This window comes from Hypanus sabinus, chromosome 7, assembly GCF_030144855.1.
Source record: "Hypanus sabinus isolate sHypSab1 chromosome 7, sHypSab1.hap1, whole genome shotgun sequence".
NCBI classification, from domain to species: Eukaryota; Metazoa; Chordata; class Chondrichthyes; order Myliobatiformes; family Dasyatidae; genus Hypanus; species Hypanus sabinus.
Window position 1 is genome coordinate 139,127,374 of NC_082712.1, and position 576,716 is coordinate 139,704,089.

Here is a 576,716-nt window from a genome sequence, read left to right on the forward strand (position 1 = left end):
TATCCTGCATAGTCCATGAACTCAGGAACACTACATCATTATTTCTTTTTAATTTGCACTTTTTATTCATCTTGTACTTTATGGTAATTTTTATGCCTTTGTCCTGTACTGTTGCTGCAAAACAACAAATTTCACTTCATCCAAGTCAATGGTAATAGATCCAATACCTAATTACTTGTGAGTGCTAGAATCTGGGGTGAACTGTTGGGAACACAAGAGGTATAAATTAGGTTAGGGTAGGCTCCATGTAAAGATGGATGGACTCACCGCAAGAAAGGCGGTACAGTATTTGTATGATGTATCTCTCTGAGACTCTGTGACTTACTATTGCCGACAGACATGACATTTGCAGTGATTTTAAGCTTGGCCTGCCTCCAAACTTTCTAAAAAAGTGACTATCCTTTATTCAAATGTTTTTGGCAGCTTCCATTTTGTTGACTGGCGAATTCTTAAAGCCAAATAGCCTAGAACTTAGACAGCATGGTGCTATTTATTTCAATGTCTGAAAATAAACTTTGTACTGAGTGATACCTATCAGCAATTATTTCCAGGTGACCTGCAGTTGTTTTGAACTACAAAGATTTTCCAAGTAGCTTGAAATATTGCAATAAATACTTTGACAGAGATTAAAAGAGAGATTTGCAATTAATATGATCTAAAAATTAGAAAGTTATAAAATATTCAGCACTTTAGGATTAACATTGTCTTATCAGATATAAACAAGGTTCAAGGCACCATGCCTGACAGATCAGACCTTATATGCACTAACATGCACAATTCTGGAGCATGCTGCAGAATTCAGGTATAACCCAGCCTACAGGGAAAGAGATCAAAAGAAGATAAAAAGAAATAGTCTGGCATTCTGCCTTTTTCACTTCCTCTCTGTCTCACTAACATAGAGGAATGGGAAGCACAGATGAGAGAAACGTGGAGTAGACTGGAGGTATTAAGGTGAGGGATCAAGAAAGCTGGACTTTCAGACAGAAGGGCAATCATGAGCAGGCCACTCATACACATGTAGGCCACCCATATAATAATTAAATTAGAACCACTGGAAATGCTTCACAAGTCAGGCAGCATCTGTGGAGAGAGAAACAAAATTAACTCTTCAGGTCAATAAATTCACAACAGAGTTTATGCCACTAAATCTTCTGTGGACCTCCAAGACTATAACACTTCAGACACCATATTCCTATCTAGTGCTCTAGGATGACAGAGGCATAAATCTTCACAGGATCCATGATTTCTATGGTCAGTCCTCTATGGAGGTTTGTTTGGAAGTGGGGGCTAAATTTAAAGAGAACCTTCTTAGATCAGTTGGATCTGTGCAGTCAAAGAACAACAGTAGCTATCTTAGGATCAGGCTTTAGATTAAATTCTTTCATGCAGTTCTTGACTATTTCTATGTTCCCATTTATTTATAGCTCAGCTACTTGCAGACAAATATTGCCATCAAAAGTAGTGAAAGTTCTTCAGACAAGTCCATAGAAGTTCAACTTGAGCAGAATTTTTATTAACGGAATTTGTTGTTTCTAACACTCCAACATACTGAAGATTTGGTTCAATCTCATTGCAAGGTGGTACAGTCTGGCAATATTAAGAGAGTTGTTTTCACATCATTCTGGAGATCCTGCTGTTTCTAATAAACAGCAGCATTTGGCACAAGTCAAACATCTGCAAAGAAAACACAAGCAATGAAACTTTAAACTGTGTAAATTAAGAAAACAACCAAACTCACCCTAGATAGGCATAGAATTCCTGTGGATGTCAGTGGAGAAGACATGTTTAGGAGATTGAAATTATTGATTGTCCTAAATTGCTTTGAGGGCTGATAAACAAATGGATGATGTTTCTTGTAAGAATTTGGCACAATTGATGAAATTTAAGTCTTTAAAATCATTCTAAATTTCAACCATATTTATGTAATGTATCAACAGAAATAGATGCAATTTTATACTTTTTAAAATTCATAATTTAAATTAAATTAAGTAAAAAACTGATTTATTGTAAGTTTTCACCAGTAATAAAACCTGGACATCAGGAGGTCTTGGTATTGCTTATGTGGCCCAGGCCCCCAACTTTTCTTCAGCAATCTTTATCAAGCCGTCTTGTCTATTTTATCTGGGGATCAGAAGTGTACAATATTTTCAGAGATGCAATGTGCAAATGTTCATAAGAAGGGAACAATTGTGTACTTTAACAGCCCGATTCCAATGATTACCTTCATCAGGTTATGCATACTGTAGACCCTAATGCAAGCACCGAATGCCAGTGCTTACTAAGGTACTATCTTCCCATGATATTGCGAAGGATGGGTCTGGCTGCAGAACATTCCAATAAGTTGAACGGTGCCATGCTATTAATCTCTTGTAGAAATGTTTATACAGAAGAACACTAAATCAAGGGCAGTGGTTTGCATGGATTACCCTCATATACTTTATAGCAATAGGATTTAGGTATATCTTGACAGATGGTTTCTCCAAGTAGACTGATAGAATGATTCATCACCTGGACTCCCAAAGAAGCACCAGAATCTTGATTGCTGATGGTGCAAAGAGTCAAACTCTTCAGCCAGAGTTAGAGACTCTGGTGGTATCCATCTTCCACTGGAATATGAATTTGTCATAAATATCTAGAAGACAATGCAATGTAAATGGTTGAAGCTTATCCTGGACAATTCTGTAAGACAGGACACTTTCCCAATTCAACTCCAATTTCTGTTTGAAGATTACTGGGTCAATGAAAGAAACCCTCTGATCTGCCCAAAACTAGTCCTTGAGTGCAAGGAGTTGCTCACAACCAAATCTTGCAGACTGGCACAGTCCAGTGACCAGGACTTGAGGTCAAGAAACTTTGTGAAACTTGGTGTAGCTCACAAAGGCTTCTGGACCTTCCTAACACTGCTCAAAGAGAGACTAGAACTTATGAAAAATCCCCTCAGGCTGCTTGACTTAGAGCAAACACAAAGTAAGTAACTTATGATGAATTTGTACAAAGTAATTCTTGAAAATAAGTAGTACTGAGGCACATAGTGTGGATGTTGTGGTAAGGGACACGTTAAAGACAATATCCAGGCAAAGATAGCGTGGGGCATATGTAGTCAAGTGAGGATTTTGAAATGAGACTGCTTGAGACAACCTTGCTTACTGCAGATGACAATGACTGTGGTAGTGTGAAACCCACCTAGAAGAACATAGCTTCTCTTTACAGAGTAGGGGTGCAGGAAAGAGATGCGATAAGAATAATAGAAGGATATGAAATATACCCAACAAATAATGGGTATACTTTTACTAATTTCAAAGTGTCATCAGCTGTCAGCTTGTAGTTTCTATTAACTTTTAACATCTCTATTGTGAATGGCGATTGATCTTGCAAGTGAGGAATTGAAACATATTTACTTTATTAAATGGTCAATAACTGCAACTGATAAGGCAGTTCTATATAAAAATAATAGTTGTCTATCCTGGCTTCAGAACAGTGTGGTGACAGGGGCCATGCTGTTCTCCTTGTGCGCCAGTAAATAAAGTATGTTTGAGTTGTATGAGTGCATATGTCTTGGCCCAGTTATTTTATTATCGGTGATGGAAGTTACTTGCAGGTTCTACTGAGATGGCTAACCCTTGGCCATATGGGAAAAAAAGATACTGCCCTGGTAGCAAATCAGTCCTAAGTCCCAGGCTACTCATATTTGAACAAACGACTGAGACTGCTTCTGGATTACAAATTTCCTCCTGTGTGCAGTAGTCAAGGTATGGCCACATCTTAGCCGATGACATAGGAAAGCTGCAGTATTTAAAAAGTTGCCAGATTGTGCCCCGCATCAAGCTTCCGTGGTCCTGGCTGTGTCCCACACAAAGTTGCCCTGATCTGGGTCAGGTCCCATGGGAAGCAGAGAAAAATTGGGTAAGCGCATGTTTTAAAAAGAGAATGCCAAAATGAGTGGTGGTGGGTGTGTGTGTGTGTGTGTGTGTGTGTGTGTGTGTGTGTGTGTGTGTGTGTGTGTGTGTGTGTGTGTGTGTGTGTGTGTGTGTGTGTGTGTGTGTGTGTGTGTGTGTGTATGCATAGTAGCATGAAGGTCCCCTGTCTCAGGTCTCTAAAGGACTCCAATAGTGTGTATGTTTGTACATTATGGACCAGAAAGCATGAAGTGTGTCGAGAAGTGTATTGTATGAGTGGAATGAAATAAGTTCATGTCTGCAGAAGTGTTGTTAAGAAGTGGAAACTGTGACAAGACCTTAGGGTGGTCTCTGTTCATTGTAGATGTAAAATGCAAAAACGGTTCAATGAATCCTGTAAAAAACAGAGAAAGTAAGCAAAAGTTAAAGAAGGAAAAGACAGAAAGAACAGAAAGAGGTTAATAGAGTCTACCACAGAGATTGAAAAGAAACAATTAGCACCAGAGTCTGTGGATGAACCAAATGCCGTACCCTTGCCTTCCCCAGGCATCGTTTCAACAAAGCCCAAACTAAGTGGCGCCTCTTGTGTTTTCAGTGAGGATGGCATCAGCACAAGTGATGGTTCCCAATAGCGCTAGAGGATATGGGATGCTGAGTGTTGTGTGAATTGTTGATATAAATGCACCTTGAACTAATCTAGTAGGAGCTTTAAGAAAATGCCTTCCTCGCACCTCAGATTGACATAAAAATGTGTCAGACAGAAGACAATGATGTTAATGAATATGCAGAAAGTGTCCATAAATAGTTCCAAAATATTCTGGATTAACTCTAGAAGTGGGGATGCCCATCTTAACAAATGCTACTGAAAGTATGTTGCAACTAAGGTTAAAAGAAAACATATACTGTTACTTATATGACATGAGAAGAGTTAATTAAATTTATGAGAGTTTTACAATATTGCCAAAAGCAATTACAATGCTCCAAGATTAAAACTGTTATGGGAATGAAGACAATACTTGTGTGAAACTTCCAGGGCTACTCCACTATAGCCTCTGGACAATATTGTACATTGGTACATTGTTTTAAAAGAATTGCGATAGCTGTCCCATACAATTTGAATGTCATTCTAACTTATAGCTTTGTTTTATATTTAACAAAATTGACAGTGCCAGATTTTGGCTAATCATTACCAGGTTAACTTCTGCTTAAGATTTCACTGTAAACTGGTTTAACATTACCTGCTTTATACACATGACTCATGTAACCCACTTATGACAGGTAATATTTTTATTTATCTGAACAGTGTAGACATATTTTAGATAATGCTGTTCTAAATGCATGATTTTATAGTTCTTTGATTCATGTCAACGAACATGGAAACGGGACGACGGACACAGTAGAGGTAAAACGTGGAATTGGTATCCATGAGGAGCATGCTTTTCTTTGTGGGCAGCCTGGTCACAAGAGATAGTTTTGGGACATTCTATGCACTCACCAGTCACCCCTCCCTTTCTAATTAAACAGCTGGTCATCCATATTGTAAGTGAAGGCACGTTGCATTATTGTATCTCACTAGCATAAGCTCTTAAAGGCTTCCGAAAACAGGCACTTGAAGCCCAGATCATCCTGAGAATCGCACCCACCAGCCAGAGGAGTGGCTACTGGTGAGAGCCTACCGATGGGAAGAACTACCTGGAGCCCCACTCGGAATGTCCACTCCAAGTGTTGCTGACCACACCTACCACTTTAAATGTCCAAGGAAAGTTGATGTGGAGACATGGTTTAGCCAGTGTCACAGCAGCAGGGAACAGGTGGCCAGAATGTTGAAGATAGGGGCAGATGTGCTATTTGCCACCTGAAGTAATCACTAAGTTTTGGGTAATCTGGACAACTATTTTCTGCCCCATTGCAGAAACACCTTCCAACACTAATCCTCGTAACAATTTTCTTCAGCTTAGTTATAAATATGTGTCGTGTACCAACTGGTCAAGTCGTTGAGTGTGCTCTCAGGGGCCTATACATTCAGAAGTTGGCTTGGCATTGTATTTATACCCTTGAAGTGTAGTGAATTTGCTTCTGCAGTTTATTTTGAACAGTAAAGAGTGCTCGGGACTGCACTGCCCATAGGAACGATCATTGCAAATGCGACTGTTTTGAGGGATAGTATGAATGTACTTACAATAATTATAGGACTGCCACCACATCCCCCCCCCCCCCCACCCGCCCCCAACCTTGCGGCTTCAAAGCTGCTTCACAGGGATAGGGATGACTTATGCTACTGTAACCAGCAAGGACCGGGACTAGACCTAGATAACAGTGCATGTAATTCCTATATTACCGGTCACCTTACAAATCCCGTTAACAGTACCTACTGGGTATGTGGCCAGCAGCTCTATCATTGGCTACCAGGGGTACTCCTTGTAAAATGGGAATTTTTTAGCCATGGGAGGATTGTTGTTATCTGCCCTGTGTAGTACTATAGATTTACCACCTGTCTATGCTCTCTCTACTCATACGGTGTGGGTCTGTAGTTGAAGTACTGTGGCGCTGCACATTCCTGGATTGTGGGGTTCCTGTTCTGAGGAGCTGTCAGACTGGCTCATGCGAGCATCAACATGGCCTTGGCACTGCTGGAGAGGCATAACCTGAGTGCTACATTACACAAGCTAGGCCACCAATGACATTAATTTTTGCTGAAACGTTGGCAATCTGCACACTGTGGCCCTTCACAATTGACTAGCACTAGGCTTTCAGTTGTCCAAGAGAGGTGGTGCTTATGCCATTATTAGCCAACAAGTGTACAGGATGCTGGTAGAAAGTCTGTATAGTTTTAAATAAAAACTAAAAATGCTGTAAATAGTCAGCAAGTCAGGCTGCTTTTGTGCATAGAGAAACTTAGTTAATATGTCAGGCTGAGACCCTCTGATAGAGCTGAGTATTTCTAGAAGTTTCATATCTTTCATTCTACATTTCCAGCATCAACTGTACTTTTGATTTTCGTTTACTAGTATAGTTTTGGTCTCCTTTTTTGGGAAAGGAATAACTCGCAGAGTGACACACTCACAAAATGTTGAAGGAATTCATCGGGTCAGGTAGCATCTATGGAAATGAATGAACAGTTGATGTTTTAGGCTGAGACCTTTCATCATTACTGGAAAGGAAGGGAGAAGATGCCTGAATAAAAGGGTGGGCGGAATGTAAGAAGGACAAGCTAGAAGGTGCTAGGTGAAGTCAGGTGGATGGAAAAGGTAAAGGCTGAAGAAGAAGTAATCTCATAGGAGAGGAGTGGACTATGGGAGAAAGGGAAGAAGGAGGGGCACCAGGGAGGGAGGTGAAAGGCAGGCGAAGAGAAAAGGTAAGAGGCCAGAGTGGGGAATAGAAGGAAGAGGGAAGAGGGATAGGAAAAGAAAAAAAGAGAGATATTTAAAAAAAGGTTGAAGAAGTCCAGCCTTTACTCACTGGAATTTTACAGTGTGAGAGAGATGATCTTTTTGAAACATATAAACATATAAATATCTGAGAGCCAGTTTGACAGATTAGATGCTAAGAACATATTTCCTTTCATGAGACCTCTAGAACTGGGAGCTTCCTAGTGACAGGAACATACCAGGCTGCTATGCTGCTTTCTTCCATTTATCAGTTCTCTGTTCATAACTGCATCGGGGAGCTCATTCAAAGTCCATTCAAGAAGAAGAAAGTTCATCCAGTTTTCCCTCAGCCCATAAGCTTGGGAAAAGCAGGCTTAATGGTGCTTCAAACAACACACACAAAATGCTGGTGGAACACAGCAGGCTAGGCAGCATCTGTAGGGAGAAGCGCTGTCGACGTTTCGGGCCGAGACCCTTCATCAGGACTAACCGAAAGGAAAGATAGTAAGAGATGCTAGTAATGGTGCTTGAGGTCACTCGGCAAATGTAATGGAAAAGTTTTGAAGAGTTCCTGCAGCACATCTTACAGATGGCACACAGTCAGCACCAGGTGTTGGAGGGAAATGTGTTTAAAATGGTGCACTGGATTATTTTATTCTGAATCATATTGTACTTCTTCAGTGTTTGAACTGCATTTGTTCAGTTATGTGAAACATATTCCATTAGACTCCTAAGTTCTGCTATGCAGATGGTGGAAAGACTTTGAGAAATCAAGATGTCAGTCAGTCGCTACAGAATAGCCAATCTCTGACCTACTTTTGAAGCCTCAATATTGATCGAACTAAGTTTATGGTCTTTAGTAATAATATTGAATTAGTGTGATATTCTACCAATAGCAATATTTTTTCAGTATTATTTTAAATTTGGCTAAAAATAAACTTGAAAGATCCCAGGATATTTCATGGATTTCATTTGTTTTGAAAATAAAATACGCTTTGAGTTCTGTGAACTCAAAGATGGAAGGGGCACTTTTCACAATATTTTCCATAACTATAACAGCATTTATGAACAGAGTAAGAAATGTTGCAAATGAAAAGAGTCGTGTGTTGAATACTTAATTGTAATTTTATTGTTAGTTTGCAAACTTGTCGTATTAGTTCCATGTCAAATATCACATTTAAAAAATATATAAATTTATGGCAGATTAATCAGATTCTCAAAGATTAAATGACCTTTATTGCATTCGATTTGTTAGAAAATCTGATGAAGAGTTCTTCACAGAAATAACCACCTTTTCCTTTCGCATAAAGTGATGAAATAGTTATGTATTTCCAATTTTCCATTAAGCTTTCCAGAATTTAATCATTTTTAAATGTTTCTTCAGAAACTGAGGTAATTTTTACATTTGTAAAATCGGTATACAATCTATGGTTACACTCTATTATTGAAAGAAAAGATGGAAATCTTTTGATCTCATTTCTCCTTACAACCTAATGGCAAATATGTGACAGTAAAGAATAGTCCAATAAGTATATAAAATTGTCAATTAGATACAAATATTTGATTGAAGATAACAGTAAGCCATGCCTGAATGTAAATTGCATAGTAACAGTACATAAAATAGAAATACAACCAATACACTCATCTGCAGCAACTTCTATGCATTCATTTCCAGTAGCTAATGTTGCCTTTACTATAATTAATTATTTTAAAGGGACTTCACCATTCAGCTTACAAAATATTTGATCCACTTCTGTGTTATTTTATGATTCCAGGTACAGTGAACTTTTGGTACTTTCTCATTTAGGAGCTTCAACTATTTCCACTTTATTCCATCTTTTCCCCAGCAGTTAATGAGATTGCAGATCTTTTTAGCTTCAATAGGAAAATTGCAAGGCCAAGAATTCATCCTTCTTCTTAAAATACTGCTTGAAACGTTCTCTTGCGTACCTGTTCATTATAACATTGTACACCATCAACCAATAGTTGTTTTTAAATCTTTGCCTCGCGATTTGTTTATTCAAAGTACTAACAGGAAAATGCAGCTTCTCATTTACAGTACACACACTGGAGTCTTGTATGTAAAGCACTGGGAATTCCTGAGGCAGTTATTTTGGGGAAAGGGTGAAAACAGGTGCTAAGTGAGTGCTGTGCTAATAAGACACACATGTTCAAAAATCTGGTTTTTAGCTTGCAATTTTGGAGCTAATTGGTGATTACCATGTCTTGAACTTGCATAGAGATGCTAAAGCAGACACAGTTAGCACTCACATGCTGTTAAGGTACCATTTTTATATCATATTACTATAGCCTCCATCCTGTCTTTTCCATTGAGGATGCAAAGGAGACAGACACATGTTAGAAGCCTGAGGGAAAGAGTGCACAGCCTTTAGATTTGGAACATAAGATTCTGATCGAGGAAATCCACAGAAGTTGTATGGTATTCTGCCCACACTGGGGAAGAAGTGACAGAGGTAAATAATGTCATGGATATGGGAGGATAGTGAGAATATCCCAACCTGGGTGACTGCTCTCAGCACCAAGCTGTGTTGTTGCAAGCAATGTATCAATTTGATGTTGCATGCTCATGGTAAAGTGATAATTCACAAATGAACTACTTGATAACTGTGCCACCAGTAGCATTACAAGCATATCACTTCATTATATGTTCTCATGATACCATATACTGCCATTCACAGTTTCAAATGTTCCTTTAGATGTTCCTATATTTTGCATTTATATGTCGTTATCAAATTATGGCCCCACATAACTGAAAGATGAAAATAAAGTAGCAGTTAACAAAAGTTCAATGATCATTTCAAATAGCCACAACCCAGACCAATCGCACGACTCTTCACTTCTATTGAACATAGAAGACTACATCGTAGGAACAGGGCCTTGGGCTCACAGTGTTTGTGCCAACTATGACTCTTCTGGCTGTATATGATCCATAGCTCAGTATTTTCTGAATATTCATGTGCCTATCTAACAGCTTCTCAAATGCCACTATTATATCTGTATCCACCATTGCCCCCAAAAGCCTGTCCTGGGCACCTATCACTCTCTGTAAAAAGCTTGCCCTGTGTATCTCCTCTACATTTTCAACCACCTACCTTAAATGCATATCCTCAAGTTCCCATTTCTAGCATGAGAAAAAGATCCTGAATGTCTCATCTATTAGCCTGATAGAATCTTCATTGAGTCCTCCCCTCAGCCTCTGATACTCAAGGGGAACAACTCTGTTGTATATTTAATACTTCAGTAACATTTGAGTAATAGTGAAAATATATTGTTAGATTAGCATGATTTGTTGCTTACATCATTCATTATGGGTTATATGTAAAAGTACGTGAATAGCACACGTCATTACGTCACTATGTCAAATGCATGCACCTCACTAAAGTAAAGAAACAAAGAGTGTACATTCTCCTGGTCTCCCCATGCTTAACCTATGATTAGCTTTATGTTTTGGAATTAAAACACATAACAGTGTTAATGAGTAAGTTTTAAAGGAACCCAATGTAACTACTTATCTGTTGAAGTGCAATGAGATGTTCGAGTGAAAAAAGACAGAAAATGGACAAATTCACAGGTTCATAAACAGAGCTTACCAGGTGATAATAATCATGAATAAAAAAAGCAGAAATAGCTGGCTGCATCGAAAAGATAGACGTTCGATTGGACAAGAGGTAACTGGATTTTGTGTACTGAATGGATTAAACAGTATTTTAAAGGAAATGGAAGAGCCAATTAGAAATGTGTGCCTGTTTTATTCAGTTCTAAGCACACTAGTCCAAGCAGACCAGTCAAAATTAGCTTTGCTGATATTGTGAAAGTAACGCAGGGACATTTAGAACTGAAAGCATTGTTGATTGTAGAATGCTTTAGATTTCAGAAGTGGAATCAAAAGGAAGTGGAGCAGTTCATTGATGGGTTTAATGATGCAGTGAGGGATGGTTTTGTTTGTGGAATCCTACAAGAAAGCATTGAAACATGGCTCCTAACTGAAGCACAATTCACGTTTGAAAGAGCAGTTGAAATCACTAGATCAATGAAAACTGCACTCGGAGATACAATTGAGTTATAGTCAAGAATGAAAATAAGCATAACAAAATTGCAAAAACAGAAACAGGCCTGGCTGAACACATTGTGTTACCGTTCTGGCAGGGGCACACATACAATGGACCAATACAGGTTTAAATGTGAAACTTGCAGAAAATGCAACAAGGTAGGACACATACAAAGAGCATGTTTGGCAGATAAAAATTAATGAACTGCACAGGAAAGAGAAAAAGCTAAAAAGTCAAGCTGCAGTTTCAAAATGTGCACTAATCTGCATGCTGTTGATTAAAAATCTGATAATAATGAGAATGACACAGGACTGCATACACTTGAGATTTACAATGTGAAGACTAACTACAGAAAAGCAAACACAAGGAAATCTGCAGATGCTGGAAATTCAAGCAACACACACAAAATGCTGGTGGAAAATGCAGGACCTGAGTAAGGGTCACGGCCCGAAGTGTCAACTGTACTTCTTCCTATAGATGCTGCTTGGCCCAATAAACAAGCAATATGGCTTACATCAGAAGTGAACAACAAATGTACTAAAATGGAATTGGATACTGGCTTGGTTGTTCCATAAAATAAACTTGAATGGCATTTCAAATACACTGAATTAAATCCTGTGGATATCCAACTAAGAACTTATAATGGAGAAAAGATAACACTCCTGTGGGGAGGACATTTAAATACAACACCCAAAATGCTTCATTAGGAGGGTCAGTATTGTGGAGCTGTGATTGGTTGAGACAACTATAACTTGTTTGGAGACCCATCCACAGTTTGCTTGCTATGTTTCCTGCAATGAAGCCAACCGAAAGAGAATTAAGAAATTACTGGATGATGCCAAAGCAGTATTAAAGGATAGCATTGGAAAATATATCAAGGATAAAATAGCGTTAAATGAAAATGCTGCACCCAAGTTTTGCAAAGCCCACCTGGTTCCTTTTGCCATCTGTGATAAAGTAGCCAGTGAGCTTGATTGCATGGAGGCTGAATGAACTTTTTCCAAGGTTCATTACAGCCCAGAGGCAACACCAATGGCCTCAGTAGGAAGGAAGAATGGGTCCATCAGGATCTGTGGTGTTTTAAGGTCAGCATCAATACCCTCTGCCCAGGATGGAGAATATCTCTGTAAACCTTTCTCGAGCAAAGTGGATTTGGCAGAGGTCTACTTACAGATAGAGATGGAAGAAGCATCCAAAGTGCTTCTCACTATAAACACTCACAAAGGGCTTTATTGCTATAATAGACTTATTTTTGGAGTAGCTTCTGCAGCTGCACTCTGGCAGAAATCTATTGGCCAGGTTCTGCAAGGCTGCCCAGGCACTCAGTGTTATCTGGATGACATCACTATTATTGGTAAGGATGATCAGGAACATCTCCAAAATCTCATGACAGTATTAAAAAGATTGGAAGGTTATGGGCTCAGAGTACAATGCAACAAATGTGAATTCTTTAAACAAAGTATCACTTACTGTGGTCAATCCATTGATGCCCAAGATTTATACAGGTGTGAGGAGAAACTTCAGGCAGCAGTGAATGCCACAAGACCAAAGGATATATTACAGTTGCAGTCATTTTTAGGAATTATTAATTATTATAAAAGGTTTCTGCCAAAACTGGCTGGTGTGCTCCAACCTTTCAATTTATTACCATAGAGCAGGAAGGAATAGCAATGGAGTCACTAAACATAAACTCAAGTTTGTCCAACCTCTCTTTATAATTTATATCCTCTCATCCAGGCAGCAATTTGGCAAACCTTCTCTGCATCCTTTCCAAAGGCTTTATATCCTTCCTGAAATAGGCTGAACTAGTAGTGCACACAACACTTTAAGTCTGGCCAAAGCAATCTTTTATACAGCTGCGTGGTAGTTATAAGGAATCACATGTTGATCTACAGGCCTGCCGCTCATTCATCATTCTTTTTGTCCCTGGACAAAACAATATGCATCAAACAGCTGCTGATTTTGAGATAGGGAAAGAAATAGAATGATTGTTTGAGCTCTTCCTTTTGGAGACACTATAGCTATCAGGGGGAGGGGGTGGGGGACAATTTATGACCACTCTAGAGTTCTTATAGCTACAAGAAACTTGTAAGGCAAGAGCCAGGCAGAACTGTTTAATATTTGGAAGTGATCCTTCTTACAGAACCCTTATACCCAGAGATTCTGTTGCAACCTTGTTCTTCCTCCTTGTCCTGACTTTGACCTACTGACACATAGTAGTTGGAAGACTATTAGGGACCATTCTGGAGCTATGAAATTATGAATAGCAGATATGAATTAAAATGATGTTACAAGAAAATGTAGAACCAGTCTTTGCGAAATAAAGTCTGTTCACAGTTTAAAGTCAACTAATCACTTTAAGGCTATTGAAACCAATCACAAGGTGTGGGGCACTTTCTGGTCTGTACTATGGAAACAGCCCAGGGAGACGCAGCAGATGAATGGTTATGTTAAATGGTGCTCACTGAAAACTTCAGGAGGAGATCAGGGAGGGCATTAAGTAGCCATCTCCTGCATCACTTGGAGGAGGTTCAGGAGCCTGAAGCCACACACATAATGTTCTAGTAACAACCTTTCCCCCACCTCCATCTGATTTCTGAATGGACAATGAGCCCATGTACATGACCTATTTGTTTTTTTTTCTTTTTTCTCTTTCTTTTTGTGTGTCTATATATATATAATTATTGTAATTTACAGTTTTTATATATTGCAATGTACCGCTGTCACAAAACAACATATTTCAAGATTTCACAACATAGTCCAATGATAGTAAACCTGATTCTGATTCTAAATCTGATACTAATACTTTGTTAGAGGTGAGTCCCTGCCAATTAATTTGTAATTTAGGGCTGGTTTGCTTTTTGGCACTTAATATTCTGGCTAGTTGTATAGCTAGGGATCAGTTTTTATCCCCCTTTAAATGAAAATTGCAAATCTTGTGGCATGGGCTCTAAGTTTTTAATGGCAACATGTGGAGCCGAATTGTGAGATTCCTAATTGAGATTGGCACCTCTTTCTAGGGAGGTAAAAAACAATGAATGTTGCTTTACTGCTAATTGCAAATTCTTCACTATTTTGGCTATCAGTTATCATAGACTCATAGAATGGTTACTACAGAGGAGACCAGTCTGCTCATCATGTCCAGGCCAATAATTTACTAGTTCCACCCTTGGCTCTTTTTGCAATTCTTCTCCAACAATTTTTAACCAATCCTTTTTGAAGGCCACAGTATACCACATCTAATGGCAGTATATTTCCATTTTCAACCAAATGTTGCATAAAGCAGTTTCTCCTCAACTCAGTCTTAATTATTTTTATTTTACATTTTTGAGCTTGAAAACTCTGTTGAACCCTCCCCCATATTTTACCGTTAAAAAATAATGTTTTTCCCGGAGCTGCTTTTCTACAAGTGTCCGAGTGGGGAATAGAAGAAGAAGGGAGGAGGAGGGTATTCTCTTTCACTAGAAGGAAAAATTGATATCTAGGCCATCAGGTTGGAGGCTACCCAAATGGAATATAAGGTCTTGTTCCTCTACCCTAAGGTGGCCTCATTGTGGCCCAAGACAAGGCCATGGACCAACATTTTGGAACAAGAATGGGAAACGGAATTGGAATTAAAATGTTTTACCAATGGGAGGTTTCACTTTTGGCAAATGGAACAGAGTTGCTTGATGAAATGACCACTCAATTTACAACAGGTTTCAGCAATGTAAAGGAGGCCAAATCAGAAGCACTGAACACAACAGATGACCCCAGCAGATTCAGAGCTGAACTATTGCCTCACGTGGAAGGAATGTATGGGGCCCTGAATGGATGTACGGAAGGAGGTAAATAGGCAGGTGTAGCACTTTGGCCGCTTGCAGAGATAAGTGATGGGAGGGAGACTGGTGGAGAGGGATGAATGGACAAGAGAATCCTGGAGGAAGCAAGGTTTGGTCATAGCATCCCTTTGGAAATGGCAGACATTCCTGGGGTGTGTTGGATGTGGAGGCTCAGAGGTTGGTATGTAAGAACAAGAAGAACTCTATCACTGTTAAGGCAGCGGGAAGATGGGGTGAGCACGAAGGTTTGGGAAATGGAGGAGATACGGAACAGGGCAAAACTTAATACTCTGAAATTTGAACCAAGTTATTTTACGAAATAAAGAAGAAATTTTAAGTTGAATGCAAAAACATAGTTCTTGATTTCACCTAAAAGTGTTGCTAACATTTCTAGACCAGCTGTAAGTTTGATTTACTCTAACGGTTAAAATGTCTTTGCTTTTTATTATTTAAATAACCCATTTACATTAAACATGTCAACAACTCTGTTTGCAACAGAGAATTGGATTATATACGTTATTCTAGTTAAGTTATAAAAGATGGAGTCATCAGTCCCTGATCAAATTTAAACCATTTATTGCTACCTAAATAACTGTTAAGAGTTTCTCTGGGAAATATCTCACAGAAGGCAAATCTTTTATGTGGGTGGAATAGTTATTTCATAAACTGACCAGTGAGTAGTTCAGATTAATTTTCATACTTGTGTTAATATAAATTGGAGAGCATACTTATTTACACAATCTTTCCTCATACCTGAGAGACCATACCTGTTAGTCCTTGCAGGATAGCTAGATAAACACTAGAGGAAAATATCAGAGATTATTTTATCTTAAATTCAAAAGCATTTTGCACTAACTTTTCTATACATTAGAGTTGCAGATGTCAATGCTGAAGAATACCTGGGGACTAAAAAACACTTTTCGGAATTTCCTTTATTGATTTCGTGCCCAATCAAGTATTTTCTCTTCTCACCTATTTATTTTTTCAAGCATTCTCAAATCATGAATATCACTGCCAGATGTAATAACTGCACCTTCCATTACATCCAACAAACATGGCTTTCATACTCTCTGCAAGTGAAAACTATTGCATCATTAGCAGGATCTGGTTAAACACTGTTATATTTTTCAATATTGTATATCCCTCACAAGTACAAAGTTTTTCTCAACATTTTTGGTAATGGGTATTGTAAAATAAATTGAAATTTTAAGAATAAACTTAGCTTAGAAGAGAATGGCTTTATTGGAATGTGTTGCTGCACATTGAGCAGATATGTAGATTTATTCAACAACAGAGTTCCAGTCCTGGATACAATTTTGATTCATGGAAGTGCTTGGGTGGGGTTGGCAGACACTGTATTTCAGAATCCCAATCAATAATCATTTGAGAGGTTAAAAATTTGCAAAGATGTATGGATACATGACTATGTAAATGTGAAGCTGATTTGTGAACCGATCTTCAGTTTATTTGTACTGAGCTGTATCCAGACTGCAGACTGTACAGATTATCAGTTACCTGATGGTTCTGTTGATATGTACACTTTCCAATGTAGAATGGAGCTACACAAACATTGGAGGATCCATCTTTTATCGTTGATCTGTTCTGAAAAGGCTCTGACTACGAAAAGCTTGTGGCAGGACTATTACAACTGATGTCAGACAGCGGAGCTATGATGGGTTTATGAGAAGGAGGGGAGATGGAGAAGCTGGGGATTGGAACAGAATGGGGGCACAAAGTCAGGCAGAAATTCTTCTGAGCCTCTGACTGAGAAAATCAGTATTTGGGACTATGTATGATCATTATGATTATTATGATCATTATGATCATAGGTATTGCTGAAACTCTCAGCTGGCAATCTCAATGAGAAACTGGATGAACTATCAGAACTGGAGCATCACCTGTAAATCAAATCCCAGCATAATTGATTAAAAAAAGGAAACGTGACTTCCTTTGAGTCAAACTTGTGCCATGCAGTGCCAAACTGTAGCACTGTGTGTTAACCAATTCTGATCTCAGTGAACGAAATGATGTAACTAAACACTAGCAAAGATGAAATCTGTAACAAATTTACTTAAGTATGTATGATATTTGGTCTATTCAAAATTGGTAACTGCATAAATATGAAGATTAAGGTGGAATTACACAAAGCCCCAGTGATGAAAGAAAAGCTAAATCAAAACAGAAGCCAAGACAACAATGAAAATACATGAAGGAAATATAAGGGCACACCCAAAATACTGTTTGAATTTTCTTCTTACTACAGTGATTACCATTAAAAGTAATCTGGAATAGGATACATCTTAATAGGGATAGTAATTAGCATAAAACAATTCAGTTGCTTGGTTTGCAATACAGAGCAGATTGAGTTGCAGGCCTGTGCTGAATTAGCTGCTCTCAGCTGCAATAACCATGGGTTCTGCAACAATTGGCAAGTAGTATAATTAGTCCGGCTTCCCATTCCTGACTTTGGCTGTGCATACTGCTTGAGAGCTGAATCAGGTTACCACCGTTTGTGTTCAATAATCTGATGGCCATCACTGTCAAAGATCATATACAATGTTCTGAAGGCTTCTGATATCTGCATTATGAGTCAGTGCCTTTAAGGAAGAAGGAAGAGCAATCCAAGAATTAAGTAAAATATACAACAGGCTGAATGTTTATGAGATAATCTTCCTTTTCTCTGTTAAGATCCCCTACTATTCCTTAAGAAAAGAAAGAGAAAGCAAGAGTATCACATGGCTTCTTCCTTGTGGACAGTCCATGGTTACTTTGGTGGAAGACTAGAGCAGGTTATTTGACTGGTTTTTCAATTGTAATTGCTGAATTCCACATTCCCCACTTGAGAGAATTAATGCAAGTCAACAACATAGCTGTTGTTTTATTCTCAAGTAGTGTGAAGTGTGAAAATCATAAAGCAATGACAGTTTCTGCCCACGCAAAACAAAACTAAATCAAATCTGCCACATCAGGATTTCAAAGAGGATGACAAGTGCTTGAATTTTGTCCTCCAGAGTCAGTTGCCATCTGACCCACTCAATTAGATCTCAGTTTTGTATTTGTTATATGGCATACACTGTGAAATAATTCACCAGTCTAAGCAATACAGAGATATCCTAGGTGACAGTGAGCAAACCAAAGTTAAAGCTATTGGAGCTGACGTAAAGAAAATCTTGATAACTTCTCACTATTGCACATTAAAATTGCTGCCTGGGTTGTCAATTTACATTGCAGAATACTCCAGAGTCAGTCTATTACAGTGGAAGAATGCACTTTAAAATATTTGGGTATTTATACTACAAATCACTGTTCATCCACTCACTTGACTTGTTTTGCTATATTTCTATCACGCCTGGCACTTCCACTTTATTTTCCTACCTTTTTAACTCACATTGTGTGTTTTTATTATTTTGCAGATTTCTTCCATTCTTTTTCCCTCCTCCTACCCTTCTGTCCTCTTCGCCATTTCTGTCCTTTACCTCACCTCTTCCTTCCATTCATTCACTATCTTTCCTTCACCCTCTAACCCTTGACATATAATACCTTGTGTAATGTGATGGTATAATACACACTCACTATGAAGTGAATTATGCCCGGTTGTCCAATTGCAGGGTTCAACTGGTTAATAAACTAAGTGACCTTTGTCCTTGTGGTTTAAGGCACTGCACGAACTCTGTGATTGGGTTACTCTCATGTAACATGCTGACTGCAGCCCATTGCCTTCTGTATAATTGCTTTCAGAACTCACAAATTCTCTATTTAACTACTTCAATCCTGACTTAAATTGCACTTCAAATAATAATTCATTACGCATTGAAACATGATTAACTTAGCAGTTGTCATGGTTTAGTAAAAGCAGTTCATAGCTATTGACTGCTTTGGTGGTGATCAGCAGAGCTCTGTCTGCAATATTAATGGACAATAAAAGAAAAACCATTGCTCACTGAGGTTATAAACCACAGGCATGCTTGGATTTTATGCTTATTAAGGTGAGGCATGATAGAGCTAAACAGTGGAACAATATTCCTTTATTTTGAATGCTATGCACTCAGATTTTCCACGAGCTAACTCTTGAATCATAAAATCATAAAGTTGTACAACACAGAACCCGGCTCTTTGGCCCACCTTATAAGTGCTACCTATTCTAAGTACCTACACATCATTTTATCTAGATTAGATCTGCAGCCTTCTATGCCCTGGTGATCCAGGCACTTGGTCTAGTTGTTTTTTAAGTGATGAGAGAACGAATATCTCATTGGGAAGATCAAGGACAGGGATACTTCACAGAGAAGGTGATGAGTATAGGAAACATGCTGCCAGAGGAACTGGTAGAGGCGGTTAAAATTACAATGTTCAAAAAACAATTGTACAGGTACATGGATAGGAAAGGTCCAGAGGGATAAAGGCCAAATGCAGATAAATGGGACTAGATCAACTAGATAACTTGATCATCATAGGACCTGTTTCCCTGCTGTCTAACTCTGAGAGTCTATAATAAACCTATGAATCCACTTGCAAATTGTGTAGTTTGGCACTTTATGATTTCTGCCAAATGATGGCTAATCCCTGATTGTAGATTGGCCAAGAACTATGTAGGAATGATATGACATACATTCTCGTTTTCCTCCCAGATGCTGCAATATTCTGTATATTTGCAGTCATTCCCTGTTCTAACTGAGGAAATCTCATTCATGTCAGGTCTACTTCATCTTACATGCTAAACCTGACCTTTATTGTAGCACATTGAGGACACTGATTAGACCCAATGGATTGGCTAAAAATGGTGCAATTCATTTGGCTCCTAAATATGGAGCTACAAATCAGTTTATTTGGCTTTCCTGTTCAGTCTCTTCAGCAAAGTTTTAAGTGTGTTCCTTCAGAACATATATAAGGCATAGTTGGAAAATACAAAGAGAGGAAAAGTTCACAAATCGTAGGGTTTAGGGGAATTTTTACCCACAGCGTTCTTTCCACATTTCATAATACATTGAATTAGTTTCAGCTCAAGGGCATTAGACAGTGAATATAATTTTCAGGCCATCGTTGCCTGTCCAACATACAATTGTGGGTTACAAAGTGACTGTAGGATTTTGCTTTCAGTCTTTCGTTTTAAGCACTGTAATACATTCTTTGTTTCTGTAATATTAAGGGTATTAGTTTAATGATGTAGCCACACTATAGTCCTGAACAGCGTTCAAAAGCATATAATTATTTTAATTCAGAGTGCAGTTCTCCGCCACTGCTTTGAAAGCTCTTTTCTACTGCGCTGTCTTATTTGTAAAATGCTTGACAGTTAAATCTCATTTGTCCTTTGATCTTCTTTTTAACAAATTTTATAGCACAGTTGGGTTTTAAAATAATGTAAAACCACATAATAATGTTTTGTGACAGAAAATTGGTCCTAGCCATAGTTTTCAATGTAGAATAGGGAACACTTCAGCATTTCTAAGAATATTAGAATATATTGATAATGTGAACTATTAAGTGAAATTAGCAGGAGTTCAGGAACATATTGTAGATATTAAAGGATGGTGATATTGTTTCTTTCACTTAGATTGTGTCAAGTTCTATCTAAGAATCTTCATTGTAATTCTGTTCACTTGTCCTACTCTTTGTGCAATGCCATCATTAAGGTTCAGAGATGTAATATATGCATTTAAAAGAAAAACACAAAGTAAAATATAAGAGGTTGCACTTTGCAGAAGGACAGGCATAGAATAGAGATCACAGGTTGAGACTAAGACAGCTATCTTGACTATATCTCTTCCCATGTTGTCTCCTGTATAACTAACATTTCCTTTTTTCATTTTCTTCTTCTCCACTGCATCTGTTCCCTGGATGAGGTTTTGCTTTACAGGACCTCAGAAATGCCCTCCTTCAAAGAACAGGCTTTCCTTCTTCAATCATTGATACTACCCTCATTTGCATTTCCTCCATTTCGCGAACACCCCATCTTCTCGCTGACTTAACAGGGACAGAGTTCCCCTTCTCCTCACCTGTCACCCATGAGCCTCTATATCATGGTTCTCTGCAACTTCTGCCATCTTCAAAAAGACCCTACCACCAAACACATCTTTACCTCCCCCCACACCCGCTCTCCACTTTCCATAGAAATCTCTCCCTCCACGATTCCCTTGATTGTCCATTCATCCCTCCATTCTAATCTCCCTCCTGGCACTTATCCGAGTAGGTGGAAGAGCTACACCCGGCCATTTACCTCCTCCATCACCTCTAATGAGGGCTTCAAACTGCTCTTCAGGTGAGGACACTTCACCTACAAATCTGTTTGGGTTGTCTACTGCATCTGGTGCTCCTGATGGGGCCTCCTCAGCATTGGTGAGACTCAATGTAGATTGGGGGATGGCAATGTCAAGCATTTTCACTCCATCCTCAACAAGCAGGATTTTACAATGTCCAACCATTTTAATTTCAATCCTTTTTCCCATTCTGGCATTTCAGTCTATGGTATTGCTACTGCTATTCTCACGTCTGAAGAGCAACATTTATATTCTGTCTGGGTAGCCTCCAATCTCATGGCATGAATATTGATTTCTCCAACTTCCGATAATTACATCCCTCCCCTCTTCTTCAATTCCAAACTTTGGCCCTCCTCTTTCTTCTTCTCTTCTTCTCACCTGCCTATGACGTCCCCCTAGAGTTGCTCCTCTTTCCCTTTCTGCCATAGTCCACTATCTTCTCCTATCAGATTCCTTCTTCCTTAGCCCTTTACATTTTCCACTTATGATCTCCCAGCTTCTTACTTCTCTCCCCTCCCCAGTGCATCTGGCTTCACTTACCACCTTGTAGCTTGTACTCCTTTACTCCCCCCTCACTCATCTTCTTATTTTGACCTCATCCTCTTTCCTTTCCAGTCCTGATGAAGGGTCTCAGCCCAAAGCAATGACATGCATTTCCATAGATGCTGCCTGATCTGCTGAGTTCCTCCAATATTTTTTGAGTGTTGCTCTGGATTTTCAGCGTTTCTTGCATTTGAAACTAAAAGATTCAGCTCTTCTTGGCTCCAAGACAAAATGCAAATTGTGAGGAAGAAGAGGCAAAGGAAGTGGCAAGCCCAGTCAAAATAAAGCCTGGGGAGCAAATAACATAAAGAAAAGTGACACAGACTAAGTATTAGGAAGAGGCAATCTGTGAGAAGTTATTATGATATACTTGAAGACCACTGGCATGGTTGCGGTGTTCTGCTGTGGATGAAGACTATGGAACTCAGTTCTTGTTGGCTGATTGTCCAGATGTAAGCACTCTTTCGCAACTGCCCTAGTCTGTGCGTGGCATAGGAAAGAACAAAGTGTTAATATGACACTGAGGAAGATGTCTCAAATTGTGAAAAGGAATGTTGCTGTTGATTTTTAAATTTTTTCATTTATGGGATGTGGGCATCACTAGCTAAGCCAGCATTTATTGCCCATCCCTAGTTGCCCTTGAGAAGGTGGTGATGAGCTGCCTTCTTGAACCACTGCAGTCCCTGAGGTGTAGGTACACCCACAGTGCTGTTAGGGAGGGAATTCCATGATTTTGACCCAGCGACAATCAAGGAACAGTGATGCATTTCCAAGTGGTGGTGTTCCCAGGGATCTGCTGTTCTCATCCTTTGACATTGTAGTGGTCATGGGTCTGGAAGGTGCTGCCTTAGGAACTTTGGCATGTTGTTGCAGTGCATCTTGTAAATAGTACGCCGATGTAAGTGAGGAAACAGATTCGATAGGTCTCAAGGACAAGGATTCTGAACACACAGCCTTGATAGTAAAAGATTTTATTCACAGAAGGCAAACGTGTGAAAATGGCAACAGAAACAACATGCATACCCACACAATTTACAGCAGTCGGATCAGCAATAAAACACACGCAGACAATTACTAAAAAACATAGTAAAATCGCGTGGGAACAATGTACACGCACACACACAACCAAGGGAAAAGTCAATATGATACCCACCACCCTTTGACTCGGTGTGGGCATGGCTCTTACATTTACATTTAGGGACAATTATCAATGCTCCCAATCCTATTCAATGCACAACTGTCTGATCGTTTCTCCACTGCCACTAAGGTTCTTGGCCTGGAATGAAGCAGGGTGATCCTTCAGGGATTGCAAAAAAGAGAAAGCGTCCAGCACACTTGGCACCCTTAAGAGTGCAGCAGGGCTGGAGGATCCCACCCAGGTAATTCACAGGAAGGCCAATGGCTCAGTGCCAGCAGAGTTAAACTGATTACAAAGGCCAATTGCCTAAGGCCAGGTACAAGGCTAACTGAAGGGGCCAATGGTTACGTGTACTTAGGAGGTGAGTTAACCGCTGCAGAATTCCTAGTTTTTGATCTGCTCTGGTAGCCACGGTGTTTATATGGCTAGACCAGTTCAGTTTCCTGTCAATGACAACCCCCCAGGATGTTGAAAGCAGGGGACTCAGTGATAGCGATGCTACTGAACGTCAGGGGTTAGAGCCTCTCTTGTTGGAGAAGGTCATTGCCTGGCACTTGCATGGCTCGAATGGCACTTGCCACTTGTCAGCCAAGTTTGGATATTGTCCAGGTCCTGCTACATTTGGGTATGAACTACTTCACACTCTGAGGAGTCATGAATGGTGCAGAACATTGTGCAGTCATCTGCGAACATCCCCACTTCTGACCTTATGATGGAAGGAAGGTCATCTGAAGATGATTGGTTCTTGGACACTTTCCTGAGGAACTCCTGCAGTGATGTTCTGCAAATGAAATGATTGACCTCCTGCCACCAAAACCATATTCCTTTGTGTCAGGTATGATTTCAACTAGCGGAGCATTTCCCCCCTAATTCCCATTGACTCCATTTTAGCTAGGGCACCTTGATGCCATTCTCGGTCAAATGCTGCCTTGATATCGAGGGCTATCACTCTCATGTCACCCCACCTCTGGTATGTTTGGACTAAGGAAGTGATGAGGTCAGGAGCTGAGTGGCCATGATGGAGCCCAAACTGGGCAGGCTATTGCCTAGTAGGTTCTGCATGATAACACTGTTGATGATCACTTTCAGTACTTTGCTGATGATTGAGAGTAGACTGATAGGGCGGTAATTGGCTGGATGTTTAACTACCTGAGCTTTTGGAGATTTCATTCCTTTAGGGAAAACACAGTTTAAACAAGATAATGATCATGTTAAAATAATGCACAAAGGAGTTTCACGTAATTATATTTCCAAATGTGCTATCAGAGAAAATTAAACACAAAGCATTGGCCCCTCAAGAACTCCATTCTGAAATTGATTCCAAATTCAATTTGATATTGCTGTATGTTCATGAAAATATCCCCTGGCTTGCTAATGAGACCAAGTGGTAGAAAACTATTGCAGTTTGAGTTCCCCTTATCCGAAAATCCCAAATCCAAAAATTTCCAAAATCCAAAATTTTTTGAGGGCTGAAATGCTGCCACAAATGGAAAATTCCCACGCAATAGCAGGTCTCTGTGCTCAACAAGCAATTCTGAGAAATGATCTCATGTCTGTAATGAACAGGACTTAATGAAAAATAGAAAAACACTGTATAAAACAAATAATGAATATCTCAATTGGGTATTGAAAGAGTGGATTCATCAGTGTCGGGATAAACATATGCCGCTTAACAGTATGCTAATTATGAAACAAACAGAGATCTATCACGACAAACTGAAAATTGAAGGTAATTTTAAATACTCAGCAAGCTGGTTGAAGAAATTTAAGAAAAGCAATGCCATTAAATTTTTAAAGCATTTTCCGATCTCAAAGCATCAGAGAAATTCATTGATGAGTTGATGAAAGTCGTCGCTGATGAAAATCTAACACCAGAACAAGTCTACAATGCTAATTGTTTTTATACTTGACATGAAACCTAAAAAAAGAACTAAAATACAAATACAGTTTACTGTGACATTTTAATGAAAATACAGCATCTTAGATGGAGACTTAAAAGCTGCTGATGTGTGTTTTTGTTCAACAGCTGATTCAGGTATTTTCCCAATGCTGCTTTGGTTACCCGGCACACATTATATTGTCATTATATTAATGGTATGTAATAATATTTACTGTTGAGCACATATTATTGATGAGCAAGTATATGGCAAGGATTGCTTACTAGTGACAGAAATTCAGTGTCAGAAATTATGGCGATCCCAAGTTATCTCATTATATATTCCAAAATCTGAAACACTTCCAACCCCAAGCATTTCGGATAAGGGCTATACAGCTGTACTACATGACCAATATCTAACAAAATTCTTTGCCCTCCTGAGCAGCTGAATTGCTCCCATGAGATAAAATACTGTATGTCTGCAATTTATATGGACAGTCAACATCTGATCATAGGCCTGCTCCCTGGCAATGTCAATCCACGAGGATCCGTATGTGGAAATCAGAGAGTAATTCTGAATATGAGAAGCCCAATGATTATTGTACATCAGGGAAGAGGGTACTCAGCATCCAAGAATGAACCCCTATGTACATATATATACACTTGCATTCTTCAAATATAAATGTAATTTGAACTTTGAATTTGAACTCTGAACTAGACTCAAAAACAGTTATTTCCTCCCGCTATCAGGTTGATCAACACCTCCACCACTAACTCACCCTACCATCACTGTATACATATCAGCTACAGCTTTCTCCACAATCCCTCAGCACCATTCATCTCCCCCTCCCATGCACTGTGACTTAATGCTTACACTCCACCCTTCATTCCTAAACTGACACAGTCACTGTACCACTATGCTTTCACATGCCATGCTACTACCTAGAAGGTTCCTTCTTGCCAAGATTCACTTCATCACATTCTTTTCCTGTCAGAGTAACCTTATGTATAGGTACTTCTGCATCTAGCATCACTTTAAGTACACACAATCAGTCTATGTCTTTAAGCTAATCTTATGTATATACAACACACACAAAATGCTGGTGGAACACAGCAGGCTAGGCAGCATCTATAGGAAGAAGCGCTGTCGACGTTTCAGGCCGAGACCCTTCGTCAGGACTAACTGAAAGGAGAGATACTAAGAGATTTGAAAGTAGTGGGGGGAGGGGGAAATGCAAAATGATGGGACAAGACTGGAGGGGGTGGGATGGGCTGGGTGGGTGGGCTGGAAAGGTGATTGGCGAAAGTGATACAAAGCTGGAGAAGGGAAAGGATCATGGGACGGGAGGCCTCGGGAGAAAGGAAGTTGGGGGGGGGGGAGCACCAGAGTGAGATGGAGAACAGGCAGAGTGATGGGCAGAGAGAGAGAGAAAAAAAAAGACTTTTCTAACTTCCGTTAATGTCCCTCCTCCCCTTCTTACCCCATCCTTGACATATTTAGTTGTTTGGGTTTTTATCCCTCTCTCTGCCCCTCACCCTGCCTGTTCTCCATCTCCCTCTGATGCTCCCCCCCCCCCTTTCTTTCTCCTGAGGCCTCCCGTTTCACATTTCCCCCCTCCCCCCACTACTTTCAAATCTCTTACTACCTTTCCTTTCAGTTAGTCCTGACGAAGGGTCTCGGCCCGAAATGTCGACAGTGCTTCTCCTTATAGATGCTGCCTGGCCTGCTGTGTTCCACCAGCCTTTTGTGTGTGTTGCTTGAATTTCCAGTATCTGCAGATTTCCTTGTGTTTGCTCTTATGTATATACAGTCAGTTATTTGCACATTATGTTTTATAAGATTGCTTTTATATTTATATTTAATGTAGAGTGATTTTTGGGTCATTTACATTTAACAAGTGGCCTTGGCTACCAGCCTTCTGTTCCTTGATAATGTATTGTGGATTCAGTTTGGGACAATGCATTCCTAAAAGCTGTGGATCCCAGTCTAGACGCTGCTGGCATCGGTGGGATGGATGGGAATTAGGTGTGAAATTTGTATGTAGTTTCAAACAAAAGCATCCTCTATTCTTTGTAAATATACTTTACATCACATTTTACACTCACTTTACTGTGCTGAGCAGTGCTGCCAGGATAATCAAGGACAAGACCCACCCAGCCAACACACTTTATGTCCCACTTCCCTCCAGGAGAAGGTTCAGGAGCATGAAGATTCGTACGGCCAGATTTGGGAACAGCTCCTTTCCAACTGTGATAAGACTGCTGAACAGATCCTGACCCGGATCTGGGTCGTACCTTCCAGATATCTGGACCTGACTTGCACTACCTTACTTCCCCTTTTCTATTTTCTAATTATGATTTATAATTTAAATTTTTATTATATTTACTTTGATTTGTACTTCAGGGAGCACAAAGCGCAGAAACAAATATCACTGTGATGATTGTACGCTCTAGTATCAATTGTTTGGTGACAATAAAGTAAAGTAAAAGTAAAGTATATGGAATTACCCTTTGTGTTTATCAAATAAATATCGAGCCCCACGTTGGACCAGCAGACCTTTCCATCGAAAGCTTCTCCATATAATGCCTGGTGTATCTTCTTTTGTTGAATAAAGAAGCTACTTTGTATCTACCAGTAACATTCTCCAGAGATTTCATACATGCAACAACATTTATCAGTTTTCAATTTTTAATTGTGTTCTGTTGCTTATTGTATTTCTTTTTGTGCTGCATCGGAATCTGGAGCAGCAATCATTTTGTTCCCCTTTGCACTTGTGTACCCAAGAATGACAATAAACAATCTTGAATCTTGTCATACAGCTTCCTAAGAACATAAAAAAATAGGAGAAGGAGTCGGCCACCTGGCCTGTTGAACCTGCTCCACCATTCAATAAGATCATGGCTGATTTGGCCATGGACTCATCTCCACCTACCTGCCATTTCCCCATAACCTTTAATTCCTCTACTATGCAAAAATCTATCCAACCTTGGCTTAAATATATTATCCGAGGTAGATTCCACTGCTTCCCTGGGCAGAGAATTCCACAGATTCACCACTCTCTGGGAAAAGCAGTTCCTCCTCATCCCCATCTCATCTACTCCCCCAAATCTTGAGGCTATGTCCCTTGTCCCTTGAGGCTTCACCTTGTTCTGACATGGATATTCACTACTGATTATGATAGAAACAGTGTTGAATGCTGTTTCAGTTTAAGGTTTGTGCGGGAACCTGATACTGGATAGATAGGGAAGTCCCACAAATGTATGAGTAACTCACTGGTGATAGGTCCTATGCTTTAGATTATCTATCATTTCAACTTATTTTCATGTAGCTCCCACAAACAGAATGTGAATTTGTTTATGTAATAGTGACTCACAGGTAAATATTGACTAGAACATTAGGGTTTGCCCCTTTTACAAGAGTGTTTAATTTATTGAGATGCAGTGTGGAATAGGTCCTTTCATCCCTTCGAGCCATGCTGCACAATTTAATCCAAACCTAATCATGGGACAAATTACAATGACCAATAAACCTACCAATTGGTACTATTTGGACAGTGGGAGGAAACTGGAGCACCCAGAGGAAACCTACACGATCAGGGGCGAATGTACAACTTCCTTACAGGCAGCAGCAGGAATTGAATCCAGGTCATCTGTACTGCAAAGTGTTGTGCTAACCACTATGCTACCGTGCCACCCATCCTAAATCCTGAGTCTACCCCAGTAGAGCAGATCGAATCTCTGATTTACAACTTTTCTGAGTCTGCAGTCGAGTTTTAGTACTGTCCGGAAACATAGCCTCCATTTTTGTATTCAACTTTCTGGAGAAATAATTGAACTCTCAGTCTTCTGGCCAAAAGTTGATGGTCCAATCAAGTGAACCACAGATGACAATGCTTTCCCAAGATATCTTCAAATTACTACCACATTAATTCATTTATCCCAAAAAAAATCTCATTATCCTACTTAAGTGTTATTTTTCCTTTTTTACCAAATCAGTTTAATATAGCTGTCAAATCATATACATTAAAGTTTACTACTTTGATCCATCCTCCAATCTCTCATGTTCCACCCTAGGGGACAGTGAAATATGAACACAGGAGAAAAAATCAATCAAAATCATGGTTCCAACTGTCCCAGCTTGGACTTTGGTTTGCTTATCCTTGTTGCAAATTTAGAGGATTTGGTGGAAGCAGTGTTTTTGATATTTATATAGTTTTTTGAGGTACCTACTATAGGTAGGCAAGATCTCAGAAACATAAGGGACAGATCAACGCTGCTTGGTAGATTATACATTTTGTGAGTTCTGAAATCTTGAGTTTTGAAGACAATTTTTTTCTCAACTGGTTACTGCTGTGCTGGTGATTTCAAGGCAGTGCTGAATTTCATCATCAATATTTGACTTAACTGATAGGAGGTCCCCAGATAAGGGAAGTGGCTACACTTTTCAGTGTCTTTACTGTTGACGGCAGCTTGGTGCAGCAAGAGTACTTTGTTAAAACAACTTTTTTCTTGAAAATGGTGAGTGTAAAGCCCATCCTCTCATGTGCTTCAGTGAGAGCATTGACCGTGAATGGCAATTTAGAATCTGAGCATGTCCAAGTGCACATTACAGCTGCATACAATCCAAATGCAGAGGGAAGTAATACAAACCTCTCTGGCAATGTTCTCATCCAAGGTATAAATGCAGAAAGGAAATTCTTAGCCTGTCCATCCAGGAATGCCTCTGGAAATGAACACTAATGGTCAAAAATAGTTCACCTATTTATATTGGCAAGGCGTCAAGTGCAATTGTGTGGGTAGGCAGAAAAGTCTGTAATAATACAGTTGAGTCTGCTGAAGCCTGTGCAACCTTTACTGTAATTTTCCAGTAGCCTAATTAATTTCAACATGTAACACTAAACAATGGAGAGAATAAGTTATATACCTGCATAACATTTCAGTAGTATGCTGAATGCTTTTGTATCATTAGGGTTATCATTAGAATTATTAATATTAGGTAAAATAAAATATTCTAATTAAAATATGTAGCTCCTTCCTAATAAAAATAATAGATAGCATATGTGTTGAAAAATCGGCACGTGTTTCTCTATTACATGCTTGTCACTTCGGGCAATACTTCACAGCAGTTTACTGACGGAACTTGACAATAAGATAAAAGCAAATTAATGTCATTTTCCTGCAAGTTCCCATACTGAATGACAGTCCAAGGAAGAAAAACTTACACTCATGTTTACACCTTTCATGGCCTCAGTTCATCCCAAAACATTTTACTGTCAGTGAAACCCCATTATTTTTGTGGGCAGCATGGCTGTCACTTTATACAAAATATTTGTGTAAATTATCTGTATTAATGTGTCCAGTTGGTCAGTTTTTATTTAAACTTCTCTGGTCTTCTTTGAAATGGTGACATTTTCACCCAACAGAACAGATGGGGTTATATTCAACACCTCTAGCAGTACAGAATTCTTACTAAATTTTTGTGCTTTGATTTCTGAGGTGGGACTTAACAACAAATTTCAAATTCAGGGTGAGAATGCTGCTCATTCAATCCCAACTGGCTGGGACTCTGCTTATTTTAGTGTGGTACAAGTAAGATCCTTTCTTTTCAAAGCCAGATGGTAATATCACTCATCAAAATCATGAATAAGTGTGGCAGGATTAATTGCTAAAATCTGACCGAACCTCAACCAATGTTAAGTTTTCATACCCTTGCTTTGCTAGAATCTATCTACTCGCCTTAAAAATACTCAAAAACTTGACTCCCAACGTTGTTTAGAAGAAAAGTTCCAAAAACTCACTGAGAGAAAAAGAAGTTCTGCTCTGACTTAAATGGCAACCTCTTATTTTCAAAGAATTACCCCCAAGTTCCAGTTCCCTACAATAGGAAACACTCTTTCCACATCCTTCAGTTGAGCAATCTCTGCTTCAATCAAGTTCCCTCTCATATGTCTATACTCTTTCTGACACAAGCTTAGTCTGTTCAACTTTTCCTAATAAGTCAAGTTTTATTACTAATCCAGTAAATCTACTTCCAAATTTGGAGATGAACACTGTAAACTTCAGTTGGACAGGTGGATGGATCAGAAAGGTTTAGAATGTTATGGGTAAAATGGAACAGATGGGCTGATGGGTCTGTATGACTTAGTAACTTGATATAGACAACATTCCAGAAGTCTCATCAGTGACCTATGTAACTGAATCATACTTTTCCTCTCTTTGCATTTGATTCTACTTGTAATGAATAATTAGCATTCCTGTACAATTTTATATCCTTCTGCCTTATACTCCATTTGTCAGACCTTTTCCCAATCACCACATGCCTCTTCAAACCTTTGCTGTATCATCAACACATTTAATAAAAAGAAAAATGGACCCACATTCTTCTAAATCCCAATGACCCAAAGCTGCAAAATGCTCCTCATATGTTAACCCCTTCATTCCCGGAATCATCCTTGTGAACCTTCTCTGTTAACCAATGAATCTTCACAATGTGTTACCTATCATCCCAGAAACCTTTACTTACTGCAATAAGCTCTAATCTAACACATCGTCAAACACCATCTGAAAACCTCAGCATATCATGGTTGCAAAATGTGTGTTTAATTACTTGGTGGTGCAACTTATTAATACAGTCTCCAATTTGACATCAGCAGATCAGATCAGGATGCTCGAATTCTAGTTCAATATTTGGACTTTTCTGAGTTACCAGAATTCAGTCCTGCAAGGCAGGAGAGGTGTTAGATTTGGCCTCTATGAGCCTCCAACAAGGAGGGATAAAAACAGCCAAGATTACTGCCATTAAGTTCACCTGTGTACAAGCCAGAATAGCTCTTTTTAAATTCCTGAGATTCACTGGGGAAAATTTATTGCCAGAAAATGAACTCGTGAATGGACCTGTTCAGTAACTGCATGTGTTTAAACTGAGTAAATTAAGAGCACTGACACTTGGCACACACTGCAGAACCACAGTTCATGTGTAGCACCAATCGCACTGCTGTTGATTGTTGTCTGAATGCAGCCTGATTCCTTTTCACATGTCATTGGACGTTTTGCTGAGATATTTCACTGGAGAAGTTTTAACCACCCACATAGGAAATATTTAAGGCAGGGGTAGGGGTTCAAGTAGGTTAAATGGAAGTTCTGGCTAATGCCTATTTTGTATGTTACTTGTTATCCAATCGAGAGAGCTCCATACATGTCCTTCTTTGATTGTGGCAGGAGTCTTTCCTAAGAACTGTTTGTAATCCACATAGTTGATATGTCAGAAATTCAACCACCTGCCCATCCAAGGGTAATGTGCAGTTAAGCAAGGGTGTTTAACTCAGCTAGTCAGATCTGTTGCAAAACACAATGATATTGTTGCAAATCAATTTTACACAGGGCAGAAGGTGACTGCAATGCAGCAACAGATGGCAAGTCCATCCCACCAATCTCCCAAATGTTCTTCACATGCACAGACTGTGCCAAAGTTTGGCTTCTGTAACTAGGGGAGGACCAGACCTTAAGGGAGGAGAGACTGAACATGATTTTGCAGGTCCGTTGAAGGTCATATATTCTGAAATTCATCATAGCTCATGGCTTGGGGCTGCTTTCACAGTTCCTTCAGTTAACTGATTTGTCGTAAACCCTTTTATTGATCACGCAAACCATGGCTGCTTTATATTGAACTTCCGGAGGTCATTCAAAACAGCTTGTGCTGTGGTGGATGCTGTTGTCTGATGTGGAATGTGGGATGATTTTGTGTAGGAGAGTCCACAAATCCATTCACTGTCATAAAACCATAAGATAAAAAGATAGAGGAACAGAATTAGGCCATTTGGCCCATTGAGTCTGCTTCATCATTCAATCCTGGCTGATCCATTTGTCTCTCAGTCCTAATGCCCTGGTTTCTTCCTGTATACATTCATGACCTGATTAATCAAGAATCTATCAACCTCTGCCTTAAATATACCCCATGACCTGACTTCCACAGCTGCCAGTGCCATCACATTCCATAGTTACACCACTCTGGCTAAAGAAATTCCTCCTCATCCTGATTCTAAATGAATGTCCCCCTATTCTGAGGCTGTGTTCATTGATCTTAGACTCTCCTAACATAGGAAATGTCCTCTCCACATCCACGCTATGGAAGCTTCTCAACATTTATAGAAACATAGAAAACCTACAGCACAATACAGGCCATTCGGCCCATAGAGTTGAGCTGAACATGTCCCTCCTTCAGAAATTACTAGGCTTACCCATAGCCCTCTATCTTTCTAAGCTCCATGTACCTATCCAAAAGTCTCTTAAAAGACCCTATCATATGCGCCTCCACCACTGTTGCCCGCAGCCTATTCCACACACTCACCACTCTCGGAGTAAAAAACTTATCCCTGACATCTCCTCTGTACCTGCTCCCCAGCACCTTAAACCTGTGTCCTCTTGTGGCAATCATTTCAGCCCTGGGAAAAAGCCTCTGACTATCCACATGATCAAAGCCTCTCATCATCTTATACACCTCTATCAGGTCACCTCTCATCCTCCGTTGCTCCAAGGAGAAAAGTCCGAGTTCACTCAACCTATCCTCATAAGGCATGCTCCCCAACCCAGGCAACATCCTTGTAAATCTCCTCTGCACCCTTTATATGGCTTCTCCATCCTTCCTGTAGTGAGGTGACCAGAACTGAACACAGTACTCCAAGTGGGGTCTGACTAGGGTTCTATACAGCTTTAACATTACCTCTTGGCTCTTAAACTCAATCAAATGGTGAAGGCCAATGTACCATATGCCTTTTGAACCACATGGTCAACCTGCGCAGCAGCTTTGAGTGTCCTATGGACTTGGACCCCAAGATCCCTCTGATCCTCCACACTGCCAAGAGTATTGCCATTAATACTATATTCTGCCATCATATTTGACCTACCAAAATGAACCACTTCACTCTTATTTGGGTTGAACTCCATCTGCCACTTCTCAGCCCAGTTTTGCATCCTTTCAATGTCCCGCTGTAACCTCTGAAAGCCCTCCACACTATCCACAACACCTCCAATTTCTGTCATCAGCAAATTTATTAACCCATCCCTCCACTTCCTCATCCAGTTCAATTATAAAAATCACGAAGAGTAAGGATCCCAGAACAGATCCCTGAGGCACTCCACTGGTGACTGACCTCCATGCAGAATATGATAGGTTTCAATGAGATCTCCCCTCATTCTAGTGAGTACAGGCCCAGAACCATCAAATGCTCCTCATATGATAGGTCTTTCAATCCTGGAATAATTTTCCTGAGCCTCATTTGAACCCTCTCCAATGGTGGCACATCCTTTTTTAGATAAGCAGTCCAAAACTGTTCATAATACTCCAAGTGAGGCTTCACAAGTGCCTTATAAAGCTTCAATATTACATCCTTGCTTTTTATTCTAGTCCTCTCGACATGAATGCTAACATTACACTTGTCTTCCTCACCTCTGATACAACCTGCAAAGTAATGTTTAGGGAATTATGCATGAGGACTCCCAAGTCCCTTTGCACCTCAGGTTTTTGAATTTTCTCTCCATTTAGAAAATAGTCTCTGCTTCTATTCTACCAAAGTGCATAACTGCACACTTTCCGACACTGTATTCCATCTGCCGCTCATCTGCCCAGCTCCTAAACTGTCTAAGTCCTTCTGCAGACTCCCTATTCCTCAATATCATATGTTCCTCCACTTATTTTTGAATCTACAAAGCCATCAATTCAGTCATCCAAATTTTTACCATATAATGTGAAAAGAAGCGGTCCCAATACCAATCCCTGCAGAACATCCCTAGTCACAGCAGCCAACCAGAAAAGGTACCATTTATTTCCACTCTTTGTTCCTGCCAGTCAGCCAATCTTCTGTCAATGCTAGTATCTTTCTTGGAATACCATGGGCTCTTATCTGTTAAGCAGCCTATTGTGCAGCACCTTGTTAAAGGCCTTCTGAAAATTCAATAACACCTCTTCCACTTCTACTTTGTTTATTCTGCTTGTTATTCCTTTAAGAATTCCAACAGATTTGTCAGGCATGATTTTCACTGAAGGAAACCATGCTGACTAAGGCCTATTTGATCATACACCTCCAAAGTACCCCAAAAGCACATCCTTAACAATCAACTTCAACATCTTCCCAACCACGGAGATCAGACGAACTGGCCAATAATTTCCTTTCTTCTAACTCTGTCCCTTCTTGAAGAGTGGAGTGACATTTGCAATTTTCCAGTCATCTGGAACCATTCCAGAATCTAGTGATTCTTGAAAGATCATTATTAACGCCTCCACAATCTCTTTAGCCATTTCATTTAGGAGCCTGGAGTGTAGACCATCTAGTCCAGGTGACTTATCAGTTTCCCAAACACCTCCTCTCTATTAATGGGAACTTTACTCACTTCTGCCCCCGAACACACTCAAACTTCTGGCATACTGCTATTGTCTTCCACAGTGAAGACTGATGCAAAATACCTAACCAGTTTACCTGCCATTCCCTTGTCCCCCATTACTACCTCTCCAGCATCATTTTTCAGTGGTCTGATATCTACTCTTGCCTCACTTTTACACTTTATATACCTGAAGAACCTTTTGGTATCCTGTTTAATATTCTTTGCTAGCTTACCTTTGTATTCTAGCTTTCCTTCTTTATGACTTTTTTTTTAAGTTTCCTTCTGTTGGTTTTTAGAATTTACCAATCCTCAAACTTCCCACTAATTTTTGCTCTTTTATATGCACTTTCTTTGGCTTTTATGTTGGCTTTAACTTCTCTTCTCAGCCACGTTTGCAGCATCCTGCCTTCAGAATACTTCTTCTTTGGGATGTATCAATCCTGCACCTTCTGCATCGCTCCCACAAACTCTAGCTATTGTTGCTCTGCCATCATCCCTGCTAGCGTACCCTTCCAGTTTTGGCCATCTCCTCTCTCATGCCTCTGTAATTCCCTTTACTCCACCATAATACTGATACATCTAACTCTAGCTTCTTCTTCTCAAATGCAGGGTGATTATATCATGATCGCTCACTCTTAAGGGTTCCTTTACCTTAAGCTCTCTAATCAATTCTGGTTCATTTCATAACACCAAATTCAGAATAGCTGATCTCCTAGTGGGCTCAATGATGAGCTGCTATTAAAAAGCCTTCTTGTAGGCATTCTACAAATTCCCCTTCTTCAGATCCAGCACCAACCTGACTTTCCCTATCTACTTGCATATAGAAATCCACCATGACTACCATAACATTACCCTTTTAACATATGTTTTCCATCTTCTGTTGTAATTTGACCACATCTTTATTACTGTTTGAAAGTCTGTATATACCTCCCATCAGGATCTTTTTACCATTGCATTTTCTTAGCTTTACCCACAACAGTTCTACACCTTCCGAACCTATGTCACCTTTTTTGAATGATTTGATTTAATTTTTCACCATCAATGCCACACCACCCCCTCTGCCTACCTGCCTGTCCCTTTGATACAATGTGTATCTTTGGATGTTAAAATCCCAGCTGCAATCATCTTTCAGCCATGATTCAGTGATGCTCACAACATCATACATGCCAAATACCTTAGGTCCTGTATTCATCACCTTTTATGATTTTCTCCTCCTTTCACTTTGTAACTCATATTGTTGACAGTAACTTCGCCCCGTCATCAACTTTTCCTTGCTAGCAGTCTTACTACACACTACCTCTGTTTGTAAACCAGCTACCCCATCCTCAGCTCTATTACTCCGGTTCCCATCCCCCCTGCCAAATGAGCTTAAACCTTCCCGAACAACTCTAGCAAACCTGCCCTCAAGGACATTGATCCCCATAGGTTCAGTTATAATCTGTCCCTTTTTCACATGTCATACCTTCTCAAGAAGAGATCATAATGATCCAGAGATCTGAACCCCTGCTCCCTGCACCCGTTCCTCAGCCATGCATTCATCTGCTAAATCATCCCAATTTTACTCTGACTGGCGTGTGGCACAGCAGCATTCTAACAGAGATTACTACTCTGGAGTTCAAGCTCGACAGACTTCTACCTCGCTCCCTAAAGTCTCCCTTCAGGACCTCTTCACATTTCCTACCTATGTCATCTGTGCCAATATGTACCAAGACTTCTGGCTCTTCACCCTCCCCGATTAGAATGCTGTGTACCCAATCTGAGACATCCCTGACCCTGGCATCTGGGAGACAACAGAATCGCATCTCTTTTCCTCTGACTGTGGAATCTCCTATCACCACTGCAATCCTCTTCACCTCTCTCCTCTTCTGAGCCACAGTGCCAGACTCAGTGTCAGAGACCTGGCCAGTCATTGCCCTCAACAGCATCCAAAGTGGTATACTTATTATTGAAGGGAGTGGCCACAGGAGTGCTCTACACCAGCTGTCCATTTCCCTTCCTTCTCCTGCCTCTGCTGGGGAGGGACTTGCTTCAGGTCATTGGCCAATAGTAACTTACCCAGAAAAACTAAAACATTAAAATAATGTAAAATGAATAAAGTGTTCTCTCAAATCAACATTTATCTACAGGGTTTGTGACTGTCACTTCTACTCCAACTAAATACCAGTGTAAAGCTAGGGGCAGATGCAAAACATTCTTTAACACATTACAAATCTGCCACTGGACTCAATTTACAGGGCAGACAGTTGAATGAGCCAGCATCTGACCACTGGGAAGTTGTGGAAGTTACCACTCTTGAAAGGGCGGGCATCCAGTGATGACGATGATATCCATCCAGAAACGTTCAAACTGGACTTCTGCATTTTCTGGAGAAGATGAGCCTTTTTTCCTGTTTTGTTTTTGTTGATTGTCCATGAAGTTTTCATTCCTTGTTAGGTAAGCAGATTTTGAAGAAGGTTTGTGTCCTGCTATTAACTACACACACTCATTTTGTGATCTGTGACTCCAGATTCTAATGAAATAATTCACAATAATGTTTAAAGGAAATCTATAGTAATATGGTCAGGCAAGTCAATAGACTGTTGTTGTGCTTGAATGCACTGAAAAGACAAGAAATGGTTATGAATTAATAATGACACACTCCAAATGCTTCCATTTGTCAATGAAATCAGGACTGTGTTAGCAACACACAAAATGCTGAAGGAACTCTGCCAGCTAGGCAGCAACTATGGAAAAGACAATGTTGATGTTTCAGTCCGAGATCCTTCATCAGAACTGGAGACAAAGAAGAAAAATAAGTGGGAGGAGCACAAGAGGGAGGTGATGGGCAGGTAAGGAGATAAGGCGAGAGATGGAAATGGGAATGGGGAATGGTGAAGGAGAGGGGAGTGGGGTGCACTACTGGAAGTTCAAGAAATTGATATTCATGCCATAAGTTTGGAAGCTACCCAGACGGAATATAAGGTGATGCTCCTCCAACCTGAGTGTGAATTAGTCTTGCATGATACACGGGTCAAAGACAATTAACTCCTTCAAAAGGCACTTGTAAAATCTGTCTCTGCATTTCTGATTATCAAGACGCAGAGGTATCACTGATCGCCATTGCATTTCCTTTTGTAGCTCTCAGTTGAACAATCACTTGGATCTCATGTCCAGTTTATTCCATCATGTTTTATGCACTCTTCTTTAATAAGTGAAACAACAGACGGAAAGGCACATTTTTGGCTGAGGATTGCAATACATTTGGTTGCAGTGAATATCAAGCAAATGGACCATATTGCACAAGGCATGTGATGATCATGGAAGGGATATGCAACATACAGTACATAATAAATGATGGATGATTCGATACATGTGACAGTGATGTGATAGAATATACTTAATGAAACAGGATAAGTGTTGATAGTGCAGATGGCGTGATTGCAATGGTGTGGTGTGCTTTTGATGTAACTATACCTGCTGCTTCACTCCTTGCTTACTTTGTCAGGCCACTAAAAAGTTTTTTTTGTGCACTAGATTCCAAAATGGAAAACAGTACCTCTGCTGCAAAATTTAGTGGCTCTAACTGTGCCATCCTGATAACAGCAACATATTCCTTCATCCTAATCATTAGAGCTATCTCCTCACTGCATCCAGCAATCCAACAACAGTTTTGTTATGGATCTCAGTACAATCCATGTTTTCAATTGTACATGATGTCCATCCAACCCAAAGGACAGATGAAGCAAGTTTATGGTATTGTTATCAGTCAATTATTTCCTTTATTTGTCCTCCAGATGTTCTTCATTTCTGCATGCACTGTCTTCTACATATACTGGCAGTTTTGTGTTTGTGCAACCATTGTTCAAGAACATAAAAACTTTAGAATTAGGAACAAAAGCATAACATCTGTGGATGATAGTTTTCCTCTGTGCTATTTTCAACACAATAGTTGTATCTCTTGATTCTGCTTGTATCCCTTAGAAAGCTATGGGTTCTGTTTTGAATGAAAGCCATGATTCAACTTACATAGTTATCCAGGATAAAGAATTCCAAAATTTCACCACCTTCTGAATGAAGTAATGTTTCTTCCTCTAGTTCCTAAACAACTTACATTTTATATATGAACTATGCTTCATGATCCAATACACCACAGTCAATGGAGAGATTCTTCCTGCTCAGTGGCACAGCCGGTAGAACAGCTCTGGCAACCTATACTCAATCCTGACCTCCAGTGCTGTCAAATCCTCTGTAGTAATTGCATATGTTTACTACAGGTGCTCCAGTTTCCTCCTACAGCCTGAAGACATAAAGCTTATCAGCTAAATGGCCAATTGATGCACCATCAATAACTCTCTGTGAGACGTGAAGAAAGTCTCAGTTTTTATTGACTGGAAGAAAGAACAAGAAGTAGTTGACCACCATACTACATCCTGGAGAATGAGGGCCGGGCTCAGGCCTCAATCGCCTTTATACCTGGGTCTGTGGGAGGAGCCACAGGAGCAGTCAGCAGGGGGCGTGTCCAGACAGGTATATGTAGTTCACTACACCGATGTAAATTGACCCCAGGTTGAGGTGAGAGGTAGAATCTTGTGAGAGGTGATGGGAGTATGCAGAGAATAAAACAGCTTTAGTTTAAATGGGTAATTGATGGATAGTGTGGACTCAGTGAGTTAAAGGGGATACTTCCTTGTTATATGACTTTATACATTAAACCAAAAAATCCTTGAAGAATTTTGTAGGTTTTGATGACAATTCATCAATAGTTTAATTTTTTTTCAACTAATCTTAACATGGCCCGCCTGTTCTCCCATGAACTACTGTGGTAAATTTTTACTACACTCTATCTATGATCTTAGATAGGGAGACCAAATTGTGCACAATGCTCCAGTTACAATATAATCAAGCCCCCATGCAATTGTAATAAGACGTTTGTTAATGCTATAATCTATTTGTCTTATTGCAAGAGCTAACACACCATTTACCATCTTAATCATTTGCTCTACCCTGTTTGGCTTTCAGTGATTTGTGTACCAAGGTCGCTTCAAATACCAACTCTCTCTCATTTAATAAAACATTCTGTTTTTCTGTTATGAGCAAAAAAATGGACAAGCTGATATTTTTCCATATTATTTTTCATCTTCCATGCTCTCATTTACTGGTTCAGCTTGTCTAGATTCTCTTGAAACCTTAATTCCTCCTTCTCCTTAGTCTAAACTTGAGCAGGTTTAGTATCATTCCAAATTCTACCTCCTTCCTTTCAAGTTACATTTCCAATTCCTGGATGTTAGTGATGATGGGATCACATTTCAGCTAGAAGCAGGTTAGAAATAAAATTCTTTTTGCATTCGATTTCCTTTTCTTACCAATAATTAATCCATACCTCAGGACCTTCTACTGATATATTTTCCTTTGATTTCTAGTGCATTAGAAAATACCAGTGTAATAGAGCATTTTCAACCCTTCCCATTTTGCTCTGCACCAAAGTCTGCATGAAATATACTTACTAGCATTTTACAGTATGAAGCAATTTTCACCATGTGCTTCAGCATAAAGCATCCACCTGAATATTTTTAGCCAACTTTTAAATTATTTCTTGAATGCAAGCTCCGAAAATTGAGCCTTTATCTGCTGAAAAATCATTGGTGTATTTCCTAATGCTTCACTTCCAATTACTAGCATACTAGACATAATTCTCTGCCCACAATTTCAATAGGCTTTATGGAATGGACACCAGTGACTGGACAGAAAATCATCAATTTGACAATTTGTCATTCAGAAATATTAGTCAGGGTAGCCACATTTTCAGAAGCATGTTAATCTATTTAGTATGAAATGCAAATGTTCTTAGTCTCACATAGACATGTCATTCTGGAAATATATTATAAGCAGCAATCTAGACAAGAGGCTCAGATTACATTAAAAGCCACATGCTGCTGGACTCTTCATCAACTGAAGAAGTAACTGGATATCAGGCATAATCCTCTGCCACCCATCCACTCATCTACTTAACATGTGGAGTCAAATTATTATTTTTTTAAAACAACGGCTTCTTTTGATGCCCCAATTAGGGCCATGATTTGGGACCTCACATGATGTTGAAATCTGTCTGAAATTCTCAGAGTAGCCGAGTGTGTAGAGTAAGCATTTGCAGTTACACAGACAGATTATTAAATGCAATATGCCTCAAAGAGGCGGTGAAGTTGGATGTATAAACTAGCTGCACATAGTTTAATGAAACAGGGTCACAATAGATGCTGACGTTGGATCATGCTGTGCAGTTTATGTCTTGCAGTGCAAACCCACAACCATCATCTATCATTGATCTTTAAAGCAGGTCACAAATCAAATTATATAGTTGTTATGGAGCAGTTGATTCTCATCCAGTTCATCTGATGTTTCTTTACACCGGCCTGGAGTTTTGAGGGGACCAGTGAAAGACTGACCACAGTAGTCCAGGTGCAAAGCATAAAGGCATAAACGATATTCCAATGATCTTCTCTGGAAGTCCTGGCAAAATTGTGCTTAGAGTTTGTAAAACCCTTCCTTGGGAATCAGGTATTCCTGTTCTAACATTCACAACTGATTCACTCAGGTATGAGAATGATCAAGCTAATCTGCCAGCCACGCAGATGAACTTGCTTGAGGATAATCTTGATATTCCAATACAAGAATAACTGAGCACTATTTCTGTGTTCTTTATTATCCCATTCCGTAGTACACAGAAGGACATTGCAGAGTTATTTCTACTTTAATAATTATAAAATTCCAGCATTGTTTAAATAGTTTGCAGTAATTAGATTATTTTGAAATAAATCTGGTTGTATTTTTGTGAGTAAGCTCTGGGATGAATGTGGCATATTATGTGAAAAGTTTTTCAATGCTTCTTACAGAGTGCAAACAGCAATTTATTGAGGTATAAGTGTCTCAATTTCTGACGTGTGACTTTCTGATTTTATTTTAGTGCATAAAGGCTTCACCAGAACACTTCAATTTTCCCCAGGGTAGGGGAGTTGAAATCTCAAGGTTATTGGTTTAGGGTGAAAGGGAAAGATTTAAGAGAGACTTGAGTGGTAACTTTCTCAGACAGAGAGAAAGACCTCCATCGGAAGTGCCAGAGAAGGGTACAGTTGCAGCATTAAAGGATTTTGGACAGATATATGGAGAGGATAGGTATAGAGCGATATGTGCCAAATGTAGGCAAATTGGACTAGCTCAGTTAGTTAGTTTGGTTGGCATGGATGAAATGGGCTGATGAGCCAAAATTCTATACTGTAGAACTCTATGACTCTAATAAACATAACTAGTTAGTTCTTAGCAATCTCCCACAAATGTTGCAATGTTTAGATAATCCATTTTATTAAATTGATGTTGAATGATGTGTAAGTGTTTGCTGGAATGCTAAGGCAAAGATAAATTTATAAAATAGGTAAAAGATAAATTTAAACCGGATCTCAGAAAGCACTTTGCACAAAAGTGTGCAAAACATAAGAATGTAGTTATTTGTTGCTTTTCATGATCAGATGGCATGGAAGACTTTCAAAATGCAGTCACAATTTAACTTAGTAATCAGAGGAAGTTACAACAAATAGCAATTTCATAAAATACCAATTTGTTTTGTGATGTTGTCTGAAGGATCAATATTGGGCTGCCTTTTGGGAATAATTGGCTCATTCTTTTAAAGAATACCATGCGATGGTGATGCCACACTAGATGAGGAGCTGAGTAACTTCTTTGCTTGGTTTGACAGGGATGGGGTCAACAACGAACCGGTAATGAAGGCCTTGACACATGAGGAGGTCACAGTGCTGTCACTGAGCACAAGTGAGGTGAGGTGTATTTTCCGCAGTATCAAAAAATGCAGAGTAGCTGGACCAGATGCATACCTGGGCGGGTCCTCAAGGACTGCACTGGCCAACTGTCAAAGGGTTTTACTCTGTGTCCATTGCTGTGGTCCCCTTATGCTTCAAAATATCAACCATCATACCAATCCCAAAGCAGCCAGCAGACTACAGACTGTTTGCACTCACCCCCATAGTCGCCAAGTGCCTGGATAGACTGGTTATGTCCCACATTAAGAATGCCATCCCAGCTACTGTGGACCAGCACCAGTTTGATTATAAGGCATACAGATCAACCGAGGATATCATCTCCATCGTTCTCCACTGGAATATTTGGGGTATAAATACACCTACACCAGAATGCTTTTTATCGATTACAGTTCTGCCTTCAACATCATCATACTCACCAACAAGTTGACCATTAAACTATATAATCTGGGATTCAATGCAACAATTTGCAACTGGATTCTGGACTTTTGTACCGATTGTATCCAAACAGTCAGACTAAGCAAGTACACATCAAGCTCCCTGACCCTGAACACCGTTGTATTGCAGCGATAGGTACTGAGCCCACTCCTTTACACTCTTTTCACCCATGACCGTGCCCCTGCCTATGCCAACAACTCCTTCCTAAAATTTGCAGACAGCACCACAATAATTGGATTAAATACAAATAAAATGAAACAGCATACAGAAAGGAGGGACAGAAATTCTCTGAATGATACAATAACCATTCACTTAATATAAAAAACAAAAAAATAATTGTTGATTTCAGGAAATCAAAAATGTATGAAAAAGCTCCACTACTCATAAATGGTGAAGCAGTGGAAAGGGTCTCCAGCTTTAAGTTCTTGGGAATGAACATCATAGAGGGTCTCTTTTGGACCACCAAAACCTCCTTGATAGTAGAGAAGGCTCAACAGTGTCTATCCTATCTTCAGAGTTTGAAAAGGGCAAATCTGTCCCAAGCACTGCTGGTAAGCATTTATCAATGTGTAACAGAACATATTGACCTACTGCATGGCGGTATGGTACACTAGCTGCAACAAGATTGACCAAAAAGCACTTGAATGAGTGCTCAGAACTACAGAGAACATCATTGGGACTCAGCTACCAGATATAGAAACCATCTATAGCTCATGCTGTCTACGGTGGGTTCACACATCATGATGGGTTCATCCCATTCCAGTAATAAGTTGTTCAATCTCCTACCGGTAGGATGGTAGAATCTCCGGTAGGATGTACAGAAACATCTCCACATAGACATCCAGATTGAAAAACAGCTTTTCCCCCAAGGCTGTTGTGCAATTGAACAATGGCCTCCCACACACCCATAATCCCTAGGCACGATCGACAATCTCTAAGGGCAATATATGGGCATGTGCAATATTTAGGTTCAAATGGAGCAGCTACCTTCCTTTGATTTCAGAGCTCTTTTTAAAAAAAAAATCTCCGCTTTAATTTTTGATGCTCTATTTTAATTAATTGTTGTATTTTATGACATGGGCACATACAACACTTGAATGGGGTCGCCAATCTTCCTTTTAGTTTCAGGGTTGTTTGTTTTCACTTAGCTGCCTTTCTAAATAACTCGGATGTTATTTTAAATGTAGTCATTGTGTTTTCAGTAATTGAGTTGCTGCTTTGCACTGAATGGAGTTTCACTGCAATCTCATTGTCCTTAGCAATGACAATAAAGCTCTAAATAAAACTAAAACCATGAAGTTTTTTTCCATCCGCTCGAGAGCGTGGATAGGTTCTTAGCTGGAGGAGCAGACATTGCCAAAAATAGTATTCCCTCATTAATGCTTTCATGTCATTCAAGTTTCACGTCTTGGTGTTCCTACCACCTACTGACCAGAGAACTACCAACCCTGCCATAAAATGGACGTCGAAGCAGAATAGAGGGGAAAGTATTTCAGAGGCAGATGAAGCAGTTAGCTGTGGAGTGTGCAGTCCTCCTAGACTAGTGACGATGATGGGTTATTATCTGATCGCTGCAATATTAATCAGATAGCTGATTCAGATCTGTGGAATTCTGAGAACCCAGAACTGTAAACAGACCCACGCAGTCACACATAAGGCGTGTTAGCTGCCTATAGCTTATTCTAATGAAAATTAATGCTAATAACACAAAAGTAAGCTACTATTGTTTTTACAGGCTCCTTGTAGAACATTCTATGGTTATATTGAAACTGATTGTCTTTTAGTCAGATCCCAGACTCAAGGTCTGAAATGTAGCTCAGTTTCAGTAGGCACACAAAAGGACACTGTTTTTTCACTTCACAATATACACTTGTGAAACGGGAGCCCTTTTCCCTCAATTCTAATCTCTGGCAGTTACTTTTGATTTAAATATACGCTATTTTTTGTTTAATAGTACATTTTATATGGAAAGGACCATAAAAGTGATAGGCAAATCTTTTATTTTTACTGTTCAAGCCCAAATCAAAGCAAGGGGCAAAGAATAAAATGGTAATATACATTAGCACTGTAATTCATCTGCAGCTCCAAATCTGCAGTGAGACACATGCATATAAACTCCTGCTGTGCTTGAACCCTGCCTGATTAAATAACTCATGACAGGATGTCCTGTTATATTTCTAAATGAATAATTATGGGGTCACTCAAAAGTGTAACTGCATACCTGCCAGTGTTCAGTAATTCAGCAAATTGTAATGGTTCTGATTGTGGGTAAGTGCTAGTTGAAAAGTCAGTGGAGGAAAGCTCTGGGTTTGTGCATACTTCCAAAGGAAGCCACTCTGTTTTCTTTCCATTTTAATTAATGCCGGGAAGAGAAGGTGAATTTTTCAACATGTTGTGAGCTGTCTAATTTGCTGATGTTCAGTGCACCCAGAACATCTAGTGTGTATAGATTTTGTCAGATCTGCAGCATGTTGTGTTGACATCATCCCTCCATCTTTAAAAACTAACTCTTGAGTTCAGTCTTTCAAACCTCACACGTTATCTGCTAATACATCCCCAAGTTTGACACACATCCACACTGGATGATTCTGAAGTGTTCATGTGTATCATTGCAGATGGTGCTATTGAAACTTCTGTGCATGTTATTTACGCGCATGCAAAAACACTAATAAAAACTGAGAACGCCTGCAGATAATCAGGAAATGTTATTATATCTGGGATTACTTTGTCTGGAGTAAGCCATATAGGGAATCAATAGTTGTACTAAAACTTTAATAAAAGCACAGATTATCACTAATATTCTTCATCATGTTCCATTTCATAGTATTTTGTAATAAATGAGTTGAAACTAAAGCTCAAGTCACAATGGACACATTGGAACTAGAATGAAATGGTGAAGTGACTAAATGATTGTTGATATTATGAGTGTAATGGGCCAATATGTCATTTTATAATCTGCAACATTATGGAGATCGTGTGCTGTTAGTCTCTTCTTTAGGCTGAACTTCATATTCACTCATTATAAATTAGGAAAGTCATTTTGTGCCAGTTTGTACATTTCGTTCATCTTATTCTTTAAATTTTTGATTAGGTTTCTCTAATCATTAGAGGAAACCAGATTCAGTTCTGGTAGTGTCCTTTATCTCTTTTCAGCTGTTTCTGTGGAGCAGCCACCAACAATAACAAGGCCCATACATGAGGAGGGATCATTTTGTTTCATGAATTGCTCTAGGGTTGATAGCAGCTAAAGTACAAACCCTGACATAATCATGATCCAAGTTGGATCTCTAGCATTAGTCAAAGTTTATGGGGAAACTACTGCAAAATCAAGATAAGTAGAACAGCAGGATTCTATTGCTTGCCATTTTTTGTCAGCACACAACTTCTAGTATAATGGACATTTTGAAGAAGGGCACCTGAAAATGACAGAAAGGGTTGGATGAAATGTGTAAATGTAATGAAAGGTTGCAGCTGGGATTCAATACAGTATTGCTTATAGAAGGACAAACAGGAAGCACCCATTGTCCATGAGTTCTGTTGAACTAGTAACTGAAAGAGACCCAGATCTCTTTGCAGATGTGTGGCTAACATATCCAACTAAGGCCAAGAAAACATATAACCACAGCCAGCAGAATGTAGCCCGATACCATCAAAATACCAGTCAAAGGAAGTGATAATTAATTTGTAAAGTATTCTGGACCATCTGCACATTGTGCACCTTGAAACCAAGTCTGGTCCTGGCTGTGGAGACTTATAAACAATAGAAACAATGAAAAGGAGTTACGGCATCTGGTGCGAAAAGATACGTTTATGAAGAAAGACCAGAAAGGGGTCTCTTAGAGCTGATGGCATGGAAGTATATAAACAGGTTATAAGAATTGAAACTTTATAGTAGCTAACAGATTCAAATAAAGACATAAATAAAAAATTGCTATGGAATAAAAACAACACACCATACAATAAAACTAAGATGTTATGTTTTGTAAATTATGGCCTTGTACTCAAAAGAATGAAAGGTTATTAAGCAATTTTCAGCATTTTAGCTCAATGTAAAGCCACATACAGAAACATAAGCTGAGCCAGTTGAATCTTTAGAGTTTGAATAATTCTGTGAGTTTCATATAGCATTTAATATCTTGACTGCTACTAATATTTAAAACATTCAGAAAAGTAAGATTAACCAATCTTTATATTTACAATTAGATATTATTTTTGTTATACAAATTAAAGAAATTGGTAAGAATCAAATACTTTAAGTGAATACAATAAAATCAAAATGGCAACAATTATTAATGGCATAGCATGGTTTGTACTATTGGGAGAATGCTACAATGAGTGCCAAATTTGTATAATTGTTAACTATATTTCATGCCTCTGGCTTAAGTACCACTTTATGTTATACTGGGACACCTTTTAATTCTCTTGAAAGAATTGCTGAATTGAAACCATGCAAGATAAAATAAAGGGGAAATAGTAAAAACATTTACATGGTTTAAAGATTCAAATAAAGTTTTACAGTAGCCAAACCAAGTGTTGAACTTTGTTGCATCTTTTGCTATACACATTTGAAACATTAATAAAATGTGTATACTTACTTCATGGTAGGTTTGACAGGACACTACATTCATCCAATAAAACTGTTTGAGATATCTGATAGTCTAAGTACCCATTTAGTCCTGTCATTATTAATGGTTTGGCTAACATGCATCCAAACTGCAAGTGAATTATCAGTTCCTTCCTTAAGTGTAGTAAGTATTGTGAGTTTATTTTTATAAAAGAAATAAAGTGATCTAATGGAGAATTTTCCATGCTTCTCCACGATTGTTCTATTGTCACGTGCATGTGGATTTCATTATGAACTTGCCCCAGGCGCCATTAGTCTTGTACCTAAGCCAACAGTAATTTCGTTTATGGAGTTCATATGGCAGTGAAACAGAGCTTGAAAGACAGAACTCTAAGAACCATATTTGATGAATTTCCTATGATTTGAGTCTGGGTTTATTCTTTCCTGTTGTGGAACAGACACCCTACAGCACACGCGCCGAACTTGGATGAGCGACAGTAAGAGCCAATTAAACTACAATATACGCACTGTTTTCGCACATCTCATATTGCATTTCCTATCAGGAAAACGGCCCTGTAAATGATCCAAATGTGGGCAGAAAACCACACAGAGTGAAGGTTGCCTTTGTCATTAACAATTAATGTAACCACCATGGCTATGAACTACTGGAGCGGCATTGTGCGTTGAGTGGTTAAGCTAGAAAAGGACGAGTTATGAGCAGGACAAAACATTAAGTGAACTGCAAAAATAAATCAAGTAGGTCAGTTGGGGTGAATACATTTTGATGACTATTTTACTCAAAGCATTTAAATATCTAAATCACATTTTAAGACATACTGTAGTCGACTATAAGAAAGAAGGCTACAGGGAAGGTAACACCAGAATATTTCAATCTTTTGATTGATTTGTCCTAATCGGTGTAAATGTCAGTTTTCATTAATGTGACCAAAATGTCATCAAGTAGTTTAAAGTACTTTAATGCTGTTTTATTGTTTACATTTTTGGAGCGGGTGGAAATGAATCCCATCTGTGGGTTACAAAACATTAAAGAAAACATGACAGACTATTTAGACGTGCTGCTTCCAACTGCATTAGAGTTCACATTGTCAGCAACAATGAGCCAGACACAGGCTAGATTTGTTTTCTTTCACTTTGTCTAAAAAAGCAGGGCACTTACCTCAGGAAATCAAAGTCAATGGTAGAGTATCTGGACTGGAGAAGTGCCCAGAGGCCCCAGAAAAAGTGTGAAACCTAAGCACAGAAGAAAAAAAACAAGGAAAAAATTATCAATATTGTACTTCAAGTTAATTTTAAAAATACACATATTTATGCCAGATATTGTGAAACAGCAAAACAGTTTGCACAGTGACCATGGGGCATGTGTAGAATGTTATAGTGACAGAAGAGGATTAAATGCCTATTGCTTCAGCTTGATGGGAACATTTACTGTTTTCCAAATGTAACCTTAGTCATTATTATCATGTGACATTTCCTTTCTTCCTCGAAACTATGTATGCATTTTGTACTTAAGGTATGGTAACAGCTCTGGTTTTCAGTAATGGAGCTATTATTCTTGAACGCAACTTGTTTGACCTAACAGACTTATGAAATAATTAACCAAGTAAAACTGGATTCTTACCCTTCAAGTAATGAAAGCAGTTTCTGGACAGGCAGATGACAAAACATTCACGTACTTGATTTGTATACATAAGCAATTACTAAGAGCATTGCTAATCCAATTCTTACACTAACCAGGAATATAAGCAAACAACATAAAATAAAGCAGTGTAGCATAAAGATTATCTTTTACAAAATGGTGATTTGAAAGTTAGCACTGACAATTTAGTGGGTTCAAAGCACACCTCAGATGTTTGAAAACCTACATTTTGTCATTTGACCTAATTAAAAAGCATTATGTCAAAAAGAATTTGAAGTTGTCGGACTGTCAAATGAGTCATCAATGTACAGTGAAGAGTGAAGCATACTTTTCATATCCAACCTGATAGAGAAATCACCCCAGTCCCACACTGATGTGGTTGACTCAGAGAACTATCTGCTGCAATGTTTCAGTGATTGCCAGACATCCCACCTCTCACAGAAGTTCCAGGAGTCTCCCGCAAATTGATAGTGGCTCCCTGACGCCCGCAAATTATATACCGGATATCGATTTTTTTTGAGAGCAAGTGAGCGAGTTGGGGGGGGGGGGGGTGTGGAGAGAGACAGAGAGCGAGATCAAAAATAATGACAGTGTTGCTCACTACACTGTTTGCAACAGTGACTTTTCTATTGCCCATGGTGAGTTAAAATGCAAAAGACGTGTTGAGGTGAGCTTAACAGGTGTTATTCGTACACTAGCATAGCTAACGTTATTTAAACTAGCTGGCAAGCTGCTAAGGAGCTACTCTTTAGCAGACATCCCACTTCTCCCGGAAGTTCCAGGAGTCTCCCACAAATCGATGGTGCTACCTCCCTGAAATGAGTTTTTGCAGGGTGGGATGTCTGGATTGCTATGACTTCAGAAGAATTGGACCCAATAGTAGACTACCATATCAAAGAAAGACAAAAATACACAAAATAATTCTGTATGTTTTAGCAAAAAAAAATCATAAGGTTGTTGACACCTGGGACCTGCTGAACAACATGGCATACTCTATTGGTAGACTTTATCTTCAGTTTAGAAATAAAATTAAGAGTGCAAGAAAACCCGAAGTAAATCCCCCACATTTACATCATGCTTTCACCTAAGAATCTTGTGCCAGAAATTGGTCTTTTCCTATCAGTTTTATTTTTTTTAGTTGTTATTCACATCGGGCATTGCTAGCTAGGCCAGCATTTATTGGCCCAGGGTAGGCGGAGGTGAACAACTACGTCCTTCTGCTGAGGTGGTCCCACAGTAGTGTTGAGCAAGGAGTTTCAGGATTTCGACCAGTAACACATTTCTAAGTCTTGGAAGGAAACCTGCATCTCGCCGCACCTATTGAATTTGCTGGTGGAGACTTGGGATTTCAGAGGAGGTGATAGATATCAAAGGTGAGTGACTGCAATGTACTGTATTGTGAAGGTGGTATTCTCTCTGCGCCAGGGACCAAGGGAATAAATAATAAAGGGTGTTAAAATATGTCAGTAAAGTCGATCTTTTATCTGTTCTTGCAGTGAGCATTGATAAAAGAAAGTTCAGCCTCTTTTTAAAAAATTTGGTGAAAAACTGACAGTGCTTGCTATTTACTGCAAAATCCAGGCCATAACCAGAAAGTGAAAGGACAGGGTAAAACTGGAATGATGAAGACCAAACTGTACTTGGTTGAACTGAAAAAAATGACAGAAGACAAATTGATTTCAAAGTTTCAGAGAAATGGATACATTGTCATAGTTTAATCATCGGAGTTTTGACAGCTACAATCAGGTTGGTTAGAAATTTTTTTATTGGATAATGAAATTTTTCTAACTAAAACTGTTTTGCCAAAAATCCATCTACGATTATAGCACTCAGTCCACTTTCATAAATTAACCAAAATCAGTTTTATTTTCTTAACCCTCATCAAGAGATGCAAAATGCTCAGAGGAGAAATACATATATTTAATCTAAAGTAAATGCAAAAACTATACAAAGCAAAGTTTTCTGAGATCACTAAAGTAAGTCATGACTTTTCACAGAAACATTATCAAATAAACTAACACTTATGTGTAACATAATGATGCATTAGAATGAACATGCAAGAGCTTGATGAAATAATTCGGTTATAATTTTCACTTTATCTTTATCTCTGGGAGGAACATTAAGGGAAAACTTCAGAAATGCTGAAGTTTTGGGCTTTGGCAAGCAGGGGTAAAGGGTGTAGGTAGATCATGATTTGGGAGGCTGAGCTGTTGAATGTCAGTGCTTACAGGGAGGTAGTTACACCCAAGTTCCAGGACACAGGGAACTAGGTAATCATCAGAAGAGGATAGGCAGCCAATGCAGATGGCGGGGAGCGGGGGTGACCAAACAGAGGAAAGCTGCAGTGCTCAGGTCTCTGTCACTGACTCTGTAGCTTAGAAGGGAAGGGGAGAAAGAGGCAATCTGTTGTTATAGGTGATTCATAGGTTAGGGGAATGGATAAGAGTTTCTCTGGATGAGAATCAGATTCCCAGATGGTATGTTGTTTCCCAAGTGCCAGGATCAGGGACATTGGACCGAGTCCAAGGCATTCTTAAATGGGAGGGTGAGCAGCCGGAGGTCATGGTTCACACCCGTATGACTGACATGGGTAAGAAGGGTGATGAGGCCCTGCAAAGTGATTTCAGGGAGGCTGGTGCGAAGTTAGGTCACCCAGGGCTGTAATCTCAGGATTACAACCCATGCCACATGCTAGTGAGACCATAAATAGGAGGATTGTTTAACTTAACCCGTGGCTAAGGAGGGAAGGTTTCAGAATTTTGTATCTTTGGGCTCTGTTCTGGGGAAGGTGGTATCTATACAGGAGGGACGGTTTGCACCACTAAAGTATCATTATGGGGAGTTTGCTAGTGCTGCATGGAGAGGTTTAAACTAGAGTTGTTGGGGGGGGGGAACTAAAAAGCCAGAGCAGATAGTGGAGAGGTCAAAATCAGAATCAGAAACAAGATTAATACCACTGGCATATGAGAAGTATTCGCCCCCATTGGAAGTTTTCATATTTTATTGTTTTACAACATTGAATCTCAGTGTATTTGATCAATATAAAAATACTCTTTTGTGTCAAAGTGGAAACGTGTCCCTACAAAGTGATCTAAATTATTTACAAATATAAAGTACAAAATAATTGATTGCATAAATATTCACCTGCTTCAAGTTAGTATTTAGTAGATGCACCTTTGGCAGCAATTACAGCTTTGAGTCTGTGTGGACAGGTCTCTATCAGCTTTGCACATCTGGACACTACAATTTTTTCCCCATTTTTCTTTACAAAACTGCTCAAGCTCTGTAAGATTTCATGGGGATTGTGAGTGAACAGCCCTTTTCAAGTCCAGCCACAAATTCTCAATTGAATTGAGGTCTGGACTCTGACTTGACCACTCAAAGACATTAAGTTTGTTGTTTTTAAGTCACTCCTGTGTGGCTTTGGCTTTCTGCTTGGGGTCATTGTCTTGCTGGAAAACAGATCTTCTCCTAAGTCACAGTTCTCTTGCAGACTGCATCAGGCTTTCTTCCAGGATTTCTCTGTACTTTGTTGCATTCATTTTAACTTCTATCTTTACAAGTCTTCTAGAGCCTGCTGTAGTGAAGCATCCCCACAGCAGCCACCACATTACTTCAGAGTAGGGATGGTGTGCTTTTGTTGATGTGTGTTGTTTGGATTACGCCAAACATAGCATTTAGTCTGATGGCCAAAAAGCTCAAATTTGGTTTCATCAGACCATAGAACCTTCTTCCAGCTGACATCAGACTCTCACACATGCTTTCTGGCAAACTTCAGCCAAGTTTTCATGTGAGTATTTTGCAACAGTGGCTTTCTCTTTGCCACTCTCCCATAAAGCTGCAACTGGTGAAGCACCTGGGCAACAGTTGTTGTGTCCACCATCTCTCTCATCTCAACCATTGAAGCTGGTAATTCCTCCAGAGTTGTCATAGGTCTCTTGGTGGCTTCCCTCTGTTATGATCCCAGCCCCCTCCTTTGTGAGAATCGCAAGAGCACCCGTTAATGCGGGGGGGGGGGGGGGGTGGTCAGTAGACTCAGGAAGTGAGAGAGAGAGAAACGTGCAAAATTGCATGTCCCACCCGGGATACAGAATAAGATGCCAGCGACTATTGTCTCATGGAGACCACGTGAAAAGCCCTCGGGCAAGGTGGGCTGGTTGAGAGGGAGATTGCATCATCCCAACCTGATTGACACCTGCGACCCCGTGAGGAAGTATAAAGGAGAGTCTCAGGGGGACAGCCCCGCAGACGCGCCCAGAAGACACGAGAGTGTTCCCGCAGTAGCGGGAAGCCATCCTGAAGGAAGCCACGTGCGTTAGATTCTGGGATTGGAATTTGTGGCTGGAATCACAGAAAACCGCTTTAACTAACATCGGGGAGAGGAAACCAACGCTCCCCCGATTTCACGGAAGATTCATCGAGACTCGGCAAGTTCTTTCTCTTCTCCCCCAATCACTCTCTCTCAGTTGCCCCACGCAAAACCCAGCGATTTTCAAAGGGCTGAGGCCTGCAGATTTTCAGAGTGACTTTTATATTTCCAACGGACAATCTATTAACCCCTAGACACCAGCAGAGCTCACTTCTTAATGATGATTATCACTATACCCGCGCTTTAGATTGAATGTTGATGATGTGCACTATCTGAATGTATGTATTAACCCTGCTTTTGTGTCCCTTTATAAATAAAAACGTTTGAAAATAGTGACACCCGACTTCAACAGACCTCTCTATCTTTGCTGGTAAGTTATCCAGTTACGGGATACGTAACACCTCACTAATCTGTTTATAGCACTGTCACTCAGTTTTTGAGGATAGCTTGCTCTAGGCAGATCTACAGCTGTGCAATATTTTTTCCATTTCTTGATAATTGTTTAACTGTACTCCAAGGAATATTCAGTGGCTTGCAAATTTCCTTGTATCCATCTCTTGACTTGTGCTTTTCAATAACCTTTTTGCAGAGTTTCTTGGAGTGTTCTTTTGTCCTCATAGTGTATTTTTTGCCAGGATACTGACTTACCAGCAGTTGGACCTTCCAGATAGTGTTACCAGGTTTGGAGATGGCCCAAGTGCCAAGTGAGAGACACTGAAGCAGGTCGATAGTTCACAAAACTTTAATGCGAACAGTGTTAAAGGGAAAATAAAACAATAGACGCTAGGCCAAAGAGGGGCATTAAATAAAGCGCTCAAATGGAAAATGAAGCCTATGCTGTGGCTGAAAAGAAAATTTAAATATTAAACTAATACCACTAGTCTTCAGAGTCAGTTGACTCGAAAGTCCAATTTCTCAGGGAAGGCGGAAAGCAAACAGGCAGCGAAGTGTTGCTGTGCTCTGTCCAAGTCTCGACAAGCACGACGACGACAAATATGGAGTTAAATACTATCACTATTAAATAATAATTAGCTGACACATACAAATTCACAAGTACAATTGCCATATCTACTGCACCCGCTGAATCTGTGGTTGTGACAAGATACAGGTGTATTTTTGCTGCAATCAATCAAAACACCTTGACTGCCCACAGGTCTCCAAAATCAGATCTCCATTTAACTAATTATGTGACTTCTAAAACCAATTGGCTGTACGAGTGATGATTTGGTGTGTCATATAAATGGGGGGGGGGGGGGGAACGAATACTTATACAATCAATTGTTTTGTGTTTTATATTTGTAATTAATTTAGGTCACTTTGTAGAGATCTGTTTTCACTTCGACACAAGTCTTCTTTTGTTGATCAATATTAAAATAGCTAAATTAAATCCACTATGATTCATTGTTGTAAAATAATAAAACATGAAAACTTCTAAGGTGGGTGAATACTTTTTGAAGGCACACTATACAAAAGTAAATAAGTTGTGGAAAACAAGAGGAAAAAAATTAGTGAGGTAGTGTTCATAGATTTATTGGTCCATTCAGAAATCTGATGCCAGATGGGAAGAAGTTGTTCCTGAAACATTGAGTGTGTGTCTTCAAGGTCCTGTACCTTCTACTTGATGAGAAACAGGCATATCCTGTATAATGGAGGTCCTTAATGATGTATGCTGCCTTTTTAAGGCATTGTCTTTTGAAGGTGTCCGCAATGCTGTGGAGGCTAGTGCCAATGATGGAGCTGGCTGGGTTTACAGCTACCTGCAACTTTTAATGATATTGGTGACATACTAAGTATCCTCAGGCTCCTAATGATATACAGCCATTGTCGTGCCTTCTTTGTAAATGCATCAATATGTTGGGCCCAGGATAAGTCTTCAGAGATGTTGACACTCAGCAATCTGAAACTGCTTACTCTTTCCACTTCTGATCCTTCAGTGAGGACTGGTGTGTGTTCCCTCACCTTCACCTTCCTAAAGTCCACAATCAATTCCTTGGTCTTACTGGTGGTGAGTGCAAGGTTGCTGTTGCAACACCACTCAATCAGCTGATCTATCTCACTCTTGTATACCTCCTCTAATTCTGCCAGTAATAGTTGCGTCATCGCTAAATTTACAGATGGCATTTGATCTGTGCCCAGCAACACATTCATAGGCAGAGAGTAAAGCAGTGGGCTATGCGTGTATCCTTGAGGTGTGACAGTGTTGATTGTCAGTAAGGAAGAGATGTTATTTTAGATCTGCACAGACAAAGAGGAAGTCAAGGATCCAGCTGAAAAGGGAGGTACAGAGGCCCAGGTTTTGGAGATTGTTGATTAGAACTATGTATATGTTTGTATTCAACACTGAGTTGTAATCAATAATCAGAAATCTGACGTACGTATTACTATTGAACAGGTGCTTCAAGGCCTAGTGGAGAGCTAGTGAGATTGCATCCACTGTAGACCTATTATGGTAATAGGCAAACTACAGTGGGTCCAGGTCCACGCTTAGGCAGGAGTTGATTCTAGCCATGACAAACTTCTCAAGTTATTTCATCACAGTAGTTGTGAGTGCCAAGGATGATAGTCATTGAGGTAGCTCACACTGTTCTTCTTGGGCACTGATATGATTGTTGCCCTTTGAAGCAAGTAGGAACCTCCAAATGCAACACTGAGAGCTTGAAAATTTTCTGGAACACTCCTCCAGTTGGTTAGCACAGGTTTTCAGAGTGGGGAAAGGTGTTGCTAAGCCGACATACAAATTCAGGAATTGTAAGGTTGAGGTTGGTGGGACTAATGCTCTGAGCTGTGGATGTTTCAATGCAAGGAGTATTGTTGGAGAGGCAGATGAATTAGGACATAGATCAGCATGTGGAATTATGACATTGTAGCCATATTGAGAATTGGTTTGCAAGAAGGGCAGGACTAGCAACTTGATGTTCCAGCATCCTATTGTTATAGATGTGCTAGATTGAGAGGGATTAAAGAGGGAGGGGAGGCTTTACTAGTCAGAGAAAATGCCACTGCAGTGCCCAGACAGAACAGACTGAAGAACTCAGCTTCTAATGCTATATGGGTGGGACTGAGGAGTAAGAAGGGGATGACCTCGTTAATGCGATTATATTATAGAACACGCAATAGTGTACAGGTTTTAGAGAAGCAAGTTTGTAGAGCGATCAAAGACTGCTACAAGAAACATAGGGTTGTGATAATAGGTGATTTTAACCTCCACATATGGACTGGGATTCCAAACTGTAAAAGGTTCAGTTGGGATAGAGTTTTCAAATGTGTTCAGGAAGGTTTCCTTAATCAATTCCCAGAGGTCCAAACTATAGCGTATGCAATACTAGATCTCCTGTTAAGGAATGAGTTGGGGAAGTTTGTGTTGGGGAACACTTTGCATTTAGTGATCATGATTCCATTAGTTTGAAAATAATAATGGAGAAGAAGTCTGGTCCTTGGGTTGAGATTCTAAATTGGAGAAAGGCCAATTTTGAGGGTATCAAAAAAGATCTAGCATGTATAGACTGGGATAGGTAAGTGGAAGGCCTTCAACAGTGAAATTTTGCAAGTACAGAGTTTGTGTGTTTCTGTCAGGATAAAAGTCAAGGATAACAGGTTTAGAGAATCTTGGTTTTCAAGATACATTGAGGCCCTGTTTAAGAAAAAGAAGGAGGTACATAGCAGGAAGATGCAAATATGGTACTTAAGGAGTGTAAGAAATGCAAGAGAACACTTTAGAAGGAAATCAGGAGGGCTAAAAGAAGGCATGAGGTTGCTCTAGCAGACAAGTTGAAGGAGAATACCAAAGGCTTTTACAGAGATATTATGAGCAAAAGGATAGTAAGGGACAATATTGGTCCACCGGAAGATCAGCATTGTTATTTATGTATGGAGCCCAAAGAAATGGGGGAAATCTTAAATGTTTTTTTGCACCTTTATTTACTCAAGAAATGGGCACAGTGTCTATGGAAGTGAAGCAAGCAGCAGTGAGGTCATGGACTGTAAACAAATTATAGAGGAGGAGGTGTTTGCTGTCCTGAGGCACATTAGGGTGGATAAATCCCCAGGGCCTGATTGGGTGTTCCCTTGGACCCCGTGGGTGGCCAGTGCAGAAATTTCAGGGGCCCTAGCAAAGATATTTAAAACATCCTTAGCCATGGATGAGGTGCTGGAGTATCAGAGATGAAGAAAGGCTTTAAGAATAAGCCAGGAAATTTTAGGCTGGGGAACCTGACATCCACAAGGGTAAGTCATTGGAAGGTATTTTATGACTATTTAGACAGTCAGGGATAGTCAACATGGCTTTAAGTGTGGAAGGTCATGTCTAACCAGTTTTTCAAGGAAGTTACCAGAAAAGTTGAAGGAGGCAAGGCAAGGATGTTGTCTACATGGATTTTAGCAAGGACTTTGACAAACCTGCATGGGAGGCTGGTCAAGTAGGTTCAGTCACCTGGCATTCAAGATGAGGTAGTAAATTTGATTAGATTTTGGCTTTGCAGGAGAAGCCAGAGGGTGGTAGTAGATGGTTGCTTCTCAGACTGGAAGCCTATGACAAGTGGAGTGATGCAGGGATCAGTGCTGATCCATTATTGTTTGATCTAGATGAATGTGTGGTAAAATGGATCAGCTGATTTGCCGATGGCACCACAATTGGCATGTAGTGGATAGCGAGGCAGACTATCAAAGCTTATAGTGGGATTGGGACCAGCTGAAAAAATGGGCTGAAAAATGGCAGGTAGATCTAAATAGAGACACATATGAGGTATTGCAACAGGACAAACCAGGGTATATCTTACATGGCGAGGATTAGGGCACTGAGGAGTGCATTAGAAAATGGCGTCACATGTAGAGAGGGTCATAAAAATTCTTTTGGCACATTAGCCTTCATAGATCAAATTATTGAGTACAGGAGTTGAGATGTTACATTGAAGTTGGGTAAGATGTTGGTTTAGCCTAATTTGGTGTATTGTGTGCAGCTTTGGACTGCTATCTGCAGGAAAGATGTCAATAAGATTGAAAGAGTGCAGAGAAAATTTACAAGGATTTTGCCAGGACTTGAGGACCTGAGATACAGGGAAAGGTTGAACAGGTTGTGACTTTATTTCCTTGAGCATAGAAGAATGAGGGGATAGCTGATAGAGGTATACAAAATGATGAGGGGTATAGATAGGGTAAATACAAACAGGCTTTTGCCACTGATATTGGAGGAGACTAGAACCAGAGGTCATTGGTTAAGGGTGAAATGTGAAATACTTAAGGGGAACATGGGGGGAGGCACGGGAGCTTCTACACTCAGATGGCGTAGAAGGAGCTGCTACAGAAGTGGTGAATGCTGATTCAATTTCAGCAATTAAGAAAATTTGGGTAGGAATGGAGGACTACGGTCCGGGTGCAGATGAATGTATCTATGCAGATTAATAGTTGAGCACAGATTAGATGGGTTGAAGGGCCTTTTTCTCTGCTGTAGTGTTTTTAGACTTCTTGACTCTAAGTGTTTCATTTAGCAATAACCTTGATGCTTTTGCTGGAAATGCAATAACACACATTTTATCTCAAAACATATTGAGAATTTCTTAAAGAACAAGGTAAGTCTAATCATAGCAATCATCTTCAGTCAATCAGACGACCTGTTTTAATAATCAGTATGTGCTGAGCTAAATAATCCGATACAATTGTTCCAAGAGTAGTTAAATTCCATGCTGTTCATTTTATTGATCATCTTTCAGTACCTTCTGTCAGGTAGTGATGGAGTGTGAACTGTGGACAGGATTGAATTTATCTGCTATACAGTACAACCTGTTGAAACTTTGCTTCATTATGAAAGAAAATATATATTGATATTCTGATCTGGAAGTGTATCCAAAAAGACTCTCTTCAGGAGCAGATATAAAGGAATTCAGAGGGAAATACTGTTGGTTTTTACACTGGGAATATTCAGCTAGCAACATGCCACAAAAATACTTGGGTTCTTGTATCAAGGCAACAAGTTAATAAAATAAAATGCTCACCACCATGCCCTCTGTAATGGTGAAGCTGTATTATATTTCAGTTTGCATCTGAATTTAATCACATGTTACCACTTACTGAATACAACTGCAACCAAAGTAATATTAGATTGCAAAGAAATTACAACACTCCTCAGTACTTTAAGTCATATTCTTGGTTTTAAAAAGAATGTCCTGAGAAGGAATATTAGGAATGAGTTCCAGGGATATCATCCAAATAGCTTTGTTTGGTCAGCTTCATGAGAGAGAGGAAATGTCAGCACAGTGATCACAAATCACTTGGCCTTCCACAGATGGTATAACATATTAAAAAAATTGGTAGTCTTCAAAATGCTTGGCGAAGTTTTTCATTTTCTTAGTATGACGGCCAATCGTAACTCCTTCTATCCAACAGAAATTGGACAGGAATGCAATTTAACTCACAATGATTGCCCCACATCCTGTTTACCTGCTAAATTCCCTCCTTTGTTTTCATAAGCACTGAAGCCTTACCTTTCCCTCCTGAGGTTCTCATCATCATTCACTTCCATACTTATCTCCCACAAAAATTAGTCTGCATGGAGACACAAGAGACTGTGGATGCAAAAAAAAAACACTGACTGGCGGAGGAACGCAGTGTGTTGAGCAGTATCTGTGGAGGTGAAGGTACAGACTCTGCATCAGGACACACAGAATTAAAGTTACAGATTAAAAATGCTTCATCAGACCCAAAGAGCTTTTGTGGAATAAGAACCAGAATTAAAATTTTACATGGAAGACCTTCCTCAAGGGACAGGGATTTCTTTGATAATTTCTGGACAAGTTTCTATCGTGGACTGAGCACCAAGATCAGTTTGGCCAAGTTATAAACAAAGATGATGACTACCGTGTTTTGACAACTGTCAAAACACTCTTCCTGCTTGTTCAGTTCCTGGTCTGTGGTGGGATTATGATCAGAGGTTATATATGTAGAAAGCCGTACTGAGCTGTTTTTTTGGACCAAGCTGTCGACTTTCACATTTTGTAACAGACTGTTAATGTATGCCACTACACAATCAGATTTATGAATGAAAACATTTTGCACTTATCCAATGCATCATGAGCAGACATACTGCAATTTGATTTCCTCCATCCAGGTGCGTACACAAGGGAGAGCAAAATGGGGCTTGGCCCTTCCCATTCAGAACAAAAAGAAAGCTTAATGGGCATAAGTGTGTCTGTGTTCCTCCAAATGCAAAGATTCTTACATTTCTCCATACTTTTAAATTTATTTTCCTGTTGATATATCATACTAGTCATAGGTCATCTGCAACCTGTCCAAAATCAGCAGCTGTAAATCTGTATGAACACTCATTAGCAGAGAAAGGAACAAACTTTTCCAATTTAGGTTGACCATCTTATGTCAGAACAATGAAAGGCCATTTATTGAAAATACAGGTTCTGTTCAGTATTATGTTCTGCTTTCCCACTGCTGCTGTACCTGATGACTAATGTTAGTTTCCTATGCAATGTGTTGAGATCTTTACACCACAGGCAATAACTGGACCAATCACATTTCCGATGGAATGCTGCATCACTTAAACATTTTTACGACTTAATAAAAATAAGCGATGTCTGAATTGTTTTTAACAATAAGAGCATGACACAGATTTTTTTTAGATTTTCCTCCTTTGGAAAGAAATTAGATTTGGCTGAGAAAAGCTTATAAACAGTTTAGGGTGAAAATGAGCCTATGGCTGTTTACTAACACAGTTGGAGTGCAATTGAATCAGTATGACCAATGCAGGAGGCATGAGGTTCAATAGAGATGGGTAACTTTCTTGCAGTGACCTGCTGATGTTGATCATGCCTCCACAGGCTGTTTGCTCTATCGAAGAAACAAATTCAGGGGATTGGATAAGCCCTGGGTGGAGACAATTCCATTTCTTTCTCCTTTTGGCTCTACACCAAGGTGTTTTTGAAAATAATTTTCAGAAGCTAGTCTTTGAAGATCGGTTAGTGAAAAATCCAACAATTGCAATGAATGACTTCCCATGTGTAAATTTGGTCATAATCTGGGTGTCTTCATCAATACTTAGCTTTGATGTTATTCTGGATTTTCAAGAATTTAATACAACTTCTATCTTTCCCTTTTTTGCGGTATATCATAATTAGAGTCAATTCTATTAAGCACTGCCGATATTATTAAATAATACATTTTTAAGAAAGTTATCTTTACATTGAAACTTTGTTCCAAAGTTTACAGTAATGTTAACACATTCCAAGCAGCAAATGCAATAAATACTTTCAATCAATGACTCAAAGAAAAGCACAGAATATTGTTTAGAGTGGGACCCTTTATTGAAACTCATACACTCAAAATTTAAATTCAATACCTTCTTTTCAAAAACTGATCAACAGCAACATTTTCTGTTTCAAATTTTAAAATTTGCAGTTAACAGTTACAGTTTGCTTTTCACTGTTATATCTTCTTTGTGCAAAGAGAGTCAAATACAACTTTGTTTTTGTTTCACAGTTAAGCTGCACTGGCTTGTCCATGATCAAGTGTCGTTCTGTTTTACATGGGCTTGCATGTTATTCGAGTAAAATAGGAAATAGGTCATCTCTTAATGGTGCAATAAAGACATTCCTGTATGCTGAGTTCTGTAAAGCTTTGCATGTACTGCAGTCGGATTTGACTGGAGACCCCAGATTTGGGTCAACATCCAAACTGAGTACTGAATTTGGAAGCAAGCTAACAAATAAAATTACAAATGACGGCATCCTTACTACTACTGAATTTTCAAACATGCAAAAATCTTGCATTTTTTTGCCCCAAGCAATCTAACGACAAATTAAAATTCTACATATTTTGCATGTTGCAAATATACAGATACATAGTATAAAAATTTGTACTGTGAGAATCTAAATAAAGAAATGAACACTGAATCATTTTCACACAATACAACTTGCAACCAGAGTAAGTGAGGGTTAACTTGAACAAAGTATAAATCCTCCCACATACAGTATGCTCCAAATTTATTCAAAATGCAGCAATAGTTTAGAGCTTCTTTATTCTTACTCAATTTTAAAATGTGAATTCCATAGGCACAATGTGAGTGTGAAGGCATACACTCAATGATTCAGGCACAACTTCTTCCTCTCCGCATCCAATTTCTGAATGGACATTGAATCCATGAACATTACCTCACTACTTTTTTTATTCCCGTTATTTTTCCACTAGTTATTTTAACTTAACTGTTTAATAGACAGTGATTAATATTAATACTGTGATTAAGTTTTTTTCTCTCTCTTTTTTTTATCATTGTACTGCTGCTGCAAAGTTAACGAATTTCACAATTGATGCATATGATATTAAACCTGATTCTGATTCTGGTAATTTTTAATTTTACTATTAATATAATTCATTGTATTTTCTGGGCAGTTGAAGATAGGAACTTTTGGTCAAGCTACAAAGAATAAAGTGAATGGAAAAAAATTTATTTCTAATGAGTGGAGCGGTTGCTGGTGAAGGAAAGGAGGGAGACACTGCAGCAGCACACGTGACCATTCCACTTATCATTGTTGATAGTGCAGGATTTTGAGAATATTGCAGAGGCACAAATATCTTGTAGTCAGATGTGTCACCTGTAGCTATCTACGGAATAACAGTGGCACATGTGTGAACTTCACTGAGGATAAGATCATGCACCATTTTTACTCTAGAGGAAGACTATGATGGGCTTGCAAATAAGAAAGCTGATGGAGATGCATGGTGTGTCAGTCAAACTGTCTGTAAACCTGTGAGAGAAATCAAGCAGCATTCTCAGAGGGCTTGGTACAAATGTTGAAGCCCACTCTAGTTGATAGAGACGTGCTGGGCTGCTCAGCATCAGCTGTGGTTGGAGGGGTGGGCATGGGTGTGGAGGTGCAACAGTGATGACAAAGGCTTCAACTGCTTTTGCTGCCCAGGCCACCCATTATAGTGCTGTGGCCATTGAATCAGATGGCATCCGCACTATGCTTGCTGCTAATAGTCACATGCAATTCCAGCCAAGAGCAGACTGCCATCATGTGGCACTGGCCTTCACCTTTGGAAGGGAACTTGAGGCATATGATTGGTCCTCCAGCACGCTGGAAGGCCATTGGTTACTCAGGCCTGGGGGAGTGACCATGGGACCGTAGGGAAGAATACATAGTCTCCCTTGCAGACAATTCCCTAGCAGATAACACTCTACCACCTAGCATAGCTTGAGACAAATCAGGTCAGGAAAGCAGAGCCAGGAGTTATTCTCAGACCTGCCATTGGTTTGATTGCAGCCTCTCGGACTATTAGAGTGACTTTTGGGTTTAGTACATTTATATTTAGCGAATTACTTTGGCTGCCAGTCTTCACATCTGAATATGTGTTCTGGATTTAATTTGGAGTCTGGCTCTGAACAATGGGTTCCTAAAACACAAGATTCCCAGTCCAGACAATGCTGATTAAAATTCATTTGGATATCTGTGGTGTGAATGCAAAATGGGGTTGTGAAATTTGTGGGTAGTTTCAAAGAAAGCATTGTCCATACATTGTAAATATGGAATTGTCCTTTTATGTTTAGCATATAAAATGTCGAGGCCCATGTTGGGCCAGCAGACCTATTGACCGTAAGCATTTTCTGTCCATTGTCACAGTGGAAGACACTAGCAAAGACACAGTGGAAATCTGAGAGTGTCCAGGGGAAGGACCGAGAGTCAATGACTCGGATGATCGAATTGATGGCTTTATGGACAGGTTTGCATAGGATATGAAGTAGGAGCAGATAAGCAGGCAGATTTTAGAATGGAGCAGGAAATACAGGGTAGTAGTTATGGGTGATTTCAACTTCCCTCATATTGACTGGCACCTCCTGAGTGCAAGGGCGATAGAAGGGGCTGAATTTGTCAGGTGTGTTCATGAAGGATTCCTGACACAGTATGTGGACCGGCTGACGAGAGGGGAGTTTATACTGGATCTAGTTCTGGGTAATGAACCTGGTCAGGTGACAGACCTCTTGGTGGGGGACCATTTTGGTAAGAGTGACCACAACTCCCTTAGCTTCAGCATAGCTATGGAAAGGGATAAAATCAGTCAAAATAGTAAAGTGCTTAACTGGGGAAAGGCTAACTTTGAAGGGATGAGGCAGGAACAAGCGAGAGTAAATTAGAAACAGATGTTCAAAGGGGAAAGGACAGAAGTAATGTGGGAGAAGTTTAGGGACCACTTGAGCTGGGTTCAGGATAGGTTTGTTCCACTGAGGCAAGCCAAAAATGATAGGAAAAGGGAACCGTGGCTGACGAAACATGTGAGGCAACTCGTCAAGAGGAAAAAGGAAGCATATGTTATAAGAAGCAGGAAGTAGGCGGCACTTATGAGAAATATAGGGTAGCCAGGAAGGAGCTAAAGAAAGGACTTAGGAGAGCTCAAAGGGGGCAAGAGAAGGCCTTGGCATGTAGAATTAAGGAGAACCCCAAGGCATTCTATGCGTATGTGAAGAATAGGAAGATGACGAGAGCAAAGGTGGGACCGCTAAAGGATAAAGGGGGCAACATGTGCCTGGAGGCAGAGGAGGTTGGGGAGGTCCTAAATGAATACTTTGCTTCAGTATTCACAAGTGAAAAGGATCTTGATCAGGATGAGGTCAAAGTAGAGCGGGCCTGTGTACTGGACAATATGGAGATTAAGGAAGAAGTAGTGCTGGATCTTCTTAAAAACATTAAGATTGATAAATCCCCAGGGCCGGATATGATACACCCCAGGTTCTTGTGGGAATTGAGAGAAGAGATCACAGGAGCATGAGCGATGATCTTTGAATCCTCTTTGGCTGCAGGGGAAGTGCCGGAGGACTGGAGAATGGCAAATGTAGTTCCCTTGTTTAAAAAAGGTAATAGGGAGAAACCTGGGAACTATAGACCAGTGAGTCTTATGTCAGTGGTATGCAAACTACTGGAAAGGATTCTTAAGGATAGGATCTACGAGCATTTGGAGAAGTACAGTCTACTTATGGATAGTCAACATGGCTTTGTGAAGGGAAGATCGTGCCTCACAAGCCTGATTGAGTTTTTTGAAGAAGTAACAAAAGATATTGATGAGGGTAGGGCAGTGGATGTGGTCTACATGGACTTTAGCAGAGCATTTGACAAGATCCCTCATGACAGACTCATCTGGAAAGTCATGAGGCATGGGATCAGTGGAACCTTGGATGTTTGGATAAAAAATTGGCTTAAAGGAAGAAAGCAGAGGGTAGTTGTGGAAGGAAAGTATTCTGCCTGGAGGTCGGTGACTAGTGGAGTGCCACAGCGATCTGTCCTGGGACCCCTGCTATTTGTGATTTTTATAAATGACCTGGATGTAGAGGTGGAAGGATGGGTGAGTAAGTTTGTGGATGACATGAAGATTGTAGTAGTGGATGGAGCTGTAGGTGGTCGAAGGTTACAAGAGGATATAGACAGGCTGCAGAGTTGGGCAGAAAAATGGCAGATGGAGTTCAATCCGGACAAGTGTGAGCTGATGCATTTTGGAAGGACAAATCAATAGACTGAGAACAGGATTAATGGTCAGTTACTTAAGAGTGTGGATGAACAAAGGGACCTTGGGGTTCAAATCCATACATCCCTCAAGGTCGCTGCTCAGATTGATAGGGTGTTCAAGAAGGCCTATGGGTTGCTAGGCTTCATTAAGAGGGGGATTCAGTTCAAGAGTAGAGAGGTCATGTTGCAACTCTATATATCTCTGGTGAGACCACACTTAGGGTATTGTGTTCAATTCTGGTCACCTCATTATAGGAAGGATGTGGAAGCTATGGAGACGTGCAGAGGAGATTTACCAGGATGTTGCCTGGTTTGGAGAACAAGTCATATGAAGTAAGGTTAGCAGAGCTGGGACTTTTCTCTTTGAAGCGTAGAAGAATGAGAGGGGACTTGATAGAGGCCTGCAAGATTATGAGAGGCATAGATAGGGTGGATAGTCAGTACCTGTTTCCCAGGGCAACAATAGCAAACACCATAGGGCATATGTACAAAATTAAGGGCGGTAAGTTTAGGGGAGACATCAGGGGTAAGTTTTTTACACAGAGGGTTGTGAGTGCCTGGAATGACTTACCAGGGATGGTGGTGGAGGCTAAAACATTAGGGGTATTTAAGAGTCTCTTGGACAGGCAGATGGATGAAAGAAAAATGGAGGGTTATGGGGTAGTGTGGGTTTAGTACTTTTTTTTAAGGATTATATGGGTCGGCACAACATGGAGGGCTGAAGGGCCTGTACTGGGAATAGTGTTCTATGGTTCTAGGTGGAGGGGCAGGTAGTATTGAGGAAGGAGAGAGTCTGCAGATTGGGAGAATGGGTAAATAAGTGACAGGTGGAATATAGTGTAGAGAAGTGTATAGTCATGCACTTTGGCAGAACGAATAAAGGCATAGACTATCTTCTAAATGGGGAGAAAACTCAAAAATCAGAGGTGCAAAAGGAATTAGGAGTCCTTATGCAGGATTTCATATCAGTTAACTTATAGGTTGAGCTGATGGTAAGGAAGACAATTTTGAGAGGACTAGAATATAAGAGCAAGGATATAATGCTGAAGCTTTATAAGGCATTGGTCAGACTGCACTTGGAGAATTGGGATCAGTTTCGGGCCTCTCGTCTAAGAGAAGAAGTACTGGCATTGGAGAGTATCAAGAGAAGTTTTATCAGAATGAGTCCAGGAATGAAAGGGTTACTGTACAGTATAAGGAGTGTTTGGTGGCTCTGGGCCTGTATTCATGGGAGTTTAGAAGAATGAGGGGGGATTTTCATTGAAGCCTATCGAACATCGAAAGGCCTAGATTGAGTAGATGTGCAGTGGATGTTTCCTATAGTGGGTGAGTCTCGGACCAGAGGACACAGCCTCAGTATTGAGGGATGCCCATTTGGAACAGTAATGAGGAGGAATGGCTTTAGCCAGAGGGTGATGAATCTGTGGAACTCATTGCCATGGATGGCTGTGGAAACCCAGTCATTGTACATTTAAAGCAGAGGCTGTGAGGTTTTTGATTAGTGACAAAAAGGTTTTGGAGAGAAGGCAGAAGAATGGGGTTGAGGGGGTAATAAATCAGCAATGATGGCTTGGTGGGGCAGCACTCAATGGCCTAATTCTGCTCCTACGTCTTGTCTTCTGCTGTTTCAGCATTCATATTACTAGGAAGGAGCTACGTTGCAGCTCCATAGCTCATTAATGTGGATAAACCCCAAGGATCTGATCAAATACATACTTGGGCTTTGTGGGAGGGTAGAGAAGGAATTGTAAAGGCTCTTACAGAGATACTTGCTTCATTATTAGCCGATGGTGAAGTTCCCAAAAACTGGAAGGTGTCTAATACTATTCCGTTGCTTAAGAAAGTTAGCAAGGATAAGAAAAGGAACTATCGTGGTCAGCCTAACATCATTCTGATGCTAGATGAGATTTAGTAGCATATCTGTAGACAGAGTCTGATTAGGAAGAGTCAGCACGGCTTTCTGCATGGGAAACCATGTTTGAGAAATCTTTTATCATTTTTTGAAGAAGTAACTGAAAGGGTAGATGCAAGTAAAGCCATGGATGCTGTCTCTTCGGACTTTTATATATGTTTCAGTTGTTAAATTTGATGGTGAGGCTGCATTCAGAATAATGTGTACAGTTTTGGTCACTCTGTTATAGGAAAGATGTGGTTAAATTGGAAAGAGTGCAGTAAAGATCTATGAGGATGTTGCCAGGACTAGAGCGTTTGAGTTATAGGGTGAGGTTTACCAGCCCAGGACCTTTTTCCTTGGAATGGAGGAGAAAGAGGGATGACCTTATAGAAATGTTTGGAGTTATGATAGATAGAGACAAGGTGAATAGTAACAGTCTTTACCCCAGGGCAGGTGAGTCTAAAACTAGGGTGCATAGATTTAGAGTGAGAGGGTAAAAATTTAAAAGCAGCCTGAGGGGCAGCATTTACATGCAGTGAGTAGTGAATCTATGGAATAATCTCCAGAGGAAGTTATTGAGACTGGTGGTATCATTTAAGAAACTCTTGAATAGGTACGTAGAGGGAAAGGGCCTGGAGGGACATCAGACTAGCCAGGTTCACTCTGGATTTTTCGCTCTCCTAGTAGCGCTGCCTTTAAGCTACCTACTTGTTCAATACATGATGCTCTCCATGATTCTGCTCAGCTTTTCTTGGAGCAACTCTCTGACTCCTGGCCTGAAATTTGCTGACATTTACAAGACCCCGGTTCAAGTCCACAATGAACAGTCTTCAATAAAAGGAGTGAAGTGATAGAATATATAACTGCAGAGATGAGACACACTCGTCTTAAAATCAGAGTGGGCTATTTTAACTCCACATGGATTGGGATAACTTTACCTCAGCAAGAGAATGAACTGACTCTTTTTCAGAATAGTTTTCTATTTATGACTAGAACCAAATTGATAACAACAATTTTACATCAGTAACAGTTGGTGAGTCAAATCTGACATTGCATTACTATTTACCAAAGAGCAAAAATAATTTGAACAAGTTCAATGAAGTGCCAGAAAGCGAGTAGTGCAAAATGGCTGGTTAGATTATATATTTAAATAAAACTACCTTCAATGCAATGAGACAGAAGCTGACAACAGAAATCTGAGCAAATCTGTTAGTGGAAAAAATGACAGAGGATCAGTGGGAGGTATTTTAAAAATGTGATACAGAACCGTTTATACCCTCAAGGGAGCAGACCTTTATTTGCCAAAATAGCCACGAACCAAATATGAATGGTGTAGCTTAAAGCTAAAAGATAAAGCATATAAAAATGAAAGTTTCAGTGTAGATCCTGATTATTAAAAGGAACACAGAGCAACAATGGGGTGACAAAGTGGATATGAAACACTCAAAGGAATAATGATAAAAAAACAGAGCATATTAAACTTTTACAAAAGATCACAGAGAAGGTATAAAGTAACATTTGGGAATGGGAAGATGCTGAGTACTTATTTTTCATCAGTGGATGAAAATGTTAATAATGTGGCGACCCATTTCCTGGCACATCCGAACCGGCTCACAATTAGATAGCCTACGGGGGTTTGCGAGCACAGAGCTTTGGAGCCTCTGCGCCATGGGGGGCAGGTTGAGGGAGGCTTAAAAGTGAGGCTGAGGATTTCGAATAAAGTTTTTTCCTTCGACTGCAGTTACCGACTCCGTGTCGTAATTTTAGTGCTGCGTGTAGCACACCGCTACAATTGGTGACCCCGACGGTCCAAACGATTTTTGGACCAGAAATGACCGACGCCGCCTCTGTTCATGCGGTTTCGTTGAAACTGCCGGGTTTCTGGACACAGCGACCGAACCTATGGTTCCAGCAAGCCGAAGCCCAATTCCACGTTCGCCAGATCACCTCAGAAGACACCCGCTACTACTACGTGGTGAGCTCCCTCGACCAGGACACAGCGGCCTAGGTCGCGGAGTTCGTACAGTCGCCCCTGGCAGACGGCAAGTACACGGAATTCAAAGCCCTGCTCCTCAGGACTTTCGGACTCTCACGGCGTGAGCGGGCTGCCCATTTACTGCACCTGGATGGCTTGGGAGACAGACCTCCTTCGGCTTTAATGATTGAGGTGTTGTCTCTGGCCGTCGGACACACACCCTGCCTCATGTTTGAGCAGGCATTCCTGGAGCAGCTGCCCGAGGACATACGCCTGCTGCTGTCCAACGCGGATTTCAGTGACCCCCAGAAGGCGGCAGCCCGGGCGGACTTGCTGTGGAACGCCAAAAAGGTGAGCGGGGCGTCCATTGCACAGATCTCCCAGCCACGCTCCCAGCAGCAAACCAGTCCAGGCCCGGCCGCAGAGCCCGCCAACCCCCGGCCCAATGAACACTGGTGCTTCTACCACCAGCGGTGGGGCGCAGAAGCCCGCCGTTGTCGCCCGCCCTGCAAGTTCCCGGGAAACGCCAGGGCCAGCCGCCGCTGATGGCTACGGAGGCTGGCCATCGGGATAGCCTCCTGTATGTGTGGGATAGAAGGTCGGGACGCCAGTTTTTGGTCGACACTGGTGCCGAGATCAGCGTTTTACCTCCGACGAATTACGACACCCGCAGCAGGGCACCGGGGCCCCCCCTGAGGTCCGTGAACAGCAGCACAGTAAGGACCTATGGCACCCGTCAGGTGCAGCTACAGTTCGGCTCCAGCCAGTTCACGTGGGACTTTACACTAGCCGCCGTAGCCCAACCGCTTCTGGGTGCGGATTTTTTGCGGGCTCACAGCCTGCTGGTTGACCTGCCCAGGAAGAGACTGGTACACGCCGAGACCTTTCAGATGTTCTCCCTGGGTGCAGCCCAGTTGCCAGCCCCTCACCTCGGCTCCATCACGTTGTCCGACAACACTTCACCAGGGTCCTGGCGGATTTCCCATCGGTTCTGGCACCGCAGTTCACAGCGGCCATGCCCCGACACGGCGTACAGCACCACATCCCGACCCAGGGACCACCCCTCCACGCCCGTGCTCGGTGGCTTCCCCCGGACAAGCTCCGACTGGCGAAGGAGGAGTTCCAGAGGATGGAGGAATTGGGGATCATCCGGCGGTCTGACAGCCCATGGGCCTCCCCCCTGCACATGGTGTCCAAAGCGACAGGGGGCTGGAGACCATGCGGCGACTACCGCAGGCTGAACGAGGCTACCAAACCGGACCGCTACCCTGTGCCGCACATTCAGGACTTTGCAGCAAACCTGCACGGTGCACGGATCTTCTCCAAGGTAGTCCTCGTCCGAGGGTACCATCAAATCCCGATGCATCCTGACGACGTCCCCAAAACGGCTCTCATCACCCCGTTTGGCCTTTTTGAGTTCCTCCTCATGCCGTTCGGCCTGAAGAATGCCGCACAGACGTTCCAGCGGTTAATGGACGCGGTGGGACGGGACCTGGACTTCGCGTTCATCTATTTGGACGACATCCTCATAGCCAGCAGCAGTCGTCAGGAGCATCTGTCCCACCTCCGTCAACTCTGCGCCCGACTGAGTGAGTACGGTCTTACAATCAACCCCCCCAAATGCCAGTTCGGACTCGATACCATTGACTTCCTGGGCCACAGGATTACTAAAGACGGGGCAACCCCTCTGCCCGCTTAGGTAGATGTGGTCCGCCACTTCCCCCGACCCACCACGATCAAAGGCCTTCAGGAATTCATAGGTATGGTCAATTTCTATCACCACTTCCTCCCTTCAGCTGCCCGGATCATGCGCCCCCTCTTCGCCCTGATGTCGGGTCCGAGCAAGGACATTACCTGGGATGAGGAGTCCACCGCCGCTTTCGTTCAAACGAAGGAAGCTTTGGCAAACGCCGCAATGCTAATACATCCCAGAATGGACGTCCCTACCGCCCTCACAGTGGACGCATCTAACATGACAGTCAGTGGGGTGCTAGAGCAACTCATCGCAGGTCGCTGGCAACCCCTGGCGTTTTTCAGCAAACACCTGCGGCCACCCGAGCTCAAGTACAGTGCTTTCGACCGGGAACTGTTGGCGCTCTACCTGGCAATCCGGCATTTCAGGTACTTCCTAGAAGGTCGGCCCTTCACCGCGTTCGCGGACCACAAACCGCTTACCTTTGTGTTTACGAAAGCATCCGACCCCTGGTCGTCCTGCCAGCAACGCCACCTGTCCTACATCTCTGAATACACGACGGATGTCCGGCACGTCTCGGGAAAGGACAATGTCGTGGCGGACGTGCTCTCTCGCCCTACCGTTCATGCCCTTTCCCAAGGGGTAGACTTTGAGGCACTGGCAGAGGCGCAGCAGGCAGATGAGGAGATTCCGAGTTACAGAACCGCAGTCTCCGGTTTGCTGCTCCAGGACCTCCCCGTAGGCCCGGGTGAGAGGACCCTACTCTGTGACGTCGCCACCGGCCAGCCCCGTCCCGTCGTCCCGACAGCCTGGCGGTGCCGTGTTTTCGACTCCATTCATAACTTGGCGCATCCCTCCATCCGGACAACTGTCCGGTTGGTTTCCAGCAGGTTCGTTTGGCACGGGCTCCGCAAACAGGTCAGTGAATGGGCCAAAACGTGCATGCACTGCCAGATGGCCAAGGTGCAGCGGCACACCAAAGCCCCACCGCAGCAGTTCCATCCCACCCACCGGCGTTTCGTCCACATTCATGTGGATATCGTGGGCCCCCTGCCAGTGTCGCGCGGAGCGCGTCACCTCCTGACTATCGTGGACCGGTTCACAAGATGGCCAGAGGCGGTCCTGCTCACCGACACCACCTCTGAATCTTGCGCCCGAGCCCTGATTACCACCTGGATATCTCGCTTTGGTGTACCAGCCCACATTACCTCCGACAGAGGTGCCCAGTTCACCTCCAGCCCGTGGTCAGCTCTGGCTAGCCTTTTGGGGACTCAGCTGCACCACACAACTGCCTACCACGCACAGTCGAACGGCCTGGTGGAGCGTTTCCACCGTTACCTGAAGTCGGCCCTCATGGCCCGCCTGAGAGGAGCCAACTGGGCGGACGAGCTTCACTGGGTCCTACTCGGCATCCGCACAGCGCCCAAGGATGACCTGCATGCCTCGTCGGCCGAGTTGGTATACGGCGCGCCCCTGGTCATCCCCGGGGAGTTCCTACCAGCCCCACGGGAGCAAGAGGAAGATCCTGCAGCAGTCATGGGCAGACTACGCGAGAAGCTCGGTAACCTGGCCCCCATACCCACTTCACAGCACGGGTGGAACCCGACCTGCGTACCCAAAGACCTGCAGAACTGTAAGTTTGTGTTTGTACGAAGGAGTGGGCATTGGCCACCGCTGCAGCGGCCATACGAGGGGCCGTTTATGGTGCTCCGGAACAACGGGTCCACATTCGTGCTGGACGTTGGGGGGAAAGAGGAGGTTTTCACGGTGGACCACCTCAAACCGGCCCATGTGGACCTGGCGCAACCGGCCGAGTTTCCGGCACCTCGGCACAGAGGCCGACCTCCCAAGCAGGTTCCGGCCCAGACTGTGGACACTGGGGGGTGTATCGCCGGTTCTGGGGGGGGGGGGTATGTGGCGACCCATTTCCTGGCACATCCGAACCGGCTCACAATTAGATAGCCTACGGGGGTTTGCGAGCACAGAGCTTTGGAGCCTCTGCGCCATGGGGGGCAGGTTGAGGGAGGCTTAAAAGTGAGGCTGAGGATTTCGAATAAAGTTTTTTCCTTCGACTGCAGTTACCGACTCCGTGTCGTAATTTTAGTGCTGCGTGTAGCACACCGCTACAATAAGCTAGACATTCAAAGAAACCGCTGTTCATTCAGCTTAGGAAGTAAGGTAAAATTAATGTAAGCAGAATAACTGTAAGGCATTGATTTGTACTCTACTTTCTTACAATCGATAAAAAGAATTGTAAATACTTCAGTTATAATTTTCCAAGGCCTTCCTAATTTAGGAACCAGAAGACGATAAAACTGTACACTTAATTCTTTTATTTAGGAAGACTGGAAGATAAAAACCAAGGAATAATAGCTTGGTTAACTTAACATCTCTTATTAGCCATTAGTACACTCTATAATTAAGTTCTTTCGAAATTTACAGCTGATCAGTGAGAGTCATCATGGATATATGAAGACTCGGTCTAACTCTGTGTTTCTTTTTGAAGAAGCCATCAGAAAGCAACAAAGTATGCCATTTTAACAAGAGAAAATCATTTGTGGAAGTCTGAGACTGCCAGATAAAGCTGAAGTTCAAGTTAAGATTTTAGTTGTGTGGCAAGTGAGAGAGAAAAGAAATGTTGATCAGTTACTCATGCTACAGGATGTATCTATTGTCAAGGAAGGATCTACAAGGTGCCACAAAATATTCACCATATGTACAATATTCACCATATACAATAATGAAATTTAAATTCAAATGTATTTCAGACTAAGCATTTATCATCTTCTTTGGACCTGAATAGATAAGGACAGTCTATATTCTAAATAAAGCTAGTAAAAGTGGTGGTCTAAATAAATTTGGAGGTACTGTACAAGGATCATTAAAATGCCTAGCACCGTTACACAAAATATTTTTAAAAAGAATGATAGACAAGTGTTTACTGTATCTAGTAAACTAGATTACAAAAAGGAAGACAGATCAGCTGTCAGAAAAAAAAATCAACTATGAAACATCAGATTACACAGCACTTTTAATGCTGGTAATGATTTTGGCCACCACAAATTTAGCAGAATTCATTGGTCTTGGGAGGACGGGTGTTACCAAATTCAGGGCTGACAGATGCTGCCTTGTCTGCCGAGTGTTTTTAGTATTTTCCATTTTAATTTCGGATTACCGGCATCTGCAGTTTTTTGATTTACAATTATATGAAAGATACCTAACACCAAAGGTTAAGGAACAATGCTAAACCAAGAAGTTATGTAGGTTAAAGAATGATGTTACTGAACATTCTAAGACTAAATTGGAGTAAGCATGATAAAATATTTTCATGTTATGGCATTTCTAGGTATAGAGAGTATATTTAAAAAATTAAGTCCATTTGTTTTTCAGGTGATGCTAGAAGTTGCAACTATATTTAAAGAGTAGCAGGAGCTTGGAAATCTCTCTGCAAACTGAAACTGATGCTAGGTCAATTGTTAATTTTAAAAATGAGATGTAAATAATTGAAGCAAAGTAGGGAATAAGCAAGTAAATGGAGTTTTATTGCAGATTATCCTTGTTGGTTCAAACTTAGTAGTGGGACTAACCTGAGAGGCCAGTTAACCTACTTATGTCCCTATCTTCCCAAAAGGCATGGTAGGATCATAGACAGCATATTGTTTTGAAAAATCTTATTAATGCAGTATTTTTATTAAAGGTTAAAAGCTGCTGTAAAATCAGAAAAAACTCATTGGTATGGTTAAGTAGTACAGTATTAGGATTAATATGAACTTGAAAAACACATTGAATTTTGAGAAATTAGTTTAAAAACATTTTAAAGTTTTGGGCGGTTCTTAAAAATAAAATCTGAAATAAAATCAACTTTACTCTTTGGTTTTAGCAAATCCTGGAAGAAATGAATTTGCCACCACAATGTAAATCTGTAAAAAATTATTACATGTAGAGAGTTCCATCTGGGCCACTCATGGTGGTTTTGTTGCATATGGGCTGTTTTAAAAAGCACTTCATCATCATTTACTTGTAATTTAAGGCAACTGGCTTGAAATTCAAGGGGGGTCCACAAGACAATTCCATACATTGTACACTGGTGAAGAAGAAAAAAAATACCACAGAATAGAACCAACCATAGCACAGGGTTCTGATTCCAAAAAAAAAAGGAAAATTGTTCTTCAGACCAGATTATTACTTGTGGGTGATTTGAACTTTCAGCACTGCATTTCCAATGTGCTTTAGTGAGACACAAATGTTATAAAGAGAAACATGGCATTTATGCAGTAACATTCAATTAAACTAGCACAAAGGCTAAAAGCTACAATTCACCTATTAACTAACTTCCAGCACATGTATGACGTGTCAGTCACTACAGGAAATTAAGTCCTTAATGCAACTGAAGACATTAAATTGGGATTCTTTATTGGGAATTAAATGGATTCAATTCATCATACTGCCCTCAATAAGAAAATCCCACGTGCACTGAATTATATTGTGCAATAAAAAAACAGAAAACCCTGCATTTATATAGTAGATCTATCAGCATCTGCAACTGAAAAAGTTCTAATGGCAGTTAGGTTTTTCAGGAGGATTACATGATTAAACACTTGTTTGGAATATTTCTTCAGAACAACGTCCACCCAGTGCATTAGGCGATCTTTTCCACTACAAATGCTGAAGGGCATCCTATCCACAAAACTGATTATTTCATATTTTAATTGAAATATAGGACATGGCAATGGTAATTTATTAATTTCAAGAACATTTGATTAAGAATTCCATTAAGTTGTTAGGAGATTAATCTGTATCAAGAGCATGAGATTAGCACAACCCTCCAGAGATACTTTTTCAAGATTGAGTCATATAATACTACAACACAGAAACAGGTCTTTCAGCCTGTTGAACCCGAACTATTAATCTGCTGAGTCCCTTCGATCTCCATCCACATCATTGCCCTCCCATGTATGTAGCTATCTAAATTTCTCTAAATTGTTGAAACAGAACCTACTTCTACCACTTCCACTGGCAGCTCATCCCACACTCCTACTAGCCTAAGAGTGAAGAAGTTCCTCCTCATGTTCCCCTTAAACATTTCACTTTTCACCCTTAACCTGTAACCTCTAAGTTGTAGTCTCACCTAACCTCAGTGGAAAACCCTGCTTGAATTTATCTATACCCCTCACAGTTTTATATACCTCAATCAAAACTCTCCCCATTCTTCTAAGCTCCAGGGAAAGTCCTAATCCATTCAACCTTTCTCTATAACTCAAGTATTAAAGTCCAAGCAACATCTTAGTAAATTTTGTCTGCATCCTTTCATCTTATTGAGATCTTTGCTGTAAGTAGGGGACCAAAAAAATCCAATTTATTTAATCCAATTGCACATAAAAATCCAATTTATGCCTCACCAATAGCTTATACATCATCAACATAACATCCCAACCCATGTACTGACTCTCATAACCCATGAACTTTCACAGCTACATTGACTATACCTCTTCTCACCCCGTTACTTGTAAAAATGCCATTCTCTACTCTCAATTCCTCTGGCTCTGCCGCATTTGCAATCAGGATGGGGCTTTTTATTCAAGTACAAAGAAGATGCCTTGCTTCTTCAAAGAAAGGGGCTTTCCTCCCTCCTCCATCAGCACTGCCCTCAACCGCATCTCTACCATCTTGTACACATCTTCCCTCACCCCATCCTCCTGCCACCCCTCTTGTCCTACTACCTACCACCCATCTGCCTCTGCATCCAGCACATAATTCTCCGTAGCTTTCGCCATTTCAAACGGGATCCCACCCCCAAGCATATCTTTTGCTTCCCCCGCCACTTTCTGCTTTCCACAGGGATCGCTCCCTATGTGACTCCCTTGTCCATTCATCCCTCTCCACTGATCTCCCTCCTTGTAAGTATCCTTGCAAGTGGAACAAGTTTATACCTGCCCCTACACCTCCTCCCATGCTACTATACAGGGTCCCAAACGGTCATTCCGGGTGAGGTGACAATTCACCTGTGAATCTGTTAGGGGTCATCTGTTGTATCTGATACTCCTGGTGTGGCCTCTTGAATATTGGTGAGGTCAGAGATGGAACTCTTCCATAGATGCTAGCTGGCCTGCTGAGTTCCTCCAGCATTTTGTGTGTGTTATTTGAATTTCCAGCATCTGCAGATTTTCTCTTGTTTATGTACTCAGTACTTATGAAGGCCAATGTGCCAAAAGCTTTCTTCATGACCGTATTGACATGTGAGCCTACTTTCAAGGAACTATTGATCTACTCCCCCTGCTCTATTGTACTCCTCAGTGCCCTACCGCTCACCATCTATGTCCTACTTTGGTTTGTCCTCCCAACGTGCAACACCTCACACTTGTCTGCATTGAATACCATCTGTCATTTTCAGCCCATTTTTCCTCAAAAAGTCTATATGATTGGTTAGAAACAATCTACCAGGCAGAAAGCCATGTTTACTAACCCTACCTATTCAGTTTTCGACTATCCTAATAATTATATATCGGTCCCTTAGAATTCTTTCCAATAACTTACCCACTACTGATGTCAGACTCACTGCCCTATTTTCAAGTTTATTCTTAGAGCCCTTCTTAAACAACAGAACAATATTAGCTATCCTTCAAACCTCTGGCACCTCACCCACTGCTAAGTACGTTTGAAGTATTTCATTATAAGCCTCCCACAAGGTTTGAGGGAATGCTTTGGCAGACCCTGGGGATTTATCTGTCCGAATATCCATGTAAGAAATCCATTTAAGATCTCCCCCATCTTTTTATCTTTTTTAGCTCAACGACCACTCTGATTTTCCAGAGGACCAATTTTGTCCCTTGCTATCCCTTTGCTCTTAATATATCTGTAGAGGCCCTTGGGATTCTCCTTCACCTTATATGCTAGAGCAACCTCATACCTTCTTTTAGCCTTGCACATTTCCTGCTCAAGTGTTCTCTTGCATTTGTTATACTCCTAAAGTACCTCAATTTCTCCTTCCTCCCTATATCTGCTATGCACCTCCTTTTCCTTAACCAGAGCCTCAATGTCTCTCAAAACAAGGTTCGCTAAGCCTGTTATCCTTGCCTTTTATTCTAATAGGAACAACCAAACTCCATGATCTTAAAATTTCATGTTTGAATGTCTCCCACTTTGCCAGAAAACAACCTCAATCCACGCTTGCCACATCTCTTCTGATACCATCAAAATCTCCAATTTAGAATCTCAACCATGGGACCAAACCTATCTTTCTCCATAATTATCTTGAAACTATTAGCATTATAATCACTCAATGCAAAGTGTTTCCCTCACACAAACTTCAGTCACCTGTCCTGTCTCATTCCCTAATTGCAGATCTTGTTGGGACCTCTAGGTACTGCTTAAGGAAACTTTCCTGAACACACTGTGGTGAACTATATGCCTGTCTGGACACGCCCCCTGCTGACTGCTCCTGTGGCTCCTCCCACAGGCCCCTGTATAAAGGCGACCTGAGGCCTGACGCTCGGCCTCAGTCTCCAGGACATAGTATGATGGACACTCACTCCTGGTTCCTTCTTCCAGTCAATAAAAGCCGATATCTCGCCTTACGTCTCAGTGTGAGTTATTGATGGTGCATCAATTTTATTGACTGGAAGTTTTACAACATGGAACCCGTTTTGCGTCCGGACCGGTTGGATTTGGACCCTCAAGACCCTGAAGCAGCTCTCGCTTTTGAACACTGGCTTGCATGCTTCCAATCATACTTGGAGGAGGTTTGTGCAACTGAACCCGCCGTTATGCACAGAATCCTACTCTCGCGGGTCACCCCCAAAGTTTACTCCATTATCCGGGACCTGCCGACCTACGATGGGGCACTGGATGCCCTCAAAAGACAGTACCTGCGGCCGGTGAACACCGTCTATGCAAGACATCGTTTAGCTACCCGGCAACAGCGGTCTGGCGAATCGTGCGCTGAGTTTCTCCGAGCACTACAGACGCTCGTCCGAGCTTGTGACTGCAAGACGCTCATGGCAGAACAGCATGCGGAGCTGCTAGTGCGAGACGCCTTTGTGACGGGACTGAGGTCAGTGTACATGCGCCAGCGGCTGCTGGAAAATGCCGACCTTACCTTACGCTCGGCGATCGAGAAGGCCAACACTCTGGAAGCTGCTTTGCATAATGCTGACGCTGTCCAATCGCGCGATTCCCCGCCGGTTCCGTGGACACCTCAGACCCCGCCATCGCCGGCTCCCGGGAGCGAATTCGCCAACGCCGCTGCCAGTCGCGATTCCACAAGCTCCCCGACCCTGACCACGGCTGTGGCCCGTCAGAAGCCCGTGCTTTATTATTTCTGCAGCCATAAAAAACACCCTTGACAACGCTGTCCAGCGCGAGAAGCGACCTGCTCCAGCTGCGGAAAGCGGGGCCATTTCGCCAAGGTCTGTAAGTCTCAACCTCGAGCGGAGTGCAGCGCTGCGGGTGAAACGTGGGGGCCGCCATCTTGCAAGCCCGGATGTGGGCGGCCATCTTTGTCGGCGTCAGCACGCCCCGCCCCTGGCCCTCTGATGCTCTCTGAAGACGGCGATTCAACTCTGGCCACTGTAACTCTCGACCAAAGCGCCCCACACCAGCTTGCAAGGTCCATGATGGACATCCGGGTGGAGGGGCACAGGACTAGATGCCTGTTTGACATGGGCAGCACTAAGAGTTTCATTCACCCGGACACAGTGCAACGCTGCGGACTTGCAACGCGGCCGGTAAGTCGGAGGTTCCATTTGGCTTCTGGGTCGCAGTCCGCAGACATCCGGGCGGGTTGTGTAGTGACAGTGGTGGTGCAAGGCACAGAATATCGGAACTTTGAACTGCTGGTCATGCCTAATCTGTGCGCACCTGTGCTATTGGGGCTGGACTTCCAGAGCCATCTCGAAAGTGTGACTATGGTATACGACGGGCCCCTCCCACCACCCACTGTCTGGAATCCTCAGTTTTGTGGGACTTCTTCACATACCCCGCTACTGACCACACACACACACGGGTACACACATCCCATCCAGAACCAGGCTGACAGCTGCACTACTGACACCACTTGCAGCCTCTCCAACTCTCCACTCTTAAGGTCCCTCCCCCACCGCTGTTCGCCAACCTGACCCCCGACTGTAAGCCTGTGGCAACTAAAAGCAGGAGGTACAGCACGGGGGACAGGGCCTTCATTCAGTCGGAGGTGCAGCGGCTGCTCAGGGAGGGGATCATTGAGCCAAGCTCAAGCCCTTGGAGGGCCCAGGTGGTTGTTGTTCGGACTGGGCAGAAAAATAGGATGGTGGTGGACTATAGTCAAACCATCAATAGGTTTACGCAGCTTGACGCATACCCCCTACCCCGCATCATGGATATGGTCAACCAGATTGCTCAGTACAAGGTGTACTCGACAATAGATCTGAAATCCGCTTATCAACAGCTCCCCATCTGCCCAGAGGACCGCCCCTACACCGCCTTCGAGGCGGGCGGCAGGCTCTATCACTTCCTGCGCATCCCTTTCAGTGTCACGAATGGTGTCTCTGTCTTCCAGAGGGAAATGGCGATCTGAGGCCTGACGCTCGGCCTCAGTCTCCAGGACATAGTATGATGGACACTCACTCCTGGTTCCTTCTTCCAGTCAATAAAAGCCGATATCTCGCCTTACGTCTCAGTGTGAGTTATTGATGGTGCATCACACACTTGACAAGTTCTTTCCCATGCAGCCCTATTAAAGTATGGGAATTCCAGTCAATATGTGGAAAGTTAAAATCCACCCTTTATCAGAACCTAATGTTTCTTGCAACAGTCTGCAAAGTCTCCACAAATGTGCTCCTCTGGTTCTGGCTCAGAAGGGAAGTGAGGAGAATGGGAGTGAGTTGTGATAGGTGATTGCACAGTTAGAGGTGCAAACAGGAGATTCTACGTACATGAAAAAGACACTCCCAGAGTCAGGGATGTCTCAGATTGGGTCCACGACATTCTAAGGCATGGGCCGGGTGGGGGGCGGTGGGGGCAGTGTGGCATGGGTGAACAGTTGGAAGCAATGGTACATGTTAGCACCAATGACTTAGGTTGGAAATGAGATGAAGTCAGGAAGAAAGAATATAGGGGATAAGTTGAAAGCTGAAATGCAGGACTTCAAAGGAAGTATTCTCTAGATTGCTCCTATATCAGGTGCCAGTGAGGCCAAGAAATTTGGCAGATGAATTTTTGGCTGAATAATAGGTGCAGGGGTCAGGGTTTCATATGCCTGGATCATTAAGATCTCTTCTGGGGAAGGTAAGACCTGTACAAATGGGACAGTTTACATCTAAACTCCAGCAACACCAATATCCTTGTGAGCAGGTTTGGTAGAGCTGTTGAAGAGAGTTTAAACTAATTTGGCAGGGGGATGGGAACCAGACTGACAGGGCTGAGGATGAGGCAGTTGCTATGCAGTGTGATACAGTAGATGAAGTGTGTAGTAAGAGTGTGAGGAAGGATAGGCAGATGATAGGGCAAGACTGCAGTCAGTGGGATGAGGTGAAGTTTAAATTGAAAAAGGTGATAAATGCAGGACCAAAGATGTTATAGTTCAATGCGTCCAGTATATAGAAGAATGTAGCTGATCTTGTAGCACAGCTAGAGATTGGCAGGTGTCACGTTGTGGACATTATTGAGTCGTGGCTGAAAGAAGATCACAGCTGGAAGTTTAGCATCCGATATACATTGTACTGAAATCACAGACAGGTAGGCACAAGATGTGGGGTGGCTGTGTTGGTAAAATAAAATGAAATCAAATCTCTTTAGAAAGAGGTGACTTGGGATCAGAAGATGTAGAATCCCTGAGGGTAGAGTTAAGAAGCTGCAAACATAAAAAGACCCTGATTGGAGTTGTATACAGGTCTCCAAACAGTATGTTTGTGTGTGGTACTAATTACAATGGGACATAGAAAAGGCGATGTTGCAATGATGATGGCAGATTTCAATATGTAGGTAGATTGGGAAAATCAGATTGGTGCAAGATCCCAAAAGAGGGGATTTGTAGAATGCCTATGAGATGGCTTTTTAGAGCAGCTTATGTTTATGTTCACATGGGAAAAGGCAATTTTGGATTGTGAGTTGTTTAATGACCCAGATTTGATTAGGGAGCTTAAAGTAAAGGAATTATTAGGAGTCACTTTACATACTATGATAGAATTCACCCTGTAGCTTGAGATGGAGAAGCTAAAGTCACATGTATCAATCCTAAGGTGAAGAAAAGGGAATTATATAAGCATGAGGGAGGAGCTGGCCAAAGTTAATTGGAAGGAAATACTAGCAGGGATGATGGCAGAACACCATTGGCTGGAGTTTCTGGGAGCAATTCAGAATGTGCAGGATACGTCCAAAAGAAGAATTATTCCAATGGAGGATGAGGCAATGAGGGATGTCAAGCAAAGTTAAAGAAAGTATGCAAGTAAAACAGAGGGCATATAATACAGCAACATTCAAAGGATTGTGAAGCTTTTAAAAACGAACAGAAGGCAATGAAAAAAGACATAAGGAAAGAAAAGATAAAATATGAAGGTGAGCTAGCTGGTAATGCCAAGGAGGATTCCAAAAGTTTTTTTACAGATATATAGGAAGTAAAAGGTAGCTGAGAGTGGACACTAGACTGCTGGAAAATGATGCAAAAGAGGTGGGATAAAGAAATGGTGGAGGTATTAGAAGTGATTTTTCAAGAATCACCTAGTTCTGGAATGGTTCAAGAGCACTAGAAAATTTCAATTGTCACTCCACTCTTTAAGAAGGGAGGAGGCAGAAAAAGGGAAATTATAGGCTAGTTAGCCTGACTTCAATGGTTGGGAAGAAATTGGAGCCCATTACTAAGAATGTGATTTCACGGCACTTGGAGGCGTATGATAAAATACGCCAAATTCAGCATGGTTTTCCTAAGAGGAAATATTGTTTGACATATCTGATGGAATTCTTTGAGAAAATAACAGGCAGGATAGACAAAGGAGATTCAGTGAACGTTGTTTACTTGGATCTTCAGAAGACCTTTGACAAGATGGCACACACGTGAGTAGCTGCTGATAACCCATGGGATCCTTCTAGAGTTGATGTAGGGACTGCTTCTTTTCAGTTTATATATCAATGATCTGGATAACAAGATTGATGGTTTTGTGGCCAAGTTTGAGGATAATACAAACATAAGTGGAGGGGTAGGTTGTGTTAATGAAGCAGTCGGTCTGCAGAAAGACGGACAGATTAAGAGAATGGGCAAAGAATTTGCAGATGTTATATAGTGTTGGACCATGTATGGTAATGCACTTTGGCAGAAGGAATAAAGGCATAGACTACTTTTCAAAATGGGGAGAAAGTTCAAAAATGGGACTTGGGAGTCCTCGTGCATGATTCCCTAAAAGTTAACTTGCAGATTGAGTTGGTGGTAAGGAAGGTAAATGCAATGTTAGCATTAATTTCAAGAGGACTAGAATATAAAAACAAGGATGTAATGCTGAGGCATTATGAGGCATTGGACAGACCTCATTTGGAGTGCTGTGAACATTTTAGGGCTTCTTACTTAAGAATAACTGTGCTGGTATTGGAGAGAGTCCAGAGCATGTTCACTAGAATGATTCCAGGAATAGAGTAGACATGGAGATGATGTTTCCTATAGTGGGTGAGTCTCCGAATAAATCAAATCAAGTTTAATTATCATTCAAACTATACATAGATACAGTTGAACAAGACAGTGTTCTTTGGGGCTAAGGTGCAAAACATTCAAAATAGCAAGTAAACATTCAGAAGTAATGAGTAACCTAATTGAAAATAGTGAGCAAAGAAAAATGTATATATGGTCTAAGCCTCAGAGCGACAATGGCGAGTAATCCAGCAAACAGCAGAGTAAAGACGCACACAGTCCAGCCTGTCATTCCACTATTTGAACACTGGAGGGCAGCACTGGCAGGAGTGGCCAGGCCCCAGCTGGGTACGGATGCCATGCAATAAACCCTTCTGTGTCTCTCACCTGGTCTGCAGCAGCAGGAAAGTTTGATTTGTCTGCAAATTTGATTTGATTTGCATATGATCCCAGGACCTCCATTCCTTCCACCCAGGTTTGGGATGATGTACTTTGAGAGGCAGATGTGCCAACCACCAAACTCATTAATGTAGCCATCCCTTCATTGTTCCCTAGTTCCTTCATATAGTTACAGTAGACTGCCATAGTTCTATGTGCTGATCCATTCCCTAAGCTCATTTGCCTTTCTTACAATACTCCTTGTGTTGAAATATGCACAACTCAGAATAATAGCCCCACTGTGCACAATTTTTGGATTCCCAATTTCATATGTAGGCTTAGCAACATCTTTGCCAATAATCTCTCCACTACCTGCTCTGGTGCTCTGATTCTCATCCTTATGCAACTCTAGTTTAAATGCTACCTCACTCCATCACCAATGCAGTGCTAGCAAACCTTCCTGCAATGATGTAAGATCCCTTCAGTTCAGCTTCTGTACAAGTCCCACCCACCCTGGAAGAGAGCTCAATGATCCAAAAATCTAAAGCCCTCCCTCCTCCAGCACCTCCTTAGCCACATGGTAAAATGTATGATCTTCCTATTTCTGGCCTTACTAGCACATGACATGGGTAGCAATCCTACATCCCAATCAGAATCAATTTTAAATACAGTATATATAAAATTAACTTAAGTATGTAGTGCTTAAATCAGTGAGATAGTGTTGATAGGTTCAATGTCCATGCAGAAATCTGATGGTGGAGGGGAAGAAGCCCTTTCTATGAAATCACTAGAGAACACAGATGCAGGAATCATAGAGACTTCGGCGATTCATACAAAACTAAGGATTTATTACAAAAATTAACTAGGAAAACTAATAAGAGGCAAATAATACAAAATCTTGACAAACTGAAATCATGCAGGATACACAGAAGAACTCAGTCTGAGTTTCACTGGACAAGGAATCTCAATGACCCAACAAAGAAGGGTTGGCATGACTTCCTGAAATACACCTTGGAGCATGTAGGAATTCCAGAATTGACATTACTGTGCTAACTAAATGATCCCATATTGAATTCCATTGATAAAAACAATCCCTCATGGTCCAAAATGAGACACCAACAAAACATTCTGAAAAACCAGAGCTGGTGCAAAGACAAACAATTGGACATAAAAGGTGACCAATCCAAGGGCAAATATACGCACAAGGTGACACTGTAAAAAAAGAGAAAGTACAGTCTGCATGCTAACTCACAAAATAATAACTCCACTTAAAAGCAACCCCTGGATGTGACAGTTCCTGAAACTTGTGGGTGAATGTCTTCAGCCTCCTGTACATCCTCTTTGATGATAGTAATGAGCAGAGGACATGTCCTGGATGATGGAGGTCCTTAATGATGGATGCCACCTTTTGAGGCATTACTTTTTGAAGGTGTCCTTGATGCTGGGGAGGCTAGTGCCCATTACGGAGCTGGCTGAGTTTACAACTTTCTGCAGCTTCTTCTGATCCTGTTCAGTGGCCCCTCCATACAAGGTGGTGATGCAAACAGTTAGAATTGTCCGATATTCTGTAGAAATTTGCTAGAGTCTTTGCTGACATATGAAGTGTCCTCAAACTCCTAATGAAAGATAGTGGCTGCTGTGCCTATTTGTAATTGAATCGATATGTTGGGCCCAGGATAGATCTCAGAGATTTTGACACCTAGGAACTTCAAACTGCTCACATTTTCCCCTTTTGATTCCTCGATGGCGACTGGTGTGTGTTCCCTTAACTTCCCTTTCCTGAAGTCTACAATCAATTCCTTGATTTTACTGACACTGAGTGTAAGTTTATTACAGAGACATTATTCAACCAGCTGATTTATCTCACTGCTGTATGCCTTCTTATTACCATTTGCAAATCCTACCAACAATAGTTGGGCCATGGGCAAATTTATTGATACTGTTTGAACTGTGTCCAGCCATACATTTGTGGGTGTAGAGAGAGTAACGCAGTGGGCTGAGCACACATTATTGAAGTGTGCTAGTGGTGATTGTCAGCAAGACTAAGATGTTATTTATGATCCACACAGACTGTGATCTCCCATTGAGGAAGTCAAGGATACAGTTACAGATGGCAGTACAGAGGCCCAGGTTTTGGAGCATGTTGTATAGAACTGAAGGTATGATGAAATTGGATGCTAGGCTGTGATCAATAAACAGCAGCCTGATGTAGGTATTACCATTACTGTTTTCCAGCTGATTCAAGACCAAGTGGAGAGCTGGTGAGACTGCAAACCCTATAGGCCTATTGTGGCAACAGGCAAATTGCAGTGGGTTCGGGTCCTTGCTCAGGCAGGAACCAACCTATCTAAGCATTTCATCACAGTAGATGTGAGTGCCACTGGTTGGCAGTTGTTGAGGCAGCTCACCCTGCTCTTCTTGGGCATTAGTATGACTGTCACTCTTTTAAAGCAAGGGTGTCCGCCATCTGCAGTAGTGAGGGATTGAAGATGTCATTGAACACTTTGCCATTTGATTAGTACAGTTTGCAGAGCCCTACTAGTAAACCATCAGGGCCTGAAGCCTCATGAGAGTTCACCCTCTTGAAAGACATTCTGACATTGGTCTCTGAGACAGAGATCACAGGGTCACCAAATGCTGCAGGTATTCACAATGGTGTAGTTTTATTCTCCCTTTCTAAGTGTGCATAAAACACATAGAGCTCATCTGGGAGTGAAGCATCCCAGACATTCATGATGTCAGGTTTTGTTCTGTAGGAAGTAATGGTCTGTAAACCCTGCCAGAGCTGACGTGCATCTGATTCCATCTCTGATCTCACCTTCCAAGGAAATATCTGGACTTCTTCTATAGTTCTGGATCACCGGTCTTGAATGCCACAAATCTAGCCCTCAGCAGACTATGAATCTCCTATTTCATCCATGAGTTTTGGTTTGGTATGTTCTTGCAGGCACACACTCATCCGCACAGGTCTTGATGAAGTCAGTGACAACTGTGGCACGTTCATTAAGAGTCAAAGATGAATCCCTAATCATTGTCCAGATCACTGACTCACAGCAGTCTTGTAAGCACTCCTCCACTTCTTTTGACCTGACCTTCTTGGTCCACAGGTGCAGCAGTGTTCAGTCTCTGCCTCTATGCTGGGAGTATAAGTACAGCCAGGTGATTGGACTTTCCAAAGTGTGGGCGTGCAATTGTACAGTAAGCATTCTAGATGGTGGTATTACAGTGGTCAAGTCTGTTGGCTCCTCTGGTTCCATGGGTGATATCTTGGTGGCAGTAGTTCAGAAAATTCTTTATTGTAAGAATTCCTTGTTGAAATCTCTTACAATGACAGGGAAAACATCAGGGCGCATAGTTTTGTGCCTAATTGCATTGCTCAGCTACTCCAGTGCCTGCCTGATGTTGTCCTGAGGTCAACAGATTTGGCAGATAAAATGGATGACATTTAAGCGCTACATGTTCCAGGTCGGGTGAACAGGATTGAGGCAGAACTGCCACATTTGTGCACCATGATAAATTAATCATAAAACCTACTCCACCTCTGCTGCCTTTAAAAGACTGAGTTGTCATGTATTTGTGGAGAATGGTGAAGCCATTGAGCTGCAGCACTGCATCCAAAATTATGGGGAGTGAACCATGTTTCTGTAAAACAGAGTACAAGTACATAGCATTCTCTGATGTCCCTCTGGTACAGCAATTTTCTCCAAGGTCTTCAGTTGTATTTTCCAGAGACTGTACATTTACCAGCAGTATGACAGGGAGTGGAAATCTAAGGGCTCTGTGTTTCAGTTGTAGTGTCCACGCTTCCATTCTCTTAAAGGGGAACTCACAAACCAAGTCTGCTACCTAAGGTTTGTCAATTTTGAGAATTGATAGATTTTTAAAAATGTTTAAAAATGATAAAACATTTTAAAACTCTATGAATTTTAGTGAAAGATTCTACTTTAGATATCACATAAAAATATTTCACTATCATGAGACTAAATACTCATAACATTAAATAGTCCCTATGGTGCGGCAGTCACAGATTAGTATGGAAGGATCTCACATGTCCGGATGCGTTGTTAGACCAGCTGGTTGCCACTGCCTTGCTTTTGAAAGTTACCAAGTAATTTTAGATTAATCATACAATTCATATTACAATCCCTTGCATAACATGGCCTTCAGTGATCGGTGAGAACTAAGGATTTCCATACAAGATTTCCAATCAAACAGCTTCCTCTCTTTCTCGACAATGCACTCAATATTCTCATATTCTTCTGATTCGTATTGGACTAAGTTTAAATTAGCAAGAGTGACGTGGAATCTTACCCAAGTGGCCATTCTTTATAAGCACAGATACTGAACACTGGCAAACCAATTAATCATCAGAGGATACTTTGGAATCCCTCAAGCATGCTTTCAATAAAGTGTTACTATAGAGCAAATAAACTAAGAAAACTCCCTTTTAAAGACCTCACTAATCAAATGACCCTTTTGCATTCACTTGCAAAGGAGTTCAGTGTAAATAATGCTGGAGCTTGGCAAGGCTCCTCTATCCAGCAAGGAATTAGGAATGGGAAAGTAATTTGGTCAGAATTTGGAAAAGAAATCACTGTAAGTATTTAAGAGACTTAGTGCAAACCCGGAATACAAATTGTGGTAATATCTTCACATCTTGAATGAGATATGTGCCTGTTAACTTTTAAGAGTGGTGCCAAACAGAATTTGTTGCATAGGTGCATGTCAGGGGAAATCTTTTCCATCAGCAAGTACAATATTTTGTTGAGCACACACATCTAACTACTATGTAGTTTTTAAATACTGTATTAGGGACACACTTCCAGTTCACTATTAAACAACAGCATTTTGCATGATTTTTACACTTCCAAAATGGAATAACATCACTGCGTGCATAGCTGAGAATAACAGATACCAGGGTTTGGAAGGAAATATCAGGAGATCACTCTAAGCGTGGTTAAAGAGATGGATTTTAAAGTGTTTCAAAGGACCGGAGATGGTCATAAAACAAACTGTAGATGATAGAATTCTGATACACAGTCCTGAACCAAAACACCACTTTAATCATCACTTTGTCTCTATAGATGCTGCCTGACTCTGAGTTCCTCCAGAAGTTTGTCTATTGTTCAAAAGGTAACAAGCAGGAAGTTACATAGCTTTTGACATGGTCATTAAAAATGTGGTGAACAGAGTGGATGATAAGATTCTACATCAGTAAAGATTTCAGCATAAATGGATGGAGGGGAAGAGTCATTACAGTAAATGAACAGGCAGTTCTTGGGAAGGAGGTTACATCAGTTTGAATGCTTAGCTCTGGCTCAGTTGTAGACTGTGACTGCAAAAAATTCTCATTCAACTTAATAACTTACGGTCAAAAGATAGAGTTAATGACAAAAGTACAGTGTTGTGTTTGCAACAGACACCAAAAGCAATGTTATCAGTGTTGTGTATTTAATATTTATTAGTAGTGAGTAATATTGTAAATATATTGTTTGATTAAGCATTTTTGTTCATTGAAATATTTCATTATGGATTATATGTAAAAATAAATGAATTGCATATGTCATTACACCACCATGTGATAAGTGTGCACCTCACTAAAGGTAAAACAGAAAGTTAGATCAGTTATTCCGGGCTTCCTTGTTTTTATTTTCATTACTATTTTTGTTTTGGGGTGACAAAATATATCAGTGGTGAGGAGGAAGTTTTAATGAACTTGAGATAAACAGACTGTCGAGTTAAAAGAATGGCAGAAAATAGAAGAATTTACAGGTTCATAAACAGTGTGTACTGGGTGATAAGAATCATAAATATCGCTGCCCTCAGAGAGGGCGCTGGTTCGAGTTGCTGCTGTTGGGAAGATCGCTGGTCTGAGTCGCTGCCGTCAGAGGGGCCACAGGTTTGAGTCACTGCCACCAGAGGGGACATCGGTTTGAGTTGCTGCCCTGTTAGAGGCCTTTGGATCCTGATGCCCTTGGAAATGTTATCGAAATTCTGATATTTATGGAATGGACTGTAGTTCAAACTAACTATAGTTCATATTAGCCTCTTTCGGTTCTATGTTTCCTTTATGTTCTCACCCATTCTTTCTTGTCGACTGGTGGTCTGGGCGTTCAGGTGATCTGTTATTTTTAGTGTGAGGGAGGGGTTGGGGGTGTTTGGGGTTTGTTTCTTTTTGTATGGAGGGGCTTTGATGTCTATCTTTCAACTACTTATATTGTATTCTATATTCTATGGCGATCTGGAGAAGATAAAATTCAGAGTTGTTTTCTGCATACATATTTTGATAATAAAATGAACCTTTGAACCTTTAAATAAATAAGCAGAAATAGCTAGCTACATCAGAAAGAATGATGTGCTTGATTCCACAACAGGTAACTGGATTTTGTATTCTGAGCAATAATTTGAAGCAAATGGAATAGCCAGTGAGAAGTGAGTGCCAATTTTGCTCAGTGCATTGGATTTAAAGGCATGCAGCTTGTTTCAAAGTTAAATTACTCTAACCAAACCAACCAAAATGAGCTTTGCTAATATCATGAAAGCAATATAGGAACATTTAAAATTGCATCCATTGTTAATTGCAGAACACATTAGGTTTCATTAGCAATGTGGTGGGGGGGCTCCATTTCAGCATATGTGGCTGAATTGAAGTTGTCTAAGCATTATCAGTTCAATCATGGGCTTAATAATGTACTGAGAAGTTGCTTAATTTGTAGAATCTCACAAGCATTCAAAAATGGCTTCTAACAACTTACATTTAAAAGAGAAATTGAAATAGCTCTACTAATGGAAACAGCAGACAGAGAAGGAATTGAGTTGCAGTCAGAAATGAAAGTGGATGTGAAGTGTATGTGAAGAAAATTGCGGCATCTGGACAAAGGCCTATCTGGCTGAATAAATTGTGTTACTGTTGTGTCAGGAGCTCACATACACCACACCAATGCAGATTTAAAGGTGAAACTTGCAGAAAATGCAGCAAAGTAGGATACATGCATGTCAGGCAGACAAAAATAAATAGACTGCACAGGGAAGCAAAAAAGATCAAGATGCAGTTTCAAAGAGTTCACTAATATGTATGTTGTTGATGAAAAAATGTGACAAGAGTGACACAGAACTAAGTAGCCTTGAGATTTACCACATGGAAACTAACAAGATACAATCAACATGGCTTACACCAGAAGTAAACAACAAATTAATTAATTGGACACTGTCGTAGTTGTTTCAATCTTTCCACAAAATAGTTTGCATGGCATTTCAAAGATTCTGAACTGAACGCTGCAGATATCCAACTACGAACAAACTGGAGAAAAGATACCTTCTCTGGGAATGACATTTATAACAGTGAAATGCAACAACCAACAAGCCACATTGGGATTGTATGTGATAAAAACAGGAGAGCTACCACTGTGGGAATGTGATTGGCTGAGAAAACTACAACCTGATTGAAGATCCATCCACCACTTGCATCCATGTTCCTGTAATAAAGCCAACTGGAAGTGAATTAAGAAAGTTAGTGAAAGTTACTGCAGCAGTGTTAAAGGAAGGCACTGGAAAACATGTCAAGAGTGAAATAGAGTTAAATGAAAATGCCGTACCCAAGGTTTGCAAAGTCCATCCAGTTCCTTATACCATCTGTGATAAACTAGCCAGTGACCTCGATTACACGGAGTCTAAATGAAATCTTAAAAAAAAAAATTTTTAATTGAATTTTCAGATAGGTTACAGAAAGAAAAAAGAAAATTATCAACCATTCCCCCCTTCCCTAAACCCCTCCCCCCTAACATATCCCTATAGAAAAAAAAAGAAGAAAAAAGAAAGAAAGAAAGAATGCCTGGATTTTGGAAGATCCCCACATGCTCCATGGAGTTCATAATATCTTTAATATGTATATTTATTTCTTTCCCCAGATAACCAATAATTTTATCTTCAGAGCATGTATATATTTAATCCTATTTTTTGTAAATAAGGGTGCCAAATTTTCAGAAATATTTAATATTTATCTCTTAAATTATGTAATTTTTTCAAGTGGAATGCAGCTAAAAATTTCATTCTTCCAACGATCTATACTTAAGTATGAATCCGATTTCCAAGTAACTGCAATAGCCTTTTTGGCTACTGCCAATGTAATTTTTATGAATTCTTTCTGATATTTATTCAATTTGGATTTTGATTTTATCCCTTCAATATCGCCTAGTAAAAATAATATTGGATTGTGTGGAAATTGTATTCCAATAATTTGTTCCAATAAAACTCTTAAATTTGTCCAAAAAGGTTGAATTTTAGAACAAGACCAAGTAGAATGTAAAAAAGTACCAATTTCTTGATTACATCGAAAACATTGATCAGATAGATTTCAGTTTAATCTATTTATTTTTTATGGTGTAATATATATTTGATGTAAAAAGTTATATTGTACTAATCTTAGTTGAACAGTTATTGTATTTGCCATACTGTCAAGACATAATCATGACCAACTTGTTTCATCAATTTTAATATTCAAATCAGTTTCCCATTTTTGTCTTGACTTATTCCCATTTTGTCTTGAATGAATTCTTAAAAGGTCTGTCAGAATCTGTGGTGATCTTAAGGTATCAACCCAGTACTGAAAATATATCATCTGCCCAGGATAGAGGATAAATCTTCCTGATGGAAAACACTTCAGCAAAGTGGACTTGTCTGAAGCCTACCTACAGATGGAGATGGAAGAAGAGTCCAAAGTGTTTCTCACAATAAACACTTGTAAAGGACTTTATCACTATATTAGGCTTATTTCTGGGGTAGCATCTGCACCTGCACTCTGTCAGAAAGCTCTGCCCAGCCACTCAGTGTTAACTGGATGACATCATTGTTACCAGAGAGGATGACAAGGGACATCTCCAAAACCTGAAGACAGTGTTAATAAGATTAGAAGATCAAGGGCTCAGAGCACGACACAAATGTGTGAATTCTTTAAACCAAGTATCATTAACTGAAGCACAAGGATTACACAAGTATGCTGAGAAAATTCAAGCAGTGGTTGATGTCCGAAGACTAAGGAATGTGTCACAGTTGCAGCTCTTTTTTTACCAATTACCATAACAGATTCCTGCCAAACCCAGTTACTGTGCTTCACCCCTTCAACTCAATACTAGAGATCATGAAGAAATGGCAATGGACTAAGCAGTGTGAGGTGGCTTTCCAAAACATAAAGGAAATGGTGACATCAGATACTGTATTTTCACATTATGATCCCTATCTTCTAGTGAAACTTGCCACGCACTGTTCAGGATGCCAAGACATCCAGAAGAAAGGTATCAAGAGCTGTCAGAACTACTTCCTGCAGTCCCAGAGGTGGTGGACCCTGGATCTGAAATTAATTCACTGCCACAAGTTGCACCTGCCAAGCAGAGTGATCTTCCTTCATCAGGAAAGATGTTAACCCACAAGAGTAAGAAATGCACCAAAACAACTAAATCTTCAGACCTAAATAGGATATTTTAAAATTTACTATGCTGTCGATGTCTGTATAAATAGTTGTATTATATAGTATACTATGTATATAGTTACAATGATTCTATATTGAGTTAGAGTGTATAGCTAAGCAGAGAGGAGTGTTGTGTATTTATTATTTCAATAATATTGTAAATAACAAACAAGAGGAAATCTGCAGATGCTGGAAATTCAAACAACACACACAAAATGCTGGTGGAACACAGCAGGCCAGGCAGCATCTACAAAGAGAAGCACTGTCGACTGTCCTGACGAAGGGTCTCGGCCCGAAACGTCGACAGTGCTTCTCCTAATAGATGCTGCCTGGCCTGCTGTGTTCCACCAGCATTTTGTGAGTGTTGTTTATATTGTAAATAATATTGTTTGATTAAGCATTCTTGTTCATGTAGGTATTCATTATGGGTTACATGGACAAATAAGTGAATTACATACATCATCACACCATCACATGCGTGCCTCACTTAAAGAATACATGAAGTTAGGTATGCTATTCCAGACTCCCTTATTTTCATTTCGATTAGTATTTGTGTTTTGGAATGACAAATCATAACAATCAGTACTTCCAATCTTCAAATGTTGGAACTCTGAAACATCCATATCTATTGGAGACAGTTGGCAAGTTAACTCAGAAAATGCATACAAAAGAGTACAGTTAATGCTGCATGTGTGAACCCAACATTTCAGATAAAGCACTTGTTAAGTTTGTCTGCCTGGCAATCTGCCTTTACAATATTAAACATACGGCATATGCAGGCAAAAATCCAAGCCTAAGTTGGTTAAAAGTCATTACAAGAGCATAAGACATAGGAGCAGAATTAGGCCAGTCAGCCCATTGAGTCTTCTCTGCCATTCCATCATGACTGGAACTGGGATCCCACTCAACTCCATTCACCTTACCATATCCTTTGCTGCCCTGACCATTTAGGAAACTATCAACTTCTGCCTTAAATATACTCACGGACTTGGCCTCCACCATAGTCTGTGGCAGAGCATTCTGCAGAATCACTACTCTCTGGCTAAAAAGAATTCCTCCTTACCACTGTTCTAAAAGGTTCCCCTCAATTTTGAGGCTGTGCCCTCTAGATCTGGATATTCCCACCACAGGAAGCATCCTCTCCACATCCAATTTATCTAGTCCTTTCAACTTCCGGTACGTTTCAATGAGATCCATCCGCAGTCTCTAAATTCCAGTGAGTACTGCCAAACGCTCCTCATATGTTAGCCCCTTCATTCCTGGAATCATCCTTATGAACTTCCTCTGGACTCCGTCCAATGGCAACACATCCTTACTGAGATACGGGGCCCAAAACTGTTGACAATACTCTAGGTACGGCCTGACCAGTGTCTTATAAAGTCTCAGCATTATCTTTTTGCTTTTATGTTCTATTCCTCTTGAAATAAATGCCAAAATTGCATTTGCCTTCTTTTCCACGGATTCAACCTGTAAATTAACCTGCTGGGAGTCTTGCATGAGGACTCCTAAGCCACTCTGTACCTATGATGCTTGGACCTTCTCCCCATTTAGGAAATAGCCTGCACTGCTGTTCCTTTTACCAAAATACCTCATCGTACATTTCCCAACACCGTATTCCACCTGTCACTTTTTTGTCCATTCTTCCAATTTGTCTATGTCCTACTGCAATCATGTTGCTTCCTCAGCACTACTTAACCCTGCACCTACCTTTGTATAATCTGCAAACTTTACCACAAAGCCATCAATTCCATTATCTAAATCACTGACAAACAAAAGTAGTGGTCACAATACTGACCCCTGAGGAACACCACTGGTCTCTGGCAGCCAGCCAGAAAAGGCTCCCTTTATTCCCACTCACTGCCTCCTGCCTGTCAGCCATTCCTCTATCCATGCCAGTATATTTCTGGTGATACCATAGGATTTTATCTTGTTAAACAGCGTCATGTGTGGCACCTTATGAAATGCCTTCCGGAAACCCAAGATTTACTGCCTCTCCTTTGTTCACCCTGCTTGTTACTTCCTTGAAGAACTCTTAACAGATTTGTCAGTAAGATTTCCCTTTACAGAAACCATGCTGACTTTGACTTACTTTATCCTTAGTCTCCCAGTACCTCAAAACCTCTTCCTTAATATTGGACTTCAACACTTTCCCAACTGCTGACATTAGGCTACCTGGCCTATGATTTCCTTTCTTTTGCCTTCTTCCCTTCTTAAAGAGTAGCATGACTTTTTCAATCTTCCAGTCCTTGGGACCATGCCAGAATCAAGTGATTCTTGAAAGATCATGACCAATGCACCCGTTATCACTTGAACAACCTCTCTCAGGACTCTGGGATGTAATCCAGGTAACTTGTCCACCTCAAGACCTTTGAGTTTACCTCGTGCTTATTCCTTTATAATAACAATGGTATTCACTCCTGCTCCCTGACACTCACGGACCTCTGGCACACTACTAGTGTCTTCCACAGTGGAGACACATGCAAAGTACCCCTTAAGTTCATCTGTCATTTCTTTGTCCCCTATTACTACCTCACCAGCAACATTTTCCTGTGGTCAAACATCAACTCTCACCTCTCCTTTCACTCTTTATATATCTGTGCATCTGTACATTGCATGGATTTTGTTCACCAGGTAACATAACAATGCCCTACAAGTCAAAAGCAAATTAATTTTACAAGTACTTTTGCTCTTGGCTTATATTCTGAATCCTTATATGTTGCAAATTGTTAAGAAAGGTTATCCTTTGGTGTAAATTGCTTTTATGAGAAAATAATTATTTTGTGAAATGGTAAAATTGAACTTTGGAAGAAAAGGCCTTCCTTTAATATGTGACAGTGACCTAACTGAAGAAAGATTTTTTTAAAAAAAAGGAACATTGTTTGTTACTGAGAGAAATTGCCATGAATGTTCCCATTCACGTTTTAAGGATAACTATTAATATATGATGAAACTTGACTCTGGGTGATCAATGCAGCATAAAAGAATAAGTACTGAACCTGGAAACTGCACCAGGCAGCCCTGTCTTTATAAGTGCTATGCAACTGAAAATCAATGTGTTTTTTTTTTGCAGGAAACTTCAAGGCTGAGCCTTCCTGATGGCAAGGTTTTGCAGTCAACTATGAAGTATGAAAGATAAAGGAGAGGACTGCAAGATAACCCCAGCCAAACATAGAGAGTAAAATTGCAGTTTTAGGGCCTCGGTGGCACTTTCTAACTGATTCCTGGTGTTCCTGAGATTTTTTTTATATTATGTATTTGCATTGATTCAAAATTAAAATGAGAAGAAGTTAATTCCCATTCCCTTTGTCTAGCCCTCTGTGTAACATGATGGCTGAAATATGCTGAACAATGTAGTTCATCAGAATAGGCCCATCTTATGGGCTTCACCTGAAGCATAAATAAGAGTCAGCAGTCAAGGGAGGATGGAGTACAGCCATCTTCAAGATCCAGGCTGTCTTGTGGACCTTTGGATGGAATAAGACAGATAACAAGGAAGCATGGACTCTCCAGATATATGGTATTGTCTATGGCATAGGTGTCAAACTCAAGGCCCGCGGGCCATATCCGGCCCGGCGTACAATTATATCCGGCCCGTGAGATCATTTTAGATAGATCTATTATTTTAATTATTAATGGCCCGGCGATATGAAGCCTATGATTGTAAGTTAATACCAATCATAAAAATAATGCTTGCACAGCAGTCTTCTTCATAAGAAACGGAATTTGTGAAGTGAAACATTTGTAGTTATAGCAGAGACTGAAACACATGAGAACAGGCTGAAAAAACGGAGGCAATGAAAGCTGTGTTCACACGCGCCCGACTGATCCGGCCCGCATGAAGCTGCATTTTGCCCAAACCGGCCCGTGACCTAAAATGAGTTTGACACCCCTGGCCTATGGTCTTTATGTCAGAGTGTAACAGCCTTTCCAAATTAGCTTTCTAAGTTGACTCCTTCATGTGGACTGACTAGTGAAAGGCTGCCTCCACTCAGTTGGGTATTCTGGAGGTGGTAGTGATGAAAGACCTGGAGTTCTACTGGCAATAGAATTGGAGTTGAGGACTATTTCCAGTTCAGCTAAAGAGAAGTGCTTGAGAACAAGTGTGATAGGGGAGATACTAACATACTAGGTGTGTGTGACATCGCACACTCCAGATCTGGATTCTAGATGTGCTTTAATCCTGGATGACGAGTGCTCAATAATGGCAGCAGCATGTTCCTAATCCTCAGTTATTTGTTCTTCTCTGAGGTTTCCTGAGCCAATATTGAATCTTTGAATCATTTCCATACTGAGGTTCAAGTTTGTTCTATCAGTTGGTACCTCAGGGAATTTCCAAGTCCAACTTTCAAATTTATGTTTATGTAATATCCTAGACATATTCACTCAGTGGCCTCTTTATTAGGTACAGGAGTTATTTCTGTATGTTCATGGTCTTCCGCTGCTGTAGCCCATCCGCTTCAAGTTCAACATGTCATACACTCATAGATGCTCCTCTGCACACACTGTTGTAATGCATGGTTATTTGAGTTACTGTCACCTTCCTGCTAGTTTGAACCAGTTTGGCCATTCTCCTCTGAATTCTCTCATTAACAAGGCATTTTTGTTCAGAGAACTGTCACTCACTGGATTTTTTTGTTTGTTTTTTGCACCCTTCTCTATAAACTCTAGAGCAGGGGTTCCCAACTGTTTTTATGCCATGGACAACTACCATTACCATGGGCCCCAGGTTGGGACTCCCTGCTCCAGAGACTGTTGTTCGTGAAAATCTCAAGAGCTCAGCAGTTTCTGAGATACTCAACCTATCTGGCACTAACAATTTTTCCACAGTCAAAGTAACTTAGATTACATTTCTCCCCCATTCCAATGTTTTGTCTGAACAACAATCGAACCTTTTGACCATTCTTGATGCTTTTATGCATTGAGTTGCTGCCAAATGATTGTCTGATTAAATATATATGCAATAACTGAGTGTGTATACCTAAGGTAAAAATACCATGAAAGGTAGCTTTTTGCAGCAACAGCTGCACAGTACATTACAAGTATGACAGCATACATTAACATAGAGTTAAATTAACATAAATCAAACATAATTTACACAACAAAGTAAACTAAAATACACATAATAACATTAATGCAAGCTGAAAGGAAGAAAAGGAACATAATTCAAGGTAGTGTTAGGATTTGTTAAGTTGGTTCAAGGCCCTTACTGCAGCAGGGAGGAAGCTGTTGTTAAATCTGTTGTGTGGGTCTTAAACTCTTTTGCCTGATGGCAGCAAAAAGAACCATGGCCCTGATGACGGTGCCCTTCATGATGGATGTCCTCTTCCTAAGAAATTACTTCATGTAGATTTCCTTGATTGTGCGGTGAGTTATAACAATGGTTGAACTGGGTGAGTCCACCACTCTCTATTGCCTCTTGTAACTATGAAAATGAACAAGGGAGAGCCAGTGGATGTAGAGTACCTGGACTTCCAGAAAGCTTTTGATAAAGTTCCACATAGGAGATTAGTGGGCAAAATTAGGGCACATGCTATTGGGGGCAGAGTACTGTCGTGGATTGAAAATTGGCTGGCTGACAGGAAACAAAGAGCAGTGATTAACGGGTCCCTGTTGGAATGGCAGGCTGTAACCAGTGGGGTACTACAAGGTTCGGTGCTGGGACCGCAGGTATTTACAATATACATTAAAGATTTAGATGAAGGGATTAAAAATAACATTAGCAAATTTGCTGATGACACAAAGCTGAGTTGCAGTGTGAAATGTCAGGAGGATGTTATGAGAATGCAGGGTGACTTGGACAGGTTGGGTAAGTGGGCAAATGTATGGCAGATGCAGTTTAATGTTGATAAATGTGAGGTTTCCCACTTTGGTGGCAAGAACAGGAAGGCAGATTACTATCTAAACAGAGTCAAGTTAGGAAAAGAGGAAGTACAACGAGATCTAGGTGTTCTTGTACATCAGTCAATGAAAGCAAACATGCAGGTACAGCAGGCAGTGAAGAAAGCTAATGGCATGCTGGCTTTTATAACAAGAGGAATTGAGTATAGGAGTAAAGAGGTCCTTCTGTAGCTGTACAGGGCCCTGGTGAGACCCCACCTAGAGTATTGTGTGCAGTTTTTGTCTCCAAATTTGAGGAAGGACATTCTTGCTATGAGGGAGTGCAGCGTAGGTTCACAAGGTTAATTCCCAGAATGGCAGGACTGTCATATGTTGAAAGATTGGAGCAACTGGGCTTGTATACACTGGAATTTAGAAGGATGGGAGGGGATCTGATTGAAACATATAAGATTATTAAGGGATTGGACACACTGGGGGCAGGAAGCATGTTCTCGCTGATGGGTGAGTCCAGAACTAGAGGCCACAGTTTAAGAATAAGAGGTAGGCCATTTAGAACAGAGATGTGGAAAAACTTTTTCACCCAGAGAGTGGTAGATATGTGGAATGCTCTGCCCCAGAAGGCAGTGGAGGCCAAGTCTCTGGACACATTCAAGAGGGAGTTAGATAGATCTCTTATAGATAGCGGGGTCAAGGGATATGGGGAGAGGGCAGGAATGGGGTACTGATTGTGTATGATCAGCCATGATCACAGTGAATGGTGGTGCTGGCTAGAAGGGCCGAATGGTCTACTCCTGCACCTACTGTCTATTGTCTATTGTGTTTCTATGCTTTGGAGTTACTGTATCTGGCTCTGATGCAACCTGTCAGAATACTTTCCACTGGACATCTGCAGAAGTTTGTCAGAGTGCTTGAAGAAATGCCAAATCTCCTTAAACCTCTAAGAAAGGAGAGAAGCTAGCACATTTTTTCATGATTGCATCTCTGTGGTGGGCCCAGGATAGAACCCCGGAGATGATGATGGCACAGAAACTTGAAGCTGCTCACCTTTTCCACTCCAACCCTTCAACCTAACCTTCCCGAAGTTTGCAGTCAAATCCTTGCTGACACTGAGCTCGAAGTTGATGTTACCACGCCACTCAACTAGCTGACCAATATGCTCATAATGCTGCCAAAAATTATCATTGGCATAGTTGCAAATGGTGTTGAAGCTATGCTTAGCCACATAGACATAAGTAATAGAGAGAGTATAACAGGGGTCTAAGCACAGGCACTGAGGTACTGTTGTGTTGATGGCTAGTGAGGAGGAGAAGAACTCTCTGATCCATACTGACTGTGGTTTCTCCAAGCCTTTTGGTAATTTTCACTACCCATGAGGTCCTTTAAGATGTTAGGGCTGGAATCCCAAACCTCCTTGATAACTCTTGTATTCTGTCAAGCAAATGAAATATGGCAAACTTCCTACTGCATCATTGAAGTTGTTGATTTGAAGCATCATATGTTGTTCTCTCCATAGGTGATATCTAACCCACTGAGCACTTTCTGTTATTGCTACTGAGTTCTCATTTCACAACAATGACTATACATCAAAATCACTTCTTTGTATGAGCTGACTATTTCAAGATTTTGAAAACATCTTCAATGAAATTACGCAATATGTAATTCTAAAACAGAAGAGATTGGAGATCATGGGCACATAATTTTCATGAGATTTCTACCATCACATAAGTTAGTCTTCCATAAACTATGCTCCATATTATACCAAAAAATTGAATTAATGGATAAAACAAAGGGTGCGGACCTTGAAAATGTTTAGATGTAGAGTTGAGGACTAAATATAGCATTTTTGACTAGTGCTACAGACAAACTGCTTCAGTACAACCCAAAACAGAAATCAAACTGACCAAGTGAAGGGAGGTCATGTTACTTTGAAGGGCAATTTCAGTTGGCATATTATCTCCCCATTTACTATATCTCCTGTCATTCTTCCGTAAAATGTGGCAAGGAAGGCTAGATGTGTAGAGCTCCAGTGTATCTACTGCCCTTGTCCCTGAGCTAGAGTGAATAAAATTCTGTCCAATGGCCAGCTTATGTGGTTTGCAGACTTCCTTATAAACTTGGCCCAAAGCAAAAGCATTAAATTTCAGAGGTGCGACAAGAATCAGTCTCCTTGGCAGGATATCGTTGACGACACAGGAGACTTCAGATGGTGATATCTGGAGCAACAATCTGTTGGAGAAACTCAACGGATTGAGCACCATTTGTCCTGATGTAGGGTTATGACCTGAAATATCAACAATTCCTTTCCTCTCTCAGATACTTCTTGACTACAGAGTTCCACCAACAAATTGTTTATGGCATTGATAAGTAACATGGAGGTCAATGGGAAATGAGGAGAAATATCTTTATATGCTGGAATCAATCTCACATCAAAGGACATCACTGTAAAAGTTCTTCAGTATTGTCTCTTAAGCCTAACCACTTCCATCAGTTTCATCAGTAACTGTCCCTTCATTGGAAAGTATATTCTGTGATCTGTGTAGAATATCAATTCTGTTGGCAGCTTTTCAGATGATGAAAATGAATACCTGGAATCAGCAAGATCAGGACAACTTTCAGAGGTATTATGGAATTGTCCAGTATTACAAGATATGTCTGGTGATGACCATCTCCAAAGAGTATTACAAACTTTTTTTGACATTCAAAAGCATTATCATCACAAAATTTCCCAGTAGCAACATCTGAGGTGTCACCGTTTCTGAGTGGCCACACTCAGAAATAGCTCTGGTTACCTGAGTGACAATATTCTGGTGCAAACTTTGGTTCCACAACTGATTTCCACCACATCAAGCACCCTGCAGTGGCGTATCTAAGGTATGGCATGAATGGCATGTTCCCTGGGCGCCACTGAGCAGTTTCTATTATAGTCAAACATGCCATCATCGGATATTGAAAAAAGAATTTTCTTCAGATGTATGATCCGTCTTTGATTATCATGGGTGAGAAGCACTACGATGACCTTATTTCAGAGCTTTGTGTAAGAAGACCACGAAACGTTTCTTCATGAAGAAGAAGGAAAGTGGAGCTGAAGGACAGAAGAGATGAATGTTGGAGGTGGAGGAAGCCAAAAAGTCGAGCAAGTTCTTCATGCCATTCTTTGAAAAGCCCAGAACAAGTAGTTCAACACGTTCCATGGATTTGCCTGCACCTGCTAGAAGTCTGTTAAAATCCAAAGGTAGGTCAAGTACAAATGCATCACAAGCCGAAGAGGAGGTCAAGTCAGATAAATCTGAGTATCACGAGATTCTGAGTGAGGCTGCCACAGAGAACATGGACATGACAGGAGGGGAGGATGATGGTGGTGGTGGTGATGTTGAGTTTATTGATGAGATTCTAAGGGTAGAAAGACCGTAATGGGAGTTATCTACAGGCCCCCAAACAGCAGTCTGGATGTAGGGTGTAAGTTGAATGAAGAGTTAAAATTGGCATGTCGCAAAGGTAATGATACAGTTGTCATGGGAGATTTCAACATGCAGGTAGACTGGGAGAATCAGAATGGTACTGGACCCCAAGAAAGGGAGTTTGTGGAGTGCCTCCGAGATGGATTCTTAGAACTGCTTGTACTGGAGCCAACCAGGGAGAAGGCAATTCTAGATTTAGTGTTGTGCAATGAACCAGATTTGATCAGGGACCTTGAGGTAAAGGAACCATTAGGAGGTAGTGACCATAATATGATATGTTTTAACCTACAATTTGAGAAGGAGAAGGGAAAATCAGATGTGTCAGTATTACAGTTGAACAAAGGGAACTATGGAGCTATGAGGGAGGAGCTGGCCAAAGTTCAATGGAACAATACCCTAGCAGGGAAGACAGTGGAACAAAAATGGCAGATATTTCTGGGAATAATGCAAAAGGTGCAGGATCGGTTCATTCCAAAGAGGAAGAAAGATCCTAAGGGGAGTAAGGGGAGAGGGGATGAGAAGGGATCTGATTGAGACATATAAGATTATTTAGGGATTGGACACACTGGAGGCAGGAAGCATGTTCCCGCTGATGGGTGAGTCCAGAACTAGAGGCCACAGTTTAAGAATAAGGGGCAGGCCATTTAGAACTAAGATGCGGAAAAACTTTTTCACCCGGAGAGTGGTGGATATATGGAATGCTCTGCCCCAGAAGGCAGTGGAGGCCAAGTCTCTGGATGCATTCAAGAGAGAGTTAGATAGATCTCTTACAGATAGCGGGGTCAAGGGATATGGGGAGAGGGCATGAACGGGGTACTGATTGTGTATGATCAGCCATGATCACAGTGAATGGCAGTACTGACTAGAAGGGCCGAATGGCCTACTCCTGCACCTATTGTCTATTGAGATTTTACCTGACGAGATTGAACTTGACGACACTGAATCTAGTGAACTGGATGGTGTTAAGGAGCGTTGAACTGTCATACCAGGAGTGTTTGAACAGCATGACATTGGACTTCTGAGTTTGACAAGGATACTGGAAAAGCAATTCTGCCTGACACATTGAGAACAGAAATAATAAAGCTGGGTTTGAAGTATTTCCAGAATAGTGAGTGGCCTTTCCTACCAACAAATAACTGCTCAATGAACAAAACTTGGTTCAGGAGGAAATTGGGAAATGGTCATGGTGAGGAAGTGACTCGCTCATGGCTGGTCTATTCCCCTTCTAAAAAGTCTGCACTTTGCATCTGTTGTCTTCTCTATTCCCGGTCAGGCCATCAATCCTCATTGGAGCAGGAAAGTGGATTCACCCAGTGGAAAGCACCTGAAAGGATTAGTGTTCACGAAAATGTCAAGAATCATCGGGAATGCTTCACACAGTGGAAAGAAATGGAAAGAAATTTAGCTGGAAAAAGAGGAGTTATTACGTGGTATTTCAGTCACAGATTGAGAAGGAAAAGCAGAGGTGGTGTGATATCTTGATGAGAATACTTCACTGCATAAAATTCCTTGCGACTAAGAACCTGGCTTTGCGAGGACACAGGGAGTCACTTCAGCTAGATGATGACTCCAATGTGGGTAATTTCCTTGGCTTACTGAAACTACTGGCCATCTTTGACCCTGTCATAAAAGAACCACCTCACTCATTTGGAAAGTCATCCTGGATCCACATCTTACCTTTCACCAGGTGTCCAGAACGAATTCATTCACATGATGGCATCCACTGTTCGCCAGAGTTTACTGAGAAGTATTTGTAAAGGCAAGTACTATGGTCTCATGTTCAACTCGACTCCTGATCAGGCACACCGTGAGCAGATGTCAGAAGTAGTGAGCTATGTGGAAGTTGATTTTGAGAGGAAACCAGTCCATGTTAGAGAGTCCTTCCTTGGCTTTATCCAGATAAGCCAGAAGGATGCTGAGAGCTTGGTTGAAGACATCTTGCAACAGCTAGAGAAGGACAAAGTGAGGTTGCACAATTGTCGGTCACAGTGCTATGACAATGCTGCTGTGAGGGCTGGACACAGAAGTGGTGCTCATCAAAGAATAAGTGAGAAAAACACCTGGCAGTATTTGTGAATTGCGACAATCACTCACTCAACTTGATGGGTGTACATGCAGCCAATCAGGATACAATGACGGTCACGTTTTTTGGAACCATCAAAGCTCTCTACATGTTTTTCTCTCATTCAACACAGTGCTGGGAAAAACTCAAAAACGCCGTGCCTGTGGTTGTTGTGGGAATCTGAAACCAGGAGGATTGTAAGGACAGAAGCAGTGAAGCCCTTCAACAAGTACCTTGAGGAGATACTTCAAGTGCACCAGGACATGATAGACAATGAAAACAAGACTAGTGAAACAAGTGATGCAAGGCAGCTGTACAACCGCATGTTGAGTTACAATTTTCTGATTTTGCTAGGATTTTGGAACAAAGTACTCATTCACATTGAGCATATTCAAAAGAGGCTGCAGGATCCTAGCATGAACTTCCATGATGCTGCCCTGGATTTGAAAGCCCTCCAAGATCATTTTTATGATGAAAGAGAAGTGTTGGTCAGTGAGTCACTCGAAAGAGGAGTCGGTCTCTGTCAAGAATGAAATATTGAAGTTGAAAGATGTCAGAGACAAAAGAAATGAATGGCTGATGAGAACTCGAGAGATGCTGGGTTAACAGCTAAGGAGGCAATGGAAAGAGTCACAAAGGGAATACTTGACCATTTTCACAAAGAAATGGACGAAAGGTTCACTCGTCTGCACAACACTGATGCCAAGTTTGGGTTCCTTCTCGATGTCAAGGGATTGTGTTATGGTGCCGACAGTAACGACCTAAAGGAGAAGTGCGAAAATTTGGGTGAATTGTACAGCTCTGATGTTGATGGACAGCAGCTATATGAAGAAATTTTGGATTGCAGAATGTTGCTATCAAGGCAGGCCAATATGAATATATCAAGACCTGAAGAGCTTCTTGAATTTATTGTTCAGTATGGAGATAAGAGCGTCTTCCCCAATATTTGCATTGCTATTCAGATAATGCTAGCCATTGCAGTTTCCATTGCCAGCTGTGAGAGATCATTCAGCAAGTTAAAACTAATAGTTTCGTATTTGAGAGCCTCCATGGGTCAAGGCAGACTCTGTGATCTTGCTTTGCTGAGTGTAGAGAGAGAAGAAACTGAAAAAAACTGACTTTGATCACATCATAGACCAATTTCCATCAGTGAAAGCAAAGAAGGTGCAGTTATAATTTCCTGTAGTGCCATAATTTGTTAATTAAACGATTAATGAGCTTGACTTCTATTTTTGAGCTGATATTATGGTTAAGTTATCTAAAAGATGGATGTCAGATGTTTGGACAGGGGTGAAATTTCAGTTCTTGCCATAGGCACTATTTTCCATAGATACGCCCCTGGCACCCTGTCAACCCCAAATCAGCTTTTGGGTTTTTCTGCCTGAAATAAAATCTTACATGTTTTACAATGCAGCACAGCAGGCTTAAGGAAACTGGCTAATTATTTAATTTATTTAGCGATTCAGTGTGGAAGAGGGCCTTTGAGATAACTGGCAACAAAGAGTGAGGATGCAGAAGAGCACATCAATGCTCACACCTGAAACTGGAATAAAAAATCATAAGTTCTTCATAAACCAGCACAATTAATCTAATTAATATAATTATTTATTCTTTTACTTGTATTAATTAACATCCATGTTGTGACAACTTGTTGCCTTTTGATTAATATGACAGAAAAGGAGCTTGTCACAGAATAATAAGTATTTTGAAATTACCTATTAACCATCAACTGGGAAACATATACTTGAAAACAACTGAATAATTATGGTAAAATATTGATATTGAATTATTTAACAATTTATTGTGAACTGGTCAGATTTTGTAATGTTTCTATTTAACATTGATCTTTGAAAGCATATCTACCAATTTCTGAGCACCCAAAATCCCTACCTTAATTTGAACAATTACTAACAAAAGTATTTGTCAGTCTCCCTTGATGTGGCTAGGTGTGTGCCTTGCGCTAACATCCGAAGCAATTGTGTTTTGAACCAAGTGTAAATGGTTAAGAAATCTCAATTTATACACAGTGCAACCTGCACTTAAAAATCCTCAATCCAGTCATTGCATCCCATCACACTCACCTCAATCATAAGCAAATGCTTTGAGAGGCTGGTCAAGGACTACATCTGCAGCCTGCCACCACCCACACTGGATCCCCTACAATTCACCTGCCAACACAACCGATCGACAGATGATGCCGTAACCACGGTACTACACCCTGCCCTCACTCAACTGGAGAAGTTGTTCTTGGACTGCAGTCAGCATTCAAAACCATACTTTCCTCCAGGCTCAACAAGAAGCTCAGAGACCTCGGCCTGCACCCCGACCTGTGCAGCAGAATCCTGGACTTCCAGTCAGATCGCTGGCAAGTGGTGACGATGGGCTCCTCCATCACCTCTGTCCCTCTGACCCTCAACACAGTAGTCCCTCAAGGCTGTGTCCCGAGCTCCCTTCTCTATTCCCTATACGCCCATGACTGTGTTGCTGCACACAGCTCCAAACTGCTATCGAATTTGCAAATGATATGACATTGATAGGCCTTATTTCCAACAATGATGAGACAGCCTACAGAAGGAGAAGCTAAGTGGAGCCAAGAAAACAACCTCTCCCTCAATGTCAGAAAAACGAAGGAGCTGATTGTGGACTACAGGAAAAACAGAGCCATGCTAGCCCCTATTGACATCAATGGGACTGTAGTTGAGAGGGTGAATAGTTTCAACTTCCTCAGGATACACAACACCAAGGATCTCACCTGGGCTGTACATACCAGCTGTGTGGTGAACAAAGCACATCAGCGCCTCTTTCACCTCAGATGGCTGGAGAAGTTCAGCATGAGTCCCTAAATCCCCAGGACTTTCTACAGGGGTATTATCAAGAGCATCTGGACTGGCTGTGTTACCACCTGGTACTACCCTCAATCACAGGGCACTGCAGAGAGCCCAGCCCAGTGCATCTGTGGATGTGAGCTTTCCTCTATTCAGAACACTTACAGCAGCAAGTGCATAAAAATGGCCCAGAGGATCATCAGGGACACCATCTAACCCAGCCACAAAGAGTGTCAACTGCTTCCGCCTGGCAAATGGTAGCGTAGCACTAAGGCCAGGACCAACAGACTCCGGAATAGCTTCTTTCACCAGGCCATCAGATTTATCAATACATATTGATCTGATTACATATCTGACTGTATACAAAAAAATTACGTTTATAATATTTGTGTTTGTGCAAATATTATTATTATTAGAGGAAACACGAAGAAATCTGCAGATGCTGGAAATTCAAACAGCAACACACACAAAATGCTGGTAGAACACAGCAGGCTAGGCAGCATCTATAGGGAGAAGCAATGTTGACGTTTCAGGCCAAGTCCCTTCGTCAGGATGAAGGGTCTCAGCCCGAAACGTTGACATCGTTTCTCCCTATAGAGGCTGCCTAGCCTGCTGTGTTCTACCAGCATTTTGTGTGCGTTATTATTATTATTAAATCTTTTGCATTCATTTGTCCAACTCAGTAGTTTCAGATAATTTATAATCTGTTGCATTTATCCCTTTACGTAATGTTGTTTGCAATTACGATGAAGTCAGTTTCTGGCTGGTTAGCTTTACATTATGCTAGATGTTATCCTTTGTGCTGTCCGATAGGTGGATAGTGCATAGCTATCATTTATAAATTTAAAAAATCATTTGCGAATGGAAGTTGTTATCCCCATCTGGCCTGTCCTACAATTTATAATGAACTGCCAACAGCCCTCAAGCTACCAAGTATACAAATAATCTTAACAAAACAAAAGAGCCCAAGGGATGCAAGTAGATGCAACCATGACAGGGTCAGTCCCACTCCAAGGAGAAATAAATGAAAAATAGAATAATTAGGGGGGAATAATCTTTGGATTATTAAATATATTGCTAGTCTACCAACATAATGCCAATGTTTGCTTTAAAGCTCCTCTCTGCACCTCTCGGTATTTACACTTTCTTTCTCTATCTTTAAAGCCTGTGTTAAGAAAAGCTTTCAGTCACTCTTCTAGACCCCTCCTCCCAAGGCTTGCTGTCAATTTCCTTACTTTCTGAGAAGTGCTTTGGGGCATTCCCAACATGAAAGTCACATTTGAAAGAAATTTGTTTTGTTTTCCATGGCTATATATTCCATGGTCCAGTGACTGCTGTTTGGCTTCTTCAACCTACAAGTTTAATTCCTCAACAATCTAGTACAGGAATCTGTCTGACTACATGGGTGGTCTTGTGGGTACATTCAATCTTCTTTCTCTCTGTAAAACCTTTGTCTTTTTCAGAAGGTGATTAGAACTAAAACTTACATGAATCCAAATACTCATCCCGGATTCAACTGTGGCCTTTGCCAATTTCAAGATCAGAGACATTTGACAGGGAGGTTAACTAACAGAAAGAACTACACCAAAATCAAAACACTGATGAGATAACATGAAATGCTGGCAATATTCAGCAAGTCAGGCAGCAACAGTAGAGAAAGGAACAGAACTGACATTTCAGTCTTCTTTCCAAAACAGGAAATTTATAAACATTCTTGCAATGCAACAAAGTACTGCATATACACAAAGTACACTGCAGATGCTGGGGTCAAAGCAACACGTACAACATGCTGGAGGAACTCAGCAGGTCGGCAGCCTCTGTGGAAATGAACAGTCAACATTTTGGGCCGAGACCCTTCATAATACAATAATGTGTATCATACGCCACATCCAAAATTTAATTCCACTGAAAGAGGATTTGTGGTAGACAAAGAACACAAGAAGGATCCAGAAGTTTAAATGAGAACAACAGAATCTTTTTTGAAATGGTTAAATGCATCCTTAATGAAAGCTCAGCAAATTCATATCATTCATTCTGAATGAGAATGGAGCAGAGAATCCATGTTCTAAATGATTGTAAATTGGGTGAGGAACTCGTGTATAGGTGAGGGGGTGTCCTGCTCTTTGTCTCTCACCATAGGGAAGACCGCAGCTGAGCAGCAAACAGAATTTAAAGAACAAGTGTATTTCAGCTTTACATGGAAAGAATACATTGGAGCCCAGACAACTGTAGCATATGAGTTTAAATTATTGTATTGACCAGCTCTCACATTTAGTCCCAATTCGTGCCTCTCGTAACCTTCAATCGCTATTGCCTCTAGTGGCCTATGCTCAAAACTCAACCATATTTTAGTAGCTCCACTCTTCCTCATCCCAGATTTGCCATTATCATAGGCAAATCATCGAAGCTGATGTGTCTCAGTTCTATAATAAGCAGTGTTCACTGACGGAATCTTAAAATTCATGTTAAAATGAATTTGAATCTCCACTTTTCACTTCCTTACACCCTAATAACATACGTCCTTGACTCTGCAATGACGTCCTGGCTTGGGACTCAGATCCACATTCTGTCCAGGCATGAGAGTCAAGTCAACTAAGGTACAGTAAATCTTACTGTAACAAAGATCTGCCAAATGCATTCAGTGGCAGGCAAGTGCAAACTCATGCATTCAGCATATTTTTGTACTTTTATGTTTCTTTCCTTTAACTCTACACTTGAGAGAAAACGTGGTTAAAAGAGCTAATTAATTGTACTGAAAAGATGAACTGTCAAAAGCTATGACAATCTTTTCAGCAGCAAAATTACAAAGAGTACAGCTGTGCATTTTTTTGTAATTATAAAAATAAAACACCTCAGGGTCCTTGCTGACGGTGAAATGGTCCGCAGAGTAAATACATTAGATAGCAAAGAACACACAGTATTTTTCAATGCATCTGTTCCAGCCTGCAGCTAGATTCCAAGGTATCAGATAATACTGCGTCAGCTTCTTGATGGAATTGCCAACACAAAAGAATTAGTGCTTAGGGAGTATGCTGTTTGCAACATGCCAGAATAGGGACCTCTGCTTCCTAATAGCTTCAGACATGCAGACAACTATCTATTCACTGTGAGCTGATGTCGTTTATTTATGACACCAGTTGAGATGCAGACATTGTTTTCAGGAATATAAAGTAACAATTAAATGCTGTAAGCTTCTTAAATGCAAGTTTTTTAAAAAAAATACTACCCATTCCTTGGAGGAATAGGGATAAGCCATTCAGCCTCAAGATCCTCTTCTATTACTAAGTTAGACAGGTTGATGTGCAAATAACACTGGTTATGTTTACTAAAACAAAATCTGATAGGCACATTGTTCTTAATATTTATTGCAATTTCCCTTAGTTAGTAGTAAGGTCATTGTTTATTAACTATATATAACAGTTGGCCATTCTCTAAATCGAACAAGCAAGTAGCACTCAGTTATTCAACCACTTTTGCAATGCTTGGTAGCCAAGTAAAAACAATTGTCTAATGCATGTATGGAACTCCACTCACCAGTGCCAACTGTAATTTTAATTTTATTGAAAGCTAAGCAGAGCATTTGCTTCTTTGTGAGATTGAAAGTACTGAACTTCCATTTCAGGAGAATGTTATCTTTCTGATAAAACTTTTACAGGGTAGAAAATACATTAAAATCCTATCTTCTTCTGCAAACATGGGTTGTGAACCCTTGGATTAGTTGTGAACACGGATTATCTTGCCTTGGCCCTTGAAGTCATTTGTACAAAACTGTCAGTCAAAGAATGCAATTATGTGGTTCCTACATCTCAGGGTGTGAGCCAACTCACCCCTTGACTTATTACCCATCCCTTTTATGGTGCCACCTAGTTGTGTGATCCATAAGATATACGGGTACGAGCATATTTATTTTGACAAAACTTCCCCCCTTCCTTATCATAGGTAACTAAAGACAAGCAACAAAGATGTAGGAGAACCAAATCTTTCCAGATCCCATCAGGTCGCACATCATCCTAACATACACTCCGTGGGCGCTTTACTGAGTAAACATTTACATCTGCTCATTAATGCAAATATGTAATCACCCAATCACGTGGCAGCAGCTTAATGCAATGAAGACATGTCAAGATGCTCAGTTGTTGTTCAGACCAGACATCAGAATGGGGAAGTAATGTGAATTTAGTGATCTTGACTGAGAGAGGATTGTTGGTGTCAGACAGGATGGTTTGAGTATCTCAGAAATGACTGATCTCCTGGGATTTTCATGCATAACAGTATGGTTTGATATGTTAATTTGCCTCAGTAAATTTCCTGTGCTTTTGCTGGGTGGTGAGAGAAACATGGGTGGCATTAATAGGTATAGGAGAGCAAATTTGCTATTGAAAAGTATTAGTGGCAAATTAGATTGAAGTGATTGTTCTGACAGCCAGTAAAGATTTGATGCACTAAATAGCCTCCTTTTATATCATAAAGAAATATGAAATTATATGGAAAACATGCTTACTTAAGATCAGCCATTCAGATGTATTTGATCCTTGCCAAGCATTTGAAACCGTTTTGTTCTGAACTCCTTGCATTTTTGTAAAAAGAGTGCTTCCAGGGTGCCAAGTCTCTTTGTAAACCTCAACAGAAACTGTTGACAGCCTGTGGTCCAATCAGTTTCTTGAATGCCTGCATCTCTGTCTTCCTGCAGACTCACTGGTCAGTAACCCAGAAACAGACACCTTGCCTTTATTAATCCTGACTGCTGATGCCAAAGGTCAACCTCTGTTGGTTCGTCAATTTGGTTCTTAACCTATGCTGATCAAGGAATAATAAAATGTAATTAAAATGATAAAGTTAGGGTAACTTTTACAGTCATAATTTTAAAGCCTAGCAACTGTTGAGGCAGGGCTTGAATGCTATCACCCCTTATATTGTTAAACCAAGTGAGATAGGCGGCAGCAGGTCTTTGCTTCCAGGTGAGTTCAATGCCTTCTATGCTCGCTTTGACTATCTAAACAGGGAGGAACCATCATGAACAGCTCCTGATGCTCTTATGATTTCAGTCTCTGAGGCCGATGTCTGAGCTGACTTCAGCAGGGTGAACCCATGAGAAGCATTCGGCCCAGATGGGGTACCTCGCCAAGTACCGAAGACCTGTGCTGATCAACTGGCTGGACTGTTCACGGAGACTTTCAACCACTCGCTTCAACAGTCTGAGGTATCCATCTGCTTCAGGTAGGCTTCAATTATACCGGTGCCCAAGAATAACGTGATAACCTGTCTTATTGGCTATCATCCAGTAGAACTTATATCCACAGTCTATCATTCCTTCAAAACTAATCAATTGTCACAGTTCCAACCGTAAATTCCCCATATTCCCCTAATTCCCTTTGATTGCAGCACATCTGATTCTCATCTAAACCTGCAGCTTAAATACCCCGGGTTTACATCCACTCATTGCCAGATTGTTGATTTAGCCAGTGTGGTAATTCATATTCCGGGCTGCTTAGGATTGTGTATTCTAAGTTTTACTTCAGTACCAAGGTTTACCTGTGTAACTCTGTCTCTCCGAATCAAGATAAGTATTGCCTGCCATTTGCCGTTCAGCTCAGCAACACTCCGTGTCAAGATAAGTATAGACTTCTGCTTGCCTTTCCATTTACTGGTTAGCTCCAGCAACACTCCATGTTGAGATAAGTGTTGTCTGCCACCCGCCTTTCCGTTTGCCGTTCAACTCCAGCAATGCACCATGTCAAGATAAGAATTGCCTGCCGCCTGTCTCCTATTTGCCATTCAGCTCCAGCAATGCCTTGTGTCAAGTTAAGTTTTGCCTGCCTCCTGTTTTTCCATTCACCCTTCTGTTTGCTGTTCAGCTCCAGCCATGCTCACACCCTTGTCTGCATCCTAACTCTATCTCGGTGCCAGTGTCCTGTGTTTGGGTTCCCCCATTCGTTGCAACATCAATAAGCTCCAAGACCTTGTCCTCAATACATCCTTGTGCAATTGGATCCTCGATTTCTTCACTTGCATACTCCAGTCAGTTCAGAATGGCAACAACATTTTCTACACAACCTCTATCAGCACGGGTGCAATGTAGGGCTGTGCGCTCACACTTCTGCTCTACTTTTGACTGCGTGGCTAAGCACAGCTACAATGCCATCCATATTCAAGTTTGCTGACAACACCACTGTCTTAGGCCAAATCCAAAGTGGCGATGAATCAGCATATATAAGAGGGAGATTGAAAATCTGGCTGAGTTGTGCCATTACAACAACCTCCTACTCAAAGTCAGCAAGACCAAAGAGCTGATTATTTATTTCAGGAGGAGGAAACCAGAGATCCATCAGCCAGTCCTCATCAGAGGATCAGAGGTGGAGAGCGTCAGCAACTTTAACTTCCTTGGTGTTATTATTTCTGAAGACCTGTGCTGGGCCCAGGTGCAATTACAAAGAAAGCACAACAGCGCCTCTAGTCAGGAGTCTATGAAGGTTTGATATGACATCTAAAACATTGACAAACTTCTAAATGAGTGTAGTGGAGAGTATATTGACTGGCAGTATCAGAGCTTGGTGTGGAAACACCAATCCCCTTGAACGGAAAAGCTTACAAAAAGTAGTGGATATGGTCCATCCTCCCTACCATTGAGCACATCTACATGAAATGCTGTCCCAGGAAAGCAGCATCGATTATCAGGGAGCCCCCACCACACAGGGCTTGCTCTCTTCTCATGGCTGCCGTCAGGAAGACGGTACAGGAACCTCAGGATCACACCACCAGGTTCACGAACAGTTAAGACCCCTCAACCATCAGGCTCTTAAATGAAAGGGGATAACTTTAATCCACTTCACTTGCCCTGTTATTGAAAATGTTCCCACAACAAATGGACTCACTTTCAAGGACTCTTCCTTTCATGTTCTTAATATTCATTGCTATTTATTTATTATTATTGTTCATTTCATTTTGTATTTGCCCAGTTTGTTGTCTTCTGCACTTTGGTTGAATGCCCAAATTGGGCAGTCTTTCATTGATTCTGTCATGGCCATTATTCTATTGATTTATTGATTATGCCAGCGAGAAAATGAATAGTTACATGTATGTACCACATGATGACGTATATGTACTTTGATAATAAATTTACTTTGAACTTCAAACTTTGAATGTTAGTACTGTTGCTTATAATGGCTAAATGCTGAATGCCTTTGCTTTTCATTCCTCTCTTTGCTTTTGTAGTTAAAACGTTAAAAATAAATGAAGTAATGTTTCAGAAGATGAAAGAATATTTCACAGTACTTAATGCACTACTCCTCTTATATCACAGCTTGTTGTTTCCAAGCAGTTAATCTTTCTTCCTTCCCCAACCTCTCCCAGTTTATCATTTTTCATGAAAACAGCTTGCCACAGTGAATCCTTGCACAAGTAGGAAGGCCAAAACACTCGTGGCAACTGTGTTTTCCTGATGCAAGTGAATGCATCCAACAGCAGATCATCATTGTGCTGAGAGTTTATCCAATTCTCCCTTCCACTTCTGCAGCTGGAACATCCACCATAGCCACATACTCCACCTACTGGCCTGATAACTAACTTATAAAAGTCAGCCCATGATAGAGTTCTGAGACGGGGCCCACAAAGTACAATTTCAGGTGTCATCATTTTTTCTTGTTCTACTGAACCAAGATTACAAGTGCCATTTATTAAAATATAATTTTTACAATTAATGAATTGTCAGCACTGTATGTATGGGTAAGGGAGGCACTCGAGCCCTTACAAGACTGCTTTGAATCAGTGGACTGGACTGTATTCAGGGATTCATCTTTGAGTTTAAATGAGTTTGCCACAGCTGTCACTGACCATTAAAACCCAAGTGGATGAGTGTGCGCCCGTGAGAACGTACTGTACATACCCGAATCAAAAGCCAAGCGTAAACCAGGAGGTTTGTAGGCTGCCAAGGGCTAGAGCTGTGGCAGCCAGGTCTGCACAAGAAAAGCAGGTCCAATTTGCAGAGGGCTATTTCACGAACTAAGGAACAATTCCAAATGAGGTTGGAGGTGACATCAGGTGCATGTTAGCTCTGGCAGGGCTTGCAATCCATTACTTCCCATAAAGCGAAGCCCAACAACATGCTTCACTCCCAGATGAGCTCAATGCTTTTTATGCTACAACTACAGCTATGAGGATCCCTGCAGCACCCGGTGACCCTGTGATCTCTGTCTCGGAGGCTGACATCAGACTGTCTTTCAAGAGGGTGAACCCTCACAAGGTGACAGGCCCTGATGAAGTACCTGGTAAGGCTCTGAAAACCTGTGCCAACCAACTGGTGGGTGTGTTCAAAGACAATATCATTCTCTAATTGTTACAGTCGGAAGTTCCCAACCCGCTTCAAAAGGGCAGCAATTATACCAGTGCCCAAGAAGAGAAGGAGGAGCTGCTCTAATGCTTACTGTCCAGTAGCACTCACATGTACGGTGATGAAGTGCTTTAAGAATTTGGTTATGGTTAGAATCAACTCCTGCCTCAGCAAGGACCTGGATCCACTGCAATCTGCTTATTGCCATAATAGCTCTATAGCAGACATGACCTTATTGGCTCTCCACGTGGCCTTGGATCACCTGGACAACATAAATACCTGTGTCAGGATGCTGTTTATTGATTACAGCTCAGCATTAAACACAATCATTCCTACTGTTCTGATCAACAAGCTCCAGAACCTGGGCCTTTGAACCTCCCTCTGCCACTGGATCCTTCCTGAGCAGAAGACCACAATCTGTGTGGATTGGAAATAACATCTCCACCTCGCTGACAATCAAGACTGTCACACCTCAGGGATGTGTGCTTAGCCCACTGATCCACTCTCTCTGCACCCATGCCTGTCTGTAGAATCTCAGATGGTGACAACAGGGGATTCAGATGCGAGATATACCAACTAGTTGAGTGGTGTTGCAGCAACAAACTTGCACTCAATGTTAGTAAGGTCAAAGAACTGATTGACGACTTCAGAAAGGGTAAGATGAGGGAACACACATAAGTCCTCAGAGAAGGAACAAAAGTGGAGAGAGTGAGCAATTTCAAGTTCCTGGGTGACAATATTTCTGAGGACCTAACCCGGAATCAACATTATGATGCAGCTATAAAGAAGACAAGACAATGGTTATACTTCATTGGGAGTTTGAGGAAATTTGATATGTCACAAAAAACACTCACAAATTTCTACAGATGTATCGTGGAGAGCATTCTAACTAGATACATCACCGTCTGCTATGGGGGTGGGGAGCCCATACCAAAGACAGGTGTGTAAAAGGGACTCGAAGGATCATTGGGGACCCAAGTTACCCCAAACACAAACTGTTCCTGCTGCTGCCATCTGATGGTCCTGCAGCATAAAAGCCAGGACCAACAGGCTCCAGAACAGTTTCTTCCACCAGGCCATCAGACTGATTAATTCATGTCGATCCAATTGTATTTCTATGTTATATTGACTGTCCTGTTGTACATACTATTTATTATAAATTACCATAAATTGCCCATTGCACATTTAGACGGAGACGTAGCGTAAAGATTTTTACTCCTCATGTATATGAAGGATGTACAGTTGGCCCTTTTTATCCGCGAATTCCACATCCGCGAATTTAACCAACCACGATTTGAGAAAACCCGGAAGTGCTCTTCCAGCACTTGCTGTTCAAGCATGCACAGACTTTTTTTTCTTGTCATTATTCCCTAAACAATTCAGTATAACAACTATTTTACATAGCATTTACATTGTATTATGCATTATAAGTAATCTGGAGATGATTTCAAGTATACAGGAGGATGTGCGTGGGTTATTGTGGATCGGGATTGAAAAATATTGGAAGTTCTCTTTTTTTTGTAATTTTTTTATTGAAGTTCATCAAACAAACATTTCCATAAGATGTATTTCAGACATTGTACATATATATCATATAATCATATATATCACAAATCTCCACAAAGTATTTATCTAAGGAAGTTCTCTTACTAAGTAAATCAGAACAGGTACATCCGGAATTATTTAGCTTCAGTTAGTTAAACGTTTGTCTTAGTACATAGTATATATTTTACCTTTCTATGCATATAAAACGCTTAAGAACGTATGTTTTAGTGCTGGGCTTGGGAAGTTCCCAAGTTCGATCCAGTGACAGACTGCTCCCGAGTGCGCTCTCCACTGTGCCAGGTTGATGTGGAGGATCAAAAACCCAAAACCCCAAAAACCAATAATTAAACCACTGCATTGCTTAGTAATAATTGTAGCTTTCATCGGGGCAGAGCCTTTCTCACTTTATCCTTTAGAATTGTTCCAATCTTTGACCAACTTAGCCTAACGCTTTTCCAATGACTGACGGCGTTTCACCTCTTTCCGATCGCTTTATTATTTCCACTTCATTTTTAATCGTGATCATGATTATTTTCATGAATAGAAACACTGCAGATTCAGAGCCCACTGCCGGGTCCTAATGTCCACCACACTGAGACAGATTAAATAAGGTCTGGGGTTCCGCTGGGTCCTAAGGTTTACCTCTCTGAGACAGGTTGAATAAAAGACTTGAGCATCCGCAATTTTTGGTATCTGCAAGGGGTCCCGGAACCAATCCCTCGCGGATAAGGAGGGCCAACTGTAAGTAATAAAGTCAATTCAATTCAATACTGCACAGGATTAAAGTAAGCTGCAGAGAGTTCTAAAATTAGTTAGCTCCATCATGAGTACTAGCCTCCGAAGCAGCGCCTCAGAAAGGTGATGCCATCATTAAGGGCCCTCATCACGCAGGACATTCCCTCTTCTCAATGCTACCATAAGGGAGCAGGTCTAAAAGCCTAAAGGAACACATTCACCGATTCAGGAATAGCTTCTTCCCCTCTGCCATCTGATTTCAAAATGGACATTGAATCCATGAACACTACCTCACTACTTTTTTTATTTCCTAGTTTTTTGCACTACTTAACAATTTGCTATATATATATTTACTGTAATTTGCAGGTTTTTTCCTCTATATTATCATGTATTGCATTGAATTGCTGCTGCAAAGTTAACAAATTTCATGACATATGCTGGTGATATTAAACCTGATATGTTGTGGAATTCCTAGATCAACCATTACTTCCTTCACTGAGAGTGGTAATTTAGTGTTAGATGATTTTTAAAACAATGACAACAAAAGATATTGATAGATCAAAATAGTTGGGTAGCAACTGGTCAGAGGAGCACAACACGAGATAATAGGAACAGGAGAAGGAAGATCATGTCTGATCCATGCTGGTCTCACCTCTTCTCTGTGCCAGTTCTTCATAACTATCAATCCCTCAATCTTACAAATATAGTTTTAAGCGGTGTAAGGCAGCAGAGCTTTCCCTGAATTTAAATTTATGCTGAGCAGAAAGGTAACAGGATGGTCAGCTAATTGCTAGAATAATCATCAAGAAGTAACAAAAGTGGCAAGCAACACATACAAAATGCTGGAGGAACTCGGCAAACCTGGAAGCATCTATGGAAAAGAGTAACCAGTCGACATTTCAGGCTGAGACCTTTCATCTGATGTTGCCTGGCCTGCTGAGTTCCTCCAGCATTTTGTGTATGTTGCTTGGATTTCCAACTCCTTGTTTGTGATTGGAAAAGAGACGGCTAAAAGTTTAAGCAGCAGATAAAATAAGAAAGGGATGGAGTTTTGTGATGTTATAGTAGTGAAAATAGATGGCCCATGTGATGGTGCAGCTATGTGGTCATAAAGTTACCTCTGGGTGAAATGGAAGAGTGAGTGTGTGAATAGGCTGAACTGGTGCCAGACTTTTGCTAGGGAGAGGGAGTTTGTGGCCAATCATTGGATTTAGAGGAGGTTTCTGCTCTTAGTGCCGAATGTTACCCAAATATTGTGACAAATTGGAGTGAACTGGGAAATTGAGTGAGCTGGTGACAGCACTCAGCAGTGTATCAGCGTGGAATGTGATCTTTTCTTTTCGAAAGCCATACAAAGGGGAGCAAGTAGGTGAGAAATAGAGAGGGGGAGGGCACAGGATAGACATCTGGAAACTTCAGAGGTAATTCATTAAGTATGTGCATTCTCTGAGTGCTGCCTGTTATTGAACAGAGAGCTAGGTGAGTGCAGTTTGACTCCTTGGTTCCTGCTTTTTCCAACAGTGGCTTTCTGTTTGTCACTCTCCCGCAAAGGAAGCTTCTGGGCATCAGTTGTTGCTTGTGCAGTCTGTTGGTGAATACTTCTGCAATCACTTATTTTGTGTTTTATATTTGCAATTAATTTAGATCACTTTGTAGAGATCTGTTTTCACTTTGACATGAAATAATCTTTTACTGCTGATCAGTGTCAAAAAAGCCAAATTAAATCCTCTATGATTCAATATTCTAGAACAATAAAACATGAAAACTTCCAAGGGGGATGATTACTTTTCAGAGGCACCATATGTATAGTATAATACCTCAGAACGGGTATTCCCAACCTGGGGTTGATGGATCCCTTGCTTAATAGCAGTGATCCTTGGCGTAAAAAAAGTAGAGAATCCCTGTCATGGTGGGTGTTTCATGGTCAGTGCACAACAGGTAGGCTGAAGGATATGTTTCTGATCTCTGTCTCTGTGACTGTGACACCATTTTCTTAGATACTAGTGGATAGCCAATAAGTTAAATTATCAAAGAAAATGAACTACTAGAGATATGTGTCCTATCTCTGCTGTTTGTCTACTACACATATTACAAGAGTATTTCTAAAGGTAGCTTGTGTGGCAAATAGCAAACAAATTTGGAGTCAGCTTTCACACACAGCAAGTGATTTCCTGGAAAATTCTCACTAAATATTGTTGTAACTTATACAGAGTTCAGTAAATCACATGCTGTAATCCATAAAGGGATACACAGTAAAGTTTACATAATCCACATGTGTTACACATAGGACTTTGGAGCAACACTAATCATTCCCTGCTCAGTGACAACGCAATGTGTAGAAAGGGGAGGCTTTTGCAGTTGTGTGTAAAGGTTATTTCCAGTGGACTAGTAATAGAATCAATCAATCAATCCCCAATCCGCAGACGTGTTGACTGATCATTCATTGCACGTTCATAAATCTTTCCAAAAAAATCTCCCCCCACAACCACTTCTTAATTAATTACCCAAATAGAAGGGATATTTGCTATTTGCCTGCCAGACCAGACAAGCACCTGTACATTTAGATGTTCTCTTAGAAAAGGGTCTCTTTCTATATCTACAATTATGGGGTGTCACGATTGAAGTGAACCAAGCATCTTAGTAAGGTGGCAGTATTCTACAGGCCCATGAACTAGAGATTACCTCCATTGTCCACATCCTGTTAGTACTGTTAGGAAATATATCACAGAATAAAAAATTAGACCTTCCGGTGGAATACAAAACCAAACATACAGCAAATGCAGAACAACTGCAATAATGTCAAATTAAAGGAAGTTTATACGAAGTTTCAAGTGTGCATCCTTCGGTAAAACTTCCTCTGGTTACAACTGTAAGCTGTTTATAAATACTTCAGATTGAACTCACTTAACCAGTTAGTCTTAAAAGCTTTAGTTGTGCTAAAATTGAGCTAAAAGCTTTATACTGTAATCTGTAAGGAACATATAATTCCAATTTTTACACTTAATGCTTTTTGCCCACTGGACAGAGAAAAAATGATGGAATTTTACTATGATACTTGCTCTACTGAGCTGGTGGCGATTTTCTACACACATACTGCAGCACACAAGTCCCCTATGTTATTTTCCTTGCAACTGTGTTTTCAGAAAATGCTTCACTAATGATTTTCTTTCCATCATTAGGTCAGAGGTCAGACTGTTCTGCCGATGCTTGCACATCATTCAGTTCTATTCACAACCTCTCAGAAATTAAAAGGTCTATGCCTGCACTCTACAAACCAGGACAATATTTAGATAGGCTCATCAGTCCCAAATAATATTCATAATGACCATATATCCAGCAAGAGTGAACAGCATCCAGTGGCACTGAGCACTACAAAACTCACACCAGCTCTCCCTCACAATTAGCACCCTGAAATCCACTGCCAGCAATCAAAATATTTGGACCAGCCACATGAATAATCTGATCACAATTTCAGAGATAATTTTCTGTTGTTCTTGATTTCAAAAGCAGTAATTAATAATACTTCATTTATTTCTCCAGAATCATTAGTTAAGATGTTTCTAACGTCTATCCTCTTTCGCTCCAGCCCTGAAGTTGGGTCTTAGCCCAAAACAGTTTGTTCATTTCCATAGTTGCTGCCTGACCTACTGAGTTACTCCAACGTTTTGTGTGTGTTGTTTTGGATTTCCAGCATCTGCAGAATTTCTTGTTGTTAACAATAATCCATTAGTGTTAGTGTTTATGAATTATTGAAATGTATCGAATGATTAGTTATAATAGCAACACTCAACAAAATGCACTCTATAAAAATAATAGATCTGATTCAGATTTAGAGTTATTTTGAATATGTATGTTGAAACATTCAGTGAATTGTGTTTTTTGTGTTGATAACAAACACACCCAAGGATGTTCTGGGGGCAGTCTTCAAATGTTGCCACACATCCATGCTTGGCAACACCAACATAGCATGCCCACCATGCTAGGCAGAAACACTTAGTAATTAATGCAATGATTAGAATTATTATACACTGTATAATTAAGTATATTAATCATACAACTACAATTCATAGAACTAAAATCATAAAGCCAATAAATAAACAATAGGAAGTTTTAATTTTAGTGGCAGAGTTAAGCTCATGATATCACAATAATCATCTCTCAATAATTATTTCCATGAGCTCAAAGAAAATTAAAATTTGGAAGCCTATTTGAAAGATGCCAGGTTCCTGTGTATGCTATGAGTTAAATTGTTATGTTCTAACTTTGTTATACAGGTTTGCATGAGAAATTGTAACAATTCCATAATGGTCTCCCATGTCCAAAAGTCCTGTTGTCCTGCCCAGTCTGATGAGCTGCACTAATAAAGTTTATGTGCAGTTTTGAGATGAAATTTGTTTCAGGTGACTATTAGCCAAACTAAGGAAGTGGTACAACCTGGCCCAGGTTTGCCTCATATACCGGCTGGGTAGCCTCCAACCTGATGGCATAAACATTGACTTCTCTTACTTCAGTTAAGGCCTTTCCTCCCCTTCTTACCCCATCCCTGATATATTTAGTTTTCTCACCCTCCTCTTTTTTTTTCTCTCTCTCTACCTGTTCTCCATCTCCCTCTGGTGCTCCCCCCTCCTCCTTTTTTTCTCCCTAGGCCTCCCGTCCCATGATCCTTTCCCTTCCCCAGCTCTGTATCCCTTTTGCCAATCACCCTTCTAGCTCTCAGCTTCACCCCATCTGGTCTTCTCCTATCATTTTGCATTTCCCCCTCCCCATCCTACTTTCAAATCTTTTATTATCTTTCCTTTCAGTTAGTCCTGACGAAGGGTCTCGGCCCAAAACATCAACAGTTCTTCTCCCTATAGATGCTGCCTGGCCTGCTGTGTTCCACCAGCATTTTGTGTGTGTTGCTTGAATTTCCAGCATCTGCAGATTTCCTCGTGTTTGCAGCCAAATTTGAAGAAGATAAAAATAGACAACATTCATTTAAAGCAACATCATGGTATAGGAAAAATAGGATCAAAATAAAGGAAAATACCAGGTTTTGAAGAAAATATATTTACTGCTTTGAAAGCTAATTATTAGTTGCTTCAGTGTTAGGTTTTCATTTCATTGTAAAAATAGAATTTAATATATCAATTACCTGTTAGCAGCTATTAAACTGTGTGCTTTTAACATATTTAAATTAAATTATTTAACTGTGTGAGGCAAAATGAGACTAGAGAAATAATAATGGGGCGCAAGGAGATGGCAGACAAACTAAATGAATATTTTGCATCGGTCTTCATTGTGGAAGACACTAGCAATGTGCCAGATGTTCAAGGGTGTAGGGAAGAGAAGTGAGTTCAGTTACTTTTATAAGGGAGAAGGAGCTCAACAAGCTGAAAGACCTAAAGATACATAAGTCACCCGGACCAGGTGAACTGTACCCTAGAGTTCTGAAAGAGGTAGCAGTAGAGATTGTGGAGGCATTAGTAGTCATCTTTCAAAAATCACTGAACTCTGGCATGGTGCCGGAGGACTGGAAAATTGCAAATTTCACTCCACTCTTTAAAAAAGGAAGGCAGCAGAAAAAAATATAGACCAGTTAGCTTGACTTCAGTGGTTGGGAAAATGTCGGAGTTAATCGTTAAGGATGAGGTTATCGAGTACTCGTTGACACAGGACAAGACGGGTCAAAGTTAGCTAAAGGGAAAATCTTGCCTGACGAACAGGTGGGAATTCTTTGAGGAGATTACAAGTAGAATAGATAAAGGGGATGCAGTGGAGGTTGTTGGTCTTTCAGAAGGCCTTGGACAAGGTGCCCATAACATGAGGCTGCTTACCAAATTAAGAGCCCATGGTAATAAAAGTATGTGACTGGATTGTTCGAGCATTGGCTTTGTTGCCAAGTTTGCAGATGATACAAAGATTGGTGGAGGGGCACATAGTGTTGAGGAACAGGTGGGCTGCAGAAGGAATTAGTTTAAGAGAATAGGCAAGAAATGTAATATCATGCACTTTGATAATGGAAATAGTGCTCAGACTATTTTCTAAGTGGGAAGAAAATTCAGAAATCTGAAATGCAAAGGGACGTGGGAGTCCTTGTGCAGAACACCCTAAAGTTAACTTTAATGCAATGTTGGGATTCATTTCAAGAGGTCCAAAATATAAGACCAGGGATGTGATGCTAAGGCTTTTTAAGGCATTGGTGAGGCCTCATCTTGAGTATTGTGAGTAGTTTTGTGCTCCTTATCTAAGAAAAGATACACTGGCATTGGAGAGCATCCAGAGGAGGTTAACAAGGATGATTGGCATGTATGATGTTGAAGGCATCACTGAATCATGGAAGAAAGAAGATTATAGTTGGGAGCTTTATGTACAATGATGCACATCAAAAGGACAGGCAGGAAGGCAGAGGAGGTAGCATCGCCCTGTGGGTAAAAAATGAAATCAAATCATTAGAAAGTGTTGAAACATTGTGGATAGAGCTAAGAAATGGCTAAGGTAAAAAGATCCAGATGGGAGTTATATACTGACCCCCGAACAGTACTAAGGATGTGGTCACAAATTCAGTGGAAGGTAGAAAATGCATGCCAAAAGGGCAAAGTTACAATAATCATGCAGATTGGTTCTGGATTCCAAGAGGGGGAATGTCTAGAGTGCCTTTGAGATGGCTTTTTAGAGCAGCTCATGGCTGAACCCACTAGGGGATCAGCTATTCTGTTTTGGGTGTTGTGCAGTGATCCAGACTTGATTAGTGAGCGTAAGGTAAGGGTGTAACATCCTGGCAGGGGTTTCACTGCTAATGTAATGGTCTTTCTGTAGAAGCAGTGTTTGTGTTATGGTTAGAGATAATGGGTGCTATGGAATGTGAGCTATCCAATGAGGGGAGGGTATTTTCATGCTGTGTGCCTGACACCGGGGTAATTTGGGCCTTTTGTTCAGTGGAAGATGGAGAGTAATGCCAGAAAGGAGAGGCTGTAGACACTAGAAAGGAGTGGACTTGGAGTGGGGCTGGGAGTCGACGAAGCCCGGGGGAATAGATGGAGGACCAACAGAAGGGAAACTGTGTGCTCCAACTTGAGCACATTAGACAGTTTCATTAAAATGGGCCCTTTTTTTTGTTTCCTTTACTAACCCTTTAGTCAAATTAAGAATTATAAAGCTAAATCATTTAATTGCATATGGTGTACTGTATGTTATTTTGTGGTATTGATTTGTAACAGGGGAACAAATCACGCAGTACCCACACAAACAGAAGGCTTGCACCTCAGATTTCACATGTCTGGTGGGGCCACAGGCTGTCTTCCCTAGACTTACGGCACTGACCAACCCTGAGGATACACAGGCAGAACTAATAACAGTCAACAAAGAAGGAGAAGTTGGCATAATATTGAACTTAAAAAAACTGTACAGCGTTGTTTAAACACTATAAGTATATGGAACAGCAGCACTAGTTGAAAATGCAATGGTTTTTAAATTAAAATATATGGTTCTGATTGGAAATGGATAAAAGCATTGAAAGAGCTGCTGACTTTTAACATTAGAGATATGCACACTGGATCTGAAAACTTATTCCAGTGAGATTCTGGTCAGAAGCATTGTTTAATTTCTTATAATAGTCCAAAAATGAATCTACCTACTGTTCATATAAGCAAACTAACTTTAAGCTGAAAAGATGTATAAGTTCACAGAAAACATTCTTATAATGTAATCACTTTGCAACTATATTTAGACAAGATTTTAGAGTCATAAGCAGATACATTCCATGGTATGAATACCAACATTAAGGAGCACAGAGCTCATGTGCACATCATTCTAAATACTAAGCCAATTCACCAACATCAAATCTGCTGAAGGCTGGCACAGAAGGAACTGAACAAACTCTAATGACATTGTCTGTTGGCAAAAAAATACAACATGCTGTAATCAATGCAAGTGGGCAATCAGAACAGTACTGTGTCCAGTTTAGGCTGCGCGATTATAGAAGAGACATGGTTAACTTGGGAAGAGTGCAGAGAAGATTTCTGAGGATGTTGCTGGGACTAATAGGCCTGAGTTATGGGAAGAGGCCAGCTGTTTATGTCTTGGAATGTAGAAGAACGTGTGGCAACCTAATAGGAGTGTTTAATATTATGAGAGGCATAGATAAAGTGGATGATAACATACAGGGGAGTCCAAAACTAGGCAGTTTAGGATTAGAGAAAAAAGATTTTAAAAGGTTCCGGGCAACTTTTTCACAAAGAGGCTGGTGAGTCTATGGAATGAACTGCACAATGAAGTGGTTGATGTGTAGGCTTTCACAAATAAAACAAAGTGAGGCGTTTTATGCTTAATGAAACCCATAACAAATTTTATTGAACTCCAAAATCTAAGGACAAAAGCGTGCTAAAAATCTTTACGTAATGCTATCATCATGTCAGACCAGCCTCTTAAAGCAAAACCCAAAACTCAATGTCAGCGGTTTCGAATTATGTACATTTCTCCCAGTTACATTACCCTACTGAGGCATCTACATTAGTGTCTTTTAAGAAGCACTTGGATAGGTACATGGAGTGAAGGAGTCTGGAGGCAGATAGACCAAACACAGGAAATTGGGACAAGCTGGGTGGATACTGTGGTTGGTATGGACTTGTTAGGTCAAGGGCCTACATCTGTACTATATTACTGTATGGTTCCATGGTTATGGGCCCAAAGCAGACAAAATTGCTCAACTTTTCAGGGCTCACTACTTTTTGGCAAACTTCATTCTTAAGCAAATATGTTTTTTTTTTCTAATTATCCAGTATCATCCATCAGCTTTTTTCTTTGGTAGTTGGTAGTGGGTTGACTTTTTATATAAAAAATTTATTTTATGATGTATGACCTATCTTTAAATTTTTGATTACAGGGTGGTATACCTTTATATGATATACTATAACATTTTGATCAATTTTATTACAATATATGAATGTACACAATTTATGTTGAGATGTATCTATGTGTTGCACTCTGTAAATCTTGTTTTTTCTTCTGAATCAAAATACTGTAAAAAGAAAAGAAAGAAACTGAAAAATCTGTCTGTTCTTCTGACAGGGACCAAGGTCTTCTCCATGTTGGATCTATTACAGACTGTAAGGAAAATTTACTAATTGACAAATTAGGGGCTTTATTCATCTATCAAGCTGCCTTATGATATGACGGTATCATTTTGTTCCCCATAGGCAAAGGGAGTCCAACACTGTTGATGCTGTCAATCTAATGTTTTGGTCACACCTCCATGAGAAAGGAAAATCTCTGAATACCTAAAAGCAAATCTAAGAGAATTGAAGCACAAAAGCCTAATCTCCAGAAAAGTTAATATGATTTTGCATGAAAATAGAGTGATCTTTTTGGGCTTGCAGATAGTATTTGATCATGTGAGTATCCATAGTCTGAAAAATTCCACAGATAAACTAGAAACACAAGAGCCTCTGCAGATGCTGGAAATCTAGAGCAACACACACACAAAATGCTGGAAGAACTGCGCAGGTCAGGGATCTATGGAAATGAATCAACAGATGACATTTAAGGCCAAGAGCCTTCACCAAGAATGCAAAGGAAGGGGAAACCGGTAGAGCAAGGAAGTGGGAGGAGAAGGAGACAAGCTCCAGGTGATAATTGGAAAAGGCAAAGGGTTGGAGAAGAAGGAATCTGATAGCAGAAGACAGGATTATGGGAGAAAGGCAGGTGAGGGGAAGAGTTAAGAAACCAGAGTGAGGAGTAGAAGAAAAGGGAAGGGGGAGGGAAACAAATTTCTGGAAGGATAAATCGATGATAATGCATCAGGTTGGAGAGTACCCTGGTGGAATATGAGGTGTTCCTCCAACTTCAGAGTAGCTTCATCATAGCAGAAGAGAAGACCATGGACTACATGTCAGAATGAGAATTGGAATAGGAATTGAAGTGTGTGGCCACTGGGCAATTCTGCTTTTTGTGAATGAACTGGAGGTGCTCAACAAAGCGGTTCCCCAATTTAAGCCGAGTCTTATCAATGCAGAGGAGGCTGCAATGGGATCATCAGATACAATAGACAATCCCACAGATTTGCAGGTGGAGTGTTGCCTCACCTGGAAAGACTGTTTGGGGTCCTGAATAGAGGTGAATTTGCAGGTGTGGCATTTCTGTCGCTTGCAGGGATATTACCAGGAGGGAGATTACTGGGGAGGGGCAAATGGATAAGGGAATCACAGAGGCAGTGGTCTTTACGGAAAGCAGAGAATGAGGGCTGGGAGGTAAAGATGTGTTAAGTGCTAAATTAGGTAAATTAGATGCATTTTGTCAAGCTCTCTCTTTTCTTGTGAATTTCTCTGTGCGATATATATTGCTACGCTCAAGGCTAGGAACCACAGAAACATACACATCTTCATTACTGCAGGCCATAACCAATAGAATTCTAATTGAATTCCAATCAGCAATGTTTCAATTGATCATGGATCCTAGGTAAGGTCATCACACTGAGACGTTTACTCTGCTTCTCCCTCCACAAATGTTGCATAATTAATCATACATTTGGTGTATTTTCAGGTTTTATCTAATATTGCAAATAGACTGATAGGATATAATACCTAGGATCACAAGGATTCCATCGAACTGCTCAAAGTCTTTTATGGAGGCATGTAGGATACCTTGAATAAACCTCCAAAGGAACCAGCAATATTTTAATCAGGGAGTATCCGAATGTTTTCTAAAGGAATCTAAGAATATGTTTACACAGTGAAACCCTTCAAAAGTGGGTGATGTGAAAGACTAATGTTATCTGCAGCAGAAACAGTTATCCTTTTTAACACACCATTTCGTTGTTGCCATGTCAGCAGTTACATTACTGCTGTGTAAAAAATAATCATAAAAGCACCACACCTGTTCTTTATTAAGCAAAATAAACTTTCCAAGTCCCCATGTGGAGCAGAGAAATGCAAACTATTCAGCTTGAGAAGTTCCCAGCCATCACTCTGTCAAGGAAGTGTTCCAAGTTCTGACAAAAAAAAAGCAACAATAACAAAGCATATACGTGTAATTCAATTTAAATGTTCAGAAGTCCGTATTCCTGTGTTTATTCAGTTTATCAATTGTATTACTTTTCACTGTGGGGTTGAAAATCCTTGTGAATTAATGAGTTTAAGTTCAGTTTATTGTCATTCAACTGTACACACATATACCTCCAAATGAAACAACATTCCTCCAGACCAGGGTGTGCAACACAGTAGAAATGACTGACTTCATCTGTAATTTAATGACATGGCAATGGATTTACAGTTCACATATAAAAGCCACACACCACTGCAATTGTTAATTAGTGAGGAAGACTGTGAGCTTGTGAGCTAAAAAGAATGAGGGGGCATTGTATCTGATTACATCAAATGTTTAATGATATTAACATTGGTAATTTCCTTGGTGGCTGTTTCGAGCATTTAGCAAAATGTAACAAAAGCAAAATTGCTAGGGATGTTGAATATCTAAAACACAAAGATAAAATATTGTGAATATTCATGTTCAGAATAAGAAATCTAGTGATAAAATGACTTTACACATGTAATTGGGAAAGTTTAGGAATAAAAAGATTTATCAGTCCATAATTACTCTCTTTCATCTTCAATTTCTTCTCTTTGTCATTTAAACTCTTCCACCTTCTATTATATCAAAGGCACACAAATTGCTGGAGGAACTCAGCATTTAAGCAGCATTTAAGGAGGGGGACAATCATTCCTGACCATCTTTTCAGTCCTGATGAAGGGTCTCATTTTGAAACATTGTCTGTTCTTTCTCCTCCATTGATGCAGATCAACTTGCTGAGTTTCTCCAGCATTGTGTGTGTGTGTGTGTTGCTCAGGATTTCCAGCATCTATCCTCTTTTCCTGTGCATCTCATAACATGCTTTCCATAATTATTTCCATTTTTGATGAAAGATGATTGACTGAACTCAGTTCCTGTTATTGCAGATGCAGTCTGGTCTGCATTTTCTGTTCTATGTAACAAAATGTCATGTTTGCAGTGCCATCAGCACATTAGAGGAGGCTTTTTCTATGATACCTTTGACATAAACAACATCTACTTTTCTAGATTGCATGAGCAGCAGTGGCTCAATGTACTGGATCGCGATAGAAATTTACTAATGCTCAATTTTTGAAGTTGTTGATGAAAGTAGAATTATAACAAATGCATATATCAAGTTAGTTATAAAATAAACTACAGATCCTTGGCAGTAACAAAAGATAAAACATTTATTAACATATTAACAAAGTAAATAAAGGTAATTGTTTCTCTCAACTGATATTGTCTGATTTGCTGAATATGCCCAGCATTTTCTGTTTTATTTCAGTTTTTAGTTCAACGTTTTGTTTTTTACAATATTTCAGCTTTGTGCTTTTTGCACTGAACATAGACTAATTTTCTATCAGTCTAACATAAAATTTAAACCTATTTATAGTTATCTAATTAACAGTATAAATATACAATATATTTTTAATTATAGAATGTTTTATATTTTAATATCTATTTTTCAGCTTCTGTTATCTTTGTCCCCTTTTTGATATCTCAAATCATTCCTCTAATTAACATACATGAAAGATGATGTTAGTTTAAAATCACTTCCCAACTTGACCTGCATATAGTAAGAATGTCAGGTATTATCAATGTAAAATACTGCAGATCATTCATCACATGTTGGAAAGAAAATTTTTGTTTAACCTTGTGTACTTGGGTTAAAATATATTAAAATCATACACTATGAATTGTGTTGTAATATAAACATACTGTATATGCAGTGGCACTAAATTCACAAATGGATTATGGAATATACAGATGTAAAACCAAATCCCAGATGGGAATCATTCACCATGGAAACCTATCTTTATAGAAAAATAGTTTTTACATTAAGGGCTTTGCCTGCTGCAGACAATTTATTTTAGCAGAGTTGGAATGCTCATCACTCAAACCGATTAATCTTTCAGCTGATAATTATCATTAAATATTAAAATGATTAATTTAAACTTTGCAACTGGGTATTTCTCAGAAGAACCAAATTACCAATGAAGGTTTTAATGCCAAGATCCTCAAAATAAAGAAATGTTCAACTATTTCCTTTGCAAAAATTTGCAAAGTGATGATGTGAATTTGTAGTTTTCATCCAACTGTGACAATGGAAGATTACCTACTGGCAAGTTTTTACTTGGACCTTAGCCACTTTTTTTGCTCCTTTTTAGTTGCTATTTTGTGTTATTTTGATCAGGGTGGCCTGCAGATAACAAATGATGCAGTGCTAGATTGAACTGAACTGAGCTGCACTGAATATATCTAGATTCTCTCAATGAATTTGTGGTTCGTTTTTTATATTCTGTGCTGTTGGCTCATTTTTTTTGCTTTTTGCACAACTTTTGCATGTTGAAGGTTCGATTTTTTTTTCAAATGGTTCCTTGGCTTTCTTTGTTTTGTGGCTGTCTGTGGGAAGACGAAACTCAGGGTATACATACTTTGATAATAAATGTACATTGAATCTTTATTTTCATTGCTGAGCATTGTAAAATATAACTTAGAGTAAACAACGAAGTAAAAGAAGTGATCAATTTTAACACTATGCAGAGGAAGCACTTGCTTAGAAATTGGATCATGCAACAGCATTTCTTCAGCACTGTGAATGATTTATGCATCTAGTGTATATACAGATCTCCTCCTGCAGAATTCCTACAACTATGCCATTTAGCTGATATTATCTCTCCCTATGCTTTCCAATTAAATGTGTACTTTACTGTTATCTGTATTTAATGTCCTTTTTCCACTTAGCTGTCCATTCAGCTAGCCAATATATTTCTATTACTAGCCTCTTTACTGCTTGCTATAGCTCCCAGCCATGTATAAAACCATAATTTTTTCACTGCATATCCATATCTAGGTCATTGCCATATATCAAATGAAGAAGTGGCTGTGGCACTAGCAGGAAATAACCTCCAGTTTATTACGACTTTCTGTTTCTTGGCTGAAAATAATTTTCTTATTGTTACTGGCCCTTTAATTCCATGCACCTCAATTTCGCCAGTCAGGCTTTTCAGTGGAACTTTATCAAATGCCTTCTAGAAGTCCATGTAAGAAACAGAAGCAGGAGTGATTATCCCCTTGTGCCTGATCTGTCATTCAGTAAGGTAAGGACAGATCTTTAGCCTCACTGCTGCTTTCCTCTGATAAACACATCTGCATGCTTCTCATTAATATCCAAAAAAAACCCCACTGATCTCTGTGTTAAGTATACTCAGTGGCTGATCCTCTACTGTCATCTAAATTCTAAAACTGACCACTCTCTTTGGGAAGAAGTTTCTTCTTCTGAATGGCGTTTAACTGAAGGTTCTAGAAACAATGAGAGGAAAAGGCAACACCACAGCTACACTGACAAGCTCTGCAGGAGTGTATTCCACTGAAATCACATTTAATATTTCTAGACCACACATGTTTAGGCACAGGCCTCTACTAGTAAATTGGTAAATTGATTTATTGTTCTCTCATATACTGAGGTACTGTGAAAAACATTGTTTTGCATGGTATCTATTCAGATTATTTTGCCACATAGAAACATAGAAAATAGGTGCAGGAGTAGTCCATTCGGCCCTTCAAGCCTGCACTGCCATTCAGTATGATCATGGCTGATCATTCAACTCAAAACCCTGTACCTGCTTTCTCTCAATACCCACTGATCCCTGTAGCCACAAGGGCCATATCTAACTTCCTCTTAAATATAGCCAATGAACCGGCCTCAACTGTTTCCTGTGGCAGAGAATTCCACAGATTCACCACTCTCTGTGTGAAGAAGTTTTTCCTCATCTCGGTCCTAAAAGGCTTCCCCTTTACCCTTAAACTGTGACCGCTCATTCTGGACTTCCTCAACATCAGTGCATTGAGGTAGGATAACAGAAAGCAATAACAGGACACAGAATTAAATGTTACAGAAAAAGAGCAGTGCAAATGGATAATAAGGTGGAAGGCCATAATAAGGTAGATTGTGAAGTCAAGTGTGTAGTTTGTCATACCATTCAATAGTCTTTTAAAGGTGTCCTTGAGCTTGCTTTCATATCTTCTGCCCAATGGGAGAGGGGAGAAGACTGTGATGGGTGGGATCATTGATTACGGTGGCTGCTTCACCAAAGTGCTCTCTTCTGTTATTTCATCAAATGTCCAGTCATTCGTTGATAAGAGAGTCAACAAATCTGTGCTGACAATCTTTTATCAATGAAAGCTATCATTATTGTTTAAAATGAATATTGCCTCCAAACTTTGTATACAATTGAAGTTACAATGACTGGCTTGTAGTTGTATTCCATTTTTTTTTAAAAAAAGCTGTGTAATATTTGCCATTTTCCAGTCCTCTTGCAAATCTTTTGTATTTAAGAAGGACTGAAAAATTATGGAAAGCCTTTTTATAATGTCTACATGCACCTTGTACAAACAGAAAAAGTCTGCTTCTGTTCATTTATTTATTTAGCTCTTCCAGCCCTCTGAGCTGTGGCACCCAGCAATCCCCTGATTTAACCCTAGCCTAATCACTGGAGAATTCACAATGACTAATTAACCTACTAACTGGTACATCTCTGGGATGTGAGGGGAAACTGGGGCAGCCACAGGAAACCCACAAAAACATGGGAAGGAACATATAAACTTGCTTACAGGAGACACTCTGAACTCTAGAGCTGTAACAGCGTTGGCCTAATCACTGCAGCACCGTACCGTGGAACAGGTGCGCTCTCTACAAAATTAAGGGAAATACTTACTCCAAAAACTACATATAAATGAAAACTTGGCAGTCTGAGCAAGACGGTGGTGCAGTCAGATGAGTGCCACCCATGAAATAACAACAAAGCAAGTAGATCTTGATCCAGAGTCCATAAAGGGCGCTTTTTGGCACAAGTCTAAACATACCTGATGCTACATGAGCTCAGACTTTGAGCCAATGAGTGCTTGGTTGAAGACTGTCTGGGAACATCAGAAGTAATAAGAATCTGGAGAGGGCATGGTTACAAACAGCTGAAAATTACCTGTAGTCCAAACTACGTTGCAGCACCTAAGGTGTTCTGACACTCACAGATGTCACGGGACTGACTTTAACTTTGATCAAAAACACAAGCTTTAAAGAATAAAGATAAGCAGTTTCATGAGCATCCGCCTCAGTCGTGGATATCAGATATCAAACTGTTCATAAGGGTGGAAAAGGAATAAAAGGGCGATAGTGAGAAAAATGTCAATTTTCCATCATGGTAGAACACAATTCCGTGTTTATAAGTCCCCATATCCCTGCAGTGGGCCCCAGGGAACAAAACAAAAACAATCCTTTGCCCAAAAGTGAGAACAATAATTGATCACAGGATAGAATGTTTCTGTCATCTAATGTGAAACATAACCATGGGCCATCTGTTCTGACACATCCCAGCAACACAATGCCGCAGATTTCACTGAGAAAGCAGAAAGCATATGTGAACAATTCCTGGATTAGCGAATGCCAACAAATTGGAAAATATCATACTGAGCTTAGATTTCACTCATGAGCCCTAAAGCAAGCAGTGACAACCAAGTATATCCCTATCTATATGTTAAAGTAACAGTGGGTATCATGGAAGGTGCTCTTCTTCAAGTCATTTTCACAATAAAAGACTCGGTCCTGCAGCAGTTTATCTGCTGGTGATGTCTTCATCCATGACTTTATGACTGCTACATTTGACTATTCTGTCACAATGCTGGCCAGCTTTGTTCTCCTACTTCAAATCTATTATATAAAACTTTGCTGGCTGCGTCCCACCTGACAGCATCTAATTCACTCGTCAACCACACTGTGCTCGCTGATCTACACTGACTCAAGATTAAACAATAGCTTAATGTTTTCTAAACTATTCATGCCCTCTTCTCTCCATAACTCTTTAACTTCCTCCAGCTGTACAATCCTCTGAAATATTTGTGGTCTTGAGGTCCCGACCTCACAAAATTCCCTGATACTTATTGTTCACCTATCTTTTCAACTGCTAGTCTTTTAATTGGAACTCTCTCCTTAAAGTTTTCAGCCTCCTTTTCCTCTTACTAGACATGGCTTGGTGTCAAACTCCTTCTTGATAACGCTCCTGCAACTGTCTAGGGATGCTTTACTACATTAGGCACTGCATATAAATACAAGATTTTGTTCCCATATTGTAATGGGACCATATTCTAAAGCAGAGGCTGCCAACAAAGTTTCCATTTTATGTCTACAAGATGGATTCAGGAATTTAAATTGCTTAAACTGGGCAGTGAAATTCAAGGAAGCAGATTAGAGACTGCAGAAATGAGTGAAGAAAACATGGCAAAAAAAAGTATTTGAAACAACTGCAAACATGAAAGATGCATTTTGAAACTTATTAAGTAAAGGAAAATGGTAAAATGATGAGCTATAATTGGACCTAAGTCATACAAAGCCATATTTAGTGCTCATGTCAGATCTTAGTTCAAGTCTTGTATCCTGTACAATGATACAGGAAAACTGCAGAGAATATCCACGAGAATTATTACTTCCTGAGAATTTTGTTATATGAAATCTTAGAGTAAATTAGATGTCATATTTGTAAAGAAAATATTGGAGAATTAAACATCAGCATAGAAAGATGGAAAGAGAAAACTTATCTTTAAAAAATCTGTGAGCATTGAAATTAGCAATGCATTTTGGGAATTCTTTATTTTCACACAGGAGGGTGACTAACAATTGAAATGATTTCCACAACAGAGTAGTTGAAGGAAAATCTTGAAATCATTTAACAATCTCCTGGATGCATGTATGAAATTTGGAATCACTGAATAGTTTTCCTCATCAAAGTAATCTAGCGAACAGATATTTACTAATGATACTTCAAAACATTCCACACTGTAGCAAGCACATGATAGACGGCCACCTCAATTTACCAACCTGTCAGAGTAATGTGATTGAACTTGTTAGATTTTGCCAATTGTAACAAATGCATGGCAGAGGATAGCAATTGTCAGTTCAGAAGAGGCTTGATCTGTTGTAGAAAGTGTAAGCAACTTGTGAACATCAAAGAGTTATGTCATTGATAAAGCATCTAGAGTGACCAGGAAAAGGGAAGAGAGAGTAGATGGATAGCAGTTTTTTTTAGCTGGAAGTGGGTTGAATGGTCCACTGTAGTGTAAACTTAAATCTTTCTGAATTCTAGAATAAAATCACAAACAATTCATAACCTTTTTTTTGTGCATGACACCACCAACCCAAGGTCAATGATAAACTGCAAAGTAGAAATGGTATCAGGTTCTTTTTACGCTTTGGCTTCTTGACAGTGCCAAACAATCAGTAGATAAGTTACAGTATTTCAGGTTTTAAAAAAACATCAGGAACTTTCTGATATAGCCATATTCCAAATTATAACAGCATTCCAGAATCTTAAACAAACCTCGAAGTTCAGTAATATGCAAAACACACTGGAGTTTATTCCCCTTTTTCTTTTTTCCATGGCCTTCTGTTCTCTCCTATTGGACTTCCCCTTCTCTAGTCCTATATCTCTTACACCAATCAACTTCCCAGTTCTTTACTTCATCCCACCCCTTCCCAGCTTCACCTATCACCTTGCATTTCTCTCTCCTGTCCCTCTATTTTTAAATCTACTCCTCATTTCCTTTTTTCTCCAGTCCTGCCGAAGGGTTTCAGCTGGAAATGTCAACTGCACTTTTTTTGTCCCCATTGATGCTGCCTGGCCTGCTGAGTTCCTCCAGCACTCTGTGAGCACGTAGTCTAATTTCTTTAACACTGATGGTGTAATCAAACTATCAGTGAAGAAGTATTTGACTGACTGTACCAAACCCACAAACGAATTAGATTGATTATGTAAGTTTAATCATTTCACTTTGATCATGTGATAAACTGGGCAAATAATAGACTATCACAAGTTGGTCAACTTGGGATCTTCTGGATTTCAAATAACAAAACTCTGATTAAAAAGTATTGTGATGAATGAAAATAAAGTTGCTTTAAGACCACCCAGTAGCATGATAAAAGCATCCTTAAATAAATTAATATAATTAAGAGCTACAAACTGCAAGAACTAACTTGGAAATGCAGGCATAACAATTAAAAATGCTTTACTCATCCTGACTTAGAATTGGTGTTTCCTTTGAGGAGCTGATTGGCGATAAGGCACATGGAGGTCAGAGGAGTCTATCACAACAGAAGTCTTATGCATGAAGCACAAAATTACAGATACATTAATTTACATATTATAATTGCTGAAAATAAATGATACAATTTTTAAAAAAAATTGGGGTAACATAGAAGAAAACAGATTTTGTAGAATGTTCTGCCGACTGCAATCTCCAAATAACATAGTGATCTAATATATAAGATATTTTCTTTTCTGAGAAAAGCTGAGAGCAAACAAAATTCCTAAACGATTTTTAGGCATTAATTACACAGCATGAGACACTATAAGTTATTTCATTATACATAATATACCTTACTACAAAATCAAATAATAGATCTCTAGGCTATAATTAGGGAGAATTGAGATTTAACAATGAAGCCTTAATAACATAATTGAACCGTAGCTAATATAACTGTACTTCCATTAAAGGGTATGATCATAACTCACAATGTAACTGTTCTTTAGGTACAGGCACAATTCATCTTTCAAAGTAAAGCAGCAGATTGTTGGTACCAATGCTTAGTTTAGCACAAGTTCCTCATATGATGCCACTGTGCCAGGATTGCTCATAGATGCAAAAGGGCCAACTTTATTGCAATTGATTATGAAGTTACTGAAGTCATCAGATGGAGCTTTAGACAAAAAGTATAGCTGTCCAGCTTACTCGTTTTCTTATGTTAACTGATATAGAACATCACTATAATGGCCAGCATTGATGCCTATTCTTTGAGTAGACCAAAAGAGCACAAGAGGTAAGAGTAGAATTAGGCCATTTAGCCCATTACACCTGCTCTGCTATTTCATCATGCTGATACATCTTTGCTGTCAACCCTATTCTGCTGCTGTCTTCTATAAACTTTAACACCTTAACTAATCAAGAACATATCAACCTCTGACTTAAATACATCCAAAAACCTGGCCTCCACAGCTGCCTGTGGCAATAAATTCAACACATTCACCGCCCTTTAGCTAAAGAAATTATGCCTCATCTCCATTCTAAATGGAGATCCCCGATTCTGAGGCTATGCCCTCAGGTCCTAGACTCCCCTATTTTAGGAATTATCTTCTCCATATTGACTTACCAACAGCCACCTAGAAAAGGCTCCCTTTATTCCCACACTTTGCCTCTTACCAATCAGCCAATTCCTTATCTATGCCAGTATCTATCTGTAATACAATGGGTTCTTATATTATATAAGCAGCCTCATGTGTGGCACCTTGTCAAAGGCCTTCTGAAAATCCACCTACACAACATCCACCGATTCTCCTTTGACTATCCCGGTTATTATTTTTTTCAAAGCATTCCAATAGATACGTCAGTCAAAAAATTTCCCTTAAGGAAACCATGATGACTTTGGCCTATTGTATCATGTGTTTCCAAGTAACCTAAAACCTCATCCTTAACAATCGACTCGAACATCTTCTCATTCACTGAGGTCAGACCAACTGGCCTATAATTTCCTTTCATCTGCCTCCCTCTCTTCTTGAAGAGCAGAGTGACATTTGCAATTTTCCAGCCCTCCTTACCCACGTCAGAGTCTACTGATTCTTGAAAGATCATTTCCAGTGCCTCCACAACCTCCTCAGCCACCACTTTCAGACCTTTCAGCTTCTGAAGCACCTGCTCCTTATCATTCGTCCCTGGTAATAACAAATGCACTCAATTCTTGCCCCTGACACCCTCAAAATTCTGGCAAATTATAGAGTCTTGCACAGTGAGGACAGACGCAAGATACTTATTTTGTTTATCCACCACTTCTTTGTCCCCTGTTACTACCTCTCCAGTGTCATTTCCCAGCTATCCAATATCTACTGTCGCCTCTGGTTTACTCTTTATATATTTGAAAAAATATTTGGTATCTGCTCTGATATTATTGGCCAGCTTACCTTCATATTTCATCTTTTCCCTCTTTATGGCTTTTTTAGTTGCCTGCTGCTTTTAAAAGCTTTCTAATCCTCTACCTTCCCACCAATTTTTGTTCTATTATATGCCCTCCCTTTTGCTTTTATGTTGTTTTTGACCTCCCTTGTCAGCCATAGTTGCATCATCCTGCCGTTAGAGTACTTCTTCTTCTTAGGGATGTATCTTCCTGCGCCTTCTGAATTTCTCCCAAAAACTCCAGCCATTGCTGTTCTGCCATCATCCCTGCTAGTGTTCACTTCCAATCAATTTTGGCCAGCTCCTCTCCAATTACTCTATAATTCCTTTTACTCCACTATAATATTGATACATGTGACTTTAGCTTCTCCCTCTTATATTGCAGGGTGAAGTCCATCATATTATGATCACCATCTTTGAAGGGTTCCCTTACCTCTTGAGTGGCCACATTCCTTGTGTTGAGCACAGTAGTCAGTGACAACAAGGGAACAACAATATATTTCCAAGGCAGGTGGTTTGTAAAGTAGGAATGGCGGTATTATGGAGTCTTTCCATGCATTTGCATCTGTTGTCTTTCCATGTGGTGAAGAATGTGAGTTTTGAATCTATATCAAAGAAACCCTGGTGAGCAGATGCGATGCATCTTGTAGATAGTGCACACTGCACTTATGGTGTATGGGTGGCAGAGGAAATGATATTCAAGTGGGTTACTTTCTCTTATATGTTGCCATCTGGTGTTATTGAATCTGCACTCATCCAGTAAGGTGGATTGTTTTCCACCATATCCTTGACATATCACCTACTTCGTGAAAAGGCGTCAGGGAGTCAGAACAGGAAGGTCAGTCACTGCAGAATATCCAACCTCCTATGCACTAAGTATAGTTCCAATTCAGGAACATGTGTGCATGTGGAAGATCCAGCAACCATTACAAACAATGCACACTGATTTGTTCAGGATGTGACAACCCAGAAAATTAAAAGTCCTGTCCATGCCTCTGCATTTGATCCCCACTAACTTCCCAGTGCACTACTTGATCAAACTTCAGTTAGTCACCTTCACTGGACCTCTAAATTAAACACTTCAGCCCATTTATAGAATATGGCTGTTATGTCTCTCAAGTGCTTTATGCAAAACCCAAGCTGAGATTCAGTGAACAGGCTAGTGCAGTGTACGAAATGCTCAGAAGCTCTGTTGAAACACCACCCATTACTTCGATAATGATTGGGAGATGGTAACGGGCCAGATAACAAATGTTCTGCTCTTTGACAGCAGGGCACATTGACAGAAGTTTTAGCTGTTCTCCATAAGTTGGTGTTGACACAGTCCTCCAAAGCTGGTGTGCTTCCTTTGTCATGGTATTAACATGGTTGAACCAAGACAGGCTATTGGTGAGGCTCAATCCTAGAAACATAAAGGTCTTTCCTCACTTGAGCTCAGCACTGTTGATGTAGACAGGAACCTGCATACAGCCCTCCCCCTCCATTCCCCCCACCTCCACCTTTCCTGAGTTAATGACCAGCTCTTTTGTTTTGCTGACATTGAGGGAAAGCCGTCATGATACCCTGTCATTCAGCTCTCTATCTTCTTCCTGTATTCTTCTTAACATTCTCTGCGATCTGATCTACTGCTGTAATAACATCTGCAGCTGTGTAGATGGAGCTAGAAGAGAATCTGGCCATACAGCAATGAGTTACAGGGAGCAGAATAGTGGATCAAGGATGTAGCTTTGTGGACCACCAGTACAGCATGTGATAGTGGGATCAAAAGTGAAAGGCATCTACTGTTGGCACCTTGGATGAATATTGTTACAAATATTTCAGCCTTGACATTCGTAATCATACAGTACACTCCACAATTGCTCAAGATGGGGATGTTCATGCTGGAAATTATTCTTCAGGCATTTAAATATCCACTAGTACATACAACTGGGTATGGCTGGAATTGATCTAATCTGTACTTTGCAGGCTTGCTATGCTCTGTTTACAATATATTGGTTAATCCACAGAGTAGGTTTGTTATCCTGTACTGAGGTTGTACCAGGATAACAGTTCATCCCTACTGTACCTGTCAAACTGTGCTATATTATTCATTGAATTCATGTAGTTTTCTGATTTGATTGTATTGGTTAGGTAGAGGAAAATGTTGGCCCATCAAGTTACAGATACCGGTTAAATTTTTGCTGATGCTGAAGCCTGAGCTCAATAATGCTCGCCTTTTAAATGGCAGATTTGTTTTGATTGGTGGCATTGCTAGGAAACACAGAGAGATTGTTCTCAGAGTGAAGGCGGGACTTTGTTTCCACAAGTATTCAGCTGTGGTCACTCCTACTAATATTGTTATGGATAGATAGATCCATTACACATATATAGTTGAATATGAAGTCTAGTAAATCATTTTCTTTCTGTTAGTTTTCTCACTACTTGCGGCAAGACCTGTTTAATAGCTCTGTTCTTCAGATCTTGACAGGTTGATCAATGGTGGGATTAGCAACCATTCCTAGTGAACCTCCTCATCCAGAATATCCCGTAACTCTCAGAGGTTCTCACCCATGGCCTCCAATGTGGAGGAGTACAGATTTTCCAGATATGATAGGGAATCGGTTCTAGTTGGAAGTTAAGCAGAAATTGGATAGGGGAGGGAACTAACGGTTCCTGAAACATCGCATGAGTGTCTTCAGGCTCCTGTACCTCCTCCTTGATGGTAACAATGAGAAGAAGGCATGTCCTGGGTGATGGGGGTCCTTAATGAAGAACACTAATATACTACATGAGTGACAAAGCAGATGGCATTATGGGTGGATTAGGACTGACAGATGTTCAGAAAAAGGAATGCAAAACAGTTCAGGACAAATTCAGAGATTATTTCACAGGAAAGCAAAATCTGATATATGAGAGGGCAGAGTTCAACTCCAGAAAACAGGAGCCAGATGAAATTGTAAATGATTTCATTACAGCATTGTATGCCCTGTCAGACAACCGTGTATGTGAAATCTGAGAGATGGGTTCATTAGAGACAGGATTGTTGTCTGTCTACTAGACACCAAATTGTCAGAGAGACTTCAGTTGCAGACAAATCTCACACTAGAGAAAGCTATTACTAAGGTCAAGGAGAGTAAGCATGTTCATCAGCAGCAGGCAGAACTCAGACAAGAAAACAATGTTAAGGTAATGCAAGAAGCTGTACAAAAAGAAAGGCACCAACAAGGTGCAGTCAGAAAGACTACAGAAAGAGGTAGAGCTCAGCTCAAACAAAACAGAGAAGTGAATCAAAGAGCAGGTAACACGTCCAACTGCAGGACATGCAGCAAGTCTCCACTCCATGTCAAAGAACTCTGCCCAGCAAAAGAAGTGAAATGCTACCAGTGCAATAGAGTTGGCCATAATAAAAGCCAGTGTCACTCAAGAAGTTCTTCAGAAGGTCAAAGAAGACCATGATTCAGCTGGAGAGAGAGCTTTCCTTGGGACTCTAGATTCAAATAGACAAGGCAGGTGTACTATGGCTCAGTTGCAAAATGAGGCAGTGATGTTCATAATGGACACTGGAGCAAATGTCATAGCCATTCCAAATGTCTGTTCACAAAACTGGTGAAGAAAATGGGCATTATGCTAAACCCAATAAAGAAAGTGCTCATGGGGCAAGGGAAACATAAGGTCAGTGTGAAAGGAATATTTACTACTTTCATCTGTAAGAATGAGAAACCATTAAAAGATGATTCAGAAGCTCTTCTCACAACTACTGGGAAGACATGCCATCAACAAACTGAACCTCATTGCAAGGTTGGGTTCACTAAACAATGTCCAGTGGCAAGAGGAGTACCTGGAGTTGTTCACAGGACTGGGTGTACTGACAGAGGAGTACCTTATCCAACTGAGGCCAGGGGTGAGGCCCCCCCCCCCCCCCCGACCACAGTGAGGCATATACCAGTCCCATTGATGAACAAAGTCACATCATAACTAGAGTGAAGAGACCTACTGACCGAGATGCAGGCATTGTTCCTGTTCCTAAGCCAGGTTACACAATGAGGATCTGTGTTGATCTAATGAAGTTTAATAATGCAATGGGGTGGGAGAAGTTTATTCTGCCCTCTGTGGAGCACACATTTGGCATGCTGGGTGGAACAAAGTTTTTCTGCAAACTAGATGGAAACTCAGGACTCTGGAAGATCCAGTTAGCTCCGGAGTCACAGCAGCTCACAACCTTTGTCACACCATACAGAGGCTATGCTTTCAATAGACTTCCTTTTGGCATCTCATCAGGCCTGAACTCTTTCAGATGAGGATGAACTGAATTTTGGAGGGACTGGAAGGTGTAGTCTGCCACATTGATGATACACTCATCTTGGTACATGACAAAAGAGAGGAAGCTGTCTTGGAGAAAATGAAACAGGCTGGAATAACCCTGAACAAAAAGAAATGAAAATTTGCATTTCTGGAGGAGATGTTCTTAGGCCACCAACTGTCCTCAGAGGGAGTGTAACCAGATTCAGACAAGCTGGCAGGAGTTCAGAACACGGAGCAACCTACGAATGTATTGGAGATCTGCATTTTGCTTGGCATGGTAAAGTAGCTGAAAAAGTTCATTTCAGATTTGGTGGAGAAAACAAGGCCTCTTCTCTCAGAAAAGAAAAGTTTGTACCTTGGATGCACTATAGGAGAAGTTATTCTGATCAATTAAAGCAGAGCCGATCTCTCCATCAACATTGGCATTCTTTGATCTGAGAAAAGCAACCAAGTTATCAGCAGATATCTCTTCCTTCAGTTTAGAGGGAATGCTCATGCAGTACTGGAGTGGTGTATGGAAACTGGCTCCAAAGCACTGACTCCAACTGAACAGCATTGCACCCAAATCAAAAAGGAGATGCTGGCTCTCTTGTGGGCTTGTGAATGTTTCAGTTGTTGTTGAAAGGCACTAAATTCCTGCTTGAAACAGACCACAAGTACCTTGTCAGTATTCTCATCTTGAAATTCATGGATGACTTACCTCATCCAAGGAGGAAGAGCTAGGAATGATGGCCCCAGCCGTTTCTGTACATTCAGGCTACTTCTTACAGTTTGTCTATGAAACTGTTTCTTCTTCTTTTTTATGTCTTTCTTTACTCTTGAAGGTGGCTGGGGTTCTGTCAGGGTCCATGGTCTACAGCTACAGCTCAAACTACAGTTCTTCACAAGCAGCGGGCCTTAGGACTGGCTGGACAGTCCGGTGCTTCGCCATCTCCAGGAGTGGCCTGGAAGTAATGAGCATTCAGGGAGTGGCCCAGTAGACTCCCAAACTGGATCCTCACTGATTTTGGTAACTGAACCATCATGGGAGACTGAGTTACAGGGACAGCAGGAGTATGCACTGTTTTCAGAAGACCCCTGTACTCGATTTCTCTCTCTACCTCTCTGTCTTATTGGGTTTCTTGTTTCCTGGATGTTTGTGAAGAGTAAGAATTTCAGTTTGTATACTGTATACATTCCCTGATATTAAATTTAATATTTTTAACTGTTTGAACGACGCCAGCAAAGATTCAGAATGAGGCTTATGTGATTCTGTTATCACATTGAACATATCCCCAGCAATTCTTTCACAACACTAGACACTGTCGATGATGCCATGCAGAAGTGAGTGGATGATGGCTGACTCCACCCTCGTGGAAGATATCTACATTTGCTTAGCTCAGGTATGTAAAAGTTTCTCTGCATCACTGAGCAAACAGGACAAAATTCATAGTGATTTGAAAAAGGGCCAATTCTGCAGCAAGGTCATGAGAGCATGGATGGCCAGCAGTTCCAAAAGGAGCTCACAAACTCAGGTTTTACCGGTTTGAAAGAGACGCTCTCACCATTTTTGACGGTTAGCTCAGCAAGGGCTCTAGGGTTGTCATTCCTGCTTCTATGCACACCACAAACATCAGTCAAATCCACCAAGGACAAAAAGGCATGGAAAAGTGTCACCTAAAAGCAAGGTAATCCATGTGCTGGCCTGGTCTGAGCACACGGCTGGGAGATTACGTAAAGCTATGTGAAGCATGCAGGAAACTACATAAAAATCATGCTGAACCTCTCTGTCCCACAGAATTCCCAGACTGTCCATGGCAAATCACAGGCACAGACATTTTTGAGCTGAAAAGAGACAAACATCTTCTCACTGTGGATTACTACTCATGTTGAGGTGTCCAAGCTGTCCTCTACATCCTCAACAGCAGCTATACAGCATCTGAGAGCTGTATTCACCCACCATGGAATACCAGAGACACCTATGTCAGACAGCGATCCACAATTCAGCTGCCCAGAATACAAAGCCTTTGCGAGGGACTATGAGTTTAAACACCAGACAGGCAGTCCACAGTACCCACAGGAAAATGGAGAAGTGGAAAGAGCAGTGCAAACTGTTAAGAGTCTCCTACTGAAGGCAAAATACCCCTAGAAAGTGCTGCTAGCTTATCGCTCCACACCTCCAGTGAATGGCTGCAGTCCACCAGAGCTGTCAATGGGCCGGAGACTGAGAACAAGCCTGCCTGTTCTTCCTTCCTGTCTCCTACCTCACTTACCAGGTGGATACAAAGTGAGAAATTTCGAGACAACCTAGCGTGAGAAAATGAAGAGCGTGCATGATCTCAGACACAGAGCAAAACCTTTGTCACCAGCCAGGAGTGGTGAAGTTGTTTGAGTTTCAGACCAATTCACCAAAGAAACAACAGTCTGGCAGCATACACTATGACCGTGTGTGACCAGAACATCACAAGATGAAATCAGACGGAATAGATGTATGCTCATGCAGCTTCAAAGACCACAAAAGGTAGAGAAAGAAATAGAGCAGAACCACTTACCTGAGGTGGGCACACCTGCTCAAGAATCTCCAACCACAGAGCTATACTCCATACCCCAACAGTGACCAAAGATGCAGAATAATCCTCTCACTTTGTTGGAGTGCTCAGGTAGTCTACACTGACCTCATTAGCTTTAGTGTTTTTTGGAAAGAATTCTAATGTTGAAAACATTTCACAAAATGAGACTTTCTTTAAAAAATGGCAAAAGAAAAGGAGAAAATAAAGGGCAAGGTAGACGATTATAAGCAAAGAGTAAGACAGTTATAATGTTGGCAATTTGTTTTTATGTTTGTGTAAGGAGCATAATTTATGTGCCGTGGGTGAAGTGAACTGAATCACTCCATTTCAGTGACTATGATTTCAATATCAAGAAGTACATACTTGGTTTTCTTTTTCTATTCATGAAGAGGAGATGTGGTAGTTAGTAGTATTATTCTGATGCCACTCCCACATGGGAGGGGTTCACACACTGTACAAGCAGGGTGGTCTATAAAGTTCAGGTGAATATCCTGTATGCTGGCATTATCCCTCAATAATGAACACAACATAATCAATAAACACCAGCCTGATGCAATTACTATTGTCCAGGTGACTGAAGACCAAGTGGTGAGCAAGTAAACGCGAGGAAATCTGCAGATGCTGGAAATTCAAGCAACATACACAAAATGCTGGTGGATCGCAGCAGGCCAGGCAGCATCTATAGGGAGAAGCGCTGTCGACGTTTCAGGCTGAGCCCCTTGGCCCGGAACGTTGACAGCGCTTCTCCCTATAGATGCTGCCTGGCCTGTCGCGTTCCACCAGCATTTTGTGTATGTGGCGAGCAAGTGAGACTGCATCCACTATAGACCTATTGTTGTGTATGTGGCCTGACAACACAACAAAATTATTAATAAAAACGCTGGAGGAGGGAGCTAAGTTTCATGGTTCTTTACTGGCAGAAACCAAACTCGGCACACATGTACAGATCAATACACACCTAATAGTGCATGCTCATTATGTGCCTAATAGTGCATTCAACAACGTGTTACTAAAACATAAAGCAGTCCCTTATTATAATGTAGGCTATACAGTACACTCCTCACCTTTTATTTTAATAGTGTATCAACTGCTTTTTTTTTACTGTGGCATTATGCTAAACAAATATGTCTACCCTTAACATACAAACGCCTACCATTTGTTTACTTAGCAACTTAATAATATCAAATTATAACAAAGTAATGTAATAATATTGAATTATAACAAGCCTTTTTTTTACCTTTGGTCTAAGATCCATTTATAACTCAAGTCTCTGGGGGAGGGGTCTTCTCTAGATTGTCTGGCACTGAAGCAAATAGATCTTTACTCTATTGTCTGAAATTAATTAAATAATCCACAAATTGGCAGGTTCCAGCCATAAAGAGTAGTCACCTCCATAATGAGAAGATGATGAAAACAAAGTGAAATCTGTGTAAAGTTGAATGTTATTCTTAAAAATATGTACAATCATCAAAACAGAAATGGCATTGGGAAGTGTCTTCAAATAGTGTCTTCTTCAGTCTGTCAACAAACTTGCTTGTTTATTTCCATATAAAAGTCATGAAAAGTTGATCTCTGAGCGTAGGGAGTTAAGAAGATGTGCGCCTCCAACTTGTTAAGAATTCTAGGGAGCAGATCACCTCTGTATACTGAAGACGCTTCTGTACAGCTGTCCTAGATATGTACACATCTTTGTGCTATCACTTGTCTTCCTTACCCATATCTCATTTGTTCCAACTGAGCTAATTACACAGCCAATCTTCGTATTCTCCTTAGATTCCAAATTGATAGCCTAACCTTTATGATACCACCTCTTATCGTGTTATAACTTTCCATCTTCCATTCATGCTTCATCTTTTTGTGCTGGAGATTCAGCAGGGGTGCTGGGAAGATGCTCAGGAGCAGATGGAGATGCTGGTCTTTTTGGTGATTTAAGCTTACTGAGAGCTCACAGATCTTCCATTATCTGTTCATCTGTTAACAAGTAATTTAACTGTGCGGGTGCAGGTTTTCATCTTTTGTCTGTAATTGGAACAGGGTCATTAGGTCTCCTCCTTAGTTTCCTAGTTGTTGTTGACTTTACCTCCATAGAATCTCCTGTAAATTCCATTGTTACCCTCTCATTCTCAATCATCTTTTTCTTTTCTTCTAACTCAATCTTTTTATCATCAAATTCCTTCGCTGCTGCTTTTTTCTCTTCAATAAAATTCCTTTTCACTTGTTCTGTCTCCAGTTGCAGAAAAAGCTCTGCATTTTGTATTCTTTCCTTGCATTGTTGATGTAGTTTCTTAATCCTTTTCTGATACTTCTGCAAGGTGCCTTCCTGTAACTGCTGTAGCTGTCTTTTGAGAGATGCCAATTTCTCCTGGTACATCTGCTCGTTTACTTCTAGGTGTTCTTTATCATCCTGCTTATTGGCCAATATCTGTCTCCCTTGCATCCTCTGTACCTTCATCCGATTCGCAGCCACAGATACTGCATGCATCCTCATCGTCGACACTGTCTAACTCCTCGTTGTCGTTGTAATAGTCAACAGTGGGTGAGAGGAGAGCTGCGGACATCTTACCCGCTGAGCTGCCCTTCTTTGTTGACATAATTAGTGCCTTGATGGTGTGCCAATCCAACTGGATTTTCCTGAGCCATTCACGTCTCAGCAATGGTGGTCCTCCATTTTTCAGTACATAGAGGATCAGCTGCTGTGTTTTGTCTCTGTAGGTCATTGTCACTTTAATTTACCTTTGGGACGTACTCTGTCCTGTCCTAAGTCTTTAGCGTTAGTTTAGTTCGTTTCAGAGGTATGTGAGAAAACAGTCATTTGTAGTCATGTACAGAGATCACTGTTAAAGCTGAGCCTGTGTCCAACTCCATTTTCAGTCTCATGCCTGCCACTTGTGGAGTGATCCTTATTACTCTTCGATCATCTGTCTCTTTCACGCTGTGAAGTTGCAGACAAGACAATTCACTTTCGTCAGAGTTGTTTTCATCAGAACTGCTTTCTTCTATTTTGTGTACAATATTGTGTTTTCCTTTCTGGGGTTTCTTGTTTCTCTGTATTTTGTCCTTGTTCTGCTGTTTACTAGCGGTGCATACTCTGCCGGTGTGGCCCTGTTTGCCACAGTTTCTGCATTCTTTGTCTTTAAACCAACAGTCACCTGGGTCATGTGACCTGTTCCCACAATGGTAACATTTCTTCCCTTCATTTCTGTTCAGTGACATTTTATTAGTGGCACATTCCAGAGATTTTTGTTGTATCTCAGAATCGCCCCATGTTGCTGTTTACATTGATATTGCAATGTTTAGCGCTTTCTTGAATGTAAGGTTGCTTTCACCCAGGTGCTTCTTGCATGTGGTTTCATACTGCATGCCACACACTAACCTGTCCCTCAAAGTGTCTGATAGACCAGCTCCAAATTGACAATGTTTTGATAATTTGCACAATTTAGCTCAATATTTAGAAATGCTTTCATTTTTGCTCTAATTCTGATTGTGAAATGTAAATCTTTCAGCAATGGCCAGTGGTTTGGTGTTTAAATGCTGTTGGAGAGTCTCTATTTGCTTGAACGTTTTGTCAGCTGGTGTATCAGGGGTTAACAAGCTCCATAGCAGCCCATATGTTTTTGCTCCAATAACACTGAGTAAGATGCTGGCTTTCTTTTCATCATTAACGTCATTAACATCACAATATAACTCTACTCTTTCAATGTAAGTTACCCAGTTTTCAATGCCACTATTAAATGCTGTAATGGTTCCAATCATCACCATCTTTGCTATGTTAATTAAGCCCCATTCTCCCCTTATTTTCCTTTTTGACTTGTGTCCTTTTTGCTAATGCCACGAGCGCACTCTGTCTAGATATGTGTGTGTGTGTGTGTGTGTGGCTCCTTTTTATCTCCCTTCTGGGGCAGGCAGACCCTCAGCCCCTGGGGGTCAGTGCCGGCTGTGGTCCCGCCTGGATGTGCTGCAGCTCCAACTGTGTCTTTTGGTCTCCTGACGTTCCGACCCTGGCTGTGCTCCCACTTCCTTTCAGACTCACGGCCTCGCACTGCCTCCTACTCCCACTCGTTGACTTGTTCCTTGCAGTCTTCTTCCGAGTTTCATTATCAATTAAAACATGGCATTCCGATACGATGTAGGTTCATTAACCTCGTCGCCAACTTGTTGTGTATGTGGCCTGGCTACACAACAATACTATTAAGAATGCTGGAGACAGGAGCTATGTTTCATGGTTCTTTACTGGCAGAAACCTAACCCAACACACACGTACAGATCAATACGTGCCACATGCTCAATATGCACATAATAGCACATTCAATGATGTGTTACTAAAACATAAAGTTGTCCCTATACTGTACACCTATTGTGGCAATTGGAAAATTGAAGTGGGTTCAGGACCTTACTTTGGCAGGAGCTGTTTCCGGCCATGATTGTCCTCTCAAAGCCCTTCATCACAGTAAATGTAGTGCTACTGGGCAACAGTCACTGAGGCAGCTCACCCTGCTTTTCTTGGCCACTGATATTATTGTCACCCTTTTGAAGCAGGTGGGAACCTTCGACTGCAGCAGATGTCCTTAGACAATCCAAACTGTTGGCTGGCATAGGTTTTCAGAGCACTACCTAGTAGGTCATTGCCTTGTGAGGGTTTACCCTCTTGAAAAATGTCTAACGTCAGCCTCTGAGACAGAGATCACAGGGTCAGCGGCTGCAAGGATTCACATAGGTATAATTTTATACTTCCTTTTTAAGTGTGCATAAACGGCTTTGAGTTTGTCTGGGAGTGAAGCATCACAGCCATTCATGATGTTAGGTTTTGCTTTGTAGGAAGTAATGGCCTGCAATCTCTGCCAGAGCTGATGTGCATCTGATTCCATCATTAACTTCAGTTGGAAAGGATTTTCCCCCTTAAAATGGTCTTCCATAGGTCGTACCTGGACTTTTTGTGTATGTGGGTGTGGGATAGCATGGTAAGCATTCCTTATGGTGCTGTAACTGTGGTCAAGTGTGTTAACTCCTTTGGTTCTGCAGGTGATATGTTGGTGGTAGTTGTTGGCCTGACTGAAATCTCTCACAATGATAGAGAAGGCATCAGGGTGCGCTGTTTTGTGCCAATTGATTACTTTGCTCAGATACTCCAGAGCCTGCCTGACATTGGCCTGAGGTGGAATGTACACCACTACAGGATGATGACAGAAAACTCCCTCAGGAGATACTCCCTCACTAGATCTGTGCACAATGATGTGTTAACGATTAAGCATACGCCACCTCTCCTGCCTTTAACAGACAGAGCTGTCCTGCCTGGTGGAGAGCTGCAGAAATATGTCCAGAATGGTGGGGATAGTCATGGTTCCATGAAACAAAGTACACAGCCATCCATGATATCCTTCTGGTATAGCAATCATGTCCTGAGGCCTTTAGTTTTATTTTGGCAGTGTATTTACTAGCAGGATAGCCAGAATTGGAAGGATAAGGCCTTTGCATTTTAATTGTGTAAACCTATAGACTGGACCCCACTTCCATTTTCTTAAAGGGGAACTGCTCTCATTACCCAAGATTTTTTTTAAACATCTTTAAATGATGCTGCTTACTGGAGTACCCATGGCTGTGACTGTGGATTTCAGCTGTAGTAGACCTAAACACTATCCTCATAAGATGCAATGAATACATTAGTGAACTCTATCAAAAGCTGCAGATCTGTAATGTCTTTTTTAAGCCCAGAGCAATGGATTCATTGTGTTGCTAACTGATTAATCAGTGCTTACCAGGGTCTTGATATTGCTGCCTGAAAGGGGGCGGAGGCAGAGATCACAATGTTTTTAAAAAGTACTTGGAAATGTACTTGAGTGGCAAAATATACAACGCTATGGACAACTAGCTGGGAAGTGGGTATTAGCAAGTGGATGCTCTTCTTAGGGTGGTATAAGCAAAATATGTCAAACAACTTCATTCTGAGCTGTAGATTTCCAAACTTCTGTTCTCTAAAGTTAACACACTGGGTGACTTAATGCAAAATACATGTATGTAGAATATCCCCACTATCTGTGATAAAATTGCAGATAATTGTACATAACTGGAGGATGTACCTTATGAGAACTGGTTGAGTGTATTTGGCCTTTTCTCGTTGGAGTGACAGAGGATGAGAGGTGACCTGATAGAGGTGTATAAGATGATGAGGAGCATTGATCGTGTGGCTAGTCAGAGGCTTTTTCTCCCCAGGCCCGAAATGGCTAACACGAGGAGCATAATTTTAAGGTGCTTGGAGATAAGTACCGAGGGGATGTTAGGGGTAAGGTTTTCACACAGAGAGTGGTGAGTGCGTGGAAATGCACTGCTGGCAGCAGTGGTGGAAGCAGATACAATAGGGTCTTTTCAGAGCCTCTTAGATAGGTACACGGAGCTTAGTAAAATAGAGGGTTATGCGCTAGGGAAATTCTAGATAGAACAAAATTCTTCTCACTTTAAGTATAGGTTAAAAAGTGAAACAAAGGCAAACAAAACAGAAGATACTCAGCAGATTGAGGAGTATCAGATGTGTCTGCAGTTCCTTGACTTTTCATTAGGCTTTGTCGGAACAGTGTAGGAGGCCTCCGAGAGGTCGGCATGGAAGTTGGATGGAGGATTAAAGTAGCAGGGTTATTCTTGTTGGCTATTACACAACATGGACACCTAAGTCTGCATTTGTTTTCTTCCAGTGTACAGGGGACAACATCATGACACTCAACCCTGTACACCAAACTGGTGGAAATACAAGTCTGGAAAGTGGCAAAGGAAGAGATAAAAGAGAAGGCGTTGCAGCCTTCTTGGAGTTGAACTTAGTTTTAAATTTTGTTCTTGTAATTTTTGAAATTTTCCATCTATGGAGTTTGTGGATATCCTTTCAGTCAATCAGTGACAGCTAACGTGGAGCATCGGAGTCAAAACTGATTGCCCACTCACCAGATGTGTAAGGCTTATATTCGTGAGGATGTAACAGTTACTGATTAACTTATGGGACCAGAGAGCCTTGAATAACTTTCTTCATCTTAAACTAGGGAGCAGAGGAGATGCGAGATCCAGTCAGTTGGTATGTCCAGAGTTCCAATTTGGAATTTGGGCTCCCATCATTGGCTAGTCTGGGGATCATGACCAAAGACTGGAGCCCGAATGTTGATTGGTATTCTAGAAGTCACAACTCAAAGTTCTAAGTACATTTATTATTAAACTGTGCATTCTGTATACAACCTTGAGATTCATCTTATTGCAGCAACCACAAAATAAACACAATAGAAGCCCTTAGAACACACCCACACACACACAAAACAAAGACAGTCAAATACCCAATGTGTGAAAAAACAATATATGGTGCAAATGATGAAAAATCAAAGTAATAACATGCAGAACTTTAACCGCAGAGTCCCCAAGATCGATTCCGCATCCCCACAGTCAAGGGAGAGGAGCTTAGGAGATGATGACACTAAACAGTGACTCCTTTGCTGGCATCTTCAGAAACAGCTCTATTTCCATCTTTAATATCTCTGTTTTTCTCTTTCAGGGTTCTGTTTCAGACGCTGACCTGGAGTGACACACTGCCTTTGGTTCTTTGTGAGAATCAGACCTGCTCTTGGTGTCTCCTGACTGACCACTAGGTGACATACCAAGGATGCAACCTAGAAGACTAGCATGCCTTCGGGGTTCCGCGATTTTGTGGATCTGGAGGAAGGAGGACTCGTGGTCGGTGCCTCCGCAGGAAATCAGTGTGTCGTGGGAGATGGAAGATTGAAAGCATCAAGATGGCTGCTGGTCTTGTGCCCAGAGACCCGAGTTCTTTGGGCACAGTCTCGGAAAAAGCAACGCAACAGACTTTTAACATCGTAAATCAGCAAGTTGTTTGTTATGACTCCCCTTTTGCTGTGAAACGTGGACACCTCTTTTTCCCTTATTAGGGAGAGAGAGAGAGAGCCTGTGGTATGTCAAATTATAGGGTGAAAGGATAGTCTTTATGGTACTGCAAATCTGTGTCTTTATTGATGCTTTGCTGCACGCTTGAGTGCTCGGTGGAGGGCGCCGATGCTTTTTCTGCTGGGGGAGGGGATTGTTACCTTGCTGCTGCTTATGCTTGGTGGGGAGCTGGGAAGGGGGCTTTGGGGTTCTAACATTTAACTGTCATTCATCCTTTGGGGCACTCCTCTGTTTTCATGGATGGTTGCGAAGAAAAAGAATTCCAGGATGTATATTATATACATTACTCCGACATTAAATGTACTTTTGCAACCTTTGAAATCACAGCCAGTTCGGCGCTGTGGCGAGTGAAGCCAGTATAGGAGCCCAATGACTGCAGGCCGTAACTATGGAGCCAGTTCGGCGCTGTGGCGAGTGAAGCCAGTATAGGAGCCCAATGACTGCAGGCTGTAACTATGGAGCCAGTTCGGCGCTGTGGTGACTGCAGATGGTTGTAGGCCACAGCTGCAGGATCAGTTCAGTGCTGAAGGGCCCTGATCAAATCAGGCAAATAGTAAAATTAGGTAAACAAAAATACATGGAACGTGAACTGCAGAGTTCCAGAAAATGAGTCTACAGGCTGTGGAGTCCTTTCAGTGGTAAGGTGATGAAGCCAGTCCAGGAGCCCAATGGCAATAACCTGGCAGCATGGGGCCCCAGACTCCTGCACATCCTGCCTGAGCGTAGGAGCTTGAAGAGAGGGAGGCCAGTCGAACACGAGCAGATAGCGACGAGCACCTGTTTGTTTTCCACTCTCATTCTCAATGATTTAAATCTTCCTCAAAGCTTTAATCAGCACAGAGTAACGGAGTCAACCACGTTTCAAGTTCTGCCAGGGAAACCCAATGGCCCAGCACTGGTAACAGGAGGCTGGAGACCTGTCCTGGAGTTGGAGAAGTGTCTGTGTAGATGGGTGGGAGGGAGGAATAGGTTTTGCTCATTCTGTTCTGATTTGTGCTGTGCCAAGGACTGTGGACTTGCTGGTATGTGTGGTGGTGCTCGCATGCTGCATTCCCCAGATGAATTTAACTCTGTATTTCCATGTACAAGAGATAAATACCAGAGTCTGAATCTGAGAGAAGTTGTAAAACCTCAGATTTTTCACAGCTTATCAATAAACTGGGAATCTGCCTGTTTTTGTGTGTCACACCTCGTTACTCATTGGATTAAGTTTTAGCTGGCAGTGTTGTCCAAAGATTACAGAGGATGCCAATTCTTGACTTAAATAGAAATGGACTATGTATTGAATGCACATCTGTTTGTCCATCATAAAGAGTACAATATGTGTAATAATTACAAATTCTCATGAAACTGTAATCTCAGAAGGAACACACTTTGTAGGTGTAAAATTCAATGCAGTTCTATTAAAGTGACATGTAAAATGAGAATAAACACACAAAGGTAAATTATCTATTTTTCAGAGCATCATAAATACCCCTTTGTGCCATTGAAGATGAAGAGTAGTCTTAAGTGAGCACCAGAGTTAGAATCCTGGTTTGCTACATTTTGTGATGGGAGATAATGGAGCACTTCTATGTTTGGTCACTATTCAATTTAACAAGCCTTGTGTAAGATGCTGTATGGTCAGAACAGCCACAAAATCACAACAGCCAACCTGATGAATTAGTTTTGAAAAGGTTTGAGGTCACTGATGGAAAAAAAGACTTTTTGTACTGCATTCCTTTGTTATGAAAGATAAAAAGCAAGTTGCTTAGCAACTTTTTCCATAAATGAAAGGCATCTTATTCAGAGCTTACATTGCTTTCTGTTTTATATACTTCTTAAAATCCAAATGACTGCCTTCAGTGTTGTTTCCATGCATTTAAGGAAGCTATTAAACTATATTAAACATGGCAGTGTCAAATGACAGAACCTCATTATGTAACCTTGCTCTTTTATCTTGGATACAGACATTCAGCACCTGCATGTAGTGATTTTGGCCCTTGTCACAGGTGTTAATAGATGCTTTGCGTTTGCAGGCATAGATTTTTCCAGCTCCCTGGCATCATCACTGGGAAGTCACTGGTGTTACACCATGATGAAGCTAGGCAGGAGGATTGCACAAGCGATTTAGCAAGCTGCCAGGGAAGGGGACTGGAAGGAAATTCATGGACCCACACAATGGTGCAATGAGGCTCTGCTACCTTTTTTAAATTTGCTTTTTTTTTGCAATACAGATCTTTCAAAGTACATTTAAAATGAGAAAAATAAGACAGAACATAAAACAGTAGAGACATTCAGTTCATCATGTTGTGCCAGTCCTTTAATCTACTCCAAGATCAATTTAACCCTTCCTTTCCACATAGCCCTCCTTTTCTCATTCATCCTTTGGCTTAGCTAAGAGTGTCTTAAATATTCCTAATGTACCTGCCTCTATATTGCCACCTTAGGCAGCATGTTCCTTGCACCTACCATTCTCAGTGTAAAAAAAACTTAATTAAAATTATGCCCGCTAACCCTGGGAAAAAGTATCTGGTTGCCTACTCTATCTAGGCCTATTATCATCTTGTACACCTCTGTCAAGTATCCTTTCATCCTCCTTCACTCCAAAGAGAAAAGCCTCAACCTATTCTCATAAGAAATGTTCTCTAATCATGACAGCATCCTCGTAAATCTCCTCTGCACCCTCTCTAAAGCTTCTACATTCTTTTTATACTGAGGTGGACAAGACTAAACATAATCCTCCAAGTGCAATCTAAACAGAATTGTACAGAGCTGCAACATTACCTCATGGCTCTTGAACTAAGTTTCTTGACTTTAAAAGCCAACACACTATGCACCTTCTTAGCAAAGTTAGCAACTTGTGCTGTAGGCTTTGAGATGTGGACCCCACATTCCTATGTTCTTCCACACTGTTAAGAACCCTGCCGTTAAACCTATATTCTGTCTTCCAGTTCAACCTTCTAAAGTGTGTCACTACTAAAGCTTGAATTCCACATGCCACTTGTCAGCACAACTTTGCATCTTGTCACTATCACAAAGAGCAGGGATCCCAGTACAGAACACCACTGACTACCAATCTCCAGACAGAATCCACCCTCTGTCTTCTGTGGGCAAGACAATTGTGATAACACGCAGCCATGTTTCCCTGGCTTTCTGAATGAACTTGGGAGACTTTATCAAATGGCTTATTAAAATCAATATAGACCATATCCACTGCTTTGCCTTCATTAATTTGCTTTGTCACTTCTTTAACAAATTTAATCAGGCTCTTGAGACATGACCTGCCTCTCACAAAGCCATACTGACTATCCCTAATCAGATGATGGATCTCCAAATGCTCATAAATACTGTCTCTAAGAATCCTCTGCAATAGTGTGTTCACCAATGACATAACACTCATATATAATGGGTGTATATATATATATGGGTATATAATCCCCAGGGTTTTCCAATTATCTTCCTTAAACAAAGGATTAACATTTACCACCCACCAATTGGCTAGTACCACACCTCTGGCCAGTGAAGATACAAAGATCATTACCAAAGGTGCAACAATCTCTTCCAGAAACGTTGACTGCTCCTTTCAACGGATGCTGCCCGACCTGCTGAGTTCATCCAGCTTTTTTGTACGTCTTGATTTGACCACAGCATCTGCAGTGTACTTTGTGTCTATTAATCTCTTCCCTTGCTTTCCATTATAACCTGGGGTATACTTTGTCCATTGACAGGGACATAACTATTCCAATGATTTGCAAAATTCCAGCACATCCTCTTCTTAATGTTGACACATAGATTAAGACACACAAAGTCTTTCTGCTTCTATGCAATCTCACTCTGATCCAGTTAAAGAACTAGTCTCTGCTGTTTAAAAGTGAACAAACAGTAATGTGTGCCTGGAAACTGCTTGCTGTTCTTATTGAGTGAGGATCTAGCACATGTGAATGGGTCACTGTTTCACTGACCATACATACTGCTCTGAGCAGACTGCTGCTCTCAACAGACAACAGGAGTGTAACCCTCAAGGTGCTCACATTTGCACAAAAGCAATGCTGCTGGTAGGTAGCTAACAGTTCTCCATGAACAATGAGGGGTCTCCAACAAGCAAGTTACTCTGTTGCATGAGCATGGAGATACTACATGTGAAGAGGATTATAGTGTGTCGAATAACGCTCTTCTGACATTTCCTGGCCTCCAATTTACACAACTTTTCATCATGAGCAGGTTGCTGTTCAGACTGCACCATGAGTAACTCCAAGGGGTGGTGTGAAGACAGTAGGGGGTAGACACTGATGACACAGTGTCCTAGTTGGGGTCAGCTGCAGGACTGGCAGTTGAAACAGCAGCAATACCATCTCGGTGCAAGCAGGTCATTACGCAGTTGTTTACCTGTCTCCTGAAATGTCTGGTGTGCAGGTTCAGGACGTTGATAGTGTCGCATTAGGGAACATAGTCACTTCCCACTATTACCTCTCAAGCAGTACACACACTTCTACCCCATTGTCGGCAACTTCAGATTGTTTCTTGAGTTAGCTCTGGGAGTAACCTAATGTCAGTTCATCAAGGCATCAAGAACATGCATTATGTGCAGACAAAGAGAAAGGGAGTCCATAAACTCAACTGTAGCTTCAATGAGATTCTGCAATGATGTGATAGGACTTCAAAGTTGAAATTTGGGAAAGACACACGGGTATTGTTTATTTAGTATTTCAATAATACTTGTGTAATATTGTATATATTGTTTAAACATTCTTGTTTGTTTAAATAATTACAGATTATATGTAAAATACATTAATTGCCAACATCATCGCACTACCGCATGATACGTGTGTGCCTCACTTAAAGTAAAACTTGAAACTAAACCGTATCTCAGACTCTCATGTCTTCCTTCTAATTAGTTTAATGTTTTAAAGTTATAAAACATAACAGGTATTGTTTGATTTTGTTCTATTACAAATCATTGTCAAAATGCTAGCACAGTTTAAATGCAATTTAATGACAAATAACATCCTTATTATGCAGGTATAAGTCACACTGGTACAGTAATCATGGTGACCTGTACATAAGGTACAGAAGTGTAAGCAGATATAAAGTGAGATGAAATATTCATAATATAATCTCTGTTCTCATTGATCTCTCCCTGCACATGATGTTCAAGGCTGTGGAGAGGGAAGTGGACTACTATACCCATGGAATAGTAAGGAACTGAAAATCAAAAACAAAACAGCAAACTCTTGAAACTCAGCAGAACAGGCAGCATTGCTGGGAAGAGAAACAGTCAATGTTTGGGTCCCTCACCAGAACTGGAGAAGAGGGAGATGCAACAAAAAGAGGCAAAATATGGTAGGAGGCTGTTCATGGAAACAGCAGTAATAACAGAGCATCTTCTTCCTGGTTTTAGTGTAGAAAATAGTTAATGATGGAGCACGAGAATTGTGTGAATGATGGATACAGAGAATGATTACTCATGTACCCTTATGAAAGATGCTCAAAATATCTAAATTTTCTTTAGATAGGACAGTTAAGCACAGAAGATCAGGAACTGACAGCAAATCTATCCATTGGTCCTACTGTGAAAATATTAAACAGTGCTTAGGATTGGAGAAACCCTATCACGGGTCGGCTGGTGGCGCAGTGAGATTAGCACTTGGCTCGAGAACGGAGGTTCCCGAGTTCGATCCAGTGACAGACCACTCCTGAGCACGCTCTCCATCCCTGCCGGGTTGATGTTGAGCTCGCAACTCGACCTTGTAAAAAAAAACACTGCCACCCTCCAGTTTAAATTCCCACATGGAATATTGTGGAGGATCAAATACCCAAACCCAAACCCACATGGCAAGGTCCTAAAGAAATAGTTATGAAGACACACACTTTCTTTCATTGGGATTAGATACTGGTAAACAGAGGCGTCCTTTTATTTCCAATCCCACTGAAATTTATGCATATTATCTTCTACTTACAGTATATACCATTGTGGAAATTTGGTTTTATTTAAAACTTTTCATTGATGAATCAAAAACCGCAATGTTAAATCATCTTAGTTTCTGCAAGTTATTTTAATGTGGCATGTTCCAAATGTGAGTTTCGCTCCAGTAATAAAAGGTACAATCCAGACGCTTCTTTTCCACTATTACATTAGAAGCTGCATTCCCCATCTTTTACAGGTCATTAAAACTCTTTGGTCATGCATACAGAGTGCTGGCCATTCTTGTTTTTTGCATATGCTGTATGTCAAGGAGTAAATTGCCTGGAAAAATTCAAAACAAGACATTTTGGCCCTGGAAAACATATGCAGTAAATCTTAAGCTTGGTAAATTAAATGATCACTGAAAAACACTTTTAACCTGTTATAATATCTCAAGATCACTTGTACTCATCTCTTGAAGAAACTGTGCAAATCTATTTTGGAAAAACATCAAATAAAGAGAAATTGATACTTAATTCCAGCTGTCCAGGAAAGGGTGTTTTCATAGAATATGAGATTGTGAAGCAGCTCGTATCAAGGGGAGGGGGTGAGGAATTGAATAAATACTAATTTATTTAGTTGAAATTAGTTTGGCTATTGCATTGCCATTAAGTTTTAAGCCGCTCTGAGACCACTCCCTCACTTTTTCTCTTCCCTTAATTGTTGGCCCACGATATTTGTCTTTTTTGCTTTTGCAAAGGGTCAAAGGAGGAAATGGATCTAAGCATGCATTTATCATCAGGAAATGATTATTAAGATCATATTTTAGCAGAAAATTGGTGATATTGGATTGGCCATCTGTTAAATGTCTCTGCTGAATTTCATTCCTACTTAAGTTAATGTCCTCCCAAGATTTCAGATTGCTTGCTGTTTCATAACCTCACTATGAGTAAATTTGAATCAGTGTTCAGATTACTAGCTGTACTGTCTGATAATAAAATACTCTAGTCAAATTCAGTTCACACACAGAACTCCATCTAAACCACCTGCTGCGAGTTACTTCGATATAGACTTAAAATAGGCTGGGCACTGTATTTAGGTCTCCATACACAAACTTACACAGATTATATTGTCTGAGTATAATATACGACCATTTGGCATATTTTACCATTTCATTCAAGAGTTAAAATTTACAGTATTTCTAGCCATTTTAACTGATCCAAAGAAATTCAAACAAAAATATCTGTGATATTAACCTTGTCTATACAGCTGAATTTGACTGAATTTCAAAGCAATTTCAGTTACTTAACCAAGATCTTGTGATTCTGTACATTATTATGAACAGAAGGAAAACTCTTTATTGATAATGGGTTGTAAGAGCTGCAGCAGCATCCATGATTTTGCTGTGATTTCACACTTTTGTTGACAGACAAAGGTGATGCTCTACAACACTCTTGGGGAGAATGAGTGCCCAGCTGTGGAGATCGAAACACAATGGGCTCATTGTGTGCTCTGACAAAATTGAGAAGGGCTTCTCAGAGACTAGATTGCATCAAGGCAGGATTTCTATATTTACAGCTGTTTCTCTCAGATTAATAGATTTTCACTTGGCAATTAAAGAAGGGGCTTATGTCTCCGCATTCCCAGAGCTCATATTAGAAGCCTTACCTTGTGCAACAGGATGAGGAAAATAAAACAATGAATTGGTATTGTCTGATGAGAATTTTGTATTGTGCATGCTCTGACTGAGGCTCGAATAATGATAGCATTCTCAAAAAGTGTGCCTTCAAACTATCGAAAAGAATCAGACCGATTATCGGGTGGACAAAGCTAAATGTCTCCTCTCAAGATTACCAAATCAATTCATGACTCAATGTCACAAGAAAGATGTGAATAGAGGCAGCTGAATAGCCCACCCTATTTCATCAATCTGCAAGCCACATACAGCTCAGATATCCAGCTGTTTCTCAAATAATCATGATATTCTACCCGATCATCATCCTGAGAAACCATTTCAATTTACTGTGTGAAAAGCTTCAGGAAAAAAATCATAACTTTGTTTTTCACTACCAGCACCAGGGAATCCCATTCATTGCTGCCATTTCTGAAGTTTTAAACCACGTCATTCATTCCTTGCCAAAGAATTTGGCTAATTTTAATCACAATACTCAATGTAAATACTATTACATAAATCAGGGGTTTCCAACCATTTTTCTGCCATGGACCAATACAGTTAAGCAAGGGATCCATAGATCCCAGCTTGCTTCTTGATCATAATATAACAGAGTTGTCCACTGTTGGCTTGATGGAGTGATTCACAGGGTGTGGACATCATACAGACTAATATCCTCTCAAGTAAAAGGAGAGTTGAGCCAACGTTAAGGACGTCAGTTTAAACAAAAAATGAAAATGTTGGAAACACTCATCAGGTCAGACAGTGTCAGAGAGGCAAGAAGAAAAAAAAATTATTTCACTCTCCCCTGCTACGCTGCCTGACCTTTTGAGTTCTTCCAGCAATTTCTCTTTCTCTTTTAGATTCCTGATATTTGCAATTATTTGCTCAAATAGATAATTAGCATTTATCCCTAGAACATTTGTTAACACTTTCCCAATATAACACAGCACCGAATGAAAAATTCGAGAGTCACATAGCGTAAAAACATGAAAAATTCTGCAGCTGCTGGAAATCCAAATCAACACACTCAAAGTGCTGGAGGAACTCAGCAGGTAAGGCAGCATCTATGGAAATGAATAAACAAATGATGATTTGGGCTGAGACCCTTCATTGGAACTGGAAGGGATGGGGGAAGACTCCAGAATAAAAAAAGAGGATAGCTAGAAGTTGATAGGTGAAGCCTGGTGGGTAGGGGAGGTAGGGGGCTAGAGAGGAAGGAATATGATGGGAGAGGACGGTAGACCAAAGGAGAAAGGGAAGGAGAAGGACACCCAGGGGAGCTGATAGGCAGGTGAGAAGTAAGAGGGTAGAGGGGGGAATAGAAGAAAAGGGGATGGGGAGGGAATTTTTTTTACCAGAGGGAGAAATCAATATTCATGCCATCAGGTTGGAACCTACCCAAATGGAATATAAGGTGCTGCTCCTCCACTCTGAGGATGTCCTCACTGGGGCACAAGTGGATCAACATTTGGAATGGGAATGGAAATTATAACTAAAATGTTTGGCCTCCGGGAACTTCCATTTTTGGTGGATGGAGCAAAGATGCTCTATGAAGTCGTCTCAATGTAGAGGAGGCTGGGAGCACAGGACACAATGGAGGGCCCAGCCCATTTGCAGTTGAAATGTTGTCTCACCTGGAAGGACTGTTTGTGCCCTGAATGGACATGAGGGTGGAGGTTAGCACTTTGGCCGCTTGCAGGGATAAGTGCTGGGAGAGAGATTAGTGGGAAGGGATGAATGCACAAAGGAATCGTGAAGGGAGAAATCCCCGTGGAAAGTGGAGAGATGGGGGAGAGGTAAAGATATGTTTGGTGGTAGGATCCCTTTGGAATTGGTGGGTGTTGAATGAAGTGTTGGATGTGCGGTCTCATGGGGTGGTAGGCAAGGACAAAAGGAACTCTATCACCGTTAAGGTGGCAGGAAGATGCGGTGAGCGTGGGTGTTCGGGAAGTGCTGAAGACGTAGGTGAGGGCAGCCTCAATGGTGGAAGAACGGAAACCCCGTTCTTTTAGGAGGACATCCCTGATGTCCTTGAAAGGAAGCCGCATCCTGGAAATTGGAAGCAAAATTGATGAATTGACAAGGTACTTATGGGTGCATGAAGTTCTACCAATGCAGCCATTAATGTAGCAAGGAAGGGCTGAGGAGCATTATCGAGGAAGGCTTGGAACTTCGACTGTTCTACGCAGCTATTGAAAATGTAGGCATAGCTGGGGCCATGTGGGTGCCCATGGCTACACTTAGAGTCTGGAGAAGGGAAATTTTTTGAGGATGAGGACCAGTTCTACCAGATGGGAGTGGGTAATGGTGGAAGGGAACAGATTACTTATTTTATTGAGAAAGAAGTGGAGAGCTTTAAAGTTTTCTTGATGGGGGATAGAACTGTATAGGGGCATGGTGAAAATGAGGTGGTCAGAACCAGGGACAAGAGGAAGTTACTGAGGAGACCAAGAAGATGAGAAGTGTCTCAGTTGTAGGTGGGAAGGGACTAAACCAAGGGAGATGGAATGGAGTTGAGGTATGAGGGCATGAGTTTGGTGGGACAGGAGGGAGAAGTGAGGGGCAGTGCATTCAGAGGGGATAAGATTTGAGGAGGAGAGAGGAGTGTTGAAGTCGAGCCGGTTGATGACTAGTCAGTAATTTAAGATGACAAGATTTAGAGAAGGCAGGGAACTAGAGTGGGCTGTCCAAGAAGAGGAGAAGTGTTGGAGATGGGAGAAGGGATTATCAGTGTGGAATGGGGAATTCTTACTAAAGAAATGAGTTTAGAGATGGAGGCGACAAGAGACGAGATTGGTGTTGTGGCAGGTGGCAGGTGCCAAGGAAGTGGGGTAAAATCACCTAAATTCATCAGCTATTTATTAGTGTATCAATGACCTGAAAGCCATTGTGCTGACCAGGAACAAATAGATATAAAAATAAATAGGTCACATAGCTTACTATGAAATACAATCAATACATGGCTGCTATTTTCTCCTTTGTTTTGCTACCTAGTCTCAATTTCACTTAATTTCCTAGAATCTGAAAATCTACCAGGCACCGATTTGAATTTACTCAATGACTGGTATAGAATATTCTGAAGGTCTACAACCCTCGGCATTAAAATTTTTGTTCTTAGCTCAGTCCGAAAAGATAGATTTCGTATCCAATGATGACCCAATGTTTAGAGTTCAGCATCCTGAGGAAACCGCCTTTCATTAGGTAGCTTGCCAATGTCATTCAGCTTTCTGAATCCTCATTTGTCTAAGTTCCAGAGAGTGCAGATCAGACTTTATCAATCTAGTGAACTCAAAATAAAATATCTGGACTGGGTTTGACTGTTTGAGGAAAAGATGAACAGGAGGCATGACAATAAATATAGGCTAAGTGTGGATGGTCAAGAGCAAGACAGCATTAGGTAGATCAACTGAAATAGTACCTTGATGTACTGACCTAATAATGACAGGAAAACAAACAAAAGTTGAATGTTTCTTATGAGGAACTGTATTGGTCAGTTGAAAGTTTTTTTCAACATCTTTTAATTGTTCAGGCTTACACAAAAACTGTTTGGCTTTTAAATTACACATAGTGGTTACTTTATTAGGTACATTCATGCAAATATCTAATCAGCAAATTGTGTGGCAGCAACTCAATGCATAAAAGCATGCAGACATGGTCAAGAGGCTCAGTTGTTGTTCAGAACAAACATCAGAATGGGGAAGAAACACTATCTAAATGTCTTTGACCATGGAATGATTCTTGGTGCCAGAAGGATGGTTAGAGTATCTCAGAAACTGCTGATCTCCTGGAATATTCACATACAACAGTCGCTAGGGTTATGGAGAATAGTGCGAAAACCAAAGGAGCACAGCCAGTGTGTGGCACTTCTATGCGGAAGAATGCATTGTTAATGAGAGAGGTCAGAGAGAATGGCCAGACTGGTTCAAGCTGACAGTCAGGTGAAGGTAACTCAAGTAACCACACATTACAATAGCGATCTGCAGAGAGCATGTCTGAATGCACAACATGTTGAACCTTAAAGTGCATGGGCTACCACAACATAAGGCCATGAACATACACCCAGTAGCCATTTTATTAGGAACAGAAGGTACCTAATAAAGTGGCCACTAAGTGTATGTTTCATAACATCCACAAACCATAAATCAAAAAAAATGTGATGGATGCTAAGGAAACAGAAGTAAACTATGTCATCACTAACATTCCCTGGATTGGTGAATGAATTCTACAATGATTCACAAATGGATTCTGGAAAGACTTGGTAATTTGATCCCACAAATACAAATTCATCCACAGAACTTGTAGATGTGGAACAGCTGGCTATGATTTTATCCCTTTTACTTTTCCTTTGTCTCTGTTTTCAAGGGCAAAGCATTTATTTCCATGCATGATGGAAAACTTGACGCCAATTCATTCAATCTGTGGCCTTGTCTTCCTAGTTTGCAGTATCGATATTTTTCTTGGGACATTCCTTTGATTGCCTTGGCATCAGTGGGTGTAGGCTAGGAATATGAAACTAGCTTGCAGAGTTAAGAGCTGATACTAAATCAGCATCAGAAGTAGGTTTATTATCACTGACATACGTCATGAAATTTGTTGATTTGTGGCAGCGGTACAGTGCACAACATAAAAGTGACCATAAATCACAATAAAAATAAATAAATGCTGCAAAAAGGAATAGCAAGTCTTGCTTTGTAATCTGTTCAGAAACTTATAGCAGAGGGGAAGAAGCTGTTCCTAAAACATTCAGTGTGGGTTTTCAGGTTTCTGATGGTAATAATGAGAAGTTAGGGCACATCCTGGATGCTGAGGGTCCTTAATGATTGATACTGTCTTCTTGAGGCACCACCTTTTGAAGTTGTCTTTGAGGGTCAAAAAGGCTGTTCCTGCGATTGAGTCAACGAACTCATTAACCTCTTTCAATCTTGTGCATTGGAGCCTCTCTGCCAGGTGGAGATGCAACCAGACAGAATGCTGGAAAATGTAGAAATTTGCTAGAGTCTTTTCTGATATGTCAAATCACCTCAAGCTCTTAATGAAAATAACCTCTGGTGTTCCTTCAATACGTTGGGTGCAGGTAGATCTTCTGGGATGCTGCTCACCCTTTCAACCAATTACCCTCCAGTGGGAACTGTTATGTGTTCTTCTGACTTCCCATTCATGAAGTCCACAATCAATTCCTTGGTCTTTCTGATGTTGAGTACTGTACAGTGTTATTGTTGCAACACCACTCAATCAGCTGATCTATCACACTTCTGTATGCCTTTCCATTGCCATCTGAGATCGTGCCAACAACAGTTACATCATCCCTAATTTATAGATATGCTATGAAAGCTCGTCTGAAACTTCCTAGGATTAATAGAATAAGCAAGGAGCTAACATATTCTCACCTGAGAATATTCTGGGGAATATTACTAAGTTTTACATAATGCCATTTTAGTCTGCTTAAAAAAAGAGATGGTGTGACCTGATTTCCCAGGTCTTGTTCACTACCTTATATCTTTTTCTTCCATCTCAAAGCCGATTTTGATTTTTGAATTCCATTTGAAAAAAAAAGTCTGACAACTCCAGAATAATACTAATGCTTATTTTACCTTATTGGAATAAAATCATTGCAAAGAAAGTGCTGAATTTGACCTGAAAAGACACAAGAGTTCTTTGTAAATGTGACAAGAGAGAAACAAAATTGAAAATTAATATGGAAGGGCATATTATTTTTGACACCTGATAATGCAAGATGCCTGTGGTTTAGTGGTTGAAAAGCATGTTAACTGGAAACACACAAATACTCCCATTTCTACCGATGATCCTCTCAATGTTTAAAGGAAAGCAGTGAATGAAAAATACCTCCATCACAACATACTGCAGGGAACTGTACAAATGGATATAGTAATTCTGAGATTTATTATAATAACGTGACATAAGCTGATTAAGACTTCAGCTTTTATTTTTTAACCACTTGGGAACTTGCTACAAATCTAAACCCATGAAAAGATATTTATTAAAAGTCACAACTACATGCAAGAAAAACAAGTTCTTGAAGTGTAAAGCTGCACCAAAGCCAACACCTCATTTACCAGCTTTGGGTGAAACAAGAACTGTGTTCGCTTTTAAATAAATGTCAAACAGTATAGTGAAAAGCACCAATTGTTAAACTTACAGAGAAGTATGAGAAGACACATGATGCTGGATACCCTTTCAGGGTACTTCCAGCCTCCAGTGATCATTTGGTCAACCAACATCTTAAAATACACTTAGATCAGTGAGGTCTGCAAGATGGCATGCAGAATTGTCTACACGCAATAATGACTATCATTGGCAGGCAATGCATCCAGCTTCCTCCACTATTAGCATATAGGAAACTTTGCAGACTTCGCAGGAAAAAACGAATTTTGAGCAGCCTGTGGGAACTTGATTATATTTGTTATGAATGATGCTTCATTGGAACTGAATTATCCTACACATCATGACACTGCAAAATCCAGTTTCCTTTCATTCATTTTCATATGGAAATCAGTGTCTATTTATTTCAATATGCAAACATAAAAATAGCAATAAGCCCCTGCTACTCACCAATGAAAATTTGTTCACTTCTACATAGAGTTTCTGTACTTCCTGTTCAGTCACCTTTGGTTCACTGCCAGTGTTCTCTTTATATACCTCCAGGTAGGACTGCAGCCATTCCACTTGCATTTCCTGAGGTGGGTACATGCTGAAGTCCAATTCACTGACTCCTGCAGGGGGAGAAAAAAATGAAGTTTTGCCCAAGTGCATGATAATTATAGAACACTAAAACACAGCAGCTATTGTTGAAATTAATATTTAGAGATCTGGAAGATACTGAAAGTTGTAGAATTATTGTAAATTGAAAACTGAGATAAGTAAACTACTATAGCTTTTGCCTGCAGAAACCAGTTATAATTTATTCCAAAAACCAACATCCCGTTACAGTATCCGTTTTGTCTCTTTGTATTCCAGAAGAGTGTAAGACCATAAGACATAAGAGCAGAATTAGTACATTCAGATCATCAAGCCTGCTTTTCCATTCAATAATGACTGATTCATCATATTCTCAATCCAATTTCCCTGCTATCTCTCCATAATCTTTGATGCCCTTACTAATCAAGAACCTTTCAATCTCTGCTTTATATGCACACAATAATTTGGCCTCCACAGCCATATGTGGCAAAGAATTCTACAGATTTGTCAATCTCTGGTTTAAGAAATTCCTCCTCACCTCTGTTATAGAGGGATTTTCTTCTATTTTGAGATTTCAGATCCTATACACCTCCACTATTGGAAACACATTCTTCACATCCATTCCATTGTGTATAGGTCCTGGGCCATCAAACACTCCTGGATCATTCTTGTAACCTTACCCTGGACCTTCTCCAATGCCAGTACATCCTCTCTTGCTCACACTACTCCAAATGCGATGTGTCCAATACCTTATAATGTTTCAGCATTACATCCCTGCCTTTATATTTTGGTCCTCTTGAAATGAATGCTAACATCACATTTGCCTTCATTACTATTGACTCAGCTGCAAATTTACCTTCAGGGAATCCTGCTCTAGGACTCCCCAGACCCTTTGTACTTCCAATTTCTGAATTCACTCCCCATTTAGAAAATAGTTTACATCTTAATTTCTTCTACTGAAGTGCATGTCCATACACTTCCCTAAATGCATTCCGTCTGCCATTTCTTTGCCCATTTTCCTATTATTTTTCAATATTAATTGCTTTATAACTTAACTGGTGCCCTTTCATGGTCCAGATATTGTGGTTGTAATGCAGCAAACTTGCATTCACTTCTCTGATACTGAGATCGCTGGGATTATTGTACTAGTTCAATGTAGAGTTCCCAAAAGTACTGTTAATGCCTCAACCTGATTCCACAGACTTTGCTGTATTCCAGCATGACTAAGGGAAAACAAGCCAACCTCCGAAAGTCAAGACATAACAAACTAGTCTCACTGTAAAATATCTGAAAGTCTTCCATTTCCATGCATAATGTCTAAGTCAGTTAGTTATGTTGCATACCCACAATTGTGACAAATACAAATATTCTTGATAATAAAAAACAACTTGGTGGAAATGGATTATTTTCTTCACCTTGGTATTTAAAACTAATATGTATTTTTATGATTTGTTTTTGTTTTCCAAGAACGGCATTTATGATGCTTCAACTTTAATGCTGCAACTTCTCAATTTTAAGTATATATTCCAATCTTCATTTGCGTTTGTAGGATTGTCATAAAGTGAATGGAAATGTAGGTTTGTTCCTTCCTGATTTGCTGTCTGTAAGAATTATTTTATAAGCCTGGCTGCTCAGCCAGCTTGATGACATCATGACTGCTGTCCACCAGGGATCCTCTTTAAACTGATACCTGACACCAATTGACATTGGAAAGAGGAAATCCATACCGTGGAAGTTACTTGGTCTCAGTGGTACTTTGAGGTCAGTGATGAATGCCAATAATTCTCCAGTGGCTGTAAAACCTAAATCAATAGCTCGTACTGTAGACCAACCAGTATGACATCTAAGGCACACACACATCTGTAATTGTCAAATATTCTTTTCTGTCATAGCAACATTTCAAAACAAAACATAACAAATGAAACTGAACAGTGAATGTATTAATCAAAAGTACCAATGGGAGAAGACTAAAAGAAATTAACCAATGAACAGTGTGCAGACCACATCTATAATACAGAAGTCTGTAAATAAGAGAATTAAAATAAAAATGCCACAATGACATGATTACATTTACCCAGTGACATTGTGTTTTACATCAAAGCATCATCCAGTTTTAAAACCCTGTTGAATATGTTCTTGTAGCAAGAAGTTAACAGTAGCTACCAACCCTGCAAATCCATCTTGTTTGCTGATTTTTGCAACATACAAAGTGAATGTTCTTGAGAATGTGCATTTTATTATGCATCAGAAAGGTTATGAATTGTACTGGTATGATATATCTTCTTTTCCTGTGAAGATTTCGAAGTTCCTTTGCTTTTTCCAAAAACAATTGGAAATGAATTCTCAGACACTTGTTTAAGTAGATATTTGACATTTGAAATATTCACACTGGCACCATTTCAAATACTTAACTTTTAAAAGATCAGATTTTCATACGTATGATTAAAAGTTCATCTTGTCTCTTTTTGCTACTGCTTAGAAAATAAGGCAAAATTTGATTCAAATGTGATTTTTTTTTTATTTTCCTCAGTGGAAAAGCCAAAGGAGTTCCAGCAACATTCTCCAAGTAATTTAAACTGAGTTGGAAGACAAAGTTGAATTAATCGGTTTGTCCTCAATGAATAAAACAAATCCCACTCATCTTTTTGGTATCCAAATTCATTTGAAAATCCTTAACCTTTTGAACCATAGTAGTTTTATTAATGGAAAAATATGGAAAGATGCTAAAAATGGTAATTTAATTAGACTTTTATAGGTTTACAGAAATGTCTGTTTTTTATAGAATTTATTCTTTGTAGTTTATCATTGAATAACATGTCAAAAATAGCGTTGAATGGCTGCTAACTCTAAATTGGGATTATGAGGTGTAGCAAAGGAAATTAAAAATCAGGAAAATTAACAGAGGTGACAGAGAGGTGATGATGCAAAGAGATAAAGGGATCTCTAATCCCCTTTGCCAATGCTCTCTAACCTTCATGGCAATATTATACACTATAATCAAATACTCCCCCAATTAAAGCCAGAATTTACCCTACTGATGTTCTCAAATCTTCTAGAGTCCACAATAATTTCAGCTTCGGGTTACCTTTATTGATTAGAGGATCCACATCATCTCTTATTGCTCATGCTCCTCAACCACCCTTCAAGGGATTTCAAATGCCAAGAACCATGTCAGCATTCTTCCAGATTCCTGAATTTCTCTTCCCATTGCTCCCTTTCCCCCTATGACAGAACTTGGCTAGTGTGGCCAAATTCCAAGCATTTGTTACAAAAAATCCTGAAACATTTTTTATGGAATGATCTTATATCCTAGTGTAGGGAAACATAATTGGGAGAAAGTACATAATTCACAATCAGCAACACTGAGTTGGGGTTTTGCTTTAAGAGGGTGATCTGACTTGTTGACGTTGTTGCATAAAGATTTAAATGTGCATTTGTGTTTAAGTGTTGGAATTGAATAAAATGTGTTATGGGTTTCATTAAGTATAAAATGCCTCACTTTGTTTTATTTGAAAATACCTACATTGGTAACCTAGTGCTCTAGGATTATTCCAGAATCGGCTATGCAATCGATTTGAAACTGCCGGAGATTTGGGAGCAAAATATTGTTGTTTGGATTGTATAATCTGTAGCCCAGTTTACTCTAGGAGAAATCACTGCCAACACCACCAAATTCTACTATGTGGATGTGTCATGTGGCAATTCCATGGCTGCGAGAGTGGGGCATCTGCTTGAACAACTATCTGAACACGATAAATACTGATCGCCAAAAACATTCTTCTTACAGACTTTTGGACTATCAGAGTCTGAGCACGCCAAACAGTTACTCTCCTTACCTGGTGTCAGCAATGCTAAGCCTTCGGAAGTAATGGACTACATGCTGTCTCTCCTGGGAAATCACCATCCTTCTTTTATTCTTAAAGAAATCTTCATGCAGCTAATGCCTGATCAAGTTCACATAGCCCTCCTAATGCACCTGTGAAGGACTATAGGGAACCTGCTAAAATGGCTGATAGTCCACATTCAGCTAGGCAACAGTGCATGGTTCCTCCTTCCTTCTCTACCTCAATAAGCCTAGTCATCAAAGATAACAACATAACATTGCCCGCGGCTGCGAAACTGAAAAGGCTGGGTACGTGTTTCTACCATGGTTGCTTTGGTACGAATGCTAGGAAATGCTGAGCGCCTTGCAGCTTCGACAATACCAGTGTATCGGGACATTGGAGGTCTATAAACACTGTTGGTTCCAGCTGCCAGGGTTGTCTACTGTTCATTACGGGCATCCTTTTAGGATGACACTTTCTGTGTGACACGGGTGCTCAAGCGATCATGCTGGAAGTCAAAGTCTGACAAAATCTTACTGGAAGCTGCCAAGGGCAGCAGGATCCAGACTTACGGGACTTACATGATGGGTGATGCTGTGAGTCAGCAGGCAATGTTACACATGGAACAACATGCTGAAGGAACTCAGCAGGTTGGGCAGCATTCATGGAAATGAGCAGTCAACGTTTCAGGCCGAGACCCTTCATCAGGACTGAAGAGGGACAGGGCAGGGGCCCTATTAAGAAGGTGGAGGGACTGTGGGAAGGACAAGGCTGGTAGGTGCCAGGTGAAAAACCAATCTGAGGAAAGAGCAAGTGGTGGGGGAGGGGAAGCAGGGAGGGGATAGGCAGGAAAGGTGAAGAAGGAATGTAAGGGGAAAGCACTATAGGTAGTAGAAGAAGACAGAATCATGAGAGAGGTGATAGGCCGCTGGAGGAGGAGGCAGAGTGAAACTGGGATGGGGGAATGCAGTGGGAGGGAATTCTTCCCCACTGCCCCCTCCTTCTTCAGTCCCCTCGGCCCGAAACATTAACTACTCATTTCCATGAATGCTGCCTGACCTGCTGAGTTCTTCCAGTGTGTTGTACGTGTTGCTTTGACCACAGCATCTACAGCGTACTTTGTGTTTATGATAATGTTACACATGGGATTTCGACCTGGCTAAAGTGGCTAGATCTCTGCTTTGTGCAGATTTCCTGTGTGCCCCAAGGACTGTTAGTTGACCTTAAGAACTGTTGGCTTGTGGTGGTCAAGGACTTTGGGTCATTATCCTGCAGTTGCTCTTAACGACTCTGTCAAGCATATGCATCACTGCAGGTAAGTTTATTCAACTGCTGGGCAAATTCCCAGACCTCAGCAAGCTCACATTCTCCACTACAGTCTCAAAACATGAGATTGAGCACCATATTTCCACAACTAACCCACCAGTCCATCCTGGCGCGTGTAGACCAGACTTAGAAAAGCTGGCAACTGCGAAGGCTGCCTTTGCCAATGTGGAGAGACTCAGCATCGTACCCCTCCATATGGGTCCCTAAGTTTGATGGTGGTTGACTATGTCAAATGTAGACCTTGTGGGTCCTCATGACCCTCCCACAGTTTCACGCACCTTATTACCATGGTGGACCCTACCACAAGTGAGCCAGAGGGCATTGGTCTAGCAACAACAATGGCCACAGGTGTGGCTTGGGCATTCATCAGCACCTGGGTTGCTCAGTTTGGCATCCTGTCTGATACTTCCTTTGACAGCGGTCCCCAAGTCATTTTACACCTCTGGGCTGCATTGGCCCAGAACCTCAACATTAGATTACATTACACCACGTTGCATCACACAGTCCAGTGGCCTCCATGAGCAGTTTCAATGCTCCTTAAAGGCTGCTCTGAGGGCTTCTCTGACCAATGAATGTTGGCATGATTGTCTCCTCTGGGTTCTGTTGGGGCTCAGAACTTCTCCAAAAGAGGACCAAAGTCGTCCATGGCTGAGTCAGTATATGGGCAGCCAATACTAGTGCCAGGTGATTTCATTTCTGATATCATGACCACTTGGTTGGCCTCTCAACAGCTTTCCACCCTCCTCAGCAAATTCAGACAGACATACTTTATTGATCCCAAGGGAAATTGGGTTTTGTTACAGCTGCACCAAGAATAGTGAAAAAATATAGCAATATAAAACCATAAATGATTAAATAATAATAAGTTAATCATGCCAAGTGGAAATAAGTCCAGAACCAGCCTATTGGCTCAGGGTATCTGACACTCCGAGGGAGGAGTTGTAAAGTTTGATGGCCACAGGTAGGAATTACTTCCTATGACACTCAGTGTTACATCTTAGTGGAATGAGTCTCTGGCTAAATGTACTCCTGTGTTTAACCAGTACATTACGGAGTGGATGGGAGTCAAATTCAATTCCTTTATACCTATTCCTACCTCCCATCATGGCATACAGCACTCTTCGGTTCCTTTTGACTTACATTCTGGCTTATTTGTTCTCATCTGCCATGATGCACACCAACATTCCCTTAGGCCCCCTTACAATGGCACATTCTGCATTTTGAAATGGGGAGAAAAGACTTTTATCATATATAAGAGACATAAACCTGAACATATTCAATAGACTGCCTTAACCCGCTTCACCAAAATTTGGATTATTCTGCAGCCATGCCTCTGCTGACACAACATGACCACGAGCATGTCAATGCACATAGGGATGAGCCAGCAGCTTCTGCGCTTCTTCCATCCATGATACACAAGACCCAAGCAGGGTGGCTCATCTGAGCTCCAGACAGGCTCAGAGTGCTGGTTTTACTGAATTCCAGAGGAGCCTGTGTAGAGTAATGTAATTGGAAGAAATGTACATAATCCACAACCACTGACATTGAGTTGGGGTTTCACTTTAAGAGGCTGGTCTGAGGTGATGACATTGTTACATAAAGATTTTTAGCGCACATTTGTGTTTAGGTTTTGGAGTTCAATAAAATGTGTTACGGGTTTCATTAAACATAAAACACCTCACTTACTTTTATTTGTGAAAATCTACACTAGCATGCTCCTTTCGATGCTTCCAGATCCAAATATCGCTTACAATTTTTCCAAGATCTTCAATGCATTTAATGGCAATTCCACTTTCTGATCCCTTCAAACTTCGGCAATGACCCAAAACCGATAATTTGCTATCCCAGATATTATTTTTGGATAAAATAAAACTTTAAATATGAACAATACAAGAGCTTCTGAATTAGGGGAGAGTTGGGATCAGCACTGGGGTACCTTTATTTCAATTATTGTTTTCATTGCTGTTATATTTAAGTAATTTATTGGAGCTTGAAGAATTCTTTCAGTGTATGTTATAGCAATATAAAAACTTGGCAGTCTAACATTACAGAAACAATTATCCTTGAGTTGCGAGCTAACAATATTAGGATAGCAGTACTATGAAACCTTTTAATGCTCACATTTCATTTTCATCAGCAGTTATGACTTAATTATGAATGATATCATTTAATTTGAACAATGTGAATCTGTAAATTCTTGCAAATTTAGCTAGCATTTTATAAGTTCCAAACACTTCATCTGTCACTCTTGGTTTCTTTCATTATTTCCAGAAATGGTAGAGGAAAATGTTTGAGACTTTCAGCATTATTCTGGTCTATTTGTTCAAGGTGGAACCATTAGAATTCTGAAACTGACCTTTCATACAGTAAAAAAAATACATCCATAAATCTTAATATGAATTTTGTTTGGAGAGGAAATAATAATCTAAGCACAAAATAGTTGGTATGATTGTATACTTCAGAAACACCCTAGACTTCATTGTATCATTCAACCACAATCTTAAGATGTCCAGGTCTAGAGCTCTAGAGTTCCGTACAGGAACCCTTCTGCCTCTTTCATTCCTTTTTTTAGGAAATATCTTGAACATTTAACCGTTTTTGTGATAACAAGATCTAATATACAGTATCCTTCAGTGACACCTTGTGAAGCACCTTGGTACATGTGATGCTGCTGAGAAGCCTTTGTTTAAATCCCAGTCATTGTTATAATGGATAATTGTCTTATTTTGCGGCATTCTCTTGCTCTCGTGCTCAGTTTCCATGGAACAAAAAACATAATCTATTTAGATTAGAATGAGGTCATCTATGACAAAATCTACACCCAGTAAAGTGCCCCACCCTCATCTTTTGATGGGAATAATATCCCTCCCTCTCTTTCTGTATTGTTTTACAAGGGAATGAAGACTGAAGGAAAAGGGAAATATTCCTTCACATCTCAGTTAATATTTTATTAAAACAGCAATACTGAAGGTAAATTACAACCATATTTTTCTTTATGATGTAGTGATGTTTCAGACACAAAATAGTGTAAAACAAAACAGCCTTTGTACTTGTGCAGATGTTCATAGATCCACAACTAGCCCAAGATTGCTGAGCTTCAGAAATGATCTTTACTATTGATTGGATGGGAATCCAATGAATCAGTGAAGGAAAACCTCAAGCTGTTAGCCATTGTAACTTATTAGCATATTTGAGTCTTAGTGAATGAAGGAGAATCCATAAACACCTAGCTAGCTATGCTATGCACTTTTGAAGCAGAAATGGGAAAGTGGAATCCTTTTTAAATAAATAGAGACAATGGTATTTTGAGCAATTTGATATCTTTGTACATGAATCAGGAAAAGTCAATGTTCAGGTGCTGTAAGCAATTAAGCAATTTAATTGCACATTCGCTGCACTAAGATTGGAATATATAAGTAAGGGAGTCTTACTGTATTAATTATAAAGGGCCTTGATGAGATTACATCTGGAGTCTGTGAACAGCTGGAGCTCCCTATTTAAGAAAGATATAATTGCCTTAAAGGGATTGCAATAAACTTACTCTCAGCTAATTCCTACAATAAAGAGATTGCCAATAATATATCGGCAAATAACAAATAAAAATTTTTCAAATAACCACATTAAAAACAGACAGAATATGCCTGTTTCCTGGAGAGCAGGAAAATGAGAGGGCAGTTAATTGGAACATGTATAATTCTATGGGATAGGGTAGAAGATATTTCCTTTTGTACAATAGTAGGCCAGCGTAACAGAAGAAAGATTTCTCCATTTAGAACTCAGCTGGTAAAGTTTCCTCACTTAAAAGGTTGAAACTTTCTCCTTTGTACTCAGTTGTTGAGAATATTCAACACACGGACTGATAGATTTTGAATGCTAAGGGAATTCTGGAGCGAGGGGAGCTAAATATGGTGGCAGAGGTGCATGTGGACATGAGCGACTTCTTCCATTCATCTGCAAAACAGTTTAATTCTTCTCTTTTAATGTTTCTTTTTCCCTTTTCAAGGAGGCTGCCATTCTGTCGGAGTCTATGATCTACAGCTGCACTCTTCACGGCAGTGTTCTCGCTCTCGGGATTTGTTGAGGCGTTTTCAATATCTCCAGGTGCAGCCTGGAAGATGTCTACCTTCAGGTTGTAGCGCTGTGGATGATCCGAGTCCTCGCTAGTGTTACTGACTCCCACACTAGTGAGAAAGAGAGAGAGAGAGCCTATTTGAGATGTCAAAGTGTTGAGATAGACAGTAGTTTTTGAGGGACTCTAGATCACGGACTTTGGGGGCTTTCCCATTGCTTGCAAGGTGGGTGGGAGAGGGGTGATGCTCTTGCTGGAGCAAATGGTTGGGGGGGGGGGTTGATGCTTTGCTGCTGCTTGTGCATAGGAGGGGGAGGGGGACTTTTGGGTTCTAATGTTTTCTGTCATTCATTCTTTGGCTTCTTTTTTTCTGTTTTGTGGATGTCTGTGAAGAGTAAGGATTTCAGGTTGTATACTGTATACATTTGCTGATACTAAATTGAACCATTGACCCATTGAATTAGAAGGCATGGAATAGGATTTTAAGTAGGATATGAAAAGCTGTGGCTTTCCAAACAATAATTATTAAAGGATTATCATTTTGTCATGGTGCTAAAATATACCAATAACATTATTAGTAGCAACACAAAATCTGCTGGAAGAAGTCAACAGGTCAAGCAGGTTAGTGGAGGTGCACATGAATCTCTGCCTCATCTAGAAAGGTTATTTATTTTGCTGTATGATGGAAATGGAGGAATAAGTTTTGCTTATCTTCAGAATGTTAAAGTAAATGAAAATATTTTTAAAAAATGCAGACAGTGGAAACCTAAAATAAAGGTTGGAAAAGCATGGGAAAGTGCCAGCAGATGAGGAAGGGTTAGTGGGAACTGAAATGTGGAACAGAAAGGCATGCAGAGAGTAGTCCCTGCAGAAAGTAGAAAAGGGGAGGTAGAAGGGAAGTTGTGGCTGATAATGGAATTCCATCAGAGTGGGTGGAAACGCTGAAGGATGATGTGCTGGATGCAAGAGATAAATGGGAAATGGTGTAGATGAGGTAGGTTTATGGTAGATACAGGGGGATAGTAGATCCTTTGCGATGGAGACAGAGCGATCTAGAAAAGGAAGATGGGTATCAGTAATAATCAAGGTGAATTTGAGGTAGGATGGAAGGTGGTGGTAAATGTCATATAATTTACAAGCTCTGCACAAGTGTAGGTAGCAACACCAATGCAGTCTTCAGTGTGGTGGAGAAAGATTTGGGCAGGAGTGCCAGAGTAGTTGTCGAGCAACGGCTGGTCCATGTATTTAAAAGAAGGAGAAGCACAGTTGGGATGTGGACCATGGCTATGCCCTTGACTTGTAGCATGTCAGAGGAATAAAGAGAAGAACTGTTGTGGGCCACATACATCTACTCTGCTCTGACTAAAAATCAGTAGAGAACATAGTTGGACATAACTGGCCATGTAGCCATTGTGCAGAGACATGTTAAGGTCATTTACTGTAATTGATTGGCATATTCTTTCTTTCAAAGAATCCATCTTTGCAAGTCCTTTTCCTCTAACAAAACAGTGATGTCAAGCAGAAGGATTACCACAGGAACAGTTTGCAATCGATGTTGTGTTCCAAGTGCCTTTATAAGAATTACTACAAAGTTGATTATGCCAAAACAGGACTGGAAAAAGGTACCAAAGAAAACTAAATTGCATTAAGTTAAAAGGTGATGACTTCTTTAAACAATTTGGTATTGAAAGAAATTGTTTAATGCACTTGTACACATAGGTATATGTAAGAAATATTAAGTTGCTTACTTTGAATAGAATAGATGGAAAAGATATTGTCCACTAAAAAATGCTATTCCCCACCATTAGGCAGCAATATTGATGACCCAACAGTTTCTGTCAGGACCTTCTCAGTGTCTTAACTAGAAATGTGTGCCATTTATAAAATCATTAGACACTGATGATTGACATCACTAATCACTGCATATTATCTGCTCCATTATTCTGTGTGTCTGCAGCTGCTTGTGGGACATAATTGGCATAAAATTGGGGCATTTTAAACTAAAAGGTATTATTGAAAAATCTAGAACTTGAAGTTTTTATTCTTTTTTGTGCAGTTTGTGATTCAATACTTTATTACTGCTATACCAAGTTCAATCTCATTGACTGAATCTCTAAGTTTGTTGCCATCTGTATAAACAATCAATGTTCTATTTTCCTTTATGCCATTTTTTCACCCACATGCTTTCAAAACACGCATATGCCTCTAGTCAAGCTCTTGTTCCTCCTATTTTCAACCAAAGCGTAGGTTGTAACCTACACTTTGATCCATGCCTTTCATAATTTCTCCACAAATGAAAGTGCAGGCCAGCACCACTTTGTTCAGAAGCTGAAAAAAATATCAATTACAATATTTTCACCAAAAGACACCATTTATTTTTCTTTAATAAGCCAGTAATTAGTGAGGACTTTTGTTTACAACAAGAGAGCTATAAGCTGTCAAGGCTGAGATTACTTCAAGCTTAACAGATCACATTGTTAACAAAGATTTGCCTAAATCAATAATTGACAAGAACACGTCCAGCTGGTCATAAACCACCATGGGGACCACACACACACACATACACACACACACACACACACACACACACACACACACGCACACACACACACACACACACACACGCACACACACACACACACACACACACTTACAAATGTGGTTATCAATAGGCTCAGTTTTTCATTTTTATAAACAAATCACATTACATTTATCTGCAGAGGTTGTAGTTTTTCACTCTATTCCTAACCGTTGTCTTATTAAACACCCTGGTTTCTTTTTTTTTGTTAAAAGCAAGTAGATTACTGAGGCCAAATGGTTAATGACATAAAAAAGCTTCATAACTCTAGCAATCACTGTCACTATTCATAAAGCTCAGCTATCATACATACTTACAATAATTAAAAATAAAATAGAAGATAATGATTGCATGATTAATGATTCATGATTAATTACAGGAGGCAACTTCTGGATGTCACGTCAGTGAATTGTATGTCATAACAATGCTGTCTTCATTTGTTATAATGTCTTCCATAAATTATGATGTTGGCCATAAAAAGAGTGGAGGGGAAACAATGACATTAAATGGATAACCATACTATAATTTCATTTGAGGTCATGTTCATTATCATGTTAAAAATGATGACTGAAGAATTTATTGTGTCATCCATTAATTTCCATTAAAAATCTTTCAATTTTAAATCCTGTTTTCATTTTTATTTTCATTCTCGATTAGGTCATAGAATTGTACAGCTTTCCTTAAATCTACCTGAGTCATAACTTTTTTCTTCAAAGAACAGGCAAACATAACTACTTGGCATACTCTGCATTTCCCTAACAAAATGGTACAGATCTTCAAGGACTGGTAATTCTCCCTATCTGTTCCCATATCCATGTATGCTCTGTTTTACCCATGTACCTAGGCTGGTAACTTCACCTCTCCTGCTTTCAACACAAGTTGCTTCCCTCACAAAGTGTCTACTATATCTGGGTCAATTTAAGACAGTCAACCATTCATATGAGCAAACAGGTGATGGACTACTTAACCAAGGTGAAGACAGACTGTCCTATCAACTTTCATCTGAGTCATAACCATGATAGCGCACAACACAAATGCAACTGCAACTTGTTTAGTACCATTTTCTGAACAGACCTTAGCTACTTTAGATTCTCATAAAGAGGTGCCTTCATACATTGCAGCATTCTTGTGATTTGGGCTGAGGGAGCGAGATTTGAACATTTCAACTTTGCTTTTTCCTGCCCTGCAGTGTACACTAGAGCCAAGTTGATAATTGATTATTATCAGGCAAACAGCAGGAACTATGGAGCTAACTCTTAGGGTAACAAAGTAACAATCCACATGGTGACTTCATCAATTTTGTGTTTAGGACCAGACAATGAAAGCAGAATTGCGACAGTACTTTAAAGTAACTGTTCCTGATAGAAAGTATCCCAAAGAAAAAAATTTCTTCCAATGGCCAGAGACAAATGGATCATAACAGAGTGTAACATTCCTGGGTGTCAATATTGCCTCCATGAAGCATATTGATCAAGTCAGCCAGGGAAAATAAAATATGTGTCATTTGCTGTGGGCATCAGATCGCAAAATCTAACACATATTCCTTGCTTGAAATGACCAAATACACAGGTATGCATATTGTTAACTGAGTCATAGTAGGATGCCAATCAACGAGCTTGGAACTAAAAGCCCTCTTGTGAAAATCTGCTATTCTGAGTTGACTCTGCCAATCCATGACACCAGAGCCATAGCAATGGGAGTGATTCCTATCTCCCCTCAGAAATGTCTTGGTTTAGCCATAAAGTTCAAAGGGCCTTTAGGGATGTACAATGGAGTTGGGCCAAAGGGCTTAACTCCATGACTATGAATAAATGCTGCCCTTAAGACATTGAAGAAGACAATTTGGCCATTGGGTCTACGTTTTCTCTCAGAGCAATCCCATTCCCTGTGTAATTTTCTGTCCATATTCCTAAGAATTCTCTTCATTTTCCATCACGCATCTATACACAAGCAGCAATTTACTGCTTGATTAACCAAACAATTCTCATGTCTCTGGGATGTAACAATATAACAATTACAGCATGGAAACAGGCCATCTTGGCCCTTCTAGTCCGTGCCAAATGCTTACTCTCACCTAGTCCTACTGACCTGCACTCAGCCCATAACCTTCCATTCCTTTCCTGTCCATATACCTATCCAAATTTTTTTTAAATGACAATAGCGAACCTGCCTCTACCACTTCTGCTGGAAGCTCATTCCACACAGCTACCACTCTCTGAATAAAAAAGTTCCCCCTCATGTTACCCCTAAACTTTTGCCCCTTAACTCTCAACTCATGTCCTCTTGTTTAAATCACCCCTACTCACAATGGAAAAAGACTTTCCACGTCAACTCTATCTATCCCCCTCATAATTGTAAATACCTCTATCAAGTCCCCCCTCAACCTTCTACTCTCCAAAGAATAAAGACCTAACTTGTTCAACCTTTCTCTACAACTTAGGTGCTGAAACCCAGGTAACATTCTAGTAAATCTCCTCTGTATTCTCTCTTTTTTGTTGACTTCTTTCCTATAATTCGGTGTCCAGAACAGTAAACAGTTCTCCAAATTTGGCTTATAGAATTTTAACATTACATCACAACTCCTATACTCAATGCTCTGATTTATAAAGGCCAGCATACCAAAAGCTTTCTTCACCACCCTATCCACATGAGATTCCATCTTCAGGGAACTATGTACCATTATTTCCAGATCACTCTGTTCTTCTGCATTCTTCAATGCCCTACCATTTACTATGTATGTCCTATTTTGACTACTTCTACCAAAATGTAGCACCTCACACTTATCAGCATTAAACTCCATCTGCCATCTTTCAGCCCACTCTTCTAACTGACCTAAGTCTCTCAGCAAGCTTTGAAAACATACTTCATTATCCACAATGCCACCTATCTTGGTATAATCTGCATACTTACTAATCCAGTTTACCACCCCATTATCCAGATCATCAATGTATATGACAAACTACATTGGACCCAGTATAGATCCCTGAGGCCCACTAGTCACCGGCCTCCAACCTGACAAATAGTTATCCACCACTACTCTCTGGCATCTCCCATCCAGCCACTGTTGAATCCAATTTACTACTTCAATATTAATACCTAACGATTGAACCTTCCTAACTTACCTTCCATATGGAACGTTGTCAAAAGCCTTACTGAAGCCCATATAGACAACATTCACTGCTTTACCCTCATCAACTTTCCTAGTAACCTCTTCAAAAAATTCAGTAAGATTTGTCAAACGTGACCTTCCACGCACAAATCCACGTTGACTGTTCCTAATCAGACCCTGTCTATCCAGATAATTACATATACCATCTCTAAGAATCCTTCCATTAATTTACCCACCACTGAATTTAAACTTACAGGCCGATAATTGCTAGATTTACTCTTAGAACCCTTTTTAAACAATGTAACCACATGAGCAATATGCAATCCTCCGGAACCATCCCTGTTTCTAATGACATTTGAAATATTTCTGTCAGAGCCCCAGCTATTTCTACTCTAACTTCCCTCAAGGTCCGAGGGAATATCCTGTCAGGACCCGGAGCTTTATTCACTTTTATATTCTTTAAAAGCGCCAGTACTTCCTCTTCTTTAATCATCATAGTTTCTATAACTATCCTACTTGTTTCCCTTACCTTACACAATTCAATATCCTTCTCCTTAGTGAATACTGAAGAAAAGAAATTGTTCAAAATCTCCCCCATCTCTTTCAGCTCCACACATAGCTGTCCACTCTGATTCTCTAAGGGACCAATTTTATCCCTCACGATCCTTCTGTTATAAATATAACTGTAGAAACCCTTTGGATTTATTTTCACCTTATTTGCCAAAGCTTCTTTTAGCTTCTTTCTTTCTTAAGATTCTTTTTACATTCTTTATATTCCTCGAGCTCCTCATTTACTCCATGCTGCCTATATTTATTGTAGATCTCTCTCTTTTTCCGAACCAAGTTTCCAATATCCCTTGAAAACAATGGCTCTCCCAAACTTCTAATCTTTCCTTTCAACCTAACAGGAACATAAAGATTCTGTACCCTCAAAATTTCACTTTTAAATGACCTCCATTTCTCTGTTACATCCTTCCCATAAAACAAATTGTCCCAATCCACTCCTTCTAAATCCTTTTGAATCTCCTCAAAGTTAGCCTTTCTCCAATCACAAATCTCAACCCTGGGTCCAGACCTATCATTCTCCATAATTATATTGAAACTAATGGCATTGTGATCACTGGACCCGATGTGCTCCCCAACACATACCTCCGTCACCTGATCTATCTCATTCCTTAACAGGAGATCCGACACTGCCCCTTCTCTAGTTGGTACCTCTATGTATTGCTGTAAAAAACTATCCTACACACATTTTACAAACTCCAAGCCATCCAGCCCTTTTACAGATATGGGAGGAAACTCGAAGAACCAGACGTAGTCAAAAAGAGAACATGCAATCTCCATACAGATAATGGATTGTCCTCTTCTTATAAAAGCAGTGACGCCAAGAATGTAATTCATTCAAAACATTTATTTTCATTAACTTAGCTTATTTAATGTAATTCATTCAAGACATTTATTTTCATTAACTTAGCTTATTTATCTCATTAACGTGAGCACTACATTTGTAATAGTGAGGTCTCTGATTGTCAATAAATGAAGAAGCAATCCAGAAATCTTTAATGATAGCATGACTCTTTACTACATATCAGTAACCAAGAGGGTTCTTCCACACTTTGCCCATCCCAATTGTACATTTAAGTTTCTGACCATATCTGACAAATACATTCTGTTGCCAACCTGACAACATTTTTGGACTTAAGATAGGCCCATTAGTAAATAGATCTTTCACACAGGACATAAAACAATCCATTGCAGTAGCCATTCCACCAGTTGCTCATTCCACGGATGGTAGTAATTCAGAATTTACAATAAAACAAATGTTTTATTATTAAATAAATAACTGGCTAGCAATAAAGACAATTGTAAAGCTTGACACAATAAATGTTTCCCATCCTAGATTATTACACTTATTAAGTGATTCCGTTCTTTTATGTGGCAGTGTGAGAGATAACAAAAGTTGATTCCCATTAAAAAAATCAAGTAAATAGTCAATTAAATGATAATATTTAAAACCATTAAATACTATTATGGGAATACTATGTGAGCTATTTTTACCCAATTTTGTTTTGAATATTAAATGTGAACAGATATTATGTTACAATGCTTGCTGAACCCATCACAATAACTCTTTAAAACAAGACACCAAGCTGAATTTTACAGGATTTCTTGGTTTTGCAGGTCGCAGTTTCTGAAGCAAATGGAACTGAAATGTGCAAAGCATTGTCTGAGTTCTGAATGCCTGATTTGTATGTTTGCATAAGTTTAGAACAAACATATTAACTTACTATTCCATGTACGAGCGGGAAACCAATTTGTCTACTCTACATAACTTGAACTTGAAAATTAAAGATAAATTAGTATGATTATTCATTTTATTATAGAGTAGAAGTAGATAAAGTTCTATCATTATAATTATTTATAAATCAAATACACAGTGGGGGGATGGTATCTCTAACCCATAAATGGGAGAACAGTTATGCATCAGATTTCATCAATATTCATATTCTTAAAAGGCTAATTTCTGGAATTTGTTGGAGTAACAATTTCCCTACAATTGTCTATCTGTTCCTCAGGGAGTGAAAAACAAAATCAAGAAAGATTCCCACATTTAAGAGCAACATAAAAGTCTGTGCTGTAAAGATCCATGGGGTCTTTGCAGAGGGTAAGATCAAGGTTGGATTAACTGCCCTTCACAGTCTAAGAAGCTTGTAAATGATTGAAATTTGTATTCTCACTGGGCCAACCTGGCAAAGGCCACAGAACAAACATGTAGCAAATTTAATATTACAAATACTCAAGGCTATAAAGTTAAGGTGATAGGGGGAAAGTTCAAACAGATATGCCAGGGCAAGTTCTTCTACACGGAGTGTGGTAATTGTCTGGAATTCACTGCCAGTGGCTTTGGTGAAGGTAGATATGATAGAGTAATTCAAGAGGTTCTTAGAAGGGCATATGAATGTCAGAAGCAGAATCAGAATTAGTTTTACTATCACCAGCATGTGATGTGAATTTTTTTTAACTTAGCAGCGGCAGTTCAATGCAATACATAACATAGAAGAAAAGGGAAAAAAATAAACAAGTAAATCAATTACAGTATATGTATGTTGAATAGATTAAAAATCATGCAAAAGTGGAAATAATATATATTAAAAATGTGAGGTAGCGTTCACAGGTTCAATGTTCATTGAGGAATTGGATGGCAGAGGGGAAGAAACTGTTCCTGAATCACTCAGTGTGTGCCTTCAGGCTTCTGTACCTCCTACCTAATGGTAACATTGAGAAAAGGGCATGCTCTGGGTGCTAGAGGTCCTTAATAATGGATGCTGCCTTTCTGAGACACCGCTCCTTGGAGATTGATGCACCATCAATAACTCTCGGAGACGGGAGGTGAACGATAGGCTTTTATTAGCAGCAAAACGGAGCACGGCATCTCGGAGACTGAGGGAGGAGCAGTGCCTCCAATCGCCTTTATAGAGGGGTCTGTGGGAGGAGCCACAGGAGCAGTCAGCAGAGGGGCATGTCCAGAAAGATATACATAGTTTACCACAGAGATGTCTTTGGTACTTTGTGGGCTAGTAAACTTCTCGTAGACCCTCTGCAGCTTCTTGTACAGTTGGGGGGGACTGTATTAGTCCCCCCCATATATGTCTAATATCACTGTCTATACCCCCCCATATTAGATCTGTCAGAATGCTCTTCACGGTACACCTATTGATGTTTTTGAGTGCATCTGAGTGCATCCAAATCTCTTCAAACTCCTAAAAAGTATAGTCACTGCCTTGCCATCTTTATAGCCTCATTGATATGTTGGGACCAGGTTGGGTTCTCAGAGATCTTGACACTCGGGAACTTGAAACTGCTCACTCTCTCCATTTCTGATCCCTGTATGGGGATTGGTACGTGTTCCTTCATCTTACCCTTCCTGAAGTCCACAATCAGCCCTTACATCTTACTGATGTTGGGTGCCAGGTTGTTGCTGCAGCACCACTCCATTAGTTGGCATATCTCACTCCTGTACGCCCTCTCATCTCCACCTGAGATTCTACCAACAATGGTTGTATCATCAGCAAATTTATAGATAGTATTTATAGATGGCCTAGCCACACAATCATGGATACATAGAGAAGAGCTGTGGGCTAAGCACACACCGCTGAGGTGCACCAGTGTTGATCATCATTGAGGAAGAGATATTATCACCAATCCACACAGATTTTGGTCTTCTGGTTAGGAAGTCAAGGATCCAATTGCACAAGGAGGTACAGAGGCCCAGGTCTGTAACTTATCAATCCGGATTGTGGGAATAACGGTATTAAATGCTGACCTATAGTTGTTGAACAGCATCCCAACATAAGTGATTGTATTATCCAGGTGGTCTAAGGCCAGGTGAAGAGCCATTGAGGTTGCATCTGCCATTGACCTACTGTAGCAATAGGCAAATTGCAATGGGTCCAGCTCCTTGCTGAGGCAGGAGTTCAGTCCAATTATGAACAACCTCTCAAAGCATTTCAGCACTTAGATGTGACTGCTACTGGGTGATAGTCATTAAAGCAGCTCACATTGTTCTTCATAGGCACTGGTATAATAGTTGCCTTTTTAAAGCAAGTGGGAACTTCCAGCTGTAGAAGTGAGAGGTTGAAAATATTCTCAAATACTCCTGCCACTTTGTTGGCACAGGTTTTCAGAGCCTTACTAAATATTCCGTCAGCGCCTTCTGATTTGCAAAGGTTCAGTCTCTTTAAAGACAGCCTAACATTGGCCTCCAAGATAGAGGTTGCAAGGTCACTGGGTGCAGCAGGGATCTTCATAGCTGTCAGTTGTAGTTATATTTTCCCTTTCAGAGTGTCCATAGAAGACGTTAAGTTCATCTGGTAGAGAAGCATTGCTGCCATTCATGCTATTGGGTTTTACTTTGTAGGAAGTAATGTCTTGCAAACCCCGCCAGAGTTGTCATACATCCAGTGTTACCTCCGACCTCATTCGAAATTGTCCCTTCGCCCTTGAAATAGCTCTCTGCCAGACATACCTGGTTTTCTGGTACAGACCTGGGTCACCAGCCTTGAATGCCACAGATCTAGCCTTCAGCAGATGACGTACCTCCTGGTTCATTCATGAATGTAGAGAATGGAGGGATTGGATGATGCGTAGGCAAAAGGGATTAGTTTAATTAGGTGTCATTAGTTTAATTAGTTCAACACAATATTTTGGCCAAAAGATCTGTTCCTATACTGTACTGTTCTATGTTCTAAAGATATACTAAACACCATACTTTTCAGAAAAAAATTAGACATCAAAATGTTAGGGGATATTAGGGCAAATGAATATATGATCAGAAGTTTTAATTGTTTAAACTCTATTAGCAGATGAACACTGTAACAAGCAGAAGCTCAGCAGTAAATAAATATCTGATTAATATACAAAATCCTGGATTAATTCCAGACAATGAGTTCAAATTGTAGCATCACATCAGGGAGAAATTAAATAATGGAAATAAAGAATATTTTGAATGAAAAGCTAGAGTGGCCATGATATTGCTAGATTGGATTGTAAATATCCATTTGGTTATAAATATTCACAAGAAACTAAGTCTACTCTTCTAAGCTCGTTGCTGCCTGTATGTAACATGAGAGACATAGTAATGTGATTGACTTCTACCTGCCCTCTGAAATACCCGGACAAGCCATGATGTTCAAAGGGCATTTCTGGATGAACAATACATGCTGCCCTTCTAAGACATAGGAGATCACAATTTGGGCTTCAAGTGAACACTTACCCAGAGTGAAGCCGTCCAATGACTGATTTTCATGTAACCTTCACAGCTCTGCACATTTCTATTATCTCTCTTCAGATTTCAACACTCAGTTACACAGTAGGGGCAATCTGCAGCACTCATTTCAACTCCCAGCTCTAATGTCTTTGGGATTTGGAATGAAATGACAGCATCTAGAAGAATCACATGAGGTCAGAGGGAGATATACAAACTCTACACAGTCTACAAGAGCTATCAGAAATGAACGTGGGTCACTGATGCTGTGAGACAACAGCTCCAATGGTTGTGCCACTGTGCCAACTGTTGTCAGTAATATCAACTTACAGTCTACAAATAAGAATAACTTGGGATTTGGACCTAATTGCTAGGGCTGAGACCTGGGCTCATAAATTGCAGCTATATTAAACATCAGAATCATTTCTGTTAATGGAAGTTATCATTTAAAGAAGTTTAACAATGCTAAAATAGAGTGATGGTTCTGCACTAGACTGAACACCAGATCCCCATAGTTAAATTTCTTCACCAATTAACTTGCTTCTCTTCTAGATTTCTATTCACACATTTCTGGTTTTGTTGGCTACTCTATACTCCATGGAAATGAATGTGCAGTTTGTCTTTGAAAGATTCAGCTGAGTCCATGGCCATCCTAGATCTATTGATGATGGTCTGAATGCACAAAGATGTAAAATTCAAATGCAACAAAATTCAGTTCCAGCAATGTGTCACCTTCAATGTCACTTCGCAATTATATTAGTCCCTAATTGATAAAAAGAGAGAGAGAAAAAATAACCGGGTTTTATGTGGAGTGCAAGATTGCTGTAGCAATACACAATCCTATGTAAACCATTTTAGGGCCTCCATTAATCCTACTTTATGATCATCAAGTTCAAATTTGTTTATTAATTTTAGTTGATAAAAACACTGAAATAAATGGGCTAATGATGGCTATAATGAATGGTCAGCTATAAGTTCAAAGCGAAGAGCGAGCTAACTAGATGCCTTCTCCCAGTTTCACTTTCATGGTAATCTGTGTCTTACCTGCAAATTCATTAAAGTGGTTTCCAATATCATAGGCCTGGTAGTTGTACCCAGCGTATTCATAATCAATGAACTTTACATCCCCTAAGAAAGAAGCAATATTTATCTGTTAATATTTAATTAATGAACTGCAACTTTTAGTCCAACTTTTAATCTAAAAGCAAAAAAAAACACAGATGTTGGAAATCTGATAAAAAACAGAAGATACTGCGTATGTTTGACAGAAAAGCAGAACTAATGTTTCACATAATGATGTTTCATAAGAATCGTTCAACAGTTCTGTTGATAGGTCATTGGCTAAGTTTCCAGCTTTTTTTTAATTGTCATTTGCAATAAAAGTTCACCTCACAACACTGAATATATTTTTTTGGATTGAACCCATGCGTACATTCTTTAACATCATCATGAACTCCACTTTTGTTGACAGACTTATTGAGTTGAGTTGGAGTACAGTCCAGTTGTCCTCGGAGCCTCAGATACCTCAGTTAAGCAGCTGCAATAAGACCATAGAGCCATATGACACAGATGCAGAATTAGGCCATTCAGCCCATAAAAATCTGCTCTGCTGTTCAATCTGGCTAATTGTCTTTCTCAACTGCATTCTCCACCTTCTCCCTGTAAACCTTAAACCCCTCATCGATCAAGAAGCTATTAATCACTGTCTTAAATACATTTAGTTCCTTGGCTTCCACAGCACCCTCCCTATACTCACCGTGGCAACATATTCTACAGATTCTCCACTTTCTGGTTGAAGAAATTCTTAATTTCAGTTCTGAGGGGATGCCCTCTTATTCTGTGGCTGTGCTTGGACCCTAGACTCTTTTACCAATGGAAGCACCCTCTACATGTGCACTCTATCCATGAAATTATATTGCAACCAGGAGCTTTGTCTTATTTCAACCCATGCCCCACCCCAAACAAAAGGCAATAAAGTCAACACTAACAAGCCACATACTGAGGAAGGGTCTAGGCACAAAATGTCAACTGTTTGTTTATTTCCATGGATGCTGCCTGACCGGCTGAGTTCCTCCAGCATTTTGTGTGTACTGCAGTGGATGAGATTAGTTAAAATTGCAGAGAGTAAATTTCCCTAACTCATGTTGCCCCAAGGTTAAGAACCTTGAGTTTGGCACTCCCTCCCAAAAGTGCCTTAGTATTTTGTCGCAAGGTTTCAGATCTTGGAGCCAGGGCCCTATGAAAGAAGAGATGTTAGAATGGAGCAGAGTGAAAGTTGTATGGTCACAGAGATGTTCTCACCAAAAACCAATATTATTTACATTTTTGTAGATTGTTGTTATATCATTGAGTTATATCATATAAAGGTTGTGGGGTGTTTGGTTTCTTTTCCATGACACCAGCAAAGCAGAAAATTGCATTTTTTTTTGCTCAGTTAGGATATTCTGTTTAGTTGTGAGGAGCAAGTTGAGCTGGACAGTAGGAAGACATTATAGATTAACTATTTGATTAGACGGCACGTCTAATTTCAATGATAATGTGAAGGATCCTCACAAGAATGTAATCAAACATATATTAATGCTGAACTCATTAGAGCTGTACAGAAGCTTGATCAAAAATATCGCGTTTAAACCTAAAAGAAGGAAAAAGGGACTGCAATATTTAAGGAAAAATTATGGTTTCAAAGGCACAGCGGTTAACAAGAGGCAACAGACAACCATGATGAGTAAAGGGCTAGAGGAGATCACAGAAATATGGAGTAGAACAAAGTAAAATTGAGATACCAATTGTAGAACCTTCTTTTACAAACTTCCCTAGAATATACTGCTCTCCAAGGATAATACAGTATGTCAGAGAAGTCTTCTGAGCAAAAAGAAAAAATATGTATATATATTTCCAAGAGCTGCTGCCAATTCCAAAATATGATGAGAAGTCATTACAAGCAAGTTCACATCAGCAGATTCCTTTCAGTTAATATGCTGAGGTATATAGAAACTGGCATTAATGTTTCACGGAGTAATATGCAATATATGGGCCAAAAACAGAGAGGGGAACATAATCCCTTAATGGCTGGTTATGATGAGAATTTATATACACAAGTAACTTATCTTGTAGTTAATGTACATGCTATGTTCCTTGTCTGTTCTGATAAAATAATGTATATAAACAAAGCCTGTAAATGCACAGGCCAAACTGCTAAATAATCAGATCACTTTCAGACTGAATCCTTGATAATATGCAGACCATATGAAGAAAAGGGTAGTAATTTCTGTTCAGCACTAGGATATAAAATAAAAGCAGAAGATGTCAGAAATCATGCAGCAACTGGGGAGAGGAATTCAGAGGTACCATTTCAGTTTGATGATTATCCTTCAAACTGAAACAAAGTTAAAAAATTAGAACAATTTCAACTGCTGAGAAGGAAGATGAGCAAAGACACCGAACAGCACGTCTTTGGTGAAGTGCAGACAAGAGTGACTGTGCTGGTGGTGTGGGGCTGGCTGGCAAAAGCTGTAAAGGTACGTTAAATACAGATCACCTGTCAGGCAGAGGTGTAAAGAGAAAGAGTTAAGTGAGGGACAAGAGAGAAAAAAAGCAAAGACAGAACTGTGAAAAATAGAACATTACAGATGCTGTAATTCTGAAGTAAGATAATGTTGTAAATATTCAGCAAGTCAGGCACTTACTGTGAAGAAAAAAAATCCAGTGTGCAATCATGAAAGGGGCAGATTTAATAAGAAAGTCAGCATAGTGTCAGACAGATCCTGTCTCACAAACTTGATCGAGTTTTGAGAAAGTGATGTAGTTGATTGAGAAGACAAGGGCTGTGGATGTTTCATTCATATTCTCTGTTTGATAAAGTCCCTCATGGTAGGCTGCTCCATGGAATCCATGATTAATTGGTAAATTAATTTCAAAATTGGTTTGGCCATACAAGACAGATGATAATGGTGGAGGGATGTTTTTCTGACTTATGGTTTATTTAGGAACGATCAGTGGTAGAACTCCTATTGTTTGTAATGCATATTAATTGTTGTTGAGGCCCTCCACTGGTCTGGGTTGACCGTGAACGTTGTGTCCCAGCTGTCTACGTGATGAACCAGCCAGGACAGTACGATATGGAGAGCAAGCTGTTGCCCATGGAGCAGGCTCCCCCGCGCCATGCAGCTGACGAATCCAAGGGAACAGCAGAGACCGATACAGTTTGGAACCAGTGACATCACAGAAATTGCCCTTTAGCATTGAACTCAATGTTGGACTGTCTTAAGGACTCCAGCTCTGGATTTTTCCATGGCATTTACTCCCAAATCCTTCTCCATAAGTTGGTATAGCCGCAAGCCATTGAAGGTTTGAGATATGTTTTCCTTCTTCTATAAGAGCTGCCAACCATGGATAATAAGCCCCATCGGCCCAAAGCCACTGGCTTTAAGGTACTAGCAACCCACCTTTGCCTCTTCTCCTGTCATTAGAAATGATTCTGCCAGGCTTAGTAGCTAAGCCAAGCATAAAGGCCATGAGTTGGACTTGGTTGTCAGAGTCAATTTGAGATGCACACCATTGGAAGGATTTAGTAGGAAGTGGGAACTGACACGACCAGCTAGAACAACCTTAAAGAACCAATATAATAATAATATATAATGATTGGATGAAAATGCAGGGGGTCTGAGAGGTAAGTGTGCAGATAGCAGCAAAATTGGTGGAGTTGAGAGTGTGAGGAAGGCTGTCAAGTGCTGGTGCAGGATAAAACTCAGCTGGAAATTTGGGCATAGAGTGTGTAGGTGCAGTTTAATTGGCACAGATGTGAGTATTACATTTTGGACAGATATAAACAAGAAGAAAATATACAGTAAATGACATGCTCAAATATTAAAATCCTTGCAAGTCAGGCAGCATCTATGAAAGGGAACATACAGTTGACATTTTGCATTGACAGTCTTCATCAGGACTGGAAAAGAAGGAGGCAGAAGCCAGTAAACGGAAGGGCATGAAGGAGCATTGCTGTATAGAAGTCCGTAGCTCCTTGAATGTGTCAACATAAGTGAATATGGTGATGAAAAAGGCGTTGTTGCCTTCATCAGTTGCAGCACTGAGTAAAAAAAGTTGGTAAGTCATGTTTCAGCTGTGTAAAAATTTAGTTGTCTGCAATTATATTTACATTGTGCTGGGTATTCAATGTCCAGGGCAAGTGAGCATTCTTTTTGCCAAGCTCAGCTCTCCAACATAGCAGCTAAATGTTTAAAGACAAGGAGTTGTTTCCAAATAAGTTAAAATTCCAACTGATGTTCTTTGCTTCTTGTTGCAAACAGAAGCCAGTCTTCAGTTATAAATGTACCTAGGCTGACTGCTCAATAGATACAATATGAGACAATGGGGTTATGTTAATTGGCTTATTTCAAACCAGATAACTCTGGCTAACTTATTTAGTTCAAGGAGGACCAGATTGATACTATCTTGTATTGCTTGCAGACCAGATTGATACTATTTTGTATTGCTGCAGACCAGATTGATACTATCACCTAGCATATCAGTTAATAGTTGGAAGGTTTGTCTGCTTAAACAATCAGCTCTAAGGGTTAATATTATCTTTCTTACTATTTTACTATTACATTTATTCTTTGTAATTTCTAAAATTTAATAATAAAAAAAACAATCAGCTCTACCACATTAATTGTGAGAATCTCAGAATTCTCTCTTCAGAAGTTTTTAGACCACTTGTGTAAAAAGGTACAGGATCGGAAAAAAAAATCACATGTGGGTGAAGTCACCCTGGTGGCAGAAAAACACTATAAATGTAGAGAGTAGTCAGGCTTGTTAGGAGTGCAAAGAACAGCAAGGAGAATGACAAATAGATAAGGTGACTAGAATCCATTCCTCTGCCTTCAATTTCTGTGATGGAAGATTTCTTTGGTGGCAACTCATTGGTATGACTTTTTGCTTTATTGGAATTGTATCTGTGTTTTAGGAATCGTAAGTAATTTGAAAGTCTTTTAAAAGAATTTTGTCTGGATTTAAATGTGTATCACTAAAATTAAATCAACTGTTTCTAAACTACTTTGTTAATTGGAAGTAGCTCCTCCATAGCAGGTGGGGTTGGGGGGGGGGTGCACCCATCACTCAAATAGTGGGTATTGGCAGTTAAACACTGTGGTGTATAAGCGAGTCTTTGAAGAGTAGGCAGCTGTATTATAACCTCCCTTTAGTGGGGGCACCCATATCTATCTGTATCAGATAGGGCTTAAGACCCTCATTTGAATTTAGAGCTTTACTGTCAGCAAACCTAATATCATCACAACAGCAATGATATGAAGGCTTTGATGAAGGTGCAGGAGAAGTTCACTGGGATGTTGCCCGAGTTAGAATGTATTAGCTAAACGGACTGGATGGATCAGCTTGGGCTGTTTTCTCTGGAGCATTGGAGGCTAAGAGGTGACCTGATAGAAGTATATTAAATTATGAGAGGCATAGATAGAGTATTTTCCAGGGTGGAAATGTCAAATAGGTTTAAGGTGAGAGAGAGAAAGTTTAAAGAAGATGTATGAGGCAAGATATTTTTACACAGAGAGCAGTAAGTGATGGGAAAGCACTGGCAGGGGAGGCGACAGAAATAGATATGATAGCAATGATTAGCAGGCAGTTGGGCAGACTCAAGAACAGGCAGAGAGTTGCGGGATATAGACCATATGCAGGCAGATGGGATTAGTTTAGATTGGCATCACAATTGGCGCTGATATGATAGGCAAAAGAGCCTGTTCCCGTGCTGTACTTTTCTGTATTTCTATGTAACATACTGCAGAATAACAAAAGGCAATATACACTGACAAGTTTAATTAGGGCTCAAGAACAAAGAGATCCAACCCCTTAAATATGGAAATCTTTGAAGATGCAGCAGGTTTACTAGAGTATTGAAAAAGTATAACATATAATTGGCTTTATAAATATAGTCATCTGGTAGAAGAAAAACACAGCAGTTGTGCTAAGATCATTGGTGGGGCTTCAGCTGGAGCATTGTGCCAAGTTCTAGGCATCACACATTAAGATGTCAAAGCCTTGGAGAGAGTTTAGAGGAAATTTAGTAGCATGTCACCAGGATGAAAGGCATCAGTTATATAAGGTTGTTAGGATTCTCCTCCTTGAACCAAATGATTTTTCTTCCTACACTCCGCAATGGAGCATCGCCTGTGAGGTGTGATCTACTGCGCACATCGGTTCAAACCTGAGTGCCATGGAACTCTGTATCTGTGCACTATCAAACACAAGTGCTGGCTGCCAGTCCATTACCAAGTTACTTCTACCTTCCAGGATTTCATGTCTTCTGTGGAACATTTTCAGATATTTTTCAGAACACTGGTAATTGGTTAATATTGTTTACTTTTCTTCCCATAACTATATCCATGGGTATTGTTAGCAGTTTGCGGCTTATTAAGAAAAATGTAAAACTTCAAATATTAATTTTAGCTGAATGTTATTCTTGGAAATAGACACTATTTGGCATTGGAGACAGCATGGCATTGTGAGACACTGTATCAATTGAAGCATTGTTATTTTTATTCAATATTTATAAAACCTACCTTTTGCTTCAACGTAGATGATATTGTTACACAGTAGATCATTATGGCATAGGACCACTGGGGATTTAATCTGGGAAAGGTGTTCTTTGAGTAGTTCAATTTCACTGACAAGGACGTCAAAACTTGGCATATCATTCATGTTGTCCATGGAACTGAGGATTTAAAAGAAAACATTAAAATGTAGTTAAGTACAGAAAGCATTCTGGCGTGGCAGTTGCCATTGTGGTTTGGATATCTCCATATAACATTTAAGAAGTATTAGCTACACTGTATTTTCCCATCAGAATGCGCTTTTACAGAATCTTGTACTGGAAATATATACTCATTCGCAATTGGAAAACAACATAATGCTTTCTGCCCATTTGTTTTATATAGGAAATACCAATCGAATATGTGAAGATATCACCAAGTTTACAATATTCCATGGTCCAGCACAGAAAGAACTAGATTTTACTTCCTCAGCTTTAGTCACCATAAGGTCGATTTTGTCTGTTCAGTTAATAAACTGATGGCACTGTTTGTTATTGTAGTTGTTTGTGTGTTTCAATAGTTTCACATCCATCCATTCATACATATAGGAGTCAAATTTTCCATTGGTGTTGTATATTTAGTATTTCAATAATATTTGAGTGATCTTGTATATACATTGATTATGCATTATTGTTCATTTAAATAATTAATTACATTAATTATAATTATATATAATATATTACGTGTGTACCTAATCATGCCACCATGTGACATGTCTGTGCCTCCTTAAACTAAAGACAAAGTTACACCTGCATTCCCAGACTCCTGTGTTTTCTTTTGAATTCGTTTAATATTTTGAAGATCCAAACATAACAATATATACAAGTACATGTATGATTTACTGACTTTTTATCGTTTATATGATAATATTCCTTGATATAGCAGTACTGCTTTATGCAGCATGACAGAATTGTACTATGAAGATGATGTTGTTTTATGGAAATTGTCCCACAAAACACTGGCAGTCCGCTCAGCTGTTAGTTAGCAAACAAGGCCCTGTGGAACTTGGCTGCATGTGGTCCATGTAGAGCATTTCTAAGGAGCAAGGAAAATCAGTCAGGGTCGGCATGTCACTGCCTTAGAGATAGTTCACAGTATCGGCTGACAATATAGAAGAACCTTCTCAGATTTTTACACACAGTTTGAAATCTCCAGTACTCCCTCATGTAAATACAAAATATCGTATCATATTGGTAAGATTTATTTTAAAAATTGATGACAATAGCTCAGGGTTTCTGCAATGTATTTATAATTAGCAATGTAATCAAAATATAACAAGTAAAAGAGGAATTGGAATTTTAGGAACTACATGCTATCATAGGCTAATAGCCTTTCTCTTGTGGATGTTATTGAAATTTCATAATTGCAGCTAAGAAACTTGAAGTCAGTTAACTAAATCTGTTAAGGTTTTCATGAAAGTACTATATTTTCATAACATTTCTTTGATTTCTTGAATGTCCATCATTGAAGAAGATCTGACATTTTGCTTTGCGCATCATCAAATTTGGATCATTGCATTTGGCTCTGAGAGGAGCCAAATATGCTACTCTATTTTCAAGGTGGCAGTTGATCAATTCCTTATCAAAGCAGTTAAAGCTGAACAATAAGTTGTGGTCTTGCCAGCAAAGCCCATATCCCTTGAATGAAACGAATGGGCTAAGAAGTAGAAGTATCTGTAGTAAGCTCCCTATCATTAAACCAATAGAAATTGATTAATTATTTTATTTTACATTCATGTTAAAATTCAAGTTAAAGTTAGTTTTACTGAGCTCAAGGTGGTTTACCAAAACTGTAAAGCAAACCAAAATAAATGAAAGGGATTGATGTTTACAGGTGATTTGTTCAAGCTGACACAAAAGACCTGACATGATGTAACCAATTACATGGTTGTTTGCTTTCAATTTATATTCTGTGTAACTTAGTTTAGAGATTTTGGGCTAAAACTGCAACATCATTAGAAAAGGGCTGACAATCAGCACATATTCACAGGAATCACTGACTAAACAGCAAATCTCACTCTTACTTACAATGACAGTCACATTTTTCAGAATAAATTAGGCTTTCTATGCCTGCCTACTTGTTTTATACCTGATCAAGGCTGAGCAAATTGTACTTCACACTGAATGAAAAAAACATTAGGAAGGATATAAGGAAGAAAACAATGTTTGTTATTATGGCCAAGTAACTTCTGAACACATTAAGGTACTTTAACCCTTTTTGGACACAAAGCTTTATTATACAACATGAGTTACTAACTGTTAAACTGCTGTGGTTTAGAGCAACAATGAAGGTCATCCAACTTTGACTGTTCTTGGCCATCTGCTCTATTCTGCCACAGGAGTGATTCAGGGCCCTCATTTCTGCACCTATGGTATGTCAACAAGTTGACTTCTGCTCTTCAGAAGTCCAATGAAGTGCTATTGTATGATAAAGTTGGGCTCTCTTCTCATCAGGTGCCCATTCCATCTCCAAAGTTTCTTCATGGTGATTGTGGCCATGTCCTCTTGGTGACATTGAAGGACTAGGGCATGGTTGGAGATCTTTCTGGCGAGAAATTATGGAGGGTCAAGTTCATGGTGTGGAATGACGGCAACTTGGCAGGTCATTCTCTGTCATGTACCAGCATTCTGACCCATACAAGTGTGTGGACAGATCACAGCTCTGGAACAGCTTCATCTTGATGTGGATGCTGCATTTATTTGATCCCCATGTAATGCTCATTGATCTGATGATGCTTCTAGCTTTGCTGAGTCTGCACTGGGTGCTATCCTTGGTTCCACCATCCTACCGAAAGATGCTGCCCAGGAAGGGGAATCTGCCCCTGTTGGGTAAGTCATGCCGTTTGCCTTAATGGGAGGAGGATACTCTACATTGAGGGTTGTGGTCTTGGTCATTCTGTGGCTGACTCTAAGTCCAACCTATCCACCAAAGTTATAAAGGCACCAAGTTCTCTCTTGCATGTGCTGTTATGTATGTGATAATAATGTGAGGTCACCCACAAACTCAAGGTCTTCTAAAGTAGAGAATAGAGTTCACCTAATGCCTCTCTACTTATCTTTCATTGTTTGCCTCATAACTCAGTCAATCACAAAGTTAAATAACATCACCTAAATTCACAGCCTTTCCTGACTCCTGTCTTGACTTCAATGCGTAACTTCAGCTAACTTGCTTTTCCTGTGACTCAGTATCTTAACTATCCATCTCTGCTGTAAATCATTCATCTATGATATAGGCTCAGTTTTCCTCAGTCCATTAGTATAACCTGACCTGCTGAGAACACTCCACTCTTCTGCATTCCACAATTTTCATGTTCTTCCATTTGTGTTCTCACTTCCTAACTGCTTTCAATTTTTAGTTATTCTTTCACCTCTGTTTCAAACTGCTCAATAAAATGATCAACCTGGGATAACCTATGCAACTTATCTCAACAATCATTCTGGACTCGCTTGGTAGACCTATTTTCTTTCTCCCCTCCCATCTTTCACTCCCTCTCTGCATATTAAAATTAATGTGTTTTTTTTTTCTTTCTCTCCTACTTCTAACAGTTTTCAATCTGAAATGTCCTCTCTGTTTCTCTGTCCAGAGATGTTCCCTGATTTGCTGTGTCGCCAGCAATTTTTTTGTGTTTTTATGCTCAACCCTTGATCGCTGTAGGGTGAGAATTGCAATTTGCTGGACAGTGTGCTCCTCCAGCAATGAGCATGAGTTTCCATACATACCTGTAGGACCATACTTGAGCAAGTGTCATTGCTGTCCGTGTTTGACTGAACTATTTGATTGATAAACAAATAGATCTAAAGATAGATCCACTCAGATTAGATTAGATTGGTTTTATTTGTCACAGGTGCATTGAAGCATACAGTGGAATGCATCATTTGTGTCAAATCAAATTAGTGAGGATTGCTTTGGGCAGCCTGCAAGTGCCTTCACTCTTCCAGTGCCAACACAGCAAGCCCACAACTCTCTAACCTTAACCCTTATATCTTTGGAACATGGGAGGAAGCTGGAACACCCAGAGAAAACCAACACAGTCAGGGGAGAATATGCAAATTACTTACAGAGAGCAGCAGGAAACGAAACCCTATCCATTATCACTGGCACTGCAAAGTAACCATTACGATACCTCAACGTCCTCATTAAGAGACCCATCTGAATTTCAGCACTATGTGAATGAGTGAAAGGATGAGGAAGTTGTTGTCCTGAGCTGGTAATCTGTCACACATTGCATAGATGAAGTCTTAGTGCTGCCAATACTTATCTCCAATCTCATTAAATGAGAAGAAAACAGATTACAAGGAATAAGGGGGATGCAAACCAATTTCATCCACAGCCGTTGTGTAAAAATAGTTAAATATTGCACAACTTCACATAAAACCAAGAGCAGGATTTGCAAAGGATACCTTTAAGAATATAACACACATCAATATAATGTAAAATCAATGTAAATTTGAAGTGTGATCATATAATGCAGAAAGGTGCAATACCCAACTTGCATACAGCAGGCTCCCATGAGATAATGATGAATGATTCTGATGTGTTGAGAATTGCCAACTGAATGTAGTATGCTCACCAAGATGGACTGGACTCCTGTATCTGCATATGGCACCATTTGACCAGGTGATTTGGGGTGGGCCTGACGAGGCTCAGTTACCATTTGTGGCCAAAACTGCTTGTGGACCAGCTGCAAAGCCAAGGCTCTGGGACGGGAGAGAGTGGAGCAGCTTCCATAAGATTTGAGCCAGTACCAATCACTCGGGGAGCTAGAGGAACCTCCTTTCTTACCATGGATACTTTCTGTTCACCTGAGAGGTAAAACAGTCCTCCATTTCACACCTTGTCTGAGAGATGGCTCCTCAGATCATACAGCACTCTTTCAGTACTGCACTTTAGTTTTGATTTAGATTTCTGAGTTTAATCTGTAGGGTCTAGAACCCTCAACCTCACTCAAAGGCAAGAGAGCTGCCAACTGAGACCTTTAGTGGCCAGTTACATAAAAAGTGATTTATCATTTTAACGTGAACTAGACTGCTCAGCTAAATTTGTCAGACAGGCAGTTTATTACAAAATATCCAGACTTACTTTACTCCCCTTAACTAATTTTATTTTCTGCCCAATGACAGATGAATCAAGAGATCGTTTCAGCATTATATTTTCAATTTTAAGGCACAATAAAACGTGGCCACTTTTATTGATAATAGAATTAATTTTAATGTCTTTCTCCTTCTCAGAAAATTATCAGACAGTAATTTAAACCTTTAAATGTTTTTAGTTTTTATATTTAGAACAAGCGTTTTATAAAGTATTATATACAGTTGTCTGAATAATGTCAACTGAAGTCAAGAGAAGGAAAACAAAATATATTGGGTGAGTGTTCTGTTGGTTTTGCAGAGATTATATACACAACTTCCAGGGGTGATATCAAACTGGAATTTTGATACTTGACATGAAACTAAATTTTAAGGCTAAACAGCAGAACTTCATTTTAACTGATGAATATATAAATCTAGCTATTTTCCAAGTAGTGCCGTAATCCTAGTTTATTGAAAGGGAGGTATGAAAAATCCTCTGTGTGTCTCAGCATCAATCTGTGACTTATCAAACCTTAAATACCATTGCAAAGTGGAGCTTGTGCACAAGTACTGAGATATCTACTGATAACATTCAGTGAACTATTTTAATACAAACTTTAACCTGTTGTAAGACAAAGTAATTTCTCAGAAAATGTGTGATGCAAAGGAATTTCATACTTACATATTAAACAGCTGTAGAATGATTGTCACCACTGAACAAGTTGAACTCATAGGAGATGATAATAGTTGTTTGTGATGAAAGTTCTTCAGTAATTTATTAGTCACTGAATCTTCAAGAAGATTAAGCAGGGAAACCCTACTGAAATTCCTGCAAAATTTCCTGGAGACTGAAGCCCCATATTTTGTCATTTTCTGTAGCAGTGTAACCATTCCACACAGTCCTCTTAAGTGTCAGAAGTGCAAGCAATTATACACTTTATTTTTGTGTCTCTTGTGACTTAATTGAATGCCATTAACTCATAATTGTGACTGAAAGGATGACTAACTAATGCAAAATGCTTGGTAACATTTTGAGTTCATTGTCTTTGTACGTTCAGTGATCCCGAAAAAGAATATATCAGGGAAGGATGCCAGAAGATAGTTTACTGACTTCCCTGGTGAATCAACATCAAAAACAATCTAGAGAAAGAATCACCACAAAGATCAAGCAAACTGTCTAGTATGAGCTTCTCCTACTGAGATGCCTGATGGTGTCGGACATCAGTTCAAGGAGATCCCTGGTGTCAGTAAGCTGCCAGAGCATCCAATCACATGAAAGAATTATCCTGGTCAGCAAACTAGGGCACATTCCATAATTAGCTTTTTAATCACTGAACTGTGCTAAAATTTGAATTATATTCACCGTAGAACACACATGTCATGAGCTAATTAAAATATAAGAAACAATTACATTAAAAATCTCATTTTTGAAATATCCATTTAAGGAACTGTAATACACATGCCAAATATTAGTTTTTCTAAAAGTCCAGATAGTTTACTAAGCAGAAATTATGGTTTAGCATTCCATTAAAATCTCATGCATATATTAGACTTTTGGGATATTTTAGAATTCTTAAGTTTTAGGAGAAGGCTCTCGATGTCCCCCAGAAAGCTGTGAAGCTATGTTGAATCATTGAGCCAACTCTAAAATTTCTGCAATGTGTTATAAATACAAAATTCCTGCCTTTCCTGTTGCTTTGAGGGATCAATGTGATTAGTAGCTTTTCCATTGGTACTATCATAAACTGAACTGTAATGAGATGAATACAGAGCAATGCATAAAATATCTGATCTACTGCTGTGGGTGAAAATGCCTTGTTAATGAGAGAGGTCAGAGGAGAATAGCCAGAGCAGTTCAAGCTGACAGTAAGGCAACAGTAACTCAAATAACCACACAACAGTGGTGTGTAGAAGAGCATCTCTGAACGCATGGCACATCAAACCTTGAAGTGGATGAGCTGTAACAGCAAAGACCATATACATATAAAAACAGACTCAGTGACTACTTTATTAGGTACCTCCTGTATCCAGTAAAGTGGTCACTGAGTGTACATTTACATGTGCTAGGAAATTGCTGTAGTGTGTTTGGTGCTAGGTGATAAAAGAGCAACGACATGCCACAATTATACAGAATAAGGAAATATATAAATATGAAGTTAGAGGTGCAGATAGGGAATAAAATGTGTATAAATACTTGAAATTCAACATGTATTTACCATGGAAGCAGCATTATAAAAAGTGGTTTAAGGTGTTTGCAGTACAGTGTAGTGACTGAGGTAGTAGACAGAAGAGAGTGATGGGAGGGGAGTCTAACTAAAATGGCTGATTAACTGCCTGGGGGAAGAAACTTCTAAGGTGGGTTGAAGTTTTAATTTCAATAGCCCTATAGCACTTTCCAGAAGAGAGCTTTTTGAAAAGGCAGTTTGCTGGGCGGGTAATGTCTACAATTATTTTCCTGCCAGCTTCTTTGTCCTGAGTGCATACAAGTCGTGCAGTGATGGTAGACTAAATACATATACATTGAATACAGTGATTAAATGTAGCACTTTTCAGTGTTAACGGAGCATTCTGAAAGAGACCCACCTGTTCCTTGACTTCTGTGTGTTCACCAGCCTGATTTTAGTATTATTCAATAGAGAATCTCAGTTAATAATGTGGGTACAATTAGAACAATGATCAAGGAAAGTAAGAATATGCTTGGATGTCAAAAAGGTAAAGTTACTTGAAGTTATCAGATTTTAATGAAATTCCACAAAAAAAATCATCAAATGTTGAATTTGATTAATCTACTGGTTTTGAATTTTGCTGTTTTCAAGCTTCACATGACCAGATTGACCATGGCAAATTGCAAGCCTATGGCAAGCCTAGATTGACCATGGCAAATTTACTGATATTAATTTAGTAAACATAGTTACTGTTATATAATTTGTCTCTGGAGGCTCATGGAACTCATTAGCATAACTTTGGCCATCCATTCCCCAAGTGCACATCACACTGCAAAAATTTCCTGTTCCTATTCCTTTCCTGGTTAGAAGGCTAACAAAAATTATAAACATAAAACTTCATAAGAGGGCATTTTTAAGCATATAATTATCTTTAGAATCACAGAATTGGTTCATAAGATATTTGCACCCCAGGATTATTTATTTGACTTGTTGAAGGAAACAGTGGAAATAAATATCTTCAACTTCTTTCTGTTATTTAGGACTTTTGGAGCAACAGTTAGAGAGTGTTTCAGTGTATTGAAATCTAGGGTACAGTCAGACAGAATTTATTTTGAAGCTGCTATAGAGTTTTCTCTTCCCTATCAGAATCTGTGACTAAAATAATTGTCTGAACTCCTTTACTCACACTACTCTAATATTTAAGCTTTTTAATATTCACAGTAGGGTCTACAAAACAGCATACAAATGCACCAGTTATTGATATGGCTCAGTAATTTCCAGACAACATCCTGGATTATCTATATCATCCGATAATGGTGTACACTAAGCAGAGGTTTTCATCAAAATCAGTCTCCATAACTAGTTTCCTCTTAAGCCTTCATTTGTTTTGGGGAATTTATGATTGAGAAGTTTAATTCATCCTAACAAATATTATATTATATAAACACAAGCTTAATTAAACCAATGGCAAAAACATCCTCTTTAATTACAATGAATAGCCACTGGGAAATAGCATCCAGAGCAACCAGGCTTTACAAATTAATTATCTGTGGGTGTATTTACTGGCATTTTGGGTGCAAGGTAGGTAAAGATGAGCTCTTAGAATCTGGACCTTAAAGTGTGTTTTTTAATGAACTCGTTTGAAGTAAATGAACATATTGATGCCTGGAATGAAGAGAATTTCCGGCTTGAGAATCCAATGTCCACTTCAAACTCTCTCATATCAGATCAAGTCAGATTCAAGCTGAAGTTCTCTGATTTGCTCCAGAAATGTGACTCCCTTGAGGAACACTTTCATTTCCCAAGCCAGCCTTACTTATAGCCTTTGAGCAAGACTGGGATTTTGTGTCAAACCGCAGCTACTTTGATTTGATGCCCTGGAGAAAAGATATATTGAGGAACAGGAAAATGTGATTCCAATTCATTTCATTTGGGACCATTATCTCCCTGGTGTCTACAGAAACGCTCATGGACTGATATTTCACTTTAAAAAAAGTCACATAATAAATACGTATTCATCTCAATGCTGTCACTTTTAACCTTTGCTTGTATCCAATCTTGTATACTTTGCTTACATTCATCTCATAAATTAAGGAACTTGAAATTTACTCACATAACAGAATGAAAAAAGAGTCAACATCTGTAGATTCATGATATTTGATCTGCAGATTAATTTAAGAATTGCATGAGGTTCATGAAGTATCAAGGCAGATAGATGATTAATTAATTTCTGTAATATTTTAATGTAGCATTAAATTACCAAAGAATTTAATGGTGAATGACACATTTGTCACAAAGCAACCAGAAGAATAGGAAAACCCCAGGATCATAAGCAGATTACGTCTCCTCTAATTTTGCATGCTAGAAGTCCAAATTAACAGAAAGTATTGGAAATATTCAGTAGGTCAACAGAGAGTATGGAGAGAAAGAAGTCAACCTTTCAGGCTGGTGATCTCTCAAAGAAATATCCAAGGTTTCCCTTTCCACATTCACTAAACTGCCCTTTTCTAATCTCTGTTTAACCTAGCTTTGTTTTTTCAATTCCCTTTTCATCTTGGCCTTTTTCAACCTCCCCTTTCTTGTCTCCTCCAATCACTCTGTCTCTCTGCTACTTGAACCAACACACATCTTTGAATACAGTGAAATCCCTAATCTAACCCACCTGCTTTATGTCTCTATTTCTTGTATTGGATTCCTATCTCAGGCTGAGCATCAAATCATCTCCAAGTAGTCCTCCTCTGTGACTATGATGAAGGTACATTATCATCTTCATCCTCAATGCAGACAATGTCACGGTTGACCCCTCCCACTCAACATCTGAGATACTCAATGCCAGTATCATATTGGGAGGGTGGAAATCATTACTGACCAAAAATTTAACCTGGCCCATCCATCCCTCAAGCATTAGTCACTGCAAAAATTCTATTTATTTCTTCTTTTCCTGGATTAGTGGGCTAACAAAAAAATCATTAACCCAATTTTCAGCATATAATTAGCCCTTCAATCTTGCCTTTTCCAAAATACGCATAGTCCAAACTTGAATACACATCATTGTTTTGTTGCCATTGTCTAAAGACTGTACTTTTCAAATTTAGCATCACCAAGAAACTATCACCTTCTCAAAAATAATTTTTTCTTTCATTATCCACTGAGTAATATTGCCCTAACTTAATTCTAATTTCACCAAGCAAACAGTGACTTTACTGTTAGAGACTCTTTCCCAGAAGGCAATGCCATTCATGAGGATGTTCTCTCGTTAGGCGACTCTCACAAATCAGCAAGACAACAATGAAAGAATTGTTCAGCATGCTAATTTGAACAGCGTGCATTCACAGCTGAGGTCTTCATTGGCAACTTGATATCAACAGAATCACTTTAAGATGATCCAAATTTCATTGAAAGAATGAAGATGCCATTGGTTAGAGAAGTCCAATGCATCTTAAAACAATAGTACCTACTTGGTTCATTGCCTACTCTATGTAATAATGCAATAGTCCATAAGGAATATGGAAATACTTGTGTAATAATTGCATACATACACAGTTCCATTTGCAAATCGCTTGCAAGAAAACGAAGTGATTTGCAACAATATTAAAGCTTGCATCTCTCTTAAAGAAAGCTAAAAGCCTATATATTTCACATTATATTGATCTGTATATTTAAACTAGAGGTAGAGGTTACATATCATGTTGTAGTATGAGTGGTAAAATAGACAATGAAAAATGCCTTTTCTAGGGTATTGGTTGCATTTCAAAATAAAGTTTGGTAAAACATCTGTTAGCAGTTACTCCCTGTTCTCAGCTTCCAGCCGTTTAGAAGGAGGGGAGAGTAAGATGTAGGTATGTGCAGGAGACTGACATATAGAACATGAATTAATCTCTGCAAGATAAGCAATCTTTCTTTTCAATTCATTGTCTGCTCTCCTCCACATACCAAGGGTTAGCTTTAATGGATCATTAACAGAAGACCACATTTATCTGTTTTGATGTTTTCAATCAGAAAATGTTATGGCAGATAGAACCATAAGACATATGAGCAGAATTAGGCCATTTGGCCCATCGATAATGTAAACTACCATTTGATAATGTTTGAATTATTTTACACTATCAACACCTTCTGCTTCCTCCCTGTAACCTCTGATGTCCTTACCAATCAAAAACTGACTTCCTCTGATATAAATGCTGCATACCCCATGACCTGGCCTCTACAGATGTCTGTGGCAATGAATTCCGCAAATTCATCAACATCTTCCTTCTTGTCTCTGTTCCAAAGGGACACCCATTTATTCCGAAGTTGTGCCCTCAGCTCATATTGAAAAATTCTTTCCAAATCCACTCTATTTTGGCACTTCAATATTCAATAGGTTTCAATGAGAACCATTGCTATTCTTCTAAATTCCAGCAAGTAGAGATCCAGAGCAGGCAAGCATCCTCATAGGTCAACCCTTTCATTCCCTACATCATACTCATAAATCTCTTCTGGTCCATCTCCAACGTGAGCACATTCTTTCTCAGATATGAAGCACAAAACTCCTCACTCTACTGCAAATATGTCTGATCGAAGTCCTTACAAATCCAGACTTTTACTGTAGATTCTAGTCCTCTCAGAATGAATGATAACATTGAATTTGACTTTCTTACCACTGACTGCACTAGGATACCCAAGTCCCTTTAATAAATTTCTGAATTCACTCTCCACTTAGAAAATAGTCCATACCTTTATTTATTCTACCATACAATTTCCATCATTATCTTTTAGCACCCACTTTTTTACCCATTCTCTGAATCGGTCCACATCCTTCAGCAGAAGGCCTGCTTCCTCAACAATACCCGTTTTTTCTCAACTCTACCTATCTCTATGTTATCTGAGAAACTTGGCCACAAAGACAACAATTCCATTATCCAGATTATTAACAGTAGTGGATCCAGCACAGCTCCTTGTGGACCACCACCAGTCATCACCAGCCAACCAGAAAAGGCCCCTTTATTCCTACTCTTTGTCTTCTGCTGGTCACCAATTTTCTGCCATGCGAGTATCTTTTCTGTAACAACATGGGCTTTTGCCTCGGTTAGCAGCCTCATGTGTTGAATCTCACCAATGACTGTCTGAAAATCTAACTAACTTGCATTGGAAATAGAAGTGTCTGATACAATTATATTATATGGTTATAATTGTACAACGGGTGTAGTTTCATCAGGTTATTTTAACAGGGTCATTTGGCTCAATGAGCCTGTACTGCCCAATCCCATCCATGTGACCAATTAACTAGTAACCCATTGGTTACTAGTGGAATGGATACCTGAGCACCGTGTTTAGAAGGAGAACATACAAACACTTTACAGTCAACAGCAGAATTACTAAAGCTGGTGCTGTAACAGCGTTACGTTAACCCCTGTGCTACTGTGCCATCCATTGATTACTAGTGCAATATACAGAGGAATAAATTGCTTTTTGAAGAATATTTGTACATACAAAATGGGTGCTAATTCATCAAATTTCTGTTCTTCTGTTTTCCATTCTTGAATTGGTAAAGAAAAGCATGTTATTCTGCACTAGTTTGGTACCTTTTAGAGTCATAGAGCAATAATTACAGCAAAGAGACAGGCCTTTTGGATCATCTAGTCCATGCTGAAACCAGTTAGTCTGCCTATTTCCATCAACTTGCACTGGGACCATAGCCCTCCATACCCCTATCATCCATTAATCTATTCAAACATCTCTTAAATGTTGAAATCAAATTAGCACGCACAACTTGAGCAGGCAGCTGATTCCATACTCTCACAACCCTCTGAGTGAATATGTTTCCCTTCATGTTCCTTTAAACATTTCACCTTTCATTCTTAATATATGACCTCTAGTTGTATTCCTACCCAACCTCAGTACAGAAAGCCTGCTTGCATTTACCCTATCTATACCTCTTATAGTTTTGTATACCTCTATCAAATCTCCTCTCAATCGTCTGCATTCTAAGGAATACAATCCAAACGTATTCAATCTTTCCTTATAATTCAGGTCTTCCAGACCCATCAGGATCCTTGTAAATTTTCTCTGTGCCCTTTAAACCTTGTTTACATCTTTCCTTTAGGTAGATAACTAAAACTGCACCTAACACTCCGAATTAGATGGGATTTCAATATGCAGGTAGATTAGGTAAATCAAGTTGGTGCTGGATCCTAAGAAGGGAAAGTTGTAGAATGCCTGCAAGATGACTTTTTTTTAGAGCAACTTATAGTTGAGCACACTAGGGAAAAGGCAATTCCGGATTGGGTGTTGTGTAATGATCCAGATTTGATTAGGGAGCTTAAGGTAAAGAATCCTTTAGGAGACAGTGATTATAATACACCTTGCAGTGTGAGAGGGTGAAGATAAAGTCAGTTATATCATTATTACAGTGGAGCAAATGGAATTTCAGAGGCATGAGAGAGGAGCTGGCTAAAGTTGATTGGAAGGGGACACAAGCAGGGATGATGGTAGAACAGCAGTGGCTGGAGTTTCTGGGGGCAATTTGGGAGGCACAGGATAGATGCAATCCAAAGATGCAGAAAAATTCTAAAGGGAGGATGATGCAACTGTGAATGACAAGAGAAGTCAAAGGCAGCATAAAGGGAAAAGAGAGGGCATATAATGCAACAAAAATAGTGGGAAGTTACAAAGCAACTAAAAAAAGCCATTAGGAAAGAAAAGATGAAATGTGAAGATAAGCTAGACGATAATATAAAAGAGGATTCTATTTTTCTATTGAGGAAAACTTGGACAGGTACATGGATGAGAGGTGTATGGAGGGATATGGTCCAGGTGCAGGTCAGAGGGACTAGGCAGAAAAATGGTTTGACACAGCCAAGAAGAGCCAAAAGGCCTGTTTCTGTGCTGTAATGTTTTATGGTTCTAGAATATCAAAAAAATGTTTCCAGATATATAAGGAGTAAAAGAATTCTTCAAAGGATGGTCCCAGGCCCAACTTCAGAAGGAGAAGGGTTGGGCATGAGGCTAGCAAACCATCCTATAAAAGACCACTGCCACAGAAATACCAATAGAAACTCCAAAGTCTTCATTCTTGGGAGATGAAGGATATCAAAGTTCGCAAAGGACATTCTTGCTATTGAGGGAGTGCAGTGTAGGTTCACAAGGTTAATTCCCGGAACGGCATGACTGTCATATGTTGAAAGATTGGAGCGAATGGGCTTGTATACACTGGAATTTAGAAGGATGAGTGGGGAACTGATTGAAACATATAAGATTATTAAGGGATTGTTCACACTGGAGGCAGGAAGCATGTTCCTGCTGATGGGTGAGTCCAGAACTAGAGGCCACAGTTTAAGAATAAGGGGTAAGCCATTTAGAACAGAGATGTGGAAAAACTTTTTCACCCAGAGAATGGTGGATATGTGGAATGCTCTGCCCCAGAAGGCAGTGGAGGCCAAGTCTCTGGATGCATTCAAGAGAGAGTTAGTTAGAGCTCGTATAGATAGCAGGATCAAGGGATATGGGGAGAGGGCAGGAACGGGGTACTGATTGTGTATGATCAGCCATGATCATAGTGAATGGTGGTGCTGGCTAGAAGGGCCGAATGGCCTACTCCTGCACCTACTGTCTATTGTCTTTTGTCTATAGCCTTATGTGGGAACAATTTCAAAGAATGGCCCAGAACAGAGGACTCTGTGAGCTGCTATCAATGTCCTATGCCCCAATGGGATGATGGGCTAAGAAGAAGAAAAGTGTGAAAGAGAGGCGAGTGTGGATAATAGACTGCTTGAAAATAACAATAGAGAGGTAGAAATGAGGGACAAAGAAATGATGGATGAAGAACTTCGAGTGTCAGGATGCAGAAGTGAGTGCTGTTGCTATTTCTGAGGAGAAGGTGATGGGGAAGCTAAAAGGTCTGAAGAACAGAAGGACTACACACCAAGGTTCTGAAAGAGGTAGCTAAAGAGATTGTGGAGGTAATATCACTGCTCTGTCAAGAATCACCTGGTCCCGGAGGTCTGGAAAATTGCAAAGGTCACTCCAATCTTTAGAAGAGGGGAGACAAAAGACAGGAAATTATAGCCCAATTAGCCTGACTTCAGTAGTTGGGAAGGTATTGGAGTCCATTATTAAGGATGAGGTTCTGGGGTACTTGGAGGCGCACGATAACATAGGACAAAGTCAGCATGGTTTCCTTACGAGGAATTCTTGCATGACAATTCCTTGGAATTCTTTGAGAAATAACAGGCAGGATAGACAAAGGTGAGTCAGTGGATGTTGTTTACCTGGATTTTCAGAAGGCATTAGACAAGATGCCACACACGAAATTGTTAAACAAGAACCCATGATTATACAGGAATGATACTATCATGATAGATGATTGGCTGACTGGGAGGAAGCAAAAGTGGGAATGAGGGGGACCTTTTCTGGTTGGCTGTGGGTGACTAGTGGTGTTCTGCCGTGGTTGATGCTGGGACTGTTGTGTATTTGATATTTCAGTAATACCTTAATCATATTATAAATCTATTTACTGATATATTATATTACTGATATAATAGCAGTTCTGAAGAAGGTTGTTGACCCAAAATGTTGAATGTTTGTTCATTTCCATGGATGCTGCCTGACCTGCTGAGTTCCTCCAGCATTTTGTGGGTTGCTTTGGATTTCCAGCATCTGCAGAATCTCTTGTGCTTGTAAGTATATTGTTTGTTTAAGCATTTTTTGCTGTTTACATAATTCATTACATATATGTAAAAGTACGTGAATGGCATATGCCATTATGCCTTAATTGTATATGTGTACATCTTGTTAAAAGTAAAAATGAAGCTTACATGCACCTCTTGAGCTCCCATGTTTTTCTTTCGATTAGTTTCATGTTTTTGAGTTACAAAACATAACAATAGCGATGAGTTAGTTTTAAATGAACCTGAGACAACTACCTGTCTGTGGAAGGGCAGCAAGGTGTTCAAGTTAAAAAAAAAGGCAGTAATCAAATGAATTCATGGGTTCATAAGCAGTGAGTACCGGGTGATAATAATAATAGATTTTAAAAAGGAGCAGAAATAGATGCCAACAAGTCCAGAAGAAAGGTGTTCAGAACTGTTAAAATCACTTACTGCAGTGCTAGAGTCAACTGAAAGCGAATTAAGAAAGGTACTGGATGATGCTACCGCAATGTTCAAGGATGGCAATGAAAGCTCAAATATATCAAGGTAAAATAGCATTTAATGAAAATGCCACACCCAAGTTTTACAAAGCTAGCTCAATTCCTTATACTGTCCAGTAGCCAGTGAGCTAGATCACCTGGAAGCAGAAGGAATTCTTTCCAAGGTTGAGTGGAGCTGAAGGGCAACACAAGTGGTCCCAGTATCCAGGAAGAGATGGTCTGAAAAGTCTGTAGTAACTATAACCTCAATCATCAGTCCAGCACTGAAGATTAATATATTCTGCCCAGGATAGATAATTATTTTGCAAATCTTTCTGGAGGAAAACATTTAGCAAAGCGGACTTATCTGAGGTATACTGACAGATGGAGATGGAAGAAGAGTTCAAAGTGTTTCTCATCATAAACATTCACAAAGGGCTTTATTGCTAAAATAGGCATATTTATAGAGTAACATCTGCTTGTGACATATTCTCCCTAATGCAAATCTGAAGTCTCCCTGTTACGGCAGAGATGATACAAAAGGAAACCAGAAAGGACCCCACACAATCTCAGGTCGAAATAGCCATCCAAAATGGTTGGAATGTGCAGCAGAAGTTGCAGTTCCCTCATCTTTTTTTATACCAGTGCTGGAATGAATTTGCCCTTGATGGACATTGCCTAATGAGAGGATTGAGAGTTATTGTATCTTCCAAGCTGAGAGCACGTGCTGGAATCTGAGAAGTCCACAGTCCATAAATAGAATAGTCCAATCCATAATGTAGGACCACGATAACAACTCCCTTCATCGTTGAAAGAAATGGACACCACACAAACTCAGAGAGGCCTACCCACCTGCTACAGCGAACCACACACCCTCTGTACTCTCCTGTACACCCTCTCATCACCATCTCAGATTCTACCAACAATAGTAGTATGATACATACTTTGATAACAAATGTACTGTGAACTTTGAACGTCACATTTTATGGGGAGCAGGCAAAAGAATGGGACTGAGAGTGATAATAAATCAGCCATGATGGAGCAGACTTGATGGGCTGAATGGCCTACTTCTATCCCTGTGTCTTATGGTCTTACAACACTATAACAGCGGGAGCACCCTGAGTTCAATTCTGCCACAGTTATAAGGTGTTTATACCTTCTCCCTATGACCATGTGACCTCCCTTTGGGTGCTTTGGTTCCTTCCCCATTCCAAAGATCTTCAGGTTAGTAGGTTAACTGGTTAATTGCGTGGTGCAGGCTCATTTGGCTGGAAGGGCCTGTTACCATGCTGTATCTCTAAATGAAAATTAAAAAATATATATCTCACTGCCCCCATGCCCATTGAACCTCAGTCTTTATCCATTTAAAATTTGGTTGCTGTAGTGTCATCAAAACATCATAACCTCACAAGAATTTTGTTATTGTCTGCGGCTCAAGCCACAGGGCCCATGGCAGCAAAAGTCTAGAGCAGTTTTGCAGAGAAACAAAGGTTTAATTCTATTCTTCTTGACCACGTATAAATAAACCTATCCTTAACTTTGTAATTCTCAAAGATCTCCCAACTACAGACACCTTCTAAGGTGCTCTTGCAGAAAACAGTTGGAAATTAGGGTGTGGCTGAGGCAGGAAGTACAGAACACTCATGTCAGAGGCGACTTCTAACTTATTTCTGACTGTGGGACCAGGTATTCCCATTTTCATTACTATTTTGTGCCGGAAATTAAAAGTAATACAATCCTATTTTGGCTGCAAAACAAATGCATCTAATCCAAATGTACGAACATAGCAAATTTATCAATAAAATAGCTATTCTGTCACAAGCAATTATGAGATTTTTAGTAACACATTTAAGTATGATATATTGGATTCTTTTAAGCACAAAAATTTTATTTTTGATGCCAGGGAGCCTAGTCAGCTCTGAATAAATCAGGCCATGCCCAGTGAACAGCGTCTCCATGATGACTAAAACTCTTGTACTTGAAATACAAAAGCTTCACTTTTTCCTGAGTTGCCCATAGTTACTGTAGTGTAAACAAAAAACAAAAGAATGGAAATATTTCCAAGTCAAACAAAATGTCAGGTTGCTAAATAACTGTCTAAGGTTTTTGAATAGCAGTTAATGGCTCTGTTTGTCAGCAAAACAATTCTAGTTTGAAAGTAATAAATTCAGTGATGAACCATATTTTGCACACCTGGTTAATTTAATTGAAATGCTTTATTTATATGTCTATATGTCCACTGTATGTATTATGTATGTGTGTATCTATCTATCTATCTATATATATATATATATATATATATATGTGTGTGTGTGTGTGTGTGTGTGTGTATAGTTTAATCTGATTAGAAATGTTAAGTAGAAAAAAATATTGCAAGTATGCTTATAGCCAGAATACAAAGCAAGTATACATTCACTTGAGAGCTTACAATAGTACATAGATACACTGAGATCTTTTTTAACTTCAGCAGACTTCATGTTTTCATTATAATAATCCTCAAACACAGTGCATATTTTAATCTTATAGCCTATTTTAATGAAGTTGGATGAGAGTTTAAATATGTGACAGATTCTTTCATCTATTTTTAATTAGGAAGTTATGACTAACCTGTTTTGCAACAAATTGAAAAGGATTACATGTGGCGGGAAGCAGGAAACTTCTTGAGAAGAAAGCATGTCCTAGCTGGTGCTGATCCCTGATAATGGATGCTGCCTTGTTGTGACATTCATTTATGTAGATGTGCTCAATAGTGAGGAGGGCTTTACCTGTGACAGGCTAGTCTGTATCTGTAGGATTTTCCGTTCAAGGGCATTGGTGTTTCCATACCAGCCTGTGATGATGGCAATCAATACACTTTCCACTACACATCTATACAAGTTTGTCAAAGTTTTAGATGTCATGCCAAACCTTTGCAAACTTCTAAGGAATCAGAGGCGCTGCTGTGCTTCCTTCGTAATTGCACTTACAAACTGAGCCCAGGACAGGACCTTCAAAATAATAACACCAAGGAATTTAAAGCTGCTGACCCTCTAATCCTCAGCTGAGAACTGGCTCATGGATCTCTCTTTTTCTTTTCCTGAGCTCCTTAGTCTTGCTGACAGTGAGTAAGAGGTTGCTATTATGGCACCACTTAGCTAGATCTTCAATCTCCCTCCTATATGCTGATTCATCACCATCTTTGATTCAGCCTAAGACATTAGTGTAATCAGCAAACTTGAATAAGGCATTGGAGCTGTGTTCACTTCACGCTCATAAGTGCAAAGCAGAGGGCTAAGTACACAGCCTTGTGGTGTGCCAGTGCAGATGGAGATCACACAGGAGATGTTGCTGCTAATCTGAACTGCCTGGGGTCTGTAGTGAAGAAACCAAGGATCCAAATGCATGATGGGGCATTGAGGTCAAGATTTTGGAGCTTATTGATTTGTTTTGGGGCAGTGATGTTATGGACTACTGAACTGTAGTTGATAAAGAGCATCCTGATGTATGTACCTTTTCTATCTAGATGTTGCAGGGTTGAGTGAAGAGCAAATGAGATGGCATCTGCTGCAGAGCTGTTGCCCTGGTAGGCAAAATGGAGTGGACTAAGTTGTTTCTTTACTTAAGGACTTATAAATGCAATTAAATAATCATCTATAAGCATCCCCATTTCTGACCTCATCACGGAGGGTAGGTCATTTTAGGGGAACTCATCCAAAACAAATCAATTCATTTGACTGAACAAAACAATCCACTACCCTCCACTTTAAACAGTCATTTCCTCCACTGCCAGCACACAATGGCCACAGTGCATTGTATTGTTATAATTGTATTGTATGTAATATCGTATTGCTTCTTTGACAACTCCTTCCAACTTCATAGCCTTGATCACAAAGAAGCACAAGGAATACACGCACATGGGAAAATCACTTGCTGCAAGTTCCCTTCCATGTCACCCATTACCTTGATTTAGAAAAATGTCATCATTGTTAGATCCAAATTCTGGACCAGTTTGAAGGAACCAGACAAGTTACAGGAGTGCAAGGCTCAGCCACTCAAAGACATTTAGTGATGGCAATGTATATTCGCTTACTCACTGACAACCACAGTCAGTAAATAAAAGTTTAGAAATAAGCAGAGTCACCAGACTTTCCCACATTTGTCTCTCATGGAAGGAATTCCATTAATGAAGTTTCGGCATACTTCACTGAATAATTCCAGTAGCTGAGACCACTCATTTTCAATAACCACAGCTGCCTTGCCCTTGATGACATCCAGTCACAATAAAACACCGTGATTACAATACTTTCAAATGTTGTCCAGAACTACCATATATCTTCCTTTTCTCTTTTCCCTAGTGACCACCCAGTCGATATCAAAGATACAGTTTATGTCATTGTTTAATTTATTTCTTTGGTTTATATTCTCCAGAAAAAATAAGATTTAGTTAAGTACTAACTTGTCATACAGAAAGTAAAATGCTTTTCAAAATATTGATTTATACAATTAATATCAATGCTGACAACACTGTTGAAATAGAACAGTCCAACTTCAGTTCACACACTTCAATCTAACTGAATTAAATTGAATGGAGAACATGACCTTTTAAAAAAGATTAGTCATACAACACAAAAACCTCAGTCATCTTTCTTGATGTATGAAGCCTTTCCAAAATGGCTTCTCAAAAAAAATCTAGTTCCTAGTTTTTTTCATTGCTTTACAACAGTCTTGTGAAATTTACAATGACAACCTGACATACTAGTTTTCAGTGAGGATTCTGACAGTCTGCACATTTCATTGTCCAAAACCTGAAGCAAAGTGATAAAAATATACATGACTGAAAGAAAGAAGTCTTATATTTTTTTATCTACATTCTCCAAATAATTACTTGTTAGCTTTGACACTTCATTTGATTGAGACTCATTGACAAACATTTATTGCTCTTCTTAAAGAGATCAGGAACAAACGAGTGTACAGACAGGCAAATAATCTTAATATTAACCCAGTATAATCAGGAGAAATAGACAAGAATTGTATCCCGTTATGAATACAATCTAATATGATCAACATTTATTTAACAGATTTTGCAATTTACATATCTTTGAGATTATAATCAATCTGCAATGGGTGTAAATTTAAAGAGGTTGGCAGAAAGTCTGGAGAAAGTTTTGAAATATGAAACTTTTAAAGATCAAGGAAATCCTTAGGAAGTGTAAGAAAAGTTTTAGATACCTATACGTGAAAATTGGAAATGTGCCTTATTTCCATAGCCACAAATTGATATGAAGCTTCATTTGGTCAAATGTGTGAAATGGATGTTTCATAATTCATGGAGTTGCGCGGGGGGCGGGGGAAACATGTGAGACCTGGGTCGGACGTCCTGCTCACTTAAGACCTTAAGGAAGGTGAAGCGTCTTCCATAGCCTCTCCTTTCCAAGTGCAGTGATTGCCACACGACCACAGCTTGGCTTGCCATGCAGGAGGTCACTCACATATGGACTCTCCTACACTACTGTGCCCACAGCAATGCCTTCAGTTGGCGTCCCTGTTCTTACTGAGTTTGCTATGTAATGGTGTGAGCGTCCAGCGGTATAACTGGGTGGGCAGGCTGGGCTCATCAGTCATGGTTGACAGCCAGCTGAGAAGGACAACTCCAATTCCAAACCCGAGTAGATGGGACTCATTAGCCTAGCCAGATAGTTTACCTAAGAGAAGGAAAATGCGGATACTCAACCTACAGCCTTGTAGCCACTACACTTGTCGCAGCTTGCTGTGTCATTGTGAAATATCCCCACCCTAAAGAGTGGTATCAGTCCGTGTGCACTGACCCTCACAGCAGAATCCTACAACGATAGAGTTCCCTCCTGATCTTTGCAAGCAAAGAACTAGCCATCATCATCACAGTTGCAGAGATGCTCAGCAGAGAAGCAGGCTCTTTGGCTCATTGAGTCAACATTGACCACAGACAATCAAGCACCCACTTAAACAAATACCAGTTTATCACAATCTTTTCAAGGTGAGCTCCAGAGAATCACTACTTCTATAGTAAACAGAAGACTAATCAGACCTTTGGAGGGAATGCATTATTTTTGTTTGTTTACATACCATCCAGATACGTCACTCCATACAAAAGTACATCAAGGTTGTACGAAAGGAAGACAAAACAGAATGTAGAATATAGTACACAATTGCGGGAAAAGTGCAGTGCATGCAGACAAGTAAATTTTAATGATCATGATGAGATAGACTGAGAAATCAGTAATTCATCTTTAACATCAAAAAGGCCCATTCAGGAATGTTATAACAACAGGGTAAAAGATGTCCTTGTAGTGAGTAGCTTTCCCATGTGCCTGCTATCCTTGTGCTTCTCTGTGATAGAGGTAGTGGCATTGGAAGGAATTGTCAACATTCTGTACCTTCTGCCTGATGGAAGTGGGGAGAGGACAGAATGACTGGGGTGGGAGATGTCCTTCATATATCAGTGCAGTTACACAGAAGAAGTAAAGTCATAGTCAGGTAGCCTATCCAACACTAAAGCAATTCAAGTACAATGAGCACCCGGCCCAATTAATTCTGCAATGTCATAATTAACTTCGCAGTAAAACATGAATGCAAGAAATAAAAGCAGATGCAGACCATTCAGCCCTTATTGCTGATTCTGCATTCAGTAAGATAATGTTTATCTTCTGCCTCAGCACCTGATCGTTCTCCATTTTCATAGTGTCCAAGCATCTATCAGGACTGAATATATCCTTCACAGTCTTTGAGGAGGTGATTCCAAAAAATTCACTACCTTCTGTGTAAAAGCATTTTTTCCTTCTCTGCCTGAATAACCATCTCGTTATTTTGAGATTGTGATTCCTGCTTTTAGCCATTCCAGACTGTGGAGACAGCCCTCCAAGGTAAAGCAAATTCAACAACAGAATTTGGTACTCCCAATGCAGCCTCCTCCATATCGGCAACAACAAACACAGTTTGATTTGCACAGCACTTGTACTCCATTTGCAATAGCCATCCTGAACTCTCAGTTGGATTTGAGTTCAACTCCAGATCAACTTGTCCTTCTGCTTTCTGCTCTGCCAGGATGAGGTGAACAACCCTATGTTACGAACACACTGAATTTTCCAATTTCAGGTAATTCTTCCCTTCTGTCGCATTTCCTCATCCTTACTCACTCCTCCCCACATTCCAATATACCTGTATTCCTCTGCATTCTTTTCCCATATTCCCTTCTCAGGCTCACCCCACCCCACCATCACATAGTTTCATCCCCATGGTTCCATCTACCTATTACTCATACACTTAACACTCTGTACTACATCCCCATCAGAATGTCTACCCATGGCTCAGGTGGCATCTGCTGTTTATTCTCCTTAATGGTTTTCATTAATATCTTCCTTACTTATCAGGTTCCAGCACCGGTAGTGTTTCTTCCTCACTTACTATCCAGCCTTTTCCCCACCTGCCTCCATTTGCCATTCTTCCTTTGTCTATGTTCATCCATCATCCATCTGCTTCTGTCTCCCCACAACACCCTTCCACTCTCACACTTGGCTCCATCTGTCCATCACCCTCCACCCTTCCTCAGTTCACCAATCACCTACTGGCCTCTGTCTCACTATTTTCTCTCTCTCTCCTCTCCTCTTTATATGAATTTTTGTCCCTCTGCACTCTCTGTCCTAATGCAGAGTCTCAACCTGAAGCATCAACAGTTCCTTTCTCTCCTGGGATGGTACTCAACAAGCTGAGTTCCTCCAGCAGACTGTTTGTTGTTACAAAGCTCAAAAAATGTTTCAGATCTTGATGACCATTTGTCATCAGTGGATTAAGGAGACAAAGAAAATTGGTCCATGGAGATTGTCAGAACTCATTCCTCACAGCCTCAGGAAGTCAATGGGCTAGTTACCCAGGGATGTGACCCAAACCCAATCACTCTCTCTTTCTTCATCAATGACTTTTCGACCATCCGCAGATGTGATGATATTTGCTACTGTCCAACTTTGTATACTTCACTAATAAAACAGCTGGCAGGTGCATGCTCTAACACTTGGAAATTTTCAGGCTTGTAGCATGTGTCAAGTAGTAATGTACCATTTGAAGGCCAGGCACTAAACACCTCCAAGAACAGAATGTCTACCCATGGCTCAAGCACTGCCCATGGTATCATCATCAGCACCATCATCATCATCATAACAAAACTGTCCATTGTTAATATTCCAGTACAGGCTCCCTGTACAGGCTAATAAAAGCAGACTAATGCACAGATATTCAATGGCAAATAGTTTGAATGATTCACATTTGTCTTCCCAGAACTTTACCAATATTTCCAAGGTACTAGTCCCAACTGTTTTGGAGTACGCTCCACTTGCTGTGATGAACACACCTCCATAAAGATTTATAAAGATAACCTGTATTTAAGTCTGGTTGACTGCTCATCTATCACCTTAAACATTGACTCCCTCCAACATCTGTTCATTATGGCTGCAGAATGCAACATGTCAACTACAAAATTCACTGAAGGAACTTGCCAACTTTGTGGTGATTTGTCTCTGTAAAAGCAATTGGGGCCACTCCACACTTCTCAGGGACAGATACTTTGGTGATAGACTTAGGTTAGGTGTTTTCCCTCTTGCTTCTTGTCTCATCAGCTGAATATGGACACCTGCATCCTTCAGAAATCAGCTGGTCCTTCAGCCAGCTTGGCCAATAATTGAATTTCTCTGTTGAGTATATTTTGTGCTCTAACCACCCACAGAGGTTCCTTCACGTAGTTTCAAACACAGAGGAATACTGATTTACCGGTTGATGGAAAATGTTCGGTACTAATCAGCAGAAGGTTCTTTACTCATGTCTGTCCAGATTCAATAATGTTTTATGAAGTGTAAGGTCAATACAGGATAATTTCAGGCCTGCCTATAAAGGCAAAGGTAATGGTGCATGAAGAAAGTGCTGTTTGCAAGATTTCTTCTTAGTAACATACCATCCTCTCTTGAAAATATGTATCTGCTGCTTTATCAGCATTCGATCAAAATCCTTGAACACCTTGCCTACCAGCACTGTGGGTGTATCTGCAGAACAGATTGCTGTGCCTCAAGTTAACAACATTTTCTCAAGAGCTGTCAAGCAAGATCAATTAAATGCTATAGCATAGGCAATGATACCTACATCCTGAAAGTGAATAAAATAAAAAGTAGAGAGAATGAACAACTAATACTTAACCTAGCCATAAGTTATATCATCGTTGTAGACTCAAAGAGCAATATTACATAGAAATAGGCCTTTTGACCCAATGAGTCTATGCCAGCTGTCAAACACATATTTACATGAACTCTCCATTAATCCCTTTTCATATTCTTCGCATATTCATGCCACCTCTTCCAGAACCCACCAAATGGCTGTACATTGGAGAAAATTTTTAGTAGACAATTAGCTGACCAACACACGTATCTTTGATATGTGGGAGGAAACCAGAGCACCCATGGAAATCCATGTGATCACAGGGAGAAGACATTTCTCAAGGTCAATATTGAATCCAGGTCACATGCAAGTGTGGCAGTGGCGCCACTTGCTATATTAATGTGCCAAGATATATTGTGCTACGTCAACATTATTGATCTGCAGTATGTCAACGAGATGAATATTATGGCTGTGCATTTTCACCATCTATTTTGATTCAAAGTTTTCATTATTTATTAAGTTGCTAATTTCTTTAATTTATTTCTTCTTCTTTTGTTTTCTAACTTCTTTATAATTTAAAACACAATGCATTTTTCAAATTTTCCAGGTTTGATTGACCTGAGAATGTTGTTGATCTCACCACGGATGATGTTGATCTTTTGGGTAATCCCTGTGCTTTCTATTCTTCTTCAATATAATTGACAGGCAGGAAGTAGCTATTGAGAAATGGCTATGGGAGACTGGTTTGCATTTAAAGGAGAATAATAGGGTTTGAATCAAGAAGATGAAAACCTCATCCTTCCAGTTCACTGCTAAAACATAATCAAAAGGAGTTGAGAAAGTTTTTGTATTTAATTCTACATCATCCTGAAAAGGATCAAAGTAATGACCAATCATATTTAGAAAGGGAATGAAATAAGACCCAATGAACGCTGCTATATGTACTTCACAACATTCACAGGTATGTACGCTGAAACCAAAATTTACAATTTAAAATATATTTATTCATGGAATATAAAGTGAAGCAATATAGTATGAATATTTTCAGCATAATTTCAGTTCTTAGCATTTCACCCACAATGCAAAGATAAAAAATGTTTGAAACCAGATAAGTGGGTAACAGTCAGAAGAAGGAAGGGCAAGAGTCAGATACCAGAGAGTACCCTATGGCTGGCCCCCTTAGCAATAAGTACTCCTTTTTGGGTACTGTTGGAGGGGACAGCCTACCTGGGGGAAGCAACAGTGGCTGTGACTCTGGCACAGAGTCTGGCCCTGAGGCTCAGAAGGGTAGAGAAAGGAAGAGGATGGCAGCAGTGACAGGGGACTCTATAGTCTGGGAATCAGAGAGGCGATTCAGTGAACACAGGAGAAGAACACAGATGGTAGTTTGCCTCCTGGGTGCTAGGGTCCTGGATGTTTCTGATCGCATCCATGATATGCTGAAATGGGAAGCTGAACAGCCATATTGGTACATATTGGTACCAACAACATAAGTAGGAAAAGGGAGGAGGTCCTGAAAACAGACTACAGGGAGTTAGGAAGGAAGTTGAGAAGCAGGACCTCAAAGGTAGTAATCTCGGGATTACGGCCTGTGCTACAGGACAGTGAGTATAGGAATAGAGTGAGGTGGAGGATAAATGTGTGGCTGAGGGATTGGAGCAGGGGGGCAGGGTTTCAGATTTCTGGATCATTGGGACCTTTTTTGAGTCAGGCATGACCTGTACAAAAAGGACAGACTGCACTTGAATCCCAGGTGGACCAATATCCTGGTGGGGAGATTTGCTAAGGCTATTGGGGAAGAGTTTAGACTAGAATTGCTGGGGGAAGGAACCAAACTGAAGAGACAGAGGAAGGGATGGTTAGCTCACAAATAGAGACAGCTTGGGGACAGTGCGAAGGGAGGATAGGCAGGTGATGAAGAGGGATAGGCTCAGACCGATGGTTTGAGATGCATCTATTTTAATGTAAAAAGCATCATGAACAAAGTGGTTCTTAGAGCCTGGATCAGCACTTGGAGCTATGATGTGGTGGTCATTACAGAGACTTGGATGGCTCAGGGGCAGGAATGATTACTCAGAGTGCCAGGCTTTAGATGTTTCACAAAGGACAAGGCGGGGGGCAAAAGAGGTGGGGGTGTGGCACTGCTGATTAGAGATAGTGTCACAGCTGCAGAAAAGGAGGAAGTTTTGGAGGAATTGTCAATTGAATCTCTGTGGGTGGAAGTTAGAAACAGGAAAGGGTCAATAACTCAACTGGGTGTTTTTTTTACAGATCACCCAATAGCAACAGGGACATTGATGTGTAGGTAGGGAGACAGATTCTGGATAAGCATAATAATAACAGAGTTGTCATGGTGGGAGATTTTAATTTCCCAAATATTGATTGGCATCTCCCTAGAGTGAGTGGTTTAGATGGGGTAGAGTTTGTTAGGTGTATTCAGAGAGGTTTCCTGACACAATATGCAGATAAGCCTACGAGAGGAGAAGCTGTACTTGATCTGATATTGAGAAATGAACCTGGTCAGCTGTCAGGTCTCTCAGTGAGAGAGCATTTTGGAGATACTGATCACAATTCTATCTCCTTTACCCTAGCATTGGAGAGGGATAGGAAAAGATAAATTAGGAAAGCATTTAATTAGAGTAAGAGGAAATATGAAGCTTAAGAAGGAAATTAGGAGAGTCAGAAGGGGCCATGAGAAAGCCTTGGCAGGCAGGGTTAAAGAAAACCCTATTCTCTTGTTTGTATACACACTTATTTTTAAAATCAATAAAAAGATTAAAAAAGAAAAAGAAAGAAAACCCCAAGGCATTCTACAAGTGTGTGAAGAGCAAGAGGTTAAGACGTGAGAGAATAGGCCAATCAAGTGTGACAGTGGAAAAGTGTGTGTGGAACCGAAGGAGATAGGAGAGGTACTTAATGAATACTTTGCTTCAGTATACAGTACAGAAAAAGATCTTGCCAATTGTAGGGATGACTTACAGCTGTTTGAAAAGCATGAGCATATAGACATTAAGAAAGAGGATGTGCTGGAGTTTTTGGAAAGCATTAATTTGGATAAGTCTCTGGGACCAGATGAGATGTAGCCCAGGCTATGCGAGAGGTGAGGGAGGAGATTACTGAGACTCTGGCGATGATCTTTGCATCATCAATGGGGACAGGAGAGGTTCTGCAGGATTGGAGGGTTGCAGATGTTTTTCCCTTATTCAAGAAAAGGAGTAGAGTCAGCCCAGGAAATTATAGACCAATGAGCCTTACTTCAGTGGTTGGTAAGTTGATGGAAAAGATCCTGAGAGACATGATTTTTGAACATTTGGAGAGGCATATGATTAGGAATATGACGTTGTCATATTTTTTGAGGATGTGACTAAACACATTGATGAAGGTAGAGTTGTAGATGTAGAGTATATGGATTTCAGCAAGGCATTTGATAAGGTACCCCTTGCAAGGCTTATTGAAAAAGTAAGGAAGCATGGGATCCAAGGGGACATTGTTTTTTTGATTCAGAACTGGCTTGCCCACAGAAGGCAAATAGTGGTTGTAGATGGATCATATTCTGCATGGAGGTCAGTGACCAGTGGTGTGCCTCAGGGATCTGTTCTGGGACCTTTACTCTTGTGATTTTTATAAATGACCTGGATGAGGAAGTTTGCTGTTGACACAAAGGTTGGAGGTGTTATGGATAGTGTAGAGGATTGTCAGAGATTACAGCGGGACTCTGATAGGATGCAAAACTGGGCTGAGAAGTAGCAGATGGAGTTCAACCCAGTTAAGTGTGAAGTGATTCATTTTGGTAGGTCAAATATGATGGCAGATTATAGTATTAATGGTAAGACTCTTGGCAGTGTGGAGGATCAGAGGGATCTTGGGGTCCGAGTCCATAGGACACTCAAAGCTGCTGCACAGGTTGACTCTCTGGTTAAGAAGGCATACAGTGCATTGGCCTTCATCAACTGTGGGATTGAGTTTAGCCAAGAGGTAATGTTACAGCTATATAGGGCCCTGGTCAGACCCCGCTTGGAGTACTAAGTTCAGTTCTGGTCACCTCACTACAGGAAGATGTAGAAACTATAGCAAAGGTGTAGCAGAGATTTACACGGATGTTGCCTGGATTGGGGAGCATGCCTTATGAAAACAAGTTGAGTGAACTCGGCCTTTTCTCCTTGGAGTGGCGGAGGATGAGAGGTGACCTGATAGAGGTGTATAAGATGATGACAGGCATTTATCCTGTGGATAGTCAGAAGCTTTTTCCCAGGGCTGAAAAGGCTAACACAAGATGGCACAGTCTTAAGGTGCTTGGAAGTAGGTACAGAGGAGATGTCAGTAGTACGTTTTTCACACAGAGAGTGGTGAGTGCATGAAATGGACTGCTGGTGATGGTGGTGGAGGTGGAAACAATAGGGTCTTTCAGGAGACTCATGGATAGGTACATGAAGCTGAGAAAAATAGAGGGCTGTAGGTAACCCTAGATAATTACTAAATTAAGTACTAGTTCACACAGCATTGTGGGCTGAAGGGCCTGTATTGTGCTGCAGGTTTTCTATGTTTCTATGTTTCTAAACCAGCTATTTGTGAAAGAGTTATGTCTCCATTATTTCTTGTCCTATTTTCTACGTAACATCATTGTCATTTATATTCTTGTTAATTTTTAATACTGCCAGGATACTAGTTGTGTAAGCTCTGAAATACAACTGCCTAGGTTTTAAGTGTATTTAAAATGATTGTGGTATTACTGATCCGGCAATCCTTCCTGAATCCATTATCCATGGACACACGCATACTCACTTGGTCTGAATATTGATGGAAAATCTACCAGGCACTAAGCATTCTGGACTACAAGGCCAAAGGCAAGCACCAACAGAACTCCCGGAATGTAGTGACAAGGCTCTGAGCATTTGACAGCTAACATAGCATTGCTCTCGGTTTAACGAGGTACAAAACCTGCAAATCATCTTTTAATAGATTTTGAATGTCTCTGATGTTGAGAAACACTTAAAGCTGTTGAATTTGAACATATTAAGAATACAAAATTATCAAAATCAAATTAACTAAATCCCTTAAATAATTAGACATATTTAATTTAAAATAATTAAAGTAAAATTAATCTAGCCTCCCTGGTGAAGGGTCTTGGAGCTGAAAAGTTAGCAATTACTTTTTACTCTACTGCTGCTTCACTTGCTGAGTGTTTCCAGCATTTTCTGTTTTTATTTTGGATTTCAGTAAGTACATTTTTTTTCAGCCTCGTCAATCCACCTTCACTCTGCCACCTCATCCATGAGCCTACAATTTCCAGGTGATGTCTGAGGTGAAATGAACTTAAAATTCAGCCTTTCAAATTTGACAGAAAAATCCTGATTTCATGTGTGTTCTGTGTTCTTGAAAGCCCAGGACTTATTACTGATTAAATGGCCAAATGCCAATGATACCCTAAAGAAGTACCAGCACTAGCCAATTAAGTTCAGTCCACTATCCTTACCAGTGATTTGTTTGTTGCCTTGCTTTCTCCAATTTCATATTATTGCTGTATTCTCCTTTGGTGGATTCCCTTAGTCATATCAATTAATTCAAGAAACCCAGGGAAAGCTGATCTAGAAAGTCTTAGGAATGTTCTACAAATTCCTGAATAACCTTAGATGGCAGATCCCACTGTAGTGATGCTGCTCAAAGACTCAATTACTTTTGACACAGATAATGTCATTGGACTTGTTTGTGAGCTGACATATATAATTTTGAAAAGTCCAAAACAATTTGTTGATCTGGGTAATAAGTTATCCAGCAAAAATAATTGTACATCGTCTATGCTTTATTCCCTGAAAAACAATTACCGGAGGATTCAACTGCTTAGTGTTGTTCTCATCCGTGTCTTACAATTGAAAATTGCTTTTCCTCAAATCACATGATATAATTAACATTTGCTTATTGTTTTGCATCCTTCTAAATATTTGATGAGGTACTTCCTGTTGTGAGGCACACTAATACATCTTGCTGTAGTTGTCATGTTGGGGTTGTAAATGATGACGTAATCCCCTTGCAAACATTGTTCACCTTGTCCTGCCATTGGCCTATCCTGGGGCAGCTGTATCTTCTCAGCACAGCACCAGACTGGGATGTGAATTATTTATCTTCATGCAAGGGCCCTCACAGTCTCCAGCCAAAACTCCACCTCCCTTATGGAAAATGCCAGTGTACAAATCCCTTAATTGAAAGCTAGTCTGTGATCACCTTATCATTCCATCCTCTTCAACAGCCCAGCTGTTTGTCTCATGATCCTGACCTCCAGTGTGTGGAGATGCTCCAATTTTCTCCAACCCTTCAAAGATATGCTGGATGATAGATTAATTAAATGCCGTGAATAACCTCTGGTGTAGTGGGATTGTTGGAAATACAAATAAGTGTTGATATCAACAAGGAAATAAGTACAGGTTTAGGGTTGATGGGATTTTTCTTAAAGCCATTATTGACAGGAAGGTCTGTTTGGCTTCCCTCTAACAAAACATAAAATATAACCTTGGAAGATCCTGTAACGTCACAACTCTTTATTCTAAAGACTTCTCCAGACTGGTTTGGCAAGTGACTACAAACAATTCTTGTAGGCCAGATGGTAATTATCAAGGCCTTAAAATCACATCCACCTTTAACAATCAATGTTAAATACACAAATCAAAAAAAATCAGCTGTAAGCCAGTCATATTAGGATGAGCTAGAACTTTTTACCAACAATGTTTTATTAATATTTGAGGATCTAGCTAGCGGACTGTCGAGGAGATTTACTTTGCTGAAAGCTCATTAGTGGTGGGACGCTTCCAACAGGAGATTGAACAAATGGTTGGTTTCTTAGTGCTCTGATTGTTTACAGCTGGATCCTTTCAGTGGCTGTGTAAAGACAGATTTCAACTGAAACTAAGGTGAAATAATTTTCATTTTATTGCAATAATGTTAGTTACATTTCAAGGCAAAATGAAAATGTGGATGAGGTGGAGTTAGGGCAAATGACAGAAAGCTTATTTTTCCAACATCCAAAATGGTCAATATAATTACACTGCTAATTAACAGATATTTTTAACTGAGTAGAAATAAAATTATTGCAGACTTTGCCACCCTTCCATGATTTTCTTCATAATGCAGTTTTGTGTCAATTGAACAGTTTAGCAATAGACAATAGACAGTAGGTGCAGGAGTAGGCTATTCGGCCCTTCTAGCCAGCACCGCCATTCATTGTGATCATGGCTAATCATACACAATCAGTACCCCGTTCCTGCCCTCTCCCCATATCCCTTGACCCCGCTATCTATAAGAGCTCTATCTAACTCTCTCTTGAATGCATCCAGAGACTTGGCCTCCACTGCCTTCTGGGGCAGAGCATTCCACATATCCACCACTCTCTGGGTGAAAAAGTTTTTCTGCATCTCTGTTCTAAATGGCCTACCCCTTTTTCTTAAACTGTGGCCTCTAGTTCTGGACTCACCCATCAGTGGGAACATGCTTCCTGCCTCCAATGTGTCCACTCCCTTAATAATCTTATAGGTTTCAATCAGATCCCCTCTCATCCTTCTAAATTCCAGTGAACACAAGCCCAGTCGCTCCAATCGTTCAACATATGACAGTCCCGCCATTCCAGGAATTAACCTTGTGAACCTACACTGCACTCCCTCAATAGCAAGAATGTCCCTCCTCAAATTTGGAGACCAAAACTGCACACAATACTCCAGGTGGGGTCACACCAGGGCCCTGTACAGCTGCAGAAGGACCTCTTTACTCCTATACTCAATTCCTCTTGTTATAAAGGCCAGCATGCCATTAGCTTTCTTCACTGCCTGCTGTACCTGCATGCTTGCTTTCATTGACTGATGTACAAGAACACCTAGATCTCGTTGTACCTCCCCTTTTCCTAACTTGACTCCATTTAGATAGTAATCTGCCTTCCTGTTCTTGTCACCAAAGTGGATAACCTCACATTTATCCAAATTAAACTGCATCTGCCATACATTTGCCCACTTACCCAACTTGCCCAAATCGCCTTGCATTCTCATAACATCCTCCTGACATTTCACACTGCCACCCAGCTTTGTTAATGTTACTTTTAATCCCTTCATCTAAATCATTAATGTATATTGTAAACTGCTGCAGTCCCAGCACCGAACCTTGCAGTACCCCATTGGTCACAGCCTGCCATTACAAAATGGACCCGTTAATCACTACTCTTTGTTTCCTATCAGCCAGCCAATTTTCAATCCATGCCAGTACTCTGCCCCCAATACCATGTGCCCTAATTTTGTCCACTAATCTCCTATGTGGGACTTTATCGAAAGCTTTCTGGAAGTCCAGATACCCTGCATCCACTGGCTCTCCCTTGTCCATTTTCATAGTTACATCCTCAAAAAACTCCAGAAGATTAGTCAAGCATGATTTTCCCTTCATAAATCCATGCTGACTTGGACTGATCCTTCTACTGCTATCCAAATGTGTCGTAATTTCCTCTTTTATAATTGACTCCAGCATCTTCCCCACCACTGATGTCAGGCTAACCGGTCTATAATTCCCTGTTTTCTCGCTCCCTCCTTTCTTGAAAAGTGGGATAACATTAGCCACCCTCCAATCAGCAGGAACTGTTCCTGAATCTATAAAACATTAGAAAATGATTACCAAATCATCCATGATTTCTAGAGCCACCTCTTTAAGTACCCTGGGATGCAGACCATCAGGTCCTGGGGAGTTATCAGCCTTCAGACTCAACAGTCTATCCAACACCGTTTCTTGCCTAATATAAATTTCCTTCAGTTTATCCTTTATCCTAGTTCCTTTGGCCACTATCACATCTGGGAGATTGTTTGTGTCTTCCCTAGTGAACACAGATCCAAAGTACCTGTTCAACTCATCTGCCATTTCCTTGTTCCCCATAATAAATTCACCCGTTTCTGTCTTCAATGGCCCAATTTTGGTCTTAACTATTTTTTTGCTATTCACATACCTAAAGAAGCTTTTACTATCCTCCTTTATATTCTTGGCTAGTTTACCTTTGTACCTCATTTTTTCTTGGCGTATTGCCTTTTTTGTTATCTTCTGTTGCTCTTTAAAAGCTTCCTAGTCCTCCGGTTTCCCGCTCATCTTTGCTATGTTATACTCCTTCTCTTTTATTTTTATACTGCCCTTTACTTCCCTTGTCAGCCACGGCCGCCCCTTACTCCCCTTAGGATCTTTCTTCCTCTTTGGAATGAACCGATCCTGCACCTTTTGCATTATTCCCAGAAATACCTGCCACTTTTTTTCCACTGTCTTCCCTGCTAGGGTATTGTTCCATTGAACTTTGGCCAGCTCCTCTCTCATAGCTCCATAGTTCCCTTTGTTCAACTGTAATACTAACACATCCGATTTTCCCTTCTCCTTCTCAAATTGTAGGTTAAAACATATCATATTATGGTCACTATCTCCTAATGGTTCCTTTACCTCGAGGTCCCTGATCAAATCTGGTTCATTGCACAACACTAAATCTAGAATTGCCTTCTCTCTGGTTGGCTCCAGTACAAGCTGTTCTAAGAATCCATCTCGGAGGCACTCCACAAACTCCCTTTCTTGGGGTCCAGTACCATTCTGATTCTCCCAGTCTACCTGCATGTTGAAATCCCCCATGACAACTGTATCATTACCTTTGCGACATGCCAATTTTAACTCTTCATTCAACTTACACCCTACATCCAGACTGCTGTTTGGGGGCCTGTAGATAACTCCCATTAGGGTCTTTCTATCCTTAGAATTTCTCAGTTCTATCCATACTGACTCTACATCCCCAGATTCTATGTCCCCCCTCGCAAGGGACTGAATATCATTCCTCACCAACAGAGCCACCCCACCCCGTCTGCCAGTCTGTCCTTTCGATAAGATTTATATCCTTGAATATTCATTTCCAATATTCATTTCCAATGTTTGTCACATTCAAAATCAGAATACAAATCAGATTCCTATCACTGACATATGTCTTGTAGTTTTGTTGTTTTGTGGCAGCTGTACAGTGCAATGCATAAATGATTCCTATCAGTTACAATAAAAATATTCAAAAAGAAAATAAATAGTGCAAAAAGAGAGCAAAATAGTGAGGTAGTATTCAGGGGTTTATGCATTGTTCAGAAATCTGATGGGAGAGTGGTTTCCTCTTACATTTTAAGTAAACAAATCTCGCACAAAATACAATAGGTGGATTAAATACTAATGGAAGTAACTTACATTTGAATTCAGACAATGTAAGGATAACTCTAACCATTTACCAAAGTTTATTAAATGCAAGAACCATCACTAAAAAAGGGTGAACAATTCTTTCCTTTTATATTAGCAGACTAGCAGGTAGACTCAAATAAGTTACTGCCTTCACAAGTTTAATACATTTGCAAGTTGAAAGGAAGCAGTTAAATGCATGTGTTACAATAGTGCAGACAGTAATATATTAATGAGTGTATTAAAAATAGCACAGGAAGGAAATGAAAAACACAGCATGGCAACCAACTGTGAATAATAGACATGTATACACTGCCTGCTTCATTATTTGGTTGTGTGAACCTAGGAAATACAAATAAATTGAAAACTGTCTTTTGAACCTCTTCCTTCTAAACCAGGCTATACAAGAACTCTCATTTAATCCCAAGAGACAAGCAGCCACACTTAAAATTTCTAAGGAACAAGGAAAACTCCCTCAACTCCCAAAGGTAAAAATGAAAGGAAATACATCCCATACTAGACTTAAATCCAACTCTGGACAGCATGCATTGGTATATGTGTCCGACACATCAAGTGCCTTTATATTTTATATACAAATAATATATATGCTTTCTGTAAACAAACTGAGCTGCAGAAATAAGAAGAATATTTTGCCTTTATTCTCTTTTTTGCAATAATCATGTATTTTTCCAGAAAATAACTTCATAATTCATGTTAGGTATGGAAGGCTGCAGGAAACATGTAATCCAGTGATGGGGAGAAAAGGAACATTAAAATTCTCTTGTAAAGCAGATATTGCACATTTTATTAACCTCCCCATGAGTTCTTACTGAGTCCTTATTTGAAAGCCCAAATATAGCACCACATTGTCTATCCCTACACAGTGCTGGGTATAGGTTGTCCCTTGCTCCCTTGGCTGATTGCATTGGAAATAAAGCCTGCTGTTCTGCTTGTCTTTTCAATACTATCTCAGTGGCACAGAACACACTGGCCGCACGCTATTCCCACACCCACTCAAACAGCCCTAGGGATAAGCACAGTACAATTGATAGAAATCTTTTCCATTGGTTCCCACCAGCATGTAGCTAGCAATTTCCTGGGTTTTATCTGAGAACAAATACCTTTGAAAACTGAAAACAAGACTTCTAGTGACATTGTTATATTAAGTAGATTAGTATCCAGCTACATTGTTACATTGACTGAACTAATCTGTGTTTTCCATCATTTCAGAAATGCAGCCATAAGACTTCACTTTACCAGGTTGCAAAAAACAGCTCAAATGATCTATAAGTTTATCTATAAACTTACTTAAGCTTTTTAATAATATATAATTACATCTATTCTAAAAACAAAATTATTTGCACTTGATAAAATTGACTTGCCTTCACCCACACATGTAAGAAAAGGCCTAACTATTAGTAAGTTTTTCAATCTAGAAGCTCAGGGCCCTAAAATTCTGCAAGACTATTCCTCACAGTAATTCCACCATGGACGGTGCCATGCCTAGTTGTGAAAAGAGGAGTTTGGGGCATTGGACAAGCAATCCTATCCTGCAAAAAACCCAGAGCTACAGAATGTCAACAAGTGCTCCAAAACCCTCATACCTTGGAGAGGTAGGACTTTGTAGAAGATATGACACCTGGGGACAACTTGAAAGATTGGCCCAGGACAGAGGACTCTAGCGCACTGATGTTGGCGGCTTATGCCCCAGTAGGGGTGATGGATTTAAGATTAAGAAGAATTCCTCACAGTGCTTCCCAAATCTTCAAACCTTGCTATTTTTAAATATTGATCTACCAGCATTCTGATTTGGTTGTCAGATGTAATAAAGATACTTCTGTTTGAGTAATGCACATAGTCTTTTGAAGATACTAAAGAATAACATAATTTCTATGGGTACAAAACTAAGAGTGCTGCTACCTTCATCCCACAGTAACATATGGAAGAAAATACTTAAACAATATCAATGCAAAATGAGGGAAGACTCAAAGCTGAAGCGATGTGTTTTTTGAGAAGAATGATGAAAATATTGCAGAAGGACAGATTAACTTATGTGAAAGGGTTGGGAAAAGCTGGAATAAAAAGAGAGCTGATGTCATCAATCTGTAAATAACCGCTGGAATTTCTGGGATATGTAAGGGGGAAAGAGAAGCTTGAACATCTTGAAGTGGTGGGCAAAACTGATGGAAGTCACGGTCGACATCACCGTGACATTCATGACATTCAAGGGATGGACAGGCAAAAGTCCTGAAGAGTTATTCGAAATTGTCGGATTAAAGATAGAAGGAAGACCATGATCGCCCACGTCATATAACACAGCACATAATGATGATGATGATGAATGATTCAAAACTAAAAATTAGTGGTTCTAAAGGATGGTTGAGTTCCCAAGTTACAATTCAGGGGCCTCTTGGGAGAATGACCGATGTTGATGGGGTTGGGGAGGGGAGGTCACCAGTAGGATGTCTTTGGAGATTGTCAATATTTCTGGGGGTTCTCAGGAATCTACACATTTATGAGCTGGGTGAGGGAGGGAGTGGCATGTGGATTTATGTGGATTTAACTTAGGATTCTCAATCGATGGGACGATTTCACAAAGGTATTTATGTCTATGTGGGTGATTGGGGGATAAGTCCAAAAGAAACAAGGTGCTAGAATGCCTTTATTATTCAGTTAAATGGAGTGTTCCTTTCTATATAAACTACTGCCATATGAATACTGGAAAGTTGGCATTTGGACACTCAAATATAATAAATAGAAAATACACAAAAAGAATTTTGTTTGCTCTATCGTGGAAGAACAAGAACAGTGATGACTCTTCATAGCACGATTGTAATTTCCCTCATAAAGAAGGGCAGATGTTTTGTTCCTCTGATCATATTCATAACCTTTTTAACATTTAACACTGAAAGCTGATTGTAGAAATTAAAAATCCTCAATTTGGTGCTTGAAAAGATACTTGAGTACACTTTCAAGATTTGCAGCTAAACATGATTTTTTTTTAGTTCACACTCAAAACCCTTGGGAGGAGATCAGATAAAGTAACAAAGGGGTGAATCGGATATTAAAAAGTTACTAGACACCGAAAAGGAGAACAAAGGGGGAAAATAGCTGTCTTTGAAGTCAGATTTTAGGCAGGCAGGGATGAGGTGTAGAGATGTATGCTCAGGGTTGCAGTCTGGCCTGCACAGTGAGAGTGTGGTCACTGCTCCGCACTTCAGCATCTGCTGTGTCTATTGACAAGTTTCGCAGATCAGCGCTCTCCCTCATTAACATCCACTGGACTTGCTGGAAGCTGTTGCCTCCCATTTCTTTTGCTTTGTTTGGCAGCTTGACTAAACATTCCGGAAATTTCTCCATTGTAACACGCTTAACGGACAGTTTTATGATTGTTGTCAGGGAGTTGGTGAGATGGAAAAAGCAATGCCAGATGAAATTTCATTCTAAATGTTCTGAGGTGATGTGTTCTGTGAGGACTAAAAAAGCTACTATATACTATGTCATGGGAAAACCTAGTTTGAAACGGGGTCCAGAGTAGACCCTATGAAATGTGCTGCTATTAAGAGAGAGAGGGAGCCTCCAGCGCAGTGAGAGAGAGAGAGAGTGAGAGAGACAGCTCGAAATATTGATGTTATGGTTTCTCTACCAGCTTGTTTACCTTTACCCCGAGGTCACTTGCCTGCTTGTAAAGTTCCTGCAGAAAGTGGAGGGCGGAGCAAGTTGATGGACAGCTGGTGTCCAACATGTGGAGATAAAAGCCAGGTCCGCTGTTACACAGAAAGGTACATCACGAGACACACAGTTCGGACACTGAACGAGCTTTGTTGCACCCACAAGAAGGTGGGGTTTTGGAGGATCGATTCGGGGAAATCGATCAGTGGCTCACAGTGTGAAAAAGTGCGACCGGTGGGGAATTATTTGTGTGTCCATCCTTGCCTGGGTGATAATTCCACCATGAAGAATGGTCGTACGTATCATGGTCACAGTCAATGACCACAACAGAACTTCAGAAGACAATGGGAAGATCAACAGCACCAGCTCACCTCTCACCTCTCTCTCTCTCGCTCTCTCCAACGTTACTCAACTAACTACCTTGAACTGAACTGAACTCTCTTCATCACATCGTAAGTCTTTACCCATTTACCCCTAGGTTTGAAAGAGCCTAGTTTTGTTCCTATTTCCCCACATATATATCATTGTTAACCTGTTCAATATATTTGCATTTATATTACTGTATTGCATAGTTACTAATAAACACTATTAGTTTATAGCAATACCAGACTCCAGAGTGTTTTCCATTTCTGCTGGTTCTTTAACCCGGTCACGGGGTACGTGACAACTAGAACCCTGGAATACCGAAGAAGAGCAGCACCATTGAAAGCAGCAACACAGGCAAATAAGGTGGTTATGATACTTATGTGATACTTGCATTCATTATCTGGGAGATTATAGTACAACTATATAATTGTTAGCAAGAGGAAATCTGCAGATGCTGGAAATTCAAGCAACACACACAAAATGCTGGTGGAACACAGCAGGCCAGGCAGCATCTATAGGAAGAAGCACTGTTGTTGTTTCGGGCTGAGACCCTTCGTCAGGACTAACTGAAAGGAAAGATAGTAAGAGATTTGAAAGTAGGACGGGGAGGGGGAAATGCGAAATGATAGGAGAAGACCAGAGGGAGTGGGGTGAAGCTGAGAGCCAGAAAGATGATGGGCAAAAGGGATACAGAGCTGCAGAAGGAAAAGGTTCATGGAATAGGAGGCCTAGGGAGAAAGAAAGGGGGAGGGAGCTCCAGAGGGAGATGGAGAAAAGGCAGAGTGAAGGGCAGAGAGAGGAAAAAAAAACTAAATATATCAGGGATGGGGTAAGAAGGGGAGGAGGGGCATTAACGGAAGTTAGAAAAGTCAATGTTCATGCCATCAGGTTGGAGGCCACCCAGCCGGTAAATAAGGTGTTGTTCCTCCAGAGTGTGGCTTCATTTTGAAATTCCCTAAATATATATAAATATATACATACAGTAGAGGAGGCCAGTCCCTATATACCTCCATCTCTCACCAGGAAGGTCTCAATGCTCTTCGCTTCTTTTTGGATTCCAGACCAAACCAATTCCCCTCTACCACCACTCTCCTCCATCTAGCGGAATTAGTTACTCTCAATAATTTCTCCTTTGGCTCCTCCCACTTCCTCCAAACCAAGGGTGTAGCCATGGGCACCCATATGGGTCCCAGTTATTCCTGCCTTTTTGTTGGCTTTGTGGAACAGTTCATGTTCCAAACCTATAAGGGTATCCGTCCCCCTCTTTTCCTTCTCTACATCGACGACTGCATTGGCGCTGCCTCATGCACGCATGCTGAGCTCGTTGACTTCATTAACTTTGCCTCCAACTTTCACCCTGCCCTCAAATTTACCTGGTCCATTTCTGACACCTCTCTCCCCTTTCTTGATCTTTCTGTCTCCATCTCTGGAGACAGCTTATCTACTGATATCTACTATAAGCCTACAGACTCTTGGCCTATAGACCTGGACTATTCCTCTTCCCACCCTGTCTCTTGCAAAAAGGCTATCCCCTTCTCACAATTCCTCTGTCTCCACCGCATCTGCTCTCAGGATGAGGCTTTTCATTCCAGGATGAAGGAGATGTCTTCCTTTTTTAAACAAAGGAGCTTCCCTCTTCCACCATTCTCTCTGCTCTCAAATGCATCTCTCCCATTTCCCGCACATCTGCCCTCACCCCATCCTCCCGCCACCCCACTCGGGATAGGGTTCCCTTTGACTTCACCTACCACCCCACCAGCCTCCGGGTCCAACGTATAATTCTCCGTAACTTCCACCACCTCCAACGGGATCCCACTACCAAGCACATCTTTCCTTCTCCCCCCCCTTTCTGCTTTCCACAGGGATCGCTCCCTATGCGACTCCCTTTCCCATTCGTTTCCCACCCCATCCCTTCTCACCGAACTCCCTCCTGGCACTTATCCTTGTAAGCAGAACAAGTGCTGCACCTGCCCTTACACTTCTTCCCTCACCACCATTCACGGCCCCAGACAGTCCTTCCAGGTGAGATGACACTTCACCTGTGAGTCGGCTGGTGTGGTATACTGCGTCTGGTGCTCCCGGTGTGGCCTTTTATATATTGGTGAGACCTGACATAGACTGGGAGACAGTTTCGCTGAACACCTACGCTCTGTCCGCCAGAGAAAGCAGGATCTCCCAGTGGCCACACATTTTAATTCCACGTCCCATTCCCATTCTGATATGTCTATCCATGGCCTCCTCTACTGTCAAGATGAAGCCACACTCAGGTTGGAGGAATAACACCTTATATACTGGCTGTGTAGCCTCCAGCCTGTTGGCATGAACATTGACTTCTCTAACTTCTGTTAATGCCCCTCCTCCCCTTCTTACCCCATCCCTGATACATTTAGTTTTTTCCCCCTCCTCTTTTTTTCTCTTTCTCTGCCCATCACTCTGCCTGTTCTCCATCTCCCTCTGGTGTTCCCCTCCCACTTTCTTTCTCCCTAGGCCTCCTGTCCCATGATCCTTTCCCTCTCCAGCTCTGTATCACTTTCGTCAATCATCTTTCTGGCTCTCAGCTTCACCCCACTCCCTCTGGTCTTCTCCTATCATTTCGCATTTCCCCCTCCCCCTCCTACTTTCAAATCTCTTAGTATCTTTCCTTTCAGTTAGTCCTGACGAAGGGTCTCAGCCTGAAACGTCAACAGTGCTTCTCCCTATAGATGCTGCCTGGCCTGCTGTACTCCACCAGCATTTTGTGTATATAATTGTTACTTAGGCCTCAGCTGAAGTACTGTGCAGACTTTGGGTCACCGCACTATAGGAAAGATTCGATTGCACTGGAGATGGTGCAGAGGGGATTCACCAGAATGTTGCCTGGGAAGAAGTAGTTCAGCTGTGAGAATATTGACAAGCTGGATTTGTTTGTAGAGGAGAAAGCTGAGAGGGGAACTGATTGGGTTATAAAACCGAAAATTAATTAATGGAATCTTCTTTCCATTACTGAACAGTCTTCAGCAGTACCTTTGCTTATCTCTAAATTTTAACCATTCACCTTAAATATAGCCTTAAAATAATTTCTGTTTGTCTTTTGGCCACTGCCAATGGGATAAGTGGCACATAAAGTGCTTTCCTCGTTGTTTCATTTATCTCAAAGGGGGTTTTGGACTTTTCTGTGCTTCTCCATATATGGGTTCTTTGCAGACTGCTTTTTTGGTGGATTATAGTCATCACAACTTATTCTGCTTTGTCTGTCTTATAGACCTGCACTGTGCATCATGGGTAAATTAAGCTGGGTCTTTGGCCTAGCAAGGCTATTAGGTATTCCTGCCATTGGCAGACACATGACCTGAAGGTTTTTGGCTGAGATTGCCCTTATGGAGTAGATGAAGACGCCACTATTGCTACACTCATTACTTACTTATTTCAACATGGAAGAAGGCTATTTAACCCATTAATTCCATGCTGGCTCTGAGGAGAACAATTCATGTCCCATTTCCCTTCCACTATTTATTTTTTTCTAGCACTGCAGCATATTCTTTCTCATATGCTGATCAGCCCCATTTTGATTCATTTTGCTATTAATTTATACCTAGTGAAAATATATAACTGTCAATTAATCCAATGGCTTAACTTTGGGGTGACTTGTACCCCAATCAGCCCCCCTGCCCAACTACAAACAAATCCAGCCTGTCTATCTTCTCATAACTGAATTCTTCTGTCCCAGGCAACATTCTGGTGAACTCGCTTTGCACTGTCTCCAGTTCAATTAAAATCTTGCTATATTGAGGTAACCAGAAATCTGCACATTTCTCTGGCTGTGGCTTAACTAATCAACGATTCAAGGGAAATCTACATATTCACAGGAAGAGTGTACAAACTCCAGAGATAGAACACACAGTCAGAATTAAACTCAATTCGCTGGAACTGTGATGGAACAACACTAATTTTTGTACAATTGTGTACCCATTATTTTCTTCAAAAGCATCTAATTCCTGCACTAAATGGAATTTCCTCCTGTTTTCAGTCACTTGTTTTCCATAGCTGTAACAAGCTAAGTTGTCTTTTCAGGTGCAAGTTCATGTATTTACGAGGTTAGCCCCAAACTGCCCTCTGACAAAGGCCTCAAGTGAGTCAGTCTCAATGGCTCACTGTTTAAAACCAGGCCCAAGTTACAGTTGCACAATAAATTATTCAATTTAGTGATGAAGACACTGATTACTTCCTCTGGTTTCGGTCACAGGGTTTGAATTTGTGACCATCAAAACTTTTAGGAAGTGCATAGTCAAAATTTACTTTTGTTAACCTGAACCTAGACTAGGCTGTCATGATTTGTAAATTAACTAACATGGCATTGGTGCCAAGAAGGATAGGTTTTTTTCTTTGTATTTCTTGATAGCTTCACGATAACTATTCCTACTCCTATTATTACTGGAATAAAGTTGGCGTGAAAAAAATTACTCCAGTTATTCCAAGTAACTGCTGAACAATTGCTCCAAGTCTGCATTTGATCTGTCATTTTAAATCATTTTGTTTGAGAACCACTTTGCAGCCTCAATTATCCAATTGCTTGAATCAAATTGCTTGTTTTAATATCCACACATGAGCATTTCTTGTTCTTGATTTGGGACATTGAGCACAATTGAGCAGTTAACCTCTTCCTAATCCAAGGAAAGACACTAAGACCAATCTTAGCACCATAGCTTACCAAATCCAGTACTATTGAATGACTGAAGAACCTGTCACGTTCATGCCATGAGAAGCATGAATGAATTGTCTGCTAGTTAACACTTAACAGATAGTGAAAATACTATCAATGGTCTAATAATATTTTTCAACCTAATCCGCTCTTCTTGTACTGGAGTTACAATGCATTTATTATCTAGGTTCATTGCAATATCTAAACCATATAGAATAATCTTTCAAACAGAAGCAGATAAAAATTCCCACATCATGTTATGGTGAAGAGAGGATTGAAATGCTCATTTGTACAACATTGTGAAAACATTAGGATGTAAAAGCATGTACTACTGGCATTACATTCTCAAGATGGTGCAAGACAAAAACTCCTGGAAGGATAATCATTCCAAATAATACTTCTCAAGCATCATACCTGATGATGTTTATCATAACATCTAATTTAATTTCCTATTACATCCTCTTCCTATTGCATCCTTTTTGCTTTTCCTGACTCATCATAGCTCTGAAAATCAACACTGAAAGTCAATGTCAAGCCAGAAGTAAAGGTACAGTAAATTAATTCCATCTTAGTGCTGAATTTATAGACTTCTCATTACCTGTCCTCTAAAAACTTTGAACTGAACTGAGTTAAATCAAAGATTAATGTAGACACAAGAGAGTACAGATGCTGGAATCTGCAGCAGCACACAATCTGTCAGTTGAACTCACTGGGCCGAGCAGCATCGGTGGGAGGAAAGATACTTCGTGTTGAAACCCTGCATCAGCACCTGGTCCTGATGAGGGATTTCAGCCCAGAGTTCCTCCAGCAGGTTCTGTGATGTGCAATGTTTAATGTGTCACATTGAAAATAGTAGAGCAGAAAATGAAATGTCCATTTTACGGTAAAATAACCCTCTGCGGAATCTGCTGTTTGAATACATTGCTCCATTCTCTTGGCTGCAAGAAGTGTTAGAAACAATTTAATTTTTGTGCAAAATAAATTACATCATACAAATGGAGTGTTTTAGCTGACAACAGAGACTCTTAGTCACTGAGTTGTAAATCTGTCTTCCCCCATTCAGACATGATGTCAGTCACATCATAACAATGTTCTTGTCATAATATTTTAACAAGTCTGTGATCACATACTCTAAAACGCAATAAAAGATTTACATACATCTGATACTAGAGAATAATTCTGAAATCAAAGTTCTTTGATTTCTGCAGCAAAGAACCTGCAGTCTCACAGAAGGAGGCAAGAAGCAAGAACAATATTTAGGATTCCTTTTGTAACCCTGCAAAGAACAAATGCTTGAGCTGTAAACTGATTAAACAGAGTACAAATACAGTGGCAAAAATGCATTAGCCTTGGCATAGTAATAGCAAGATTGAAATTTTAGTTTTATTTCTACTCCCAGGAAAAGAGAGACTGAGTCTTAACTCAAGCCAGAGCCTTGATTCATCCTGTCTTTAATGCTTCCAACTGAGCCCATATTCCCATACCTAGTAATAACGTTTGTTCTGCATTACAATGTACTTTAAATGTGAGTTGTTGCTGCACACCTGGACTTCACCCATTTCTTGCAGAATTTGTAAACAACAGGACCATTAATTAACAATTATTCCCTAATTCCCATCGTTCCCACTTCTTGGAACTCGCTTTTGTGATGATTGATGCTGAACAAGGCATTTCAGGATCTACATTGGAGGCACTTCTCAGTTCTATCCCTAGCCCTTATAAAGACTGGACTATAAAGTCTAATCAAAATAATGCCTTCTGGCCTCATTCTAATGTTACTAAAGCCTAGACTTGTTTTCTGGATCCTAGTTCAAGGCTTGTTTCATATAGACTCAAATGGAGTTCCTTTATACAGTACTCCCATTCTTCCCCCCACCAGCATTTACCTTGCAAGTGGGACAAGAACTACAACTGCCCCTTCACCTACTCCTTCCCATCTATTCAGGGCCTCAGACTGTCCTTCCGGGTGAGGTGACACTTCACCTGAGAGACATTCAGGGTCATCTACAGTATCTGATGCTCCTGTGCCAGCCACCACTACATTGGGAGATGCGATGAAGATTGAGGGACCAATTTATTGAGCGCTTTCTCTCCATCCTCCGCAAAAGGTAAGATTTCCTGGTGGCCACCTCTTTTAGTTCAATTCCCATTCCCATTCCAACATGTCAGTCTACGGCCTCCTCTACTGTGACGATAAAGCTGAAAACCACTCTTATGTTGGAGGAGCAACACCTCATATTCCGTACGGATAGCCTCCACTCTGATGGCATGAACATGATCTCTCTGACCTCTGGTAGTTAGTCCACCTCCTCCTTTTCTCTTTTTCCATTCCCTACTCAAGTTTCCTTCTTATTTCTTCTCTTCTCCTAACCTGCCATTCATCTCCTACTGGTGCCTTTCCTCCTTCCTTTCTCCAACAGTTAACTAGAACATCTAATCAGATTCCTTCTTGTTCAGCCCTTTGCATCTTCCACCTATCACCTCCCAAATTCTTGCTTCATCACAATCAGGTTTATTGTCACTGACCTGTTGTGAAATTTGTTGTTTTATTTCCGATCTGCACTGACATTTGTCTCTAGATGAGGAAGTCAATGATCCAGTTGCAGAGGGAAGAACAGAAGCCCGGGTTTTGAAACTAGTTATATTTTATTCTATTTTGTGACACAACACTGAGTAGGTCCTTCCAGCCTGTCAACCTATGGCACCCCAGCAACCCCCGACAAACCTAATAAACACTAACCAAACCACGGGACAATTCACAATGACCAATTAACCTACCTGGTACACCTTTGGACTTATGGGAGGGAAGTGGAGGCCTGTGAGAAAGCCCACACATTCCACATGCAGAGACCCTTTACAGAACCGCACTGACTCCGACTCTGGAATGCTCTGAGCTGTAAATGCTCCACACCAACCACTTTGCAACCATGTTGATTAGTACAGAGGCAAAGATGGTGTTGAAAGCTGACCTTCAATCAATAAATGGCAGCTTGACGTAGGTATTGCTGTAGTCCAGGTGGTCCAAAGCCAAGTGGAGAGCCAGTGAGAATGCATCTGCTGTTGACCTAATGTGGTGGTAGACAAATTACAGTGGGTCCAGCTCCTTGCTTAGGAAGGAGTTAACGCACAGAACCACAACACCATCCTATGATATCGCCGACATTCATCAAAAGAGAGGGATGCCACACAAGGCAGAGAAGCCGACCCACCTGCCGCAGTGAGCTATATGGCAATAAACCACTTACAGACTGCTTCTCAGCAGCGATCAAAGGAAGACAGTTTGTGCTGAACTTTCACTTGCCTTCCAAATTCGCCTTGGTGTCTCAATCTTTCTCAACGCTTTAATCGGCAATTAGTGGATGCTTTAACTGGCAAAATGGAGTCAAACATTGGCTTGCACCCTGTCTCAAAATTTCTTCGCATCGAGTCCGTCTGACTACACACTTGCATCCCAGAATCTTCTTGGAGACAGCAAAGTGCTGGGTCACTCAAACGATCTCCAAATTGTAAATTACAGGCTCTAATAGTTCCAGAAGCACACTTAAGGTGAAAAACAGATGTAAAAGAAGTGAAAAAGACATTTTCATGAGCTGTCTGGAAGACGTCGATCGAGGGTGTGTGGAACGCTGGCGCCATCTTGACCAGACTGCATGCACAGTGCCAAATCAAGGATCAATGGTCAAAACTTTATTTGCCATATACATTTACATGTTTTAGGAATTTGCTGTGTTGTGTTGGTGCTATGTGCAACAAAAAAAATCATCATATAACACAAAGAATAAAAAATGTATACAGATTAAGTTGGTGCAGTTAAGGAATAAAATGTGCGCTAATACAGAAATACAAGCATCTATTTACAATGTAAACAGCATTGTAAAAAGTAGTTTAAAATGTTTATAGTGCAGCGCAGTGATTGAGGTAATAGATAAGGGGTTGGAGTCTAACTAGAATGGTGGATCAGACTAACTGCTTGGGGGAAGAAACTTTTAAGACAGCATTAAGAACGCAGAACAAATGAAGATATAACTTTAAATATTCCTAACCTATAGGTTTTAGTTTTTACCTCTCTTTTAGCAAGAAGAGAAATCTTGCTTAAATGGAAGGAGTCTACCCCTCCTACAGATCTTCAATGGCTACGTGATATTATGTCTTATTTAAATTTAGAAAAGATCCGCTGCTCAGTCTTAAATTCAAAACAATCTTTTTATGATATCTGGGGACCTTTCCTAAATTACTTTTCCAATTTATAAACTTTAACAGTGCACAGACTTTTAGGTATATTTTTATCTTCTCTTCTTAAGCAAATATGTTTTTTTTCTAATTACCCATTATCATCCATCAGCTTTTTTCTTTGGTAGTTGGTAGGGGGTTGACTTTTTTATATAAAAGATTTATTTTATGATGTATGACCTATCTTTAAATTTTTGATTACAGAGTGGTATACCTTTAGGTGTTAAGCTATAACATTTTGATCAATTTTATTACAATATATGAATGTACACAAGTTATGTTGAGATGTATCTATGTGTTGCACTCTGTAAATCTTGTTTTTTTTCTTTTGAATAAAAATATTGTAAAAAGAAAGAAAGAACACAGAGATTTGGTCTTATTGATGCACCTAAAATGTCATTTCTTGATTCATTCTGCCACTGGACACCATAGCGATTTAAGTGCTGGACCTGATCTTGCTCAAATTGCCCAACTAAAGACTAGTTAAAGACTAGCTAAAGACTGGCCTCAGGATCCTAGTACAGTTTCAATGCGCTGTGGATATAATGAAATCTTTAAAAATATTTTGGTTTAATTTAACATTTCAAAGGTGTTTCTGGAATAACTATATCCTATCATTTTAATAGCCTCTAGATATTACTGAATGTCAAGACTTGTTTACATTTGTCACTCAGAGCGTTTACACCTGGTAGAATTGCGGCAGTGTTTGGCCAAAATTTAAAAGGGAGTTTCGGAGTAGAGCTTCTTCAGCGTGTTGAGAGAGGTCTTACAGTCATTTGGCCTGGACTAAAGGAGCCCTGAATGCTTTATTCCAGAAAGCTGGGTTGTTCTGCTTGCACAAAGTAAGTACAGACATTGTAAGTGTGTTCTTTCAAGTTGGCAGGTATAATCCAGCAACACTCAGCCCATAAAGTACTGTTTTAACATACTTACTTAACTTCAATAGTGGACATTCACTCCTGTTATGCATTCCATGTTAACTGTTCCTTTGGGCCACCAAGGATTAACTGAGGAAGTTCATAACTTCTGAATGTTTTAGACAAGATATCTACTACTGTTAGGTACAGAATCAATGTAGTAGGCAATGTAACGAGAGCAAACTTAGAACAGAACAACAAAAGAAATGCATGAGCTATCAGTTTTCAAATTAAAAATTGCTGACACATCAACACTTCAACCAGCAACAATTGGAATCTTCTAAGGACTATATCTCATTGTTCGCTTGCAGTATACTGTAACATCATCTATTATTCAAGTTTCCATAAAACATTTATCACATATTTTCAAAAAGTATATAAGAATAAGTCAGTTAAAAAGTATTATAATTTAAAATACAAGCTTCTCTAGGTACAGTGGCTTAGGCAATGGGTTCCAATCTTTCAGATCTTGGATATTTTACCGTCGATGTACCTTTCAGTGCCATGATGACATTGATGTGTTATGAAGAGTTTTTCCTAGAACTCATTTGCTCATCTTTTCCTGAAACTGAATTTTGACTTTTTTAACAGTCATTCCCTGGCACAAATATTGTAATTTACTGCATTCTTCTAAAACAGGGGTTCCCAAACATTTAAATGCCTTACCATTAACTGAGGGATCCGTGGACCCCAGGTTGGGAATTCCTGTTCTAAAATGTTAACTGTTCTTTGTGTCATTATTTTGCAGACAACTGTTTGAAATTATTGCTTGTTTAGAATCACCCATTTCTGCTTTGTATGTTGATTCCCTTGTCATTAAATTCAGCATGTTATATATTACTAGAGAGATGTCTGTCCTTTCAATTCTCTGGCAGCATTAAAAATATTGCTGGACAAAGAGAATTGTTTAAACTTTATTTCATACTGATTAATGCTAGTGTGCAGCACGCGTGGAACTGAAGTATTGAGAGACCAATTTCTTATGATGGTTTAGTAATATCCCAATTTGGATTCAAATAACTTCTGATAATTCAGTTAACTAATGTCAAATTACCTGCATTGATGTAAAGGTGAGGGCCAGGAAAGAAACAATCCTGTGTGTGATGTTCATAGCTGCCAGTTTGTACACCACTGTCAAGTACAAGTCAAATTGTTCTCAGAATAAAATGATGCAATATTGATTTACTGACAATACCCAGAAAAGCAATTGTCTTTTTAATAGAAAATGCAACAGACAGAGCCCAAAGAGAAATGCAAGCCGTAATAATCTCTGGTTGAATTAATTTGATTTTACATGTTAAAACTTGTCTCAGTTTTTCACTGAAGTTAATTAAAGAAAAGAGACATGCACTTCTACCTTGCCTTTCACAACCTCAGCAAATTCCAATTGAAATTTTCTGTGTCTCTGCCAATTTGTGCAGAGTAAATTGTCATTGTAATGTGATAATGACCAGATCATTTGTTGTATTAATGCAGGTTAATGCTTTTGTTCAAAACACTGGCATGGGGTGTGTTCCATCCACCTAAAAATAATCTAGAAAATACCTGGATTCCCTTCATTTATTTGGGTACTATACGCTTAATTGGGGCAGGAGATTGTTGACAAATGATTTTGAACTAGCATCAGTTGCATGCACTTGTGTCACCAATAGACACTACACTATGCTTAGAGTGAACAGTTCTGAACAGCATCAGTTGCATATGATGAGTACATCAAAAGAGTACAGTCAACGTTTTGGGCAGAAACCTGCCAACAGGTCTCGGCCCGAAACATCGACTGTACTTTTTTCCATAGATGTTGCCTGGCCTGCTGAGTTCCTCCAACGTTTTGTGTGTAAGACAATTCATAACTGTGTTGCTCACTGCAGTTTCACACTTGGAAGTGTCAGAAATGGCCGTGAGTGAAAATGAAACGATTTCTCTCCTTCATCGAGTGAGAAACTATGAAGACTTTGAAAGTTTCGACAATCATTCTGAATATTCTGATAAAAATGAAGATTTTAAGGACGTAATCCGTGGAAGTATTGTATTAATTAATTATATACAAGGTATATAATTTAATAAGTCATACTGAAAAGGCACATTAAAAATACCTGGGATATATTAAGAGCACATTGGTTAACATGACACTACTACAGCTCGGGGTGTTTTGGAATTCAATTCTGGTGTCATCCTGTACATCCTCCCTGTGGAACAGATGGCTTTTCCTTTGATGCTCCAATTTCCCCCCACACTCCAAAGATGTACTGGGTAGGTTAATTGGTCATTGTAAATTGTCCTGTGGTTATGTTTCTGTTCATCAGGTTTGTCAGGGATTGCTGGGCCAACATGACTTGAAGTGCTGGAAGGGCCTATAAAGCATTATTTATTAAAATTTGAAGATATCAAAAGGATTGTGTGAAGGCAATCCAATATCTACACTAGGTTCATTGACGGTCAATCAAAAGAACACAGCAGCATGGATGAATTTCTCAGTTGATAACTATTAGGAACTAATACAGTTTTATAATACTGTTGTGGTATTGATAGCGCTTGAACTTGTTCTGTATTTCGTTTAAATACATACTTTTTATTTTGTCTTTTTTAACCCTTTTAACAATCTCCATGAAACAATTGAGTTGGGTCTCAATTAACTGGAATCCATTGTACTCTTAACAGTGTAGCTTTCCCTTGGTACTCCACCGAGCTGGCTATGTTGACTTTTGTGCTTCAGTCTTTGAAGCAGGACATGAATCTTCAATAATTGTACAAAGTCACTGGGTTGTATAACAAAGACCAAGGCTTTTCAGTCCACAATGTCTACACCAACCATCTCACCCAACCTTAGTAATCTCACTTGATGGCATTAATTCCATATCCCTCTATGCCCTGCTCATACACTGTAAGTAATAGTCAGGATGCTCCTAAAATGCTGTTGAAAGTTCAAAGTAAATTTATTACTGAAGTACGTGAGCTACCAATAAGGTGCTAATTAGATTTATGCTTTATTTTCCAACATAGAATAACTTTTATGCCATGACAAATCTTGGCAAGCGTCTATTGATGTGTGGTGGAAAGTGTCCTGACTGGCTGCATTATGGCCTGATATGGGAACACCAATGTGCTTGAGCAGAAAACCTTACAAATGGTAGTGGATTTGGCCCATTGCATCATGGGTAAAACCCTCTCAACTGTTGAGTACATCTACATGAAACATTGCCATATAAAAGCAGCATCCATCATCAAATATCCTCACCACCCATGCCATGCCCTTTTACCGCTGCTGCCATCAGATAGAAGGTACAGGTTCCTCAGGATTCACATCACAAGGTTCAAGAACAGTTACTACCCCATCAGGCTCTTGAACAAAAGGGGATAACTACACTCATTAAGGACTCTTTTATCTTGTTATTTCATGCTCGTTTTTATTGCTATTTATTTATTACCTGCATTTTCACAGTTTGTTCACAGTTTACAGTTCTTGATGTATACACTTTACAGATCCTGTTTACAGTTACTGTTCTATAGATTTGCTAACTATGCCCGCAGAAAAAAATCTCAGGGTTGCATGTAATGATATGCATGTACTTACATAATCTGAACTTTGAACTTTAGCTCGATCAAGTTGCCAGTGGTGATACCAAAATCACCTATCAATCATAGAAAGGAGTGAAGTTTGTTGCGAGGAGAAGAGTAATACCTCTTCTAAGATTTGTACTCAGATTAAGACTACAACAGGAAGTTTCAGCTGGACATTCTGTGTCCAGGTTTAATTCTAAAATCAGAGGATAGGAAATTAGAGCTTGGTTCAGCTTCAGGAATTGTCTTTGTGGCTGTCTAGCCTCAATGTGAGTGGAGTGAAAGATAACTGAACATCTTCATAGATTTTGTCATGCTATTAATAAAGGTGATGCAGGCTTTGAGCTTACATACTCTTTACCTGTGCTCTTAGACACTGTCATCGTAATGTTCATCCGGTCACTTGCATCAGAGATTAACACTGTTGAACTCTATGTATTGGCTTGTATTGGTAGCCATTTTAGTCCAAAGGTAAAACCCACATTTTACTTCATGGATTCAATTTGGTTTGCTTTTATTTTGTGATACAACATGGTAACAGGCCTTCTCAGCCCAATGAGCCCTGCTGTCCAATGAACCCCATCTAACCAATTAACCTATTCGCCTGTGTGTCTATGGAATTGGGGAGGATACTGGAGCATGTGATCACAGGGAGAATGAAGCTGGATCGCTGGCACTGTAATAGCATTATGCTTGCCACTATGCTAGCATGCCACCTTCAAATTGCCTTGTTTTACCAACTACACTGATGCCTCCAAGTTTTAACTATCAAGGATAACCAAGAGACCAAATGATGCAAATATCCAAAGCCTTAACAAACTGAAAACCAAGTGTAAAGGAAGACTTATTTTGAATAAGCAGACAATTATTGCTAACTGAAATAAACATGCTGAAGGACTCCTCATCTGTGTCTCTGTCCATGATGCTATCCTACAGCACACTGTCTAGTCCAGTTTTCCTCCCAGACCAACAAGCTTTTATGAAGCCAGACATGAGACAGAAATCATCAAGACCCTACTGAAATTCTGGAACTTGCTGTAAAACATTAGGCATAAGTTTGTGGCCTCATACCAGGCAACCTTAGAGGCCTTATGATTGTACCTATCTTCAAGAAATGAAATAAATCTTGTCACAATAATTTCAAAGCTGCATCCCTATTGCATGCCACAGGAAACCCCTCACCCAGAGCTGCTCAGAACGAATGAGGAACTTGTGCAATAGCACTGACCACTTGGAGTCCTTCATTGGAAGTACCCAGTTGGCCACTTAAATTGTGGAAAGAGAGCTTGCTTTAGTGGAAATAGTAACTTTTGACCAAAGGTAACCTTTTGTTGGGAGACCTCTTCATCCACAAGCTCTTCTCAAATTTCCAAGTCAAAGTAAATTTATAATCAAAGTACATGTAAGTACATATATGCCACTATATATAACCCTAAGATTAATTTTCTTGATGGCATACTCATTAAATCCATAATAGAAAAATACTATAATACCCTCATAGTAGTATCAATGAAAGACCACACCAACTTGGGAATTCAACCAGTGTGTAAAAGACAACAAACTGCATGTACAAAAAGAAAATAAACAAATAAATAAATAGCAAGCACATGAAATGAAGATTCCTTGAAAGTGAATCCATAGGTTGTGGGAACATTTCAATGATGGAACAAGTGAAGTTGAGTGAATTTATCCCCTTTGGTTTAAGAGCCTGATGGTTGAAGGGTAATAACAGTTCCTGAACTTGGTGGTGTGAGTCCTAGGGCTCCCGTACCTCCTCATGATGGCAGCAGTGAGAAGAGGCCATGTCCTGGTTGGTGGGGATCTCCAATGATGAATGATGCTTTCCTGTGGCAAGGCTTCACATAGATGTCCTCAGTGTGGGGGAGGGCTTTATCCAAGATGGACTGGGCTGTATCCAGTACTTTTTATAGGATTTTCCATTTGAGAGTATTGGTGTTTTCGTACCAGTCTGTGATGCAGCCAGTCAATATACTCTGCACTACACATCAATAGAAGTTTGTCAAAGTTTTAGATGTCATCCTGAATCTTCACAAATTCCTAAGGAAGTAGAAGTGCCGCTGTTCTTTCTTCGTAATTACAATTACACGCTGGACCCAGGACAAGTCCTCTGAAATAATAACACTGAGGAATTTAAAGCTGCTGACCCTCTCTACCTCTGATCCTCCAATGAGATCTGACTCATGGACATCTAGTTTCCTCCTCCTGAAGTCAATAGTCAGCTCTTTGGTCTTGTTCACATTGAGTAAGGGATTGTTGTTTAGGCACCACTCAGCCAGATTATCAATGTCACTCCTATGTGCTCCAATTTTCCATCCAATACCTTAATGTAGGCTTTCATTCTGATTTCAGTCAAGATGTCACTAATATTTCTCATAACTGTTTGTTTTACTCCAAGCATATTAGTTCCATTTTTGAAGTCTTAAAATTTCAACAAATGTTTTCTATTTCTCTTTTTGCCACCAGCAAAGGTAGTTTAGGCTCATATGACCCACAAGCTGTCAGGAATGGGATCAGTTCTTGCTGCCCAATGTGAACAAAAGTGTACATTTTTAATGTTGTTGTCTTCAGAAACAGTGAAATTAAATTATTTAGCCTTGATATACAGTAATAGCATTCTTTCGGTTTGCAAATGCTCTCAAAAATGCTGGAAAGATTGCAAAACTGGTTTAAAGGAAATAGAAAGGAATAAAACTAAATCTAGTAGCTAATTGTTAATTGCATTTGGCAAAAGCTGAATGCGACACATGCTCAACACAAATGAGGCATGGGAGCATAGTTATTTATGTTAATACAATGCAAATGTGCTATTTGGGTGTTCTGAATATAGTATGTTATTACTTAAGCCCTCAAATATTTTCAATTCTTCATATTCAATGTGCAGCTAATATTTTCCTTCTTATGCGAGATATAGTGGGGTATAGTGTCAAAGAAAACAATGAACAAGAAGCAGGAAACCAAGACAAAAGAGAGGCTAAAAGGAAAGTATAGAGAAAACCATAGTTCAACAGAATGAAATCATGCATGGCTGGAAAATCTTACATTCTTTCAAATACCTTCAAAGTTTCCACTAAGATATAAAATGTGTGCTGATCAATAATTATTCATACTAAGTGTAATAGCAATACTAATTTCTCTCAGCTCTGTGAAGAGTTTTAAAGTATGATTTATTCAACAAATTGGTAAGCAGTTAAAATTTTGACATTATCTTAGTTTCTACTGGAGTTTCCATTGAGCTAACACAGCTTGAGAAGATTTATATTTTTCCCCATAAATTAAGTCACACAAGGAAAAATGCTGGTCTGGATATTAACAGAGGCAAATAAGGCATACAGGATTGTGATTCATGGGTTATGGTAGAAGATTAGAAGCAAAATTTAGAAGTCTGGATTTCCCTATATGTATGCTGAGTTTAAACAGACATTGTATATGTTTTCCACTTGATAGCTGACAAGAGGTGTGTGGACACTGAAGTACAGATGGATGTTGGGGTGCAAGTCTGTACCTTCCTGAAAGTGGCAATACAAGTAGGTAGGATGGGAAGCAGAGTATACAGCATACTTACCTTTTTCAGATGGGGTATTGAGTATAAAATTTGGGAAGTCATGTGGAATCTGCATAACCATATAACAATTACAGCCCGGAATTAAAGTCCATCTCGGCCCTTCTAGTCTGTGCTGAATGCTTAGTCTCACCTAGTCCCACCGTCATGCAATCAGCCCATAACCCTCCATTCCTTTCCTGTCCATATACCTATCGAATTTTTTTTAAATGACAATACCGAAACTGTCTCTACCGCTTCTACTGGAAGCTCGTTCCACACAGCTACCACTCTCTGAGTAAAGAAGTTCCCCCTCGTGTTACTCCTAAACTTTTGCCCCTTAACTCTCAACTCATGTCCTCTTAATTGAATCTCCCCTACTCTCAATGGAAAAAGCCTATCCATGTCAACTCTATCTATCTCCCTCATAATTTTAAATACCTCTATCAAGTCCCCCCTCAACCTTCTATGCTCCAAAGAATAAAGACCTAACTTGTTCAACCTTTCTCTGTAACGAAGGTGCTGAATCCCAGGTAACATTCTAGTAAATCTTCTCTGTACTCTCTCTATTTTGTTGACATCTTTCTTATAATTCAGTGACCAGAACTGTACACAATACTCCAAATTTAGCCTCACAAATGCCTTGTAGAATTTTAACATTACATTCCAACTCCTATACTCAATGCTCTGATTTATAAAGGCCAGCATACCAAAAGACTTCTTCACCACCCTATCCACATGAGATTCCACCTTCAGGGAACTATGCACCATTAATCCTAGATCTCTCTGTTCTACTGCATTCCTCAATGTCCAACCATTTACCATGTATGTCCTATTTTGATTAGTCCTACCAAAATGTAGCACCTCACACTTATCAGCATTAAATTCCATCTGCCATCTTTCAGCCTATTCTTCTAACTGGCCTAAATCTCTCTGCAAGCTTTGAAAACCTACTTCATAATCCACAACACCACCTATCTTAGTATCATCTACATACTTACTAATCCAATTTACCAACCCATCATCCAAATCATTAACGTATATGACAAACAACATTGAACCCAGTACAGATCCCTGAGGCACACCACTAGTCACTGGCCTCCAACCTGACTAACAGTTATCCACCACTACTCTCTGGCATCTGCTGTTCATTATGCTTTGAATAAAATCAAAATTGAGTTTATTGTCATTTGCATAAATGGCACAGGTGCGATGAAAAGCTTACTTGCAGGTTCAAAGCATCATATAAGCAGCACTCACAAAAACAAAAACACAATTTTTACAAGAAAGAACAAAATAAGAATAAAATAAAAGCGCTAAATACCAGTTGGCTCAAGAACTGAACGGTTGAAGGGTACCAACTGTTCTGGAACCTGGTGGAGGAGGCCTTCAGGCTCCTGTGTAACAATAGTTTTGTGAAGATGGTATGGCCTGGATAGAGGGGATCTTTGATGATGGATGTTGCCTTTTTGAGGCAGAGCTTCATGTGGATACTACTGATGGTGGGGAAGGTTGTGCCCATGATGTATTGGGCAGAGTTCACTCTGATCTGCATCTTCTTATATTCCTGCGTATTTCAATTGCTGTACCAGGCTATGATGCAACCAATCAGAACAGTTTCAACATTTCGGCCATATTTGACATATTGTGTGCGGTTCTGTCCTCCATGTGGCAGGAACTATGCGGAAGCTTTGGAGGAGGAGCCATGAGCCAGTCCTCATTGGGGGATCAGAGGTGGAGAGGGCCAGCTTCTTTAATTTCCATGGTATTATCCCTTAGAGGACGCAGCATGTAATAGACAAAGAAAGCAGGCTGTCTAAAACTTTGACAAAGTTTTAGAAATGTGTGGTGGAGAATATATTGACTAGTTGCATCGCAGCCTGGTATATAAACACCAATGTCCTTGAATGGAGAACCGTACTAAAAGTACTGAATATTGTCCATTCCATCATGGGTAAAACCCTTCCCATTATTGAGCATATCTACATGGAGTGCCATTGCAAGAAAGCAGCATCAATCATCGAGGACCCTCACCACCCAGGCCATGCTCTCTTTTTGCTGCTGCCATTAGGAGGAAAGTACAGGACATCAGGACTCACACCACTAGGTTTAGGAACAGCTATTAACCCTCAACCATCATGCTCTAGAACAAGTAGAAAAACTGTCACTTAACTTCACTCACCCCATCACTGAAATGTTTCCACAAACTATGGACTCACTTTGAAATACTACATCTCATGTTCTGCATTGGCTCTGCCTCTTGCACGCATGCTGAGCTCGTCGACTTCATTAACTTTGCCTCCAACTTTCACCCTGCCCTCAAATTTACCTGGTCCATTTCCGACACCTTCCGCACCTTCCTTGATCTTTCTGTCTCCATCTCTGGAAACGGCTTATCTACTGATATCCACTATAAGCCTTCAGACTCTCACAGCTACCTGGACTATTTCTCTTCCCACCCAGTCTCTTGCAAAAAGGCTATCCCCTTCTCACAATTCCTCCGTCTCCGCTGCATCTGCTCTCAGGATGAGGCTTTTCATTCCAGGATGAATGAGAGGCCTTCCTTTTTTAAATAAAGGGGCTTCCCTTCGTCCACCATAAACTATGCTCTCAAACGCATCTCTCTCATTTCCCATACATCTGCCCTCACCCCATCTACCCGCCACCCCACCAGCCTCCAGGTCCAACATATAATTCTCCGTAACTTCCGCCACCTCCAACGGGATCCCACTACCAAACACATTTTTCCCTCCCACCTCTTTCTGTTTTCGCAGGGATCGCTCCCTACGCGACTCCCTTGTCCACTCGTCCCCCCCATCCCTTCCCACCGATCTCCCTCCTGGCACTTATCCTTGTAAATGGAACAAGTGCTACACCTGCCCTTACACCTCCTCCCTCACCACCATTCAGGGCCCCAGAGGGTCCTTCCAGGTGAGGCGACACTTCACCTGTGAGTTGGCTGGTGTGGTATACTGCGCCTGGTGCTCCCAGTGTGGCCTTTTATATACTGATGAGACCCGATGCAGACTGGGAGACCGTTTCACTGAACACCTACGCTCGGTCCACCAGAAAAAGCCACACATTTTAATTCCACGTCCCATTCCCATTCTTATATGTCTATTCATGGCCTCCTCTACTGTCAAAATGAATCCAAACTCAGTTTGGAGGAACAACACCTTATATACCGGCTGGGTAGCCTCCAACCTGATGGCATGAACATTGACTTCTCTTATTTCCGTTAATGTCCCTCCTCCACTTTTTACCCCATCCCTGACATATTTTGTTGTTTGCCTGTTCTCCATCTCCCTCTGGAGTTCCCCCCCCTCCCACCTCCTTTCTTTCTCCTGAGGCCTCCCGTCCCATGATCCTTTCCCTTCTCCAGCTCTGTATCACTTTCACCAATCACCTTTCCAGCTCTTAGCTTCATCCCACCCCTCCAGTCTTCTCCTATCATTTCGCATTTCCCCCTCCCCCCACTACTTTCAAATCTCTTACTATCTTTCCTTTTGGTTAGTCCTGACGAAGGGTCTCGGCCCGAAACGTCAACAGCGCTTCTCCCTATCGATGCTGCCTGGCCTGCTGTGTTCTACCAGCATTTTGTGTGTGTTGTTGTTTGAATTTCCAGCATCTGCAGATTTCCTTGTGTTTGCTCTCATGTTCTTGTTATGTATTACTTAATTATTATTATTTCTTTCGTATCCATACAGTTTGTGTCTTTTGCATAGTTGTTGTTTGTCTGTCCTGCTGGATGTGATCTTTCATTGATTCTATTATGGTTTTTGGATATACCCACAAGAAAATGGACCATAGGGTTGTATTTGGTGACAGGTATGAACTTTGATAATAAATTTACTCTGAACTTTGAAGGTGCAGAAAAGGTTAACATTATGATGTCTGGATTAGAGAGTATTAACTATGAGAAGATGTTGGACAAATTTGGATCGCTTTCTCTGGACTATTGGACACTGAGTGGTGACCCGATAAAATCATATCAAATTATGGGGTAAAAAGTCAGAGTCTTTTTCTTTCAGGCAGATATTTCAAACACTAGAGAGCATAGCTTCAAGTTGAGATGGGAAACTCTAAACGAGATTTACAAGACAAGAGTTTATTGACACAGAGATTGCAGGTGCTAGAATGTATTGCCAGGGGAAATGGTGGGAACAGGTGCAATAGCAATGCTTAGGAGGCTTTTAGACAGGGAAATGTCCAAAAAGGGCATGGAGAGATAAGGACACAAGAGATTCTACAGTTGCTGAAATCCAGAGTAACCACACAAAATGCTGGGAGGACTCAGCAGGCCAGGCACCATCTTTGGAGAGGAATAAACAGTTGACATTTCAAGCCAAGACTCTTCATCAGGACTGGAAAGGAATGGGGTAGAATCCAGAATATGAAGGTGAGGGGAGAGGAAGGAGTACAAGCTAGGAGTACAAGATAGGTGAAACAAGATGAGGGGAAGATGGGTGGCTGGGAGAGGAGGATGAAATGAGAAGCTGGGAGGTGATAGGTGGAAGAGGCTAAAGAGGAAGGAATCTGATAGAAAAGGAGAATCATAGATAGGCCTTCAAATAGTATCCAAGATGTGGGGTTGAGGTTGCAGAGGGAGATGAAAAGGGCATGTAATAAGGCTAATGTTACAATTGTAATGGGGGGCTTAAATATGCAGGGGGACTGGGAAGATCAGGTTGGTGTCAAATCGCAAGAGAGGGAATTTGTTGAATGCCTATGTGATGGAGTTTTAAAGCTTGAACCTACTCAGTGAAAGGTTATCTCAAATTGGGTGTTGCGTAAAAATCAAGAATTTATTAGGGAGCTTGTTGTGTAATAACCCAGATTTTATTAAGGAGCTTTAGGTAAAGGAACCTTAACCTTAAGAGGAAGTGATTATTATATGATCAAATTCATATTGCAATTTGAGAGGGAGAACCATAAGTCACATGTATCTGTATCATAATGGAATTTACGGGAATTACAGAGGCATGAGAGAGGAGCTTGCCCAGGTGGATTGGAGGGTGATACTGGCCGAGATGATGGCAGAGCAGAGATGGCTGAAGTTTATGAGAATAGTTCAAGAGGTGCAGGATAGATATATCCCACAGAAGAAGAAATTCCCAAATGGCTGGGGTAGGCAACCATGGCTGACAAGGGAAGTTACTGACTGCATAAAAACTAAGAAGAGGGTGTGTAATGTGGCAAAAGTGACCAGGAAGTTGGATGATCGAGAAGTTTTTAAAATCCAACAAAAGAAAACTAAAAATTCATATGAAGGAAAAAGATGAAATATGAGGGCAATCTAGCTAATAATATAAAGCAGGATACTAAAAGTTTATTCCAGTTATTTGAAGAATTAAAAGGGAGGTGAAAGTTGATATTGCACCACTGGAAAGTAATGCTGGTGATGTAGTAATGGGAGACAAAGAAATGGCAGATGAACTTAAGAAGTACATTGCATCAGTCTTCACTGTGGAAGACATTAGTAATGTGCCGGAGGTCCGTGAATGTCAGGGAGAAGGAGTGAGTGCCATTGCTATTGCAAAGGAAAATGTGCTAGGCAAAATGAAAGATTTTAAGGTGGACAAGTCAACCGGACCAGGTGGACTACATCCCAGATTCTGACAGTGGTTGTTGAGGAGATAGCAGATGCATTGGTTATGATCTTTCAAGAATCTCTTGTTTCTGGCATGGTTCCAGAGGACTGGAAAATCTCAAATGTCACTTCACTCTTTGAGAAGGGAGGAAAGCAAAAGAAAGTAAATTATAGGCCAGATAGACTAACCTCAGTGGTTGAGAAAGTGTTGGAGTCCATAATTAAGAATGAGGTTTCAAGGTACTTAGAGACTAATGTTAAAATAAGTCAAAGTCAACATGGTTTCTGTGAAGGGAAATCTTGCCAGGCAAATCCGATAGCATTCTTCGAGGAAGTAACAAGCAGGGTGGACAAAAATGGATGTCATTTTGCCTCTATTTTCAGAAGGCATTTGATAAGGTGCCACACATGAGGATAACAAGATAAAACAGGAAAGATACTGATATGAATAAGGAATGGCTGACAGGCAGGAGGCAGTAAGTGGGAATAAAGTTGGCCTTTTCTGGTTGACTGCCAGTGACTAGTGGTGTTCCTCAGGGGTCAGTATTGGGTCTGCAGCTTTTCACATTGTTTGTCAATGATTTTGATAATGGAATTGATGGCTTTGTGACAAAGTTTGTGGATGTTTGGGAAGATAGCTGAAGGGGTAGGTAATGCTGAGGAAGCAATGCAAGTGCAGCAGGACTTAGACAGATTGGAAGAATGGGCAAAAAGGTGGCAGATAGAATAAAGTGTTGGGAAATGTATGATAATGAATTTTGGTAAAAGGAACAAAATTGCAGACTATTATCTAAATGGGGAGAAAATTGAAACATCAGAGGTGCAAAAGGACTTAAGATCCTTCTGCAAGACTCCCAGAAGGTTAATTTACAGGTTTACTCTGTGATAAAGAAGGAAAATGCAGTGTTGACATTCATTTCAAGAGGGATAGAAAATAAAAGCAAGGAGATAATAATGAGCCTTTAAAAAGATACTAGTCAGGCCACACTTGGAGTATTCTCAACAGTTTTGGGTCCTATTTTTCAGAAAGGATGTGTTGTCATTGGAGAGAGTCCAGAAGAGGTTTACGAGGATGGTTATGGGATTGAAGGTGTTAGCATTTGGAAGTTTGGAAGCGTTTGGAAGTTTTGGGCCTGTACTCACTGGAATTTAGAAGGATGTGGGCCGGGGGGGGGGGGGGGATCTCCTTGAAATCTACTGAATGTTGAAAGGACTAGATAAGGTGGGTGTGGAGAGGACATTTCCTATGGTGAGGGTGTCCAGAACTAAAGGGCACAGCCTCAAAATTGAAGGGTGACGCTTTAGAACAATGGTCACCAATCTCCAGGCCGAGGACTGTTATCGAACTTCAAAGCATGCAGGGGTGCAGTGGTAGCTGGAGCGCACCACCTTTAAGAAAAAATCCAAAATAATCAAGCTAACTCATTAGGTGGGGCCTGGCATGTAAAAGTCGGCCCAGATCAGAGGTGATTGCCGATTTCACTTGTTCTACGTAATTGGCTACCGCTGCATCCCTGCATGCATCGCGGCCCAGTAGCATTCTGCAGCCTGGAGGTTGGGGACCACTGCTTTAGAACAGAGTTAAGGAACAAATTTTTTAGCCAGTGAGTTGTGAATCTGTGGAATGCTCTCCTACAAGCAGTAGGAGAGGCCAAGGTGATGGGTATATCTCAAGCAAAAATTGACAGTTTCCTGGTTGGTTAGGGCATCAAAGTTTCTGGCGAGAAAGAAGGAGTATGGGGTTGACTGGAATCCAGGATCAGCTATGATGGAATGGCAGGGCAGATTCAATGGGCTGAATGGCCTAATTCTGCTCCTATGTCTTATGGTAGATGATGGGTAGGTGAGGGGAAGAGAAGAGAAGAGAAGAGGTAAGAGGGCAGGCAGAGATATGAACCATGTGCAGTCAGAAGGAATTGGTATAGATTGGCATCATGGCTGGCATGAACAATGTGGGTTGAGAAGCCAGTTACTGAACTGCATTGTTCTATATTCCATGTTAGGAGATTGGCAGGTATGATGTTGTATGTGTCACTAAGTTGTGGCTGGAAGAATATCATAGTTGGAGGTATACAAGGGTATACATTTTATTGATAGTATAGGCAGGTAGGCAGATGGGATGGTGCGGCTGTATTGGTAAAAGAATGAATCCTTAGAAAGAGGTGACATAGGATCAGGAGATGTAGAATATTTGTGGGTAGAGTTGAAAGACTGCAAGGATAAAAAGACCTTGATGAGAGTGATATACAGGCCTCCAAACAGCAGCCAGGATGTGAGCTAGAAATTACAACGTGAGATAGAAAAGACATATAAAAAAGGCAATGTTATGATCGTCATGGTGGATTTCAAAATGCAAGTAGATTGAGAAAATCAGGTTGATGTTGGAAGCCAAGAGAGGGAATTTGTAGAATGCATATGAGATGGCTTTTATGTGCATTTTGCAGTTGAGCCCACAAGGGAAAAAGCAATCCTGGATTGGGAGTTGTGTAATGAACCAGCTGAAGGTAGAGGAACCCTGAGGAGGCAGTAATCATAATATAATAAAGTTCACTATGGAGTTTGAGAGGGAGAAGATAAAGACAGATGTTTCAGTATTACAACAGCGTGAAGACGGTATCAGGCAATAGTGGCTGACTAAGATACCTCAAAAACAAAACACTGAGCATAAAATATAGCAAAAATACAGTGGGAAGCTCGGAGACTGGCAATGAGAGAAAAGATGAAATATGTTGGTAAGCTAGCCAATAATATAAAAGAGAATATCAAAGATTTTTCCAGATATGTGAAGAGCAAAAGAGAGGAGAGAGTGGATATCAGACCTCTGGAAAATGATATAAGAGAGGTAGTAATGGGGGACAAAGAAACAATGGACAGACTCAATATTTATTTTCCATCAGCCTTCACTGTGGAAGACACCAGAAGTTTGCCAGAACTACGTGAGTGTCCGGGACAGAGTGAGTGTAGTTGCTATTACTATGGAGTAAGTGCTTGTGAAGCTGAAAAGTCTGAATGTAGATGAGTCACCTGGACCAGTTGGACTATGTTGTGTATTTAATATTTCAGTAATATTTGAGTAATATTGTAAATATGTTATTAATTAAGCATTCTTTATTTGCATAAATAATTCAATACAGGTTATGGAAAAATACATGAATTGTAAAAATTCATGACGTGTGTGCCTTGCTTAAAGTAAAAAAAAATGAAGTTAGAAACATATATCTGTCTCCTTTGTTTTCTTTTGGATTAGTTTTTATATTTTGGAGTTACAAAACAACAGTGGTGACTAGGTATTTTTAAATCAAACCCAGGATGACTACCTACATGTTGAAGTGTAGCAAGACGTTCAAGTTTAAAAAAAGCTCAGCAAGAAACAATTGGGTTTAAAAAATGCAGCAAGTTTTTTTTCTTTGGAGCAGCATGTTTTCTTCATCAAAGAAAAGACAATCAAGTTAAAAAAAAAAACAGAAAACAGACAAATTCATGGGTTCATAAACATTGAGTACTGGGTGATAATAGTCATGAATTTTTTTAAAAATTAGAAATGGCTGGTTACATTGGAAAGATAAACACATTTGATTTCACAAGCTCATGTGCACGTTTATACTAAGTTAATTGTAATGGGCCTTTTAATTTTTTCTTGCTGACAGGTAATTGCAAGTGGGCAGCACTTACTCAGAACTTGCTCAGACTGGGGTGCAGGTGGCCGAAACATCTTGGCTCTCCAGGTCTGATGGGACATATAGAATTTGAGAAAGATGCTTTTCTCACTGCTGAGTCCATGGTTTGTTAGCAAGGGGCTAACCACCCATGTCTAGAGATGCCCGGCAAAAAGGGGTTTCATACTGGAGAAAAGATTCCACCTGTGAGAATAACATTCATAGCAGTGAAAGACAAAAACAAACAAGTCACATTGGGTTTGTAAAAGGTAAAAACAGGATGGCCAGCATCCTGAGGACATGATTGGCTAAGATAACTACAACTTGATTGGAGATCCATTCACCATTTGCATGCCATATACACAGCAACAGAGCTAACTGGATGATGGAACTACTGTCTCCATGCTGTGTACCATGTACTGTTGCCCAACAGAGGACAAACAGGTATTGGTGCCAACTTCTGTGCCTCTGGTTGGAAAGCATAATGGACCAAGGAAGGACCGTGCTGCTCAGAGGGATAGTGAAAATGATGAAAACAGTGGGCTGACTACAACTGTTTTTGTAGGCATCATATCTGAGACTCCTTCTGTTACGTTAATTAGGCAGTTACTCAAAAAATGTGGCTTGGTTTTAAACTAGAGAAGTGTTCAAGGAGCTTCAGGAAAGCAGCAAGCATCAGCTTTTGTAGCATAAAGCAATAGTCCCCAACCATTGGGCCATGGATCAGTACCGGGCCGCTAAGCATGTGCTACCGGGCTGCAAGGAAATGGTATGAATTGGCAGTATGAAGTGATATGAGTCGGGTGACTCATTTCGCTTCATACCACCAAATGCTTCATGCCCAGCAGCATGTGCTTTGCAGCCTCGGTGGTTGGGAACCACTGGTATGAAGAAAGAGAATCTACTCTACATGCATTAAGGTTTTTTTTATGAACTTCAAGTGGGAGACAAAAAGTTGCTTGTAAAAGTAGATGCAAACAGCAAAGCCCAGCTGGATGAAGGGAAGGCCAAACAGAAAGGAGTCAATGAAAATATGAAAATAGAGAAAACTCCAGTAAACTAAATGCACCTTCCCAAGATCAATATGCACCTCCTAGAAAGAAGAAAATTGAAAAGAAAGAGAAGGATGTACTGTGGAAATGAAAGATGATAAACAAGATCTAATTTCTCAAGTAATTAGCAAATTCAGAGATCCTCACAGAAAACTAGAAGAAGAAAAAGGAAGGCAAGAAAAAGATAGACAAAAAGTTGAAACAGAAAGAAGAGATGGAGAGAATGAATGCGAGTGTGAAAGAGAAAGGCATGAAAGGGAGAAGGAACATGAAAAAGAGTGGAGTATGGAGTATGACCAGTATGGAGATCATGAGCAAGACTCTGATAGGGATCATGGGAGAACCAAGGGTAAGGAAAAGAAGAGTGGGCGAGAAGAGGATCAAGAGCAGGATAAAGAGAGAAAGAAGCCAGGACCAAGAGAGAAGCAAGGATCAAAATAGATCCCGAAAGAAAGCCAAAAAAAGGAAAAGAAAGGTGTCCAGGGTTGACCGAAGAACTTCCTGCAGTTCCAAAGTCAATTCTTACAACCACCATGGAGGAAGACCCAGAACACAAGACTGTTTCACAGCTACAAATCTCAACTGCCAACTGGAGTGACCCTCCTTCCCCGTTGAGAAAGATGTTATTCCACAAGCGTAAGAAAAGCTGCACAGTAATTAAACCCTTAAGTCTGAATTTAAAATATACTAGGCTGCGGATGTCTGTATGTAGTAGTTTTATTACGTAGTACACTGCGTATGTAAGTTGAGATGCTTTCTCTATTGAGTTGAAGTTTATCATTAAGCAGAGACAAGTGTTGTGTATTTAATATGAGTAATATTATAAGAATTTTATTAAGCATTCTTTATATGTTTAAATAATTCATTACACGTTATGTATAAGTGTGTGAATTGCATACATCATGACACTACCATGTCATGAACCTCGCTGAAAGTAAAAGCAAAGTTAGACTTTCATTCCCAGCTCCTTTGTTTTCCTTTCAAATATTTTTTATGTTTTGGAAATATAAGACATAACAGATTACACCCCAGGGTTTTGAAAAAGGTGGTTGATTATAATGCCATTAGTAATGATCTTTCAAGAATTACCTGATTGTGGATTGGTTCCAGAGGTCAGAAAAATTGCAAATGTCACTCCACTCCTTAAAAAAGGAGGAAGGGAAAAGACAAGAAATTATAGACCATTTAGCTTATCTACAGTGGTTGGGAAGGTGTTGGAGTCCATCATTAATGAAGAGGTTTGGAGGTATTTGGAGGCACATGATAAAATGGGCCAAAGTCAGCATGGTTTCCTTCAGGGAAAATCTGTTGGAATTCTTTGAGAAAATAGCGTATAGAATAGATAAACAAAAGTCAGTCGATGTTGTTTTCTAGGCCTTTGAGAAAGTGGCACACATGAAGTTGTTAAACAATATAAGAGTGCATGATATTACAAGAAAGATACCAGCATGGATACAAGTTTGGCTGACTGGCAGGATACAAAGGGTGGGAATAAAAGGGCCTTTTCTGGTTGGCTGCTGGTAATTAGTGGTGTTTCCTTAAGGGTTGGTGTTGGAACCACTTACTTTCACATTAAATATAAATGATTGGATGATGGAATTGTGGTCATGATTGTAGACAATACAATGATGGGTGCAGGTGGTGTTGAGAAAGTATGGAGTCTTCAGAAGGACTTAAATCAGGAGAATGGGCAATCTAGCATTATAGTGAAATGAAGTGTTTGGTTGTATACTTTGTTAGAAGGGATAAAGGCAGACTATTTTCTAAATTATAATAAAATTATGAAATCAGAGGGCAGATGAACTTTGGAGTTGTATAGGATTTCCTAAAGCTTAACTTGCAGGTTGGGTCGGTGGTAAGGAAGACAAATGCAAAGTTCGTTTGTATTTATTGTTTGTTTAGAGATAAGATGCGGAATAAGCTCTTCTGACCCTCTTGCCATGCAACCAGCAACTGCTGATTTAACCCTAGCCTAATTACAGGACGATTTACAATGACCAATTAACCAACCAACCAAACAACACACACAAAATGCTGGAGGAACTCAGCAGGCCAGGCAGTATCTATGGAAAAAAGTAGTCGATGTTTTGGACTGAAACCCTGCCGACGTCCTGCCCGAGGGTTTCGGCCCAAAACGTCAACTGTACTTTTTTCCGTAGATGCTGCCTGGCCTGCTGAGTTTCTCCAGTATTTTGTGTGTATTGCTCGGATTTCCAGCATCTGGAGATTTTCTCTTGCTTGTAACCCACTAACCGGTACGGCTTTGGATTGTGGGGGAAAATTGGAGCACCTGGAGGAAACCCATGCATTTCATGGGTAGGACGTACTTAACTGCTTACAGAGGATGCTGGGATTGAACTCCCCGAGCTGTAATAGCATCGCGCTAACCATTACACTTTTGACAGCACTAGAATGTAAAAGCAAAGATGTAATGCTGAGGCTTTATCAGGCTTTGATCTGACTGTACTTGGAGTATTGTGAGCAGTTTTGGGCCTGTTATCTGAGGAAGAGTGTATTGGCTTTAGAAAGGACTCAAAGGAGTTTCATGAGAGTGATCCCAGGAATGAAAAGGTTAGCCTATGAGCAACGTTTGACAGCTTTGGGCCTGTATTCACTGGAGTTTAGTAGAATAAGGGAGGATCTCATTTAAACATATCAAATATTGAAAGGCCTAGATAGAGCGGACATGGAGAGGATGTTTCCTATAGTGGGCAATGCTAGGACCAGAGGGCAGAGTCTCTGAATAGAAGGATGTCCCTTTAGCACAGAAATGAGAAGGAATTTCATTAGAGGGATATCAGAGGGTGATGAATCTGGAACTCATTGCCAGACAGATGTGAAGGCAGTCACTGGGTATATTTAAAGCAAAGGCTGATATGGTCTTGATCAAAGTTTATGTGGAGAAGGCAAGAAAATTGGTTTGAGAGGAATACTCAATCAGCCAAGACTGAATGTTTGAGCAGACCCGATGGGATAATTCTACTCCTGTGTCTCATGAACTTGTGCTTCAGAAGAACAATGTTGAGAAGTAGTGTTACCTGGAAAGAACAGCAGGTTTATCTTTTAAATTTTGAGGTTGGCAGCAGAGAGTGAGAAGATAAATATCGATGTGTATCAGGTATTTAATTTATAAATATGGCCAATGAATACCAGAAAACAAATTAGAGCAGCAAATTTTAAAAGGAGATCTAACACAGACCGCTCAATGATAAAGCATTCTATTACAGCAAATAGTGCGAAATAATATGTTCCTGTAAATAACATGGTATTCAAAATTACAGATTTAAAATAAATTCCAAATGAAGTAGAGGAAAATTAAAGGAAAAAAATCCTCGCACATTGTTGATATAAGTTGAAACATGCTTTCTAAAATGTAAAATCTTTCATGGGGTCTTGTGAAGACATAATAATTCAAATCACTACATTCATTGCTGTGGGATTCAATGATGTTCATTAATTCCTCTACCTTTTCAACTTTCTTTCCTTCCCTGAAGTCAAACACCTCAGCCTCTTTCACAATTACATATACACAACAGACTTCAAAATTGCAGAAGTCTTCATGAATATTCGATCCCCTTCTCAGCTCTCAAACATCGCACTGATACCTTTTTGTTCCTTCTTGGTGAATTAATCTCTATTGATCACTAACTAACCTGATATTAACAATTTCATTGGGGTGAGATTATTTCAGATTTATTCTTTATATTCACCCAGTTCCAAGACATTGTTGGAGTGGACTTGGGGCCAGATCAAAGCGGCAAGGCCCAGACCCAAGAGCGAGAAATGAATTGACATTTGGCCAATTTAAGCACCGAGCCGGTTTAAAAAGATCAAGATGCCAAGGCCAAGGGCAAAGGACAAACTGATGTTTAGCTCACGACTCTATGTGGTTTACTCACTTCAGTGCTGAACTGACTCTGTAGCTGGGGCCTGCAACCATCAGGCTCCTGGACTGCCTTCAGTTGCCTCAGCACTGAACTACAAGGTAGCTCCGTGGCTGTGGACTCACTTTCAGTGATCCAGCGATTCACGTTCTGTGTTACTGATCAACTTTTTATTATTTGCATGATTTGTTCTGCTTTTCGTGTATTGGCTGTTTGTTGTCTTTGTTGTGTGGGTTTTTAAAATAGGTTCTGTAGTGTTTTATTTCTTTTGTGGCTGCCTGTAAGAAGACGCACCTCAAAATTGTATATAGTGTACTGTAAATTCCGGACTATAAGCCGCTACTTTTTTCCCACCCTTTGAACACTGCAGCAACACTGCGGCCTATACTAAGGTGCGGCTAATGCATGTTTTTTTATCATGCCGCCAGAAACACTTTGCCTCGTAACAGTAGACTGTTATGAATCCCGTAACTGGAGAACTTACCAGCAAAGATAGAGAGGTCCGTTGATCTGATGTCACTATTTTCAAACGTTTTATTTATAAAGGGACACAAAAGTAGGGTTAATACATACATTCAGATAGTGCACATCGTCAACACTCAATCTAAAGCGCGGGTATAGTAATAATCATCATTAAGAAGTGAGCTCTGCTGGTGTCTAGGGGGTAATAGATTGTCCGTTGGAAATATAAAAGCCACTCAGAAAGTCTGCAGGCCTCAGCCCTTTGAAAATCGCTGGGTTTCACGTGGGGCGACCGAGAGAGAGAGATTGGGGGAGAAGAGAAAGAACTTGCCGAGTCTTGATGAATCTTCCGTGAAATCGGGGGAGCGTTGGTTTCCTCTCCCCAATGTTAGTTAAAAGCGGTTTTCTGTGATTCCAGCCACAAATTCCAATCCCGGAATCTAACGCACGTGGCTTCCTTCAGAATGACTTCCCGCTGCTGCGGGATCACTCTCTCGTGTCTTCTGGGTGCGTCTGAGGGGGCTGTCCCCCTGAGACTCTCCTTTATGCTTCCTCACGTGTCAATCAGGTTGGGATGATACAATCTCTCTCTCAACCAGCCCACCTTGCCCGAGGGCTTTTCACGTGGTCTCCATGAGACAATAGTCGCTGTTGCCTTATTCTGTATCCCGGGTGGGACGTGCAATTTGGCACGTCTCTCTCACTTCCTGGGTCTACTGACCCCTCCCCCCCCTCAACGGGTGCTCTTGCAATTCTCACAAAGGAGGGGGCTGCGATCATAGCAAGACCAATAAAATTGATGAGTAGTTCACAGAGGTCCAATGAAATTGTACGATAAATCAAGCGCACTTTCACAATTAAATTATTGTAAATCAGTCATTTGTACTCACCCTCATCAACATGGAAAACACTCGAAGAAAAGCATATGATGCAGCTTTTAAGTTAAAGGCGATCAATAACTTTTCCTGGTAGGCTGCAGTATATATATTTTTTTTACCAGTCGTTAGGAGCTATTGGAATGTTGTTCGTGCACTGTTCTGGAAAAAAGTATACGCAACGTAATTTGTGTGTTACCGATACATATGTATATTTAAAAGTAGCTGTGTTACAGGCACTGTTCGAAAAGAGCATTTGCAATATGTATTTGTTTATGTTACCATACGGATTTAATTAAAAGTTAAAAACTCCTCACGTGTAATATCTTTCTGTGTAAATATCTCATATTACAATGTGGGACATCTGCGGCTTAAAATCCGGTGCAGCCTGTACAAGTACAAAATTGATTTTCTTTCTAAACTTAGTGCGTGCGGCTTTTAATCAGGTGCGCTCTGGAGTCCGGAATCTACGGTATATCCATTGCTAATAAATATACTTTGAACATTGGACAACTCAGATAATCCACTATCATAATCTTCAAGATCTTTCTCTAGTTAATTACCATTCTTTGATCAAACCCGAGTAGGCTGTCTCATCTTTATCACTTACTGTATGTGGGAGCTTGATGTACATGGTATGGAAGCAAGGGATGAGCTTTTACACATTCAGTATTCAGATGACATTCAGTTCCTGTTTCCTTTGCCAACCACATTGCAGTTTCAATCAGAATAACCAAAGCGTTTTTTAACTTATTCTGTAAAAATATGATGTGTTCCCTACTGTCCCACAGATGTCTATGTGCCTTTGACCACAGCTTTTCACCTGCACTCAAGACTGACAACGCAAGGCTCAGCCAAGGGTAGAGAGATAGGCATCATTGCTCAACTTTCACCCTTACATCCTACTTGCCAGGAAAACAAATAAGTGTCCTTCAATGCCAAGCTGAGCATCTCCAGCTTTTCCTCTTTACTTCCACTGATGAAACTGTGTTACTTTGAATCTCAGGCAAGGATTACATCCTCTGAATCAGAATCTGAATCAAATTCAGTATTACTGGCATATGTTGTGAAATTTGATGCTTTGTAGCAGTGGTACATTGCCATACATAATAATAAAACATTATAAATTACAATAAGAAATATACAAAAAGTTAAATGGAGGCATAGCGATCGCATCCTCACCACTGCCATTCAACAGATGTTAGTCGTCTAGCATCCCTTGTCTGCTTACACACACGTTTGATCTCATTTCTACTACTTCTGTCCTAATGCTTTCTGATTCTGTCCAAAAATATAAACATGCAACAGCAATTCCCTGAGATTTTCCCATTTATTTACAGCAGCTGTGGTGGAATATTGGTGAAAACCCTTGAAGTATGGACAAACAGATCCTTTGGACTTGAGAGAAATAACAGCTGAAGCAGTAGCCAGGCTTTCTGTCCAAAGAAATTCCCAGTGCTAATATTGCATTGATATGCCAATATTGAGAGCCATGAATACATCACATTATAAATGCATTGAAAGCTCATCACATATCAGCTATTATCACATCCAATGGCTAAACAAGCTTAACAGGCCAAATGCCCCACTGTTCCTAATGATACAAGTAATATTTGACATTTCTTAATTGTTTTACCTGTTATCACTATATTGAAAGGCCACTAAATCTATAATTTTTTAAACTTTCTTTTGTGTAATAGATTTCAGCTGTTTGTATCTCACTATCATGGGCAGCATCTTGTGGAATTGCAGTCTCACACCTCCAGCAAGCTGCATTCAGTCCTGATTCAGTGCAGAGTCATACAGTAAGGAAATACGCCTTTTGACCTAACTTGTGCAATCTGATCAAGTTGCATAACTGGCCAAGACCCATTTGCCTGTATTTGGCCCATATCCCTCTAAACCTTTTCTCTCATTTACCTCTCTAAATGTCTTTTAAATGTTATAATTGTACCTATTGTTACCACTTCCTCTGGCAGCTCGTCACAGATACCCACCACGTTGCACTTCAGATTTCCTTTAAATCTTTCCCATCTCACCTTAGAGTTAAGTTTTTTTAGTTTTAAACATTCCTAGCTTGTGGAAAAGATTGTAAGTATTCTCCTTATCTCTGCTCCTCATAGTTTTATAAACCTTTATATGGTCACCACTCACCCTCCTTCACTGCAGGGAAAACAGACCCAGCCTATCCGGTCTTTCTTTATAACCTAAGCCCTCTAGCTCTGGCAAAATGCTTCTGATTCTTTTTTCTGCATCCTCTCCAGCTTATCACATCTTCCCTATAGTATTATGATCGGAACTGTGCTCAACATTTCAGGCGTGGTCTTGTAACAGGACAGCTTAACTCCTCACTTTGTGAACGGAAGTATGCCATACACCTTCTTCAAAATCTTGCCTACCTATGTTCGCATATTTTGGAAGCTATGTTATTTTTATATCTTATTTTTATTTTATTGTAATAAAGTGTGGAATAGAACCTTCTGGCTCAGCAACTGCCAATTTAACCCTAGCCTAATCACAGGAAAATTTACAATGACAAATTAACCTACCAACCGGTATGCCTTCGGACTGCACAAGGAAACCAGAGCACCTGGAGGAAACACACATGGTCATGAGGAGAATGTACAAACACCTTACAGGCAGCAACTTACCCTATAGACTCTATCCAACAGCACTCCCCAGTGCCCTGCCATTCACTGTAAATATCCTGCCCTGATTTAACCTCTTAAAAAGTGTCTCACTTTACAATTGTCTAAGTTAAATTGCACCTGCCAATCCTTCGCAAATCTTTGCAGATGGTCTTGATCCTGCTTGCATTAGTCTCTGAGATAGCATGGCTTTCCCCTAGTACTCTGGATTCCTCTTGTATTCTAAAAATATGCTGTCTGATAGATTAACTGGCCACTGTAAGTTACCCTGAAAAGAGGGGAATGGCATTACTCTGTGAGCTGACATAAACTTGATGGGTCGAATTGGCTTCCTTTTCTATTGTAAGGATTGTGTAGTGAGAGAGTGAGTCCAAAGGAAGCAAACGGGCAGTAGGGATATCCTGCATGCCAAAGTTTCGAGGAGATGTCTGACTACAGGGCTGTAGTGAAAGGGGATTCAATGGTTAGGGGAACAGAGAAGATGTTATGTGAAGAGAACAAAATTTCCAGATGGCTTGTTGCTTCCCAGGTGCCAAAGTCAGGGACATCTCGGATGGAGTCTGCAGCATTCATAAGTGGGAGGGTCAGCAACCAGAGGTCCTCGACAATGCCTGTACCAATGACATAGGTAGGAAGGTCCTGTAACATGAGTTCAGGGAGTTAGGTGCTAAGTTAAAGGACAGGACCTCCAGGGTTATGATCTCATGATTGCTACCCATGCCACGTGCTAGTGAGGCCAGAAATAGGAAGATCATACAGTTAACAAATGAGGAAGGAGATGGTGCAAGAGGTGGACTTCAGAATTTTTGGACTATTGGGCTCTCTTCTAGGTAAGGTGGGACCTGTACAGAAGGGACGGTTTTTACCTGAACTGGACTAATATCCTTACAGGATGGTTCGCTATAGTGCTGCATGCAGAGTTGACGGTGGTGGTGGGGGGGGGGGGGGGGCGCGGTTAGTTTAACTAGAGTTGCAGGGGGATGGAAACCAGAGTACCAGAGCAGATGTGGTGTGGGTATGGCAAAATACGTTGTTAAGCTTATATACAAATTTAGGTTGGACAAATGTTCTGACTTGTGTATATTTCAATACAAGGAGATTGTAGGAATGGTGGATTAGCTTAGGGTATGGATAGCACGTGGAATTGTGACATTGTAGCCATTAGTAAGACTTGTTTGTAGGAGGGACAGGACTGGCAGCTCAATGTTCCAGGGTCCCATTGCTTTAAATGTGATTAAGCAGGAGGGATTAAAGGACGAGGGGTGGCATTACTAGGCACTGTCATGACAGACAGGATAGACTGGAGGGCTCTCCTATTGAGGCTATACAGGTAGAGCTGAGGAAAAAGAAAGGGATGACTATATTAAAGGGAATATATTATAGCCCATCCAACAGACCACAGGATTTAGAGAAGCAAATATGCAAAGAGATCACAGACCAGCAAAAAATGTAGCTTGTGATAGCAGGTAATTTTAACTTTCCACATACTGACTGGGATTCCCAAACGATAAACAGGCTGAACACAATTTGTCAAATGTGTTCAGATAAGTTTCCTTAGTTTCAACTACAGGTTCCAACTAGAGAGTGTGAAATACTAGATCTCCTATAGGAAATTACACAGGACAGATGACAGGTTTGTGTAAAAGAATACATAGCACCTAATGCCATTAGTTTCAAGATAATTATGGAGGAGGATAGGTCTGGCCCTCGGGTTGATGTTCTAAATTGGAGAAAGGCCAAATTTGATGGTATCAGATAGGACCTGGCAAATGTGGATTGGTTGTACTCTGACAGAGGTGTACTTGGTAAATGGAAGGCATTCAAAAGTGAAATTTTTGAGAGTACAGAGTTTGTATGCTCTTGTCACAATAAAAGGTAAGGATAACAGGTTTAGGGAATCTTGGTTTTTGAGAAATGAGGCCGTGGTTAAGAAAGAAATGGAGGTGTATAGCAGGAAAAGAAGAAAGGAGCAAATATGGCAGTTGAGCATATAACAAATACAAGAGGACACTTAAGAAGGAAATCAGGAAGACTAAAAGAACCCATGAGGTTGCTCTAGCAAACAAGGTGAGGGAGAATCCCAAGAGCTACTACAGATATCTTAAGAGCAACAAGATAGCAAGGGGAAAAAATTGGTCATCTAGAAGATGAGAGTGGTCATCTATGAGTGGCGCCCTAAGAGGTCGGGGAGATGAAAAATGGATTTTTTGCATCTGTATTTACTTAGGAGATGGACACTGAGTCTATAGAAGTGAGGTCATGAACCATGTACAGATTACAGAGAAAGAGATGTTTGTTGTCTTGAGCTAAATTAGGATGGACAAATCCCCAGGTTCTGACCAAGAGTTCCCTTAGACCCTGTGGGAGGCTGGTGAGGAACTTGGAGCGGCCTAGCAGAAATATTTAAAAGGTGACATGCCAGAGGATTGGAAGATAGATAAAGTTGTTCAAGAAAGGCTCTAAGAAAAAGATCATAAGACCATAAAACATATCAGCAGAATTATGCTATTTGGCCCATGAGTCTAATCTACCATTCAATCACGGTTGATCCTTATTGTTTCCCCTCCTCAGCCACACTCCCCAGCCTTCTCCTTGTAACCTTTGATGCCAAGGCCAATTAAGAACCTATCAATCTCTGCTTTAAATACAGTCAACGACCTGGACTCCACAGCTGCATGTGTTAACAAATTCCACAAATGCACCACCATCTGGCTGAAGAACTTTCTCTGTACCTCTGCTTTAAATGGATGCCCCTCTATCCTGATGCTGTGCCCTCTTGTTCTAGACTTTCCCACCATGGAAAACATCCTCTCCACATCTACTCTGTCCAAGCCTTTCAATATTCAGAAGGATTCAATGAGAATCCCCATCATCCTTCTAAATTCCAGCGAATACGGACCCAGAAAATCAATATTCCTCATATGATAACCCTTTCATACATGGAATTATCCTTGTGAACCTCTTCTGAACCCTCCCCAATGCCAGCAGATCTTTCCTTACATGAGAAGCCCAAAGCTATTAACAATATTCAAGATCAGGATTGTATTTCATTTGCTACTTTCTTGTTCATTCTCCTAATCTGCCTACGTCTTTCTGCAGCCTTTCTGTTTCCTCAACACTACCTGTCCCTCCACCAATCATTGTATCATCTGCAAACTTGGCAACAAAACCAACTATTCCATCATCTAATTCATTGATATACAGCATAAAAAGAAATGATCCCAGCACCAATTCCTACTGAACACCACTAGTCACTGGCAGCCAACCAGAAAAGGATTCTTTTATTCCCACACACTGCCTCCTGCCACTCAGCCAATACTCTAAACATGCCAGTAACTTTCTTGTAATACCATTGGCTCTTAACTGGGAAAACAGCCTCATGTGTGGCACCTTGTCAAAGGCCTTCTGAAAGTCCAAATTTACAACATCCGCTGCATCCCCTTTTATCTATCCTACCTGTCAACTCCTCAAAAAATTTCAACAGATGTGTCAGGCAAGATTTTTTCTTAAGGCTGGAAATTATATGCTGGTGAGTCTGACATCAGTAGTAAGTTATTTGAAGGTATTCTAAGGGACCAGATATATAAGTAGTTGGATAGACAAAGACTGGTTAACAATAGTCAATATGGCTATGTGTGTGGTCAGCTGTGTCCAATGAATCTTACAGAGTCTTTTGAGGAAGTTGCCAAGGAAGTCAATGAAGGAAAGGCAGTGGATGTTATTATCATGGACTATAGCAAGGTCTTTGACAAGTTCTCGCATGGGAAGTCGGTGAAGAATATTCAGTCACTTGGCATTCAAGTTGAGGTAGTAGATTGGATTAGATATTGGCTTTGCAGGAGAGGCCAGAGAGCAATTGTGGATGGTTTCCTCTCTAACTGGAGGTCTGTGACTAGTGGTGTGCCACAGGGACTGGTGCTGGGACCTTTGTTGGTTGTCATCTATATCAATAATCTGGAGGATAATGTGGTAAACTGAGTCAGCCAACTTGTGGATGACACTAACATTGGTGCGTAGTGGACAGTGAGAAAGCTTGCAACAAGATCTGGACCAGCTGGAAAAATTGGCTGAAAAATGGCAGATGAAACTTAACATAGAAACATAGAAAACCTACAGCACAATGCATGCCCTTTGGCCCACAATGCTGTGCCGAACATGTCCTTACTTCAGAAATTACCTAGGGTTACCCATAGCCCTCTATTTTTCTGAGCTCCATGTACCTGTCCAGGAGTGTCTTAAAAGACCCTATTGTATCCGCCTCCACCACCGTCGCCAGCAGCCCATTCCACACATTCACCGCTCTCTGTGTAAACAACTTACTCCTCTCTACCTACTTCCAGATATTTAAAAACTGTGCCCTCTCCTGCTAGCCATTTAGTTTCTTCATTCAGTGGGTGGTGAGAGGTGGAGTGATCTGCCAGTAAATCTGCAGGCTGTGGGTTCAATTTCAACATTTAAAAGTAATCTCTATAGTACATGGATAGGTGGGTATAGAAGGCTATAGTCTGGGTGCAGGTTGATGGGACTGAACCAGTTAATGGTTTGGCATGCACCAGATGGGACAAAAGGTCTGTTCTGTGCTATAATGATCTATAGTTTTAAGACTCTATGAATAAACGCTAAATATGGCAAAGTCCATAAGATTTTAGTATCAGTGTGGTGATATATACTCATCAACAATATATAGAGGTAGGCATATTGGCAGAATTCCTTTAAAACGTTTTACCTGTCGGAAGTTTCAATTACTTACTCTGCCAGGGCGCTTCAAATACCAGAACTAGTCATTCCAATAATGGCTACAGTATTGTTATAATACCTACAAGAACAGACAGAACTGATGTGACATTTTACTATTAAGATACCATAGCTCTAGGGTTGGACTGGTTTAAAATGCAGGTTGCCCCTTTCTTTCTTATGTGCTGCACTTAAATTATTTGTTAAATAAATGAAAAGAAATTGAAGCATATCTATAGCATGGAATTCTCTTTAGCAATGACCTCTGAACAATTTTGTAAAATAATGATCTAATTATATGGAATGATCTGAAAGTGAGCTAAAACATAAAAGCAGTACTACTGTGACCACCGATTTGCCTGTATTTACCTCATCAATGCTGTACCATCTGAGGGAAAAGAAAATAATAATGTAAAATTATAAGAAAGATAACAGTAGTAATATAGCTATGTACATGAGTACAACATCACTAATTGCAGCATAGGTGATACATATTACAATAGGTCATGGGTAGTTATGTTGTCAAAATATAAAATACAACTCAATAGCATGAGGTAAATTTGAAATTAAAGGAATGATTACTCACGAGAAGTTGTCTGAAGAGAAAGGGCTTCTCCACATATCATGGGTCACTGAATCCTATCAGTAATCATCGCATCAGAAGATGAATACTTGCACTTTTAAATTTGAGCAGACCCAAATGCTCTCATGAGACTGCACTCAGCTACACTCCAATGAATGGATACAAATGCACACTCACCATTTTCAGTTCAACTCAACTGATGGAGCAAGTTCATGAGGTTCGTTTAATCTGAACAATTTTAAATTGGGAGTCCTAGGCTCTTTAGGGATCTTTTATCACTAACTTTCTTCATCCTTTTTTTAAATGGTCTTAACGGACATATTGCCATAATAATGTCCCTAACACACTGAAGTAGGTAAAGTGAGGTAAAATGAATGAATACAACTCTTTAGTGAGTCAGGCATTGTGGCCTAAAGTTAAATGCTTTTATAGGAGTCCATGTGGACCTGGAGTAAGAGATCTGTAGCTCAACTCTGTCACTACTCACCACCCTGAATACAGATTATTTGGAAGTTCTCCTAAATAACACTTACACGATCTCCATACCTTTCCTCTGCCCTCCACTTTTTATCATGGAATGTTTTCCCTTGCATCTTTCTATCTTAAACCCCTCTAGTTTTCTCTGGTCTTACCTCAGAGTTGTCTGATACCCGCAGATCTTTCTATTCAGCTGCCTGCTGGATAGGCAACTGCAAATGCTCTTCCCCAGTAATATCACAGCACTTAATTCTAACGCAGTGACTACAACAATCAAAATTTATACATGGAAAACTTAATGCTGCCAAAGTTTTGAAGGCTAACAGTTCGGATGGCTTTGGCTTTCAGAGGACATTCTCAGGAATGGGCCAATACTTTCAAAGTGTCTCTCACAATTGGATACTTCACAACAAAATGTAGTACACTGTATTTATAAATAATAGCAAAAAATACTTACCCAGAAGATCCTAGTGGGTGAAAAGGAACTCCAACTGATGACTACTGTCCTTAGGCAAAGACTATTTTAATGAAAACTATACTGAACTTATGCTACCAAGGATTTTGCCAAATTCTTTTTGTACACTGGTTGACACTGTATTCATTTTCTATGAAAATTTTAGCTGGTAATGTTTGACCCATCTCTGTTGTTGTCTCTCCAAAACTTTACTAATCCATTAGAAGAATAAGTAAGCCAATATGCTTGACAACAAGCCTCTCATTACATATAATCAACTCCGTGAGGCAGACCAAATCACTTGCAAGTTCATTGCCATATTTCTGAGATAACTATCTGTACACTCTGTTATGAGATTAGAATACCATGCACAGTAGATAGGAATGCTATATGAATAGTCAAAAGAGCATTCCACCTCAAAAAGAACCACCTCACAAACTAATCATCCATTTCCCTTCCCAGGCTCTCTGCTCTTGCCCCATCTGCCCAAAAGTTAGTGATTCCAATGTGGCCTCATTGGTCAACTCAAATGCGGAAGTAAATCTTCCTTAATACTATTTAGCCATGTATTGCAACTTATCCCTTCATGTTGTTATTGCCTCGAGCATGCTCAGATGATACAGAAGCACTAGCATGTGACAAAATGGACATCCATCATGCTACCACCTCTAGCTTTGCAATGCATTCATTCCAATATCCTCAATTCCATCACACATTTAATTCGACCAATTCTCTGAAATAATATTCCATATTATTTAGCTTAGTAGCATTTTCAAAGATTACTTAAGCAATTTAATTCTACTCATTGAATTAAAACACAAAAGCACACTCAACTCATGTACATCTTGTCTTACAAATACTTAAAATCATTAACAATGGGGATTATGGAGAAACGTTCAAAGGTTGAGGGTGTTGGGGATAGTGTGGAGGGCTGTCAGAGGTTACAGTGGGACATTGAGAGGATGCAAAACTGGGCTGAGAAGTGGCAGATGGAGTTCAATCCAGATAAGTGTGAAGTGGTTCAATTTGGTAGGTCAAATATGGTGACAGAATATAGCTTTAATGGTAAGACTCTTGGCAGTGTGGAGGATCAAAGAGATCCTGGGGTCCAAATCCATAGGACACTCAAAGCAGGTTGACTCTGTGGTTAAGAAGGCATACGGTGTATTGGCCTCCATCAATTGTGGGATTGAAATTAGGAGCTGAGAGATAATGTTGCAGCTATATAGGACCCTGGTCAGAACCCACTTGGAGTACTGCCCTCAGTTCTGGTCGCCTCACTACAGGAAGGTTGTGGAAGCCGTAGAAAGGGTGCAGAAGAGATTTACAAGGATGTTGCCTGGATTGGGGAGCATGCCTTATGAGAATAGGTTGAGTGAACTCGGCCTTTTCTCCATGAAGTGACAGAGGATGAGAGGTGACCTGATGGAGGTGTATAAGATCATGAGAGGCATTGATCATGTGGATAGTCAGAGGCTTTTTCCCAGGGCTGAAATGGTTGCCACAAGAAGACCCAGGTTTAAGGTTTTGGGGAGTAGGTACAGATGTCAGGGGTAAGTTTTTTACTCAGAGAGTGGTGAGTGTGTGGAATGGGCTGCCGGCAACAGTGGTGAAGGTGGATACGATATGGTCGTTTAAGAGACTTTTGGATAGGTACATGGAGCTTAGAAAAATAGAGGGCTATGGGTAAGCCTATTATTTTCTAAGGTAGGGACATGTTGAGTACAACTTTGTGGGCTGAAGGGCTTGTATTGTGCTGTAGGGTTTCTGTTTCTAAACTTGGCTGTCTTCAGAACTTGTTACCAATCTACATCTGTTATGTGATGTCATACGAGCCCTGATTTTACCCATTTGCTCCAATCAAGATGCACTCTCAGTGCAAGTAGGTTTCAAAAAAGTTATGTGTTCATAGTAACATTCACAATGGTTCCATCTGCAAAATACACCACACCTATAATGAACATCCTGTTGGGGATGAATTAGTAAACAGTATTAGCAGGAAATGATTTAACCTTTGGCTCCTCTGCTGCAACATCAAGATCATCCAACTTCAGTCATTAAATCACAGTATGCAGATTATACTTACAAACATGCACACTTGGAGACTGAGCTTCCGGTTATTAAGCATGTAAAAATAGCCCTTACATTAAATATCAGAATGGAAAGTTCTTTAACCAACCAGTCTATGCCACAACACACCATCTGTAATAACCAAACTCTATAATGAGTATGTAGATCAATTTCCAAATTTCAGGAGTTACTACTTAACATATATTGAAAACAAAATTATCCACTATCTAGAGTGTCCCAACTCAGCCTTTTACTGACAAAGGAAGATGATACAAAGACCAAGAACTTTAGCCTGGCACTAGGCTCATAGTCAACTGTGCAGGAGTGATCTATGTTCTCCTGTGTACTTTTAAATTATGGACAACAGAATACTGGAGCAGTATCACTAATGCTGCCTCTGGAAATTCGATTCAATTGGCAGGATAAAGGATCAATGCCGGTATCAATGCCTGCATCAAGGCCAAACCATCTCCAGGGGTGGGTGAACACCATTTGTTGAAACTAGCAGGCGAGATTCAATCACAGGATAAAATTTATAGGATGACGCTGTGATAGCATTGGAATTGCTGACCACAAAGTTCTAAACTCATACAAACACCTTAAGCCCTATCCAATATAGGACACCTCCACTAAAAAGAGATTAAAATGTAGCTACATACTCTTCAAAAACTATTTCACTTCCCTATTATCTTCCATGGTGAGTTTAGCTGCCAATACAGCAGTAGGTCCTATTGTGTATTTATTATTATGGTAAAATTTGGGTAACACTACAAATATATTGTTTGATTAAGTGTTTTTTGTTGTTTAAATGACTCATTATGGACTATATGTAAAAGTATGTGAATGGCATCTGCTATTATGCCACCATGACATGTATGTGCCTCACATAAAGTCAAGCTGAAGTTAGACGTGCTATTCCCAGCTCCGTGTTCTTCTTTTAATTAGTTTACTGCTTCAGAATTACAAAATGTAACATTAATGATGAGAAAATTTTAAATGAACCTTAGGTAACTACCTTCTTGTTGAAGCACAGCAAGATGTTCGAGATTTTAAAAAGTGCAACGAGATGTTTTTGAGTTTTTAAAAAGCGCCGTGTGCTTTCTTTGCAAAAGAAGAAGACCGCTGAGTTGAAAAGACAGAAAAGGGAAGAATTCACAGGTTCATAAACGATGAATACCAGGTGATAATTATCATAAATAATAAAAATAGCAGACATGGCGGGCTCCATTGGAAAGATAAATGTGTCCGACTGGACAAGAGATAACTGGCTGCTGGATATGGAATGAATTGAGCAGCATTTTGAAGCAATTGGACCAGACAATGAGAAATGAGAGCCGGTTTTGCTGAGGAAGAGCATTGAGTTTGTTTGGAAGTTTGACTGGTCCAACTAAAGCAGCAGAAGTGAGTTTCGCTGATATCTTGAAAGTAACGTGGAATGTTCAGAATGGAAACCTTTGTTCATTGCATCATACTTTAGATTTCAAAAGTAGAATCAATAGGAAGGAGAAGCCATTTCAGCATACATGGTTGAATTGAAGAAATTGTCTCAGCATTGTCAGTTCAGTAATGGGCTTAATAATGCACTAGGAGATCATTTTGTTTGTGGTATCTTACAAGAAAGCATTCAAAAACAGCTGTGAACTGAAGCACATCTCACAACTCAAAGCAGCAGTTGAAATCATTGTATCAATGGAAACAACAGAGACACAATTGAGTTGCAGTGAGGAATAAAAATGAGTATGAACAAAACTGCAGCATCTAAACAGAAACAAATTGTGTTACCTTTGTGACAGCAGCTCATATTCACCAGACCAATGCAGATGTAAAGGCAAAATCTGCAAAAAATGCAACAAAGTAGGACATATACAAAACTCAAGTCAGGCAGACATAAATAAATGGACTGCACAGGGAAGAGAAAAATTCACGTTGCAGTTCCTAAAAGAGCACTAATCTGCATTCTCTTGATGAAAAAAATCTGATGATGATGAAAGTGACACAGGACTGGGTACCCTGGGAGTTATTACCCATAACTAACAGGCTCCTGAACAAGAGGGAATAACTTCACTCAACTCCACCTGCCCCATCACTGAACTGTTCCCACAACCTATGGACTCACGTTCAAGGACGCTTCATCTCATGTTCTTGATATTTATTATTTATTTATTATTACTTTTATTTTTTCTTCGCTCAAACTGTTAAAGCCTGAGATATGAGTATAGCCAAGCATACTCATTTCTCAGTTGCTGGGAACTTTTGGACTATTCTAGTGGTGTTTAGAATTGCAACTTTCTGGAGGCTTACATAAATATTGTTGTGTAGGCTTAATTGTTTAATGCTATTGTGTAGTGACATTGGGATGATACCAGTTGTAGATATTACTATTGGGACAATATATACCCTGTTCGCCTCCCATAGCCTTTCAACTTTCTCTTTTAAGTTAGCATATTTCTGGTGTTTTTCACTTTATGATTTCTGGATGTTGTGTGTGTTTGAAATGGTTATATCTATTAAATAAGTTGTTCTTGTTTGGTAATCCTGTTGTATTATATCTGAATGGTTATCATGGATTATGTTGTTTATAATAATGGATCGGTCATAATATAATTTGCAGGACTCTAGCTCTAAAACTGGATCAAACTTATATTTATAGTAAGGTATGGTTTCTTTTATCAGTTTGTATTTTAAAGCAAGACTCTTGAATGATGAATCCTGAATGATGTTTGTCACTTCATTGTTCCTGTGTAAGTAATCAGATTGAGTTAAACTGCTGTAGGATCCTGTAATGCATTGGATTGTTTCTGGTTTCTCTTGACATTTTCTGCATTTATCATCTTGTAGTTTTGATATTTTTTGTGTTAACCACCTGGTTTTGTATTGCCACAGGGAACCCTTCTGTTTCTGGGAAGAGTTCTTCAACTCTGAGCCAGGTGTTTGACACGTCCTTGTCAACATCTAGTCTGCTCAGATCATGAAGATGTCTTCCATGGAGGGTCAATCTCCTCCATTGGTTAACTTTTTCTTCAATATGATCATTTCTTCACTTTTCTGGGTTGTGCTTTCATTTAAATTTTGCAATGTGTTCTTATCAGAAATGCAGATACTTGCATGGTGTGCTGCATCCTGTTTTTGTTGATGAAAATATATCCTTAGAAGTTTATTCTGACTGTTATGTAATATTTTTATGGCTGCTATTACTCTTCTTGTTTTTGTCCTTGATAGTGTTAATCAAAGAGTCATTTATCATTTTCCGTTCTTATTTTTCTTCATAAGTTTTCCAGATTGGTTTTGGACCAAGATATTATGCCAAAATAATTTGTGCTAATATGACTATAGTTAAAGCGTTTATTGCCTTTGTGTGGTGACCCATTTCCTGGCACATCCGAACCGGCTCACAATTAGATAGCCTACGGGGGTTTGCGAGCACACAGCTTTGGAGCCTCTGCGCCACGCAGGTTGAGGGAGGCTTAAAAGTGAGGCTGAGGATTTTGAATAAAGTTTTTTCCTTCGACTGCAGTTACCGATTCAGTGTCATAATTTTAGCGCTGCATGTAGCACATTTGTATATTTTTACTTTTGAGCTTTGAGTGGCAGATTTTCTTAAGTCTTGAAGTAATTTCTGTTGAAAGTTTTCCTTTTATTGCACAATGATCTATTTTCTTTGCTTGTTGATACTCCAATACTTAAGTGTTTCATATTCATACATTGGTCATATTGTATCCTGCTACTTTTTTAATATTCTACTAACTCTATTGCACCTTTCTTTATGTTTTCTGTTCTGCACTTATCTAGTTCAAAGTTCATGTTTATAGCTTTTAAAAATAGTTCTACTACTTGAATTTATTGCTTCAGATTTAGTGATGGAGTGTATAATTTCAAATTGTCCACATACAGAAGGTGTGTCATGGTATAATTTGTTTGGTTGTTTCTGACTTGATACCCTATTTTCATCCAATATGTGAACTAGAGGGTGTGTTTAAAGGTACAAGAAATCAGAGTCGACTTAAAAAGTTGTCTTGGAAAATGCCTTGGTTTATTTTGAAAACAGTGGTTGCTCTTTTTTGATTGTTAATAGATAGGGTGATTGTAGTATGCCAAATGCTTCAAGATAGTGCAGGAATTACACAAATATTGGATATTTGATGTGGTACAGAATCAAATGCCTTTAGGTCAGTAGAACAACATGAAAGATGTCATCAAACATAAAGGGTATTAATCTTTTTCTTATTATTTCTTTTTTTCTTTCTTTTTGTATTTACACAGTTTACTGCCTTTCACACTGGTTGTCTGATCTGTTGGTATGGTCTTTCATTGATTCTATTATGGTTATTGGATGTATTGAGTATGCCAACAAGAAAATAAATCTTAGGGTTATATATGGTGATAAATATGTATTTTGATAATATATTTACTTTGCACTTTGAATTTTGAGATCTACAGTGTGATAAATTAACAATAGACAAGCAATATGACTTATAGCAGCAGTGTTTGGCAATTTAACTAAAGTTTAATTGGACTCTGGCTTATTCCCCAAAATGAGTTTGAACTGCATTTCATAGACACTAAACTGATGCCTGCAAGATATACAACTAAGAACCTACACTGAGAAAAGACAACTCCTGTGGGAATGACATTCATAACAGTGAAATACAACAACCAACAAGCCACATTGAGTTTGCATGTGATAAAAACAGGAGGGCCAGCATTGTAGGGACATGATTGGTTGGGACAACTACAACTTGATTAGAGATCCATCCACCATTTGCATACCACATCCTCTGCAATGAAGCCATATAAAATCGAACTAAGAAAGGTTCTCTTGGTGCTACAGCAGCGTTCAAGGTTTGCATTAGAAAACATGAACATGCAAAATCAAGGGTAAAATAATTATAAATGAAAATGCCGCACCCAAGTTTTACAAAGCCCATCTGGTTCCTTATAACATCCATGATAAAATAATCCATGAGCTCAATTGCATGGAGGCTGAAGGAATTCTTTCCAAGATTGAGTGGAGCCCATGGACAACACCAGTGGTTGCAGTAGCCAAGAAAAATGTGTCCAGGAGCTACAAGGCTACCAATGTACTCAGTGTTACCTGGTTGACATTATTGTTATCAGTAGGGTGATAAGTAACATTCCCAAAATATGGAAATGAACATCCCATAGCCTTTGCATCATGTTTCCTCACTGCTGCAGAGAAGAGTTACACATAGACTGACAGAAAGGCTTCAAGTCTGGTTTGGGTTGCAAAATGTTTCAACCAGTACCTTTATGGGAGTGAGTTTGCCGACATGATTTATCACCAAACACTGGTTTCCATTTTCAATCCACAGAAGGGTGATCCACTAGCAGCAGCAGCACAAATACAGAGACGGGTACTGTTTCTTGGAGAACACAATTACAAGATCAAATTCCAGAGAACGGATAATCAAGAAATGCTGATAGATTATCCCGTTTACCCTTGGAAATGGAAGTACCAGAAAAATATACAAAAGAGGCCAGTCCTCTTGATGTATTCTGCCTCATGAAAATCGAACGTCTCCCTATTATGGAAGAGATAATCCCTAAGGAAACCAGACAAGACCCTCCACAGTCTCAAGAATAATGGCCATCCAAAATGGCTAGAATGTACAGCGGAAATTCCAGTTCCCCTAATTTTATTAGTGTCTAGATGAATTTGCCCTTGATGGAGGTTATGCCGTGAATGGATATACCAACCAAACAGAGAGTTATAATGTTGGATGAGCTATGTGCTAAGCATTTGGGCATGGTCAAAATGAAAGTATTGCTTTGTCTGGTGGCCTGAGATAGATCAGATGGATTCATGTGGCTTTTGCTGAACCATTCAAAGGCACAAGTTTCTTGGTAGTAGTTGATGCTGCTACCGAGTTCCTAGAAGTGTTCCCAATAGTCTTCACTACAGTTTGCATACTGTTAATGTGTTGAGAAACCTCTTCCAAAGGACTGGTGACAATAGACAACAGTTTGTGGCAAAACAGTTACAGTAATTCCTGAAAATGAATGGAATAAGACTTATTACATCTGCACTGTACCACCCAGTTACAAATTACATGCTGAAGAGATTTGTCCAAAGTCTAAAGAATGCACTGTGAGCACCATCAGCAGAAAACTCTACAGTAACACTGAATCAGAAGCTTGCCAGTTTTTTCCTTGCACATCGCAATGCAGAACACTACACAACCAACAACTCACCAGCTTTGATGTTCATGGGTCACCGCTTGCGCTCACATTTGAATCTCCTCAAACCCAATCTCAGAAGGGATATGCGAGTCCAACAGCAGAGAGAAATGGAGGGTTCCTCAGACAAAGAGGTTTAATAATTTACTGCAGGACAAGCTGTCCAAGTGAGGGAGTAGAGAGGCTGATACTGGGAAAGGTTAAGGACAGAACTGGACCATTCTTCTACACTGGTGGTCACCAACCTTTTTAAGCCCAAGACCCCTAACTTGGGCCTTAGTGAACGGCAAGATCAACCCCAGATCGATTAGTTACACGCATGCGCACCAGGGCAGAAAAGACCGGAAGTAGAAATAATGTATGAACACCAGGGGTACCCACCCTTTTTTGCACTGCGGACCGGTTTAATATTGACAATATTCTTGCAGACTGGCTGATGGTGGGGGGGGTGTTAATCACGACGGGAAGACAGCGATACTCGAAGCAGGTTCCTTATGTCCAGTCTATTCCGCAATTTAGTTTTCGTGGCTCTCAGCACTTAGCTTCTGTTCCGCTAGCTCACGTTTCTTCCACTCTGAAAACTCAACGGGTTTGTCTTTAAGTGCAGGGTGCTTGGACTCAAGGTACCGAAGCAGTGTTGAGTGCTTTATTGCTTCATTAGACAGCCTCCGGGCCCAAACTCCATCCTCCTGCCACCAGGTGCCTTGGCCAGGTGCTGCTGTTCCCAAGCCGGGGCCGCGGCAGTCGCAGCCCGGAGAGAGTGACCGACCAACCGAGTGCGACAGGGCGTGCCCCCCCACCCCCATAGGATCTATCGGCCGACAAAAGTTTGTTTCAGTAGATTGCAGCGCAGTAGCTGCTCTGATACTGATGAAACGCTGAGTCAGAATTAGGTCGTCTGCAAATATTTTAGCGCCGGGTTCTGAACGAACATTCGGTGTGGCAAAGGTTTAGAGGCGGTGCCCATCTGTCCATGCTCCGGGCCAGTAGCAACGGCACTTCCCACCGGTCGGGCGAGGCCAACCAGCGATCCCTGGCGCGAGGGTATCACTGCGTTTAGGCGATTCACGTGTGTTCAAGTTCAATGGTGGGCGTGACAGGGAATGAGGAAAGCTGAATTATATCGTCTCCTCATGGCCCAGTGGTTGGAGACCACTGATTTACACTGTGTAACGCGGGGGAGCTACACGCATGCGCACTGGGCAGAAAGAATGGAACTAAAACGCCGCAACTCGGAAACAATCTCAACAGTATTTGTGTATTTATTTTTCTTTTCTTTTTGGGATCTACTGGGAAAGTCTCAAAGATTGAACAGTCGATCGCGATCGACGGGTTGGTGACCACTATCCTACACAGTAGAGACTGCATCCGATATCATCTGGATTAGTTGAGGAGAGCAGGATCAATCATTAAAGAAGAAAGGTATCCAGAATTGTAGTCTTCTTGCAGTCCCAGAGTCAACTGCTACAACCACCACAGAGGAGCCCCCATTACATGAAATTTTTCACAAAGCCACAGGACTCTCCTGCCAAGCAGAGTAAACACTCCCTCCCCCAACTATTACATAAGACATTATCATTTATTTTGCTGTGAATGTATATATATTAGTTGGAGTATATAGTACATTGTATATATATGGATGTTGAGATGCATTCTATATTGAGTTGAAGTTTATAGCTAAGCGGGGAGGTATGCCGTGTATTTAATATTTCAGTAATATTTGAGTAATACTGTAATTTTTTTGTTTGATTAAGCACTCTTTTTTGATAAGTTAATTTATTATCGATTATATAAATGGCATATGTCATGATACCACCATGTCATACATGCACACCTCACTTAAAGTAAAAATGAAGTTAGACATGTTATTTATAGCCCCGTGTTTTTCTTTCAATTAGTTGTATATTTAAGAGTTACAAAACGTAACCGGTCTACCATCACTATCAAGGAAGAGATGCTTCTAGCTAACAAAATAGTTTAAACACAGGAATACACATTTAAATTCAGGTAAAGTTCTTAAAATACATTTAAACTCAGAGAAGTTCTTTATCTTACAGAAGATTTCCAAACTCCAAATGATTTCTAAAACTCAAAGTATTTCCAAAACACAGGACAATTCCTATAAGTTATAAAAGTATAGCAATGAGTTGCAGAAGAATGAGCATTCCATCACAGAAGTCAAAGGCGGAGGGATGGATTCTAGTTCACCCTGTCTCTGTGTCATTCTTGTTATCATTCTTGACCATTCCTAACAACCCTGACTGCTTTCCTATATTTATACTCTTTTTTTTGCCTCTTCAGAATCAGAATCGGGGTTAATATCTTTGGCAGGTGCTGTGGAATCCTTTGATATGTGACAGCAGTACAATGTAATACATGATAAGATAAACTTTAAGTTGCAGTAAGAAGTCTATAAAGTATATTGAAAAGAAGCTAAATAAGTGGAGCAAATAGAGAAAAAAGAAACGAGGTAGTGTTTGAGGGTTCAATATCCATCCAGTCTGATGGTGGAGGGAAAGAAGCTATTGCTGAATCATTGAGGCTCCTGTACCTTCATTCAGGCTCCTGTACCTTCTTCCTGATGGTAGCAATGAAAAGGGTGCATGTCCTGTATGATGGTGGTCCTTAATGGTGGATGCCGCTTCTTGAGGTATTGCTTCTTGAAGATGTCCTAGATGCTGGGAAGGCTAGTACCCATGATTAAGCTGACTGAGCTTACATCTTTCTGAAGCTTATTTTGATCCCGTGCAAAGCTCCCGCTCCCGATACCAGATGGTGATGCAGCCAGTTTAAATACCCTTCATAGTACATCTATAGAAATTTGCAAATGCCTTTGGTGACATACCAAGTCTCCACAAACTCCTAATGAAATATAGCCACCATCATGCCTTCATTGTAACTGCATTGATATGTTGTACCCAGGATTATCCTTAGAGATGTTGACACCCAGGAGCTTGAAAGTGCTTATCCTTTCCACTTCTGATCCCTCGATGAGGACCGTTGTGTTTTCCCTCATCTTACCTCCTCTGAAGTCCACAATCAATTCTTTGGCCTTACTGACGTTGAGTACAAGATTGTTGCTGTGACACCACTCAACCATACAATCTATCTCACTCCTGTACGCCTTCTTGTCACTATCAGATATTCTGCCAACAACTTCTCATGCATATGATACTTTTTTTCAGATACCTTTTCACACATTGGCCTAAAAGTAGAAGAGTTCCCAAACCCTCAAAGTTAATGCTGTGGATGCTGACTGAGTACACAAATTTTCCAACTATTGATAGATCATCTGTTTGATGTGCTAAGTGATAGTATTAATACAGTCAGTAATCTTCCTTGAAAAAAAATAATTAGCTAGTATTGTCTGGTTTGATGTAGACAAATTAACATAACCCCATTGTTTTACACAACAAGTAAGTCTGTGCTCTGGGCCAGTAAATTGAGCTCTATAGACTGTGGTGTTTGTTCATAAAGTTTTTCTTTTTTTCTTAAGACTGATTATTGCTTGCCATTTTTACATTAAGAACCGAAGACTGGCTCCTGTTTATGACGGTAAGCTGAACAAACAATAATAGTTGGATTTTAACTTAGCTATAAAAACAATGCTTTGATCTCTAGAAGTGTCAGCTGTGTTAGAAAGTTGAGCTTGGCAAAAAGGCCCCATCCCCAGACCTGGAAAGTGAATATTCATCACAATACCAAAATCATTTTAAGGACATTCTTGAGACACCTTGAAAAAGTGTAACACCTTTCTCAGCATGGGAGATCCTAGTTTGTAACTGTTCAAAAGGCAAAGGAGCAATTTGAAAGCCAACAATTCCTTTAGTGTTAAATATGGGAGCATTCAGAGTCCACACACAAACAAAAGCTGCACACAAAACCTCAAACCACTCACCCACATGGTCCATTAAGCACTCCATTCGCTAACTGTGGCTGACTCTGGATTCTGCATAGAACTCAAACATCTCAGGGTACACAGAACTGAAAACAAGTCCTCCTTTGCTTGGAAAGGCTACTGTCAATGTATTTACCTATATGAATATTGAAGCCCTTCTTTGGGTATAGTTGCAAGGCAGAGGAGGTTGGAGATCAGAATTTTTCTTCCCCTAGATGAGCTACCAACCATGGCTGACAATACAACTGGATGGAGCAACTAGTTTTAAAGAGCTGGTAATCTCCCTTTGCCCATTCTTCTGTCAGTAGAAACAGTTCCTCCAAGTTTAGTAGCTAAGCCCCATATGAAAGCCTGGAGCTGGACTTGGTTGTCAGAGGCTATTTGAGATGCACACCATTAGGAGCATTTAATAGATAGTGGGAGCTTATCCCCATTTTGTCTGGCTATGACAGACCTAAGGGACTCTTACATTAATAAGAGTGAGCCTCAACCCTCATCTTCCTAGACTTCATCATTTAAATTTCTTCGATGTTTCACAGCCCCGTTACCATTTTGCCATTTTTGTTCCTCTTTGTATCTATTGAACACATTGAGGTTCAATTAAACCAACAATAAAAATGACTGACAGGGACAAATCAAAGTAACATGGATGTTAGTGTGAATCTGCCTTTCTTTGTTATAATAGATTCTGAAAACCTTTACAGGGAGAAGCTACAGAAATCGACAAGAAAAGAGCAACAAAAATGTTATAATAAATAATTACGTTGGAGTGCATTAAAAGCAGTTTGAAAATGTTGTCATACATTGTAAACCTTTACATTTTATTACACAGACTTAATATTTTAGTGTTGTAAACCATTCAAGAGAGAATTATAGTGCAGGTTAGGGTAACAAAATTTATATCAAATAAAACTACAGAAGAGGTTTAGATGTCAGGATATTCATCTGGATTAACTTAAAGCTTCCACTGATAAATATTATCAAAGGAAAGAGTGATAGATAAAAGAGTATCAGGTATTATAACTTTATTTAAATGAAACACATTTAAGATGTACATTACTAAACAGAAATAGATAAATGATGTTCTATAATGTTCTATAATACTCACATTTCACTTATCATTAGAGTATAAAATGTCAGATGAAATAACCTAACAATACTTAATTTGTTGGGTGTTCTTATAGGGACAGGAGGTTTCTTTTGAATCTCTTCTAATTAGTATTTCAGTTTCTAAATTCATTCCTGTTTCTCATCTCTCCCGGTTTCATATTAAGGTTTAATTCTATTCTATTAATTGTAACTAAAACAGTGATGCACCAACAACCAGAAAGATGAAACAGAACAAAATATACTCTTTTTCAGGAAAAAGGTGACCTTTTCACAATATTAGCTTTTATATGGCATCCTATGAATCTGCCATTTACACAGCCTTTCAATGTGGACATGAGAGATATTTTACACGCTGCTGCTGTTCTTGAAAATCAAAGCACATATGGTAACAAAAGTCTAGATAATATTTAGCATGTTATGCTTGTTTTCTTTAATTGATACAAATGGATCTGCCATAAATAAATTTGCTTTCCTTTTCCTGTATTTATTATAGATTTCTCACTTAAAGGAGCTATGCATTGAGTATGTACACCACAGAGTATTTACTTTCAAATTACTTCTAAATTTAATTCTTTTAAGTTTTTATTTGGTCTTTTCAGATGACTTAGAGGCTGCAACAGACAGCACAACGTGACTCCTGTTCGTCCCACACTGGGAGTGTTTTTCCAACTGGAACGTTAAGTAGGGCAAGTGAATTGATGCAGTGAAACAGCCAGCAAATTCCTACCAGATTTCTTGCCCAAGAACTATAATTGTGTATGTGGACTCCCAAAGACACTAAAAAGCATTTAGAGCTATTGAAAATCCCTTGCACTAACCTGTCCTACTGTTTCTTTAATGGGAAATATGACCGATACTAAAACTCACTTCGGAGAATAATAAGCCAGTGCCAAGGTCAACATATCAAAATTTTAATATATATTTTCCCATGTCTATAAACTAAATAAATACAGAATAAAAGACATTAGTAATTTTGGATGGGCAAATAAAGAAACAACCTGCACACGTCTAATAGCTTCTATTTTCTAAATTAGATTTCCAATTGTTAATTGTTACTAGTGATTAACAATCACTACTGATTGTTAATAGAACAACCTTCCTCTCCAGTACTGACTACACCTATAAATAACAAATATTTAGAATAAATGCAGTGCTCATCTTTGTAACTTATTCCTGCACAACTTGACAGTTTAAAAATACTAAATTGCCGGTAGATATAAGCATTGTCTTTAATTCCAAATAATCATCATCAGTTCTGCAGTAGCATGAGTGAATGATTGCAGATTATTTTGACTTACCTTGACTGCTGAACCACATCAGTCAGAAACGGACATCAGCGTCAGGATTAGAACCAGCTGTATCAGCAACGAAAGCACACCGTGTTGTGTGGAACAGTAGATATGCAGGAAGGAATAGTGGAATGCATGGCCAATACGACTCAAAATGATTCACTAACTGGATAATGGAGCTTGAAAGTGTACCTATCATTTTATTCCTCTACTTTATAGAAACCCATCTATTAAAATTGATCTACAATTTTGAACAAAATATTTAGTGAAGCTATTCAGCTATATTAAATAATTTTCTTTCCCCAAAACTTTCTTGTTCACATTTTGTGAAGTATGCATGAATACTTAGCAATTTCAGTAGATTAAGACAAAGATAGACTCACTGTATTTGCATAGGTTTTCCATTAACCAGCTTCAACAATGAATAGCATGGGGTTAGGTATCAAGCCTTATGTGCAGATTTCTCTTCTGTGACAAAATTTCATGAAGGCTTGCAGATATATTCCCAGTTAGTTCCTCCTTTGGCAGAGTCAATATGTGTGGCAAGAATAAATGAGTAGAGTTAATTTCCAAAACATTTCCAGACTACATAGTATTTTTTGAGCTGCAACTGAAAGAATCATCAATACTTCTGTCATCTCTACTCTGGTTCTATTCATATGTTCCACAAATTCAACTGCAATACTAAGCAGGGACATCATATAAAATGTTACACCAGTTTCATTTTACTTTAGTTATGATACCATCTACTTACATGTGCTTAAATGGACTGCAGATTTCTGGACATTACAAGATGGCTCTGCAGTTGAATGCCAATGAACATTACTTTGTCTGTATTTCCAGGCAGGTGAGACAACAAGGAATTTTGCATCAATGACTCCATCAGCAGATCTACGTTTTCCATATGAGTCCCTTCCATTTTAAATCTACTTATAAAAGTCAAAAATCTTAATGCTTGTATTTATTCCTGTCAGTTGTTATATGTTATATTTTGTATCAGGGTACTCATTCTAACAAAGCTGATTACTGTCATGATCCAGTTCGTTAACTACTCATTTCAGTTAATTTCCTTTTTCCCATGTTCCACTGGGCTCCTTGATCAGAGCACCTGTCTCTCATTCGAACCAGCAGCATACAGACTCCAGTTTTCATCTACTTGCTGCTGGTTCGTCACATCAGCCAAGCGGCTATGCAAGTTCCGAGCCCGAGTCAAATTCCGAGACGCTAAGGATAAGAACCATCTTCATGAGCTTCTCTGTGTCAAGATTCGTATTGTCCATCATTGGTTGGTTTAGTCATCTCGCTCCCAGCTGAGTAGGTCTGGCCGTTTGCCACTACTCCGAGTTGGGAATTCTGTCTCTTCATGTCTAGCTGAGTATTGCTGGCCATTTGCCGCTCCTCTGAGCCAAGATATGAATCGTCTGTCTTTGTTTGGTGTTGTTGTCTCCATGTTCCAAGTTCCAGGCTCTGTGTTCCAGTCCGGTCTGGGCTCCGAGTTCCAGTCCGGTCAGGGCTCCGAGTTCCAGTCCAGTCAGGGCTCCGAGTTCCAGTCCGGTCAGGGCTCCGAGTTCCAATCCGGTCTGGGCTCCGAGTTCCAATCCGGTCTGGGCTCCGAGTTCCAATCCGGTCTGGGCTCCGAGTTCCAGTCCGGTCAGGGCTCCGAGTTCCAGTCCGGTCAGGGCTCCGAGTTCCAGTCCGGTCAGGGCTCCGAGTTCCAGTCCGGTCAGGGCTCCGAGTTCCAGTCCGGTCAGGGCTCCGAGTTCCAGTCCGGTCAGGGCTCCGAGTTCCAGTCCGGTCAGGGCTCCGAGTTCCAGTCCGGTCAGGGTCTGAGTTCCAGTCCGGTCAGGGCTCCGAGTTCCAGTCCGGTCAGGGTCTGAGTTCCAGTCCGGTCAGGGTCTGAGTTCCAGTCCGGTCAGGGCTCCGAGTTCCAGTCCGGTCAGGGCTCCGAGTTCCAGTCCGGTCAGGGCTCCGAGTTCCAGTCCGGTCTGGGCTCCGAGTTCCAGTCCGGTCTGGGCTCCGAGTTCCAGTCCGGTCAGGGCTCCGAGTTCCAGTCCGGTCAGGGCTCCGAGTTCCAGTCCGGTCAGGGCTCCAAGTTCCAGTCCGGTCAGGGCTCCGAGTTTCAGTCCGGTCAGGGCTCTGTGTTCCAGTCCAGTCAGGGCTCAGAGTTCCAGTCCGGTCAGGGCTCCGAGTTCCAATCCGGTCAGGGCTCCGAGTTCCAGTCCGGTCAGGGCTCCGAGTTCCAGTCCGGTCAGGGCTCCGAGTTCCAGTCCGGTCAGGGCTCCGAGTTCCAGTCCGGTCAGGGCTCCGAGTTTCAGTCCGGTCAGGGCTCTGTGTTCCAGTCCAGTCAGGGCTCAGAGTTCCAGTCCAGTCAGGGCTCCGAGTTCCAGTCCGGTCAGGGCTCCGAGTTCCAGTCCGGTCTGGGCTCCGAGTTCCAGTCCGGTCTGGGCTCCGAGTTCCAGTCCGGTCTGGGCTCCGAGTTCCAGTGTCCGGTCTGGGCTCCGAGTTCCAGTCCGGTCTGGGCTCCGAGTTCCAGTCCGGTCAGGGCTCCGAGTTCCAGTCCGGTCAGGGCTCCGAGTTCCAATCCGGTCAGGGCTCCGAGTTCCAGTCCGGTCAGGGCTCCGAGTTCCAGTCCGGTCAGGGTCTGAGTTCCAGTCCGGTCAGGGCTCCGAGTTCCAGTCCGGTCAGGGCTCCGAGTTCCAGTCCGGTCAGGGTCTGAGTTCCAGTCCGGTCAGGGCTCCGAGTTCCAGTCCGGTCAGGGCTCCGAGTTCCAGTCCGGTCAGGGCTCCGAGTTCCAGTCCGGTCTGGGCTCCGAGTTCCAGTCCGGTCAGGGCTCCGAGTTCCAGTCCGGTCAGGGCTCCGAGTTCCAGTCCGGTCAGGGCTCCGAGTTCCAATCCGGTCTGGGCTCCGAGTTCCAGTCCGGTCAGGGCTCCGAGTTCCAGACCGGTCTGTGCTCCGAGTTCCAGTCCGGTCTGGGCTCCGAGTTCCAGTCCGGTCAGGGCTCCGAGTTCCAGTCCGGTCAGGGCTCCGAGTTCCAGTCCGGTCAGGGCTCCGAGTTCCAGTCCGGTCTGGGCTCCGAGTTCCAGTCCGGTCAGGGCTCCGAGTTCCAATCCGGTCAGGGCTCCGAGTTCCAGTCCGGTCAGGGCTCCGAGTTCCAGTCCGGTCAGGGTCTGAGTTCCAGTCCGGTCAGGGCTCCGAGTTCCAGTCCGGTCAGGGCTCCGAGTTCCAGTCCGGTCAGGGCTCCGAGTTCCAGTCCGGTCAGGGCTCCGAGTTCCAGTCCGGTCAGGGCTCCGAGTTCCAGTCCGGTCAGGGCTCCGAGTTCCAGTCCGGTCTGAGCTCCGAGTTTCAGTCCGGTCAGGGTCTGAGTTCCAGTCCAGTTCAAGTCTGTCTCCATCTCAAGTCCCTGTGCCTGTGTCCTGCATTTGAGTCCGCCCCTTGAGTCACTCAGCCGCCTCCTTGTAACAATTACATAGACTGCAAATGCCTATCATGGGAAACATGTTCCAATGGTTGGTGTCATGTTTCAAGCAGAGGAAGATGGTTGTGTTTGTGGAAAGTCCACCCCAGGACATTACTAAAGGAGTCCCACAGAGAAGTGTTCAGTCCCAACTATCTTCAACAGCTTCATCAGCAAATGTCCTTTCAACATTCAATTAAAAATGGGAGATGCGTAATCATAATTGCTTAATATTCAATTAAATTCAAAATTCTGCAGTTAATGACATAGTTTATTTTTTCATCTGGAAAGACCAGGCATCAAAGGATAATTAGTGGCAAGTATCATTTATGCCTCAGCAGTGTCAGGAGTCAACTATCTCCAATAAATGAGGATCTAATCAAATCAACACGCCAAGGAGCATGAGTGGCCAGAAACGCAACAGCACTAACTATATTTATAGTATTACTATTAAGGCACCTTGCAACGTATGACTCATCTCTTGGCACAAGTTTCTATATACATACCTTAGGAGTATGATGATGTATTCTCCATTTGTTTGGATAACTGTAGCTTTAACACTTAAGAAACTTGATCCACACTAAGACAAGCTAAGCTACTTCATTGGCACCCCATCCACCACTCTAACATTCATTTCCTCCGCCACCATTAGTGTGTACTGCTTATAAATGCACTACAAATATTTAGTTACGATGCTCTCACGCCTCTACCAACAAGAAGAAAGGAAGCAGGCATATGGAAACACCACCATCTGCAGGTTGCTTTATACCTTGACTTAGAAAAGTACTACCATTCCTTCAGTGTTGTAGGATCTAAACTTTGGTATTCCTTACTCGACAAATGAGTGGATGTACTTTTATCAGAAGGACACTAGCAGCATCTGGTAGGACAAGAAAGCCACTTACTACCTCATTCTCAAGGACAATTATGACTGGGCAATTAATTTTGGCATGTGCGAATGACACACACAGATTTCAAAACCAATGATAAAATATAATTGAAACAGAATTCAATGTTTGATAACCTGAGTGGAATCTGACACATGGTAATTTTTTTATTGTCACTCTTCTGTCACCAGGAGTATGACACGACTGTCCGACAGCCACATTTCAGTTTCCAACAAGCACAAGTTAGTGATTGTAACAACTCAAGAGGATCTACAATGATCCCCATCACTTGTCCTCATCATCGCATCGTGGTCAGGTCAGAGCAATGATTTTATATGCTTCTTCAAACCATTTATGTATTGCTAGTTCCTCCCCAGTTTTTCCAGTTTCATTTTGACATCATATTTTATGATTGAAATTTTGCATACATTTGTGAGAGAAAAAGGAGACCAGAATTGGAACTTCTCAATAAACTAAGTATCAAATGCAAATACCATTTTGTAAGGTGAATCCCTGGCTCTCAAATACATCTGACTGGAAGTCAATAGCTTACTTATCAGAACTACTGATTCAATGCTTGAATTTTATTTTCATCAAAAAGCCAGGGCTTTTAAGAACTTTTATCTCTCTTTTTTAACTGCTTCTCTTAAGTTTTGCTTTGCTTCCAGTTGTCCTTCAGAATTTGTGATGCCTCCTCTCCCACATCAGGATGTGTTTGAAATGGAGCAGCAAAGAAGTTGTTTTAATGGCTTAACATCTTTTTCTCAAATATCTAAATTGTGAAGAAAGACATATAAAGTAAACATCAAATCTTCAAAGGTGTCTTCAGTGATTGTAAAAACATCAAAAAGGAATGTTTCAATGAATCCCTTTGTCAGTGCAGAAACCCAAGGGCAGCCTAGTTTACAGTAATATAACCAGCAGCCAGCCAGCTATACACTAACAATGTTCCACAATGAAACAGCAGGTCACTTGAAAATCTGAGGTTGGCCCATTTTCTTTTTCTCTTTGCTTGATCAGCTTATATTTCTAATAAAAGATGCACCATTTTTAATTTCTAACAATAACTTACTTACAGTCTTAACTTGAAAAGGAATAAAATAATTTACATTTAGTTCAATAAAAGTCTATTTAGGCAAGGCGGTCATCTCCCAAAAGCAAATGGATCTGTTCTTTATGCTGGAAACTGTGAGGTTGGTTCATAAAACAAATTCCCATCTGTTCATATGGTGGTTACATGTTTTATTTCTACAGTGCTTTATTTTTATTTAGATTTTGAATCAAATCTGATAAGTATAGAACTGGTCATCAAAGAACAAAGTGTCCAATAGTGATAGGGTAGAATGGTAGACAGATGATATTGTGGGGTTCTCTTCATTATTCTTCTTCACAGTTATGCGTTACCATAGTAATGCAGCACCATGAAACAGTAAGTACAAGTTTTGAAAGAGAAAACAACTTCAAGTACTGTGAAGTTTTGTGTCTGATTTGACAGATTACAATTCACTCAATTTTACTGCTCACAAAGATGAATAGAACTATTTACTTAAATAATAAGATCAGTGCCAATCAAAAAAATGGACTTTGCAAAAGTCATAAAGATCAGGGGTGTCTACACAGTGATAAAATGGTGACCAAGAAAATATTGTATATCCCTTTCCTTTTATGCAGTCCCATTAAAGCACTGGCATATAACAAATCATGGAACATCAAAGTGAACTGGTGATGATCTCCAGGAGAAATTGCTCAGACAGCACAGTATTCAGATCACTAATAAATTTGGAATATAGATATTGCTGTGCATAACAGTGGTGTTTTTGCATATCCAGCGTATATTCTCATTAAGGAAATGCTTCATGTGTAGAATTAAATACCATGAGACCAGATTAAGCTCTTAAAATTATCTATATCATGCATGAGTATTCCTTGCAGAGTCTCTTTGGTTAGCTTCTCTTGGACACAGTAAACATTCATAAACTCTTTGTTAGGAAATGTCGAGGAGGCTTGACCCAAAAGCAGAGCAGCAGAGACGATTCAGTGATGAATGATAACTTTAATAATAGACTGTGTAAATAACAAGCCACAAGAGACCAGAAAATGAGAGAGAACAGATACTAAACACCACAGGCAACAAGGGAACTGAAGGCAAGGAACAACTAGTTGAGGCTGGCTTTGATGAGCGCACAGGGGGTGTGGATGAGAGTTGGGTTTAAATAGGCTGCAGGTGATGAGTTGGAAATGAGTGGCAGGTGATTTCTGTTGGCTAGGTGGAGACTAGAAGATCCCTGCCCATGTAGGACTGACAGGACCTTCCCTTCTATGGCCAATGACCCAAGTGATCAGAATGGGTACAGTAGAACTCCTCAAAGAGTGATGGATGCGAGATGCAGCTGGATGGCACCCAAGACCTTTCTTCCTGGCTGTACATTTCCCAGTTGACCAGGTAATGCACACCCTGTCCGTGATGACATAATTCCATCAACCAGTGAACTGTGTACTCTGGACCACATTCCACCATCCCAGATCCCAGAGGTGCAGGCTCCATGGACGACGGGTGTGAAGCAGGACATGAGGAAGGTAGGTGTGATTTGGAGGGACAATGGCAGCTGTAGATGTTAAATGACAGATAATCTTGAAGGGATCATAGCAGAGGAGATGTGTAGATTCTAGGATGGTTTGGGCCAGGGCAGATACTTCTTCAACGTTTAAGGGTTAGAAGCGGGGAAGCTTCACAGGAACTTCTCCACTTTCTGACTGCCCATTGGTTTGTGGATGATAGCCATTGGACAAACTCACTGAGGTGCAGAGGGGGGAGCAGCAGGAAGCGGGAGACAAATTGTGGGCCCCTGAGGGAAACTGTGGAGGTGAATCACATGTCGGAGGACCAGGTCTGCTGTCTTAGCGGCCGAGGGAAGTTTGGGGAGTGCAATGAAGTGTGCTGTTTGGGAGAATCGGTCCACCACTGTCATAATTATTGTGGCTCCATTGGAAGATGGCAAACCCGTAATGAAATCAATGGGGAAGTGGATCCAAGGATGTCAGAGGACCAATAGGAACTGCAGGAGCTCAGAGGGCTGCTGGTTGGAGGGATTGGACTGGGCACATTGAGGGCAGGCAGGAACAAACTGGGGTATATCCTCAAGCATGGTGTGTCACAGGAACTGGCGACACTGAAAATCCAGAGTCGGTTGTGCATCTGAAAGGCCAGAAAGCGATGAGGTGGGCCCACTGGAGTGCCTAAGAGTGCATGGCTGTTGGCACGAATATGCGGTTGTCAGGTATGCTAGCAGGGCAGATTTGTGCTGTAGGGCATGGCAGATCTGGTTCTCAAGGTCCCAGATGATGATGAGCTGAGGTTTGATCTCCATTTCAGCTGGGTTGAACTGTCGTGACAGGGTGTCAGCCTGGAGCTGGGTGGGTAGGAGATGGTGAAGTTCAACTGCTTGAAGAAGAGGGCCCAGCGAGCCCGACGTGGGTCGAGTTGGCAGATTATTTTATGAATATGAGGTTCTGGTGGTCAGTCCAGACCAGGAAGGGTTCTGTCTCCACTCTCCAAAGGCCCATTTAATGATGGGTAGCTCCCTTTTTCCTACTCCCTATCTTCATCTCTACCTGGTGCAGCATTTTCTGGACACAGTGGGCATTTGATGTGTGGGTGATAGGCTGCTCCACAGTAAGCACACAATTTGTTTCTCCACTGACACTTTTGCTCTTGTCGGGGGGGGGGGGTGTTAAGGAAGCTCTCCCTAACTACAGGAGTTCTTGAGGCATTGCTGATCAGGGTCCTGTAGCCTGAAGTGATTTCAGAAATGGAATTGGGGCTTTGGCTGCTAATCTAGATGGTTGTTCTTTAGGATGCTTGTCAATAAGGAGGGCTAGAGTGATGAGGCATTCAAGGTCAGTGACCATCTCAAGGGTGGACAGCTCATGCTTGAAGCACTCTGAGAGAATGTGATGCTATGGGCTGACATTGCTTCTGCATTCCAGTCACACTTCACCGTGAGGGTCCTGAATTCCATGGTAAAACCTAGCACTGAGCGTGAGCCTTGATGCTGCCAAATATCCGATGCTGCCCCTCTTCCACTTTCTGAATGGTTGAAAATCTGGTGCATCTCAGTGGTGAATTCCTCATATATATTGCAAATGATGATTTTATTGTCCCAGTGGCCCAGTTTAGAGCTTGTCCAGCCAAGAGAGAGATGACAAAGGTAATCTTGAATACAGAGGTGGCTGGAGCTCAAAGTGTAAGACACACTGGGACAGGAAGTTACAGCATCAGTTTGGAGGTCTGTTGAATCTGGGGCTCCAAGGGAGGAGATTGACTGTTGTGAGCTTGCTGAATTAAGGCAGAGTTGGTTGAGAGTGGAAAAGATGGGCAGTAGTTTCCTGCTGATTCTGGATTGTGTGCTCATGTCCTTTAGATAAGCAAACTCTGCTGGGGCACTCACTCATCCTTTTAGGAAATGTAGAGCAGGTTTGACACACAAGTAAAGCAGAGGAGATGATTCAGCGATAAATGAGAAATTTAATAATGGACTGTGAAAATATTAAGCCACAAGGAGCCTGAGAAGGAGAGAGAACACAACACAGGCAACAAGGTAACTGAAAGCTGCTTTGATGAATGAGTAAGGGCTATGGATGAAAGCTGGGTTTAAACAGGCTGCAAGGGATGAGTTGGAAACGAGTGGCAGGTGACTCCTCTCAGTTGGGTGGAAACTGGGAGGTGCCTTTCTGTGCAAGCCTGAAACTCTTGCTGAAAGACGAAATTCTTCTGCTGCTTGCGATTTTCTGTGGTTCATTGCTACCATTCTTCTGTAGTCATGTTCAGTGGGGAACGGGCATAGACAAACAATGGCTTCATCTCAAGGTCATAATTCATCTATTACATAATGTCATCTTTGTATAGGTCCTCATTCTTTTTTCAGTACCTTCATATACCTGTTTTCACTTGCCTGACCTAACTTGCTTATCACCATTTATAAGCCATCGAACAAAGTAACTGGCCATTAGTGACATGAGTAACCTTTTGATGCTTAATACCCTAAACTTTGCAACTGCCTAAACACTGCCCCGATGATGAACTGCTTCTTAATTTAGCTTATTATATCAACAGATAAACATCACCTAATCCTGAAATATAATAATTCATTCAAAGCCGTATTTCATGTTGCACCAAATATCATTTATACTCTTGCTTCTTTGTGTACAGTTCTCTCTGGGCTTGAATCTATGATACTAGTTACAGCTTTTCCCATGGGCTTGCCTATGGCTTTTGGTTTCCAACAGCTTCCCACTATTTTTCTAAAGCAGTATTATTCAGGTCTTGTCCGACTTTTCTTTCAGCTTTGAAACTCTCCCATGTGTTAACGTTTTATTATCCTCATTGGAAATCCATCACACTCTTGACCTGCCTTCACTTATGATTACTGGCGTGACGTTTATGGTTTTGTAAAAGTTTTGCTAAAATTTCAAGCGAGTATCATTTTATCTTCATATATTCTGTCTTATGTCACTTCTAACAGAGTCTTAAGTAATGTTACCTTACCCGAGGGTTATGTAGTATGTCAGAACATACTACTTCATTCACAGAATATACCTTCAAATTTTGTTGTGTTTTTGTGTCATTCACCTTGAATAAGATGTCTATACTCTACACTTTAGCTCTGTTCTAAGATGCTGAAGTCACTGAATACTCAAATTCAGTGAATGCAATCCCTGAGATTCTGACCCAATTTAAGAGCCAGGAATTCTGTCTGTTGCATCCTTGAGGTCAGGTTATTTTTTTTTTAATAAACCACATTCCAGAACCACTATACAAGACTGTCTTTATTGCTGCAAATCTTCATTATTTTTTCCTGACTTAAACATTGTAGATTGGATCTCCTTCCTTAGCAATTTCTACACTAGCTCTCCCACCTGCGTTTTAATATCCTGACTCATTAAAATGAGCATTATCCTGCTCATTTTAACCTTACTAATGAGGTTAAGAACTCTTAATTAAAAATCTGTTCAGTTCCTGCATGTGAATGCTTTCCAGTTTCATGTGAGTGAAAGCTTTTGTTCTTTCAAAGACAATAAGTTCTTAATCATATTTCCTGCAGTTTCTGAAATACACATTTCACTCATTTGCAAATCCTCAGTCACTTTTCCTTCCGCTGGTACTTTGACTCCAGCCATTAACCTATCATTTCCTACATATTCCTTGTTTGAATTGCGGTCTCTGCCACTTTTAGTGTGTGCAATGCTGGACAAGCCCACTTGACCAGTGATCTGCTGAGGCAGGGTCATTCTGAAGAATAGATAGTTTTCAGATCTCCCTATTGTTGCTGGCCATTGTTTTTAAAAGTACAGTTTTCCAAATTAGTGATTCTTATTCACACTCAGAGTCAGTGGTACATACTTATAGCTGATGGATCCACAAGAGTCCATCTCACCCACACCTCTAACAGTTTTTTCCAAGTTGTTGCAGAACTCAGCTATCATCCACTTCAGTGATAGGTAGAGGAAATATTCCAGATACACACCTTGCCCCTTCAAGCAAATACTCCGCGGAGTATCAATATGCATTTCTTATGGCTGCTTCCTCAATCAATATGAGTTATCTTAATCACTCTCTTGTGATAGACAGCATATTGTGGCGGCCCACACACGCAGGACTTGAACCGCCATCGGGAGCTGCAGGCAGACACATGGTTGCGTGTTTGGAACAGCCCGCTTGGGACGGACCTTCCGAGGACAGTCTGACGTCACGTCGGCCCTGCAGGTCGCAGGGGCCCATGGGAGGGGAGATTTAAGCACACGATCTTGGATCAGTAAAGGCATTCTGAGTTCAGCTCTCTCTGCCTCTGTGCGTTTCTTTAGTAGCGCTTTGCGTGCGACTACATTGGTGACCCCAACATTCCAGACGGCATCTGGAACCGGCAACTCAGCCACCAGCCATGAGTTTGAGCAACTCACACAGCGCGGTCTCTCTGAAGCTCCCGACTTCCTGGGCCACTCAGCCCCACATTTGGTTCGAGCAGGCTGAGGCCCAGTTCAATACCAGAGACATTACAGCCGATGCCACGCGGTACTACTACGTGGTCAGCGCGCTCAACCAGGAGACGGCAGGCCGGATCATCGACTTCCTACGCCAGCCACCAACGGAGGACAGATACACTAAGCTTAAGGCGCTCCTGATCCGCACCTTCGGACTTTCCCGCCGCGAACAGGCTGCGCGGCTCCTAGACATGGACGGCCTGGGCGACCACACGCCATCCGAGCTCATGAACGATATGCTGGCGCTCATGGACAGCCATAAGCCGGGCCTTTTATTTGAACAGTTGTTCCTCGAGCAAATGCCAGAAGACATTCGCCTCCTCCTTCTGAGTGAGGATTTCAGCGACCCGCGCAAGGTTGCGGCTAAAGCAGATGTCCTTTGGCAGAGCAAGCAAAGTGGAGCAGCCTCCATTGGCCTATCCATGACCACGTGACCCAGAGCCCAGGCCCCGCAACCAAAGCCATCGAGACCCACAGGGGAAAAAGATGAAAGTTCGGAACAATGGCGCTTCTATCACGAAAGATGGGGCTCAAGCGCGTGCCGCTGCCGTCCACCATGTGCTTTTCCGGGAAACCCCGGGGCTGACAGCTGGCCACCGAGACGGCTTTCTGTACCTCTGGGACCGACACTCTGGGCGGCGCTTCCTGGTAGACACCGGGGCCGAAGTCAGCATACTACCCCCCTCGAACATGGACACTCGTAACGTGGTCCCAGGCCCCGAACTCGGTGGGACGTGGCCTGGACGATATCCTGGTGGCCAGCAGTTCGCACCAAGAGCACGTGGCACATCTGTGCCAGCTCTGCCAATGCCTGAGCGACCATGGACTTGCAATCAATCCGGTGAAGTGCCAGTTCGGGCTGATGGAGATCAACTTCTTGGGCCACAGATTCAACCGACATGGCGCAGTTCCGCTACCGGACAAGGTCCAGGCCATCCGCCAGTTCCCCCAAGCCCAGCACGGTCAAGGGCCTGCAGGAGTTCGTAGGGATGGTCAACTTTTGTCATCGGTTCGTGCTGTCGACGGCCCGCATCATGAGACCCTTGTTCAGCCTGATGGCCGGCAAGGCCAAAGAAGTGGCATGGGATGCGGAGTCCATGGAGGTGTTCGAGCAGGCCAAGGAGGCGCTGGTGAAGGCGGCCCTCCTAGTGCGTCCGAGAGTTAATGTACCCACGGCCCTCACAGTCGATGCTTCCGACACGGCAGTCGGCGGAGTCCTTGAGCAGCTTGTCGAGGACCAGTTGCGACCACTTGCTTTCTTCAGCCGGCACCTACAGCCACCAGAGGTGAAGTACAGCACCTTCGACAGAGAGTTGCTAGCGCTCTACCTGGCTGTCTGGCATTTCCGGTACTTCCTCGAGGGAAGGGAGTTCACCATGTATACGGACCACAAGCCCCTCACCTTTGCACTGGCCAAGGTATCGGACCCATGGTCGGCTCGGCAGCAGAGGCACCTGTCCTTTATTTCTGAATTCACCACGGACGTCGGCCACATCGCAGGGAAGAATAACGTCATTGCCAACACACTGTCTCACCCCTGCCTCCAGTCAGTAGGCATATTCCTCAGGAATAGACTACATAGCACTGGCAGAAGCACAACGGTCAGACACCGAGATCCCGGCTCACCGCACCACCACTTCGGGGCTCCAGTTGGGAGGACATCTCCATCAGCCCAGAAGCAGATCAATTCCTGTGCGACATGTCTACCAGCAAACCCCGACCCGTGGTACCAGCGGCTTGGAGGCTCTGGGTGTTCGACATGCTGCACGACCTGGCCCACCCGTCCATCCGGGTGTCCATCAAGCTGGTAGCGGACAGATTCATCTGGCACGTTTGCACAAACAGGTTGGACACTGGGTACACTTCAAGATGCCCAAAGTCCAGCAGCACGTGAAGGCTCCCCTCCAGCAGTTCCAGCCGATGCACAGGAGGTTCCAACACATCCACGTGGACATCGTCGGCCCCCTGCCAGTCTCTCAGGGCACCAGGTTTATCTTTACCACGGTAGTCAGGTTCACCAGATGGCCGGAAGCCGTACGGCTCACAGACACGTCCACTGAGTCCTGCGCCAGGACGCTCATTGCAAACTGGATCGGCTTCCCAACAGACATCACCTCCGACAGGGGCGCAATTCACGTCTGGTTTGTGGACAGCTCTGGCGCAGCTCCTGGGCACCCAGCTGCATCACACCACAGCGTACCATCCCCAGTCCAACAGTTTGGTTGAGCGATTCCACCGGCACCTCAAGTTCGCCTCAGGAGCCCCAACTGGACAGATGAGCTTCCCTGGGTCCTACTGGGCATCTGCACAGCCCCAAAGGAGGACCTGGACACCTCCTTAGAGGAATTGGTCTACAGCGCCCCCTTGACGGTCCCAGGCGAGTTTGTACCAGAGGCCTGAGGTTCGGAAGAAACTCCAGCAGCTGTGCTAACGAGGCTGCATGATAAGGTAGGTACCCTGGCACCGGTCCCAACCTCCAGGCATGGTCCCACGCCATCCTTCACCCCTAAAGACCTCTGAGACTGTGAGTATGTTTTTATTCGCAGGGGCATGCACAGTTCACCTCTGCAGTGGCCGTACGAGGAACCCTTCAAGGTGATCTGGCACAACGGAAGCACGTGTGTCGTGGAGGTGGGTGGCCGGGAAGAGACTTTTACAGTGGACCGCCTCAAACCGGTGCACTTGGACATTGAGGGTGCACTTGGACAGTGAGGGTACCCGCACCGCACTGGTGGGGCCGGTCACCCAGGCAAACCACACAGACTGAGGGCTCCACTTCCTCAATGGACATTTCTGTTGGGGGTGGGGGTTGTGGCAGCTTGCATACACGGGACTTGAACCACCATCAGGAGCTGCGGGCAGACACACGGTTGCGTGTTTGGAACTACCCGTTAGAGGCGGACCTTCCGAGGACAGTCTGACGTCATGTCCGCCCCGCAGGTTGCAGGGGCCCATGGCAGTGGGGATTTAAGCGCGCCATCTTGAATCAGTAAAGGCATTCTGAGTTCAACTCTCTCTGCCTCCGTGTGTTTCTTTAGTAGCACGTTGCACACGACTACAATATAATATTTGATATTCCTGTTTACATTTCCTCATCCTCTGATCCAAATTTACATAAAATATCCCAGCAAGTTTATTCTAGTTGCTTACAGGGTCTATCATTTCTATGGCCTCTAGTATGTTCAAGGATTAGAATAGGTCTTCTGGGCCTGTTGTCTGCCATGGCATCCAGGGGAATGCATCCCACTTCCCTCCTTTTCTACCATGTGTCCTGTAGACTTCTTATCTTTAACACTCATGTTACCATCTGATATCCCAAAAGACCAATTTCCAATGTCCATGTCACTCAGTTGTAGAAGATCATAACACCGTTTCCAACGCGACAGGCCAGCAACTTGCTTGCATCTCAGAGACACACTCAGAGTGTAGCTGCCACGGGCTCTTGTGCTACACCTCCTTGCTCCCACATGCATTCAGTCAAATAGATTAACCTGGTTTGCTTAAGTTTTCTCAACTTATTTATCTAGTTTTGCCACATTGGATACTTCTCCCTCTTTATAAAAGTAGCTACATCTCTTGCTCATTGTGATGTCAACTCTGTGCATTGATGTTGCTCCTTAGTATTGCTTAAACTAGGTAGTTCTAACAAAAGAACATTCCTTATTGAAGACAGCCATTTTGTAAATTACAGCATCCATTGCAACAGTGTTATCATTCTCTTTGGCATGTTTGCAGACAACATCTCATAACCCATTAGTAATTACGACTCCTCAAATATGTTACAGCCATCCAACTCACAAGGCTCACTAAAATGCAACTTATGATGACATTGTTTTCCCTTCATACACAACAGTGGCCCAGAAACAAATAATCTTCCATGGCAACATTGCTTAACCCACCAATTAACAGGCATGCTTAGGTCAGCTGATTTAGTTTTGTGCATCATTCAACACTTATCTTGTCTCTTGAATTAGTCTTTGTGTAAAATATTAGCAACTCTTTAACCTGACAATTGACATTATTTATGGTTGTGTTTCAAATACTGAAGCATTCCCCAGGGTATACACCAGCCTGGCCTTGTTAAATTTCAACTTTCTGCATTATTATAGGTGTAACATGCTTACTCGTCATCCTACTACATTCAGACCTTTTACTGCCCTCACACCACAAAGCACAAGAGTTAGTATCCAGTATTCAAAATTGCAATTCATGAAAATGCTTGGTCAGATCCTTAAACTGTTAAATCGTGAGTGTCATTGGAATTTGCATCTATTCATATTGTCTGTATTTGAAGTGCAAACCTATTATAATAATAGTTTAGACTAGGTTTTGATAGTATAATACTGGATTACAGGCTTACTGTAAAAAAATGCAACAATTCTATATTAACTATCAGTAATTCAGGTAAATGTTCCAAGAGTTGGAACTATAATCAAATGACTGAGAGAAGCATTGCTGTTTGAAAAATAGGCTCCATGCAAAACCAACGGGTTCAAGCCAGTGAGAATGCTGCCGATAATAGGAGAGTGGTCTCCAACCACAGTGATTTACAAGCAGCCTCCAGCCACACTAATTTGACAAATACACCAAAATGCTGTGGATTTTGAACAACGCCATGAGATAATTACATTTCTTAGGGAATGTATGCAACAACTCAGAAGAGGCTGTATGCATTGCAGAACTCGTGGGAAATCTCCACCCTGCAGGAAATGCTAAACCTCCGGTTTCTTTTCCAATGAGCAATTTTGTTCAAAGGGACCTGGGAAATTCTGTTTAGACACTTTTCCTGCAATTAAGAAAGCAGCTAATTAATCAAGCAAATAGATTTGGGCTCTTAAATGCCTACAAATTGTTCAATTATATGCAAACATGCATTTGTAAATAAACCTCCAGCCCTAAATATGGTAATTTATTATCCTGTTCAGCAGCATGGCTACAAATACTTTGATTTTATTTATGGAAAATCTTACAATGGTGGGGGGGGGGGAGGGATTTCAACTGATAAAAATGATATTATGAAATCTTGAATGGACAAATATTTAAGTTAGGGGTTCACTGTGTTTCAAAACAGAAAGCAGTAATCATATTTGACACTTACTGGCACTATTTAGCAATTTTACTGACAGTGCTATAGCACTGGTTGAAATTAAGATAAGTTAATCCATGAAAAGCAGCACATCACATTTATCAGTGCCAAATCTGCAGTAATCTCATAATATAAGTGGATATAAAGTGGGGAAAAATGTTTTATTCCACAAAATTGATTAACAAAAACACACCAATGGAAGAGAATTAAGATCGCTGGAAGCTAACGTGAGTAAAGCGGGAATGAATGTTTGATACAGCCTGTGCTCTTTTTGATATGATATAGGCACCGTCAGTGCAGTCACAATGGACTTACAGCTTTTTCTCTCATCTATTCTGAAATATTTCTCTTCTTCATTACAAATGTTTACTGGACCTTCCCACATTCAACTTCTGGATCCTGCTCAGTGCAAAGGTATTTCCCCATTGCCAAGTCATCAGAAAACCACTTTTTTTTTGAGGAGGCAGACAAACTGAGTGATTTGATTGACGGCTCCCTGCTGTTAAACATTCTCATTTACGTTACGTTTATCAATTGATGCAGTTTTGTTTGCGAAAGGATTGATCCTTGGTGTCGTCATTTAATATGATAATATCCACCAGCTGGAAGTGAATATGAATTTATGTGAGATAGATTTGCATTAAAAATATTATTGTGCTCCTCATAATTGGACTTTAATATGTAATTGTAGGTAGGATGTTTGAATATTATCAGGGAGGTTTCAATCCTTCCACAAGCGTTACTGGAACAGTCATCACTGAGAAATTCTATCCCAGAGCACCACTGTTCATGAGCTCAACATGAAAGAAATTTGTCAGAAGTTTGGCATTTGGAAGCTTACTGAATGCTTGTGCAAGTCACCAAGTTGTTTCTGGGGCCTCAGCTTGGAATGAAAGCAGCTGGGAAGATGCAGTGGCATTCAATGACGAAGAGTGCATATTTGGACACTGCAATGGAAAATAAATCTGTGTATTGGTAGTCGCAGATTCCATGAGCCAATCATGCAGAACCAGCTGTTCACAATGAATGTAAGGACAACGTATTGGGAATGTACCTGGCAGAGAAATCCCTGAGAGCTTTGTGTGGCTCAGATATACCATTGCATTTGTGGGGGGGAGAAGGCATTTGCATATGTAGATGATGAACATGCTCTCCAGGCTGTGCTTTGGATAGGGTATCAGGAAAAGATCCAACTACTCAACATATACATCCATAGCACAGTTCAAATAACTGAATGGAACACAAATAACTTCCTCATCAAGTCCGGAGTTAGACAAGCTTGCCTATTCTATCCTGCCTTGTTTGTATGTTGTAGCGAGCCATTTGCTGAATCAATATGGAAGGATTCAGGCATAAGGATGATAACGATGCCAGATAATGTAGGCACTCTGACCAAAACTTCCCTCTATGGTGATGGCATCGTTTTCTGCTCAGATCCACTGTTGGCCTGCGGGTTGATCAGCATCTGCTTCCTGTTTGAGCAGACCTCTAGGGGCCCGAGTCACTCTCTCTCAGCAACTAGCAAAATGGTGCATGGTCCCCTACACTACCAGGTCTGACTTCTACACTCACACACACACTCAACTGAACACCACTCCATGAGCAATTTTTGCTCATTTCTTTCTTAATTCCTGCTAAAACATTGTTTACATTTACATTTATTATATTGTAATTTGCCCTTTACTGTGCCTGTTGTCTTGTTTATTAATTATTGTACTGTCTTGCACTGTTTTGTGCACTTTATGTAATCCCATGTAGGTCTGAGGTCTAATGTAGTTTTTGTGTTGTTTCATGTAGCACCGTGGTCCTGGAGGAACATTGTTTCGTTTTTACTGTGTACTGTACCGGCAGTTATGGTTGAAATGACAATAAAAGCGACTTGACTTGAGTTGACTTGATCTGGTTTGGAGAAATCAAGGAAAGTTTCAAGAGTTATTGGAGCAGAAAGCCAAGGATTAAAAAGATTTGGTAATGTGAGAAGATTTTGTGGGTGCTGGTGTTGTTGATCAACACAGATGGGTCTCGACCGGAAACATTGACTGCTCATTTCTCTTCACAGAGACTGCCTGGTCTGCTGAATTCCTCCAGTACGGTATTTTGTGTGTGCTGGTAATGAGGGAGCAGTTCTACTACTCAGTAACAGCAGGAACCTGTTCAACAGATGCAATGTGCTCTTTCTGTTGCATAGGTGTGGTCCATTCCCTTTACATCTGCTGTGACAGTCATCCAAGACCTCTTCCATTTCATCTGAGGATCTGAGATCGAATAGGCAGAGGGGATACAGTGCCAGAGGATGGAAAAATGTGTACTCAATATAGCTCAAATCTTGATGGCCACCTTTGTGAGTGACTGTATCACAGAAATGGACCATAGAAACATGAAGGGTCTCTATGTGCAGATTTTTTAACTGTCCCCAAAATTCTAAAGGATGGAAAACGTTCAGTTGGACCTTGCACAAAACTTGTTCTTTGTGAAAACAAGTCCATCAGAGTGTTGTCAGCAAAGAACATCCTTCAGGCATTGTAGCACAAGACAAATCATGCAGTGACAGTTCCCCTCCAGACTACCAAAATTATTGGGCAGAGTGTCTTATTATCAAGACCCAGCAACAGGCACTAAGATATCAGCTGTATAGCAGTGAGAAGGGCCCTTCCTACACAGTCAGCACCTCACCCACAGTGTACACTACCCTCAAGATGTCTCTGATGAGGATTTGGATGATTTCCCATCTCTTTGTTGATTGTGGATTTGCAAAGGTGGGTTTGAAAAAAGACACAAGGGTTCTTGCAGCTGCATAACAGAGGACTTCATTCCTATGAACTGCTCTCAGACCAAGGCAAACTGGGTGGCATGGTAGCATAGTAGTTAGCATAATGCTTTTACAATGCCACTGACTCAGATTCAGTTCTGCCGCAGTCTGTAAGTAGTTTGTGCATCCTCCCTGTGACTGTGTGGATATCCCTCAGGTGCTCCAGCTCACCCTCTCCCCTACCACATTCCAAAGTCATATGGTCAATAGGTTAATTGATCACATGAGTTTAATTGCAATTAAATAATTCCAAGATGGCGGCACGACACAGCTTGCAGCGGCCACTCCGGAGCTGATTATCTGCTATTCGTGAAGCGGGGTGCTGTGCACAATCATAATCAATTGAAAATGGATATGGGAGCGCGGAGGAACATCTGGAAATCTCCAGGAAGACCTTCTTCGCTGCTGCTGCTGTGAGGTCCGGAACTCTGCTGGGAAGAACAGGCTCCCAGTCCTCGGGGTCGCATTTCCGATGGCCGTTGGCGGGGCCGTCTTAATACGCTCGGCAGAGGATGGTTCTCAGAGAAGCTGTGCCGGAGGGGATGGTTGTCGGCTCGGAGGTTCGACGGATTCGGAGTCCGCTGCGGTTCAGTTCGCTTTCGGTCTGCAAGGCTGGATTGGACAGAGTTTTCATTGTCTGCTGCGTCTGCGAGGCTGAGTCGGGTGGCGCCGTGGAAGTCCATAGTGGGGGTATTCCCTTCTGCCGCCGGTGTGGGATGGCGAGTCTGTCGGGTCCCTGGGGACTTGTGGAAACTGTGTGGTGATTTCTTTTGAATTTATAGTCCTTTAACATCTTTGGACTATTTTTACTATGCTCATAGTCTGTTTTTTTTAATCAATTATGCTATTGTTTGCACTGTCGTAACTATATGTTGTGACTATGTGGTTTTGTGCAGGTCTTGTAGCTTTAGTTTTTGGTCTTGCTTTGTCTGGTGGATTTGGAGCTCCTTTCTGGGGAACGCGCTAAGACGGTAGCACAATATTAATATGCAGCAGCCTCTCCGGACTCTGGATTGGGGATTGCCAAACATTATGTGAATTTTTTAGTGTAGTCTGTTTTGTCATATGCTTTTGTGATATCATTAAGGAGGAACGTTGTCTCATTTTTTTAACTGCATTGCATTTGTGGTTTCTAAATGACAAATAAACTGAATCTGAATCTGAATTGGGAAGTACAGACTCACTGGGCTGGAAGGGCCTGTACTTAAATATCTGTAAATAAAAATTAAAGAAGATACATCAAGTTCTGCTGGGGGATCATCAACTCTATGAAAGACACTCCTTGGACTGGCCCAGTCTTGTTGAGCTTTTTGCACAGTTTGCGTACAGTGAGATGTCCACCAGGGATTATTACTAAGCGACACATCCCAAACTGCAGGACTATGCGCTGAGTGGTACAGCCAATGTGATGGGTTTGCAGGAAAGGACTGAAGTCTCTGGGCCCGCTGCTGCAACACAGTGAAGGCTGAGCCCTGTGTAAAAGCCTCCCAAACACTTCGATGACAATAACACTTCATACACAGATAGCACTAACACTCAAAGTATATTGTACTAATAACACTATGAAAGTGCAGACTGAGCAATGTATAGAATTTCCAGTATATATTATTTATAATTAAAGTTTATTTTTGAATTAAAATAGAACATCAAATGGGACAGCTGCAACAAGTCAAAAACCAATGTTCAGCACCCAGAAGCTTTTCTTCAATTTCTGATTTTTCTCGTCTCTTATGGCCTCCCTCGATGTTTCCAATACTAACCTCAAGGCCCAGTGTGACACCATCAATCTCCTGATACTTACCTATTCTGTCACATGATCCTTTCAACTTATTCTCATCCGCTCAATCATACAAGAAAGACAAAGGACCTGAAAGCTTGCCCATAAGTGAACCTATGGCTATCGCCATACATTTTCACATATTTTGTTATAACTATAATGGTCCACTTTTTCAATAATTATTGATATAGTCACTTGTATGCCTATAATGAACACACACCATGCTACATATGCAATTTTTTTTACTCTCGTGGTTCCACTGGGTAGGCTTCTTACACAGCTACTTCTTTCTCCACTTCCTGACTGGCTAGAATGTCGTCGACCAATATTCTTCACATTACTCCAACCACAGTCCCCAAGGAATGGAGCATGCCTCAGCTTGTTAAAGCAAACAGATTTTTCATCTTGAAATGGTGTTGCATTTAAATGTTGCAGGTCCTCTAATCTATCAGTTTTGGCCTTTGCCTTTCCACTAGAGCTCTGCAGTCCATTCCACAAGAGATGCTGGTTCCATGGCAGCACCACCTTATCTGAACTGACGAAGCACCGGAGTGCACACTACCTGTAACAAATGGTTGTCCCAATGGGCAAGGACCCCAGCAGTCAGAAGCAACTCAACCATCTAAGCAAAGAGTCAGCTTTAGTGAATGTACCTCACAGGGGTGACAGGAAAGTCGCACCCTCACTACCTATCTTGATGAATGTGAAAGCTGGATTATGGACAGTGGCAGAAGTGTTGGGATAACAAATTGCTGATCAGAAGATCCAATAAAACATCAATCTAAAGTTGATGTATCATACCTAGCTGGCTGGGACATGTACAGTGCATGCTCAGGGGACGACACCCAAGCTGTGGTCCTGCGACACAGAGAAAAATCAATACACTAAGGCAACAGCAAAGTCAGAATCAGAATCAGGTTCATCATCACTGGCACGTGTCGTGAAATTTGTTAACTTAGCAGCAGCAGTTCAATGCAACACATAATACAAAAGACTAAAAATAAATAAATAATCAGTCGGACGTCAAAAGAAATTGAACTTTCCCGCCAACAATGAGGACAACTACTCAGTGTGGACAAGGTGGGTCAAGGCAGGGGCAATGAATGAGAACTCAGAGAACACAGTTTAAACTCCAAATTCTATTTAAGAGTTGGAGCACCTCTCTCGTCTGTCAAAACGTTTGATGATGTCCTGCACATAGTACTTTGGGGGCATAGAGTTAACTTTGAAGAACACAAAATCAACGGTTATTAAGGGTTTGCTGTCAAAATAGGAATGCCTTGTCAGCCAGAATTGAGAGGGGAACTCTCTATAATGAAATATTTGTCTGATTGAGACAGATTAATGGATAAATTCTTCATTTCAACCAGACAGTGATTATGAATTGATCCGGAATGTAACGCATCCAAAGATTCATCTTACATCTGCAAGGGATTGCTTAAAATGCCCGAAAGTATGAAGCCACTTAAAATATTTTTCAGGCAGAATCCATCTAAACTAGTATAAAGAAAAATGGTCCATATCTAGAAATGGTTTTACCATTTTACCTGTAAAAATGGCCAAGGTATACTTGCATTTGCAGAGCAACATGTCAAGTTTCTGCATATAAAAACAAGGAAAAGCAGCAAGATTACTTTCAGCACTTCTTCCTACAAAATAGGCAAGGCTGGAATACTCTAAAATATGCATGAGCTCTTCCTGCTTGTGGTATGATTAAGGCTAAAATGCAGCAAGGATACATCATTACTAATGGCTTCCTGTGCTCCTTGTTCCTGTAATTTATTGGAGGCAATGCTAGGACTGCAAATTGCAATCAAAATTCTGCTCTGCAATGATCCCTCCATTCTACTCAGCTGGCCACTGTTGAGTAAGTGCTACAGCGTGGCTATTGATGTAAAATACCTGTTGCTGGTTAACTTTAACCAGTGGGTGGAGGCTTTATTTCTGACTCAAAAGGCTATAGGTTCAAATCAGACTGCAGGACTGAAGCACGATCAAGGATGGCAGCCAGGTGTAGTACTGCTGGAGGAAACTGTGACTTTGTTCCCCCCGTTTTAGAAGACAATGTACATCTATCTATGAAATCACTCGAAGGTCTTCTTGGATTGCTGGTTTATCCTCAATGTTTATAAGGACCACCATCCAGAGATACAGAAGAGAAGGAGGAGGAGAGATGACTTGATAGATTTATTCATGATCGAATGGACAGTTAGGCACTTTTTCCCCAGGGCAGAAGAAATTAATACAAGGGTGACAATTTTAAGATGATTGGAGAAAGCTATAGTGGGGATGTCAGAGGAATATATTCTTTACTCAGGTAGTAGTGGGTACATGGAATGCAAATACATTACTTGGTGGTAGAGGCAGGTACATTAAGGGCATATAAGAGATTCTTAGATAGGCATGTGGATGAAAGGAACACGGAGGGCTATGTGGGAGGGAAGGGTTGGATTGAATTTGGAATAGGTTAAAAGATCAGCACAACAATGTGGGCCGAAGGGTTAATACTGTGCTGCAAGTTCTATGTTCTATATTCTATATAGCTTTTCCTGATCTCAGTGACAGCACTTTTCATGAAGTATCACATTTCCCTTGCAAGGGGGGTTTATTCTTTAGAAAAACAAATTTCAGTAAGTTCTAGAAATTCTAAAGTTCTTTCATGGGTGTCCTAGGAGCTTCTACAGACTTTCCATGTCTGTTATTTTTCCACAGTTCCCAACGAAACTAAATAGATATGTCAATAAACAGTGTCAGGCTGCGCACACATGCAAGTTCATTTTCACAGATATTCCCACTTAGCAAGTTCCCAATCTGAGTTAAAGGATTGTTGGAAGATCAGCATAAAACAAACATTCATTCCTGGGAAAGAGCAAAGAGGCTTAAAAAAATTACATTCACCACCAGTTATTCTTGCACATCTTCAAGTGATGAGCTGAAGAAGGGCATTGATAAAGGCATTCCACAGTATGGAAAATGCTTAGGAAACAGATAAAAGCACACAATAATGGGGAAAAATTGTTGAGAAATTGAAGCTTCCTGGATAACCTCTTCAAAGGCCTCAAATCCCTGCCAATGCACAAGTGCACTTTGAACATTTATTTAATCCTCTAAGATATGGAAGCTGAAGCTTTGGTAAAACACAGACACTTATTTTTTTCACTGTTTTTTTTCCCATGACATTAGTATTTCCAAGTGTTCATTTGCATGAAAGCTTGCTGGTGTTTTTCAAAAGAATCAAAGGATAATAAACAGTACAAAAAAAAACGGAGCAACTAATGGCTTTCTCTTAATAATTGTCACAGCAACAGACCCATTGCAACATCACTTAGAATCATCTTACTTTGAACCTAATTCTCTACAAAGCAGCAGAAAAGGGCTACCAGACTCTGGGCAAGGAATCTCACCCAGAAGATGATAAATTCTTCAAACATTCTTCAAACAGCTCCAAAAATACCATTTCATCAATCTAAACTTAATAATGCACTGCAAGTAAATGCTTTACATTAAACATCTAAACAAGACTGCTAAAAATACATAAACATTTTCAAAAAGAAACTGAAGCTCAAAAAACGACCCTAGTTGAAAGCTTATAACTTTTATATGTTTGTAATCACTCTCCAAATGCATTGGGGCATATACCTGTGATGAAGAACAAAACTCAAAATCCTTTTATGAAAGCCAACAGTGTTTCAAGTGAGATGTTCCTCATTAAGAATTTCTCCCAGTGATTGTATTTGCTGCTTTTTCCACGTCTTTTGTCTTGTACGATCAGAAAACCCTTGCATTAAAATAGAAATTTATACAACCACAGGATATCCCAAATCTCAATCATACGAATAGCATGAAAATCACTGATGTGATATCGGAAACATGGGATTTAATTCATGTGTATGCAGCCCAACAAAACAGTTGTAACCAGATAATCAACATTTGAAACACTGATTGATAGTATCACAATTTTATTTATTTCCACCTAAGAAAGAAGACAAAAACCTTTACTTTAGTACCCCTTTTAACATCAGGCATCACTGATAGTTCAGTACTCCCAAGGACAGCACTGAAGAAAACCTACGTAGATCAGTGCACAAGTGTCTGAAGTGGGACCTTAATCTTCAGCCTTTTGATTCAGAAGTGCAACATGAAGGTTTTGAATCTTTTTCCTAAAGGCAATGGTTGATATGAATCCTTCTTTCTTTAAAAATGTCTCTCTTCCAGGTGCAATGGATGATCAATCTGGTTGTAAAAATATTCTGACACTATACTGATTGGGTATCCATCAGATAAATAATTTTTTTTAAAAAAAAAACCTAAAAGTGTAACCAGTCTTTGCATGGCTTTCCTTATTTTGGGATTAAAAATTGAAGTTTTTAATAAAACAATTAGACCCACTTTCCCCAAATACTAATTTCTGTTTAACTCTCTTCCTTCAACATTCCTTCCTTCACCAGCAACTCCTGGCTTTGTTTTCATCTCCACTCTTCAATACTGCTTTCTCTTTCTCTGTCTTTAACAATCCTCTTAAAATTAAAACTAGAATTTCCACTTTGCTCCTAAAACGGTTGTCAAATTCATATGTGAGCAGTGAAACAGGACCACTTGAAAAATTCCCGTTCCTATATAGTCACTGCCTCAGAATTCTGGAACTCCCTCTGTAGCAGCATTACAGACAAACCTACACATTACAGATTGTAGTAGTTCAAGTATGGCACTCACCAACGCTATCTCAAGGGAATTAGGGACGGGCAATTAAATACTGGTTCAGCTTGCAAAAAGCACTGCTTTATGACATTAAGGTGGCTGCACCTTTAATCATTTGAACTTTCCCTTAATTTTCTTTGTGTTTCCCACTTTAACAATTATTTGGTCTTAGGTTTTCACTTATTTAATCTGTTGCCTGGTTCTCATTTTCAGAATCATTGAGACTGTATGGAGACTCCCAGTTAGATGACTCATCTGCTTCCAGCTAACAATCCAAATTCTTAACCCCCTGTTCTTCCCCCCCCCCCGCCCCCACACCCACAAATGTCAATTATGGTCTAAACTTTAAACATTTAGACTCTAAAGCCAATTGAACAGCAAGCTCAAAATAACTGAAAATATCAGGACAAATTAGGAGAAGAAATACATCTGACTGTGGCTTCTTTCTGCTCCACAAGGGGCTAGGTAACATAGACCAGTACAACACAATACAGGCCCATTATCTTGTGCCAACCTATATCAACTTGCTTTGTGATTCCCTCTTACACAGCCCAAAACCCTCTATTTGTCTTACATCCACATGCCTACCTACCTATGCTTTAGTGAGGGTATAGAGGAGATTTCAGGGCGCTGCCTGAGTAGAGAGCATGTCTAATGAGGAAAGGGTGAACAAGCCAGGATTTTTCTCTTTGGAAAGAAGCAAGATGAGAGATGATTTGATAGTGGTGTACAAGATGATATGAGAAGTGGATCGCCAGAGGATTTTTCCAGACAGGAAAATGGCTAGTACAAGGAGGCATAATTTTAATGTGATTGGAGGGAAGTATAAGGGGAACATCAGAGGTGAACTTTTTTTTTTACACACAGAAGGTGGTGAGTGCATGGAACACTCTGCCAAGGGTGCTGGTCGAGGCGGATGCACTAGGGGCATTTAAGAAGCTCTGTAATAGACACATAGATGATAGAAAATGGAGGACTTTGTAGGACAGTAGGATTAGATTAATCTTAGATCAGGTTAAAAGGCCAGCACAACAACATAGTCTGAATGGCCTATACTGTGCTCCAATGTTCTGTGCTTTATTGTCCATTTTCCAATAGTCTCTTAAATGACTCTGTTGAATTAGCCTCTACCACTGCCACAGGCGATACGTACCAGGCACCCACCTCTTTCTGTGTAAAAAAACCTACACAACTAAACTTTCCTCCATTTACTTTAAGCTGATGTCCTCTGGTACTGGTCAGTGCCACGCCGGGAAAAAGGTGCCACTCTATCTATGCCTCTCATAATCTTAGACACTTCTATCAAGCACTGAAAGAGGTGACAGCAATAGTGAGTCACAGCATTACTTTCCGCCGACACTTGTTGACCCAATGTAGACTCCTAGGCATCCCACCCTTGCTTGGTTTGCCCTTTTCAAATGCACTTACTCACACTTAGTGTATGGTAGCGTAGCAGTTAATGCAACACTATCACAGCTTGGGGCATCAGATGTCATCTGCATGGAGTCTGTATGTCCTGCTTGTGGGATGTGTAGGTTGTCTCATGATGCTCCCATTTCCTCCCACAGTTCAAAGATGTACTGGTTAGTAGGTTAATTGGTCATTGTAAATTGCCCCATGGTAAGGGCTAAGTTTAAACTGATTTCTTTCTGCAGTCTAAGGCACTCATCCTCTCTGTCAACCAGCTGGAAAATGCTCTGTCATTCAAATATTTCTTGAACATGTCCCCTAGCCTATATCTAAATCGTTGCTGTATGGATGACCGAACACGGGACTTTGGTACTGAGTCCCACAGAACGTATAGCAAAGTGTCGACTACAGTACTGTATCTGTCTGCCATTGAGTAAGTCTATCTCCAACTTGGCTTAACATTTACTCAAAATGTGGTTCACTTACACAGGAAATATCAGAAAATTATTGCACTTGTCAGTATCCCCCTAGAAGGAAACAAAAGTAAATCTTTTGATTCAGTTCTTCATCAGTTTCGTTCTCTTTACTAACCAGATAATGAACAATAATAAGCCCCTATTGGGGGGTGCCAATGATTTGCCATAGAAGTCCTGAAAGGATGTGTGGGAAGGATTTAAACATTGGCTGGGAGTCTTTGACAAGAATCTGCAGATGCATTCAGATATCTGCAGACTCTTTATTTCCATGAATTATTTGGATCTGTCTTCAAAAGGTGATCTTATCTGTTGTCAGGCATCATGAAATTTATGTCTGTAAACTCATGTGCAGTGGTGATGCAAATCAAATAAATCATTATTTCTGATTTTTCACTAAGATGAGTGGAAAGATCTCAGATGATCCATGATCATGCTACAGAAGAACAAAATATCAGGATGATGTTTCCATCTGGATGATGTTACAAAAAGAAAATGGAAAATACAGCTGAGAGTATTCCTCTAATGCCTCAGAAATGGCAATATTCACTTTTGTTCTACCACTACGAGATATTAGTTACCCTTCAAAGTGCAAGGCAGCTGTTCTAAGTACCACAGTTCTGAAATATCAAAAATCAAGTTTTGTTTTCATAAGTTCATAATATTTTATATAACACTACTGTTTCTGGCTTTAAAGTACAATGCACTTTTAACATGTTTTATAAAAAAGTTATCTTTCAATGTAGAACTTATTATTTTTGATTTTCATGTAGGCAGTTTACAAACACGGGGAAGCCATAGCAGCCATTATTGTATTCAGTGTGCCTATGTTCTGGACATTTATTGGTCTAATAGTGCCATTCAATCTGTCCTGTTGCTCATGACTTCACCCACTCCTTACTAATTGTCAAGTGCTTGTCTTAGTCTCCCAATTTAGAGACTTAAAATGAGCCTTTATTTCCTCAATGTCAGCCCAAATGGTAATACTCCTTGATAACGGGATGCAGACTCAAATGCAAACAGGAGTTCCTGTCTCTGGTGGACACAGTACAACTATGCTCCGTAAGAGATACTGAGGGTCAAGAAACCATAGATTATTCTGATTTTAGTTGATTTCAAGGAAGAGCAACTAAGACATAGGAGAATGGATGCAAGAAGTTGCAATAAAAGAATGTTGTTTAAAGTGAAATTATAAGACCATAAGATATAGGAGCAGAAGTAGGCCATTTGGCCCAATGAGTCTGTTCCATCATTCAATCATGAACCAATCCAATTCTATCAGTTATCCCCACTCCTCTTCTTTCACACCATACCCTTTAATGCCCTAGCTAATCATGAACCTATCCCATCTCTGTCTTAAATGAACCCAATGACTTGGCCTCCACAGCCACTTGTGGCAACAAATTCCACAGATTTACCACCCTCTGACTAAAGTAATTTCTCTGCATCTCAGTTCAAAAAGGACATCTCTTAATCCCGAAGTCGTGCCCTTTAGTCCTAGAATCCCCTACCATGGGAAATTACTTTGCAATATCTAATCTGTTCAGGCCTTTTAACATTCTGAATGTTTCTGAGATCCCCCCTCATTCTCCTGAACTCCAGGGAATACAGCCCAAGAGCTGCCAGTTGTTCAACATATGGTAACCTTTCATTCCCATTCTCATGAATCTTCTCTGAACCTTCTCCAATGTCAGTATATTCTTTCTAAAATAAGGAGCCCAAAACTGGACACAATACTCTAAGTGAAGTTTAACGAGTGCCTTATAGAGCCTCAATATCATGCCCTTGCTCTTATACTCTATACCTCTAGAAATGAATGCCAACATTGCATTCACCTTCTTCACAACTGACTCATCCTGGAGGTTAACCTTTAGGGTACCTTGTATAAGGACTCCCAAATCCTTTTGAATTTTCTCCCCATACAAATAATAGTCTTCCTGTTCATTTCTTCCACCAAAGTGCATGACCATACACTTTCCCACATTGTATTTCATTTGCCACTTCTTTGCCCATTCCCCTAAACTATCTAAGTCTCTCTGTTTACTCAACACTACTCACTCCTCCACCTATCTTTGTATCATTGGCAAATTTAGCTACAAATCCATTAACACCATAGTCCAAGTCATTGACATACATCATAAAAAGTAACAGTCCCAACACTGACTCCTATGGAACTCTACTGGTAACCGGCAGCCAACCAGAATAGAATCCCTTTATTCCCACTCTTTGTTTTCTGCCGACCAGTCAACGCTCCACCCACACTAGTAACTTACCTGTAATTCAATTGGGCTCTTATCTTGCTAAGCAGCCTCATGTGCAGGACCTTGTCAAAGGCCTTCTGAAAATCCAAGTACACCACATCTACTACATCTTCTTTGTCTACCCTGCTTGTAATTTCCTCAAATTATTGCAGTTAGATTGTCAGGCAGGATTTTCCTTTCAGGAAACCATGCTGGCTTCTGCCTATCTTGTCATGTGCCTCCAGGTACTCCATAATCTCATCCCTAACAATTGATTCCAACAACTTCCCAACCACTAATGTCAGGCTAACAGGTCTATAGTTTCCTTTTTTCTGCCTCCCACTGTTCTTAACTAGCGGAGCAACATTTGCAATTTTCCAGTCATCTGATACAATGCCAGAATCCGTCGATTCTTTAAAGATCATCGTAGATACATCCGCAATCTCTCCAGCTACTTCCTTCAGAACCCGAGGGTGCATTCCATCAGGTCCAGGAGATTTATCCAACCTCAGACCATCAAGCTTCCTGAGCACCTTCTTAGTCATAATTGTCACTGCACAAATTTCACTTCCCAGACACTCTTGAATGTCCAGTATACTGTAGACGTCTTCCACTGTGAAGGCTGATGCAAAATACACATTCCGTTCCTCTACAATCCCTGCATCTCTCATTACAATATCTCCAGTGTCATTTTGTATTGGTCCTATATCTACCCTCTGCTCTCGCTTATCCTCTATATACTTAGAAAAGCTTTAAGTATCTTCTTTGATGTTAATCACCAGCTTCCTCTCATGTTCATCTTTTCCTTCTGAGTTACCTTCTTAGTTTCCTTCTGCAAGTTTTTAAAAGCTCCCCGATCCTCTAATTTCCCACTAGCTCTGGTTTCCTTGTATGCCCTCTCTTTTGCTTTTGCTTTAACTCTGACTTCACTTGTCAGCCATGGTAGTGTCCTTCTTCCCTTTGAAAATTTCTTCATATTTGGCTACAGTCATAGAACGCTACAGTCTGGATACAGGACCTTGAGTCCAGCAGGTATTTGTTGACCACGGGACCTACACATCTAAATCCTAGTTTCCTGCATTTGGACCATATCCCTTTAAGACCCACTCCTCTATGTACCTATCCAAGTGTTTCTTCAATGAAACTATTGCATGTGCCTCAACCATTTCTACTAGTGGTTTATTTCATATACTTCATAAACTCACCATCCACTGTGTGGAAAAGTTGCTCCTCAGGTCCATTTTAAAGCTTTCCCCTCTCACCCGAAACCTATTCTCCCAAATTCTGGACCCTCCAACCCTGATTAAAAATCCCATTACTTTCTACCTTTTTAATGTCTGTCATAATTTTAAACATTTCGATAAGATGAACTCTCATTCTCCTCGATTCAAAGGAATAAAGACCTGGCTTGGTCAACCTATCCTGCTTGGTGGTGCAATAATATCAGCGCTGGACTCCGGAGCGAAGGTTCCCGAGTTCGAATCCAAGTTAGGTTGAGCGTCGAGCTAGCAACTCAACCTCGTAAAAACAAGAATAGCTTGCTACAGAAACACCATCATGACGGTGCCCCGATAACTCCACTGCTGAGTTAAGGGCTATTCTTCTTCGGTCAACCTCTCCTTATAACTCAGACCCTCTAATCCTGGCAACGTCCTCAAAATCTTTCCTGCACTCTTTCCAACCCAGCCATGTATTTCCTGTAACTAGGTGACTAAAACTATACACAGTACTCCAAGTGCAGCCTTATCAGTGACTTTTACAGTACGACTGCAACACAATATCCCAAATACTGTACTCAGTGCCCTGAATGATGAAAGCCAGTGAGATAAACACCCTTTTCCTTGCCTATCTTGGTGCTGCTATCAACAAACTATGCACCTGCACCTATAAGTCCCTCCATTCCATTATATTCCCTAGTTCCCTACCATTCATAGTACAAATCCTATGTTGGTTTGGTTTTCCAAAATCCATTACCTTACACTTATCTGTAGAGAAATATACTTGTCTCTCCTTTACTCACTTCCCGAGTGTGAAAATGGCTAATACAGGGGGAGGGGTGGTAACATTTTGTGTTACCTGCAAACTTGCTGATCAACTTGGTGTTAACAAAGGAAGGAAAATAAAGGAAAATTCAATATATTTGAGAAATAAAGTGATCCAGGAAAGAGAAACTGAGGTCAATACTTATAAATGAGGGGGAAAAGAATGTAATCATTACTGGAAACACCAAAATGGAATCTTGATAGCTTGAGCAAAAAAGAATTGTCCAGAAGGAGTTTTGAGGTGGGAGATCGGTTGTGAATAGGAGATGCAATTCAAATGGAATGGATAACATGAAATTCTAAATGTTATTTTTAATATTAAACATCTGTTAATAGTGAAAGATAAAGTAAAAGTTAAGTTCTGTATTTTAAAGTGAATCAGAAACTTTCCATATTCTGTTGTAAACCTCTTTGAGAGAGTTCCAGGAATATTCAACATGTTTTGAAGCTTTTGTTAACAAGTTTTTGTTCCTCAAAACATTCAACAAGTTTTGAAGCACTTCAAGATTTTGACAATTTAAATCTTTTACTGGAAACAGTTTGATCAAAAGAAGGGAACTTTGTTTCCAATTTGCTGCTGTATTTATAACTGAATACCATTTTCAGATAATTCTTTGACATAAAAATTGAACTTTGAAGGAAACCATGTTTCTGTTTTATTCATTCCCCTGCAAATACAGGGATGTAGTGGATATTTTTACCCTTCTTAGGCAGTTCCTCAAGTTAAGAATGCCTTACTTTGACTCGTTTGGCTAATCTGGGGATGGCAGAGTTGGGGTAGGAGGTCAGTTGGGTACTCTATGATGTGGCCTACTCCTTCTGATACTGAAAAAGACCTGTGTGTTCCATTTGCATAGGCTTGAAGTTCTCAATACAGTTACAAATACCTGTTTTCTATTTTGAATGGCCATAGGAAAGAGGTTCACAGGAACAGCTATTGCTGTTTATCAAGTAGACATTGAATATTTGAATCCATGAATCTTTTACTCTATGTAGGAATCTCTTCCAATATTCCATGAACTTGGAATGAAGCGTATGTCACAGGAGGCTGGTATTGGGATGGGAATGAAATGGCCTGCCATAGAAACTACACTCAGTGGCAACTTTATTAGGTACACCTGTATACCTGCTCATTAATGCAAATACCTAATCAGCCAATCATGTTGTAGCAATTCAATGCATAGATTCAGGCAGACATTGTCAAAAGGTTCATATGTTGTTTAGAGCAAACATCAGAGTGGGGAAGAAATGTGATCTAAGTGATTTTGATCATGGAGTGATTGTTGGTGCCAATTGAAGTGGTTTGTGCATCTCAGAAAATGCTGATCTCCTGGGATTTTCATGCAGAATAGTTTCTACAGTTCATAGAGAATGGTGCGAAAAACAAAAAGCATTCAGTGAGTGGCAATTCTGCAGGTGAAAACACCTTGTTAATGAGAGCGGTCATAGGAGAATGGTTAGACATGTTCAAGCGGACAGGAATGAAACAGTAACAGCCAAACATCTCTAAATGCACAACCCATTGAACCTTGAAGTAAATGGGCTACAACAGCAGGATAACATGAATGTATACTCAGTGGCCACTTTATTAGGGACAGAAGATACATAAGTTAGTCATTGATTATAACTGTGTATTTCTAGGGACATAATACCTGATGAAGTTAGCCGGTGAGTGGGCACCGATATTGGTGTGTTCGTCTTTCTAACGAACTTGGAGGATTTTGTAGAGAATGTTGGAGGTATTTTGTCAGTGCCTTGGTATGTCTAATGCAGGTCTTGGAAGCATAAGTGAAGGCAGTGGTTAATATTGTCCAATGGACCATAGCTTTTCTGTCAGAACTGTAGTCTTGATCTTCCAAAACACTTAATTTTTGAAATGCCATTGAAGTTGATTGCCAATTTCATCATTGGTGTATGCTTTCACTGAAAAGCTTTATGGTTTGGGAAGTGGCCCATATTTTCTAGGTCATGGTGAGCCTTTATTATCAGAAGACAATGTGGTGCAACAGGCATAGGCTGGAAGTAGAGCCCTGTCCTGCACATACAGAGTGTAAAATTTATCCTTAGGAGATTAGTAGAAATATTACTGATAGCTTGGAGCAAGCAAATTACATTTGACTGTTGAAGCTTCTGCGGTCTTGGCTCCAGAGAGTGTTGACATTGGTTAAAAAGCTTCCCATTTGTAGATATGTTTCTGACATGATAAAACTCCCTTTAAATGTTTTCACATACCATGTGCTTCATAATCTGAGCCATGTTGAAGTGCCATACTTTATTTCTACTCCAGTGCTGACTGATCATTAGACCTTGGGCAACATTGATCTAAATTCAGTGTAATGCTCCCTGAATCTCAAAGTATTGACTTGGTATACAAATCATTGGATCAATGGAAACCTTCATGATTCTCTTTCCTGCCTAAATCAGACCCATGTCTTAGTTAAAAACAGATAATATAGGTTGGCCTGCATGTTTGTGTGTCATGTACATCCTTGATCCCAAGTTCATGAAGACCATTGTTTAAATGACATGAAAAAAATCAATGAATGTGAATGTTCATGAATTACTGTTTTATTCCATTTCGTTCTTATCATGATGACAAACAAAACAGAAGTGAATACTAGAAGACGTGCATTATCAAATTCAAGTCCTGGCAACATATAGAAAATTTGTCCCAACATCTTATTCTAGCTTCCCCTGGAACAATTAGGATCTTAAACTCTACCCTTCCTTGAGGGGTATCTGGCATTCGGTTGGATCAAAGCTAATAGGGATATGGTTACATGTGACATGTTTTGTACAACCACAACTAAGCCAGTGCCACCTACTGCAATCCCAATTGTATTGCAACAGATCTTCAATGTCACCACCTACTTCTGCCAAACAGAAGCAGAGTATTGTACTGCAGAACCAGAAACACTTTGGCAATGATTAATCAGCAGAAACCATGACTACTACATTGAAAACTGTCTTGTATTAATGACCTGTCATTTCTTTAACAATTTAAAATATATGCCTGTCTTGCAATAATTCGTTCAGCTTGCTGACACCCATTTTCCTCAAAATGCAATATAACTCCCCAGACAAGCTTCACAGAAACATACTTTAAAGAGAAGCATTGTGCGCAAATTGCATTAAAGCTGTAATCACAGGCTAGAATTGAGATGGTGTTAAATTGTTTGAAGTTTCATTCGCCTAGCTTGCTTGGAACATTTTTGGAGGGCTGATTTAATTCAAGCACAAGGATAAAAGGTCACAGGATCAATGTGGCAAATGATAAGTATGGGACTAAGATCACAAGGTTTCTGTTTCACCTAAGAGCGCATGCTTTACACTAAGATGCGTGGAATAGAGCTGACAGAACATGCAACTTTGCTTCGACGGGTACCTCAATCACTAATTTAAATACCCTGGAGGCAAGGAGCATTTTTAACGAGCATGATAGGTTGGAAATCAGAATATCCACTGAAAAAGCTGTTTTTTTTAAAGAGCGGCAGCTAATAAGGATAATATGTGGATGTCAGAAAAGAAAATCGATCACAGCTATTTAGTGATGAAGGGAGGGTTTAACGAGCTAAAGATGAATGAAATAGATGGAAGCTGCATGGAAGAGATTTGCCACCATGTTCCTGCTGTCTCCTGGATTGTATTCACATGGTCAAAATTAGGAGCTCTAGCAGGTCAGCAGATTTTGACAAGCCACGGTGGTTCCTGATCACAAACTGAGAGGCCAAACAGACTTCCCACCTGTCTCCTCACTTTTATATATTGGTATATCGGGTGCATAAAATATGGCCCCATTCATATAAATGGGGTCACCAAGATTCATTAACCAAAGAGAGGAAGCTTTTTGTTTTCTTTTCTGAATTTAATTATTATATTTTAATTAATTTGTATGAACTTCTTGTATTTTAACTCTAAATTTTATCTTTTGAAATATTTATATTGATACATTTTTTTAAAAACTGCATTTATTCTAACCTTTTGCCTCTGTGAAGAGGTCATTTTGATACTCCTGGAATCCAGAGGTCTTGTTCTTTGCAGGCTTCTCAGCCTCACTGGTGATTATGTCTAGTTTCATATGGAAAGTGACGCTGTAGCATATAGATCTGATAAGAACACTCAATCATCTGATACATCGAGTTCACACAACACATAAATACACAACCCCTAGGTGTGGATTCATTCTTTTTTTGCTGGAGCCTTATATTGTTGGCAAATATAATGAGTTTGGAATAGTACATAGATGATTCGAATATTATCCTCTGGGGTTATGGGATTTTCATATCAGAATTAAAGTTCATTTCTTAGACAACTTGCATAATTTTTTCTTGTCCAAGAATTCACACAGATTTCTTTTCACTAACTGTTGATATCAAGACTGCTTTCTGCCAATCACAAGTTAAAGACCCTGATGATATTTCTACTCAAATCTACTGACCTTGGCAGTGAAGCTGGCCTCATGTTCTCTGATTTGCAGAAGGGTATCAACTGCAACATGTGTGTGCTGATGATCTACCTGGTGAAAGAAGCATCCTTTCGACAGTGGAAGCAATGAAGAGTCTGTTTCTTCTAATGGTTGCTTTATATGTGTTTCCCTAATGTGCTAACTATTTTTGTATGTTTGAATTAGGATCAGGTGCCCTAACCTTCACACTTAGAGTTATAGGAGCAGAAGTCGATCACCATTCTCCTTAAGCTTGTTCTGCCATGGCTGATCCACGACGTCTTCAATTTCTCCCCATAACTCTTTTGAAATATTTCTCCATACTCACCTTAAATATATCTAATGATAGACATCACTTCCACCACACTTAATATCAGAGAATTCCAGAGATACGGTACCCTCAGAGAGAAGAAGTTTCAAAGCACCTCAATTCAAATGACCATTCCCTTTACTTTGTAACTATGTTCCCTTACTCATTGCTCTTCCACTACTGAAAACATCTCAGGATATATTCTGCCAAATCTCCTTGGGAATTTGTACATTTGAATATGACATCTCATTTTTTCTAATCTTCAAGGAATTCAGACCCAACTGTCTAGACAAAGGAGAGAGGAAACACTCTCATCCTAGGAATTTTCTTGGATACCCCCCTTGGACTGCATCCAAAGCTACTTAGGTTATTGGACAAAACAATCCAGAGTGGCTTCAACAGCACCTTGTACAACTGCAACTGAACTTCCTTATTCTTAAACTCCAGCCCCTCTGCAATAAATGCTAAAATGTTGCTAACCTTCTTAAACACTTGTTGGAACTGCATGTAGATTTTTGTGACTTATGCACTGGAGCACCTAGATCCTACTGAGCTTCACTTACTTACAGTCTCCATTTAGCCAATAATCTGCCTTTTTTATTCCTCTTGCCAAAGTACATGACCTTTCACTGCTTTAAACACCATTTGCCAGGTTTTCCCCCAATCACTCGATCTATTTAAATACAGTTGAAGAATCACAATTATCCTCGTCATAACATGCCTTTCCAAGATGTAAACCCATATTCAGTCAGTAAATAAATGGTGTTCTGTCACATCCAGACACATGGCACTAAGCTGGTTTGCCATGGTTACCTGAGCTAGTTACCCATGGTTCCCAGGGTGATGACAGGTCCAAATAAAACAACTCAACCTTTGTTGCATGGGCCTATGGCTCCTCATAATCCCTTTATCCTCATTTGAAGCAATCTGCCTATTTAGGATACAATATGGAATGTTTATTCTCAAAATTATACATAGTGTACATTGGTTATTTCTTTAAAGTGTCTCCACTAAACTAATATCCAATTTTAATAACAGTGAAGTGTTGGCTGCCTACCATGCTGCACTGAGCAATATGGAGCAACTTACTCATTGGCATTATTAACTGACCATAGCAACCCTGCCAGGCTGCAGATGAAATTGCAGTAGTGAATGAGAGCCAAGGCGGGTAACAACCAGCAAAGGCCCCCAGCTGTGAGATTTATCCAGAGAGCCTTGCAAGGAAAGTCATTCATTAGCGTTCTTTAAGGACAGGATTAAGTCAGGTATGATGCTCCAAAATAATGAAGAATTTGCTTGGCAGGAATAAAAAAATCCTAAAAAGAGCAGCATTTTAAGCAAAGCCAAATGAGGCCATAAGCCCGCAAAATTTAACAAATTTTGCAAAGAAATCTTCGTGTGATAGCTGGATTACAGTAATGTATCGTTAAGTTACTGATGAGAGCAAATAGTTCTCACTATTTTAACAATTAAATACTTAAACAAAAGGCTCAGAATGCAGAATCAGTTTCAAAACAAACCACTGATATCATTCTTATTGATGATAAATCAGTTTCATTTACATCATGACAGCAAATGCCAGTAGTTTTGTAGTCAATCCTACTTTGAGATTTAGCCCACCATGTTGCTGTGCTCAACAGCAGGTGAAATTCTTGCATGATGACAGTACAGAAGAGATGAGTGTGTTCTAGATATATATGTTGTAATAACTTTCATCTGTACAAAATGTCCACTTATACCATGAATGAAATGCATTTTCTAATATTGATGAAATTTGAAAAGATAATGTTTTCTAATAGGTGTACCCACTGGTTTAATTCTATCTAAAAAACCTTGGAAAAATATTATCTTTCCAGGTCCATTCTGAGCTGATGTTAATTTCACTTCTTGAAACTGATCAATTGTATAACAGAAGAGCCATCAGCCATGGAGAGTCATACTTCCTGGTGCAGCTAGATCATGGCCTGATAAACTGATCATTGGTTAACAGAAGTCAGCTTGGACTGTAATGAAGTTGCACCAATTATCCTGAGTGCTTTTGAGCCAAGAAGAGGAACATTCGACAAAAGCCTCCAGCACTGAGCATTATCCAGAGAACTCTGTTGGAAAATATGCTCATAATTCCTGGGCGAGGACAGGATTAGGACAGATTTGATGCCCAATAGTCCCTTTAGGCCAATCCTGATCTCACCCATTACTCACGCGTACACTTCCAGCTTGCTGTCTAGGCTTGTGGTTGAAGAATGATTACTTGGGTGAAACATCAGCGGATTGCTGGAATGTGAAACTGAACACTAGAATTAGTGGTTTCAGGGGAGAAGACAGTGACAAAAGAAGAGAAATTGAAAAAAACTCACTGGTAGTCAGAATTGATGAGCTGTGTTCAAACAGGATTGGAATCTGTTATTAGCAGTTCTCATTCATAATAATAATAATAATAAAAGGGAAAACACAGGATCTTAGATTCAGATTACACTTCTATTGACGCAATGGTGACGTTAAATGGAAATTTGTCCAAAATTGTCTCTGTTGAAAATAACAGCATTCAACCTGGTGGATATATGTGATGCACATAAAATGCTGGAGGAACTCAGCAGGTCAGGCAGCATCTACTGAAAAGAGTGAACTATCAACGTCAACTAGTTACTCTTTTCCATAGATGCTGCCTGACCTGCTGAGTTCCTCCAGCATTCCGTGTGTGTTGCTTGGATTTCCAGCATCTGCAGATTTTCTCTTATTTGCATATATGCGATGATTGACTGGCTATGGAGTGATGGACTGGCTATGCTTGCTGCTCCCTTCCTGCTCACTCTGTATTTTTTAAGTGCAGATTTTGAAGTATAGGTGGCCCCTGTTTTTCGAGTGTTCACTTTACGACAGCTCGCTGTTACAAAAGACCTGTTAGTACCTGTTTTCATTAACCAAAGAGGATTTTCGCTTCTACAAGAAAAGACGCCCGCTTTATGTGTGTGTTTACCCCGAGAAAGACTACCATGACCGTGAAGCCTTGTGCGGGCAGTTGTGTGCATATGCATATACGTGCATAGGCGTGTACGTGTACATGCATGTATATGCCGATTTTTCTTCTCCAAATCGATTTTGGTTCGATGTCTTCCCGATTTTGATAAGTGAAACTACACCATACATACAATATTTCTACTTTATATAGGCTGTATATTTATCATATCATTCCTGCTTTTACTATATGTTCATGTTATTTTACGTTTTATGTGTTACAGTGTTTGGTTTGATTTGGTAGGTTATTTTTTGGGTCTGGGAATGCTCAGAAATTTTCCCATATAAATTAATGGTAATTGTTTCTTCGCTTTACAACATTTCGGCTTACAAACGGTTTCATAGGATAGTGGGGGAAACCTGTACCAACGTCCTTGACGTCAACTCTGACTTGGTCGGTGTGACCATAAATAAAACCACACAAGGAAATCCTACCTACATTAAAGATGTCAATGCAGGGGACTTCCGGTAAGATGGCGATTGCTTAGCTGCTCCGAACTTTTGTTCCGTTATTTTTGCTATCTTTGCACTAAATGTCTCCATTTTTTAAACCTTAGTTAGGAACTTTATTTGGTCTCTTTCACTCGCCTGCGAACACATCTATCTTACAATGTCTAACAAGAGTTCTAAATCCGGGAAAAAGAAAGCTACGGCTTTGCCGACTGAGACTCTCGCTGCTATGGGACAACATCGAGACGATATTTTAAAGGAATTTAGAACTGCTTTCAACCAGCTGGACGCCAAACTGGATTGGATCACCGCTAGAGTGGACGAACATGCTGAACACTTATCTCGCATTGATTCGACTTCTGAAGATTTAAAAAGTCGTGTTCGATACTTGGAGACTCTCTTTTCCAAAATGGTGGATCTTGAAAACCAGAGCAGATGTTGCAACCTTCGAATCATTGGTTTGCCAGAGGCCACCGAACAAAGATGTCAATGCAATAACTCATGCTGAGCATGCTGACAAAGCTGCCATGTGGCTTGAATATTAGCAACTGTCTTCTTTGTTTGCGAACATGCAAAAATATATAAAATATTTTAAAAAATCAGACTTAAAAATATAAAATGTTTTAAAATGTTCTTCCTCATAAAGCTTCTTCTCTTTATGGATTGCAAGGACTCCATGAACATCTATGGCCTCAAAACAAAATTTCTCATGGTCAATGTCATATTCCTGGAGAGTTTGAATGACTTATTTATTCTCTAACAATCCATAATTTCTCAGCTGTCGCATTACTGGGATGGCCAGCCCTGGCAGCCAAATCCTATCTCCTCACTCCTTTCCACTCTGCCACTAACGTGCGTAAATACCATACAGCTAAAGCCATAGAGTCAGGCAGGAGCCAGGAAACTGATGAAAAATGTTGTCAGGAGTCTCAGCTGTGATTTCAGTGCCTGCATTGATCCAGGAGCACCTAGAGTTATTTTAGAGGAAAGGTAGCATACTTTGTTGAACCTCTTTTCTGCATCGAGAAAGCTGAACCTTTACCTGTCAGGCAATGATCGGTAATGATGATGATGAGGTGAAGTGGGATCAGCTGAAAGAGGATAAGTCAGTGTTTGGTGTCAATGGTGACTCTTATTTGATATACTGCCAGGTTATATGTCAAAGCCCAGAGATTTGCTGGAGGATCTCATTCTTCTGTGTCTATGAGGCAGGGATACCATATCCAGAGCACTGGTAAGCCATCATGACTTCACAAGGCTTAAGGCATCTGAAAGTCAAAGTATCATGGTAGCAATACAATGCACTGTATCTATCTGCAGTAAATGTCAGTTACATATCCAAGCCTTACTACGAGCAGTTTAGAGGATGATTCCTCACTGACTATGGAACATTGTGTATGCAGTAGTGATGGTATAATTTCCATACCTCATTAATGTGTTTCTTCATGAAAAAGATAATGAAAGTGATGACGATTCTGGGTTGATCAAATCATGACGGAAACAAAGATAAGGATAGTACCTTTCTACAACAGGAAGATTCATTTATAGCAATACCTGAGCTTATAAAGCCTTCCTTGGACATCAGGAAAAATAAGAAAGCTGAACCATCTGGCTGCTGTCTAAATAATGGAAAGCATCAGTTTTATTTATTGCTAGAAGAATTTGGTCAATGATGGCAACCTACAACATCAACTTACTTGCCATCCATTGTCCCCATCAATGACTTGTGAAAACATAACTGTTTTCTTAGATTGAGGAACAGAATATGTCACCACCTGTTAATCTGCTCCTGAAAGATGAGTTCCAATGCTTGCTCGTGTAATCCAGCCACAACACTTCATCAGTGCAGCAGAATTCACCTCCTGTCCAATGTTTGCAGCTCTTAAAGATATCAAAAACTGACTCTCCCAGAGATCAGTGGTAACTCCTTTAAAAGGTGGATTACAAGCTAGATGCAAACCTATTGTGGACTCAGGTCACAATTTCCTGAAGGTTGTCCTCCCTGGTCGAGAAGCAGAGATTAACGATTTCACAGTCTTTGTTGAAATGGCCCTGAAAACAATTATTGCCATGCTGTCTCAAAATCATTCATTTTCCCAAATTTAAACAATCTCAGCAAGGCTGCTTGCTTAGGAGTAACCCTAGTGGGGATAAAAGGATAACTGAAAGGGTCTGAGAGCTGTTCAATAGAATGAGAATTGAAGTATTTTCAACACAAATGCTGCTGCCATAACAGTGTATGCTGATGATGCTACATTTACCTTCCCTGCACTGTGTTAGTCACTTGCTGATATCTGTGTGCCAGTATGTTTAGACAGTGGCATCCTAAACTAGTGAACACCAAGCTGCAAGCTCAAAGCTATTTGCTGGTTACCTCATTGACTCCACCACTACCTGCACTCTATGCAAATACTGAAACACACTCACAAATCATACACTGGAAGAAATTAATGCAGCCAGAACACCGAGAGATATCAAACCCTTTGACAACTTGGCTCCACTCAAGGTTTTTGAGATTCTTCAACTGTAGCAATAGTTTTTCTCTTACTCAAGTGCAACTGTTATCCAACACAAGCAGCAACTGTCAGAACATCATTCCTGAATCTACAGTCATTTTAATGTACTAGTGCTATGCACTCAACAAGGCAATCCTTCAAGGCAGCTGCTGTTCTGCAGCAGTAAACATGCCTCAAGATCATGCCATGTTTCATGATGAAGACAACACGTGCCCTTGTGAGAAAGGTTTAAGTCACTGCTTATCATTTTACCAATAGCATGGATCACGCTTTGATGCCTCATCACTACAGATTGCATCATCTCAAGCAACACACACAAAATGCTTGAGTAACTCAGCGGGTCAGACAGCATCAAGGGAGAGGAATAGACAAAGTTTCGGGCTGAGGCTCTTCATCAGGACAACATCTTCAAATGTACTTAGCAATGTTGTTAAAAGGCATATTTTTCTCTGGTGCTTTACTAAGTGGTACAATATGGAGCTTTATAGAGAGAAAGTGAACTACCAATTGCCTACATAGCATTCTAGGTAATGGTCTCAGCATCACAATGTACTTTGGAGTATGGTTGCTTCTGCTTGCTTAAACCATATTGCCCCCAATGAATCCTTTCCCCTATTTCATCAAAATTAATTAACAGGATGTGATTTGATTTTACAGGCACCTCAGCTGCATAATATGGACAGGTAGACACAGACAGATTAGATTAAGGTGAAAGGCAATTCATATTGCCAAGGCTTCAGGACCTGAGTCTTTCAGGGAAAATTTTGAATAGGTTAGCACTTAATTCACTGGAGTGCAGGAGAATGAGTGGAGATCTTATAGAGATATATAAAATTATGAGGGGTATAGATACGGTGAATGAATGCAGGCGGTTTGGGTGAGACTAGAACTAGAGGTCATAGTGTTAGGATGGAAGATGAAATACTTAAGAGGAATCTGAGGGGGAATTTCTTCAATCAGAGAGTGGTGCTAGTGGGGAATAAGTTGCTCGTGGAAGTGGTAGGTGAGAGTTCAGTTGTGACACTTAAGAGAAGTTATGGTAGAATCATGCAAGAGAGAGGGATGAAGAGTTATGGTCCGGGTGCAGGAAGATGGGAGTCAGTCTTCAAACCTATGTTAACTCTCCATTGATAGGTCTCTACGAAAGGGTGGTAACTATTTCTGGCTAGCAAATGTCTTCAGCAGAGCTCTGACAGAATTGGACTCAGCTTCTATTAAGTTGTTGTTGTTCGTCCTTCGGAGTCGAAGATGACCACAACTTCTGTCAGGTGGAGGGTTTGTGACTGTGGGTCCGGAGGTGACTGGTGAGGCCAATCTGGGCCCTGAAAGCTCGCCCACAAGTGGGGCACATGAGGGTAGTTGCTGCAGTGGAAGTGGAGGTAGCTCAAGCCTTGCGCGGCGCGTTTCCTCTGAGCCTCTGTGGTGCGTCCGATTTCTGCTGCATACGCTCCTTTATTGGTCCTGCTCCACCAGGTTGGGCGGTCCAGAGCAAGCGATTCCCAGCTACTGGGATTGATGTTGAGGTCTTTGAGGGACACTTTGAGGCAGTCTTTGAAACGTTTCTTCTGCCCTCCAACCGAGCACTTGTCCTGGCTCAGCTCTCCATACAGCAGCTGTTTTGGTAGTCGACTGTCAGACATCCTGATGACATGGCCAGCCCATCTGGCTTGGGCATTTTGTTGGAGGGTGTAGACGCCATGGTTGCTAGCCCGCTCCAGGACCTCCGTGTCTGGGACTTTGTCCTGCCATCGTACATGAAGAAGTCTGCGGAGGCAGCTCAAGTGGGAGTGGTTGAGTTGTTTAGCGTGTCTGCTGTAGACGGTCCAGGTCTCGCTGGCATAGAGGAGGGTGGTGAGAACCACTGCTCGGTAGACCTTCAGCTTGATGGTAAGGCTGAGTCCTCTCCGCTCCCGTACATTCTCACGGAGTCTCCCAGAGGCAGCACTGGCTTTGGCAATTCTGTCGCTGATCTCTGCATCTATGTTCACCGCTCGTGATAGAGTACTGCCCGGACTGCCAGTAAAGCTGTCGACTGCCAGTAGCTTCTGCCCTTTTGCTGTGATGTGTGGTTCCTGGTAGGGCTTTCCAGGTGCGGGCCGGTACATAACTTTGGTCTTTTTGGTGCTGATTGTAAGTCCAAAATTGCCACATGCTCATGAGAAGCAGTCCATTTCTCGGTGCATCTTCTGCTCTGTGCTGGCGTTGAGGGCGCAATCATCAGTGAATGACTGACTGAATCACTGACGACGGTCTCCTTTAACTTTGTAACAGCCTGTAGACGCTGGAGGTTGAATAGCCCACCGCCAGTCCTGTATCTGACATGTTTACCATCCTGACAATGGTGGAAGGCATCATTCAGCATAGCAGAGAAGACCATGCTAAAGAGTGTAGGGGCAAGAACGCATCCTTGCTTCACACCGTTTGTCACTGGGAAGGCTTCTGACTTGTCACCATCATCCAAAACTCACCATCATGCCATCATGGATCTGCCGAACAATCGTGATGAACCTGCTAGGGCAGCCAAACTTCTCCATTATTTTCCATAAGCCATCTCTGCTGACTGTATCAAATGCCTTGGTCAGTGTACTACCTATGCATGCGTAGGTAGTACTACCTACTTAAGTTACACTGATGTTAGCCAGCCTCTTGCTGAGCTTCAGTAGAAGTATGTTCTACAGCCACTGTTTCAGAGTAATATCAGGTGTTGCTGACATATTGATTTGTAATAATAGACTCCTGGCTTTACTGAAGTTCCTGGAGGTGATATGGGTTTCTCCTCCTCTCTGGTCCACAAGTTCCTTCATATCTCATGTAGGTTGTCAGGTCCAGATATGGACAATATACTAAGTATATCAATATATATTACTACAACCCTTCTCATGCATGTTCCTCCACTGCAGTTCCAACCCTGTCCAAGTCCAAATCCAAATGGAGCAATGCCCCCCTCAATGGAGCCTCAGATTATTGGCAGTGCCCTGTACTTGGCTGAACTCTGCTGCTGAAATCTCAATGGAGTGCAACGGTAGAGCAAAATATCCCTGAGACTCCCCAGGCATTTAAGCTGATGTCCTACGCTCAGATCCACCGATATCCTGGCGCGATACCTGTGAGCCCATGACACGTAATAGGAATGGTCAAACTGAATGTTAGAAAGGAAGAAATGCTATAGGCCTTTTTATCATGTGTCCTTTGTAAAATATTTTAATATTTAGTAAATCTCATCTCTTTTTAAGATGATGACTTATTTTTAATTATTTATATAATTTTCTGCAGTGCGTAGGCTGTCATAGCCCTGGTTGGTAGTGGGGCTAAATTTGCACTACGTACCAAATGCTCTCAACGCGTGCAAGTAACCTCTGGCAACCAAGTCCAGCTCCTGGATTTCATGTGTGGCTTAACTACTACAATAAGTTCAGTTGAATCGTTTCTACTGACAGGAGGTCAAAAGGCAGGTTAAAGTCAAGCGGAAACATTTCTACTGACAAGAGAAGGGGAAAAGGCAGGCTACTGGCACCTTAAACCCCGTCACTCTCAGCTGTGGTTGGCAGCTCATGCAGGAGAAGCAAACTCTGATTTGAAATCTCCGCTGCCGTGCAGCTATACCCATTCATGAGGAAGGCATTGGAAATAAAATCTTAGTTAAAATACTGAGCTGGAGACTCCAAGGCCATGCTATGTTGAGTTCAACGGTGACTGGCGACTCCTGCGATGCCACTGGTGCCAAACTTTACTGGTCTCTGCCACTGCTCAGAGTCCATCAACTGCATGGGGGTGGGGGGGGAGGTAAATCATACTGCATGGGGAGCAGCTTGCTGTCCATATCGTACTGCCCTGGCTTGCATACTGGCTTGGCTCACCCATGGTCGACCTCAACCGACGGAGAGCCATGAGGGAGCGTGCACTTCAGTGTATTGATCTACATTTACAGTATTTCAAATCAAACACCAGCAACTGGGACAGTCTGTAGTATGTGTTCAAATGTCTTAAAATCTGATGACCTGAGAGGCCCAGCAGTGACCTGTCCTGAATTTGGAGGGTTGTTTGTGTGAGGGGGATGGGTGGGAAAAGGGTTTGTTTTGCTGTTGTCTTGTTTTTTTTTGCTTGTGTTCTGCTATACATTGTGGGCATGCTATGTTGTCCTGAGGTCTATGCTAACAAAGGCAGGCTGTCCCCAGCACACCCTAAGTGTGTTGTTTGTTAACACAAATGACACATTTCACTGTATATTTGGATGTACATGTGATAGATAAATCTGAATCAGAATTATTTTTAATGGTCTATAAGTGCTTTTGAGTGTCAAAGATACTCAGAAGAAGTGAAAACCTTTGACAACTTTGGGGTGGGAGCAAAGAAAAGCTTACAGAGATTTAATTTGGATAGTCCCCACCACTCTGTGAAGTCTGTTGAAGTTTTGCCAACAAAGAGGGCTCCAATGGTAAACATAGACATGCTTGGACCATTAAGATCAGCATTCTGAATTCTACTAATTTAATCTCGGGAGAGTGGAGAATATAGAGGGCAAATGCAAGTGGAGAGTTGTTGTCAACAAAACCTGGGCCCAGTAACTCTCTTTCTTTCTTCATGGCTGCCACCCAACCTACTAAGTATTTCCAGCACTTTCTCTTTTTAGTTCATATACTGGTTACATTGCCAATTCAATTTTCTTGAATCTAAGTGGTTGAGGTGCCTGCAATTCCAGTGAATTTCATAAAGGAGAATTGGGCAGGTATTTGAGAGAAAGAGCTGCTGAACTGAGGTGGAGGAGCTGGTGAAAGGGGTTGACCAGAGAGCTCCTGCACAGGGCTGTTGCAGGCTCAATAGGCTGAACAAACTCCTTTCATGCTGCAATGCTTTCATGGTTCTAGTTTCTCCACCCTTGTATAACATGGTCATGTTCCATGAAAAAAACCAAGGAGAAATGAAGCATTTAACCTCCATGATGGTTTCTGAACATACTGTGAAGGTTTTTCCTGGACCATTAGAATGCAGTTAGTGATATGCAAAACCAATCCAACGTAACCCCTCATATTATGTCCGCAAAACTAATCAAACTCATCTTGGGCTTATCATTGAAGCTCAATATTTTACATTCATTCATCTACTGTTACTAATGTTTCAAGATGGTTTTATCTTTTTATAAAGGGACTCAAGAGATGCTTGTATTTCCCCAGATGAAAATGTAGTATTTTAAATGATCGTATGTTCACAATCCGAACGGGTAGCTAAGTATCCAAAAATTTGAATACAAAATCCAGTTATTCAGTCTGCTGAAGGTGGGGAGGAGGCAAACTGAAATAAAATCCAACTGACATTCATTGGTGTACAACAGTCTTTATGATTTTCTGCTCACCCTCTTTTGAAGCATCCGCCACTTGAAGGTGCCCACTAGAACTGTACCCACTAGAAAACAACTGTATAGCTGTGAAATTCTTATTTAAGATGCAGTCTCTATTGACACTGAAGAACATAGCATTCATCACCTCAGTTCCACTGATGTGTAACAGGACATGGTGGGGGGGGGGGTGGGGGGGGGTGCATAATGATCAGTTGATAGATTAACACTTGGACAATACCTGTGACTAACACTGAAATCAGTGAATATAATATGAAAGAGGATAGGTACCATTGATTTGACAGAAGGAGATAATGGTTATTATGCTTATTGTTTTGAAAAATGTTTTTATATGTAGACAAGTCAGTTGAACATAGATTTCATAGAAGTACAAATATCCAGATTTGTATAACTTGTTATATTAATTTTGTAGCTATTAATTATAATAATGCTTTGCATATGATGGAGATTTATAGTAGAATAGCATGCCAATCATTAGCTTTTCTAGCCATCCAGGTCCAATCCTGATCTCCGGTGCTGCTTGAGTGGAATTTTCATATTCCTTCTGTAGACTGTATGGGTTTTCTGTGTATGTTCCAGTCTTCCCATATCCATAAAGACATGTGAAATAGTCGGTTAATTGGCTGCTGTAAATTTCTCCTAATGTGTAGTTGAGTGTAATTGTGATGGAAAGGTGAGGGGGAGTTGGTGGAGGATAAAACTGTATCAATGCAGTGTATGGGAGCACTTGATGTCTACAAGGGATTGAAGAATCCGTGTCCATGCTCTATGAGTCCATGACTCTAATTTGTGCACCAGAGTTTTACGACAAAATTTGTGTTTGATAAATACTTGTTCTGAACATGAGCTCATGATGGAAACTGCAAGTCTTCAGTCAATAGGTGGCTCTACACTCCTGCCTCAGCCTCCTCTACCCTAGCTATGCAGATATTTTCATTTTCCCTCATGCCCAACTCTTGCCTTCCCATTTACACTGAAGTGCTTTAGGCACCATTCCCTTTACTTCTTCTTGTCTCACTTTCATTATACCCCATTCCTCTTGCTGCCTTGTTGGCTGCTTTCATCTAAGCAAGGATTATTTCCAAAGCATCTTTTGTTGATTCCTCCTACTCTCTTCTTTCTTACTTTAATTCTAACCAATCTTCCAATAGCACTTTCTACGTAGATCTTCAAAGACCTCCAGTCCTTCTCCTGGAGGCAAATCCTCTATGTCCCTACACCACTGGCGTCCATCCACTTCTTTGGCACTGATGGTGATAGTGCTTCACAGACCATGTGTCCTGCTCTTCCTTCCTTGGTTCTGAACAACTTCTCCATCCCTGTTCCTAAGCTCTCACCCTTCCCCTCCATGGACTATGCTGGAAAAATCAATACTGTTACTAATCTTGGTCTGCTGCTGGGTTGGCAAAGATTATAGCCTCTTTTCTGAGATTTGGACATGCGTTCATTCAGAACTTCTCTGAGACTCATACAAAATATTCACTTCTTTGCTTCTGCATTGTGAAAGTGTCAACCAAGAAACCATCCATCTGATTTATTAATACAATGCTAGGAATCTCAAAGGCCCAGAAGGGCATATTCTGTACTCTACCTCAATAAAGAAATAATCTCCCTATGTCTGTTTAAAAGTTGTTCAGAAAGGTTAAATTCACTCATGCCTGTTCCAGAACTTTTCTGGTGGCCTGCTTTATGTAATGCTACTCTGTTTCAGGAACAATCGGTATCAATGATTGAATGTCTTACATTAGTGGCACCTTTTCTCAGTTCAAGAGGCTGTGGTACAACTAGCACCCTTATAAATACTAGAGAAGATTAGCAAGAAATAAGTATGTGCTTTAAATTCTGAGGTGTTGCCAGACTCCTCCAAGGAAGGCAGAGAAACTTGCATAAGGTTTTGAGGAACATTATGTGCTGAATGAAGCCTGGCTGGTGAGATTCTTTTGGCAAAAGTTGCCAGGGAAGTTTGTGGAAGTGACCTCTATGAATGCTTAGGAGTCTTGCACTGCAGTTAAAACATGTGAATGGCAAAATGACTTGGCCAAAAATTAAAGGTTCCCTACTTTCCTTGTCAATTGTTTTGATTGCTACCATGCAGCAGTGAGACATCATGTGAGGGTTTGGAGGCAGGACTGGGGCTTGTGTTGGGCTGTTGTCGTTTTGTTGTAGGCTGTGATCTAGTTTGTTGTGTTCCGTGCTGTTCTGTTGAGCATAGTGGACGTGCTATGTTGGCACCAGAATGTGTGGTGATACCTGTGGGCTGCCCCCGATACGTCCCTGGGTCTGTTGGTTGTTAACGCAAATGACTCATTTCAACGTGTTATGTAATAAATAAATCTGAATATGTGGCGTATTTCAGGTCTGGAAGAATTCTGAGGCATGATTTCAGCGACTGCTTTTAACACCGACATCAGGGTCAACCTGATCCAAATAAATCAGGGCCTCCACCTCCAGCTATACACAGACTGTTGGAGTTTTGGCTGCGCGGTAGGATTAGAAACGTATTGTACATCAACTTGTAGTTGGGAATCCTGCAGCTGATAAGTGTGAAACAATACCCCATGAGTTTACATGATCAAGAAAGGAGGGCTGCAGTGTGTAGTTATCCACTTTCTTTAATACAACAGGGTACAGTAAACCCATAGTAATTATCACAAAAGGTGGCTCTTCCAGCACGGAATAAAGTTAAATTGCAAGCTGTACCCATTAATACAAAGCTCAAAATACTCACAGTGCCAATTTAAAATGTAAATTACATTTTAAGAAAGTGTTCATTAAGCATGTGATTACTGAATATTCACTATCTCATAATCTGTAATGTTAATTGAGAAAGCAGGTAAAATATTCCAGCTAGATAGCTACCTGAAATGTGACTGGTATTTTAAAGAGCGATTTGACATATTCACACTGTCATAGCAGAAGCTTGGCTGTTTGCAATTTAAAAAATGGACATCAGGGTGTAAGAGCTTCTGCTTAAAAGTGTCTAACGTACTCTTGAAGGGGGAGTCTAGCAGTTTTTAAGAGTTAATGCAGAAAATTACCCCTTTCTGTCACATCCAGAGTTTTTGAATAGATCAACTGTAAAAAGCATTAGCCAATACTGAACCACTCAGTTAAAGTAGTCATAATTGCTCAGACCACACCAATCTTATTGACATTAGACCCTAGACAATAAGAGATAAGAGAGAAGTAGGCCAGTCCGCTTATCAAGTCTGCTCCGCCATTCAGTCATGGGCTGAACCAATTCTTCCAGTCATCCACACTCCCGCTTTCACCTCAAAACCTTTGATGCCCTGGCTAATCAAGAACCCATCTATCTCTGCCTTAAGTACACACAATGACGGCCTCCACAGCTGCTCATGGCAACAAATTCCACAGATTTACCACCCTCTGACTAAAGTAATTTCTCCGCATCTCAGTTCTAAAAGGACGTCCTTCAAACCTGAAGTGAATGTTCTCTTATCCTAGAATCCCCTACCATGGGAAATAACTCTGCCATATCTAATCTGTTCAGGCTTTTTAACCTTCTGAACGTTTCTATGAGATCCCCCCTCACTCTCCTGAACTCCAGGGAATGCAGCCCAAGAGCTGCCAGACATCCCTCAAAGAGTAACCCTTTCATTCCTAGTGTGAGAATAGAAACTATACATTTGAACTTACCATCCCATGCCAACAGGACATTAAAATTAAATAGGATTCTTACTATTGTTGCTCTTCATTGAGTTCCATTTAAAAGGCTTGTTTACTAAATTCAAGGTGGAGATAAACTTGGGTTTGCTAAAACTGCTACTCACTTTTGACTAATGGTGCAATACCTGGCAGAGATTGAGGTAGACCTTTAAGAAATGTTTTGTATCTTCTTTAATGCAATGAGAAAAAAAAATCTTGTTGTCAATGTGACTTTAGAACAACTGACCATGACATGATAAAATATATCACCAAGCTTCAAAATATTAGTGTACAATGTGAAACTAGGGCCTTAATCTAAACAATGGCATCTATAAAGACATGACAGTTGAGTTTGCTGCAATTGAATGGGACACTACATTTGAAATATGATGTACAGTTTATGGTTAACATTTTAAGAAATTATGCTAAAGTCGGAAAAAAGAATTCCTTTGAGGATTCAGAATCCAAAAGGAAAAATGAATCATCCAAGGCTGACAAGACAAATTAAAGATAATGTTAAATCCAAGAAAGAGACCATTAATGTTGCCAAAATACCAGTAGGCCTGAAGATAGGGAATGTTTTGAAATTCAGCAGTAGATTAAGTAGTTGGAAACAGATTGGCAAGAAACACAAATAGAGATGGTAAGAGCATTTATGGGTATGTAGAAAGGTAAAGACTACCTAAATTAAGTGCAAACCCCTTATTGACAGAGGTTGGTAAAATGAGGATAAGCATAGGCCTGTTTCAGACAGGGGCAATAAAATTTATAATGGGGAACAATAGAATTGATGCCAGACTGTGGTCTCCATCAAGGCCACTGCTCAGACTTAGTTGGACCTTAGGTTTGTGCTAATCATTTTGGGAACAGATCAGGGAGTTGGGGGTTGGGTTAGGGTTTAGGAACAGGAATGGGGAAAGTTGGAGGTTGGGCTGGAGTCCAGGTCTCTACTTTGTGACCCATGTTTGAAGGCCAACAGTGTGGACTGTTGTGTATATAATATTTTAGTAATATTTGAGTAATCTTGTAAATATATTGTTTCACTTAGCATTCTTTGTTGCTGATATAATCCATTATAGTTATATGCAAAAATGCATGAATTGCATATGTCATAGTGCTACCACTTGATATGCACACACCTTGCTTAAAGTTAAAACAAACATACATCACTAGGCTCTTGTATTTTTATTGCAAAAAGTTTTTATGTTTTGGAATTCCCAAACATAAGTGGTGACGAGGTATTTTTAAAATAAAACTGAGATGACTGCCTACATGTTGAAGCACAGCAAGATGTCGAGTTTTTAAAAAAAAATCAGAAATTTTAAGAATTCACAGGTTCATAAACAATGGGTATCGGTTGATAGAGATCACAAAAGCAATTCAGAAATGGCTAGCTACATCAGAAAGATAGATGTGTTCAATAGCTCAATGGGTAACTGGCTCATGTATTCTGAGCTAATTGAACAGTATTTTGAAGCAAATGAAATAGTCAATGAGAAATGAGTATCAAATTTTCTGAGTGCATTGGTTTAAAGAAGCATAACTGGTTTAACCAAACCAGCAAAAATAAGATTTGCTGATATTATGAAGGAAATGCAGGAACATTTAGAAACAAAACCATTGTTGATTGCAGAACGCTTTAGGTTTCATAAGTGGAATCAAAAGGAAATGGAGTCCATTTCAGCATATGTGGTTGAATTCAAGAGATTGTCAGAGCATTGCCAGTTCAATGATGGGCTTAATGATGCACTGAGAGATTGTTTAGTTTGTGGAATTTTACAAGAAATCATTTAAAAATTATTCCTACTTGAAGCACAACTCACTCAAAATAACAGTTGAAAATGCAGCAGCAGACAGAGATGCAACTGAGTTGCAGTCAAGAATGAAAGTGAGTGTGAACAAAACTGCATCATTTAGGCATGAGGCACGACTGCACAAGTGCCTTGATGTCAGCGAGTTAGACCAGCAGGAAGAGTTTAAAAAGAAGACAGTTTTTTCTTCAGTGGTTTGAAAAGTCACGACTGTGCAAGCGCACAGACATCAGCAAGTTAGACCAGCAGGAACAATTTAAAAAGAAGACAATTAAAGAACTCCATGTATCCATTATAGAACTCCATGTTTCCATGCAGGAGTCTCTTAAAAGACCCTATCATTTCCGCCTCCACCACTGCTGTTGGCAGCCCATTCCACGCACTTACCACTTACCACTTCCACTCTGTGTTTAAAAAAAAACTTACCCCTGACATCTCCTCTGTACCTGCTTCCAAGCACCTTAAAACTATGCCCTCTCATGATAGCCATTTCAGTCCTGGGAAAAAGTCTCTGACTATCCACACGATCAATGCCTCTCATTATCTTGTACATCTCTGTCAGAGCACCTCTCAAACTCCGTCGCTCCAAGGAGAAAATGCCGAGTTCATTCAACCTATACTCATATGGCATTCTCCCCAGGCAACATCCTCGTAAATCTCTTCTGCACCCTTTCTATGGTTTCCACATCCTTCCTGTAGTGAGGCGACCAGAATTGAGCACAGTACTCCAAGTGGGGTCTGACCAGGGTCCCATATAGCTGCAACATTACCTCTCAGCTCTTAAACTCAAATCCCATCTATGATTGACAAAGCCAATGCACCAGATGCCTTCTTAACCACAGAGTCAACCTGTATAGCAGTTTTGAGTGTCCTATGGACTCGGACCCCAACATCCCTCTGATCCTCCACATTGCCAAGAGTCTTGCCATTGACTGTGCTTCTTCCTATAGATGCTGCCTGGCCCACTACATTCCACCAGCATTTTGTATGTGTTTCTTCCATCATATTTGACCTACCAAAATGAACCACCTCACATTTATCTGGGTTGATCTGGGATGAACTCCATCTGCCAGCATTGTGGGAATGTGATTGGCTAAGACACTGCAACTTAATTGGAGATCCATTCACTATTTGCATGCCACGTCACATGCAATAAAATCAACTGAAAGTGAATTAAGAAAGGTACTGGATGATGCCATATCAGTCTCCATGCTGTACACCATAAACCTTTGCCCAGCAGAGGGCAAACAGGTGTTGGTGCCAATCTGTGATTCTGGTCAGAAAGCATATTGGACTAAGGAAGGAATTGCGAAAGTGACAAAAGCAGTCGTTTCTAGTATAATAATTTTTGTAGTCAACCTGCCTGCATGGACTTCAAGTGGGAGAGAAAAAGCTGCTTGTAAATGTTGATGCAAAGACCAAAACCAGATGGGGGAATGGAAGGCCAAAAAGAAAGGATTCAATGGGGATACGAAAACGCAGGCTCTGTTAGTGTGGATGAGGAAACCAAGAGGAGAAATCATATTGTAAAGGGAGCAATAGAAGGCTCAATAAGAAAATGCTCCAGTGATCTAAATGGGCCTTCCTAAGATGGAGATGCACAAACTAGAAGAAAAATGAAGGAAAAGAAAGGTGTCCAGAGCTGTCAGAACCACTTACTGCAGTCTTGGAGTCAACTCCTACAGCCACCACTGACAGCCCCAGAACATGAGATTGTTTACACAGCTACAAGGCTCACCTGCCAAGCAGAGTGACCTCGCTTGTCAGGAAAAGAAATGTTCCACAGTGGTCAAGTCTTAGTTCTGAATGGGACAATTAAAAAATTTACTATGATGTGGATGTCTGTATATAGTAGTTGTATTATATAGTATAATGTGTACAAGTTGAGATGCTCTCTATATTGAGTTGGAGTTGATAGCTAAGCTAGGAGGAAGGTTGTGTATTTAATATTTGAGTAATCTTGTTAATATATTGTTTGATAAAGCCGCCTTTGTTGTTTATATAATTCATTATGGTTATGTGTAAAATATGTGAATTGCATACATCATGATGTTACCACATGATATTCACACGCCTTGCCTTAAGTAAAACATACTTGAGTTATCTCCTGGGCTCCTGACTTTTTATTATAGAAAGTTTTTACTCTTTGGAATTGCAAAATGTAGCATGGATGTGTGACAGAGGACCGCATGTCTCCCCAGGTCATTGGGTCTTAAGTTTAGAAGTCTGTGCTGGCAGTCGGCATGTAGACCAGTGGTTGCCTAGTTACGCGTCTTGGTGAGTCCAGAGTTTGAGGCCTGGAGTTCGAGGTCCTGTCATTGGTGAGACTTGGATTCCTATTGAAGTTCAAAGCCCAGAGGTTGATTGGAGATCCTGAAACCAACATCCTGGGTCTGTGGGTTGCAATTCCACTGGGGAAATTGGTGGTCCGATTTACAAGTATCCACAAATCCACTGGAGCCTGGAGGCCCAGAGGCAGCCTAGAGTGAGTGAGTGTGTACATGTACATACATGCACACACACACGTGTTGGCGGAAGGAGAGAGACTTCCTTATGCTGTTGTCATTTTGTTGTTGTTTGGAGATTTTCTGCTCTACATGGTGGTCATGTTCTGTTGGCATATGAAGTGTTAATTGCAGGCATCTTCCATCACATCCTTAGGTTGTGTTGGATGTTAATGCAAACTGCATATCTTTCTGTATCTTTTCATGTACACATGATAAATAAATTAGTCTGAATATGGTAGAGAAATTAAACAATTATTTTGCATCTATGTAAATAATATACAAAATCTTCCAGATGCAATCTCCTTACAATGAGGAACAGGAAGAAATGTCAAAAAATATTCAAAAATAGTACTGCAGAAGTCAATGATCTTAAAAGCTGATAAATTCCAGGAACCCAATACTTTGGCATAAGAGAGTTTTGAAGGAGGTGGCTATAGAGATGGCGGATGCTCTGGTTATCATCTTTAAAAGTTCAATAGATTCTGGAATTGTTCCAGTGGAGTGGAGAGCAGCAAATGTGACCCTACCATTTAAGAAAGGAAAGAGAAAATATGCACTGTTGACCTGTTAGCCTGGTGTCAGCAGTACAGAATAGGCTTGAGTTCATGATGAAGGATGTTATGCATATTACCTGAAGAAATCAGGAGGCCTGAACAGAGACACATGAAAGGAAAATTGTTGTGGTTTGAAGAAGAGGTTAAGCTGGAATTTATAAGAGACAAGGTGGTGATCAGGACAAGTGGACTGGAATGACAAAATGGGGTGAGAGTTGTAAGGGTAAAGCCACCATTAGATGGTGTACTGGTGAGTGGTCTATCTATCTGTGAGTTGTGCCCTGTGTTAGAGTTGATGAACTGAGAACTACTTGGGCAGATCAATTTTAAATATTAGCACAGCCATTTGTGAAGCTTTGCATCAGTGTCCACACCATTCACATTGACTGAATATCACAGCCATTGCACTGGAATAAGAGATGAATGGCAACATATGTATTCAAGTTCCTCCACCCATCCCTGTGAATGGTGCAGGAAACCTGGAAGAAATATAGTGGATGTTGGAGAATTTGCGTTTACATTCACATATTTTTATTATTGGTTGAATAATAGAGAGTGCTTCAGTAATGTGGTACGTATTCTAATTTCCTTTCCTTCTTTATTTCAAGAATTTCTGTTCTAATTGCATGGTGTTTATTTAATCTTATTCTGCTAACTTTTTTTAGAATGTCGCATTCTGCCTTTTTCTCTTTTAGTAAGTTGCTGTAACTGTTTCATCCTTTTCATATTTATTATTTCCAGGCTGAAATGGCCTATTTTATTATCTCGAACTACTTGGTGGTCCCACTGAATGTGACTTTCAGTTTTTCTCCACATACATAAAAGAGATTATATCTGATATGTTACAGTGAGATGTTACAGGTGGTGAATCACTGTGGACATATATAATGTGATGATCAGAAGCCTGCTGTGAGAAGTCAGCACGTGATCAAATGCCAAAAAGAAAACTGTATAAATCAATGCAAACTCCTTTGTCTACAGAAATAAAGCAGAGACAGTTACTGCACGGTCTTGATTTTAATCAGATAGTGGCAGGAATATTTCAAATCTTAATTAAAATGAGTATTTTTATATGAGTGTCTTAGTATGTTGCACCATTACTAAGACAGGCTTAGGAAATATTCATCCTCGACCTTTTCAGTACCTTCCATCCTCCCAGGAGTAAACATGACCAACAATAGCATTTTATTCAATAATGGATCTATCAGCCTTATCAATATTCAGCCATATTTGACTATGTGTTTCATTTTGACATGGTAGTTTTCAATTTCATTATATTTGGGTTTGGTTCATTAGAAAAAACCTTTCATGCTATGTTGGACTATTGGAATTGGTTTGAAATTTAACACTTACATAATAACAAAAGCAATGTTTTTTCATATTTATACAATTATCTTATTTGCTGCTTAACTGAAACATTAAAAAAGCTAATGCAACTAAAAACAGTTGGTTGGCTATGTTATTGTGTGTTAAGAAGTACCTTATTGAAAGGAAAATAATACTAAATAATATCAATTTTGCTCCTACCTAACACCTGCTGCCTGCTCAGAATGACTTGACTTAAGTAATGTCAGGTACATGGAAAGACTCTTCCAGAGGACAGGTTCAGAAGAATGACCACCATCAGGTTGGACAGAATGAAAATGAGCCATTTCTTTTGCTATAAGTCTGTAAGGACAAAAAAAACAAACATTATTAATATACTATGCATTGCTAACATTTCCAGTAGTATTTTATTATAGTGAAAATTTTTGATCAGCTAAATTTGAGAAAACAAAAAGGGTAGCAGTGGTTAAAGAAGGCATCTTTCTACCTTTTCAGGGACAACTAGAGATGGGCAATATACTCGCCTGTAGTGCATTGATCCTGAAGAATAAATGATCAAAAAAGGCACCTAATGTTCTTATACCAACTTTCCTTCATTCTCTTGAAATCAGATTTTTTTGTCAAAATGGTTAAAACAAAATTATAAAGAACTCCGTATCTGAAAAATAATGTATATTGAACGAGAAAAGTCAGTCAGAATAACTACTGACAATATAGCTATACGTATCTGCTGCATTTGAAAATAGAGAAAGATAATTATGAATGAGATTTCCCAATTTTCTTCAGATTCCAGTAATCCTCAAAGGTTTGCATGTGTCAGTGTATTGAGTTTGTTATTGGTATATTATTGTTCAAATATACTGAGATACATTAAAAAGCCTTTTGTTTACATAAGCACATTGAGGTGGTAGAAAGAAAAGCAAAATGTAGAACATAACAACACACACAAAATGTCGGAGGAACTCAACAGGTCAGGAAGCATCTATGCAAATGAATAAATAGTTGAGGTTTCAGTCTGAGATCTTTCTTCAGGTCTGGAAAGAAAGGAGGAAGATGTCAGAATAAAAAGTTGGGGGGGAAGGAGGAGTAGCTAGAAGGTAATGCATGAATCTAGGTGGGGGGGATGTTAATGGGCAGGAGAAGGAGGAATCTGATAGGAAAGCAGAGTGGACCATCAAAGAAAGGAGGGGCACCAGAGGGAGATGGTAGTTAGATGAGGAGAAGAGGTAAGAGGCCAGAGTGGGGAATAGAAGAAGAGAGAAGGGGGAAGAAAAAATTACTGGATGGAGAAATCAATGTTCATGCCATCAGGTTGGAGGGTACCTAAGCAGAATATGAGGTGTTGCTCCTGCACTCTAAAGGTGGCCTTGTTGTGGCAGAAGTGGAGGCCATGGCTTGACACGTCAGAATGGGAATGGGGATAGGATATAAAATTGTTGGCCACCGGGAAATTCTGCTTTTGGCGGATGGAGTGGAGGTATACCACAGAGCGTTCTCCCAATTTACATAGAGGAGGCCGTATTTAGGAGCAGCTGATACATCAACTGATTCACCGGTGAAGTGTTGCATCACTTGGAAGGAATGCAGAGTATAGTGCAACAGATACAATGCATAAAGTGCAAAGTGAAAAGTTAGGTCCTCTGTGTTTAGATATTCCGTTTGTTCCGAACAGTTGATTCGCTAATGAAGAATGACTTCTTGTTGCACTTCTAGTAAAGAACTGGTATCTCATGATCTCAGCCGGAAGTGGTACAAGCAGAGACTGACAGGTGTAAAATCCTGGGGACATATCTGTGGCCTTATATCCATCCATTTAAATAGAGAAAATCCATAGCCTGTGAGAATCTGACAAACATCATCTTTTACCTTTCAATCCCACTGCTGGAAGTCCAGCAGCATGGAATTAGCCATCAAAAAAAAGATTTGAGGGTTTGGGAGAAAAATTATTATAATGACGATTGGGTACATTGGTGGTGATGGTTGAAGAAATAGATGCAGAATTTGTGCTGAGGAATCATTATTATATTACATTAAACTGTGGGGAGAACATGTTTTGCATTTTATTCTGATCATCCATGTCAAAATAAGAATACAATAAGAAGTCTTAGATCCTCAGTGCATATAGTTGTGAGGATGGAGGAAGTACAACGGCTATAAACACTTAAGATAACTGGCCCGTTTTTCAAAGTAAACTTTTCAAGACCCCTTTTATAGCATTTTTTTTTGGAACAAAACACATTAAAAGTGTTCTGTTCTGTCTCATTGCAAGAATACATGGTTTTACTGAATCTCTCAAAAATGTACTGGGGCTCATAACCTCAGTCATTAGGTTTCCTTTAATTTCCAGAGCTTTTAGGGTTGGTGGGGTTTAAAGAAAACACTTTAATGATGTACATTGATTTACTAGAAAAGGATATTAACTGACCATGCATTTAACCGCTTCAAGAAAACCAGGAATAATACTGCACCGTGGGAAGAAAAGGCAATTCATGCTTTAAATTTCATTAATAGTTGGAGTGAAAGAAAGGATAATTAATAAACACAGAAGTTTCTTGGACATTGAATTAGATTAAAAACTACATCCACTAAAACATATTTACAAACCCCGTTTCCAGAAAAGTTGGGATATTTTCCAAAATGCAATAAAACAAAAATCTGTGATATGTTAAGTCATGTGAACCCTTATTTAACTGACAAAAGTACAAAGAACGGGTCTTCATATGCTGCGATTGTAACTCCTGTTTCCCTTTCCCCCACAATCACTATGCAATCCCCTCTCCCTCAGATCTCATCGTCAGCTCCTGGGCCCTCAGAGGCTCCATCTTCCTCTCACCCCAACCCTTCCCTCTCCACTGACACTACCAGCCTCCCTCCCCCCTCTGATCCCATCTCTCATCCGTGCCGGGTCTTTACCATTCCCTCTGACATTCAACTCTCTGAGGCAGAGCGCTCTGTCCTCATTAAGGGCCTCACTTTTGTCCCCCTTCGTCCACACCTCAGCGAGTTCCGCGTACGCCATGATGCTGAACTCTTCTTCCGCTGGCTCCGTCTCCCAGTTTTGACAAGGACTCTCCTACCCCCACCGATGACCCCTTCTCCCGTCTTCAACCCTCCTCCTCTTCATGGACACCCCACTCTGGTCTTCTGCCTGCTCTGGATCTCTTTATTGCTAATTGCCAATGGGACATCAACCGTCTTGACTTCACCACACCTTGTTCCAATTCCAACCTCACTCCTTCCGAACGCTCTGCTCTCTGCTCCCTCCACACCAATCCCAACCTCACTATAAAACCTGCTGATAAGGGGGAGCTGTTGTCTGGCGTACTGACCTCTACCTGGCTGAGTCACAGCGACAACTCTGATACCTCCTTGATCATGACCCCACTCAGGAGCACCAGGCCATCTCCTATACCATCACCAACCTCATCAGCTCTGGGGATCTCCCATCCACTGCCACCAACCTCATGGTTCCCACACCCCGCACTTTCCGTTTCTACCTCCTACCCAAGATCCACAAACCTTCCTGTCCAGGTAGACCTATTGTTTCAGCTTGCTACTCCCCCACCGAACTCATTTCTGCATAACTTGACAGTCTTATCCCCCCTTGTTCAATCTCTTCCCACCTATGTTCGTGACACTTCCCATGCTTTGAATTTTTTCAATGATTTTAAGTTCCCTGGCCCGCACCGTCTTATTTTCACCATGGACGTCCAGTCCCTATATACCTCCATCCCCCACCGAGATGGTCACGAAGCTCTTCAATTTTTTTTGGATTCTAGACCTAACCAATTCCCCTCTACCACCACTCTCCGTCTAGCAGAATTAGTTCTTACTCTCAATAATTTCTCCTTTGGCTCCTCCCACTTCCTCCAAACCAAGGGTGTAGCCATGGGCACCCGTATGGGTCCCAGTTATGCCTGTCTTTTTGTTGGCTTTGTGGATCAGTCCATGTTCCAAGTCTATACTGGTATCCATCCACCTCTTTTCCTTCGCTACATCGACGACTGCATTGGCGCTGCCTCTTGCACGCATGCTGAGCTCGTCGACTTCATTAACTTTGCCTCCAGCTTTCACCCTGCCCTCATATTTACCTGGTCCATTTCTGACACCTCCCTCCCCTTTCTTGATCTTTCTTTCTCCATCTCTGGAGACAGCTTACCTACTGATATCTACTATAAGCCTACAGACTCTCACAGCTACCTGGACTATTCCTCTTCCCACCCTGTCTCGTAAAAAGGCTATCCCCTTCTCACAATTCCTCTGTCTCCGCCGCATCTGCTCTCAGGACAAGGCTTTTCATTCCAGGACAAAGGAGATGTCTTCCTTTTTTTAAACAAAGGGGCTTCCCTCCCTCCACCATCAACTCTGTTCTCAAATGCATCTCTTCCATTTCCCGCACATCTACCCTCACCCCATCCACCCGCCACCCCACTCGGGATAGGGTTCCCCTTGTCCTTATTTACCACCCCACCAGCCTCCAGGTCCAACATATAATTCTCCGTAACTTCCGCCACCTCCAACGGGATCCCACTACCAAACACATTTTTCCCTCCCCCCCTTCTGCTTTTCGCAGGGATCTCTCCGTACATGACTCCCTTGTCCACTCGTCCCCCCATCCCTTCCCACCAATCTCCCTCCTGGCACTTATCCTTGTAAACTGAACAAGTGCTACACCTGCCCTTACACTTCCTCCCTCACCACCAATCAGGGCTCCAGACAGTCCTTCCAGGTGAGGCAACTCTTCACCTGTGAGTCGGCTGGTGTGGTATACTGCGTCCGGTGCTCCCGGTGTGGCCTTTTATATATTGGTGAGACCCGACACAGACTGGGAGACGGTTTCGCTGAACACCTACACTTGGTCCGCCAGAGAAAGCAGGATCTCCCAGTGGCCACACATTTTAATTCCACGTCCCATTCCCATTCTGATATGTCTATCCATGGCCTCCTCTATTGTCAAAATGAATCCAAACTCAGGTTGGAGGAACAACACTTTATATACCAGCTGGGTAGCCTCCAACCTGATGGCATGAACATTGACTTCTCTAACTTCCATTAATGCCCCTCCTCCCCTTCTTACCCCATCCCTGACATATTTAGCTGTTTGCCTGTTCTCCATCTCCCTCTGGTGCTTCCCCCCCACCTCCTTTCTTTCTCCTGAGGCCTCCCGTCCCATTATCCTTTCCCTTCTCCAGCTCTGTATCTCTTTCGCCAATCGTCTTTCCAGCTCTTAGCTTCATCCCACCCTCTCCGGTCTTCTCCTATCATTTCACATTTCCCCCTCCCTCCACAACTTTCAAATCTCTTACTATCTTTCCTTTCAGTTAGTCCTGAAGAAGGGTCTCGGCCCAAAACGTCGACGGTGCTTCTCCCTATAGATGCTGCCTGGCCTGCTGTGTTCCACCAGCATTTTGTGTGTGTTGTTGTAAGAAAAGACTTTCAATAGTTTTACCGACCAACTTAATTGTATTGTGTAAATATACACAAATTTAGAATTTGATGGCTGCAACTCACTCAACAAAAGTTGGGACAGAGTTAAAATAAGATTGATAAGTGCACAGAATATTCAAGAAACACCGATTTGGAAGACTGCACATTAAGCAAGCTAATTGGTAGCAGGTGAGGTATCATGACTGGATATAAAAGTAGTGTCCATCAAAGGCTCAGTCTTTGCAAGCAAGGATGGGTCGTGGCTCACCCCTTTGTGCCAGAATTCAAGGGACAATAGGTGCAGAAGTAGACCATTCGGCCCTTTGAGCCTGCACTGCCATTTTGAGATCATGGCTGATCAACTACTATCAATACCCAGTTCCTGCCTTGTTCCCATATCCCTTGATTCCCTTATCCATAAGATAGCTATCTAGCTACTTCGTGAGAGAATTGTTAGTCAGTTCAAAAGGAACATTTCCCAACGCAAGATTGCAGAGAATTTAGGTCTTTCAACATCTACAGTACATAATATTGTGAAAAGATTCAGAGAATTCAGAGACATCTCAGTGCATAAAAGGTAACGTCGGAAACCACTGTTGAATGCACGTGATCTTCGAGCCCTCAGGTGGCACTGCCTAAGAAACCGTCACGCTACTGTGACAATTATAGCCACCTGGGCTCGGGAGTACTTCAGAAAACCATTGTCACTTAATACAGTCCGTTGCTACATCCAGAAATGCAACTTAAAACTGTATTACGCAAGGAGGAGGCCATACATCAACTCTATGAAGAAACGCCGGCGAGTTCTCTGGGCCCGAGCTCATCTCAAATGGACTGAAAGACTGTGGAACCGTGTGCTGCAGTCAGATGAGTCCATATTTCAGCTAGTTTTCAGAAAAAACGGGCGTCAAGTTCTTCGTGCCAAAGATGAAAACAATCATCCTGATTGTTATCAGTGAAAGGTGCAAAAGCCAGCATCTGTGATGGTATGTGGGGTGCATCAGTGCCCACGGCATGGGTGAGTTGCATGTATGTGAAGGTACCATTGACTCTGAGGCGTATATTAGGATTTTAGAGAGACATAGGCGACGTCTCTTCCCGGGATGTCCATGCTTATTTCAGCAGGACGATGCCAGACCACATTCTGCACAGGCTACAATGGCGTGGCTTTGTAGACACAGAGTGCGTGTGCTTGACTGGCCTGCTGCCAGTCCAGATCTATCTCCTATTGAAAATGTATGGCATATCATGAAGAGGAGAATCAGACAATGGAGACCACGGACTGTTGAGCAGCTAAAGTCTTATATCAAGCAAGAATGGACAAAATTTCAAATTGCATATCTACTACAATTAGTATCCTCAGTTCCAAAATGATTAAAAAGTGTTATTAAAAGGAAAGGTGATGTAACACAATGATAAACATGCCTCTGTCCCAACTTTTGTTGAGTGTGTTGCAGCCATCAAATTCTAAATTTGTGTATATTTACAAAATACAATTAACTTGGTCAGTAAAACTATTAAAAATCTTTTCTTTGTACTTTTGTCAGTTAAATAAAGGTTCACGTGAATTAACATATCACAGATTTTAGTTTTTATTGCATTTTGGAAAATATCCCAACTTTTCTGGAAATGGAGTTTGTACATTTTACATCATCTTGTAGCGATATGCTACACACAGAGCTGAAATAATGACATGTAAGTCATAAGTCATTTCGAGACTGGTTTATTCAAACTTCACAGCGCTGACATTTAATCCCTAGCGCCCGCCCTCTCCGTGCAGAAATGACGTCAGAGGTGCATTACTAAAGTCTCCCCCGGCGCGCTGGCTACTTGCGAGCTGGTTCACCTGCGCAGAAAGTGGGTCACCAGATAACCCCCCCCCCCCCCCAGAACCGGCTATACACCCCCCAATGTCCACAGTCTGGAGCAGCCTCTGTTTGGGAGGTCTGCCTCTGCGCCACGGTGCCTGAACCTCAACTGGCTGTGCCAAGTCCACATGGGCTGGTTTGAGTCGGTCCACTGGGTCTCTCCCCCCAATGTCCAGAACGTACATGGACCTGTTGTTGTTGATCACCTTGAATGGCCCCTCGTACGGCCACTGTAGCAGTGCCCGGTGTCCACCCCATCGTACAAACACAAACTTACAGTTCTGCAGGTCTGTGGGTACATGGGTCGTGGTCCATCCGTGCTGTGAAGTTGGTAAGGGGGTTAGGTTGCTGAGCCTTTCGCGTAGTCTGTCCAGGACTGCTGCGGGTTTGTCCTCTTGCCCCCTTGGGGCTAGTATGAACTCTCCCGGGACGGCCAGAGGCGCGCTGTACACCAACTTGGCTGACGAGGCGTGCAGATCCTCTTTGGGCGCTGTATGAATTCCAAGCAGGACCCAGGGAAGCTCGTCCACCCAGTTAGGTCCTCTCAGGTGGGCCATGAGAGCCGACTCCAAGTGACGGTGGAAGCATTCCACCAGTTTGTTCGACTGTGGGTGGTAGGCAGTTGTGTGGTGTAGCTGCGTTCCCAACAGGCTGGAGGTGAACTGGGGGCCTCTGTCAGAGGTAATGTGGGCCGGTACCCTGAAGAGTGCTACCCAGGTGACAATCAGTGCTCGGGCGCAGGAATCGGCAGATGTGTCGGTGAGCAGGACCGCCTCTGGCCACCTCATGAACCGGTCTACCATAGTTAGGAGGTACCGTGCTCCTTGGGACACTGGTAGGGGGCCGACAATATCCACACATGAGTGTGGTCGAACCTCCGGTGGGTGGGTTCGAACTGCTGCGGCGGGGCTTTAGTGTGCCGCTGCACCTTGGCTGTTTGGCACGGCGCGCACGTTCTGGCCCATTCACTGACCTGCTTGCGAAGTCCGTGCCACGAGAACTTGCTGGAGACCAGCTGGACAGTTGTCCTGATAGATGGGTGTGCCAAACCGTGTATGGAGTCGAAAACCCGGCGCCTCCAGGCTGCCGGGACGATGGGGCAAGGTTGGCCGGTAGCCACGTCGCACAGGAGGGTCCTCTCACCTGGGCCTATGAGGAAGTCCTGCAGCTGCAAACCCAAGGCTGCGGTCCTGTAGCTGGGCATCTCGTTGTCTGCCTGCTGCGCCTCCACCGGTGCTGCATAGTCCACCCCCAGGGACAGGGCCTGGACAGCTGGTCTGGAGAGTGCATCCGCCATGACGTTGTCCTTTCCCGAGACATGCTGGATGTCCGTCATGTACTCAGAGATGTAGGACAGATGTCACTGCTGGCAAGCCGACCAGGGATCGGACACCTTCGTGAACTTGAAGGTCAACGGTTTGTGGTCCGTGAATGCAGCGAGCGACCTGCCTTCTAAGAAGTACCTGAAATGCCGGATTGCCAGATACAGTGCCAACAGCTCCCGGTTGAAAGCACTGTACTTGAGTTCGGGTGGTCGTAGGTGCTTGCTGAAGAACGCCAGGGGTTGCCAGCGCCCCTCGATGAGCTGCTCCAGCACCGACTGCTGTGTTGGATGCATCCACTGTGAGGGCGGTCGGAACGTCCGTTCTGGGGTGCACCAGCATCGCGGCATCTGCCAAGGCTTCCTTGGATTTGACGAAAGCAGCCGCGGCCTCCTCGTCCCAAGTAATGTCCTTGCCTTTACCCAACCAGTGTGTACAAAGGGCGCATGATACGGGCTGCTGAGGGGAGGAAACAGTGGTAGAAGTTCACCAGACCAATGAACCCCTGCAGGCCAACACTGTGTTGGGCCTGGCGAAGTGGTGGATTGCGTCTACCTTGGCAGGCAGAGGTGTTGCCCCGTCTTTGGTAATCCTGTGGCCCAGGAAGTCGATGGTATCAAGACTGAACTGGCATTTGGCCGGGTTGATCGTGAGGCCGAATTCACTCAAGCGGGAGTAGAGCTGGCGGAGGTGGGACAGAAGCTCCTGACCACTACTGCAGGCTATAAGGATGTTGTCCAAATAGATGAACGCAAAGTCCAGGTCGTGTCCCACCTCGTCCATTATCCGCTGGAATGTCTGTGCAGCATTCTTCAGGCCAAACGGCATTCGGAGGAACTCGAACAGGCTGAACGGGGTGATAAGTGCTGTTTTGGGGATGTCTTCAGGGTGCTCCGGGATTTGATGGTATCCCCAGATGAGGTCTACTTTGGAAAATATTCTTGCCCCGTGCAGGTTTGCTGCAAAGTCCTGTATGTGCAGCACAGGGTAGCGGTCCGGTGTGGTAGCCTCGTTCAGCCTGTGGTAGTTGCCGCATGATCTCCAACCCCCGGCTGCTTTGAGCACCATGTGCAGGGCGGAGGCCCATGGGCTGTCAGATCTCCGTACGATCCCCAATTCCTCCATCGTCTTGAACTCCTCCTTTGCCAGGCGGAGCTTTTCCAGGGGGAGCCTTCGTGTGCAGGCGTGGAGGGGTGGTCCCTGGGTCGGAATGTGGTGCTGTACCCCGTGTCTGGGCATGGCTGCCGTGAACTGCGGTGCCAGAATCGATGGAAAGTCCACCAGGATTCTGGTGAATTCGTTGTCCGACAGTGTGATGGAGTCCAGGTGTGGGGCCGGCAACTTGGCTTCACCCAGGGAGAACGTCTGGAAAGTCTCAGCATGTACCAGTCTTTTCCATTGCAAGTCGACCAGCAGGCTGTGAGCTCGCAAGGTCCGCCCCCAGGGGTGGTTGGGCCACCGTGGCCAGTGTGAAGTCCCACGTGAACCAGCTGGTGCTGAACTGCAGCTGCACTGTGCAGGTGCCATAGGTCCGTATCGTGCTGTCGTTTGCGGCCCTCAGGGTGGTTCCTGGCTTCCTGTTGCGGGCGTCGAACCCCATCGGGTGCAGTACGCTGATTTCTGCTCCGGTGTCAACCAAGAAGCGGCGTCCCGACTGTTTGTCCCAGACGTACAAGAGGCTGTCCTGGTGGCCAGCCGCCATAGTCATTAGCGGCAGCTGGCCCTGGCCCTTGCAGGGCGGGCAACAATGGTGGGCTTTTGTGCCCCACCGCTTGTGGTAGAAATTCCACTGTTCACTAGCCTCCTCACTCCTGCCTCTGTGTTGTGTGCGCCCCCCCTGCCGGGCCTGGTTTGGTCCGCTGTTGGGCACGTGGCCTGCTAATCTGACCGACGGACTCCCTCTTGGCTTTCCACAGCACGTCTGCCCGGGCCGCCACCTTCCGGAGGTCGCTGAAAACTGCGTCGGCCAGCAGCAGATGTATGTCCTCGGGCAGTCGCTCTAGGAACGCTTGCTCGAACATGAGGCGAGGCTTGTGTCCGTCAGCCAAGGGCAGCATCTCGTTCATCAATGCTGATGGCAGTCTATCTCCCAAACCATCCAGGTGAAGCAGGCGGACACCCCAATCACGCCGTGAGAGGCCAAAGGTCCCAATGAGCAGCGCTTTGAATGCTTCATATTTGCCTTCTTCCGGGGGCAACTGTATGAAATCCGCAACCTGGGCGGCCATCTCCTGGTCAAGGGCACTCACCATGTGGTAGTAACGCGTGGAATCAGAGGATATCTGTCGAATCTGGAACTGGGCTTCTGCTTGGCTAAACCACACGCGTGGTCGCAGTGTTCAGAAAGTTGGCAGTTTTAGCAAAATTGCATGAACAGATGAAGAGTCGGTCATCTTTGGTCCAAATCCCGTTTGGACCATTGGGGTCACCAATGTAGCGATGTGCTACACACAGTGCTGAAATAACGACACGCAGTCGGAAAGTCGTTTCGCGACTAGTTTATTCAAACTTTGCGGTGCTGGCATTTAATCCCTAGCGCCCACCCTCTCCGGGCGGAAATGACATCAGAGGTGCATTACCAAAGTCCCCCCCCCCCCCCCCCGCACGCTGGCTATTTGTGAGCCGGTTCGCCTGCGCAGAAAGTGGGTCGCCACAATCTGCAATTTCATCTTCAATTGATAATTTTATAAACACCTATCAGCAGAAGTTTGGTTATTTTGAATACTTGAACTGCATGTTTTTGCTCTAACTTGCATGATTGTTGTTAGTCTTAATAGCCAAACGTAGCTGGACTGTTGCTCACATCATTATCACTCTGAAGTTTTTGATCTGTTTGCCTTGAGATCCAAATATGTCCTATGCCTGTTGGTCCTATTTCTGGGTGGAGAAAAAGAAAACACTGGCACAGACTTGTTGGGGAAAGTGCTAGTTTACTAGCTGATACATGAAATCACATGTCCAGAGAGAGTTGACCTTATAAAGCTGTGTCAAGTTATGAGGGGCAGAGATAGGGTGAATGCACACACTCCTCTTCCCAGGGTTGGGAAATCAAAAACTAGGGGGCTTCGGTTTAAAGTGAAAGTGCAGATATTTAGCAGGAACCTGAAAGGCAACTTCTTCCCCATCAAGGCTGTATGTGGAATGAGCTGCTAGAGGAAGTGTTTGCACTTGTTTCAACCGCTTCCTCTGACGGCTCATTCCTCATCCTGTCTTGATGAAAGAGTTCCCAGTGTTTTTTGCTCCATCTCAGAACTAGGACCATTGGGCACAGGTTTCGAGCAGGAAAGGTTTAGTGCAAATGTAGGCCAAACCCAGGCAAATGGGGGGGTATCTTGGTTAGTATGATCCAGCTGGGCCAAACAACCCATTTCTGTCCTAGACTTCTCTCTGATTCTGTTGGAGTTCTGTAGCTTGAATTTATCCATTTATCTTTTAATTACCAATTGGGAACTACCTTTATCACACTAGTTTGGGAACTCACCACATGGAACATAATAATGTAACCCTGCACTGGCCATAGAAAAGCACACTGGATATTGTAGAGCCAGGCAATGGTAGGAGAGCTACTTTTCAGTAAGGGTAATGTTGTAAGGAAGTAAAAATGGACTGAGGAGTTTCTTCATTACTTCTCATTCTTTTTGTATAAGCATTCATTGAAATATCTTTAGCCCAAAGAACATAGAAGTCTCAGATTATTTTTGCAAGTGAACATGTGACTAGGGAGTAAGAAAAGGCAACTCAGCTCCTCGACAAGACAAAACCTGCAGATGCTGGAAATCCAAGCAACACACACAAAATGCTGGAGGAACTCAGCAGGCCAGGCAGCATCTATGGATAAAATGTACAGTCGATGTTTCGGGCCGAAACAATTCAGCAAGAGCATGCTTCGCAGTTCAGTAATGTCTCAGTTGATTGTTTCTCCAACTTTGTAATCCTTGAATCCTTGCACATCCTGATAACTTTTCACAGCCTTGCTTACCAAGAATCCATCTGCCTTTGGGGGGGGGGGGGGGGGAGGGGGAGGGGGAGGGGGAGGGGGAGGGGGAGGGGGAGGGCACTCGGAGAAAAAAAATCTTCATCTTTAATGGGTAATCTCCATTTTTTTTTAATAAAAGAGACAACTTTTAAATATAACTTTTGTATCAGTTTTCTCCAAGGTGGTTCCAAGATGTCACAGGCAACATCCGGTAACATTTTGTGGTCAGCTCACAAAACTACTAGATATACTTTTCTGAACAACGATCACTGCTATCTGCAGCCTGCAATTTTCCTTCAAGAAATGTACTTTCGAACCAGTTAAACAAACTAGCCATTCTAAGATCTCCTGTATGGTTTGGCAAACTTGACTCATGAGAATGTAGATATGGCCTGGGTGTGGACATGGTGTAAAGGCCCAAAGCTGGAAACTGAACCTCTGCTCAGCTCCATTACAACATTCTGATTAAAGCATCGAGCAGAAAACAAACTTGTGTCTGCCTGTCTTTGACCTGTCTCCCTCTCTTCTCAGTACTGCCATCGGGTGGGAGGTGCAGGCGTCTTGGGTCCCATGCTGCGAGGTTTGGGAGCTGCTGTTACCCCGCAGCCACTGGGCTCCTGACCTGGGCTGCACTCACCTCAGCGCTGGACTGACTCCATAGCTGTGGACTCACTTTCGGGGTAAATGCGGCTGATTTTCTATGATTATTTATTTACTTGTTTTTAAACTATTTGCTCAATGTGTCTTCTTTAGCACTTTGGAAGTTTGTTGGTCATTGCTGTGTGTGGCTTTTCACACTTCTATTGCATTTCTTTGTTTTGTGTTTGCCTGCAAGAAGATGAATCTCTAGGTTGTATATGGTATGCATATTTTGATAATAAGCTTGAACTTCGTGTTTTCAGAAGAATGTTCACAAGGTTCCTTTTTACAAATTATTATTCTGCCACCTTGGTTGAAGCCTGGCCAAACGATCGTTTAAAATGTTTCCTCAGGATTTTGGCCGTAGTGCTTATGAAGCTATTGTGAGAGAAATCTGTTGAAATAATTGGCAAAAATTGCTCTGAGATCAGTGTGAGGCTTTGGCTGTGTCAGTCCCAAAGAGGACCAATATCCTTAACACTGTTTGCAGCTGCATACCACAAGCAGAAATCAAATCAATTAACTAACAGGCAAGGTGGGAAATACAGCAGGCAGCTAAAAGAGCAGACATCTCAGCTGATAAACAAGAGGGATTGGACTCAGCTCTATAGCTGCAGGGAGTGTAGCAGCATTTGTGTTTAAAAATGTTCTGATATTTAAAACTATTAGAGGTCAAACCACATTTTACACCCAGAGGAGGCCCTGTGATGAAAGAGATAAATGCAGAAAATTGGAAAAGACCCTGCAGCACGACTGTCCCTCAGCTGGTTGTTTTCACTAAGTACATCCAAACCTACTTTTAAAAGTTGCAAATTTGCAAAAGAAAAAAAAGACATGTCTATCTGTATCAAGCTGCTGACCACTTTACAATTCCAGCCTCTCTCTTCTGGCTCTTCGTCACCCTGCCAGAGGACTGATTGCTGCTACCTAGGGAGAACACTTCATACATTTGCTTTTGTCGAGTGCTATGAGTATTTTTTCCTGGATGACTGGGTGAATCATCAGATGCAGAAGTCTTGAAGAATAGGCGACCGAGCTGTTAAGCACTCTGTTCCTATTCTGGCAGATCAGTGTGTGCAAAGTGGTACAGTGCTTTAAAGAAGCTTGCTGGCAAAGGATTCATGAGCTTTCTTTATCTCATGATCTCCTCTGCTCTAGCAAGCTATTCTCATCTTATTTACTATATCTCCACTTCTTACTCCAGAGCAAGCACAGTAAAAGAAAACAAAACTAGAGTGTAAAGCTGAGAAATCTCTCAATGATGATGCAGCAATGATAATTTCATACCATCCATCAAGGTTCATTTGCCCATCAGTTCCCAATTTTCCCAATGGTTCCCAATGGTGGAGTACAGCAGGCCAGGCAGCATCTATAGGGAGAAGCACTGTCAACGTTTCGGGCCGAGACCCTTCGTCAGGACTAACTGAAAGAAAAGGTAGTAAGAGATTTGAAAATAGGAGGGGGAGGGGGAAATGCAAAATGATAGAAGACCGGAGGGGGTGGGATGAAGCTAAGAGCTGGAAAGGTGATTGGCAAAAGGGATACAGAGCCGGAGAAGGGAAAGGATCATGGGACAGGAGGCCAAGGGAGAAAGAAAGATGGAGGGGAGCACCAGAGGGAGATAGAGAATGGGCAGAGAGAGAACAAAAAGGGGAGGGGGGAAATAAATCAAGGAGTGGTAAGGAGGGGAGGAGGGGCATTAACGGAAGTTAGAGAAGTCAATGTTCACGCCATCAGTTTGTCTTATCCATGGAGTCATCTACTGTCATGATGAAGCCACACTCAGGTTGGAGGAACAACACCTTATACACCATCTGGGTAGCCTCCAACCTGATGGAATGAACATTGACTTCTCTAACTTCTGTTAATGCCCCTCCTTCCCCCCTCCCTTTTTGTTCTCTCTCTGCCCGTTCTCCATCTCACTCTGGTGCTCCCCTCCCTCTTTCTTTCTCCCTCGGCCTCCTGTCCCATGATCCTTTCCCTTCTCCAGCTCTGTATCCCTTTTGCCAATCAACTTTCCAGCTCTTAGCTTCACCCCACCGCCTCCTGTCTTCTCCTATCACTTTGAATTTCCCCCTGCCCCTCTCAAATCTCTTACTATCTTTTCTTTCAGTTAGTCCTGACAAAGAGTCTTGGCCCGAAACGTCGACATCACTTCTCCCTATAGATGCTGCCTGGCCTGCTGTGATCCTCCAGCATTTTGTGTGTGTTGTTTGAATTTCCAGCATCTGCAGATTTCCTCGAGTTTCCAATGTTGTCCTCTTTTTAAGACTCTTATCTGTCACATACAAACCAACTAAGAGGCTCTCGTCTCAGGGATCTAGGAAGGGGATCCTTGGGTGGCTCACTGAAAGCACAACAATATGAAATGTCGTGACATTGAGTTGTCTCCCTACAGAAGCTGCAAAGGTGATATTCCTTGGACATTAAGGCAACGCTGCTGAGCTCTGCTATTTCACAGGATAGCTGTATGAAATAGGGGCCCATAAGATGGATTGAAACCCACAGTAAATCCATCCCAGGGGTCAATAATAAAGGAACAAGTGCCATCTTGGCCCATGTGTTTTTTGTATCAATTCTTCAAGCAATTACATTTCTCAACATCTGCTCTTGTAGTGGTGTCTATATGCAGCAGTAAATGTCAAAATGGATTCAATTGTACTTTGTTTTGGCATCAGTTGATTCTAGAAGTGGCTGTTTCAATAAACAACAGTGTGAATTCACTATCTTCAACCACACATAAGAATTACTCAATCCCAATATGAGCCCAGTCACCCAAATGTGGCAGCATTGGAAAGACAAGCTATGAAACTGAATAAAATAAATCCAACCTATTCTGGATTGAAACCCTTCTGTCCTATCAAATTCTTTCATGATCAGCCTTTCGTCTTTTCTACTTGTCACCTCCCAGAATCTGTCACTATATCCTCTTTCCCCTCCTCATTCTGCCTTGTCACCCTTCCTACCTCTTACTCCACCCTTCCATCTTTTTATCCTGACTCCCCTCTATCAGTTCAGATGAAGGGTCTTAACCTGAAACATAACGCTGCCCATTTCCTTTCATAGATGTTGCCTGAGCTGCTGAGTTTCTCTGGGATATTGAGTGTTGCTCCAGATTCCAGTAGCAGCATGAAAAACACTGAAAGTCATATTGAATTGACCATGGAGGTGTCCAGATAAGTGAAAACTTACACATGGTTATAGTGTGTACATTTAAGAGGTAGAGGTGTTGAATTAAATTTTTAGTGTTATGAAGAACGTGAATGCAGTTACTAGGGATAATTGAAGTTTAAAGTAATAGATTTACATATTCTTGTAAAATATCTGTATTTGCTGCATAAAATGGCACTGCTGATTTATAGCAATTCAAAGTCAAGACAAATGTTTATTTTGCCTTGAGTTGTTTATAACACATTCTTCAATCCTTAAAATTGGTTAACTAATGGCACCCAATAGAACGTCACAAAAACCAGCTTGTTCACTAATTGCATTCAGAAAGAAACCAAGGCTAAGAAATCTCAACTATAGTTTTGCGGGGAAATGATCAAATATAAACAAGGAAAACTTGTTTTATATTTACTAGTTCCCTTTCAGCAATGAAAGTGGTTAGAAGTAACAAGATTACATGGACTAAACCCTGTTGGCCAAATCCTCACAGCTCTTCTCTTAAATATTACCATATTTGCTTTTTCCACTGAGTGCTTGGGAACTACGGAGACAACTGTCAGTACAGATGAATAATGAGTGACCAGTCCCTCAAAAAGAAAAAATCTAAAACTAGGAGCACCATTAGGGAACTGGAAGTAGCTGGCATATAATAATAAATGTATCGATCAGATACCATTCAATGAATCAAGAAAATATTCAAGTAAACTAATCTGTCTTCCTTTATTTATATTTCCTTTTTGCAGTTTGATCAAAATTTTAAAACAATAAGGCTTTTTCTCTGCTACTGTTGGTTTGAGGATTATTGAAATTCCAATCCAGTTTGCAATTATTTTTCAGACTTTTGCATTTTAACCTATTTTCTTGGATCCGTAATGCAGGATTTGCAGAAAGTTGGCACATAGATACTTCTTGGCAACAACCCTCATGCAAAACTGTACTAAGAAGTGGCATTCTGCACAGTGGTTTGATCACTTATTGCTAAACATACATGAAAAATCGTGAGTGCATGATGCTCACAAAAATCTGCAATTTTCAAAACACTATATTTTTGCTTATCATACCTTTTATTCCATTTACAGTGGTAAACTGAAGGGAACCAACTCCATGGAAACTGCAGTACATTTATAAAGTGACCCAACATTGAATCATAGTTTCCAATGTGCAATTTGCTGGAACAACCTCAGAATCAATGCTCTAAAGCAAGAATACAATAAATACATTTCTTGGCATAGAGGGCCAAAATATGAATAACTTCTCTTTTCTCTCCTCAGAGGTTAGCTTCCTAACCAAAAAAAAATGCACACTTAAACCCAGGTCAGTGAAAGGATTTATTGGCCAACCTGCTGCCCCACCCAGAGACTGGAGGCTACATTACTCTAGTACCTTTAACCTCATTATGGAAGCCTATTATACAAAAAAAATCATTTCTACTGCTGTTTGAAATAGAATCATAAATTTCAATGTAGAGCAATGATAAAAAGTTTATTTTATATCATACCCAAAGTATTAAAAATGTACACTATTACACTAGATATTTTTTGTATGACTACAGCAGTACTACAACTATGATCTTGAAGCATAGCAACATAATATTTTTAAGTTTTTGCAAAGGCTAATATCACATCATGGTGGAGAATTTACCAAATGATGTCATGCAATTTTAGCTGCATTATACGAATAGATTTATTTTTAATTGAGTTTATGACTTCAGGTGACACATGAAAAGACATCAAGTTAATAACAAATCCCAAGCACTTTGCCATATATAATGAGCAAAAAAATCTTTATGATACAGATATTGTCTTCTATTTGAAAAGGCAAACATTTATGGTCGCAGAATAGATTTTTCAGAAAGCAAATTTTTAATTGTCAAATGTAAAGTCTTATTATTAAATATTTGGACAGTTACAAAGAAGATTGTCACGACTCGAATCACAAATACATGGCTAAATGTATTAAATTTTTACAAAAAGAACACAATAAAACTTTTCGCACCAGAACATTATGACACTATATCCATTTGTTTCTATAATTAGTGCTTGAGGCTCAAAACAACATATGATTAAATAGGTAGATGGATGGGAGGTTGAAAAGTTTTGGAAATAGATCTAAATAATAATAAGTGATGCCATGGAATGATATAATTGAATGGCTTCCTTCATAAAAGTCTACCTTTGTCACTCTTCTCAAACTCTTGTTTCATTCAGCCAGACCCCTCCCAAAGTTTTCATACCTGGACCTTGAAATCATATCCCTCCCATTCCCATCTACTGCAAAACTTCATCAAGTTCACCTTATCCAACTTATCCTCTTCAGTTTTCTTGGCAGTCCCATCTGACTTCCAAGAAACTCTGTGGAAAAAAGCCCAGATATGAAAAGAAACCAGGTAAATCTACTTAATTAATTATGCTACCATAGACAGGTTCAAGATTATCCAAATCTATACTAAAACCATACTTCAAGCTGTAAAGAGTAAAAATAAATATGCAAAGTTTATTACCTGGAAATGGAAGGGTTCCTAAGCAGCCACATGTCCAAGACTGTTCCTTTGATGAATTCATAGCATATTCCATTTTGAAAAGTACAGTAAAGTTCTGGAGCACGGTGGTGAGCATGAAGAATCTGAAAGCTTTTCACTTCATTCTCACGGTCTATGAAACATTCTGTCATGTTGCCATATATTCTTACTAGAACAACTTCTTCCATATCTTGGTTCACATGACAGCCGACAAGTTTATTTGTGATTCCACTGGTGAAAACCTGAGGACAGAAGTGAAAAAGGTTACCTTTTTCCCCTAAAGGTGAAACATCAATGGAAGATGGAATTTCCACAAATAATGGCTACACTTTGACCCTGTTTGCAGCATACAAATGTGTTATAAAATACTAAGACTAAAACAGACAAGCATAAACTTACTTTTTCATTTTTTGAGATGATCAGGCCAAGAAGTCAGAGAAATTTATGGAAGCGACTGCTGAATAACATGGCTATTAGATAAATTCTGCATACTCTGGCCACTTGGGGTTGCCTGAGTTCTCCAGGCTCTGATGCTCCGCCTCCCCATGATTATTAGTTGATTATTTTAACCTGTGTCTTATTTTAGTTATCAGTAGATCTGTGCCTTGTTTTATTTGTTTAATTAAGTTCCTTCTGTTTTGTTCATCTTTTCTCAGTCTTGAGTTTACCTACTTTGTGTATAGTAATTCTTGAGCCCTAGCCTGTGTTCTCCACTAACCAACCCACAAATCAAGATTATTTGTTCAAATCCACCCTCATCTCTGGTTACCTCCGCACTTAGGTCCACCTGGTCTAACTCTCTCCTGGTAATCCAGTGGTTAAAGATACAGACCGTAACAATTCAGGTTCAAACCCAGCAAGGCAACCACCCTTGTGACAATAAGAGTGAATCTTTCATGGATTCAGCAGTGTACAATCATCTCCGATCAGTGCTGGCTGGCCACAAAGTCATGGTGAGTAGACATGAGCATATGATCGAGCACATTTTGACAACATTGCAGTTGTAGTTGCTCCCTGAGACTGTCTGGCTGAGCCAGAAAACCCCTGCTGCTACCACAGCTCCCAAGTCTCCAGCCAACATAGATGTATTACCCTTTTGTTCGGTTTTGGTTCTTCATGAGTCACGTGGTGGTGCATGAACCTGCTGCACCCAAGTGTTTTGATCGCAACCCAGGGACTTGTAGAAGTTTTCTTACCCAGTGTTCGCTGGCTTTTGAGCCACAACACACTAAGTTCCCTTCCAACCATTGCAAAGTAGCCTATATCATCTATCTTCTCTCAAGCAAAGCTTTCACCTGAGCTACAGTGGTCTGGGTGAAGACCTCTCCAAGTTATGCAGACTCACCAGTCTTCAAGGAGGTGAAGAGAGAGTTTTACCACCCAGTCAGCAGTCAAGAGGTAGCCCACCAACAACTCCAACTTTCTGTGGGTACATGCAGTGTGTCATACATGATTGAGTTCTGCACCCTGGCAGCAGAGAGAGGTTGGAAGACTAAAGCTCTTGTACCCATGTCCATCATGGGTTATCAGGTGAAATTAGAGATGAACTCACAGACAGAGACCCAGTCTAGGACCTTGAGGTACTGATCAATAACTCCATCCAGGTTGACAATCATCTCCAGGAAAGAAGAAAAGAGATTGCCACTGTGAGTTTGCTAGGGTTTCCATTCTCTGAGCTCCACCAGCCTCATTGTTCTCAGTGTAGTCATGTATACTCCCCTGCTTTCTCCAGAGGAGCCAATGCATCTGGGCAGGCTGATGTTCCCTATCTGAGCAGGACTGGAAAATGAAGGGAAAGTGTTGCCTCTACTGTGGTGAGCTGGGCCATTTCCATTCTGCCTGTCCTGACTTGTCAGGAAAAATTCAGACACACCCAGGGAAGGAAGATCTGCTGCAGGCTTTCCCATTCCTCCTAGGTCTGCTGCATCCATGGTTGAGCTGTCTATCTCCATCTCCTGGGGTAAACAACATCATACCCATGAAGCCTTTGTGGATTCTGCTGCAGCAGGCAATTTCATGACCTCGGGTTAATAAGGCATCTCCAAATTCCCCTGGCCCAATTTGACTAACCAGTCATGAGCATGGTTCTGGATGGAAGACCTCTGGGTCCTGGGAGGATCTGCCACCTGATTGTTGCCACCTGTCTACACACAAAACAGCATGCCTGAACTATCCAATTTTACATTATTCGTTCTCCTCTGTTCCCATTAATCTCAGGACATCTACAGTTAGCTCTCCACAACTCACAAATTGACTGGTCCGTGCACTCCACAGATGGTCTTCTCCCTGCCAGACCAGCTGCCCACCCACTCATCCTGAGCTGCTTCCTGCCTTTCCTGAGCTGTCCCAAGTTCCTGCCAAAGAATGGAGACCTACCAGAGTTTATTAGTAAGGAAAGGGCCACAACACCGTTGCTTCATTAAAACTATGACTGTGCAATTGGCTTGTTGACTGGAATCTTTCTACTCTAAGGAAGATTATTAGCTCCGGAAAGAGTGGCCATGGAGAAGTACATCCATGATGCCATAGTGTCTGCTTTCGTTCGCCCCTCAACATCACCTGCTGGTGCGAGCAGCTTCTTCGTGGTGAGAAAGGGTAGTGACTCTGACCATGTATTGATTATTGAGATTGCAATAAGATCACCATGAAGAACCAATATCCTTGCTTCTGATTGCAAGGAGCAACTGTCTTTACCAAACTGGTCCTCTGAAATGCTTGCAATTTGGTATGCACTCAGGATGGCGATGGATGGAGGACCACTTCTAGCACTCCTGCTGGCCACTATGAATGTCTTGTGATACCATTTGGATTAGTTATCACCCCCTGCAGTCTTGCAGGCCATTATCACGATGTTCTCTGAGAGATGCAACAGAAATTCATTCTTGTGCTTTCTTCTCCCCGTGGCTCTGCCCCCTGGAGAGGATCTATGACATATGGGATAAAGAGCTGTTGACAGTCAAATTAACTCTGGAGTAGTGGAGACATTTGCTGGGGAGGGGGATGGGGGATAAACATCCATTTGTGGTCTGGACAGGCCAGAAAACCTGGCCCACTATTCAAGAGGCAACGTTGATTAAATTTGTGCCAAGCTTGGAGGTCTCCCTTTTTTAACTGTTTTGATTTTATCATTACCTATCATCCAGGTTCAAAAATTAGAAGCCAGACAGCCTCTCCATGCAGTTTGAACCACCAGACCTGGTTGCCATCTCAGAATCTAGCCTCCCAAATGGTGACACCAGTCCAATTGGGGGAGGAGGAGGGGAGGATTGAGATTATCATCAGGAGAGCGCATCAACAGTAGGCAGACCCAGGTAACGGTCCACAGGGTTGCCTTTTCATCCCTCACTCTGCCTATTCGGATATGTTAGTGGGACACATATCACAGGACATCTGGGGACCTCTCAAATGGCAACTATGGTGGTAGGACATGGATGGGATGTCAAACCATATATTGCAGTTTGTCACAGCTGCGCCCAGGACAAGAAACTCAGATCATGTCCACAGGGGCTACACCCACTGCTCATTCCTTCCTGTCCCTGGTCCTATATCTACATGAACTTCATTACCAGTCGCTACCATCGCAAGGTTACACTGTGATTATGGTGGTGGTGGACCAGTTCTCTAAGGCCTGCCATTTTGTGCCCCTACCGCAACTTCCTTCAGTTTAGGAGACAGCCAACCTTATGCTGCAACATGTGTTCAGAGCATACTGCTTTTCCCAGGATGTTGTTTCTGACCGAGATCCTCAGTTTACCTCCAGGTTCCAGAAGGCCTTCTGTTGGCTCATTAGTCAGTCTCTCATTGGGATTTCATCCCCAGTTTAATGGGCATATGAAGGACTTGAAGGAGACCCTGAGGTGCCTTTTGTCAGGCATCCCAACCACCTGGAATGATCACTGGCTCTGGGTAGGGTTTGCTGAGAACACTCTGTGCCCCTCTGCTCTAGGTACGTCTCTCTTCGAGTGTCAGTTTGGTTGTATACCACCTCTGTTTCCTGAGCAGGGGTCCAGTGTGGGAGTCCCATCTGCTGAACAGACATGGAGGAAAGCTCAGGCAGCCTTATTGAAGGCCTCACCTGTGGCAAGCCAACCATCGGACGTGGCTGGGGTCTTCATTCCATCCTGGTCAAAGGATCTAGCTTTCCACAAAAGACCTTCCACTGCAGGTTGCATCTCAGAAACTAGCTCCAAGCTCCATTAGGCCATTCAATGTTTTCTGTTGGGTCCAGTTACATACAGTCTTCATTTGCCAGATGATGATCTATCAACCCCACTTTCTATGTCTTCCATCTAAAGCCCCTCTGTGCAACCCACTGGCACCAGTCCTGAGATTGTTTTGGCTCCCTGTGTCAATAACTGTCAGCCAGCAAGCACTGTCCTTCAGCTGCTGGATGTCCGTCTGGTTTGTGGCTAGCTCCATTATGTAATGGATTGAGAAAGGTATGACCCAAAGGAAAGTTTGTGGCTTCCCTCCTGTGACATCTTCTTAGTTATCAGCACACCAGTCTTGAGCTTACCTATCCTTTATGTACTGACTCTCGAGGGCTAGACTGTGCTCTCTACTGACCAATCCACAGGTAAAGATAGTTCAAGTGCATCCTCCTCTTTGATCTCCTCTGCACTTGGGTCCCAGTCTGACAATCATCCTTGTTACAACACCCTTTTTTCCAATCAATGGGACTCCTCACAGTTCACAAAATCAGAACATAATTGAGCAATGAAATTAATTCTTAAATATAAAAACAGCTTTTCAGAAACAGAATTACCAATGAAATCCAAGTAAACATTTGTCAGATCATGGCAACTTGCAGCACATATCTGATTTGTGCTCTCAGTGAGGGAAGATTTTTTTCACACAATAATGACATAATCCGTATTTCAAGCGTGGTCGTAATTTATTTCACATTTCTATTGTCCTTGAGAAGATGAGGATAAGAACTGCTGTAGTCCATGTAGTACTAACAACTAGCATAGTCATGAAGCTTATCCAATCCACTCAGTCATATTATTGTGAGGATTTTGAAGTAGAATTGACATCAACTTCTTTCTCCATTTCAATCAAAATATAAACAGATTTTCAGATAGATTCTTCAACCTGATGATGACACTAATGACTGGATTTTTTTGGATATCCCTGTGAAAATTCTTTGCTATTGACCTGTTGCCACTTGGTGTAGCTAATCCAATAGACTCTATGTAGTTCAACAGAACACCATGCACATCTGCAATCTCCAAGTTCTCACAGACTGGAAAGTCCATCTGTTCACCCAATGCAAGATCAAACCAGGGAACAAGGGACAGGTGACACTGGTCATTCTAGAGAAATCTATATTGTTTTAATCATGTAAATTCATTTTAACGTTTTTTAAAAATGTTTTAAGTATAAATGTTTTATGTTAAATGTATCATATTGAATAATTTTAAATGTTAACTATTTCTTTATTTAACGTGAATCAAGTGTTACTGAATGCTTGCAGACACAAAGATTTAATTGCCACAACAATACTGAAAGCCTTGACAGTGCTTGGATAGTGGAGATTCACTGGCCAGCAGAGCTCACAGGCTCAATAAACTGATCAGGAAGGCTGTCTCTGTGATAGGAGTCAAACTGGACACAATGGAGGCTGTGGTAGAACAAAAGACCCTATGGAAAAATCCTGGCAATTTTGGACAATGTTTCTCACCCTCTGCATGCCACCTTGGCTGAACAGAGGAGCACTTTTAGTAACAGACTAAGACGGCTGTGCTGCTCCAAAGAGCACTAGGAGGTTATTCTTACCCTCAGCCATTAGGCTCTGTGAGTCAACCCATAGCTGAGGAAATGATGATCCCCTCCTGTTTGAATGTTTGTGGTAGCTTATTTTTTTTTTATAATCTTTCTACTTCTCTTCTAATGTTTATATCTATGCGCTTGTAATGCTGCCATGACACTGTAATTTCCTTTGGGATCAATAATGTACCTATCTATCTATCTATATAAAGTGCAGCCAAACTCATTGGGCCACTCCAAATGTCAAGAGTCTACCTGATACTAGATAATTCAATAATCCTGTAACAGTGTTTTAGAAGCCGTGCTTGACCCTGATGGTGCAAACCTTCAGACGTTCTGCTTGATGGGACGAGGAAAAACCCAAAGAATGTCTAGGATGGGAAGTCTTTGAATAAGTTGGCTGCTTGACAGAGCCAGAGAGAAGAGCAGCAGCAATATAAGTGTAGGTAGATCATTCCATTTCCATACTGATCAGTAGGTTAAATTGTCACTGTAAACTGTCCTATGATTAGACTAGGGTTAAGATAGATGGTTTGCTGGGTGGGATGGCTAATTGGACTGGAAGGACTTGCTTGATGCTGTATCTCTGAATAAATAAATAAATATTTCTCTGGTATTACTCTACATCTTAATCAACAATAGGCAGGAAACCTAAACCAACACATAAGTTGCATTAATGACAAGAAGACAGAGTAAAATTAACAGTCATTAAAATGTTCATTTGGCAATAAGCTCACAGTAGTAAACTGAGCCTGAAAACTCCCAGTGGGTCCCAGAATCTCCAATGTACAGAGCTAAAGGGACAGGGTGGGTTCAGATCTGGACACAAGAAGAATTAAGGGGAGTGTATGCGTAGCACCAGTAAAGCAAGGTAGCAGCTCAGACCCAATCTGGCGAAGCCAGGTTCTTTGGTGTTAGCAATAAAGCACATGAGCCCTTCTGTTCTCATGCAGAATAGATGTAGGTCTTCATAAAGGTGAACTGTGCTTGTTGAAATTAAAGTAAGTGTCAAAGCATGACTGCTCAAAATGATGCAATACGAAGGTACAAGAAAGCAATGCTCTCGAGAATCATGGGAGAAAAAAAAACAAAACCTGTGATTAAGAAAAGAGATAAAGGATCATGTTATTGAAAAATGGGGTACACAAAGTGTCAATGGCTAGTGTAGACCAGAGAACTGGAAAGATTTAGCATCTAGCAGAAGCAACCTGAAAAGCTCATAAGAAGGGAGAAAATTAATTTTGAGGGGAAACTTGCAGGTAGTTTATAAACCAGCAGTAAAAATTTCTCTAGATATATGAATATGAAAAAGGTGGTTAAGATAAATATAGGCCATTTAGAAAACAAGGCTGGCGAATTAATAACAGCAAAGAAATGGCTGATGTGTTGAATTAGTTATTTTTTGCATCAGTCTTCACTGTGGAAAATTATGCTAAAATATCAGATGCACCAGTTTCAAATAACATGGCAGAACTTACAGAAATCCCACTTACAAGGTATAAAATATAAAAGAACCTCAAGGGAATAAAGGCGGACATGTCACTAAGACCTAATGGATTGGTTGCTAGGGACTTAAAGGAAATGGGTTGTTCAGATGGTGGACCCATTGGTTGAAGTTTTTTATAACTCATTAAACTCTTGGAGGATACAAAAATGGTGGATTGGATAACATCCAATGAGAACCTTTGGTTCAAGAAAGGATAAAGACAGAAGACAGGAAACTACAGGCCAGTTAAAGTAACAGCTAATATTAGCAAGATGTTAAGAGTCAATAATCAAAGATGAAATAGAAAATTATTAAGGACAGCTGAAAATGATAAAATGGAGTCAACATCGTTTCATGAAAGATAAATTATGTTTGACAAATTTGCATCAATCATTTGAGGATGTCACTGGGAGATATTAAAGAAAATAGTACATTGTGTATTTCTCTTCTGAAAAGCATATTTGGAAGGTGTCATATAAGAGCTATGATATCAGAGGATCTATATTAGAATGAGCTGAAAATAGGGAGTTGGAACAAATTTGTCCTTTTTGGACTGGTTTGAAAGTGGATCAGTTGCTGACATGCTATTGTTCACTACTTACATAGTGAATGACCTGAAGGAAGGAATAATACAAAAGATACCAAATTTTCCAATGTTATGAATAAAGTTGGAAGAATATGTTTTGATTCCGTAATGGCTATGAGTACACTGAAAGAGTGGGCAAAAGACTGGTAAAGTGAGTTCAATGTAAGGGGAGTGAGAGATCGAAAAACAGATTGTTATCAAAATTGAGAGTGACTGCAGGTAAGTGAAATTCAGAGGGACTTAGATGTTTAGTATATGAGTCACTAAAGTTGAGAAGACAGGTCCAACCAGCTGTTAAAGCAAACACCATCTTGGCCTTCATTGTGAAGGGTTTGACTTTTACAAAGGATATTTAAAGGAAATTGCTCACTGCGCTGGTAAGGCTTCATCTGCAATTACATACAGAGTTTTATTCACTTAAACTAAAAATAGATAAGGTAGCACTGGAGGCAGTCCAAAGAAGATTCACCAGGCTAATTTCTGGAATTAGAGATTTGCCTTATCAAGAGAGACTAGATAGTTGGGCCTATATGCTTGGGGTTTAAGAAAATGAGAAGTGATCTTATTCAAGTATTTAAGATCCTACAGTTAAAACTAAGAGAAAACATGCCATAAAAGGGCGAGGTTCAGATTCCCTGTTAAGGGTTTTGTTGAGGTGCCGATAAGAAAATATGACATCAGATGTTACAATGTTTATCTCAGTGAGTGATTGGGAAGGTTCATTTCAATCACTTGATAACAGTGCAAGATACTCAAGAAAATAGTTAAGACTGTGTATTTGAAATGACTTCTGTATTTAATTCTACAGTTATTGAAGAACAGTTAACATTATTTCAAATTTAAGAAATGATAACTTCAGTGAGTTAGAGATGTATACCTCATCAACATGGATAGTTAGAGGCTTTTTCCCAGGGCTGAAATGGCTGCCACAAGAGGGCACAGGAGCAGGGAGTAGGTACAGAGGAGATGTCAGGGGTACGTTTTTTACACAGGGAGTGGTGAGTGCGTGGAATGAGCTGCCAGCGACTGTGTTGGTGGCGGATACGATAGCGTCTTTTAAGAGACTTCTGGATCGATACATAGAGCTTAGAAAAATAGAGGGCTATGGGTAACCCCAGTAATTTCTAAGGTAGGGACATGTTTGGTACAACTTTGTGGGATGAAGGGCCTGTACTGTGCTATAGGTTTTCTGTGTTTCTATGTTCCTAACAATATTTGGCAACTCCCTATGATGAACAGATATGAACCCTTATATAATTGCAAGGATTGCAACATTTCCAAGACGACTTAATTGATAAAACTAGTAAATGTATATTAAACTACTTTTGTTTCTGAAAAACGAGGAAGCTATGACACATTTGAACTTGTGCTTATCATTATACATTTACTTTATATCTAACTTTTAACAAACAATGCATTCAGTATAGATCTCTCTGTACTACCTGCATCTTGCTCTACACAGACTACATGTTGCTTTGCTGTAGACCTGGAAGCCAAGGCTGATAAACATTAAAGTGGAGAACACTTTAATTATATTATATTATATAATTAAAACTATGACTGAAGAACTGCTGATTAATTTCAGTTCTACTTGAAAACATTAATGAGATTGTACCTGCATTCTTGTATGTCCAGAAATCTGGTTTTCCATTTTTTTTTTGGTGAAAAAGACAGCAGGATAGAATTAATGCAATGCTGTTGTGTAAGATGAGTGATAGTGAACTGGCCATCCATTCTTCAATACCCCTGTTGCCAATGCAATAAAATATTGCAACTACAGTTGAACACCAAAAACTATGCTGTCAATTTTCAGGAAATAAATATTCAGCAAATTGCATAATTTGAGAACATCCCAATTCTGTGAAGAGGAGGTTAACCTCCTTTATTCATAATTAATTTTGTTAGTGCTATAAATATCATAAATTAACATTTTTGTTTGTTATTAATATCCTAAATAACATTTTAAAGACCAGCATTTATAGATTTCATCCTTAATCCTTACCTGCATGGCAATTAACAAGGATATGAGTTTAGAGGAAACAGAAAATCAAGATACCTAATACACAATTATATAAAACCCACGCCAAGAAATTCATAAGTGAATGTAAAAAAGTACTAAAATAATTATGCCTAGTGGATTACAGTCTCTGGCCCTGAATAGTTGATGCATTGTAGAGTGGGAATTACTCTATAATGCCTAAGTTCACATTCACAGGCAAATGTACAGACCAAAGCGAGCTTGTTCACCTGTTGTTAGAGTAGGATGGACTCTTGACCTGACAATCTACCTTGTCCCTTCTTGTCTGCCAGCACCGAACCTTCTCTGCAACTATTACACTGTGTTCAGTATTCTGTTATTGCTTTTCTCTTGGACTATAGCAATGTATTAAGTGATCAGATGATCTGGATGGACGGCATGCAAAACAATTTTTGTACTGTCTCTTGGTACATGTGACAGTAATTAAAGCCTTGTTGATAGTAACGTTTACCCCGTGGAAGGCACTGATCAGGTATCCTAGGAACTTTGTGAAACTAATCTCTCCTGATGGACATTATATCTTTGTCTCCTAAATAGGAAATGAGTACTGAATGTCATTGCTGCTGGAGGTCATTGAGCAGCGTAGGAAGCTGTGTTTACAGGACCGATGTTGTAAGCACCTCAGCGGTAATGGAGGTTCAGGAAGATGTCAAGAGCAAATGTGAAAACTAGTGAGAGGAATTAAACAGGGAGCTCAGTGCCAGGCCAGATGTCCCAAAGTTTCAAGAGAAGGAAAAGTTATCTCTTATGTTCAATGAAGGTCAGAGAAAGCAAAAAATTAAATCTGATCTTTCAAAAACTCCACTCAGACTCTTAAACAATTCTATCATCTCACACCTTCTTTTATTCGTTTCATAGGATCTGGGTATCTGGGCAAGACCAGTGTTTATTGGTCATCCCAAAACGTCTTTAAGAGGTTGGTGATGAGGTGTCTTCCTAAACAACTGCGGCCATCTACAATGCTACTGGGCAGAGGGTCAAAAATTTGCAACCCGCCAAAAGAAGAATTGGCAGTATATTTCTAAGTCAGGAGAGTGTGCGACAAGGGGGGGGGGGGCGACCTGTGGTCGGTTGATAATCTCATGTAACTGTTGCCTTCTGTCCTTCTTGCAGCAAGAGGTTGTGAATTCATGAGATACTGTCAGAGTAGGCCAAGTGAACTTTTGTAATGCATTTTGTAGATGGAATGCACTGCAGTGGGCCAACAGTGGAGGCAAGGCATGTTGAAGTAATAGATGGTGTATGAACCTTTTCCTGAATGTCCCTGGTGTTGCACTTGCCTAGATGAGTGTAAACTATCCCTGACACCCATGGGATCCACACCCTGCCAGTCATTCAAGCATTAGAAGGGGTGTCAGGCTTACACTCATTAACATTCCTCACCCTCTCTTACATAGAACATCTCCCTCAACCATTAGTAGCAGCAACAGATGGTAGGTTCCAAATCAGACTCTGAATCAGAACCAGGTTTAATATCACCAGCATACGTTATGAAATTTGTTAACTTTGAGGCAGCAGTAAAGTGCAATACATGATCATAGAGAGAAAAAGTAAATTGAGAATTACAGTAAGTACATACAGTATAAAATAGTTAAATCAAATATGTAGTGCAAAAAAATGGGAAATAAAAAAGTAGTGTAGTGTTCATGGGTTCAATGTCCAGTTAGAAATCAGATGGCAGAGGGGAAGAAGCTGTTCCTGAATTGTTGAGTCTGTGTCTTCAAGGTTCTGTACCTCCTCCCTGATGGAAGCAATGAGAAGAGGGCATTTTCTGAGTGGTGGAGTCCTTAATGATGAACATTGCCTTTGAGGTACTGCTCCTTGAAGATGTCCTGGATACTACAGAAGCTAGTGCCCATGATGGAGCTGGCTAATTTTACCACTCTCTTTTGAGGGTCAGCACAACATTGTGGGCCAAAGGGCCTATAATGTGCTGTACTATTCTATGTTCTATGTACGTTCTGAAGTTTGCTTCAATCTTGTGTGGTTGCCCCCCATCCCCGTCCCAGATAGTGAGGCAGCCAACTAGAATGCTCTCCATGGTACATTTGTAGAAATTTGCAGAAGTGAGTATCCGTGATTGTGTGCTCATCTAACATGAGACCTCTGACCAGTAGTGGATTGGAGACAACTGAACATGGCAGTAATTCCAACCACATAACACACACATTGTTTAGGTATGTCACTCTCACTCACCTTCACCAAGCATAATGTTTTCCTTAGAGCAGGACAACAATCCTTTGCAGCTTGGAAGGTGTATGTCCATCTCCACATCAGCATTCGGGTGAAGTGTCTGTATTGTGGGCAGAAGGCACCACAGCACTAAGGAGCAGAGTGAACACTCAAACTTTTACTAACCAGGCTCTTCTTCCTGCTATTGTATCGCTTTATTCCACTGCCAGAGGGGCTTTGATGTTGTCGGGCTTTCCAGAAATTTGTGCTCAATCAGATTAGCACCAAGCAAATAACCTCCTCTTCAATGTCAACCAGTCAAAGGAAGGTTATCTACTTCAGGAGAACTTGAACCACTTACACCCCTCTTTACATCAGCAACATGGCAGTGGTAACTGCGAGCAGTTTCAAATTCCTGGTCACATCTGTGTCACATCTTGCACTAATTCCTCTGGAAACATTTCACAATAAAGCTCACCAACAGCTCTTCTTTCTAATGAGGCTGAAGTGAGCTGGATTATACACATCTATACTAATGTCCTACAGATGTGCAATAAAGCACATCCTGGCACGTTGCATCACTGCATGTGCCCTGAGTGAACAACCCACGAAGCTCATGATCAGGGCAAATGCATGTCTCCTTTCTAGTAACACACACAAAATGCTGGTGGAACGCAGCAGGCCAGGCAGCATCTATAGGAAGAAGCACAGTCAACGTTTCAGGCCAGACTGGGAGACCGTTTCGCTGAACACCTATGCTCAGTCCGCCAAAGAAAGCAGGATCTCGCAGTGGCCACACATTTTAATTCCATGTCCAATTCCCATTGTGATATGTCGATCCATGGCCTCCTCTACTGTCAGGATGAAGCCACACTCAGGCTGGAGGAACAACACCCTATATTCCATCTGGGTAGCCTCCAACCTGATGGCATGAACATTGATTCTCTAATTTCCATAAATGCCCCTCCTGCCCTTCTTACCCCAGCCCTGATTTAATTATTCCCCCTCCCTTTTTTTATTTTCTCTCTGTCCCTCTCACAATCACTCTTTGCCTGTTCTCCATCTCCCTCCGGTGCTCCCCTCCCTATTTGTTTCTCCCTCGGCCTCCCGTCCCATGATCCTTTCCCTTTTCCGGCTCTGTATCCCTTTTGCCAATCACCTTTCCAGCTCTTAGCTTCACCCCACCCCCTCCTGTCTTCTCCTATCATTTTGAATTTCCCCTTCCCCCTCCTACTTTCAAATCTCTTACTACCTTTTCTTTCAGTTAGTCCTGATGAAGGGTCTCAGCCCAAAACGTTGACCGTGCTTCTTCCTATAGATGCTGCCTGTTCTGCTGTGTTCCACCAGCATTTTGTGTGTGTTGCTTGAATTTCCAGCATCTGCAGGTTTCTGTGTGTCTCCTTTCTAGTGAATGGATTCAATTTTCCTGGAATACAGTGGTGTGCCTGTGCCATTATGTACCTCAAGTTACATGCAGTGTGTGAGAAATAGCAGCTTCCACTGCATAGAGAGTTCAGAAGCAAACAAATTCAGAAAAACAATACTCTCTTCTTTTCTGGCAGATATATACACCTCTATCAGTGTTGCAAATTAAATTCTGAGCCTCAGGATTGTCTCTCAGGTAGTTACTTACAGTAGAGATGCTCCAAAAAGATTTTAGGGGATTAGACTCATCTTGTCTGACTCTATCTTTTATTTCAACTAAGAAATAATCTGTGTTTTAGGATTTTTCTTTTGTTTTTTTTTGTTTCATGTCGTGCTGAAGAGAGATCATGGCAAAAGCATCCACTACTTTAAGAAAAATTGAAGGCTCCAAAATGAGCTGATTTCCAGTGCACATCTCAAATCAGGCACATATAAACTAATTGCATGCAAAATTTCAACTTGCATGGGATAAGGAATGGAAGTATCTCAAAATTCTCCACATGCTTCAGGCATGTGTCCTTACCACGCATGCAAGATGGGGTCAAATGTTCCAATATAAAGTTCACTATAAGCTGTCAATCATGATTTCCATATGACCAATAGCCATTCAGTCCTACAGCCTTTAAAAAAAAAACTAACACATGCATTGCAACTGATTTCCAGATACTTGTCTTTCCTCGGCTTCACCAGAGCATTATACTAATGGACTTATTTTTTGTTATGAACTTTATTGCAAAAACAAACTCAGCAAGATCATACAATCTCAATAATCAGGATTTAGTTTTAAGTTGAAAGTTGAACAAGAATATTTCTTCCATTTTAAAAGTGATGTGGGATCACTGTCAACTGAATGGACTATCTAGCTTCTGCTTAGCACTTCGCGTAACATATCAGGAAAATCTGCAGGATTTCTTGAATCGCATCACTTATATAAATGCATAGGTTTGCCATTTTCTGTACTGGATCACACAGATGTATAAATATTTCAAAAGTGATTGGAAAGTATTTATAATGTTAATGATGATTGGTGATTTTTCATGTAGTTAGTGGAAACGGGTAGGTAGACAGTCTGAAAAGGAAGACCAAAGCCAAACAATATAAGAAGATCCTATGTGTTTATTATGGCAAACAACAGCCATTAACAGGAAAATTAAGAAACTGATAGGGAACACTACCATATAGGCTCCCTTCAATCAACAACTGAAATTTATTTACAGCATATTTCCTTTAGGAGGCTTCTTTACTTGCCATTTTCTTCCATAACTTAAATATACCTAATATCTCATATGTTTTAGCAAAGCTCCTTAAAGACTGTGTTTTAATATCATTTATATAAAAATTGTGGATAAGTAATTTCTTTATAGAATTGGGCTCCAAAATGAATTTGTAGGTTTGAAAAATTACTATTGAGAATACTAGATATATACAGAGAATATAGCAATATATGCCAGCTAGTTTAGTGGTGTACACAGCAACAACCTTGCATTCAATGTCAGTAGGACAAAAGAGCTGCTAGCGAACACAAGAGTAGATGAATCAATCCCCATTCATGGGTCAGAAGTGGAGAGAGTGTGCAATTTCAAGTTCCTGGGTGTCAAGATCTCTGAGGGTCTAACTTGGTCCCAACATATCAATGCAGCTATGAAGAAGGCAAAGCAACATCTATATTTCATTATAAGCTTGAGAAGATTTGGTTTGTCTGCTAAAACACTTGCAAACATCTATAGATGTACTGTGGAGAACATTCTGACAGGCTGCATCGTTGTCTGGTACGGGGAAAGGGTGGGGGGGGTGCGCTACTTCACAGGACTGAAAGAACTACAGAAGGTTGTCAAATCAGTCAGCTCCATCTTGGGTACTAACTTCCAAAGTATCCAAGACATCTTCAAGGAGCAGCGTCTCAGAAAGGCGGCGTCCATTATTAAGGACTACCCCCCTCCCCCCCCCTCCCCCCCGTCACCCAGGACATGCCCTCTTATCATAGTTACTGTCAGGAAGAAGGTACAGAAGCCTGAAGGTATACACTCAATGATTCAGGAACAACGTCTTCCCCTTCGCCATACAGTTCCTAAATGGACATTGAACCCATGAACACTATCTCACTTTTTTATATATTATTTCTGTTCTGCTCTATTTTTAATCTATTCAATATACTTACTGTAATTGATTTGTTTATTTTTTTTCTTTCTATATTATCATGTATTGCTGCTAAGTTAACAAATGTCACAATACATGCCAGTGATAATAAACCTGATTCTGAAAAAAAATCTCCAGGAGCCACTGTCTGCTCAACTATCATTGGGAATTTTCGAAGTTGCAAAAATATTAAAGCAAGGTCATACATGATGATTGGTTAATGCTAAAGATTCCACAGGAGCAGCACACCCAAGCACACATTTCCAATCAATCAATACATTCTATGGATTTATAATTCATTTTCTTTCTGCCCATGGACACTTGCTGTAGGCCAATTATATTTAACTAAATAATAGTCAGTGTCATTTGTATTAAGCTGAAAATTGTCCTGGTGTAGCAGTCCTAAAAGTGCTCTGTAGAAGTGCATATGTGTTGAATATTGTTTGCAAAATTCAGTTCTATTAAAGTCAGTGGAGCAGATTCATTATGCACTGAGAACATACAAACAATGGCAAGTTTCTTTCTGATCTAAAAGATGTGACAATGGTTATATACTCTTCCATTGTAAGAGCTACATCCCCATTAGCTTGTAATATAATGAAAAATGCCAAACTTCATCTCACGAAGGTCCATAGTCCATTTATTCCAAATGTCACTTGTCCATGTGTCCATTGGATTTTGATAAAAGTGATCTCATTGAATATGTTAATAAGGGTGACTTTTAAACAATGTACAGATACATCAGTCGGCTTGAAAAGGAACACTAGACATGAATGGAAGAGTAGATATGTTAAATTAAATAAAGTCAAAAAAATTATGCATTATCTGAGATATTAGAGTACTATGTGCTTACGTTTCTAAGGAAGCTGAACTTTATGCTACCATGCCTAGCTCAAAACACAAAACGCTACAATTCAAATTGTAAAAAGATACAATTTTTCACTTATCCTCTTTCTACTTTTGTGGATATGAGACCATAAGGTATAGGAGCAGATGTAGGCTATTTGGCCCATCAAGTCTGCTCCACCATTCAATCATAGGCTGATCCAATTCTTTCAGTCATCACTATTCTCCTGCCTTCTCCCCAAACCCTTTGGTGCCCTGGCCAATCAGGAAGCTATCAATCTCTGCTTTAAATACCCCCACTGACTTGGCCTCCACAGCTACACAAGGCAACAAACTCCACAGATTTACCACCCTCTGACTAAAGTCATTTGTCCGCATCTCTGTTCTAAATGGATGTCCTTCAGTCCTGAAGTAATGCCCTCTAAACCACATTTTCTGGCCTCTTGATACAGGATGCATGGAGGAAATATCTAAATGGCCTGCAATACTGTAAAATCAGTATTTTTTTCAGCAACAGTTGCCAGCTGCTTAAGTAGATCTTAGATATTTTAAAATTCACTCTGAACTATTGCTACAGTGCAACTTACACAGCCAAGACGACCAACAGAAATACTATTTACAAGGGATAATTTTTCAAAGCCCTGGGGAAATCTGTTTGCTGCAGTGAGCATTAGATCCCACTGACACCAAGAAATACTTTTCTCAACGTAAATCCTATCAAACATACAAATTTTTTAGAGGTTTCTTCTCCCATTACAGTTGGTATTGCATCTATGTCACCATTAGCAATAGAACAATTGGCTCTTGTATCTGCAATGTGTACCTATAGTTTATACAGTGGAACTACTGTGCATGTTCAAGCCAAGCAAATACAGTAGATTCAGTTATGCAGCTTATGTGTGATTTCAGTGGTAAAATGTGACTTTTTAACTACCCTTGCAATACGTGTATTAAACATAAAGAACAATTTTCACATAATTCTTCAGTTCAAGTATCTTTGCCAGGGGATCATTATTACACCGGGGTAAGTAACGAACAGATTCAACATTTTCAGCTGTGGTAATGAAGATTTTCTGCACACACAGTGAAAGCGTTTACTACAACTAGGTACATACATTAAGGATCTTCACAGAATTATGGACCAGTTAGACACAACACTTTTGGGAAGGAAATTATATTCATCCATTTTCTGATCACATCACTGATGCAATTTGGAAGGTTTTTATTCTGTAGCCCAAACCTAAATCAGTACAGACTCTGTATTCTTTCATCTTGGCAGCTGACTCTTCAACTGCAAGGTGGCAGTAACAAATTGGCAGAGGCTTTATGATCACATTGTAAATTCTTAAGAATCTTCCAATAAAGGAGCCCGTTTTGGAACAATCCATCCTGACATACTAATTAGTATGCAGAATGAGAAGCAAACCTTTAATTGAGCAGAAATGCTTGCGATCAGCATATTGTAAGCACTCGTAGTGCCCCACCAGTCCAATTGGTTGGGTTTTCTGTAAGGTGTATGGTGTTTCGACGAGCATTCAAATGCTTATCTCTTGAGTTCCATTGAATCATTATCTGCATACAACTTTCCAGAAAACCCACAGTCGTGGGCCAAGACCAATGCAAGGCAATGCTTCCACGAAGCAGTGCAAAGAAATCTGGCACAGATAGCAAAAAAGCAAATTAGTTAGTCTGAAAATGTCAGATAATTTGAATAGGGCAATGCCAAATATTTCAGACACTGATCACAACATAGAAGAGTGCATGAGATTGGATTCATGCACACATACACTAACATATTGTAATATAGTATTTCATATTTATTTATATATATGTGTGTGTGTGTGTGTGTGTGTGTGTGTGTGTGTGTAAATATATAAATTTCACTAATGCAAAAAAACAGAGTTGAGATATGGTGGTCATTTTTGGATTGTCAGGAACTGGGATGCACTGAAGCCCTTGGAAAAGAAGTCTGACCCCTAGTGTTAGAAGTTAATGTTGTGAGTAAAGACTGGTTCAGACATGGAAAATCTGACCTTTCACAAAAGGCTTTGGGATGTTGTCTTGCAGATGTGTGTAAGATATTAGTGGTATATCATGATATATGCCAAATACTACAAGCCTAAAAAGAAAAGGGAATATTTAAAAGGGAAAAGCAGGAAACTCAGTACAAATAATGATAATAGCTGAAACTGACTTCAGGTAAGTCAAAGGATGTAAGCTCCATGCAGCTAGTCAAGTCAAGTCACTTTTATTGTCATTTTGACCATAACTGCTATGTACAGTACATAGTAAAAATGAGATGTTTTTCAATATCATGGTGTTACATGACACAGTACAAACACTAGACTGAATTACGTAAAAAAAACAACACAGAGAGAAAAAAAATAACAACTACACTAGACTACTGACCTATCCAGGACTGCATAAAGTGCACAAAACAGTGCAGGCATTACAATAAATAATAAACAGGACAATAGGGAAGTAAGGTGCCAGTCCAGGCTCTGGGTTTCGAGGAGTCTGACAGCTTGGGGGAAGAAACTGTTACATAGTTCACCATATGGTAAAGTTTTCAGCTGTTTAGCACATTTGTGAGGAAGTTCGCCTGCATGAAGATCTCCCTATATTTCTAACTACTCTTGACACTTTGAAATTCACTTCCACTGATCTTATTCTAGAACAACATTGTGAACAAAGCAAGAATAATAAAAAAAATAAAAATAAAACATTAGAAGGACTCAACAAAATTCAGCCCTATTGAAAAGACACACAATTAATAGATTTTGCATGAGTATCTGACTGTTGAACATTCATTGTTACATCTTTCCTAGAAATTACCATCTGATTAGCCCATATCATTAAATTTCAGTACTGCCAGTGCTGTCAGAATTCACCATAGTGATCAGCATTAACATAATTGAATTTACACCTATAACGTGAATGTTGAAATCGCATTCTGTTCCTTCACAACATGAGCTGTAGTAAATGGCATTAATGGAATACCTCTGCAGTACTTTTGCAGTGAAAGCTCTTGAAACAGTGTATTTGTTGATTCAAATGTAACTGAGAAAAAAATGCTCTTTACTTTTAAGATCAATAGACCTTCCTGATCAATATACTTAATTTTATACATAATATCAAATTCCCTCAGAATAATCAATTTTTTGCCTTTAAATAAAAAATTGACAGATAATTATATCTTATGATTAATTTCTTTTCATGTTTCGATTTCTATTTTATGTTCTAACCACACCTAATTCCTCCGCAAAATAATGTAAAAACTTCAGAAATTCGAACTTTTTACTTACTGGTTTGCTGTTGGTGACAATTTTTCAATGGGAGTAATTAGTCAGCTCATTTGATGACATCACAAGAGATAGATATCAGTGATCAATTATAACTGTTGCTTGAATGGAAAGGGGAAATCTGAGCCACAGAGACTGCTAGATTTTTGTAAGCAGCCTTCTTCAAGGTCAATGGTGAATTCCATCACTTTAACATTGACCTCAAAATCCAAGCCATCAAAATGGGGTCTGTCACTAAACTTTTCTTATTAAACACATGCAAAAAACACACGCTAAGAAGAATTAAAACAATATTTTTATTTCCAAATAAATTTCCCCCAAAATGTTCAATTGTACTTTAAATTTCAGTCTTTTTTTTAAGATGGAGATGTCCTAGACCTTTTAAATATATGGTTACCTTTTGCCAGCTGAACGTTAATGGTACCAAACAAAGTAAAAGATGTGACCAGTAACCATAATGTATAGAGCTTCAATGACTTTCATGAAATATTCTAAAGATAAAAAAACAGCTGGTATTTAAAAGTGAAATCAGGAACTAGTTGCATAGAAATCAAACAGAGCAGTACATCATCAAAGTTATACCAAACCCAAAAGAAAATCACCCAACTAAGATCCAGAAGTGGTCCAAATGTCTGTCAAACCCTTGGGGAAATAAATGAGGTGTACTTCAAAGAAAAAAAGACTGAATTTGGCTTCCAAGATAAAATGAAGAGCAGAGGTAAACCAGCAGATTAAAGTATGTTTACTTTAAAGGAGTTGGTAATTTCACAGGGCACAATATGAATAATTCCCTCATGTAATAATCAAACTGTAACTCATAAGCCTGAATTCATATTTTGCAAAAACATAAATACTCAAGTTAGAGATAAAGGAGCTGTGATTTTTCCAGAGGCTAATGTTTGGAAATCACATGGTATAATCTCTGAAGGATTATCATTGGGAAAAGCCTCCTGAATTTATTATGCTTTCATTTATGGAGATGCCTGCAGTATGCAGCATTATTTCAAGAACTTTTTCAAATATTACTACATTCTAGCAAATGAAACTGTTGTCACATCAGCTCTGCAACCAGCTTTATAAAGGATGTCTAACTCCACTAACAGGTCATCAAAAAGTCATTCAGAATAAAGGTCACTGAAATATAGTCTGTTTTTCTCTCCACAGATAAAGTCAAAGAATTGTACAATATGGAAAAAGCCTTTCCACCCAAATCATCTCTGCTGACCCAGATGCCTACCTGAGCTAGCCTTATTTCTGTGCATTTGGATTCCATTCTTCCAATCCATTCCTATCTATATATCTGACCAAATATCTTTAAATATTTCCATAGTACCCTCCTTGATCACAGGACAACCCCACCACCCTCCACGGGGAAAAAAATCGAGCAACTGTCTGAAGTACCTATCTATTCCTAGAGTTCATCTGTCTTACCTGCAAGGCTTCTTGTATTAAAATAAAGCAGTTTAGTCTATAAGAACTCCCTCACTTCATGTCCCGCTCCTGCCTGAACTGCCTACTGAACTTGCTTGCATTAACGTCCATATTTGCCTCAACATTCTCATCTGCCACACAACTACTTTAGTCCCTACTCCCTGCCAGACTAGTTTAAACAATTAAAGGTATCACCAGCAAATCTCCCCACCATGATATTGCTTCCTCTTTCATAGATCTCCCCTGTCTGCTGTGCTGATTATGACAGACTTCTCAGTTACTCTATAAAACTTTAGAACTTGTTGCTCAATGCTCAATATTGACAAATCAATACACTGGGTCTAGAAATGAACAAACTTGCATAAACTTCCGACCATGTCCTTCCAGCAAAGTCCTCTGCTCAAAAAGAAAGTATCTAAAACAAAGTTGCCATTCTCATATTTGAATTCCAATCAAGTGTAGCTACACATGTGCACATTCCTTTCTAGAAATTTAAGCATTTCATTTTATATCCCTATGTCAGATTAAGCACTGAGTAATCATTTAAGCTTCCCTCAAGGTCCTTTTATAACCCTATAAAAGAAATTGACCATTTTCAAAGTGAAACCTGGGAATATGTGTTAAACCCATCACAACAGGTCTTGGCACTGAATGCAGACCAAGCACAATTCTAAGCTGATTCAGTTTCACAGGATTTTAAATCTAATATCAAATGAACAAAACTGGTGAATGGAATCTAGAACTTATAAGGATAGAAGTCAGGGAAGTTAACCGATTTATTTTAATTCTTCAAATTAAAGCATTAATTATTCAACCAAATACATAAAAATCTTAGAAAATATATACAAATGGATTAAATACTGTTATCACGGCAACCAATGTTTTCTTTATCCTGTGCAAACCTAGGTATTTTAATCCAAATCTGTATTAAGAGATATTTCTAGATAGCTACCAAATATTTTTGAAGATATTTTAGACGACCACATCAGGATGTAGGGTGAGATATAACTACAATGATCTGTTCTCTCAGGCTTCAGCAGATAAAGAGCATGTCAGTCTAGTGTTTCTTCATGAAATGGTCCTGTAACAGATTCAACAAAGTATGCTGCTGTTGCTGATGAACAGTGTTAGCAGTTCTCTGAAAACACATTGCATTATTTGCAAGGACGGTAGATGGGTCAGATTAAGTTTAATTTATCTTTGCCTAACCACTGGGTTTGCACTGACCCCAGTGTGGGAGCAGAAATGTGGTGAGTAAACATTCCCTCAATGACCTCTCCATTCAATGCATTTTCTACTGAAAATTAAGTATGCAAAAGAGAATCTGTTTTCAATCTAGACTCAAGATTTTCACAGCATCTACATGAATATTTCACGACAAATCTGTGAATAGTGCACAGTGCCCAATATGTTGCCACATTTTCTAGAGTATTCTACAGTATGCCCTGGCCATTGACTGACGTACCAACTGCTGACCTGTGTACTCACAAAGCTAGGGTTGGGAGCACCGGTGGTCACGAACGTGGACAGGCTCACAGATGAAGCTTGGAGTCAGGTCAAGGAGTGCAGTCAATTAGATAAGCAGCCTTGACAAATGAGAGACAATGTGCATCTAGCAGCAAGTGGTTACTGGGAGGAACAAGTGTCTCTCTAAGTCTTACTTTTGAATTTGATGGGAGATCCTTAAAATAGTTACAAAACAAAGTCCAATGAACTTACAACCAAACTGAAAAATGGAGGCAGAGAAAGAAAATTCCAGGTAAGCAAAATTAAATGGAAACTTTTCAGCAAGAAGGAATTTTAAAGAAAACAAAATACCGGTGAAAATAGTCAGCAAGTCAAGTAGTATCTATGCTGTTACTGCTCTCATGTAGAGGAAAAGCTTTGAAGTCTTCAAGCAAACAAATAATTTACTACCCTTGAGTTTCAGCGGACAACAGTACCACTGGGACACTCACTTCTGCTTTGCACCGCTCTTCAACCAGCTCGTGCTTTACTGACATTTCCAAGGTTTTCCCTTTTTCATTGGAAAATTGCACATGATAGCAAATCTTGTGGCATTTGAAGGATCCATCTGAGAAGGACATTCTTAAACCTATACTGGTCTGCAGTTAGTGAATTATTTTTTCTTCACACTCTCATGAAGGGATTCATAAGCGAGGTATTAAGAGAATACTCTTGTTCTCAAGGAGCCAGTGAGAGGGAGTAGATCACATACTGAAGCATAATGCATGATGAAGTCATGATTACATTCAGGAAAAAGGGAACTCTGCCCTGGATATTCCCAACTGTGGCTGCAAATCAAGAAGGGTTGGGCAGATGCCTGGCAACCCTGTCCTGCAAAAACACAGAGCTATAGAAACACCTACAAAAGCTACAAAGACCTCGTCCCTGTGAGCAGCACAATCTTTGAAGATGGGCTACACCTGGGGCTAACTTGGGAGACTGGCCCGGGACAGAGGACGCTGGCAAGCTGCTGTCAGTGGCCTATGCCCCAGTAGGAATGATGGGTTTGAGGAACGAAGGAAGGAAAGGGTTAACAGGTTTAAAATCCTATCCCTATGGTCAGCAAGAAATGGGAAATTCAAATAATGGAAGCCACTTGCGAAATAAAACATTACTGTATTGATTGAGTACAGAATAGTGAACATGCAAAGCTGTAAGGTTGCAAAATGTGTTTCTCTGCATTTGTGTAAATACACCTCTTTTGCTTTGTCATGGACTGTTGGGAAAGTAATGAATTTTCATTTCTTAGCCAAGTGTGCATTTGTGATATGTGGACATAGGAAACGAGGATAGGAATAATCCTCTCAAGTCCACTTGTCATTGAATAAGATCATGGTTGAGCCAACTTTGGTCTCAACTTTTCTTTGTCAATCCATTTCCCTTGATTTGTCTGTAGTTTAACAGTCTGTAAATATTTACTTTGGTTAAATTTGAATGCTTATCATCCTTAGCTTCATGAGGTTCACAGCCCTCTGACAAAAGACATTTCTCAACACCTCTGACTTTATTTGATGCCTACTTATTCTGAAACTATAGTTATAGATAATCCCATCGGGGAAACACCCTCTCAATGTATACCTGACCCTAGAAAAGTACATGTTTCAAAAAAAATCACTTCTCATATTTCTGAGTTCCAATGTGCATAGATGAAATCTGCTGAGCCTTCGATCCAACAATGCTAATGAATATCTCTGCATTGGACACAACACAAGTATACCATTACTTAAATGTGGAGACATATAATCTACCAAGTAATTTTGACATAGCTGTAAGGGTGTGGCCCTGTAATGGTCTGTTAAAACATCTGTATGTTAATGCTCCATACCCATGCAATAAAAGACAATTTTTATTAGCTTCTCTATTTATTGCTCATGATAAGCTTACATTGTTATTGTCATTTCATGGAGTCTAGGCCGAACAGAAGACAGTGGAGCTTACAGTTATATTAATGTAGGTTGTGATAGCCATGTTTTAGAAATGAGCTTCAATTCTTGGTACTGAAGGTAACACTAAAGTCATTGCATGCTGAAGCGGGGCTACTGGTTACACTACTCCTTCAACATGTCCAGGTCAGATGGTTGGCTTCTAAAGGATTGAATGCTGTTGAATGTCCTATTGTTGTCCTTCCTCTTTCAACTCTCCCCAGAGTTGTACCATCTCCATATGCTCTTCATTTGGTAATTTTAATGACAAGCCAATCAGTGTATTTACCTTCCACCAATGTTCAAATGTTTACTGTGCTTTCAAAAGTTAATTTCTAATGCTATTGAAGACTGCAACACAAAGCAAAAAATCCAAATAGTTAGCCCAATATCACAGCAGCAGGCAATAAAGATAATAAAGTAAACCTGAGCACAGCTTGCTTCCTAACCAGTATGGTTACAACTTGCAAAGAAGACTTAGCAACTTATGAATGAAGTCCATTGAAAGATCAGTTTCAGATGGGGGTCTTAACTTTTAATTCTATGCTTCAATTAGTCCAGAGACACTTAAAAACATTGACTCAATATGGTGTTAGTTATATTATTTAGTGCAATTAGGTACAGGATGTTATACTAGTACATTTATAACTAATGCTCCAATTTTCTACTCACAGATTAGCTGAAATGAATGTTAGTCACTAGCCAAAGACTGCACAATTAAATAATACCTTTACTGTTGATTTAAAGGGTACTGTTAAGTGAAAAAGAAAAGAGAAAAAATGAATGGACTTCCATTAAATTTATATTCTAATAGAAAACTAGGACAAATGCCCCTTTTTCTTTGTTTGAATAGTTTTTTTATAGCAAAATTCTGGAATTTTCCATAAATCTTGCTAAGATGGAAAAGAGAATCCTGCACTGTCACAATGAATATACTCACACCTACTATGAAAGAACCTTGGAATGAACATTTACAAACTCTCATAGTATGCACAGTCATCTAACACAGTGTCCCTCCAGTGAACGTGTTTATGTCAAAAAATCTTTAGGTGTTATTTGAAAAAAATGAGCCCTTTAGTCTAACATGGTACCTTATTCATCGTACTTACATTTGAAAGACTAAGTAAATCATTTAGTGATGGTCTTATTTATTTTGCAAAGAACTGATAATCACCTATGAACATACAGTGTTGTTAGTGTTTGTTACAGATGATGATTTCTTTTTGATAAAGCATGAGGAACAAAATCAAGAATATTTAAAATTTCTAAACCATTTTGCATAGTGATTCTGCTTAAGAGAAGCGTTTGAAGGATCTAGTTAAGCTCATTCAATGATCTTTGTGCAAAATATAAAGTGACATTCTCAGCTAAAAAAAGATGCTGATGAAATCCTATTAATTTCAAACAGGACAAGGATCAAGAAGTGAGATGTCAAAGTATTATAATGAACTGTTCAGTCACAGATTCCATTTTAATCAAAAAGGAGCTACAGCAAATTACAATACCCTTTTGACTATTTTTACTGCAGTGTACTGTATACAAAAAAAATATTCTTACTCTGTAGAACAGGCCAGCAGCAAACATTATTTTGTACTTTCTCAGGTGATCATATATAAAATTCTTTCCACTTCCAACGTACTGTGTATAACTTCTTCTGCCAACTTGATGCATGTTTTTCCACTCCCTTAAAACATCCTGTGCCTCCAAGCACCCCAGAACCTTATCCTTAATAATAGACTCCAACATCTTCCCAACCACTGAAAGCAGGTTAACTGGCCTGTAAAGTCCTTTCTTCTGACTTCCTCCCTTCTTAAAGAGTGGAATGACATTTACAGTTTTCCAGTCCTCAGGCACCACTCCAGATTCTTTAAAGTTAATTATTAATGCCTCCACAATCTTTTCAGCCACCTCTTTCAGAACACTGGGATGTAGTCCACCTGGTCCACGTGACTCACCTACCTTCAGACCTTTCAGCTTCCCAAGCACCTTCTCCTTTGTAATAGCAGATATACCCACCTGCCCTCAGACACTTCCATGTTTCCAGCATTCTGTTAGCATCTTCCATAGTGAAGACTGATACAAAATACTTATTAAGTTCCTCCACCATTTCTTTGCCCCCAATTACTATCTCTCTAGCATCTTTTTCCAGCAGTCTAATATCCACTCTCATCTCTCTTTTACTTCTTATATGTATGCTAAAACATTTTGTACACTCATAGTTACCTTCATAGTTCATCTTTTCTCTCTTTATAGTTTTTAGTTGCCTTTTGTTGGTTTTTTAAAACTTCTCAATCCTCTACCTCCCTGCTAATTTTTGCTTTTATGCAGTCTTTGACTTTCATTGTCAGCCATGGTTGCATCATCCTCCCTTTAGAGTACTTCATCTTTGGGATGTATCTTTCCTGTACTTTCCAAATTTCCCAGAGAAACACCAGCCATTGCTGTTCTGCCATCATCCCTGCTAGTGTCCCCTTCCAATCAACTTTGGTCACCTCTTCTCTCATGGCTCTATAATTCCCTTTACTCCACTGTAATACTGACACATCTGATTTTAGCTTCTTCTTCTCAAACCTCAGGGTGAATTCTGTCATCTCTTTCGAAGGATATGATTTTATTTCTTGCCAGAAGAGCCACCCCATTCCCTTTGCCTTCCTGCCTTTCCTTTTGATACAATGTGTATCCTTGTATGTTAAGCTCCCCACTATGATCTTCTTTCAGCCATGACTTGGAGATGCCAGAACATCACACTTGCCAATCTTTAACTGTGCTACAGGATGAGCTACGTTATTGGGTATACTGCATGCATTCAAATATTACACCTTCAATGCTGTGGTCATCACTAGTTATGATGTTACTCTTTAACTCATCCTACACACTGCATCAACTTGTATACCAAGCACACCATCCTCAGTCTTATCACTTCGGTTCCTATCCTCCTGCCAAATTAGTTTAAATGCTCCCCAACCAATCTAGAAAAACCTGCACACAAGGATATTGCCTTCCCCCCTTGGGTTCAGGTGTAACATATCCTTTTTATACATGTCTTACCTTCCCTAGAAGAGATACCAATGATCCAGAAATCTGAAACTCTGTCCCCTGCACCAATTCTTCAGACATGTATTTATCTGCAAATTCATCATATTTTTATCCTCAATACTGCATGGCACAGGCAGAAATCCAGGTATGAGCTGCATAATATGCTTCAATCACTGCAGGAACAGAGCCAAAATCTAATGCAAGAAAGAAAGCATCAACTTATAGAGGGGTTATTGCAAAGGAGCAATCAAAAGTTAAAAAACAATCAACCTTCTTTGAGACTTATGTCTTTGGGTCTTGATCCAGAAAATGATAAACATAAGAGGTTCTCCAGATGCCCGAAAACTAGGGAAAACACACAAAGTGGTTGAGGAACTCAGTAGGTCAGGCAGCATCTCTGGAAGTGAATAAACAACTGACATTTCAGGTTGAGGATCTTGATGAAGGGTTTTGGCCCGAAACATCAATTGTTAATTCATTTCTGACCTGCTGAGTTCCTCCAGCATGTTGAATGTGTTGACACTGATCAAAGCAAATATTTTTTAGCTTTCCAACTGCTATCCAATCCAAAATGACTTCTGGAACAAGTACTTAATTGGATACTACCACCCACTAGTGCAAGGTATAGTAATGTGGCCCTTGGACGCTCACTTCTGCAGCAAGTTTTAACTCATTGAGGATGCACTGTAAAATCTCTCTCACACACACATTGCCATTAATTAGTTCCATATCTACTATAACAAATGTCTAGTATCACTTCACAAATTCAAATTAAATATCTACAAACAGATACTGTATATCTTTGTTGCAGGAATATCAAAATCCAGTGAGACAGCGTGGTAGCTTAATGGTGTTACGGTGTCAGGAAATGGTGTTCAATTCCCACTGCTGTCTGTAAGGAGCTGGTACATTCTCCCCATGGTTTCCTCTGGGTGCTATGGTCTCTTCCTGCATCCCAAAGATGTACATATCAATAGGGTGTCATAGACTCATGGTACATATCTCTAGATAAGATATGCTTACCAAATTGGGGAAAATGGGAATGAACCATGGTAAATAGAGCCAGGAAGGAAATATGTTAAGTGTAAAGAGAATGATAATTCAATGTAATTTATGCACTGGAAAGAGAAATGCTTATGCCAAAATTTCAGTTAAAATTTTTACCTGGAAATCCTGCTCATTTTTGGGTTAAACATCTGGTGTAGCTGAGGTAGAGCTGCTACAATTCCATAGAGACACGAGAACTGACAGTTTCTGGGCTATGGGTTTACAGGTAGCACAAACCACACTGGGGTTTCTGATGATGAGAGCTTCCCATACATATTCTTATATATCCCTGTGAGGTTTTGGGATTATATCCTTTAGCAAGCAATACATTTGTAGAGAGCAGATAGAGGTGTGTTTTGCCTTGAAAAGAAGAGATGCAATAGGAGCTTCTGTGTCAGCAGCAAGCTGTGGTACGTCTACGTCACCTGAACCAGAAACTTAATTCCAACAGCAGCATGATTTCCAAGTGGAATCAGTTCAACAAACAATTCAATGCTTTATTCTACATCTCATTTACTTACATAACACAAAGACGTCCACCGTATAATAGGAAGATATTTATTCATATGGTTAGAATTTCCTTACAAGAATAATGATGGTTAAACATAAGCACTAAAAAGAATCAGTGATCAATGTATGTATAAACAATTTAAAAATAAGTAGAAGTATTAGGTGCTACACAATCAAATTTCACATAAGATAAAAGGGGATATATCTCTATTAAAATGGTAAACACATATTTCATGGGAAAGCATTCATGGAAAAACTTTCATAGGCAGTGAGTCTACTGAACTCTCTACCACTATCCAGGTCTCATCACATATGAAGTACCAGCAGAGTTATGGTTACTTTTTAAAGTGTCATGAATGCATCTTATGCCAAATATCAGTTTTCTGTAATATGTTTTTATTAATTTGTTTGTTAACATGTGTGTGTGTGTGAGTGAGATATGTTACACACCTTGCTCCAGAAGGATGCATGTATATGATTTAATGGCAATAAATTTGAACTTTAACTTGACTAATTAGAGTCATAGAGTTATACTGCACGGAAGTAGGCCTTTAGCCCAACTTTTCTATGCCGACAAGGATGCCTTCTTCAGCTTGTCCATTAGCCCACGTTAACCTTTCCTATCCATATGCCTGTCTAAATGCATTACAGTATATACAGTTTATGCTGTAATTGTACACATCCACACCACTTTCTCTGGGACCTTGCTCCATATACCCACTATCCTTGCTGCAAGTCCCCTTTAGACTTTCACCATCTCACCATAAACCTATGCCATCTAGTTTTAGACTTCTTTTTTAGATAAAAAGACTGTGACTAACTACCTTATTTATTCCCCTCATAATTTTATAAACCTTTCTAATTATTTATAGAAAAACAGTATTTTCTATTCTAGACCTCTGAAAAGGGCTTACATTAATATCTCATTCCTCCACAAGGCCAACAACATTCCTTTAATTAATACAATTTAATTCAACATCTTGTTCCCCCTGGACATAGTGGGGTGAAGGGACTGATCCTGTGTTGTACTCCTCTGTGTTCAATGGATGAGTAATCTCACTGTAAATCTTTCCTTTAGAGTTCTGAACAAATGCTAGGTTTAGTTTTGCTTTCAATTAGGTCCATTTAGTCATTCAATGAGTATTTTAAATTCCAAACTTCTTTCCAACTATTCTCAGCAAAATCAGATTCATTCTATTTCTACTTGCGAATAAATTGGCCACTGTATGTTCTTACAGAGCAGCTCCTGCAAAGCTCCGGGGTAATTTGCTGATGTGAAATGCTTCTAAGCATTTCTGAGGGATGTCATAGAATGTTACATGAAAGCATACCTTTATTTCATTCATAGAAATGTTTATTCTAAATTTAATGTATCTACATATTAAATACTTTAGTAAATGCATTACTTGGCCCCTTTTTTTGGTGTTTCTTTTTTTCTGCAGCACAGCCCAAAGAATAAGTTGAGGGGACTTATATTCTTCAAGTTGTAGGAGCTGTAAGAGCAGCAGTGGGTTAAGAGATCCCTTAAAGCCTGCACTCGCACTCATCCTTGTGTTCTTCATCCCCAAGTGCAAAACGCACAGGGGATTTATTACTTAAAGGAACAGACCTTGTTGAATTCCCTTGTTTTATTTTGGTTTATGTTCATTTTCATAGAGTGTTGTAAACTACTGCATGATCAGAAATTCACACTCTTCAACAAAGAAAGATTGTGGGTTCGAGTCCAGAGCTAGGTGCTGTTACACACAAATGAATTTACCCTGTCTACACATGCAGGGCCAAACTTGCTGCTTGAAATCCGCCAGCAAATCTAAAGCAGCAACAGGCCTCCCACTGGCTCATAGAAGATGAGCCACCATCGAAATACCCTAGATAGGTTTGGCAGCTACAGTACTGTATGTATGCAGAGAGATTTTAATGTTTCAGAGTTTCTCTGACATTCAGAAATATTTCAAAATTATTGACTATTAAAGATAATTGACACTTAAAAAGTTAAAAGTGAAAATGAAACCAAAAAATCGCGTAAAAATAATAAAGTAAACTTGACAATTCAAATTAAGAACTTTATTCTTTGGTTTCTGATCTTCAGCCATAAATTTTTATTGAAATCAGGGTCATAAGACACAGGGGCAGAATTAGTCCATTTGACCCATCAGGTCTGCTCCAACCATTCCATAGATACTGCCTGACCTGCCGAGTGCCTCCAGTAAATTTTAATGGGAATGTGGCAGGACTAGTTATGTACAGGAAAATGCCGTCTGGAATTAGTGGAGTAAACATTGTGTTCAACAGCCAGTGACTTTGAAAATAACACAACGCAAACTTTACACTGCAATCCCACACCACACTGACTAGACCATAAGAATATAAGACACAGGAGAAGAATTAGGCTACTCAGTCCATCTAGTCTCCTGCCTTCTCCCTGCAATCCTTGACTGACTAATCAAGAACATATCAGCCTTAGCTTTAAATATATCCAATGACAGCCTCCATAAGCACCTGTGGCAATAAGTTCCACAGATTCATCATACTCTGGCTAGAGAAATACATTCTCACCTATATTCCATATGTTGTATTCTGTGGCTGTGCCATCTAGTCTCAGACTCCACAACGATAGGAAATATCTTCTTCATGTCCACTCTATCTAGGTCGTTCAATATTCAGTAGTTTCAATGAGATCCCTTCTCATTCTTCTAAACATCCAGTGAGTTCTGGCTCAGTGGCATCAAACAATCCTCATATATTAATTCTTTCATTTCTGGGATCATTGTCGTAAATCTCCTCTGGACTCTCTCCAATGCCAGCACACCCTTTCTTAGATAAGGATCCCAAAACTGCTCACAATACCCCAAGTGCAGTCTGACAAATGCCTCATAAAGCCTCAGCATTGCATCCTTTCTTTTATATTCTAGTCCTCTTGAATTAAATGCTAACATTACATTTGCCTTTCTTACCATTCACTCACTCTATAAGTTAATCTTTAGGGAATCTAGCATGAGGACTCCCAAATCCTTTTGCATCTCTGATTTCTGAAATTTCTTCCCATTTAGAAATTGGTTTATAACTTTATTCCTTCTACCAAAGTGCAAGACCATACACTTCACTGTATTCCACCTGCCACTTCTTTGCCCATTCTCCTAATCAGTCTGTGTCCTTTTGCAGACACATTGCTTTTTCAACACTACCTGCCCCTCCATCTATATTTGTATTATCTGCAAACTTGGCCACAAAGCCATCAATTCCATCATCCAAATCATGACTCATAACATGAAAGGAAGTGGTTCCAACACCGACCCCTGCAGAAAACCACTAGTCACCGGCACCAAGCAGAAAAGGCCACCTTTATTTCCGTTCTTTGTCACCTGCCAGTTGGCCAATCTTCTATCGATGCTAGTAATTTCCTGAAATGCCATGATTCTTACCTTGTTTGGCAGCCTCATGTGCTGCACCTTCTGAAAATCGAAGTAAACAACTACTGACTCTCTTATGTCTATCCTTCCTGTTATTTTCTCAATTAATCCCAACAGATTTGGCATCAAAATTTCACCTTAAGGAAACCATGCTGTCTTTGGCCTATTTTATCATGGGCTTCCAAGTATCCTGAAACCTTAATAATGGACTACAACATCATACCAACCACTGAAGTTAGGCTAAATGGCCTGTAATTTCTTGCCTTTTGCCTCCCTCCCTTTTTAAAGAGTGAAGTGACTCTTGCAATTTTCCAATCCCCAGAACCATTCCAGGAGCTAGTGAATCTTGAAAGATCTTTGTTAATGCCTCCACAATCTCTTCAGCTACCTCTTTCAGAACCTGGAGGTATAGTCCATCTTATGCCGGTGACTTAGCTAACTTCAAACCTTTCAGTTTCCCAAGCATGTTCTTCTTAGCAACTACACATACTTCTGGCCCTGACACTGAAATTTCTGGCTCAAACCTTCTATTTATATTGACACAGAAATGAACCATTTTGCCTATCAAGTTCATGTTAACAACACGACTAGTCACATTCCCCCTTTCGTTATTTCTCTGTAACCATTTATTCTATTTTCCTTTGCCCATGAACTCTCATTTGATTGTTTGCACCACTAATTTACACTGAGTAATTTAACTTAAAATAATTTAAAATATTTTAAAATAGTCAATGAATGTAGCACTAAAAAACCCTATGCCAACGTTGAGCCTGAAACACCCAGAAGAGATCAATGCCAGCATCAAGAAGACATGCAAACTCTGAACAAAGAACACTTAAGATCAGGATCGGACCTGGTGCCTTTAAGGCAGTAGTTCCTACTCATGGTATCTTCCAGCAAAATTGAGCTGCACAACATGAGAGCATGAGGATTTTAGCAGCAAAGCAAGCTGTCAGATTTGGAACAGTTTGGAATGTTGGTGTTTGATGAAGTATGTACAGAACCCATCAGCTTCCTTCCATTCATAATGGTGGACGCTGATTAATCAATTTGGAACTGCCAACATTTACCAGTAAAACCTGGGCTAGGCTTTAGGAGAAACACATTTTTCCATTAAGCTTCCATCACATTTTCCCAAGAACCTTCCATCACATATATTTGAAACACAGCCCAAAACAAGATGGATATGGAAGCCTTGCAGATATGGAGACACTTCCACTGAAATTGGGAACTATTTTAGTTCATTATCTGGAAAATTATGTGGCTTAATTTCATTTCTGAATAGAATACTTGTTCTAGTCGGAGCTACCATTCTTCCTCTGTATTGTGGGATGATTATTTTGATCTTTGTGGTCAGTATAGAAACTGTTTCTGCACTGTGTCTGGTACACAACCACATGGGATGAAGTTTCATGCTGCATATGCAATCATAGCTTATTCCCATAGTAAATTCAAAGAAAATAAAATCACGTCTATGAAAGGTCACTTATAGCAGAATACATAACAAAGTACATTGGGAACGAGAATAACTTAGGTGCTTTATTTTATATATATAGACCACTATTTTACATACTGTCTGCATTAGCAGATTTATGAGTCATTTACTTTGTTTTATTTATTGTGGTCCAGCAAACATTACAAGAAGACTTCATGTTGTTGAACTCCCATACAGACTTTGCGTCTGGGACCGCCAGGAGGAACCAGATCCAAAGTGTTATCTGAGAGTGTGCCATGCTGGCTGTTGAAGCAGATTTGCATTGTACCAGACACTAGACGCTAAGTCTGCTGTAATACAAATCTTTTGCCAATGCATTCTTCTTTAATATGCTTTTGTTTTGTAACTCAGGATGAGGACTTGCAAAACAAAGAGGCCTTGACACAATGAAATACTCCAAAATACCACAGTAACAAAAGAATGCACATTCAATTGGAAAATGCACCAGATTTAAAAAAAATAAAAATATTTTATCTGTTTATTTTCACTTCCAATATTGTTTTGTTCATACAAAATTGCATAAATAATTTTTTTCAAAGTTCAAGCTGAGAACAAACCACAGATTGTCACACATGTGTACCACACACTCAATCCATATGCTGGTAATATTCTGATGGGCAATAGCAAGCAATTCAAAGCTTGTTTGTTTCTTTCTTCTCTGTCAGATTTTTTCCCTTTCTCTTTTGTTCTTTTCAGCACGATTATAATTATCCTGTACAGTTAAAAGAAAATCTGTTTGCATTTCTTATTTTACACTTATTGTTTATTATTATTCCTCCTGTGCCTTTTTCCATTTTCTAACAGTTTGGTTATTTCAGTCCCATAATATGAAATCTACAGAGATGCAAGAAAAGATCAATAGCAGCAATGCCTTGAAGGACTGTGGGTGGCCAGAACCCCACAGAGCGGGGCAGTGTGCTGAGTGGGAAGAATTGAAGCTGGCTACAGTTAAATGCCACAGAAAATCAGAGGGTGAAAAAAAGTAGAATAGCACCTGGTTACACAAGCATTCCAGCTCCATCTTGAAGTCTTCTTGGCTTGGTAGTCAGCCCCATTTCATCAGACAGACAGACTTCTCTGCTGACTTGTGTTCCATCCCTTGCTTTCAGACGCCCACACGTGCTAAGATTAATTGAATGACTGAGTGTCTAGCTCTTGAGGAGTCACTTGCATATTAAGAATTTTAACTGACGTTTTTCACATCATTTTAGTTTGTGTTTACATTTTACTTTGCTTTTTTTTCTATACTTTGTTTCACATTTTCCTTTCCATCACTTTACTTTCCATTCTCTTTTCTTTATTTTCTTTCTCTGCTCTGTATTACTCCTCTTCTATTACCTTCTTGTTTTTCTCAATTTGAGCAGCTCATGAATAGGTCCTTCAGCCCACAACTGTTATGCTAACCGTGATGTCAATTTAAACTAATCTCTTCTGCTTGGTCTATTTGTCCAATCCCTGCCTTCTCATGCACCTATCTAAAAGCCTCTTAAATGTTGTCATAGTATTGATTCCACCATTTCCCCTATCAGTCCACCCACTCCAGGCATGGCCAGTCTTTGTATAAAGAAAATCTTGCCTCATATATTTCCTTTAATCTCCCCATACTCCTCTAGTATTTGACACTTCCACCCCGGCAAAAAGACTATCTACTCTTATGTATAATTCTTAAAATTCTACAGTATATATTTTTATCAGCTCAATCCTGAGGCTCTGATGCTCCAGAGAAAACAGTCCAAGTTTGTCTTACATCTCCTTATATATCATTACACCTTACATTACATCATTAATCTTCACATAGTACAAGGGAAAACAATCACAGACTGCCGAGTTAACCAAAACAACCTATGGAGAAAATACAGTGCAGGTAGACAAGAAGGTGCAAAATTACATGAGGGTAGATTGTGAGGTCAAGAACCCATCTTTTCATACCAAGGAGCCATTAGTAAACTTATAACTGTGAGATAGAAACCATCAAGTCTATTGACATATGGTTTCAGACTTTTGTACCTTCTCTCTGATGAGAGAAGTGAAAAGAGGGAATATCTGGAATGGGACTGCTTCAAAGTTTCCACATCCTTCCTGTAATGCAGCAACCAGAGGTGCACACAATACTCCATCTGTGGCCTATCTAAAGTTTTATAAAGCTTCAACATGAGTTTCTCACTTCTGTACTTTTGCCCCAACCAATGAAGATTAAGTATGCTGTACACTAATTTGGCGTTCAGAAGGAGATAAAGAGTTAAGTAACATGCTGTCACGATAATAACCTTTTCCTTATGTCAGCAAAACAAAAGAGCTCGTCACTGATTTAGGAAGGGGTACGATGCACATGCGCCCACCTTCATCAATGGTGCAGAGGTTGAGAGGTTCAAGTTTCTAAGAGTGAACATCAGCAATAGTCTGTCATTGTCCAACCACACTGACATCATGGCTGAAAAGTTCACCAGCACCTCTACTTCCTCAACAGGCTAAACAAATTGGGCAAGTCCCCGCCACAGCTCACCAATTTTTATTGGTGCACCATTGAAAGCATCCTATCTGGTTGCACCACAGCTCGGTATGGCAATCGTTCTGCTCATGACAACAAGAAAATGTGGAGAGTTGATGACAGAGCTAAGCACAGCACTGTAACTAGATTTCCCTCCATGGACCCTGTCTATTCTTCTTGCTGCCACAGTAAAGCCACCAGCATAATTAACCTCCCCGACACCCCCCTCCACCCAGATACTCATTCCTGTCCCCTCTACAAACAGGCAGGAGGTACAAAAGCCTAAAACCAAGTACCATTAGGCTCAAGAACAGCTTCTATCCCACTATTTTAAGACTATTAATGACTCCCTGGTATGAGCTTAACTAATGAGCTTAGAGCATGGATCAGTACTTGGAGCTATGATGTAGTAGCCATTACAGAGACTTGGATGGCTCGGGGGCAGGAATGGCTACTTAGAGAGCCAGGCTTCAGATGTTTCGGGAACAACAGGGAGGGAGGCAAAAGAGGTGGAGGTCGGTGACTAGTGGTGTGCCTCAGGGATCTGTTCTGGGACCCCTTCTCTTCCTGATTTTTATCTATGACCTGGATGAGGAAGTGGAGGGATGGGTTAGTAAGTTTGCCGATGGCACAAAGGTTGGAGGTGTTGTGGATAGTGTGGAGGGCTGTCAGAGGTTACAGCGGGACATTGATAGGATGCAAAACTGCGCTGAGAAGTGGCATATGGAGTTCAACCCAGATAAGTGTGAGGTAGTTCAATTTGGTAGGTCAAGCATGATGGCAGAATATAGTATTAATGGGAAGACTCTTGGTTTTGTGGAGGATCAGCAGGATCTTGGGATGCAAGTCCACAGGACACTCAAAGCTGCTGCGCAGGTTGACCATGTGGTTAAAAAGGCATATGGTGCATTAGCCTTTCTCAATCATGGGATTGAGTTTAAGAGCCAAGAGGTAATGTTACAGCTATATTGGACCCTGGTCAGATCCCACTTGAAGTACTGTGCTCAGTTCTGGTCACCTCACTACAGGAAGGATGTGGAAACCATAGAAAGGGTGCAGAGGAGATTTACAAGGATGTTGCCTGGATTGGGGAGCATGCCTTATGAGAATGGTTTGAGTGAACTTGGCTTTTCTCCTTGGAGCGACGGAGGATGAGGGGTGACCTAATAGAGGTGTATAAGATGATGAGAGGCATTGATCGTGTGGATAGTCAGAGGCTTTTTCCCAGGGCTGAAATGGCTAACATGAGAAGGCACAGTTTTAAGGTGCTTGGAAGTAGATACAGAGGAGATGTCAGGGGTAAGATTTTTATGCAGACAGTGGTGAGTGCGTGGAATGGGCTGCTGGCAACGGTGGTGGAGGCGGACATGATGGTCTTTTAAGAGGCTCCTGGATAGGTACATGAAGCTTAGAAAAATAGAGGACCATGGGAAACCCTAGGTAATTTCTAAAGTAAGTATATGTTCAGCACAGCATTGTGGATCGAAGGACCTGTATTGTGCTGTAGGTTTTCTGTGTTTCTATAATAATATGGATTCTTGACCACAAAATCTACACTTGTATAAACTTGCACTTTATTGTCTACCTGCACTGCACTTACTCTGGAGTTGTTTCAGTTAATTTTGCACTTTGTTATCATTTGCACTGTGCAATAATTTGATCCGTATGAACAGTATATGTAAGACAAACTTTTCGTAAAGCAATTAATATTCAAATTTTTATCCATAATTGTTTTACATCAATGACCTAAATTGTAAACTTTCAATATGAAGAGTTCTCATCCCAAATATTGACCTGCATATTCTGTGAAAATGTTAGCATTTCCCCAGAAGGGTGGGCAATGTCAGATTTTCCACGTGAATGTGGAAGTCCCAAAGCTTCAGTCAGCAGCTTCCTGTTGTTTTGTTGATCAGACTGTGTAGCTCAGCTTCTTGTGGAGTAAGATAGGGCAATGGCATCAGCTACTATTTTTGTCAATGGATCCACTAGTATATTTTGTGCCATGTTGGACCTGCAACATTGAGAGTGTTTCCCCTTCAATTTCAATAAATACATATGACAGAATTTATTTTCATGGTGTATTACCTAGCACAAATTCTGTATTGAATCATTGAGTATTTTAGAATTCTTTATTCTCTTCAAAAGTCGATGACTCAAATAGTCTGCTTCTATCATTAAGGACCCCCATTACCCAGGATATGCCCTCTTCTCATTGCTAACATCAAGGAGGAGTTATAGGAGCCTGAAGACACAAACACCATATTTTAGGAACAGCTTATTCCCCTCCACATCATATTTATGAATGGACCAAGAACCCATGTACACGACCTCACAATTTCTTTCTTTTTTTAGCTCTCTTTTTGCACTACTTATCTAATTTAATGTTTAAATATGGTTTTTCTTTATCATTTGTAGCATTTTATTATGTACTCCACTGTACTGCTGCTGCAGAACAACAAATTTTGCAATGTATGTCAATGCCATTAAAGTTCATTTTGCCTCTGATTCTTTTCCAAGTTGGTTATTTGTCCACCTTTGTTGTGTGTAGTTTTTCACTGTTTCTGTTTTGTTTCTTTGCATCTGCTGTGAATGCCCACAGAAGATGAATCTTAGGGTAGTACATGTTGGCATACAGTATATATACTTTGATAAGTTTACATTCAACTTTGTTCCACTCCTCCCTCATTTCTCCACAGCACCTCAGAAGCAGAACTTGTCCAAATCACTGCCAGTCAAATCAAAGTTTATTGTGTTTCAAAGGTCAAATATGATCTCAAGCATATTGCTAGCAATGGTGGATTGCAAGCCAATATAACAAAGAAAGGAATATCTTACATTGATGAGTCACTTTCTACAGTCACCAGTTAACAATGGAAAAATGCTAGTTATGAAATATTAAACTAACTGGAAAAACAGGGACTTTTCATCCAAACCTGCTTTGCTGTATTTTCCTCAAAAGAGTATTTGAAAAATAAGGAGCTTGCTCTGAGAAGAGCCTGTTTCACATTGGACATTTTGTCTTTCTATGAGCACTCCCCCAGGGATACTCAAAACCTCCCACTGTCAGGAATGCTTGAAGTTAAGATCACAATTATTTTTAAATCTGCAGTCTGTCAACAACACTTGCTACTGGCAACAAAATTCTCAGCTACTGTATTCATGAAAAGAATTAACTCAAGATCAGACTAAGTTCTGGAAACATCAGCTTCAGGTTGGATTCACAGATCAGGTAAGTTATATGGGGATGCTGACCTCCTGTGCTGTACTGTACTGGTGTTATATGGGCCAGTCAATCAATACAAGGGTGTGATTACCCTACTTGCAAGAATTGTTCCTGAGTTGACTATCTTTGTGCTTACTTCAATGTTAGCCATTGCTTGATGCTTGACCTCAAAGTGGCACTGAGTCAGAACATTAACTTGATAGTGTTTGTATCATTGTGAGGGGTTGTAGAATCAAAAGAGGTAAAAAACAACAAATAGAAAGGGGAATCCTACCCTATAATTGAAAAAATGTACTGAACACAAAAGATGAAACGGCTCTTTGTGTACATACTCAATTACATTGATAACTTTCAACAAAACACTGAAACAAACAAGAAAATCTTTAGTATCAATCTGTAAAACTACTTATTGGTTCGTATGCTTACAAGGTGAGTTCAAATCATGAGCCCACTGAATCACAGATCCATGACAGTAAGGAAGTAAGCTATTTGGCCCACAGAATTAGTGCCAACAATTTGTCGAACAATCCAGTTTGTGCCATTTGTTTTCCTCTTTCCCCAAAACTCAGTAAAGCATTTTCACATCTATACATATCCAACTCCCTTTTGCGAGCTCTGATGATCTCTGATTCCATCATCCTTATAAAGAGTGGGTTCCACATTATAATCACTGTGCAAAGGCAGCCATTTGCATCTTCTTTGCATCCCTTGCCATGTTTTTATCTTCTGGCACATGAACCATTTGCTAATGGCAGTAGCCTATCTCTATTTATCCTTGCTGGACCAGTCCTAGTCTGATAACTGTCCCCAGATAACAAGGTAAAGTTTACAATGCTCACTAAAGAACAAACCAGAATTCCCAAACATTTGTAAAACATGTATACAGAATGCTTGGGGAAAGAGAATCTGTAATTTAGAAAGAAGTCAATCATATCACAAATGTTCACCAAGTACTGTTCGTTAAAAGTAATAAAATGATAGTTCAAAAACAGGAAATACCTAAATGAGAAGTTAATGATAGGCATTTTAGTTATCTTGGAAAACTTGCATTAGTGACACTTTATAAAGTTAAGTGGATAGTCAGGAAGTATACAATTGACCTTAAAGATAGTATCTTCACCGGGCGCTTATAAAAAAACATTGTAGCTGGTGTGACACATAAAATTGCATTCCCTAGTAGAAGATGCAAACCATCAAATATGGGGCAGCCTTGCTGAGACACAAAGCTTTATGATTTCAACCTGCAGTTTGGACTATCCACAGAATAGGCGGCAACCAAATAAAGAAATCTGATTTGTTCGTATGGGTACAGGAAACTGTAACACAAAGGGTCCAATACAGAAGTAAGATAGACCCACAAAACATTCTGTTTCTGAAAAGTTCAATGGCGGTAACCTTGTTCAAATGAAACATCTTTGAATCATCTTTGTGGAAGAACATACCTTATGTAATAAACAGACTCTAGAATCAAAGGGGATAACTTCACTCAACTTCACTTACCCGATCACTGAACGTTCCCGTAACCTATGGACTCACTTTCAAGGGCTCTTCATTTCATGTTCTCAATATTTATTGCTTATTTATTCATTATTAATATTTAATTCTTTTTATATTTGCACAATTTGTTGTCTTTTGCACACTGGTTGAATGCCCAAGTTTGGACAATCTTTCATAAATTCTGTTCTTGTTATTCTTCTATGAATTAATTTAGTATGTCTGCAAGAAAATTAATTTCAGGGTTATTTATGCTGACATATATGTACTTTAATAATATATTTACTTTGCACTTTGAACCTATTCTCCCCTACAAACATCTCAGAGGCGTTTTCTGACCTCAACCAATCACAAAAATTTATAATGGAAAAGACACACGTTTTATCCCCTTCTGTTCGGCTCAGCAATGTGCTTTAGCTTAAATTCTCAAACTCACGGAAGGTTTCATTTTCTATTTTTGTCTAAAGTCTTGCTTTAGAAACAAATAATATTTAATTGGCTGTGATGTACTAGGAATTGAGCTGCAACTTTCCAAACCCATTTCACACGGGAAGCTCATTGCAATTAAGGTGGATATGTGTTGTATCATTGTGATGCTAAATTCAATTCTAACTCAATGAAGTAAAGGATCAATGAGCTAAGCTACATCACCAGGCAATCTGTGCCCTGTCCCCAGTGTGGTACTTTAATTAGAACTGTTAATTTACTTTTGAACGATGATTAGCTTTTTTTATACTCTGCCATGAAAGATGGAACTCATGAAGCCTTACACATAAAGCTCACATATATTTAATGTTAGCTGCTTATTGTGACAGATATTTTTCCTCCAATTTTTCTCAGATCTATGTTTCATTTAAGCACGAATTTGAATTTCTGTTTGCATTTGGAAATAAGAAAATGAACAAAGCTATCACCGTGATCACTCATCCAGATGAGTTGCTCCTTGCTATACCAGTAACAACATCCTTGTTACTCGTACACCTGATTCTACAGCTTGTATTTGTCAGGTTTTTAGTGCAGTAGTCCAAGCTGGTGGAAGTATGAGGCTGCATAGATTAATACAGTGCCTTTAGCTTGTTAAAACATTTCAAGATGCTTCACAGGAGAGTTAATATAAAAAATTTGACACCAAGCCAGAGAAGAAGAAATTAAGGCAAATGGAGTAAGGTGATATGTTTTCAACAGAGTTTTAAAAGAGCAAAGATGAGTAGAAAAGCAGAGATTTTTATTTATTTAGAGATAGTAAAAGGCCCCTCCGGCCCAATGAACTCACACCACCCAATTACACTCATGTAATTAACTAACCTACTAACCAGTCCATCTTCACAATGTGGGAGAAAACCGGAACTCCCGGAGGAAAAACAAAAACCCATGTGGTCATGGGGAGAATGTACAAACTCCTAACAGCCAACGGAGGAATAGGATCCAGGCCTTGACAATTGAATAAAGTCAATAAATGTGGAGAATTTAAATTGGGGATGCTCAAGAGGCTGGAATTGGAAGAACACAGGTACCTCAGCAGGCAGTATGGCTGGAAGAAATGACTAGGATGAAGAAAGAAGCTATCAAAGGATTGTCCTATTCATATTGATAATCCTGCTTCTTTGTGTATATTCTAACATGAACAGTTGAATACAACTTTGAAATGGCTCTGATAGTCCAAGATGACCAATCCTAATGAGGACAGATGCATGTTCCTAACTTATTTCACCTGTGCTGATAAATCATGGTTCACAGTCAGATCATTTTCCTCTAATGTATGAAGAGTACTGGGTCATAGTGCAAACAGAACACTGGGTGAGGTGTTAGTTCCAATGTTATACACCATGTATACAGCACACATTTGGAGTTCTACAAAATTTCACTAGCCGGAGGGCGGTGAATCTGTGGAATTTGTTGTCACAGCCTGCTGTAGAGGCCAGGTCATTGGGTGAATTTAAGGCGGAGATTGATAGGGTCCTGGTTACTTGGGGTATGAAAGTTTATGAGGAGGAGACAGGAGAATGGGGTTGAGAGGGAGAAGAATCAGCCATGCTGAAAAGGTGGAGAATACTCACTGGGCCAAATCGCCTTAATCTCCTGCTATATCTTATGGTCTAAAACTGCTGCAGAATGGAAAGGAGGTGAGAATGCTAAAGCACTCAGGCTGCTGGATGGCTTAAGAAATATCAGATTAAATATTTAAGAAGGAATTGTGCCCTACTGCTGTAGAAATGCATTATGGGTGTTTCTTCATGTATATGAAATAGGTATTAGGAAGGCAGCTTGAGGGCTAAAGCTTAAACTGAAATGAAAATAGATTAATTTTCTCCCCATATTTCACATTTCTGAAAATAAAAACAACCACATGAAGTACTCCAGCTGTATGGCCATGGAAGGTCTCCAGGATCAGACAATAGCCCCGATGGCAGCAGGTGAAATCCTTGGTGAACATTGAGTCCTGTTCTGCTCTTTCCCAGCAGTGCCAGTTGAATTTGGATTGTGCACATGATGATGTTTCTATACATGGTTGGTGTACACAGCAGGTCACCCAAGACTGATGCAGATATCAACATTTCCATTTGTAGGGGAACAGTGATATTTTGCATTACTATTCAAGCTTCCGATGGAGCTTTCTCAACTGCTGTGCTTGAAGAGCACACTTTTATGAGAATGCAGGGGAAGTAGAAGGTAGCCTTTGTCCCCATTGTTCCTTCCCTTTGGGTACTGAAATCAGGAAAATCTTCTTAGGACCTATGAGCATTTTGAGAGGGAAATCCCGAAAAGGTATAGGTGATAAATGGAGGTGCTTACAGATAGAAGAGTGCAAACAGTGGATGCCTGCACATATGGGAAGCCAACTATGTCTGTGGTCCCAGAGCACAAAGTGCCACCCGTTCCTCATGACACCCCCAGTTCTGACCTGCTCTTGTAGCCACATTGTGCACATGGCTCTTCTTATTTTCTTTCTGGTGGCACCAGGGTGAAAGTAGAGCATTAATATATATCCTTCTTTGGATGAGATAAGCATTATCAAAATACCTTAGGACACTAAATATGAGAGCCTCTCATGACTGTATAAAGGGAAACCAAACAAATCAGTTCAAGTGAAAATTCTGAATTCCAGTGGCTCCGGGCCTGTTCCCACTGGAATTCAGAAGAATGTGGGGAGGGGGCTGGAATCTCATTAAAACCTATTGAATGTTGAAAGGTCTCAAAAGAGTGGATATAGAGAGAATGTTTCCTATGGTGGGGGAGTTTAGGACCAGAGGGCCCAACCTCAGAATAGAGGGACATCCACTTAGAATAGAGATGAGGAGGAATTTCTTTAGCCAGATGGTGGTGAATCTATGGTGGTTATTGCCATCTTGAGTGGGCATGAAAGTAGTCAGGTTACACTTTCGTACACTCTAGAGATTCTGCAGAAACTGGAGATCTTGAATAACACATACACAAAATGCTGAAGGACCTCAGCAAGTCGGGCAACATCTATGAAGGAACAACCACCTTCTATCTCTCATTTTCCATTCCCCTTCTGGTTAACCTCTCATCGCTCCTTTTTTTCTTCACCTGCCCATCACCTCCATTTGGTTCCCCTCCTCATTCCCTTTCATCCATGGTCCACACTGCCCTGACCTATTATTCCTTGTTCTTCAGAATTTTTCCTTCCCCACCTGTCCCCTTCCAACATTTTACTTCATACACCCATCCCCAGCCACCAACCTTATCCCTCACCTGGTCTCACCTATTACCTGCCAGCTTGTACACATTCCCCTCCCCCACCTTTTATTCTAGCCTCTGTCCCATTCCCTTCCTGTCCTGATGAAGGATCACAGCCTGAAACATCGGCTGTTTATTCCCCTCAATAGATGCTGCCTGATTTGCAGAACTTGCGTGGATTGCACTTTCATACTGTTCATTTATTTCCTTTATCCTTTTAGTGGGCTTCTAATGCACGTAACCAATGACAAGGAACATTCAGCAGTGCTCAGGTCCCGCTGTGTCATTTCCCCTATTGTGTTCTGTATGAATGTTGGCAGTTTGAATTGGCATTGTTTTCCCCTGGTGCTCATACTTCAGCTGTATGACAGCTATTGATTCAAAATGATTTCCTTGTGGAAAGATTTAGTGTATTAGCTAGTTAGAATGTTCACTGATATGTCTGTGATCTGATGACTCTAAACCTTCTGGAGCTGTGGATTAGTCAAACTCAGCACATAAATTAATCACCAGTGGGACCAGTGATGTTTTTTGTGTTGTTCACTGCTTTAAGCTACTTGCTACTTATTTGCTGGTATGTGGAAAGAGTTAATTTAAGGAAGTTCCTTAATCCTTATGACCAATTGTTAACATTGTGCTAATACCCCACTAATATTGACTAAAGACATACCTTACACTTTGAGGTCACAAAGTACTTTGAAGTCAATAAAGTACTTTTCAAATTGTACTATAATGCAGGCAAATCCAGCAGTCATTTTGCACACAGCAAGGTCTCACAAACAGTAATAACTTGATAATCTGTTTCAGTGATGCCAAGAATGTTCCCTCCTGAGCTAATATCTCTGTTTCTAAATTAGTGACCACTCCTAGCAAATGTTATAACCTAATTCTAAAACATAACCCCAAGGATTCTCATTCTAAACCAAAATGAAGAATGCTATAACTTTGTACTGTACTAATATCTGCAATTTACAAACCACAATAAATATTTATTGACTACAGTAAACTTCTGGCACCTAGTGGTAGCATCTAAGTATTACAGCAAAACAGCACTAGATGGTACCACATTTTTTTGACTCAGGACCCAAATGCTTTCAAATGTTTAAGTTCTCCATTGACACATTTCAAAGAAGTATTCAACTCAATGGAGCCAATTGTCCAAATTCTTACACAAATAAGAGGTATCATCCTCAAAGCTTTGAGCCACTGTCGTAAGTGTTTCTTCTTGTGCAACATGGATTGAAACCTATGAAGGCTTTCACAAAGAAGGAGCTTTATACTTCACTATGATTAATTATATCTAAATCTTCCATGAAAATGTTATGCTTCTTGCCACTGGGAATCACTCACTCACCCCAGACATTCTCTTTTCTCTCCTCTCCTACTGGGTAGAAAATGTGTACCTGAAAACACATACCATCAAGCTCAAAGGCAAATTCTAACCCATTGTCATTGGACTGTTGAACGGAGCTCTTGTACATTGAGACAGGCGCTTAGCCTCACAATCAATTTGTTATGATTATTCACTCACACTGCTCCCTTTTGTACTTTTTCTTCATTATTATTGTTTTACCTTATTCCAGAAAATGCACTGTATAATGATTTGATCTGTATAAACCATATACAAGACAAGTTTTTCACTATATCTTGTTACACATGCCAATAATAACCAATACCAATACTTGTATTGTGAAGCACCACACCTCCCAGGTTCTTCATTCAACCAAAAATTTCAACCTGCCTCTTTTTAAAATAAATTGAAAAATATATTTCAAGAAACCTAGTGAAGTCAACCTAATACAATGTACTTATTGCCTAATTATCTCAACAGATGAAACAGTTATTTATTTTTGACCTGTGGTATCTACTTGTTCAAGCTGATTCAGTTGGCAACACCTATTTCTCTGAATCAGATGGATCTCGGTTCAAGAGCTGCTATAGAAACTTGAAAATGAAGATCTAGGTGAATGCTCCACTGTATTTCTCAGGGAGCCCTGTGCTCGCTCTTGGACGAGTTGGCTTTATAATGTCATTTACTACCTAAAGCCAGTACCTCCTGACAGATGGCTGTAGAACGTATGCCACTATTTTATACACCTAGAGAGTTATTTCTGGTGTCCTGGACCACATCACCAAAATTGATTATGTGCTCATGATCAGACAACAGTTTCAGGAGCATGCTCTGGTCAAACGTGTTACTCAGTTTCTTATATGCCAACAGTTACTACGCTCTATAAAATACTTGATTAGCTATATTTAAAAAACTTGACAAGAACATGAAAGGTGTTTTACAAAAGTGTGTCTTCTATTAAATATTGTCCATATTCATACAAGATCTTCATTACAGGGAAGATTGGTCTGGAGTTTGGTCTATTATCAAGCATGGGTATCATCACATTTATTTGGTTGTTTGCTGAAAATCATTTATTGAACTTGAACTCATAGAGAAAAATAGATTTTAAATAATTATTAACAAGGGGATGGTGTGTGAGACTGCACCTGTTAGAATATACGCGAGTTAGTTGGCGAACAATCTGAAGAGATGGGTGTTTTGATGACGTATGTTTTCAAGGATAGGTTAACATTTCCACTAGTAACAAGAGTACAAAGCAGAATGAATTCATATTGAAGATAAAGCTGTAGCGTGTGTTATCTGGTTTTAAGATGTGGCCAGTATTTGCAAAGTAGTAAATTACTGTTTTGAATTGGCCTAGATGGTATTAAAAGTCAACCACTCAGTGAAGGCCTGGTGTCATATGCAAGCCAGATGAAACATAATATTAACCAGTTGCATTTTCACAAAAGCCTGGTAGCTTTTATGATCACTTTTCATAAACTAATTGAATGTAATTCACTAGAGACTACCAAGGGATTTGTTTTTATTTGCAGTGTGTAGGTTATTAGTTAAGTGCCATCATCACCATTTTCAGCAATGGTTTGCATTGTAATTTCTTTTGTAATGTAAATCACATACCAGATCTACAGAGAAGAACTGAGGAAAGATATTCTGTTTGTCTCTGAAATCAGCAAGTCCTGTGCTGAAGACAGACACAGGTAAACTCCAGCACCAACACAAAGAAAATCTTACTAGCTATTTAATCCACAATATCTGTATAATCGCATCGTCTATCACTTTGCTCTTCATTATTGCTTAGGTTTTACGTTGACATTCTCACACACAAAAAAAATAATTATGAACAATCTGGGTGACAGTGACACTGAAATCTGTCATCTCTACAATGAAAGTGTCCTTCCAAAATACGAATGGAAATCACAGCAACAAACAAACAAATAATGTTAGAGATGGGGAATTGATGCTGGTAAATTATGCAGTGACCTTGATTGTTGTTTATGAAGAACCATATAACATATAACCATATAACAATCACAGCACGGAAACAGGCCATCTTGGCCCTCCTAGTCCGTGCCGAACCCTTAATCTCACCTAGTCCCACCTACCCGCACTCAGCCCATAACCCTCCACTCCTTTCCTGTCCATATACCTATCCAATTTTACCTTAAATGACACAACTGAACTGGCCTCTACTACTTCTACAGGAAGCTCATTCCACACAGCTATCACTCTTTGAGTAAAGAAATACCCCCTCGTGTTTCCCTTAAACTTCTGCCCCCTAACTCTCAAATCATGTCCTCTAGTTTGAATCTCCCCTACTCTCGATGGAAACAGCCTGTTCACGTCAACTCTATCTATCCCTCTCAAAATTTTAAATACCTCGATCAAATCCCCCCTCAACCTTCTACGCTCCAATGAATAGAGACCTAACTTGTTCAACCTTTCTCTGTAACTTAATTGCTGAAACCCAGGTAACATCCTAGTAAATCATCTCTGCACTCTCTCTAATTTATTGATATCTTTCCTATAATTCGGTGACCAGAACTGCACACAATATTCCAAATTTGGCCTTACCAATGCCTTGTACAACTTTAGCATTACATCCCAACTTCTGTACTCAATGCTTTGATTTATAAAGGCCAGCGTTCCAAAAGCCCTCTTCACCACCCTATCTACATGAGACTCCACTTTCAGGGAACTATGCACAGTTATTCCTAGATCTCTCTGTTCCTCTGCATTCCTCAATGCCCTACCATTTACTCTGTATGTTCTATTTGGATTATTCCTGCCAAAATGTAGAACCTCACACTTCTCAGCATTAAACTCCATCTGCCAACGTTCAGCCCATTCTTCTAACCGGCATAAATCTCCCTGCAAGCTTTGAAAATCCACCTCATTATCCACAACACCTCCTACCTTAGTATCATCGGCATACTTACTAATCCAATTTACCACCCCATCATCCAGATCATTTATGTATATTACAAACAACATTGGGCCCAAAACAGATCCCTGAGGCACCCCACTAGTCACGGCCTCCATCCCAATAAACAATTATCCACCACTACTGTCTGGCATCTCCCATCTAGCCACTGTTGAATCCATTTTATTACTCCAGCATTAATACCTAACGACTGAACCTTCTTAACTAACCTTCCATGTGGAACTTTGTCAAAGGCTTTGCTGAAGTCCATATAGACTACATCCACTGCCTTACCCTCGTCAACATTCCTCGTAACTTCTTCAAAAAATTCAATAAGGTTTGTCAAACATGACCTTCCACGCACAAATCCATGCTGGCTACTTCTAATCAGATCCCTCTATCCAGATAATTATAAATACTATCTCTAAGAATACTTTCCATTAATTTACCCACCACTGATGTCAAACTGATAGGTCTATAATTGCTAGGCTTCCTTCTAGAACCCTTTTTAAACATTACATTTTTACATTACATCATTACAGAACATTACATCATTACAGAAACCGTACATTTTCTCAATGATGAAACATTATTCCATAATTAAAACCAGGCCCTTCTGACAAATAAGTTCGCAAGTCCTCATTTTAAACAGCAAGAGAGTTAACACTGGTGTCCTTAGATGGCTAGTAACATTTTTGTAGTGTTGGTGCCAAAGTTTAACAGTGTCATTTTGGAGTATCGGATCTTCTGTGAATCAAACAGAATTTCTTCATCAAATCTGTAAATACTTTGAAAACTGACTAATGTTATGTACACTTAGTCATTTCTGTTAATATAGTTTACAAAATAATGGCTTTCAAAATATTAGCTCTTCATATACGGTACATTAGTATGCCGTACTACAATATTTGTTGTTCCTTTATTTGCCTTGTGGCACATCAGGCAGCATTTTTTACCATTTTCTTAGCCTTTGTCTGTTTTTTCATGAGGCCAAATTGGTAGCTGAACACCCAACTCAGCACAGATGAAAAGCGTGCAATTAGCCAGCCAGAATCGAACCTGGGACCATTCACCCTGAAGTCCAGTGCTGATGCCACTACTCCACCAGATGGGCATGCTACAATATGTAGCAGCTACAAAAGAATTTATCTCTATCAGTGACACCACTTGGATGCTGAATAATCTGAATTGAAGGACAGAAGATCATATTTCTTCTTTGGTATCCTCCAAAAACACAAACAAGAGATTTTTTATGTTAAAAAACGTTTCATCTATTCAAAAGACTGAATGTTCAATGATTTCTAGTAAATAATTGTGATAAATACTTTGCCAATTCCATAAAAAGGAGATATGGGAAACTGCTGATGTAAGCGCAATCACCTTTGCTCCAACAATCTCATGTGAGGTTGCTGTCAGCAAATCAAATTAGACCAAATGTTCACTCCTTTAAAATGAGAGTGAATGATTTTAGCCTGCACATTAGGAATCCTTTTCTGTGAACTTGACTACAGACCAATGTGAAAGACAAATATTTTTTTTGGCTGGAGAATCATCCTAACCCTACTCTGCAAAATAGGAACATAATGCAAGACAACCTTTGCTCAGGGTCAGAACTAACTTTACTGAGTCCAAATTTATTCAATCAATTGTCTGTTTTCAAATATTTGCACAGAGAAGCACATAGAATCTATTTGTCCATGGATCACATTCGATGTAGTTCTTTATTGTCAATTTTAATCCACAATTATATATTCGGACTCAATCTTTTCAGACTAATACTTGATACACCACTATAGGCAGCACCTTAGAAGAAAATCAATAGTGTGTTTTAATCATTGGCTCAGTGCTATCACATGACATTTACTTAACAGTATCCCCCTCACCAATCCCCAATTTGTTAAAGTGAAAGTAACTTAAAGATAACATTTGACCATGTCTGGGATTGAGGAGTTCTAGTTAATATTGAGGCCAATGGGCAGCAAGAGAAAAGCACTCCAATAGTTGAAGCCATACCTAAAATGAATGACACAGGTTATAGCTATTGGTCATCAATCATCTCATCCCCCTGACATCACTGCAAGAAGTCCTCAGTGCAGTTTCCTAGGCCCAATTGTTTTCAGCTTCTTCAGCACTGACCCTCCTTTCATGATCAAGGTTGAAGTGGGAATATTCACTGATGATTAGAAGATGTTCATTTTGATTCACTAGCCAATAAGATAGTCCATGCCTGCATACAGCAGAACCTAATCAGCCTTAAGGCTTGAACTGGTAAATGCATCCATAGCATGATAATAATCCAGTGACCATCTCAAAGAAGAGGGCCGAAGCATCTCCCTCAGACCTCCAATGGCATTCCAATCACTGTGATTCCCAATACCAACATCATGATGGTCACATTATACAGAATCTTAATTTGACCTGGCACATAATTAATAGAGAAGTTATAGAGTTTAAGTTAAGGCTTCGAAAATTAAAGGAGACCTGAAGGGCAATATTTATGTTCAACAAGCTGCCAGGAGAGGAGGTGGGTAGCATTGAAATGTTTAAAAGACATTTGGGTATGGGAATGGTTCGGAGGAAAGTAACTTGGATGAGGGGCCTGAGGAGACAGTTTCCATGCTGGCTAAATGTTTAACTCTATGTCTAGATTGTAGAAAAAGTTCCTTAACTACTTCAAAAGTGAAACTTAGTACAAAGCTTATATGTGCCTGTAAGAACAAAAGGTAAAAATAGCCCATTTAGGGAATCTTGGTTTCAAGAGACATTGAGGCCATGGTTAAGAAAAAGGCGGGAGGTGCATAGCAAATAAAGGCAAACTGGAACAAATGAGGTGCTTATGGAGTGTAAGAAATACAGCAGGACATTTTATAAAGAAATCAGGAGGGCTGGAGAAGGCATGTGTTGAAAAAGGAGAATCCTAGGGAATATCAAAGAGCAAAAGGATTGCAAGGGACAAACTGATCCTCTGGAAGATCAGAATGGTAAGTATGTGTGGAGACAAAAGAGATGAGGGAGATCTTACATGAAATTTTTGCATCTGTATTTACTCAGAAGATGGACACAGGGTCTATAAAAGTGAGGCAAGCTGGCACCAACTTCACGGACCCTATACAGATTACGGAGGAGGAGGTGTTTGCTGTCTTGAAACAAATTAGAGCAGGTAAATCCCCAGGGCCTGACAAGGTATTCCCCCCGATCTTACGGAAGGCAAGTGCAAAAATTACCAGAGCTCTAGCAGAGATACTTAAGTCATCTTTAGCAACAGGTGAAGTAACAGAGGTTTGGATGATAGTCAAAGTTGTTCCATTATTTGTGAAAGGTTCTAAAAAGAAAGCAGGAAATTATATGTCAGTGAACCTGACATCAGCAATGGGAAAATTATTGGAAGATAATCTAAGGGACTAGATATATGAGTATTTGAATAGATGTGGACTGATTACGGATAGCCAGCATGGCTGTTTGCATGGTAGGTCATGTCTAACCAATGCTTTTCTAGGAAGATGATGAAGAAGGGTAGTGGATGTTGTCTACATGGACTTTAGCAAGGCATTTGATAAGGTCCCACATGGGAGGTTCAGTCACTCAACATTCAATATGAGGTAGTAAATTGGATGTGACATTTGCTTTATTGGAGAAGCTAGAAGGTGGTAGTAGATGGTTGCCTCTCTGTCTGGATGCCTGTGACTCGTGGAGTGCCACAGTGACTGGTACTGGGTCTGTTGTTATTTGTCACCTGTATCAATGATCTGGATGATAATGTGGTTAACTGGATCAGCAAATTTGAGGATGACATCAAGATTGGGGGCATAGTGGACAGTGAGCAAGACTATCAGAATAATACATACAAAATGCTGGAAAAAGTCAGAAGGCCAGGGAGCATCTATGGAAAAAAATACAGTCGATGTTTTAGGCCGAAATCCTTTGACAGGACTGGAGAAAAAAAGCTGAGGAGTAGATTTAAAAGGTGGGGGGAGGGGAGAGAGAGAAACAGCCGGCGATAGGTGAAACCTGGAAGGGAGGGATGAAGTAAAGAGCTGGGAAGCTGATTGGTGAAAGAGGCATGGAAGAAAGAAAAAGGGGGGAGAAGCACCAGAGGGAGGCAATAGGTGGGCATGGAGATAAGGTGAGAGAGGCAAGAGGGGATGGGAAGTGGTGAAAGGTGTGAGGTGGCATCACCGGAAGTTTAAGAAATCAATGTTCATGTCATCAGGTTGGAGGCTACCCAAATGGAATATAAGGTGCTCTTCCTTCCAGCCTAAGTGTAGCCTCATCATGATAGTGGAGGAGGCCATGGATGGACATAGCAGAATGGGAATGGAACTGTATGCCAGTGGGCAGCCACTGGGAGATCCCACTTGATCTGGCGGATGGAGCATAGATGCTCAGTGAAACGGTCTCCCAATCTACATCTTGAGAGCAGATGTGGCAAAGATAGCGGAATTGCTATTTTTACAAGTAGCAGGGTGCTACGAGGTGTAGTCCAGGTAGCTGTGAGAGTCAGTGGGTTTGTAATAGCCATTGGTAGATAACCTATCTCCAGAGACAGAGATGGTGAGATCAAGAAAGGGAAGGGAGATGTCAGAAATGGCCCAGGTGAATTTGAGGGCAGGGTGGAAGTTGGAGGCAAAGTGGATGAAGTTGATGAGTTCAGCACAGGTGCAGGAAGCAGCAACAATGCAGTCATCGATGTAACATAGGAGAAATGTGGGACAGTCACCAGTGTAGGCTTGGAACGTAGTCTGTTTCATATAGCCGACAAACAGGTAGCCACAGCTGGGACCAATGCAAGTGCACTTGGTTATGCCTTTTGTTTGAGGGAAGTGGGAGGAGCCAAAGGAGAAATTATTTTGAGTGAGGACGTTCCGCTAGGCAGAGGAGAGTGGTGGTGGAGGTTGAACTGGTTAGGTCTGGTGTCCATAAATAAAAACGGACAACTTTGAGGCCTTCTTGGTGGTGGATGGAGGTGTACAGGGACTGAAATTCCATAGTAAAAATAAGATGGAGGCCAGGGACCTTGGAATCATTGGAAAATCCTGACTATCAGAACTTCTATCAGATCTAAACCATCTGGAAAATAGACTGAAAAATGGCAGATTGAATTTATTGCAGACAAGTGTAAGGAGTTGCACTTCAGAATGACCAACCAGGGTAGGTCTTACACAGTGAACGGTAGGGCACTGAGCTGTGCTGTAGAACAAAGGGATCTGGGAATACAGACCAGCCAAAATTTATTGAAAATGCCGTCACAGGTAGATAGAGCTGCAAAGAAATCTTTTGGCATATTGGCCTTCATAAATCAAAGTACTGAGTACAGGAGACTGGATGTTATGTTAAAGTTGTATGAGGCACTGGTGAGGCCTAATTTGGAGTATTGTTTGCTGTTTTGGTCATCTACCTAAAGGAAAGATGTAAGTAAGGTTGAAAGAGTACAGAGAAACTTTACAAGGATGTTGCTAGGACTGTAGGACCTGAGTTATATGGAAAGATTGATTAGGTTAGGACTTCATTCTTTGGAACTTAGAAGATTGAGGGGAGATTTGATAGAGGTTTGCAAAATTATGAGGGGTATATAAAAGTCAATGCAAGCAGGCTTCTTCCACAAATGTCAGCGGGACTACAACTAAAAATTATGAGTTAAGGGCGAAAGGTGAAAAGTTTAAGGAGAACATGAAGGGAAACTTCTTCACAGAGGTCGTGAGAGTGTGGGACAAGCTGCTGATGTAAGTGTTTAAGAGCAGTTTGAATGGGTACATGGATGATAGGGGTATACAGGGCTATGGTCCCGGTCCAGGTTGATGGGGCTGGTCAGTTTAGATGGCTCAGCACAAATTAGATGGGCTGCCGGACCTATTTTTCTATGACACTATGACTGTATGACTCTAGCGAACTGACACATTGTTCTCTTGTGACACATTTCTATGATGTGTGTTGCATTACAGCAGGTGCAGGCCTGAGGCAGAATGAGGATGCTCTTTCAAGGTGTTCTTTCAGCTTGTGCTTAAATACAATGTGGTTGATATGACACCCAAATTAAACTACACAGTTTTCAGTGACACAAAGCCAAACCACTTTACACAGAACTCTCTAGTGTAAGTGGCCTGCTATATTTCACATTCAATTTGTCAGGTAATTTTTTGAACATTAAGCAAGCACATAAAACAAATGGCAAATTAAACAAATAATCAGACACACTTAATACCTGTCATTAAAACTCTGCATTTCTAAGCAAATCAAGCCACAACATATAATTTCTTGTTCCCTGCAGGGTATTAATTTTGTTAAACAAATAACTCAATAAAGATAATCCATTGTTGCTTATCAGGTGCCATGTCAACATAGCTTTCCACTGAATTTCTTTTCTATTCTACATTAATGAAATCTCAGGTGATGATAGCTGTTGATTGGATTTGCAGGAGCCAGGGAGAAACTCCGAAAACTACAAATGCTGATAATATCTGCAGAAATGGTTTCCAAGTGTAATGGATTAACAAAAGCACAGTGATAAAAATGATACAAATGTGAAAACCTGAAGTTTATAATTGACTCACTGAACAATCCAATGAATATTGAATTGAGAATTCCCATGTCATAGCTGGGAGAAAAATGCAACACTTAATAGATATGCAATATTCTGCAGATTTTTTTCTGTCTGCAATATATAATTTAAAGTTGATATTTTAAACAATCAAGCTAATTAGCAGAACATAGGCCTCGATAGAAAGAACAGGGTATGGCACTAAACTATATTTCAAAGAATACTAAAACATAAAAATAGTTGCACATCAGTTTTGGTGGGATAGATGACATGATAATACCCTTATGACTAAATGGCGAGGGCTGGGAGCCCCTAATATTGTCTCTCAAATTTAGTTTCAATTAGGAACAGCTTTCACAGTAAAGAGAGCATGGTGAAATATTTGCAGTGGCTTTCCACTAAATGAGAATGAATAGATAAAATAATGGCAGTGTACTTGACAAAGAACACTGATCAGTAGGTGGATCAGAGGAAATACTGTTCTAGGATTACTTTACCAATAATACAGTCAATAGCTACAATGATGTGTGACTTAGAAAGGTATCTTCGAGTGACAATATTTCTCTGCATTTGTTGTCCTTGTCCTTGGTGTTGAAGACCACGGTCTGAAGTAGTAACTAATATGAATGAAGTCACCCAAGACAAATACTGGAAGATATTAAGCAGCCCCTTTATTCAATAAAACTGTATACAGCAGGCATCATATGGAGGTGCTTTCAGTGAAAAGGTCTGCCAATGCCCAGCACTACACACACTTTATGTGCTAAGGATCAAAGAAGTTTCAGGACAATTCAATCAAATCTATATTTTCAATCTTCCCATATCACACCCAAAACAAGTGTTAATCACTGCCACATCCATGTAATAGCACGTTGATTGGACTCATGTATTTGCAGACAATCAGCTGACTGCCTGTTTCCTGGTCTGTGAACTTCTTGTTCAGAGCTTGCATTAAACTCAAATCTGAAGACTGGTGGCCAAAATTATCTGCTAAGTGTGCTAAACTCCACTCTAATACTCAATAGTTGCATCTTGATGAGGATGCAGAAGCCTATATCACTAGTATGATTTCATGAGCTTGAATCCCCTCACAATAGCAGTTAGGAGAATTAAAATGCAAGTGAAATTAAAGGGAAAATCAGTATAAGATGGTAATAATGAAACATTCTCAAAAAGTCCCATCTGGTTCAATAATACCCTTTACAAAATGAAATCCACCATCCTTAGCTGGCCTGACATTTAGGTAATGTTTCTGTGACTGCTTCTACTTAAAGCTACTACTTGACTGGTTAATAGGATAGCTTGCACAATTTTGGCACGGCCCTTGTTTTGCTACAAAGAAGTTGTAGTGGCTTCATCATAACTAATTCCAATGGATGATACTAGATGATCTGGTTCATTTACTCATGTGGTGATTTAACGTGTCATGTGTAAGAACGTGTTTGGACTGAGTCGGGATCAAGTGCAGAAATGACAGAATGATCGAGAAACTTGCATAGTGTAAAACGTGGTTGCTGTTTGCTGTTAAATAAAAGCTCTAGTGATGTTCTTCCAGAATATGGATTGTTCTTAGTAACCCACGGTACGTATAATGAACACAACATGGTGTCAGAAGTTGGTCTAGAAGAATAATTCATTTCGGTAACACGGGAGAAGCGAAGATAATTGAAAAAAGAGCACAAACTTTTTTGTTGTTTGCTAACAGCTTTAAGAATGGAAGTTTTGCAACCCTCATCGACACTTCAGCTGACTGGAAACATAGCTGAAAAGTGGAAAAGATTTAAACAGTGTTTTGAAATTTATTTATTGGCGATTGAAGCAGATAATAAAATGGAGAAAATGAAAGCTGCAATTCTACTCCACATGATTGGGGACGATGCAGTTGAGGTATATAACTATTTTGCTTTTGAGAATGGAGATAATTTGAATTTGAAAGCGATAATTGACAAGTTTGAAGCATTTTGTATACCGAAGCGCAATGTGACATATGAACGGTACAAATTCTTTACATGCAAGCAGAAAGCTAGTCAAATGATTGATCAATTTGTTGCGGAATTGAGAAATCACAGTAAAACGTATGAGTTTGCTGAGCTGATGGACTCTCTCATTAAAGACAGAATTTTTTGCAGCATTCTGGATAATGGTCTGAGAGAAAGACTGTTAGAGCAAGATTTGAATTTGGAAAAAGCTGTGGCACTCTGCAAAGCTTTAGAGACCGTGATTTTGCCGGCTAAGAACTTTTTAATTGAGAACGGCAACGTAGACGCTGTAAATCACGGACATATTAGAAAAAAATAATAAAATGGCAAGGGAACCGACAGAGAACAAGATGTCATCTGAAAGAAAAAAACTTTGTGATCACTGTGGGCGGCAGCACTGACCAAAAAAGTGTCCAGCATATTGGACAACGTGCAGCAACAGTAGTAAGAATAATAATTTTTCATGCTGTTGCAGAAGTAAAAAGAAAATAAAACAAGTAAATGCAGTGCTTGAAAATGAACGTGAGGAGTTTTATATTGATGTGCTTTGTGAAAACAAACAAAGTAAGAATGACTAGACTATTCCATTGCAAGTGAACCAAAACAATATTCTGTTTAAACTGGATACTGGAGCACAAGTAAATGTTCTTGCAGAATCTGAGTATAATGTATTAAAACCAAGACCAAAGTTACATCAGACAAATATAAAAGTGACTGGGTATTCAGTTGCAGATATTCCAGTTAAAGGAACATATGTGGCAAAAGTATCACACAAAAATATTGAGCATGCTTTCATTTGTGACAGCGGCAAAAAATGTACGGCCAACACTGGGTTTATTTGCCTGTAAGAGACTGAATTTGGTGAAAAGAATCTTAGTTCTGGTCAGTGATATAGAATCAGAATATAGTGACTTGACTAAAGAGCAAGAGAACAGAATTTGATTCCAATGCGGCAAAAGTAAAAGAAGTCATAAAGAAAAATCCCAGACCCATCCCTTTGTTACCAGCATCTGACAAAGCATTGTCACCAAAACCAAACTTGCCAATACATTACAATACTGATCCGAAGCCAAAGAGCGACAAGAATCAGGATCCAATTGAAGAAGTGAAAGCACAAGTGAAGGAATTGAGAGGTTTTATTGAAATGATGAAGTCTCAGCATAAGAAAGAGATTACACAGTTAATGAATGAATTGCGATTTCTTCGCAAAGACCTCAAGAAAGAGACAACTTCGGAGTTTCCATTAACCGATGCAGACCAGACAAAACATGAAAATAACAACAAAACACAAGAACTGTGTGCAGCACTTAGGTCTACTTGTGTTTGTAAACCCCTAGCCAGACCGATAGAGACATGTTAAATTATGCATTGTTTTTCTTTTTAATAAAAGGAAGATGTGCTGATATCACGTGTCATGTGTAAGAACGTAATTGGATGGAGTCGTGAGCATGCGCAGAACTGACAGAATGATCGTGAAAGCAAACACAAGGAAATCTGCAGACGCTGGAAATTCAAGCAACACACACAAAATGCTGATGGAATGCAGCAGGCCAGGCAGCATCTATAAGGAGAAGCGCTGTCGATGTTTCAGGCCAAGACCCTTTGTCAGGACTAACTGAAAGGAAAGATAGCAAGAGATTTGAAAGTAGGGGGAGGGGAAATGTGGAATGATAGGAGAAGACTGGAGGGGGTGGGGTGAAGCTGAGAGCCAGAAAGGTGATTGGCAAAAAGGATACAGAGCTAGAGAAGGGAAAGGATCATGGGATGGGAGGCCCAGGGAGAAAGAAAGGGGGAGGGGAGCACCAGAGGGAACATGATTGAGAAACTTGTATAGTGTAAAATATGGTTGCTGTTTACTGTTAAATAAAAGTTCTAGTTATGTTTTTCCAGAATATGGTTTGTTCTTAGTAATCCATGGTAAGTATAAAGAACACAGCAACTCATACATTACCATTTGGTGGCAGGTCAACACAACCAAATGGTTTACATAACCATTTCAGAGAAAGCTTTCAAGTCACTTGTAAGCAGATCAAGGAGCGCAGATTTCTTTCCTGGAGAGCATTAACAAACTACTTGGGATTATATTACAAAGACTTCATGGAAGCTAGTAGCAATGCACTCTCTTTATTTCCTATAAATTCAATTAAATAAAATTCACAAACTACTGCAGCAGGACTTAACTCAGATTATCAAATGGACTACATGCATCACAACTATAACCTTTCATATGCTGTGCACATTCTACCAACCTGGCACTGGAGATTTTGGAATTTCTTACTGGACCATTGTTCTTCATTCCCTTCATTCTTAAATCATAGTAAAACAAAACTGAGAAACAGACACTTAAACCCCACTGAATCAGTAACAACCAATAACTTAAACTAATCCCGTTCTTGAATTTTCCAAAAAAATAATTCAACACCTCCCCAAACTATCCCACAACTCCACATTAGAGCACTTGCTTACACATCAGGGATCACTAACAGTAGCCAGTTAGTCTATCAATCTGTAACTGTTATTATCTCCAGCCTGCTCTACATCATTTAGAAGATCACCTTGATGTTGCTGGCAAGAATTCTCCCATTCTTATTTTCCAATGCAGATTTCAAGAAATGCTTTTTTGGGCCCTTCATATCCTGAGTACCATGTTCTGCAAAGTTTCCTTCTTTTCCCCAAGAAAACCTAAGAGAGAATCATGCAAAGTTGCTCAGCTGGGCAAGGGCAATTCCTTAGTTTTCATTCTTGGCGATTTGTTCCAATTCCACCCATGAGATTCTTACATAGCCCAGAGTATAAAATATCTTTTTCTCAATCTATTGATCCAAATGATTGTACTCCTGCTGATTAATGCAGTTGGGAATGTGACTAAAGATGCAGGTAAATTTCCATCAACAGTTCCGCCTATTGGAGGACCAATCATCATTGCTCTTCACCCAGCTTTTAAACCTCATGGGAAATGAATTGAGTTTCTTGCTAACTATATTGTTGCTCTTCATCTGTTAATGTAATGACCTACTCCAGGTTATGAAAGTCAGAACACGAATCTTTTATATTTCCAAAATGTTAAAACTTTTATCTACATAAACTGTAAGTGCCAGATTTTATGTCTCCCCACCCCTCCTTGCTTAGTGTAATCATGATGTTTTAGTGGAATATTGGATTAAGATATATGGTACAACAGCCTATTGTGTATTTGTGCTGAGAATGAGAACAGTATCCCTGTCCCTTTCAGGCACAGCCTAATTATTGGAATATTCAAGTCACTTCTCTCAGGGAATATGCATGGTGAATATGTTGCTTCATTGGACATGCATGCTGCAGTGATTTAATGTAATTGTTCCCTGTAAAGGAGCATATACACTCCATTGACTACATTTCATTGTTCCACATGTAGTGGTAGCATTGCCATGTGGTGTGAAGCATTATGTTAAGAGAGGAAGGAGTGCCTCTGAGGTCATTCACCATCGATCCTCAGTGCAGGGGGGAGGGGTAAACCTGGTTGAACCTGAGAGGTAGTTGTATCTGTGCAATTTCTTTTTACATGCTGTATTATACATTTTCTTGCCCATTCACTTTATTTAATCTTTCTGTACATTTTTTGGAAGAGCCAATACGTTATTCTACTGTTCTCCTATTTGTGTCTGATGCACTCATTTCTTTATCTGCCTATTTGCTCTGTTTTAGATCCCACCTACCTATTCAAAGTTTCCTTTCATAACAATAGTAATTGCAATTCACAGTAATTTATTTGACTGAATGTTTAAATGATGCTGCCTCTCTCCAAATGCCAAAGTCTAGTGTCCTACAAAATTTCTGTGCATTTCAGCAGGAACCCATGCATCAACTCACTCAGCAGCTCTGGAGGAAACTAGCTCTATGATTTCTGATGGCAACTGAGTAAGGACAGAAGAACAGAAATCCTGCTCCCGGCTCACTTCCTGTAAAAGGTCACCACATACCAAGAGATGGGCTAACTAATTAGGAAAGAGAAACTTAACTGTGAGTTTGTGAAATTCTTCTAAGAGTTATCGGGAAAGAAAGAGCTTCTGTTTCTATGAATCTAATATTTTCAGATTTTAAAAAAATTATTTAGTCAAGTCAGTTACTGTGAATTGCAGTGACTGTTATTATGCAAGGAAACAGAGCAGTCAATCAGATGCTTTATTCCTACTTTGATGCCCTGTGTCTATATGTAACTGTGTTTCAAGATGATTTGGCTGCCTCCAAAGTCATTGAAGTGAGATGACAATCTTTCGGCACTGCAATATAAACATATAAATAAGCTGCAGCTTGGTTCACTCATGTGAAAGTCTGAGGCAGCATTTGATTTATTCAAGATAGGACTATTACTGCTTGCTCAGAAGCCCCTAAAAGAGACCACTTCAAAGACTCTGACCTATCATGCTTCATAATTACAAAGTAAGCGGTAAGTTAAAATGTCGTCCTATTTGATCCTGAGCCACTTTCATTTTTTTTTCCCTGAGTTGCATGACTGAAGCTTTGAAAACAGATTTATCTGCTTCTCCATCAGATAACATTGGTCAAATAATGCAGGATTTAAGCAACTTGCAACCAGTCTTGGAATAGCTGGTATTGTTGCTCTTACCCACTGAACTTGGGTGCCAATTGATTTCAGCAGATAGTATTTCACTAAGGACTGGAGAACCATTTCAGCCAATGTTCTGTAGTGCTGTGCAACAGGTCAGGAAATTTACTTAAAATTTTGCATCCTGCTATATTTCTGCTAACATAAATTATACTTATCTTAACTGCATTATACATATTGTTTTAAAATATATCATAGGATGGACAAATCGAGTTAGAGAGATTTATAGGCACTAATCAGAAAATAGTGATGGTGCAGTTTGGACGAGGAAATTGAATGCTGATGAATGTCACATCACATTCAGAGTGGGACAGACTGAATTCTGGACGGTGTCACTAGCAAAGTGAGAGAAGATGCAATCCTCTGGCAAGGCATGACAGAAGACAGCAGGGTAGGCTACCTCTTGATAAAATGCTAGGAAAATGGCTTTGTAATAACAAGCATGATTTTGCCAGAGAAACGAATACAAGCCATCATGACTACACTCCCAAGCAATGCTCTGGCTCACTGTCTAAGTGATAGCCTGAAATGATGTTCACATCACTCACCCTGTAATAGGTACCAGTGGCTTCCATTCAATCCACTAAAATAATGGCTGCAACTGGAGTATCGGCAAAAGACAATCTATTGTGAAGGTCTCAAGTGTTTTCTGTTTAATATATCAGTAATATTTGAATAACCACATATATATTCACTAATTAAGCATTATTGTTGGTTTAATGCTTTGAAATTACAAAACGTAACATCAAGCATCTTGAAAAGTAGCTTTTCTTAGATAATGCCAAATTAAATACATCTACAGGATGTTCATAGTGTCTGCGTTACCCTGTTCAACCATAATTGACAATTATAAAGAGAGCCTTTTCTTCTCTACCTGAAGACAAAATTGGATTGGATTGATGAGATTTGCCAAGAGATTGAGGAGCTAATTAACCACAACTACATGGTGTGGAAGATCCAACAGGTGTCTTAAGGGAAAGAACTCCTAGTTAAAGGCTGGGGGCCAGCAGAATGCCCGAGATCCAAAAGCTCAAAGCCTCAATTACAACAGAAAAATTGGCAGCTTTCAGAAGGGTAGGCACCACCAAGCACTGGAGAGATATGACCAACACAGCCTCTGTAAGGTCCTCCAACTCCACTGGCAGAGTAAGTGAACCAACATAAGTATCTTTCCAATGACAGTATCCCTGATGCTGACATCCTGATTACAGACTGTCTACTCTGACACCAACAACCAAAACCTGGTACTACAAACCACTGGAGGATCTTCGAGAGTCTAGCAGCATCTATCGAGGGGAATAGGCAATAGATGTTTTGGTTCGAGACTTTATCTGGATTGACGCTAACATCTGCAGTTTCTTGAGTCTCCTACCTAAACCTGAATGCTATTTTAAGTTTATTTATGTCAAAAGAGTATCCAATCGGCAGAGGAAGCTATTTAAAGCTTCCTTGAAATAAATGTAATATCCCCACCAACTTTAAAGAATCATTGACTGCTTAAAATGGAGAAAATGCATTTGAGTTAGCATGACTTGTCTCAGAAGCAGATAGAAACCTAGCCCCTGCTACAAGTCCCATATTGGCTTTCCCAGTCACCTTAGAACCCCCAGAGCTGGAATGGAAGTGTGTTATACTCAACTTGGAGGCTGCCTGACAGAAGAGATAATGAAGGAAGGAGGATGTTTTAAAATGCAGGGACACAGGAGAATAGGAGGAACTGTTCTCCAGGATGCCAAACTCATCCTGTCATTCAATATGATCATGAAACATCCAAAGTCCAAATCATGCATAAGGTCAAACAATTGAATAAGTTTGTATCACAAAGATGACTGCAGAAATGGCTCAAATATGTTGGAGACTCGAATTGGATAATAAATCAACAGTAATAAGCGAACTATTTTGCCTGGTCAGTAATTCTCTCTCCACTATGCTCAGCGCCACTTACTCTTTAACATCTCTGACCCAAAACCTCAATGGGAGAGTCAGAACAATTCCAATCATCTCAGGTCTTTTTTACCTGACTTATTTAAACAGATTTACTCACTGAGTTAATACTACCAGTCTGTATGCCAGTCTGTGTAAACCTGCCCAGATTGTATTTTTACTCATCTATGTTGTCGTGTTGCCAGCCCGAACTGTCCCTTTAAACTCCAGGACCGACTTGACGTGAACGCTCCCACACATCGTTTCCAATTACCAGCTCGCATTCCCGTCCGCTCTATTTTCACGCTAACCTGCCTGTTCGCTGTAGTTGCATTGTTTTTGATTGTTTTCACCCTCTTTCGAGAATATTATTCGGAAACAAATGGCGCAAGGGACTTTTGAAGGAGGCTACAAAAGCAGCAACTGAGTTCAAATAACTTGTCTAGCGTGATAACCTCCATGCTTCCTGTGCAAGTTAAGGACTAAATTTTAAGGCTCTGAAGGTTGGCTTGGTCCAATTAATCTTTCACTTGCCTTAATCTTAATCTCTGCCGATTTCCAAAGTGGCCGCACTTCCTTCATAAGCGCTTCGATGTTGTTTCTCAGATTCTGCTCGTCCACGATGATCTCGAGATGTTTGGTTCCAGCGACTTCATTCCTCCGCTCCATGCTACTAACAGTAACAACCACTCGGACTTGAAGCTGCTGCCTCCGCGTTATGTGTCTCTCTATCTATGTGTGTTGTGATAGCAGCCGCCGGTACCGGCCACTGACCTCCGGCTCATTGCAACAACTGGCAATCCCAGAAGCGGACACCTGCTGGATTCCAGAAATGGACATCCACAGACAACCAGCTCCCTCTTACTCCTGGAGTGACAGGACAACGAGTAGCGGTCACATGCTTCTTGTTGCAGAGAGAACAAGAGCGAACACCAAACAAGCAGTTACATTTCAGCAGAAATATAGGATCCACTCAGCACGTTGCACATCCCTACACTTCATTCCACAGCACTAACTGGACAGTATCTGATACACAGTGGGCTCTCAAAAGTAACCTAAAGAGGATAGGTTAAGGTGCCCATTACCACAGGTAGCATCACTACTGAACCAGCATGCCAGCAATCTTATTGCATCCAGTATCTAGGAAACTATAGTGTGTTTATTCTTTACCCAAACACCTGGGGTCCAACTACAATTCAACATAATTTTGTAGAGGCAGTAAGGATATACTTAAACTCTGGAAGACAGCACCAAGGAAACCTTGCTGTATCTTCACAAGGCAAACGAGAGAAAATCTGCAGATGCTGGAAATCCAGGCAACATACATATACACACACACACACACTCAATGATAAAGGAACTCAGTAGACTAGGCGGCATCTATGGAAAAGAGTGCAGTTGACGTTTTGGGCCAAAACTGCGAAGGGTTTCTGCCCAAAACTTCGACTGTACTCTTTTCCATAGATGCTTCCTGGCCTGCTCAGGTCTTCCTGCATTTTATATATGTATATCTTCACAAGGTGTTGGTGAGACTGCATGTGGAGGTGCACTTTTAGCTTTAGTCTCTTTATTTAATTGTATCCGAAGTGGTCCATTGAAGGATAATGAGATTAGAACAAAGGTTTGAGCAGAATGACCAACAGTCTCAATTCTAGCAGGTGCTCATTTTTAAATATACTCAGGTGTTTGACAGCAGAAACATGGCGAGGATGTGGTGTCCTCTGGCAAGTGTAGACACGATGGGCCGAATAGCCCATTTTTATACTGTATGACAATTGAGTTTCCTGTGGGTAAAGCTGAACAAGCAAACAAAGCCCTAGAAGCTAGTCCACTCTTTTGTGGGCATCAAAACAGAATGGTTCTTAACTTGATCCCCCACGAGTTAAAGAAGGTCCATTCCTGTGAAATGTCCATAACACAGTCAGTTCACAGCTCAGAATAATGGTTGTGAAACAAACTCAACCATATCAGAAAATGCCTACAGACCACAGCAGCCAGCAATTTATCGTTTACCTGCACTGCACTTTCTCTGCAGCTTTTCAACAGGTTTCAAAGATACATTTAATGCCTGAGAAGTGTATACAATATACATCCTGAAATTCTTTTTCTTTGCAAACATGCACAAATACAGAGGAGTGCACCAAAGAATGAATGACAGTTAAATGTTAGAATCCCAAAGCCCCTCCAGCTTCCCCCTCCCTCACCACTAGCAACAGCAAGGTAACAACACTCCCTCCCCACCAGCAAAAAAGCATCTACGTTCCCCCTCCACCCAGCACTCAAGTGTGCAGCAAAACATCAATAAAGACACAGACTTGCAGTACCCCAATGACTTCTTGTTCACCTGGTATTCAAAATACCACAGGCACTCTCCCCCTCCCCCCCCCACCGCCTCCCGAGTAATGGGAAAAAGAGGTGTCCCGATTTCACAGTGAGAGGGGAGACATAACAAAACAACTTGCTGACTTGTCATGTTAAATGTCCGTTGCATTGCTCTTTCCAAGCTCTGTGCCACTGGGCACACAACCAGCAGCAAGCCCATTGCTTCCAATCATCTGAACTTATAACTCATTTATCTACATTCATATATACAGCAGATATCCCAGTACAGAACCCCACAGAACACCATTAGATATGGCACTCCAGCCAGGTTAGATTCCATCTACCACTACCTCTGTCTTCTATCATCGTCAGTAGGTCGTATCTGTAATTTCCAGTTGGTGCCACTCTGACATATTGGGAAATCATGATCATGTACGTGGCAAGTTATGGCAGTGTTCGCCTTTGTCTTCTGCCAGGCTGGATTCGAGCTTGGGACCTCTCGCCCCAAAGTCCAGCGCTGATGCAACTACGCCACCAGCGGGCCTGTTTCTATGCCAATTCTGAATCCAGATGGGAAAGTCACATGTTATCACATGCATCTTAGTCTTCTGGATGAGCCTCCTGTGAAGGACCTCATCAAACACCTTACTGAAATCCATGTAGATAATATCCACGGCCCTACATTTATCACCTTGTCTCTATGAGAAAATCTGGATGTTTTCAGAGTAAACAAAAACTATTACTTTTTTTAGACAATGAAAATCTCCCTATACGAATTTATACAAGATCTATGGCACAGAAACTAGTCAATTACCATACAGTCTATGCCAACACCTTTCTCCATCTAATTCTATCAGAATAATCCTCCTGTTTCCTTCTCCTCCATATTCTTGTCCAGTCTCCCCTTAATTGCATTCATGCTATCCACTCAACTACATCCTGTCATAGCAAGTTCTACATTCTGATCAGCCTTTGATTAAGTTTCTTCAGAGTTTGCTGCTGAATTTCGTGTCAGCTGTCTTTCATTAATGGCCTCTAGGCATGATGTTCCTCACAAGTGGAAACATACCCTGCAAGCAGCTTCTAAAATTCTTTTGTAATTTTCAGGGTTTATTTGGGTCTACTCTCAGCTTTCTTTCCTCAAGAGAAAAGCGATACATTCTTTGCATCCTATATGCATACCTTTTAATTTCTAACAAATTGTTTTTTCAGTATACTCAATCTCAAGTGCCCCATATCCCTTTTATTATATGGATACCACAATAGTATTCACCAATGTTTAATAGATGACTTACATAACCTCCTTACTTTTTGATATCTCCTCAAGATGTATACTTGGCTTGTTTTAAACACTGTGTTAAATGGAGCGCACAATTTTGTAACTGGAGTATTTGCACTCTCATAAAATTCTGTTTCTCTGCCCAACCCAGATTCAGACCTTCAACCTGGCAAATAACTTTGTGTTTTACATTACTCTTGACTTCACCTGGCAGAGATTTATACATGGAAAAGTCTTACTATGGAGAATAAGAATTGTATAAAATTCCATAATCTTTCCACCAATACAATCAGAAATGTAGCAACATTGCTTTGCTCCAAGTCAAGCCAACTCCACCATGGCTGTGAAACTTGCTTACTTACTGCATGTTATGCTGCTGGCACTTAGGGCAGCAATGAAGGTCCACTATCTCATTAAATAATTCAGATGGTATTATTTAAGTAAATTAAGTGATTTGATACATTTGTGGCAGAGATACATTTTTAAATTACAGGAGAATGAAGCATTATGAGATTCGGCAGGAAAGTAAATTTGAGATCAATGGTCATATTGGCTATGATTTTACTGAATAGAAAATATAAATACCTATATGGCCCATCCCTACTCTCATTTGCTACATAAGCAAGAGAGTCGATACCTAGGGTGAAATATTCAGACTCACTCTGCCACCCTGAAGGAACACAGCTAGGTGAGTGTAGTTCTACTAAAAAGTTTGACATCATCTAGAACAAGTTCCCCAAGTCACATACACTCTTAATTTGTAAAAATGTCACTATTCTGTCATTTGTCTCTAAATACTGAAAGTTGCTACACCATAGAATAGTGAGTATTCTTTTGCTATAGCACCAGAGCAATTCAGAAAGTAGCTTACCTGCTGTTTCCCAAAAACAATTTACAAAGAGATAAAATAATTAATACACAGTGACACACATTTTGTACAGTGACAAAATAGTCAAAAGTGTACAGTAAACCAACTCCATGAGGAAAGTAAAGAGGTACCAGTAACTAACCAGAACAGGAAAGATCCAAGTAAGTCCTTTAAGAAGAAGTACATAGGGATTAATGGAACCCAGAGTTATTTCATCTTAGTAATATCTCAAGTATCTTAGAACAGGGGTGGTGAATATTTTTGAGATGCTGTATGCTAACAAATATTTCTATGTGCCATAGGTTTGCAAAGCTTGCTTTAGTGTATCCCATTAACTGCTTGAAGTATTCTTCATTAATTTCTTTGTCACTATTAATAATAAATGACTAAATACATTGTAAAGCTATTAATTTTAGAGAAATACAGTGTGAAAATGACTTTTGTAGAGTACTTTCCATGACTTCTGTCACCGAAAAACTAGCAATGAAATTAAGCAGAATTTCTACTCCTAAGCCAAAATACGCCATAAAATGTTTGATTTTCCAGAACTACCAATTTAGCCAAAGGTTAGCCAAAGGTAATATTAGCAATAATTTTGATTACAAGTGATAAGAAGCAGCATTCACCTTTCTATCTGTTCCCAAACAAAGAAAGGAAGTGAATGCACTGACATACGTGTACATTCCAACAAAGCATGGTTGTGATCTTTGACTTCTATTGATCTTTGTCAGCACTGTTTACAATTTTAAATTGAATTCATGCAAGAAATCCTACGCATAAAGAGCAATGTTACATCCCGCTTTTTAACTAAAACAGCAGCTTTTAATTTTTACTACACAATTTTACATGAAGCATAATTAACTATGTTTATATCCATTATTACAGAGTAGTGGAATTAATTTTTAATCTTCAACTCATTCTAGCACGAAACCTATTCATTGCTGTCTACTCCTAATTAATAAAATGGTACAGTTATTTTTAGAGAAAGATTAAATCAATCATTAACTCTACTTTTAATTGTTGGGAAGATACAACTACATTCTTATCAAAGAGCCTTATAAATCATAAGATAATTATTTCTTGCTTGAAGCCAGGTCAAATTAAAAACACAGAGAAAGATTAGAAAAAATTCAGTAAGTCTGCAGATATCTTAGAAACAAATGGTTTAAAAGAAATTTTGAGGGACAGCTATGTTGCATGCAGAAGGAAACCACTGCCACATTTATAAAAGAACCTGAATGATCACTTCAGAGATGAAACCTCAACATAGTCCTGCAGTTGGGAAGAAGAATTAGCTAGATCCATTACTGACTGGCAAGCAAAAGTTAGAACATTTTCAGTACACTGGTACTTCATTGAATCAATATAAAGACTTATAAGACCATAGGACCATAAGGCATTGAATCAGTATTAGGCAATTTGTGCTCTGCCATTCCATCATGGTTGAACCAATATCCCTCTCAAGCATTCTCCTTCCTTCTCCACATAACCTTTGACAATCTTACTAATCAAGAATACACCAACCTCCACTTTAAATATACCCAATGACTTGGACTCCAAACCGTCTGTGGCAATGAAGTCCAAAGACTCACAACCCTCTGACTAAATAAATTCCTCCTTATCTCTGTTCTAAATGTTTTCTGTTCTCTATTCTGAGGCTGTGCCCTTTGGTCCTCGACTCACTCATTATAGGAAATGAAATATCCACAAACACTCTCAGAATCAGAATCAGGTCTATCTAGGTATTTCAATATTCAATAGGTTTCAATGGGATCACCCCCTCATTCTTCAAAACTCCAGTGAGTACAGGCCCAGAGCCATCAAACGCTCCTCATATTTTAACTTTTTCATTCCCAGAATCATTCTTGTGAGCCTCCTCTGGACCCTCTCCAATGCCACCAAATCTTTTCGATAATAAGAGGCCCTAATCTGCTCAGAATAATCCAAGTGTGCCCCAGTTAATGCCTTATAAAGGCTCAGCATTACGTTATTGTTCTTATATTCTAGTCCTCTCAAATGGAATGCTAACATTGTATTTGCATTCCTCACCACCTACTCAACCTGCAAGTTAATCTTTTACGAATCCTGCTCAAGGACTCCCAAGTCCCATTGCACCTGTGAATTTTGAATTTTCTCCCCATTTTGAAAATAATGACTTGTTGCCTCTATTAAAATGCATGACCGTACACTTCCCTACCTAATATTTCATCTGCCAATTCTTTGTCCATTCTCCCACCCTGTCTTAATTCCATCGGCAGTCTCCTTACTTCCTCAACACCAACTGACCCTCCACCTATCTTTGTATTTTCCACAAACTTGGCCACAAATACATCAATTCAGTCATTCAAATCATTGACTTGTAACTTGAAAAGAAGCGGACCCAATACCAACCCTTGTGGAACATCACTTGTCATCAGCAGCCAACCAGAAAAGACCTTCTTTGTTTCCTGCCAGTCAGCCAATCTTCTATCCACATTAGTATATTTCCCATAGTACCATGGGCTCTTAACTTGTTAAGCAGCCTCATGTGTAGCACCTTATCAAAAGCTTTCTGAAAATCCAAATAAACAATTTCCACCGACTTTCTTTTGTGTATTCTGCCTGTTACAATCTTCAAAGAATTTCAACAGATAAGAATTTCAGGTAAGAATTTCCCTTAAGAAAACCATACTGACTTTGGCCTGTTTTATCATTATCCTTAATAATGGACTCCAATATCTTCTCAACACTGAAGTCAAGCCAAATGGCCTATAATTTCCTTTCTTCTGCCTACCTCCAGAATCCAGTGTTTCTTGGAATGTCAGTATTAATACCTCCACAATCTATTCTGCAACCTCTTTCAGAACCTTGGGGTGTAGTCCATCTGGTCCAGATGACTTCTCTCTCTTCAGACCTTTCAGGCTGCCAAGCAGCTTCTAGAGGTTATAGCAACTATACTCACTTCTGCCCCCAACACTCCCACATTTCCGGCATACTCCTAGTGTCTTCCTCAGAGAAGACTGAAGCAAAATACTTATTAAATTCTTCTCATTTCTTTGATCTCCTCATTACTACCTTTCCAGAATCATTTTCCAGTGATCCAACATCAGCTCTTTTACATTTAATTTATCTGAAAAAACTTGTTGCATCGTCTTTTATATTATTGCCCAGCTTACCTTTATATTTCAACTATTCTCACCTTATGGCCTTTTTAGTTGCTCTCCGTTGTTTTTAAAACCTTCCCAATTCTCTAACTTCACATTAATTTTTGTTATAATATGCACTGTCTTTGACTTCCCTTATCAGCCATGATTGCCACATCTTCCCTTCATGTTTGGGATGTACCTATCCTATGTCTTCCAAATTGCTCTCAAAAACTCCAGCCTTTGCTGTTCTCCAATTATCCCTGCAAGTGTCCCCTTCCAATCAACACTGGCCAACACCCCTCTCATGCATCTGCAGTTCCCTTTGCTTCACTGTAATGCTGATACATCTGACTTCAGCTTCTCCCTCTCTAACTGCAGAGAGAATTCTCTTATATTATGATCACTGCCTCCTAAGGGTTACTTTACCTTAAGATCCCTAAACAAATCTGGGTCACTACACAACACTCAATCCAGAATTGCCTTTCCTCCAGTAGGCTCAACCACAAACTGCTCTGAAAAGCCATCTTGTGGGTATTCTATAAATTTCCTTTCTCAAAATCCAATACCAACCTAATTTTTCCAATGTACACTACCTGCATATTGAAATCCCTCATGACTATCGTAACACTGCTCTTTTTACATGCCTTTTCTATCTCCCATTATAACTTACACTCCACATCCTGGCTACTGTTCAGAGGTCTGTATGTACCTCCCATCAGGGTCTTTTTGCTCTTCTAGTTTCTTAGCTCTACCAGCAAGGATTCTACATCTTCCACTCCTATGTCATTTCTCTCTGAAGATTTGATTTCATTTTCTACCAATAGAGCCACCTCACCACTTCTACCTACCTGCCTGTCCTTTTGGTACAATGGATCCTTGGATGTCAAACTCCCAACTATGATCTTCTTTCAGCTGTGACTTAGAGATGTCTACAACGTCATGCCTGACAATTTCTAACTGTGCTACAAGATTATTTACCTTATTCCACACATTCAATATCAGGGTAAATGCTTTTGTGTCTTCAGCAGATGTGAGGCCACAAATTTAACAATGAAATAGAAGTAACAAGAATCTTATAAGAAATGTCTAAGTTGTGCTGATTAGAATAAGCACAGCCTAACGATCTTTTCTCTTAAAATGGAATAGAGATAAAAAATGGAAAATTCTGGTAAATACTGTTTTGAAGGATGAACAGCTCTGATGGGCAGAAGGGTGCAGGGTCGCCCATGTCTCCCCTCCCCTGGGAGAATTACAAACCATTACTGTTGCCAGGCTGCTAATGAGGGAGAAAGAGATGGAACAAAACATACTGGGACTGGAACATCTGCTTCAGACAAGGGCGAGATAACACCGGGAGAGAGAGACCATATTATGACTCCTGTAAGACTTATGGCTCCGGAGAGGGGTGTTTACTTGGTACCATTCTGTTCATTAAAATTCCTCAGTGGACAGCCAAAATGGGCTGGTTTGATGGGCTAAGCCATTTAAAACTGATTGACAGCTGAGACCCCGTGAGTAGGGATAAAAGTGAGGTCTGGGGAGACACACCAGGAGACACACTAGTGAGCACTGCTTAAGTGTTGGAACCCACGAGATGGTGTGGGGCATTGGAGACCGAACAAAGGGTCGGTCAATTTTAACTCAAAGTGTTTATAGTACGGCCGGTGTGGGCTTGTGTGTATGTCCACCCTTGCCTGGGTGACGAGTCCACCACAGAAGAACGGTCCAGCTAAAGGTGAGAGGGGTCATACCTGAATGGCCACAACAACACATCGATGGATCAAGAACGTAAAGGAAGGTTTGACTGGTTGTCACTGTTCTCTCTCTCTCTCTCCAACAATTACAACACATCGACCAACATCTACCTCAGCCTGTATGAACTGAACTGAACTTTATATTCACATATGACAATACATTATCTCCTAGACATCGATAGAGCTTGTTTATTATTGATTATTATTATACCCACACTTTTAGGTTTAGCATTAATAACGTGTATTATCTGTATATTTGCATTGTTGATATTGATTTGTATATTTTACTAATAAACACTGTTTTGATAATAGTACCAGACTCCAATGGATACTTCTAACTTTGCTGGTAAGACACCCAGTTACGGGGTACGTAACAATACCGAGCAGGTCAGTCATTATGTGTGGAAAGAGAAACAGGTAATACATCAGGTAAGAGTCCATTTATCAGAATATCTTTATTAAAGTCTGTGTGCAGTGAACAAAGATGCAAAGTCTCAGCTCAAAACATCAATCATTCCTTTTCTCCAGAGATGCTGTAGGATCTGCCAGGTTTCTCCAGCAGTTACTTTTGGGAGGGTGACAGGACTGGTTAGATTTAAAAATATGCTGTTTGGAATTGATGGATTAAAAAATGTGATCAACAGCCGGTGACTCTGAAAAATTACAATGTAAACTTATATCCCACACTACACTAACTAACATGCTAATAGAATACTGCAACTCTAGGTTGCCTAAGAACGTTCATTTTCTGAGTGTTGATCAAACACTGAAGAGACAGAAAGATAAGTCCTCTGATCAGAGACAAATCTGGGCAAGTATTTTGACATACTTGGTCTCATTCTGATGTATAGGGTTGTAACTGAAATACCATTAATCTTCTAACTTCATGCAGTCCACATATAAAACCATAAACATGGTCACCGACTTGTTAAGATAAGTTTTTCTATTGTCACCTGAAAAATTTTTGGTCTCTGAGCTCACTCTATAAACACCTGGAACTGAAAGAAGGCATTTAGTACCTAAAGTTGCTACAGGGTTTGCAAGTTGCCAACATGTCACAATGTTTAAAGTGCTAACCTGACATTCAAATTGTTCAACAAATTAGAAAGGTGCTATTGAAATTCAGACAACTGCAGCAAAGTTTGTTTACCTTTGCATTTAGAGAGCAAAATCTGAGGTCATTGCAGCTCCTTATCTTCTAACTTTCAATTCCTTTTCCCTCTGGGAATCTAGAGGGCCATCACATTACTTAAATTGCCTTTCTATGTATCAACTTGGAGCAGGGGAGGCGGAGTGGCATGGAAGGGAGTCAGCTTATCAGAAATCTTAATGTGTCTTCATAAAAAGTGCAGAAGAGCAAAACTGCTAACATTACGTTTCCCACTTACACTCAGTAGCCACTTTATGAGGTACCTCCTGTACATAATAAGGTGCCCATTGAGTGTTTGGTCTTCTGCCACTTCAAGATTCGATGTGCTGTGCGTTCAGATATGCTCTTCTACATACCACTGTTATTTGGAAGTGAAGTGAAAGATTCATGTACTCTCATTCTAGGTTGTTCCCAAGTCTGAAACCCTGAAGATAATAGGAAGAACTAACTTTTGAAGATCTACAGATAGATCAGTTGCTGATATTTGGTTAGAAAGGTTTTACACGATTGGAAATGCAAATAAGTAGTTCTGGAAGAAGACTGGAGACCAGAGCTGATTTCAATACTTTTTTTGCAACTTTCAGCAGTGCCTTAATTCATTGATAACAATCTAATCATTTCCTTGACAAAAACAAACTGTATTCAAGACCTTAACTGCAGTTGAGACTGCCAGCTTAATGCACCCCTTGACTTTGTCCAACAAGTTTGAACCAATAAGTTTATAATGTACAGAGGAGGGAAGCAGTAGATTTCAGTCTTAATTACCCAATCTATCAATTCCACAAATTTTAATTACACAGGAGTTAAACAGAGTAATGGTAGCAATGTTGGCAACACATTTCACATGCTAATGAAGGGGAATCTGTGTCATTGACTGGGGTGGAATGCAGATTTTGTTGTTTTACACAGGAGGGCAACAGGAGAGTTCATAGTTACTCCTTTTTCTTTGTGGCTTATCCAAGGTTGAAAGGTTTCTACTCCGGTTTTGATTTGAGGTTCTGAGGCGTTGTAGAGGCCAATATGGGAGCTGCAGATTCTTCCGCAGATGGATAGAAAGTGCCTGAACAGGTGGGTAATTTGTGAAGTGGCACCTCTCTATGTGCTTATGAAGAGCTTCTGTGAGCCTTGAGCTTCGCAAATCATCTCAAATACTTCTCCACCTCATGAATCAAAAAATTACACGTCCATGGAGTAATTAATTTCTCCTAGGGAACTTTTGAATTGTTGAATCTTTTCCTTTCTGTATCTGTTGTCCTTCCCATGGCAGGGTGCCTCTTTCATAAGTCTGATGATAGGTATGTGAACTATACGCCCAGCCCACCAGAGTTGACTGTGGGTAACGGGGGCATCATTGCTGAGAATTTTGATCTGAGAGAGTTTCTTCTAATCTACCTGTAATTTTGATCATCACATAACAAAAATATGAAATTATTTAACCTGTGTCATTAACACAATGGATCAGAAACAATGTGATAGATTGAAGGATTTTGTGAATAAGCAAGTAGATGCATTAATCAGTGGAAATGGGTGTGTACACATTTGGAAGGTGAGAACATTGCAGAAGATACACCAGTCCCCTAAGTAATCAACCTAAAATGTATTATATACAGTCGTGGATGTGTAGACAGACGATTAGTTCTTAATGTTAGGGACAGTGGTGTTGGGGCTGTCATAGATCTGGAATTGATGTGTGGAAGATTTCTGGTTAAAGATATTCCAAAAAAGTACACTGACTTTCCTGAAGCCATAGGTAAAACATTTAAGCCTTGCAGAAAATCAGAGCCCTTTCTTCCTAATAAAGAAAGTGATTGTGTGTGTGTGTGTGCAAAAAAGTCTGAATTAGTCCAGCAGAGGCAAGTCTCAATATTCATATACTCATTTGCCAATTACACTCTATATTATAGGAAGCAACTAATGTAATTCTCTTGTCCTCATTTCGAATCAGCTTCTTCATCAGATTAATTACACAACTGAGTTTTATTTTTATTTCTAATTAAATATAACATAATTCAATTTCCTACAGTTCTAAGAATCCCAAATGTTTTTTATCTAAAGGATTCTCTTGCAAGATTCAAAGCGTTCAATGATTCTGACAGAGAATTTCTTTTAGAGTTGCTCAGATTGATCTGCACAAATGTCAACAAAACTTTCAAAAATTTTATGTTGTTTGCACATAAAAAATGAATGGCATTCCACCAATATTAAAACAAAGTAGAATATACATTGTCATAAATGAACCAGGCAACATAATTGATCAATTTAGACCATAAGACATGTGAGCAGAATTAGGCCATTCAACCCATCGAGTGTGCTCCACCATTCTATCATGGTTGATCCTGGATCCCACTCAACTCCATGCTCCTGCCTTCTTGCCATAACCTTTGATGACCTGACCAATCAGGAAACAATCAAGTTATGCCTTAGGTATAACCATAGTTATGGCCTCCACTGCAGTCTGTGGCAGAGTATTCCATAGATTCACTACTCTCTGGCTAAAAAAGATCCCCCTTACCTCTGTTATAAAAGGTCACACCTCAATTTTGAGGTTCCCCCACCGCATGAGACAGCCTCTCCACATCAACCCTATCTAGTCCTTTCAATAAGTTTCAATGAAATTCCCCCCGTATTCTTCTAAATTCCAGTGAGTACAGGCCCAAAGCTGCCAAACACTCCTCATTTGTTAACCCATTCATCCCTGGAATCATCATTGTGAACCTCCTCTGGATTCTCTTCAACGACAACACATCATTTCTGAGATATGAGGCCTTAAACCGTTGACAATACTCCAATTGCGGCCTCCCAAGTGTCATATGAAGCCTCAGCTTTATCTCCTTGCTTTTATATTCTGTTGGAATAAATACCAACATTGCATTTGCCCTCTTTACCACAGACTCTACTGTTAAGTAACTTTCTGAGAGCCTTGCACAAGGACTCCTGAGTCCCTTTGCACCTCTGATTTTTGAATGGTCGGCACTGTTGTTCCTTTTCCTAAATGCATTATCATACATTACCCAACACTATATTCCAACTGCCACCTTTTTGCTCATTCTTCCAATTTGTCAGTCCTACTGCAATCGCATTGCTTCCTCAGTGCTACCTAACTCTCCACCTATCTTTGTATGATCCACAAACTTTACCACAAAGCCATCAATTCCATTATCCAAGTTACTGACACAACAATGTGAAAAATAGCTCTCCCAATACCGACCCTTGAGGAACACCACTAGTCACTGGCAGCCTATCAGAAAAGGCCCACTTTATTCCATTCACTGTCTCCTGCCTATCAGCATTCTCACATCGATGCCATATCTCTCCTGTAATGCCCTGGGTTTTTATCTCGTTAAGCTGCCTCATGTGTGGCGTCTTATCAAACACCTTCTGAAAAATTGAAGTAAATGACATCCACTGCCTCTCCTTTATCCACTTGCTTGTTATTTCCTCAAAGAACTCTTAACAGATTTGTCAGGCAAGATTTCCCTTTACAGAAATCATGCTGACTTTGACTTATTTTAGCATTTGACTCCAAATGCCCTGAAGCCTCATCCTTAATAATAGACTCCAACACTTTCCTAAACACTGAGATCAGACTAACTGGACTATAATTTCCTTTCTTTTGTCTTCCTCCCTTCTTAAAGAGTGGAGTGACATTTGCAGTCTTCTTGTCCTCCAGGATCATGCCAGGATTGTGATTCTTGAAAGATCATGACTAAAGCATCTGTTACCTCCTCAGCAACCTCTCTCAGGACTTAGGGATGTAGATCATGTGGTCCAGGTGACTTATCCTCCTTAAGATCTTTCAGTTTGCCTAGCACATTTTCCTTTGTAATAGCAGTGGAACTCACTCCTGCTCCCTGACACTCATGGACCTCTGGCACACTGCTAGTGTCTTCCACAGTGGAAACAGATGCAAAGTACCTATTCAGTAGATGATAAACAACAATGGACCCAGCTTCAATCCCTATGGCACTCCGCTAGTCACAGGCCTCCAGTCAAAGAGACAGCCGCCTTCTACTACTCTCCCTTTTTGTACCGATCATAACATCCTTTTCATACAGGTCATACCTTCCCCAGAAGAGATCCCAATGATCCAGAAATCTGAAACCCTTCCCCCTACACCATGTTCTCAGCCACTCATTCATCTGTACCAACATCCTATTCCTGTCCTGACTAGCACGTGGCATTGGGAGTAATCCCGAGATTACTGCCGTGGAAGTACCACTCTTCAGCCTTTTCCTTAAATCCCTATACTCACAGCACAGAACCTCTTCCTTTTTTCTACCTATGTTACTGGGTCCAATGTGCTCCAGAATATCTGGCTCCTCGCCCTCCTTCTTGAGAATCTTCTGCAGCTGCTCTGAAACAAACTGGCCCCCAGCACCTGGGACTCAACACGCCATCCTGCCTTTGCTTTCACAAGCACAGACTCTCCTGCCAATCCCCCTACCACTACCACTCTGCCTGACTTTACCCTTTCCTATCTGACCAATACTGCGGAGGATCGAAGTAAGCTGCGGAGAGTTATAAAAGTAGTCAGCTCCAGAATGGATACTAACCTTCATAGTATCATCACGGAGCGGTGCCTCCCAGGACATGCCCTCTTCTCATTCTAACTGTCAGGAAGGAGGTATAGGGACACATTCAGTGATTCAGGAACAGCTTCTTCCTCTCTGCCATTTGAATTCTAAATGGACCCATGAACACTAATCACTACTTTTTCAAAATTTATATTTATATACTACTTATTTCAATTAAACTATTTAATATACATATATGCACTTACATATATATATACCGTAATTATTCATTTTTTCTATATTTATCATGTATTTCATTGTACTGCTACCGCAAAGTTAACAAATTGCACGCCATGTGCCAGAAATATTAAACCTGATTCTGATGGGTCATGGCCCAAAGGGGTGTACTTGTTGCTGGGGGGAATGGGCTTAGATGAACTTTGCACTGACTGCTTACTGCCCTTACTTCTCTTCAGTTTCCTGGGTGGTCCAGAGTGCATCCAGCTCCAGCTCCTGTTCCTTAACCTTGTCAGTCAGGAGCTGAAATTTGGTGCACTTCCTGCAGATGTAGCCATCAGTGAGCTGTTAGGTACCCTGAATTCCCACATCTCACAGGAGGAGCTCTCCACTGCCTAAGCTTCCATCTTGCCTGCACTTGTTATGTCTCCAGCTTTTCAAATTTAAGTATTGACCAAAATGCCAAATTGTCCAATTGAATCTGCACCATTGTTTGTTTATGGTTGATTTATTTTCTCTCTCAACTCATTCTGCTGCCTTCCCCCATAACCTTTGATACCTTTACTATTCAAGAACCTGTCAACCTGCACCTGAAATATACCCTATGATTTGGCCTCCACAGCTATCTGTAGCAATGTATTCCACAGATTCATCATCATATGGCTAAAGTAATTCCTCTTCATCTTTGTTCTAAAGGGACACTGGGCCGTCTGGTCCTAAATGTTCCCAATATCGGAAACATCCTCTCCACATTCAGTTTATCGAGCCCTTTCAGTATTCAGTAACTTTCAATGAGATTCCCCGCTACCACATTAATTATTCTAAACTCCAGTGAGTATGGGCACAGAGCTTTCAAACACTCCTCATACGTTAATCTTTCCATTCCCAGGACCCTTCTCGTAAACATCCTCTGAAGCCTCTTCAGTGAGTAAAGTGAGGCTCAAGTACCACGTGGAATCTTGGGGGAACCATTTTAAAATGATAACTGTAGTGAAAATGCTGTATCTTCTATGAAATAGTATACACTAAAATTTTCTAATTTTTATATGCCTGGCAAATGTTCAAGGAACTGCAATTAGGTACACTCCCAAAGTGTTGACGTACAAATCAATTATCCTAGAGAAGGAATCAATCAGTGCATGTAATCCATTTCAGAGCTTTTAAAGCAATTTTATTCATACATCATCTTCAATGTATCAACATATCCTAAGACTATCAAACTAAAACTGATTCAGAGCTATTCACGAAAATATTAGCAGATGTCCACAAGTATGCTCAGAGATAGGAAGAAGGACTGCATTAAAGAAGGAGAGAGTGGTAGTGAAATGGAATGATTTTTGAAGGAAATTCCAAAGCTTGGCTCTGGTCAGATGAAGGAATTGCACAAGCAATTGAATGATTACATTTCAGAATGATCACAGGGCTAGAAAAAAGAGGGACATCGAATCTCTAAGGACTCCTTCATCAGAAAGGATGTACTGAAGCCTAAAGGAACACACTCAATGATTCAGGAATATCTTTTTCCCTTTTGCCATCTGATTTCTGAATGGACATTGAACCCATGAACACCACCTCACTCCTTTTTTGATATCCTACTTTCTTGCACTAATTATTTAACTATTTAATATATTTATATATACTTACAGTAATTCACAGTTTTTCTTCTCTCCGTTATCATGTATTGCATTCTACTGCTGCTGCAAACTCAACAAATTTCACGACATATGCCATTGATCTTAAACTTGATTCTGATTCTGATTCAGATTTTGATTATACAGCTGGAATTGATTATAGAGATTAGGATAAACAAGTCCACGATGGCAAACTTTTATCTGAAATAAAAAGTAACTAATAGATATTATCTCCTTGTAAGTTATTGTTCTAGATTTAGTGACTTTACAACATGATTACATCAGTGTAAACACCAATACCTAAAATAAATAACTTTAAATTTGGTAAAGACTTTCAAGCACATGAGAAGCATATTAACATAGCTAGTAGTATCACTGCACTATAAACCCAGAGACACAAATTCAATGCTGACCTTAAATGCTATCTGTGCGGTTCACGGGGTCTCCTTTGACCATGTGGGCTCTGATTTCTTCTCACATCCCAGAAAAGTTATGCAGGTTGGTAAGGTAAATTAAATACTGTAAATAGTCACTACTGAATAGATGAGAGAGTGAGCCATTTCAGGTTCCTGGATATCAATATCTCTGAGGACCTAACCTGAATGCAATATATTGTTGCAGCCTAAATAAGTCAAGGCAGTGGATATATTTAATTCAGAGTTTGAATTTGGTTTGGTTTGGAGATTTGGTTTGGCACCTAAAACACTCAAAAACTTCTACAGGTGCATCATGGAGAGCATTCTGATACAGGTGTACCATGGAGAGCATTCTGATACAGGTGTACCAATGAGAACATTCTGATACAGGTGTACCATGGAGAGCATTCTGATACAGGTGTACCAATGAGAACATTCTGATACAGGTGTACCAATGAGAACATTCTGATACAGGTGTACCATGGAGAACATTCGGATAGAGGTGTACCATGGAGAGCATTCTGACACAGGTGTACCAATGAGAACGTTCTGATACAGGTGTACCAATGAGAACATTCTGGTACAGGTGTACCATGGAGAGCATTCTGATACAGGTGTACCATGGAGAGCATTCTGACACAGGTGTACCAATGAGAACATTCTGATACAGGTGTACCATGGAGAGCATTCTGATACAGGTGTACCAATGAGAACACTCTGATACAGGTGTACCATGGAGAACATTCTGATACAGGTGTACCATGGAGAACATTCTGATACAGGTGTACCAATGAGAACATTCTGATACAGGTGTACCATGGAGAACATTCTGATACAGGTGTACCATGGAGAACATTCTGATACAGGTGTACCATGGAGAACATTCTGATACAGGTGTACCATGGAGAACATTCTGATACAGGTGTACCATGGAGAACATTCTGATACAGGTGTACCAATGAGAACATTCTGATACAGGTGTACCAATGAGAACATTCTGATACAGGTGTACCATGGAGAACATTCTGATACAGGTGTACCAATGAGAACATTCTGATACAGGTGTACCATGGAGAACATTCTGATACAGGTGTACCATGGAGAACATTCTGATACAGGTGTACCAACAAGAACTTTCTGATACAGGTGTACCATGGAGAGCATTCTAATACAGGTGTACCAACAAGAACTTTCTGATACAGGTGTACCATGGAGAACATTCTGACTTGCTGCAGCAGCATCTGGTATGGGGGGTGGGGGGAGTTGGCCACTGCAAAGGATCGAAGTAGGTTGTACAAAGTTGTAATATTAGTCAGCTCCATCATAGTACTAGTCTCTGTAGTATCCAAGACATCTTCAAGGAGTGGTGCCTAAGGAATGCAGTGTCCATCATTAAGAACTCCCACCACCCAGACATGGAAGGAGGAACAGAATCCTAAATGCACACACACAGTGATTCAGAAACCGCTTCTTCCCCTCTGCCATCCAATTTCTTAAAAGACATTGAAATCATGAACACCACCTCACATTTTTAAAATTTATTTCTGTTTTTGTACTGCTTATTTTAATTTACTTGCTGTAATTGAGGTTTTCTCCCCTATCATGTACTGCATTGTACTGCTGCTGAAAAGTTAACAAGTTTCATGACATACGCTGGTGATATTAAACCTGTTTCTGATTCTGATGTGTGGTAGAATTTGGAAGGAATTGATAGGGACATAGGGAGAATAAAACATGGGGTTCATGTAGGACTTGAGTGACTGGATGTTAGATGATCTGTGCAGACTCAGTGGGCTGAAGGGTCTATTTCTATCTATGCTGTATCTCTATGACTCTATGACACATGGCTACATGCAGGGCATAATGCTCTTTGCACCTTACAACTAGAATGTTAACGCTGGCATATCCAGTGCTCTTCAGATTGTATTCAAATTTTTTTTTTACTGAAACCAAAGAGTTAATTGGACAGTATAGACAGAAAATGGTCTGCTTTCCTCACATCTATCTGCAGGTTAGAGAGGGAAATATAATTTGATCCTTCTCGATCATAGCACTATAAAGGAACTTACAGTGTACACAGCTGTAATGTTCTGTGCTTGTACCTGGTTTCTACAAGGCAGGACATGCTATTTCATTGATGGATAATTGAAGTCTGCAGCAGAGGCAAACTGAGTGCAGGCCAATGAGGAACACATAACAAGTAACATTAATGGAAACTAAAATTCTGAGAAGGCAGCACAGGGCACAATATGAGGATTGATTTTTAATTTATTTTTGAGAAGACTTCTTGTGTCAGCTATTCATGCTTTAAGTGAACTGCTAATTGCCATCACTTAATTAATCTTGGTTAGCCTTGCAGAATTTTTCAATGTGAGTCTGACATAATACTTCCACCCTTCGATCAATCGTAAACAGCCCAGTACCAGTAAACATCAACTGTATTTTTAGCCTCCCAATTTTCACTTCTCTTCTAAGTGATTGACTGCTCTTTTGGACACAGATTCACACAGTTCCTAGCAACCTTTCTCTAAGTGTTTGTTTGTGAGCGCAGGTAGTAGTTGCTGACAAACGTGGAGGACAGTTGTCCATTCCAACCTTAGCCTGGTTTAGCATCCACATTAAAGTGCATTGAGAGTGTCAATGGATTCAGGAAGATGTGGTTTCAAGTTTGACTCCAGAGATCTAAAATCACAGGTCATCACCCAGGTTATGCCTTGTTTTCATCAGGAAGGAGGTAGAGAAGCCTGAAGGCCCACACTCGATGATTCAGGGACAGCTTCTTCTGCTTTGCCATCTGATTTCTGAATGGACATTAAACCCATGAACACCACCTCACCACATTTCTATTTCTATTTTTTCATTGCTTATTTAATTTAACTTATACATACAAACATACATACACATATATAATATATATACTTACTGTAATTCAGTTTTTCTATTACGATGTATTGCATTGAACTGCTGCTGGCAAAGATGACAAATTTATGACACATGCCAATGATATTAAACCTTATTCTGATTCTGATTCTTACTCAGTACTATCGGTTCTCCTCTGTGTTACTGAGGGACTGCTGTACTTTCTGATGAGACATTAAACTAAGTTTAACTCTCAGGTGGACACAGAAGATCTCATGACTCCTTTAGAGAGCAATGGTGTTCCAGACAAAGTCCTTCATCATATTGGTGTCTCTCATTGTTAAGAACCCTTTGGTTCTTGTAATAGAACTAATAACACCTCAGTGGATGTTAGAATGTTATAGATGTACAGCACAGAAACAAGTGCTTCACTCTGCTCCATCTATCCTGACCATTTGCCCATCTTTACTCATCCTATTTTCTCACATTAGGCCTGTATCTGCCTATGTCTTTCCTTTTTAAGGGTCTACCCAAATACTCCTTAAACATAGCAAATATATCAGACAACAACATACACAAAATGCTGGTAGAACACAGCAGGCCAGGCAGCATCTATAGCCTGGCCTGCTGTGTTCTACCAGCATTTTGTGTGTGATGTTGTTTGAATTTCCAGCATCTGCAGATTTCCTCGTGTTTGCTCCCCAAATATGTCAGACTCCACCACCTCCTCTGATAGGGAGTTTCGGATATCAATCACTCTTTGTGTAAAAAAAATTCTCTTCAATTCCTTTTTCTTCCTCTCACCATAAACCTATGTATGCCCTTTGGATTTGCTTACCCTCTTATAATGGGAGAAACATTCTGACCTTTCTCCCCGTCTATGTCACTTATATATTTATGTACTCTGAATCAGATGATGTGAAGCAGTATGGGACATCCTGAGGCCATGAAGAATCCTATATGGAGACGCAGGTCTCTTCAACAATGATCATTGAATATTAACCAAGACCAGAATGCAGTTTTGAATTTCACTCTAGGACTTGAGAAAATATAAAATGTAACTTACTGTTAACTACCTTGAAATGAGCTTGTTCAGCAAAAGAGATGGATTTGGGAGCTTCCTAATCTTTATATTGCCATATGCCAGAGTGTTTACATTAGGAACCTTTGATGAAACAGAACAAACGCTAAATCCTGATTCAAGTTATTTACATAGTTGTGGCAGAATGGTGCCACAATTTGAAATGGAATTGAAATCCGTTGATTATTGTCTTAAGTGCCAAGATACACTGAAAAGCTTCTGGCATACTGTTCTTTCTGAACAATTTAGTGCAATGATGTAGAATAAGGTAAACCAGTAACCATGCAGAATATAGTGTAACATCTGCAGAGGAAGTGCAGGTGGACAGGAAGATGCAAGATCATGTTGTGAGGTCAAGAATCCACCTTATTGTACCAGCTGTCATAATCACCTTCCATAACTGTGGGGTCGCAGCTGTCCTTGAACCTGATGATACAGGCTTTCAGGCTTTTGTGCTTTCTGCCCAGGAAGAGAGGGGAGAAGAGCAAATAGGGAATACCTGGTGGGTGGAGTCTTTGATTCTGCTGGTTGCTTTACTGAAGCAGCGAGAAGTATATGAAGGGGAGTCTAGTTTCAGTGGTGTGTAAGCGGCATCCACAAGTCTTTTAATTTTCTTGCAGGACACAGGCAGACCAGTTGCCATGTTAAGCCATGATACCACTGGATAGAATGCTTTTTGAGGTGCATCAGTAAAATCTGGTAAGGGACGACAGGGATCGTCAAGTTTCTTTAGCCTCCAGAGGAAGTATGGGTTTCTTTGTGATTTTCCTTGGTCGGGGCATCTACATAGATGGTTTGACCAGGATAGACCTTTGGTGATGTTCACTCCTAGGAACCTGAATCTGATCAATCTCAGCACTATTAATGTGCATGCCCCCCACCCACCTTTCTGAAGTCAATGACCAGTTCTTCTGTTGTGAGAGAAAGGTTGTTGTCATGACATCATGCTATTTAGCTCTCTGTTTCCTTCCTGTATTCTACCTCATCATATCTTTACTACCGTGATCAGCTCTACACATCAGAGCCACTGGGTGGTAGTAATTAAGGCACATTACCTTGCCTTTCTTAGGTAATGGGCTAAGTACAGCTCCAATGCCATTTTAAGTTTGCTGTTGACATCACTGTCATTTGCCAAATTAAAGGCGGTAACAAATCTGCCCCTATAGTTCATGGTCTAACACAAAGGAGGAAGGTTAAACTGTAAACAATCAGTACAAATGCAGATAATAAATAAATAGCAATAAATAACGAGCATGAAATAACAAGATAAAAGAGTTCTTGAATGAGTGTAGTGATCCCCTTTTGTTTAAGAGCCTGATGGTTAAGGGGCAGTAACTGTTCTTGAACCTGTCAGTGTGAGCCCTGAAGCACCTGCATATTCTACCTGATGGCAACAGCGAGAAAAAAGCATGATCAGGGTGGTCAGTTCAACTTTCTCTTAATGCAAAAGAATTTAAGATCCAGATTTCACTGGGATCCAGAATTCACCAGCTGAAATGACAGCTAAAGTAAATTTTATTGAGATTTTCAAAAGCAAATTGGAAATTATTTTAAAACAAGAACAGACTTACAAGAAGGAGTGGGACGAATTGGAAGGTCGTTGAAAGACCCAGCTCTGGCACATTGGGTCGAATTGTCTCTTCCTGTGGCATAAGCTTCTATGATCCTCTTGATTATGTGTTGGAGCAAACAATAACGAGGTTCACCGGCTACTGCCTGGATGATTTGGTGTATTAAAGCTGGAATTGATAAATATTATTTGAACAGATATATTTACAAAGTATTTTGGAATATATTTGTTTATCAGATAGGAAATGATATTTTGGTTTAATAAGGATGTTGCTCATGTCAAACCTTGTATTATGAGCTGGCATATGTCCAATATGTCATTTTGCATATATATGGTTCAGTTGCCAAGCAGATGGAAGATAAATCTTTCTGTTTAAACATTGCACAGATGCATTGGTGCCCACGTGCTTTAGAGGGTAGATTTGCCAAATTCTAGCGTGGTATGCTTAATTCAGCATTCAGCTTAGAGAAAATATGGTAAATACAAAAACTGGGTTTCCATGCACTTTAGTTATGGTCAGAATTTTGCATATTTCTGTGTTTTTGCTTAAGTTCTAGGAATGTATGAGGAGGGCTACTTTTAAAGCTTTTGTTGACATTGCACTACATGCCTAAAGGCCCATGAATTTCACTTAATTACAGCTCAGTTGTATCACAATGGGCATACTAGGGAGTGGAATGATAACATGATCCAGTATACTTATTAACTCCTCAGTACCTTGGGAAGTTTCCAAAATAAGAGTTAGCTTCATGACCCAGTATCTATGGTGCAATAGGAAATAAGAAGCAAGGGTCACCAATGTGGTTACTAATCATCTTTCTGAATACATCTAATCTTAACACAAAAGCAATGCAAATTATTTCTGAATTGATCCTGCTATATTTTTCAAGTTATTCAATAAGCTATGTAGGGAAAAGATGGGAATGATATTTGCCTTTTGGCAATTTCTACAATGAAGACAGAATCCTGTGCAGTGCAAACAGGCTACCAATCCTCTATTGTCCACTCTCTGCTTTTATCTAAAATGAATTTTGCTTCTACGTCAACTGGAAAGATCTGATCCCAATGTAAAACGATTTAAGAAAAGAGCATGCAAAATTCAAAATGAACTAGAGGAAATTATAAGCAGAACCATTTTTTTGTAGGGGTAACCTCATTTCCCTTATTTCCTTAATGCTATTTAATTCACCTTAATAGAACCATAGAAACATGGAACATTACAGCACAGAAATAGGCCTTTTGGCCCTTCTTGGCTGTGCCGAGCCATTTTTCTGCCTAGTCCCACTGACCTGCACCTGGATTATATCCCTCCATACACCTCTCATCCATGTACCTGTCCAAGTTTTTCTTAAATGTTAAAAGTGAGCCCACATTTACCACTTCATCTAGCAGCTCATTCTACACTCCCACCACTCCCTGTATGAAGAAGCCCCCCCGCAAAGTTCCCTTTAAGCTTTTCCCCTTTCACCCTTAACCCATGTCCTCTGGATTTTTTTCTCCCCTAGCCTCAATGAAAAAAGCCTGCTTGCATTCACTCTATCTATACCCATCATAATTTTATACACCCCTATCTAATCTCCCCTCATTCTTCTACGCTCCAGGGAATAAAGTCCTAACCTATTCAACCTTTCTCTGTAACTCAGTTTCTCAAGTCCCAGTAACATCCTTGTAAACCTTCTCTGCAATCTTTCAACCTTATTAATATCCTTCCTGTAATTCAGTGACCAAAACTGTACACAATACTCCTAATTCGGCCTCACCAATGCCGAAAATCCAGAAAGGCATTGATCTCTGTTTATACTATGACTGAGCTAGTCTTGTGATTTCCAAAAGTTCTCCTCATTTCGGTTTTAAATGGCCTACTCCTGACTCTTCATTTAAGAGTCTAAAGAAATACCCTCCCTGAATCCAGCCCATCACAATGTTCAGAATTTTGTTTCAGTGAAATTTCCTCTCATTCTTCTAAATTCTGGAGAGAACAGCTCCAGTCTAATCAATTTCTCTTCGCAACTTATCCTTCCATCCCAACAACCAGTAGTGATTCTTCTTGAACAACATAAAACAAACTGCCAGAAAAACACAATGGCAAAGGTAGCATCTGAAGGTGGAAGTGGACAATGGACATATCTACATAGGTAAGGAGACCAAAATTATTCACAATATTCTAGATACAGTTTCATCTACGTCCTATATAATTGCAATAGCACTTCATTATTCCTGTATTCAAATCCTCCAGTAATAAAGACCCACTTAACCTTTCCCTTCTTAATTGTTGCTGAACCTACACATTGGCTTCAAGTAATTTGTGGGCAAGCACACCTAACTCCTTTTAAACATCAAATCCACTTAATTTCTCACTTCACTTTCCAGTTATACGCATTAAATCGGATAATCACATTTTTCCTCATAATCTTCCGAATGCCCAGTTCCTGCCTAGGCATTCAGTTTGCCCATATTCTCTTGAAGCTTCTCAGGATTCTTTCCTTTAGGCATAATGCCACTTAATTTAGTATAAACCACAAATCCGGAAATATGGCCCAGTGCACTCGGACAAATTGTCAATACGGATTATGATAAGCTGGAACCCAGACATCACTTCCAGTGATACCCAGCTATTCACAGCTTTTCCAACCTGACAATACCCATTTATTCACTCTCTGCTCTCCGTCCAGTAACCAAATTCTCAATGCATGTCACTGTATTAATCCCACTTCCATATGACTAATCTCCAGTGCAGGACCTTACTGAACATCTTCCAAAAATCTAACTGCACTACATTCAGTGATGATAGTTTACCTATTCTACTTGTTATTTCTTCAAAGAACTCCAGCAGTTTACTCAAATATGCTATTGATTTTAGAAATTTAATTTGTTTCAACAATACATCGCTTGTTAAGAATTCCACAATTATGTCAGTAATTTTCTGTTTCCTTCTCTTTCTTTTCTTAAGTAGTCAATTTTGCTACCTTTCAATCCACCAGAATAATTCCAGAATATTTTAAACTTCAGAGAATATTAATCTGAACATCCACTATCCCTAAAGCCATCACTTCCAAAATTCCAGGATGTACATCATTGGGTTCTTGAGAATTAGCACCCTATAAGCTCTTCCAACCTTTGCAATGTAATCCCATGCCTTGTCTTGTCTTAATGTATCAACTTCTTGATCCTCTTTTGTTGAGTTCCAAAATGCTTCCAATGCTCAGGTCCACTGCTATTTCTGTCAACTTTATAAGCTTCTTCCTGGATTTAACATGATCTTGAATTCTATCGTCAGCCAGAGGTGAATCACTTTTTACGGCACAAAAGGGAAAGCAATGCATTTTTGCAACTAATATATTATTTATTTAAATATGAAGCAATGCCTATCCATCATCATACGAATCAACATAATCACCCAGTGAACCACAACTGACTTCCCTCTCCTGCCATCATAATTTCCATTTATCAGATTCAAGGTCTTAGTTTTGCATTGAACTTCATCACTTTTAACTCAACACCAAGTTCTTTCATATCACCGGAACATGATGTTCTCAATAATTTCAATGAATTAGCTCATCAAAAAGATAAGCTTCAAAAACTACATATATACACGTGGAGCCAGTTCAGGCAGGTTCTCCCTCTCTTTCAGTTTATCTCTCCTTTCCAAACATTGCCTTTATTGTGATTGCTCAGCCTCCTCTTCCAAAACAAATCTGAGGACCACCACCAGCACAACTTAGGTTCAAAACTGTGTTCACAAACAAGTTGCTTGAAGACCCATAATAGATACCTTTAAGTAGAATCACCTGCAAATCCTGTGAGCTATTCTGCATTGCATCGCTTTAAAGAGTTGTTTTTGCTCTCCACTGTATCAGCTGAGAAATTTGCATTCAAGATCTGGATTTTTGTGTTAAACAAGCTAATCCCTGTAAAGCTAATCATGAAATACCCGATTGTCCTAACTCCCATTCTGGTTCTCCCGAATCCTTATTCAGGTGATTCAAAATCCACGTTCTTGGTTTACTCTTAACTGTTCAAGGCAATTAAGAAGGAGCAATTGTCAGTATTGTCAGTGGAGTCTATATCCTGTAACTGAAAAATACATGTTTTTAAAACCTAAGCTTAGTAGAATCTAGCTGGTTCCTGATTTGGAACATTTTGAGTCTTTTCATTCTTTATATCTGTCTGCAACTGGGGCTTAGTTAGTCTGCTGCTGGATACTCTTTGTGCTTCCAACCTAATACAGAGCATAGGAAAATCTCGAACCAACATTTTGACCTTCTGTCACTTTCCAGGCGTAATGGTTTATCAAATTATGCACATCAGTGAAACTGATAATAGATATTTAAAATTACAAATTGTAAAAAATCATCATTCCCCCTTTTCTTATACCCTAATTGTCAATGTTAAAACAATTAAGTAAATAAATAGTTTTAGAAATATAACACCCAGCTCCTGGTCTCTATATATTCTGAATGATGTGGAAATATGACTGATTATAAAGAAATGATAGTAATAATATATGGAGGAATTTAAAAGAAAAAACAAATCAGATAGAATAATTGCAGAGCTTTCGACAGCAGCTCTGTCATTTTCAATATAGACCTATAATTGGACCAAGAGATGTAACCTGAATTTCAAAATTGCTCCAAAAAGACATGACAAGGGCAACCTCCATGCGATCAAAATATTTATTCCGAAGTGTTGCGCATGTACTATTTTCAGGAATGGTTTTTGAATCTGAATTACATGTTAAAATTCTACTAGTTCAGACACATGCTATTGCTGAAAATGTCATGAAGAAGTAGTGGTTCGTGCATCTCTCCATTCTTACTGCTCTTCTATCATTGGTAATGTAGCTCTGACAAGTTGGCAAGGTATGAAAGCTGCATTTTTCAGATTTAAAAAATAATTAAAATTAAGTCCTTTCCCCCTTAGGCTTTTCTGATAATATAACTGTCACATGCAAAATCTGAAGTAATATTGCATTAACCAGATCACAAAATGCAGATTTAATGTGGATTGAAAAGGGTGTGTGTGTGTGTGTGTGTGTGTGTACATATATAGGGGTAGTTGGAGATTTGTGAAAGCTGCTGTGACTGGCTTTTATGCTAGTGTATCCCAGCCTGCTGGGGTGAGGAACGACTATCTGTGGGGGCCTGTCCTGACACTCTTGTCCAGGGATCGCTGCTGGAAGTACAAATGCTGGGTGTAAACAGAACTAGGCAGAGTTCTAATAGCAGCCCATAGAATAATATCCTGTTTGTGTTCAAAGTTCAAACATGAAGGAGGGACACATTGTGAAGGAGATGCTGGATTTGTAGCTCTGGATGAGTCTGACAAACAGATTTCCAGAAGCAAGTTAAAAGAGATGATCTTTATACAGTTCTAAAATTTAGCTTTCATAGTTCTTTGTGCCGTCTTTGTTATTAGTTACTTTACATTAATGAACTAAGGGACAAAAGAACTAGCTTTTAAAAAGTTCAATAAGCATATTTTAAAGTTCGAAGTAAATTTATTATTTAAGTACGTATTCATTACCATTTACTACCTTGAGATTTATATTCTTCCACACATTTACAGGGGAAATACAATAGAATTTTATGAAAAAATACACATTAACAAACAAAAGCTTATAAGCAACAAATATGCAAAAGTAAGCAAACTGCAAATAAAAATAATATTGAAACATGAGTTGTATTGAAAGTCCTTGAAAGTGGTTCCACAGGGCGTAGAATCACATGCTGCCCTTATCGGTATATGCTTGCATGTGTGTATAAGTGTTTATTTTTTTAATATTGATGAATGTGCCAGTATCACTTGACCATTCTGAAGTTATGCTAATCCATGCATTTAAAATATTATATATTCAATCTAACCAGCCTTGGGAAAATAAATCTGAAACATCCAAAACCTTGTCACTTTAATAATTGAGCTGATGGCCTATTATGTTGTATTGTGAATCAATCTAGTATCATTTGTGGGCTCTTGAGGTATCAAGCATTGGCAAGAGGCCAGGTCTAGATATACTATCAAGTAGTTGCAGGTGCATCTAAAACCTATTTGTCATTTGCCATTGATAAAAAGAATGGCTCGGCAACAATGGTGGCTGAGCTCTTCATGTAATTGTGTACAAGCATTCATTTGTAAATTGCTATTTGTTCAGCAGGTGCTGTGTGTGCATCTTACAAAAAATGCTGAAAGATACAGAGAAGCAAGGTTGCTGAATTGAACAGTGATTTCCACACACAGCTGTTCAGTGCTCAAAATGACAATATTACCTGTACTGCTGTAATGAGTGCTGATTAAAAGTTTGTTTTCTGCTGAGGGCTAAATCATTTCTCATCGCTTTCAAACTGAATGTGTTTTCTGCCCACAACAATTGACAATATGTTTATATTGCAGGAACATTTTTTGCACTGAATTACTGGAAGAGGCAAACTGATGTTTGTAATTTCCCATTAAAGAGTTGAGTTGATTAAGGCAGAAAGATGTCATAATTTGCTTGTGATGCCATTATCCACGATCCTTCAACCTCAATTTGCATCATTAAAGCAAGCATGGAACGTTCTCTTCTCTATTATATACAAAACATTCCAAATTTCTTCAACTCCTTTATTCTGACATTTTTAAGTGATTTAGTTTAAGGCACCTGATATGTGACATGTCTATCTTTTATGATGAAGGTTGGATATCTGATGGGTAATCTGTGCTTATACATACAAATGAGATTCCAACCCTGACTTCTGTTGGTTAGCTGGTCTTGTATTTTGGGTGGAAGTGCAGAACACACTGTTTTTATCTCAATCTCTGGAACAGGACTGAAATATTAACCAGGATTCCTGTTTCTGATGCCTAGCCAGTAATCTCCCTCTACTGGGAAAGTTTAGGTTCTGCAACATTATCTGACCTAACCCTCTTTCACACCATTTGCTGCTGAAACCTTCTTCCATACCTATGGCATTGTTAGGTTTTGAGTAATTCAATGATCTTGTGGCTGAAGCATAAAATAGAAATTGGAGTAGGCTATTCAGCTGCTTGCATCTGCTCTGCAATTCATTAAGAACTTGGCTGAATTTTTACCTCAGCATCATTTTCCTGAACTAGCTCTTTGCCATAATAATGCGTGATGCTGGGATACATCCTAGGATGTAAACTGGGGTCATCAGTGATGTAAACTGGGGTCGTAAAGTGCTTTGGATCTTTCAACTTCAGACACTGGTGCTCAGGGGACCCAGCCAGGGTTGACTAGGCCTTAGCTTGTTCCATCTGGGGGCTTGCTCAGCACCCACTGTGACAATCCTGATGGCTCTTTTCTTTGCAGCCCCCGTAATGCTAAAGAGAGAGTAGTTTCTGCACAGCGAGCAGCCAGCAAAATCTCTACGTCCCACTTCTGTAGGTTCACGTCATGTCCTCCACCCCTGTCTCTGGCACTGCTCTACCAGATCCTGGTATGTGGCTTTCTTACACTCAAATGGCTCCTCAATCTGTTGTTTCCAAGGAACTATCAGCTTTACCAATGACCACCTGCTTTGTGGTTTCTGATAGAATGATCATGTCAGGCCTCAGGGATGATGATGCAATGGAGTCAGAGAACTTTAATTGTTTGCCAAGATCAACTTTTCGGTTGCCAGTCAGACCCTGTGACGGGCTAGCCTGCTGGTGATCTGGGCTGAGGCTGTGGTTGGTCTCCAGCTTTGACAAAAGTTATGGGCTTTTTGGGTTGGTTGAGGAGATTCTTTCTGCCACTACCTTCAGTTCCTGGTCATGGCACCTGTGGTAGTGGCTTTCTCTTAAGGCTGTTTTTCTCCTGAGTTTGAGAGGGTTTAGACTTTGAAAGTTCAATCTCTATCTGGACATCCCAAAATATATCCTGGTGAAATTCTCATCTTCAACAATCCATCACTTGCCTTTGTCCAGTTTTTCAGCACTCATTTCCTAACATGGCCCAAGAACGCTGATTCCTGACCTGAAATACCACGTGTTTAAAATTATCATTATTTTCAAGAATCTCTGTGATCCTGCCATTCCTCATCACCAACACATCCTCTTACTCTATAATAATCCATCCAAAATTCTTCTTCTTCCCAGTTCTGTTATCCTTACCATCTACAGTTTAAAGTACCACCATTACTGGCTAAACCTTGAAATTCATTGGGCCAGTCATGAATTCTTCCCCTAAGTCAGCACTCCTACCTCTCTAAGTATAAGAGATTCTGCAGATGCATCTCTGTCTTCATTCAAATACTCCTTTAAATTTACTGCATTTGGTCATCTGTCCAAATATCTTTATGTGCTTGGTATAAACCAAGCTACAGAGATTAGCATTTTTATGAAGTGTCTGGGATATTTAACTGCAAAAGGAGTTCATTAAAGATTATGTAACCATACTTTTCCTATGATAAGTTATGAGGAGGGATGGGAGGGGAGAAATGACAAGGTAAGATAAAATGCTTAACTTTGTAATTTTGACATTCTTTAAAGTTATTGTCTATGATACAACAGAGCATAACATATTGCCATTGTGCAGCCATGTCTGAAGTTCAAACAGATATGTTTAATAAATTAGCCTGAAATATAGCTATGTATTTTAATATTATGAGATTTTTAATGGTAATTCTTTTCATATTTCAATGATCCAGATCATTAAAATGTGTTTAAAGTTCAAATGAAAGTTTGCCATGCTGCTAGGCATTCAAAGGCACACTTAATGAAAAGTTTTAAAACTAAGGTCGAGAATTGTAGATCAAAATTAAACAGTCAGCTGTCTAATATAGCCTAGTGTTGCTATCTTAACAGTGCATGGGCTCATTGAGTTGGGGAATAGACAAACTGATATTTGGATTTAGGAAGTAATTGAAAGGTTGCTGTAGCAGTGCTGAGGTGTTAAGTTGATAAAACTCAGTGCAATTGGACTGAAGCATATGAAGCTTCTCTTTAGTTCCCATTGGGACTAAGTGGAACCATGAAACAGAAGCTTTTGTATCAACTACTAGAATGAGATTTTAAAAAGAAAGTTATATTTACAAATCATCCCATCAGGAACCATTACTGATAGTTCCAGGGAAGGGCAGTCATCAATCTTACATTGCAGGTGTCGGTCTGGCTGGACACAGAAAATGAAATGATAATATGGAATGAATAGTTGAGCAAGTGACAGATACGTTACATGGCTGTTGGTGAAATGCGTACCCTTTTATTTTACATTACAATTCAACAGTCCAATCTAACTATAAACACTAAAAGGAGTTTTACATTACCAGCATGATGCAAGATTTTAATTGTTTACCACACTTCACCTCAGGGTGATGTGTTGAATATCCTCTGCTCATTCCACAGCAGTTTTGGAAAAAAACATGGTTAGTTCTTTTGGTAAGGGTATATTCAAACGGTTGCTTCTTTTTATCGATTAGGTGGCAACCACTTTCTCTGCCACCAACCCATTCCCACAGATACAACCCCTCCACAACCACATTGACTTTTTGCAAACTGTAACCATATCAGCAATGTTTTCTCAGGAGAGTCGGGTAAGCTCCCAACCGCAGGTGGGAGCACTGCTGGAAGATCATAATCCTTACGTAGTAAACTCAACCAAGAAATTGGGTCAAAACTAGGTTGGGTTAAGGATATTACTTGCAAGACCCTGTGACATGAAAATGCAAATTTTGTCACATTTAAGGCATTTTCTCATTTTCTCTGAGTGCTCTACCACCATCTGAAGCAAAAGGCAGAATCATGTCTAGACCTGGGGGAGAATGGGTGGGAGCAGGGAATATCAAGGAAATGGACATGAATGGTACATAAAGGATCAAGAGTCAGACATATGATCAGGTGATATTAAAGAATTATAGGGTCAGCTGAGACCCAAAAGAGTAGTAGCAAGTGGGAATGGTTCCAAAATATAATCTAATCATCAGAGTCATTGGCATTGAGAAAGGAGGCTTTTTGGGAGAAACAAATACCAAGCAAAATACTTGGAAAGGATCTTTCTACTGAAATCAATGCCTCAGACTCCACAACCACTGTCCAGGAAGCCTCAGCCCTTTTAACTAATGGAAAGGCAGACCTTACCTTTTTATTAAGGCCTGCTTCAAAGTATTACTTCAGTTGTACAAATGTGCATATCAGCAGTTTCAATATGTGTCTGTGCTTCATGAGCACAGAAATTTTCTACCAAGTTTTTGAAATTTAGATTGATTGCAGATGTAGATTAAGATTTGTCATCTAGCTGCAAATTTCTAATTGATTGACTCTTCTCTGAGCAGTACATGCGGTTTGTGTATTGGACGTGTCTCTGGTTTCTGACTACTCCTTTTTCTCTTCTTTCTATTTTGGGTGACTTTAATTGAGGTGGCCTATAGATAACAAATGACACAATGCTGGATTGAACTGAACTAAGTATATCTGGACTCTTTTGATTTTGTGTTCTATATTCTGTATTTTTTGCTCTTTTTCGCCATTTGCTCAATTTTTCTTTTTTTTGTACATGGGGGGGGGCGGGGTAGTGGTTGATGATTCCGTTGAACGTGTTCCATGTTTTTTTTATTTCGGGAAGACAAATCCCAGGGCAATATACTGCATGTATACTTTCATAATAAATGTACTTCGAATTTTTTGAACAAATATTTTTCAATATCGCACATCAGGCTTTTAAGAAAGAGTGTTACCAAAAAAAAACCACAGTCAAGGAGAATCTGTCCTTGATTGATATCTCATTCTGTACTCCTAATGCTAAGAAGCAACTTGCATTTATACAGCAAATTAATTAGTTATAAATTAGCTATAAAATTTGAGCCACTGTTGAAATATAAGCTGATGCATGTGGTTATTTGGAACCAAAAATGCTGTACAAATAATAATAATATTATAGAAATAACCTGTTTTAATATTATATAAATAACCGGTGTTAATTGAAGGATAAATAATACCAAGAGCACTTCCCTGCTTTTCTTTAAACAGCCCAATGGAATCTGAACAAAATAATGTCTAATTTTAATCTTATTTTAAGACAAACACCAATAAGAAGGTGGTGAAGCATCTACTTAGAATATATACTCCATTACTGATTTGATATTCTGATCCAGAATTAAGTGTTGGAATTCTTTTAACTATTGTAAGGTTTAAGGGACACATTGAAATATAATGTGCAACAGATTAACATAATATAACATAATATATGCTCAGTCTAAACCAAGGTGAGAGTTTTTCCTTCAGAATGCTAATCCTATAACACTGGCTTAACTCTAGGTTACAGTTAGGGTTGCTATACTAGCAGCCATCATAAACTCAATGGGCTGAATGGCCTCTTTCAGTGCTCTGACTATTACAGCTTTCCACGAGGGTGGCAGCATCTATCTCTTCGACTAACTTTCCCAAAACTTAATGGCATGCACATAATAATTTAGCAATTCATGCTTATAAAAACTGTTCTCAATTGTTAGTAATCACATTTAATTTAAGTGTAATTTCATTCAGTGATCTGCAAGACAACAACACACCTGTTTACAACAATACGAAAGGACACGCAGGTGATGAGTAGTACTGAAAATTATACCAACAAAGATGCTTTTCCATTGGTTTGTTGGCTTTCTTTTGTATGTGATATTTGTAAAAGTATTCGTTATATTTTAACTTTCAGTAAAATATCCACCTGTACTTATTACATTTAATACAGATTGTTGCATGATGGAATTAATTGCACCCAAGGCAAAAGCTTCAATACATTTAATACAGAGTATATGCTTTTCTGTAAATACAGCTGAAGGCTAAAAAAGACCTTAACTTATTTTTTTATCCAGTGATCTTGTCTGATTCTTTTTTTAATGTGGACATCAAAAAATATTACATCATTGGATTCACTTTGGATATGATGTAATACAAGTGCAGCATATTTCTGACCCATAGCACAAGCTAAGACATAAATAAGGACCATTTGTGTGAAGTACTGGAAAGTGTTCACACTCAACATCACTGAACTCAAGTTTAAATCAGCGCCTTCAGGAAAAAGAACTAATATTCATTATTCCTCCTAATGTAGGTTTGAGTAAATATTTATATTTTAATATTACCAGGGGTTAAATGCCATCAAAATATAGGTTGAACAATTCTACAAGTGTTGATGAATTAGTCAAAGGTTTCAGGTTCAGCTTTTTTTTTTTGACTTCTTAATGATTTGAAGTGATAATTCAAAGAGAGCAGCTGAAGAACAGGGATTTAATCAAGCTTATCCTTAAATGTATGTTTTCCTGCTGGTACATTGTTTGGAAGGGAACAGTACCATCGACTGTTAGTGTGGATTAGATTGGTATCTATGGTAGGAAAAACTTAGACAATGAAGATAATAGATTGGAACTAGGGTTTTCTCGTATCTCTGATGTGCTGAATCATTGCTGCTTTTAGAAGTGTCACCCATACAGACCCTTGCAAGAAAAATAAAGTTTTCTGAACATATTTTTGAAATAGCATTACAATACTTTACTCTTTAAAATGCGCGGTAAAGTGGGACCTGTACAATGTCCTCACTACGTTTTCAGGTACTTTACGTTGCACAAATCCAATTTAGATGCCAGGCCTTAATGATGCACTCCCATAAGGCCATGAAACACAGGAGCAGAATTAGATCACTCCACCATTCCATTATGGCCAATCCATTATCCCTCTCAACCCCATTCTCCAGCCTTCTCTCCATAACCTTTGAAATCCTGGCTAACTATGAACCTATCAACCTCTGTTTTAAATATACTCAATTACTTGGCCTCCACAGCCATCCATGGCAATGAATTCCACAGATTCACCAACCTCCAGCTTAAGAAATTCTTCATTATCTCTGTTCTAAAAGGACATCAATCTATTCTGAAGCTGTGTCCTCAGGTCCTAGACTCACCCACTATAAGAAACATCCTCTCCACATTCACTCTGTCTAGGCCTTTCAATATTTGATAGGTTTCAATGAGATCCCCCTTTATTCTTCTAAACTCCAGTGAGTACAGCAACAGAGCCAACAAACACTCCTCATATATTAACCCTTTCATTCCTGGGATAATTCTCATGAACCTCCTCTGGACCCTCTCTAATGGCAGCACATCTTTTCTTAGCTGAGGGCCCAAAACTGCTCACAGTATTCCAAGTGCTGTCTGACAAATAAATTATAAAGCCTAGGCATCATTTCAGAACACTGCAACAGAATGAACACAATTTCTGCCATTGAGGGGAAGAGAGAATGTTTAGTGAAGCAGGAGAAAGCCACAAGATTTTTGTGAATAAGACCTGGACATTTTTACCATTAGATCAATATCAGCAGAGATGTCCTGTGGGCTAGGGGTCCAAGAAACTAATTATGTCAATCATAACTACTCTAGTTCCTTGATCTGAGTATCCCAACTCAAGCAGGTGAAGAAAATATATAATTCATGCCCTCAAAAACTGTCAGAGCAAGTTGCTTGCCAATAAAATACTTGTAATCAGCCATTTTGGTAAAAGCATCAAAAATTCATTGACTGATATCATTGCATCAGTATAGCTTCATATGAGGGAAACAAAAGATCCACACTGATTATTGGTCGATGATATTGGTGGCAAGCATTGGAATGTGAAGAGGATCCCTGGATTTACTTGGGTTCTATGATTTTTCAGACATCTTGGAACTATTTATAGCCATACAGACAAAGACTGTCTCATCTACTCAGCAGGTGCTGATCATGGATATCCCTCAGAATCCTTTCTCTTTCTCCTGCTCCTGCTGTCCTCTGGATTCCAACTCATGTACTGCAAACTCTGTGTCCCTCTTGACGATATTGCCCAGTGACACCCTCTGCCTTGATTGGCCATTGGCCATGCCGTGCAGCATGCAGCATGTGACTAGGAAGCCTCTGCATCAAGTAGGTGTACGTTATAGGAGTGGAACCAAAAGGTTCTAGAAATGCTTCCGAGTTCAGGCAGTGTTGTAGGAGATGAATAGAGTGACTCTGTCTCCTTTTACATAAGTGTTCCGTAATATGCTGAATATTCCCAGCCAGTTCTGTTTTTATCTCGGATTTCCAATATCTCAGATTTCCCTTTCTGATCCTTATATAACAGATCCACCTCCTGGACTGATGTAGGCAACAGAGTACTTTGATAGAAAACCAATGTTGCTTTCTATCATTGCTTGTGTCTGTTGCAGTAGGGGGAATACTGGTGTAAGGAGCCAGTGAAGCAGAGAGTTAACCTTGGCCCACAGAATCCATTCCTGCAGGCAGTGCTAGTGGCTTAAAAATCTCAGATAACACAGTTTCCCTGCAGGTGAAGGGATCACCTGCGCTTCCACAGGGGAAATTCTCCTGATGATTCACAACTACTTGATCACTGTGGCAATAGAAACTCTGTTCCGTTGAGGAAAAGCTTAAAAGTATTAATGGGAACCCTTAAGGACACATGAGGAAAACCAGTAATACTGCCAAGTGGAAGTCTCTGGGATGCCGTCTGTTCCTCGCTGAAGACAAACTGGATAGAAGCATTTCTTCATAAGTACATATCCTGGGTAACCTTCCTGGTGCAACTGTGAACAGAAAATTGGGAGAAGTAGCAGACATTTTCTACAGTTACTTGGAAAAGTCCTGGAGAGAGGAAATTGAATGTCAATGTGATCATGATTTTCATAGCAAGCAGTCCAAGTGTGAGAATGCATTGTTCTTCAGAGAGAAGCCCAGAAAAGGCATAATGTCCCCTAAGTGGAATCTAAATAAGCTTCTGCCTCCTGCACTGAAGACTTCAGACCACCTAAGTGGCCAGCATGGATTGCTTTACTGATGTACCTATGTTATCAATCAAAAGCCGAAAAGGCCCACCCTGTTAGGCGAAATATATTGCATCAATTGAGAAGCTTCCCAGTCAGATCTCCTAATGTAACCAGTCTTTCTTTAAACAGAAATATTAACAACATAATGTGATGTGTTCCTGGTTCCATTGTGAATGATGCTTGAAAGTCATAGGTTACACCTCTGAGTTCTGACTTATGTCAATGAGGGAGGAAGTGTTGCTTTGCAAACTGATACATCATCATATGCTGACTTGGCACTGGGAAAATGTCATATGGGCTTGCAGGAATAGTATATTAGAAAGTCCAGTCCATTTCACATGGGTAAAACTATACCACGAAACAGTGTTAGTGCTATTCCATTGATTTCTTCAATTTACATGTAAAAATTAGGTACTATTTATCCTTTTTCTCAGCTAATGTGTGCATTAACATAAAAGCAAGAAAAAATAAGAGGGGCAGATGGAGAAAGATGAGGTGAGGCGATCACTGAAGGTGCAGAAAGCTGTTGGACAGAGATAAGCAGGAACTCAAAGACTACCCATGCTGGAAATAAGTGAGGTGATAATGGGAATCATTAGAAGTCCTCAACCTCACTCCATCTGCCTCTCCTTCATTTTCTCTTCCTCCATCTATCATGCCCTTGCCTCTGTATCCCAATTACAGTGCTCTCTTCACCTATCTGACTCCAAAAGCCTGTCATCTCTCACTCAACCACAGTCCACCAATCATATCAGGTTCCTGGGTGACCACTCCACCTTTCCTCTGTATACTGGCTATCTACCCTCTCCATTCTCAGTCCTGGTGGAGGATTTTGACCCAAAATATCAACAATTCCTTTCTCCCCACAAATGTTGTTTGACCCACTGAACTCCTCCAGCAGATTGTTTGTTGCTTTGCAGACTCAATGGGCCGAATGGCCTAATTCTGCTCCTATGTCTTATTGTTTTGACAAACAAATCTAAGAACACTGTGACTGAGTCTGAGGGAAGGAATTCTTCGTTTATCTAATTCTCTTTCCTCAGCACAGATGGCATCACCAAAATTATTGATTTCACCTTCAAATAGCAACCACTGTTCTAGAACATGCCCAAAATTTGTATAGAATTTCCCAGTTCACAACAACATTACAGAAAAGCATCCTGAGTGGGCAAAATATGAGCCAACTTTAAAAAAATATTCTTCAGATTCATCCAGCCTTCTTTTTCACTGAAATGTTCTTGATAGTAGAATAAAAGTTTCTGGCAGATGATTTAGTTTTTAGCCTTCAATTATTGCCAAGTTGAAAATCATATGGTGACTAAATATTTTCGTAGAGCTTTAAACATGCGCTGTATATTTTGTATAATTTGTTAGATTTTTCTGTTTGGCAAATCAAGCCTATTTTACAAAATGCAAATATGTCACAGTTTTTAGCATGCTGTAATTAAACAGTAACAATGTAGTATTTTCCTGTGCTGCATTATGTAGTACTCATTAAGGGCTTTCAAAGCTTAACAATGATAAACCACCTGGTCTTGTTACCATAGTTAAATTCATAAAACTCCTTTCTTCTGCAGTGAATCAGGGTGTAATTGCATGAGATACATCAGGTCAGAGATGCTATATTGTACACAGATATAATTAGCCCAGCCAGCAAGCTTCTTATTTTAAGGGCAGTCAGCTATGCTGATTATTAAGAAGTCTGCAAAATATGTAGGCTGCTGTATATCAGGATCTTGCTGTGTTGTCCTTAATATACACATACTTAAAAGGGAGAAAACATCGCACAAAACTATGAAAGACTCAGTTGTTTCAAACTGTGACACTTTCATGCTGCCATTATCTGCATTTCATGCAAAGGGTCTTTGACCCCAGAGAACAGCTTTTGTTGCAGTGAGTGATCCAAGCTGAATAAATGTGATAACATTAAAGTGGCAGAATGTACAAATAAACTTTTAATCTGCATTAAACAAAGTCAAAGTTTAAAAATAATCAGAGAAAAGGTACAGGAGAGATTATGATATTGCTATTCCCAAATATTGCTGCTATTTAATTATTAAGTCTTCGGTTCCTTATGAAGAGTCCTTGGGAATTTTAAATTACTTTATAGTGTTTGATGTTTGCTACCTGTTAGAAAGACATGGAAAATCTTACACTCCTCTTATTCAGGACCAGCTTCTAGTAACATGGTTCTTCTAGCTTCTGCTTCTGGTAACATGGTTTCAACCTTTGGAGTAATGAATATCTTATGCAGCTTCTAGCAAAAATACATCTTTTATTCCATATAATATCAAATTTAGATATAAGAAATCATGATAAACACAATCAATACCTAAAGTAGGAGCAGGTGGGAGAAGGGTTGGGGAGTGGGATGTTCTTTGTCTTATATGTTATTTTTGGGTGAATGTCAGGTGCATTACTGAACCAGATCAAAAAAAAAATTTGGATTCCATATTAACTTTTGCATTACTTCAAGTCTTTATCACCCTCTTGCCTACCACTGGCAAATTAACTTAATTGGTTCCAGTCACAGCACAAGCAAAAGGTTCACCAGCACTTCAAGATCTTTTTCACTTTTGCCTAGTCATTATCAACCTCACAAATCGTTCTCTTCTAATATTTGTTCCCTTCTAAGATTTGTCTTGTCTAATATTAGTATAACCATGCACTTGTAATGCTACTGTGACACTGTAATTTCCTTTGGATTAATAAAGTATCTATCTATCTATTTATGTTTTGTTCAATATTGGTTCGTATCCTGATTGAAGCAGTTCGTCATTTGTTTCAAGGGCCACACCATTTTCTATAATCTCGAATTTCCAAAATAGGAAAAATATGGAAGAAAGATTTGCCATTTGTTCAATATAACTTGTACAACAGCTCTAAAGACTGGAATGACATTTACATTTTTCATAATTTGGATAGCTTCTGAAAAAGTTGTCTTTGCTTTAGTTTACATATCTGCATATATATTGCTGATTATTTTTATGACAACTACTTTCTATCTGTAAATTGGTTGTTATAAAATACCCTGGATTAGTTTATATACAAGCCTGACATTTTTTATGGTAACTCCATTGGATGGGTCCAGGCTAAACCCATTGCTCACATATTTCGAAATCAACCCCTGAATGATTTAACTCTTCTAAACCAACAGAACTGATATGATTACAGCAGTTTTTGCACCGTTTCACTGACAATTTCTGGAAACAGTTATTCCAATATTTGGGAAAGGATTGTGTATGTTATTTGGTTATCAAAATGGGACAGGCTATGTGGATACTGTGTTGCTAAAGACACAGAGGAGCAGGTTGATCAGCTGAAAGATGTCTGAGGTGAATGCATCGTGGTGTCAATTAACATCATGCAGCTAATTTTTTTTTGGATCTTTAATCTTTAACTGGTGATCTTTCTCAACTAAATGCAGCAGAGACTGCTGTTTTAACTGACAACAGTTTCTGAGTTTGAACAGAAGAATCTGCTTAGCAAGGGAATTGGCAAAACAGAGGAGGGATACTGTTTGATATTTAAAATAAAACTTTGGTTAATTGATAGCACAATACTACTTATTTGATCAATTAAACCAGATAAATATTCCAGACTTGAGTAAGTATTAACTTGAAGGTGTAGTCGGATTTGATTTTTTTTTCCTTTTAGTAAATGGATTTATGGGAGGGCGCCCCACATCTGTAGATTACATATTTTGAGTTATGTGGAAATCTAGAATGTTGGAGTATGAACAAACACATGCAAAGGAAGTAATGCCAGCTGGAGTATTCCAAGATCTAGATTTCAGATCTTCAACAGCATCTGGTTTGACTACAGTGCTTTTATGAACTGAGCTTAGTCACCCCTGAGTTTAAGGGATTGTGGGAAGAGAAGTAGAATTGTGATGCTACAGTGAAAGGGAATTCGTTAATCAGAGGGACAGAAAAATGTTTCTGTGGCCACAACTTACTTCCAGTTCCCAATTTCCAGGGACAAGGCACAGCGGCAGAATATTCTGAGGAGGAACATGAGCAACCAGAAGCTGCACTCCAGCAATATACATTAAAAGAAATCTGAGGTCCTGTGGCTCATTACAGGGACTTAGGCAGGAGATTAAAGAGAAGAACCACAAATGTAGCAATTTTCTGGTTTATTCCCAGTATCTTCAGTGAACATTGAAATAAAAGGATTAGGCAAATGAATGTTTGGTTTAAAATTCTTTGCCACAGGCAGCCGTGGAGGCCAAGTATTTATGTATACTTAAGGCAGAGGGTTGATAGATTCTTGATTGGTCAAGGCATGAAAGAATATGGGGAGAAGGCAGAAGGTTGGGGCTGAGAGGAAAATTGGTTCAGTGGAAATGGCGGAGCAGACTCGATGGGACAAATGGCCTATTTCTTCTCCTATATCTTATACTCTTAAAAGATGACTGGCAAGAGGGAGGGCTTTAAATTCTGGGACCATTTCTAGCTTAATAGGACCATGCAGCGAGGAAGTCCACCCCTCTTACAAATGACCAGGTGCTGTGTCTCACTGTGGCCGATGTGAGAAGAACCCTGTGCAGGGTCAACCCACAGAAGGCTGCTGGACCAGACAACATTCCTGGGAGAGTGCTCAGAGGATGTGCAGACCAGCTAGCAGATGTTCTCACTGACATCTTCAACATCTCCCTGATCAATGCCACCGTTCCAACGTGCTTCAAGGCTGCCATCATCGTCCCCGTGCCAAACAAGTCTTCAGTGTCCTGCCTAAATGACTACCGTCCCTTTGCACTCACATCCATCATCATGAAGTGTTTCGAGAGGCTCGTCATGAGGCATATCAAGACCCTGCTGCCCCCCTCACTGGACCCCCTGCAGTTTGCGTACCATCCCAACCGTTCAACAGACAGCGTCATTGCCATCACCCTCCACCTGGACATAAAAGACACATACGTTTGAATGCTGTTCATAGACTTCAGTTCAGCATTCAGCACAATCATCCCTCACAAACTGATTGGAAAGCTAAGCCTACTGGGCCTGAACACCTCCCTCTGCAACTGGATCCTAGACTTCATGACTGGGAGATCTCAGTCAGTCCAGACCGGGAGCAGCATCTCCAACACCATCACACTGAGTATGGGGGCCCCCCAGGGCTGTGTGCTCAGTCCACTGCTGTTCACTCTGCTGACCCACGACTGTGCAGCAACACACAGCTCAAACCATATCACCAAGTTCACCGATGACACGACTGTGGTAGGTCTTATCAACAAGAACGACAAGTCAGCTTACAGTGAGGAGGTGCAGCGGCTAACGGACTGGTGCAGAGCGAATGTGAACAAAACAAAGGACATGGTTGTTGACTTCAGGAGGGTGCAGAGCAACCACTCCCCCCTGAACATCGACGGCTCCTCAGTAGAGATCATTAAGAACACCAAATTTCCTGGTGTTCACTTAGCAGAGAATCTCACCTGGTACCTCAACACCAGCTCCATAGCAAAGAAAGCCCAGCAGCGTCTATACTTTCTGCGAAGGCTGAGGAAAGTCCATCTCCCACACCCCCCCCCCCCCCCATCCTCATCACATTCTACAGGGGTTGTATTGAGAGTATCCTGAGCAGCTGCATCACTGCCAGGTGCAGAAATTGCACCATATCGGATCGCAAGACCCTGCAGCGGATAGTGAGGTCAGCTGAGAAGATCATCGGGGTCTCTCTTCCTGCCATTACGGACATTTACACTACACACTGCATCTGCAAAGCAAACAGCATTATGAAGGACTCCACGCACCCCTCATACAAATTCTTCTCCCTCCTGCCTTCTGGGAAAAGGCACTGAAGCATTTGGGCTCTCACAACCAGACTATGTAACAGTTTCTTCCTCCAAGCTATCAGACTCCTCAATACCCAGAGCCTGGACTGACACCTTACTTCCCTATTGTCTTGTTTATTGCTTATTGTAATGCCTGCGCTGCTTTGTGCACTTCATGCAGTCCTGGGTAGGTCTGTAGTCTTGCGTAGTTTTTTTTTCTGTTTTTTTTTACATAGTTCAGTTTAGTTTTTGTACTGTATCGTGTAACACCATGGTCCTGAGAAAACGTAGTCTCATTTTTACTGTGTACTGTACCAGCAGTTATTGTCAAAATGACAATAAAAATGACTTGATGACTTGAGCTTGAGTAACTATTGGGTTTACTGACTGAAAAGTTCAAAACTTAAACAAAGATCTTAAGCCCTATCCAATGTAAATAGTTACGAGTATCCTCACTAAAGGGACGCTATTCTGTAACTATGCCATCTTCAAATACTAGATCACTTCCCTGTTTATGTTTCATGGTTAGTATCCACTATTTAAGAAATGGGTCATCCTTTCCTACTAAGGAGAGTATATCTCCAGCTAACAAAGTAGTTTAAAACACAGTTCATTTATTTTCAGTGATACACATTTGAATTCAAACATTTAAATTTAAATTTAAATTCTTAAAATACCTGTAAGCTCACAGCGAATTTCTATCATCTGAAAGATTTCCAATTATAAACCATTTTTAAAATGCTCAGAATTTCCAAAACACAGGTACAAGTCCATTAAGCAAAAAAGACATATCCATGAATCGCAGAGAAAGCAGTCATCAGTCATTGAAATCAAAGGCAGCAAAGAAGCATGTTTCTGTTATGCTTCTTGATGTTCCTTAACTATTCCTAATAGGCCTGAACTGTTTGCTAAATTTATACTATCTTTTTGACACTTGGGTGACTTCAAACACATGTGGCATTTCTTTCCTACACCTTTTTTTAATTTATTACATTTTTAGAGAATTACATAGAAAATGAAATATTAGAATAATGAAAAAAATTAGTATTGACCCTCCCCCTCCCCCTCCCCTTATCTAAAGAGAGCAAAAAGAAAGAAAAGAGAGAAAGATTGCCTGAATATCAGACGATCCCCACATGCTCCATGGAGTTCAAAATAATTTTAATTTTTATTTTTATTTTTCCCAATTACTTTGTAATTTTACCTTCAAAGGACCTATATATTTAGTCCTATCTTTTGTAGATATGGGTGCCAAATTTTCAAAAATATATCATATTCATTTCTTAGATTATAAGTAATTTTTTCAAGTAGAATACAGCTGTATATTTCATTATTTCAACGATCCATAGTTAAATATAAGTCAGATTTCCAAGTAACTGCAACAACTTTTTTGGCTACTGCCAATGCAATTTTTATAATTTTTTTCCGATACTTATTCAATTTAAGTTTCGGTATTGTCCCTTCAATGTCTCCTAATAAAAATAATATTGGGCTATGTGGGAGCTGTACTCCAGTAATTTGTTCCAATAAATCATACACCTTTTAATACAAGTGGTCTGAAAGGTTCTGGAGACAGATATCCATGATTCCAAGGTATCCACAACTAAAGCTGTGAAGCTCACTCCCTGAGCACACAAAGTTTCCAATTTACTAATTCATCAGCTATTTATACCACAAGTGATATTATCCATCTGGCCTGCCAGCTTCCTTAAACAAAACAACTTAGGCAGTGTTGTCTATTTGAAACAAGCCAAATTAAATACCCTATTGTCCTACACTGCAACTCTCAAACAATTAGACCAGGTGCTGTGGTGTCAACATGTCTGATCTAGAGTCTGTGCTTGATTGCCAAGATGTGTTTTTAACTTCAAACTGATTACTGCTTTCCATTTAGATTAAGATCTGAAGACTGGTCCCTGTTCACAACCAAAATCTAAACAAAGAGTATTAATTGTAAGTTTAACTTGTTCAAAAACAACATTTTGGTCTTTACAAGTATCAGCTGTTGTGTTTAGAAGGCTGAGCCTGACAATAAAAACAAGGCCCCTGCACAATGAATATCCATCACACAATAAGGCCAGGATCATTCCCCTTAAACAAAGGTTTTTTTTTCTTTGGGGAGGGCTAAAAATAGCTTGTCATCAGATTCAGGAGGAAGAAAGACAAAATTGATGTTGAAGATAGGGATTTAATAAAAGGATTCGAGAAGGGTTGAAGATAAACTTTTCTGATTATTGTATGGACTGATAACCTACTTGAATAAAACAGTGGATGAAGCTAAATGGGTTGAATTAAGTATTAAAAGTAAAGTAATTCCAATGACAGAAGTTAGGAAGGGCCCCTGAACAGTCAATGTGTAAACAAATTTCTGAGGTGTAAAAATTACTATTATAACATTAACCTGATAGCAAAATAGAAAAAAAAATGCTAGAAAACCCCAGCAGCTCAGAAGGAACCAATAACAGGTTCTGCTGAGATCTTATTAGCCTGAACCATCAGTTTTCCATTCTTGTAATTGCTACTTGACCTGCTGTGTACATCCAGCATCTTATTCTGTATTTTTAGCAATTGCTCTTTAATTAACTAATTCACTTTAGCAGATCAACTTTGAAGGCAGTATACAGAGATCATTATAGGTCTTTTAGCAGTGAGGAGGAACAGAAGCATCTCGGGCTTCATGTCCATAGATCCCTCAAAGTTAATCAGATTGTTAAAAATGCATGTGATGTATTGGCTGTCATTAGTCAAGGAATTGGATCCAAGAGCCATGAGGTGATGTTCCATTTCTGCAAAGCCCTGGTTAGACCACAATTGAAATGCTGTGTTCAGCTCTGGTTCTGGTCACCTCATTGTAGGAAGGCTGTGGAAGCTTTAGAGAAGTCAGTGTCTTTTACACAGAGTGGTGAGTGCATGGAACACACGGCCAGGGCCAATGGTACAGGCACAGGTTTGGGGGTATTTAAGAAACTCTTTGGTAGGCATATGGATTTAGAAAAATGAATGGCTGTGAAGGAGGGAAGGGTTAGATTGAATTTAGAGTAGCCTAAAGGCTGACTCAACATCATGACTAAAGGACCTGTGTTGTGATGTAGTGTTCTAAGTTTGATAACAACTGTGACAGTACCAGAGTAAAGAGTATAGATGTAGCAAAATTCATGAAATGCATTCAAATGTAATTTATTGAACAGTCCCAAAAGGGTTTAATTTTAGCAGATTAACCAGGGAAGGGCTGGAAAAAGTGAAATGGGGACCAAAATGAGAATTCAATTAGATTTATCTTAAAATAGAAATGGACAATGATGGCCAGGGATTAAAGTTCGAAACTGAAATGAGTTACTTTTACTTGACTGAGATGTGATTTAGGTAGAATGGGCTGGAAATAGATACTTGAAAGTAAAGCTGAATCTGAGCCATGTCAGGAATTCAAGGAGAAGCTAGTGAAGGCAAACGCAGACTTACTTGAAAAGGTAGAGTTCCCAAATCTGAATTCTCATTAATGTGAACTTCATTCCCCATGCCAATCAGAGAGCAATAACAGAGCATAAAACATAGGAACAGAATTAGGCCATTTGACCCATTGAGTCTGCTCCGCCATCCTATCAGGCTGAGCTATTATCCCTCTCAACCCCATTCTCCTGCCTCCTCTTTGCCACCATGATTAATCAAGAATCTATCAAACTCTGTCATAAGAATACCCAATCACTTGCCCTGTACAGCCATCTGTGGCAATGAATTCCACAGATTCACCAATACTGCCTGGGCCTTGCCTCTCCCACTATAGGAAACATCCATCCATTCTATCTAAATCTTTCAACGTTTCATAGGTTTCAATGAGATCTCCCTCATTTGTCTAAACTCCAGTGAGCACAGGCCCAGACCCATCAAACACTACTCATACATTAACACTTTCATTCCTGGGACCATTCTCATGAATCTCCTCTGGGTGCTCTCCAATACCAGCATATCTTTTCTCAAATAAAGGACCCAAAACTGCTCACAATGTTCCTAGTGTGATCTGACAAATGCCTTGGCATTACAGCCTTGCTTTTATATTCTAGTCTTCTCAAAATGATTGCTAACATTGCATTTGCCTTCCTTACCACTGATTCAGCTTACAAGTTAACCTTCAGGGACACCCAAGTCCCTTTACATCTCCAATTTTAAAATTTTCTCCCACTTAGAAAATAGTCCACACTTTTATTCCTTCTGCCAAAAAGCATGACATGCACTTCCCTACACTATACTCCATTTGCCACTTCCTTGCCCGTTTCCCCAATCTCTCCAAGTCCTTCTGCCCCTCCATCTATTTTCATTTTGTCTGCAAACTTGGCCACAAAGCAATCAACTTCATCCAAATCATTGACACATAATGTGAAAAGGAGCAGTCCCAACACCATCCCCTGTGGAACACTACTAGTCACTGAGAGCCAACCAGAAAAGGCCTCCTTTATTCTCACTCGACGTCTTCTGTAAGTCAGACAATCTTCTGTCCAAGCTATTATCTTTCCTTTAATACCATGAGCTCTTATCTTGTCAAGCAGCCTCATGTGCTGCACCTTGTCACAAGTCCTTCTAAAATCCAAATAAGCAACATCCACTGACTCTCCTTTGTCTATTCTGCCTATTATTTATTCAAAATTCCAACAGATATCCCCCTTAGAAAACCATGCTGACTTTGGCCTATTTTATCATGTGTCTCCAAATACCCCAAACCTCATTCTTAGTAATAGACTCCAACATCTTTCGAACCACTGGACCTATAGTTTTCTTTCTTCTGCCTCCTCCCCCCTTTCTTAAGAGTAGAATGATAAATTTTATTTTATTTTTTCTTTCAAGAACTATTCTGGAATTTAATGATTTTTGAAAGATCATTATTAATGCCTCTGCAGTCTCCTCAGTGACCTCATTCAGAAGCCTAGTCCATCTGGTCTAGGTGACTTACCTACCTTCAGAACTTTCAGCTTCTTCTCAGTCCTTCTCGTCAGTAATAGCAACTATACCCACTTCTGCCCATTGACACTTCCACATTTTTGGCATTCTGCTAGTGCTTTCGACAGTGAAGACTGACGTAAGTTACTTATTAAGTTCATCTGCCATTTCTTTGGCTCCCATTACTACCTATCTCGTATCTTTATCCAGCAGTTCAATACCCAGTTCTGTCCTTCTTTTACTCTTTATATATCCAAAGACAACTTTCTTTGTATCCCCTTTTATATTATTGGTCAGCTTACTTTCATATTTCATCTCCTTCCCTATGGCTTTTTAAGTTGCCTTCTGTTGGTTTTTAAATGCTTTTCACATCTCTATCTTCTCACTAATTTTTGTTGAATTATATGCCCTCTCTTGTTTTTTGCTGTGTTTAACTTCCCTTGTCACCCACTGTTGCCTCATTCTCCATTTAGAATACCATTTCATCTTTGGGATATATCTTTCCTGTTCCTTCCAAGTCACCCCCAGAAACACTGTTGCTGGTCAGAAATATTCCCTGCTAGACTCTCCTTCCAATCAGCTTTGACCAACTCCTTTGTCAGGTCTCTGTAATTCCCTTTACTCTACAGTAATACTGATACGTCCAATGTTAGCTTCTCCTTCTCAAACTGCAGGGTGAATTCTATCAGTGCCTCCTAAGGGTCCCTTTGCGTTAAGCTCCTTAATCAAATGTGGGTCATTACATAACATACATTCCAGAATAACCACTCTCCTACTGGGTTTCACCACAAGCTGCTTTAAGAAACCATCTTGTAGGCTTTCTACAAATTCCCTCTCTTAGGATTCAGCACAAACCTGAATTTCGCAATCTACCTGCATTTTGAAATCTGTCATGATGAGCACAACATTTTCCTTTTTACAATCTTTTTCTATCTCCCATTTTACTTTGTAGCCCACATTCTGGCTGCTGTTCAGAGGCCTATATATATCACCCATCAGGGTCTTTTTACTCTTGCAGCTGCTTAACTCTTTCACTAGTTTTCTACATCTTCCAATCCTCTGTCACCACTTTCAAAGGATTTGATTACATTTAGAAATATAGAAACGTAGAAAACCTACAGCACAATACAGGCCCTTCAGCCCACAATGCTGTGCCGAACATGTACTTACTTTAGAAATTACCTAGGGTTACCCATAGCCCTCTATTTTTCTAAGTTCCATGTACCTGTCCAGGAGTGTCTTAAAAGACCCTATTATAACCGCCTCCAGAACTATCGCTGGCAGCCCATTCCACGCACTCACCACTCTGTGTAAAAAGCTTTCCCCTGACATCTCCTTTGTACCTACTTCCAAGAACCTTAAAACTGTGCCCTCTCATGTTAGCCATTTCAGCCCTGGGAAAAATCCTCCGACTATCCACATGATTAATGCCTCTCATCATCTTATACACCTCTATCAGGTCACCACTCATCCTCTGTCATTCAAAGGAAAAAATGCCAAGTTCACTCAACCTATTTTCATAAGTCACAATCCCCAATCCAGCCAACATGCTTGTAAATCTCCTCTGCACCTTTCCACATCCTTCCTTTGTTTGAGGTGAGCAGAACTGAGCACAGTACTCCAAGTGGAGTCTGACCAGGGTCCTATATAGCTGTAACAGTACCTCTTGGCTCTTAAACTCAATCCCACGGTTGATGAAGGCCAATGCACTGTATGCCTGCTTAACCACAGAGTCAACCTGCAAAGCAGCTTTGAGTGTCCTATGGACTCGGACCCCAAGATCCCTCTAATCCTCCACACTGCCAAGATTCTTACAATTAATATTATATTCTGCCATCATATTTGTCCTATCAAAATGAACAACCTCACACTTAACTGGGTTGAACTCCATCTGCCATTTCTCAGCCCAGTTTTGCATCCTATCGATGTCCTGCTGTAACCTCTGACAGCCCTCCACACTATCCACAACACCCCCAACCTTTGTGTCATCAGCAAATTTACTAACCCATCCCTCCACTTCCTCATCCAGGTGAGTTATAAAATTCACAAAGACAAAGGGTCCCAGAACCGATCCCTGAGGCACACCACCGGTTTCCAACCTCCATGCAGAAAATGACCCATTTACAACTACTCTTTGCCTTCTGTGGGCAAGCCAGTTCTGGATCCAAAAAGCAATGTCCCCTTGGGTCCCATGTCTCCTTACTCTTTCAATATTCTTGCATGGGGTACCTTATCATATGCCTTGCTGAAATCCATATACACTACATCTACTACTCTACCTTCATCAATGTGTTTAGTCACATCCTCAAAACATTCAATCAGGCTCGTAAAGCAAAGCCATGCTGACTATTCCTAATCATATTATGCCTCTCCATATGTTCATAAGTCCTGCCTCTCAGGATCTTCACCATCAACTTACCAACCACTGAGGTAAGACTCATTGGCCTGTAATTTCCTGGGCTATCTCTACTCCCTTTCTTGAATAAGGGAATGACAGCTGCAACCCTCCAGTCCTCTGGAACTTCTCCTTTTCCCATTGACAATGCAAAAATTGTCGCCAGAGGCTCAGCAATCTCCTCCCTCACCTGCCACAGCAGCCTGAGGTACACCTCATTTTGTCCTGGTGACGTATCCAACTTGATGCTTTCCAAAAGCTCCAGCAACAGAGCCACCCACCCATCCCTGTCCATCCTTTCAATACAATTTATATCCTTGGATGTTCAGCTCCCAACTATGATGCAGACACATTACAAAGGTGTAAAATAATGTAGTAATAATAAGGTTTTCCACTAATAACAATATATTACTCTCTTCTAACATTACTTGGAATAGTGTATTTAAACAAAAGAAAATGCTGGAAATTTTCAGCAGCTTGGAGTAAGTAATGAAAGGCTGTTAGGAAAGGTCATTGACCTGAAATGGTTACCATTTATCTTGCCACAGATACTGCCTGACCTGCTGAGTATTTTCAGCATAGAGAGTGCAGCAAAAGATAGAGGGAATCTACTGACAGGTATTGAGAGTTATTTGCTGCAGTGACAATGAGGAGATCATAATACAATCATTAAATTTAATATAAAAATAGGAAGATAATGAAGTACATGAAAAAAGTCATCAGGTAAAACTTAAGAACATCATAAGTATATTAAAGAAAATAGAAAGATGGAACTGTACAGCACAGAATTATGAAGGAGTCATTGGTTCCTAATATAGAAAAGATCAGCAGTCTCTGACTGGAGATAGAAATTTTAAGTGTAATATAATGTCAACAAGGAAAAAGAAGGTTACGTATTAAAATTGATATACTTTGTGATGGAAGGCACATTATGACATGTACCCTTTTTTAAGTGTATAGATCGCTTAGCCAAGATATATTGTCACCTAGGCTCTTAAATGAAATAATGCAGGGAACAATGCGGGGTCTAACTATAATTTTCAATGCTTTTTGGCAAAGGAATAGCACCAGAGGACTGGAAGTTTGCTGATGTGGTATTTGTCAAAAGGGAGATTCTACAGACCAATTCGGTCACAACAGAAATAGGCTGATTGCTGGAAAAATTATGTGGGAATCAGCACTTCGTGAGGTGGTGGCTGTTCAGAGACATTTAGTGAACATCTCTTAATGTGTGGTTATGTAAACTGCAACCTGTAAGAGAAGTTTGGATAAATACATGGATAGCAGGGGTTTGGAAAGATCTGGTCTGGCTGCTTCTAGATGGAACTAGTAGAAGATCAGGTCAGTGTGGATTAGGTGACCTGAATGGATATTTCCTGTACTGTAGTACTCTACAACTCTGTCATTCTAAGTATAAGTTAGCTGAGCTTTAGAGGAAGTAAGAAGAGATTTGAAGATGATAACACATTTGATATACCATGCATGGATTTTACCAAGGCACTTAAACTATCTCTCGTTTTTATTGAGAAATGTAAAAGCTCACGGAATAAAGAGCAAAATGGCAAGCTGAATTAAAATTTGGCTCAATGGGACAAACCAATGCCTAAAATGATCATGTTAATTACTAGAAGCATCTTGGGGGGGAGGGGTTTTATACAAGGGCTCTGGTTTTGTATGGTATATCCAAAAGTGATTTGGACTTAAATGCAGGACAACTAAAAGTGTTGCTTATGAAAATAGGGAGGAAGATATTATCAATTGAAAATTGAATGGAATTCAGTCAGGAGACAGAAGAGGTAATGCAAATGCAGAAAAAGGCATTGAGTTGGGACAGGTGAGTATGTTGGTGAAAGGGCCCTAAGTAATATTTGACGATTAGCTGCAATGTATATCCAAGGTCAGAGAAGTTATGATAGACTTTATATAAAACTCTAGTTAGGCCTCTGCTAGAGCTCTGTGTAAGTTCCGGTGAATGTGTTGGTACTAAAAGGAATAGAGGGAATTTGTATACAGAACAGAAGCAGACCTTTAAGCCCACTGAGTGTGCATGTGCTGGCTATCAGCCACCATTTACAAAAGCCAGCCATTTGGAGGATTATATTCATGAAGCATAACATTCTACAATGTTGCTGTTTCCTTTGAAATGAGGGATTGGGAGTATAGTCAATTGAATAAAATTATGAGTAAACAAAATCATTTATTAGTGTGCAGCTGAGAAAACAAAATGATAAAATACAACAAGTGATCAGATCTGGACTCTGCTTGAAAGGCTGATGGAGAAAGAATACCTCACCACATTTAAGGAAAATCTTGATGAAAACTTGAAAAACAGGAAGCCGTCGGGCTAAAAAGCCAAGAACTGGGAGGCAAGATTAAAATGAAATCCATTTTTACCTGGCATAGACACAATGAGATGAATACCCTCCGCGAAAGCCTGCATGACTGTGTTTCAAGCACACCTTCAGCATGAAGTCTTCTCACTAATGCAAGAGATTACCAACTGTTTACAGACTGGCGCTGATCGATTTCTTCTGTCTGTTATTTAGGATCTATGAGTGTTTGATGCTTTCCATAATGCCTTCAGGTTGCTGACATCAATAGAGATTGGTGTGACAAATGGCAAATTTGCTGGTTTCTGGCTTCATTAAAATCTAGTTGTTCCCAGACATGACTGTGTTAGTTGGCCCTCCAATTGGAAAATAAAATGACTGAAAGAATGAACAGAGGGTATGAAGACTTGGATAAGCTACTGTAAGGGGATCAGGAATAGTGAGAACAGGAAGTTACAAACAGAGGAAGCAGCAAGTCGGCTGAGTGAGGAAGAAAGTGCAGTAGCATAGTGACATCCTCAACAATTTGCTGGCCTGCATTGCCAGTGGTTGTCAAGGTGATAGTGGCATAAAACTTTGGTGGCTCTTTCCAGCCTGAAGCTGGAGGTGTTCACAGCATCTTGTTGTTTGCCATCCTCTGTTGCTTAAGGACACACGGAAAGTTTGCTTTCAAAGAGTCAGCTGCTCTTCATTCACCCTTGCCAGAGACCAGCAGGTGGACTGGGGAAGTTGATTTTGTCGGACTACATGATGTAGGGATGACGTTACTTGCGTTGACAGTACTTCGCAGGGACCACGGTTTTGATCCACACAAAGCCTGAATACGATCCTGCTCACTCAGTATACAGATGGTGCGTGATCACAGGCAGTGAATCCTGAATACAATTTTGACACTTTCATTCTGAGGCAGACTCCTGGACCATCTGTGGCTCAGTCACTGCAATAGGTTGAAGTCTGGCCACTGGATCATAAGATTATCCTTAATGACGGAAGCAGCAGTAAAGACTGTGATGGTGGCAGAAGAAGGCCTCCCAGAGGAATTCAGTTTAGTAGTTTCTACTTCAACCCACCACAGGAGCTCTGACTTTAATTACGACTCTCGATTGCTTCTCCCTCTTGTTTCCCCACACACTTCCTGGATGTACAATGTGTATCACACAACTTTTTGCATAATCATGATTAGTTCATTGATATTCTTAGTGCCATTCACTTTCAGGCTTCAGCTCCAGATCTGAGCCTGTTATTTATCCTTCCTTCCACAATCTTCACCCACCCACTTCTTGCTTCCTTTCTCTTGAACTCTCCTAGACCATGTTCCTGTTGTCATGTTTGCCTTCTGGGTTTCCCTCTCTGACTTCAACCACAGCTGAACAGTATCCAGCCTACTACTCTTCCATCCTCTTCATGAGACCGACTCCTTCCTGTTCTCTGTAAGATTACAGTTCTGTCTTCACAACTTAAAAAGAGGCCATCAAGGTACATAATACATCTGCCCAAACTGAGCGGCAACTCTCATTCTCTTGTTCAACTGACATCTTGTTCGAACATTTCACATCTCCATTTAAATTATCATTTTCTATTGCCAAGTCAAACAACAAATTTCTCTTACTTCCTCTTCTCACTGGTTATTGTCCTGGTGCAGCCATGATGTCAGCTCATTAAATATAAGGAGTATAAGACATTTGTGGATGAGTGTGCCCCCACCAAATCATTTAGAATCTTCCCCAACCAGAAGGCCTAGATGAACCAAGGGATCTGCGAGGGTTTGATCAGTGGCATTCATGTACGACTTCCAGAAAACCATCTCACGTGCAGAGTGGTAATTCTGGACCAACCTTCAATCATAAAATAATGCTGGATAGCTGTGTCAGGGCTTGAATGCTATCACCTCCTGCAAAGTAAAACCAAGTGTCATAGGTGACAGCAAGCTTTCACTCCCCAGATGAGATCAATGCCTTTTATGCTCACTTTGACTGACAGAACATGGAGGCACTTTCACAAACTCCCACAGCCTCCGACAACCCTGTGATTTGAATCTTTGAGGCGGATGTGGGAGCATCCTTCAGAAAGGTGAGCCCATGGAAAACATCTGGCGTGACGCTTTACCTGACCAAGTACTGAAAATCGCTGCTGGAGAGTTTACTGATATCTTTAATCTCTCGCTTCGGTAGTTTGACATAGCTGTAACTGCTCTGACAGGCTTCAATCATAACATTGCCCAGGAAGTATGTGGTAACCTGCCTCAATGACTATCAACAAGTAACACTTACACCCACTGTGATGGAGTGCTTTAAAAGGTTGGTCATGAAGTATACCAACTCTTGCTTGAGGAGTGTCTTTGATCCACTCCAGTTTGCCTACTGTCACAACAGGTCAATAGCAGATGCCATTTCATTGGTTCTTCACTTAACCTGCAACATCTAATTAGTGAAGATGCTCAGGATGCTGACTATAGCTCTGTATTCGACACTAATCATCCCCTAAAAATTAACCAATAAGCTCCAAATCCTACTCTCCAATACCTCCATGTGCAACTGGATCCTCAATTTCCTCATTTGCGGACCCCAGTCTGTTTGCATTGGCAACAACATCTCCTCCACAACCACTATCAGCACAGGTGCACCACAAGGCTGTGTGCTTTGCCTCCTGCTCTACTCAATTTATTCTTATGACTATGATGATAAATACAGCTCAAATGCCATATTTAAGTTTGCAGACTATACCACTGGTGTTGGTTGAATCAAATGGTGGCACCCGTTCATCTCGTGAGACCATGGATCCGCGCCTGGAATGGTTTCCAGGGGGCAGACCTGGGCAAGGTTGTATGGAAGACCAGCATTTGCCCATGTAGCAAGTCTCCCCTCTCCATGACACTGATGTTGTCCAAGGGAAGGGCAAGGGCTGATACATCTTGGCACCAGTGACGTCGCATGAGTTGCCAGAACAAGGTTGAAGACAATGTCGGATTGCCTCAGGGTCTCCAGCTCTGGATTTGTCCGCAAGGTTTACTCCTGAAGCCTCTCTCATGAGAGGGTATGGCCACAAGGCAGTGGAGGTTTGAAATTAGAGTTTTACCTCTCTTAGATGGACTGCCTTCCCAGACTGATGAGCTCTATCTACCTGAAGCACTGGTTTTAGGGTGCCAGGACCCGCCTTCACCCCTTCTCCGCCAGACAGTTAGAGGCTAAGCCACACGAGAAGGCCAGGAGTTGGACTTGGTTGTCAGAGGCTATTAGAGGCGCAAGCTGTGAGGAGCACTTTTAGGTAGTGGGAGCTTGTCCCCACTACCACTCCTCGGCTTGACAACCTTGGAACCTTGGAAGGTGGTGATGAATCACTCTATAGGAGGGAGACTGAAAAGTTGGGTGACCTATGCCACAACACCGACCTCTCACTCAATGTCAGCAAAACCAAAGAGTTGATTATTGACTATAGGAGGAAACTGGATGTCCATGAATCAGTCCTCATCAGTGGATCAATAGTGGAGAGCATCAGTGACTTTAAATTCCTCAGGGTAGCAGCGCCTCTACTTTCTTAGAAGTTGCTGAAGATCCGGCATGTCACCAAAAACTTCGAAAAGCTTTTGTAGGTGTGCAGTGCAGAGTACCCTAAAAGGTTGCATCTTGGACTGACATGGAATCACCAACGCCCAGGAGCAGAAAAGACTACCGAAGGTAGTGGATACAGCCCAGTCCATCACATGCAAAGCCATCCCCATCAGTGAGTACTTTTACAGGGAATGCTGCCACAAGAGAGCAGCGTTCATTATCAAAGACTCCCACTAGCCAGGCTAAGCTTTCCTCTTGCTGCTGCCATTAACAAAGAGGTACAGGTGCCTCAGGTCTACTACCACCAGGTTCAGGAATAGTTGTCATTCCTCAGCCATCAGGCTCCTGAACCAGAGTGGATAACTTTACCCATCCCAACAATCGATCAATTCCACAACCTATGGACTCACTTGCATGTTCTCAATATTATTTATTATGTATTTAATTATCATTATTACTATTTTGTTTTTATTTATGGATTTGCACAATTTGTTTCCTTTTGTACATTGGATGATTGTGTATTGTGTGCCTTTGTATCATCTGGAAATGGTTGTACGTGGTGACAGTTATGTACTTTGATAATAAATTTACTTTGAACTAGTGTACAACTGTGTGTGTGTGTGTGTGTGTGTTGGTTGTCTGTCATTTTCTACTAGGATGGTGTAACTGTGCAGGAGGAGTTTCACAGTGAAAGAGTTATTACACTGGGACAGTTCCACTCTCTCGGGCTCAGAGACCTTGGTCCAATGATACAAAAATCGTCATGACTGGACACTTCCTTGGCTGCACTGGGTAGCCATGGCACCTTCTGTGACTTGTCAAGCCCTTTGCTCCCCATGAAGCATTACTACCTTCTTGGCCATTGGATCTTGTAATTGATCTCATCCGCCCTGTCTGCCGGAACTGGCTTCGCATACTGGGGTAGGCATATCCCTATCTCACCGTGGATGGAGGTTCCCCACCACCTTCACCTGGTTTAGCCAGCCTGTTGAAGCAGTATACAAGGGTGTGGCTGCTGTAGCTTGCAGACAGCTACTTGGAGCCACAGTTGAGAGCTGGAAGGCAGCTGGGGACCAAAGGCAGACAAGCTGCCCTTGGGAGTAGCACAACAAGCCTGCCACCAGAGACGCTACCCCTCCCTGGAAACCCCATCCTCCCCCATGGAGAACTAGTTTAGCTGTTTGTTGCCAATCATACTGAACCACTTTAAGCACTTCTTTCAACAGTCAAAGATATTCATTATTCTAGATCATTCCTGGAATCCAAAAGTGACACCCTACCATCTTCTTTTTACTGCAAAGTATCTTCATAAACGTCTGATTTCTATTACTTCTACCCTAAAATTCAATTATAGCAAAGAAATCACAAAATTCTTATTCTTAGGCATCCATTCACATTTTTATGCTTATTCCTTCCTTTCCCTTGAACCTCCACAGGCCAGGCTCCTATGGTTTCTCCTGACTTCCAAGGAACCTTTGAAGGAGTACTTTTTCCTAAAAGGAAAGCATAAACTGATTGGGTTTAATGAGTCACTGACTTCCAGATTTTGTGATCTGTGCAACAATGCATGTGGCATTTCTGCTGACATTATAAATACACTCAGTGTTTGGAGTACCATCCATCTCTAAATTAAATTATGTCATCACACTTGAATCTTTTTCGGAACATTACAATATTGGCTTCTCTGGAACAATAGTTGTACTCACTTCAGAAACATTTTCAACCTCAGCTTGCTGTTCTCCAGGAAACATAATCAATAGGATTATGTTCAACTTAGAATACACAATATCTCTCTCCAATTTTCACAGGATAATTCCTAGGATTGTATACTTGCACTGTTTATTCAACATCTCACCTCCTCACCTCAGACCTGCAAGGGGCCACAGTACACGAACTCTGTCACATCCTCAGGCTCATTATCCTCTCCTATGATGTTTTCATCATCCCTTCACTTTCCCATCTAAGTACAGGAACATAAGTAGGATCACCTGCCCTGTCATACCCCCTAAGGATCTTACTTACTTTAATAAGATTATCCCTTATTCTTCTGAGCAACAAAGAATACCTGACTAATTTACTTAGGGGTTTATGATAAGACTATCTTCTTTTTCCAGGAATTAATCCTCTGAATCTTTTATCGATCATTTACAGCACCAACATATCATTTCATAAATAAGGAGGCCAAAAGTGAGCACAATGGGGCCTCACCAGTACCATATATAATTGTAACAATATTTCTCTTTTCCTAAATAGGAACACTCCTGCAATAAAAGTTAATATGCAATGCCTATATACCTAACCATTTCTTGCACCTGTTTGCTAACCTTTCGTAGTTCATGTACAGTACTAGAATACTTAGATCATGCTGTGCTGTCCGTATGCCTTTGGATTACCCTTACTGAAGTGCATAACCTCATACATTCCCACATGTAACTTCATTTGTCAAATGTTATAAGAGGTAAAACCCTGCTGTGGAAGTGTTGCATTCTAACAGCTCATAAGAATCAAGCCTGCTCATGCAGGTTTCTCCCAGTCTCCATACAGCTAACAGAAGTCAATTGCCACTTGTTTTCAACTCATCTCCTGCAGCCTATTTAAACCCACCCTTTATCCACAAACCTTGTTCAATCATCAAAAGTCAGCCAGCCTTACCCTGTTGCCTGTGAGTTTAGTATCTGTTCACTCATGTTTTGTGGTCCCATGTGGCTTGTCATTTTTGTAGTTGATTATTAAAGTTATCACTCACAGCTAAATCATCTTTGCCTCTCTGCTGTTGAGTCAAACCTCCTCTACATTTCCTGACAGGATGAGTGAACCATCAATTGACCTAGCCAAGTATGCTCACCCAAAGGAAGTCATGCATTAATGAGAGCACACTTTTCAGAAACAGCAGGAAGCCGTTAACCATCTTCCCTCCACTCTCTTCCAACTCTGTTTCGATACAGCAATGCCGTGACAGTCAGCCTCCTCTGCCCGAGCCCCAGCTTCCGGTGTCTGAGTGCTTCGATGGACCCCCAACCCAATGCCACAACGTGACTTACACTTTGAGCTCCAGCCATCTCTGTATGATACAGACCAAGGCAAGATCGCCTTCGTCAACTCTCTCTTCACTAAGCAAGCACTGTGCTGGGATGCTGCTAAATGGAACAATAAAACTACAATTTTCAGTCAGAGGAATTAACCAGTGAGAACCTCCAGGATTCCGACCATCTGTTAAGCGGAAGGGGGTCAGTGGATCAGATACTTTGACTGCATCAAGGCTCACCCTTAATGCCAGTTTTTACCATGGAATTCAGGAATCTAACAGCAGAGTATAACTGGAATATGGAAGCACAGCTGGCCCGTTATCATCACAACCTCTCAGTGAACTGTCCACCCAAGAGATGCTCACCAACCTCAGAAGCCATTTAAGTTGACAAGACCCTCCAGATCTTCAACCAGAAATCTAGTTCTGTTCTAAGAACCGATTCAGACTGCAGGACCCTCATCATCAATGCCTTCCGAACTCATGCAGCTAGGGAGAGCTCCCTTAGACCCCCACCCCTCCCACCAAGAGAGTGAACATCAGTGGAGAAACAACTTGTGTGCTCACTGTGGAACCGCTAATCAGTCATGCATCAAATGCCCGCTTCATCTAGGAAAATGGCGCCACCAGCTAGAGACGAGGGCCTTCTATATGATAGGCTCCCCCAGCCCACATCCCAGCACCATAACCCAACTCGCTCTCTCACCAATGGCTCCATGCACACTGGAAGCTCTGGTGGAACAGGCAACTTTCTGGAGCGGACTCTGCGTGCAGCTTGAACTCCCTACTGAGCCAACTCACATCCCTTTTGCATCATGGCCAGTGACAGAAGATCTTTGAGTTCTGGGTTGGTCAGAATGTGCACACAGCCTGTGCAAATGAACATCAGAGAGCACTGTGAATCCATCCAATTCATCCTGATCGATCCACCCAACAGTCCTCTCATCTTGGTTTAGGCCTGGTTCTCCTCACTTTGCCTGGTCATCCAATTCACTGCTGAATTAAGGACCCACCTGGCGGATTACCTACCTACAGACTTAGTTGACTTCAGGCGGAGGAAACTTTCGACCTAACTAAACTCCCATAGGAATATCACGATGTAGCCATTGCCTTCAGTAAAAATGAAGCCAGCATCCTTCTGCCTCACAGATCACAAAACTGCACGATCAACCTCCTCCCTGGCACCAGCCCTTCCTGAGGTCATCTGTTCTCCCTCTCCCCTCCAAGATCCAGTCCCTCGCTGAAGGCCCATACTATGACTTCATTTGACTATCTCAGTCCCCAGCCAGTGTAGGTAACTTCTTTGTCAAAAGGAATGATGGGAATCTTCGTCCCTGTATTTACCATGGACTCAACCAAATCACCATTAAGAATTGTTATACTTTTTCTTTGAAGGATAGCACATTTGAAACACTCCACAGAACCCAGATCTTCATCAACCTTCACCGAAGTGGATCTATGGAATACATACAACCTGACCCCCATCCACTAGAGCAATGAGTGGAAGACGGTGGACTGAGCGCCATTTTAGAGTATGACACAGAGAGCTACTCGTCATCAAATGGACCGTAGAAGAATGGAGGCATTGGTGGATGGGAAACATTGAGCCCTTCCTGATCTGGACTGGTCACCAGAAGCTCATCCCTATCCAGAAGTCCCAACAACTCAACCCACGTCAAGCTCGCTGTGCCCTCTTCTTTGAGCAATTCAATCTCACCATCTCCTACTGACTTGTCTCCAAGAACGCGAAGGCGGACACCCAATCATGACAGTCTGACTCAGCTGAAATGGAGCTTGACCCTCAGCTCGTCATTCCAGCCCCTCAGATCCTTACCCCAATCATCTAGAGCCTTGAGAACCGGATCCTCTTTGCCACCTCTAACCCTTCCACATGGAATAAGCATCTGCTCTGGTCCAAGCTGTCCCATAGCTTACACACCCCCTCTGTAACATGTATGTCACCACTTTATGGCTACTAAACCCCATGGAGGAGCCAAGTGTGGAGGCCCCATCTTCCACCCCCCTGGTTTGCCAATGCCACAGCATTTGGAAGAAGGTACAGAGGGCCATACTAGCTGCTAACTGAGGTGGACCTTCTCAATAGTGGAGACTGGAAGGTGTCTGCCTGTGTCATCCTGGCAGGTCCTCCCCTTCTACACCAGCACTCCACCCAGATAACAGGAGTCACATGACACTCATTTCCAACTCATCACCTACAGCCTATTTAAACCCAGCTCTCATCCACAATCCTTATTCACTCATTAAACCAGCCAGCCTCAACCAGTTGCTCCTAACCTTCAGATATCTTGTTACCTGTGAGTTTAGCATCTGTTCCCTTTTGTTTTTTTGGCCTTTCATGGCTTGTTGCTTTTGCAGTTGATTATCAAAGTTATAGCTCACAGCTAAATAATTTCTGCTGCTCTGCTTTTCGTTCAAGCCTACTCTACATTTCCTGACCAGGAGGGACTGTGTTCTTGATTGTCTTTCCATAGCCTGTCTCTCTCCAGAAGCTCCTACTTATAATACTTTTTTCTTCAGTGGTTTGAACAGGGCATGACTGTGCAAGTGCGTGGAGGTCAGCCAGTGAGAACAGCGAGAGAGTGTTTAAAAAGAAAGCTGGTTTATACAGCAGGCGTCAGAACAGCAGGTCACAGAGTAGGAAGGCTTTGGTGATAAAGGGTCAAGGTGAGGTAGGTTATCTGTGTAGAATACAGACAGAAAGCATGTGTGTGAGGCTGGTTTTCTGTGCTCTGTATCAGATGTGGGAGGTCCTGGAGTCTCCCAGCCTCCCAGACGGCCACATCTGCGTCAGGTGCATCGAGCTGCAGCTCCTTAGGGACCACGAAAGGGAACTAGAGATGCAGCTCGATGACCTTCATCTGGTCAGGGAAAGTGAGGAGGTGATAGAGAGGAGCTATAGGCAGGTAGTCACTCCAGGGCCTCGGGAGTCAGATAAGCGAGTAACAGTCAGGAGAGGGAAGGGCAAGAGGCAGATGCTAGAGAATACCCCTGTGGCTGTCCCCCTTAACAATAAGTACTCCTGATTGAGTACTGTTGTGGGGAACAGCCTACCTGGGGGAAGCAACTTTGGCTGTGCCTCTGGCACAGAGTCTGGCCCTGTGGCTCAGAAGGGTAGGTAAAGGAAGTGGATGGCAGCAGTGATAGGGGACTCTATAGTTAGGGGGTCAGACAGGCATTCTGTGGACACAGGAAAGAAACACAGATGGTAGTTTGCATCCCAGGTGCCAGGGTGCGGGATGTTACTGATCACGTCCATGATATCCTGAAGTGGGAAGGCGAACAGCCAGAGATTGTGGTACATATTGGTGCCAATGACATAGGAAGGAAAAAGGAGGTCCTGAAAACCAACTACAGGGTGTTCAGAAGGAAGTTGAGAAGTAGGACATCAAAGGTAGTAATCTCAGCATTACTGCCTGTGCCACCCAACAGTGAGTATAGGAATAGAGTGAAGTGGAGGATAAATGTGTGGCTGAGGGATTGGAGCAGGGAGCAGGGATTCAGATTTCTGAATCATTGGGACCTCTTTTGGGGCAGGTGTGACCTGTGCAAAAAAGATGGGTTGTACTTGAATCCCAGGTGGATCAATATTCTGGGTGTGAGGTTTGCTAACGCAGAGTCTAAATTGGAATTGCTGGAGGGTGGGAACCAAACTGAAACGAGGGAGGAAAGGGAGGTTGCTTCACAAATAGAGAAAGCTTGTAGACAGTGCAAAAGGGAGGATAGGCAGGTGATAGAGCAGGGACATGCTCAGACCAATGGTTTGAGATGAGTCTATTTTAATGGAGGAGTATTATGAACAAAGCAGATGAGATAAGAGCATGGATCAGCACGTGGAACTATGATGTTGTGGCCATTACAGAGACTTGGATGGTGCAGGGACAGGAATGGCTACTTCAAGTGCCAGGCTTTAGATGTTTCAGAAAGGACAAGAAGGGAGGCAAAAGAGGTGGGGGCATGGCATTGTTGATCAGTGATAGTGTCATGGCTGCAGAAAAGGAGGAAGTTATTCAGGGGTTGTCTATCGAGTCTCTGTGGGTGGAAATTAGGAATAGGAAGGGGTCAATAGCTCACTGGGTGTTTTTTATATACCATCCAACAGTAACAGGGACATCGAGGAGCAGATAGGGAGACAGATTCTGGAAAGGTGTAATAATAAGGGGTTGTTGTGGTGAGAGAGTTTAATTTCCCAAATATTGATTGGCATTCCCCTAGAGTGAGGTGTTTAGATGGGGTGGGGTTTGTTAGGTGTGTTCAGGGTTCAGGAATGATTCCTGACATAATATGTAGATAAGCCTGGTCAGCTGGCAGGTCTCTCAGTGGGAGAGCATTTTGGAGATAGTAATCACAATTCTATCTCCTTTACCATAGCATTGGAGAGGGATAGCAACAGACAAGTTAGGGAAATGTTTAATTGGAGTAAGGGGAAATATGAGGCTATTAGGCAGGAACCTGGAAGCATAAATTGGAAACAGATGTTCTCAGGGAAACATACGGAAGAAATCTGGCAAATGTTCAGGGGATATTTGCATGGGGTTCTGCACAGGTATGTTCCAATGAAACATGGAAAGGATGGTAGGGTACAGAAACCAATGTGTACAAAGGCTGTTGTAAATCTAGTCAAATGGAAAAGAAGAGCTTACGGAAGGTTCAAAAAACTAGGTAATGATAGAGATCTAGAAGATTATAAGACTAGCAGGAAGGAGCTAAAGAATGAAATTAGGAGAGCCAGAAGGGGTCATGAGAAGGCCTTGAATTAAAGAATAAGGAAAAACTCAAGGCATTCTACAAGTATGTGATGAGCAAGAGGGTAAGACATGTGACAGTGGAAAAGTGTGTATGGAACTGGAGGAGATAGCAAAGGTACTTAATGAATACTTTGCATCAGAATTCACTATGGAAAAGGATCTTGGCGATGGTAGGAATGACTTGCAGTGGACTGAGAAGCTTGAGCATGTAGATATTCAGGAAGAGGATGTGCTGGAGCTTTTGGAAAGCACCAAGTTGGATAAGTCACTGGGACTGGACGGGATGTAGCCCAGGTTACTGTGGGAAGCGAGGGAGGAGATCACTGAGACTTTGGCGATGATGTTTGCTTCATCAATGGGGACGGGAGAGGTTCCGGAGGATTGGAGGGTTGCGGATGTTGTTCCCTTTTTCAAGAAAGGGAGTAGAGATAGCCCAGGAAATTATAGACCCGTGAGTCTTACTTCAGAGGTTGGTTAGTTGATGGAGAAGTTCCTGAGAGGCAGGATCTATGAGCATTTGGAGAGGCATAATATTATTAGGAATTGTCAGTATGGCTTTGCTTTCCGAGCCTGATTGAATTTTTTGAAGATGTGACTAAACACATTGATGAAGGTCGAGCAGTAAATGTAGTGTATATGGATTTCAGCAAGGCATTTGATAAGGTACCCCATGCAAGGCCTATTAAGAAAGTAAGGAGGCATGGGATCCAAAGAGACATTGCAATGTGGATTCAGAACTGGCTTGCTCACAGAAGGCAAAGATTGGTTGTAGATGGGTCATATTCTGCATGGAGGTTGGTGACCAGTGGTGTGCTTCTACCCCTACTTTTCATGATTTTTATAACTGACCTGGATGAGAAAGTGGAGGGATGGGTTTGATGACACAAAAGATGGGGTTGTTGTGGATAGTGTGGAGGGCTGTCAGAGGTTACAGCGGGTCATTGATAGGATGCAAAGCTGGGCTGAGAAGTGGCAGATGGAGTTCAACCCAGATAAGTGTGTGGTGGTTCATTTTGATAGGTCAAATATGATGGCAGAATATATTATTAATGGTAAGACTCTTGGCAGTGTGGAGGATTAGAGGGATCTTGGGGTCCGAGTCCATAGGACTCGAAGCTGCTGCACAGGTTCACTTTGTGGTTAAGAAGGCATACAGTGCATTGGCTTTCATAAACTGTGGGATTGCGTTTAAGAGCCGAGAGGTAATGTTGCTTCTGTATAGGACACTGGTCAGACCCCACTTGGAATACTGTGCTCAGTTCTGGTCACCTCACTACAGGAAGGACGTGGAAACCATAGAAAGCGTGCAGAGGAGATTTACAAGGATGTTGTCTGGAGTGGGGAGCATGCCTTATGAGAATAGGTTGAGTGAACTTGGCCTTTTCTCCTTGGAGTGCTGGAGGATGAGATGTGGCCTGATAGAGGTGTATAAGATGATGAGAGGCATTGATCATGTGGATGGTCAGAGGCTTTTCCCCAGGGCTGAAATGGCTAACACGAGAGGGCACAGTTTTAAGGTGCTTGGAAGCAGGTACAGAGGAGATGTCAGGGGTACGTTTTTTTATGCAGAGTGGTGAGTGTGTGGAATGGGCTGCTGGCAGCGGTGGTAGAGGCGGAAACGATATGGTCTTTTAAGAGACTCCTGGATGGGTACATGGAGCTTAGGAAAATAGAGGGCTATGGGTAAACCTAGGTAGTTCTAAGGTAAGGACATGTTCAGTACAGCTTTGTGGGCCGAAGGGCCTGTATTGTGCTGTAGGTTTTCTATGTTTCTATGAAGCTCCGAGAGAAAATAGTCATATGAATCATACCAAAAGTGTTAGCCTTAGAAGTTACAATCAGTGTACATAATTAACAGTATCAAAACAGTTATAGTGATGAGTCTGGTGTGGTAGTGTAGTGGGTAGAGCTTGCTGCTCTCACTTTCAGTTTCCACCTCTGGCTGGCAGTTTTGCAAAAAGGAGAGCTGAATGTGTAGGTCTCTCCCGGCCAGTACACAGGCTCTTCAACAGCAAGCCTCATGTAGTGCCTCCTCACTAGCGACACACGGAAACTGAACTCCTTTTGGTCTTGGGCTGAACTACAGAGGCTGGGGAGGAGGTCTGGCCCCTGAACACGTAGCACAAGGGCTCACTGGTGTATGGACACACCCTGGTGCTTGTGAACCAGATCTCCAGCTATGGGTAAACAGCCCCACTGCCTTGTGGGTAGCCTCAGGGACAAGGGCTATGGGAGTAAACCCAGACAGCAAATCTGGAATGGAGCCCCTGAGGTGGCTGGACGACACTGAACTTCCTTCTGGCAGCTCTTGCAGCCAAGCTGGTGCCAAACGTCTTCTTTCATAAGGTTTCCTTTGGACTACACTGGTGAGGCCGATAGGGGGAGCCTGACGACTGGGCATCTCAGGATCTCCATACCTTCTGCCCAGGATTGTGATGATGATCATCACCCATTGTTCTTCAAGACAGATGGATGCCAACCAACCAACATAATTAAAATGATAAATATCTCCTCAACCAACAATTCTCCATCCTTCCATTCATGCACTGCCCAACTCTTTCTTTTCTAAAGTTCTTAAATATACAGTAGTTTCCCAGATTCATACCCATTTGCCTAAAACTCCATAAAATTTAAATCCCTAAAATTAAGTTTCTGTCATAGCCTCAGGGCCGAATCAACCTTTATCAAAATTACCAATGAGATACCATGTGACTGACATTCTATTCCTTGTGGTCATTACCCACCAGCAACTATGGCCATGTTACCCTCCTCCATTGCCTCTCAATTATAATCTCCATCACTGGGTACCTAACCTGTTGTGCTTCACTCCTTCTTTACAACACATTTAACAGCTACTCTCATACATTCTTTTTATTCATTTGATGCAGTTTTAAACTTAAAGATTTCACTATATTAGAGATGGAAAATAAACTCAATATTTTTCCAAAGTGTGCATTTCACTTGAGTTCTTCCAAATTGGTATGCAGTAATCCTGGACATCTTGCTGCCTGGTCTCTGGAATCAATATAACATTTTTCACTGTTCAGAAATATCAGAGATTATAATTCTTAATCAGGTCCATTTCCCATACACAGCTGATACCAGTTAATGGAGGGGTGCTTAATGGGGGAATTACTTTACAGACAACATTTTCTCAGGCACCAATTAATTTTCAGTATACATAAATCAGTTTTGATGGATTTTGTTTAATGGGAACAATCTAATGTAATGGGACAACTCAAGTGCATGCTAATTAATAGGATTTGACTGTAAACGAGGAGGACAGTAGGTTGTCGAAAGAGTCACAGAAGCTGCTTCATAGGTAAATACCCTGCCTGATTTGAAAATTTGGGAATGCAGTTTTTCCTTTTAATACAAAAATAATAAAATGCCTTTTTCTTTGATGTGCATTTTCTGCACCACAATTCCTGAGGAGACTTTGGATTGGAGAGGGAGAGAGGGAGGGAGTGAGGGAGTGAGGGAGGGAGGGAGAGGGAGAGAGAGGGAGGGGGAGAGGGAGTGAGGGAGGGAGGGAGAGGGAGAGGGAGAGGGAGAGGGAGAGAGAGGGAGGGGGAGGGGGAGAGGGAGAGGGAGAGGGAGAGGGAGAGGGAGAGGGAGAGGGAGAGGGAGAGAGAGAGAGAGAGAGAGAGAGAGAGAGAGAGAGAGAGAGAGAGAGAGAGAGAGAGAGAGAGAGTTTAAAAGAAGCAAGTGGAGGCAGTTGCCACATTTTGCATGCCACAGTTCCCAAGGAAACATTGGATTGCTTAGTGGGAAAGAGAGTTTAAAAGAAGAGAGCGGGGGCAGTCACCACTGTTCCCAAGGAGACATTAGATTGCATAGTGGGAGAAAGAGTTTAAAGGTATCTAGCAGGGGCAGTTGCCATATTTTTGCATGCCACAGTTCACAAGGAGATTTCGGATTGCACAGAGGGAGAGAGTGTTTAAAAAATGCGAGAAGGGGCATTTTGCATACAGCAGTTCTGAAGAGTAGAGGGAAAGAAAGTGTTAGAGAACCAAAAAGGTCAGTCAGCACTTTCTGCATGCCAGCCACACTTTTCGAGATTTCGGATTGCGTAGAGGGAGAATTTTAAAGAAGCAAGCGGGAGTAGTTGGCACATTTTGTGCACCACCATTCCTGAGTGTGCATAGCAAGGCCAATAAAAAGAAGTTAGGTTTAAGAAGAATGGACATTGTGGGAGTGGGAAGCAGTGGCTTTGTTCCATTGAGATTTTGGCAGAGAGAATTTTGACTGTAGATGGATTTTTTTTCAATATTTATTCTTTCTGTCTTTCTTATTGCACATTTAGAGCAGTGGTGATGCTAGGCAGAGTAGTGGAATGCTCCTCTGGCAGGATGTGGGAAGGCAGGGAGACCTCTAGTGTCCCTGATGACTACACCTGCAAGAAGTGCATCCAGCTGCAGCTCCTGACAGACTATGTTAAGGAGTTGGAGCTGGAACCAGATGAACTCTGGATCATTCAGGATGCTGAGGGGTTGGTAGACAGGACATTCAGTGAGGTAGTCACACTCAAGGTGCAGTACACAGGTAACTGGGTGTCAGGAAGGAGAAAGGAGACGGATAGATGGTACAGAGCAGCCCTGTTGCCATTGCCTTCAGAAACAAATATGCTGTTTTGGATAATGTTGGGCTGATGACCTAGCAGAGGAAAGTCGCTGTGGTCAGGTCTCTGTCACTGACTCTGGCGCTGTGGCTTTGATGGGAAGGGAGGAGAAGAGGAGTGTTGTAGTGATGGTTGATTGATTGGTTAGGGGAATAGAAATGAGGTTCTGCAGATGAGAATGAGTATCCTGGATGGTATGTTGCCTCCCAGTGCCAGGGTCAGGGACATCTCGGATCGACTCTACAGCATTCTTAAGAGTGATCGTAAGCTGCCAGAGTTAAAAGTCCAATGACATGGGTAGGAGAGGTGATGATGTCCTGCAATGTGCGTTCAGGGAGTTAGTTGCTAAGCCAAAGGATTGGACCTCCAGTTGTGAACTCAGTATACTACACATCCCACGTGCTAGTGAGGCCAGAAATAGAATTTGCATGCAGTTTAGCACATGACTAAGGAGATGGTACAGGAGGGAGGGCTTCAGAGTTTTGGATAATGGACTCTCTTGCAGGGAAATTGGGATCTGTGCAGAAGGAACAGGTTTCACCTCAAATGGAGGGGGACTAATATCCTCGCGGGTGGGGGTGTGTTTAATCTAGAGTTGCAGGGGGAAGGGAACCAGAGTGCCATAACAGATAGGGGAGTGGTTGAGGATAAAGATGTTATTAAGCCTACATACTATGTCAGGAATCAAAAGGTTGAGCCTGGTGGGTCTAATGTCCTGAGCTGAGTATACTTCTATGCAAGCAGTGCTGTAAACAAGGCCAATGAGCTTAGGGCATGGATCAGTGCTTGGAATTATAACATTGTAGCCGTTAGAGAGACTTGGTTGCAGGAGGGGCAGGACGGCCAGCTCACTGTTCCGAGGTTCCATTGTTGTAGCCATGACAGAGCAAGAAGGATTAAAGGGGGAGGGCTGGCATTACTAGTCAGGGAAAACGTCATGGCAGTGTTCAGTCAGGAAGGACTGGAGAGCTCTGTTGTAGGGGTTCATGGGTAGAACCGTGGAATTAGAAATGTACTACCACGTTAATGGGATTATATTATAGACCACCCAACAATCTGCAGGATTTAGAAGAGCAAATTGGTAGAGACATCGCAGACTGTTACAAGAAACATAAGGTTGTGCAGTAGGTGATATTAACTTTCTATATATTTACTGGGACTCCCGTACAGTAAAAGTGCTGGATGGGAAGAAGTCTTTAGTCAATACATACAAGTCCCAACTAGGGAGAGTGAGATACTATATCTCCTATCAGGGAATGAGACAGGGCAGATGACAAATATTTGTGTATGGGAACACTTGGCATTTCTGTGATTATAATGCCATTAGTTTCAATGTAATTATGGAAAAGGATGTGCCTGGTCCTTAGAAACATAGAAGCATAGAAAACATACATCACAATACAGGCCCTTCAGCCCACAAAGCTGTGCTGAACGTCCCTACCTTAGAACTACCTAGGTTTTACCTATAGCCTTCTATTTTTCTAAGCTTCATGTAGCCATCCAGGAGTCTCTTAAAAGACCCTATCATTTCCACTGCTGGCAGCCCATTCTATGCACTCACCATTCTCTGCGTAAAAAAAACTTACACCTGACACCTTTTCTGTACCTACTTCCAAGCACCTTAAAACTATGCCCTGTCATGCTAGTCCTTGTGTTGAGATTTGAAAATGGAGAAAGATATTTGATGGTATCAGAAAGGATCTGGCAAGTGTGGGTTGGTGCAGGTCGTTTTTTGGCAAATGTGTACTTGATAAGTGCAAGGCCTTCAAAAATGAAATTTTGACAGTACAGGTTTTGTGTGTTCTTGTCACAATAAAAGGTAAGAACAACAGTTTTATGGAACTTTGGTTTTTGAGAGATATTGAAGCCCTGATTAAGTAAAAGAAGGAGGTGCACAGAAAGTCTAGGCAGGTAAGAACAAATGAGGTACTTGAGAAGTGTAAGAAACGCAAGAGGACGCTTAAGAAGGAAATCAGGAGGGCTAGAAGAAGCCATGCGGTTGCTCTCGCAGAGAAGGTGAAAGAGAATCCTAAGGGGTTCGACAGATATATTAAGAACAAGCAGATAGCAAGGGACAAAATTGGTTCCCTGGAATATCAGTGATAATTTACGTGTTGAGCCAAATGAGATGGGAATGCTCTTAAATGGATTTTTTTTTTGCAATCTGTATTTACTTGAGAGATGGACGCAGATTCCATAGAACGAAGGCAAAGCAACAGCGAGGACATGGGATTATACAGTCTCTAGTTCCTCCCACATTCCAAAGACATACGGATCATTAGGTTATTTGGTCATATGTAACTGAGTGACACAGGCTGCTTGGGCCGGAACGACCCGCTTCTACATTGTATCTTTAAAAAAAAATAAAAAGAATCTCAACCAACTATTTGGAGGGGTATCTATGGCTCTGAGGAATACAAATCTACAGGCCCCTTTCAGAACACTGTTTCTGCTGCTCCAACATTGCTTTGCCAGTCACCCATCAACCAGGAGGCCCAGATTGCGACCACTCACAGTGAAGTCAGGCCATCCAGTTCCTGAGCAACTCAAGGCCACTTTCTACAGTCATCTGTAACCTCTTCCACCCCAAGGGGGTGAGCATCCAGCTGCTGAGGGGTGGGGGAGAACTTCACAGAAGTAGTGTGAAATATAAAACTAAGTAGTTGTGCAGTGTAATGAGGGGAGCATTTTCACAACCTACTTCCCAGTGGGCCAGGAGTGAAGGAGATGGAAACTGCCAGCACAGGCAGAAGGTGCCATCTGTTCGAGTGCAAGTCAAATTCAGAATCAGAATCAAGTTTAATATCACTGGCATATGTTGTGAAATTAGTTGTCTTGTCGCAGTGGTACATTGCAATACGTAATAATGTATCAAATATTATAAATTACAATAAGGACTATATATATATGTGTTTGTGTGTGTGTGTGTGTGTGTGTGTGTGTGTGTGTGTGTGTGTGTGTGTGTGTATGTGTATATAAATATATATATATAAAAATAAGCAGTAATAAAGTAATAAATAATAATTAAGTATAATAAATTAATTAAATTAATTATATTAAATTAAAAAGAAAGAAAAAGTAGTGAGCTAGTGTACATGGGTTCATTGTCCAATCAGAAATCTGACAGCAGAGAGAAAGGAGCTGTTCCTGAAATGTTAAGTGTGTGTCTTTAGGTTCCTGTAACTCAATCCTTGATGGTTACAATGATGAGTGCATGTCCTGGGTGACAGGGGTCCTTAGTGATGGATTTCACCTTTTTGAAGCATCACCATTTGAAGCTGTCACAGTGCTGGGGAGGCTAGTGTCATGATGGAGCTGCCCGTGTTTATAACTTCCTGCAGCTTTTTCCGGTCCAGTGCAGCACACCCTCTATTCCAGATGATACAACCAGTTAGAATGTTCTCATCTGTAAATGTCTGCCAGTGACACGTCTGTTCAAGCTCTTGGTAAAATATAGCTGGTCTCTTGCCTTCTTTATAATTGCATCAATATGTTGGGCCCAAGATAGATCTTCAGAGATGTTGACAACCAGGAACTTGAAACTATTCACCCTTTCCACGGCTGATTCTTCCACAGACAATTCCTTGGTCTTACTGACGTTGAGTGCAAGTTTGTTGTTGTGACATCACATTACCAGCTGATCTGTTTCACTCCTGTATGCCTCCATGTCACCATCTGAAATTCTGTCAATAATAGTTCTGTCTCTGGTAAATTTATAGATAGCACTTGAGCTGTGCCTAGCTACACAGTTGTGGGTGCAGAGAGAGTGGAGCAGTCTGTTAAGCACACAGCCTTGAGATGCACCTGTGTTGATTGTCAGCAAGGAAGAGATGTGATTTCTGATCCACACTGACTGTGGTCTCCCGATAAGGAGGTCAAAAATCCAGTTACAGATGGAGATACAGAGGTCCAAGTTTAGGAGCTTGTTGATTAGAACCAAGGGCAGGACTGTGTTGAACGCTGAACTATAATCAATAAAGAGCAGCCTGATGTAGATATTGCTATTATCCAGGCGATCAAAGGCTGAAAGGAGAGACAGTGAGTTTGCATCCCTTGCAGAGCTATTGTGGTGATTGGCAGATTGCAGCAAGTCGAGGTTGTTGCTTATGCAGCAGGTGATTCTGGCCATGACCAACCTTTCAAAGCTCTCATCACAGTAGTTGTCAGTGCAACTGGACGACAGTCGTTGAAGCAGCTCACACTGGCTGTCTCGGGTACTGGTATGATTGTCACCCTTTTGAAGCAGGTGGCAACCTCCGACAACAGCAGTGACAGATTAAAGATATCCTTGAACACTCCTGCCAGTTGGCTGATACAAGTTATCTGTGTCCTACCAGGACCTGATGCCTTGAGAGGGTTTACCCTCTTGTAAAATGTTCTGATGTTGGCCTCTGAGATAGAGCTCACATGGTCATCAGATGCTGACGGGATTTGCACCTGTATAGTTTTATTCTCCCTTTCAAAGAATGCATAGAATATGTTGAGTTCATCTGGGAGTGAAGCATCCCAGTCATTCATTATGTTAGCTTTGCCTTGTAGGAAGTAATTGCCTGCAAACCTTGCCAGAGCTGATATATATCTGATTGCATCTCTAGTTTTTCTAACAATTCTAACAATTGGAATTGTTTTCTCACTCTTAAAGTAGCCTTCTGTAGGTCGTACCTAGACTTCTTGTGTAGTTCTGGATCACCGGTCTTGAATGTCACAGAGGGAGCCCCCAGCAGACCACAATTTCCTGCCTGTGCCAAGTGCTAATGAGCGCAAGAATAGCATGATCAGGCATATTAACGGATGGCTGAGAGACTGGTGTAGGGAGCAGGGCTTCTTCTGGGGGAGGTACTGATGCACCATCAATAACTCTCGGAGACTGGAAGTGAACAATAGGCTTTTATTAACAGCGAAAAGGGAGCACAACATCTCGAAGACTGAGGGAGGAGCAGTGCCCCAATCGCCTTCATACAGGGGTCTGTGGGAGGAGCCACAGGAGCAGTCAGCAGGGGGGCGTGTCCAGACAGGTATACATAGTTTACCACAGGTACGACCTGTACAAAAAGGATGGGTTACACCTGAACCCAAAGGGGTCCAATATCCTATCAGGCAGATGATGCAATAGAGCTGTTAGGGAGGGTTTAAACTAATTTGGCAGGGCGATGGGAACCAGAGTGATAGGACTGAAGAAGTGGAAAGTAGAAATATATCAAAGATAGCGTGCAACAGAGATGATAGAAAGGAAAGGCAGGAGATGAGGCATAACCACAGCCAGTGGGATGAGTTACAGGGCAATAGAGGTGTGTCACAGGTAAACAGAAAGCAACAGGTACTGGACTGAAAGTGTTATATTTGAATGCACGCAGCATAAGAAACAAAATGGACGATCTTAAAATACAGCAACAGATTGGCAAGTATGACATTGTGGCCATCTCTAAAATTTGGCTAATTTGCAATTGGGAGCTGAGCATCCAAGGATATACAGTGCATAGCAAAAATAGGTTAGTGAGGAAAGGAGGTGGTATGAGCCTGTGTATAAGAAATAATATTAAATCATTAGAAAGGGAAGACATAGGATCTGAAGGTGTAGTCTCTATGGGCTGAGTTAAGAAATAGCAAGTGTAAAAGAACCCTAATGGCAGTTGTATGCCTCCAAACAGCAGTCAGGACATGGATTAAAAATTACAGCCGGAGATAGAAAAGGTGTGTCAGAAAGGCAATGTCATGATAATCGTTGGGGATTTTAACATGAAAGTGGATTGGGAAAACCAGGTCAGTACTGGACCTCAAGAGAGAGAATTTGTAGAATGTCTAACGGATGGCTTTTTAGAACAGCTTCTTGTTGAGCCTACTTGGGGATTGACTGTGTGGATTGGGTGTTTTGCAATGATCCAGAGGTGATAAGAGAGTATAAGGATAAGGAACCCTTAGGGAACAGTGATCACAATCTGATTGAGTTCACTTTGAAATTTGAGGAGAAACTAAAATCCAGTGGGTCGGTATTTCAGTGGAATAAAAGAAATTACAATGGCATGAGAGGGGAAGCAGCCAAAGTTGACTGGAAAGGGGCACTAGCAGGAAGGACAGCAGAGCAGCAATGGCTGGAATTTCTGCAAAAAATGAAGGAAGTGCAAGATAGATATATTCCAAATAAGACAAGGAATGGAAGAAGGACACGACTGTAGCTGACATGTGAAGTCAGGGCCAAAGTAAAAGCAAAAGAGACGGCATACAAGGAAGCCAAAGCTAGTGGAAAGATAGAGGATTAGGAAGCTTTTAAAAACTTGCAGAAGGAAACTAAGAAGGTCATTAGGAAGGAAAGATGAATTATGAAAGGAAGCTGGTGACTAATATCAAAGAAGATACTGAAAGCTTTTTTAAGTATATAAGGTAAAAGAGAGTCAAGGGTAGATATAGAAGCAACAGAAAATGACGCTGCAGATATTGTAATGAGAGACAAAGAGATGGCAGAGGAACTGAATGCGTATTTTGCAACAGTCTGCAGTATACCAGACTTTCAAGAGTGTCAAGGAAGTGAAGTATGTGCAGTGAAAATTATGACCGAGAAGGTGCTCAGGAAGATTACTGGTTTGAGGGTGGATAAATCTTCTGGACCTGATGGAATGTACCCATGGGTTCTGAAGGAAGTAGATGGAGAGATTGCAGAGACATGAACAATGATCTTTCAAGAATCAACAGATTCTGGCATTGTACCGGATGACTGGAAAATTACGAACATTGTTCTGCTATTTAAAAAGAGTGTGAGACTACAAAAAGGATACTATAGACCTGTTAGCCTGACATCAGTGGTTGGGAAGTTGTTGGAATTGATTGTTAGGAATGTGGTTACGGACTACCTGGAGACACATGACAAGATAAGCCAAAGCCTGCATGGTTTCCTGAAAGGAAAATCCTGCCTAACAAACCTACTATAATTTTTTGAGGAAATTAATAGCAGGTTAGACAAAGGAGATGCTGTAGATACTTGGATTTTCAGGAGGCCTTTGACAAGGTGCCGCTCATGAGGCTGATTAGCAAGATAAGAGACCTTGGAATTACAGGGAAGTTACTAGCATGTATGGAGCATTGGGTGATCAGCAGAAAACTGAGAATGGGAATGAAGGAATCCTACTCTGGCTGGCTGCTGGTTATCAGTAGAGTTCCACAGGAATCGGTGTTGAGACCACTGCTTTTTGCGATGTAAGTCAATGATATGGACAATGGGATTATTGGATTTGTGGCTAAATTTGCTGATGATACAAAGACAGGTGGAGGTAGTGTTGAGGAAACAGAGAGCCTGCAGAGAGTCTTAGATAGTTTTGGGAAATGAGCAAAGAAGTGGCAAATGAAATACAATGTTGGAAAGTGTATGGTCATGCACTTTGGTGGAAGAAATAAATGGGCAGACTATTATTTAGATGGGGGGAGAATTCAAAATGCAGAGAATTCAAAATGCAGAGAAGCAAAGGGATTTGTGAGTCCTTGTGCAGTATACTGTAAAGGTTAACCTCCAGGTTGAGTCGGTGGTGAAGAAGGCAAAGGCAATTTCTAGAGGCACAGAATATAAGAGCAGGGATCTGATGTTGAGGCTCTAAAAGGCACTCGTGAGACCACACGGAGTATTCTGTGTAGTTTTGGGTTCCTTATTTTAGAAAGGATATACTGACATTGGAGAGGGTTCAGAGAAGATTCACTAGCATGATTTCAGGAATGAAAGGGCTACTGTATGAAGAACGTTTGGCAGCACTTACGCTGCATTCCCTGGAGTTCAGGAGAATGAGAGGGAAATCTCATAGAAACATTTTGAATGTTAAAAGACCTGAAGAGATTAGATATGGCAAAGTTAGTTCCCATGGTAGAGGAGTCTAGGGCACAACTTCAGGATTGAAGGACATCCATTTAGAACTGAGATGTGGAGAAATTACTTTAGTCAGGGGGTGGTAAATCTGTGGAATTTGTTGCCATGAGTAGCTGCGGAGGACAAGTCATTGGGTGCATTTAAGGCAGAGATAGATAGGTTCTTGATTAGCCAGGGCATCAAAGGGTACGGGGAGAAGGCAAAGGAGTGGGGATGATTGGAAGAATTGGATCATCCCATGCTTAAATGGCAGAGCAGACTCGATGGGCTAAATGGCCTATTTCTGCTCGTAAATCTTATGGTGTTATGGTCTTACAAATCTCCTGGTACATCCATGGCTTTTTATTTGGGTCTCTCTGGTATGCGCTCGAAGGCACACTCTGATCCACACGGTTCCTAGTGAAGTCACTGACAACTGTGGCATTTTCATTCACATTTGAAGATGAATCCCTGAATATTTTCCAGTCCACTGACTCAAAGCAGTCCCGTAAGCACTTCTTTGCTTCCCTTGACCGTTCCTTCTTGGTCCTCACTACTGATGCTGCAATCTTTAATTGTTGCTTATACACTGTGTATAGTCAGGTGATCAGACTTCCCTATGTCCCGGGAATGGGATAGCACAGTAAGAATTGTTGATGGTGGTCTAACAGAGGTCAAGTGTGATGGCTCCACTGGTTCCACAGGTGATATGTTGGTGATAATTGTTCAGAGTCTTTTTCAAACCTCACCTACAATGATTGGCAAAGCATCAAGATGTGCTGTTTCATGACTACTAATAACAGTGTTCAACTCCTCCAGTACTTATCTGACACTGGGCAGAGGTGGAACATACACTGCTACCAGGAAAACAGTGGAAAACTGACAGAGAAAATGGACGGCATTTGACCGCTAGATGTTCCAGTTCAGGTGAGTAGGATTGAAACAGAAATATCATGTCTGTGCATCACGATCATAAAGCATATTCCCTCTCCTCTATCTTTAAACCACCCAGCGGTTCTGTCTTTGTGGTGAATGGTGAAAACCTTGGGCTGCAGTGCAGCATCTGAAATGGAAAGGCTGAGCTATGTTTCCATCAGTCAAGCTGGACAGCAGACCCTGATGTCCCTTTGGTACTGCCATCTTGCTCTGATGTCTTCAATATTATATTCCAGAAACTACATTTGCTACAGGGTAGGTGGGGTCAGGGTCTAAGGCTTCTATGTTTCAGTAGTACCTGTAGCCCCACATGCCTTCCGTGCTTCCTTTTTATTTGAAGGGGAATTGCAACCTGATCCTGCAGTCAGGATTCTGCACATTTTGAGGACTGGTAGATTTTTAAAATACTTTAAAGCAATGTTGTTTACTTAATTTTAAATATTCTCCATGGAAGTAAACCATGCTGTTGTTTTCTTAAACAAAGGAGTTGAAATTTTGATTTTTCCTTCTGCTGAACCCCCACTCTATTGTCTCATTCCTATCCACACCCTAATTCCTTCATTAGATTATTTGCTGTAAAGCACTTTAGAATCTCCTGAAGTTTCAGATGATTAAATCTTTAATTTTTCCATGTTTTCATCAAGGAATTTATCGTTTTTCTAAACATTTTTAACATATGATCACACTTCTCCACCTAACTCCCACCAAGGGGTTTGAACCTTTTCTGAAAAGCTTAAAAGCCTTCTACTGCACATACAGTAGTCATCATTCAACATAATGGAGTCAAACCCTGCTAAGATGATTGAGTTGAAAGTAGCTTGTAGCTGTCTTTTCATTAATGTTACGAAGCAATCAAATGAGAACTGTCAACTAGCCCTTTAATTCAATGTGAATCTGAACAAAATTGTTAGTAATATATAATTAATTAAAATGTAAAGGCATTCAGTTAGTAGCTATTGAATCACACTATTCTGTGACTAAATATCAAAAGATTGCATGCACTGAACTGTTTAGTGGTTTGACACATTTATTTCACATAGTATCTTAATCCTAAACACTTTTGCAGCTCACACAATGTTATGATTTGTAAATGCATTCCCTAACGTGGAATTAAACTGCCAGGTAGAATTATGATTTGTGGAGTTTTAAAAAAGAATAACTTCTTTTTACAGCAAACAGCATTATGTTTATTCATAACCTCAGCATGTCCCAAAACATATTCCAGCCTTTGGAGCACTGTAGGCAACGCTGCCGTTGTAAGTAGAGACTGGCTGTTGAGCACTACACTTGATTTCAGGCAGGAAGGAAAGAAAAATGTTGACAGGGTCTATGGTCTTAAACGGTGACCCACTGGACAACGCACACATCTCGGTAACAGTATATCACTGCATTGAGCTTTTCAAAGCTAGTTGGGAACTGTATCTTACTATTAGTTAAAATAATTCACAAGTGCAGAGGAAGTACTAAAGTACTTCCCCCGTCCATCTCCGCTCACAAAAATTACATTTAAATCATTCTATGAAATTAGTCATAAATAGTGTTTACTTGCAAAGTTTACAGATTTACATTATAATGAGCATCAAGATGACTCATGCTTTCTAATTAATAAATTTTCACTAAACCTCATTTAGCATTAAGGTTAATTTTATATATAGCACTGCTGGGAGAATGACTGATCGGACAGGTTGGTTCAATTAGCTGTGCATTCATCTACTGATCAAAGGTTTATAAATTGGAGCCCCTCTGCAGGACATGAGCACATAGTGCAGGCTCTCAACCCTCGCAGCAACTGAGGATATTCTGCATTGTCAGAGATATTCCCTTTCAAATAGAATTTTTCATACCCACTCTCATTGATTTCAAAGATCCGACAGCAATGCTTGAATAACAACAGAAAGTCCCCCAGTTAACTTGCCATTCATCCTCCCTCAGCCAAACAAACAAATTAATAGCTACTTTATGTGTTTTGCAGATTGCCTCATGCACTTAGGGGGGAATAAACCTACACTCTATTTTATGTAGAGTGAAAAATAAACTGCTGGAAGAACTTAGCAGATTGAGCAGCATCTATAGGGGAGGGAAAGAATTGGTGAATATTTCAGATCAAAATCCTGGATGAGGATTGCATCTCCATATTGTACATGGATGCCAAGTGCATGGTTCAGACTATGGGCATGGTTTATAGAGTGAAACAGCATGGAATCAGGCCAGAAAGCCCACCACATCTATTGAGATTCCAAATCAGGTTTAATAAGAGTGGCATATATTACTATATTTGTTGTATATATAAATAAGTAGCACCAACAGAGAACAAAAATAGTGAGGAAATATGCATGGGTTCAATGTCCATTCATAACTCTGATTGATGGCAGAGGGTAAGAAGCTGTTCTTAAAATTTTGGGCGGGTGTCTTCAGGCACCTGTACTTCCTCCTCAATGGTAGCAATAAGAAGAGGGCATGAGGCCAGTGCAGATCAGAAATAACATATCCTTCTCACTGACAATCAACTTCACCACACCTCAAGGATGCATGCTTAGCCCAAAGGTACGTCCTGGCTGCTGGTGGTTCTTAATGAAAGATACTGCCTTCCTGAAGCATCACCTTCTGAAAATATCCTCAATACTGGGAAGCCAATGCCCATGATGGAACTGGCTGGTTTGTAACTTTCTGCAGCTTTCCCTAATCTCTGCAGTGGCCCCTCCATTGCAGACAATGATGCAACCAGTTAGAACCCTCTCCATGGTTCATCTGTAGAAATTTGCAAGAGTCTTTGGTGACATACCAAGTCTCCTCAAACTCTGAGTGAAATATAGCCACTGTCGTGCATTCTTTATAACTGCATCAATATGTTGAGCCCAGGAAAGATCTTCAGAGATTTTAACAGCCAGGTAATTAAAACTGGTCACCCTTTCCACTGATGATCACTTCACGAGGACTAGTGTGTTCCCATAACTCCCACTTCCTGTAGTCCACAATCAATTCAAGATTATTGTTGCAACACCTCTCAACCAGTTGATCTATTTCACTCCTGTATGCCTCCTATTCACCATCTGAAATTCTGCCAACAATAATTGTATCATTGGCAAACTGATTGATGGTGTTTGAGCTGTGTTTAGCCACACAGTTGTGGGTCTAGAGTAGTGGGCTAAGCATGCATCCTCGAGGTGTGACAATGTTAATTGTCTGTGAGGAGGAGATGTTATTTCTGGTTTGCACTGGCTGTGATGGGGAAAACAGGAATCCAGTTGCAAAAGGAATTCGAGTTCAAAGTATATTTAAGGAACATTTATTATCAAAACATGTATTGTCTGTACAACCTGGTGATTCATCTTCTTGCAGGTATTGAATTGAATTGAATTGACTTTATTTCTTACATCCTTCACATGCACGAGGAGTAGAAATCTTTACGTCTCCATCTAAATGTGCAATCACAGTAATTTATAATAAATAGAACAGTCAATGTAATATAGAGTACATTCAAATCAGCATGAGTTAATCAGTCTGATGGCCTGGTAGAAGAAGCTGTCCTGGAGCCCGTTGGTCCTGGCTTTTATGCTCCGGTATGGCTTCCTGGATGGTAGCAGCTGGAATAGACTGTGGTTGGGATGGTTTGGGACCCAAATGATCCTACGGGCCCTTTTTTACACACCTGTCCTTGTAAATATCCTGAATCATGGGAAGTTCACAACTACAATGTGCTGGGCTGTCTGCACCACTCTCTGCAGTGTCCTGTGATTAAGGGAGGTACACCACAAAGTGAAGAAACATAATAGAATACATTCAAAGAAAAACCCCAGATAACAAGAACATCAAGCAACCAATGTGTGAAAAAAGAACAAATCGTGCAAACAATAAAAAATAAATAAATAACATTAATCATAGAGTCCCAAAAGGTGAGTCCTCAGCGTTGTGCCAATGGTCACAGGCCACAGCTGTAGAGTTAGTTCAGTGCTGAAGCACCCCAATCAAATCACGCAAATAGTTAAAAAAGAAGTAAACAAAAAAACACAAGGAACATGAGCTACACAGTCCTCGAAGCGAGTCCATAATGGTGGAGCACATACAGTGTTGAAGCAAGCCAGTTCAGAAGACTGATGGGTTGCAATTGTCACCCATTCCCAAACCTGGCCACTTGCGACCCGAGACACCTGCACCTGGAGCCCGCCAGCAGCAACAAGAGAGGCCAGCAAACACGGCGCGTAACACCTGTTCGTTTTCCGCTCTCGATTTTAACCTTGCTTGACACTTTAATCAGTGCAGAGTAATGGAGCCAGCCACGGGTAAGTGTCCGCCATCAGAATCTCATTTACACCCAGGATATCGCAGAAGCACCAGATCATTCAGTTAGCCCAAAAATGCATTCTTAAAAGGAAAGTTACAGGCTGAAATCCATTGCAGTTCAGAAGAAGTATATTTAGAAGTAGGAAAGTATCCAGTAGTCCAGAAGGAAGGGTATCCATCTGTTAGTCACTGGCACCATCTTGCTGGAGGTATAGAGGCTCACGTTTTGGAGCTTGTTGAATTGCACTGAGGGTTGATGGTGTTGAACTTTGATATGTAATGAGTAAATAGCAGCCTGACAAAGGTATTGCTATTGTCCAGGTGATCCCAAGTCCAGTGGAGAGCCAGTGAGATTTCATCCATTTAGACTATTTTGACGATAGGCAAATTGCAGCGGGACCAGGTCCTTGCTTAGGAAGTGTACACTGAGAAGTCAGTACTCATCACTGTTATTACCACCTTCCAACACTTGACCCATAGGCATATGTGTCTAAGTGATTCAAGGCCTCAGCCAGGCACTTCTTAAATGCTTCTTTCTTCATAAATGCCCCTCACTGTAGATGTAAGATCTGGTTTTGCATCTCCTCCTTCACCAATATTCAAGGATCTAAAAGGACTTTCCACATGAAGTAAAGGTTTACATGCATCACAGCCAGCCACATCTACTACATTTATTGCTCCCGATGTAGCCTCCTCTACATTGGCGAGACCAATTGTAGACAGTGACTGTATCACAGAATACCTTATCTTTGTCTGCAAGTGCCACCCTAATCTCTGATCTGCAAATCATTTCAATTTCCCTTCCCATTCCCACATTGATCCATCCATCCTTGGCCTTATCTACTGTCAGATGAAGCCCAACACAAAATGGAGGAGCAACGCCTTATATTCTGCATAGGTAGTCTCAATGGCACAAATATTGAACTTTCCAATATTAGACTACCACATCCTACTTACCCCAGAACTCCCATCCTATTCTGTTTGATCTTCTAGATAAGAAGAGCTGTATCAAAACTTTGATCTGAAGAACAGACACATACTGCAGCATGGTGGAACTACAGGATAAAGAAGGGAAACATCCCCTTAAAGTATTTGCAAGAAATGGGTACCGATGGAACTGCAAATGAAGATGCCCATGGGGTTGACATTGCACCAATCAAGAAGTGGCCAAATGTTCCGTACATTAAACATATCTCTGAAATTACATCTCAACTGCTCCAAGAACATAGAATTTCAGTCGTGTATAAGCCAACAGCAACATTGAGGAGAGTACTTTGCAGACCAAAAGAACAAACTAAGATTTTGGACAAGAACAATGTATTCTACAAATCCAATGTGAGGACTTCAGCAAAAGTTATGTCAGTCAAACTTGAAGAAAACTATCCATGAACATCAACTGATTGTAAAGCTGCATGACCAACTCCATCTCTCCCTAAGTCTCTACCCACGAAGATCAAGAGGGGTACGAATTTGGCTGGGTATCACTGAAAGTCGTGGCGCAAGTAAACACATGATATGCAAGAGAATTCCTAGAAATTTGGTTTTCCACGAAGATTTCTGTGACCAGACATGTAGCGCCTAATACTATTTATGAGCTAATGTGGGCAAAGTTCCAGACCCTGATGCACAAAGTTCACCACGCAAGGAGATTTCCTCCCTACATCACAAATGAGTTTCTATTGTGATGACCAATCATGTGATTATGAGTATATAAAGGCCATGCGGTTGGAGGATACGCCCCAATTAGCAGCACACTGATGATGTCTTCTTTTATGATGACGAAATGTTTGCAAGTAAGTTACCAAGATCAAAGAACAACTCAACGCAGCTTCCAGCCCTTCTATTTTATCCCTTTTCCAAACCTCCAAAAGCCTCCTCCCCACCACCACCCATCTAGAATCCCTTCCCCTTTCTGCCTCTATCCACCCACTCACACACCACACTTTTCCCATCCCCCACCCCTCATCTGGTCATTCTCCTCGCCCTTCTCTCCTGGTAGTTCCCATCCCTCCAGCAGCTGTCTCTATTCTTCACACTATCTTCCCTCACCTTGCTCCATTTGTAGTAACACACAAAAAACGTTGGAAGAACTCAGCATGTCGGGCAGAATCTATGAAGTGAAATAAACAGTCAACTTTCCAAACCAAGGTCCTTCATCAGGAACTTAGTCCTTCATCTGAGACCTGATGAAGAGTCACAGCCCAAAATATCGACTGTATGTTCCTCTCCTTAGATTCTGCCTGACCTGCTGAGTTCCTCCAGCAGTTTGTGTATGTGCTATTCCAGATTTCTGGCATCTGCAGAATCTCTTTTGTTTATGAATTACTCTGTCTCAACAATCTCCAGTGTTATTGCATCTTTTCAATAGTGTGCACGCAGCACCGTGTACCTGACAGGCATCCAATACTGTAGCTAATGTCAGATCAATGCTTTAAAGAGCTGGTACATCACCCTTTTGACCATAAGACATAGGAGCAGAATTAGGCCATTCAGCCCATCAAGACTGCTACGTCATTCGATCATGGCTGATTTTCATTGTGCTCTGGTGTTTGATACTCTGAATAACGAAGCCCCGTATCCCAAATGTCTTCCTAATTGTTATGTTTTGTACCTCCAAAATATAAAACTAATTGACAGAATTAGTTTTATGTTTTGGAATTGGGGATAACTTAAGTACATTTAGTTTTTCTCTAGTGAGGTGCGTATTTATGTCGTGGTGTCGTGATGACATATCCTATTCACATACTTTTACATATAACCTGTAATTAATTATGTAAACAACAAAGAATGCTTAATCAAACATATTTAACATATAACACAAATATCACAAATATTAAATATAGGACACTGCTCCCTGCTTTGCTATAAACTCTAATGCAATATACATGCATTTCAACTACTGTCTAAAGATATATGTATGTATATATATATACTATATGTCCCATTCAGACCTAAAGATTTAATTGCTGTGGGGGATTTCTTACTCTTGTGGAATAACATCTTTCCTGATTAAGGAGAAGGATCATTCTGCAGGCATGTGAGACTTGTGGCAGCTAAACAATCTCAGGTTCTGGAGCCTCCTCCATGGTGTTTGACTCTGGGACTTCAGGAAGTGGTTCTGACAACTCTGGACACCTTTCTTCTCTAACAGGTGACTCTGTTGTCCTCAACTGATCACTGTGTCATCTCCAGATGTCATTAGATGCAACTTTCACAGTGGAGGAGAGTTGTCTAGCTCTGTTTTAATCTTTCCAGGTACCCACTTGTGATCACTTCTGTACTCCCTTAACAGGATTGCTTGTCTGGGAGTGAAACATTGAACCTCCTTGTTTGAGTGGCTCTCAATATGTCTCTGCTGGTTGTCCTGCATACTCCTTCTGAGATTGGGATAGAGCAGATCCAAGCACGATTGCAAGGGATGACCCAGGAACAGCATTGCTTGTGAATTGATGGCTGTTGTGTGTGCTGCATTGTATTATGCAAGGAGGAAATTGGTGAGCTTCTGGTTCAATGTTAATGTAGTGTGTTGTGCAGACATTGCTTGCAGTTCATTATTTAGATTCTGGTCAAACCTTTCTGCCAAGCCATTTGTAGCTGGGCAGTACAGTGCAGCTGTAATATGTCTCCCCATTCATTTTCAGGAATGACTGAAACTGGTCTTCAACAAACTGTGGTCTATTGTCACGTTCTATGTGTTCTGTAACACCAGTCCTTGAGAAGCTGCTTCTCAGCACATCAGCAGCATGCGAGGCCAGTGTCCAATTCTATTTGAATTAATTTACCATTCACTTGTGGTGTCAACCATATTGCTTGTCTCTTGTCAGTTTTCACATTGTACATGTCAAGGCTACTCAGTACTGTGTCACTCCCTTCATTTTCAGAATTTTCATCAACAGGACACAAATTAGTGCTCTTTTGAAACTGCAACTTGACTTTTTATAATTTTCTCTCCCTTATATAGTCCATTTATTTTTGTTTGCCCAACAAGCTCTTTGTATATATCCTACTTTGTTGCATTTTCTGCAAGTTCCATCTTTCAACCTTCATTGATCGGGTGTATGTAAGCCACTGCTACAAAAGTAAAACAATTTGTTTGACCAGGCAGGTTTCTATTTAGACATTGCAGTTTTGTTCACGCTCACTGTTGTTCCTGACTGCAACTCAACTGCATCTCCGGCCACTGTTTCTATTGATACAGTGAGTTCAATTGCTCTTTTAAATGTGAGATGTGCTTCAGCTGGGATCCAGTTTTGAATGCTTTCTTGTAAGAATCCACAAACTAAATACTCTCTCAGTGCACTACTAAGCACATTACTGAACTGACAATGCTCAAACAATTTTTACAATTCAACCATGTAAGCTGAAATGAATTCCCCTTCCTTTTGATTCTGCTTATTAAACATAAAACATTCTGCAATCAACAAAGGTTTGGGTTCTAAATGTTCTTGCATTACTTTCACAATATCAGCAATGCTCATTTTGGCTGGTTTAAAGCATTCAACAGAAATGGCACTTGCTTTTCATTTGCTATTTCATTTTATTTAAAGTACTGCTCAATTCACTTAGGATACAAAATCCAGTTATCTGTTGTGCAATCTATTGCATCTATTTATCTGATGTAGTCACCAATTTCTGTTTTTTTTTTAAATTTGTTATTATTATTATCATCACATAGTACTCACTGTTTATGAACCCATGAATTTTGCCCATTTTCTGCCATTTTTTTTACTTGAAAGTCTCGTTGCACTTCAACAGGTAAGTAGTCATCTCGGATTTATTTTAAAACTTACGCATCGTACTGTTATATTTTATAACTCCGACACATAAAACTAATTGAAAGAAAAACATGGAGTCAGGGATAACTCTTGTACATTTAGTTTTACTGTAACAAGGTGTATACTTATGATGTGGTGGCATGATGACATATGCCATTCATGTAATTTTACATATCACATGTAATGAATTATGTAAACAGCAAAGAATGCTTAATGAAACAATATATTTATGATATTACTCAAATATTACTGAAATATTAAATACACAAAACTAATCAAGTTTTCTACCTATGCTTTCAGTTTCAAGTGTCTTCAGATATGTACAGTAAGATACTTCTGATCCTCAGTACCCCCTCAGACATTCTCATTCATTCTCCATGTCCTAACCTCACTAACATTACTCAGCTGTCCCAAACTCCAGTTTCTTCCTAATCTTTCCATCTCCAGACCTCCGGATCATCAATCTCTTTTCAGCCTTCCTGATCTCCAGTCACTACTCACCCTGCTCTTTCAAGTCTGATATAGAGTGTGATAACATTGTCCTGGCAGGCCAAGTGATCAGGAGTTACATAATGAGAGAATGAACAAAGGAACAGGGTAATGGTTTACACCCAGGTTATATAATAAAGACAAAAACAATAGCTATGAAACTACCTCTTGTTTGCAGCAGAACTTACTCCACGTATAGAAAATGATCATTTGGTCTAGAAATATCTGCCTTGATGTTGGACATTTTAAAATTTACATCATAAACTAAATTCACCTGGAAATATATACCATGTTCTACCACCATTTGTAATTTAAAAGTTAGTTTAAAATGATGTTACTTTATCAGAACTGAAACAAAATAGCAGATAGCTTCTATACAATACTGACAGAATGCAGCGAAGCAACAATGCCCAATTCTGAGCACAAAGAAGCAATAGCTTAGTGACCACTAAGTCTGCACACACTAAGACTTCTATAATCTGGAACAGTGTCCCTCTCCCCGCTCTGTTTTCAAACCAATCCTAGTCCCTCCCCACGTGAAAGAGTGGTTGTCTGCTTGAACCTAAAGACCAAGAGTACCTGCAGAATGCATCTGCTTTACTGTAAGCTTGTCAAGCAAGCTGAGATTGAGTCAAAACATTATAGTAACTGGGTAACCTGCAATTCTGGTTTTCATACACAAAGCTCAGCATCACCACCCCACACACTTCCACTTAAGTAAAGTGCGCCATTAAAAATCTAGACCCTTGAGTCAATGTTTCATTATTATTTTGAAACATAATTCAACATTAGCACTGCACGCTCACTGCACAAATTCGGTTTTGGTCAACTGGGACAACAGTGGAGCAATTTATTAATTTTATTTTATACACGAATGAAAATTAATTTGGATTAAAGAAGGAATTAAAAGCATCAGCTATTCTGCACCAAGGCCTTAATTTTTCACCTCATCTCACTTTGCACATAACTGAATTCTAAATGTTTCCACGGTTCCAGAGATGGTGTTAGTACTAAGTGTTGACTCATTTAACATAATCACCATCTTATAATGAAACAGTTAATATTAGGATGACAACTATCATTTTTTTGTTGCCGAGGGCACAGAATCACAATTAGGTGGAGGCGACAGAAGTGTAATTACCAGGCCTAACAGACCTTGTTCATTTCTTGACACCTACTTTTTCCGCTTCTCCCGCGGATGATGCATTGAGGCACGATGTCAAACATTGAAATGGAAATGAAGAGAGTGTGAAGATCCAGGTGAGTGATTATTGAGGACTGGGATCTGCAATATCTCCTGATGTGCCCGTGTTGACAAGGTGCCATTTCTTTTCCCCTCGCACTGCAAAGCACACTGACATGTTGTTCATTCATGAGTCAGTGACATCAATTAAAATATACCCAAATGCTATTCTATATACTGTAAATTGTTGTCATTCCTTTGCTTATTGTAAACTTTTACATCCCCTCTCATCAGTATGAGGTAATCAAGCATTGCAGTTTTGACTATGGCTACCAATCTGAGCCAAGATGATATCTTAGTGGATCTCGAAAATATTGGTTGAAATGTTTGACCTGAATGCTGGTCCCATTGGTTTTCTTTTGTGTCAGGTATTATATTCCAGTGGGAGGTGGTGTGGAGGGGGAGGGGTGACCAAAAACAAATTAGCTGCATTTGTAAAGTTTTAAACCATAGCTCCAATAAATTATATCAACCCTTGTCAATAACCTACAAATCATAGATAACTTGTCAAACTTTACTCTGCCAGACATACCACAGGACTCCAGAATGTAGTAATCCCCCTTTGACAGGATTAATAACATGACATCTTGAGACAAAGTAACTTCTTTTGAAATGATATACTGTATGGCTGGAAGTATCTGAGGGCAGCTGACAGTTGGTTCATCTTATGAAATCAGTTTGTGGCAGATGCCACTGAAATGCCTGAGCTGGAACGAATGGCCATATTGAATTGCAGGATTATTTGTGAAAGAGGATAGTACTCAGCCTATAGTGTCAATGTCAGCTTTATGAAATAATTGTGCATCCTTTTTTCAATTTCATCTCTTCTTCTCCTAAAAAAATCTGATCAATATTGGTGTAATATTCCACACTAAAACTCTGCCAAGTAGGTTCTATGAGGCGATTGTAACTGAAATAAATTCCAGTAAGATTGGTGCAACTTCGCCAGGAAGTCAATCACAAAATTGGACCTGGCACCTAGAGGTGCAATTTATATCAGTACACTGATCTTTTCCCAACATTAAATATGCAACATTAGATTTAATTAATCATGCACCACATGGTTCTGCTTGTACATACACAATCTGGGGCTCAAAGATGAACATCACACCTGCCATGAAACAGTTTGAGTTGAAGTCATAGCCATATAGTCATCTTGTTGCTTTTCTCAATGACCGACATTGGGCATCCTGACTAGTCAGCTTCAGAACTGACTGTAGCTTCCTTAGGCACTTCCCAGAGCCTTTACAGTAGAATATGCTCAAATTAATATGGAATCTTCTCTGCATGTCTTAGCTGTGAATTACCAGCACCAGTGGATTTGTTATGGGTCTTTGGGCTGGCTCTCAGACCTGGGGGCAGGAAGCATCGACATCACTAGTCATGAAAGACCTACTCCAATGGAGTTTTCAGAAACAGCATATTCTACCCGGGGCTCTTATATAAATAATGCATTTGCAGGTTTAGATTTTCCAAGGCAATCATCACTGCAATATATGAACTGCCTCAGGAGGACCTTCAACCATGCTCTCATGCCTTGACTGTACTATCAGAGGAGGTAATGTCTGTTATCTCCTTACCATAGGATCATTACAAGCAGCTACAGCAGACCTCTGTCATTTCTCCCAATCTGAAGCTTACTGTTGCATCAGGGTGAGCACTCAGGCACTACATTCGTGAAAAAAATGGTTTGATTCACTTTGTTCACCATGGGCATCGTACCCGTTGAGATTTTGGTCAGCTTCCCTGCAAGAAAGACAGCCACTGACACAGCATGTGTCATGTTTTACCAATATGCTGGAGTTCTATGAAGAAGAAACTAAAATTTATGATAACAACAGAGTAGTTGATATTTACTTGGACTTTCAGAAGGCTTTTGACGGGGTACCCCACAAGAGGTTGATAATCAAATTACAGGAAGTAGGGTTTCAGGGTAAAGTGTGCAAATGGGTGCAGAATTGGCTCAAAACAAGTTATGGTGAGAAATCATTTTCACACTTAGAAGATATTAAAAGTAGAGTTTTACAGGGATCAGTTTTGGAGCCGTTACTGTTTTTAATTTATATTAATGATTTGGATAAGCATATAACAAATAAGCTAGTTAAGTTTGCTGATGACACAAAATTAGGGGGACAGGCTGTCAACATTCGGACATCAGAATCAATACAGTTAGATCTAAACAAAAGATGTGGGCAGATAAATGGCAGATGAAATTTAATGTAAAGACATGTAAAATATTACATATAGGAAATAGAAATATTAGATATAAATATACAACGGGGGGGGGGATCTTGAGTTAGAAAGTGCACTGTATGAGAAGGATTGGGTGTCCTGGTAGACTCATCACTATCAACATCTAGGCAATGCACAGAAGTGATTGGGAAGGCTAATAGAATGCTGGGCTATATAATGCACTCAGTTGAATTCAAGTCTAGAGACGATCTCCTTAAGCTTTATAATGCACTTATGAGGCCACACTTTGACTACTGTGTACAGTTTTGGTCTTGTGAGGGATGTGAAGGTACTGGAGAGAGTTCAGAGAAGGGCTATGAGACTCATTCCAGGTCTGTATGGTATGAACTATGAAGAAATATTGAGATAATTAATTTTTTTTAGCCCAAGTAGATGTAGAATGAGAGGAAACGTGATAGAAAAGTTCAAAATCATTAAGGGTGTAAGTAAGGTGGATGCCAGCTGTTACTTCAAAATTAATCCATCAATGAGGACTCGGGGCCATAGGTGGAGACTGGTTAAAGAGAGATTTCAGACTAACATCAAGAAGCATTTCTTTACACAGCGGGTTGTGGACACATGGAACAAACAACCTAGTTGTGTAGTTGAGAGTGGTACTTTAGAGACTTTCAAAACTAAACCTGATAGTTATTTCAACACACTATGTGAATAGGAATTTGCAAGCTGAATGGCCTGTTTTTGTCAAAAGCTTTCTAATATTCTAATGTTCTAAAGTTTCCCTTAGTAACCTGGACTCCTTCATCAACAAGAATGGCTTCCAGTTTCTCTATGTGCAGTTTGATGTGACTCAAGAAATGGTGTGTGCCATTTCTGGAAGCACACATGACTCCTTCATTCTGATGGAGACCTCACTACCAGATGTTTCACTGCCTGTAGCGGTGGGCCATGGGAATACAAGAACTGCCCTGTACTGCGTGATTGTCTGGTCGCACTTTTCTGGTCCAACCACTGATCACAGATACGAGAGCCACACATGCATACTATGTTAGCAAAGAAAAACACCTTTGGTCTCCCAAAGATAAAGTTTTGCATCATCCTGGAGTACACAGCCCAAAGGTGTAGAGACAACATTATTATGCATTGCATGCTGTAACGTCAAGCATTCCAAACACAGCAACCCATTGCAAAGTAACAACAGCCTTGGGCCTAAGGTCCACAACATGGCACCTGCAGAGCAGCAGGGTTAAAAACAGATGGAAGAAGGCTGTGGTTCCCTGGTAGAGTTGGCTTAAGTTAGGACACAAGACAAGCAGGAGAAAGACAAAACCTATGGGGGAATGTCACTGCTCAGTATGTACAGCCACACTTCCCACCATATAAGAGGAGGAAAGTATTGTTGTGCCAGGCTATAAAGGGCTGTCTGACAGAGAACTTCTCCTACAGACTTTGAAGAATCATAGTCACTAACATGAATTGTGATCCTCTCCATTCTACAATAATTAGCACTAACATGATGCACCAATAACAAACTGCAAAGCTCAGAAGGCAGATATTTGCATATCTATTCACACTCATAATAACACATAAATAAATGAATAATTGCCATAATTACTTACAGTAAAGCTCTGATAATCAATTTTTTTAGATGCTATGCAGTAATATAATATTATTTTTCAGTGAGCCCGATGATCTTAAAGAGAGCGCCAGTCTGATTTTAAGGAGAAAGCGGGGAATGGAGGTCCAATATGTTTAAATGTGTAAGAAACAAAGCCCCAGGTAGTTTAACAACAGTGCAGGAAATAGGGCATATGTGCATTGCGCTCTCTCTCTCTCTCTCTCTCTCTCTCTCTCTGTCTCTCTTTCTCTGTCTCGCTGCAATGTGAATACACCAGTTAAAGCTATCTCCTGCATGTGTGTTTTTATTTAATCAATATGTAGTTGTGCACAGACACAACAGCCTCAATGACTATCTTCAGTAGCACTTACATCGATTATGATAAAGTATTTTGAGAGGTTGGTAGTGAAACTTATCAATTCCTGCCTGAGAAATGACTTAAATCCACTCCAATTTATCTAATGGCATAACAAGTCCACAGCAGATGCCATTTCATTGGCTCTTAACTCAACCCTGGAACATCTGGACAGCAAAGATACATACATCAGGATTTACTTTATTGATCATAGCTTGGCATTCAATACTATCATCCCTTCCAAACTAATCAATAAATTTCAAGAGCTTAGCCTCAATACCTCCTTGTGCAATTGGATCCTCGATTTCCTCAATTAGACCCCAGTCAGTTCAGGTTGGCAGCAACATCTCCTCCACAATCTCCACCAGTATAGGTGCACCACAAGATTGTGTGCTCAACTCCCTGCTCTGCTCGCTTTATACTTTTGACTGTGGGGCTAAGCACAGTGCCAATGCATTATCTAAATTTGCTGATGACACCACTGTTGTCGGTCGAATTGAAAGTGGTGACGAATCAGTTTACAGGAGGGAAATTGAAAATCTGGCTGAGTGGTGCCACAACCTCTCACTCAAAAATGTAAGAAAACCTGCAGCAGCTGGAAATCTAGAGCAACAGACACACAATGATTGAGTAACTCAGCAGTTCAGGCAGCATCTATGGTAATGAATCATCGACATTTCGGGCTGAGACCCTTCTTCAGAACTGAGAAGGAAGGGGGAAGATACCAAATTAAAAAGATGGGTTAGAAGGAGGCCAGCTGGAAGGTAATAAGTGACTCCAAGTGGGTGGGAAAGGTCAATGGCTGGAAAAAAAGGGATCTGATAGGAAAAGAGAGGGGACTGCAGGTGAAAGGGAAGGAGAAAGGGACCCAGGGGGAAATTATAGGCAGGTAAGAAGAGGTAACTGGCTAGAGTAGGAAATAGGGAGTCAAGGGAATTTGTTTACCAGAAGGAGAAATGGATATTTATGCTATCAAGTTGGAGGCTGCCTAGACAGAATATAAGGAGTTCCCCTCCACCCTGAGGATGGCTCCATCTTGGTATAAGAGGAGGCCATGGAATGACATGTCAGAATGGGGGGTGTTGCTTGTGGCAGATGGAGCAGAGGCGCTCGATCAAACAGTTCCCCAATTTAAGACGAGTCTCACCAGTGTAGAGGAGGCCACATTGGGAGCACTGGACACAATAGATTACCCTAAATGTAGGTGAGGGAGGAGGTATATGGCCCCATGTGGCACCTAGGTTGTTTACAGGGATGAGTACTGTGAGGGAGAATAGTGCGGAGGGACAAATGGAGAAGGGAATAATGGAGGGAGTGGAAAGAATGAAGACACCTCGGATGGCCTGAAATGGAAGGCCCATCCTGGGAACAAATGCAGCAGAGATGAAGAAACTAAGAAAAGAGCATAATATTTTTACAGGAGATAGGTTGGGACATCTCACTGAGCATTAGCAAATCAAGGAGCTGATTATTGACTTCAGGAGGTAGAAACTGGAGGTCCATGACCCAGTCCTCACTGGGAGATCAGAGATGGAGAGTGTCAGCAATCTTAAATTCCTCAGAGTTATCATTTCAATGGACCTGTCCTGGGCCTAGCAGATAAGTGCAAATATGAATAAAGCATGGCAGTGCCTCTTCTGCCTTAGAAGCTTGCGAAGATTCGGCATGACATCTAAAACTTTGACAAACTTCTAGAAATGTATGGTAGAGAATATATTGACTGGTTGCATCATAGCCTGGTATATAAACACCAAAGCCCTTGAATGGAAAATCCTACAAAAAGTAGATATGGTCCAGATCATCATGGGTAAAGTCCTTCCCACCATTGAGCACATCCATGTGGAGTGCCGTCACTGGAAAGCAGCACCCATCATCAAGGATATCCACTACCCAGACCATGCTCTCTTCTCACTGCTGCCATCAGGGAGAGGCACAGGCACCAGGTTCAGGAACAGTTATTACCTTTCAACTTTCAGGCTCTTGAACCAGAAGGAATAACTTCACTCGCCCCATCACTGAACTATGGGCTCACTTTCAAGGACTCTTCATCTCATGTTCTCAATCTTTATTTTGTATTTATTATTATTATTATTATTATTATTATTATTATTATTATTATTATTATTATTATTATTATTATTATTATTATTATTATTATTATTATTAATTTATTTATTTTGTATTTGCAGTTTGCTGTCCTTTGCATATTGTTTGCTTGTCTGTTCTGGTAGGTACAGTCTATTATGGATTCTATTATGTTTCTTGGATTTACTGAGTATGCCCACAAGAAAACAAATCCCAGAGTTGTAAATGGTGGCACGTATGTACTTGGATAATAAATTTGCTTTGAACTTTGAAAATCTCAGCAACTCATCTGTGGGTTAAGCTCTATATTGGTAAAATGAGAGTGGGAGATATATTGACGTTCTCCAGATTGCTCAGCAGTGTTACATTTGAAGTTGTAAAAAGGAATATCGAGACAAAAAGGATCTAGTGCTTTCCTGGTGTAAATGAGGAACAAACTCCTCTCAGGCTTCCAGCCAGGTATAGGTATCGATTTTAACCAATGCTTCGATGCCAAACTCTGTTGTCTTCCTCAGGGATGATGCCTGATTGTGGCGAGTCCAGTGGTATATATACCCCTGTGCCTGACCTTCCTGATTGGTTAGTCCTCATCCAATCAGATTTCCACTGTCCCACTTTGTTTGTAATTGAATTACAGTACTTACTTAGAACGAGATTTTAGATTTTGCTGAAAATTCTTTTCCTCTAGTTTTATTTCAATGGCTTACTTCACCAGGCAGTCCCAAAATCCATTGGCACGGCACAGTAGTTTGGTTCTGCTGAAGTCAATCCTATGACTTTTGCAAATGCAATGTTCTGCTACCATTCCGGGTAGTCCTCCTGTGCTCCCTAATGCGGGTTTCCAGCTGCTCCACATTCACAGGGAATCCTGTAAACGCCAGCTGTGCTGAGTCCCAGATCATCTTTGCCCCGCATCAGCTGCAATTTGAGCTTCCTAATGGGTTTGTGGACAATATAAACCCGGTACATCTTCAGGATCCTGGCAACCCCTCTAAAACCCATGGAAATATAGGGAGGACAGGTGGTAGCGATGGGTTCCTCCTCATTGTTAAGTTTCCTGGTTTTTCTGTCGATCCTTTTATGGGAATCAACCCCATAAAGGCAATTTAGAAATTATTTCACTTCAAGCCAGAAGAACAAATCTTACTTTGAGCAGGCGCTGGCTAAACAGTGGGTTGAGCAACCATGGCATCTGCCAGTGTCATTCATGTTAAAAGCTATTGAAATAAATCTAAAAAATGCCGATAATAATAATCAAGCTGAGGCTAACAGGTAACTTGCCAGAAAGAGGGGTGTAAAAATCAGTCAGCCTCCTAGCAGCAGGAAGACCTAGGCTGGTATGGGTGATGAAGGGATCGGTGGGTGCAAAGCAGTCCAACAATAGTAGGGAGGGCGAGATACAAATTGCGATTTGGTTTCTTTGCGAGGCTAAGGGGAAATTAAAGCAGTGCTACTTTTTAAATCCTTAGCAGTAACTCCGCTAGTTTGCCTGCTATACTTCTAGCTTCAAAGATCCTAGAGGCATTCTGGGATCTTCATCTAAGATACACAGTATGCAAAATGCTTCAAAGCCTTCAACTTCTCCTTGGTCTAAATTTAGCCAGCCATTCACAAAAGGCTAATTGGTGATCGGCTGGCTTAATTCAGACCAAGGAGAAAGTTGAAGAAGTTGGATCCACAACAGCAGGTCTTCGGTAGGCTTCTTTTACTCCAGTATTTCTCCCTTCTGGCACAGGACCAAAGCTAGTCACACTATACTTTAAGGAGTGTTCTGTGGTCAAACTGTGCTGCAGTGAGGTGACTTGTCATGTTGTGTTATTTGCAACGAGAACTTTCAGAAAGCAGCATGAAAGTCAAATAATGGCAATAATATGTGAATTGGTGAATATAGTCGTTAATGTAAGACAGTAATGAGGTTGAAAATATTTTTGTTGCTTTTGCTCTAGAATATTATAATGAGTCATGCTTCTTATTATATTATTAGTGTTTATTTCATCAGAATTTCTAAAAGATGTTAATAGAGATTTATCAGGAATGAGCTTTCAAAACCATTGAACATTGCAAGTAAAATGCTTCAAGTTATTCAGAAGGGTCATAAATTACCCTGTACAATGCAGAAATAATGCACAATTAAATTTTAACTTTTTAAAATTGACTTTCATAATCCTATGTAACAGTACATTTCTAAAGCAGTCTACAAAGCAGTATAAGTAGAGTAGATCGAATCAAGTTGATGCCTTTGCAACTTTAAATTGTATTACTGTGGTAGGATACCTGAAGGCACACTCACAGGCTGCTTTTCTTCTTGTGTATATAAAAATAGGCCAAGTCACTTCAGTAGGACCATACTATATTTCTATTTGTGCTCAATTGGGATTAATATGTCATTCCTAATACATTTTCTGAGGAGATTCTCTGCTTTCTCTATAATTTCCTCAGAAAATTTGTCTGCAAATGTGGTAATAGATGCATTTATAACATCTGAAAGATTCAATTTCCCTTTCAATCAAAGTATAGTGCAAATAGCTTTTCCCATTGAATGCAACAATGAGGAGCTATTACTGCACTGTGAAAGATGGGCTGCCTCAGCTGGCTTTTATTAAAGTATGCCAAACAGTTTACAATATCTAGAATTTGTTCTGGTTTGCCTGCACTTTGATGCAGTTTTGTCTCTAATTTGTTGTCAACACATTGCCTTGTTTAATAAATAATACATACCATGCTTTATGCACAATGCTACTTAATGCAAATTACACCATTTTTTGTTTAAACAGAACATTTTCTAAAATGCAGCATGCATTATATTAAGAATGAAGGGGTTGTACATGTTCTCAATCAGTGGAAGAATCATTTACCTGGAGATTTCAGAGAGGAAGCTTATGCTAAGATGCTGATTGTAATGAGTGTAAGAGCTGGACACTGTTACAGTTAACTTGAGTGTCTTCAGGCTAATAAGGAGGAAAACAAAACAATCAGAATTCCATTGGTGGCCATAGCCAATTCCATTTGAAAATCCATACATGGATATTAGATAAGAGCAAATCAGGCTCTGTGGTGAGTGGATCCACAGTTAAACCGTTTATCCACAGGGGAAACACAGGAACTATTCCCACTTGGGCAGGGTGCCATAGAACTGTCAGTATCAGTTCAACCTACCCCAGTGACAAGTGGCTAGACAGCGGCTATATTTATTAGGAGTTTGAGACAATTTGGTATGCCAACAAATACACTCAAAGCCTTCTAAAGATATACCATGGAGAGCATTCTGACAGGCTGCATCACTGTCTTGTATAGGGATGGGGGTGCTACTGCACAGGACTGAAAGAAGCTGCATCTTGGGTACCAGCCTACGAAGTACCCATGACATCTTCAAGGAGTGGAGTCTCAGGAAGGCAGTCTCCATTATTAAGGACCTCCAGCACCCAGGGCATGCCCTTTTCTCACTGTTACCATCAGGTAGGAGGTATAAAAGCCTAAATGCACACACTCAGTAATTCAGCAACAGCTTCTTCCCCTCTGCCATCCGATTCCTAAGTGGACATTGAACCCTTGGACACTACCTCACTTTTTAAAAAATATATAGTATTTCTGTTTTTTACGTGAAAGAGAAAACATGAAAAGAAGAGATTCAGCTTGACTTCATGTATCAGCATAAAATAGATGATGGTGACTCAGCAGCTCTCTTCTAATTTCATTTTCACTGAAGTCCGTGGAAATAAAAAGAATGGGACTGATGTAAAGCTAGCTGTTGTTTCACTGCCATTAGCTTCATACTATAGCGCAAGGTCTAAATTTACCCCACCATCAATCAAATAAGAGAAGCAGTAAAGAGGTACACACCCCACCATCAATCAAATAAGAGAAGCAGTAAAGAGGTACACAGGGGATAAAAAATACTTATGCATCACAATTGTTTTGAAAAATAAAGCGTAGAAGTTCAGAGTATTTGACCCACCATTCACTACCGTCTTATAACGACCACTGTTGTGCAGACTCTTCATGAACACCTATGGTTAACCTGTCGTTAAGACTGGGGTTTGACCATTTATCCTGTCAGCAAGTCCCATGTCACACAGGCCTAATTGGCAGGTGAAGATGACATGACCAGGACTTGAATGCTGATGATATCAGGCCCAAAAGAATACCCCACAAATATTTGTTATTCAAATTTCTTATTAGATTTGTAGCCTTTAAGCTGGCCCTCAGTTTGTTGCTGTTGGAGTTCTGTAACAATGGTCTTTCAAGATTTTTGTACAGAATTTTTAACGAGGTTCTGCAGAGAACCTATAAGGATCACTCAGTTTTGACAGTAATCGTGAGACATTCTGATAATATAGCTTTGGTTGTGGTGTGCCAACTGATCTTTTGAATGTAGCTTATTGGGAAAATGATCTCTTTGTCTATCAATACTTCTGCCAGATTACCTTAAGTTTTGTGAGGAGAACTAAATACTTGTAAGCAAGAGAAAATATGCGGATGCTAGAATTCCAAAGCAACACACACAGGATGCTGGAAGAACTCAGTAGGCCAGGCAGCATTGATGGAATAGAGTAAACAGACAACACATCGGACCAAGACACTTCATCAGGACACTAAACTCTTATGATCATGCAACAGTGAGGTTAACAACTTGAGTTCTTTATCCTTAGTTGTATCACCTCCCAGACAGTCTTGCCAGGATTAGTCAGGTTGCATGCATCAAATAAGCTAACACAGGAAACTATGTTGCTGATTTCAGAGGAATCTGTGTGCAGATGGGACTCTAAACACACTTCTGTTTGAGAAGAAGCCATAGAACTCCAGGCTGTTTGGAGTATGAAGAATGGGTCTCTGTTACCAGGTTTGGATATGGCCCAAGTGCGGAGTGAGAGACACTGAAGCAGGTCAATAGTGCACAGACTCTAATGTGAACAGTGTTAAAGGAGAAATAAAACAATAAATGCTAGGCCAAACAGGGCCATTAACTAAAACTCTCAAATGGAAAGTGAAGCTTACACTGCAGCTGAGAAGAACATCTAAACATTAAATGAATACCACTAGTCTTCAGAGTCAGTTACCTCGACAGTCCAATTTCTTAGGGAAGGCCAATAGCAAACAGGCAGCAAAGCATTGCTGTGCTCTGTCCAAGTCTCGACAAGTGCTATGATAACAAGTATGGAGTTAAATACTACCAGGATTAAATAATAATTAGCTGACACATGCATGTTCACAAGCACAATTGCCGTATCTACTGTGCTGCTGAATCCATGGTTGTGACAGGTCTCCATGCCAGGTGAGCAGGTAGCTCAGAGGACAACATGAGTTTTAGTGTCAAACTGCTCACCACTGCCCTGGAGACTTATCAGGATCATTCTGGGTTTGTATGTAATAAAAATCTACATTGAACTCATAGCTCTTTGCCACACACTCAGATGAAGCTGGCGAATAATTCCCTCGAGATGTCAAGGAATGGAGCTAATTAACTGCTTGACTGAGTTGAAAGAAAAGGCCTCCAAGCTGATAAACATTGGTTCTACATGTGTACAGGCCTGCAGCTTTGAAAAGGGGCTGCTGAATGATGAGTGTAATTTTGGCATCATTAGGGTCAGCAGTGATGCCGTGCAACATCTGTGCAGTTGTTTCGCAGGACAGAATAATGCAGAGGATGCACTGGAATCTGTAATGGTGGGGATGGAGCCTGCAGGAATTATGACAATATGCTCATCTGATGCAAGAGGACTGGAGGATGGGAAGGACTGGATTGATATAGGCACATTCACAGCGGTGGTCCGAGAGATATCTTTGCATCTCAGTGTATTGTTGCCTAAGCCCTCCTGCTTGACCTACAAGCAGTCAACAGCCACCCACCAAATGCCTGCACGTAAGCTCCTGCCAGGCAAATGTCAGGGAGAGGAGAGACCCCAGAGGATGCATTTTGGTTGCTGGGGGCTCTCATGATTGCTCACGTTACCAGTGAGACAGAAACAGAGACGTGGAACAACTCAGACAGTCAAGCAGCAGCAGTCAGTTAATGTTTTACGTCAGTGCCCTGCCTCCGAGCCGGTGAAGGAGCGCAGCTTTCAAAGAATAGCAGGGGTTTGGTGAGTGAGCAAGGAGACAAAAGGCTACAGGGATGTTAAGGCAAATGAGGTAATAAGGAGTAAGATCACCTACCATTACCAAGGAATTTTAAAGAAATGGACAATGAGAGAGTAGCTTGTGCGAAGTTGGAAAGTTCAATGTTCATTCCAGAGGTTTACGAAGCACATTGATGCAAGGTAAAACACACAAAATGCGAGAGAAGCCCAGCAGCATCTATGGAAACAAAGAAACAGCCGATGCTTCAGGCCAAGATCCTTCTTCAGGACTGAGAAGGAAGAGGGAATATGCCAGAAACTATTACCTTCTAGCTAGTCCTCCTACCACTCCTCACACCTTTTTTTATTCACACAAAGCAACCAAGTTCAGTTTCATTTGATTTTCAGGATAGATAAATATTCAACACTAGAACTTTTTGTTCAAGGTAAAGCCCCTTTTTACTCTATTGTACTTGTTGCCCCTTTGAAACACCTCTGAGATGTTAAATAGAACCTTTAGCAGTTAAATGATGAATTTATACGGGGTGATTGATAAGTTCATGGCCTGAGGCAGAAGGAGTCAATTTTAGAAAACCTAGCACATTTATTTTTCCTACATTTACACACTTAGTCCAGTGGTCATGGCATATACAGATCCCTTCTTTGTAGTAGTCAGCTTCTTAGACCTCCAGAAGTGGTCCACAGCATGGGGTGATAGTTTGTAGCCAAGGGTAGAAGGAGACGAGCTATTAACTTCAAACTTTCTGTATTTTCATTCAAAGAGTTGAACTACACATACATGTAACGAGAGCTGTATAACTCATTTCCTTCCACCTTAGGCCACAAACTTATCCATCACCACTGCTGCAGACCGTCTGGAGGTCCAAGATGCTTTAGTTACATGCACGGGCAGTTCAACTACTCTTTGCATGATAATGCGGAAAGTTTGAAGTTAATAACTCATCTTCTACTACCTTAGGCCACAAACTTATCAATCACCCCTGGTGCGGACCACTTCTACAAAGAAGGGATCCATATGCTCCACGACCGCTGGACTAAGTGTGTAAATGTAGGAGGGGACTATGTTGAAAAATAAATGCGCTAGGTTTTCTAAAAATGACTCCTTCTACCTTAGGCCATAAGCTTATCATAGTTTAAAGGAGTTTATAGGAGTTTGAGGAGGTTTGATAAACCACCGAAGACTCTTGCAAATTTCTATAGATGTATGGTGAAGAGTATTCTGAAGGTTTGCATTACTGCCTGGTATGGAGTCTCCAATGCATAGGATCACAAGAGGCTGCAAACTCAGCCAGCTCCACCTTCAGCAGAACCCTCTCTACCATCAAGGATATCTTCAAGTGATGGTGCCTCTGGAAGGTGGCATCCATCTTTAAGATACCTCAGCATCTGGGACATTCCTTCTTCTTGTTCCTACCATCAGGAAAGAAGTACCAGAATCTGATGACCCCATTCAGTGATTCAGATACAGCTTTCTCCCCTCCACTATCAGATTTCTGAATGGTCCAAGAACACTGCTTCACCACTTCTTTTTGTTTGCACTATTTTATTTTGTAACTTACTGTAATTTTTATGTCTTTGCACTGTACTGCTGCCACAAGACAACAAATTTCATGTCCTATATGACAGCAATAATCAATCTGATTCTGATTCATTATATAAATGGGAGATAAATGTTATACTGGGAATTGAAGGGAGTTAGCAAGGACATGTCCTTCCTGATGTCCAATGCAGCAGAGACAGGAAGGACAGCAGGTCTCTCACAGGAATGCCAACCTGTGCTGAATCTTCAGTAACAAGAAGGCAGTCTGTTGAAGGTTCAGTAATCAAAAAGTGACCCCACCAATATAGCAATCTTCTGAACAAAATTGCAAGAAATACTGACCATAGCTGTCAGTCAATTTGAGAAGCATCTTGGCCCAATAAAATAAGGCACGATCTCAAATTTTTGTCTGATTACAGCTGCCCAGAGGGAGGTGTTGAAATTGGTGTGCTCCACCGGAGCGCTGGGGGCAGTGAGGCATAGGTTTCAGGATAGAATCAGTGCTGTTCACTCAGCAGGAGACAAGCAGTACAGTGTTTGACTGCAGACTGCTGCAACATCCATGAACTTAGGGTCTTGGACTATATTTTTTGTCTGTCACTATATTTCTGATATCTTATATGGGCTTTCCATCCTATATATATTTGCCTTGTGCTGTGTTTGTCTGTTTTTGCATAGCAGGGGAATTAAGGATTATGGGGAAAAGGCAGGTAGGTGGAGATGAGTCCATGGCCAGAACAGCCATCATCTTATTGATGGCAGAATAGGCTCAATGTGCCAGATGGCCTACTCCTATTTCTTATGTTCTTATGTACTGCATTTTGCACCTTGGCTCCAGAGAAACATTTCATTTGGCTGTATTCATGGGTATTTATGTATGGTTGAATAACAATTGAACTTGAAATTGCATTAATAGTGGGTAAGATTAAACAAAGATACCAGGTACCAAGGGGGAGTGATTCATAACAACAAATCAACATTACATTAAAGAAAATTGATGCCACCTTAACCGCAAGAACAGAGAAGGATATCAGCCTTTTGCAAACTTCCCATAAAAGCAGAGCAATAATAAAATTGCAGCAATCTAAATTGCCTTGAAAACAAAGAAAAATATAAAAAGGAAACAGTGATCAGAGTATTGGACAACAAAAAAAAAACAAGTACAAAGGAAAATGGGAGTCAAAAGATTATAAATGAAACCATGAAGATGAATCAAATGCCTCATGACATAGACAGAGTATCAACTAGTAGATTAATACATTGACCTGCCAATCAAGGTATTAGATCAGATCTCTCAGGAATGCAATTATTAAACAGGAAACTTTAAAGTTGTTCTTTAACTGGCGCAATGAATTGTGCTGCAATTGATCAAAATCCGAAACAGCAGAGAAATGTTTTGATGCAATCCAACAATGATTGTAAATGAATTCTTCCCAGGGTTTTGTGCTGTCTTTATTTTCTCCATTTATTTAAAGAGCAATTTTTTGCAGAACAAATCATAATAAAGTACATCATAATAATAAATTTGTTCATGATTCATAATGATGAACACATTCATAATTGTGACCAGTATTTATTAAAATAAATATGTAAAGTGTAATTAACTGTACAATAAATAACTACTTATCAATCCTTTAATCACTCCACCATAATATTTCTTCATGTTTTCATCATCTGATAATTTTAGTTTCTGATTACCTTATCGTTGTTTCATAATGTATTTTGTATCTTTTAGTCTTTTCAGTCTTTGTGTTGTCCAAAACGATGTGCATGTGTTTTTTTTCTTTTTTTTCTAGTTATGCTTCCATACTTTATGTACAATCACACATTCAATAAATATTATGTGGAAGTCTCACCTTCCTGGATTGACATTGCCAACGCCAGACTGATGACTTGTCAAGTTATCATGTTTATTAGCAAGGAAGTCCTTCAAAGACTTTCTTGCTTTGCCCAATTCTTAATTGCAATCCAAGATTTTCCCTGGAACTGTTCATTTGCTACCCTTGTTGCTATGTGGGAAAAGGAATCTCTTGAGTCTGTTTTGCTTTCAATGAGATCATGAATCATTGTGCCTTAACCTCATCTACTCATTTCCGTACGCTTTATAATCTTGTCTGCAAGAAAAAGAAACTACTGATCGGATCTCCATTTAAATTTATTTCTTCAGCTAGCATCAAGTGCTTTTTGGATATGCCCAACAAGTCCTGGATCATTGATGGATAGAGAAAAAGAGTAAGAGTTACAGTCAAACTCAGTTCATCAGTTCACACAATTTCATAGCATGTGTGGTAACTGTTAATAGTTAACCTTTCTAAATGCCTTTGAGAAACCAGGTTGACTCCCTTTTCTGGCTCCACCTTATGTATCCTATTAGTTACCCATTCTGCTAAATTTGTTATAAAATCATTTCGACTTTGCTTATTAGAATTCAAATGCTACTCCATGCAATACATCCGCATCACTCAACGACCAACAATGTCTATCTCCCAGGTGATAGATCTAGCATGATTAGGCTTCAGACAAACAGTGCTATTGGAAATGGCAAAGCCTGCTTGCACGCGCTACCAGCTTTTCAGCCATGTCAGACACGTCACCAGAACAGATAGTATGATTTTCACTGCCACCTTTCTGTTTTGCAAGGCAAAATGAGACGTTATTGAAGTCAGAAAGAATTAACTGAAGAGGGAGAGGAACACCTGCAGAGGAAATGTGCTGATTATTACCTGGAAGTACTGCTGAGGCCTTGGCCAATAGCCAAGCTAAAGAAATCAACAGCAGTTAACTTACATTAATTAATGATCCTTTTAAGTTAATGTCACTGGTGTTGTGATCACCTTCCTGTGTAATATATGTTCAGATATACAACATTAAGAGAGGGCATTAGCTGACACACCGACCCACAACATAGAAACACTGGGCAATGGATTAACATTGCATGTTGATTGACACCATGTTCTACCTGATCTGGATACTTCTGGTGGTTATTCAGTGCATTTGCAAAAGAACTCTTACCATGGTCACATCAGAACTGAGCGCATGTACTTCCATAGTGGATTGTTGAAGGAACTGACAACAACCAGAAAACTATTTATTCCAAATACCAATTGGCTCTTAATGTGATCTTCACCATGCATAGTGGTCTGTCATATACATCAGGGTCTTCCTGCCATCCTGTGTATTTCAAAGGCCTAGACCACCTATCAAAGGTACCTCAAAGCAGCATTTTCTAAATTCACTGGCACGATTAGGAAGCAGCATCAGCATTCCCTTCCAAGGCAACATAACCAGCACCAAATATGTCACTGCTGGCTTCACTGGAGTGGACCATATCACTGACATGCCCAACACCAGACTCCTAAAGCAGATGCTCTCTAAGCTCTGTCACAGAATGAGATAGGCAGTTGAATGGATTCAAGCATGCTCTCAAACTCCCTGGATAAAGCGTATCATCTTGGGGATCCCGGACCCACAACCTCTTAAGTGGAGAAAAAACATTCAGATTGATATTGAGAACTATCATTCCATGTAACCGCAGAACATGTAAGTTCAACATCATCTCCTAACTACTCCAATAAGCAGATCTTCCCCACTAGTACGGGGATTAACGTTGTCCCACCTTGCCTCATCAGTCTCCTCAGAATCCAAAGAAATAATATGGAACAAGTCATCCTAGGTCTCAAAGTATCCCTCCCTAAGAAGAATAAAAGAGTGCAGCATTTGTTTACTGAAGCATTGAAACAAATACAGATGGTCCCTGGGTTATGTGAGTCTTTATTTCTTCAGAACTGTCAGTAAGCTGATTTCTCCATAAGTCAGAAACATCCACTTTCTGTAGCTAGCCTCATTGTATCACTCTGCATACACTTGCTCTAACTCCTTAATTTCATTGAATAATCACATTAACACTACCCACAGTTAACTTAATGGAATATACTGTGTACTGTATCTGATTATTTATGAATACCACAAAGCGTTTTATTATTATCAACTTGAAAAATGGTTTAAAAATGTAAGGGACAATGTAAGGGCATAAAACGGGATTTCCAGAAGCCAGGTGAATTGTAACCCAGGGAGCCACTATAAACGAAGTAATCAAAAATTAATTAATTAACTTCAGTTTAGGATATCTTTTGTCGCAGTTACTGTACAAGTCTGCAGTGGAATTATTCGGAGGAACATTCTTTAGAAATATTTTTCATTATTGGACTCTTTATATCTAATATTTATTGAACATTCTAACCCATTATACATGAGGCGCACAGCACATGTGCATTTTCTACACTTACCATGCGTGCATAATTTATTTTGCACATATTTCACAGTCTTAGTTATATGCCATATAATCTTATTTTACAAATCACGACATGGTGAATTTCATTGACTCTGATATTCAGTATGCAAGTGTAAGTGAGTACTCGGCTCCATAGAAAAGAGAACATTATGGATTTGGGCCACACTTCAATTTGTAACAGCATTATCCTTAACATACCCTGACTGCCAGACAACTCAAATACATTCTGTTTTAGCCCCAGGAGACTAGTTTCCCTATTGCTCTCAACAGTTTCACTTCTGATGCAAGCATAATGTGAACAACATTGCACCTGACAGCACTTTTATTTTGTTTTTAAGTGAATTATAATGGCAGGTAATGCCCTTTAGAATGGATAATTATAGCCTGGGTCAACTACACAACACAAAATAAAATATATATGTGTAACAGAATGAAATACATCAATCAGTATAAAAAATACATTAAAAAGACATTCTCTCTTCTCTAAAATCACAGCTCAGTCTCCTTTTGTCACTCTGGCTCCCGTTCACTGTCATCTTTTGAGGTAAGGTTTGGAGATGCTGTTGTTTAAAACAGTTGACATGAACTGACATTAATGCAGTATGTTCATGCTTCCTTAATAAAAACTACTATCTCACTGTGTAAAAACATCACCTATTAATGCAATGCATAGGGCAATTTAATCATGCAAGAATTCTCCAATGTTAAAATTTGAGGACATAGTTTATCTGATGCATACAATGTCATATAAGAAGTACTGCAAAATTATTTTAAACATGCTAAATAATAAAGAAAATAGCACATCAAAAATAATGTTAAAATTTATAAGATGTATTAAACACTCAAGAAATGCAAGAAAGGTTGACTGGAGATCTTGTAAATTTTTCATTGATGCAACTATCTGCGAATGGCATTTTCTGTCAGGAAGAATGTATGCAAGCACAGAAGTTGCTAAAATACATTCAAGAAAATCTGTCCTGATGTAACTAACCTGAGCAACGATGCATTGATGAGCACTGATGTGACCTCTTGAAAAGTTGTCTTCTGAATATTTAATGTTAATGTATTTGCTCCATATCACTAACACCAAAGGAAGAAATAAAAACAAATCTTTAGTTATAACCTTCTGTCCTTTGATAATTCTAAAAAGATGCTTATAAAATTTAAGTTTTAAATTCAACAATTTTTCCTTATACAATCAAGATTAACTTTTAGTTGCTTGCAACTTTTTTTATAATTTCAAGTACTTTTCATTTGTTTCTGTTATAGTAAACCTATTCATTCAAGCTTTTCTATTTTATACACCCTTAGTTCTAAATGTACCACACTTACAGTATATATAAAGAAACAATGGTGCTGTTCAGGATCAAAAGATGCAAGAACTGTTTACACCAGGAACAGGAATCACAAGTTGTCTTCCAAACTGAAGAGAACAGCATTAAAAGCTGGGTAAAGAAATTAGTTCTAATTGATTTATTGGTTAAATGTGATACGAGTGTCAGCAAGGTTGATTCATATTAGTTACTAGAAAAAAGTTATAATTCCAATAGTTTGTGTTGTTGTGATTGGCTCAAATTTGGATGACATTTTTTTAACTTTATCTCTAAACAGTGTGAAGACCGTCACAATAGATGTGATATAGATAAAACAGAATGGAATAGGATCCTTAAGGGAAGCAGAGCAGGAGGATACCTAATCAAGGCAGATATGCATGTCATTGGGCTAACAGTGGATACTACTTGACAATATAGTCCTACAGATGGAGATGGTAATGTTATAAGAGAAAACTGAAGAGGTAGAGATCAAGCATGCAAGTATGAGATAGGGAAGAGATTTGAGGCAAATTGGTGGAATTCTCCAGTCCTGATTGAGACCACAATGGATCACTGGAATGGCTGTAGGATAGATAGAAGAGGGAAGGGCGTAGACTAGGACTGGAGCAGAGAATTTCAGTATAGGCACTTTAGTTTTTAACAAGTACTGCTTTAACATTGGTAGAGTTGCTATCATCTTCAGAAAATTGTGCACCATGGTAACTATTGCAACATGCTTCAAGTTCAGACTGGCATCAGCTGCTATAGTGGTCTCAACTCTTTAATTGTTTGTTATGATTGCAATGCACTCTGAGGTTCTTGTGCAACATTTCAGGCTATAAAGATGCTAAATTTGTGGCGAAGTCATGTGGTCACGCTATGAACTACCTATAATATACTGCATGTTTCAAACATATTCACCTTTGATGAACAAAAATACCAACAGAATGAGAAACAGGCTCTAGCAAATATTTTTAAGTGGTCAGGGGTTACTTGTTTTTTTTTATTAGATTTTCCTCAAGCAACTTTTCACACTAATTTTGGGCCGCAGGCTGCCACTTGGCTTCCTTTTATATCTTGGCAATGGCAGCCTCCAGCTACAGAACTATAACAGTACATGTTAATCTTATAAGTAATCCCTGGAGTACAGTACCTCCAAACCAAATACTCTGCCTGATGTCTTATCCCAGTTACCTCTAGAGGAAACAAGTGATAATGGTCGCTTACAGATAATGAGTTCAATAGAATCATCCAGCAAGATATCTTATTTTGATACCTTGATAAGTTTGTCATGTTGGGCTGACATTAACTTACAGTAAGCACCAATGAAGACTATTGGGTCTTTCTGGAGAAGATGTTATAGGAGATGTTTCTAGATTCGAATTATAGGAAAGATGTCAACAAAATAGAGAGAGTACAGAGGAGATTTACTAGAATGTTACATGGGTTTCAGCACCTAAGTTACAGAGAAAGGTTGAACAAGTTAGGTCTTTATTCTTTGGAGCATAGAAGGTTGAGGGGGGACTTGATAGAGGTATTTAAAATTATGAGGGGGATAGATAGAGTTGACGTGGATAGGCTTTTTCCATTGAAACAGGGGAAATTCAAACAAGAGGACATGAGTTGAGAGTTAAGGAGAAAAAGTTTAGGGGTAACATGAGGGGGAACTTCTTTACTCAGAGAGAGGTAGCTGTGTGGAACGAGCTTCCAGTAGAAGTGGTAGAGACAGGTTTGATTTTGTCATTTAAAAAAAAATTGGATAGGTATATGGACAGGAAAGGAATAGCGGGTTATGGGCTGAGTGTAGGTAGGTGGGACTAGGTGAGAGTAAGCATTCGGCATGGACTAGAAGGGCCAAGATGGCCTGTTTCCGTGCTGTAATTGTTATATGGTTATAAGTACATTTGGGCGATTTGAAAAGTGGTCAATATATGGATACTGCAGAAACATTTCCAGGACACATCCTTTCCAAAGTTCATGCTCAGCAAATGAGCATGGTCCATAAAAAACCCTTGGTATCAGATTATGGGTTTGGCTCAGTCATTGAGCATCTAAGTAATGTATGTTTGGTCTATCAGGGCAGGTAGGCATAACTGCTTAAAATCCAATAGGAACATGGTTTGAAAGTTCCAATAATTGAAACATAAGGAAATATGTATAACACAGGTTGCATAGTTCTTTCTCATGTGTAGTCTGACTTTTCATTCCACCAAGGGTTATTCTCCACCCTAGTTACAAATGTGTTTCTGACTTAGAATGAGACAGAGTTTTGTGCAAACCAATTTGGATGGGAGGTAGAGGGAAGAATAAGAGCCAGAGGGTTCAATTTCAACTTCAGAAACCAGAAGACAACTCTAGGTAGGAGACCAGATAAAGGCATTCTGATCTCATAACCACTGAAATGTAACACCAGAATTGTAATGGAAATATTGGGCTGAGCAGATATAGTATACAGCAAAGATCACCAGCAGACAGAGGAAAATTTAGATGAACCACATTCAGAAAGGATGGGATTTCTGAGAGCTGAATATTATAGAATGGGAGACAGTGCGCAGTAAAATCAAGACATAGACATCCTGAAGCTGTGGAAGTGCCATGAAAGACAACCAATCGGTGTCGACAGCATCCACAATTGGATGTCAAAGACACCTCTATTGTCAGAAAGGTGTCCAAGATTTAGACAATCTACAATGTGTTTTAGTATTCTATTATACATTCAGTGGCGACCTTATTACTCATCCACTTCAAGGCTCAATGTGCAGTGCATTCAGAGATGCTCTTCTGCACACCACTGTTGTAATGTGTAGTTATTTCAATTACTGTTGCTTTCTTGTCAGTTTGAACCAGTCTGGCCATACTCCACTGACCCCTCTCATTAACAAGGCACTTTCACCCACAAAACTGCCACATACTGATTTTTATTTTAGATATTTTATTTTGTTTTTTTCACACCATCCTCTGTAAACTCTAGAAGCTGTTGTGTGTCAAAATCCCAGGAGGTCAACAGAATCTGAGATAGACAAACCACCATCCGTCTGCCACCAACAATCACTATATGGTCAAGATCACTTAGATCACGTCTTCCGCATTCCGATGTTTGGACTGAACAACAGCTGAACGTCTTGATCATGTCTGCATGTTTTTATATATTAAGTTGCTGCCACATGATTGGATGATTAGATACTTACATAAATGAGTAGATGTACAGGTATACCTAATAAAGTGGCTACTGAGTGTATATGCCTATATATATATATGAAATGTGATTACATTCTTCTTTTGCACAGCATTGTTTCTTTTCTTTTTAAAAAGGGAATACTGTAAAAATTCATATTTTATATGAATTACAAGGATAAGTGCTGCTTTAATTTGGAGGATTACTAATATTTAAGGAAATGTGTTACATGATTAACTGCTGGAATATGGAATGTACTATATTACATGTTCAGTTAAGTCTCATGCTTGCTTTGAAACAGTATCCAGTAAGATAGCACAATTAAGTGACAACTATTTGCATGCAACTCCAAGGGGAATCATCAAATATTCCCATTGAGAAATATTACAGCTAAAATTTACAGTCACAACAATGGGTATTTCTGTAGGCAACATTGTTTTAAGATCTTTAAAAAAACTATCGATAACCAAAATTGACGAACCTCCAACAGCAGACTCAGGTTGCAAGTGCAGTTTCCCTTTAAGAAAACAGAAACAGGGATGGCACACTGGTCTACACATATGATTAAAATACAGAGCCCTTAGACTTCCAATCACAACTAACCTGCTGGTGAATGCCCAGTCTCTGGAAAATAAATCCCAGGAATAAGATCGTTGGAGCAGAAGGACATCAGGGACTGCTGTGTACTCTGTTTCGTGGAAACATGGCTCACACACAGTGCTGCAGCCCAATGGCTTCACTATTCTCTGCAAGGACATGACTTAGGCCTATTCACCTGACCTGGAACATCTAGCAGTCAAATTTCATTCATTTTATTTGCCGAAGACGTTTTCCACCATCATCCTGATACTGGTATACATTCCACTACAAGCCAACATCAGGGCAGGCACTACATCAGCTGAATAATGGAACCAGCAGGCATGAAATTGCTCACTGTGATGCTTGCCCTTTCATTGTGGGAGGTCTCAACCAGGCCAGCTTGAAGGAATCTCTGAACAACTACCACCATCATATCACCTGTGGAACCAGAGGAGCCAATTAACTTGACCTCTAACCTCTGTTATACCACCGTCAAGAGTTCTTATTGTGCCATCCCATGCCCACACTTTGGAAAGTCTGATCTCCTGGTTGTAATTCTCCTCCCAGTGTATAGGCAGAAACTAAAGACCACAACAACAGTGGTAAGGATCAAGAAGGTATAGTCAAGGGAGAGGGAAGGACCACTAATAGGTCTATATTGACTCAGTGGACTGGAAATATCAGGGATTCATTTTTAAGTCTGAATGAATACCCTGCAGTTGTCACCTACTTCATTAAGACCTGTATGGATGACTATGTGCCTTTGAGACCTTAGCGGATGTAATCAGACCAAAAGCCATGGGTGAATCAGATTCATAGTCTTCTGATGGCTAGATCTGTGGCACTCAAGACCAGTGATACAGGGCGAAACAAGAAAATCCAGGTATGACCTACAGAAGGCGAGAAAAATGATCCTGATTGTGGTTAGAGATGGATTCGGATGCACGTCAGCTCTGGCAGGATTTGAGGCCTATTACTTCCTGCAAGGTGAAGCCTAATATCATGAATGGCTATAATGTTTCACTCCCAGTTGAGCTCAATGCCTTTTATGCATGCTTTGAAAAGGAGAATAAAACTACATCTGTGTGAATTCCTGCAGACTGTTAAAGGCAGGAGAGGTGGAGTATGCTTTATGAGTAACTCATCGTGGTGCACAAACATGGTTCAGGCCTGCTCACCCAACCGGGAACATCTTGCAGTCAAATTTCATTCATTTTATTTGCCTGTGATCGTTGAGTCAGAAGCTGACGCCAGAACATCTTTTAAAGGATGAACCATTGCAAGCCCTGATGTTGTTCCTGGTAGAGCACTGAAAGCCTGTGCCAAGCAACTGGTGGAAGTGTTCAAGAACATCTTCAGTCTCTCACAACTACAGGCAAATTTCCCCACTCCCTCAATAGGGCAACAATCATATCCTCAGCAAGAAAAGCCAGGTGAGATGCCTTAACAACTATTGCCCAGTGGCACTCACATCTACTGTGATGAAGGGCTTTGAGACATTGGTCATGACTTGAATCAACTCCTACCTAATCAAGGACCTGGACCCACTACAGTTTGCCTATCACAGCAACAGATCTATAGGAGATGCAATCTCATTTGCTCTCCATTTCGCTTTGCATCACCTGCACAATAGTAATACATCAGGCCAGCTCAGCATTCAGCACAAATATACCATCAGTCCAAATCAACAGGCTCCAAAGTCTGGGCCTCGTACCTCTCTCTGCAACTGGATCTTTGACTTCCTGGCTGGGAGACCAGCCTGTCCTCCTTGCTGACATTCAACACTGGCTCGCCTCAACGATGCATGCTTAGCCCATTGTCCTACTCTTTCCACACCCACAACTGTGTGCCCAGGCACAGCTCAAATGTCATCTATAAACTTGCTGATGACCCAATATTGATGGCAGAATTTCAAATGGTGATGAGGAGGAATACAGAAGTCAGATAGATCAGCTGTTTGAGTGCTGCCACAACAACAACCTTGCACTCAACATCAATACAGACAAAGAATGGATTGTGGACTTCAGGAAGGGGAGAACAAGGATACACACACCAGTCCTTATTGAGGGATCAGAAGTGGAAATGGTGAGCACTTTCAACATCCCTGAAGATCTATTCTGGGCCCAACATATTGAAGCAATTACAAAGAGGGCACAGCAGTGGCTATATTTTGTTAGAGGTTTGAGGAGAATCGGTATGTCACCAAAGACACACACAAAGTTCTACAGATGTACCATGGAGAGAATGCTAACTGGTTCCATCATCATTTATGGAGGGGCCTCCGCACAGGATTGGAAAAAGCTGCAGAAGGTTGTAAACTCAGTCAGCTCCATCATGGGCAACAGCCTCCTCTGCATTGAGGACACTTTCAAAAGATGATGCCTCAAAATGGCGGTACTCATCATTAAAGATTTCCATTCTGTCTTCTCATTGCCACCATCAAGGAGGAGGTACAGAAGCCTGAAGACACACACTCAACATTTTAGGAAATACTTCTTTCCCTCCACCATCAGGTTTCTGAACGAACACTGAACCCATGACCACTACCTCACAATGTTTTTTCTTCTCTTTTTGCACTACATATTTAAATTAATTTTAAAATATATATACATTTTATTATAATTTATAGTTTTTATTATTATGTATTGCAATGTACTGCTGCTGCAAAACAACAAATTTCACAGACTTCATCCAAGTGAACAATAACATTCCGTGATCTTCATGCATATCCAAAATTCATATTGGTTTTACTTACAAAGATTTTTTGAGGTAGTGAGTTGGGTAATATGTTATTTGAAGTTTAACCAGATAGAGAATTGTGGTAGAAATAGTATTCAATGTTGGCTTTGTCCTCAGGTCACAAAAATTTTTACAATTAGCTTTATTGGACATGTACATTGAAACATCACAACATACAGCGTAACATGTCATTTGCATCTCGCTCAGTGAGGATTTTGCTATACACAGCCATTTCTGGTGCCGATATAGCATACCCACTACTTACTAACTTTAAACTGAACCATGCATCATTTTTTGGAATGTGAAAGGAAACTGGAGCACCCGAAGTTAACCTATCCTAACAGACAGTGGTGGGAATGGAACCCTGAATGATGATCACTGGCACTGCTGGGAATGCAAAGGTAAAGATTCTGAAAAACCAAACTGCAAGAAAAGCAAACCCATTTATAACTTATATAAATATCATTACCTCCACCAACAGCCACCACCAAGACAACCCGCTGCTCCTTTACATCATCGGGATCCACAACCTTGATTTATACACCCAAACTACGAAACATCATTAGACCCTTCTCTGCTCTGCAATCCAATCCCTGCAGTGCAATTTCTCATACTCCTGAAAAAATGTCTAATGTCATTCCAGTTTCTTGAAGCAGATTGTTTTTTTTTCACTTTTCAATTTAACAAGCAAATGCTCAAACCATAATAAACCAGGCTTTAGAAACTTGTATTCAGTCACACTAGGTACTTCTTGTAATGTACTTTATGTTTTGAGATGTGGCATCACTGAAAAGATTGGGATCTATTGCTCATCTCTAACTGCTTTGAGAATGTATGTAGTGAAACGTGCATAAAGGGCTCTGTTTTCAAAAATGTGAACATTAAGCATACGACTCAGGTGATGGAGGATAAAATTCAGCACCATGTCTTCTTACTCAACCCAGATTTCTAACAAGGGATATGTACAACTTCCCTTACTTTTAGTTGAAAGTTTCATAGAATATGTTGCTTATCATATATTATGTGGTCAATCATAATTTTAAAAAAGTAATTAAAAATTGCACTTTTCTGTAACTGAAATGCAATATGCATAATGTAATCAGAGTGGACAACTGATTAAAAATGACAGGAGATTCACATACATTTCCAGTGCAGACACACCTGAGAATCTCAAGGCATGTATTTGCTCTATTCAGCTCCAGAGACATACTGAGGATAAGGGCCTTCAGGGGCATGAACTCACCCAAAAATTGTGAAGCAAGTTCAGAATTTGCAAGTATGAGTATAACATTCGACTACTTAAAAAAGTTTTACAAAATACTGTCAACCTTCACTCCGGCAAGTTCCCTTGCTTTAATTGAACTTGCTCCTGGCTAAAAGAGAAAATAATGCAATAATGTCAATGCCATTGAAAGTTCCAATTTGAAAAAAAAGTATGACTTCACTAAAATTTAAGTAGTAAAAACTTTTTAGAATCGCTGAAATCAATTGGGAGAATTCACAATTCTTTTATTCAGTAATGAGATCAGATTGAATAGAAAAAAAAATCAGGAAATAAGTCATGCTTATGCAAATTCTTTACTTGAAAAACTATTTTCTCTAGATTTACTGAGTTATTACTGTATCGGCTTATCTCCTTTCAGCCATAAGTGAGGTATACTGAATTTATTACAAGAAAATATTCAAGTTCTTTCAGTGCTTTAGTAATCAATATTTGTGAACTAACTCTATGAAACAACAAAATAATTTAACAGGGCAAAAATTTATGAATAGTAATATCTAGGTTATTTGATGACTGTCCTGACAATCTGCGTTAACACTGGTCCTTAACTGAAAACTAATGGAAAAGAATAAGCAAAGACATTGGTGGGTGGAAGTTTTGCATGTTTATATATGCACACTGACCACAAATATTATTTTGATTATTTTTTGAATGCAATAGTAGCCACTTCTGATAGAAGTCCTACCTTTTGTGAAATTTCACCAGCTTTTGGCAAACTAATGTTTCTCTGACATCACTGGAGGACTTGATGACATCACCAACATGTATAATGCTGTTCAATGCCTTATTAAAGAAACTCGAGTAATAATGTGCAACCAAAGACCACTGCCTTTAACTCTCAGTAAAGCACAATCAGAGATGCAAATTAAAGTATCCGCAGTGGGATGTCAGTACACGGCCTCTGCTTCCAAATGGCTTGGAGTCACTCACAGCATAAGCCTTGATCTTTGCCAATGCTCTGTGAGGGTTCAGACTGGGGCACACTGTGGACATGCTTCCTTCTCCTCTGTGGCAGTCTTTCATAGCACTGTTGTGGTTGCCATGGAGAGCATTCTTTAAGGCTGAGATCATTCCCAGTAGCCAACAAATGCAAATGGCATTGAAGAGTGCACAGTTCACATATTATTGAGGCAACCGTGGTGAAAACCACCACAACTATCTTCAGGAAGTAAACTATTTCAATTTTGCAAATCTTGCAGTTCCCACAATAGGAAGTAACCAGCCTCCTTTTGACTACACAGCTTCATTTCACTGAACCTCTCCTCTATTGCATTTAGGGATCACTAAAATGCAAAGAAGCATTTCTGTCACTCTTACATCTGGCAGGCTCAAATTTAGGTTTTCTAAAGCAGCATCATAGAAACATAGAAAACCTACAGGACAATACAGGCTCTTCAGCCCACAATGCTGTGTTGAATATGTACTTACCTTAGAAATTACCTAGGGTTACCCATAGCCCTCTGTGTTCCTAAGCTCAATGTACCTATCCAGGAGTCTCTTGAAAGACCCTATCGTATCCACCTCCACCACTGTTGCCAGCAGCCCATTTCACGCAGTCACCACTCTCTTCGTAAAAAAACTTACTCCTGACATCTCCTCTATATCTTCTTCCAAGCACCTTAAAACTGTGCCCTCTCGTGTTATCCATTTCAGCCCTGGAGAAAAGCCTCCAACTATCTACACAATCATTGCTTCTCATCAACTCGTATACCTCTGTCAGGTCACCTCTCATCCTCCATCGCTACAAGGAGAAAAGGCCGTGTTCACTCAACCTATTCTCGTAAGGCATGCTCCCCAATCCAGACAACGTCCTTGTAAACCTCCTCTGCACCCCTTCTATGGCTTCCACATCCTTCCCGTAGTGAGGTGACCAAAACTGAGCACAGTACTCAAAGTGGGGTCTGACTAGGGTCCTATCTAGCTGTAACATTACCTCTCGGCTCTCAAACTCAATCCCACAGTTGATGAAGGCCAATGCACTGTATTCCTTCTTAACCACAGTGTCAACCTGCACAGCAGCTTTGAGTGTCCTATGGACTCAGACCCCAAGATCCCTCTGATCCTCCACACTGCCAAGAAACTGACCATCAATACTATAATCTGCCACTATTTTTGACCTACCAACATGAACCACCTCACACTTATCTGGATTGAACTCCATCTGCCACTTCTCAGCCCAGTTTTGCATCCTATTGATGTCCTACTGTAACCTCTGACAGCCCTCCACACTATCCACACCTCCAATCTTTGTGTCATCAGCAAATTGACCAACTCATCCCTCCACTTCCTCATCCAGATTATTTATAAAAATAACTAAGAGGAGGGGTCCCAGAACAGATCCCTGAGGCACACCTCCATGCAGAATATGACCTATCTACAACCACTCATTGCCTTCTGTGGGCAAGCCAATTCTGGATCCACAAAGCAAGGTCCCCTTGGCTTCCATGCCTCCTTACTTTCTCTGTAAGCCTTGCATGGGGTACCTTATCAAATGCCTTGCTGAAATCCATATACACTACATCTACTGCTCTACCTTCATCAATGTGTTTAGTCACATACTAAAAAAATTCAATCAGGCTCGTAAGGCATGACCTGCCTTTATAAAGCCATGCTGATATTTCTAATCATTTTGTGCCTCTCCAAATGTTCATAAATCCTGCCTCTCAGAATTTTTTTCATCAACTTACCGACCACTGAAGTAAGACTCACTGGTCTAGAATTTCCTGGGCTGTCTCTACTCCTTTTCCTGAATAAGCAAACAACATCTGCAACCCACCAATCCTCCGGAACCTCTCCCGTCCCCATTGATGATGCAAAGATCATCACCAGAGGCTCAGCAAGCTCCTCCCTCACCTCCCACAGAGGCGTGGGGTATATCACATTTGGTCACAGAGACTTATCCAACTCGATGCTTTCCAAAAGCTCCAGCACATCCTCTTTCTTAATGTCTATATGCTCAAGCTTTTCAAACTGCTGTAACTCATCCCTACAATCACCAAGATCCTTTTGTATAGTGAATACTGAAGCAAAGTATTCATTAAGTACCTCTGCTATCTCCACCGGTTCCATGCACGCTTTTCCACAGTCACACTTGATTGGTCCTAATCTCTCTTGTCTTATCCTCTTGCTCTTCACATACTTGTAGAATGCCATGGGGTTTTACTTAATCCTGCTTGCCAAGGCCTTCTCATGGCCTTTTCTGACTCTTCTAATTTCATTCTCAAGCTCTTCCTGCTAGCTTTATAATCTTCTAGATCTTCATTATCTAGTTTTTTGAACCTTTCGTAAACTTTTCTTTTCTACTTGACTAGATTTTCAACAACCTTTGTACACCATGGTTCCTGTACCTTACCATCCTTTCCCTGTCTCATTAGAACGTATCTATATAGAACGCCACTCAAATATCCCCTGAATATATGCTACATTTCTGCTGTACATTGCCTGAGAACATCTGTTCCCAATTTTTGCTTCCAAGTTCCTGCCTAATAGCTTCATATTTCCCCTTACTCCAATCAACTGTTTTCCTAACTTATCTATTCCTATCCCTCTCCAATGCTAGGGTAAAGGAGATAGAATTGTGATCACTATTTCCATAATGCTCTCCCACTGAGAGATCTGACACCTGACCAGGTTCATTTCCCAATATCAGATCAAGTACAGCCTTGTAGGCTTATCTAGATATTGTATCAGGAAACCTTCCTGAACACATCTAACAAACTCTACCCCATCTAAACTCCTTGATCTAGGGAGATACCAATCAATATTTGGGAAATTAATATCTCCCACCACGACAACCCTGCTATTATTACACCTTTACAGAATCTGTCTCCTTATCTGCTCCTCGATGTCCCTGTTACTGTTGGCTGATCTATAAAAAACACCCAGTAGAGTTATTGACCCCTTCCTGTTTTTAACTTCCACTCACAGAGGCTCAGTAGACAATCCCTCCACGACTTATTCCTTTTCTGCAGCCGTGACACTATCTCTGATCAGCAGTGCCACGCCCCCACCTCTTTTGCCTCCCTCCCTGTCCTTTCTGAAACATCTAAAGCCTGGCACTCTAAGTAATTATTCCTGTCCCTGAGCCATCCAAATCTCTGTAATGGCTGCAACATCATAACTCCAAGTACTGATCCATGCTTTAAGCTCATCTGCATTGTTCATGATGCTTCTTGCATTAAAATAGTCACATCTCAAACCATCGATATGAGAGCACCCCTTCTCTATCACCTATTTATCTTCCCTCTCGTACTGTCTCCAAGCTTTCTTTATTTGTGAGTCAACTGCCCCTTCCACCGTTTCTTCAGTTTGGTTCCCACCCCACAGCAACTCCAGTTTAAACTCTCCCCAACTACCTTAGCAAACCTCCCTGCCAGGATATTGGTTCCCCTTGGGTTCAAGTGCAGCCCATTCTTTTTGTACAGGTCACACCTGTCCCAAAAGAGGTCCCAATGATCCAGAAATCTGAATCCCTGCCCTTTGCTCCAATTTCTCAGCCACACATTTATCCTTCACCTCACTCTATTCCTATACTCACTGTCCTGTAGCACAGGCCGTAATCCCGAGATTACTACCTTTGAGGTCCTGCTTCTCAACTTCCTTCCTAGCTCCCTGCAGTCTGTTTTCAGGACCCCCTCCCTTTTCCTACCTATGCCATCAGTACCAATATGTACCTGAATCTCTGGCTGTTCACCTTCCCACTTCAGGATATCGTGGACGCAATCAGAAACATCCCACACCCTGGCACCTGGGAGGCAAACTACCATCTGTGTTTCTTGCATGCGCCCATAGAATCACTTGCTGACCCCTTAACTATAGAGTCCCCTTTTACTGCTGCTTCCTTCCTTTCTGAGCCACAGGGCCAGACTCTGTGCCAGAGGCACGGCCACTGATGCTTCCCCCAGGTAGGTCCCCTCTCCCACCAACAGTCGTCAGATAGGAGTACTTATTGTTAGGGGAACAGCTGCAGGGGTACTCTCGAGTATCTGACTCTTGCCCTTCCCTCTCCTGACTGTTACCCACTTATCTGTCTCCCAAGTCCCGGATGTGACCACTTGCCTATAGCTCCTCTCTATCACTTCCTCACTTTCCCTGACCAGACAAAGGTCATCACGCTGCATCTCCAGTTCCCTAACCCAGTCCCTAAGGAGCTGCAGCTTAACGCACCTGGCACAAATGTGGCCATATTGAAATATTGAAATGAAGTGGGCAGGACAAGCAGTAATCAAAACAGGAGCATTAAATTCCTTGGCAGTTTCAAGGACTAACACTGAAAATCAGAAGGCTTGAAATCATGGGCTGGATGGTCCAACATAGCTGCCAAATGGGTGACCATGAGAACAGAGAACAACAAAGCTCCACGGCATGGGCACGTGGTGGAATACATTATCAGGAAGTGAATCATCATGCACTTCCTTTGAGGAAATGAAAAGGTTGACTATTTTCTAAATGGAGAGAAAATTTTAAAACCTGAGGCGCAAAGGGTCTTGAGAGACCTTGTGCAGAATTCCCTAAAGGTTAATTTGCAGATTGAGTCTGTGGTGAGGAAGGCAAATGCAACGTTAGCATTCCTTTCAAGAGGACGAGAATATAAAAGCAAGGATGTAAGGCTGAAACTTTATAAAGCTCTGGTGAGGCCTCACTTGGAGTATTGTGAGCAGTTTTGGGTCTCTTACCTTAGAAAGAATGTGTTGAAACTGGAGGGACTTCAAGTGAGGTACACGAAAATGATTCCAGGATTGAATGGCTTGTCGTACGAAGAGTGTTTGATGGCTCTGGGCCTGTATTCACTGGAATTCAGAAGAATGAGATGCGATCTCATTGAAACCTATCGAATGGTGAAGGACTTGATAGAATGGATGTAGAGAGAATGTTTCCTATGGTAAGAGAGTCTAAGACCAGACGACACAGCCTTAGAACGATATATATAATAGACAATAGACATCAGGTGCAGGAGTAGGCCATTCGGCCCTTGTAGCCAGCACAGCCATTCACTGTAATCATGGCTGATCATACACAATCAGTACCCCGTTCATGCCCTCTCCCCATATCCCTTGACCCCGCTATCTATAAGAGCTCTATTTAACTCTCTCTTGAATGCATCCAGAGACTTGGCCTCCACTGCCTTCTGGGGCAGAGCATTCCACATATCCACCACTCTCTGGGTGAAAAAGTTTTTCCGCATCTCTGTTCTAAATGGCCTACCCCTTATTCCTAAACTGTGGCCTCTAGTTCTGGACTCACCCATCAGCGGGAACGTACTTCCTGCCTCCAGTGTGTCCAATCCCTTAATAATCTTATATGTTTCAATCCGATCCCCTCTCATCCTTCTAAACTCCAGTGTATACAAGCCCAGTCGCTCCAATCTTTCAACATATGACAGTCCGGCCATTCCGGGAATTAACCTTGTGAACCTATGCTGCACTCCCTCAATAGCAAGAATGTCCTTCCTCAAATTTGGAGACCGAAATTGAACACAATACTCCAGGAGGGGTCTCACCAGGGCCCAGTACAGCTGCAGAAGGACCTCTTTACTCCTATACTCAATTCCTCTTGTTATAACAGAGGGGCATCCTTTTAGAATGGTGATGAGGAATTTCTTTTTGCCAGAGAGTGGTGAATCTGTGCAATTTGTTGGCTCAAGCAGCTGTGGAGGTCAAGTCTTTATGTATTTTTAAGGCAGAGGTTGATGGATTCTTGACTGGTCAGGGCATGAAAGGATACAAGGAGAGGGCAGGAGACAGGCTGAGAGGAAAATTGGATCAGACATGATGAAATGGCGGAACAGACTCGATGGGCCAAATGGCCTAATACTGCACCTATATTTTATGGTCTTATAGTGCTACCAATTATTGATTAAATGGGAATTTTATAGTCATAAGTGATGTACAGGAGCAGGAAAATAAGGAAATGAGGCAACAAGGACATTGGACATAGCTAAGAGATAACCAAAGTTTATATCACAATAAGTAAACATCCAAATTAACTAATTTCTTGCAATCTTCTTATCTTGGCTCAAACCCAGACAGAAAAACAGTACTACTTGATGTGTAAGAAATCAATGCCATGAGTATATGTCTGACACCCTTATTAATACTATAGCCATCAGAGGACAATGCTGCCTGATTAAGAACAAATGAAATAGACAATTATTCTGTCTTATAAAGGTTTGTAGATAACTATAATCCAAGGATTAGAAAACACTGCCACATCATTTTAAAAAAGACCATAAGACCATAAGATATAGGAGCAGAACTAGGCCATTTGGCCCATCAAATCTGAACTACCATTTCATCGTGGTTGATCCAAGATCAAAAAAAGTTCTGCATACGATAAAGTTCAAGTTTAGGATCTGGTGCAACTACTTCCAACGGTCTGTCTATGCTGGGAAGGGATTCCTATATCCAAGCTCCTGTCTTCTCCGGGTGGAGAAGTTCATCAGCTGCTCGGTTTGTTTCAATACAATTCAAATGTAAGGAGCTCCAAGAACAGTGCAAGACTACATTTGCATTGACCAATCAATGTCCACTATAATAGGCACAATGTGAGATTAACAGATTAGAGTTTTGATCCTCGGGTATATGGTACATAAAAAAATCATCCAGCATGCATCTTAAATGATGAGGAGAATATGTTGCTTTTAAAGTTCAAAGTTCAAAGTCAACTTATTATCAAAGTACATATATGTCACCATATTCTACCCTGAGATTCCTAAAGTTCATTTTCAAGCAGCCATTTACAGTAGAACAATGAAATATAACAGAATTAATGAAAAACCACACACAAAAAGACTGACAAACAACAAATGTGTTCAATCCATTAGTTAGTCTGGATTTATGTAATTGTTAGTTCAGACAAAGAAATCCCCAAATAAATGTTTATGGACTTTTCAGAGTATACACTCAGTGGCCACTTTATTAGGTACACCTGTATACCTGCTCATTAATACAAATATCTAGTCAGCCAATCATGTGGCAGAAACACAATGTATAAAAGTATGAAGACACACTTAAGAGGTTCATTTTTTCTTCAGACCAAACATCAAAATGGGAAAGAAATGTGATCTAAGTGACTTTGACCATGCAATGATTGTTGGTGCCAGATGGGGTGCCTTGAGTATCTCAGAAACTGCTGATCTCCCATTATGCACAACGTTATCTAAAATTTACAAGAATGGTTCAAAGAAACAAATAAAAATATCCAGTAAGTGGTGGTTCTGTTTGCAAAAATGCCTTGTTAATGAGATAAGTCAGAGGTGAATGGCCTGACTAGTTCAAACTGACAGGAAGGTAACAGTAACTCAAATAATCATGTGTTTACAACAGTGCTGGGTTCTCTTCACAACATGTCAAACCTTGAAGTGGATGTGCTACACCAGCAGAAGATCACAAATATACAGAAATACACTCAGTGGCCACCTCATTAGGTACAGCAGGTACCTAATAAAGTGTGTATGGAGACCAGAACGGAAGAAGTTTATCAATCATTCTCAAAAGATCTTTGCAGCAAACTTAGGTGTACTAAGTTTGTTTAGTTCTGTGATTGAAGGTATTGCAAGCAAAGAATATGTTGAATTTTACCTTATATGGGGTTGATGGTCCTTAAACCATAACATCATGAAATAAATATTCAATGCCTGCTTATTAGTTGGAATCTGTATACAAAGTGTGTTTGAGCAGATGGTACTTCAATAGAAAATGAATAAAGAAGGGAAATCTGTGGGAACAGGGCACTATACTAATACCTTTGTGATAAGAATGCCAAGGTTAGGCGAATAAATGAATTGGCTTTGCACACAGAAACATTGAGAAATATAGCTAATGAAATGTTAAACAAATAATGATAGCTGGAATAGAGAAGTTGCATAATGACTGCTTTGGTAAGACACAGGATGAAACAACTCAGTATTGAAAGAATAAGGTATCATGAATATCCTTAAGGGAGACAGGCTGCCAAGATGGAAGTGCAACCTAGATAGTAAAATGTCCACTGAGTGACTCGGTAATTCATCTTTACTGATCAATGAAACCAGCTGAAGACACATTCTCTTTTCATGTTATATGAAGTTTGTGAATAAAGTGCAATTGTTGATGGAGTAGTTTGCTGGCTATCATGTTACGGATTTAAGGTACAGAATATAGGACAAGTGGCAAACTGCAATACACTTCTGGAGAGTTTGTGAATCAAAAACATGAGGAGATAAATGCAGACAATATTAAGCTGCTTGGTGGCATGGGCAAAAGGTCTAGGCGTTTATATAAATGATCTTTTTTTCAAAACCTTAAGACATAATTACTGAATGACCAACTAGGTCATAACCATCAAATTAAACTCAGTGGTAATTTCCCTGCGTATGATTCAGAAGGTTGTGTATTCCAAGTTTTAAAACAAAAAGGTATCCAGCTAGCTTAGTTAAGACGGTATTCAGAGGTGTGTGACACTATCAAAACATCTTGCAGGTAAACACAAAAGATGCAAAAGCACTATTTTGAAGAATGTGGAACTTTATTAGTGTCATCATAATGACTATAATTCAAAAGTATCTATTGACTCAAAATAAAATCCTGACATTCAAGGTTATTTTCTTTTCCTTTTATTTGATCGTACTTTTCCATAGGAATTGATGGTGGAATCGTGGACATACACTAAGGTAGTCAGGGTTGGATTACACTGGAATGGATTAGTACATACAGCCCAATATTCAGATTGGACTATGTGAATTATGGTAATATGAGGAACGGTGCTAATAGAAAATTTTTGCTTAAGTGGATCTATTTCTTCCATTTTATGATATTCTTGCCACTTTCAACACTGTCCCTTTCTCTTTGTTCATCCAATGCACTCATTTGTATTTTTTCATATGGTTTTACGTTTGGGAAATAGTTAACATTTAAAAGGTTACAGTACGTATAAGTAAAAAGGAAAATCAGGTGGACTCTTTTCATTCAATGTGTAGAGGGCTTGAATCAAAGTCAGGAGGGAAAAGGTAGTTCATGTAGGTTAGGAAGAGAAATAGGTGTGCCTGTGTGGGAGAGTGTCTGAGGGATATGGTGAATAACTGAATAAACAGACAGTTAAGGAGTTGTAAGAAGAAAGCTTGTTGTTGTTTTCTACCCACAGATTTTTATTCTCTTTTTTCTCTCACTCTCATTACTTTTACATTTTGTTCTACTTTTCATGTCTCCATTCACTTATTGTTTCTCACTTCGGCCTCTTCCATCTAAACATTTTCCTTTTACTTCATTTCAATGGCCATTTTTAACTTCCCTCTTGTCAATCTCTCTCTCTCTCTGTCTTTCTGAGAGAGTGAAAAATGTCATTTAATTACAGGTTTCAAACATAATGGTGTCTGTTTGTTTATTTTACTTTACTTCCATACAATGATTTAGAGCTATCATATAATGGTTAATTTCATTTCAACAGATGGTTTTAAAAATTACCACATTGAAAGAAGGTATCAGCTTCTCTAGTAGCCCTGTGACTTCACACAACTAATTTCTCTAAACATTGCATGCACTGGGTTTATTCAGTGAGGTGGAAGCACTGCTTATAACAGAGGAAAGCACAAATTCAAATCCATAAAGTTCAAATTTATTGCTAGCAACTGACACGGGCGCTTCTTTAATCTGACAGTTAGCAGCTGCTATAAGCAATTGGTTTGAGATACAGGGCTCAGCTAAAGCTTCTTTGAACACAAGGATCCAGCTATAATGAGAAGACCAACACACACTGGAGTAACAACTTGTTTTCCTGGTATATTGCTCAAACAAAGGCCTCTACACAGATGAAGATGAGCTTGTGCTACTTCAGCTAAACAAATATGATCTTGTGCTGACCTCAGGAAATACTTGTGTGAAATAGAAGAAATCCAAATGACCGCAGAGCTTTGCATTTGCTCTTACAGTCAAATGTCAAACCCAACCATTAAACTTAAGTATTGTCTGAGCAAATTGTTTTACATATCCATCCAACCAAAGGGTGATTATTATCCTTCTTCACCCACTGGAGGGAAATAACCACCAAGTTTCTGAATATTCATGTTACCACTCCATGAGATGATGGTTTCTAATTTTAAGTTAATAAAATGAGCAGGTAATAAGGACACCTGCACAAAGATATTGAGGGTCATTTATATATGTTAAAACTTGATGACATGGACTTTTACTTACTGTGTCATGCCCAAGAGATGAAAACAGATCAAGGCTGAAAGAAATCCAAATAGTAAGGATTCTTTATTCAATTTCATTGTGAGTCCTGATAATACAAGACTGCTCTTACAAGGTCCACTGGATAAAATAAGGCCTCCACTGTGGACATGTCAACACTTCCCAATCACAAGACTTTCAAAGAATGGCCACAGCAATGATTTAACCACCTAACTTTTCTTTCTGGGAGGCTTTTGAGCTGTAATATTTTCCACTGTGAAATTTTAAAGTGTAAATCGTAAGATTTAAACAGCTCAAGACTGAACAACGAAACTGTAGATGCATTTTCTCTCCTACATGCCAATTGCAAACTGACCTGGAGTTGAAGTGTTAAGAGTCAAACTTGGTGATTACAAGAATTCACAGATGGTATCGCAGCTTTAAATTGACCTTGCATTCAGCACCATGGAGAAAAAATAGATGGATGATTACAACATCTCCTGAAATTAGCAGCAAGCAATAATTTTATTTCAGCTTGTTTATAAAAATTGTACAAGCAAACATTTGGATGAAATTTAAACACAAGAAACTATCTTGAATATAATGATAATATGAAATAGATTAATGATTTTTTTCCACAGTCCATTATATTAAAAGAGTCAATAATTCTTTTAAATTAACCAGTTAGTACACAAAATTGCAAAGGAATTTCAAATGTTATGAATATAAGCCAGTTACCACCACCCCAAGCCAATTATCTATTGAAATCACATCTAAATCTGTTGATTTAGCATACGAGTGCTGAGCTTTTGAAAATTTATGGATGGAAAATTTATATCTGTACAAGATCCTTTTTAAGAATAATGGGCACTACATCAGTTCCAGAACAGCATTCAATGCATGCAGACTCAATTGTGGTGCGAATTATGCACCATGCTGTGTTGGTGAGGCCATCAAATCAATGTTGCATGCTAATTAATATCATGATTTGCATACATCTTGGAGGTTTCAGCTATTCATGTGTGCAGCTAATGCCTACCTAAAATATGCAGAGCCGGCATATCCAGCCCTTAATCAGTAAACGAAAATCAAAAAAAAAAATCTGCAGATGCCAGAACTCTGAAATTAAAAACTGCAAAAGCTGGAATCTATTTAGCAGGTCAGGCAGCATCTGTGGAACAGGAAGCAGGGTTAACATGTCAGGTCAATGTCCTTTCGTCTGACAAAGAGCATTTGACCTGACACGTTACCTATTTCTCTATTTTCAAATGTTGCCTGACCTGCTGAGTGTTTCCAGCACTTGTTCATTTTATTTCTGACGCAATCAGAGCTGACATGCTGCCAAAGTTGCCCTGGTGGTGCTTAACATTCCAATCAACCCACTGTCTTTATCACTCAAGCAGTATTTTTTTAAAAAATCATCAGTAGCATTGCAAGTCATGGAGTTGTAAAGCACAGAAACGCACCCATGCCAACCGAGAGGTCCATTTAATTTGCCTATGCTTGGCCCATAATCCTGTAAGCTAATGGTTCCCAATCTGGGGTCCAGGGATCCCTGGGTTAAGGCTCCATGGCATAAAAAACGTTGGCAATCCCTGCTATAAACCTTTTCCATCCATGTACCTGTCTAAATGTTTTTTAAACATTGCAAGTTGTACCAACCTCTACAGCTTGTTCTGGCAGCTCGTTGCACATACCATCGACCCTCTGTATGACAAAAGTTGCTCTTTTAGGTCCCTTTTAATTATTTCCTCTTTTGGCACCTGCTGATCGATTTCTACTGAAATTTGTCATCATTGTAAAAGTTTCTGGTGCTTTCTAAGGTGCTGAAATATTTAGTCCTGACTGCCAGGCTTCAGGTCAAACTATTTGCTCCCACTAACTCCTGAAAATTCTAATTAGTATGCAGCAAGACAAGAGGTTGAGTGCAATGGAGAAGGAGAAGCATTTATAATAGAGATACTCTCGTTGTTTATTTTTGAATTGATTTAAAGATACAGCACAGAATACACTCTTCCTGCCCTACGGGCTACGGCGCCAGCAACCCCCAGTTTAACCCCAGCCTAATCACAGGAAAATTTACAATGACCAACTAATCTACCAACTGGTACATTCTTAGACAGTAGGAGGAAACCAGAGCTCCTGGAAGAAAATGCACACATTCCTCGGGAAGGATGTTCACACTTCTGGCAGAGGATGGCAGGGGTTAACACTGAAATAGTGTCGCACTAACCACAATGCTACCGTGGCACTCTGTGAGGCTTTATCTGCATCTTGGCAAGGAGCAGTGTTTTATATGTTAAGGTAGTTTGGCAAGAAGTTCTCTACTGAAATCCATCACAAGCTGCTGTCATTAAATAATCCTCACAGTAACCAAGGATAGCATTTTGAGTGGCTGTCAAGATGAATGTGTGATGAATGTTTTGTGTCAGGGTCCTTCAAACCTACTGCTCGAGGTACTGTACTGGAGAGATCAGTATCACTCTCCATTTAAGAAAGCAGCGGATGGAACATGAGAGCAAGAATTCAGCTCTACACAGATTGCAGCCTTCCAAATGCAGAGTATGTCAGTCGTTGCACATGAGCTCTGTCATACGATACAACCAAAATGGACCCCGTTTCCTCAATGTCCAGCTGCCGATGTGACCACAGGATGCAAATTTTGGAGGACGGTGCATGCTGTTCTGGCTACAGCAAGATGCTCTGATTCTCTTGCAGTCTCAGGGAGCTAATTAACCATTGTAACAAACAGTTTGATGAGTGGCTGAGGAGCAGGAGAAAGAGCAACAGGTAGAGCCTTTGGGAAGAGGAACTTACAGGAGGCAACCTGGAGAGCTTCCCTTCCTTTGGACTGTCATTAAAGTGCAGCATGTCTAATTTTCAATTCACCAACCATTCCAAAGTTGACATAACGTTCTAAATCAATCACATGAGAATAGTAAAAAAAATCAACTAATTTGCCCTGTGCATTTCCCTTAATGCCCTGGTGTACTTTCATTGGGCTTCACCAATAATTACAGCATGGATAACGGCTAAGTTTTCTGTGCAGGAGCTTGAAGATAATGCTGCAGGATAGCCTTGAGCAGCTCATGAGTCAGAGAGTTTGGATTCAGAATGACCCATCCCAACAAAGGTGTCCATAATTCACAGTAGCCAATCGACCTACTGTGGGACATGGGAGAAACTCGAGCACGCAAGGGAAACCCACACTGTCACCGAGAGAGAATGCATCACAATAGAGTCAACGTTAGAGATCAGACTCAAACCCAGGTCATAGCTTTGAGGATATAACGAGAGCAGTAGATTAAGGGGAACAGATGGAAGTTATTTACTTGTTTTTCAGAAGGCATCTGATAAGGTTCCACATAAAAGACTTATCCATAAGATAATGATGCATAGAGTTGGGGTAATGGACGGAGGATGTGGGTGTTTCTCTGGTTTGCAATCAGTGGTGAGTGGTGTGCCGCAGGCATCAGTGTTGGGCTCACAACTGTTCATACATTAATGATCTGGAAGAGGGAACTGAGTGTAATGTATCTAAGTTTGCTGATGACACTAAATTGAGTGGAAAAGCAAATTGTGCAGAGAATATGGAGAGTCTGCAGAGAGATATAGATAGGTTAAGTGAGTGGAAAAGGGTATGACAGATGAAATACAATGTTGGTAAAAAGAGCGAGGTTATCTACTTTGGAAGGAAAAATGGAAGATCAGATGATAACCATATAACAATTGCATCATGGAAACAGGCCATCTCGGCCCTTCTAGTCCATGCCGAATGCTTACTCTCACCTAGTCCCACCTACCTGCACTCAGCCCATAACCCTCCATTCTTTTCCTGTTCATATACCTATCCAATTTTTTTTTAATTACTAAATCACACCTGCCTCTACCACTTCTACTGGAAGCTCATTCCACACAGCTACCACTCTCTGCGTAAAGAAGTTCCCCCTCGTGTTACCCCTAAACTTTTGCCCCTTAACTCTCAACTGATGTCCTCTTGTTTGAATCTCCCCTACTCTCATTGGAAAAAGCCTATCCATGTCAACTCTATCTATCCCCCTCATAGTTTTAAATACCTCTATCAAGTCCCCCCTCAACCTTCTACGCTCCAAAGAATAAAGATCTAACTTGCTCAACCTTTCTCTGTAACTTAGGTATTGAAACCCTGGTAACGTTCTAGTAAATCTCCTCTGCACTCTCTCTATTTTGTTGACATCTTTCCTATAATTCGGTGACCAGAACTGTACACAATACTCCAAATTTGGCCTCACCAATGCCTTGTACAATTTTAACATTACATCCCAACTCCTATACTCAATGCTCTGATTTATAAAGGCCAGCATACCAAAACCTTTCTTCACCACCCTATCCACATGAGATTCCACCTTCAGGGAACTATGCACCATTATTCCTAGATCACTCTGTTCTACTGCATTCCTCAATGCCCTACCATTTACCATGTATGTCCTATTTTGATTAGTCCTACCAACTAATGACTTGAGCCTAAATCCAGTGCCTTAGACCACTCGGCCACGCTACCGCGACAATTATTATTTAAATGATAAAAGATTGCAGCATCCTGAAGTGCAGAGGGACTTGGAAGTGCTTGTGCATGAACTGCAAAAAGTTTGTTTGAAGGCGCTATCAAGAAGGCAAATGGAATGTTGGCCTTCATTGCTAGAGGGATTGAAGTTAAGAGGAGGGAGGTTATGCTACAAATGTACAGGGTACTGGTGAGGCTGTACCTGAAGTATTGTGTTCAGATAGAGTCGCCTGGGACTGTACTTGCTGGAATTCAGAAGAATGAGAGGAGATCTTATCGAGACATATAAAATTATGAAAGGGATAGATAAGGTAGAGGCAGGAAAGTTGTTTCCTTTGGTAGGTGAGTCTAGAACTAGAGCACATAGCCTCAGGATTCAGGGAATAAATTTAGGACGGAGATGAGGAGGAAATGCTTTTCCCAAAGAGTGGTGAATCTGTGGATTTCTCTGCCCAACGAAGCAGTGGAGGCTACCTCGATAAATGTGTTTAAGACAAGGTTGGATAGATTTTTGCATGGTAGAGGAATTAAGGATTATTGTGAAAAGGCAGAGAAGTGGAGATGAGTCCATGGTCAGATCAGCCATGATCTCGTTGAATGGTGGTACAGGCTCAATGGGCCAGAAGGCCGACTCCTCCTATTTCTTATGTTCTTCTGTCACTCAAGCTGTGAAGTGGCTGCACTATCTGGAACATCAGCTATTCCACCACAGCCTAGCGAGGCTGCTGATCCTGCAAGAGAGTGCTGTGTGCTGTGGTCATCATGACCGAATAGCCAACAGCATCAGGCTGATAAAACACAGTAAAGTGCATTAGGCTGGGATAAACGATCAAAACATAGTTCCTGAGTGATTAAACTGGGTGCACGTACTAAAGGATGCATTAATGGAAAATGGAATTTAATTATTGTCCATGACCAACATACAAGCTCATTGATGTTCTTGTGCCATTATATGGAGTTTTCTGGCATTTGAATCCTTACACTGACTGCCATTGATATTCTTCTGGCTTCAGACCTAGAAGACCACTGGTGTTCATGTGGATATAACACAACTCCCCCCTCCATTATAATGATCACCACCACAGCATCAGAAATTCCCAGGACTTGTTCTCCAGTAAGTAATGCCATCATTATATCTCCTTCACATAAGTAAGAATTCCATAAAAGCTTTCTTCTGCACACAAATACTTACAGTACTAGTCAAAAACGACATTGTTCTCTTTGGTGAGATCTACAGCTATTCTGTGTCAGCACAAGCTGTATGATGTTCACCAGAACCATAACAACTAGGTCAAAGTTGACCAGTTAGCTCCAGTAGAAAAAAATTGCGCATGTCTTAATCCTGCATTGTTATCCTGAATTCCATTCTTCTGGGTCTATCAAATAAAATTATCTACGTAATGTAATCATTCAAAGATCAGATTGTGCACAGAATTTCAGTCAAACAAAGTTGATTTTCAATGGAAAATTTGACATTTTTCTATCACTTCCATAATTCACTTGTCCATCCTGCCAACTTATCGCTGTTTCCCTTTCCTATGCTAACCATGAATCAATGCTAGTTTCCCAATTCAGTCTTGCTGAACCAAGATTTGGGAAGGATACTGAGAAGCACTGTTTTGATTTCAGAAATATCTAGTACCTAATCAGTTGTACTCTGTGCCCTGCACCCTTGATGCAATTTAGGTTTGCAGTAGGGACTATTGATGATACAAAAAAATACTGACCACTGTTCTGTCCATACAGCACACTAGTTAGGGGTATCTAGGAATTCTATGCCCTTATATTTTTTGTAGAACATGCAATGGTTTCAATCATGTTAAATGCCATGCAACACACACAAATTGCTGAAGGAACTCAGCAGGCCAAGCAGCATCAATGGAAAAGAGCATAGTCAATATTTCGGGCCAAGACCCTTCATCAGGACTGGAGAGAAAAAGGTGAGGAGTCAGAATGAGAAGGTGGGAGGAGGGAAGGAAGAAACACAAGGTGATAGGTGAAGCTTAGCTGGGGGGAGGGGTGAAGTAAAGAGCTGGGAATTGACTGGTGAAAGAGTAACAGGGTTGGAGAAGGGGGAATCTGATAGAAGAGGACAGAAGGCCATGGAAGAAAGAAAAGGGGGAGGATAATCAGAGGGAGGTGATGGGCAGGTAAGGAGAGAGGGTGCGAGAGGGAAATAGGAATGGGGAATGGTGAAGGGGGGACATTATCAGAAATTCAAAAATATTAATGTTCATGCCATCAATTTGGAGGCTACCCAGATGGAAAATAAGGTGTTACTCCTCCACCCTGAGTGTGGCCTCACCCTGACAGAAGAGGAGGTCATGGATTGACATCAGAATGGGAATGGGAAGTGGAATTAAAATGAGTAATCACTGGGAAATCCTACTTTTTCTGGCAGACAGAGTGTAAGTGCTCGGCGAAGCAGTCTCCCAATCTACATCGGGTCTCACCAATATACAGGAGGCCACACTGGGAGCACCAGATACGGTAGATAACAGGTAAAGTTTCGTCTCATCTGGAAGAACAGTTTGGGGCCCAGATTGGTAGTGAGGGAAGAGGTGTAGGGGCAGGTATAGCACTTGTTCTGCTTGCAAGGATAAGTGGAAGGAGGGAGATCTGTGGAGAGGGATGAATGGACAACCTAGAGGCATAAGAACCGATCCCTGTGGAACGCAAAATGTGGGAGTAGGGTAAGATGGGCTCGGTGGTGGGATCCCGTTGGAGGTGGCGGAAGATATGGACAATTATGTGCTGGACATAAAAGCTGGTGGGGTGTGGAAGTGAGAACAAGGGGAACCCTATCCCTGGTGGGGTGGCGGGAGGATGGGGTGAGGGCAATCGTGCACAAAATGGAAGAGAGATGGTTGAGGGCAGCATTGATGGTAAAGTAAGAGAAGCCCCTTTCTTTGAAGGAGGACATTGCTTAGTTCTAGAATGAAAAGCCGTCTCCTTAAAGTAGATATGGCAGAGACAGAAGAATTGAGAGAAGGGGATGGCAATTTTAAAAGTAAAGGGGTGGGATAGTCCAGGCAGCAGTGAGAGTCACTGGGTTTATAATAGACATCAGGGTCTTCCCTTCCTCCAGCATCAACTCTAACCCTCCTCCCTCACCACCACACAGGGCCTCAAACAGTCCTTTCTGGTGAGGCGACACTTCACCTGTGAGTCTGGTGGGGTCTTCTACTGTAGCTGGTGTTCCAGGTGTGCCCTCCTGTACATCCATGAGACCTGATGTAGACTGGGAGTCCACTTTGCCAAACACCTGTGCTCCGTCTGTCAGGACAAGTGGAATCTCGCAGTAGCTACCCATTTTAATTCCATTTCCCATTCCCATATGTCAATCCATGGCCTCCTCTACTGTAACAATGAGGCCACACTCAGATTGGAGGAGCAACACTTTATGTTCCGTCTGGGTAACCTCCAACCTAATGGCATGAACATTGATTTCTTGAACTTTTGGTAATGCCCCCCCCCTTCACCATTCCCCATTCCCATGTCCTTCTCTCACCTTATCTCCTTACCTGCCCATAACCCCCCTCTGGTGCTCCTCCCCCTTTCCTTTCTTCCATGGCCTTCTGTCACCTCCAATTAGATCCCCCACTCTCCAGCACTGTATCTGTTTCCCCATTCAACTTCCCAACTCTTCCAGTTTCAACCATCACCTTGTGCTTCTTCCTCCCCTCCCCCACCTTCATATCTGACTCCTCATCTTTTTTTTCTCCAGTCCTGCTGAAGAGTCTTGGCCTGAAATGTCGACTGTACTCATTTCCAGAGATACTGCCTGGTTTACTGCGTTCCTCCAGCACTCTGCGTGTGTTGCTTGGATTCCCAACACCTGCAGATTTTCTCTTGCCATGATTGTTCGAAGTAAACCCAGTAGTAGTTGACGATATTAGTTTGTCAAGGCAAAACATTAAACTCCTGATGCTATTAACCAAAGAGTGTGTTGGTTCAGAATTACAACAGTTTGTTTGGCTCTCAGTGTACAATACTGCTCACAAACTGTCACAAGTAGAAAATATCTTCGTAACCTGCAGCTGTTGGGGAATCATTATTACTTAGCTGTAACCTAAATATAGAGCACAGAGATAATAGTTTTTGTAAGGTGAGAATAGAGAGTTTAGTGGGAGAGGCTTTTTACAAACACAATGTGATAGATGCCTGAAATAGCTGCCAGGGGAGGTGGTAGAAGCTTATGTGATAATAGCATTTAACAGGCATTTAGATAGACACATTAATAGAGAGATACAGACAACACGCAGGAAGATGGGATTAGTTTAGTTTGGCTTTGTGATCCACACAGACATGGTGGAATAAAAGCTTTGTTCTTAGTTTCAGAATGGTTATTCTTTTTCTCAGAATTATCAAATACTGGAGGAACCGTATTTGGAGTGTGAGGGGAATGAATTCAAAGGAGATGTGCAGTGTAAGTTTTACTGTTTCACACAGGGATTGGCAGGTGCCTGGAATGGTCTGTTGAGAGGAGTGATGGATGTAGATATGAGTATTTAAGAAGCTGTCAGCTAGACACATGAAAATAGGTGTCCATGTACACACCAGAAATAGTTCTAGACACAAAGAGTTTCTTCCCTGCAGTCACCTTCAGAATGGGGTGATGGCTGAAACAACATCTCCACATAGACCTGTTATGCAACAGGAGAGGACAGTCACACTTTGCTCACTTACAAACCATCCTACCTGTGCTATTTTTTTTTCCTGAATACTTTTGTGTTACTGCTAAAACAGCATCTTCTGTTCATCTAACAGAGGGATCCTAAAATATTACAGATATCAAAACTGTGTGTGTGTTGTTTTTTTGCTTTTGGCCTGACAAGCTTGACCATAATCAGATAATAGGTCAATTTCTACCAAGTAGGTTATAGTCTGCATCCTGAGAATTACAGTCAGCTGTACATTTACTCCACCTTCAGGCTGTTAGGCAAAGAAATCATTTCAGAGCACAGCTAGCAGAGTTGTACCTTTAGTTTTCACAAATGTTGATTTCACCATTTATCAAGGAAAATGTTGTTATCAAGGAAAAGGTGAAATTTTATAAGCTATAGAATGTGTACAAGATAAATATAAAATAAAATTTTATGTTCACCCCTAAGAAAGAATTATTGAAATATTAATAAATAGAGGCCAAATGGCCCATTGAAGTTGTGTATTTTTTTAGGACGTTAATTGCATCCTTTGTATTCTGTACTCTTTTCATTGCTCTGCAAAATTCTTCCCCAATCTCATTCTTAACAATCACTGATCTATCAGATTCCATCTCAACAGGGGGAGGCATCAAAGGTGTGAGTACCTTCTGATTAAAACATACTTGTTTCTCACATTCTCTTGCAATAATTTGTCCAATTTTTTTAAAATTGAGAGCTCAGTCCGTAAATTATTCATAAATGAAAACTGTTATCTAAACCATTCATGATTTAATACACACCCATTTATTGCCACCTCACCCTTCTTTGCTCAGAGAAATGCTGTACTTTTCAGCTTCTTCCCACTCAGACCCTCTTTAACATAAATGATGATGAGGGAATCACTTCAAGGAGCTCAGTGGTATAGGTAAATACAGGAGTCATGACAGATTTAGAAATAACAATCCATTTTACTATGAATAGAATAGTGAACAATCCCACATCTCCCAAGGAAGAAATGTTCTTGTTACTGTCTGTTATTTGACCTGTGATCAATATGATGACATAGCTGACAAAGAAAGAATCACATGAGCATGACCATAATGACAACAGAAAATCTTTGTTTCTTCAAGTAGTTAAACAGCAGTCTTTTTATTGAGCTTACAATGTTATTAATGTTCTACAGAAGTGAATTAATAATAGATTTTTACTTTGCTAAAAATATGAAAACACTATTCCAGCAACAAAGGGTGAAATCTAAGGACAAAACTTAAATTCCCGATTATTTTTATCAGATAATAAATACTCTAATAGAAAAAAAATACAGGCATGATCATGTTTTACCTTTTACATATTATAATATCAACAAATGTACTAAAGTTGCCGTAGCAATGTGTCTGTGACGTTAATGGACAAACACATCAGTCCCTCTTGAGTTATTTTTGACATTTCCAAATTGATTTTCTTTCAAATCCGTTTCTCCAAGAAATTCTAAACTGGGGTAAATAATTCACATTGGTTATCCAAATGGACATGCCCACGTATAAATGCACTGTTTTTTTTTAAATGACATTAATGCCCTCAGTAGATTATTCAAACTCTAAATTATTTCTGAGTCACAGTTGTCCTTTCTGTCTTCATGGTTTGAACAAAATTCTTAATGCAATATTGAGATCTTTAATTAAACAACAAATCAACGGAAGGAAGAATAATTTTAGCTCACCTTTCTTTACATTTTAGATACTTAGTTGTTTAAACAATGGCTTTTTGAACAGTTGCAAGAACAAAGAATATTAGAACAAAATGACAACTCAGGCAGCAGCTGTAGGGAAAGAAAAGAAAACCTGAATCAACGTTACCGGGCACTGAACTTCTGAAAGGTTCTGAAAGGTCATTGACCTGAAATGTTAACTCTTGAGTTTATGGCATGATCTGCTAAGCATTTTCAATAGACTATCATTATTCCATATTTCCAGAATCTGCAGGGAGAGGTTTTTGGTTCTTTTCTTCTTATTATGCTATTGTACTTGGAAATGGACCTTTGTAAAAGCTCATGCAGTTCATGAATTGTTGCACTGCTCTCTAGTTGTCATGCTGGCAGTCTCAAAGGGATCATGAATTTCTGAACTGTAGCCTAGGACTAACACAATGTACCATCTTGGCAACCCTTTTTCTGAAATTATGGATAGGGGTTGGTAGGAAAAAAGTTCCTCAATCTATAGCAACTTGGAATATTCCAGAAAGACAAGAGAATGCTGATGCTAGAATCAGGAGCAACACAAAAAGCACTGGAAGTACTCTTATCTATGAAGAGAAATGGACAGTCAGCATTTCTGAGCATGACCCTTAAGGTTCATTTTCCTCCTTGGATGCTGCCTGACTTGTTGAGTCCTTTCTGTTGCTTCTGGAATCTTTGATTTTACCACTGGGCACACAAGCAATGAATAGGAATAGCTGAAACACTATATATTAATCAGAAAGACTGAATATTAATAAGAAAGGTTGAATATTAATCAGAAAGATTGAATGTTAATCAGGAGGCCACTTAAGAATGGAATGATGACAATTATCCATTACTTTAAGGTAAACGCATTCTGTTCCAGTGATTCATAATTGTCAGAGGAGCTCAACAGGCCAGGCTGCATCTATGGAAAAGAGTAAACAGTCGACATTTCAGGCCAAGACCCTTCATCAGGACCTGGCTGCAAATGTCAACCATTTATTCCCCTCCATAGATGCTGCCTGGTCTGCTGAGTTCATCTTACATTTTGTGTGTGTTTCCGTGATTTCCAGCATCTACAGGTTTCCTCGTGGTGATTCATAATTACCACTCATGTTTGAATATTTCCTTTACTCACTTTTATTTCTCCCTATTACAATGATATTATGTGAATACAGCATCCTATATTTACATTTATGATCCATGTCAGTGATAAGATGCCTGCAATTAGTGCATTTATATTTTTGATATAAACTTAACTGAGTTCTGTTGGGGAATGCATGGCTGAGGACAGGACTGAGTTATGCTGTGGTGACTCTGTATGCAAAATTATCCATCTGCCCGAATTCTCACTTGCATGAGACATAGCAGAGAGGCAGTAACTGTGGAAGCATACCCCAGATTGGTTTCAGGAGAAACAAATCAGCAAACATAAAGAAAATGTCATCATTTTCCTTTTCTGAGTGAAATGCAAGAGTCCCTGTTCAAGCAAGTGAATAAGAGTGTTAACACTTCCAGGGAAGGTATGTGATTGCTTTGTGTTGTGGTCTCTCTGCCAATCGATGAGGCAAAGCAGTGCCTCGAGGCTGCCCTTTCTGGAAAGGCTGGGTGAACACAGTTGCACACCTGTCAATGAAAGCAGAGCTTTGGGAATCCTCTTTGGCTTTTTACATAGCTTGAACACGATGATCATAATCAGTAGTGTCGTGATATGCACTGGAGTATTCTACAACATCTGCGTGCATCAAATTGTGGCATGATATGGGGGGGTGCAGTGGGAATGGGAGAGCTAGTAAATATCCATCAAGCCATTCTGCATCAGTCTTAATGCAATCAGAAACACACGACTAGTTTGACTAATCACTTTCAATCTGAAATGATTAAGTAAGTCTTTAATTCTAAAGACAAATGAAAGTGCAGGAACAGTGATGCCAGGCCTTTTCAAATGGATTCCTAGAAAATGCCTAATGGCAATTGTTTTATTCTATTGACGGCACTTTCTTACTACAGTGTGTTTGTCAAAAACCTCCCAACAACTCTCCAAAACGACCAGGATTCACCTGTGAGCCTAATGAATAGGTGTCTTTGATTTATTAAACAGCAGATCGTTCTCAAGCAAAGGCTGATCCAACATCACTCTCTCCATTTTTACTGGTGTCATCTGATAATAATCTAGGGGAAGGAATCCAATCTGAATTTTCATTTACAATGACCGACTCAGACCTTGGGTAGGGACCGGGGATCTTCTGAACTTTATGGCTCAGCAATAGAATACACAATATATTTATCCACTCAGTCTCATAAAAAGTTCAATCTTTAGTTCACCCAGAAAATGAGAGCAGTGATTGTTCTTTTACATTCATTTTGAAACATCTTCTGGTTTTAGCTCATCAATTTTCTTCTCATTGCTGGAGTTATTTAGTAAAACCCTTATGTCAGCTTGATCAAGGTAATTTCATTAAGCCATTGTTACCATTATGACTCAGGCAATTTGTAATTTATAAAAATAAATTTACAGCAATCAGTAATTGAGGCACATTCACAGTAGTCAAGATATAATAAGCTCCAATCAATTTTTTTCATTTAATATGTAGGCTATGACCCTATTTTTCATAAGAATGTTACGCTATTTCATCTCCAAATGAAGAGACTGTCTGAAAGCAATTATATGGTTGTGTTAATTGGGTATGTTATCTTCGAACCCTATAATCCATTAACCCCTGAGGTACAGAAATATCTTGCTGTGTGCAGTATTAACTACAGTAAACATATTGTTTCAGAAAGGCACCTCCTATGAGCTAGAATATTTTTGAGTTAACTTAAATATTTGTCTTCTGAAATATGTTTTCTCATTTCTACCTTCTCTCCACCTCCCAATTTTGTACTTTCCCATTCTGCATCTTCCAGTGATTTTGTAACGTAAGAGGTTCTTTTTTTAAGTGTTATCAGGTCATCTCGTCATGCACATAAAGATTGTCGGTCCATATCCTATTCAAAATATCCTCACAATGCAATTTTCAGTGCTGTTCACAGGATCCTATTCTGAGTGGTGACCTTTGTCACTTTCGTCCATTTCCTCCTAAATGGTGATAGGATCAACTGGGAGCAACTGTTTTGGCTGAGATCTGTCAATACAGCATAGAGCAGGCACTGAAGCTAGTACAATCCCAGTACGAAAGCTAAGGAATTAGGGAAGCTGATTTCAAGTCCTGAATCGCTACATGCACTGAAAATGTCAGAGGGTTACATGCCAAACAGTGCATTTATCTTCTCAACAAGGGAATAAATACAAAGATTCTATCACAGTTTCAGGATTAGCAACTAGTTCAAATGAAACTTACATGAACAAGAGAAAATCTGCAGCTGCTGGAAATCCAAGTAATATACACAAAACCTAGAGGAACTCAGCAGACCAGGCAGAATCTATGGAAAAGAGTCCAGTCGACCTTTTGGACTGAGACCTTTCACCAGTCTTGATGAAGGCTCTCGGCCTGAAACATCTACTGTACTCTTTTCCTCTAGCTTTTGTGTGTGTCAATTGAAACTTGCCAGTTTGTTGGTTTGAAGTCATTAGAGATTTAAAAACAATTAGAACAGATAAATTTACAGAACAAATGATTAATTGCTGTCCCTGTGGGGTAATCTGTCAGTGCGTTCAGCCATTAATTGAAAGGCTGGTGGTTTGAGCCCACTGCAAGACGCTGAAAGTCCTGCAGTTTTTGTTGTCCATTTTTGGGGCGGCGTGGTAACATTGTGGTTAGCATAAAGCTTTACAGTATCAGTGACCCAGGTTCATTTCCAGAGTTTGTTTGTTCTCCCTGTGCTCCAGTTTCCTCCCACAGTCCATAGATGTGGTTGGTAGGTTAATTGGTCATTGTAATCGTCCTGTGATTAGGCTAGGGTTAAAATGGGAATTGCTGAGTGTTGTGACTCCAAGGATTGGGAAGGCTTAGCCTATACTGTATCCCAATAGAATAAAAATTCCATACAAAAAGAGTAGCCTTTAACTGTATGCAAATTCACAGACATATTTGCTGGGGATTTTTATCACGTTGAACAAGAAGGATGATTTCCTTGTCCATTTGGGTTAACAATGAGTTATTGCTAATCTATATAATGGGTGGTGTAGGTTACTGGCAATGTTACTGGTCTATAAATCAAAGACTTGAATTAATAACCCTGGGAATCCAGCCTAAGAATTTGAATACAATTTTAAAAGTCCAGAAATAGAAACAAAGAGCAGTACAAGACCATACAGTCATCTGATTACTGTAAAATATCACCAAAATCATTATTCATTTTTAGAGACGGAAATACGATTTCCTCCAGATTTATAACACAATGACAGGTTTAAAAGCTGCATTAAGTATAAAAATGCACATGAAAG

General features: G+C 40.5%; 1 protein-coding gene and 1 pseudogene across 1 annotated transcript; both read right to left on the reverse strand.

Moving 5' to 3' along the window:
- Window positions 1–8,468: 8,468 nt before the first annotated feature.
- Window positions 8,469–449,645, reverse strand: LOC132396413 (ethanolamine kinase 1-like). The gene is made up of 9 exons (XM_059973949.1): window positions 449,584–449,645; window positions 397,859–398,040; window positions 370,174–370,433; window positions 351,475–351,615; window positions 197,722–197,873; window positions 191,198–191,281; window positions 169,358–169,518; window positions 49,328–49,401; window positions 8,469–9,214 (listed from the first exon to the last, which is right to left on the reverse strand). Exons 2-9 carry the CDS (start codon window positions 397,925–397,927, stop codon window positions 9,142–9,144), a joined length of 1,014 nt encoding a protein of 337 aa, XP_059829932.1. The 5' UTR covers window positions 397,928–398,040; window positions 449,584–449,645; the 3' UTR covers window positions 8,469–9,141.
- Window positions 148,921–149,670, reverse strand: LOC132396468 (sin3 histone deacetylase corepressor complex component SDS3-like; annotated as a pseudogene).
- Window positions 449,646–576,716: the final 127,071 nt, after the last annotated feature.

Coding starts and splice junctions, on each gene's coding strand:
- LOC132396413 (XM_059973949.1), bottom strand. CDS start 397,927: ATGTCTGAAGAATTGGTGCAGGGGACAGAGTTTCAGATTTCTGGATCA. Junction 351,616..370,173: donor AGGAACCCTTCCATTTCCAG/GTAATAAACTTT, acceptor TTGTCCTTACAG/ACTTATAGCAAAAGAAATGG. Junction 169,519..191,197: donor CCACTTTAATGAATTTGCAG/GTAAGACACAGA, acceptor CTCCCCCTGCAG/GAGTCAGTGAATTGGACTTC.